This window comes from Podarcis gaigeae (assembly GCF_964106915.1).
Source record: "Podarcis gaigeae genome assembly, chromosome: 5".
Taxonomy (NCBI): domain Eukaryota; kingdom Metazoa; phylum Chordata; class Lepidosauria; order Squamata; family Lacertidae; genus Podarcis; species Podarcis gaigeae.
This window is the reverse complement of record NC_139681.1, coordinates 30,746,671-31,228,424: the sequence shown is the minus strand read 5'-3', so window position 1 is coordinate 31,228,424 and position 481,754 is coordinate 30,746,671. Positions and strand designations below refer to the sequence as shown.

Here is a 481,754-nt window from a genome sequence, read left to right as displayed (position 1 = left end):
TATCTGTAAGAGCCAATGTGGCATTGTGTTTAGAGGATCAGACTAGGACAGAGGAGCCCCAGGTACAAATCCTGCCAACCAGAAAATTCACAAGATACCTAGGCCTAATCTATCTCTCAGGGTTGTTGTGCTAATGATAAGATGTGGGGATAGGACACAACCACATATGCTAGCTTGAGCTGCTTGGAGGAAAGGGGATCATAAAGAAATGTAATAAATAAAATAATTTAATACCAATAATACTGATACTGCTGCTAATAAAGTGCTTATGAATAGCACTTGATTCATAGGTGCCAGTCAAAGGAAAACCAAAGCAGGTTTGCAGCCTCCTGCATTTTAAGATGAACTTTGTATTCTGACCACCTGATCACTCATATGAGACATTTTAATCTGTTCAGGTCAGGTTAAACTCAAGCTGTAAACAAAAGGTTAGTCATCCTTAATGCTAGGATTGTCATATCTTTCTCTTTTTTTGTACAGACCTTGATCTGGGGTTTGTAACTAGTTCTGAGCTGAATAATTTGGCCCCGACATGTTTATCTGATTTTAGGGAGGATTAAAAACACCTCCAAATATTGGATTAATATTTGTAGGGGGGTAGACTTTAAAGAATTTTCATTTCTTACCTTTAAAGACAAGGTGGCCAAGGGTTGCTTTTTGTTTCTGTTTTCATTATAGGGGGTATTCTGATGCAGGAACACAGCAAGGCTGCTATTATAAAATGAGAGAGAGAGAGAGAGAGAGAGAGAGAGAACACTCCAACCATCTCATGTGTGAAGGTAATAAAAAGAGAAGACTATAAAACTTCAACACATACACATACACACACGCCCCACATAAGTTTAAAAATATTAATCCAGCCATTGATGAGGGGGTAAATAGTCCTGTGAACGTAGGAGGGGAAAGAAAGATAATCAGCCTAGCTTGAAGTTTCTCTCTACCTCTGTCTTTCTTCCTTTCTGCCCCCACCCATGTCTTTCTTATCGCCTCTTCATGATGTCATTGGGGCAATTCTGCTTTCAAAACTGCATACACCTGCTAGCGTTTTGGGGTGGTCATACAGCTTCATTTCTATTCAGTGCATATCCTGTAACTTCAGTGCGGAAATCACACAACTTTTTAGACCAGAAATGTTGTGTTTTATTTTTGTCCCGTTTCTGTTGCGCTATAACCTCTCCAAATGGCAATAACATACCGGTAGTAGCATTGGGGAAGCACTACAGAGCCAAATCCAATTTATTGTTCTCACCCAAAAGGCCTTCATGAAAATATGTGTCTTTGATTGCACAGGAGAAATTATTATAAGATGATGCTGTTAAAGACACTGTGGCAGGGGTGCAAGATGGTGACATTACTGATCAGTTTTCAGAGAACCTTTTTTGTGGGGGGTGGGAGGACTAGACTCTGTGAAGCATAGTACAAGTCCCTGTTCTCAGAATACTGTATGCAAAAATGCAGCTGTGCTGGTTTTGGGGATATGTTACATTATAGTCAAGTAAGATGTGAACAAAGACACCTTATTATGTTACAAAACTGCCTGCACTTTAACAGGGGCCTAAATCAGTACTCAACAGTAATATATTAACTAACAATAAAGACGGGCTTAATCCTTTACATAAGATTAGGGCAGATATGCCTTTTGCAGAGACGCTGCGACGTTTTGTTGCAGTTCCCGCTTGTGGAATCTTTAGAATTTTGCTGAGTGAATCTAGGCCTTTATCACCGTCCGTTTGTCATAGCTTGATCAATTGTGTCCTGTGGACATTATCTAATGAAGGTAGCCAGATGCAAAAGGGGATGGGGCTCCTGTAGACTTAATACTTGTGTAGAAAAATGAACGGTCATGCAAGCTGCATCCGCTGGTTTCCCCCCGTTCTGTTAAACACAGTAAATGTTTGCGAGCCCTGCTTTCTTTTGCATTTGGTGACCCTATTCAGGCGGCGGCCACTTTGTGCTAGTGTGATGTGTGGTGGGCCCTTTTGGACTCAGAAGAGGGCAGAACGGGAACAGAATGGGGCATGGCTGGCTGGTTTGTGCAAAGCATGGAGTTTCCCCCCAATCTGTGAATACAGTGGTACCTCTGGTTACGAATTTAATTAGTTCCGGAGGTCCATTCTTAACCTGGAACCGTTCTTAACCTGAGGTACTACTTTAGCTAGTGGGGCCTCCCGCTGCCACTGCGCCGCCGGCACACGATTTCTGTTTTCATCCTGAGGTAAAGTTATTAACCCGAGGTACTACTTCCGGGTTAGCGGAGTCTGTTACCCGGTGTTTGTAACCTGAGGTTCCATTCTACTTTCTTTTCAGGCTTGGGCAGCATAAGGAGTACTGGCATTTGGATATTAAGATCGATCTTAGTGTATATGGTATCAGCAGCTCTACAAAAGTACCCAGATTCTTTAAAGTTTGTCAGGTTTCACACAACTGCAAGTCTCTTTTGGTGTGTTGTGCAGTCTGTTTTCCTACCATATGCCACATAACAGGACCAAGGTTTTGTGATTTGGCCTCCGAGTTACAGGATTCTCTCAACTTTTCTGTTTTGAAGAAATTAGCATTTGGTCTGCAGGTGGCAAAATGTATTTTTTTTAAAAAAAAAAAAATCTGACTCTGACACCTGCTTGTGCAGAAATAAAAAACCACCTTGCAGAAGACTTTTAGCCTTCCTGGGCTTTTACAGCTGTCACTGGGAGAGCCACAAGCAAAGCTTGTAAACAATTTTTTATGGCCTTCTGTTTCATTGCTTTGTTTTTAAAAGAGTGCTTTGAAGTCAAAGATACCTGACAAAAAAATAACCTAAAAGAGAAATATATCCACCCACAAACAATATCTTCAAATATAGATGTATCCAAGCCAGTGTTTTTCAACTACTGTTCCACGGCACACGTGGGAAAAATTAAAAAATTTGAAAGATTTAAAAATAAAGTATTTTATAATTTTTCATATTTCTGTTTACTTACTATTTCATAATAAAGTAATTATAAAATACTTTCTTTGTGTTTATTTGATTCCTATTCAAGAGAATTACTTTATATATAGTCAATATAGGCACAGAGTTAAATTTTTTAACATTTTCTAATGGTGGTGTGCCTCGTGATTTTTTTCATGAAACAAGTGTGCCTTTGCCCAAAAAAGGTTGAAAAACACTGATCCAAGACACACTGCTACTCTGGACTGTTGTGTGGTTTACAGGATCTGCTCCTAAACTATGGACTGAGGGCAAACCTTGCTGAAGCTAGAGTGGTCTGGATCTGTCCATTGCCTTGATAGGAGACTGATCTATGTCACCTTTAATTTTGTGATGGAAGAAAGGCAGAATATATATGTACTAAACAGATGTATCAACGTAGTTCACATTCTGTGTAATCATGTACCGTATGTTGTCCTCAGAAACTCAAGAGGAAGTTGATCAACTTTTTCTTAAGTATTCCTATTCACCATATAACACATCTTGCAACATTTCCTGGGTGATAAGAAAATTAAGATTGTCAGGTTTCCCCCCTGGTTTTTGTTTTTTTTAAGGAAGCAAAAACACCAGGCCTGCTAGTGTGCTTTTAAACAAGGATTGATTCTGTATGCAGCAGTCAGCAGCAGATAAAAGTTTTTCATGACCATGGAAAGAAATGTTTTCACTCGATAATTGTTGCAGGTCAAAGTGCTATTGAAAAGTTGGATGGCTTCTTCTACTTTCACTTCTTCATTGTAATATGAACATATGGAGAAATATAAAGTGCATCTGGACTAACTACTGTTTCTGGTTGAGGTACCAGTTCCGTTCTTTTTGAAGCTACACTTACCAAGATAGCTAAAAAAGAAAATATAAAAATTAGCTTGGCTGATCTCCAACCAACATAGTCTTTCTGGATCAGATTCATATTGTTATATAGCTGGGGTACCCGTGTCTGCTGGGCCTCCCCAAAGTTGATGGGCATTGCCATTCAAATGGTGTGTGTGTACTGTGTCATATGATTGATTATGCAGGGCTTACCTACTCCCCCCCCCCCCGCCATTTTATTCAAGTTGGCACCCCTGCTCTAGGTGTTCCTTCTGGCCAGATTATGAAAGAAGGTAGAAGCCATACCATAAAAGTGCAGAAATCCAGAAGGGCACTTAGCTGCCCAGATTTATTACACCACCCTCATTTAAAGAGTCCAGAGAACACGCCTTCCCCTTCAGTAGGAAAACTGCTGCTGCTACTCCCAGCTAAACAAGACAGAGGAGCTCCTTCGGGTGACTTGTTTATTGAGTATTCATCCTGATTTCATCCCATAGGTTCAGTGCAATCAGACCTGTTTTATGGAATCAATTCTAGGGTGAATGCAAGCACAGCAACAGACCCACAAAATCTTCCGTGTGTTCCTGTTATGCTCTCATGAGTTTGTAGCGTCAGATTTTAGTCACTGCATGCAAAATACATTGGGATGCACAATTTGGCAATCTGCTGGGCCCCAGCTTTGGAAAGGCTGAGAGATATAGCTTGGATGCCCTCCAGATTTTACGCATTATTCAGAGTGGTGTTTTCCCCACTCCGTTCTGTCTTCAAGTGGTGCAGTTATTTGAAATCGGATAACAGTGTGCAGGACAGCATGAAGTTCAGTGTTACACTGTTCTTGCTTTCATGGATTGGGCCCTATTGAAATGTTGTTCTTTGAGCCACCTTCAGTGTCACTGGTGGAAAGACAGGGTAGAAATGTTTTAGGATCAAGGCAGACAGAATTTAGATCAGGATCTACTGGTAGATCTCTGGATTACTTGCAGTGGATTGGCAAGAGTTTCCACCTCCCAGTTCTTTAATAACAGCAAAAACGTTTTTACTAACTAAACTTGGCTGTTGCAATGATGAAAGCTAACCTGGAGTGGACTTCTATGTGAAAGGACTGTGAGCACAACTCAGTTCAGTTCTGCTACTGAAAAGTAATTCTTAGGTTCAGAATATGCTCAGAGGTACCCTGATCTTTAATTCTAACTGATTGTCTTTTGCACCTGCCTCAAGCTGGTGGGTGTTGGGGTTCTAGTAAAAAAGTAAAGCAGATCTGGACATATTTAAGTTTGCCTATCATTTTAAAATAAGAAAACATGAAATACAAGTGCGAAACTCTTGCCCTTGGTCCTTGGGTGGCACACGCTTTGGTGCTTTTCCGGGAGTTATGGAAGGTTGTAGGCATAATAAGGTAATTTGTGGAGGTGGTGCAAGGAGACAACATTGTACCCATGTGCCTGGGGGTATGTCTTAAGTGGTTTTAGATTTAATGGCTCACCACATGGTGGGGAAACTGTTTAGGGATGTGCACACATGTGTATGAACGCGAGAGAACTATGTGCAAGACCAGCCCTATCATTAGACATAGTGAGGCAGCTGCCCAAAGGCAGCAGATGCAGGCGACAGGTCTCCCCCTGCACCCTCTCTAAGATACCCTAAATGCCCTCCAGCCTGGTGGATGCTGCCCCATTGCCATTCAGTAAGATTCAATTGAGAGTTCAGTTAGCTTCTGCATGTGAACAGGAGCAGGAGGGATTGTATTTGCCTCAGGCAGCAAAATAACTTGACCCATGCACTGATTTATTTGTGTGTGTGTTGCGTTGCGGTTGTGGTTTCCTTAAGTGTAAAGCTGAAGTGAAAGAGGAACAGAAAATGACTTGCAAATTATTTGCAGAACAAGTTAAGATGTGTACACGGAGCTAAACTGCAAAAGGAAGGTGCTGGAAAGTTAGGTCAAGGCAATGTCCCAGTTGAGGCATTTATGGGGCAGCAACAGGCTTTTCACTTGGGGGAAGAAAAGTGTCACTCCCCCCCCCCCTCCCCGGCACCTTGCATCTGCCACACACTAGAAGGTGACACCTGAGGTGGCTGCTCCCAATGAAGGCTCATGTAGATGAATGATTCATGCCCCTTTTAAACTAAAATAGTACTGGGAAATCCTTGAGTATGGGTCCCTCAGAAGGCCTTAAAGCACTTTTCACCAGTGGGGAAGGAAGCTCATAAGTGAACTCTGTCACTATCTAGTTAAACCAGCTCTTAAATTTCCCCTAATTCATGGGTGCCACATGTGCTGTTCTATTCTATCTCACACAGCCATCTAGGGATGAAAAAGAGATAACAACAACTCAGTTTAGGGCAATGAGATTTTGTGGGACTGAAGGCTGTGGTATCAGGCAAGAGAGGTAAATCCCAAGATACTTCACAGGGTGTGTGTGTGTGTTGGTGTGCTTTTGCTGTGCAGTTAATATTTCTATTTCATATTTTAAGGAAGCTTGTGGATTTTCACAACATCTTTGGAGTGACTTCTTTGGGCATAGCTTTGATGCATGAAAACTGTCAGGAGAATATTTCCTGTGGACATGTTTCATGGGTGCTTACTTTTTATTTTGCTCCTCCACAGCCAATGTGGTATCAGGGGCGCCGACTTATAAAAAATATTGGGGGTGGGGTGGGGGCCCATACCGACTTATAAAAAATATTGGGGGGGCCCAAGACCTGCCCCGGGCTGCCCCGACCTTAAGTGAACCTGTGAGGGCCTGCCCTTTGCGGCAGCCGATTGGCTGCCGCCGTGAGCGGTGAATATTAATGAGCTAGGGGGAATCCCCGCTTCTTGCGGGGCTGACGCCAGCCCCGCGAGATTGTTGATGGGTCGAGAGCCCGCAACCCCACCCCCTCTCTAGATCGGGAGTGGCTTTGTTTTAACTCATTACTGAATGTATTTTAAAAGGTAACTATCGTCAAACAAGGAAAATAAAAAATACCAACATAATTTTGTGATTTTACAAAGCATAATATAACTAATAATTTTCTTAAATTATTGGGGGGGCAGAGCCCCCCCAAACGAATTTTTGAGGGGGCTCGGGCCCCCTCAGGCCCCATGGAGTCGGCGCCTATGTGTGGTATAGTGGTTAGAGCATTGGACAGAGACCTGGGAGACCAGGGTTCAAAGTCATATAGCTCACAGGGCAACCTTGCACAGGTTGCTGTCTCTCAGCCTAGCCTACCTCACAGGCATGTTGTGAGGGAAAAACACAGAGTGGGGAGCCACCTCGAGCTCTTTGAAGGAAAGGTAGGATACATAAATGTTGAAACAACAGCTACAGCTGTTTTCCTTTGTGTGTGTCTTGGTTAATGCCTAATGTAAATAATCACTGAAGGTCACAGTATTTGCTTTGGATTAGAAAAAAGCCCACTATGCCATTTTTCCAATTGCAGAATCAGCTGCAGCACTCTTTCGTGTGTCTCCTACATTGCCTGAGGATTTTTCTTAACAAATGGCAGTATACAAATTCACAATATCATAATAGATGAATCACATGGGTTACAATGCTCGTGTGAGTTAGGACTCATTTTCCCCAACCCCCACATCCAGCGTGGATGTGTATTTCCAGGTAGTGTGCATCAACCCTTCTCGACCCTCTTCCTTCAGTTAGTATTTCCACATTCCACTACGGGCACGGATCTCCCCCTTTTTAGATACAGCTTTCCAATATAATAATAATAATAATTTATTATTTATACTTTCCCCAGCCACTCTGGGCGGCTCCCAGCCGAATAATAAAAACATGATAAAAGATCAAACATTTAAAACTTCCCTAAACAGGGCTGCCTTCAGACGTCTTCTAAAAGTTAGATAATTGTTTATTTCCTTGACATCTGATGGGAGGGCGTTCCACAGGATGGGTGCCACTACCAAGAAGGCCTTCTGCCTGGTTCCCTGTAACCTCACTTCTTGCAGTGGGAACTGCCAGAAGGCCCTCGGACCTCAGTGTCCAGGCTGAACGATGGGAGTGGAGACGCTCCTTCAGGTATACTGTGCTGAGGCCATTTTGGGCTTTAAAGGTCAGCACCAACACTTTGAATTGTGCTCAGAAACATCCAGTATACCAGACTTTCACAATGCAGTGCAAGAAAGCTACAATTCACATGCATTTTCATATGTACACACTCAGGCTGAAGTGCAAATCTATTCTGTTTTAAAATATCTTTTTGCATCAAAACTGGTTTGTGTGGGGGAATACATGGATTGACTCATTGAAAGAAATTGGATGTGTCTGGATTGGGGTTGACCTCATGTGTACAAAGCTGAAAACAAACAAGCCCAGCACATTCAGAGTGTACTGAATGCACACTAAACCATCTAGCTCTTGGACACTGAGACAAAATTTCCTTGTCTATGTTTTCTACCTACAGGTCAGCAGAGGGAGCCAGAGCATAATACTTTATGTCATGATCTTGGGACCACGGCAAGGAACTCCATGACTCAGTTAGTGCTTATGCTGCCAGTACCTAAGGCAGTGTCGTGCTAAGTAGCACCCTCCAGCAAAAAGACAAGATCCAACCCAATGGAAAGGACAACAATTAGCTATTAGGACTAAAGCGCCAAACAATGTTAAGACATATTTATTTGGCACTGTTATTTGAGGCTTTGTAGCAGGAGGTGGGAAATGGCTCCAACTGGCAGGCTGAATCCCTATTTACCCCATTCTTGGTGAGCCAAGTTTGAGTCATGTAAATCACCTGACACCACAGTGACACCTGTTTTTCCCTCCTGAGTCTCAGGTAGGGGTGGTCAGCATTCCTTCCTCTGATCAACTAGCAACAGTGATTCAGTGCCCTGGAATACGTGAGTTACCTGCTGGCGGACTCATCATCCTTCACAACTGTCTTGTTAATAATGTAATATCACTGTACTCCAGCCACTCAGTGGAGAAACCTATTGGATTTTGTTGGCTGCCTAAGGTAGCCAAGTGATTAGGAAGAAACAGCAACCCCACCCGTGCACTTGTGCTTCAGCTCTGTGTGGATAAATTAACAGGTGAAGCTTTTCATGGCATGGAAATAAGCATTATTGCCTGCTAACAATTGCATATCAATCCATTGCTAAAGGTACAACTGCAAAGCTCAGCTGAAAAGTTGGCAGCCCTGTGATGACCAGTGTTGGTCAAAGTTTCTTGGTCTCAAAAGTTGTCACTAAAAATCCTTTTAGGCTCAATGGTCTGCAGCCCAATTGGTCCTTCCTTATTTATCCAGTCCTGCCTGGGTTGCAACATCCAGAACCTAAAACGGAAGCTAAGTCACCTTTTGGAATTGATGGCTTTTCCCATTGCAGCACTACAGGGACTAGTGGTGTGTCCCAGTGGAAAGTCGCGTTTGTGTGTATTGAAGGTAAAGTAAATAATCCGTTCACAACTCTCTAAAATGGCCTGGTTCCAAAGAACTGCACAACAAGCTACCCAAGGGAAATTTGGACGTGCTTCTCAAGCAACAGCTCCCCAAGCCACAAGGTAAACTGTGCTTGTTTTGAAAAGGAGGGGAGTTTCCTAAGCAGTTTGTGATGTAGCATAATGGTCTGCTATTCAAAGGGTGTGTGTGAATTCTACTGAGCATGCCCAATGTCTTGACTGCATCTAAAGTACCTCTCTGGATCCTAGCCAATGAATTTCTCAGTTCATTCTTTGCAACTTAAGTATAGGTTTGCTTGTTTGTTTTTTTAAAATTATATTAGATTTAAAAAGGAGATTCTGGTTCTCATTAAAGACTGTTTTGTTAATAGTGGTGCTGTAGGCAATGCACATCTCTTATTCATTTATATAATGAATTAATAGGTTGTCGTTCAAAGCACACCAAGGAAGTGCACTAGGGGGAGCTGGCTTCAAGCAGCAGGCCCGTCGACAGACCAGCTCTGTGTTTACAAAGATCTCTGCAAAAGTGACTTGAAGGCTGATAACGTCAACCCTGCCGTGTGGAAATCCCTAGCGGATTGTATCAGGTATTGTATTGGGTTAGGTATAGTCAGGTATTGTATCCACAGCAGTGACCAGAGGAGGAATGGCCTCTGGGAGAAGCACAGGGAGAAGGAAAAGCCATGATGTATTTGCAGCAACACAACTGACACCTTCATCTGCCCCAGCTGCAATAATGTCTCTCCCATACTGGTCTCTACAGCCACAGCAGGCGCTGTAACTCTCCAACTGTTTGACTTCAACCCCAATAGGCGCATTCCTCTATTGTCTCCTAAGGCAGGCGGAAGCCAACCACAACAACAAAAAGTACACCATCTCCCCCTTGGTGGCTTACAACATTACAGTCAGGTTACATTTGCTTCAGGTTACGTGTTTTCAGGTTGCGGACCGTGGGAAACCTGGAAGCACTGGAACAGGTTACTTCCAGGTTTCGCCGCTCGCGCATGTGCAGAAGTGCTAAATCGTGCCTGCGCAGATGCGGCGCTTCAGCTTGCGAACGCTGCGGATTGCGGACGTGCCTCCGTCACAGATTACGTCTGCAACTCGAGGTTCCACTGTATTATGATTTATTACTTCATTCCACATAGAAACTGATTCCTATGAAACATCTCAAAGTGATATAACAATAAAGACATCAACAAATAATAACAACAGCAAGAAGCAATTCCATATGTAAAAACAAGTTCAAATCCAATGCAGACCGGGATAAATATCTGCACTTGTTTGAAAAAGACCACCTTCAACAGGCGCCAAAGAGAAATAGAGGCTGGGTCTGTCTGATATGCCACCGGACGGAGCTTCAAAAGACAAGTGCTGCCATGCTAAGGGCCCAGTTCCTACATCGTATAGAACGGACCACCTGATGGTGTCTGCAGGCGGCCCTCTCTTGTGGAGCACAGTGACTGGCTGGGTAGAAAAGGGCTGAGACAATTTTTAGGCATCCTGCCCTGAGCTGTATAAGGCTCTCACCAGCACCAGCTCCCAGAACTTAGCTTAGTAGCTAATTCAGTACAATTCTTTCTACAGTGGTGTAACATGGCGGAGATAGTTTACCTCAGTGAGCAGCCAAGCCGCTGCATTTTGCACCAGCCTCAGCTTCCGGGCCAAGCTTAGTGGGCAGCCCCTGCAGTTGAAACAGGAAAAAAATAAGTATATCATTTATATATTGCAATACGATATAAAAATAATATTACAACCATACTAAAGATCAAACAATATGCTAACAGTAATAACAATATCAGCAGTTAAGCATTTCACTTTTCCTTATCCAATTCCACCAGCCATCCATCTATGAAATCAGGCAACTGTATTGTCAAGCAACACAGCTGGCCTGCGCTTGGAGAACGGCTATTAATCACTGCTCAAAAGCCCAGCAGGATTCCCTTTCAAGTTTTGTGTGTGTGTGCAGCTTCTATTCATTTTTGAAACACAGTCAAGTCATAGAAGCACCATGAGGGATCTCAGGCATAACCTCACTTTGCCTTCGCACTCCCTTTTAAGCTGAATCAAGGCCAGAACCCCAAAGTGCCATCCATTCACCCCACTGCATCTTCTGTGAGATGCAGTCTGCACATCCACTACTCTCTATTACTATTTGCTCCTTTTGAAGCAACCATACTTTCTGCTTCCAAACCGAAGAGGGATAAAATGATACAACTATTTACATATGAAGCTGTTTTCTGTTTCTTTATTTTACCTAAACAAAACAAAAGAAAGTTGTAAAGTGGAAATGTAAAGTAGTATATTTTGAACCCCCCCCCCCCGTGGCTTTAAAAAGACAACCAGGTTAAGCAAATATCCAAATGCTCCCCCCCCCCCAATAAATGCATGGTAAATCAAAGGCATCAGAGTATGCTTTGCCATTGATCTGCATGAGATAAATGGATTTATGGAGGTAGCCTTCCGCATAACAAAAAATACTTTTAAGGAAAAGTGGAACTGAGTTTTTGGGGATGCACACTTATCTGCTTAATTGTTCGTTTTCGGCTGACTCGTTCTGTTTCTTTTACATATTTCCAGATGCTTGCCTAGTGACTGTGTGGGGTTAATTGAAAAACCCCTCGGCACGAAATCAGGTGACGTTGCTGACACATCACCAGTTTGGACCAAAATGCAGATATTCAGAACTGCTGCAAGATAATTGGAATCAGATGTCTTTTTCCCTACCCTAAGCCTAAGGCATTTTGGTTGCTTTAGCAACTTATTCCCCTTGCTTCTCTTCTGATGTCATTCTTGGACTGCATTGCTTTGGAACGTAGTGGCAGTGGCTGCCAGGATGAGGAGGTGTGCGGTGGCTGGAAATATAGCCTGTGTGGAGACACACACACACACACACACACACAGCCACTGGGAGGCTGAGGGTGCAATCCTGCCAGCTAGTCATAACTTCATTGAAAGCAGTGGAGTGCAATTGGGGTTATGATTGATGCTGGATTGGATCCTGTGTGTCTAAGACCAGAGATGGATGATGGTTTGGTGTTTTTCAGAGTTGAAGGTGGCATGGTATAGCTATACCACTATGATAGAACCAGACCGCTATTTCTCATGCTGTACATACTTTGTCTTGGACTGGCTGGGTGCAGAGAAGTGCTGGGAGGCACCAGCTGGGGAACCCCCAGGGGAAGAAGGCTCAGAGCCAGGGGACTGCTGGTGGGACGATGCGTGGTCAGAGGGAGAAAAGGGGAGAAGAATGGGAGGAGGATGTGTCGGGAGCTGAAGAGGCAACAGGGTTTAGTGAGCAGAAAGAGGCTGTGGCAGACGGCAGTTCAGATTCAGAGACGGGAGAGTAGGAGGGCCAAGAGACAGAGATATGGCAGGCTGCTAAAGAATCCAGGGAATCTTATCCTCCTGCTGCAACCTCAGATCTCCTAGAACACACAGATAAATGAAGAGGGCAGAGCAATGAGAGAGAAAACAATGGAACCTTAGGTTACTGGGGAAGGAACTGCGGAAGGAGCCATAGAGAGCAGTGGGAAGGTTGGGACTTTTGGTCCTTGCAACTGCTTCATGGGGGCAAGACATACCCTGGGAAGGTTTGCTGCGACCACCAGGACAGAGCTCTTTTGTTTCTTTGAATAAAGAGTTCGCTGACATCTGGCACTTTATTGTTTTATTGCTGACCTATGCCTGACTCTAGCTCCTGACATACTTTCTCCTCTTTCCTGTGCTACTATTATTTCTGGTCAAATAGGATAAGGAGGCTTTTGTGGTGCATCAAAACCTTGCAGCACTTGTTGGACCAAAGGTAATAGCGGGAGAAAATAAACCAATGTATACACATTGCTATGGGCACTGATGTCTTGATCATGCCAACTCTCTTAAAAAGCATTGCCTGTTTCTTGAGAGGCTGGATTTTAACTGTTCTATGAAGGCAAAGATATTGCTACATTTGAGTCCTTTGTCACCGTGAGCGGCAACCATACACAGTTGTACCTTGGTACTCGAATGTCTTGGCTCCCGAACAAATCGGTTCCTGAATGCCGCAAACCCGGAAATAAGTGTTCTGGTTTGCGAATGTTTTTTGGAAGCCGAATGTCCGACACAGCTTCCGATTGAGTGCAGGAAGCTCCTGCAGCCAATCGGAAGCCGTGCCTTGGTTTTTGAATTGTTTTGGGAGTCGAGAACCAAGGTACCACTGTAATCATCTCAGGACGGATGCCTATTTTAATTTGCAAGGTGCATATGATGAGACAGTCTCGTGGTGTCCACACTGCACAATTACCATGCCATCTTTCCTTTCCTATTTAGGTTTTGTTGAACCACACCTCCCATCTTCTCTGATCAGTGGCCATGCTGGGTAAGGCTGATGGGAGTTGGAGTCCAACACCACCTGGAGGACTGACATGCTGGCAACGTAGGTTGACTTGGCATTTGGCTCCTGAGATTGCTTTGCCATGTGTCCTGCTCACAACCTGCATTTGCTGCACCGCTTTTAAAGCTGTCTGCCAGCAGCTGGGTTGCAGAGCAATGATGCGGGAAGTGTGGGAAGAGTTCCAAGCCGGCACATGGCAAAGCAATCATATAACTGCTTGACTGCATGCTGAACTTAGCGCAGCTAAATTCAACCCACATTCCTCATGGGCCGATCTGGTTGTTGGAGTTGGCCCTAACACTGATTGATAATAAAATGGGGAAGGGGAGTTAAGAAATGTTGTGCTTCCAATCCATTCAAAGGGAGGAAACTGTTCTTATTGTGTGTGAAAGTACTGAATTTTACAAAAGTGCTGTGAAACCAATTGAAAACTGAGATGCCTGCAAAGTATTTATGCCTGTTTGCATGACAAAGGGCTGGTCTCTCAATTTCCTTTTTACATGGGGAGAAAACCACTAAGAACCGTGCAGTCTTGAAGGAGAGCAAGAACGACTTAGTCCTTCTCCAGCAACCTTGATATATTTATTGCTCCAGCTCTTCACGTTGAGGAGAATATTCCCCGTAGGTAAAGCAGTTCTCAAATAACACATGCGGCCAATTAAAAAACGTCTTGCCTCTGCATTCACTCCCAACATTGCTGTGACTTTTAATTATATTGTTATAAGGTTCTCGCTTAACCGCAACATGTAGGGCACACATTTTCTCGTAACACAGGAAACGATAAGCTTTAAATGTGTCTAGAAATCACACACGAGTCCCAGTGGAATGTGAGCAACCGACAATACCATTATATTTTAACATGTGTATTATGCGTTCTCTGCTGCAAAACTATATGCATGGGGAACTGAGAACAGGACTCTCGCTGGCGTTGTCATCTCTTCATCTGGCAAATCATGAGCAGGCCAGCCATTCTGGCCAAAGCATCCATGGTGGGGTGTGGGAAGTTGGGTTGCCATATGTCCTCTTTTCCCAGGACATGTCCTCTTTTTAAAAGGGTAAATAAAATAAGAGTTGTCACAGCGATCCATAGTTAAAAGTTGAAGTTGGCAAATGTGTCTTCTTTTTCGCTCTTCAAAATATGGCCACTGAGAAGTAGCTTGCTGATGAACAGCACTGAGGTTGATGTACATTTTTATACAGAGAGGGGTAGTAGAGCCTAGCAGCTAAAATAGTAAGCTGTGAAGGAAGAACACCCTGGTTCAGATTTCACCCCCGACATGAACTCACTGCTTTGGGATGGCAAAGAGGACAGTTTCACCCCCATTCACATGTTTAAATCTTGCTATCGGTCAGGTTTCAGGGAATCCTATCCCACCTCATGGTGGCAGCAAAGAAGCAGATAAAAAAAAGATGAGTTCTTACCAATTAGTTTATTCAATATTCACAGAGAGAGACGAAGGAATGCAGTTTTTCTTAGATAATGGTGTTGCTCCGAGTAAAGTCCCACCCCCTCAGTCTCTCCTATTCTATGTCACCCCTGCACCGGCTGAGCTATGCTTTCTGCCTCTGAGCTTTCTGTTCTACAACAGTGGTACCTCTGGTTGTGAATGGGATCCGTTCCGGAGTCCCTTTTGCAACATGAGCAGAACGCAACCCGCATCTGCGGGTGTTGCGATTCTCGTCTGTGCACGCGTGTGACGTTATTTTGTGCATCTGTGCATGCACGAGCAGTGAAACCGGGAAGTAACTCTTTCTGGTACTTCTGGATCACTCCGGAACGCAACCTGAAAAATCGTATCATGAAGCAAACGCGACACGAGGTATGACTGTACTCTCAATGCACGCCTGGTCCTGGGAGAGCGGGGGGGGGGGGGCGGGTCAGGAATGCTATCCAGAGACACTTGAGTCTGTCAGCTGTCTCGCCCCTGGTGCTTCTTCTTCCTGGTGCTCTCCCAATATCTCCCAGCTTCTCCCCTCTGCAGCCTCTGAACTGTGACCTTCTGCAAACCACTGTTCTAAATCTATACTGTCCTCCTCATCTTGGAAAGATGGAGGAAGCGGGGGGCAGTTCCCACCATTCCTCCTCAGTTCAGTCTCTGACACTATCATTCTTGAGGAGCACAGTTTGCTTGTGCTCTTTGGGAAGGGCACATAGCTGAGTGGTAGAATACATGCATTGCACATATAACAGCTCCTCACCCCCTTGAACTCCTAGAGAGCTACTGTCACTTAAGAGCATACAAGACTGGGCTAGAAAGAATACTGAAGAGGAAGCTGTGGAAGACAGCTTTTGAAGAGTCCATCTCTCCTGACCCCTGACTATTGGCAATATTTGATGGGGCTGATGGGAATTGGAATGCAAAAACTTTTGGAGGGCCACAGGCAGTGGCGGAGCTTCATGCTCCGGCACCGGGGGGCATAGAACAGGCGGGGCGGGGCTGGCATGCATCCTGGGGGCATGGCATGCCACCTGAAGGGTTGTGGCACCCAGCGCGGGCAGGGGGGCAGCTGCAATGGCACCCCACCAGGATTGCGCTGCCAGGGGTGGTGCGCTCCCCCCGCACTCGTCTTCCTCTTCCATTGGCCACAGGTTTCCTGTCCCTGAGACAGGGCAATGTTGAGGCTCAGTGTAAGACGGCTTCTTTGTTCAGCACATCTATTTCCCTTGCAGGTTAATATGCCTTTTGGATATTTTATTGAACTGAAGGGGACAAATGGGGGTTTACCACCACTCCCAGAGGGAAAAGAATGTATTTATTATTCATTATCTATTTAAATTAACCCATTTGCTAGCACCTTGGTCATATCACACAGAGGAAATTGATACTGAGCACAATTCCAGCAAATATAAACGTGGCACAACTTCGATGTACGTACATACATAGTTAATTATATGCCCATTTCATTACCTGGACGCGCATGTAGAGTTTAACCTTGTTTTTAAACAAAATTGAGCTTTCAAATAAAAATTGAGTAATTTAAAGCAACGAATGCAACACATTTTGCAAATCCCACAAAGATGGGGTGGGGGAGAAGAAAAACAACAAAGGAATGCAGGGGACAGGATGTGAGAAGGTATAGGAGGCTCGGAGCTAAAGATGCCTTCTCCAGTACAAAACAGGTGAGCCTGCTGACATCAGGATCTAGAGAGCCCTTTGTAAGAGTGGAAGGCACCTTCACGCGCGCAGGTGGGATACCTCTGATTTCTGGCAGTCCCTCTCCAGCTGCAATCCCTTTTCCCCGCTGTAATGGTTCTAGGGGTTGCTTGTGTGTAATAAGTCGTCGCCACACCTGGCTGGGTTACCTGGGTGAACCCTTTCTGTCTGGACAGCCACCCATCCGTGGCTGTCTCAATCGCAGGCAGAATCCGTCAGTGGGCGTTTCTTGAACTTCTTCCAGCAAAGAAGTTCTTTGACGCCTAGTCTCCTCCTACTCTCCCTGCAAGGAAGTCTTCTGCGCAGGGAGGGTGTGGGCAGCGGAGGACCCGTGCTCTCCCCGCTGGTCTCCGGCGAGGAGTCCTGGAGCCCCCTCGCCGATTCCCCCATCTGCCCCCCTTCTCCGCTGCTGCTACGCTGATTTCCTTCCCCAGCAGATGGGCTGCCTCTCTCCCTACTGGGACCCTCTCCGGCATCCCTCTGGAGCCTTCCCTCCGCCTCTGGCTCCGATGGCAGTTCCCTGACACCCGCCTCAAGCCATTCCTTCCCTCTGCCCATCAGAAGTTGCTTGGGGAGGGGCACAAAGGGCTGCAGTGGCAGCAAGGAGGCAGAAGAGGCCTGGTGCCCGAGCAGAAGGCTGCTTGCATTCCCCACCTTGCTCAACACTTTTGAACATCTTGCATTAGATATACGGTGAACCATTGTTAATGTGGAAATATTGTTGTTTTTTAAAAAAGCATAGATCTGAAAATGTCCCTTGTAAGTGTCCCCTTGATTGCGCAGCACAGAAAATTCGGTTCAGACTCAAGCAGCTACCACAGACTAGGATTTAGGGGTTATGGGGCAGATAAACAGCAGCTGAACTAAACGACTGTCCCAGCATCACCAGCATGCTTTTTTGGTCATGCAGCTTATGATCTGCATGCGTAATCTGTGTCCATTTGCTTCGGTATGCTAGTTTCAACGACAATGGTGGAAAACCATTAATTAATGAGCTAAGCGGTAATCAAAAGCCATCGTAATTAGTTCACACCATTTCACTATGGCTGTTTTAGAAACACAAAATTATGCCAGAAAATATTAAGTACCTTAAGGATATAATCATATTTGTTGGGGTGATTTAGAGAAACAAAATGCCACTCTCCAACTGGAAATCCAGCTGCTTCTGCTAATATGATTCTGCCTTGAATCTAACAATATGAAGCTCAGGGGGAGCCATAAAACCTCCAAACATGATGTGGAATACTGTTTTCTATGCATAAAACACCACAGCCTTAGGGGAATTTTTTTTCATATCTTTCCAAAGCTAGATGTGAGTTCTGTATCCTCCATTTGGAAGCCCAGCAACTCCCCTTTCCAAGGGCTTGACATGTTTCCAGTTCCAGCTCCCAGTACATGCAGACCTTTTTTCGCATAACAAGGAAAGGAGCCACGGGCTCATAACTTAATCTCGTGTGCTCTGATCCCAGAGCTGCCAGGAATATAAGCAAAAGCATTTCTGCAATGAAGGCTTATGCTTTAAAATGAGTTTGCTCAACATTTTCAGTGTGAGGACTACACCTAAGTAAAAGGAACCAGTCACCAGAAGATGGCACGATCTTCTTAGCTCAGGAGATTTCATCACCCCTCTTTATGCTACTTCTTAACTGTGCTTCTGATACAAACTTAGAAGGGTGACACAACGGGCGAGCAAAATCAGCTTGAACAAATCACTTTTTGGGTATGACACAAACATGTTACCGCCATGCAGATGTCAAGGAAATAAACAACTATTTGACAAAATACAGCAATATAAAACAATTTCAAGGAACAAGGCACAGAACCATTGCACCAACAATAAACAATAACATTTGGGGTCCTGCACATCACCTGCATACCTGCAACTTACTCAAAATGTACACAATTCTTCTTTTGTATGACATAACAGCCATAACTCATTTGCATTCTTTTAAATTTATGTTGCACAGACGGCATTGTGCGACTGTAGTAGCATGCAACAACCAACTCCATTTTCTCAAGAACTCAAAGAAGAAGAAAATCCCCGACAGAGGTACAGCAACCTCAGAAGTCACATTACACCTATGGTTCCATCAGTCTGGCAGGCTCCTGTAGTTGCGAGCCAGGAAGCAATTTAAAATTGATGCTAGGGCGAGAAATCGAATTTGTTGACCTCTTGCTAAACCAGCGGGGGATTACTATTATTCTTATATCTGAGCCTGTGCTATGCTGTTAAAAACAAAAAAAACCTCACTGTTTCAAGCCTGTGGCAAAGGGCGAGGCTTGAGGAATGGATGACAAAAAAGCTGCCAAAGGCAGATGATTGGAAAATATGGAAAGACTGAGAGGTTCAAAGGCATGGCTCATCTACTAGAGCCTGATTACTTTGGAAATACCATTTTCAGACAGAGCCATTTTAGTGCTTAAAGGATAGTGCAAAAAATCTGCAACTGGGGATATCATGCAGCCCAGACCCATTTATCTAGGGATACATTGGTGTAGATACACATATGTGTGAGTAGTAACTGTTTAGCTCATAGTATTTATAATTCATTAAATTTAAAGCACTTCCCACGGATGTTTCAACAACAACAACAAAGCTCCCAGACTGTTCTAAAGTGCCACCAGGTTTGCAATCTAAAAAAAGATGGCACATAAGGAACAAGGGATGGGGAGGGCAGAGGAAAACAAGCAAACTTGGGTACTTGTTCTTAAACATGGCAGTGGAGGCTTAGGATCAGTTTTACTTCTCCGAGATGGGCTACCTTCCTAGGTTGACAAGCACCATCTGCCCTCACTTTCTTCTACAAGCAAGTGCACCAAAGTCTGTCTTCACATGCAGGGGATGTCCCTAACACAGAAAGGGTTTGAGACCCATTAGCTACCCTCACCTGGTTTAGCCAGCCATATGAAGCCGTTCCGGGTGTGTGACCACTGTTGCATGCTGATTGCTTTTAGGAGATGCAGGTGAGAGCTGAGCGCAGGATGGGGACCAAAGGTGGACAAACTACCCCCAGCAGGAACGTGATGTGTCCCGCACTAAAGATACAACTCCTCCCCAACTACTAGGTCTATACTGTACATGTAGAACAGCTCCCTCCCAACAGAAGCCCCATCTTCCTTTGCCACATAAATTGCTGCTTTGGCAAGCAGAGGGCATTCAAAAAGATGGCTGGCAATGCTTTTTAAAAGGAAAACAAATTGAAAGTCCTGCTGTGTACACACAAGCCCTCATGCATCTGTAAATGGATGCTTGGTCCCTAGGGTGAAGAAGGTGAAAGATGATCAGGGAAGCCTTTGCGAAGGCAGCAGTGGAAGGTGGATCAGTTTTCTTAATGCATGAAGGCAAAGCCAATGAAAGATTGGGATTAGTAGAGGAAGGAACACTGGGTAAGTATAGGATGTAATGCATATGGGCAAAGTTAGGCTCCTTGCCCTGCAGAATCACCACAAGAAAGCTGCTTTAGTCACTTCCAGAAAATGCAAGGCAAGATGTAGCCAGAAATAACCACGGTGGAATGAGCGTGCAGGGCAGGGGGTGCCAAGCTTTTGGGGCCTGTGGACATATCTACACACACACACACTGCATCCAAGAACACACCACTATCTATTATATTGTAGTGGTTCTTCTAAGCTGAATTTCAACATGGGTGGGGGAGAGATTCTGGGGTCCCAGGGAAGGCATTTGCAGGTACCTATGTGGCTGGTGGGCCCCATGTTGGTGACTCCTGAGTAGGGAGATGCATCCTGTTAAACTTCCTCATTGCACATAAACATCAAACCTGCTTCCTGTGGATTGTACACAGCTGTGTAAGAAACACTGTAAAACTGCAGATTAGGGTAAAGACACTCTGGGCCCCAAGTGTCTTTTGTGATGGTAGGTTGAACCTCCTAAGTGTCATTCCACATGCCATTAGGTGTGGCAGCCAGTGGTGGGTGGTGCAAGAGTTTATATTTTAGCATGACCTGCCACATAGCTTTTTCACTGTGTGTATGTGCCTTAGGAAACTGGCTGGTTGCGGCTAATCAATGCATGGGAGTAAGACCATAGCTCAATGGTAGAGCATCTGCATGCATAACGTCTCTGGGGCAATCCCTTGCCTTGATATGGCAGCTTCCTACGAACACCAGCAAGCATGTGCTGTATGAGAAGTAAAGACTATGTAGAAGACCATCACGCACATCAAACCCAGCATGGTACAATTGTTTTCGGGGCGGGTGGAGATGCTCTCAAGTTTACGACAATTCACACAAAAGCAAAATTTGTGCAAGTGCTGCCTTAGCCCTGGCTGCCGGTATTTCTGCTGTAAAAAGGGCTTCTAGTTCATAGTTCCATGGAAGTGCCTCTCATTTGAAAAGATGGCCCTCTGAGGATGCCTTCCACTCATCTTTGGCCATCACTGCATTTGGCATCGCTTTTTGCAAGCAATTCCTGGCATCTGAGCACTAGTGCATGCTTCCAGCTCCCAACTCAACCACTCAACCTGTGGACTCCTGACGGTATCATTAAAGGGCTTGTTATGCTCCAGGCGGCGTCCATCCCTACATCAGAAGCTTGCAAGTGAAGGGCCAAACCCTGACACTACAAGCCTGCCGAGCTCCTTTCCCTGAATCACACCCTTCCCGGCAAGGTGTGCTGTCAATCATTCCCCGCCACCCCACGCTTGGAGGTGCACTTTTGGACAGCAGCGGCCCACAGATACAACACCCACAACTCACGAGCAGGATGAAAGTGGCGCCTTTTCTCTCCGGCTCCGCACAAAAACCCAGCAACCCCAAAGCACCCCTCGTGCAGCGCGACTCCTCGCTCCCGCCAGCAGCACGCAAGCGCCCCAGCAACGTAGCCGCATATTTTGTCGGCGAGGGTCTTGGACAAAGCCAACAGAAGGGTCCTTGTTAGCCGGCTACTCCCTGGAGAGGGAGGGTGGGAAGGGAGAGCGCGCGCAAGAAGGAGCGAAGTGGGGAGGGGGCGGCGGCGGCGGCGGGGTGGAGCTGGGCTCTCTCTCTCTCCCGCTGCCTGCATCCCCCTCCGCCTGCAAAAGCTGAGGGAGCGAGGGCGGGAGCAGCCGGAGCCGGGAGGGGATGCAGCGACTTTGCGAACACTTTGCAACTCTCCCTCGCCGGAGGCAGCGCTTCTCCCCGGCCTCGCCGCGGGCTCCCCCTGAAGCGCACGTCGCGGCCGGGCCGCTGGGGAAGCGCTCCAGGAACCCCGGCCAAGGAAAGGAGCGCTCGTCTTCTGAGGGGAAGCCGGAGAGAGGTGGAGAAGGAGGAGGAGGAGGGACTCCTTTCCTCGTCCCCAGGGCGCGCCCTCCCGCCTGACCTCGCGCACCCCGCGCCTCAGAGGGGGAACCTTTCAAGCAGCTTTCCTCAGCAATAGACGGCGAGCCGGAGTGGATGGTCGCCAGGCTGCTGCTGCTCCTGCCGTCGGCTGCCTCGAAGTCCCTTTCGGGACAAAGGCTTCCCGGAGCCGGCCCTTCCTTGGAAAGAGGCTGCGAGGATCCCGCGTCCGGGTAAGGAGGAGGAGGAGGAGGAGGAGGCGAGACATCTCGCGCCCGAACCGCGCCTCCCGCGCGCTGCCACGCGGGGCTTCCCCGGCCGGCTGCGCCCTTGTCTTCTTTCTGCCGCTTTTCACGCTCTTTTGTTTCTCTGTGGCGGACGAGTCCTTTTGTGCTGTGGGCTGATGGGTTTCTAGCTTCTCGGATGTGTCGGGAGGGAAGGGAGGAAGGAGCCAAGCCTGGTGGCGCATCCTGATGCTGGGAAAGCAAGACGAGGGACTTTCCTTCCTTTAAAGAGAGAGAGATACCCCCAAATTCCCAAGCGGCTCGCCAAGTTTTGTAGGAAGAGAAAGTAGCAGCAGGCTTTTGTTTTCCTATGGTTCCCAAGTTGGATCTATTTTATTATAGGGCTCGGTGGGTAGAGAGCAAAGCACCTTTAAAGTTGCATTGTTTCGGTGATAGAAATACCTGTGTTTTAAATCTCTGGCGCTGAATGAAACCCATAGGACTTGGAAGGGCTTAACGTTTGGTTTGTGCCCGTAGATGTTATTTTTGACACAGCCTGTTGTATTGCTGAAGCAGAAAATGGTCCATATTGGCGCTTGAAACACAGAAAGAAGGGAGACTTTACCTGAAGTTATTAGGTTTTTTTGGGGGGGGGTGTCACATATTGGTGTAAGATGCAAGATGTGGGCTTTTGAATTGTACAGGGCTCTTCCTAACCAGAAGGTTGTGGTGCTGAATGGGAGTTTTCAGACAAGCAACTTGAGCGCTGTGTTTCAGAGATTAGTTGCTGGTCTGAACAAAAGTATGTTTCTCGAGGCCTCATCAGACAAAACGAAGGGCATAGTTCACCAGGAGTTTATTCTGCATCAGCCCAATTGAAATGAATGTCAGCTTTGTAAGGGTGCTCTCATTCTATCATCATCATTAATTAAATTTGTATACCGCCCTATACCCACAGGTTTCAGGGCGGTCAATAGGGATGGTATCAAACATTTTCTAAACAAAGGCTAGTTCTGTGGAGTTTATAATGTATGATAAATGTACACACTTTCATATCAACATGTGTACATCTGGAAAAATAGATATGTATTGGAGTTGACACCATTTCTGCATGTAAGTAGCTATTGTGCAGAGAATTTGTCACATGTGAAATGATCCTCTCTTGCATTATATTCCCTGTCCTTTGGGAATAACAAAATGACTGTGGTGCCTGCTTTACAGATGAGGAACTGAAACCATTGGCAATCAGTGCAAACATTCAGAAAAGGTATTGCTGTATAGTCCTTCCATGACATCACTACATAATACCGGAGGCATGTGGTACAGTCCTTCCATCACATTACCACTAAATAGTACTGTAGATGTATTCCCCTGCAGCAGAAACTTCCTGAGCGTTAAGGACAATCATGTTAAAGAGAGAAAGTTGGCATACAATTTTCTTCCTCAAATCATAGCTTTCTGTTTGTATAAAGTTATTGACATGGATAAGCATTTGAACATGACAGCCCTGCACCTGTTTTCCAAAGTGGTGCAGTCATGGAAGTGGGGAAGAACGAGAACAGTCTCACATGCGTTTTATTTCTGGGCAGTGAGTTAACCAAGTTCTCAGAGGTAAAAGTGTGCAGGTTCATCGTTCTGCCCACTAAACTTGCAAGGTCCCTAAGCTGCTATGTGGACCACAGGGGAGTTATTGTGGTGCATGAATGCCATCTGTCTTGTGGGTATCTGATGCACTGATCTGAAAAGCGAATGGGAAGTATCTGCAGAGATTACCAGAATCATATCATAAGAGTAAAATGGTATCCGTTGCCAGAATTTCCAAGAACAAGACCTTTTGTTGCCCTTTTTTAACTCTGAATGTGATTCCCGACCCCACAGACCTTCTGCATTTAAGACATAATCCAATACGTTTGGCAGAAGGATGAAATCGCAAGAGATGATGAAAAAAATAATCAGAGAAATCCAAGTAGAACAGATCAGGTCTGTGTAAATTCTGCACTTAAATCAGAATCCTGCATCAATGTAACCCAAATTTCTTAGCAAAAAATTAATCCTGCGACACACTCATTTTGCAAATATACCAAAATGGCATAACTCCTCTTATTCGGTGTGATTTTGCACATTTTACTTTATAGTGGGTGGGAAGGATGGGTTATAGTGTTTCTGCCTAGTCATGGAAGAGTAGCAGCCTCATTCCTGACCACTGGAAGTTTTGTTCTGCAATCCTTTGGTTTCTGCAGTTTCTCTGGGTACTGGCCACATGTTTTCAAGTATAACTTCGTAAGTGCCAAAGTACAGAAACTTACTTTTTTCCTGGTTAATTTGTTTAGGAAGCTGAATTCTGCACAGTGATAGTCATAGCCACTAGATGGACGTTCTTCTGCAAAAGACATAGAAGACAACATCCAAAGGAAAAGAGTGCTTATGTATTTGTTACATTTGCACCGCACTTTTTCTCTAGGGAGCTTGAGGTGGCGTACATGGTTCTCTCCCTCTCCATTTTACCCACATAACAACCCTGTGAGGTAGGTCAGGCTGAGAGACAGTGACTGGCCCAAGGTCACCCAGTGAGCTTCATGACTGAGTAGGGATTTGAACCCTGTTCTCCGAGGTCCTAATCCAACCCTATGGCTGCACCCATACCAGCTCATTCAAAACACATTTTCACCCCCTGCCTTGTTAAGGGTGCTGGGAATTGTGGTTTGTGAGTTGCAAGCTATTGTTGTTGTTTAGTAAATTTGTTAGTCACTTCAAGACAACCCAAAGAGACTTACAGCTCTCAGAATTAATGGGGGATGTTTTTCGAATGTACTTTAAAGGTCTGGTGTGTATGCAGCCTAAAGCTACTACACCATTGCTGTCCCCATTTTCATCATCTTCATCATTATCAGTTCATTAAATGTTAGTGTACGTTGGGAAAATATAAAATAGACATGGTTCACACTCAATGGGTTTTATCATATGATGATGCTGAGAGATAAGGGATAAGTGAGACTTAACTGAAGGTGAGAAATCCGAGCAAATTCTATAGTTCATCTCTGTAAGCAATTATACATTTGGTAGCAATGTTAGCAGTCCCTATGGGCCTTCCAAACTGTAAGGTTGAAGTTCTTTATTTTCCAACTTTGGAATACAATATGCGTTTTCTACAGACAAGCTTTTCAGATGCTTTGTCTGAAAAAGAAACGCTTCATTAAAACCAAAACCGCATACATAATGTAAATTGCCAGCAGATTTCAATAGAAGCAATACTGGTGGTAGGAAATGACAGGCGCAAAGGCACGATAAAGCCTTTGTTTGGACTAGAGGACTACAGCATATGATAGGCTTTTGCCAGATGAAGGTCTCCTGTAACAATGATCTTTAATTGACTAAATAAGGGAAGACATTCATTGGAGTGAAAAGGAAGGCTGACGCTTTGAAAGCTGATGGGAACAAAGGATGGTTAGGGTGTGCCTGTACTAGCTCCTCTTGTTGCATTTCTTGTCATTTCAGCCCAGTTTCCTCCTCACTGCCTTGGCACTAGTCTTGGCCCACATTTTTGCACATACCTTTCTTGTATGCATGAGAATCCACTGCCCAGGATTGAGGGCCACTTAAAACAAAAAATGCCCAATGCATTTGCTCAAGGAAAGCTTGTCACCTCTGCACTTAATGCCATCATTTGAGAGCAAAAAAGAAGGGAGTGAAGTGCATTAGAAATTTGCAAGGTGCAGTGGTGGGATTTGTCTGCGCCTAACCAACCTAGCAGTTCGAAAGCACATCAAAGTGCAAGTAGATAAATAGGTACCGCTCCGGCAGGAAGGTAAACACCATTTCCGTGCGCTGCTCTGGTTCGCCAGAAGCGGCTTAGTCATTCTGGCTACATGACCTGGAAGCTGTACGCCGGCTCCCTCGGCCAATAAAGCGAGATGAGTGCCGCAACCCCAGAGTCGACCACGACTGGACCTAATGGTCAGGGGTCCCTTTACCTTTAACCAATTTTCAAAATGCAAAAGACTGTGGCACTGAAGAAGTAGAGGGCAAGGTGAGAAGTTGGGAAGTTTGGATGAGGGATGTTGGGGAGAACATTTGCCCAAATCAATTGCCAGATGGTTAGCTCCTCTTTAAAGAGCTTCTAGCTTTCCACAAGAAATGAAGGGACACAGCACATGAAATGAAAGGAAGGAAGATAGCAGCAGCACATGCAGTTAACAGCTCTCCCCAACCCTGCTCCTTCACAAAGGAACATATGTAGATTTGTAAATTAAGCGAGTTATGGACTCTTTTCTTGTCACATTAGAGAAAGACTGTAATTGACGTTGCCAGCTCATGTACTAATTTTCTTCCAATTATGATATTAACGCTTCAAAGGAAAGTGCTTCAATCATACACCTACATTCGCACTGTGGTCTCAGTTCATATATTTTCACCCTGATCTCAATGAGGACTTCAGTTTTTAAAGGCATACCTGATTGCTACAAAACTCTAATACCTCTTGCTCAGTCCACACAAACGCCTGCCTTTCCACTCTTTGGATTCAGGGTGTTATGAGCTAGTTGCAAGGCAATCTGCACACGAGGAGGAGTAATGTGAGTGTGCAAAATCACACTTCTTATTTTGGAGGTGCTGCTTCTCACCTACCCAGAAGCCTCCAGGAGGACATGCCATTAGTGATCGGCTTCTGTCCTGAGGGAGGAAGACTGAGAGAATTTGTAACTATATCTTGCCTTTAGAGTCATGACAAATGCCGTTCTGATTTTACACTGATATCCGGTCCTACACATCTCCTCTGCTTTTTTTTCAAAAAATAATAATAACCCATGTTGTTCTCATCTGTTTAACTGCCTGTTTATTGATTCATTCCTTAGCTGGCAGGCTGTGGCCTCAACAACAGGCTACACCAGGCTTTTCTTGACTATGTGGTTTTAATTTGTGATTTATTTATTTTTGAGGGATAGCAGCGGTGTACATAGAAATATTTAAAAGAGCTGCCATGACGCATTGCATAGGTTACTGGATTTTGATGTAAGAGTATCCTACATTGGAAAGATTTGAAGAAAGCCTTGTGTCTGAGCTTCTCCTGCGTACCAGGATTATTGTGAAGACAACAGTGAAACACTCTACCATTTAGAAATGATACTAGTAATAACAAGTACCTATTCTCCGGTAAAAAAAGAAAGAAAATAATTTGGATGGCTGTTCCATGTATATATTAATCCACAAGTGAAATTCAAAGGCGACTTTGTGTTTTTGTTTTTGAAAAGGGACATGATGTTGTCACCTAGACAATTAGCTACTGTCCAGAATGTGCCAGACCCTGGAAAAGGGGACTTGCTCAGAAATATTTTGCAATTACCTCACCCTTCAGGCCAACCTTCTACCTTTAGGTGTGGAAAGTTCTCCTTTCATCCTCCACAAAATCACTCAGTGGCGAAAAAAATGAGCCTGGGCATCATTCTGGATCTGAATGTTCCTGGGAGGCTTCTGCTTCAGGGCTGGCAGAGGCAGGTTCACGTAAATTTCATCCATGGTATTTCTCTTCCAGCTTGGATCTCAGCCACTGTGATTGGAAGCTGTGACTTCTGTTGACACAGTTGATCGCTGCAGCCAAATTCTGGGATGGAGAGACAGACACATGGGTATATTCTTCAGAGAGAGCATGTGAGGACTTCTGTGGATAATTCCTGTTAGTATTCAGAAGCATTATCCACATAAATCCCTCATTCAAACTGGAGAATAGGGTGTTGTGTGTATGTAAACTGCAGTGTTTCATCCTACCTTAGAGTCCCGGGGGTGGGCGGCGGGCAGGGAAACGATTGGGTACGCCCTTGCTCCCTCATGGTATTAGTGCTCAGTGCCTTTCCCACCTACTAATTGGGGAGATTTATGGGTTCCAAAGTGGATGTTGAAAAAACAATTATTTTTCCTGGTAACTTTTACAAACCCAACTTGATGCTTGGACTGGAAATGGAGCAAGGTTTCCTGGAAATGTTCACCCCCAGATGCTGGGATATTCAGCCATTCACCAGGAATATGACAATGGATTGATTTACATGAAGGAATTCTTTCTTAGCACTTCCTTGCCTCCCAAGAGCTGCCTTGGGGTGGTGGTGGGGAAACTGAGCACACTAGCTGCTTTAAGGTGGTAAAACAGAAGCAAACACAGATTCCAAATTAGCTTGAAGGAACAGGCGTCCCATTCAGTGGCTTCTCTGGGCTCTCGGTTGTAAGGGAGGGTGGGAAAAAAGCAAGTCAAAAGGGGCATGTTTCACTCCCCACCCCCCTTTCCCATAACAGCCGAGTAGCAATCTGTGGGCACATATTTTACAGTATAGGGAGAGAAGGAATTTGTTTTATAAAAATAATCTCCAAAAAAAAAAAAAAAAAGCAACACAGTGTTTGAAACCAGAATATCCCAACCTGGAAAAACAGTTTGTTGAGACGCAGATGTAGGTTTGTGGTTTTGAACATGCCCTAAAGGCACAGCAGGGAAGAGTGTGAACAGAGCAAGCCAACATTGTATTTTGCTGTAGGAGGAAGCAGAGGAGCAGCGGCCAGATGCACCTCTGTTGTCTTTAACGGCAGGAATTCCAAGGCCGAAGCCTCCTGCTCTTGGGCGAACTCATGGCTTAGCAGTAAGTTTCCCAGCCATTCCTGGTGGTCTGCAGACCATGGCATGTAAGACATCATGTTTTTCACTTAACACCACCTCCAGCCTGAGGTCTGCTGTGTAATCTCTAAGGGTGCCATTTAGGTATACATAGCATGAGTGATGAGCCCACAGGGAAAATGCAGTTAGTTCTCGTTCGTTCTCTCTCTCTCTCTCTCTCTCTCTCTCTCTCTCTCTCTCTCTAAACAAAACAAAAAAATTTTCCTTCCAGTAGCACCTTAAAGACCAACTAAGTTAGTTCTTGGTATGAGCTTTCGTGTGCATGCACACGAAAGCTCATACCAAGAACTAACTTAGTTGGTCTTTAAGGTGCTACTGGAAGGAAAAAAAATTTGTTTTGACTATGGCAGACCAACACGGCTACCTATCTGTAACTCTCTCTAAACAGATAACCTTTCTCAGAGAATCAAGCTGGAAGCAACCACTTCTTTTTCCAGGAGAAACCCAATTATGCAGAGCGCTGATTGGCTGGCCTTTGTGATAGGCCCAAAGCCACACTCTCCTGCCTCTTCAGTCTGCTCTGTGTAACGCTGACCAGTTAGTCCTTGTGGCAAGTCACAGAGTCATTCTCCCCTCCTGCCAAGCTGTATCTCAAGTTCTTTTTTTAAACGTATCTGTGTTTTTTAAAAAAAGGTTCTGAATGAAATTTAATTGTATGAATGTTACAGTGTATTTTTTTGGCGGGGGGGGGGGGGAGGGATGTGGCAGGGGATTGTAAAACCAAAACAAGTGGTGGTGGGAAGGAGAAGAGAAAACCATTGCTAACTAGGTGTTAGTGAATAGAGGAGTAAAGCTGGCAAAAAGCAGAGTTTAAAGTTGGGTCAGAATGATTAAGAAAAAACACACTGCACCATTCGCAAATGGCAAGATGGGGGTTAGTTTCATGGGGAGAACCCTCATTGAGCATGGACTACTCCATGCATGTAGAATTACTCTTGCGAGAGTTTTTGTAGGGGGGAAATGCCCCCCTCAACATTAGGTACAATGTTTTTTGTCAGATGTGCCATTCTGAGCAGAGGTGTGTAATGATGTGGTGATGTTCTCCAGTGGGTTGTGAGAGAAAAATAAGAAAGGAGTCTTCCACCTCCAGTGGATTTTGACAAGGAAGTTAAAGAGATGGTCTCTGAGGAAAATAAACAAGCACGACCCTGAAGATGACCTTCCTTGAACTTCAGAGAGATAGCGAAAAGAAAATGTCAGAGCAGAGTTATCGATTTTACAGTTGTAGGATATCTGTGTGGCTTTTTCTTCCCAATTCTTTCAATTTCTGAATGTGTAGCACGGGTGAAGAGATTAGTGTTTCATCTCTCCCTCTTTCTGATTAGCACCAGTCCTGGAGTACTACGCTTACAAGGGTCCTTTGTGGCAAAGTGGTGGCACAAGAATAGAATGTGAGGTCACTGCTTTTTCAAGGAAAGGATGTTGCATTGTATGTATTGCATTGGGGTAGGAAATCAGCCCTACTGAGTGACGCTACCTGCATCCCGGCTGATCTAGGGTAACGTACTCTTGGCTCTAAGCAGCCATTGCACAATCAAGATTCAAATCTACTTGCTGCCTCTTTCTGTCTCCCTATTCAGCACTTGTAGATATTATCCCAAGTCCAAGTACACAGATGACTCACCAGGAGTCCACATATGAATAGATTTCTTCCCAAGGCGATTTTGTTTTGGTTTTTGTGAAAGGGAACACCTTCTCTTTCCAGACTCATTCTGGTAGAAGTGGGTTGAAGAGGGAGGCATAGAATGTCCACATTATTTATGCATGTGGTGTTTTTTTCAAAATTTTATTTGCGAGGATCGTTTTGAGGCAAGCAGTAGTTCGTTTTCATTTTAAGAAGCTTTGGCATTAAGCCTCTCCTTTACTGTCCCTTCAGGGTTATGATGACTTTTCCTTCAGACAGCTGTTGCAGGAAAGAAGAGCTTAGCTTAGGCAAGGAAACACTAATCTCTCTCTTCTTTTTTGCTTTTTAATTATATTTTCTTTCTGTGCCTCTGTGTGGTCTAGTTGATCCTTAATGCCGCCCTGCCAAGTCCACCAGAGATTTCAGTTGAAATGGGCTTGTAACATTAACAGTAAAATCCTGTGCACATCTACTTAAAAGTCAGTTATGTTGAGTTTGGATTGAGGCCGCAGTCCTATGCGCTCTTCCTTGGAACTGAACCCCATTGAAAACTCTGGAAGTTTCTTCTGAGTGAACGCACATAGGATTGCACTGTCAGCCTGCTTGCATCCTCTTCATTGCTGTACTCCATTGGGCTTGCAGAATGATTGCAGATGCACAAAGGAAAAACAAACAAAAGCTGCATTGGCTTCTTGGCAGAGAAAAAATGGATGAAAGGGCTTTAAATTGTGTAATTACAGCTTTCTCTAAACATATAAAAAGTACGAATAATATACAAAAGAATGAAAGCAAGGTTCCAGGCATGAACTGCTTCACTGCTGTGTGCTGAGTTAGATCCTGACTGAAAGATGAGTAGGATGAAAAAGGTAATAGACTGGCTTTGGGAAATTGCAGACCTTTCACCAGAGCCAAAACCTAACAGATGCTGCATTCACCCAGGAACAGCAGTAAGAAGAACCTTCTCTCAGTGCCTAGTTAAGGACCCTTGTGGAATTTCCAACCCTTGGACCAGCCATCTCTCTCTGTTTGCATGTTTGAAAAACTGGAAGTGGGAAGTTGAGATAGGCTACAGATTTCAAACATACTCATCGCTTGGTGAACATCTTTCTAGTCTTTATGACGTCTCAGGTATCTGCAAGCATGCACATCTGACCACCACTGAACATGAACATCATTAGCATGAACAGTAGGTGGTTCTGTCAGAAAGTTAAGAGAAGAAAGTAACAGGCTGTTTTGGGACATGTAGTGCTTTTCGGATGCGAAAGACCACTCTGCAAAATGCCCCATGCCCCTAGGAATAGCAACAGGGAAAGGGCTTTCTAAATGCAGAGTTAAGGGTTTTTGTAATAGCCCCAGAATACCCTTTATCTACACATTTGAAAATTCCTGTACAGTATCAGAAAGGCAAGTTAGGCCATGCTGCATATTTCACCACTCCCACCATTGACTGGGCATCTAATACATTTGCAGTACCTTAGAAAATTCCTACACAGTTCAGTATAAAAGAATAAAAGCCAGAAATATATGTGCAGTGGTATGAGACTATAAAGCAAACAGATTACAACTAAATATCACATAAGCAGAGAATTGCTATGCAGCCAACAGTACATTTTTCCTTTTATGACGGTACGTCTAGTTTGATGTTTTCTCACCAGTTTTCTGATGCAGCCCAATTGTATGCATGTTTGCTTAGGAATAAGTCCCACTAATCACAGTGGGGCTTTCTTCCAGGTAGGCGTGCATATGATTGCAGCCTTAGGCTGGACTCCGCAGCCTACTCTAACCAGATGTGCATAGGCTTCTACTGGTAATGATTCATAAGCGGGTGTTCCTGACATAATATGTTAGATCTCCCTTTTTGGTCAGTTCACATGAGCATTTTCTGATGCTGCTCTGAACCCCTGATTGCAGCAGTTTGGAGTGCATGTGTTGGAAAATTCCAAATTTTGTACCTAGGCTGCCCAGTTCTATGTCAAGAGAAACTGAATCCTGCAATAATACATTAATTTGCTTATTTTGTGCACACATTTGCTTATTTTGCACAATTTTGCTTCCTTTAGTCACAGGATGTGATGAAGAAATATTCAGGGCTGAATGCCAGTTGGGGGGGGTCACCACTCCCCCCCTGCCTTTTTGACATCTGCTTCCTCAGTTTCCCCATGCAGAGTGAGTTCTGTCTCCAGGCAAGCAAGCATTCTGAGCATCCTTCAGTTTGGTATCAGCACGGATGGCAAGCCAGAGAACAGTGCCCAGTCTACCATTGGATTTTTGTTGAATTTGGGGATAGGGTGCTGCTGCTAGAGACAGTGCTGTCAACACAACCTGTGGTGGCTTCAAGGGCTGATAACGTGAAACGTCTTATGGCTCCGTGATGACGCCATGCTTTCTGCTTTCATGTTTGTTGACTGCCATACAGAAATACTGTTTGTCTAAAGTTGTCGTATAACTTTGCTGTATGGCTATCCTAAAAAAAACCCCCACAAACATTTTGAAGCAGCGAGCATTTTCATGTGGTGAAACTGCAATAATTGCTTACTGTATTCCACCATGTGTAATGTGGTTTACTCCCAGGTAGCTGTGCATGGGATCATAGCCCAGCATAACTTCCATTTCGTTGCATCCCTAAAGTGATAATGGTTTGTAAAGTTATCCCTCTTGGTTTAAGCGAAAGGAGCATTCTGAGCATTTGAAACCACTTTAGCTGCTGATACACACACTCTCATTGGGTATGTACAGGGTGAGTCCTTTAAAAGAGGCCCCGTGGATACAGAGTACACATGTTCCACGGGGCCTCTTTTAAAAGACTCACCCTGTAGTTTGCTGCCTTGGCTGTCATCGTGAAAGATACTTCTTTAGGGACAGAGCTGTACTGGTTTGGTTAGCAATGCTTTTGCATGGGTATGCTTTTGTCACCAAAAGAATACTAGATAAGGTTGGGCAGCAGCTAAGGACATATGAGACCAGGGCCACATATTTGGGCAGGGCAGGACAATGATAACTGAGAACTTGGAAGAGGCTGTCTAGGTTTCTCTTTCTTTCTGCAAAGAGAAGTGTCTGTACTGGAACTCAGCCTGTGCTAGTTTCACACACCACATGCTCCATGCCCAAGGCAACCTTGACAGTCCCCTCAGGCTGGAGCAGCAGTTTCCTTTGTGCCTAGACAGGCAAACCATGCCCTTCATCTTATTCCTTGCCTGTAGCCCCACTGCAGGTAATTGATCATATGCAGCCAACAATGATATAAATAGCCCAGCCAGTTGCTCTGTTAATTAGACGTCTACTGTCTTGGTTGTTTTTACTTTTTTGTGGCTTTCTCAAAGTTCTTCTAATGAATAGTGAATTATTTAATGTGGGGCTTTCCACACTGTCTCCAAGGACAGCTACAGTGTCTGGGGAGTGAGTGGATCACGTCAGAGGAAATGGGGGGAAATCCTGACCCAGATGCTGATGCTTCCTGGTCTCTCTGTCTGCAGGAAGGGCTGTAGCCTGGAGGCTCACATCATGCTCATTCCTATAGGGAGGGGAAAGGTGGTGGGAGCCTTCCCCAGATGCTTATGCTTCCTGGCCTGTCTGCAGCTCAGTGGTAGAACCTTCTGCCTTGCATGCAGAAGGTTGCAGGTTCAATTCCCAGCTAGGGCTGGGTGAGACCCCTCTCTGAAATCCTGAGAGCTACTGCACATCAGTGCAGACAATGCTGAACCAAAAATCTGCTAATGCAGCTTTCTACGTTCCTCTATTTTGTGCCCTCCTTGCCAAAATTATGCCTGTTTTGAAAGGCTGCATCTGGACTGCTATGCACAGTTACACTTTGCCTCTAGTTCACTGCCTCCCCAGCTGTCTTTGGGCGAGGTTGGGCCGGATTGAACGGCACTGTGCTGTCCTTGCTGCTGCAGCGGCACTCTAGACAACATAACATAAGCTACACCCCCCCCCCCGTAGTGCTGTCTGCCATACTGTGAGTGGCTGAGAAAGGACAGCATTCATGTTCAGTATAGAGAAGTGCTTTTGATAGGCAGGAGATCATCCCTCTCTATCCAAAGGGTAAGCCAGGTCACCCCCTGTTTAAATGTGGGGCAAATTTGGCTTCTCCCCAAGTGGAAAGTCTCCTCTCCCTGTTTGATACCAGGTCTGATCCTATTACTTGCAGCTAATTAATACACAAGCTGCATGGAGCCTGTCATCGCGGGCAAATTCCAGGGAGCAAGAACAGTTTGTTGGAGCGGAGCAGTCATAGCTGTGTATTATTTTCCACTGTGTTTTCATCTTTCTCTGCTTTCAGACATAAAAAAGAGGTGGATGGTGGAGAAAAGGAGTGTGAATCAATTAAATAATTCTACGACCATGGTTTTTCTCACTTCACAGTTATTTTGCTGAACTCTGAGTCATTTTGGGAAAATGTGACTTCATGCTTCCATAGAGTTTCCTTAGTCACCTGCCTGATGAAAGGTACTTCCTTTCTTGTAGGGTGGCCCCTAGATACAGGCACAGATAAATGGGCTAATGTTTGCAGTCATCCTTAGCAGCTGGGTGGCTGACTCATCCTCCCTCTTTTAAACCTTGCTTTATTTTTTAAAAAATCAACTCTACACTCTTCATTTTCTTATCCCTCCAGAAGAAAGTATTCCAGGCACATGTATTCCCCACAGAGAAGGCAAGATATGCTAATTTATAATTATCCTCATTAGGTGGGATGGTGAGAGCACACAGCTGCAAGAAAGAGGAAATTAGTCTCAATGGGCTATAATTGTCTTGCAAACGAAAAGTTCTGAGCCCAGAGTACTGGGAAATGGCACCAAGTGTAAGCTTTCAGTCTAGGCACACTCAAGACGAGAGAAGACCATGCTAGGCTACTGGCATTATTCACCACTGGCATTAATTGTGACAGCTGTGGGTGCCAGGAGCAGGTCAGCAGTAACTCACACGGCTTCAGTGAGGTTAACTCATTATTCAGAGAAACAAGACAGCTCCAGAGGCCATGCCTAGAGAGCACAGCAACTCTTGCCAGTAGAACTCACTTCTCTGAGGCAGTTGAGAGGACTGAAGTTCCCCACCTAACCACAGCTCCTTAAATCTCCGCCCCAGGGTCCTTCCCAAGCAAGCTGAGGCACTGTCTCTGTGCCTGTCTGTGCTCCACCCTTTTCATACCTCTTCTGGTTCTGGGAGACCAGGGGTGAGGGGAGCTGGTTGCAGCACGAGAGGGAGACCACTTGGCTTCCTCACCTGCCTGACTCAGCTCTGCCTCTTGGTTCCCCTCCTCTTCTGCCTCCGCTGCTGCTGCTGGGCTGCTCTCTGCCACAGACACTTCCTGCTCACTAAACCCTGTTACCTCTTCAGTTTCTGAAACCTCATTCCAGTCTGCTCCATCTTCTCTCTCTGGCTCTGAGTCTTCTTCCCTTGGGGGTTCTCCAGCTGGTACCTTCCACCACTCCTCTGCATCTAGCCAGTCCATGACATCTTGCTCCTCTTTGTATATTTTAAGAGCAGTACGGATAATGCTATGCGAAAACCAAGGCTGCCCCTGCGAAACAGCATCATCTTAAGTTCTCCCCTTGTACTCCATGATGGAAAGAAATGGGTAGCTGTGTTATGTTATGTTATTAATCTTCTTGCCCCAGTCCGATGAATTTTGAGTCATGTAAAGAAGTTTCAGTCTGCATTAGTGCATTGGTTACACCGACCAACTTCTTCTTGGGAGAAAATATGCTGCATTTCACTTGCCCTCCAACCAAACATCTCAAATCTCAGTGAACATTAGCTGTGTCAGAAAGCTGAGCGTCAGCTGGGAGCAGCTTATCCGAAGAGGGAAGTGTTAAAAGGTGCACAGAGACTCTCTCTGTTTCAGCTAACAATAGGCCATTTATTACTTTTAATTCTGCCTCCCTTACCCAGACAGCAAGCATGTAAATAAGGAGTTTTGATCCAGCACTAAAGAAGGTAACTGAGATAGAGAAAGAGAGAGAGAGAGAGAGCATGTTAGGCATTACATTCTTTAATAAAGATTATTGCAGAGGGAGACTGATAAGGGGAAGCTTTTAAAAATAGATTTAATTTAAGGTAAACTTTCTACTGCTGCACCTAGTTCCTACTTTTTATTTTAAGTTCAAATATACAAATACGGAAGTTCAGCTGGAAAAAATCTCAGGCACCTGGTCCTCTAGGTGCTTAGAATTTTTATTCAGGTATCTAATTATTTGAAATATCTTTTCCTGGCTCTGTTTACCAGCGGTGAACATCTGCTTCCTTCAAGTGATTGATTCTCTCCAAGGGACTGGATCATGTTATGTTCCTCACGTGATTTTTTTTTAAAAAATAATAATAACCACTTCCATTTTTCAGAATGTCAGAATCTCAAATCTGGCAAAACGTGGAGACTTGTAGAAGCATTTAACACAGCAATTATGGCTATACATGTCCATTTTCTCACCACAGTAGTTTTCATGTCAGCCGATTTCACGGTCAGCAGCTACAGCTGCTCTCCAACTACAAGCCTTCCAGGAGCAGTGTAGGAGCTCTACTCATTGAGTAGCTACATCCCTGGATAGACCAGGGTGTACCTAAGTTGCTTTACTGTCTCATTCAACTTCATCTCTTTCAACTGTGATTGGAAACATCCTTGAGCATGAAGTTGCCATGCTTATCCACTTGTTCTATATGCTGGAGGAGCAGAACTTATTCTCTCAAATACCTCACACCTGCTCTTTTTGGACTGAAACATCAGAATTTGTCAGTGTATGACTTCGGTATGAGATTCTATAGTGCATCTTTTCCACTTGTTCCCTCATTAAATTTTCACAGCTAACTTAGCTGTTGGCATTATTTTCAGAGTACCTGCACTGTTTTTGATGTGTCAACTTTTCTGGAATAGGTGGTGATAATTATTTAGCGGTGGACAGTAATTATATTGTTTCCACGCACTACTTCCCTGTTCCCAACAGTCTTTACAGGGCAGAGAGAAAGGAATAAAGATATTTTTGTAACGATCTATTTATAAACATATATTTATTGGGGCACAGAAGCAAGCACACAGACAAGCAGTGCTAGATTCAAGGCCGTATCAGTGCAATATTGGGAGCCAGCGTGGTGTAGTGGTTAAGAGTGGTGGACTCGTAATCTGGTGAACCGGGTTCGATTCCCCGCTCCTCCACATGCAGCTGCTGTGTGACCTTGGGCTAGTCACACTTCTCTGAGGTCTCTCAGCCCCACTCACCTCACAGAGTGTTTGTTGTGGGGGAGAAAGGGAAAGGAGAATGTTAGCCGCTTTGAGACTCCTTAGGGTAGTGATAAAGTGGGATATCAAATCCAAACTCTTCTTCTTCAATCTTCACAGTTCTCTCTGCAGGAACTTGTTAGCACCTCTGCTAAACAGTTACCCCCCCCCCCCCCGGCAACCCCCCAAAACCCTGTTTTTCAGCATTGCACACTCCTTTAACTCAAACCGGGCACATTAGTTCTCATCTACACTGCAGAATCAGATATATGATTCAAGGAAACTTTGGACAAAGGGTAGGCTAATGGAGTCTTGGTGCCCTGTCAGCTACCAGGCTGTGCCTTTTAAAGGGAGGCCTTGTAGCAAACAGGAGTTTTGTCAACTTTATGTGAAAGAATGTCATGCCTCGCTCCAGCCATACGAAGCATTTTGGTAGATAAATTCTTAATTACTCATGTTGGAATTTGGCCAACACACTGAGGACCCCTTTGCCTTGAGGAAGATATTTCAAATGTCACAAGATTTCAAATGCACATGTGTGTATATGACCTCAGCTTGACATCTAATTGGGGGAAAAACACGGCTGGACTGATACATGATACTTTCTGAAGCATAGTCACATATAAAAATCAACATCTGTAAAAGCTGCATGCAGATACGCCAGAAATGTGAATTGACCATACGAGGCTTACATAGTTCCATATCACAGTTGCTTTTTTACTACTACTACTACTACTACTACTACTACTACTACTACTATGTCTTGCATGGGGGTTATATTTCTGGAATGGCACATATAGGCAAAGATACATACCACCCCCCTGGAATTGCCCTGCACAATCATCTTTACCTTCCAGGTAAGGCAGAGAGCTTGCTTACCAGGCTCTGGGATGGTCTCATGAGATCTTGTGGAGCTGGCTGAGTTCTCAAAAGATATTGTGGGAAGGTGGCCCTGCCAGATCTCGTGAGACCATCCCAAAGCCTGGTAAAGTAAGGCAGGGAGTTTAAAAGCTCTTTCCATGCCAGGAAAACTTGACCCAAAAGGAGATTCTAAGTTCTTCACCTTGCACACAGTTAATTTATGGGATTTTGACTAACTGGCTTTCAATTGCATAAGGTTGAAATCATGCCAGATAATTGCGTGCAAGATGCAATTATACCGTACACTGATGTCAAAGACAGCATAGCTTGGGAAGAATGGAAAGAAAAGGATTTCTCATCACAATACTGTACTTGATTTTTTGGAAGACGTTTGCTTAGGGTTGCCATATGTTTTGAATTTCCCGGACGTAGCTGGTATTTGACCCTTGTAAACATGACAGCCAATTTCCTAAAAGAAAAAAAAGCCAATTTCCTAAAAACTCTCCTTTGTTGAGATTTTGCATAAAAATATATATCATGGAAATGCATTCTGGTTTTCAGACAGCCCAGACTACTAAGCTCCCCTGGATTTTATGTGGTTGTGACATATCCAGGTTTAAACACACAATTCTGTTGCTGTCATGTCTAGTTTAACCTTATGGTCTTCTCAGAGGCTTTGGTAAAGTTTCTGCATTCAGAAACCAAGAGTTCAAAAAGAAATGGAACTGAAAAGCATGTTTGAAGCTATGTAAAGGGATTTGCATATTTTATTTCACCCCTCCACCCAAGTTCCTCAAATATATTGACATGTTCACATCTTGGCAGTTACAGACCCTGGACACGACATGGAAAGCTTTGCTGTCTGGCTGGAAACTGATTAATGGAAGCCGTAAGCTCAGGAAACCGAAAGAGCAGCCGTCACACAATCGCACATTCCATCAGAATAGTTAAGTGAACGTCAGCTAGCAGAGACTTTTAAAATGCATAAATGGATGCAGGGCTCTTTTCAATACCCATCGCTGCGAAGATAATCTAAGCAGGGTTTTCGAAACCAAGTACCAGTCTTGCTCTGAGCTCCTGATCATTTATGCTTTTCAATAGGCTGCTTTATGCACTGGGAGGCAGAGAAGTTAACTGAAACTGCTCTGTTGGGAATTGACTGAGTTCTAAGAATCCAAGTGAAGAAATAGCTTCTTGTAGACGCTTCGCTTGTAACACTATTAAGTGAATGTTTCTTTAAGCAGCGCAAATATTACCCGTATTTGTATATCTACTGTGAGCAGGAGGGGCATCCGTTTACTGCATTTAAAAACCCTAAAACCCTTCAAATGGAGTCATTTTCAGATACTGGGTATGCTCATTCAGTACTGGGGGTGCAGCACTGCAGCAACAGGCTGTGCCCCAAATCTACACGCATTCATTGTAACATCTGAAAGAGAGAGGGCTGCCTCAGGAATTGGGAAAAGCCTTTACAGGTGGTTCAAGGAAGGTGTGTTGCCTGGCGGTGTGTCTGTGAAGTGGGAGAGTGGCATTGTGCCAACAAATAATAATAATATTAACAACAACAACAACAACAACAACAACAACAACAACTTTATTACAGTCATACCTCAAGTTACAGATGCTCCAGGTTGCGTTTTATCGGGTTGCGGACCACCGAAACCTGGAAGTACCAGAACGGGTTACTTCCGGGTTTCAGCAGTTATGCATGTGCAGAAGCGCTAAATCGTGCTTTGCGCATGCAAAGATGCGCCAAATCACAACCGTGCGGGTTGTGAACGTGCATCCTGCGTGGATCACGTTCACAACCTGAGCGTCCACTGTATTTATATCCCGCCCATCTGACTGGGTTTCCCCAGCCACTCTGGGCGGCTCCCAACAGAGGGCTAAAAACAGACTAAAACTTCAAACACTAAAAACTTCCCTAAACAAGGCTGCCTTCAGATGTCTTCTAAAAGTCAGATAGTTGCTTATTTCCTTGACGTTTGGTGGGAGGGCGTCCCACAGGGCGGGCGCCACTACCGAGAAGGCGCCAGACCTAGAGTCATACAACAGATGTCAGAAGAGAGCCTATGCACACAAAACAGTATCAGTCAGGAACAGTTTTCCACTATGCTATCACAACCCCCCCAAACGAACCTGTGTAGAGAGCTGGATGGGGTTTGCAAAGGAAAGAGTGGCAGGTGTGGGGAGAGCTTGGCTCTGTGACGCCACCCCTTCCATGTGCATTCGTTGTCCAGAAAGGGTGAGCCAAATCCTGCAAGGGAGCCAGAGCTTAATGTTCTTTCCCCCGCTCCCTAGCACCTTCTGTTCTCTACTAGAGTGAAAGCTCCAAATGTATGTTTTCGGGTAAAGGGGCACTTCCAAAATCCAGAATGGCATAAAAATAGTAGATCATTAAATAAATATGCAGCAAAGGTATTCTGTTAATAGGAAGGTGGAGGATTCCAGTCTGATGTGATGAACTGAAACTTGCTGTTCAGCTTTGAGCAGCCAACGGCACCGAAGGAAGACAGCCAATCCCTATGGGGTCACTTGGTATTTAATAGTCCGTACCAAAAACATAAACTCCGAACCTGCTAATAGATCTACAGGGGTTAGTGGTTCGAAGAATATTATCCACAATATCCCCCCAATGTTATGGTGATATGTTTTGCATGTTGCTGCTTTCGGAGGTGGCCCATAGATAGAACCACTTCCATGTTCACATCCTTGGCTTATTGGTGACTTTGAACTATGGGTGAGATTGACACATTCAAACACAATGCGATCCAAATAGCGCTTCAGTTTTGAGGGGAAGGGAGTGGCTTTGGCAAGTCTCTTTTGCTCATTAAAGAGCTGTGAGGGGCCTCTGACATTAGCATCAGTTGGCCATTTCCATATTCATTCCTGTGATTCCTGATTTTCCGGCATCTTCTGGTTCTCCTGGAGCAGATTCCTAGGCTCCCTGCCATAGCGCCGCGGAAACAGTCTGCTTAGGAAGAAACAACTCCTTTACCCAGATGAACACAAGATGCTGAAACCGGCCTTCCTGATTTCCTTCCTTCATCACACGATGTCTTGAAATACTTTCTCTGGCACCTCTTTCATCTGAAAAGCGAAGCAGAGTCCTGGCCTGTTTCAACTAAGTGGTAGATTACCACTTAGCCTAAGGCCAGCACTGTCACTTATTCTTGTGCCCAAGTGTATGAACTGCACAAAGTGATTCTTGCCATGTTAAAGCTCTAGGATAGGAGGTTCATCTTGTAGCCTAATATAGTGAATGCTTCTGTCCAAGTGAAGCATGCTACTAGATTTCAGGTGAAAATAGCTTCTGCCCCAAGGGATGAGGCCCATGCAATCATAGAGGGCAAAAGCCAGAGTAGTTCCTTGACCCACCTGAGCTTAGTACTGTCACCCTCCTTTTATACAACCCAAGGTTTGAGTGGAAATCTTATTTTAAAGGACATCAATCACTAATTTAGCTGCAGTCACTGGGAAGCTGTAAAAAGGCTCAACCTTCAAACAGGAATTGTTTAAATGAAAGATACAAGGAGCCTGCCAAAAAGTGATCCAATGAGACCAGCTGATGTTATTAATGCATTTTATTTGGGGGATAGATAGATAGATAGATAGATAGATAGATAGATAGATAGATAGATAGATAATACTTTATTCAGCTATTAGCCCACAAGGTAAAACAAATCAATAGATAAAATAGCATTTTACAATCTAAAATTTGGGGGAAAATAATCATAAATCAGGTCAGGGTGGTGGGGAACAGGCTGACAACACAGTAAACACTGCACTTCAGTGACATTATCTGGATTCTCCATAAAAAGTGAGCAGAGGATGGCAATTCCAGAGACAATCACTACTGTCTCTTGAGCCATTACTGTTACCAACTACTTCATCCCTGATCTCTAATTCATTGCTTTAGACCAAGGTATGGTTCACACATGCCTGTTCATCAATAAAAATTATACACGTAGGTAAACATTTTATCAAAATTAAAATATATTTATACAGTGGTACCTTGGGTTGCGAACTTAATTCGTTCCGGAGGTCCGTTCTTAACCTGAAACCGTTCTTAACCTGAGGTACCACTTTAGCTAATGGGGCCTCCTGCTGCCGCCGCTGCACGATTTCCGTTCTCATCCTGGGGTAAAGTTCTCAACCTGAAGTACCACTGTATTGCACAAAACATAGACATGTAGCTTTGCTTTTAACAAATGCTGTATTTACTCAAATCTAATGCACACCTTTTTTGGCCAAATTACATTGCAAAAATTAAGGTTTACATTCATCAGCAAATACCTTTTTTGGTTTCAAGGTTCTGAAAATTGAGGTGCACATTAGACTTGATGACACAGTAGACTTGAGTAAATACAGTATTTCTCAATGTTCATCATAATATAGTTGTACCTCGGAAGTCTAACAGAATTTGTTCTAGAAGTCCGTTCAACTTCTGAAACATTCGACTTCCAAAGTTCAGCTTATGATTGGCAACCCTGCAGCCAATCAGAAGCCGCGGAAGCCCTGTCAGATGTTCAGCTTCCAAAAGAACGTTCGAAAACTGGAACACTCACTTCCTGTCTTTGATCGTTCGGGAGCCAGAACATTCGACTCCCAAGGCGTTTGGGAGCCGAGGTACAACTGTACAAACATTTCCTCTGTCCCTTTGAAATCAAACTTCTGTAATATACCGGTATGCAAAATCTGTTCCCCAACTCCTTTATGCTTCAAATGGTCTATTTCCTAAGTTAGATGGGTTCCAGGCAAAATTCCTTCGGTCCCTACTTCAGGTTACAAATTGTGTTCCTAATTCAATTCTATTTCTGGAAACAGGTGAATGTCGGCTTTTCACCAAAGCGTGATGGGCTGCCATGAAATATTGGCTAAAGATTTTAGTATTTGGCCTGGGGAAGGGATTACTTGTACATTTAACCAACAAGGAGTCTATCAGCTTCTGGTCGAAAATTATGGTCCGAAAAGCCTCCTAGGTTGGACTTTCACCATCCTTTTTATATCATCTGGGTTATGATACTGCCCTTAAATCCCTGAGGCAGAGGTTATAGGACATTTCATACAGCGATCTTCGATCTCAATCGTATGTAACCTGTGGACCATTTGCAACTGGGATTCAATATGGACATGATTTTCAGTTATCTTCATATCTTATGAATCTTTCAGTACCTAACTATTGTTGACCGTTTACCAAAGCCAGATTAAATGTATTTTCATCTGAAGTACTAAATGGCAGACTGACCAGAATACCCTATCAGTATAGGCTCTGTTTATGTTCTCAGGATGTGGACTGTATGAAGCATATCTTACTACACCGTTGCCAGTATAAACAAGCCAGGGATAAATTAATCAAACCCTTATTGGTAAACTTACTGGCGAAATCTGAAACCTTCTATCTCAAGTATCTTCTTGACGATAAGACAAAGGATAATACCCTGGCTGTGGCTAAGTTTGTCTCAGAGGTAATAAGATCTAGAAACCAACATGCTCCGGATAAAACTTAGTGCTGCCTTATAATCTTTACCCTGTATTTCTGCTGTATCTTGCTCTCGAAACTGTTTCTTGTGGGTCTTTGGACCTTAATAAAGAATATAGCTGCATATATTTGTACATATAATCCCCTCCCCCCTTCCCACAAAACCCACCCCAGCTGCGTCTGAGCAGCTTGGACATATGGGTGCTTGTTAACCAAAGGCAATCTCATGTTAGCAAAACTCAATCTTAAGTGAGGTGTAAACAGCACCTCTTTCTTCAGTAGCTTGAATTTAAGTTTTGTTCACTGTAGTGTAAATGTTATTTCCTCTTTGTGACATTTAGTAGCGGGTGGCCCGTTAAATTCATTTGAGAAGAGAAGATCTACTGACTTCAGTAAAGGAAGAGGGTAGCACAAGCCTTCTAAAAACAGCAAATTCCCATTTTATGCATGTCTTGAAAAGACTGTGCTGTTAAGAATACGGAATCTCTACTGCCCTGAAAAATGGTAATAGCCACAATAGTCCATGGCAGCTGTTGCCATCAGAAAGAAAGACTTTAAGGCAGACAGTAGTTTTATGAGAGCTGAAAGTGCTTTGAGAGAGGTTTTGTTTCTCATGGAAATGAGTACAGTGGTACCTCAGGTTACATATGCTTCAGGTTAAAGACTCCACTAACTCAGAAATAGTGCTTCAGGTTAAGAACTTTGCTTTAGGATGAGAACAAAAATCGGGCTCCGGCGGCGCAGCGGCCCCATTCGCTAAAGTGGTGCTTCAGGTTAAGAACAGTTTCAGGTTAAGTACGGACCTCCGGAACAAATTAAATACTTAACCTGAGGTACCACTGTACAAACATATTTCTTGCCTCTGGTCAAATAGGTGGGGCAGGTTTTTGAGGCAGTGCTTGAACCTCTGAAATCTTGAAGCAAATAAGTAGGACCATACTGTTACCAACAAGAAAGATGACAGAATCAAAAACAAGTAACCTTTAACTCCTCCTGTGCAGCAAAAGATAAGCCAGCAGCCAGTTTCTCCAGGCTGTTCCCTGCTTGGTCCTGTTGTCAACGCTCCCTTCCCGTTTGCTATGTTAGCACACCTGGATTTGTGATCAGGTTGGGGAGGGTGTGGACCCCAGGACCAGGAAGAGAGCAAGCAAGAGAAGCTGATGGTTCCTTAGAAGGTATTTGTAGTTTAGCTTTGTCAACAATAGCAGCTATGCCTCACTCAGACTTTCTTCAGCCCTTTCTCCTCCTTTCAAAAAAAGAAAAGAAGCAGCAGCAGTGTCCTCAAACTGAAAGGCCTTCTGTCATCACAGGTGCCCAAGCAACGTGACCACCTGTTCTGAGCATCGCCACTAGTGCTGCTGTTATAGCTGCATGGCATACATAGCCTTTGATGAAGCCGTGCCACGTAAATCTGCTGCACTCTGAACAACTCTGAAACAGAATATACCAAATGACTCCATGACTTTGTAGGCCGGTACTGTTATTGCTCTTCTCCCAAATTACTATTTGTGCAGTACAATTGCCACCTCTGTTTAACAAAATGTTAGAGGGCCATTTAAAAACTAGCAAGCCCACTAACGTACGTTTGCCAGTGTTTCGTGCAAACAGCTCCCCTTGTGTCATTCAAGTAGTACAGTCCTCTATGTGAGGACTATGCCATATCAAAAAAGAGGCAAGAAGTGATGGTAGGAAGAGATCGTAAGAGGTGATCATGGCATCTTTTATTCTGGGGTGGAAACCCATGACTAAGTGCAATGAAGTAATCAATTCTCTATTTCTAATCATGCTGCTATCATAAAACCCCCATCAGTTCAAGCACACAAGCAGTAGAGGAAGTCAAGCACAGCCCAAATGCTTGTTTCTGTTTCCCAGCAACTGTGTCACACGATGGAGTGGCTGATATGTGAAACAACAACAACAAAATCCTTGTTTTTAGAGGATGCTCCACAAGTTGCAGGAGGCAGGCACCATCCTTTAAGAAGCATGTCTATCTGTGTGTGTCCTGAAGAGGTGCTTTCCTTCCATGAGTTTTCAAAATGCTTATTAATTTACCATGTATTGATTTTTTTAAAAAATGTGCTATCTGATAAACATGGGGAATACAGAGGTGTTGCACAGGTCCACAACTCTCATTTGTTTTACCCAGCAACCCTGTAAGCTAAGTTAAAGGGGGAAAAGTTGCAAAAGGGGAAAGTACACATGGTTCAGGTCCCATAGGGTATCCACTAATATATATATATATATGGCAACCCTAAATGACCTGATTCAGGAATGAAGAACCTGCAGCTCTCCAGATGTTGTTGGACTGCAACTCCTATTGGGCATGCTCTCAGGAGCTGATGGGAATTGGAATCCAACATCTGCAGGGCCACAGGTTCCCAGCCCTGGCCAAATTGGAGCTAGTCCGATTAAATAGATATTTTTGTCCATCCTCCTTGTCCTGCAACATCTTCTTACTCTGTATTATTTGTTTGCATCAATGGGCTGTTTCCTCTTCCAAGAAAGGATGTAGGGAGCTTAAGTACAATACTAAAATATGCTTTGTTTTGTTTGGACTTTCAGTCTGAGGTTAAGAATCTTGTCTGATGCAACGTCTGGCAGGATTCCTCTGGCTCATGTTCCCATGATGTACAGTAATGAGTAAGAATCAGACAGTAAAGAAGCAATAATCCATAATTGGCTGTACCACTTCAGAGCAATCATTTGAGTGTACGCTGATGATGAAATGATGTTCTGAATGTAATACACCTATTGGCTTTTATTGGTGCAGTGAGGGGGATTCCTATAGCAGATATTAAACATGGAATTTAGAAATGTGGTTGAGCAGAAGTAAAGTTACTGAAGAACAACTTCCCCAACGATGCTTCTTCACAACGAAAGTGCTTTCCATTCTCCACAACAGAAGCCTTTGAGCTCTTGAGTAGTTTTGCTCCTTTAACTGTATTTGGAAATGCCACCGCCATCTGACATAGGACAACTGCAGATGTCAAGTGAGCAGAGGTTTGAGTGTTTTTGCATCTTGTGTAAAGCATGCAGACTTCTTCCCCTGGAAGTGCACCTCCAGGCTTTGAATAAGACATGGCGAGAGGGAGCATGAATCACACATATTCTCCCACTTCGTTTCATGTAACCAGGTGTGCTGAGTGAGCGCACCCAATAATGGTCAAGCCAGATGATTTAAAAACTTGTCCAGCCTTGTTGCACTATTTATGTTTAGCTTTAAAAGTTCACAAGCAACATTTCAGGATTCTGATGCCAGGACACAGTTTTAGAATTCTGAAATGAGATTAGAAAAAGAGTGCAGCCTGTGTATTACAGGGGAAGGTAGCTGACTGGGTACTTTTTTATTGTTTTGTTATGAAATAAAGAGGGTTTTTGGAGGGAAGTGGGGAGTCCCTGGGATATTGTTTGAGGTGACCTTACTGTTAGGTAGTGGGTGAACATATCAGACGACACAGCAATTCTTCAACAGCTCTAGTTTATTCACAGGCCAGAACAGAACTGGACTGAAGGGTTCAGCCAGCCTGCTTATATAGAGCTCCACTACAACATAACTGTAACTACTTTCTGTAACTATCCAATTACTGAACGTCACCTTCGATCCCTTATTTGCATATGTGGACCTGAGTGAAAACTATCTACAGTATCCCCCTGCTGGCCCAGGGTGAGAACATCAGTACATAACAGGTAAGATGAGGTTCAAAGAGAGCAAGTCGTTCGTTTTAGTGCCATAGAGGTGCCATTTGGATTCCCATGCACAATAATTCCTTGGGCTGTATCATCTGGACCAGGGGCTTTCAAACTCATTACCCCCACGGCCCATTGGAGACTGGGGGCAGAGCTTGGCATAATCAGCTGGCAATTACTGATATCAGTTTTTATCTAACCTGCCTTGGAAATTGCCAGATTCTTTGCCACATCACTTTCCTAGCTTTCCTCAATCTATAAATACAAACATTAGCTCCGGAGGTTTTGTGACTGCCGCCCCACCCCCATTTTAGGCAGAATTTGCTATCCCAGAGGGTTGAGCCTCAACATACAGAAGGCTTGTTCTTTTATATTTTCTCCTTCCCGCCCTGGTGTGCATCCCAAAGTATTTTTATTCGTTTCCTGTAATTTCTTCTCCCATTTGCCTTTCACACTCAATTTGTGCCTTTCTCGCTCTCTCTTTCTCCCCCACCCCTGTCCTGAACCCCCACTAATTTCTTTCCTCCTTGGCCCTTTTACATCTGTTTCTTCTTCCTTTAACAGCTTCCCTCTCTTATCCCCTTCCTCTTTCTTCCCACTTGGCTTGCTTGTTTCTAATAAATATCAAAATTTTATCTGTTAATATTATTTTAGCTTATTATTCCATTTCTAATTTCCTTCAACGCCTTCTTGAGCCCTTTCCCCTCAGAGGAAACTTCCTCCCTCCTCATCCCCAAAGCCCTTCTGTCTCCTGGCCATCTTTACTCAACATGCAAGAAGTTGCTGGTTCAGCCTGTAAGGCTTATGGCGACGGCAGGCAAGGGGTTAAGCAAGTGAAGAGGGACAGAGCAGGCTGTTGCACTAAGGCTTGCCTGAAAGTGGGCCCACTGGTGAGTCCTGTCCCACTGTTTGACAGACATTGTTCTAGAGGAGGGTTTCCCAAACCTGGGTCTCCAACTGTTTTTGGACTACAATTCCCATCTTCCCTGGCCACTACTCCTGCTAACTAGGGATGATGGGAGTTGTAGTCCAAAAAACAGCTGGAGACCCCAGTTTGGGAAACCTTGTTTGAGAGGGTGGATTTTGCACAGCCCAGAAATCAAATAATTAAAGTACCAGCATGGTGCAAATAGAACCAATCTTTTTAATAATCTAAAAATAAGTAAATCTGTCATCAGCATTTTGCTTTTCTTTGAGCTATATACTATTTAAATATTACACTCGAATGGCCTGCAACACAATGGAAAGGCTGCTCCTGGTTGCCTGCCCCATAATGTTTCCCACCCTGCGGAGATGAAAGCGATTCTGAAGAGCATCCTTAAGCAAAGTCTCAAATGAAAACTGCAGACCATATTGCTTTGTGAGCCACCGTAGGCTTTTAACAGTCCTTAGAAAAGCTCATAAACAGAAATATGACTTTTAAGAGGAAGCCTGTGGTGAGACAGAGGTCAACGAGCCTGCTTACTATAAAAGTCTGGCTCAGAGCAACAGTTCTGAACTGAAAGGGCACGTACAGACGGAGGAGTAAGGACGGCTTCAAACGATCCGGATTTCTTAAAGCTTTGTGATGAGCAAACTCTTCATCCGGCTCCCAGTGCAAGCACCAAGCTAAAGTTGCTTTTTGGAGGTAGCTAGCACAAGAAAAAGTTAGTGATCTGTAACAGACCTAGGTTTGGAATTCATCCTCAATTAGAAGTATTCTGGCAAGACTATAGATATATATTTTGTGTGTGTGTGTGTGTGTGTGTGTGTGTGTGTGTGTGTGTGTGTATATTTATATATATATATTTGCTGGTTTGTTCTGACTTTATACTTTAACCCTTCTCTACAGGCCCCAAGTTAAATTAATATTCAGCTTACCATCAGCTGCCAGCTGCCTCACCTGGATTTTGCCCTCATTTCAGCCTCATGACCCTAGTTCTTGACTGTCCATATGGAAGACAATTGTTTTCCATGTTAATTTACCCCTGGGCGTCTCGTTCATTATTCCTTATTGTATCGTATCCTCATCCAGCCCATACTGACACTCAACTTCATACTTCACATAGCAGCAGCATTGTTTTTCAGCTACATTTGTGTTACCCACAGCAAATGCATAAAATGTGAATGGTGGTCTTAAACACATGGCAGGGAGTCTGAGTGGTTGTGTCCAGCGCATGTTCACATGTACCTGCCTGTTGCATTTTATGATGCTGTTTTAGAGAATATTGATGTGACAGCAGAGAAGCCGTGACAAACGTGACCGCTGTGTGAAGCAGCTGTGAGGACACGCATAGACTTTATACTGGGTATTCTGAAAGACAGGCAACTCCCATTTTGTACGTGTGACCTGCACTGTTTTCAGATCCGGCCACTTTTAGTTAACCACCATAAAGGTGCTGTTCTTTGGGGACTGGATAGTCTGGCTGCTGGTAAATTATGCCTTTATGATGGATGGAGTTATGTATATCTGTAGTATTTCTATGTTTTCGTTAATTCTGCATTGATTTTTATTGACTTCCTTTATTTTGATTCTGTTAGGCTGCCTTGGGTCCCTTTTTATGGGAGAAAGGCAGGGTAGAAGTCTTCTCATAAATAAATTAAATACATTTCCTTACACTGGCTGGGGTTTGTTGGCGACAGAAATCTGCTCACCAGTTGTCCCTCGGAAACCAGAATTAACAGCACGTTCATTGTTGTCTCTGGGTATTTTGATACCGGTCTTAAAAAACACTGAGGCTGCAAAACCACATGGATTGCAGTTCCATAGAAAGGCGGTATACAAATTAAAAAATGGAATGGGACTAGAACCCTGTACTTGTTTACCTGGGAGTTAGTCCCACTGAACTCAGTCGAAATTGATTCTGAATAGAAAGGTGTGGACGATTGCATTGTTAGAAGGAGAACATTGTGTGGGTGGGTGGGTGCGTATTTAGAAGTAGAAAATTTTATCCACATTTTTCCAGGGTAAGAAGCAGACAGCTGGGAGTTAAAAGCAACACAGAGCACACAGTTCTGAGTCTTAAATGAGAAACATAAGCCTGCAGACTCGGTTACTTGGCAAATTACTATTTTTATGGCAATAACATATCTGAGCCAATAGTGCAGGTTGGAAGCGCAACACTCAGCCCTGTGTCTTACAAGAGAAGCTGAGAACACATTCAGCAGTCTTCTCTCCTGATTTCTCAATCTTAATTTTGTGAAAAGAGACAGCTGGGTCCTATGCGTATTTACTTGAGAGTAAGCCTCGTGGGATCAAATAATTGCAGTCTGTGTGTCTGTATGTCACAAGTAATATCCCCCTCCCAAACCCTGAATTGGCAGAATAACTGAAAGTTGTGAGAAGGCCTCTAATCTCGAGTTCTATCTTCCTTTATCTGCCAAAAAAAGAGGACATGCTGTAAACTCTGGCTGGGAGGGGGGACGGACGTTTTGTTACTGTTTTCTGCGTTCAAATAACAGAAAGAAATGGCGTCTCTACAAAGCAACGCCTGCCAGTTAGCTGAGTGCTCAAGAGTAGCTGTTTCCCCTTTGGAGACTGAAGTGGCTGCTTGTTTCTCACTGTTTCACGGCAGCCATGATTGAATCCACACCTGTGACAGTCGTTTTCGGGCCCAGGGCTGGCGGACCTCGCAGTCAAACTACGTATTCTTCTGTTAAGCACACTGTTTATAAATGCAGTTAGAACTCGCCAGCAGCAGCAACCATGGTGGGCAGAGGGCAGTCTGGGTTGGGATTGTGTTGTCACGTAGGATGGGGAGAGGAGTAACCACTTTCCGCTTTACTGTTTTCTGATGGAAAATGCCCCTTGCAGCTGCTATTTGCACTTGAGCAAATATCACCTGAGGGTGGGGAGATTTGAGGGAGGCATGTTCTCCTTCCCTGCCCCACTGCTGTGATCCTTATTTGTATCAGCACAGGGACAGGGACACACACACACACACACACACACACACACACACACACACACACACAGGCTTTCTGCTAAGAAAGAGAAGTGGAAAATCTTAAGTGCACTTTCAAATAATGTACTTAACGTAATGTTTAGTTTAGCTCTGAGATGGAGTTTGGGGGTAGGGGTTAGGCTTGGGGTTTCAAGTGCAGGAAGCAGATGATAGTTACAATCAAGGTCAAAAAGGGAGGCTGTCAGTCATCGTCCCAGGCCTGGTGAATCCAGAGATTTCATGTTATTTGCAGGGCTTGAACAGTACATGCCGCTATTTCCTACCCTACCTGAAATGCTGATTACAGTGGTACCTTGAGTTAACAACTTAATTCGTTCAGGAGGTCTGTTCTTAACCTGAAACTTAACCTGAAGCACCACTTTAGCTAATGGGGCCTCCTGCTACCGCTGCACCACCACTGCACGATTTCTGTTCTCATCCTGAAGCAAAGTTCTGAACCCGAGGTAATATTTCTGGGTTAGCAGAGTCTGTAACCTGAAGCGTATGTAACCCGAGGTACCACTGTAATTGGAGTCCCACCCCCCTCCAGCCACTGCTATGTTGTAGGACATTGCCTTACTCTTATTCATATGCCACTTCAGAGATACTACTTTATAATTGCTGTAGAAGATACCACTTTATAACTCAAGCAGTATAACCTCCAGAACATACTTTTTTGTCATCTTTAAACCTACTAAACATATGGTATCCATAAGCATAGCACATCTGGCCTGAGCATGCCCTCCACTTTCTGGGATGAAATATACTGCTTTTATGTATAAATATTGGTTTAAAATGTAAAAAGTAAAGAATAAAGAATCTATTTATTGCTTGGGTTCCTGGTTAGAAGTGCATGGGTTTCAATTATAGCCATGTGATTCTGTACCAAAACCCAAAGGCAGGCCAAATGTATTCTGGAAAGGGGGAGGGGTTCATTAGTAAAAAAGCAGGATGAAGGTTCATGGACCCCTGGAGGAAACTTGGATTATGTGCATGTTAACGAAAGGGTTCTAATAATCTGTTTGCAGTTGGATTCCTGTCACACACAACGTCATTTACAACAGTCAGTACGTACCCTGAGGCTGGAGGCAGGCAATAGTTTTAAGAGGGGTGGAAGTGTTTTGTGATGCATTGGTTCCTGTGGTCTCGACACGCATTTCTGTTGCCAGGCCGTCACCTCCAGTCAAGCAGCTTCTGCACAGGGACAAGCAGCTTCTGCACATGGTGTTGGCACCATCTCTTCCACTCTCAGGGTGGGTGGGTGGGATTGTGTTTCTCCAGCCTGAGACACCTGTTCTGGGATCCAAATATTTACAGAATGGCTCTGCCCCTCACTCCGAAACACTGAAATATTGTGAAACCTTTGTGTAAGCAACAAAGGGGCCGTTTCGCTTCACTACCGATAAGGACAGACTGGTCATTTAAGGCCTTTGGCAGGCAGATTTTGGCAGCTAGATAAACTATCCCATGGCAATAGGCTCAGTTGTTAGGTGGTTCTTGTTTATGATAGATTGATGGACAGTTGGAAAGCAGCGACTGTTCCTACTGGCTGCCTTTTAGCTGGGTTTGAAAACAAAAATCTTATTGGGATTCTGTTGAATTTTTAACAGAATGTGATATATAGACCACATTATTAGACTTTATGCCTAGCTTTGAATATATTTAATTTCCTACACATAGGCAAGCTCCTGCCAGGAATAATCTGTAGGTGGTTTCATTTGCACAACTGTTAAAAGAAATGGCAGCATTTGATTATGACTTTTTTTTCAGCAGCCCCAAATATCCTGTCCCAGAGCAAAACCGGTCAGTAAATTACTCAAGTTCAAAGCTTGTTATTACAGAAACATGATCTTCACAGACTTGGCTGGGTTTCAGGCCTAATGAGCACAGCAGCAGATAGGTCCGACTCTATGAAATCAGTTGCTGAGTCTAAAAGCCCCTGCCTCCTCAAACCCTTGCAAGTCCTCCCCTCTCCAGGGCTTCTTCCAAGCAACTGGAGACTGTGCCTGTGTGCCTGTCTTTTCCCCACCCATTTCAGCCCTCTCCTGGTTCTGGGAAGGGAGAGACACCTGTTGCTCTTCACTAGCCTGACTCATCTCTGCCTCTTGGCCTCCCTCCTCCCACCCTTCTGCTTCAGCTTCTACCTCTGACTCCTGACTTTTTCTGCCACAGACTCTCCCAACTCACTGAGCCCTGTTACCCCTTCAGCTTCCGCCACCTCCTCTTCCCTGTCTTCTCCCTCTGACCTCTCACTGTTGTCCCACCCCCAATCCCCGGGCTCTGAGCCTTCTTCCCTTGGTGGTTCCCCAGCGGGTTCCTCCCACCATTCCTCTGCATCCAGCCATCCATGGCATATCCCTACTGAGCTAACACCTGGATTTGCGGGCAAATGCTGGAATTCTGAAGCCATAGCTGCTCGCACCAAGTTAGTGTGCACATCAGAGCATTGGCACGCTTAACCAGTGCTTGCCCACAACAAGGCCTCTTTGCTACCAGAGAGTTACTGTTTATTTATTTAAGACTGGCCCTCCTCACTTAGCAGGGCATTCTAGAGGATGGATCGTATTGGGCTGGTGTTTCCAATTCCACAGTGGAGGAAGAAGTACAAAGATATTCAGCACTTTCCCCGAATAGGCCCAGTGCCGTGTGTTTCATTCAGCCCCTTATTAAGGAGTTGGAGGTGGTTCCTGCCCTCAGTGGGATTCCCTTTCCAGGTTCTAGGCCCCCATCTCCCCTTCTGCAGATCAGAGAGAAGCCTCTGGGCTTCTGCAAATAAACAGTTGGTGGGACCAGCGAGTTCTGCTTGCGCAGAGTATAGACAGTTGCCTTTTAGAGCTTGGAGCGCAAGAGTCTGAAAAGCCAGGAGGGCCTGGTGCCAGAGGGGAAGTGCAGCAAGGGGTCTTTGGGGAAGATTTATTTTTGGGAACGGAGAGATGTTAAGGGGGCAGAGGTTGATGGATGCTCTCAGCAGCTGAGGATGGAGCTTGCAAGGAAGAGGAGGCCCCCTGCTTTCTTTTTATTGCTCTCTCTGCTGAGCTGGAGCCTTGTTCACGCAGCAAAACAGAGCAGCCTTCAAGCCCTTGATGTAGAAGCAGGGTTTCCATATGCCGAGAGCCCCAGATGTTTCCTTGATGGTTTGAGGCAGAACACAGGGGAGATACCAGAGTGCCGTACATTTCCCAGGCCTGTGTGGTGAGATGCAAAGTGTCCACTTTAATTAATGGGAGTCCCATCTCTCTCACACTGATTTATCTTAGTAGGGGTCGGCAACCTGCGGCACATGGGCCAAAAGCAGCCCATGGGGGTCGTTTAAAGGGCCCACGAGCCGACCGCTTGGCGAGTCCCCGCGCGCTGCACTAAACTGGTGCAGCGCGGAGTGGTGACTCGCTTTCGTGGCGCCGGAAATCGCGTCTGCGCAGATGTGATCCGGCCCATAGAACAATCTCCACGGGAATGAACTGGCCCAGGCGAGGTAAACCTTGCCGACCCCTGGTCTTAGGGTGGGGCTGCATGATATGGGGGAAACACAGTTCCCAAATGTCTTTCTCTCCCACTCCCAAAAAAACCTTCCCCTAGAGAATTGTTGTTTTTTCTCACAGTGATGGTCTAAAACGGAAAGTTAACCCTTGCATTTGCAAGGACAATTGATGGGCATAGGGATAGGCAGGAAGGGTAGGTTTCGCAGCCATCCTTCCCTGTCAGTCCTGCCCATACATTTTTTCTCTCGGTAAATGCATAGAACACACAGTATCCAAGATAAGACTCTAGTTCCACTGTTAGCTGAGTACAGTGGTACCTCGGGTTAAGTACTTAATTTGTTCCGGAAGTCCGTTCTTAACCTGAAACTGTTCTTAACCTGAAGCACCACTTTAGCTAATGGGGACTTCTGCTGCCGCCACCGAGCGATTTCTGTTCTCATCCTGAAGCAAAGTTCTTAACCCGAGGTACTATTTCGGGGTTAGCGGAGTCTGTAACCTGAAGCGTATGTAACCTGAAGCATATGTAACCCGAGGTACCACTGTACTGCGCGTGGCTATTGCATTGGGTAGTATCTGCAATACCTTCAGCAATGTATGCAAACTCTCCCTCTCCAGCACGTTCTTTATTTCCCTTTGCTGCTTTTAAAAGTTTGCCTTAAAGGCGTGAAATGAACTGGGTGAAAATCTGCTTTGCCCGTATGGTCTGGTTTCACCACTCCATTAACTTCAATATAATTTTATTTAGTTACATTAAGAAATAATGCAGAATATTTATACTTCGTTACAAGGATAATCCAAAAATGTGTATGGAGAATCTTATGTGTATAAAGTTTCTTTCTTTCTATTCTGCACCTGAGCTGTTTCGAAACTCCCATGGGCAGAGATGCCATTCTTAAAAAGGAGGTTCGTAGAATCTATGACATAGGTGACTATTTCCTTCCTGCCCCTGTTATCTGGGGGAGAAACTTTGTTCTTCGCTAAGAGTGAGAAATGCTTCTGAAATAGAGCCTTAACCTAGCTCCCTTCCCTGCTGCATTCCACTGGCAAGAAAATACATTTTTGTGAAAGGTTTTGGGGTTTTTTTTAAGCTTTTGCTGGTGGTTGATGGATGATGCTACCTGGAGGCTAGTTTTATACAAGAAATTAGCTGTCGGGCTTGCTGCTTTCTCTTCTTTTACTGTTGTTTATTATGTGACGGTTGAACTTGCTTTTATTGGATTTTTTTTTAATCGTATTTCATTGTTGCCCAGTGCTTTATGCCTTTGTAATTAGAGTATCTCTCTTTGGGTGCCCATGGGCCATGAATGCAGGTAGCCGATGTGATGAATAAATAATCAATTTCTGTTGAGCAACAGGTGAGACTTTCACTTTCACTGCTGCTGTCACTCTAGCCCTTTCCCAGCACTGAAAGCTCCAGGGCGAGCGCCAGCCTTGCTTCCTAGGAAAATATTTAGGATTAATTGCCTAGGAACCTGATCTATACCTTTCCTCGTGCCTTTAAACTATGCACTTTTGTCTTACTGCTTGGAGAAAGATGGTCGGTACACATTAAGATTAACTAACAATACAATCTGCCACATAGCACCCAAGCATTAAATAGCTCAGACAAGGTGAGAAGGTGGAGGGGGGAATGTTCGGGGGGGGGGAATAATGAGACAGGTAGTCCTCAAAAAGGCAGTAGAGGGAGAGGGGCCAAGCTACACAATCAGCAGAACCTTGTTGCAGCTTTTAAGGTCATATGTTGGAATGCTCCCCCTATGCCCTCCTGCCCACCCCCCAAAAGCACCCTGCTCATAAAGAAAGAAAGAATAATAATAATAATAATAATTTATTATTTATACCCCGCCCATCTGGCTGAGTTTCCCCAGCCACTCTGGGCAGCTTCCAATCGAGTGTTAAAAACAAAACAGCATTAAATATTAAAAACTTCCCTAAACAGGGCTGCCTTCAGATGTCTTTTAAAGATAAGATAGCTACTTATTTCCTTCACACCTGAAGGGAGGGTGTTCTACAGGGCTGGTGCCACTACTGAGAAGGCCCTCTGTCTGGTTCCCTGTAACCTCACTTCTTGCAATGAGGTAACAGCCAGAAGGCCCTTGGCGCTGGATCTCAGTGTCCGGGCTGAACGATGGGGGTGGAGACGCTCCTTTAGGTATACAGGACCGAGGCTGTTTAGGGCTTTAAAGGTCAGCACCAACACTTTGAATTGTGCTTGGAAACGTACTGGGAGCCAATGCAGATCTCTCAGGACCAGTGTTATGTGGTCCCAGCGGCCACTCCCAGTCGAAAGAAAGAAAGAAAGAAAGAAAGAAAGAAAGAAAGAAAGAAAGAAAGAAAGAAAGAGTGTCGGGAGAAAAGTCAGGGTAGGCTAGAAGTACTCTTCTTGATATGCAATATCTTTAAATGCATACATATAATACACACAGAGGAAGAGAGGGAACGATAGAGAGTGTTCAGATACGCAGTTCCCCCATTTACAGTTTGCAGTGGTGCCAGCCAGAACTGGATCACATTGCTTGGCACAGAATCTTGGGAAGGAAAGCTCAGACAACTGTGGGTGCTTCCAGATGGCTTTTTAATATGCAATCTGGTCGCTGAGAATATTGCAAAAGGTTAAGTTGGCAATAGGCTTTTTTTTTTTTTTAACTGATTGGAGCTGTCCTGGAAAACAAATATGAAGATTGAATTGGGGGTGGGGAGGGGAAAATACGTCATGCGGATCCTGCAAAAAAAACAACAACCCCCACTTGCATTGATAAGTACTGATTCCATAATAAACACCCCATGTGGAAGCACCTGCATCTTTCTCTGCTGATCACTTGAGGTAAAGGGAAGTTTCACAAATCCTGTGCACTCGCTCCATCATGAAGTGCCACTCTGGGTCTTTGCTTGGGTTGTGTGGAGGGATGGAGGAGCCATGCTAGGATGCTGTCCTACCACCCTAGTTAGAATCACGAGATGGAAATTGGCAGCATCCCAAATTTAAGCCAGGAAAGGTGCAAGGGACAGGATGAAGCCAAGCGAATGTACGTGTGAGCTGGGAGCTTTAGGGGGATGTGAGAGGCCAGGTGACACAGCCACCACAGAGATATGTCCCCCACTGACATGGGAGGGTGGTGTGTTCTGTACCTCCAGGAGGCAGCAGCACAGGCCCAACCTTCTTGCGGCTACCCTGTTTCCCCCTGAAGGTGGGCAGAGACCTTGGTGGCTCACGTCCTTTGGAAGCAGTCCTGCACTGGATGAATCTCCTCCGTCGGCAGAGCCAAGAACAGCGGTCTAATGCCCATTAAGTCCAGATAGATCCAATTTGAAAGTGCGTGAATTTTGCATGCAGTTCAGGCGTGCTCCTAAGCATGCAGTATACTTATTGACACGTGCAATTTCTCTCAAATTCTCTCTCTCTGCAGGGCATCCTAATGCTAGACGATGCTTTCCAGATAGCTGAAGAACAACGGGGAAGTTTGAGGAAGGTCCCTTTACCCCCTTCTCCTCAAAGGGGAAAGGCCTTTCTTTGGCAAGTCATCGAACGCAACACTCTCTCTCTCCATGGATAAAGGGCACACGTTACCTCAAGACTTCTGGGAGCTGCTGCATTGCCTGAGGATGAGGAGCAAATACGCCATCCTCCTGGTCTTTGTGGTAGCCCTTGTCATTATTGAGAAGGAGAACAACATCATCTCAAGGTAGGAGGGGGAAAGGAGAGCTGTGCTGGAAGAGAGGCTTTCTCTGTACCCTAGCGTAGCCTTCAGGCTGCAGCTATATCTCACCACCTTTGCAGGTCCCAACTTGCTACCACCATCTCTCCGGCCTTTTGGAACAAGGTAAATATTTCTTGCCTCCCAGTGTGAATTAAGCTACCTCTTTACCCAGGAATGCAGGCAGGTTGCTCTTTTAAACATCATGCCCCACACAGGGATAGGTGGCAGCAATGGATGGTTGGAACAGGTTTCATACAAATTGATTTGATTTGATATATATATAAAAAGAAGAGCCTTCTAGCAGAATCCGCCTAGAAAGGGGCAAGGGGGAATTTTGCGAAGCGCACCTTTTCTCCCTCTTGCTTGACAAGCTGCTGCAGCAAAACTTCACTTTTCTGAACAGCTTTTAAAGGTACAGATAGGATCCCAGTCCACACAGAAACATAGAAAACTGCCTTATACTGAGTGAGGCCACTGGGCTCACCCAGATTAGCGTTGTCTACATGGACTGGTAGAATTTCACACAACCCTACCTCTCCAACCCTACCTGGAACCTGGGGCCATCTAAATGCAATGCAAAGCAAAGTTATGGCACTCCCCGCCCCCTGGGTCATCCTACTTGTGTCGAAAGCCGTCTCAGACAGTGGTTATTACACTTTCCATAGACCACTAATAATTGACACTTCCGAGTGCTTATACAAGCATGGTAGTTAACTACCGTGGTACATAGACAAGCATTTCTATTCTCAATCACTCCCTTTTGCTACCGGGTAACCTATAACAGAAGATCACTATTGCCCGGGCTGGCTTTATGGCAAGTTACAATGGCAGGGCAACAGCCTCTGGTGGCAAATTGCGAATGGCTGGCTGGTTGTGCTGCCACTTGTCCATGACACGTGTGTTGACTTTGCCGAAGAGATGCATACACACAGAGTATGTTTTTGGACTAGCCGAGGCACCGATTTGCAAATGGTGTTCTGGGGGATATAGGGATTCCTTAGAAGGTTTATCAGGGGTTCAGTCAGAATATTAGAATTAGCAGGTAAGCATCCTGCTATGAAACCTTTCTTCACCCCAGGCAAGCCCAAGACAGTTTGGTGCCTAATGCCTTCTCCACCCCAGGCCTTTGTCAAGTAGGTGAGAACCAGCGGCTGTACTTGATTTCTTAAGGCCTGGAATAACCTTTGAAACATTGCATGTTTAATATTGCTGCTGCTATTCGTTAGGGTGACTTTTGTTCTCTTTATTCACAGGGTGTCCGACAAACTAAAGCAGTCTCCGCAGTCCTTGATGGAAGCCAACAGCACGGACTCTGGCTCGGTGCTGCCAGAGAATGGCTCCCTGCAGTCCTTAAGCGAGCTGGATGCGGCTTTCTCCCAGCTCAGGAGCCGCCTTCAGAATGTCACTTTGCAGCTGGGGGGGACTTTGCCAGCGCCTGTTCAGGGAACCCGAAGACACATTCTTCTCATGGCCACCACCCGCACCGGCTCCTCCTTCGTGGGGGAATTCTTCAACCAACAGGGCAACATCTTCTACCTCTTCGAGCCGCTGTGGCACATTGAAAGGACCGTGTCCTTCGAGACCGGAGGTGCCAACGCCGTGGGCTCAGCCCTTGTCTACCGGGACGTCTTGAAGCAGCTCTTCCTCTGCGACCTCTACATCTTGGAGAACTTCATCATCCCGTTCCCGGAGGACCACCTGACCCAGTTCCTGTTCCGGCGTGGCTCCAGCCGCTCCCTGTGCGAGGAGCCCGTCTGCACGCCGTTCGTCAAGAAGGTCTTTGAGAAGTACCACTGCAAGAACCGCCGCTGCGGCCCCCTCAACGTGACCCTGGCCACGGAGGCCTGCCGCCGGAAGGAGCACATGGCGCTGAAGGTGGTGCGGATCCGGCAGCTGGAATACTTGCGCCCGCTCGTCGAGGACCCTCGCTTGGACATGAGGATCATTCAGCTGGTGAGGGACCCCCGGGCGGTGCTGGCTTCCCGCATGGTCGCTTTCTCCGGGAAGTACGAGACGTGGAAGAAGTGGGCCACGGAAGGCGCAGCAACCCTCAACGAGGACGAGGTGCAGCGGCTGCGGGGGAATTGCGAGAGCATTCGGCTCTCGGCGGAGCTCGGCTTGAGGCAGCCAGCCTGGCTCCGCGGCCGCTACATGCTGGTTCGCTACGAGGACATTGCCAGGTCGCCCCTCCAGAAGGCCAAGGAGATGTACCGATTCTCGGGCGTCGCCATCACCCCGCAGGTAGAGGAGTGGATCCGGAAGAACACCCAGGCACCTCACAACAGCAACGACATCTACTCCACCCAGAAAAACTCCTCTGAGCAGTTTGAGAAGTGGCGCTTCAGCATCCCTTTCAAGCTCGCCCAGGTGGTGCAGAACGTCTGCAGCCCAGCCATGAAACTCTTCGGCTATAAGCTGGCCGGCAGCCCCGAGGCCCTTACGAACAGATCGGTCAGCTTGCTGGAGGAGAGGAGGACCTTTTGGGTCACGTAAAGGCACCACTTTGCCGGTAGCTTTCTTGTCAGATTGGAAAAGCTGGAGCGCAAGAATTGTTGGGGGGGGGGGAGCAGCGTGTAGCACAAAGGGTGGAGAGGGGGGATGCCTTCGGCTAGCCTGCTTTGTGCTTCTGCTTACCTTGCGCTCGCCGTCCTCGCACCGAGGTGCTTTCCGCTTTTTCTGGGAGCAGGCGTCACCTGCCTTTCAACTCCCAGGCCCCTAGATGGATTTGTGAGGTGGCTGAGCTCAGTACGAAGGAGAGTTCAGAAGCTGGCACAGGCTGGAGGGTGAAGCGCTGGGTTCTGCTTTCCCTACCTCATGTTCACATCCTCCTCAGCAGAGGAGGGCCTTTCTCTTAATGCCTGGGGCATTTGTTCACTAAACACCCAAAGAGAGAAAATATTCTATTTTTGAAAGTTATTAAAAAGGAAGAAGAAAAAGAAAAGAAATTGCTTTCACATCCTGCTGGGGAGATGTAAGAAAAGCAGAGTTGTTGCACTGGTAATCACCTCAGGCAGCCTTAAATTTAGGGCTGATATTTGTGAGAGGGTGTGAAAGAGAGGAGAGAAACTTGTTCATCCTTTTGACAAGAGGGTGTTTCCTACTTGAGACCCTCAGATAAATTAATGCCTTGTTTAAACTTGAGGAGATGCGTTTGGATCACACCAGTCACCAGGGGAGGTGGGGGGGGGGGAACTGGCCCTACCAACAGTAATGAGAGGATTTTGGCCTACACCACGGACAGTTTTGTGTGCTTGCTGCCTTTTGTCTTGCTTTGCACCTAAGCCCTTGGAAGAGAGACAGAAAGCAGGCTATGAAAACAACATTCGAGGGGAGAAGAGAGGAAGAATGGAATAGCATTCAGCCTGTGTCCCTGAGGATCAGGCTTCCTCAGTGCCATCAGCTGTTTTGGTCTCCGATAGTCTTATTTTTGAAAACAAACACCTGCTGTCTGGTTTTCTCACTTGTCACTGAATCAATTGTTACTGAATCTCACCCAGCCGACTGGAGGCAGCTAGAAACAATAGCTGCTTTCTTGTGAGGTGACAGAAGGCTGTGGTTTTAACTGTGTTTCCCACCCTGATTGCTCCTCCTTACCTCCAATAATTGTTTCTGTGTCCTTTTCAAGTGCTGGTTGGAAACTGCCAATAGTTCTTTCTCTGCAATTTCAGAGTGGGGGTTGTTTTGTACAGAGCAGGCCTGCCGAAACACAGAGGGGATGAAGCAACAGGCCAGTGGAGCTGGTTCAGTGATAGGAAATGGAAATGGTTTCTGCAACTGCAAGAAACAAGATCTCTGAGAGCTGACAATAAGCTCCTCTAATTCCTTTCTGGTTGTGGGTTCACATTTTCGTTGCTTTGCTTCAAGTGAATGCAACCATATAAGAAACCACCCAATGAATTTTTAGCACATGCCAGCCCCTGTTATTAAACTGAAGCACTTATTAGCTTACTTGCCCTGACTGGACTGAGCATCCAAGGTGGAAATACTGAGTTTATTCCTGATGAGCATATATATATATATATATATATATATATATATATATATGCCAGAGGGGAAGCTGTGGTAGGAAAAACAACAAAGGGCCTTGCCTTGTGTCACTATGAATACAAAAGGATGTAATATAATGGCATATACCAAGAGTAGCAGGAGAGATGCCACATTTCTGAGTGGAGACAGATATAAGACTCTGATCCATTCTTCACAGTTGTCACAGTTCTTTCTTGCAATGCTAATTTAACACCTTAAAAAAGAAACAATTACTTTCTGTAATAGGTAAAATATCTCCAATCTCAATTGGCTGAGATGTCTATGGAGTCATATATTATTAGAATCTTCATTTCCTTTTGTTTCTTTCTTTCTTTCAACAAATGTCGTTCAGCCAGAAGCTGTTAATGCTTACAGCATTTAAGACCATTGCTTTTTTTTTTTTTTTTGGCGGGAGGGGGGGAATGGGAGAATGGGGAGAGAATTGCCGAATAAGTAACTGCATTTTACTTTAACCCGCTCAGAATAGAACTGTATGCATCACGGTCCTATTTTCCTGACATGAAGTGGTTGATCAGGGAATGAAAAGAGGACTTTTGCACAGCTGCAGCAAAAAAAATAAAAAAATAAAAATCATCTCTCCACCCCACCCAGAAAAAGCAGTTGATTATCTAAACAGAAAATTTATACCATGGTGAAGTAGAAGCTAAAAAGAAAGAGTATGCCACTGAACAGAAGGTTAAGAAAAATGCTTCTGGGTTGCCATTAACTCTTTCCAAAATGTCTCCCAAAGTTCCAAAGCTAGGTTTTCACAGAAAGCATCACGGAGGAGGTGGGTGTTCGCATCAGCTAATTTTCACCCAGTTGGATGACTCCACACACTCAAGATTACTAGCACCAGTCCCCTGTACAGCAAATGAGCACAAATTATTCTTCCCCTCCACCCTCCCCTTATTAACCTGTCTTCGGTGGAGATAATTTGCCTGACTGATAAGTGGTGACTGATCCTCGCCGTCTCACACATTCAGAGTATTAGGCGATCAGCAGAGTTACCAAATGATGCATATGATGTGTGAAATTTCCCTCAGTCGTAATTCAGGGAAGCCTTTAAACGAGGGTTGTGCATTCATTTCCAGTGCAGGATAGCGCCATAGCATGGGCAAAGGAGATGGATGTGGGCGCAGTCCACATGGATCTGGAGTTCTTCTGCACACAGCAGGCATTGTGAGCACCTGCCCCACTGTTGAAGGGAACCCTCTTGTCTATGGTGGGGAAGGGGTGGTTCTTAGATGCAAGCAAAATTCTCTTTTGGGGGGTCACTGTAGGGAAATGTTCATGTTCTGTTGCAGTGTTTCCCAAACTTAGGTCTCCTGCTGTTTTGGGACTACAATTCCCATCATCCCTGACCACTGGTCCTGTTAGCTAGGGATGATGGGAGTTGTAGTCCAAAAACAGCCAGAGACCCAAGTTTGGGACACGCTGCTCTTGTATAAGTTGGCATAGAGTGAAATGGAGTCCTGCTGAATGGTGCGCATTGATGTATATACGCAAAACACTTTTTTGGGATCACTCAAAAGCTCCATTGATACATGTTCATATGTTTTGGACAACCAACTCCCATCGGCCCCAAACAGCATGGCTGCTTCTAGTCCAAAATGTCTGAAGGCCCCAGACTGGTGAAACTTGGTATAGAGCAGGATGGTTGCATCCACAGCTGCAACATCCACTCACATGGCAGTTCAGGTGAATTCTGGGTTTATGTACTAGCAGATATTGTTAGTGTGGTGCGGAGCCACACAAACTGCCCAAACCACGTGGTTAGAGGTTATGGACACAGGAGACAGTGTGATATGGCACATGCTACGAAATGTATAACTGAGGCTTAAATGTCAGTTTCTACACAGAAGAAATATTGATGAAAAGCTACCTGTGCCATTGTCATAACGTTAAGACATGTGCTTGCTTTTTGCCCTGGTTGGGAAGCTGCATACAGGTGGCAAAGCAAACACTTCTACTGACTTTGCACCAAATGGTGCAAATTCTTCTCCCTGCAGGGTGGACATCTCAGTGGAGGCAGAATGCTACCTATGAAACAGTCTTAAGCAGGATCAGGGTCAGATGCAGCATAGCTTGCTCTCTCTCTCTTGAATATTACTAGAAGGAAGCATGGCCCAAACATGGCCTGTTCCAAAGGACACAGTACAGAGGTGTTGGGATAGCTATGAGAACTTTCTGTCTATAAAAAGCAATATGGACAGTCTTTACTTCTGAATCTCAAGATATCCAGTCCACAGGCAGATAGGATTCTTTAACAGCCCCCATGCCCATTGGAAATTATTCTGGTTTATGGAAAGTTTCAGCCAGCACTGTGTTCACTATGTGTTGCTTCTGCTGTTGCTTAATTTTAATTGTGCTTTCACATTCTGTTGTGTTGTTGTTTTCAAAAAAAAGTACAACTGTGGCTTTGGTGAAAAGCAGCCATAATTTCTTTACATCTACAAAATGGTTCCAGTTTTGTATGTTTTCTGTCTGTCTTTAGCTGTAAAATGTGCAGTGGGTTTGTTTGTTTGTTTATTTATTGTATGGAGGGGAGAGGAAGATGAAAAATAACTTTATTAGCAGGAATTGGGACTGCACCAAAAGAAAAACAGACTCGGAAATGTTTCCCAATAAATAGAAATGCAATTAAATTAAGAGTAGCTCTGGTTAAAATAAAACATGTCTTTTTTCCCTTCCTGTTTTTTTTTTTTTTTTTTTTGGAAAGAATCTTTTACGGGAGAGAAGGGTTCTATTTAAAGGAAAGAACTGGGCAGGAAACAATTACATTTTATTCTCCCTCTGTAATCTCAGAGCTGCAAATAGCTCTAACTATCTTAGAAACGATAAGGAGAGCCATTTGTTCTTTTAACAATGTGTTCTGTATCCTCAGCTCAACAGAATTATTCCTATTGCACTGCAAGAGGTGCATTTATTTATTTATTTGCCAATGAAAAGGTGGTGTGTGTTTGAGGAGGGGGACATGGTTGCAGTCACATAAGAAGAGGATTCACAGTGTGGTGGCATACAGACTTTTTCTTTAAGATCTTGAAATGAAAAATAAAAGTATTGCATACAGTTTTATCACACCGGAAAATGCAGGGGAGCCATAATCCATTGCCCAGTAATGCTATACCAATAATTTTAGCCAATGGGGCTTAAGTGTGCCTGAATGGGTGCTGGATTGCTGCATTTATACTTTACAGATCACAGGTGACTGGCAAGTCTAGAATCAAGCTACCCTTTAAATATATTCATGGAGAGCAAAATAGGTATGGCTGTCATGCTGCACCCAGACAACCTACTTCATCATTAAAACGTTTTATGTCACAGCGACATTGCCAAACTCGCTTCTGCAAGGTGGTGAAGCAGGCAAGACTTTGCTTTTGTCCCATAGGAGCGAGGAGTGACTTGGTGTCGGAAGGGCAATGCCGTGGCAGCAACCTCATCTGGTTGAAGGTAAAGGCAAGTTTTCTGGACTGCAGCCTGGCCAACCCTATATCAAATATGGGGTTCATTCCCCCCAGAGGGCCCCTGCTCTTGCACTTTGGCAGCTGAGAAAGCTCCCCGTTTTGTAAGGCTGCGGACATTTTTATATACTTATTTTAATTTATATTGACATGGTGCAAGCATATGGTTAAGCACAGTGTCTGCCAGTCTTGCTGTATCCACTGGGGAATAAGAGTCCAGGCCAAAAGTGGGAGTCCAGAATCACTGGTAGCAGACCCAGGAATAGGAGGGGGTGTAATTCTTTGGCAGCTCTCAGGACATCACACAGAAAGGCTCCCGACTCTAGTTAGCTTGGGGATAGACACAGAGAGGCAACTTTCTCCTAAGCCAATCATTTGACCTTCCTGAGCACAAGGGTGTCATTCAGTGCTGGTATATTTATTTAAGGAAGGGTGGGTGGCTGGTGGGGTTGGTGGGTTTTTTTTTTTGGAAACTTGATGAACACATCTTCAGTCTGTGAGAGAGTGAGACAGGCTTTGACCTTCTGGGTATTTTGACTTGCTGGATTATAGAAAAATCAGGTTTCCAACAACACAGCCTCGCACCCCCCTCGTGTCTTCTGTCAAGATTCAATCAGCATGCTGTCTTCACTTCCATTTGTGCTGTAAAAGGATGCAGTTGGCCCAGAAGAATGGCGCATAAGCCCAGTTACGGGCTTCCTTTGCTGTGTGGCCTCCTGACCCCCTGTTGCCTTGGGGCAGTGCAAAGCAGCTCCTATCAGCCGTCAGGTTCACTTTGCAAAGAACAATTTTTGGCACACAAAGCATCCTCCAAGGGTAAGGTTATTGGTTCGGGAGTCTTCGAAGCAGAAAGGCAGCAACAACTATTATTATTATTCATCTGATTTTTATACCGCTTTGTATTTTAAAGAAAGAAACCCTCAAAGCAGTTTACAACACATTAAAACATCAGATAAAACAAGCCAGAATAAAACAAATTGACGCTTCAGGGAAAATATTCCAGATCCAAGGGACATTTTGCTTTTCCCGTATTGATTTGCCTACTTAATTTATATAGCTGCCCCATAGCAGAAGTACTCTAGGAAGCTGGTGTGGTGTAGTGGTTAGAGTGTTGGACTAGGACCTGGGAGATCAGAGTTCAAATCCCCACTCAGTCATGAAGCTCACTGGGTGACCTTGGGCCAGTCGCAGCCTCTTAGACTACAGGGTCGTTGTAGGGATTAACTGAGAAGAGGGGTGAACCATGTACTCCGTAAATAAAGCTCTTCTGCTTACCTGCTTAAGGAAGCTGGAGGGAGCAGCCAGATGGAGATACCCATCACCATCCTAGCATGCAGAGACCTCCACGTGGTTGCAGTTGGACCCACGTCAGATGCAAAACACCCCTGGCGCCTGGGGAATTTCTAACACTGAGCTTGTCATTGCACTAAGTTAAAGTTATTTATAACCCACCTTTTCCCCAGTCTGGGACCCAAGGCAGCTTACACAGAAAAAAAATATAAAACAAACTAAAACATAGAAAAGGAAGTCATTAAAACGTAATTAAATGCAACTAAATGTTCATGTAGTAACACAGAAAAAAAGGAGTTTGGCGTGGAGCCATTGGAGTTCCTCAGGTATCCCTATGGTTGTCCTGCGAAACATTTTCAAAAAGGCAGGAGTTACCAATGTTAAAAGAAGCCCGCAGTGGCACTGCACCTCTGATTTTAAAGCCCGTTGCCCGACTTCTGGCCTCTGCTTCTGTGTGAAAGGACAAAGTGGTGCATGCAGTGGTGCATTTTCCCACATGTGCACAGGATACAAGCAAGATACTGCCCTGAGACAATTGGATTTGGTATTGTTTACTCACCTAATGGCCTAAAATTCTGCAGCTCCGCCACCCTGCCCCATCCAACTTGCCTCAGAGACAGAACTGCAGACGTGTATCAAGCCAAAAAGTTTAGCATTTCCAGCTGCTCTCAGCCTTCCAAGGCTGTTGAGAGAGCTGCTCTCTCCTACTTTTATCTGTTTTCCCATCTCTTGTTTTCTCGTTTATCCTGGGCCATGCTTTAACTCATGCGGAAGAATCATCTGTCAGTCACGTCCCCCTTTTAAACCCCATCTTCGAATGGACAATATCATTCTGCCAGAAACAGCTGTTTTAGTTTGTTTAAAACCAAAACATCCATATACAAGATTCAAGGCAGGCCCTGTATCTTCAAACTGAAGGGGTTCACATGGGTGGGAGGAATCTGTGAGGAAGGAGGCCAGGAAGAACAGCTGGGTTAAATGGTAGGAAAACGTGCTTCCCGTATCTGAAAGAGGAGAGCGGTTGAGAGGTTCAAAGAATGCCCTCCCCTCTGTTTATTTACCTGTGCACAGAGATGTCTGTGTTACGAGCTAGGAGATCTCCCAAAAATAGTGAAACCAATATGTAAATATTTTCTTACTGGCCCTATGTGCTGTGATGGAGGTTTTTAGCTGGAGAGCTTTGCCTTGTGCTTAAAACTTGCTTTGGTCCCTGGCCTGCTAAGGCAGTGCCTGCTTGGACGGAGATGTGTTGGGGTGATGTTTCATGCTCCTTTAAGGAGTGGGGAAACTCAAGGCAGCTGTAACGTGAAGGGCGTCTATATAGTGGCCCGTTTACAAACAAATGATTAAGAAGGCATTGCAGGGGTGCAGACACAAGCACACAGGCAGGGTTTTCCCACAAAGAGATGCCTGTTTGGCCCCCTTAAAACCCAGGCTGCTGCTTTTTTATTTTATTTTTTTGACAGGCCTTGCGGAAGCTCTTCCAGACAAAGCTGGTTCTAACTCACAACCTAGCAGGAAGCTCTGACTCATTTGCAAGCTGCTTGGAAGAATCATCAACCATAACTGTGGCTACAAAACCGTCCTTATTTTTGTACGCCTTCATTTTGTTTGCAATTTCCCCTCATCCCTCCTCACTCCCTGTTTCCTGCAATATACCGCCTGATTAAGAGGTCTGGGAAAGCTCAATGGCTTGCCACATTTTTGTGACAGTTCAGTTGGTTCCAACGTATTTGGGAGTTTTCACTTTTGGATCAATGTGATTACCTTTGCTTCTTCTCGGGGGGGGGGGGGGAGAGTCAGTTGACCATTGGTTGCCTTGTCCCCCTCTAATAACCTGCCACATCAAAGCCCAAAGGTAGATCCTATGGCACAATAACAGTGCCTAGCTGCCTTGACAGGTTTTATTGTCAAGCAGAGAACTGCTGCACATTTAAAACAACAACAGCAACCCAAGGCTATGGACCCGTCAGAAGATCTGTTTTTGCTCTTAAATAAAAAGAAATGCATAATTCTGCTATTCTAAACTGACATCTGTCTGGCACTTTTGTCTGGCAGTGGGAGATGGCGGCTGAAGATGCACCAGCTGCTGAGACTGCCTGCTTAAGTAACCACAAGTGTTGACATGTCCTAAGGTGCTCAGGAAAATAAATGTGGGGTCTAGGAGACAAAGCAAAGCAGAAAGCACCCTCCTGTAAAGCTTTTTAACAAGCGCCCAAAAGGAGGCAATGGTATGCTCTCACATTTCCTCATCTGCTGTGTTGGTTGCTCACCTCCCCGATTCTCACCCGTTGCTTTCCATTCTCCCCTGTTTCATAGAGAGACAGTGAAAGGAGGAGGAGGAATAAAAGTTGAGCTCAATATATTGAAAGGGAGGAGGCAGCTTCAGTCAGCCAAGAGGCGCAACCCCCCCCCCCCAACCGCATGAAGCCTGAGTGCAGTGGTTTCGTGGCAAATTGGTACTCTGCACATGTTCAGAGGCATTATTGTCGTAGCCTGCCGCAGATACCAGCCATATTTGATATCCAACTGCACATTTCCTGGGATTCTATAGCAAGCCACGATGTGTACCGTAGGCTACATTAGCGCGGAAAGTATAAACTATCAAGGCACAGAAAATCATGTTTGCACGCTTCTTGTATCTTTTTTTAGCAGTGTTGACTGCAAAGGAAATGGGAAAAAAACACACACCAGAGAGTTAACTTTTCTTCTGTGCCCCTCCAGGAGTAGCAAATGAATCGCCCACCACATGCTCACTGCAAAAGAGGAAGTCTCCTAAAGTTATTCTTCTGTGATACATTATCAGACAGATGGTCTTAGGAGGATGAGAGAGAGAGAGAGAGAGAGAGAGAGAGAGAGAGAGAGATGCAATCTTTGCAATTATGGGGGGAGAGTATGTAAGCTTTGCCGGTTTCACAGAAATCCTTAACTGGGGGTGAGAGGGATAGAATCCAGGTTTTTTGGATACCAGCCGATCTAGCAAGAAGTGTGAAGCCAATTCTGTAGCGTCAAAAAGCATTTGTATCTAGCCCTGTATCTCCTCCTCTGGTGGCAGTGACTCCCCCAAGATCTCTCACAGAGGCCTTTTCCAAGCCCTGTTATCGGAGAGATAACTGGAGAGTGAACTTGAGACCTGCATACCAAGCTTGTGTTCAGCCACTGGGATGTGGTCTTCCTCCATGTGTGGAGTCAGCCTCATGGGGAACAGCCAGTATGGCATACCGAGTAATGAAATGGGCTCCTGCTGCTGCTGTAGCCCCAACTAGGTGATTCCACTGCTACTGCTATTTCTGACGAGGGTAAGCTTTTTGCTATACCATCTGCAAAGGAAAATCCTAGAGCGCCTTGGCAATTTATTTTTAAAAAACCCTGACCATGAAGGCAATTTAATGTTTAATTTAAAATCCTAAGAGTTGGAAGGTACCCCGAGGATCATGTAACTCACCCCCCCCCCCCCCGCATTGCATGAATACACAGCTGGGATTGAACCTGTGACCTTGGTGGCATTATCAGCACCACGCTCTCACCAACCGAGCTAATAGATTGCTTTAATTAGACAGTTGTTTTAGCAGGCAGCTTATGAGCGGCCTTATAAAAGCCTGGATAGCTCGGTTGGTTAGCGTATGATGCTGATAACGCCAAGGTTGCAGGTTTGATCCCCATATGGGACAGGTGCATATTCCTGCATTGCAGCGGGTTAGACTAGATGACCCTCAGGGTCCCTTCCAACTCTGCAGTTCTATGATTCTATGAAGCAGTCAGAGCTTCCTTTCCTGGTAGGATAGAATAGATAGATAGATAGATAGATAGATAGATAGATAGATAGATAGATAGATAGACGGGCACACATACTGAAACCATGTGTCTATGGGCATGTGTGTTCAAATTGCCTTCAGTAGGGTTTTTATTTAGAGATCTAAACATCTTAGTAGCGTTTTTGAGCTTGTAATAGAAAATATCCCTTGTAGGAAAATGCCATGCATTTTTTCCTAGCTTCACATTTGAAAAGAGGGTTCGGCGTTTCTCTCGCTCCCCCTCCCAACCGCTGTAATTCCCACCGCGGGCAACAAAAGCTGTGGATTTCATTCAGCTCTATTAATATCCTCTCCATCAGTCTGGCTTTTGAAGCCAGGCTCAAAATTAGTTGGAGGCCGGCTGGAAATAGCAGCGCGTTTGCACTCTTGTCTCCTTCCGTCCCCTTTCCCATGCCACTCCTGCCCTATTAATAGCCTCTAAGTGCAACCCGGCCATTTATTCACTCGGTAAACAAATAGTAAAATGTCAACATGACGGGAATACACAAGCGGAGGGATGAGGAAGGGGTGGCAGGGGGAGGGAAGAGTTAAGTTGCAGGAGCAGGTCTTCTTCACTGACATAGGGGGCCAAAGGGTGGTGGCATCATCACACGCTGCCTCCTTTGTGGGAGAGTTGCCCTAGGGAAGCCAGGGCAGCAGGCAGGCATCCTCTGGCCTCTTGCCATACCAGCCGGGGCTCCGAGGGGCCACTGAGAGCTTGCACCCCTGCCTCCCAGGAAGGCCATCCTACCCTTGTCCTCCTGCCAGAGAAAGGAAAACTGCAGGGGATGTTGCTTCTCGCCTCCCTGTCGAGGAAGACATATTATTTCCACTTGCACAGCTGAAGGGAATCTGCACACTACGGCTTCAGTCAGCAATCAGGGTCTTAAGGGTGGCGTGTGTGCAAAGTGCAAGTTTTGGACCTCTTTTTTTAAAGTTATCACTTGTAAGCTGAGAATATTTGATAGAAAAGCAGGGTATCATGTTGGCAACCGTCTGTCTTGAGAAGCAATGGAGTGCGCCTCCAGGGCCAAAGTCAAACAACTGAGTTGTTGTTGTTATTTAGTCGTTTCCGACTCCTCGTGACCCCATGGAGCAGAGCACGCCAGGCACTCCTGGCTTCCACTGCCTCCCGCAGTTTGGTCAAACTCATGCTGGTAGCTTCGAAAACACTGTCCCACCATCTCGTCCTCTGTCGTCCCCTTCTCCTTGTGCCCTCCATCTTTCCCCACATCAGGGTCTTTTCCAGGGAGTCTTCTCTTCTCATGAGGTGGCCAAAGTATTGGAGTCTCAGCTTCAGGATCTGTCCTTCCAGTGAGCACTCAGGGCTGATTTCCTTCAGAATGGAGAGGTTTGATCTTCTTGCAGTCCATGGGACTCTCAACAACTGAGTTAGCAGCAGCAAATTGACCTCTCTGGGGTGCAAGCCTGGGTAGAGTGTATGGAGGTCCTTGGCTACCCAGATGACGAGACCTCCCCCACCCCCCTTTGGCTTTGTTGATGTGGCCCAAAGGAAAGTAGAGCAAGATGTTTGACACCAGCTTGGCTGCAGTTGCCGGAAATAGGGGTACAAGGTGCCATCCAACCGTCTTAGGGACTCCGCTCTGAATTTGTGTAGGGTGTACTCCTTAGCCTTTTCTTTTCCTGAAGATATCCTGCAAGGCAGCGGAAGTTTAGGATCAGTCTTCTTTCTCCTGGATGGGCTACCTTCCCAGGTGGATGAGCCCCCCCCTGCCCCCCTTTCCCCCACAGCACGTGCAGAAACCACCTTCTTGACCGCTGGGCTAAGTAATTAGATAGATGTTGCTATGAGGATCAGCAGCTGGAGACTCCAGGGCTTTATCTGGCCACACACTGAGCTGGCTCCCTAAGTGTGCACCAGTCCCCTCTCACTTAAAACTCAATGTCAACACACACTACTGTGCGCATTCAGTGTTCAACTCACAGTCACCCCAATGTGCACATGGGTTTGTGAGTATACTGCAAGTTTCAAAAGAATAAACTGGGCTGTACCTTCCAAAAGTAACTAGCATACTCGGTGGGGTTCACGTGTTATCTATCCAGGAGAACCTATAATTATGATCGTTGCTGAGAATCACATCCAGCCATAGCTCCTCCTGTTGCAAGCTGACCCTGTGGGATCTTCTGAATGGGAGCATTGAAACGACAGGCTCTGAGGAAGAAACAGCCTTGCCTTGTGACTCAAAACACTTCCAGACATTCGCCGGCTTGTTTAAACTAAGAACAAATACCTCCATTCGGGGGGAAAGACAGGCAAGCATGCAGCGACTCGGCGCTTGTTTCGGAAATGCTTTTTGCCTTCCATGTCACCCTGACTTCCAGTGGGGACATAAGCAAAAACATACCCAAGACTTTTCCCTTTGCCGCTGCTCCTCCCAGACTCTTTTACTCCACCTCCCAGTCTTCTCTTTCCCGCTTCATTAGTCTATCCAGTTCCCATGTTCTTTGCCAAGACGGATTGCACTTGAATCAGCTACAGTCCTGCAAACACCCTCATTTTCTAGTTAAGGCCGAAATTAATCCTGATGGACAAGATTTGGAATGGCTAGAAAAGTGATTCTCTAGGATGCTGGCCTGGCAGTGCTGGCGGTGTGCAGTTAGGAAGTGGGGAGGGCCAGGGAGAAGGCAGGCAAGTAGGAGTGAGGGGGAAGGTGAGAATTAAGACCGCAAGAGTGAATTAAAATCAGAAAGGGCGAGGGGGCTAAGATATATGGCAACTGTCTGTCTCGAGAAACAACGGAGGTGTTCTTCACCTCTGGGGATGAAGTCAAACTGTGGCGTTAGCAGCTCTGAAATGACCTCTCTGGGGCACAAGCCTGGGCAGTGTATATGGGGGGCCTGGGCTGCCCCGATGACAAGAACCCCCTCAGCCTTGCTGATGTCGCCCCAAAGAGACTCTCCACTCCAGATTTGGGAAAGGTTTACTCCTTAGCCTTTTCTTCTCTCAAAGATATCCCGCAAGGTAGCAGATGTTTAGGATCAAAGTTTTCCTTCTCCTATATGGGCTACCTTCCCAAGCTGTCAAGCCTCACCTGCCCCATCTTCCTCTACAGCACATGCAGAAACCATCATTGGACTGTTGGGCCCACTATTGGTCCTGCCCACTCAATCCACCAGAGCCTGCCTTCGCATGTAGGGGTGCTAAGAAGATGGGTGTGTGTGTGAATTCAGGTGAGACTGACAGGTCTGGGCTGCAGGGATGTTGGCAGCCTGAGGTAGAATTCAGGGCTCCAACCAGGGGGGGCGGGGGCATTCTGTTTCCTTCTGGAGCCTACGTGCCAGAAAGGAAACACTTTCTGTCAAAGGTGAAAGCATGCATCAGCATAACCTAATATCCATCAAGTCTATCAGCATTTCAACAGCTTATTTCATTGGAAATTGAAAATTCACCACATGTTTAGTGTCTGGAAATAAATTGCCACAGAGGTGTAGAGTGTATAACCTCAAGTATTCTGGCAAACCTAAAGATGATGCTACATCCAACCCTTTCAGAAGAAGTTTAACAAATAGCAGAGAAAATGTTCTGTTCTCATGGGAATTTGATGCAGTAGCCCAAGGGCTATAGCTAGGAGACCTCTGTTTGTCTCACCACCTCCACCAGCCAATTCAGAACCTCCTGGCCTCGGTTCTGCATCTAGAAATAGAAAGGGACATTCCTTCACAGAGATGTCATGTCCCTGCTCCAGAGCCTAGATCTAAGGCTTGTGCAAATGATCACATATAACAGCCAAAGGCCTGTTACGCAATGCACATGTAGTGCTTTGAACACTTGAAGGCGATGTGTCGATGATGCTACCCATCTGCATCCAGCCAGATCAATGAGACATGCAGATGCACCAACATCTGCCATGCATGTGCAAGACAGCTCCTATGCACAAATCTCACTTTGCACTCAGGCAAAAGCTTGCAAGACAGGAAGCTTGTACGCACAATCTCTGGGAGCAAAGCCACATTGAACCAAATGGAATTTACTTCTAAGCAGATATACATAGGATTGCACTGTAAAGCACAATGCAGGGTGGGGCTCCACTCCTGTGTACAAGGAACTTTTGAGCTCAGTAGAGCTACCTTCTGAGTGCTCTTAGGAAGCTGCCTGGATCAGATCATTGTCCATCTAGATCCAGGTCCTCGTAGATGCCCATGTCACTGGAAACAGGCTTTTTCTAAGAAATGACATTTTAATGCAAACAATGTCATGTGGGCACTGCAAAAAATAATTTGTGTGCATGTACAGTACTGACCCCACAGTAAACCGGCCACCCAGGATCACCCTAAGAAAAATCTTTATCACATATTGCCTGGGAAGAATGGTAAAACAGTGGCCTCTAATGTCCAATAGGGAGAATGCCAGGTTCACACAACAAATATGTGCAGAATGAACTAGGGAGCAGCTGGCTTACTGCCTGCTCAGTATTTCAAAGTATGATTTCTTATTTTGTAATCTTAATAATAAATGTGGAACAGGTGACCCAAGGCTATCAGGGCCTGACTGCAGGATAGACGTACAGGGTAGTAATCAATTATATTTTACGCAGAGTAGACCCACTGGAAATAATGGACATTGCAAAGGTTCATTAATTTCAGTGAGTCTACTCTTGAGCAAAACTTTATTCACTGCCACCCACATTAAACAAGAAACATGAATTTGAAGTACAATCAGGCTTTCACATCATAAATTCAAAGTGCACATGACTCTCTCCCCGCCCCGCCCCCCGGCAAGAATCTTGTGAACTATAGTTTAAGGGTGCTGGAAACTGTAGCTCTTTGTAAACTGCTTTGAAGTTTTGTTAAAGGCAAGCAGTATACAGATCTTATGAAATGAATAGACCTAAAGACAAATCCAAGAAATTGCTTCCTTCAGACAAAATTACCATATTTTTCTCCCCCAGGCGCAGCCCCCAGAACAGGCTGCTATCCGCAAGCCTAGGGAGCCCGGCGGGAAGTCACACCGGTCTCCCCAGGATTGCGGATATCTGCCCGAAGGCTTCGGGATGCAGGCATCTCTCTTCAGGATGCAGGCAACTCCGCAAACCAGGTCGGGGAACAGCGGGATGGCGGCGCTCCGCCTCCCTGCTGTCCCCCGAGCTTGTGGGGCTGGCGGTGGAGAGAAGCAGGCTTCTCCACAACGCCAGCCTCCGAACCAGGTCGGGGAATAGTGGAATGGCGGTGCTCCGCCTACCCGCTGTCCCCCGAGCTTGCTTGTGGGGCTGGGGAAGCCCGAGCTTCCCCCAACCCCAGCCCCAGAACAGGCTATTGCTCTGGAGTGCGCCCCGTGCTTCGGTCTGCAGGCTGCTGCCCGCAAGCCTTGGGAGCCCGCTGGGCAGTCCCGCCGGGCTCCCAAGGCTTGCGGATAGCTTCCTGAAGCCTGCATTTGCCCCATAGGACGCACACACATTTCCCCTTCATTTTGGGAGGGGAAAAAGTGCGTCCTGTAGGGCGAAAAATATGGTACAAGGTAGATTGTATATGAAGGTTTTGAGAAAAAGTCCTGGGAAGGTTTGTGGTGTGTAACAAGTTTTTTAAAGCCAGCAGGTTCTTTGAATACCACAGCTGTTTCCTTGCTGCGGTGGGGACATGAAGGAAAGGTACATTCTGTTGTGAAATGTTGACAGGAAGAGAACTTAGAAGTTGCTGTCTTTCTATGATGCAGTAAGGCAAATAAATAAAACGAAGGCTCCCCCCCCCCCCGACTTGGAAAGAAATGGAGACAGGACAGCTTTGGGATGAATCAAAATCTCTCTCATGTACATAAAAGGTCTCTTTCTCTTGGAAGCCCAGGTCGGTGTCCAGCCCAGGAAGGGAAGCTCTAATGTGTGGTGAACTACAGGCCCAACAGACTCTGAGGAAACCCACAACCTGTGTACTTTTCAGTGCCCTCTTTTTAGCCAAACGCCTTGGCTGCTTATTTTGGATGCCATTGCCCCTTCTATATCTCCTGGATTGGGCTGTTCCAAGAGGTGTTATTAACCTTCCATTCAGCTGCCCAGAAAGGATGCCTTCTAAATTCAGCCCGCAGACGGTCCGGGAATCAGCGTGTTTTTACATGAGTAGAATGTGTCCTTTTATTTAAGATGCATTTCTGGGTTATTTGTGGGGCCTGCCTGGTGCTTTTACATGAGTAGAATGTGTGCTTTTATTTAAAAGGTATCTCTGCGTTATTTGTGGGGCATAGGAATTTGTTCTTTTCCCACACAAAAAATATAGCCTGGCCCCCCACAGGGTTTGAGGGACAGTGGACCGGCCCCCTGCTGAAAAGGTTTGCTGACCCCTGGCCTAGTGGTTGCTGTGTTGGACTAGGATTTGGGGAAACATGGATTCAGCTGTCCATGAGGTTTGCAATTTGCTGATTTTTTGAATGTGCAAAGCGGCTCATCAATTGATCAGTGAGAGAAGAAACAGGTGCACAGTGGGTGCTGGCGCTATATGATTGGTCTCTGGGAGCAGTTCCTCAGCTGAAAAACATGAAAGGGACTTGTGTGGAGGTTCACCCAGCACCTCTACAGCCTTCTTGGAAAGCTGTACACCAGCTCCCTCGGCCAGTAAAGTGAGATGAACGCCGCAACCCCACAGTCGTTCACGATTGGGCCTAAAGGTCAGGGGTCCTTTTACCTTTTTTATAATAATAAATAATGTAAGTGGGAGCTGATAGGGGGCAATTGCAGGGGAGAACCAATGGACAGGGTAAAGGTAAAGGTACCCCTGACCGTGAGGTCCAGTCGCGGAAGACTCTGGGGGTGCGCGCTCATCTCGCTCTATAGGCCGAGGGAGCCGGTGTTTGTCCGCAGACAGCTTCCGGATCATGTGGCCAGCATGACTAAGCCACTTCTGGTGAACCAGAGCAGCGCATGGAAACACCATTTACCTTCCCGCTGGAGCGATATCTATCCAATTGCACTTTGACGTGCTTTCAAACTGCTAGGTTGGCACGAGCAGGGACCGAGCAATGGGAGCTCACCCTGTTGCGGGGATTCGAACCACCAACCTTCTGATTGGCAAGCCCTAGGCTCTGTGGTTTAGACCACAGCGCCACCTGCGTCCCTACGGACAGGATAGACAGGATAAGCTATTCCCATGCCTACTAATTCTTCGAACAAAAGCACCATAGCTCATGGCAGAGGTTATGATCAGTGGTAAAGCAGAAACTCCAAGGTTCAATCACCAGCATCTCCAACTCCCGCTAGAAATGTCCCCTCTTTGAAATCTTGGAGAGCGAAGGTTTGCAGACCCAGCCACCTAAGCAAGTGGGCCTCAGGACAGCTCTCAGCATTGGTAGACCTCACCAGTTCTGAGCTCCTGGCAGCTGCTTGCCAAGCCTGGGTACTGTTCAAGTAATGGCTGGTTCCTCACTTGGAATCCTACTTGAAAACACCTACATGAACTCCTTTCGTATGCTTTTCTGGAACCTAACCCAAGCCATTTCCCTTCCTTTCTGTTTGCTTGCAAAGATGAGTTCGTTCTTGTCAGATTGCTGGCCTCGTTCACATTACACATACAATTAACAGATGTTCACAGCCAATAAAACAAAGACAAACTGGTCTGGGTGTGAATCCACTGGCTGGTGTTCTTTGATCAACCACAGGGACATTAGCAATAGGAGGGAAAGCTATAAATGGAGGGCTGTTTTTAAATCCTGCTCTGAAGAGTGGTGGGTTGTGTAACTAGGCAAGCATGGATTTCTTTCTTTACTTCAGGCTTCTCTCCCCCATTCTCTTTTCAATGTGATCTTCCCAACAGGAAAGTCAAATGCTAAGGGGCCCGAGTTGGAAATAAATGACTAACCTCTGGTCACTTTTTACTTCGTGAGACCAGCTCTTGATACAGTGGTACCTCGGGTTACATATGCTTCAGGTTACATACACTTCAGGTTACAGACTCTGCTAACCCAGAAATAGTACCTCGGGTTAAGAACTTTGCTTCAGGATGAGAACAGAAATTGTGCTCCGGCCACGTGGCGGCAGCGGGAGGCCCCATTAGCTAAAGTGGTGCTTCAGGTTAAGAACAGTTTCAGGTTAAGAACGGACCTCCGGAACGAATTAAGTACTTAACCCGAGGTACCACTGTACATCCAAATGCATCTCAGGTCCCACCTCTGATTTTGCACTACATACCCAGCCAGTCAGTTTCTCCACCCTTCAACACAGTTTGTGCTCCTCAGCTTGGAGTACGGCTTTCAGCTTACCCTAAATCACCCAACCCAGCTGCCAACACCATACGGGAGCCTGGCCTGAGGGCAGGGAACCGAGGCCACGGCCACAAAACCAGCAGAAGGCACCACTTTCAAGCTGCCTCACGTTTTTTAGGGAACAGTGAACTTGCTTTCAACTGCAGACAACATCCACACAGATGTGTTTGATTGTTTTATCATCTCTGAGGCTGCTGTTGTTTCTGTCTCTTAGTGTGTGGGTTATCTATTGTTGCGCTTTGCTGTTGGACACCATGAAAAGCTGTTTCTAAATTTAATAGCAGACAGTAATTCTTGCAAAAAAAAACAAACCAAAAAATGTAAATCACAGCCTCATGCAAGAGTGAAACTAATGTCAAAACGGAAACAGATCTTATTTATGATTACATTTAGATCCCTTCTTCCCTCCAAAGAGCTCAAGATGGCAAACATGGTTTTCTCTCTCTCTTGCCCCCGTTTTATCTTCACAACAATCCTGTGAGGTGGGTTAGGCTGAGAGGCAGTGGTTGGCCCAAGGTCACCCAACAAACTTCACGACACAGTAAGGATTTGAACCCTGGCCTCCCACGTCTTGTCCAACACTCGAACCACTACACCACACTGTTTAGGACATTTTGCTGAAGGGAAGGCAATGCTTTCCCTGTTTTGTCCTGATGAACAAACAATACATTCTTGCTCTTATGTGAATTGATCATGTGTGCATGTTCTCCTTTCCCTTATTTTTGACATGCTGAGGTTCTGCTGCTGATAACTGGTGGAGCAGTTGAACTAGAGAGTTGAGCTCGATATAACAACTGGGCAATTCAGGGACTTCTGAACGCATTTTACTGTGACTCAGATACGGGAGACTCAAACCATTTTTAGCTCCATCCTCCTTCTCAAGGCTAAATACTTATCTTTTAAATAGTCCATAGAACGAAAACAAACAGAGCTCTGAAGCATACTGGCTGTTGACTGAGGGTGCCTGTTTGCAGGCTGCAGTGGGAAAATAACGTCAAAACAAGCAGGTATGCAACAATATTTGTAAAGCCTGGAAAGAAAAACACCTGTAGTGAGCCCAGCAGGTGGGGGGAAGGGAGGGGGAGAAGGTCTCATTTGACCACAGTGACTTCTGTATTCCAAGTTACTTTCCACTTGCTGCTAGTTTGTTCCTTTACACTTCCCCTTTATTCACAAAACTCTCTTTTAGTTCAGCTGTTTTGTTTGGGCTCAGTTTTTTTATATTGGCCAAGCATCCCTGTTGATTCGGGTCCAGAGCTGAAATTTCATTGGCTTTTAAAATTTGTTGTGCGGGGGGGTGGGGGTGGACAGGATATCATCTTTGCCAAGTGTTTGAATGAGGTATCTTGGGGAGTGTTCTTTAAATATAGGTGTGTGTCAAATTTTATGCACAATAAACGAGTTCCTGGATGCAATCCTATGCACACTGACTTGGGACAATAAATCCAGCTGAAATGATGGACTTCCAAGGATAGAACCAGCCTTGTGTCTTTCATGCCTTTTTGTCTTAGGTAGGCAAATACTGTGAAAGAGCAAAGATACAAAATTATAAAACAAATGCGCTATTATAATTTTAGCCTACCTGCTTATTAAAGTTATCCAGGAAACTGGCCAGGTTTGCGCCCTAGAGAGGTCACTTCAGGCACTGTGATTCTCCCGTGGTTTGATTTCACCCCTGGAGGTGCACTCCATTACATTATCTCAGGTTACATACGCTTCAGGTTACAGACTCTGCTAACCCAGAAATAGTACCTCGGGTTAAGAACTTTGCTTCAGAATGAGAACAGAAATCGGGCTCCGGTGGCGCGGCAGCAGCAGGAGGCCCCATTCGCTAAAGTGGTACTTCAGGTTAAGAACAGTTTCAGGTTAAGAACGGACCTCCGGAACGTACTTAACCCGAGGTACCACTGTATCTCCCAAGACAGACGGATGCCAACAACATCTAGGAAGAATTCATTTTAGTAAAAATGTGCTTCCATTCCTTGTTGCATTTGCAAACCCCCTCAACTACTGAACTGCCAAAGAGTTGCTCAATCATTACCCCCCTTTCCCCCCCCCTCAACCAGTTGCTAAGGATGCGAATTCTGGTTTCCTGGATTTGTCAGGTTCTGATGGTTTTGCTTCCACTCAAAAAAGGGGTTTCTGTTTTGCAGATCAATTTAGTCACTTACACCTCCTAGTGGCCATAACCTAACAGATTTTCTCTGACAACTTGAATTGATGCACCTTTATCTAGAAGTGGAGGCAGAGGCACACTATATATTTAAAGCACATTGCCCCCCGCCCCAAAGAATCCTGGGAACAGTTGCCCCCCACAGCTACAGTTCCTTAACAAACCATGGATCCCAAGATTCTTTGGGGGAATGTGGCTTATGTATGGTGTAGACCTACTCTCAGCCAGCTAATTCAATGAAGCTTTGTTGTTGTTGTTTAGTCGTGTCCGACTCTTCGTGACCCCATGGACCAGAGCACGCCAGGCACTCCTGTCTTCCATTGCCTCCCACAGTTTGGTCAAACTCATGTTGGTAGCTTCGAGAACACTGTCCAACCATCTCGTCCTCCGTTGTCCCCTTCTCCTTATGCCCCCAATCTTTCCCAATCAGGGTCTTTTCCAGGGAGTCTTCTCTTCTCATGAGGTGGCCAAAGTATTGGAGCCTCAGCTTCACGATCTGTCCTTCCAGTGAGCACTCAGGGCTGATTTCCTTAAGAATGGATAGGTTTGATCTTCTTGCAGTCCATGGGACTCTCAAGAGTCTCCTCCAGCACCATCATTCAAAAGCATCAATTCTTCGGCGATCAGCCCTCTTGATGGTCCAGCTCTCACTTCCATACATTACTACTGGGAAAACCATGGCTTTAACTATGCGGACCTTTGTTGGCAAGGTGATGTCTCTGCTTTTTAAGATGCTGTCTAGGTTTGTCATTGCTTTCCTCCCAAGAAGCAGGCGTCTTTTAATTTTGTGACTGCTGTCACCATCTGCAGTGATCATGGAGCCCAAGAAAGCAAAATCTCTCACTGCCTCCATTTCTTCCCCTTCTATTTGCCAGGAGGTGATGGGACCAGTGGCCATGAACTTCGGGGTTGGTTTTTTTTGATGTTGAGCTTCAGACCATATTTTGCGCTCTCTTTTTTTAAAAAGATATTTATTAAAGTTTAACAATTACAAAGAAAGAAAAACAAACAGTAATAATAGAAATACTTCAAAATAATAATAGAAATACTTCAAAAATACAGGAAAATACAATGCTAAAAAAGAAAAAAGAGAAAAAAAGGAAAAAGAAAAAAGAGAAAACCCAAAAACAATACAACTAAGCAATAACATTTAAAAACAATAACATCCAGTATTTTCATATCTTTATCTTTCATTTACTTATTTCCATGACTTCCTCACGCCTCCCTTTTTGTATTCTTAATTCATAATTGTTTCAGCAAGTCCTTTCCCTCTTTCTCAGATTTTATTCCATAATTTATCTTAACGCAATTTAACCTTAAATTTTACACTTTAACCCATTAACAATCCATTTTAACTTAATTCTTTATAACCTTTCTGCTAAGACCATGTAGGTTCATTCCAGCATCTTTCTAACATTCATTAATTTTACAATGCTTTTTTAAATATACTTTAAATTTTTTCCAATCTTCTTCCATCGACTCTTCTCCCTGGTCTCGGATTCTGCCAGTCATTTCCGCCATTTCCATGTAGTCCATCAGTTTCATCTGCCATTCATTTTGCGCTCTCCTCTTTCACCCTCATTAAGAGGTTCTTTAATTTCTTCTCACTTTCTGCCTTCAAAGTTGTGTTATCTGCATATCTGAGGTTGTTGGTATTTCTTCCGGCAATCTTAATTCCGGCTTGGGATTCATCCAGTCCAGCCTTTCGCATGATGAATTCTGCATATACGTTAAATAAGCAGGGAGACAATATACAGCCTTGTTGTATTCCTTTCCCAATTTTGAATTCACCAAGAAGATCAGCCTTGTTTAACTAAAATGTGCATATCTTGCCTTTCATCACAAGATCTGAGGGTGGAGACCAATTAAATTAAATGAAAACAACACATCCTTTAAGCAAGCATAAGGATTGATAAAAATGATTGACATTATCGCATACAGCGATCTGTATTTTTAATACTGACACAACCTCCCTTTCTCTTCCCCTTCTGCAAAGCAGAGCACGTCCTCAGTTAACACTAGAGTCAATTATCCTTCAGAGAGGACTTGAATAATACTTGATATATATTTGAATGATGAAGCGGAGGGAAAGAATCTCATCACAAATTCAGAAAACCAACATTTTATTGGTAAGTTGGACTGGCACAAACGCAGTACTACTTATAGCCAGCCATTTCAGAGGATTTGCAGAACTGTGCACACCTAGGCTATGTACTAAACTCCGGGTCCTGATTCTATCTAGCCCAAAATAAAAGCTAGAGCACCAGCATATAAAATATGGTGTTGCGCCTTTGATCTGCTTACTTTTAACATTATGGCACCACAGAACTTCCCTGAAGAGGATGAGGGATGCAACGACGCTTATGCAACATGTTTCCCAGTAATGCAATGCCATCTGCTTATATAAAAATGTGGGTGGTCAAATGTGGGTGGCCAAAATTCATACAGATCAGCACTGCTCATAAGTTAAAGAAGCAAAGACACTATTCAATCTCATATGTGACTGATGTACAAAGCAATCCTAGACACGCCTGTTCAGAAGCAAGTCCCAATGAATTAACTCCAGTTACTCCATGATTCTACCATTCAAATACAGAATATAATTGCTGACTCTCTGCTTTCAAGAGTAGGCTTATTCTCAGAAAAGTGGGTATAGGACCACAGCCCCTTGTGCATACAGAAAAAGCAAATGGTAGAGTCATTTCTGGACTAAAATATGTACTTCTTTAGACTATAAGCTGGGAGGGCTTCAGGTGTCTGGTGTGTTTCCGCATGTAAAATCTCTCTTCACACAGAAAGCTAGCATGTCAAGGAGAAAGGTTGAGTGTTGGAAATTTTTCACCTGTTACACGAGTTTCACCCTGGGACTTGGAAATAGAGTCCAGGGCATTGCTCACAGGTACAGCTGCTTCAATAAATTGGTTGCAGTGTGGAAAACAGTGTTTGTGTGCAGTATTTTACTTGCTGCAGATGGCAGGGATCATTCAGTATACGGGGAGGGACAGTCTCAGCTTCATATATGTCTCCAGTTACAACAGCCTAGTTTTCTCCCATGTAAGCCTGGCTCCCATTGATTTCTACTTGTATTTCATTTAATTAAAGAAATTTATATCTCATCCCTTAGTAAATATTTCCAAGGCATCTCGCTGATGCAAAACTATATATTAAAAAAACAAAAACCACAATAAGCAAAAGGACAGGATTAAAAATGAAAACGACACAGCAGCATAAACATTCCTATCAAGGCTTGGGGAAATTAATTCATTTCAATTAACTTCCCAGTTACTCCATGATTCTACCATTCAAATACAGAATATAATTGCTGACTCTCTGCTTTCAAGAGTAGGCTGACATACGAAAATGACACAAAGCAAGCAAGCTTGCCCAATCACTCATCATTTTTCCTTATATGAGGGAAAATGTCACCTGCTAAAGTTCCGCGTATCAAGCAAAGTAACAAGGGTGGTAAAAAGATGGCAACCCCAGGGATGAAACTTGTAACAGGAGAGGGAGCATGAATTTTGATCTTCTTTTGAGTTTCTAGTCCTTAAGTATGAGAAGACAGACTTGGAAGTGGGTGGGCAACTTCTAGTTTGTTCATTGTACTTATTAATTGGGTTTGGGGGGGTTTTCTGAAAAGTATCTCAAAGCAACTTGCACACACAAAAATTGCACATAGGTTAAACCCAACCAAAAACTGAAACTGAGCCAACATAGTTATAAACAGCACATTCATCTTTATAAAATGGCAGAACTAACACGCCAATCCACTGAAGGAGGCCACAAATTAATTAAATGTCCAAAGGCCTGACAGAAAAGAAATGTTTTTACCTGGTACCTAAAGTGAAGGTGCCAGAGGTTTTTAACTGCAGTCCTATATACTTTTACCTCAGAGAAAGCTCCAGCTGAACACAGTGGGGCCTAAAGGTAAAGGTAAAGGGACCCCTGACCATTAGGTCCAGTCGTGACCGACTCTGGGGTTGCGGCGCTCATCTTGCTTTATTGGCTGAGGGAGCCAGCGTACAGCTTCTGGGTCATGTGGCCAGCATGACTAAGCCGCTTCTGGCGAACCAGAGCAGCGCACGGAAACGCCGTTTACCTTCCTGCCGGAGCAGTACCTATTTATCTGCTTGCAGTTTGACGTGCTTTTGAACTGCTAGGTTGGCAGGAGCAGGGACCGAGCAACAGGAGCTCACCCCATCCCGGGGATACTTCAGAGCAAACAAACATAAGGTTGCACCATTAAGTCTCAAAAGCCGCCATATTAAGAGCCAAGCACATGTCCTAGCGATCAGGGGACACAAGCTGTCCCCACATAACTCTGGGCCACCTCTTGAGTTGCAAACTCAGAATAGGTTATCCAACAGCAGCAAATATATTCGCATGCATATAACCGGCTGTCCCCAATACAGAATTCATGCTGTCTATCTTTCCACATGGCAAGCTCACAGATACAGCGCGGTTAGCAGTTAACTCCAGAAGGAGATGCTCCCAAGAAGAGCCATCGAAACGACTGCCGTTCGTAAACCCTGAAGCGAAAACGGCGGGAACATATTTGCGAGCAGAGTTGGGGGCGAGTCCCGTTGGAAATTACCGCTGCTCCAAATAATGCCGGGAGACCGTACTGTGTAACATGCCGCTTCAGCCTAAAGCGCGCTTCCTTGGGAGTAAGTCCCAATGGACTTCAGGCGACTCCCCGAGGAAGCACGCAGAGCAGGACCGGTTATGAAACAAGATCGGCGGCAGTCCTGGCGCCTCGCTAGGGGGCAGAAAGATGGGGAAGGCAGGGAAGGCGGCCGTGCGCCACGGCGCTCTCCTTAAACGTCTTCCGGGATATCTGGAGTGACGCCCGGTTCCTTAGTCATTGCCCAGCAGATAGCAATCGAAAGCGGGCCAGTGATTCAGGCTACTTTCTTGCTACCACCTCCTCCGCCCCCTGGAAATAAATAGGGCGGAAGCGGCAGCGTTTTCCTGCTCGCTTGCAGACTTTCCATTTTGCAGGTAAGTGGAAATGCGGAAAGCTTCCAGAGATTTCCCTTTGTGGGGCGGAAATGATAATAATAAAGGGAAATTATGATAATGATTGTTTCTGCGAGTCCAGTTTTGCGAGAGGCCTGACTTGGACCGAGGCAGTGTTTACGAGTATTTTGGAAGGGGCATTTCGTTGCTCCGTTAGCAACGGAGGATAGTGGCCGATATATGCTTCTCAGCTTTTTAGCAGCATGCCGCAGTTTCATTAAAGCAAACAAACAAAAACAAGGCAGCTTTCCATAATAATAACAGTTTTAAGGAAGAAGGCACCAAGCATTTCCGTTAGTTGCCTACCTTATGAGCTTGGCAGCAAGAGAGTCGTTTTCAGCAAACGGCTGAAAGTTTGCATAAGAGGCGCTCGCTGAATCCCGGTTGGAATCGGCTGATGACGCCGGAGGCTGTTCCCTGCAGTTATCAAATGAGGCTCAGCAGCTCCGGGGACAGCTGGCGACGCGCCTCCTGCGGATGATCCCGGGGACTGAACCGGTGTATCAGGGATCTGGCAGTCCTGAGACTTTCTAATGGTTTCTGGATCCCATGCTTTATGAAGCATCTACAGCACAGCATGTACCAATAAGTAATCTAATTAGAATTAGCAAAATTAGGGTTAGTAAAATTAGTAAAAACTAATCGGTGCAATTAGTACGTAGATGTCTGTTCCTCAGCTGAACTCTTCACAGCATTTCCCCCTCTTTTCTCATTTTCTTTAGCTGCCTTGGCTGAAGACCTTTTGCTCTCTTTGCCATGGGCGGCCAAATCTCTGTGGACAAGTCGGTGCAGGTGGTGATAGTCGGGGGCGGCTTCGGCGGGATTGAAGCTGCCCGCAAGCTCAAGTGTTGGGGAATCCCCTTCGTTCTGGTGGACATGAGGGACGCTTTCCACCATAATGTCGCTGCTCTCCGGGCTGCCGTACAGAGTGGTGAGCTTCTCCTTCTGGGGGCAGCAGCATATGTGCTTCTTTCTCTAAGATATGGGCAGTTTGTATAAGGGAGATAAGCGGACAAACCAATTGCATAGATAGGGGCTTATACCATAGAGCTGTGTTGCTTGTAGGCCTTAGAAATCAGTTGGTAGAGAGGGCTCTGTGTGATGTCATTTCCCGTTCTCCTGGAGAGGAAGGAGCATATAGTACTTCCTGTTCCCCGCTTCCTTCAACCAGCCATGGGGGCAGATGTGCCCTTTGCTTGCTCCAGCTCAGACAGATGCCTGAAGCTGGTTACACTGTAAATATGCCTATTTCCCCAGCGTAGATATTTTATATTGTTGCCACTGCTATGAACCAATGCAAGATGATCAGTAAGTCAGTCATATTTTCAAACTTACTTCCCAAGTTGTAGCCTGATTCATTGTTAAGTGGAGCAAGAAAGGGAGAGTCGGCTTCCTTCAAAGCTGGACTTGCTCAAAGCAAAGTTTCACAGCTTAACTCCTATGCTTTATAATTTTTGCTGCCAAGGATGGGATTTTGAAACTCGGTTCAACCCACACACATGGGTGCCTGGAGGGATAAATTGCAATTAATATATCCTCTCCTACCCATTAAAACCCATCCCACAAACAGCTCCAGTGTGCTATGAGAATATTTGTAGGTAGGGTGGGAGCTCTTGGATCTATGTTCAGAAATTAAGTACTGAGTCTGATAATCAAACACCTCTTTCCAGGTGGCAAAACCAGGCTGAATCCTGCACATAACAACTGTAGCCTCATTCTTTTCCCTACACTTGTTTCTCTCCCTGCCCTTGTCCCCAACAACTTGTTGGGTCCTTTCCTGTCAGGGCCGTATGCTGGGAAACTACTTTTTTTCTTTTAAATGCCCTGTAAATCTTTAGGCAAATTTTGCTGCTGCATGATTTGCTAAGCTGAAAAGTTTCCAGGTAGCACACCCTGTGATTCTCCCACTTGAAGTACTTGACATTCCTTTGTTTTTGCAGTCCCAGATGGGAGTGATGATGAGGTTTAGTGCACCCACAGTGACAATATTGGTTTGAGGAGACAAGAAGTTATATGAGCCTGCTATAACAAGAAAATGTTTCAAAATTAAACCAGTTCAGGACACTGGGTTGAAATTCTGTGATTTAGCAACTTGAGAAGCCTGAGGGCACCCGAGCAATACCCTGATCCTTCATCTTCTGTTCCGTTTCTGTGTTGTTGATCCGAAGGATTGGTTGTATTTTCTTTGCTTTTAGAGATTGGTAGTTGTACAGTGATTTATGCCACTTTCTTTTTTTTTACACTGTATACTGCTCTGAATACATTAGTAGAAGAATCAGACAGAAAAAAATATAGGTATATTCATACAGCAGTTTTGGGAGCCTTAATGTTTGTGGGGCAGAATTATGACTGAGGCCTAGTCTACACATGCAGCAGAATGAGGTGCTTAAGTCCTGTGGTGGTATAAAGGACCCTAATTTATTTAAGGTTTCTCTTTTTGTGTTGCCACACCCAACAAAAACCTCCACAACCTCCTGAGGAAGTCCATTCCATTGTTGAACAGCTTGCACTGTCAGAAACTTCTTCCTGATGTTTAGCCAGAATCTTCTTTATTGTAACTTGAATCCATTGGTTTGGGTCCTGTCCTCAGAGCAGGAGAAAACAAGCTTGCTCCATCCTCCATGTGACAGCTCTTTAGATATTTGGAGATAGCTATCATACCTCTTGTCAGCCTCCTCTTTTCCATGAATACAGCTGGGTGTGGTTTAAACACATGGTGTGGACCTGCAGGTGGGTTGGACTGAAGTGTTTTTGTTTCTGTTATAGGTTGCTATTTTAACTTGCAGGGATTTTTTTTTGGGGGGGGTGTACACTCTGAATGTAACATGCACCCCCTGCGGTCTACTCCTATTACTTTGGGCTTCTACCTTCTCATCCTGCCACACATAGACTAGGCCATACACGTATTAAATATTTAACTTCTTTGTAGTCTTGCTCTTTAAGTACCATTAACGGCCTGAAAATTCTATACATCATTTTGCAGGATTTGCCAAGAAAACTTTCATCTCCTTCTCCAAGACCTTCGGAGGCAGTTTCCGGCAGGGTTTGGTAGTTGGAATTGACTTGGAGAAACGGCATGTCCTGTTGAATGATGGTGAAGTGAGTGCATTGAGGCTAAAATCTGTGGTAGCCTGTAGACATGAATTGCAAGAAGGTCCGACTGACCGTCTTTTAACATCTTTTTTTAGCACCTCTGCTATTCCCACCTGATCCTTGCCACAGGGAGTGATGGGCCTTTCCCAGGAAAATTTGACAAACCCATGGACATGCAGTCTGCTATTCAGACCTACGAGGACATGGTTCAAGAGGTGATGTTGCAAATTCCTTTTGGTGGGAAATTGGTCTTTTCACCTGGTGTATGTCTGTGTCTAGGGTCTGTACATGGACCTACCTTGGTTCACTAAAGTGCCACTTAAGGCTGACTTCTGGCAAGATGGCAGTTGGGCAAATCCAAATACTCCCTTTCAATCAGAAACTCAGACATATAAGCTGCGCACCAAATGGCTCCTTAAACCAGGGTTACAGTTGCCAAAACGGAATGCCTAGTTTCCATTTGGTGGTCAGAAGGCTCAAAAGTCTTATTTTTCAAGACAATTTTGGGGTTTCTGAAATTCGCTCTGATGGTGCAGATAAAATACTGCGGATAGAATTCCACAGGATGTGTTGTTAGCATGTGAAAACAGGCAAGACCCAAGGATCCCCAGGCATGCACATCCAAATGGTGATGTCAGGCACTATCCTGTTTAAAATTATGAAGAGATGTTAACATAATATCTAAACTCTCTCGTTTCTTCTGGTTTTGAAAGGTTGAAAAATCTCCCCGCATAGTAATTGTGGGGGGTGGTTCTGCTGGTGTTGAAATGGCTGCGGAGGTTAAGACGAAGTATCCCAACAAAGAGGTAGGAGCCACAAGTGACACTACTGCTCACCATTTTATTCCTCTGGTAGTTGAAATTTCCCCAAAATAGACAAGGGTTGCCGTAAGTGCGGACTCTTAAATGTTTGTGTGTGTGATTCTAAATATCTCTATAGTTTTCTTACATTCCTTTACCCCTGCCCCCAACAGATAACTGCAATTCTGTGCATGGTTACTTGGGAACAAGTTCCACTGTGTTCATTCGGACTTGCTTCCAGCTAAGTATGCATAGGATTACAGTTGAAATTATTTTATTTTTAAAAGTGAATGGGTGCTTGGCGTTTTTTCCTCCTCTGTTGCTTTGCCTTTAAATGTATGCTCAATGCTACAGTTTTGGCTAATTCCTCTTTTTGGGTCTTTTTTAAGTAGAGAAATTGCAATTTGGATGAGTTGTTGCCCAGTTCTGCTGTTATGTTGAATTGTAATCCCGGGACTTCATTTTTGTAGTGGATTCTAGCTTGCTATGTCTTCTGTAAGCCAAAGCTTTACTTTTGCGGGGGGTGGGGGTGGGGAGCGATCTAGATCTAGTTGCCAGCATAGCAGACAAAAATTTGAAAAGCTGCATGATTTTATGGGCTCTCAATGGCCACATTTAGGTGTCATGATATACTAGGTAAACTATTTACCATGCATGAAACCAGTTACACCCACTTAACCATATTCCCTGGCTTAGTGTAGTGTCTGAACCAGGAATTGTGTTTTCTTTCACACGAAGCAAACCATGATAAGCTAAGGTCTACTGTTTGTGGTTTGAGAGAAACAAACCATGATCCCTGATTTGGATGGAACACTAAGCCACCAACTGTGTTTTATTTTCTCCCTAAAAAGGAACGAAGGGGCTCGTGCTTTACTACGATTTACCACAATGTGAGAATGCTGTCTTTGTAGTAATCGAAAACCTGGTTAAATTGATATTGCAGACAGGTAATGGGTTTTTGCTGTTAACACTCACAAATTCAACAATGTGGTTTTGTCCCCAGGTCACCCTTATTCACTCAAAAGTTGCACTGGCAGATGTAGAAGTGCTCCCCAGAGTTCGGCAGGAGGTGAAGGAGTCCCTTTTAAAAGAGGGGGTACATCTCTTATTGAGTAGGTACATAGCTCATTTATTGCAAGTAATTGTCTCCTAGGAAAGCTGAAAATGATCTTTCCTCTTAAACGTTTCCAGACCAATTAAGGGTTGCTTCAGAAGAGTTTCTTTTTGTACTTTGGTATACATACACTGTGCATCTCAATGAAACTATGCTCATGTAATTTATTTAGCTACTTTTAAAATAATACACAGGAACAATTGGCAAAGAGGATTGAGCCCCTGCTCGTATTTTAGTAGCATAAATGGTTAACATGCATGCAAATGTCAAATTAGGACATACAGTGTTTGTATTTTGTACGTTGCTCAAAAACGTTATTAAGAGTGGTTCATGGGGATTACGTACTATGGCAACTTTCATGTAAGTTGGAATACTGTACCCCCATTGGACTTGGAGAGCGTTGCTTCTGAGTAGGCAAGCATAAGATTATGCAGTGGTACCTCGGGTTAAGTACTTAATTCATTCCGGAGGTCTGTTCTTAACCTGAAACTGTTCTTAACCTGAAGCACCACTTTAGCTAATGGGGCCTCCTGCTGCCGCCGTAGCATGATTTCTGTTCTCATCCTGAAGCAAAGTTCTTAACCCGAGGTACTATTTCTGGGTTAGCGGAGTCTGTAACCTGAAGCGTATGTAACCTGAGGTACCACTGTACTTCGTTCCTCCTCTACTTCAGGTTACTTTGTGAGGATATTGTGTATTTATTTTAACTGAAATGTGTTTTTTGCTCAGGAGCTGTATACGATGTGAAGTCCTCCCTGGGACCAAGTTCCAACCCAATTTTTATAATTAGAAGTTGCTCATATAATAGAGTTCCAAGATTTTCTTTATAACCAGGAGGGTTAGTAACACGTCTTTTTTAAACAAAACCGTATTGGAAGTTTTGAACTGGGCACTTGGTTACTTTTAAGTTATGGTAAATATAAAACAGGGTTGGGGACTGAATGTAGGTTCTCCAGATCTTTTATCTGACCTGTGGGATTCTGCAGGCCATGCCATGTGTCCAGTTTAACATATTTCAGCCTTCCTGAGCACCCTGTCTGAAAAATTCCCCCCCACCCTTGTTCTAAAATTTAAAGTTAACCAACATCCTTTTGAGGAATAAATACCTTAAAGCACAAGAGGATGGGAGCATGATTGTTGCAGTGGTTCAGTGACATATGGTGTCCTTGTTTTTGTTTTTTGGCTGCTTACAACAGGTCAGAAAGTTGAAAACCTGCAATCGCTGACTTTAAACCAATTCAAAGAGAACATGATAGTGAAGACAGACAAAGGCACAGAGATTGTTACCGACATGGTGATTCTCTGCACTGGGATAAAAGTCAATTCCGCAGCATACAGCGGTGTATTCAGTAAGTTATTTCCCACCCTGACTTCATGTTTAAGGTAACATAGTTCTTCCAGTCCTCATGTCTCAGTTATAAATTGGAATTTGTAACTTTGTACTTAGTTTCAGAAGGCGCCAGGCTAGCGATATTCATTTGTTGGCTACTGTTGATGCCTTTTAAAATGTGACCTTTTATTCATATAGCTGGCCCTACCACGTAGTATCTGCCTCCACTGCTAGTTTTGGGAAGATAATTAAGGCACGCATCCTATGCACACATAGCTGGGAGTAAGTCCCACTGAAGTCTTGCTTCTGAGTAGACATGCATAGGGTTGAACTGAGGGATAACATTCTGCATGTATTTTAATCATTTTTAGACCTGGGACTTTGGAAGAAAATATACTAAAATGGACACTTCTGATATATCTATATTATACAGATAACGTTAGATGAGACTTGTTTTGTGGCTTGTGGAGAGTTCATGGTTTCCATAAGACCAAGAAAGACAGGTTAAACTGAATTACATAGTTCATGGAACTACATACTGATTTAATTCCATCCATCTATTAGGCGACAAGCTGGCAAGTAATGGTGCTTTGCAAGTGAATGAGTACCTTCAGGTTAAAGGATATGATAACATTTATGCTATTGGCGATTGTGCTGATGTGAACGAGCCAAAAATGGCATACCATGCTGGACTCCATGCAGATGTTGCAGTGACAAACATTGTCAACAGCCTGACACAGAAGCCTCTGAAAACCTATACACCAGGTAAGTTTTGTTTTGTGCCTTCATGTCTCTCTTACACGTCAACAAATGTGCATTACAAGAGGTATGACAGGAGCTTCCATAACTGCACCAGAGTTTGAAGCTGCTATTTTAGGGGACTTCCTACAATCTCTTGTACTGCTGGTTCATTCCATACTTTATTGAGCATTTTACTTGGGATTGTTCGGGTGGAGAAATAATAGTTGCTAATTAAATGTGTGAACAAGGCCTCGATAGCTCTTATGAGTGGGGAATACAGACTTTGCATGAAATACAGGTTGCATGGGTTAAATAAATGACTTAAAGTAAATAATATAGCTTTATAAATCTTTGTGTCCCCTTCAGGATCACTCACATTCTTGATCTCACTGGGAAGATGTGATGGAGTGGGCCAAATCAGTGACTACTACGTGGGACATCTCTTAGTGACTGTAGTTAAAAGCAGGGATCTTTTCGTCTCACAAAGCTGGAGAAAGATGGGACAGTGTATGCCATGCTAGATAGAAAGGGGCTTGCAAGAAAAGATGCAGGTGTAACAGGACCAGTGCCAAAAAAGAATATACCTTTCACTTAAAGAAGGGTTGGGTAGTTATTACTAATTTTAAAAAGCTTAACTTTTGTCATACATGGTTTGTATATCCTATCCAAGGCTATATTTTACATTGGACCTTGGGATCATTTTTACTATCTGGCTCATAAGCTATAATGGATTCTGAAAGTTCTTGAATTAAAAGAAGTAGCAACCTACAATCTGTTTTGTGCTGTATTCATTGAACTATGTGTGTCTTGTCTGCTTGAGTTTATCTTTTTTTGGTATATTAAGTTTAAACCTACCTCTTTTAAGCAAACTATTTCCCCTAGAATATATTTATATATATTGATTCAAGCCCAAAAGGTTTAGGGCAGTTGGTCCATGCAGCTCCCAAAACTGTGTAAGCTATGATGTGGCATAGCTCAAGCTTTAGAACTTATCAGTTCCTGGGACCTCAACACTGCAGTTGTTGTTACTTTACATATTTTTCTTGTGTTGAAAGTTGTTTGTTTCTTAAACAATACAGTATGATGACCTCAAAAAGTGAAGTTTTTTGTTTTTAAAAGTGTATTTACAAGTTGAGTGTTTTCCTTCTACCCATGGGTCAAGAATGGAACATTGAAACCTTTATGAACAAACCTGGGTGTGTGCAGAATCGTTTTGATTAAAAAATCTAAAATGACAGCAACGTACCTATTTTTCCTTGCCACCAACACACGGTCGTCTATTTCAAAGTAGATAAAAGGTAAATGTAAAATAACATTCCATTATGCACTACTTTTTCCTGTATTCAAAACTTTCACCCATCATAATACAGCTCTTTGTTGTTGTTGTTGATGATATTTCAAGAACAAACATAAAGGTGCCTCATCATATTACTCCCTTTGTTCATGGATGAGAGCAGAATTGGACAGTTTAGTGAAGCTGGTTTTTGTCTTCTTGAGAAAATAAACTGTATAACACACTGGGCACTATTCAACTAAAGTTGAGCACTTTATGTACTCCCCTAAAGCTCAACAGCTGAAATCTAGGAGACCTACATGTACAGTGGTACCTCATGTTACGGATGGGATCTGTTCTGGAGGTCCGTCTGTAACATGGAATGCCCGCAACTCAAAGCGCTGCATCTGTGCATGCGGCGAAACCTGGAAGTAACCCGTTTCGGCACTTTCGGGTTGCCGCGGGACATAACACGAAAAGATGCAACATGAAGCGGACGCAACATGAGGTATGACTGTACCTGATTTTTGTGTGTGGGGAAATTGCTTTTTTTAGTACATCTGCATCCCCCCTCCATTTGTCAGATTCTGTGGTGTCTTTTAGTAGTGCAAAACTACAATATAGTCCGTCCCACACATCTTTCCCAGTGGCAATGCTGAATGACAGACTAGGATGGAACTGGTCTCATTGTTCCAAGAGACTTCTCTGTCATAAAACTGAAGATGCTTTCCCTTGAGAATAAGTCTTAAGTGAAAAGGTTTTGAGTGTCAAGTTTTTAAAAAGCATGATGCCACATTTTTTTATATAAAAACAAATAAGATGAAATATTCTCAGCAATTACAGTTCATTCTGGGGTAAAACAGTAAAGCACCAAGTGAAGTTTTCTTTGAAATTACTTTCTCCAACATGGAATGTAGACATAACAAGGTTTTCTAACTACAGTACCAGTGGGGAAAGAAAGAGCAAACAATTCATTTTCCCACCCACTCTGTGTTGAATTGTCTTGCTACTCTAAAATGAGATTAATCTTTAAAAGGTCTAAACTAAAATAACTCGAGACATTAAAAGGTAAAGAGAGCTGGCAATGTAATTTCTTAGGGGTGATACAAAATGGTAGAGGGTGCCTAAAGCATGGTATAATTGCCGATCAAATTCTCCCAAACAAATTCCCCTTCTCCCCCCCCCAATTAACAAAAGCCCTCCACCCATCACAAAACTTCAAAGCTACTCACATACTCCGTCCTCACAATATTTTAAAAATAAAACCCACTTCTAATTCATTCCTACTCATATTCATGTTGAAAAATAAATTTTCATTTGGCTTCTGTTGCTACTTTGCATCTAGCTTTGCCATCTCTTGCACGTAGATGCCAATGCTCTCACTGTCAAAAAGCACGAAGTAAATGTTCTTCAAGGAAGAAGGGCTGGAGTCATCAAAATGGGAAGAAATGGCTTTGAGTGTCAGCTGGGCTGCAGTCTGTTTCGGAAAGCAATTTCTATATACAGGGGAAAAGAGATCAACATTAAAGCTTGAACATAAGAGCATTAGCCCAAATTATGAGCTAAATGTACTTTATAAATGCTCAACTCATTATATAAAAGATGTTATTCCAGAAAATTATCAATAATGTTCAACCTTATAATTGCTAAGATTATAGCAGCTAAAAATCAGAAAAAGCGTATCTCCTACTATATTTGAATGGATTGAGAAAATTTGGACCATAGCAACTATGATCAAGCTAACATAAAAGTACATATGCACCAGCCTAACAGACTTATGGAAAAATGGGTATCTGCTGTCCAGGAATATCAGCATATTTATAAAGGATGGATAATCTTTCTTTGGGAAGAAGAGGAATGATAACAGGCAAGGGATCATGGGGACATGAAGCTTGGAAAGAGTGCAGTGGATCAATATCAAGATGTAGCTGAATCAACAACAGTAGTTTCAAGATACAGATAGTAGAGCTTACTTGGTCATGGAAATAAAGGGACAAATCTTAATATTATGGGAAGAGAAGCTGGCTGATAGTGTTTCTCAAAGCACAATGGCAGTCATAATGAAATTCAAAAAGATAGTATACCACACAATGTAAGTGATGAATGGCTACTGGGCAGAGGAGACACTGTTGGAGAGAAGTATCTTAACATTTCACCTAGCATATCTAAATCCTTGGACAGCACTGAAAAAGGCCACAGCTATTGAAATATAAAGCCAGTCACAGAAATCATTAAGGCAGCCAACTACTTTCTAGCAAAGCTCTTTAGTAGTTGCATGAAATACTAGAAGTTCAGAAAGCGATGCTTTCCTTGACACAGAGATGCAATGACAGAAAGAGTTGAACATTATGCAGTCATTAAAGGTGCAGGACCTCCGGCAGGAAAAAAAAAATATGGCAAGCCTTCATGTCACACTTACAAATTTGTTTTGTGACAAATTTGACAAGATGTTGAAACATTCATAACTAAGTGGCGGGGCTTTACAGAGAAAACCACATACCTGCCACTGGGGAAAGGTGGGAAAGCCACAGATTTCAGCTTCTTGTCTTCAGCAGCAGTTAAACAGTTCTTTACAGTCTCCTCCAGTTGCTCTTCACATTTGTCTGAACCCCACTGTGGGATGTGACAGTGAATGACAAACTTTGCTGCTAGGCCAGTAGACTGGCTGAGAGCAGCTGAGGAAAAAAAGGGAGAAAAAAAGCAAATATGTTAGGCGTTAAAAACACCCTGTCAGTTTAATCAGGTCTATAATTTTTTGGCTACGGAAAGCAATAATTTTTGGCTACAGAAGCCAAAAATTGTTGTTGCCAGCCCCCATCCCTCTGTCTGGCTTTTCCTCAGGAAGAACCAGCGGGGTGGGGGGAAGCTTGCTTGCATACCACTGCTTGAAGGTGCCTTTGCCATCCTCCACCCAGTGAGGGGAGGGTTGCCATGTGGTGTAACCCACAGCCCCCCTCCTGACTGGAGGGTACAAAAATCACTGTGCAACCACTAAGCTCTGCAGCTCCAGAATTAGATTTAAGGCTTAACATCTCTCACACTCCGCAGAGGACAGCTCCACACTTGCTGCAGTGAGTGTGGCAAATGAAACTGTTAAGCCTGCTATTCATTCATACTTCCAAACCAAAATAACATTCCTTATAAAAATATAAGGTAGTCTTTATTCTGTTGCAATACAAGCTACCTGTGGGATGGAATACCACAGAGATTGAAATAACTCATGCATTTTTCGAAAAGTTATTCCAAAGACAAACAACAGCAAGAAAAAAACACTGAATATTTATAAAGAGAAAATACTAAATGATTAATAAAAAAATTATGCAATAAACAAAAGAGGTTACCTTCTGTGACTTCCAGAGGTCCTTGTGTTTTACGGAGTTCCTTTATGGTTTCTAAGAACTCTTTACCTCCAGACTTTTCCAGTGCCTTACCTGGGGGGCAAAAAAGCAAGACACGTTTCTATTAAAATACTAGTGGAGTTTTCACATAAAATATAGAATATGAAGTCAGCCAGCTATCAGTTTTGAGCCTACAGCCCTACGGCCAAAGATTCATTTAATAAAATGATTTCCCCTCCTCCCAGTGCCTCAACTTTCCATTTAAAATGTAGATAAATATTGTGCTGGCTGTCTCAAGTTTATTATAGTTTTATCACACTATGGTTTTTATTTTTTCTATTTGCAAGACACCAAGATAATTCATTTTATGAGGTGTCTAAAAGACAATAAACAAAACTCTTAAAACACTAGCAGAAGCCTAAGTACACAGCAAATGCAGCCAACTTTAGGATGGTGTAATTAAAAAGCTAACATAGTATTGCATCAACTTATTGTGTTATGAGATACATAGGCATTTGAAATCTTGAAACAAGACATTTGAATTATATCACTGTTAAAAATAAAACAATTGCTACACAGATGGAAACTGCCGTAAAAATAAGGGCTTTTGTTACACATAACTCAGACTTCACCAACCTAGAGACCTCCAAAGGTTTGGACTACAAGTGCTTTGAGTGCCAGTCAGCTCAGCCACACTGGCTGGGGCTGATGGAAGTTGTAGCCCAAAGCAGATAATAGTTTTGAGTTCTGATGTTAAGGTTAGACTTCAACAGTCCTCCTGGAAAAGAGTTACAATTACAATTCAAAGGTTCAAATATCCCCATCTCCTTTAAAAATAAAGAGTCTTAGAGACTTACCTACTTCTTCTTTGAGGTCTATTTCACTAGTAGTCGGGTGCACGATGCCTTCTACTTTCATAGAACCAATATGGCTGATGTCACTCTGCGTCAGAGAGAGCTGCAAGATGCCAATGAAACAGGAGAAAGAATTCACAAGAATATAAAGAAGCTGGCTGGATTGGACTAAAGGATTATAAAGTACAGAATCTTGTTTCAAACATGCCAAATAGCTGTCTTCAAGAAACCTGCAATTGGACTGCATGAAATCAAAATCCATCTCCAACTCTATGACCCCAGCAGATTGTATCCAGAGATACTTTTTTGAGATGAGGAAACCAGAACCAGACATAGGATTCAAAAAGTGACCATATCATAGATTCATATAAAGGCATCAGGATACTGACAAGCTCTATTTCCAGGTCCTTTCCTAACATTCCCAGCAAAGAAATTGCCTTTATGCTGCAAACCAAGTTTATGCTTTCAGTGAGCTGCTAACCATAGCTTTGATATATTTCCTATGTAGTCTTAGCCTGTTCACATCCCATTTGTGTGTGTGTGCGCTGCTATGCACTTTGCATTTATTTACTGATGCTGTGAAATTGTCTGAATACTAAACTACTAAAACAGAAAGCAGATTGTACTTCATTTTCTTATTGCTACCAAGCTGCTATCAAATTGCAAGGCTCTCACTTTCAAACTAGGGCTACCAGCAGCTCACTTTTCAGACTTCAAACAGAGCCTTTAAATACAGGATGACCACATGCTCTTTCCATTAGAAACCCCTGCTATCTTTTAAATGTCTATCTTTATAATCAAGTAATGCATTAATCTGGCCCAAATCCAGCTGCACATGTGCACAGCAGTAATTGGGCTTCTGTGTGCATAGCATGTATCAGATAACTGGTGATAACGCTGATCACCTATTCAGGGGAAGGAGGTAATGGGAGAAAGGGTACAAAATCCAGTCCCCTAACCAACAATAGGTTAGAATAACTGCCAGTTTTCTGACTGCAGCACAAGCATCTGGATGCCGGGAGGAATTATGCAAGCAATTACTCATTTACCTATGGAAACATGTAAAGAACCCTGCTTTCCCGCCCCCAGCTGATCAGGGCACTTGATTTCTGTGTTTACTATATGCATATGTATCTATAGTTGCAGAGATTCACCTGAAATAAACTGGACTAAGGGCACATAACTTCCCCTCTAATAGGTTCATTGTTTTCAGTTTGCACAAGAAATACCTAACATTTTTGGATTTCAGTTTTACTAAAGCTGCATCTTCCTATCATTAAATTTACAGAGAAATTAAATTCACATCACAGAGAAAGAACAAATAGTGAGAACAAAAGCAAAACAAAAAAATACCCCCCCCCTTGCGCCCCATTCCCACAAACACATTTAAAAGCCCACAGAATATTAATCAGCCTGGTGAAAGAGGAACATTTTCACCTGGCACGTAAGGATATTTAATGAGGGCATGCAGTGAGTGAACCTCGCTGGGGAGAGCATTTCACAAACGGGAACCCACTGCAGAAAAGGCCTATTCTTGTGTTGCCACCCTCCAGACCTCTTGAGGCACATGAAGCAGGACCCCAGATAGTGATCACTGAATCTGGGTTGGTTTATATGGGGAGAGGTATTGCAGCACAGTGCATGAAGTAACAGCACAGTGTTCAGAGATGTTAAGATTATTGCAGTGCAAACTAATGCAGTCCCAGACCCCTGGAATTTGTCCCTTATAAATAACCCATACCTATTTCATGCAACACTTTCACACACACACACACACAGAGAGAGAGAGAGAGAGAGAGAGAGAGAGAGAGAGAGAGAGAGAGCTCAGTAAGAATCATGACTGAATAGCAGGGGCATGGCCTGTTTTAAACAGGAGAAAGCTTAGACATGTAGCTCCTAGAGTGAAAATCTGCAGAGTGGCTACTTCATCATGATTTTTTTTTCTTAAAAGAAGGGATTGCTTCATAAAAATACTTCCTGGATCTTGAGGAAACCCTGACTAAAATATATGCAAAGCGAGAGTCAACTGAGCAAATTTTGGTGTGGATAGTGTGGACATAATTTTATTGTACTGTTCTCTAACTTGGTACCTTCTGTCCTGGAAGAAGACTCTTGGAGGAGAGTATAGTGAACCCATCACCAGGTCCATCATCAGCTGCTGAATTTGATGCTCCTTCTTTTTCATTCTCCTTCTGTTTGTTCTATTGGGGGCAGGGAAAATAAAAATTAAGAAGAAAAATTAACAGAGTAGGTGGGGAAATGTACTGTCAGAGAAACACCCCCCCCCCAATATTCACAACTAGAGTTTCCTCTGACGTGGTAACTTTTTTGTTTTCCACATGAGGGGCTAGTTCACATAAGCATCTTACTGTGTAAGAACAAAACAGAAGAGCCATTGTGTAAGGATCTTAACACCTTATACGTAAAGGTGTGACTTGGCCCTCAAATGGACAATGTGAAGATCAATGCTAGTATTAAACATAAATATATTTTGCCTTGCAGAGTTGGGTTTACTTTAATCTGTGCTATCCTGGTCAGGTCAGGTGTCCATTTGCAGCTCTGATAGATTTTGAAAACATGAACTGTTAACATATCCATGTGTGACTCATCTATAGTTTTTCTATTTCCTGGCATATGTTGGAAGTGGAGAAAACAAATCATCTCTTTAAATCTTTGTTAAAAAGCAAAAACACCAAGACTGTGGTCCTAAGCATAACTACTTGGAAATAAACTCTGTTAAAGTCACCCAAAGGTTCACTTTCTCTGATGGAAGGAGCTTCCTTTGGAGGAAGGGAACCTTTGGATATAATCCAATGAGACTAATTTCCAAATTATGTTTTTCCAAAAATGGTGAAGTCTATTCCCTCTTTATACTATTAAGTGTTATGGATAGCATTATATGTAAGGGTCCCCCCTTATGCATTACAACTCTATATGGCAGCCAAACTCTTGAAAAGCTTGAGTTACTCCTTTAAAATAACTTACAGAGAAAGTTATCTTACAAGAAGATAACTCTGAAATGAACCTGACCACAAAGAAAGGCATTATAATGAGACAATGAGACCAGTCCTAAGAGGGATAGCATAGCCTGTTTTCCAAATAGAGCTGCTTGGTCCAAGTTTTGCTTACCTTTTTGGGTGCCCGGGCTTTTGCAGCCTTTGTTTTCTTTCCAGTCTTCTTGGTCCCCAAATATTTCCTCCCTCTCTTCTCTGGAGAAGGTGAAAGGATAGTATCAGATTTGCTTTTGGTGCCTCGTTTTTTGGCAAGAAGCTCTGGATGAATCCTGGGCAGGACACCTCCACTTGCAATGGTCACTCCTTTTAGCAACTGCAGAAAGAAGCAGTGTACAGAGACAAGACATACCTGAATACAAGTTCTCTTGAGGGTACTCATTCACTTTGATAGTGTAATGGATGTGAGGGGTTACTTGTGCGTAACCTTACTTCAGTTCAGTTATTTTGCTTGCCCAACCATGCTTAGGGTCGGAGCTCGCCCTCCGTGACCTGTCAGTCACTTGCAGAATCCAAGAGTGGGCGTCTCTTGAATCTCTTCCAGCATAGAAGCTGTTTGACCCCGAGTCTCCGCCTATGTTCTCTGCGCGGAACGCGTCTGCACAAGTAAGGGGAAGGCAGGGGCGTCCCAGCGCTCTCTCCACTAGATTCGGGGGAAGGGTCTTGGAGCCCTGTCACCAATTCCTCCATCTCCCTCTCTGCTCTATGGGTGTTACGTTGAAATCCTTCCCCCCTGCTCGTCCCCTCTCCGGCATCACTCGGGAGCCCTGCCTCCGTTTCTTGCTCTGATGGCAGTTCCCTGACAGATAGATTTGCTTGTTGTTTTTACAAACAATTCACTGTACAAAATGGAAAAACTCCAAAAATGCAGCTCTGCTTTCATGCTTAAAAGAATAAAAATGTGATCAAATAAGCAAAATAAAAATAATAAATTCAGTTATACTTCCTACATTTAATACAAAAAGGAAGACACAATTTATAGATCAGATTGCTGATACTGAAGGCCCATGAGCTTTGGTGACAATATACTCGTTTATGCTGTTATAACAATCTCCAATATTTCATGGATGAGAACTGAGCCACTCTTTTGTGCATGTCCAAGTATTTCTGGAGTGGAGTCTGGCACCTCAGCAGCATGCCTGGCTACATAACGCTGCGGCCAACACAATTCAGACTCAATCTGCCAAAAGTAGAAACTGGGAGCTAAGCAGAAGGCTTAAGTGGACAAAACTAGTGAGGCAACCCACAAGCTATCCAGCAAGTAAAAACAACACTACTATATTGCATATAAACCACAGAACACTGGTCCACTTTAACAGTCGAGGAACACAGAGGCACAGCAGTAAATACCTAGCCCAAGATAAGGGAATGAATTTATAGTAAGAATTCTAGAAAAATAAAACATTAACAATTGTAGCCTCCCTGCCCCCGCTTTGCAGTGTGGTGGCCTAGTTCCCACAGAGATTAAACTACTAGCACTTCTCTCTATAATAGTTAAGTATCCCTCTCCATTGCTGCAAACTTCACCCAGAGAGTGTACCATTTCATCCCACTTCTCGTGTTCCTTCCCCAATCTGGGAAAACCAACCCCTGCTTCCCTTCCTATTCTCCCCAATTTCCTCCAATGTAAATTATGCCAAGACCTCACTAGGGCAGCTCAGGAGTCTACTTTCAATGTTGGGCCAGAGTTCTGGGAATAAAGGCACCTCTGAGATCATGAAGAGTACAAGCCCCTCATCACTGAACTACTGCAGACTTTTGCCCTCCCACAAACTTAACACTCAGGAGTGGGCTGCCTCTGAACCAGTGGCGTAGCGTGGGGGGTGCAGGGGGGGCCGGCCGCACCGGGCGCAACAGCTGGGGGTTAGGGTTAGGGGGCGCAAATCCACGGGTTAGGGGGTGCAAATTACTTGCCTTGCCCCGGGTGCTGACAACCCACGCTACGCCACTGCTCTGAACACATGCATAAACACTGAACCATCATCAATCCTTTCTGCAATGCCCATGCCCATTGTCTCCTCCCACTCCTCTCATTCCTTAACTTTCTCTCTCACACTTTCCCATCCCTTTTAACAATCTACCACAGTAGTTCTCAAAGGGTGTGGCATACCACACTGGTGTGGCAGGACATCGTGGCAAGTGTGGCAGAAACATTCAAGAACAATAAAATATTTAAACATTTCAGTGCAGTATAGTATATCCAGCCAACTGAGGAGATATGGAGAAGTTTATTCACTGTTGTATTACGTTTTGGTTGGGTCTTATAAAGGTATGTTCTATTGCAGGCTTCCTCAAACTTGGCCCTCCAGATATTTTTGGCCTACAACTCCCATGATCCCTAGCTAGCAGGGCCAGTGGTCAGGGATGATGGGAATTGTAGTCTCAAAACATCTGGAGAGCCGAGGTTGAGGCAGCCTGTTCTATTGGGTACGTCATAATTTTGGTGGTACCATAGTTTATGGATGTCAAAGATACAGTCAGACCTCAGGTTGAAGTAGCTTCGGGATGAATATTTTTGGGTCGTGCTCTGCGGCAACCCGGAAGTAGCGGAGCGCGCTACTTTTGGGTTTCGTCGCTCGCCCATGCGCAGATGCTCAAAATGACGTCACACGCCTGCACGGAAGCAGCGAAATGTGACCCGTGCACCCGCAGTCGCATCTTACGTTTACTTCAGGATGCAAACGGGGCTCCGGAATGGATCCCGTTCGTATCCAGAGGTACCACTGTATAAAGTAGCACATCTCAATCTGATAGGCTACTCTTTGTGACACCTGTCTTGAGCTTCAGCTGATGCTTTCATCCACATGAATGATGCAAAAAGGAGGGGAGAAAAGAGGGAGGAATGCCCCCCAGCCTCTAAATCAATCTCATTCATTGAAATATTTGCACACTGCTCTGTATAGATTTCATAGTGGTGTAAAACCATGGCAGTCATGGTTGAAACAGAACTATTGGAAAGCAACAGCACAAACCTCCAGCAGTTAAACTTGGACCAAGTTCAATGGAGTTTACTCCCAGGTAAGTAGGTATGGGATTGAAGTTTAGGTGATTGCATTTTGTGGCATTATAACAGTATAGCTGTTAGTATACCCTTTCTTAAACATTTCTGTGATGGGGCAGCATGTCTAACTACTGAATACTGGTTAATAAAAATGTACTATTCAAATCAGAAGCACATGACTGTAGAGCTGCCCCATGTAGAGCAGATAAGTTGATAAGAATGCTTTAAATTGACTCCAAACACTTCCATGCTTAATGTTTATTTTTTCACTTTCTCCCCCCCTTGAAACCTTTAAACAAAGAACAGCAAACATATTCATGAAGAATAACTGCAAGCCATGCAACACCTTGTTTGGCAAATTCAGAAAAAAACCTGTAAAAAACCTGTAAGATCTTGGTTTTTCAACATTTTGTCCCCTAGTAGTGTTGAACTACAGCACTACAACAGTAATTAACAGTTATCCAATACAATTATCTTCTGTAAATTGTTTGTAAAGCATACCTGATTCAGCTCCTCATCATTAGCAACTGCCAGAAGGATGTGTCTTGGAGCAATTCTTCCCTTTTTGTTGTCCCTTGCAGCATTACCAGCCAATTCCAATATTTCTGCTACAAATACATTGGGATACATGTCAGTAACAAGATACGTCTGCTCCTGGGACTCATTATATAAATAATTTACACATTTAGGCCATCTGTGAACCACCTCACAGTTTCATTTCATAGATCTGTAAAATTCTAGGTGCTTCCTTGAAATGGAAAAAAGCCTGGGATGTGTGTATTTCAATACCTTTGCTTTTAATGATTTACTGAATTTACTAAATGGGGAAGGAGCAGAGCAGCACATTCCGAGCATTGCCAGCTTGCAGTGCAGGGGGGTGGCTTCCAATCTTTCTTTTCACTATACCAGTTCCAGGCTGCTAGTACCCTGCTCCTAAATGCACCATTTCAGAGCTTTCTTCCTGCTCCCACTAGGAGGAGAACTGGCAAGAACTTTCTGCCCACCTGGGCCTTCCAGCACAGTGGAACCCTCTCCACTGGCAGTACTTCTTTCTGCGGGCAAAGAGGCAAACAGTGTGCCATCCTGACCCCTCCAGCCATAATCGAGGGATTAGGATTGCACTATTATTTGACGATTTCTATTTATATCCTGCTTTTCAATTATATAGTGCCCAAAGCTTCTTACAAAAAAAGAAAAGCTTTCCCACCTGGGATAAAGTATGCATGATCAAATGTCCACTATTCCCACTGCTCTGTTAAAAGCTTGAACTCAACATCAAACGAGTAAATGATTTCTTTACCATTATACAGCCTCATTTCCAGAAGTGTTGTGCAAGCACTTGGCCTTGCCACTTCATTAATTTAATTAAAACATGTTCTTACCTGCTAGATATTCTATGACAGCCGCCATGTAGACAGGAGCTCCCACTCCTATCCGGAATTTGTATGTTCCTTTCTTTAAGTATCGCATCATTCTGCCCACTGGAAAAATAACGCCTGCTCTGCTGGAGCGAGACATTTTGGTCATTTTTTTCTTTCCACCTCGGGCCGACATTTTGTCGCTCTGTGTTTTTCAGTCTTCTGACAGATTATTCTTATTTGCTTGTCCTAATATAAAACATACAAAGGGTGAAACAAGGATTGATATTGGGTGTGATATAATAGGAGTTGGATTTTTAAAAAATGTTGGGGAGCAAGATTTAAGGCTGTGTACACACTATACCTGACTACGCTATATGTTCAGAACACATTCCCCTGCAAAGAATTCTGGGCCCTGTAGTTTGCCCCCAACAGAATTAGAATTCCCAGCAACCCTTAACAAACTGCAAAACATAAATGACCTATAGTAATGTAATTGCTATGGAAACAATACTTTCAGTATTGTACCAACTAGTCCACAACGTGAACAACCAACATGGCACAGCTGCCAACACCCATGATACATCTGAAACAAAGTTTTCATAGCCAGTTTCTTCGTCTGATGTTCATGTGGGTGTCAGTGCTTAGGCTGCAAGACCTTTATCACACACACATATGATGTTATGAACAGATGTGAAGGAACCCCATGTCGCAGAAGTACAGTACAAAAATGAATTGAGAGAGAAAAAAACCTGTGTGAGACACACCTCAAAAACAGGGTGAAGACTGTGACCACGAAACACTGATTTGTCCGGGGGATCTGGAGAACTATGTGGGGAAATGGAATAGAGTATCCTGGAGGAAGGGTACTGACTGGAACAGTGAGCAAAAGCACCTCCGCACTGCAACACTGGATATATGTCCCATTTGTCTGATTCAATTTCTCCTATTACAACCAAACCTGTTCATGTAATAGCCTCTCATATTATCCTAGGCTGTTCCAATGCAAACTAAAAATAGGCTTCTATATTTTTAAAAATTGTGTAAAGTGAAATTTTCTGAAAGGCACAGATTTGTCATGAAGGAGTGAGCATAATTGTACCTGTTGAAATTGTCTTTGCTACACAACTATGAAAAAATACGGAAGCTGTATCCTCCATTGCATCAGAATACACTATATTTTGATTCCATATGGCCACAAAGGCATATATATCTTATAGGTAATAAGTAATATTTAAGTAATTTCCATTTTGTATTTGACCTGATCTGTGGCTTTTAACCTGGAAGCCTCATACACAGATGAAACTTGTCCTAGCATAGAGATAAATGGATCTCAGGGTTGTGATCTAACTATGTAGATGTACCTGACTTACACACATCTGGTAAAATAGCCTGTATTTGCTCAGAAACTAGGCCACACCCCCACACCCGATTCTGTACATAATGCCCATTGTGTGCTTGGCATTTTACAAAGTGAAAGAGGCACACAGGAGACAACAAAGGGGAGGAAAATGGAGCAGTGATAAAAAGGGCAAGTAACTGCAATTATTTCAGTTACATGTACTTAGGCTTAGTTAAATGCATCATTATATTGTTATTTGTTTGTGCTGTGTAGCTTTTGTGTGCCTATGTGAAGGGAAATAGGATGGCAACCTTTTCCCCTGGCAGAGGCTCTCTGCCTTCAATGCAGGCAACCCATTTATGCGGAGGTTACGTCCCAGGTCATTGTGCGGAGTCAGTGGACTGCGTGTAAGCTCATTCTGCCCTCTTCTGGTACCAAACCTGGCAAGTGTGTGCACGGTCATATGTGCATCAAATGTGCACAAAATAGGATTTGCCCGTATCAAATTATATGCTGAAATTCAAACAGCCGCAGCATTCTCAGAATGAGGATAAAACAATAAAGCAAACTGCACCTGTTTAATGCAATTCCTGTCAGACTTGTAGTTCTTGAAGATACAGAAACATAGGAAAAGTGAAAACCCCAAAAGGTAGAAGTGTTGTCTGTGGATAGATTCCTGATGTTAGTATTTGCATTTGTGTAGAAAACTGCATGTCTACTTGTATTTCTGAGATAGGGCGACCTAATTCTAGTGTTATCTAGGTGTTGTGAGCCCTGTTCAGAAATGCTCTCCATGCATTCAGGGAATCAGGGGAGAGGAGGGCATGGAGCCCACTGGTCCCACCTCCAGTTTGCCTACTGACTTCTCATCCATCGCCTTCATACATTCAGTATAAGGTGTGGAAGCTTAGGGCTCCCAAATATATAGCAAACCAAACCTTCAACCGAAGGTGTACAGGTTGTGGGCAAGGCTAGCAGATATGCCGATACTGCTTCTCCTTCTCACTTGTTTCCTAAGCACATAAAGGGCACTTCTGATTTTTCTTTTCTTTTTTAAAAAAATGCATTTAAGACAATTTCTATACTGCTTAATATACAAAATATTTCTAAGCAGTGCACTGCAAAAACACACAAATATTACCTAAATATGTAAAACCACAAATACAAATAAAAAAACCAAGAATGAAAAGTTAAGAAATAGAGCATTATAAGTGGCTGCAGCACTTCTGCTCGCAGGGGGAGATATCCATGATTTAATGTTCCCCATATAGAAAAGTATATACACTAGACTAGATGATAGGGAGAAGGGAATCACCAGACTACCATTCAGTGGGTAAGGCAAAGGTAAAGGGACCCCTGACCATTAGGTCCAGTCGTCGCCAACTCTGGAGCTGCGGCACTCATCTCACTTTACTGGCCGAGGGAGCCAGCGTACAGCTTCTGGGTCATGTGGCCAGCATGACTAAGCCGCTTCTGGCGAACCAGAGCAGCGCACGGAAACACCATTTACCTTCCCGTCGGAGCAGTACCTATTTATCTACTTGCACTTTGACGTTCTTTCAAACTGCTAGGTTGGCAGGAGCTGGGACTGAGCAACAGGGGCTCACCCCATTGCGGGGATTTGAACCGCCGACCTTCTGAACGGCAAGCCCTAGGCTCTGTGGTTTAACCCACAGCGCCACCCACGTCCCAATTCAGTGGAAACTGGGCCTAAATGATAGGGAGATCAGATTGCTCAAATTATGTGGCAACTTCATTATTTCCATTAAATCTTCTGGCATGATGCAGAATATATAGCTATTATTTATCTAAAACATTTACATCCCTGTCAACAGGCGGGGTTTCAAAGTGGCTGATATAACCATGATATGTGTTCTTTTTTTATTATGGCAGTAGTGATCGATTGAGGGGCTGCGTGGGAGAATAAGAGAAAATGTAAAAAGAGGTAGACAACCATTTGGAAAAACAAAACAGGAAACCTCAAGACCTCGCAACTCACACACAGCGCTTCATAAAAAGAAACGCACTGCGCATGCTCCGCGGCCGTTTCCTCCATCCATAACATTCCCTCTCAGAAGAGGGAGGTGTGACATTGCTCGTCCTCATATTAGAACGCCCCACTCTTTAAAGGGGCTGGCCTTTAAATTCAAGCAGGAACCTTTCTGTTTCTTTCAAATTCAAACCGCCAAAGCATTAAAACTTATTTACGTAGCGAGCGAGAACGTGGAGGAAGATGTTGCTAATACGGAGTCGGGGGCGGGGCGCGCGCGCACTGAGGGACCCGCCCCGCCTAACGTTCTTTAGGGCACGCGCTCATAGGTCGGACGGTTGAAAGACGCGGGCTGGCAGTTTTTTCTTAAAGGGGGTGTGTGGGTGGGCGTGAGGGGGGGCAGCGTTTAAAGAGGCAGGATGGAGAGCGTGCGCTTGTGCGCGAGCCGCCAGTCAGGCGCAGGGAACCCTGGGAAACCAAAGCCTTCCCTTTCCCGCGCAATTCCCGTCCTCCTAGCCTCTGGCGGGGCGGGTGGGGGAGGCGTCCATCTCCAGGCTCTCTCGTCAAATTCCCGCCTCTCTCCTCGTTTTGCTTGTGGCCCGAGATGAGCGGGGGGGGGGGGAGGGGAGTGGTTGAGATGCCGTTAACCGGCTCTCGTTGAAAGGGCGCCCCGGAAAGGGAAGCGCCGGGGAAGTGACCTCTCCTCACCTCACTCCCCCTTGGGAGAGCCGTGCGGTGGGGAGGGAGAGAGGGAATCGCGACCCCCGAGAGAAATGGGGGGGGGGGTAGAGAGAAACAGCGCAGAGGCCGGCGGCTCCTTCCCCCCCCCCTTCACGCCACTCGGCGGCATTTTATTGACCTCTGAGGAGGACAAAACGGGAGCGGGAAAAGTGCCGCAGCCTCAGCGGGAAGAGATTCTCATCTCGCGCACTGAGGTGCCGCCACTCCCGCTTTTTTCTGTTTCAACGGCTCTCTCTGCCGCCTTTTCTCTCCTCCCCTCGCGTTGCTCCCTACCGGGGATGACGCGCCTCTCCCCGCATCGCCTCCGTGCGTGGGGATGGGGGGGGCGGGAGGCTGCGGCTGCTTTCGGGGGCCGCTTCCCTTCCCGCGAGGGCGCTTTGGGTGAGGGGCGGGGGCGGCCAGTGACGGCGACAGGCCTCCTCCTTCCCCACCCTCCCCTGCGGGCCCCAACGGCTTGTCCTCCGGGGTTGCATTAACCGAGCAGCCTTTCCCCCCGCCCCGAGCCTTCCCGGTCACCTGCCCGCCTGCTGCCGCCTCCGCTCCGGCGCCGCCGCAATGCCCGCGTCGCGCTTCCTCCTTTCCCTTCCGTCGCTTTTATTGTATGGTTTCAATGGCGGCAGCTCTGGAGGCCGGTGGTAGGGAGGGGAAGGGGGGTCCTTCTCCACATACCACCTCTAGGAGGAGCCACGGCAGCGCGGTCCTCCGAGCGCCCCCGCCGCCAGCCCTGGCGTCGACGGCGCTCTCCTGGTGCCTCAGGGAAGAGCCGCCAAGGGGGCCGGGTCGTCGAAAGGGAGCAGCGATGCTGGCAGCTGTTGCAGCAGCGGGGCTTTTTAGCCTTGCTCTTCGTTTGGATCGGCTGCGGGTCAGTTTTGGAGCCATCGGGACACCCTTTCGAAATAACCCACTAACCCTCTTCCTACCTCTGAAGGTTCCCAGCGCCTCCCGCTCCCGAATTCTTCGCGATTTCTTCTAATTCTTGCTTTGCAGCGGTGACTTTAACCTAAAAGAAAGCTCTCTGCCAAGGAATACCTGCCCAAACAGAAAGGGGCGGGGTTCTTTGGGAAAATACTGTGCAGTGGTGCTTCTTTGGACCTGGTATTACAACACCGCTGTACTCTTTCGCAAGCTGCTTCAGATCGCTGTTTGGCGAGGGTGTTGCAGAGCGCGCTTGAGATCCAAGGAAGCATCAGTTAGGAATCTTGTGTTGCTAGATGTCCCTCTTCATCTTCGATGCCGCACAAAAAGTACGAGTCTTGTGTGTTCAAAGCTGCCACCGCAGCGTAGGCTTTTCGCCCATAATTATTCACTGAAAGGGTGGCACATCATTTCCCCACTTTTCATTACCACTGTTTAGCGCAGGTAAGGGTCGAACAGCAACTTGTTTGGAGTTGCGTTTTTTAAAAACTGTTGAGGTGGCATCATCTGTTCTTAAACATGTCAGGCAGATTGCTTCCTGTAATAAATTAATGTGAGTATATTGTGTGCAAAGAAAGGGAAGGACCATGCCTCTGGTAAAATACGCAGTTTGCCCCAGCAAAAAATTATGTGGAAGTAAGTCCTGCTTTGTTTCCTGAGGCTTCCAGTAAGATGTTTATAAAATAAAAAATTCCTTCCAGTAGCACCTTAAAGACCAACTAAGTTAAAGACCAACTAAGTTAGTTCTAGGTATGAGCTTTCGTGTGCATGCACACTTCTTCAGATACACCTGAAGTGTGCATGCATACGAAAGCTCATACCTAGAACTAACTTAGTTGGTTTTTAAGGTGCTACTGGAAGGAATTTTTTGTTTTGACTATGGCAGACGAACACGGCTACCTATCTGTAACTATGTTTATAAAATGTTTCAACTACATTAAAAAGTATCTGGAGAATTGGGTTCATCTGCCTATAGAACTCTACTCAGACTTCGAGATATTATTGAGAGGCCTTACTCCCATGTCTTGCCACCTTCATGGGCATGCTAAGTGGACTGCTCTCAAATTGTGTCATTGCCACAGAGGGCTAGGTTGGCTCTTTCCTTTTGTGGACAGGCAAAAACTTGATTCAGAAACCTTTGGCCACTAACTGGCTGTTGCAGCAGAGCCTTATGAAGGTGTGTGATCTACTTATGCTTTTAAATGGTTTAGAAGTCTTTCAGGGCTGTTTTTAATAGGGATACTTATTTGTCTAAACAACAACAACAACAAAATTTGTTTTTTAATAATTATACCGATTGTGCATGTTTTAGCTGTATTTAGCTGTGAGCTGCCTTGGGTCCTCTACTGGGAGAAAGGTGAGAGGGGAAAAAAGTAAATATGAATAACATAACAGTACTCAATGTATAACTAATAAGATAGAAATAATATTTCATCACTAATACATCAAAATCCTTTTAAATCTTATTTCCTATCACAAATGCAACTACTTTTGTCACCATTTTATAAGTCCTAAATAAAAAAAGTCCTAATAGTGAAATACAGCAGGAATCTTGATCACAAGACAATTATATCTTTTGAAGAATTATATCTATCTGAAGAAGTGTGCATGCACACGAAAGCTCATACCGATAACAAACTTAGTTGGTCTCTAAGGTGCTACTGAAAGGATTTTTTGTTTGTTTGTTTCGACTACGGCAGACCAACACGGCTACCTACCTATAACTATATATTTTTGTGTCTGGCAGTGATTTCTGCACTTGTGCATGAATCACATGGGTTGCGATTCAGCGCTTTGCACATGCGTAAAGTGCGATTTAGCACTTCTGCACATGCGCAAAATCCGGAAGTAACTCGTTTCGGTACTTCCGGGTTTCGGCTGGTCCATAACCCAAAAAAACGCAACCTGAAGCGTCTGTAACCCGAGGTATGACTGTATAGCATTTTAAGCTTTTTATTTCTCCCAGTGGTTTAAAATATATCACTTTCATTGTGAGGAGAGATTACAGTGGTACCTCGGGTTAAGTACTTAATTTGTTCCGGAGGTCTGTACTTAACCTGAAACTGTTCTTAACTTGAAGCACCACTTTAGCTAATGGGGCCTCCTGCTGCTGCCGCGCTGTCAGAGCACGATTTCTGTTCTCATCCTGAAGCAAAGTTCTTAACCTGAAGCACTGTTTATGGGTTAGTGGAGTGTGTAACCTGAAGCGTATGTAACCTAAAGCTGTATTGGAAATACGGTCTTTGTTTATAAATATAAAGGTTGAGTAGAGACAGTTTCAAAGTTTTCAGTGAAAACTGAAGCACGGTAAAAAAAAAAAGTTTAAACAATCACCACTTAATAGCAGACACACACACAATATACAGATAAGGTTTTGTAAGAGAATGCACACTTTATTTTTAAATCGGCTGCATGAAATAATAAATCGTAAACATTTGCCATTTTAAAAAGATAAATATTTACATCATATACAATAAACCAACAGTACAGAATTGCATAAACTTACGTTTTCCAAACAATAACCCCACTACAGAAATAATACAAGATAAGTAAATGTTAGCACAGTGAATGTTTGTAGTTTTCCTGGAGTAGGATCAAATTGTTGCCCCACAGTGCATGATAAAGAATGGAGAACTAGTTATGGCATTTGAGCGTATATCCTCAATGTTGCTTATAATCTACTTTGCCTAAGAAAGCTATTATACTTGAGGCTATGTGCGTATTGCTGTTTACTTCAGCTCAGTGTGCTCCCAGCACTGATGGTTTGAAACCATGGACACGTGGTGCTAACCACAATCCCTATCTATCCTCCAGCTTCTTGGGAATTACTGGTGTTTGATGTGTTTCCCCTCAAACCAGCTTCCATCTGACTTGAAAACGTAAGCAGCAGTTAATCTGAGGTGTGTTCATTTCCGATAGCCATTGTCTGGGCCAGCCTAGGACGTTTTTGCCGCATGAGAGAGACAAAATAGAAAGGGCTGCTGCTTCCTCTGCAGCGCCCCCTGCCACCACTTTTCAGCAGCCACCTGAGGCAACTGGAGGTGGTCTGGAAAAGGCCCAGCATGCTGAAGGTGGTGGTGGGGAGTAAAAGAAAGCCAGAGAGGAACAGCCTGTGAGCAGAGGAGGCTGCGGCCGACAAGCACAGGAAGCGGTGGGTGACATGCTCCTCAGAGGCTGGATCTGCCATGTGAGTTGACTGCTTCACCAGTCCTCATGGGCGGGCTGGCCCATGTGCAGATGAAAGTTTCATTGAATTGGAATGGGTGGGGAGTAGCAGGTAATGCATATTGGTTGAAGACACCCCTGCTTCCTCTCCTGTGTGTACAGCAACATAAAAATGTGATTTGGAAATGTTGCGAAGAAAACCATGTCACTGCTTTTCAAGCCACGAATGTGTATGTATCCTGATTTAGTATATTTTTACATAAAAAGTGAACATTTTTTTTCCTGCTACTTTATAAAGATCTGAGCATCTTCTCCTTACATTTTGTTACAGTATAATGATGAGGTGTATGCTTGATTCCATTTCTCCAAAAAGTAATTTTGTTGGGAATGTTGAAAATAAAACTGCATTTACCCATTGATTTCCGTAGTTCTACTCTGTGTATGACTTGTTGGATATAACCCTAAACGTTTAAATCAGTATTCAGCAGAAGCTTGAAATACTTTTTTTTAAAGTGGGCATATACACTTGGCTGCAGTTAATTTACAGTTAAATACCTTTATCTGTTTGAAGTAAAAAGAGTTTGAAGTTGCTTTCTCACAAAGCTTATTAAATATTACCCTACAATATTTAGTTGGCATGCCAAGCAGTGATTTAACAAACTGAAAATTTCATTGCAACCTATGTAGATACAAAGATGTCTATCTCAAATCAGTTGAAGCCTATGTAGGAGAATGTAGAAACAATGCCCCAACAATGCAATATATTCCAGTTTAATAAAATTTTAAATATTTGTACATCAAATAAAACCAGATAAAAAGCATATTTTGTCATGTAAATTGACAAAACCAGAAACAACAACAAATTGTTTCTGCAAATCAGTTTCCTGCAAAAACTGGCTCCATAACGAAAGTCTTTTTTTTAAAAAAAATAAAACCAAATATTAATTCAAAAGATTAGCTACTCATATAATTTTTTTAACAAATTCTGAAAGCTTAAATATCTAGAATGAAATGATGACTTTAAAGCTATTACAAGAGTCCCATTGATTATTGTGAGGTAGGATACCACACAAAAAAATCTTAAATGGCAGGTTTCTGTCTGCCCTGATTTTAATATCTTTACCTGCTATTTATGAAGGTTCCTAGAATTTATAATCTACCTTAACCTGGATTTGGAAATAATTCCTGTAGGGTCTGTCCTAAATTAACACTTTGAATTCGTTTTTTTGTTGTTGGTAAATGCACACAGAAGACAAATAAAACTAATTTGTCATCTTTCAATAAGTCACATGAGTAAGATATGATGGGTCCTTGGAAATATTTGCATGGGTCTACTCACAGGAAATTCTTCAAAAAAATCAATTCCTTTGCATGCAAAACATGATTTTTGGACATGCATCTTTAGACATTGTGGTGCTGGATCCCATAATTAACTGAAGGGGAAGAAAAATGCTGCTAGCATTCCAAAAATGTTTGCACAACAGTGCACAGAGCTATTGTAGATAGGCTTTTCTACGAGTTCTCATGCTCATACAAAAGTTTGCATAGCTGCTAGAACATATTTAGAATTAATTTCACTTTCAATATCTTTTTTGCTGTTTGGCATGCACTGATTTCTAGTTTTGGAAGAACATGTAGAATGAAGATTAGAAATTTTTGATTACATATATTGGAGAAAATTTGGTAGATACATTAAATAGGAGTTTAAATATATTTTATGAAAATATATTTGTTGCATGAGGAGGATATGCACTCATTTGCAAGAGTCACTAGAATTAGTGGCACTGATTGAAAGGATATGAAAGATGTAGAAGTAAGGTGTTGAAGTGTATTGGGATGCGGAGACATACGGAATTTTCTCTAAATGGAAGTTGGCACTCACCAGGAGCAATGTATTAATAGGAAAAGGTAGCTAATTGATTTACCATCAGACCCTTATACTTCCCATTACTGTCTGAAATCTCAAAATAATATAGTAACTAGTCAAAAATAATAGCAACAATAAAACCTAAGATTAATGCATGTAAAAAGTATAATTCCTTCTCCATACATCATTTATAAAGCAAAGCTGGTATTTAGTTATTTAGATATAAAACCATTGAGAGCTAACAAATATGCAAGCAACCCAAATGCCCGAAGATTATACAGACTGCGTAATGAACTTAGCGTTTAAGTGCTCAATTAATTCATAAATATATTGGGGATCATGCAAGATCCATTTTGTCCAGCATTCTGTTTTCAATAGAGGAAGCTTACAAGGAGAGTGTGAAGGTGATGGCAGTCCTCTCTTGCTCATTCCTCAGGCTCTTCATGTCCAGAGCTATACTGTGTCTCTGAGCAAGGAGTTGTTTACTTAGGACAATTTGGATATTGAAAGTTAAAGCACAGGAAGGTGTCTTATTGGATAACAAAATTGGCAGTATAGAGGTTAGTTTCATTTTCACAATCGCTTCAAACAGAACAGACATGTTTGAGTCTGTTTTCGTTTAGAGAGACCACCTGTCATCAAAAGAGACCATTTCTTTGCCCTTCCTGGTCCCTACATTTTGTGTAAATTGTTACTGTTATTGAAAGAGACCATTTTGATCCCTCAATCCAGCTCAAGTGGTGCATAATTATACATAGCTAATGCGCCAGAATGATGGGGGTGCACAGTTAGATGCACATTCACTGGAATGTGAATCCCTGTCCTCTTCCTGGTGTTGTTAGCCAAACATAACTGAGTTGCTAGAGCTTGATTGGGGGCCTGTATTTAGGGAGTCCACAGTTGTTTGGTCCCCAGGGTAGTCTGTGGAAAAAAGAAAACTTCCGAGCTGAACATCTGCCCATCAGCAAAAAAGCACCAATAAGATAGTGTACTTAGAAGGCAAGAAAACATCATCCCTAACAACAAATGATTTAGGAACTTAAAATTTTCCTGCTTTCCATATCAAAATACAGCTACAGAATATATAACAAAATAAAAAAGGAAATGTAATATTAAAAAATGAATATATTAAAGTACAAAGGCACACCGCCCTGCAGTTGGACACATTCTTACCTCAACAAAACGAACTTCTGCAACAAACCTGATATGCAAAAATAGCAGTCCCTGTTAATACTTACACTGAATAAGTCTTATATCAAAAATGTTTTGAAGTAACATTCAATTTCTTCTTGTTCTTTGTGAGCACTCTCTCCCTGATCTGAAGAACATTCAGTCCAATCCAAAATTTTGCAGGTGCATACATAAAGAATTCGTAAGTGCAGAGGGCTTTCTCCTCATTGCTGGGCAGTCCTCTGTATGCATCCCCATTGTCTATATGGAGCCACCTCCAACATCGCAGTGAACACCTCTTTGCTGACCAGATTGTATATGTGGAGGTTGGGATGGGAACAATCCTTGAAACCTAGCAGGACATCTAAATTATGGGTACACTGCAACATAGATCCATGCTTATGCCCCATTGATTTCAGTGGCATTGGTTCATAATGGTGCACTTAACTGTGCCCAGTGTGGTATAATTATAAGAACTTAAGCGCAAGTCTCATGAACGACTACCCTGTATCACTTTTGACTTGCCCATTTCTGGTTTTTCTGCAGTTAAAGCTGTGGCAGAAATCATTTAGTGATGAAATAGTACCCAGTGGCAATTAAGGTTTCCAGTAACCAGTTTATACTGTTTGTTCTCAGTATTGTGAAATCCTTCTATTTTCTTACTGAATAGTTCAGGCTCTGCACTAAACTATGATTTATAAGCAATCAATGAAACATAAAGGTTTAGATCCCAGATTGCTGTTCTAATCAGAAGTGAGGGGTTTTAATTTGCAGGCCCCCATAACATATCCCCAAAGTATCCCAGTCACTACTAACAGACTTTCAGGGGACTAGAGGGAAGGTGGGGGGAGCCTCATTCCACGAATTCTGTCCTGGTGAAATTAGCATCCAACAATCAGCAATCATGTGTGTTTCCTTAAGAATTTATGGGTTATTGCTATTTGAGTGTTTACTGACAGTTCTCATCTAGAGCTTTGTGGGCATTCCAATGTGAATATGCTATTTCTGCATGAATCCATTTTCAGCAATGTAGGATGCAGATCTGCATGTGTAAACAGATGTATACACAGAATTGCCTCCTGTAAAAGGGATAAGGGAGCCCAAATGTATGCAAAAGTGTTGTATGCAAGGAGCTGTTGGGGCAGTTTAACTGTGCTAGAGCCCTGGGGGAGCATTCAGAAAAGGAAAAAAAACCATCAAGTAAATTACAGATGAACTAAATGCGTTTTTTGCACAAGTCTTCACAATAGAAGACATCCCAGAGATACCTACACTTAAAACAAATTAACAATAATACACATGGACTACAGGAATCAGTAGAAGTTTTAAACCTAGTTGACAAAACAGTAAGTTACTGGGACTACATTGCATCCACTTGAGACTTCTTAAATAAATCAGATGATATTACAAAACTATCAAAATTCAAAAGGGGCGAAGTTGTCATTAAAAATGTCAGCACATTATTGGAAAGTTATATTCCCCCCCCCCCCTAATCTTTTGTCCCATAAACTTGTACAGTCTGTTAAAGTGGTGCCCTTATGTTTTTAGCACTGGGATAGTTCCACTGAAAAGGGAACCTAGAGAATTGAGCAGTTTTATCATGGCAGCAAATACTTCATGACAAATATGTTTCTAGTATGAAAAATGTCTGAAAATGAGTAGAACTAAAATTATGTAGAAAAGAAATCAAACATTTATCAAATTTAAAATTAACTTCTAGTACACCAAAAGGATAATAACTTTCTTGCAGAAAAATAAACGGTAGCTTTTGAAGAGAAGCCATGAAAAGGTTAACGATGGAATCATCACGTGAGTAAATGAATGTTTGTCACTGGGCAACCAGGAAAGATGGCGAAGTGTTGCTGTATCTTCACTGAGCTGCTTTTCAGAATCAATATTCAAGTTTATTGCTTAGAAATATGAGAAAAATAGCCCCTCTTCTGAAAAAAGCAACAACCACAGAAAGTTGTCTTATGTCCTAATGTTCTTCACATCAGCTGCTGCATGACATGTCAAGATTTTTGGACGAAGGCTCCTATTATCAAAACAGACTGAATTGAATGAAAAATGATGAAACAGAAGCCAGTTTCTCTCACATCTGGCACTGGTGCCAACCTCTGGAAGGAGAGAGCAAAAACCACTGGGGTGTCCATCTTCTGCAGCCTCACCAGGTCCACTGTTCAGGAACAAAGCTCTGGTGCGCGTGGCTCAAGAATACTTCGTGCTCCTTGGAGGCAACTCATTCAATAGCTTCAGCAAACCTTCAAGCAGGATGTTCTTCTGTCACCACTGTAGGCCTTCCACAAATATCTCCACTCTCTTACTGGTTTCATTATTTGGCTATCAGCCAAGGAGTTTGACCCTTTAAGTGACAGATATATTATTTCATATAGAAATGTCCTTTCAGATATTAGTAAAAGTGCTGCTCTCATGTACTTAAAACTATGCAAAATCTCAAATCTAATTTTATCTGTGTTCCACTGGGCTCCACTTAAACATAAATGTTTATAATCCTTAGCAGCAAGTATTTTTCACTTAGCTATTTTGGGTTTTGCACCTGTGCCATCCCTTTTCTGAAAATGATGGGAGTCTATCACACCTCCCTGAAATAATGTGAGTGGATTGCAGCTAGTATGTTGCACAATCCTTTGCTCTACTCAGAATAGTGACATTGTAAACCAGGAACAGTCTAGTTTCCTGTTGTGCCCTGATAGTGAACTAAATCTGAGTTGGGTTTCATAACTATTCGTTTGGGGTGCATCATGGGGATGCAGTGCACATTTTGAATTGTCAGCTGCAGAGTTGGGGCAGATATACACCATATATTTAAAGACCATCCAACACATTTAAAGCACACAACTCGCCCCCAAAATCCCAGGATCTGTAGTTTCCCACTTCACAGTGCTACAGTTCTGTCTTTTTTAAACTACAGTTCCCAGGATTCTTTGGAGAAAGTAATGTTCTTTCAATGTGTGATGGGTATGCTTTAAATGTATGTTGCGGATCTGTCATTAGTGTGGATATTGGTGGTAGTCATGATGGGGAATTTGCATGGTGCATGAACTGAGTGACATCTTTTAAAATACTGGTCTGTGTCAATAGTATACATAGCTAGTACTGCTTCCAAGACTAAGAGAAATACATAGCAGTAATCTACACAAGGCTAAGCCTTCACTTGTAGTACTATGTTTTCCATACTAAAGTTCAAGAAAATGCTGAGAAGCCAGAAGAGATTTAGAAGGATATGAGAAGAATGACAAGTCACATGGGGAAATGAGAAAATAATTGGAAATGTTCAGCTGAGGCACACACACCTCATGACCTACCAAGCCAAAGCATATCCTGCTGTGGGTTTGTCCTGGTTTCAGTGGATTGACCAGAAAGCTGCTCTTTCCTCTGTGTGAAGTGGTCAGCATATATTTAGTTAAGAATCTATCATATGTTAATAATGTCAAGGGAAACTTAACTGACTGTTCACTGATCTGAGGGCACAACTAAATGTGACCTTGAGATCCTTATCATGGATTGCCTGTGTGTGTGTGTGTGTGTGTGTGGTGTGTGTGTGTGTGTGTGTGCGCGCAGCTTGGGGTCTTCTGGGGTCAGGACCACCACTCTGGGCCTCTTGGGTTCATGTGTTTTAATTGATAGTGGCCACAATTAATTATTTTAGTCTCTTGCATTACCTTTAGTTTGGCACTGAAGTGAGGACAAGAAGCAACATGTGTTAAAACCAGAGGAAAACAGCCGTTGTTTGGGTTGTGAGATCTTGCAGGGTGCAGGGGCAAACAGGGAAATGCTGAATAAATGCATCTTAGTGCAATAACATTTGATGCTCCTTAGAATGAAATATTTGAAGAGCAGCAATGCATGGGAAGAGAGGCAGCAAATTTTAAAAGACATCCAAGAACTGAAAAGGGTTATTAGAAGTTTCTACTGAGTTCAGTGGGACCAACTTCCTTATTGTAAGGGTGTATAAGATTGTGCACTTAGTTGTGTATCGGAAGCCTGCTGTTCCCACCAATGACTTCCTCACTGAAATGTTAACCTTAGCTTTAACTGATTCTAGAAGATCAGTGTTTATGTATGTGCATGTTTTGTTATCCACAAATTCTCTCCTAGTTATTTCATCGGTGCCCTCTGCTGGCAATAGGCTTGAACACAGGTGGTCCCTGTTGTTTCTCACTTTGTTGGCTTACATTTCCCCATGAAATACCATTATATATATATATATGATTTATTTTACAAATGTTAATTTCATTTCATTTTAATAATGAAAGTCCATAGTATTTTAAGTTGTTCTTGCATTCATTGTCAAATGGCTTTGTTGGTCTTCCTATGTAAATAGAGTGATTCTTCCTGGCACCTTAATGCAATAACTTATTTAGCTGTATCACTTAGTATGAGTGCACAAATATCATGCAAATATTGCAGCTGTATTCCACAATGCAAGTAGCATAGTATCAATATACATATAATGATACAAATGACTGACAATCAGATAAAAAGGAGAAAAGTAGCATTTTCTGTACAAAAATATGCAGCTCTTTATAATTTGAAAAATGCATTATCTTTTGGCACTTCCAAAAAGAACACTGTATAAAAATAAATATTCTATGCACAAACACACATACACACACAGGCCAGTCCATGGTTAGAATCTTCACTGCAAAAGAAAAATATAAAACTATGTTAATATCACACATAATAATTTTGAAAGGGATTTTCTGTTGAGAAGAAGTGCTGTGAAGGTATACTGTTATGTGAGTATGATCCAAGGGAAATAATCTAAGCATGTAATCAAAGCTAAGCATGTTGAAGTCCTATTGATGTAAAAGAGAGAGATTTTGCATGTTTCATCAGTATGAAAATGTCTAGCTTTGTTGACAGGCATTTTTCTTAGGAACTGAAGTCCTGGGGAAATCACCTGTTCATTTTGCATTCTTCAGTAATTGACTAGGAGAAATTTGTAACCCATTTGGTCCTATTCCCTCTATATTCACAGTCTGCACTTTGGTGTTCAAAATGCTTCACTGGAATTCCACTTTAATCAGTGGCAGTCTTATGATCTGCAGAGCTTTTAAGCTTTCTGCTTTGCTTGCTGGGCAAGGCCCACTCAGCATGCTAGCTCTGGAAGGTTAGGGATGCTCACACGACATCTCACAGGAACTTGGACAGCCCTGTGAGATCTTGCAAGAGCATTCCAGCACTGGTGTGCTGAGAGGGCATGGCCCACACAAGAAAGGCAGAGAACTTAAAAGCTCTTTTTGCACTGGGAAAACTTGGCACAAAAAGGCTGCTAAGCTCTCTGCCTTGCTTGCATTTAACTTGTGGAATTTCAACCAGCTGGCCTTCAACCTCTTAGGGTTGAAACTACACAAGTTAAATGCATGTAAAATGTAATCATACTGTACGAGACATCTTGTGAGAGGTTAATCACAGCATGAACTTTATGGAGAGATACTTTATTACAATGGATGCACCAGGGCATCTTAATGCTGGATTCAGACATATAGCATACTTTTGAATGCATAAAGGTTCACAAATACTTTTACACAGAGAGTCCAATAGATATGTAACCTCTGTACAAATTACAGATTTAAACCAAGTGGTTTAAATACTAATTTTAAAAGTTTTGGGTGTTTTGGATGTTTAATTATGAAAGTCTCTGTTTGAATAACAGAAGTGAGGTGTTAAATAAGTCTAACATTCTCATGAATGTCAAATTCTGACTTCTAAGGACCAAACTATATATGTCATCAAACACATCATTAGTAAGCAGGTATGTGGATTAAAAGAAAAAGAATAGCGAACTTGGGGTGATTTTTGTCAGGACCGAAGTACATGGTGATAGAAGGTTTAACTCTTTCCTCTATCATGCCCCCCAAAAGATAATCCCTTCCAGCTGTTTTTGACCCCAGAAGGAAAGTTCTCTTTGCAGCACTACCCTCATGTGCCTGCTCTGCATTAAAAGAGAGACTGCATACAGAGATGTTTGCTAATGATGTGTTTAGCGTCATATCTACTTAAAATATTGGCATACAGTTTATAATTTTAGGCTTTTGATATGATTATGATTATATTATGTATACCCCACTCTGGGTGGCATACAGCATGGTGAATTGCTAATGTGTTTGGTTTGGTCTGAGTTATAAAAGATACATTACCCATGTATTCATCTTATTTGCATATGTTTGAACAATAACATAGTACCTATAATATAGATGTTTTTGAATTGGTACAGAAGTGTGCTATGGCCAACCCTTCATGCTTTTCTGTTATAGTTACACCATGCAGAAGCAGCACATATCACAATCATGCCATTACCTTATTCCAGCATCCTTGAACTGGCAAGCCATCTTCCCCCTATAACAAAGAATGATTTAAGGAGTTCAAAACAGCAAAAGACTAAAATAAATCAGGAGAGGAAATAAATAATATAGCAGCAGAAAATATTCAAAATTTAAAATCTGTTTAGATGAGATATCCCAATGTAATACACCTTGCTTAGCCATAGATTGAATAAACATGTTTGGTACAAGAGGGCTGCCTCCGCATATAATAGAAGGCCCACATGTTCCAAATCAGAATCTTGCAACCAAATTCATGTTGGACCTTTCCATACAATCAGTTTACTGTCCAATAAGTGTGGATTCCAGATCCATTAAAACCTATGGAAGTTTTGTCACTGATTTCTGTGGCTCATAAATTACTTTCTAAATGTACAGCTACTACTGACTGGTTTAGCCTCCAAAAGCCTCTCCTCAGTAGGCTATGGTGGGGCCATAGCATTTACCCAGTCCTTAAACTACAATGTTTTGATGTTTTGTTTAGTGCTTTGCAGGATGTGTGTGCACGTATTATTTAAAATATCTGTAAGCACAAATAGAATAATTTTCTAAGGCTATACTTACCAAGCCATGGATATATGAGGGGAGCCAGTTTAAAGGAAAGTCCCAGTGTGTCCCCTAATACTGTCAAGTGTGTGCAGCAAGCTGTATTCCTGTCACCCAGATTTCTAATTGGATTACCCATTAGTCATTCCAGTATTTTAACGTGTGTGTTTGATATATATATACATATACATTTATACATACACACAAACCTATTAAAACAAAGAGCTGGTCAGACTTGTGGATTGATCAAACTTCAAGCAGAATTATGACTGGTTTGTTCCTCTGACAACTAATATGCTTTCTAAATAGAGATTTCTCATAAGAAATAATACCTTTTTTATTATGGCAATCTTGAAATATAGTGGCAAGAAGTATGATAAATTAATGATCATTTGACACTGAAATAACCACATGTTTTCTAAACCTATTATCCTTAATGCAGACACTCTCCTGACAGTACATCTTTCCGCTGGTACATACAACTGCAAAATGCAATAACTGAAGAGCCATTAACAATGAATGAAGAAGTTCCCATTGGTACAATGGTCCCATTGGCAGGAATGAATTGTGTAATGCATGTAAAATCCAAAGTTAGGGAACAGGAGTTACAATTGAGGGGATCAACAGAAGGATGTGGTCATAACAGTGTGTTTGTTTTGCAGAGGCAGAAGGAAGCATATTTATTAGTAAAGAGCAGAAATTAGGCATATCACACTTGAAAAGCATGGACTTCATACATGCTCTTAGAATACAGAGCAGTCCAGGAACTATCGCAGCAGAGTGACAAGTTAAAAAGTAAGGTTTTTTTCATGCTTGAAGCAGATAGCATATTTTAACATTGGGTTTCTTGCTTTGTTAGAAGAATATGGCATCAGTTTGACTTTTCACAAGATTTTGCATGTGTGTTTGTATCCATGTAGTGTATCAGAGTAGGAGTGTGTGTGCTTGTGTGTGTAACCAGTAATGAATGTGGTATATTCCACGGGGGGGGGGGGGAGCAACACTGAAAAGACCCATTATTGTGTGGCTAACTTTCTGCACCTTGCTTGGGTGGCGCATACAGAGAAGAGCCTCTGATTAAGACTGCAGGGTATGGGCTGGTTCATCTGGAGAGGTGATTCTCTTTAAATGGCAAAAACAGCACTTTGAACTGAGCCTGGAAATTATTTGGTAGCTGGTGCATTTGGGCCAGAATCAGTGTAACATATCCAAACCTTATGGTCCCAGTCAATAACCTGTCTCCTGAAATCTTCAAGGAACAGATTACAATTGAACAAATTACAAATTCAGAATTAAAAAATGAAAGAACTATGCATAGTCTTTTGCCATGATACATGGGAAACCTGTAATTCTGAAATAGAGGATATGAAATAGGTGTGTTGCAGGACAGAAGTGGGAAGGCAGGGTGATGTGGCGAATAGCAAGATCTGCGGAAGGGTCACAGTTTATATATGTGAATTAGATGCTCTTTTATGTGGTGTGAGATATTTGTAAGATCATGAAAGTTAAAGAAGAAGTAAAGCAGATACGAGCGAGCAGCTTTATGTTCCTTAAACCAGCATATTTAACCTCATATATTGCAGGAAAATGGTAGTAGCAACCGGTCTCACTCCAAAAGCTGTTATGAGTGTCAATGGACATCAAGCATTTGGGAGAAAGGGAGGGGATATGGAAAGGGTCTTGCAATAAAGGAAGGAAGGAAAAGCAAACTGAAACATGCAGGAAAGGGAAGGTAACACCATACCAATGGGCAAGGGGCATCCAGCCCGTCCAGCCCTGGTAACCCCGGCTCACCCTTCTCGCCTTTAAAACCTCGAAGTCCCTGTTCGTGAAATCAACCACTAGAATTACTTTAGTCAGTGCAGATAATCTCCATTTTATGGGTGGAGAAACTCAGTAGGACAATGATGTACTCAAAGGCACTCAGGTTATAGTCCCAGTGTTTTTATGTACAATGGCATACAATGATAGCTTTTTAAAAAAATAGTATTCTGAAATAATCAGAAGCTACTAGTTTTAAATGGAGAAGATTAGAGAATCCAAATTTTGGGGAAAGACTTCCCAGGAAGCTGATACTTCAAAGCAACTTGGTGGCAGGTGTGCTTTAGCTGTTTGGATGGCTTTGCTACAGAATTCACAGAGTTAAGGAAGTAGCTGAAATGGAATACTTTGGGGTTTTGTCACATTTTTTATTAGCTTAACTTTAAAATATCTTTAGAAAATCTTACTGAAGTACTGTTAATTTGATATGATTAAGAAAACAGAATAAAATCTTGTCATGTTCTCTGGCCAGATACAGATACAAGCTATTATAACCCAGATAAAGTAAACCAAGTAAAATACGGCTTGAAAAGTTAACACTAGAACATTTCCTTTTTTAAAAAAAAATCTTATTTTGAGACATAGGAGGTAAGGAATTCTGAAGCTCTCCACATAGCTGCACGTGTTTCAAATTATCTTTCAGGTGTCATCAGAAAGCCACTTGCTTCTTTGTTAAAAGTACAATTGGAGTAATTTGCCCGTATGCAAGTGGCTCAATGTCAAGAACTTTCTCCTTTTTCTTTGGACTAGATCAGTCTGTTTTTCACTGGGTGTCATAAACTGAGTACCCTGCAACACAATCAGCTGCAACATCTTTCTGATACAACATTTGCTCATCTCCAAAGTGGGCGAAGGAAGAAGGCACTTTTAGATTTCACTTTTACTCAGGCCCTCTTCACACATGCACATTCACTTGATGATTATAATGTAAAGTGATGACCCTTTACAAACAAACCCCTGTAGATGAGATCACACAGTTTTCACATTGCCTCATAACACATTTCATTTGAGATAGTTAATTCAGCAGTAAGTCATCAAGTGAACGAGTGAACACACATGTTTGAATTGGCCTTGAGTCTGTGGAAGAAGCTGTAACAGTGAATCTAGAAGTTTTTAAGTGGTATTGCTTTTTCAACTGGGCCAGTTTGACATGGCCAGGGCTTGCTCTGGCTTCCTTTAATCACTTCAGTAGGTATGGCAGAGCTCCCCTCTTCTTTTTCTTCTTCTTTTTTTAAAGAAATCAATTCAAGACGTTCCTGCATTGTGGTGTCATTGCCTCTTGTCCTTCTTTCTTCCCCAGTGGCTTAAAATATAAAACAATGTGCCTTATAAAACACAACATACCAATGGGCAGGGTGCATCTAATCCAGGCGCTCCTTGGTCTCCCTTATCCCCTTTAGGCCCCCTAGAGCCTTTCTTGCCCCTTTCCCCCTGTGAATAATAGTTTATTAAAAAAGATACATAAAAGATTTAGGATTATCCATTTCAAGTCAGTGTCTCATAAAAACAAAATACTGTAATGTATTAACTGTAATGTATTAACAATTAACTTCAAAAGCTTGATTTTCTTTTTCATTTAACATTCTTCATGATTATTATTATTATTTTTTGGCTGGCTTTGGCATTTTATGTTTAAATGTATGTGTATTTTGTATTATTAAAACCTCAAACAATAGCAAGGTGTTTGTCTTCCATTTTCATGCAGTGGCTCTTCTTTATACAGTTATATAGTTATATAGATATTTCTTTTCCAGGCAGTGTTTGTATTGTTTTGTCATGGCCTTTGGCTAGTGCAATAAAGCTTATTTTGATTGATTGATTGATTGATTGATTGATTCAATAATCACTGTTCCTCCTGAAATTTTTCAGAATAATTAGCATTGGGAACAGCTTCTCCTCACATTTCCTCAGAAGTAATCCCATTGAGCTTAGTGGGGAATTCTGACCTACAATATCCAAGCGGACAATAAAAGTAAAATGAGTGGTGAGGATCATTACACTTTTTTCCCAATGACTAACTTTGAAAAAAACCATAATCTTGCTGAAGTTCTGTATTATTTTTTAAAATAAACCTAGGAAGACACACTTCTGTTTAAAAATCACATATTAATCAGCTGGATCCACCATGTTTTTTTATTTAACAGGAGAGGCAACATTGGCAAATTCTTGTAAAAATGCTCTATTCTACTTAAGTTCTTAAAATAGACCCTCAAAGGGATAAAAATGGAAACCATCGGCCTCATGCTACCTCTCTGAACAATGGTGCAAAGTCACCTTGAATGAATAATGCCAACATCAAGCCAAGGACCAATAGTCAGAAAGACAACATAATTATGAAATCTTTCCAAGCCAATTTACAAAAATCAGCAACATACAAAAGAGGGAAACATTTTGATAAGTGCTTGTGGATGTAGGATGTAAGTGGGATTGCTGCAGAGGGAGTTTCATTTAGTAACTGGTATAAGGATTAGGTGGCGCAAGGAGGCGACATAAAATCAGGCAGAGTGGGTATATTTTTTTAAGGGAAATAAATGGGTTTGTTGTTTGTTTTTTTAATAAAACAAAAATAAACTGGCAGGAAAAATGGATGGGAAAGGAGAGGTCACCCAGGATCAAACGTTGGCTTAGAGGGAGGATAATCCAGGAGAAAATGCAGACTGGGTTGTGGCAGGAAGAGAAGGAAGGATCCGGGAGAAAAGGCAGAAGAGCAGGAAGGGATAAGGGGGACAAAGGTAGACCTGTAGAAGCAAGGAACACACACACGCAAACCACACAAAGACAGGAGAAGAAGAAAAAACAGTTGAAATAACAAATTCAAGTTTAATGCACAGAATAAGCATTGGCACCTTTTCAGCTGGTTTGTCCAAATGAGCATACTCCATTCCCATGATCTATTATAATATTGCATTTATTTCTATTTTCTTGACTGCTCTTTCTGGGAGATAAACCCCTATGGTATCACACAAGAGCCAATGGGACTGATTAGCAGAAAAGAAGGACCAAGCTGCATGGGATGGTGGCAGCATGAGATTCATGGGTCAGAATCAGGCCTGCCATTGGATCCTTCTAAAACAGAACTTGGAGTGAGATTTAAAAGCACATTAGGGGCAGGCAGGAGAACCTCCTGTTCTCTGTACTTCTCCCTACGCAAATTATGTCTTCTTAGCTCTTTTTCAGCCAGGAGGACTCCTAGGCTGGAAGTAATCCTGCTAGGATAAATGCAGCTGGAAAGAAGCAGGTGGGGTGGGAGGGGCAGGGTAAGGGGTCAGCAGTCTCCTGCCCTCTCCTCCTGAGCTTTAAATCAGCCCTTTTCCCGCTTTGTCAACATACAGCACAATGCAACCAATATTGGGTTGTGCTATCATCAAATCTAGTTTGGAAAGATAATTTCCGCAACTGCTGCACAGAGTATCCCGTTGCCAAATCATGCTGCAAGTTAAATAACAGGCTGCCCTTGACTGTTTTACATCCACAGCACCACACATTTCATACCCGACTCAAGAAACGTTTCCAAAACAGCAATTAGTCATAAAGTGTCTGCTAATGATATATGGAAGGACTCTTCATTTCTTAATGACTAAATGGATACTTATGCAGGATTTGTGTGTGCACAGTTGCTCTAACTCATCCCCTGCCCCCGTATTGTGATTTCAAAGTATTTGTTGCAGTTTTGCAAAACATACTCCTGCATGGTGCTTTGGATCTTTATTCTCTTTAAGTGGTTTCAGAATTATGAATGGCACTGAGAGTGAAACTGGCCTGACTTTCCCCAGAGCTTTATTACAAGCAATTCAGAAACAAAGCTGTCTCTTGTCTAACTGGGCAGAAGGTTAGCTCATCAATCTGTGACAGTTCTCATCTGCCAATAAACTTGTTGGGACAGAAACCCAGCCTGAAGTGGTTTCTGAATTTTCAGTTTTAGTTAACCAGGACTGTCCTAAACATTTTATTCAAATTTAAAACCAACTGAAAAAGTATCAGGAACTTGCTTGATAGAGTAATCAGAATAATAACTACATTTTATTTATTTTTTAATCAAAAGGAAGTTATAAAAGCAGAGGTGGAATGATTAAGTACTCTACGCAACAGCAGCCTTAGAGAAATCATAAACTAAGAGGTAACGCTCATCATGACTGTGATGTGCTATGAAGACTTATCATCTTGTTACTTCAAGTATTGTATCACAACTTTATTTTCCAAGTGTTTCATGAGAATTATTTCGAACAATGGTTCTATTACTGCTAGCAGCCAATATTACTGCAGGCTCCTACATTCTTGAACAGGTAACATCCTTGAAAAGGATGATAAGTCTTTGGGTTATACTTTATTAGGCAGTTAGATTTTACCTTATCCCTTTTGATGTCCTCACAAATTTAATCATTCCACCGTTCCTTAAAGGCCTTAATAGTGAAAGAGCCATAATTTAAGACTTACCCGGTTTCCTTTTTCACCTGGTGAGCCTTGTGAACCCTATAATATAGGTATGAATGTTTAAAGAAGTTACTCATTTTAAAGCCAGTGCAGTACCCTGGCTTAGTATTTGAATCCCCACTCAGCCATGAAGCTCATTGGGTGACATTTGACCAATCATTGTCTCTCAGCCAGACCTACTTCACAGGGTTGTTGGGATAAAATAGGGAGGCAAGGAGAACCACATATATCACCTTAGAACTACAACCTTGCTCATAAAGTGATTCATCTGATGACTGAGATGGAGAAGATCTGAATTGCTATTAGGTCACTGGGCGGGTTGGAGACGTCTTAACCTCAGTATTCATCCCATCCATTTGCCTAAATATTACCCCCGCTGTTCTTACACCAAAATTGGTGAAGCCTTGTGGAGAATGGCAAAAAAATTGCCCCCCAAGCTAGGAGTTAGCCACCTTTGAACTAGACAGAAAATTGATCATACTTTTTTTTACTTATGGAGAAATTTAAAAGCATTTAGCTTTACTCAAGTAACTGCAGCAGAAGGTCTATGTTCTCGTGCAGTAGAATTATTAAAGTGAATTTCATGGGGAAAGTGAGGTGGAGGAAGAAGAAATAATGCTTTATACTTACAGGAAGTCCTGCTGGTCCTGTTGGTCCTGCTGTTCCAGGGTCTCCTTTATTGCCCTAAAATGAATTTAAGAAGACAGAAGTATGTCCTGATTTTGAAAGTGTACTACAGGCACAGAGAAGGTAGACCAATACTATATCTTTCATAGTAGCAAGTTACTTCTGAGCCTTAGGCGACAGAATTGTATTTTCAGTTTCACATAATTTTTTCTCACGCTAGCGTGGAATTGGAGAGGAGAGATTTCCACCTCCATCCCCGCAAAAAGGTCCCCAAAGTGTCGGTTAAACTGTATTTTGCTGACTAGCAACAGAATAGCGTTAAATAAACATTCCTTTTACTGTTTATCTCTGAAAAGGTATCATGTTCACATAACAAAACACATTAGAAGTGAAAAAGAGACAGTGGAAATATCCGTTAGCTAAGGTAAAAAGGTAAATGACCTCTGGACAGCTAAGTCCAGTCAAAGACGACTATGTGGCCAGCATGACTAAACCACTTCTGGCACAACGGAACACTGTGATAGAAGCCAGAGCACATGGAAGCGCTGTTTACTTTCCTGCTACAGTGGTACCTATTTATCTACTTGCACTAGTGTGCTTTTGAACTGCTGAGTTGGCAGGAGCTAAGACAGAGCAACAGGAGCTCACTCTGTTGCAGGGATTCAAACTGCCAATCTTCCAATCTGCAAGCCCAAGAGACTCAGTGGTTTAGACCACAGCACCACCTGCATCATGCCATCCATTAGGAAGCATTACTTATAATATCAGAAAAGTAAAATTTGCTGCGTTTAAGATGTATTGGACTTGTAACAGACAGCTGGTATATGGACCTGTTTGCTATAGGTTGCTCACCCTCTCTCCTTTTGGTCCTGCTGGTCCTGGAACTCCAACTGGTCCCGGAGTACCCTGAAATTTTAGGGAGAAATAAGTCCATGAAGCCATTTACTCAACATATTTCAAACTGGACAAGGAAAAAAAAGAGGAGTTTTTGGTTATTCAGGTATACACTTAAATACTACAGCTTTTAAAGTTGATGACCATCATTATTGTATATACAAAGCAGAACCACGTCTGGGCTGGTTGAGATGATAAAAAATATAAAAGACATTTCCTGAAACATTAGATGAAATATTTATTCCTTTACAATCATCAACAAAGCTAAAAGCTGTAGCAAAAGGGGGGCAATGCATGTTCATACTTAAAGCCTTTTAAAAGTGGTTGGGTAGAGTAGGGGAAAAGTAAAGTTTGCATCACTTTTTACATAGGCAGCTCATCATGCAGGTTGACAGATCACCATGCCACAGGCAGTAATGCAAATGTACAGTAATATAATAGAGAACATGAGAAGGTCTTGTTCATTTTCAAGTCCTTATCTGCCATTTAAATTTAACTTCAGTGGGGCAGAGAATGGTGTGTTTTGGTTTTCGCTCCGGGTGCTTCTAGACAAGACAGAGGCTTATTGTGGAGTCAGTGCTGCTCACGCACTCAGGTTTTTTTGCACTGTCCATATGATGATGATGTTATCAACATACCCACCCACATATTGTTTTACATTTCTCTTATTGCAGAAAACCCAATAATTAACAAAATACATCTGTGGTCACCATAGGCTTGTGGATGTTATTTATTTATTTATTTATTTAATAAATAGTTTATCACATGTGTGGTGATGTGATAATAGTCCCCATTACCACATCCCTGCCTACTTCCACTTGAGCACAACATAGCCATTGTATTTTCAGCACACCAGCCTGCCTGGTATCACCAATCCAAACAATCTAGTTTGGAAAAGCTACTCCCTAAAGATCTCATCACAAGTGGGGGAATACCTTGGAGACTGTAATCACAGCACATAGATCAGAACTTCTCTTTAAAAAGAAACAAACCAAAGATTTTGTGCAAGACCTCTTTATCATAATTTCTATAGAGCTAAATAATGTATTTTTAAAAACACACACAAACTTGGAAACAGATGTTTCCCACCAATCAAGGACCTCCCACTAATGTGGCTGGGAAACAGCAGAATGCATGTGAAAAACAAGTGTGTGGATGGTTGTGCACCAACCGCGCACACAGAAAACCTGGATCTTAACTGGTGTGTAACATATAGCCCCCATCTGGAAGTGCCTTCAATAGCATTTCCCTTTTTATAGCCAAGTTCTACCAAAATTTTATTGGGTTTATGAATCAAATCCATGCACAATCTAGCTTAAGGATCAGTTCATACACTCAAATTAATCAGTCAATCCGTCTTCCCAGGGAACTCTGGGAGATGTAGCTCTGTGGCTGCACAATTATAAGTTTAACATAATATCACATTGATCCCCCTCAGTCCTAGGTATTGCTCTATAAATTCAAGTATACATAAAGAAATCTAGTTTTTAAATACAAAACAAGCAGTACAACCTGCTACAACAACTTGGCACTGGAGGTTCCATTGCGATTTCACAGAAATCAAAATTATGGAGTCTGTGACACAATATGAAGACCTAATGGAAACAGCTGCCCATTTGCAATCCAAGGGGGTGTTTTGTAAAATGGGTTAGTATAGTTATTCTGTTTTTCAGCATGAAGAGTTGGCCAGCAGAATTCATAGGTAGTTAACTCAATATTGTCAATTCTGAACAAGCCTAGTCAGCTTAGTCACAGTGTTACAGCATATCTAGCCATACCTTACAAGCATTCTTACACCTTCAGTCTCTTGCATTGCCAAAATGATAACCTCTCTATTGCTTTCATTATCACTTATCCCCCAAAAGGTGAAAGCAAGACACACAAATCAAAGAGTCCATATTTATTATAGTTCAGTTTCAGATTTACTACATGAACGTGAGCAAATGAGTCAGGAACTGTTATCCAAGGATTGATGGCTGTGTGAACTGGCTGAAATGACCCAAGCCAAAACAGGGAGAGAACTTGAGAGCCTTATCATGGAAGCTGCTGTTAAGCTAGTAGCCTCCTGGGACCAACAAATTCAAGAGCATTGTCCATTGTAGATTAGGATGGATCTGAGTAGATCACTGAGCAGATATGAAGACCCACTTGGCATGTTGCAATACACTGTTCCTAAAATAATGGTTCATCCACATTTTCACTTGCCCTGTATTTTGATCATACTGTGTACCAATTAATTCTCTTGGGTCCAAGAGCTTTTCTTCTTGTTCTGCAGCTGTACCTTGCAAAAATCTGATTGTACCCGCTGAACTGAAGATTGGTTAAGCAAAATTTTGAATTTTCTGTGCATCTTATAAGATTTGATTCAGAAGGCAAGACTGGGTTTTTGCAAGGCACAGCCACAAGATAATGAGAAAAGCTCTCAGACCTGGGGAAATTAATTGGTACACAATGTGACCAAAATACAGGTCAAGCAAAAGTGTGAATGAGCCCCTAAGTCTTATTCCCATGTCTCATGCACATATGACAAGCATCCTAGGCTATAGTGAGATCAGAACAAGAAATTGGTTGCAATGCATTGCTTGAATGTGCTTGAAATAAAAATGCAATAGAGTGCCTTTTGCTCACATAAGACATTTACAAAGCATTACTATGGCTGAGAAAAGTGGAAGGAGATGCTTTAAGCAAGCTTTCCATGGGGAGAGAAAAGAAGACAGTTGACGACTGACAATATGAGAGACAGAAGTACATAACATTAATAATGGGTACATGCAAAAAATTCATTTATAATTTACAAAATATTACAAGTAAATAAAATAATACCCCGTTATCTTTAGCTAAATTCCCAGACCTGTGGAAATGTGTAACGATGTGAATTAAAACTTTATGGTTGTTTGGCATCAAAATGTAGCAGCTGCATTTGTTCTGTCTCAGCTTTTGGGAAAGACAATGATACAGATACGGTTGTGGCAAGACAAAGAAGACAAACCACAGTATTAGGGGATAGGAATGTAGGGTAAGAGAGAAATGGAACTCACCGGTGGGCCAGGCCTGCCGTCTAAACCTGAAGCACCCTGGACAGACAAGGAAGGGTTAACAAAACAAAAGGCGAGGAGGAAGGGAGGGTGAGGAGGAGGGGAAGGGAGAGGTGAGTGAAGCAGTGACTGGAGACAAACATATGCTCACAATAAAACAACAAAACTTGGATCTCAGGGACAGGTGATGGCACTTACAAGGAAACCAACAAAAAACAAGACACTGAGTGTAACATGGTCTGATTGCTTTAGGTTGCCGGTGAGAATGCAGCACACCAGCATACTCTACCAGAATAAATAGGCCTAGCTTTGGGAGAGCATCGCTGCTGTCTCATGCTCTATAGCTGAGGTTGCGATGGTAACAGGAGAGCTGATGGCAATCCTTAGGCCATCCGTGGGAGTTGCTTTGAATCCCAGCACATTTACTGATGAAGGCACAGCTCTTTACCTTGGCCTCTATTCCACACCTGTGAGAGATATACCTCACCCTGTCTATCCACCCTGTTGTCCTGATTTTAATGTGTTTTAACTGTTTTCAGTAGTGCATTTTTAGATAGTGGCAACCAACCTTGGGATGTCATTGTGAAGGATAGGTAAGACATTAGTAGGGATGTGGGGGGAACTGGTTCAGTTTGCATTCCAATGCAACCTTCCCAGAGCTGTACTTAACAGAAACAGAAACATCGCTCTGCTCTGAAATTCATACTTTTCAGAATTTTGCGGTGCAATTCTTCAACCAAAAGATTGCATACAAAAATGTGTTGTTAGTAAAAAAAAAAAATCATTCTATAAGGAGGAAACTGCTTGCTAAAATGCATATATCAGGAGAAATGTTCACAAAAATGCACATAGATTTTCATGTGGACTTTTAATTCCTTTAAAAATAAATAAATAAATTGCAAAATGCAAGTCTGGAAAAATGAGAAATAGACGGGGGGAAATTGACAGATCTGTCCATCCCCAAGCTCTAGTCATACATAAACAAGTTACTGATGCTGCATGTTGTGCACATAGGCTGCATTCTCATTCAGGTATTTGAATACTAGTCAGCTTATGTCTGTTTGTTTCTAACCCAGCAAGTGAAATGTGCAATAAGACTGATTATATTAGCTAGATAGGAGAGACTATTAGAACTGTGAATGATCAAGCACATCAATTTGTTAAGCTGCCAATTTCTGATGGGCTTCTTTAAAAAAAACAACAACAACTTGAAGGAAGAAATTGGTTGGTTGAAATGCAAATTAAACAATGATCATTGGTGATTTATTAGGTTCTTCAAGCAAGAGAGAGAATACAAAGAAAGATGGGCACTGTTTAAATCTAGACAGGCTGACTGAATTAGCAAACACACTTAACACAATACCTGCAGAAGATACGTGGCCTCTGAACACAGAATCCATCTAGCTATCACAGGAAATTTCTGTCAATGGAATTTCTCTAATCTTTTTTTAAAAAAAAATAATATCCAGCCAAGTTACTGAATTCCGTATTATGTGTATTGTGAAGTACTTTCTTTTGGCTTTCCTGAACCTACCATAAATCAATTTCACTGGGTGACCCCCAAGCTCTAGTAACTGAAGCAGTTTTGTGTGTTTTTGTAATTTGCTTTCTTCCACAGATACACTCTAAAGTGTATCACGATGTGACCCTGAAAGAGAAAATTTTCAGCAAGAGAGCCCCAGTGTATGAAGAAATTCTGACCAGTTCCTGTACAACATCTTCTGTACTCTCATTTCTTTGAAAGGTGGTAGCAAGATGCATTTGACATCACCTCTTTCTATACACATTGGAATTTGGCCATATTTGTTGCAGTATTTGCTCATGGAATGGTGCTGAATCTTCATATGCACACACCTCATCCTCTGCTAGGGTCAAGAGACTTTGAAACTGGCACCAACTTGCAGTAATATTTCTAATGGGATAATGTGCAAGGACAATGGGACATAAGTCTTGAAAAATTAGCCCTCAGTTAATATGGTGATGTATCCATAAGGTTAGCTAACTAAAAACTCTATGAATGCACACTGTTGTTCTTATCCAACAAGGGAGATCCATGTTTGGAGAACAGACTTCCACTCAAGCAACTAATGTTCAGGCACATTCCAATTTTCTCCTGGACTTCATTGAAGTGACTGGATACAGAGCTTTTGTTAGAGATAGGGATGAACATATACAGCAGGAACCACTAGCCGGTTGTGTCACAGCTAGGATATATAAACCATCGTATAAACAAAAGTAAATGATATAATATTATACATCAAAGTCAGCCTTTAAGATGTATTAACAGGAAGCAATGTTCTGCTATGTGCATTTATTAGCAAATGTAGTATTGTTGACCTGGGTATTTCTTTCTCCAGACTTGTTTAAACTCTCTGTGTTAAGTTCAAAAGTTTAGATTTCTTAAAAATAATAATATTCCACCTATAAATTGGTCCTGCAAAAATTGCCATGTTTGTTATGTCTTGCATTCTGTTGGCAACATTTCTGAACTCTTCCACTTTCTTAGTTTTTTAAATCGTTTAGTGCTTCTGCCCTGCTTTGAAAATATTGTTAAAATCATGACATTACAGCAACCTATTTAAACAAAGACCAGCAAACCCTCAGCCAAACAATCACACAGCTGAAGTCTAGAGAACTATAAAGATAGTTCAGGTTAGTTTCTGAATAACAAGACCTGTCCCTATCCATTTGGTTTTGATGTATGAATGTCATGGAAATCCACTAAAATAGAGATGCTGCCCATATGGCCCAAAGCCCAGATACAGATATCAGAATTCTCCTTTTTGATCTGCCAGCTGATGCAGCTCATGCTTATCTTACCAAGTTGCCATCCATTTTGCATTGCTTCACTATCACCCATTGATGACTTTCACAGGTGGTAGTGAAGGCAAAGCACATGCAATCTTGGGAATATCAGTGAGGATGTATAAACAGGGCAGCTGCATAGTGAGATATGGCACTGGTCCATCTCTACTGCAAGCACATGGGTCTCTAGCTTCCAACTTCTGCTACAGGCAGCTGGACGTTGCCAAGATGAGGACCCTGCGGCCTGATTGCCACTTTTCTATGCAGTCTTTTGTGGTGTTGATCCCAGAATGTGAGCTGTAAGCCAGAAAATCCCTAATTCAAATTTCATTTCAGCTAGCTGACATTAATACTCCCATAAAAAAGTGGCTATCCCTGCCCTAAGTGTTCATGATAACATTCCTTCAAACTTCATAACTGTAGGATCTGCACAAATAAATGACCAGGGAGTTTGTAGCCCCCTCCTTCTTTCTAGACTAGGTTTGCAGGTTGCCTGTGGAAAAGAGTGCCCTATGGTGGGTGGGCACACCAAGCTACAGGTGTCCTATGGATTGAGCAACAGCATGCTTTATTGCAATCTGGAAACTGGAACCATGGCTTGGGATGAAATCTTCAAAGCCCCCATTTGCCATTAGCAAATTGCAGTGCAGGAAGACAAAAAGGGTATGTGTGGGCTGACTGTGTCAATTAGTCCATATTTAAGAGAGGAAATGGGTTATCTGGTGAGGAGTATTATACTCTAGAAACAGAACCCTAATAGAAACAGGGAATGCTGGCTTTGTTTGGGAAGAGAACCCTGCCAGACCTAGGCTTAGCAGTTCAGCCTGGTCTTCCCTGATCTAATTCCCTTCCCGTTTTGGACTGTAGCTCTCATTAGCCCCAACCAGCAGCCTTGTTTATAGAATAGTTTATAGAATCTACAAACTATTTACGTTTCTTGCTTGAATGTATTGGCACTTGAAGATTATTATGAGCATAAGAAACACATGTGGCAAGAGCCCAGAAGTAAAATTTCTCTTCTTGGTATCACCCAAGCAATCAAAATCCAGGGGACCTTGAGTCAGTGACCAGAATTCTCAAACTCAAGACATCTTTGCAGCTTCCTGGACTTCACAGCATGGCATCGTGTTTTGAAGCTTCTCATTCCATATGTCATTTTATCAAATTATGCTTCTTATTTTAGTATTTGGTGAACGCTTGGGTTAAAGATGGCCTGTGAAGTTCTCCTTGCTTTCTAGATACTTACGGGCAATCCCAGAGGACCTCGGTCTCCTTTTTCTCCCTGGGCACCCTTTTCGCCTTTCATTCCAGAAATGCCTGCTTCCCCCTAAAGGAAAGATGTATCAGGAGAAAGCCTAACACTTCCTTGGAATCTTTCTAAACAGATATTAATTACATAGCAAAGGCACCCAGTAGCATCCAAGACATAGCAATGACTGAAGAACATTTTGCAGCCAATTTCACTCTCACACTAGACAATGCCAAGTTGCTCCACTGGTTTCAAAGGAGATATTTAAAGTGTTCAATAGTGAAAGTGACAGGATAATCAGTCTCTGTAGTCGATGCTAGAGTTTATGCAAATTGAGAAGTTCTGAGCTCCCATAGATGAAGAGTAAATATTTGTAAGATATCCTGATTTTTCAATGTGAATCACACAGGAAGGGAAGGGCAAATACATGTATTAGAGTCAAATTTCCACATAAGAAAAAGAAAACAGCTTTGGAGCCATTCTGAGTAAAGAAGGTGTGGGAGGAGGGACCCATAAACCCTTTTATCATGTGTTGTTTGCCTATTTCAAATTGCTCACCTAAGTGGCCTTTCTGAACAGAACAAAAAAAGCAGAAACAAACAAGTGTTTGGGCTTTACATACATGCACTGACACATAATGGTATAAGAAGCATGGGTTTATTTCAGCCTGAAATAAGAGTTTCTGCTTTAAAACCTGACACTATTTGAATGTGGGGAGATGGGGTATATTAGTTCCGCTGACATGTTTGGAAAAACTCTAAACTGTCCCAAGCCAATAATTTGACCTTCAGAGCAGCTTCTTACACACTTTCTCTAAAAGGGCCTTTAATCCATTCTTACCTTAGGTCCTCGACCACCTTGAAGACCCTGTATTTATAACAAACAAGAATAAAAGTTAGGGTGGGTTAAATTTCAGAAGTCCAGTAGCACACAGTTCCTATATTACTCATTCTTTTGCACCCTCTTCTTTCTTGTTAATGATATAAATTACAGCAACTAACAGAGCAAATGCTCCAGTGCTGTTTTTATCTGTTCCCACCATTTCCTGCCTATAGATAATAGTTATATACTGTGCCAGTAGTGATGTACCAAGTCTTGTTGATTGATACATCCGGTTGAAAGGATTGGATTAACAGTAAGGCATCAGGATATATAAAATAAAATGGGGATTTTTAGATGTCTACTATTGATTGCTACAGCAGTGTCATTAATTGTACCCATCCTTTCGTCCTTAAACAGGATCAGCAAACAGACATTACATAGCATATCCTTGCATATGGTGGGTGACAGTAGTGGACAGCCGCGTAGGGCAGTGACACACACCTGATCTCTGGTCACCGGTGTCACTGCTATATACTAGGATGGAAAAGGGAAAAGACAGAGTGGCAATGAGGTGCAAATGCACTGTTGGGAGTGCAAACAGGCTCTGTTGGTGTATTTGCACCATGCCAACTTCCCTGCTATCCATCCTAGTATACAGCAGCAATGTGGGCAACTGGAGGTCAAGTAAGCATGACTGCCCCACCCCTGCCAACTGCTACTGGTGTGGGAAAGGTCTTTCTTTGCAGAAGCAGTTACGAGCAGCCCCCTTCTGCCACTCTGCTTTAAAACTGCAGCATCCCGACACTGCTTTTTCATTAGGAATACAGTGGTACCTCGGGTTACAGATGCTTCATGTTACAGACTCCACTAACCCAGAAATAGTACCTCGGGTTAAGAACTTTGCTTCAGGATAAGAGCAGAATTTTTGCCACAGCGGCAGCAGGAGGCCCCATAAGCTAAAGTGGTGTTTCAGGTTAAGAACAATTTCAGGTTAAGAACGGACCTCCAGAACGAATTAAGTTCTTAACCCAAGGTACCACTGTAGAATAGAATCTATTGAATTAGTCTGCAGATCATAATGCGACAAAAACAAACATTCTTCACTGGGATGTGTTGGTCTATGTACGGTGCCCTGGCTCAGTTTGTACAGCAAACAGTAGGTAAAACCGTAGGACCAGAATATGCTGTGCTGCCAGCACTGCAGTTTTGATTATTTCATCTACCCAGAAATTGCTCCTTATTGCTATATTTTAACTGCAATCTTAAATATATATATATATATGCTTATATATCTTATATGTTGTATTGTTTTCATTTTGTTTCTATTTTAAATTTGTCCACAAACTGTCTCAAGCTAAAGACAAGATAAAAATGGCTTGAACAACTATAATAACTAAGTTACTTGCTTTCTCATGCCGTGCATTGCAGTTAACATTGACTATTGACAGCCTTGCAGAACAGAGTTGTGTATGAAGTTTCAGTAAAATGCTACCATATATGTAGTTGACAGATAGGACTTACTGGTGTTCCTGGTGGGCCTTGGGGCCCTGGGGGCCCTGGTACCTGAAACCCCAAACAGAAAAAGAAAGGTCAGTGCCATAGTAAACAGCTTGCATAAGAGCACATTATGTAACCTTCAGAATGGTGGGCTCATGAGAGAAGTGAATGGCTATGGAATAAATGAAAAGAGCAGATGGGTACCATTTATGTGTCTGAAGTCTATCCTTCTGGGTGTCTTTTCTTCTCAACTAAGCACTGCATTAGAGGTGGGGTTGGCTGGAGAAGTGCTTGGGGAGCGGGGATGCAGAAAACCATGCTGTGAGTAGGGAAGGCTGCTGTGGTCCTCACCCAGAAATCCCCTTTGCTGTTAAAAATGGTCCCTGCCCTTACTCTTTGAGTACTTAGAGGTCAGCCACAGATCAGTTGCCATCACGTCAAGGCAGGCCCCTTTTTCAGTAGAATAGTTTGGAGTAGGCAGTTTAAAGTTCACAACCCATAAAACCTGATGGATGCTTTGACTACACCAATGATCCTCCCAGTAAGCTTCAGCTTCTGTTTTTAGAGGATAAATTGTGGAATTACAACTTACTGAATCTCCAGTGTCTCCTTTTGCGCCAGGTTCTCCTTTCTCTCCCTGCAAATGCAGCAAGTATAGCATAAACCCAAGCACTGGTATGATTTTTATTTCTTTACAGTATTAAGAGCATTCAGATGGCTTAACATTCAGATGAAGACATCCATTAGAGAAGAAGAACTGCAGTCATCATTTTGCACCCCTCCAGTGTGCCTGAATTAGCTGTGCTACCTATCTTGATCTTTGTCAAAATAGCTGGGCACCATTCTAACAAATTTAGATAATGTCTTAAGCTGGCAAAGTATGTTCAGAAAGGAAATAAAATGGCCAAACTTTTAAGAAACACACATTGCATATTTCTAGAAATTGTGCCCTCCCTGCACACAACTGATTGGAACCTGTTTTATCTGAGGCATAGATGCTTCCACTTTCCCCCCTCTTTGTTCAAACATAATCGATTTCAAAAGTAGGTGGTTCTGACAAGCCTTTTTCTCAAGCAAGCAGCACTATGGTGCTATAGTATAGAGAACTGTGGTAGTGGTAGTTCCTGCTTTAAATCTCACCTCCTTCACAAACTTACTGCGGAGCCTCAGGTGAGCAACCATTAGCTCAGCTTCAGCTGAGAAAGAATTCAAGGCAGTGTTTTGTAGTGCTTGACTCTCCCCACAGAAGTGGGTTTTTTGGGGGGATGATCTAATTCTTTGGATAGCTTACTGTTAATCCTGGAAGTCCGATTGGACCTGTTAGGCCTAGAGGTCCTGGCATCCCCTGATCACCTTTTTCTCCAGCTAAGCCATCAAGACCCTACAGAAGAAGAAAAAATATTTATTTTTAAATACTATACAATGCAATAGAAAAACATGAGTGCGCTGCTGGCATTATCAGAGTGGAAACATATTGAGACCCAAGTACTAAGGGCGCTGAACTCAGTGCTAGCAAGCAGCTATAGACAACACCCTTTGTGGCTTTTACTCACAGAACTTTAGCACATTCCTCTCTCTAATGTGTTTCTTGACATGTCCCTAGTCAACAGCCCACTAGGCAAAGGTCCTGGGAATGCAGTGCAGATGGATTGATTCGGTAGAAGCAGTGGCAGATGTAATATAATAAAGAGTGTAATTGAAGAACGTTTATAACCCAGAGTATCTTTCAAATGAGCTCTAAGTGGCTAACAGAAAAATCAGTAAAACAATACACAACAAATTATAAACAATAAATCTTGCTGTTCATTTGTTGTGGTTTTTATTGTTGTGTCTTATATGGATTGTCCTTGTAGGCCACCTTGAGGGCATTTGTCCAAAGGTGCACAAAAAATAATATGGGAGGATTTCACCCCATTATGACATCCCATTTATATGAGTGTGACCCTGAAGTTCATAGAATCATAGAATTGTAGACTTGGAAGGAACCATGAGGGTCATCTAGTCTGACCCATTGCAATGCAGGAATCTTTTGACCAATATGGGGCTTGAACCCATGACCCTGAGATTAAGAGTTTCATGCTTGTGTGTGTGTGTGTGTGTGTGTGTGTAGGGGGAAGGGCTGTGTGAAAATGTGTGTCTGCACAGGATGGAGGGGATATATGTAAGTCCATCGCTCTGCTCCTTCCACACCACTGCAAATTACTGTGAATCTCATCTTAGAAAACACACACACATTAAAACACATTTAAAGTTCTCAGTCTTTCACCATCTTAGTCCTATAGAAAGCTATGCTAAACAGAGAGGCGTTCCAAACTTACTTCACGATAAATGTGTGTAGAATTAGGATTTCTGCATGCAAAGTTGAGTTCATTGAGAAGAACATTTGTGTATTTAACTTGTGAAGAAAGAGGTAGACCCATCAGGAGGAAAGATAAGGCAGCATCTTGCCTTATGACAATTCAGTCAGGTGTTGAAGTCTCCAGGCCCAGTTTGGTAAAACATACAATCTGGAAGTTCTGATATCATATGGCTAATGGCAGGTATGTACTCAACAGCTGCCATAGATCAGGGCAAGCACTTGGCAAATGGAGCCACCAAAAGCATTATTGTTTTATGGAAACAGTTTAAATCAAGATCATCATCAGTGCCTTTTATAGTAATTCCAGTTTTAGAGGGCAGATAATCTCACCTTCAGTCATTTGAAACTGTGACCCATCTATTTTCGTGCTTGAAAGGCCAGCCAAATTAATACACTCTCATTACCTAGCCCTTACCTTTTCTCCATCATGTCCGGGAGGACCAGGCAGGCCAATTTCACCCTAAGATGCAGAAACCAATGGAGATTTTTTTTAAATAAATAAATAAATAAATAAATAAATAAATAAATAAATAAATAAATATGAAGGGCTATTTCACCTCTTTATGTGTTAAGCATGGGAAGCGACAAAAAACAACTCTGCAGGTAGAGGAATCATAGGCAATTACAGCAAACTTCACTCTCCAGGTGCATGGCAAATTCCAGGCAAAAGAGAGTGGTATCAGCAGGCTTGGTGGGGGAGTTCCAAGGGTTGCATAATAATAATAATAAAAACCTTTAGATACAAACCTTAAGGTGCGGGAAAATACCAAACAATCCAATGAGGATTGAGCATAGTCAGTGGCTACAGAACATTGTGAGACTGCAACCTGGAAATCTACACTGCACATTAAAATTCCCTAATGCAGGGAGCATGAAGGAGCCATGAGCACTTACGCTTGTTCCACTCTTTTCTGGCACCTGTATTTCTTGCAGTAGATCTAGAGTCTGCTTATTACGACAAGTGGAGAACAGGAGGGAGGTTGGGAGGATGGGCAACACTAAGAGGGGAACTTGTGGGGAAGCCTGGGTTGTCTTCTGCTTGGGCTGGGATATTTCCATCCAATAACCTGGCAGTCCTATTCACTTGACAATAGCAGTGCCCTAGAACTCCCACACCACAGAGGGATTCACACAAGAGCCAAGCTTGGGGAAAAGGTTTTCCAAGATGGGAATATCAGGGGAAAATGCAGCCTGTTCCCCCAGCTGTGCTGATGCCTGTGTACATACTACTTTCCCTCAAAGAATTCTGGGTGCTGTAGTTTACCCCTAAATTCCTTGAGGGGGTAAATGTGCTTTGAATGTATTTCATAGTGTGTATGTACCTAGCGTCCACTATACACACAATTGAAATTCATCCCCCAGGTTTGTGTTATGTTTCCTTTATGGCCACTGAGAATGAAGTAATTCCTTGCCATAGCATAGATGCAGCACAATCATCAGACACAAAACCAGGTTTTAAATTATGCTTAAGGATGGACATACATTTATTTTTTAAAAAGCAAATTGTCTGTGGTAAATTAATTTAGAACCAGGTGTGTCATCTATCTGACTTGTACCTAACATGCACTTGCTTCAGGTATAGCAATCAGGGGGTAAAATGTATGTAATGTGCAGAAAAGTCTTTAGAGTGCAGTTGACTAAAACAAGGTGACTGAAAAAGAAGTTTCTTGTCTCAGACATTATCCAGGCATACTTTCATTTATAGAACATTTCCCCTTAGTAATGGAATGCACAGCACCACCACTAAAACTAGGTTTTATTATTCTGCAGTTATAAAATGTGAGATATAATGAGTAGGAAGAAATGTTTACAGCTGCCTTTTCATTATGGAGTGATGAGGATACACAGGGAAAATAACTCTACTGGTCATGTAGTACATTCATGCTTATACACAATCTTTTTCAGTTACCCAGGAGTAAGTTCCATTGAACAGGGCTTGTTTATGAGTAGATCCTATATTTGTTGTTCTTTAGTTGCTTAGTTGTGTCCGAGTCATGAAGAGTCGGACACAAAGGACTAAACAACAACAAATATAGGATTGCATTGCAAGGTCCTAATTATTAGTAAGCTTGGAGCATAATCACAAGTTCAGCATTTTTGAATTTAAATGAGAGAAAGAAACATGTGTAGGCATCTATTGCATTGAAACCTTATGGGCCTTAAGGTGTTTTTGTTTTGTTTTTTTCTAGATCATGCCCTAGTCATTTTTAAGGATTCTCAGATTGTGACTCTTACCTTCTGTCCAGGTAGTCCTGGAGGACCTGCGACACCAGGTAGTCCAGGAGGTCCCTGATGAAAGAAAAACTCATGCTTACAAAATAACTTGCTTTCTTCCTTTAAAAATGAAAACATTGCAAAAGTAGATACTTCTTAATGCTAAGAGCTCTTTGACAGTGAACCAGGCTGGCTTGGGCAGTGGTGGGCTCTTCCTTTGCTTGTGGTACTTAAGCAGAGGGTGATGGGCAGCCATCTGCCAGAGATGCTGCAGCAGCATCTTGCTTTGCTGATCCTGCGCACTGGTTGGACCTGATGACCTCCTAGGCATCTTCCACCGGTTGCTGATTCTACCCCTTTTATGTAACAGAACTTTGTTTATAAACCCCACTGCATATAGGAGGAAAGGTGACTCACCATAAGAGCCAAGGTTCGTATCTCCTGGAAAAAACAAAAAATATATATATTAAAGTTTCTTCTTGAAGCAACTCTCTTCCTTTCACCTCCAAACAAATGCTTAAACAATTAACCACACGTTGCATGAAATGTTATGTAGGTTTTATTTCCATTCTGGAATTTCAAAATAGTTTTTGCACTGTAATTTTTCTTTAGGGAGAACAGCAGCTTTACAGCATCTTCATAATATGGGCAAGATTCAACCCAGCAAAAGACTTCCTCTTCCCCTCCCCTCCTTGCAGAGGGCCTCCCAGCCCTCTGAATCAGATGAAGAGGGGCATCAATGGGAACAGGGAATCCTGTTTACAGAAGTGGAACTCAGTGCACAAGCAGGGCACCACAACTGGATATACCACCCTATATGTTTACGAATGTCCAAGTTGATCAGCCGTTACAGATGCATAGAAGAAAGCATCCAAGTTGGCATTCCTAATTTGAAACAAGCACTACTTCAGTACCTTGAAATTCAAAACCATTTCTCCCCAAACAAGCAATTTCCATACAGCTCTCCTTGTACATACACTATAGACCTGGTTCCTACAGCCCTTCAAGTGGTCATTTTATAGTTCAATACTTTAGACAGCCATACTACTGATTAGTGTACATTGCTCCCACCCATCATCAATCATCAGGCTGCATTGAAGCCATCAGTTTACTTGCCTATTTCTGGTGCACAGAAATAGCTTGAACTCCCATGGTAAAGACCAGAAAAGGAGAGGTTAATATGAGGTACAAAATGGAATTTATTAAGCAGACAAGAAATCTTCATTAGGGGGAAAAAACCCATTTCAGAGAGTTAAGCTCTTATTCAAAATATAAGTATTGCAAGAAGTTCTTTACTGATTCCTACTGCCTAATGGGTTTATAAACATCTGTTGTAGCTAGGTAACAAATCTGAAACATCTGCAGTATTAATCTGGCAGGTGGGGAACTATCTTATTACTACTGCTATGTCTGTACAACTCTTGCAAAAAGTGATCTGCTGGCAAGAGCTATTCAGGCATATTATATAACATTGCACTTTGAATTAATGTCCTCTTTGTCCTAGCTGACAGCCTATTGGTAGGGTATAAAAGGGATCATGGAGTGCAGAAGTAAGAATACTGAGAGACATGCTGAATAGCACCGCAGTGTACAGTCTGAAGGCAAATGAGACTAACATCTTGCTGGAGCTAAGCAGACCTTCTCAGATATTAGATGTGAGAAACGGACAATGTCTTGTCCCTCCTTCGACTCAGATATTCTGTGGTCTTGGAGATTCAGACAGTCTTTGGTCATCTCCATATCTTGCATTCAGAGATGTAGGTCTGGCATATTTTTAGAAAAGGACCAAGATCCATAGCTTCCTAAACATTCCTTGTGATGTCCGTAAGCTTAGGGCCAAAAAAAACTGTGATGCTAAATGCATCACTACAATTTAAACCAATCTTTTAAAAACTAAATAAGCAAATGTTGGTTCCCTATCACTGACATTAGCTCCACAGGCCCAAGAGAATAACCTGTTCTATCCCATCATGGTTTCAAAGAGAATTACCTCCACATAGGAATGGAAGTTTTGCTCCTGGGGTTAACAGCAACTGCGGGGGTGATTTTAATTGGAATCATGGCAGGGGAATAAAAACTCTCTCTATGAGCCACAGTTCTGATTTTGTTCAGGGCCTCTCATGCCTGGTATTTAAAAAGATTCACAAAACTCGTAGTGACCTGTTTAGCATCATGTATATTTTGGCTTGAAATTTACCAACAGTGTTAAGGTATGGATATCAGCTCCGAACATCAAAAGAAAATCCAAAATAAGCTAGACCTACTAATACAGTATGGTGTTTAGTGCCACATGTAGTTTGGCCCTTAGTGGACATCTCAATGATTTTATACTGAAGCCCGCTTCACCGTAAAGTCTAAATGTCACTCAAAAATCTTATTATTGGTTCATGGTGGGTGCATTATCTTTTTCCAAGGCATAATGTTTTTGCGTGCCATACTAGGCCCTTCAGCTTTGTCCAGTGAGTTGGAGTTTGCTTACACTCCCCAAAGTAGGACTTCTGTTCATGCAGTGGTTGGGATTCTTTATGCATATTCCAGAGGAATGCCACACTTCTGCTGATCTATTTTAGGTAAAAGATGCTGTTTTGCATGCAGTGGAACAAGGAGATTGCAAACTAATCCTACGATCTTCAATAGGTGACTTCACCAGAATCCCCTGCACATTCTAAAATCTGAGTAGTCCTAAACATGAATGATCTCCACATCATGATCCAGTGCTGCTCAATCACTGGCTGTGATTACAATAATTTGTATACATAAATATAATACCCAAGTCTCCATACTATAACTTCTACAGAGGTAGCAATTAACTGTATGACAGGGTGACCAAACTTTTTTCAAAGAGGGCCAGATTTGATGAAGTAAACATGCATGAGGGCTGACCACAGTTGTTGAGCTTTTTATAGGATTGAAGTTGCTGAGCTTTTTTTTAGGATTTTACCCGGGGCCCGGATTAAATCGACTGGCGGACCAGATTAGGCCCCCGAAACAGACTTTGGACATGCCTGCTATATGAGATGATCACTTGTTGCAGCTAAATCAGCATGAAACAACCTGTTACTCTTCAAAAAAAAAACCCCACCATAAAACAAACATATTACCTGTAAAGCTTCATTGATATTGCCATTGTAATCTACCATTTCATTCTTTCCTGGTTCACCCTTGGGACCCTGAAAAATAGTACACAGGTGGTTAGAAACCAGAGTTTCTATCTAGATTAGAGATACTTCAGTGCTTGAAAGTATCTCTAAGTATTCGAGTATCTTGAATAGAAAGCCCCAAAGAAAAGGACGTGCTTCACAGAAAAACCGCGTAGTGCAGTTATAAGTGCACATATAGTCAGATTCTAACCCACTCTGGTATAGTCTTCAGTAAGCATATCTTTCTCTACTATATTTGCTTAAAGATGTTATCAAGCTGTGGTTCATCTGGCCAAGGACAGGTGGCGCTGCAAACTACATTGGGTTGACAGCTTGCCAAAAACACACAAACCACCCCTTAGTGGAAGAGGGCAAGGTGGAGGGAAGAAGTGGCCCAGGTGGGCAGGTGAGCCACAGAGGAACATTCAGTACAGACTGGTGCAGCTCCCCAGCAATTGCTCCGTAGTCCTGTTTTGCTGCCACTGCCACCTGCCACTCCCCTTACCCTCTTCAAGGGCCGCTCCTGCAGTGTAAGGAGGGGTGGGTAGTGAGCTGCAAGGAAAAGGGGCTTTGTTGAACTGTAAGGAGTCAGGGGCTTTTTCTTGTGTGGTGGGGAATATAAGAGGGTTGGCAAAGTCTCCAGGGATTGGGAAGTAGGTGGAGCTGGTGAGCAACCCAAACACAGATGTAGCCCACAGTATGTATATAAAAGAGCAAGGAGAATTTACTCACCTTTGGTCCTGGAGGTCCAGGTAAACCAGGGGGTCCAGGTTCCCCTTTACCTCCTGCAAGTGCATTGTCAGAATCTCCCTTATCTCCCTAGATATACAAATAAACAACAGTGGTCAAATGCCTGTATTTCTATAACAAGGCTTTTTCTGAACGAGTGAAGGGGAGGAAGTGATAAATGAGAATGTATTGCTGCTAATACCCCTTAGTCAGTTGACTGCTGACATTACATATACTAATTGTGAAACCAGTTAGCAAAACCAGCACCATCCACACAGAAGGAGGAGAAACCTATGGATCTGGTGAAGCCAACCAGTATTTAGGAAATATAAAACCGAATGGGGGAGGGAGCAAAACAGATCAATGAGTATTAATCACGTTCATTGGGTCTGGAACGCTGACTAAGATGTAGCTCTTCTGATGGGCCACTGTTGGTGGTCCCACATGCCTCTGAGATTTGGCCCGCCTTTCCAAGCCCTTAATGTGGTTGGTTTCCTTGGAACTGCATGCCAATACAGTGCTACCTTGGTTTACAAACTTAATCCGTTCTGGAAGTCCATTCTTAAACCAAAACCATTCTTAAACCTAGGCACACTTTCCCTAATGAGGCCTCCCGCCGCCAGTGCCCTTCCACCATTCTTAGACCGAGGTTAATTTTACAAACTGGGACACTACTTCCAGTTTTTCAGAGTTCGTAAACCGAATAGTTTGTAAACAGGGCTGTTCTTAAACCGAGGTACCACTGTAGAAGTTTGCTTTTAGGGATCTTCTGGAAAAAAACAACCACTGAATTATTCAAACAGGTCTTTGAAATCCTTTCTGAAATCCTTTGCCAACCAGCTATCACTGATGTGTTGACGTTTTTACTGTAATAGTGTGTTTTCAGTCTGTGGATATTTCATATGAAAGTGTGGCCTATAAACGTTTTTAAAAAACAAATGTACAAAGATCTGACCAGTGAAATATTTTTCTCAAGTCAGATTATTTGCTGTTTTTATGGAAGCATAAAGATGCATACTTGGAGGTGCCCTGTTTCCTGAATGTTTCTGTGCAAGCAAATAAAGAAAATATACCTGTTACCACATCCCTTTCCCAGGTTACAAAACAAACCTTTTGTCCTACGGTTCCAGGAGGTCCCGGATCACCAGGTTTTCCTTTCTCGCCCTGTTGGTGAAATATACACATGGTTGGATACCTGCTGCAATTATTGGTTTAATCTGCACTAGGATCAGCTGAATGACAGTAAATCTATCTATGGACACAACATGGCAAGTATGTCTACAGTTTTATTCCTGTTCCTTTGCTAGTTTTCCTTCTGAAGAACCATTGTTTGCCTTTTGATTCTATATCACAGCATGGCCATGTGTCCATTTTCTTTTACACACACCCATATATATATAGGTTGGTTTTCTTTTTTAAAAAAGTTCTGGCTACAAGAAGTTTATCTCTTTCAAAGAACATGGTTTAAAATGAAACAATCTCTCAAAACTAATCACTTTCTAATGAACTTTCCAGTTTTGAAAGGCTGTATTTCACAAACATCTTGTGAAGAAACCATCTTCACAGGACAATCATTTATCTGATGGTTTGATATTGGGGGCCAGGAACTGGCAGGTGCGTCACAGGTACCAGAATCAAGGTGATGCAATCCAGTATATGTCCAAGATCATCTACAGTGCCCATATGGATGGCTTATACCCTTGTTTTATGCCCAAGTACCTAAGCTCGATAAAACAAACAATATGGGTGTTCCCACTTCAGTTATCTAACACAGAAACACCATTATCATCCCTAGTGTTATGTGTGTCGGCATGGTTGCTCGAGAGCAAACAGGCAAGACTCCCCATTGGTCTTTTCAAGGCTTTATTATCTGTCCAAAACGTTCACAATGCAGATCGACTTAATTCCATGTCTGCTCACTCACTAGCAGAATCTGGGAGTGGGCGGTCCTTAAACTTTCCCCAGCAGAGTAGTCTTTTGACCCCCACCCTACGACTCCCTTCTCTGCGTGTAAACCGACTGCGCAAAGAGGGCGTGGGCAGAGAGGGACCTGCGCTTTGTTCACGCTCGGTGCTGTGTCTCTCCCTTGCATACTCCGAGCCCTGCACCCCTTCCCCACTGGAGGCGTGGCTTTCCTCCTCCGTGAAGGAAGTGCTGCTTCTCACAATCTTTGGAGACTCCCTGTAACCCAACTGCCCTTCCACCTCTTGCCTCTGAGCTGATGGCAGTTCCCTGACACCTAGTTTCAGGAAAGTTCTGGCCACCTGTTGCAATCCAAGCTTAGCACACTTCCTCTTGTCCCACTTTGAGCTAACGAGCAATTCAGGCTTTTTCCAGATAGATGTTTGCTCAACTTAGAGCTAAAGAGCAAGTTTTCCCTGGAAAAGAAGCGGGGAAACCACTTGAACCATATGCCACACTTACCGCAGGGCCTGCAGTGCGTCCAAGCCATGCATTTCTCCTGGGAGTGACATGGTGGCTGATGCATCTGCAGGCTCCGCACTCCTGAAATGGCAGTGTGGAGCTTGCAGCCACCTGCTGCCTCCCCCCTCAGCCGCCCTACAGATGAGGGAGAGGCGGCGGCCTGCCCCGGCTAAACCCCACCCAGTGGGTGGCTTCCCTTGCCCCTGGGTGCAGGCACGCATGCCGCCCCAGGTGCCCTAGTGGCTAACTACATTGCTGATGCTTCAGCTATAAGGAGAGATCACTCCATAGTACAAAAGGGTCTGTGGGCTGAATGGCCAAACATTTTGAGTTGTGCCTTTGCATTACATAAAAGCAGCATTCAGTTGCAAACAAATTCATTTTGATCTTTTTATGAGCCACCTTTGGCTTACGCCCCAAAGGCTGTGTGCAGTTAAAAGAACAAACAAAAACAACACAAAAATTCAACATCAAAACAATGTAAACAGCAGCATCCATCCCAAAAAACCCAAACCAGACATCAAAATGCAATTTAAATCAGCTATTCAACACACCGAAATGCCTGGGAAATAAGCAAAGGAATTTGCTGCCAAAAACACTTTATAATGAGTGGTGGGGTAGCTAGTCCAATAAAGACATTGTAAATACAAGGTCAGATGGTTGTGGGATCCAAACAAAGGCCTTGAGGGAAGACCTTGCATTTTGGGTAGAATCAAGTGGGAGAGAGTAGTCCTTTAAGTAACAGACACCAAGTTATCCAGGCAATAGCCAGCACTTTCAAATGTGCCTAGAAAAGAAGCAGTAACTATTATAGTTATTTAAGAACTGGTTAGATGCAGTCTCCATAGCTAATACACTGTAGCTGCTGTGTTTTGTACTAATGGAAGTTTCCAAGGTCTTCAAAGGATATATCACACAGAGTGCATTTCACGAGTCCACACTAAATGTTACCAGAGCACCAATAATTGTGGCTGGACAATCTAGCAGGGGTTGCAGCCGATCTACCAGTTCCAGTGACAGTGCTTCATCAATCAGCAGCACACCAGACTGTGAACTCCAGAGACTGTAATCCCATCCTTAGGGAAATGCAACCCAGTCTGTTCTAATTATCTGAGCTGGCCAGAATGCATTTTTGCTCAAGAAATGTCTGGATTTCAAAATAGGAAACATGATTTTAATCATATTGATCACACTGATTTGTAATAGCACCAGCTGTATGGAAGGCTATCTTGAGACCATTTGTTCTGAAACCATTCCATGTACCCCAGTGAGAGCCCATTTTTGTAAATTTCTGCTTGACGGCTGCATCACATGGGTATGAACCACATTGCTTAATGGGAAGGGCATCACTAATATTGCATGTGCAAGCATGATGTATAAAGCAGGTCTGAGAGTTAACAAGGGCAGTTCTTTTTATGGCAATAGGCCTTTGGAAGGAAGGGAAACAGAAGGGGAGCACAGAGATTGAGGAAGAATGAGCCAAGTGGTAGGGCAGAATGAAGTACTGAGAGCTGCGTGGAGCAAACCTGATTATCTGACCGCTGAAAGCTCTGTCTGACTTTCCTTTCCAACTGTTTTCTACAACCAAGACAGCCTTCAAAGTTAAACCACAACAGCTGAGATTCTCAGGATGCCAGCTTCTGTTCTAGATATAACTGCTTTCTGTGTCTGCATGGTACGCATATGCAGTGGTCCAAATGGACATGGCAATAACACTTTTGAGTACAGATGGAAATTGTTTACTCAGAGGGCCATTTTCATCTAATATCTGGATCTGCAGTGGAGAAGTTGAGTTCACTTATATTTCAAAGTGCACACAAGGCATTAAATGGAGTGCTTCATTTTCAAATTAAGTTGGGAAATGTGAAGAGTTAAAAAGCTGCAGCCAGAGCTAATACTAATCAGTTGCATGGATTTTGCTATCTTCAAAGTCAGAAGCAATTGCATCCTCTTATAAACTGAGATCCCAGCATACATCCAAATCGTTCTGTCCTCCAATCACAATACTTATCCTGTTTGTTATTCCAAGGTTGAAAGCAGACACAATATATAAACATATCTCTTTCGGAAGACTGCTAATGTTTGAGTATTCTGAACAGGGGTGCTTCAAATTCTGGGTTTAGTTTTGGGCATACACAGCACACTCCACACTTGTAAGAAATAGGATAAAAGCATTCTTTGACAAGCATGAAAATGCAGCTCAAAGCAACCTGGTCAAGGTTTGGGGGAAGGACAATACAAATAAGCAAACCAAGCTCAAGCATTTGACAATGTCCTACCCTCTGCCCCCTTTTCCCTGGCAAACCTGGGGGGCCCATCTTCCCTGCAACTCCACGGTCTCCCTTTATTTGGAGGATGGGTAAGAAAAGGGAGGCAGAGAATTATGTCTGTTACGCTTGACTGGTAGTCTTCAAGCACAACATAGCCAAACCCTGAAACACCTAAAAGAAATAGCAAACTTGCTAAAACTTCTAATTTTGTTGCTGATAGCAACAACAACATCAGTAGGATTTATATAGAGTTTTAAAGTGGTGAAAACACTTCACACACCTAATCTCAGTAATCTACACAACAACCCTGTAAAGTAGGTCATTATTGAAGCCCTTCTATTGAAGCTTGGGGAGGAGATCTAGAGCTAAGATATAGTAGCTCCATAGATAGATAGATAGATAGATAGATAGATAGATAGATAGATAGATAGAAACTTCTACAGATCCTGGTGAAATTTCACTTGTTTCCCTCTGGGGAGGGGAGAGGAAAATAGGGAACATCTCTACTAACCAAAGTATTCACATACTCACATCCTGATTATAACACCAGATCTCCTTAAGAGACTTAAAATAAAACATAGACAAAGCAGACTAAGAACAGACATTTCTTTAAGTGCAATACCTTTGCTCCTGGAATCCCTGGCTCACCCTGCATTAGGAAAAGATGGAAAAACAAACTGAGAGAAGAAGAGAGGAGAGGGCAATTCTTTTACTTCCAGCACTAACAGGCAGAGTAGGTGACCATTCTTTGAAGAAGACCTCATGCCAAAGCCCCACTTTAGCTTTATTTCAATTTGCATTTACGTCTGTCTAATGGGTTTCACTAGGTCTCACACAGCTGTGTACTGATGTGAAATTCACTCATGCAACTTTCTATCCAGCTTTAAACGGACCAAAAGTATTTTATTTCAAGACTCAAAAACAGAATCTGCAGAAATACAGATGGGCAAGAGTTGTTAATATTCAAGTTTGAGGGCAGAACTAATGAAGAAAACATTGAGTTCTGATGTTTTCCTTCTAATGCAAATGTCAGTCAGGGCTATTTTCTGGGGAGAATCAGTAGATGGGAAAGGATTTGAAGCCTTCCCTCGCTTGCAGATTTTGCCCTGCAAATATTGTCCTAAGGAGGCAACTTTGGAAAAAGAGAACCATGACTATGCAGATAGGAGCAATGTTGATTTGGGCCACCAGAGCCATAGTGCCCTTCTTTACATTCTCCCATAGAAGTGAATGGAGCACAATAATGTGTTGATCTTGGAGAAACTCTGGTAATGACACTGGGGGCTCAACCACACTTCCCTTCATCCCATGATTTCTTGGTCCAAGAGGTTTTTCTTCCATCCCACCACTTTCCCTGAGAAAACCTGTGGTTTACTGCTGAATTGGAACCAATGTCAATCTGCAGAAAACCCAAATACCATTTGTTCTGATTCAACAAAAAACCCACAGATTTTCCCGGAGAAAGTGGCAGGACAAGAAAAAAACTTCTCAGACCCGTGTCTAGAAATCATGGGACAAATGGAAGTGTGGATGAGCTCTGGGTGGCCCAGCCCTCACCAACAGAATTCCCAGGGAGGAGGAAGTCCCATTTGCTTCAGTGCAGAGTACAAATATAAAATTCTACCCTCTGCACATAACCTACCTTCTAAAAGGAATTTTGGTAGCGCTATAAAATTACTCTGATAAGGCAGGCCTAGGACTCAGCTATACAGCTGCAAATAAAACGTGTGTTGTAAAGTATATTATACAAATGTGGCATTAGATGGCAATGGTGAGCTATGGCAAATTCAATATTCTTTTCAAAACATTAAAAAAGCGTTTCACAGTTTTTTATATGTGTTTAGATTCCACACTAGTCTGCGAGAAAAGTTATATTATGATCATTTAAAAGAAATCACTCTGATCTGTGTTTCTGTTTGCAACAGTGTTATAATGTCTCTGTAACACCAGCATCTCATGTGGGCTGTGGTACTTTATTTTTGTACACCACTCTAAGCACTGGTTTGCTGGCACATCAAAGCTGCTTTAGGTCTTTTTTAAAAAACAACAACACCGGTGGATAGTGCATGATATGAGAATCTGCCATTGTGGCTATTTAATTAATCTGATGGATGCACATTATGAACTTTGACCAGACATTATCTTAAACATTTGCACTATTGACTAAGTGCCACTTTTTTTTTTACTATGAAGGAACTTTGTACTCATAGGATCTCTCCAGTGGATTATAATCTCTACTACATTACAAAACACTAGATGTGATGTTTCTGAGTGCAATAAAACCCCCAAATTTAGCAGTTGAACTGGCAAAATAGTAAGCAGTCATAATGATAATTCTTTTTTTAAAAATGCTTTTTATTAAAACAGCTCTAATCTCAGGGCTGTGCTTTGCTTTTCAGTTCTCTACTCCCCACTATTTGATGCTGAGAGCACACCTCTGTTTTCATCTCCTAAGAGAGCTCTACAGCCCCCCTGAGAGGTTAGCACTTGGAAACTAACCTTCATGCCTGCCACCGCAATTCCAGGATCCCCCTGACAGAGAGAAAGGAAAGACAGGGATACTTTGATAGATGGTGAAAAAAAGGTGTTTGCTCAAGAGAGAAAGTTTCAGAAAGTTTCTCTTTTTTTTTCTTGGGGAGGGGGCAACGCATACCTAAGGTAATGTAAAATAGAAGCCAACAGCCTTGGAAGATTACTAGGGCCAAACTAGATGTGACAGCAGCACAGGGCATGTTGGCTGCATCTGATTTTTCATAGCAAAGGGAGTGTGTGAATGAATCTCTTACCAAACCCACTGCTTACTTCCCCCTAGCCTCTGATGCCAGAGCACAGATAACAAAAGCATCAACACACAAGAGCACAGGAAGCTCCCTGATACTGAGACAGACCACCAGTCCATCCAGCTCAATGTTTCCCAAAAGTGGATCTCCAGCTGTTTTGGGACTACAACTCCCTTTAGCCCTGACTATTGCCCATGCTGGCTGGGACTAGCAGAATCTCATAACTCCCGTAGGACTGCAGATTCCCCACCTCTGACCTAAAGGGGCACACTGCTGGGAGATAAGCTGCAGTTAGGAGCAAATTTTCTAAACCTAAATCCACACCTGTGTTCCTCTTTTAGTTCTGAGAGAGAAAGAGAAAGGTGGGGCGGGGAGGGGGAGAGAGGAAGAGGAAGAGAAAGGTCTGCTGCTGTCACCTCTGGCTTGGCCCTAAGGGATTCCTCAATGAGGAGTTCAGTATTGGCAGACAAACTTCTCTCAAGCACAGTTTGCCTTCCATTACCATCTCCTGCAATGTTTGGTTGCAGGGAGTGCTAGGTACATTGTGGAGCACATCACTGGTCCACATGTGCTTGGCTGGGGCACTGTGTGTGTTGAGAGGACACCCTAGAAATCACAATCATTCAGTACCACAAAGGGTTCCTCAACACATGCAATGGGGTCCTTCCGCAGACAAATCAATGTGGAAAGAATTTCCTGAGGGCGGAGGTTTTAAGACTCTTGGGTCTAGACAGGAGTGTTTCACAGTTCCTCTACACTAGCATCATCAATGCATCTTGCTATTGTTTTGAAAGAGAAACTGTGCTATTGCTTTTAGCAGAAACCAAACCTTGGCTATTTCATAATCTTAAGGTTTTCACCATCAACTTTACTGAACAGTTTCTGGTCTCATGTATGCAATAGTGTATATCTAGTATTATTTTATGACTGAGGGAAAATGTGAATATTAGTAATGGGACATTAAGGTGGGGAAATGAAATGAAATGTAGCAAGAATGCTATACAGCCATGGGATCTGTCAGGAGATCTTTGTACTTTGGATGGCAGGAAAATAAATAATTCCTCACATATGCAGGATTTTTTGCATAAAATGTGACAAATGAGTGTTTGGTGTTGTCCTCATATCTCTACCAATTACTTAACCTTTGCTTTGCAGTTGGATTCAGGCAAACTGTTGAGGTGGTAAAGGCACCACACAAAAAACAACTAGTTATTTTTACATATGACTTCAGACATTATCCAGGAGATTGTCAGCTGCAGTATCTGCATTATGTTAGTGCATTTAAAAGAACAGTCCACGTAAAAAATATTGTCCTGTGATGACTTAGCTATTTTGGCTGTTCATCTGAATCAAACTTGGGTGATTCTTTGTGAAGGCTGAAGCACATATTGAGGCTGATGAAAGGGACACTATAGAAAATGGCCTCCCTATGATTAGTGACCCCAGCTCTGTCCATAATGGCTCCATCAGCATGTAATGCTAAACTATGTCTTAACATTATGAGGACAAGCCACAATGAGTCTAGGACTCTTGCATTTACTTCTCTTCTCCTCTCCTCTTTTGGCATAGCTGCAGGAAGGCTAGAATCTTCTGCTTCCATTTTATATTAACCACAGCTGTTCATTCTGTGCAACCCTAAACTGTGGTTAATCATAGCTACAATCTACTCAAACAAGCCAGATTTATAAGTCACAGTCTGAAGCTGACTTGTTTTTAGCAAACCATATTTAAGAGTATCTGAAGTCTGCCCAGGTTTGAACATCACAACCAGCTGCAGTTAGTCAAATAAGGAAACAAAAAATTATTAACTCCTCTTCATGGTTTTGCCAGAGAAGGAGGTAACAAGCCAAATGCTCACTGCAACTCAGTTTTGTAACACAAACTGTGGTTTAGCATTACATGTGAACCCAGCCAAAGTTGGGAAGTACACCTATAAAGGCTGTTACCTTGTGTCTCCACATATCCTTCCCAACGGCCTCAAGATGGCCATGGATATGCAGAATGTAATGGCTCGATCCATTTGAAATACACTTGCAAGTGTTTCAGCAGGAAGAAGGACCAGTCACCATGATGAGGTCACGTTCAGTAGCATTTTTATGGCAAAAACAATGCCCACTGTAGACCACTGTATTTCCCTGCTCCCTATTAATGACTGGAAATGATGCTAATGGGGAGCAAGCTCATCAAAGCAGCCAATATGTAACATGTAACACCTGGGCAGGGAAAGAAAGATACTGGAAGCCTTTGGGAAGGATATCAAGTGGTGAGAATTTCCTAGACAAAAATTGCAGTGCAGATGGAATCTTGAGATGAGTGCTTATTGGCTAAATAAAGGAGGTGGGCACATTCTACATATTAGTATCTGTTAGGCTCTTCAATGAGAGAATTTGATTACAAGAGCAAGTGGTCCTAGGGAAAGAAGTGGGAACGGATGGAAATATTTATTGTTAGACATAGAATAATGGGGGTTTGGAGAGTTTAGTGAAATAGATGAACAACAAAGAGACTTGCTTGGAGAAGCAGATTTAAATCATAAACCAAGAAGGGCAAACAGGTTCAAACATTGAAAGGTGTGAAGCAGATGGGGATGGAAGAAGAGGGAGAAGGATCATACCTCTCAACTTTCTGAAACAGAAATCAGGGGCATAGCTAAAAAACACAAGGACAGAAGATGGAAATCAGGGATTCTATGTAATAACAGGTGAAAGAAACATTCAGAAATGCATCAGATGTGAGTAATGTTTAGTAACTATGGGCTAGAGACATGAAGGGGATAAATATATATTGGGAGGGTGGATTTGATTGAAGAGATGGCATGTCAGTCCTTTAACATGTAAATTAATGCAATTCTGGAATCCTTTAAATAAGGGTTATTCTGACGTAAAATATGTGCACTGGAGTTTAATCTGAATCGCAGCTATAAATTTAAAACTAAGCACATACTCAAGTGGAATTCTTTTCCATTCCTCTGAAAGTAATAAACATTTGAACCTTGATCCAATGGCAAATCAGTCAAATTTATGCTCTCTGTTTCCGTGGCGCAAATGAAGCACAGATTGGTTTAGTGGATCGCACACTCATTGCAGTGGGTATCTTAAGGCACTTCACTTCATTCCACAATGGGAAAACTGTTGAGGAACAGGCATGCCATTTGTTCAGCAAAACATTTCTTCCTGGTTCTTCTTCCTTTTGCTAAATCAGACTTTGAGCTTTTTGTATTTTAAGAGTAGGAAATACATGTACAGAATACATGTAGAGAATGTTAAAGGTAATTGGTGTAATCTCTGAGTCTCAGGGTCAGTTGAGAGGTATGGGTAAGGGTAGTTGGATAAGTCAGACTCCATTCCTTGCAGAATACCTGAACTCCTTGTTTTCCTGGTAGCCCTGGCATGCCCCTCTCCCCCTGGAATAGGAAAAAAACAAGATAAAGATAATGAAGATGGAAGAGTGAGGGGAAAACATAGGCCCCCATATGACCTTTGTTGGTAACCACTGAAACTGGAGAAAACTGTATTCCATAAGATCTCAAGAAGCTCTGACGCTTCAGAGTAGAAGTCAACCATTGCTGTGATAATTTCTTACAATAGAATTAGTACATTCTGAATTTATTATTAAACATTTGAAGTGTTAAAGTTATCATGATGAGAACATGGTTTTCTCCATCTTTTGCATGGGGAAAATGTCAAAACGTAATGCCAGAATCAAACTAGAGACTGGTTGTGCCAGCAAATAAATAATCAGTGCAGCTCATGGCTTGTGGTGTCAGGTAGTGTTGCAGAGATATTATGCTAATATGCCATAGGCGTAGGGATTGACTTATGACCTTCTCAATGTCACTTCAACTGGCTGATGTTAACTACCTTCCCAGAAAATACCGAACTTCACTGTGCTGAATTTATTACATCTGAAAACAACTTCTCTGCACGGCGGCCAAAACACAGATCAACTCTTTTGCTGTATGGGTAGTGTGTCAAGTTCTCCCCAGCAATGCAAGCGATCATTTACCCTGGCATCATCATATCATGTGTTTTCCTACCACATAATCACTGCAGAAATGGGATGATGTACAGTGGACCACATGGAGCAAGGGAGCCTAAATACTATGGGAGGAGAAAGGCAGTACAATTCAGTGATGCTGGAGTTTTGGATGACACTTCCTTGTTGTGTGTATCATATAGACATGAGTGTCTCTCTGGACTATGGATGGATGATTGTGACAATTTTAGTTGCTCCCAGTTCCTCATTTCCCCAAACTTAACTTCAATTCACCACATTTCCACATCAGTGGGAAAAATATTCTATTTTTAAAAAAACCTTCTCATGAAAATCTGAGTACATTTACATGCTAATTTCTCTTAATAAACACATCTCTGTTTACAATTTTTCCAAATATACACATTTTTGTAAGCAATTTCAAAAATGCAGAATGCATATTTGAATGTCATTTTCACTAATATATACAGGCACACACACCCTACTTATGTGTGATCAACTCACATGCGACCGCATATACGCACGACACCAGGAAATAAATAAATAAATAGACAGACAGACAGACAGACAGACAGACAGACAGATAGATAGATAAAGGGATCTGAACAGTATATAAACCAAACGTATGTGTTCACAAGTGCCAAAAATGGGAGAACAGTTTTGATTGTCACTAAAGCTAACATGAAACAACGTACTGTAATTTGTTTCTGCTTCTAACAAACCAGCAGAGGGCAGCCCAGGATCTCAATTCAAAGCTTGAGGGTAGGCTGTTTGGGGGGGGGGGGGAGGAAGAGACAAAATGCTGTTCATTTCTTCCCACCAGGACAGTCTCCTGCTGGTTTCCTCTTTAAACTACAAGTTTCATGGAGCTTTGATTTTCCTTGAAATTGACGCTTCCTTCTCATCACAATCCAATTGGAAAACCTGGATTAAGAAGATCTCCAGATCTCCAGGGTTTAATGATCTGGCTGTGCTCACAGACAGGTTGTGAAACTCTTGATGTATAATCCTTTTCACCTTGGAGAATGTGTATGTTTTTTTCAGCTGCCCAGAAAATCAGGAGGCAGCCTCTGGGTAGGTGTGGAAAACATCACTGGGATATGCTAGTTAGCACTGATATTAGTTGCTAATGATTACCCACCTTCCTCTTAATAAGCAACTTGCTGTTGGGTAATGACAGACACAACATGTGAATAACTGTGGTGTCTCTGAAAGCAGACTCATTGCAACCTACTATGAAGCCAGTCTAGGTAGCAGCTTAGGGCAGCAGTTTATAAGGGGCCGCCTTTCTGCACAGTAGGTGACAGATGTCAAGTTTTCTTTCCTATTAGTACCTTAGTGCATGTATTTCTCTTGCTCATGAATAGTAAGGAATAAGGGAAGAATGGAGCATCTGTACTTAAAAAAGAATAGGGAAGATATGACCATTAAATTACCTCAATACATGTGCTGGGAAGCCAATTGTATTAGCATATCTTGTTTTGCACCGTCTTGATATTGTATGTGAGGGGGCAGCACATAAATACATTAATAAATCAAATTTGTCTCAGTAAGTTGTAGCGGGTACATTGAAAAGACAAGCTATCCAAATAGACATTTTTAGTAGTGTGTAACTGTAGAGTAGTGTGTAATTGGAGAGTAGTGTGTAAATTGTAAGTAGGTTTAATTGTAGAGTTGAAAGGGACCCTGAGGATCATCTAATCCAACCCCCTGCAATGCAGGAAAATGCAGCTCTCCCATACGGGGATTGAACCTGCAACCTTGGTGTTATCAGCATCACACTAACCAACTGAGCTAGAACCAGCCCCGAAGACATTTAAATCATACAGCCTGTTATAGTTTGCCTTGTCTTTTGTGGATCTTGGCCAAAGCTGTAATACCTTTTTTAAAAAACACAGGGATATATTCAAAATTTATAGGCTCAATATACATTTTAATCAAATAGATAACATATGGGCATGAAATCATGTTAGCCTCTCTTAAAAGGGCGCCGAGCATCAGAAGAAAAGAAAGGAGCATGCCAAACCTCAACATCAGGATCTGCCGATTTTAGAGTGGGTTTGATGTGTCAGCTAACCAGACATTGTGAAGAAACCCCAACCCGTCTCACAAGATACAGAAGGGCAAGAAATCATCAGCCAGTTTGAGTAGTCAAAGAAATGCCTTTGCAAAGAGTCAAATTCCACCAAACTCATAAAGATAGATTTCACCGTGTCTCTCTGTGTGTGCCTAGTGGAGCCAGGACATGGAAGTCTGCTAGTGGTTAATCACAACACAGATGGATATGCTATTAAATAGGCCACAGGTCTGTCTTGGGTCAAGATTTTTATAACAATACATTGTTCTGAGTAACAATTCCCATTCCAGATTGACACCATGCCTACCTTCATGCTAGGCTCCCCCTTTTCACCCTGTGCAAGGGAAAACAGAGAGAAGAAAATGGGGGGGGGGATAGAAAAAGAGGGGAGAGGACAGGCAGAAATAAGAAATTAGGGGAAATGAGCTGCATTGAGAAATGGATGAGAAATGAAGGGTGGCACACTTGAAAACCATGTAGGTTGTAGATAGACAAAAAAAATGTAAGATGGTATGACAGAGCGCACAGTGTACACATACATTTTTTCCTTCTTCTATTGTCTCTGGCTCCACAGGTTTTTCAAGCACTATAAAACCAAGCAACTTTCTTTGACCAGAAACAAGAGCACAGAGCATCGTTTGGGCTAGAACCCAGCCATAGCATCTGTTTTCAATGCCAGGATTCAATTCTAGAACATATGAGATCAGAATAGGAGAAAGCACTGCAAAATACATTCCTCTCACCACTAATTAATGGGAGAAAGCCTCTGCAGCAGGAATAAGAAATTCCAGGGCAAAGAGTGGTGTTTTCACCTGCCCTAGCAAAAGTGAGGCGGGGGGGGGGGAGAGAGAGTACCTAATACCCATCACAATGGGTCACTAAATCTTCATTTCAAGACTGGGAAAAAATATTTGCCTTAAGCCATACATGTGTGCAGAATGTCCTCTGGGTGCAACACCACTCCTCTTGTCAATGTATGGGATGTTCATATGAACATCATTGTTGTAACACAGTGAAGTAGCAATCGGTTGAATTTGGGACATGGGAAGTTGCTGGTGCAATGCAAAAGTTACCTTTGGGCCAGAAGGACCAGGAAGGCCAGGGGTGCCAGGTAAGCCAGCCTCACCCACCTCACCCTGGGGGAAAGATACAAGGAAAGACAGGAAGGAATAGGAACAGATAAGGGTCATAAAAAGTCATGTTTTCTGGCTAAGAAGAAATATTATTAAAGAAGTGGTGAACAGTAATCTCAGGATGACACCCTTGCTGTCCTGCCTGGATTAATACAAGAAGGTATTTGTCAGGGGTTCAGAAGGAGAGACACAGGAGGGGGAGCAAATGGAGAGTGAGGAGGAAGAGGACGAAGGGGGAGCAGGAAGTGACAGCTGCCAGATCATTCCGCAAGCCTCTCTAGTGAATCGGAAGACTCGCAGAAGGGAGCACCGATGGCCAGAGCAAGGGAGATTCCAGGGGAGAAACCTCAAGAGGGAGGGGCCAGCGGGGAGTCCCTGAGCAGCAGTTGGAAATCGGGACCATCTTCCCCACCAGAGCGCAGTGGGGAGGGGGAGTCCCAGGAGTCGGAACCAGTGTTCTTGCCACCAGCGGGAGGAGAGGAGGCAGGGCTGGCCACGCCCACATCCGGAAGCGGGGAAACGGTCAGAAGGAAGGTTACCGGCTGGGCGCGCACGCCAAGTTCAAATGTACAGGCGAGCGGCACAGCAGGGAGTCCTGACAGGGAGCCAGATCCTAAAGCCCGCCGGAAGGAAGGGCGGGACTCAGGGGGGTCAGCTTCAGAGGAATCAAGGAAGGAGATAACCCCAGAGGGCAGAAGGACCCAGCGTAGGAAGGAGCAGCGTAGGAGGTGGAGCAAAGCGAGAATCTTAAACTGGTGTGGCTTTAGCAGCGAGTCAGAGGGGACTTAGCCGGTCTAGCGTTAAGACGTGGGTCTGCGCGCCCAGAGCTTGGAAATGGAAACTAAACTTCAATAAAGACTTTTGTATATAATATCCACTGGGCGTTGGTCCTCTGTGAGCTGGGACCTAGCGGCAGTCCTGACAGTATTCAAAAAAGCAACAAGAAAACATACCTCTCCTGTATCAGTATCTACAGCCACAGCAGGCACTATAACCTTCCAATAGTTTTATTCCACCCCCAAAGGCACACTGCACCATTGTCTCCCGAAACAGATGCCAACCAAACCAAGTCAACACTTTCCTCATGTTTCACCTAACACCTGAGTTCCATGACCCAAGTCACAAGATTTAGAAGCCATCTCTTGGAAACTGCTGGGGCTCAACCCTAGCAACAAAATGAACCTACTAGACTTATAAGATTCAATATAACTCGCAGCACGATAAATCAAGGAAATCATAATAAAAGGACTATTGTAAAAATAGCAGAAGCATCACAAACTCCAACAAAGTGGTAAGTAAGACCAGCCATATAAGGCAATTAGGTAAGAGCCGACCCAAAAGTTTCAGTGGACTGTACCATCCCAGAAGATACATGGGGAATTGCTTCTTCGAAAGTGCTCACATTATCAAAATCTCTATGTATGTTCCTGACATTAGCTTTCTACGTGCAAGGAGGTTTTCATGTGCCCCTCTGACAGTTTGGATCGGGTCTAATCAGATTCAGCCAAGGGTGGAACCACTGAAGGATACCCAGAGTTTGTACATTTTGCATGTGAATGTGGATTCAAACTCATTTTTATTCCAGATAGGTGTCAAATCTTCAGGGGCTTACAGTTGTTCCTGGCAGAAACTGTCATAAGCAACCAAGAGAGCCTGAAAAATTGGAAACTTCTCCAGTCCCACCCTCTTGTTAACAGATTCTACCCATGGGGCATGACAGAGGTTGTGATGGCTGCAGGGGAAGAAGTCACACTTACTTCAAGCCCCGTCACTCCCAGCCAAAGTTGCTCAAGGTAGGAAATGAGCAAAGTGTGATAACCAGGATATGCTTGTGTCTGTGTGCATGAGTAAGGCAAGGATGGTGTATCTTTGCCAGCACTTTCCCAGATGGCTCAGATCTACATTAATGTATTTCAAAAGCTGCTGTGCTTATTTCATTTTCTAGTCTTATGCTTCTAAAAAACAACAACCATACCTTTCTTCCATGGTACCCCTGAATTCCAGGGTCCCCCTGTAAATGCCAATTGAAATAAAAACACAAACAAGGATTGAGTTAGGTTGCATTCAGACTGAAACCCCTTTCCCTTTATGAAAATGAACATAAGAATCTGAGGGGGACATAGACAGATACAGGAGTCCCCAAGAAGAGCTGTGGGGTATTCATGTCCCTTGCAAATTTTTCAGCTCACTTAACTCTAATATTGGACCATTTTAGCCTTTAGGGATCTCTGTGTGACCAAATGTTGGGTATTACCTGCCCCTCTTTGGAGGAGTAGAAAAAGCAGTGGCATGCAGTAGCAAGGAGAATTCTATAGTATCAAAAATATTGTCCTGGCTTCGGCCCAACACATTCAGACAGAAGCTCTTCCTTGAAGTTAAGAGATATTTATTCAGGCAAGTAACAGTGCAGGTTTGGCAGCAGACCCAGTGCTCAGGAGTCAGGATTAAGGAGTTCAGGAGCAGGCAATAAGTTCAGAATTGGACAGAAGCGATGAATATGTCCCAACAAGTTTCCCTGCCCCTCTTGCCAAGCTTTGTAAAGCAAGGCTTGGGATGCTCACTCACGAGACTCTCTCACCTTGTGAGAATGACAATTTTGCAAGTACACACTCCATCGGTGCAAGCTGGTCTGCTCCCTGCCTGGTTCTAAATGACAAGGTTGCACCCTCCTGTTCAGTCACTGATGCCTCCCTGTTCAGCTTCCCTCTCAGCTGACCAAAGCCCTCCCTAAAAAAAGGTCAGAGGGGAGAACCTGCACCCCTGCTCTCTCTTCCAAAGTAACTGAAATCAGGGTGGAAAGGGGAGATCCCTGTTCCTCGGTTTCTTCTTCTTCCTCCTCTTCCTCCTCCAGAGCCTGCCAACCCAATCTTAATTGTGCTGTGGAGCTCATTACAGATATGAGGGTTTTTAAAGCTAAGTTTCTCTCTGTTCAAAAGGTGTGGAAGAATGATTTTACTTCCTAGCTAGTTCCTGGCATACTTCCCAACCTCTTCTAACTGGCTCTTAGTTTGGGGTTCTAAATCAGGTAGGGCCTGATTCAAAACTGGTCTTATGTGGAGGTAAGAATATGAGTAGGAGGAACATGAGCTCTTCACGCATTACTAATTTTCATGCTAATAAACACATTAACGCAAACAGGTTGTCCTTATTTTCCTATACCTTCCAAAGGCACATACACAGTAAGTTTATTCAGAACTTGTTCCTTTGCTATATATAGATTTGAGCCTGTGCTTCTAAAATGCATTAAACATGACAAGTCAGGGTCATGGATCCTTAAATAAACAAATTAATTAGAAGATCCCTAATACTTTTGTGTGTGTAGGGTTCCCCCTTGTTCATTCTCAAAGCATGATAGACTAACACTCTTGTAATTAAACCATTTTGCAGCATCCTGAGAACACAGTTTATAACCACATTCTGGACTTCACTGCATTTCACATTTCACTCACAAAGTATTTGAAATTTTAGAGGGCAGTTTTTATATCTGGTATTTCTTCTGAGTTGCTTTACTCACCTTTGGTCCAGGAGGTCCTGGCAAGCTCTGCAGATAAAAGCATATGACATCATGAAACAGTAAAAACCTGAAAATCCCCACAGCACTGGGCAATATGCTAAGGTCTGTACTACATTTACTTCTCCTTATACCATACCACCATCTATTTTATCTTTTATTACTTAAATAATGTATGCAGAAATTATCCTCTGTAGTAAGTAAATGAATTCTAAGCCCCATATCAAGCATGCACCATCTTGCATTATTTCTCCTTTATAGACCCTGAACTATTCATTTTAATAAATGTCAGCTGATACTTCACAAACATCTTTCCATAAACCCAAACTACTAGGCTATGGTCCCAAATTTGAAGAGACAGAATTTACTGGGATGGCAAAAAAAAAAAAAATGCATTTCAGGCCCATGACTGCAGACAAGCCGCACCATTAAAGCACTGTAAATCACCCCTGATAGAGCTACAATTCTCAACACCCTTAACAAACTACAGTTCCCAGGATTCTTAAGGTAGGGAGGATATCCTTTAAAAGTACTTTAAATGTATGGTGTGCTTGCAGCTCAAGACTCTTTCCCTCCCTCTCTTTTTCACAGATAATAAGGCTGTTTTGTGATTATAAGTGCTTATCCTAGGATTAAAGCAAGATGAGTTGAGAAAAATCCTCACTCCCAATTATTTCAAGTTAACCCTCCATCATGCACTCAAATCATTAGGCTGAAGTTCATAGGTTTTTTTTTAAAAAAAATAATAATCCTAGAGTTCAGTGGGGTTTTAAAATCCGAGAACCGAGTAACTGGACTTTTAGCAGACTACATTCAGATGAAGCTGGCAAGAGAATGGTCACTGAATGACCAACTCCCTTCACTGCTTGCCTATCCTTCCCTTAATGCATGCAGTTGTATGGCACTGTTGAGCCAGCATTCATTATGTCCCTTGAAGGCACCAAGAAATAAATCACGTTCATGCAAGCAAATGCAGCAACCGTAGAAAAGGAAAAGATGAAACAGATACCTTTCCATCCTTGCCAGGCTTCCCTGGTTCTCCTGCTTTTCCCTAAGGCAACACAGAAATGTGTCTTTCAGAGACGCCAGCTTGGTAAACCCTTATTTCAACAAGAGTGATTTTGACCTTTTGAAAATGCTTACTGTCCCTGCAGGAATGGTGCTGTTACCAGAACATCAAATAGAATTTGAGGCTTTTAAAAGTTGGGCGTCCTGCTGAGAGTGACATAATTGCAGCCAGAGTGTGACTTCTTCACCCTGGAAGTTCGCACAGGCTGGGGTAGAGGAAATGGAACCCTCGTGTAACATGGGAGAAGAAAGGCTTTGGCGCACCACCATTGCAGAACCACCATGGAGGTAAAAGCCAGATCTTTTGTTCTTCGGAGAACAGGAAGTATGGGAAACAGACACAAGCAATTGAAGAGGTACTTACAGCTGGTCCAGTTGGTCCAGGTTGTCCTGGAGTCCCTGGGAGGCCTGGTGGCCCAGGTGGCCCTGGAGGCCCTTGGATTCCTGCCTGTCCCTGTTCACCCTGAGGTGTATTGAAAACAACGCTATCATCAGTGCAGCACAATGACCCTGGGGTGTAATCTATAGCAAGCAGAGCCTGAGCAAAGGAAGAAGAGCCGAGCCAAGCAAGTTGCTGTTAGTAAGTACCTGAAGGGGGTTTCCAAAACTTGGACAAAGGGCAACATGTGGATGGGCTTTCTGCATGGATTCCTGAATGACTATAAAGCTCACGTCAGAAGGACTACAACTCCCAATCAGATCTTAGACTGGGAAAGTGAGCATCAGTACTAAAGCCCATCAAACGAGCCCTTGCCATTGTTCTTAAGGCTTCTCCTTCTTCTGCCCTTCCTTACAGATTTACAGACTGGGGGTTTCAGGGATGTCTGAATGACACAAGACAACAGTCCCCTAAAACTACTACTTCTGTTCCATCTCCGTCTCATTTCTGTACTTGCTTCTGCTGCTTCTTTTCCTGTATTCAAAAGACTCCTTAAAAGCTTATGTTTTCTCTCAGGCTTTAAGAATTTTGTTTGCTTTACTGATGTTGTTTATCATTTATTTTACATTGTACCTCACCCTGGTATCAGTACCGATGAAGGGTGAGCTACAAATCCTTTAAATAAATACAATAAGAAATACAATCTATTTTGGTGCATTATTTTTATTATCTCCACTGAATATTGCTCCTTCCTAACAGAATGCAAAATAGAAAGTATGAAGTAAGAACCCTGGTTGCATCTGCTTTTTCTCTACCCAACCTTCACTATGTCCTGAATTCCAGCCGTCTGTTTCAATGACTTCCCTGTTGTTTTTTTTACACCCAGCCAAAGTGGTTGTGTGAGATAGCCTGCAGTGAACTCTAACAGAACATTAAATCCACACACAATGAAACCACTTGGTGCTTAGCAAAACTTTTTAAAAAATTATATAGCTCCAATTAATGGTTAAAAATAGGCATGTGACATCCGATAAGTATGGCGTTTGATCTCTGACTTACTCCCTCCATCCAGTTACATTCCAGATGAATCCTAGAGGGCCATTCCAGGCTAAAAGTATTCATAAGCATACCATAATGCCACAGTAACAAGAGGCTTTGTGTGGGTTGGCATCTCACTATAGAGAACTCTTGCTGAGATGAACCATCTGCACTTATCTACACAAACACACATAATACTGTCCTCAAACAAAGCCAAGGGCACTGCGGCTGTATCCTCTGAAGGATGTTGTAGGCAGCTGAGCCAGTACTTGCCAAATGCCCATGTATAAATCTCCATAGATATACAAGCTAATTCATTCCAGTGCCTTCATTCAAAGTGACATAGCTATCTCTAGAGGAGTTGAAGAGATTGTCAGCAGAGGTTCCCTTACTATTAGTGCTACAGTCTGTCTGTCTGTCTGTCTGTCTGTCTGGGAAGTCAAAGGGTGTTTGCTGTGGATGCAATAGGATATTATTTTGTGTGGCAACTGTGTTTAGTAAAGTTACACTGACCTATCAAAACCAACACTTTCCACAGTAAACATATTAAGTGTAGACACTCCCAGAGGAGCCATGACCAGTCTGGTGTCCATGACACAAATCCTCAGGTATTTAGAGATGGGTGCCTGTTTGTCACACTTTGCCAGGCCTTGAGAACATCTGATCTAGCAAGCTGAAAACAGCCACCCTACAATGTGTTGTGGTGTTCTAGGTGCTTAAGAGTCCCCTTGTTTTTAAAGTCTAGACAGCTTGCTGAGCCTCTGGGTTACCATACACTACATTCTGCTTGATAGGTCCCAGGTTGCGCAAACTTGCCTTAAAATACATGTTTACATGTTTACTGCAGGCGATACCTGCATGACACCAGTGCATAGTCTCGTGGTAAACACAGCCTCAAAATAATGCATGGAGGGCTCTTAGATTCAATTCTCCTTCAGATATTCTATAGTACTGCAAGGGGGGTCATTTGCTCTCTCTCCAAGAAAAAGAAGCAATCCTTTTCTTCAAGTATATCCTGTGAAAACCTTGTTCTTCCTCAATAACACTCTTTCTTGCAGCATCTTGTGTGGCCCTGAAATCAGATCATCAGGAGAAGCAGCCAAAATATTTCTGTTCATGCTTAGCTGCTTAAACTGAAAGCGCAAGCACACAAGTGAACTAAAACCAGCTTGTGGGGTCATTTCTGATGTACAGGCATGTCAAATGGTGGATAAAACTGACTCTCTAAAGAGATTCCTGCTTCTTCTAGTTTTCATGAAACCCTCTTTAAGGAAGAAAGGAAGCTGATTAATCACCAGTCTCTGAATGAAAAGAAAATGCTTAATACCAGGAAAAGAAGAAGGATACCTGGAAGGTGCGTCTCTTTATGACTGGGGGTGGAGCCAGCCGCACTGAATTGAGAAGAGGCAACAGCTGAAGAAGACCGAGCCAGGAGGTCACAGGGCAAGGGCCAAAGGTCACAAGGCAAAGGAGGTCAGTAGTGCATCAAAAGTCATACAGAACAGCCAATGAAGAAAATGGAAAGGGGGTGGGGAAGGAAAACAATGAAAGGATGTAATGAAAGTAAGTCACAGTTCAGAGACAAGAATGAAGGGCAATGGAAAAGGTATCTGTCATTGGGAACCTTTTGGCAAGCCTCTTGAGCTCTTCTATGTTCTATTTTAATATTTTGAACATAGGCCTTGGTTTTATTCTTCAGGCTTCAGAGTACTCTAGTTTTTTTAAAAAAATACTTTCTAGTTATATAACATGGAAGAGAAAAAGCTGATTATGCTGTCACCTTCTGCTGTGTATCATTGCAACTAAGCATAGCACTTGCTACCCTCCACACCTGTAGTCTCTAGGCAGAGTACTTCTGCTCTAAATTTGCTTCTTGACTTCTTATTTGCACTTCTCTGTTTGCATCGTATTCTTCTCTTTGCTTCACCCAAAGTCTCCATTCCTCACTGGTTGTTTTTGTGTTCTCCTTATTACCAGATATAGTTCATTTCTTGACCATTCTTTTTTGTTGCTAGCTAATTCCATAGCAAATTTGCTAATCACTGCAAAGGCTATTCTGATTACAACAGATATTCTCAGCAAACCATTTTTCATCCCTTAGATAGGCCAAACTGTATTAGAGAAAACTAGTCATTATAGTAAAAGAAGTGTGCCTGCTTTTTTAAAACACCCCCCTCCCCAGTGAAAATGCATATGAAGAAGGCATATTTTAAATTTCTGAAGGGATGAATGCAGAATAACTTGAAGACTTCATTCCAACAAGGAATCCAGCTCTACATCTTGGCAGAAGTTTCACTCCCTGCCAAGTCCAACTATAGGAGATCTTTCTCAGAACTCATTCCTTCAGTGTTCCAAACATGAACTTCACATGGAGGTCATTTCCCTCTTCAGTTTTACCATACCTGACCTCACAAAAGTAATTAGCATGCATGAGATGCATTTCTAATTTCAGCACCTTTCCAAAGTTTACTCCACATCATTCTACCTTGCGTGTGTGAGCGTGTGTATGTCTTGCCTCACAGCTGTCTCTATGCGTGTCCATTTTAAATCCAAAGCCATGTGTTCCATGCTACAGATATCCATTCCACCTCACAAAAATGGCTCCAGGAAAACAAACATATTTATGCATATCTATGCATATTCTGCCTGCCAAATATTCAATGAACTGTTCCAACCGCTGCATATGCTTATCCTCACACTACAACTAGAATCACTCCTGATTTTCACTAGTATATGTGCAAGAACAATCAGGTCTTGCTAAAGCTCAAAAATGCAGATGCCTGTAATTTATTTTGAGGCTGAGAGGTATGCCTGCAGGTCTCCCATGACAGCAACTGTGTACACTTCAGAGAGTACACTTTCTTCCCCTTATTTATGGCTGCTTGCTCTTTAGTGCAGGCCAAGTTCCAGTCTTGTTGCAAAACTGAAATGTCATCACAATATTGCAGCACTGCAACCCAGTCATTCTGGGCAGCTTGTTAAAAATAGGAGATGTGTTGTGGTGGTAAAATTGGAAGAGCAATGGTTGGATTAAGAAGGCCACAATCAACAGCAGATCCAACGACCACAGAGGGGCTCAGTCTGTGAATCACAGAAAAAGACACTGCACATTCCCTGTAATTCTTAAGAGGCGACAAAGTCCGCTGAATTTTGGGAAGCTGTAGCCCTCTTCAGGTGTTTTTCTCCACACAATTTCTGTTGTGCAGAAAGAGACACACACAGCAGAGCCACGTGTGCTTCCTCTGCCCCCACCACCACCAACATGTTGGGGGAAGATCTAAAGCAGGGTGGGAACTGCCTGACAAGCACACAGGCTGCCCTGTGAGTTGGAACCCTGAGTGCTCCTGAAGGCAGCCTCTGCATGCTCAGCAGGCATATCCCCTTCAGACATTCCCCCAATGTATCAACACTGTGGGGACACAGTATAGGGTGTGGTGATGCATGCAGACAAGCACATGCAGCCCCACTAGTTCTCTTTATGTGACAGACAGTACGGAGATAAACACCTGAATAGGATTTTCATATTCCATCTGTTCTATGTGAGGTGTTGGATTTGAGCAAACATGAGGAAGATTTGGAATGCCATCCTTAGGTCCAGCTGTTTTCTTCTGATGTCTCACCTTTCCTAATAAGAAGCATGGGAGTATCTAGGGCAGGTATGAGGAAACTGTGGCCTGCCAGATGATGCTGATCTCCAAACTCTTATCAGCCCTGGTCAGTCAGGAATGAGGGGAGTTGTAGTCCAGAAGCATTAGGAAAGCCACAGGTTGCCCGTTCCTAGCTCAGCTGTTAGAGCATGGTGCCGATAATGCTAAGGTTGCAGGTTCAATCCCCATATAGGGCAATTGCATATTCCTGCATTTCAGGGGGATGGATTAGATGATCCTGAAGGTCCCTTCCAACTCTATGATTCTATGATCTAGGAGTGCCTTTCACATGTCTTATAATCAACTGTGAAATTGCTCAGTAGAAGGGACTCCTCTTGAGGCAAGATCTAAAAACACAGACAAGGCAAAAATAGTACTGATCAGTTTAAACCTTCAAAATCTCGAGTTGGGCTGGGAATGAAACCCTGGGGGAACTGCTGCCAGCCAGTGTAGACAGTGCTGAGCTATATGGAACAGTGGCCTGGCTCAGTATGGCAGCTTCCTATATTCCTAAATAAATCTTGAGATGACAGTCATTAACGACTATTGGAAGGTGAGCTCAGGATAGTTCAGATGGCATGACTATGATATACAGAATGTTTTTATTTACATCATTTGCCTTTTCCCACAGTGAAAAACTGAAGTCTGATGGTAGCATATATTTTACACATTTTCCTTTATTGGGGGGGGGGGTAGCGTCCCGCAGGTATGTTATTGGATCTTTTGCCACTGAGAACATGCAATATTGGATTCATCTCCTTGGCCTTTTGCAACAGGACCAGTTAAACCCTTTCCCCACAAACCTTCAGTGTAAGGATCTGATTAGAACGCAGGGCTGCAAGTGTGGTGCTTAGGTATTCCTAGGGGGACAGTGGAGACAGAGCAACACAGAGCTGGGTCAATTTGATTCTCTATACCACCAGCAGCAAAATGAATTTCACCAACTCCTAAATCCAGTCTGAAGACAACTTGCAACCCCTGCCCAACCCTGTTGCCTTTTTTACCTGTTTCAGTTACCTCATCTGTCCTCAAGGCTTGCATTGTGCAATGCATACATAACCTCTTGATGCATTCATTTCCTTCGTTGAGAGCACAGTATCAGCTTTCCTAATTTGTTGCTCGACGAACAGGCTAGGGAACTACCGGTACATAACAGTGGGGCTGGATTCTCAGTCCTTGCTTTACTGAGAGTGGTAGAGGAGGGGAACCCAGGCCAAAAAATCAGTTCATATGCCACAGACACAATGGTAAGAAACCCATTATTCAGAAATCCTAAGCAAGCTAAAACAAGTATCTGGGCTATTCCTTCCTCTTTTTGGAAAAGAATATAAGTTTGTTATTATGGAACAAAGAAATTAAATGCCTTCCTTTAAGATCCATGGGGGGGGGGGGACACCTTACCGTTGATAATTTGCAAAGTATTGCTGCCTTTAAGGGCAACGCTTAACAAAGATGGAAATTGTGACCAGTGCCCTGAGTCCATCCAAGATTTCCAGGCAGCAGGATAGGCCTAATCTTCTTGTCTAGCACCTCTCAAAGTTCAAAAATCATGAATCTGCTTAACAGCTTTTTAAAAAAGCATAACTTTTTAATGACTTTAAGAAATCATTTGGCTCTGAAGTCTTCAAGAACATTTTGGGTATCATCTTGAGGCCCAGTGTTGTTTTTAAAAAGAAAACGAAAACCTTTAAGTTCCTATAATTTTAATTAGAGTTGGAAGCTAAAATCTCAAACTTTGCTGGCTGCGGCTCAACTCTCGGGTTCCTCACCCCCAGAAACAAAACATAGGCTGCCGGTTAGTTTAGAATGTAGCAGAGGAAGGCTCAAGGCATACTCCCGTTGCAAAGCTTTGCCAGAGCTTCTCCACCTTAATCTATTTGCTCATAGGATGTGGATCATTATTATATTTCCTCTTATTATGTAGATCTCCTGTAGCTGAAAGCACCATCTGAGATGGGAAGGTATAATTTCTTAAATAACAATTCCAAATATCCAACAGAGACAGTAAGCCACACTATTTTTTTCTTTGTGATCGTATGGTATGGTCAAGTCCTCTTTACCCCTGATTAGTTTCTCAGTGTTTTAATAGTCTGTGGACCCTCCTTTTCATCTTGATCAGCACTGGGAGAACTTGCAGGGGAGTGCAGCTGAACTCAGAGCATTGCTCAGGCAAACTATGCTTCTAACTTAAAAATAAAAAGCCCATAGCAATTGACTGACACTGCTTTTCTAAATAAATATACTTGGCTCTCTGTTGTTGTAATTATATGGGCCAGAACACACAGCCAATCAGCCAGCCTTTGTTCCCTGCATCCTTCTGCCTCAGATACCTCTAAAAGGGTCATTATCTGCATCCTGTCATCACTCAGGATCCTGGACAAACAGAACATCTATATCTCTCTGGGATAAGGGCCAGATTTTAGGTATATTTATTAGGAGACTTCTCAAAAGCTGAATATGAAGTATTTAAACCTGTGTTCCTATAATAATTTCAGCCCCAATGTATGCCTTTCTAGCTGAGATTTCTGAATTGCAGGGGGTTGGACTAGATGACCCTCAAGGTCCCTTCCAACTTTACAATTCTATGGTTCTAATGCAGAGAAACTGGGCAGAGCAATCCTAACTGGCAGATCTGCTAGCCAGATGGAGAAATTGGTGAAATGTTTCCCGGAAAACTCTGCACTCACTGTATCTGCCAATAGTCAGGTAATAAAATATCTATGTGGATGGGGGGTGGGTGAGGAAAGGACTGCAAGAGCCAGTGATGAACTCTAAGAACTCTTAAGTTCTATATTTCCATAAAAGCCATCCAAATAAACAAGGGATAATATGCAAGAGTCACTTTACAAACAAAATAGAAGAGTCTGCTTACCCTGTGTGGATAATCTCCACATTGACCCTGCAAAAGTAGGAGATTAAAAGAAAATAGTTATATCATGAATGCTGTAACCAAAATAGATTCGTGGAGACAGGTTCATAGCAGGTGCATTGCTGACTTGAATGCATCCATGTCAGTGAGGATAATGCTGATTTAAGCATCCTGTGGTCTGGACTTTGTCCATGGATTCAAATGTGCAAAGGTGACATTATTTTCAAAAGCAACTGTGGATATTGAGACTATTGATTCAGGGCACATGAATAGCCAGGAGTTCCAGGTTGTTTCAGCTTCCAGATTCTAGAAAAACCTGCATTTTAATGTGACTTAAAATCCTCTTTAAGAGAGCACACAACTATTTTAGCCTGCCTTGAACACAGGTATTTCTAGAAACTGAAACCCAAACCAACATGGAACTCCCTTTTTATTGTAGGTAGAATGTTAATTCTGCTAAGCTCACCTTTTCTCCTTTTTGTCCAGCGGTTCCCTATAGAAAGTAGAAGACAAATATAGAGTCATGTCGCATATATAATGGTGATAAGGAATGCCAAAAATAAGTGTCAGCAGAAAGTCTGTACAAGCAATTACTCACTGGTTGTCCTTTGGGACCAGCTGGGCCCTTTGAGGGGAGGAAAACCCAAGCAGAGGTTACATCAAGTGAAAAACAAAGTGAACAATATGATGAATACGACAGCACATGATGTAAGCTTCAGATAAAACTTTGGCATTACGGACAGGAAACACAGGCAAGCTGTACCCCCTTTTGCGATAATTCTCACCCAAACCTTTTAATTCCTTAATCAGGTATCCTCAGTATCCTCCAAGTAACATATCTTAATTGGGCCTGTTACAGATGTCATCTACTCCATGTACAGATGTGGGAAATCTTTCTTTCATGGTGATGTTGCACATCAATTAAATATCCTTACAGCATGTGCAGTTCCCATCAGGAGAGACTATCCACTAGTGACATAGTTACCAGGAACATTCAGCAGTGTGGGCGGTGGGATGCATAGTAGGAGTAGCACCACCAAAAGTAGGGATGGGGGAGGAATTCAGTTCTATTTGCATTTAAAGACTACAGATTCACACTTTTCAAAACAATACTGTGTACCGAAATGGATATCCTAAGAAAGTCAGACTTATCCGGATTCTGCACAGCAGTTCTCCAGCCAAACAATGTCTACAAGAATGCCCAGACTATGGTAATGTGTGCACATAAATGTATATATTAGTGACAATAAAAAATCAAATATGCATTTTGCTTCGAAAAATGTGCACACTGAGCAAAAATGCATTTAGAATGCACATGAGAAATTTGCACAAAAATTTTCTGGAGGGCTTAAAAAATATTCCAATGTAGAAATGTGGAGACTGAACTTAAGAGTGGAAAAGTGAAGAACTGAAAGATACTGAAATTGACAGATTAACCCATTCCTAATACAGAAGAGTAAAAGCTTTTTCACACATGGGACAAATAAGTCTAAACTGTCCACTGCTTCTTGCAGAGTGGAGGATGGAATATTAGCTATTTCACAGCAGGGCCCCGACCTGTGAATGACAAGTGTGAAATCCACAGGTGAGGTGGAGGTCTTATTGTCTTGCCAGCAGGTGGTGGCTCTGGCTCAACACCACTGCACCCCTTAATCTAGTTTGCTAAGGTATGCTGTGACATGTGCACGTCTGGTGAAATGATCTGAGTGGCTTATAAACAAAAATAACAGGTGCCCAATTAAAAATGAAATCAGCAGCATTAGCCTATTAATTAACTAAAAGAAAGCAACCAAAAAGTAGCAAAACAACAGCAACAACCCACATTCAAAGCACAATAGCATCCAGCTGCTAGTTGGTTTCCCAAACTTGGTTCTCCAGCTGTGTTGGACTACAACTCCAATCATCCCCAACTAGCAGGACCAAGTGGTCTGGGATGATGGGAATTGTAGTCCAAAAACAGCTGGAGACCCAAGTTTGGGAAACACTGAGCTAGACTAATAAAAATCAGGCCATGATGTGAGATGTGTGCTAAATGTCTTTTTTACATTCTCTTCAAAGATAATATAGTGCTGACATGACAAACTTATCTGAAGAGGGACCTGCATACATTTTTTACAGCAACAACAGGGTATGGCATACCTCTCATTTGCACACTATTCTGTGATATTTTGGCATACCTCTGATGCCTATTAGGGATACAGCTCTCTGAGAAAAAGTGATGGAGAAGTAAATCGGAACACAGCCATAGACTTTAGCCTATTTAAAATCTCTTGTGCTTGGCCTCTTCCTTTCTGGTGTTTGGGATGCACTGAAAATATGCCTGGTGGAGACTTGCTCCACTTGTGACTCAGTGAGCTGAACACAGGCCACCAGAGGCTCAATAAAACTGTCTTTGGCGCCTGCCTGGAGCTTCCCTCCCTCCCCCCCCCAAAAAAAAGCATTTTGGTTTTCTCAAACACATGGCTGGCCCACACAACACATGCCTGGTGGGCTGTGTTGGCTTAGAGGGTCACAAAATATGTGCATTCCGCCCCTAAAACTTAATTTAAAAGAAAATCTCACAATCAATTCATCAGATACAGAAAGCACGGCATGTTTCAGCATCTGCCTGCAACAAATAATGTAGTGAAAATATACTATATTAACAGAGTGACAATTAATTTGAACAGTGGGGTTAAATTGGAATTCTGTAGGCTCTGGGCCAAAGCAAGCAGAAGCTTGCCAGACCACAGGCCTGTACTATTTGATAGATTGTAGGGTGGGATTATTTCATTAACTCAGAGAGGAAGCAAAGTATACACTATATCCTGTGGTTCGCTCTGCTTTAGACACAGGGTAAAACTCCAGCTTCGTAGAAAATAAAAGCATGACTCGAGCAATCCAGGAATCGAAGCATACACTGAAATGAGATACTTTGTAAAACAGGGCCAATACACACAGGGTGGCAGCAGAATTAACAAGGTGGATAAAATTTATGGACCAGGAATTTAGTATGTGAAAGTGTGTCCAGTTACAAGCAAGATAGGCTAAATGGCCTGTATCTGGCTATTACTAACTCTGCTTTCCAAGTTATTGACTTGAATAATTTTGTGAACAGTTGATTTTCAAAACTGTGTGGGTTCCCTGACATGTATTTCTGGGTTTTTTTAAAAAAGGAATCTGGATAATGAAAACAGGATATCCTAACACAGTTTCTCAGCACTCAACCCCATTCATCTCAAACAGCACAGTCCCGCCCCCCCGCCCTATCCTTCTATTAAGTGCATGTTAAGTTGGATGGAGGAGGGGTGGAGTGATGTGGAGCTACCACCTGATGGTGAAACAATCAGATGACCCTGTTCACCATGCATTTCAGACTTGCCAGTCACCCAGCAAATCCTAATTATCCCAGTGTAGCTTAAATATGAAAGGACTTAGCAAAGCAGTCACAACAAGGAACAGTAAGCACAAAGGCAAATTAAGCCTTGTTGAGTCATGAAGCTAACTAAATTTACGGTGACTAGCATCATGGAAAGGAGAGAGATACCTTGGCGATATTGCGGGTTTGGTCCCAGACCATCAGAATAAAAAGTGAATATTGCAAGAAAGCGAGTCACACAATATTTTGGTTTCCCAGTGCATATAACAGTTATGTTGATAGTGTACTGTATTCAATGAAGCCAGTACCTCCTGGCTGCAGGGTCAGGAGGAGAAAAACCTGACTCCAGTCCTACCCACTCCTGTGGCCAGAAGAGGGACAGCAGCAGTTTGCCTAGAAAATTTCACTTGATATTAGATGTAGAACTGATTTGCCTTTGGTATAGCTACAGATGCAGCTCGATTCCACAAAAATATGGAATCCAGACGAGGATTTGCAGGTCCAGCTATGACAAAACCACTGTACCAGGTATATTCACAAGAATCTGGAGTTCTCTTGCAAATTTAGAGCAGGGATGGGGAATATGAGGCCCAGGGGTGTCTATATGGCACTTGCAACTCTTCCTGGGCCACACATCCTCCTTAGCTGCATTCCTTTCCATCCTTGCTTCGCACCCTTCTTGAGTGTCTCTGTCTGGTAGGAATATGTCCTTGAACAATTTATGTTTCTTGCTTGGAGAATAGCAAGGGGAGTGTGTGTGTGTGTGTGTGTGTGTGTGTGTAAAGAAACTAGCCTTCTGCACACTTTTGCCATTGGCATTTGACCCCTGGAAGGTCTCCCAGAAGGGAATGCGGTTCTCAAGTTGTGGAAGATTTTCTACACCTGTTCTAGAGACTTCATTGATGCTATAAAGCCATGCCACACATGCACAAAGGACTCCTGTGCAATGGTGATGTCATACCCTACCTTGGCGTTACCAGAACCTGCCATATTATGATAAGTTTGGTGGTGGAACCATGGGAGGAATTCAATGTTGCACTCTTCTAATAGATCTGTCAGTGCAAGTATTTCTGCTTGCCAGACAGAACACCCCCCCCCCGCTTTTATCTTGCATGCATTGCTCTGGGGTTCTCCTGGCCCATCCCCCCACCCCCAGAGCAACAATCTAAATTTCCCCATTGGCGTCATTCTTTCAAAGAGGAATGTCAAAGATCTAGATATCAATAAGAAGTGACAGTGTTTCCCCTATGCAGAGCTTTCTGAGAGCTACGCCTACAGATTATGCCTTCCGCCGTGTCAAATGGTAGAGACAAACAGATACCAGTTTCACAACAGATTTGCATTTGTAATTTAAAGCAGGTGGAGAATGTAATCCATTATGCACCGAAATGTCCTTTATATGATAGTACAAGGGAAAAATTACTGAGAAATATTTTGTCTAGTTTAACATCCTGACCAAAAAATTATGTGTTTTCTCTTTGGAGTTGTTTATCCATTTGTTACATATAGAACAACATTGTATGCTTTAGCTGCAAGCAAACATCTAACAGAAAGAACTAGTGTATTAAAGGAGGCCATGCCTTAGGAGCTTTAAGAGTGTATTTAGTTTAATCTTACCTTGAATTCAGTTTTACTCTAATTATGTTAAAATATTTAATATCATTAGAAGGTACTTTAACTTTCTTATTATACAATGCTTTTATTGTTTAGGGATTGGAATTTTTTTGAGTTTATTTTTAAAGTGGTCAAGGCTAGTACAATAAATTTGTTGATGATGACCCAATAACCTAGTGCTGCTTACGGGGTGGGGTGGGGGGTGGAGGTCTTATTTACAAATTTGCCAGCAGAAATCACTTTCCTGCTTTCATTGCTAGAGTAGGAAGAGAAAAGAATGGGAGATCTATTCCAGGTAGGGCTGCCATATGTCCGGAATTTCCTGGACACAGCTGGGATTTGTCCTTCGAAAATGGTGTCCTGGTGGAATTTTCAGAAACTGGTTAAAATATCCAGGAAAACCCAGGCGTATGGCAGCCCATATTGGAAGTTTTGCATTTTTGGTGAATTTCTGAAAAAATACAAAACAAAATAAAAAAAAGCTTTAAAACTCAGCAACCTTTGTGTCCAGATTTCCACTTATTGAAATATGGCAACCCTAGTTCCATTTTGAAATGAAGACTCCACAAACCCGCCCTGCCAGTCTTGCCCTTTTACAAGCTTGAAAGTCTCCCGCCTCAACCCAGCATATTGCACAGAAATAGATTAAAGTCTTATTACCACTTCTCCCTTCTGTCCAGGTTGCCCCTGAAATGGAAAGGAAGACTGCATCAGGGGTGGCCATTCTAGTTACTAGGACATTTTGAAGCCTCAGACTTCTGTGATTGTCATTACCGTTTAGTCATGCGTTCTCCTGTTACTTTCCTACAGCAATGGTTTTCTCATGGTTTGGACATCTAAAGCCCTAAGTGGTTTGGGATCATGTTATCTGAAGGGCTGTCTGCAAGTGGATGAGCCTGCCGAAGCACTGAAATGAAAGCTGTGACCCTGCTCTCTAACTGGCTAGCAAGAGCCATTAGGCTGGCAGGGAGCAGGAAAAGGGCTTTCTTAAAGGTGGCCCCACACATTTGGAACTCACTCCTCACAGAGATACATACAGATGGCCTCTTGCAGTAGGGCCCAAATTTCGGGCAGAGCAGCCTTCCTGACACTGGCTCCTACACAGCCCTGACCTTTCAGCCACTGTGCCCCTGCAGCAATGCAAATGTTGGCTCTACCTCACCACAATGGCCTCATCGCTACTGGTCTTTCAAAGAATTTCTGAAGATATATTTATTCAGGTCTAGTTTTGGATGAATTGTGATGTGGGTCCATATCTTGTAAGTGTATTTTTCCCCATGTGTCCTGAAAATTGGGTTTTAAAGCTTTCAAAATTTAAACAAACACACATAAAAATAGAAACACTGGTGTATGATAGGTGGATTTTTAAAAAGTCTCCAACCATATAAGTTACATTTCTGACAAGTCTAATTTCTAAGACGTGTCTTTTGGTGGTCTGCACACCAGCACCACTTCACATATATGGATTTGCCCAGAATTATTGAAACAAATGATTTAGCGATAAACATTTTGAAAGTGTTATTGACAGAAAGCTGCTGACTAGGAGTATGAGCAAGAACAAGAGTCAGGGGAGGGGAAATATTCACTTACTGGTTTGCCGTCTAAACCAATCTGACCCTGAAATTAAAACAAAAGAAAAGAGGTGACTTTTTGTGTAATTCTATACAGGTCTACTGAGACGCAAGCCCCACTGGGTTCAATTGGGCTTTATCCCAAGAAAATATGTAGCAATGAAGTCTAAAACAGGCAAATATTCTGACTGTGTTCAGAGCCCATATATACAGCACACAAGACTGAATACCTGACAGGTCTTGGACAGAAAACACAAGGGAGTCTAGTGACTGAAAAAGCATTGCAACAGATCTAGAAATTAGTTCAAATCACAACACATATTTATAGTTTTATGTTACAGTTTTTGCTTTAATGACTCATTTGTAAGGAAAATATAGGAGATCTCTCTACTTGCAATTTTTTTAAAACAATAAATACATTTTTAAAGAAATCAAAGCACTGAATGAAATAGCAATGTCTTTTCTGTGACACAATCCCCAGCCATCCATTTTTAGAACAGATGCGTCAAGAGGCATTTAGCTTCAGGGATGCTGCACTTAGAAATATATCATTCATACATACCAGTATGCATTAGCAGTGCCACTTACCGGAAACCCAGGAAAACCTCTTGTTCCAGGCTGTCCCTGAATAGAATGAAGCGGAAAAAGAGATTAGAAGAAACAGATGAGACAGCAACATGTGTGACTAAATCACTCCATCAGGCCTTGTGATTTCCTACTCTCCATCATTTGCCAGATGAAAATATGTACACTTGTTTTACATGACCTGAGGGATTAGCTCTTGACTGCGGAGAACTAGTACAAAATGAAGCCACTTCTGTGGTGTCTGGAAGCTACCGCAAGTCACTAAATAATATTGGACTCTCTAATCTCAAGTTGCACATTTCTCCACCACTCAGAAAATGCTTATGTTGATGCTCAGCGACCACAAATCTTTAAATGTTTCAGTATTCTTTTAAGTGTAGTCCCCAATACCTTTATTTCTCCCCCAAAATTACAAGTCTTAGACCTTTAAACATATTGCTAATGCGGCTTCTGTTCCTTCTGCATTTGCTCCCACACTGTTCTGGGCACAGAGAAAGACTTCCATCCATGTGGCTCAGCTTGACTGAGGATATATTTATAAGCTATGCAAATGATAGGTCTTCTATGGGCTGGACATTGCTTATGTCTCCTGTAAACACATCAAGAGGCCAAACCATGTGGGCAACCTATTCCTGAATCAGTGTGGAAAGAACTGCAGAACCTGGAGCAAACACACCAGGAAGGATGATATGTGCAAATAAGGTCTTGGGCCCAAAGGAAATAAGCAGATGTACAATGGCCAGCCACTTGGAATCCCAACTACATGAAGATCGCTCCATGTGACAAAGTGCTGATGTGAAGCTCCTCACCACATGGATTCGATACTTACTATGCTGATTCCACCACATCATTGTAAACCATCAAACAAAGCAAACTGCTGAGCATGCTCAGTCCTCACTAAATTCTTGAGAATTGACTTTGGCTTTTAAAGACTGTCGAGCTTCTGCAAACTTTGGTCTTTCCATAAGAAGGTTGACAAATCCTTCTTGCTTCTTGGTGGGTCCATTTTGGCTCCAGTCCTGTCAGTGCTTACCACCTGAGCTCACTACTAGAAGGAGAGATGGTAAGAGAAACCTGTGCAAGGTTATCTCAAGGAACCTGTTATTCTACTCCCAAACAGATACAATTATAACTGCTGGAGGATATAACACAAATAACCGGTGTTGAGGAAATTAAAAGGAAAGCAGTTCTGTGGAAGAGACTATGTAATTTCCAATTTCCCTTCAATTGTTCTTCAGCTATAGCCACTCAGGCTGGTTTCACATGAATGATGGGAAATAAAGAGGCCCAGCAGCATTACAGAAGGGTTCGTTTTGAATTCCAGACAGTTTGTCTGAAGTTTCTGAATCAATTACATGTGTGTTATAAATTCAAGCTTGCTCACCAGTCCTTTTGGTGCAGTTTGCAGTGCCTGGGATCACTTTATAGGAATACTTTATATAACCGCATCACAGTGCCATAAAATGAGGCATTTAATGGTGGTCAATCAGCTGTGAGATGTATACTGAGCCTCAAAGATGATGGTGGTCTTGATCACTCAAGCCCAGTTGTCTGGCTTTCATATCTCCTCATTCATTTTACCCATAAGGAAAATGTTGAAGCAAATATGGTTGCCAGAACAGTCCTAAGCAAGGGTGGTATGCAATGCCAACAGAAGATGGAGCAACAAATGTGTACATCCTGTGCCTGTTCCTAGAAGTCCCTTTCTGGTTGTTCCGTGTATTTCAACTGTACCTAGTTTGCGCTTTCACTGTGTAGCTAATTTTAAGGTTTACTTGCTAAGGGTGCCTGGAAACAATGCTGCCTATTTTTACTTGTCTGATCTGACAAATTTGCAAGTATCTATTGGATTTCGAATTTCTGATAAACATCAGTGCTTGAAGACATGCCACAACTCATGACTGGCTAAAATGTTTCTGACACATGTGTTGAAAAAGAGAGAGAGAGAGAGAGAGAGAGAGAGAGAGAGAGAGAGAGAGAGAGAGAAGGTAATGTACATGATATATAAGTGTTTTTTCACTGGACTTGCTCATATTGTTATAAGCATACTCTTCAATAATACAAAATGGTTCATACTTCGGGTGTGCATAGTCTGGAACTTGATTTCTAGGGGCTTATACAAGCCACTGCACGAGTATGTGTGCCATGAACAGCTGTTTCATGCGCTGGCTTACTGCTTTTTTGTTTTAATTGATATTGTGGGTTTGTGGGTTTTAAAAAAAATGTGGTGTGGTTTTATGGCCATGTTTGCATGCAACACTAAAGTATGGTTTGGCATTACATGCACAAGCATCAGGCTTGCAGACTCCCCCCCCCCAATAATAGCCATGAGGATATTGCAGGCATCTGCTTTCACTTTTAAACTAATTAGAACTAATAATTTTAAATTAATCAGCCATATCACAAACCCTGGTTTGTACCTGGTTTGTTTGAACTAACCATAGGAGGAACAGGGGAGGGAAAATGTAAGCCCAAATTCATGTACAGCACACCAAACACTAAACCATTGTTTAGGTCCATTATGTTGTAAATCACTAAGTTCGTAAGCCCACACTAAGAAGGCAGGACACGGATGTAACCGAACAAATAAAAAATAACATCCTATCTTCTCACTCTCTATATAGCATATACATCTATTATAAACACTGCAAGTCTCCAGTTTTCTCTCTTCCACAAGGAAACTGACCCTCTAAAACTTCCCCTGGGACTTCCTAATACTCAGGGAAATGGAGACACCCTTCTTTGTCTAATAGACAAAGAATAGTTACATGCTATTGTTCTACAATCTGATCCAAAGAAACATTCAGTGCTTAGTTACAAGTTTACTCATGTGTGTAAATTGTTTATATAAGCAATTGCTTACATTTACCTCAATTGCTGAACAAAACAAAATGGGGAAACGATTATAAACTCTTATAGCAGATTTAAGATTGAGAAGAGTCCAGATAAAGGTGCTGAAAATCTCAATTAACCTCTTTCCATTTAATACTTAGCACAATCTAAGACAGGCACAGGTAAACCAGGTCTGCAGGATCTAATTGCGTTTGCAGTAGAATTGCAAGCTCTACCAACCAAACCCAGGTGCAAAACAGTAGCAGCAGGAGGAGCCAGATGGCAAGCAGTAGCTCATATGCTAGATATAATTACTTACTACATAGGTTATACACTAGGATAACCTGTACAAAAATAGCCTAATTTCTAATAGCCTAATTTAGAAAGTGGGGAAGCCTTTTTGTTGTTGCCAGTGAAAGTCTGAAACCCTATTATACACAATAAACTGTAGCAAATCTGCTGCTGTATTACAATCATTTTAGAAGTAAAAGTAGCCCTAGGGTTTCACAGTTACTCTGTAAGGCAATTGTTTGCAAACTTTTTCTCTTGAGACATTTGCTTGTCTACCATGGAACCTCTGCTCGTTAGTGGAACGTTCCAAGTAAGGATTGTGGGGGAGGGGGGATTCAGTCCAGTTTACATGTATAGGCAAATCCTTCAGTTTCACACTTTCCAAACCGGATGAGAATTGAAATACTGTCATCTTTCAAAATTCATACTTAACTGAACTTTGCAAGTCAGTTCTCCAATCAATGTGTACAAAAGATACATTATATTAGGGGAAAGTGTGTGTGTGTGTAGTGAGAACAACCAAAAGTGCATTATGTTAGGGGAAACTGCTTGTAAAATATGCACATTAGTCAAACTGCATACAGAAGTGTGTCTATTGGCAGAAATTCCCACTAAAATACTGAAGAATTTTCACAGGGATTTTATTTTTTCATTTCACAAATTGCTGCAGAAATATGGAGAACTGAATTTAAGAATGAAAAAAAATGAGAAACAGAAAGAACTGAAATTAGCAGATCCTTCTATTTAATTCCAGGGCATTTTGTAGAATTGTCATTCAGTTCATGTGCGGCACTCATTGGATCCTATTGTTTTCCCCACTTTAACAAAACCTAGAATACATCCACCCACCCTGTACCTGGGAACATTCCTGGTATTAATGGGCAAGCTGTTTTTTGGAGAAGTTTGCCTGCCCTTACTGAATGTTTCATCGAAGAATCTTTAATAAGCTTCCATGGAACCCTAGAATTACCAAGTGAATGCTTTGAAAACCATTGCTTTTTAACATACACCCCGCTTTCATATTACAAAAGGGCTTTCACAAGCCAGAGAATGAAGACCAAAATCGTCTTAGAAATTCCTTGGAGAATTACTGTGGCTATAAAGTGCCTTAAATTGCTCCAAACAGCGCTTTTTTAAAATGCTGGTGTGACTGGAGTAGACTTGCTTAAAAATTATTAAACTTTGTGATGTTGCATTTGGTCATATTGGCTTTGGCAGAATATATAAAACCACCTGGAGCCACTGGCTAAGGACCAAGGGGAGATGATCTGCTATAAATTCCATGGCCTGTCCACTCCGTAACTTTCCGAAACAACACGAAAGGAGAGGATCTCACTAATAAATCTCTGCATGTAGATTGTCTCTGAATGTTGATGGACAAGAAAGGGCTGAGCAAAGAATAGTTAGAGGAAAGCCGGAAAGGGTGCAACTTGGCCTCTGATACCTTCCTTGTAAACTGCTATGCTGCTCCTTTCGACTCTTTAGGCTGGAGACAATAAAAGGCCAGAGCAAAAGTTCAAGCACTAGAGATTCCAAGAAGCATGGAGCTTTCTCTTCCTCAAATGTTGTTTGTATCAAGTTCTCAAGAATAGAACTCTGGGAACTGCCAAGTCGTGGAACGCGTCTGTTTCTGCCATGCTCAGCACGATGCTTTGCTCAAGCCAGCAAACTCAAGTAATGTTAAGCAGCTGAAAAGCTCTGGATGTGCAACTGCTCACATCATCTTGCCTCCAAAAGACAGTCTGGAAACTATTTGTCATCTCACATCTGTCTAAAGCATGCTGTTATTCCAGAGTACTCCTGCGTTTCTTTGCTATCAAGGTGCTCCTTAGCGCTTATCACCAGGTCACCATAAAACTAAATCATCTTTGCAATTGATTTGGAGAAGGAGATGGAGAAAAAGCATTTTCCCCTGTACTGATGATTATGGCAGGCAACAATTCACTTCAAGCATAATACGTGCCTTATTAAAGCCACAGTCCTGAAATTATTTCCTCTCAAGTAGTTTCACTCTAATAAAGCTTAGGTAAATGCTCTCCAGTGAGGAGTCTCAAGGCAAAATCAACATGCCTTTTCATTTTTGCAAAACTGGCCCTCAAAGATGGGTTGGAAATGGCAGGTTGCAGGAGTCTTGTGGGCAAATTGCCAGGTTATCAGTGAGAGAGTGTTGCGGACAGTATGATTTCATTTCCTGGTTAGAAGCTGAAATTGCTAGATTCATCATGCACAAAGACAACGTTCTGCTGTGCAATTGCCTCTTTTATATCACTTTAGCCTTCTTAAAACTTTCAGCTCCCAACACTTCTCTGTCTGCATTTTTCTTTCCTGCCTCTCTTATCCTTGAAATGCAAATCCTGGCAGCAAAATTATTTTACTCCCAAAAGAAAGTATACTAAGGGACAGGATGAATCAGTACTGAACCTACTCTATAATTATACAGATGCAGGTTGCACCATCACTCATAATTCAAAGTTGTAATTTGTCTTCTCTGGCCAAAGTTGCAGCACAATGTGGGCTGCTCATTAATGCAAAACTGAAGGAAAGTATCCATCCCCTTTCACACATTGTGCTTATGATATTCATTACTGTTTGCAGAAGAACACTGTTGGGTCATAAAAAGCCAAGTCATAGCCATTCTGTATAAAATCAACACGAGGAGGAGATTCATGCTCACTAGCCCTGGCCCTGCCTTTCATACATTTCCCTGGCCTTGCATATGGACTATGTGCACGCATGCTGAACACTTTATGTTCTGAATGCGGAATCTGTATCCTGCTGTGGGGCACACTTTGAGGCTCAGGGGTGGGGTCATGAAGTTCAATCCTGCTTCCTCTTCCATGTAACGTTTGTATCCAAAGCGGCAGTGTGAAAAGGGCATATAACATTCTGTTAGCGTGTGGAGCAGTTTTCAGCTTAGTCATGCAATGGAGAAAAATCACAGGTCACAGTCCAACACAGAGATAAATGCACTTAAACCATTGGTTTTAGTAGCCTGAGCATACCTAACTCTGTGCTAGATTGTGGCCACTGAGTATTATGGCAACATATGAACACTATAGACTAGTAGGCAGTAAAAAGAGAGAAACTTGGCAACTTTTTCAGTCAGAAAATAAAATGGGCTGAAACACATAAAAATGCAACATAAAACAAATAAGCACCTCAGCGATCCCCCCCCCCCCGTTTGTCTCCTGATTTTACCTGCATCTGCAAGCCCAAGCATAAATAATGCAATCTCCCAAAGATACTAACTTTTAGACATAAAATACATGAAGCTGTCTTTTACTGAGACAGGCCATCTGTCACAGGATTGCCTAATCTGATTGACAGTGACTCTTCAAGGCCTCAGTCCCAAATCTCTTCCACCCTAGCTGACATTATTTAACTGAAAGTGACAGCGGTTAGGCCTGGCAACCTCTACCAGTGCATGCCTCTCTCTCTCTTGTAGTCAACTAACAAGACATCCCATTCTGTTTTCACTAAAGTGGACAGTAGTTATGTGGCAAGACCTCCCTGAGAAATTCTGCTGGTCTTATCAACAAACTTTCCACACCTCTCTGAATTCCACAGATGTTTTGCCTGAGAAGAAACCCAACAAAAACTTTTAGAAGTTTACCATAAATAAAATTTTGAAGCACCACCAATTCATTTCTTACAGTGTTGAATACTACCAATATGGTTCACCTTGGGTTGGTGAAGAAGAGAGGGGGATCTGGGTCACCACACATTTTCTGGGAAATGACGTCAAATTTCTTTCTAGCACATTGCACCAGAAATCAGTGACCAGCTGGTATTATCTGAAGGCAATACTATTTTTATTTTTTTGCTAAAAATACAAGGGTGTGTAATATGCTTTCTGTTACTGGCTTTTCCCTTTAGACCAGAAAATATTTCCATTACTTTTAAACACAGGAGGGGAAACCACTGGTACGGCCAGTTTGAGCTTTTGTGCTGAGACTGGTGTACTTTCTAACCAATATATATAGTCTGTAATTTCAATATAAAAACAAATCTGGCCAGGGATGTAAACCACATCATTTAGAGTTACAGGCCCTTTGAGCTGACTAGTGGCATTTTCCCACTCCCTGTATTTTTTGGGCAACTCATCCATACCCTTTAAAAATTAAAGTAGAAGAAAAAAAACAGAGAAGGCAACTTACTGGTGGGCCACGGGGACCGATGATGGATATGCCGGCTTCTCCTGGGGCTCCCTGCAAGGGATGGGAGGAGGAGGAGGAGAGGGAGAACATGGACGTGAAAATCAAAACCAAAACAAGACTGGGAAATGGCTTAGAGTTGGCTGTTGAAGAAAAAGAAGGAAGGGAAGTATTTGAGAGTGGGAGAAAAATACACGAATGTAAGTGACAAAGCCAAAGCGAATATTTAAAGTTAAAGATTCAAATGAACAACAACTGAGGGCTGAAAGGAAAGCATGGCCAAGGAAATAACGAGGAGGAAAAAGGAAAGTTTACAAAAGAGATTAAAAGGAACAATACATCTGCACACTCTTGAGAAAAAAAATGATCAAAAGCAGGTTTCTTCCAGTTAAAACAGCAGGTCCCTTGGCCTTTTCCAAACAAGACGGGGAGCCATTTTGAACCTATTCTGAAATCAGATCAAAGCATCATTCGCGGCTCCTTGAGGATGGAAAGTATAATCTCACTATGTAGAGATTCTGACTCTCTTGTGCCAGAGTTGTCTCACTTCTAGTTATCATTATCTTTATCCCCACGATGGGGTGAGCTCCCGTTGCTCAGTCCCTGCTCCTGCCAACCTAGCAGTTCGAAAGCACGTCAAAGTGCAAGTAGATAAATAGGTACCGCTCCGGCAGGAAGGTAAACGGCGTTTCCATGCGCTGCTCTGGTTCACCAGAAGCGGCTTAGTCATGGTGGCCACATGACCCAGGAGCTGTACGCCGGCTCCCTCGGCCAATAAAGCAAGATGAGCGCCGCAACCCCAGAGTCGGTCACGACTGGACCTAATGGTCAGGGGTCCCTTTACCTTTTACACTTCTATGTACACCTAACTTGGCTTGAGAACTGCACCACAAAATTTAGAGAAGTGTTAATTTTGAAGGATGGATGCGTTTAGGTTCTCAAGTTGTTACAGGAAGGGTGAATTAAGTAGGCTTGCTTTCAAATGCAAACTGAAACAAATTTCCACCCTTCATCCCTAGTGGCCACTAACTGCTATTTTCCAACATTTTGGGTAGAGGAGGTGCTACTTATGTTTACCTTCCTTAACTATTTGAGGTTGCCATGGGTTTTTCAGGTGTTTTTTTCTTGATTCAACTTTTTTAAAAAAACCCTCGCACTGCACACAATGGGACAAGGCTCTCTCCCCAGCTTTATACCATCCACACACTTCCTGGGACACCATGGGAGCATCATGCCACTGTGTGGAGCACCGACCTTATTTGTGAAGTTAGAGCTACCCCCACAAAATCCCTTTAGCCACCTTGTAAGGTCAAGACAGGTAAGCAGTAGCCCCACCACAAAATGTTGAGAGAATTTCTTTCTCATCCCATATTCTTTCAGAATGGCTTCATGTTGTCTTTATTTCCCTCAGTGAAGGTCAAAAATAAGCTGGTTGGGTTTTTTTGTTTTTGGCAAAGTTCTACGAAGTGCTGTTCTAAATATTTGGAATATGATTCACAACTGTCTATGTCGTTGGGGATGGAAAATCAGTTTGGTTTTTGTTTAAGTGGGAGACCTAGATAGTAACAAAATTTCTGGAGACAAGGATGCTGTTGAAGATTCCACAGCACTGATGGTGCTATGAATCTGGGATTGACTGTACGCTTATTCCAGTGTCCCTGGGATGTCTGCTTAGTTTACAAATGTACAATTTGTAAATGAATAGATAACCATTACAAAAGCACTATAAATCTCCAATTCTCTCCCCTCTAAACCTCTCTGTCCTCAACACCTTAAAGGCTCAGGGGAATGTGAATTGTTGCATTTTTGCTGCTTATTTAATAACAGGGAATGAACAAATGATGGGGGTTTTGAAGTGACTGTAGTGCAAAGAACCTACGTACCCATAAGTAAAGGGTCTCGATAATCACATAGGATGGACAGGATATGCAGCCCGTATAGAGTTCCCACGTCTTAATTTGGCAAATTATGGACAGCCAGCCATTCACTGCACTACTAGGCCAAGAGGAATAGGACATAAGAAGATCTGAATACTTAGACAGATAAAAAGGGACAAGTGTCACACCAGCAGCTTGGAGTGGTGGGTTCCCTCTAATAATAAGCTCAGGTGGTGGAGTGCCAAGAGGATTATAGCCAAAACAGGACTTCTGAGAAACAAGAGAGCATGCTTGGATGAATCCTGAGGTATGCAAAACAATGGCCCAATGAGGACAGAGCATGCTCAGTGGCATCCAGGAGTCACAGAATGTTGAGTCCAGTTGGAAAAGGGAAATGGAAAATGGAGAGTGGGTGGGGAGGAGAGGAGAGGACAAAGAACTGGCCTGCTTGAGTCCCTGACAACTTCCAATATGCTAGAGGAGGGCTGGAGTGCTAGAAAGAACCCTAAGCAGCATTACTTCTGTTAGCAGGTGAGCGTACACTATAGTGTTACGCTTCAGGTTCCACTTGTTTTACCTAAACATGCCCAAATATTTAATGTCAAACCTGATGAAGGTTTTTATGCTAATTGTCTTGGATGACCTAAAGGAAACCAAGGCCTATGTCTGCAAGCTGCTTTGCTCTTCTGCTCCAGAATATATCATGCAGTATCTTTTCTTCTTCATGTCAGGCTGACAGGATTTCTAAACAGACAACTTTTTTGTGGTACTTCCTTGGGAAGGACAGAGAATCTGCAGCAAACATCCTCCCCCCTTTTTTTTCTTCTGAGGTGCTGCAACATCTGAAATGATAGTGCTGCTTACTGGCACACACACAACATACATTTGGTGTTTGAAAAAGCCCTAGTTCTGTCTGGGGCAAAGCAAATAAAAATATGATATTTCCATTGCAATCTGTTCTGGGCTACCACTTACCTCTGCCCAAACATAAAAAGAACTGATGTAATGCTTTTCTGGATAGGAGCAAACGAAAACAGCACCACAGATTAAAGTAAACGTTTGAGGGTCCCCTCGCACCTGCTTTCCTCAATTATTTTTTATGAGGCTTTCCCTTTAGATAATAGAAGGCTGCAATCAGGAAATGGTGGACCTGGCCCAACACAACGCATCTGGCCGCCTAGGACACAGCTGGTGCAGTTAACCACATTTCCACGTGTATCTTTCCTGAACGCACCAATCACAGCTGTCAGCAACAAAACAGAAAATGGTTCCAGAAAATACCAGAAAGGTCCAGCTGCAAATGTTGAGCTTGCCTAGCCAGCCTTCACAATGTTAGTATAAATTATAGTAAACAATTCCCCCCCCCTACTGTCTTGGAACATGTGTGGGCTCTTTCCCGCCCTGCTATTTCTTATTTGCATATATTAATTTCTGTAAAGTTTGTACTTCTAAACTGGGCCTTTGGCTCACGTAGAGGATGGGATTTCTTCCTTTCTTCTAGACCAGGAAGAGCAGGGGTGGAAGTTAGAGAGGGATAACGTGGACTAATTTCCAACCAACCACATGGCAAACTTGTTGTCAGGGCAAAATACCTTGGTTAGGGAGGTGTTTCCAGGGGACATAGGGTTTTTTTAGGACACGGTAATGAAGTGATGAGCTGGAAAGAGCTGACTCACCTTCTCTCCAGGTTGCCCCTTTAGTCCCTGGGCCACCATTTACACCAGTCGCAGCCACATGCAAGAGGGTGAAGGAAGAGAGAAAGAGAGACACAAACACAGGAGTCAGTGTTAAGGCACACTAAGCCCCCAAACAACATAGATGCACACACAGAAGCACACACACAAAAATCCCCATGTGACAAACATTGAAACATGCTTTGTTTAATGCTCACGCACAAGCACAGTGGATGGCAACATTTGCTTCAGACTCCCTCCCATTTAAACCACTTTTAAGAATCCCTGTCTCTGGATAGGGGAGTGCATCATATGGTGAAAAACTGTTCCTGAAACGTACCATAAGGGTTCGCATGAAAGAATGTATATATTTCTCTTTTTTAAAATCTACATACGTAGAAAACTAGTATGCCTGGGAGATGTGTTCCAGCCCAGTCTTATCAATAAGATGCTACTTTTTATGTTTAGGAATTTTATACGTGTGGGACAGAGGGCACATTCAGCCATGCAATTGCTCATCTGCAGCCTGAAGTGGTACGGAACAGGGATTGTTTTGCATCATGATTAACTCTTTGTCCAAAGACCCTAAAGAACCCTAAGAAGGCGGCAGGAGCTGCTGCAGCTGAAGCTAGGAACCCAGCTTAAGTTCAAGAATGGCAAAACAAATGGTATGCGTTAGCAGTAAGCTCATAGAGTTAGCTAGGCTGGGCTAGATTTAAGCTCAAAAGTCAGCAATTGGGAAGGAGCAAGAGATTTGGCAAGGTTCCTTAGACCCACCGCAATCAAGAAAGATTTACTGTTTGGAAGATCAGTTCTGATGGCGTCACTTAATGCAAGTTCACCGCATCCTAGCCAATGCCACAATAACCAGAATAAAAGCATCCCTTTGGCAAGGTAATCTGTTGTTACCACCCAACACACCACTGAAGCACGAGCATTTGACCAATTATAAACAAAATATTAACCTGAATACTAGAGCTGAACTACAGACTACTCTTCAATTGATGGCATGTTAAAAAGAACCTGAATGCCAACACCATTCTCAACAGTTTTGCCTTGATATTCCCAAGGATATATGTATTTGTTTTGCAGACTCAGAAGTCAACTCATAGCCAAAAGCTACTGAAGTGGTGTACAATAAGATAAAATAAAATCCAGAAGACACAGACTTCATAAACTGAAAACAAGAAAACTACTTCTAAAATGGTATACTTAACATTCCATAAAAGACACTGCAGCCTTCATGGATTTATCGTATTGTCAATTTGCTCTTTTACTTAACACATTTCCCCTAACATTCTATTTAAATTCACTGCCCTCCATTTTAAACTTGTTGTTTCTTGCATTTCTTGTGAAGAATGTGGAAATTCTCACTTGGTTTGACATCTTCTTTCTAATAACGACTTTCAGATATTTGAAATTTGTCAATGCATTTCTCTAGTGGAGGCTAAACATGCACAGGTCTCTCAGTCTGTCTTCATATGACTTGATCTTCTAGACCTTTTGTAATTCATGTAGCTATTCTGTAAATTTTCTCCCATTTCTCAAGACTTTTAAAAACAACAACTGATACCCAGAACTAAACAATACTTCCAATATTGTGCAGCTTTAGCCACCATGAAATATAGCTGCATGCAAGATTATATGACCAACACTCACTAGAAATTTTCACCTATCAACACTCTTTCCAGAAGTGTTGTGCTGTGTTTCCTCAAAAATACAATCAAGTCTTGCATGACTACTTGGATGTCAGATGTCCCATCATTTGGGGCAACATCACAGGTGATGGAGTGAAGTTTTTGATCATTCTATTTATGTTTGCTAATTAACTTGCTGATTTGAGAAGTTCCTGGTCTTGGTGACGTTTGTAGAGTACATTTTCAAATGCTCTGGTCTTTATCATTTGTTTATTTACTTGAAATGTCCATGTTTTGACTTCTAATTGGCCTGCATTTGATGTATTACAACATAGATCATTTGAATCAACCTATGAGGCAGACCATAGGCAGAAGCTTGAGTGTATCTTGACTGAACCAGGAATGAGGGTGCCAATTGTTGCATTTATTTTATGCCTTTTTTTGTACATTGGAAAAAGTTTCATTGCTTTTCTCCTTAACTAGGGGGAAGCTCATTCTGTCAATATTTGAGATTCAAGTTTGAGGTATGTCAAACAAAAACATTTTCTCACATCTACAACACATCCAGGTGCATGGAATAATGCCTTTGGAATTATTAGTTTTTATGCATGTTACTGGAAATGCACACAGACTGACATGCACTTGTATGCATTATAGAGAACAACACTTCTTTGGTCAGTGAGTGTGGGAATATATTCTTGCAGTGTTGTTTCTTAACTACAGGAAAGCAGCAGAGTGTACTCCCCCAATCTTTAAATTACAGGTTGCAGACACTTCTTTGGGAGGTGATATGACAAGAGAATATTTAGCAGTGGTTAGCATTAAATTGAAACATGTTCCACCTTTATGGTGTTGACATTGCTATGTTGTCCCAAGAGAACAATGCTCATCCTTAGGCCAAAAATGTATAACTATTTAATCTTTGCAGTTATTTACACCCTTTTCCAACTCTGGGAAAGCTGTAAGAAAGTAATCTGTTTTAGAAGCAATCCTTCCCTGCCACACACGCCCAGTACTCCTGTTTCAGCTGAAAACCTGGTGCTATAGGGCCTATAGTACAGGCAATCCTCTAAACAGATCAGTTTCTTTTTCACATCCCACCATTAATTTATGCTCAGTGAGTTTCCATGTAAGTTCTCTTCCTCAGTTAATTAAAGATCCCTGCAGTTTTATGCAACAGAAGCATCTAGTCACTGAGATTTCCTCTGCCTCTTGCTATGAAGCTCTCAGCAATCAAATCAGTTATTTATTTTTTTAATAGTAGCTGCTTCATGCTTTGCCTTTTGCACAGCCAAACTAGAAATGGACCCAGAGTCATTATTACCCTGAGATAATGAATATATCACGCCTCCCCCACAAAGGGGCCATGGATAGCAAAGGGTTTAGAAGCAGGTGTGTCAGGTAATTGCAAGAGGTTTAAGACTCACCGGTAGTCCACGGATCCCCATGGCGCCTTTGTCTCCCTAACAATTAATGCAAAATCAGAGGGCAGTTGGAAACTGGCCATATGTGGTGCTATAAATTGACACAAAATAGCTTTTACTTGGTGTTTCAAGCAGCTGCATTGGTTAATTTAAAATTTATGTAATTGGTTTAGATGTTTGTGTGTTAGGTTGAAAATACAGAAGTTTGCGTATTTTATGGAATCTGAAGTGGAAACTATGTGGTTGGAGCATCTTCAATGCAACGGTATAAATTTGCTTGCATGGTCTTGTGTGCGTATAGGTGTATGTCTAAATATATTTTAAATATGTCTATAAGTACGTAAGTATAGCTGTGCAGAAAATTGATAAAGAAACATACATGGTGTCATTATATAGAAACATTTTATAGTTTCACAAATTTGCAATATTGCATAACACATCAAAGTTGTTGAGAACATAAGAACAAAACATAAGAAGAGCCTGCTGGATCAGGCCAAAGCCCCAACTAGTCCAGCATCCTGTTATCACAGTGGCCAACTAGATCCCTATGGGAAACCAAGGAAAGAAGAAAACAAGCCCTCTCGTAGTCTAATGACATATTCTGTTTATCAGTATATTTCCTAGTCCATTGGTATAATAAGTGGTAGCCCACTGGTTCTTAAATTGTGTTTTATTTTGGATCCCTTGCTTGTTTGTTGTGAATCATTATTATGTCACCATGTGGGGAAGGTATTTGAAAGGCTTATGATTATTAATCACCTGCTGTTCTTTGCTTCCATTGCTATTTGTGTGATGGAGAATCACACATTAGCAGAAGGGTCTTTTTTAAAAAAAACAAAACTTGCACTGTCAAAGAAGTAAGCAGCTTCTCTGTGGCTTGCCTCTTCAGCCTGAGGTAGAACTACTAACAGGAATCTATAGCTCTTTAGCATTTTCCTTTTTTCATTAACTGTGTGACATCAACATGCCCCTGAAAAATGCACCAGAAGCCCTTGAATCACAGCTAAAGAACCCTTGTATCAGTTAATTTGAGAAAATCAGTTCTACACTTTTTCAAAATTTTGTTCAAGATATTACTAAGGCAAAGGATGATTTAGGGGAGTACGGCCAGTTTGGTCACACTGGGTGTGCAGTCTCAGGGATGCCGCAACTATGATTTACAATGGAGCGCAAGAAGGGAAGGGGTGCCAAATTTTAGTGTCACACAGGGTGCAGCTGAAATTTGACACCCCAAGGCCTGCCACTGACTAAGGGGCATAGAAATTACTTGCTTTAAATGTGCATGTTGTAAGTTGGAAAAAAAGTTGCACTTTCAGATCTTCCTGCCTGCAGTCCTAACTATGTCTACTAAGAAATCACTGGGGCTTAATCCCAGCTAATGGGCAGGATTGCAACCTCATAGTGGATGCATGTCTACTTAGAATTAAGTCCCACTAAGTTCATTTGAAATTACTCCTAGGTAAGGATGTATACGAGAGTCACGAAGTATATTCTAGCATTTATGAGTCTTATGTCTGGTAATGGACTCTCTATTTTGAACAACGTGCATTGCATCATGCCCTGCCCTCTCTGTGCAAAAACATTCATATATATCTTTGCAACCCTAAAGGCTAGCAACATGCTTTTAGACAATGAAATAAAGCTGATCTTATCAAGCAGTTGAATTCTGAACCCAATACTGCCTTCCAGATTCCTCTTGAATTGCACCACACACACATCCCTGCCTATGATGTTCAGAATAAATTACTGATGCTTAAGAGAGCAGGGTGCCTATCATGTAATGCCAAGAAACACACTCACTCATGAGTAATGTTTATACCCCTCATAGTGCATTGGCACAACCTTCATAGCTTAATAAGTCAGCATGGTTTGCCTGGCTGCCTGCCTACCATGTGTTTCTAAGTTTTTCATCACCAAAGCAGCCAACACACTATACAACCGCATGAAAAACAAGGGCCTATCTTGATGTTATTATCCCCTAAGATTCCACAAAGTGTGTTTAGGTCCCTTATTTTTATTTCTTTGCATTTGAAAGTCACACTTGAGGGATATTTTATCCAAAGGTGTCATATCTAAGATCTGAACTACCTTCAAGTCTGACCCTTGTATGGTCTTTCTAGAGAAGAACTTTCCAAACTGATTTCTGAAGCTGAACACATTTTACTCCCAAATTTCAGAAAATTAATCCTAAAGTTCCCTAATTATCAAAGCTGAACCTTTTGGGTTAATTCAAATTGAAACCAAGAAATAAAAAGTAGGAGAGCTTCTTACTTGACATTTTGAATTGAGGTATAGATACCCGAGTACAAGACATGCACACACTACTAATTTGTACGTGCCTTGATAAACAGCTCAGTTTTCCCAGATGTTTTTCCATTATCATGTCCATGTATATAACAAGGTTTTTGTTTTTTAATGTGCGAAGGCATGCTTTGCAATTGATGGATGCCCAGTCATATATCTTGAGCTCAGATATTTATACACACTGACAAAACAGCAAGCAAGAACAGAACTAAATGTTATGCTTTTCAGACTGAGCTGCCAACAAAAATGATACACCGGCTTCAAGTTCTCCCACTCGTCCCTGTTATGTTTAGGCATATTGAGCAGAATCAAGACATCATCATGTTATACATTTCCCCAGCCCTTGACTGTGGTGTAGGCTGTATTGTTGGCAGGCCAGGGTAGATGACTATCATGGGTGTCTTTGTACATTAATAATAATAATAATAATAATAATAACTTTATTATATATACCCCACCCATCTGGCTGGGTTTCCTCAGTCACTCTGGGAAGCTTACAGCACATAGAAAAACATAATAAAACGTCAAACATTAAAAACTTCCTGATACAGGGCTACCTTCAGATGTCCTCTAAAAGTTGTATAGTTCTTTTTCTCCTTGACATCTGATGGGATGGCGTTTCTAAAACTTTTGGGGAGAAAACTCAACAAGAGACTATGGTTTTTGGCACCAACCCCATCTTGGAGCTAAAACTGACTTCTGCCCTGAGAAACGTCCCTTTAACGAAAAAGAGAACTGACTTCCAATATCATATTCCCATACTTACAGTGAAAAACAGTGGTACATTTATTGTGGTTATAGTTGTTCATATAGATAGGCTCTTTCGCTTTCCCCTGAGTGAACTAGCTTCTGAAGTCAGTAACTTATCATTAGATTAGATTAGATTAGAGGGGAAAATGTCAGTCCTCCAGTATGAAGTCCCTCTGGCATATTTTTTGTGACCCATCATGTCCACAGACTATCACTAATACCTGATTTCCATGTGGATTAGCATTAGGTATATGTTTACAAATCCCATAAAAAGTGGCCGGCACCATGCTGGTTTTGTTTTTAATCTCTGATAATAAGACTATTCATATAAACAAGCTTAGAGGGGAAAGAAGAATGCAAGCTGTCAACAAGGTGGGAAAAAGAATATTTACATCTTTTGCTGTTTGAGAGGAACTACAAATTGGAATGGGGGATGTGTCCATTAAGAAGAGATTTAATGAACTAGCCATGTTCCTACCTAGCAAACGTAGAAGGATAATGGAAGGGATTCTGATAATAGATCCTATCCCAGCTAGGCAAATGCAAAACCACCCAAGGGTAAGCTAGGTACACCTTCCATTCCAGCAGTGACAGCTAGTTACAGAGAGGCAGAAAGGGGTCAAGTGACCGCCAATGCTGGTTGTGAGAGAGGGGTGCCTGTGATCCATGACCTGGTGGAAGCAGCCAAAACAATAGTGCCTCACATGTAGCACTGTGCAGCTGTTTTGGTGACTGGCTAGTTCACCATACCCATGTAGATATTACAGACTAATTACACAATTGGCCCAAAATTACCAGCACATGCCTTCATGAGTATCTCTTGCCCAGGCTAGTCCCACAGATGTTGGTTGGTAAGCCCCAGATGTTCCCCTCCCATTTGACAGCTGCTTAGTGGTATTGTTTTCCATACCCCCTTATCAGCCACTACTACTTCCAGGAAGTGAAATCAATGGTGGCAATTGTTATGTAGTGAAGTTTCACCCTGGGCCAGCAGGGGGATACTGTATATAGTTTTCACTCAGGTCTGTAGATAGTTTTCCCTCAGGTCCGCGTCAGTTATTTTAGGCGGGAACTCTGGGCTGTTGTTACAATGTTGACAGCCGGCTGCCTATAAAAGCAGGCCGGCTGAGCTGTTTGCAGTCAGTTCTATTCCAGCTTACGAAATAAAGAGCTATTTGGAGAAATCGCTGGTCGTCGGCTATGTCAACCCACAACTTAACAGCAATGAAACTTATATCAACCAGATCAAGAGATCTTAGGTAGCAGAAGTGGGGAAGCTCCTCCAAGCTTCTAAAATCAGGGTCACAATCAACATGCTTACAATCACAGCACTAGACTACATTGACCCGGGGTAGCCAGCCAACTGTCCTTGGATTACAATCCCTATCAGCCCCAGCCAACAGGGCCAATGGTCAAAGGTGGTGGAAACTACAGTTCAGCAACATATGAAGGGCACTGTGTTGGGTACCCCTGACATAGACAATGGGGTATCCAATATGAGGCAACTTTTATATTCTTAACTTTGCTATAAATGTGACTGGCAGCTTCCCAAAATGCCAGTGTCTGAATGTGGCTGGAAGGATGTGTCTTCTCTGTTATTATATTTTCCTGATGCTTGGTTTGTGCTAAACCCAAGCCATAAAATGCATGTTTTTTTTCTCAAGGAATGTTGTGCCACAAATTCCTGAAGGAAATCAACCCACAACACCAAAAAATCTAATGAACTGGAGCTTCCATTGCACATGGGCCAAGCAGGTCAGCTCTCTATTTCTGCATCACTAAGAAAACATTCCTCACACAATGGTATTTGTTCAACTGAACCTGCAAATCCTTTCCACGATTAAATAATATAGGACAGATTTACATCTCTGCCTACTCACAAGTCAATGCTGGGTATGCCAAGAATCTGAAAACTCCTGAGAGCTTTATTATATGACTTGTAAGTAGACCAAGATATAGATCCTTTGTATGTTTCTGCAGGAGTGGCTTGCAGAAGCAACTCCAAGAATGAAAACTGCAATGTGGGAAGGAAATACCCTAAGTGCTATGAGCTCATCTGAAATCAAAAGAACTTCTTAAAGGAAATGTGTGCTCTCCATTACAAGAAAGATTTGGGAAATTCTATACTTAGAACCTTTGTCCTGACATTGGGTCAGTCTGCATGTCCCACTGAAATCCACTTCTCTTTATAGCAGAAGAGGTGAACATGGCACCCTTCAGATGTTACTGGACTGAGCAGTAGCCATGCTGGCTGAGGATGAAGCTGATGTGAGTCCAAAACCATCTAAAGGGTACTATATCATCTACACCTATTGTCTGACAATACGTTCTTTTGCAATGGGTAGCCAGCTATCTCCTCCCCAGCATTCACAGACTTTAGGCAGCTGGCAAGAAAGGAAGAAGAGAGGAGGAGAAACACAAAAAGGGGAAAAAATATTTACCGGAAGCCCAGGTCTTCCTGAAGGACCCTGAAAAGAAACACAGCAAAGGACAAGTTGGCACAAGGAGCATGGGCAATTGGATTGGTACAGAGAAACAATAAAGACATAAGCTAACTAAATCTTGGATGTGAAGAATACCACTCCGGTGGCGGTAGAGCACATTCTTTGTGCAGATAAGGTGCCCTATTTTTAATTTGTGGCATCTCCAGTTAAGTGATCATAGACAGGAAAGCCAGGATTTCCAGACATTCTGGCAAGCTATTGGAAGTCAGAGTAGACAAGACTGGGCCAGATACAACTGACTTGGTGCAGTTAGCCTTGTGTATCCTAGACAAAGATGTGGGGCTCACTAAAGAAGGATATGTAGCTTGTTGAGTACAATTGTGAACCACACCCGCTGCTACTATTCACTCCCACTGCTGTGCAGTCATCAGGTATATTTCTGCACTGGGATTAACTGGCATTACTAGTCCATGTAGATTCATTCTAGCATAGGAGAGTATGTGCAGCGAACAAGCACAGAACAAGCACACCCTACGTGAGTGAGAAGGAGAGTCCTTGGATAAACGACAGCTATTTGCTCAAATATGTTGCAGTCTTTCAAAAGAGCCAGTTGTTCAAATATGTTGTCGGCGTGACTCCTCTTCAGGCGTGACCGATTCAAAGGAAAGTTACAATAAAAGTATGAGCTAAAGAGATCCTTTCTCTCTTCCCCCCACCCTGCGTCTAAGCATGCACACACATGATGGATGATGGCAGGAGGACTATATTGTATCAATACTATAGGTCGCTGATGGAAACAATTTGCGTAAAAAACTGGAATGCAAAACTCTTAAGCACATCAACTGTCCAATTTTATTTACTAGTGCTGAGCCAAAATGCCCCACAACTTGACCACCCTGGCTGCAAGCTGCAAAGCTGGGGGGAGGGGATGTTTGGTGATTTATAAGGGACACAAACATATGAAAAATGCTTGCTCCATTTGCTACAATAGCTTCTAAACCCCCTGCTTCTGCCTGGCAGTTTCCTGTGTGCTTCCTACTCAGAAGATGCCAGCGTGAGAGCAGGGGAAAATATTCCTTGTTTATGCCCTCACTCTGAATTGGCTTTAGAATGATACCACATATAATCATAAACAAGTGGCAACAGCTGTGAAAATAGGTGAAGTGTGCGTGTGGTTTCATGAAAACTTCTGCCTGTCCCTCTCCAAAACCCCATGTCCGAGCCAGAAAAGGAATCAAAAACCCTTTGGCTCAGCTCTAAATTTCTTCGGGCACATGTACTCCTTTGTGTTAAAGCAGATATTGTGTTTGCACCTGAATGTGGAAGACCAGGGTTCAAAATCCCGAGTAAGCCGTGAAACTACCTTTGGTTAAGTCACTCCCTGTCCCAGCAGAATAACCTACCTGAAAGGGTTGCCTACAGGATAAAAGGAGATAACCCTATGTATACTGTATCCAGGGGCGGACCTTGGTAATATGAAGCCCTGTGCGAGGCCAAAATTTGACACCCCTCCATCCCAAAACTGCCTTCCTAAAGCTGGTTAAGTGAGGTGCAGGGCTTTGGGAAGGAGGTGTGAGGCTCTGGCAGGGTCTTCCTGCCTCCTTCCCAAAGCTGGGCAAGCACTAACTAGGTTTTGGGAAGGAGACAGGAGGTCTGCTGAGGTCTGCTAGAGCCCTCACACCTCCTTCCCAAAGCCCAGCACTTACTAGACTTTGAGAAGAAGGCGGGAAGGTGCCCCCTAGGTCCCTTTGCCGGGGTACCAGTCACGCTGCCCTAAACCCACCTCTGCTGTATCTTGAACAACTTAGAGGAAAGGCATGATACAACTGTGAAACACAAATAAATAATAAATACATGGTTACAGAATTACAGACCCAAAGCATCTCTCTAGCAAGCCAGGTCTGATAGCTTGATTCTTGGCTGGACGATACAACCATATGCCCATGGTGGAGACAGTCAAATAACCTGTGCAACAAGTGGGTGTCAGCTATGGTTTGAGCCTACACAACGCTGTTGTACAAGGCTACATGAATGAGGAAACCCTTCTGGGTTTTGTTCAACAAATCAGCATTGTTAAGAAAGTCCTCAGCCTCTCGGCTTTGGAATGCAGGTTCCAAACAGCTCTTGAACATGTGAAGCAAACAGGCCATATTTTGTCGAGTATGTTGTGTTTCTTCTGACTACGTGTCTGGGCATTAAAGTTAATGAGATGAGAGACTTCCAGCAAGTCTGAGATCCCGAAATGTCTCAAAAGTCTAGACACAGGAGGCCCATGGTCACAAATTCTGTATGGAGGTATGAGGAGGCATTGTAAATCAACACGAAGCAGAAAAACGTCAAATGCAAGTAGTATATTATAAGTTATTTAAATTATTATTTTAAGTTATTTATATAAGACAGATACCACACACAATCACCAATCTGTTCACAAGGCAAGAAAATAAGCACCATGCGCCCACCAAATTGGTTTAAAGGCAGGAAAATCAATGGCCAGAAAATAATGCAGTCATGGCCAACTGTAGCAAATCAAATGCCATAATTCACAACATAAACATCACACTCTTTGCTTAGCAATGAACAGTGAGTTTGGGCTCATTGTTTTAAGCCCCTACCACATACAGCTAATAGGAATCACACAGCACTCTAAATGACAAATATTCTAGAGTCTGTATACAGACCCCAGGTAAATGTAATGCATATTTTCCTTTTTTTCCAAATTTCCTTTTGGTTGGTTTCACAAGGGGCCATAGCTCAGTGGATAGAGTGCACATGTTGCATACAGAATATCTTTATTCCAATCTGTAGCATCTTCAGTTAAAAAAAAGCTTAGGTAGCAGGACTGGGAACAACTGGTTGGTTAGAGTAGATAGCAACCAATGGCCTGACTCAGAAAGGAGTTCCCATGATCCTCTCTGCTTACATGTTCACAGACACGTAAGGAAGAGCAGGATCACATCCAGCAACATGCACCCTGGCCATGCTCTGTGCCAGCTGGACATCTGGCAGCAGTGTGAATGAAACAGATACATGGACAGATGTACATACGTTGGGCTAATGCATTTGTCATTGATTGCATTTTATGGCAGACTACTTCATGCTGGCACTATTGGGAACAAGCAGTTTTGCAGCACTTGGGGTCTGTAAAACTATAGTGTTTTCAGAAATTAGTTAGTTTACCCTGCACCCGTCTTATTTTCCCTGCACCCGTCTTAACTTTTTGCCCCAGATCTCCCAGATATTTTTTTATGTCATAAAATAAATGCTCTCTAAGTAAGCTTGCGAGAGCCTCGGAATGTTTCTAGTCTTCCCACAACAAAATATACAGGTACCAAAAATATGGAAGAGCAGGTGGCACAGGCAGTTGAATCTTTTGTGAATCAGAGCAGCAGCGGTTTATCAGTTAAGCCCTTTCTGTCCATTAAGAATTCCTGATGTTTCAGGAATGTTCCTCCCTCTCCCCCAGTGCCCAGTCACCTTACCACCAGATGCATTCTTCACAACACACACAGATGTAAGTTTTGGTACTTACAGGGGGGCCTGAAAGAAAAGAGAAAGAAAAAATAGTTATCATGGTGGAATGTGTTAATGCTATTGAACTCTATTGATAGCATCTTTAATAACATCTTCCTCAACAGATCCATCATTTTTCAGTAGGATTATGAACTGGCAAGTGGATGGTTCATATCTCACCTTAGCCATAAACTTGTCAGGATTCTGCAATATGTGAATAACAACACTGACCCTTATTACAAAGCTGTAAGGATTACTGAATAATTTGTACAAGGAGCTTTAAACACTCAAAAATAGCATGGAAATGTTAAGCTGTGGAGGTGGTGTGTTTTAGGTTTTGCACTACAAGAGCTCCTGTTACCTTGATGCTACAAAAACCATATACATCAACTAATACAGGACAGTAACTGAAATGTCTGATTTAGAGCAGTGGAGTTCAAGATTATCAACCCTCAAGGAACTTTCACCTGCATCAATTCATCTTTTGTGTGTGGCAGAAAATTTTGGAGAACGCTCCTGATCCTAGTCATCAACCAAAGTGGGCTGCAAATGCATTTTAGAATGCAACTAGCACTCCCTTCTGCATATGCACCTTGCAGGAGACAATTAGCCATGGCACTTTGGAGCAGCTTTTTGCCATTCTTCTCATCATGGAACTCTGACTAACAAGCTTTTATGGAGCACCAAGTTTCTTTGGAAAATGGTTTTAAAATCACTGGTTTAGAGTGCTTAGACAATACTGACCAAGGCTGTCAGGATATGGAGATATACGTTACAACACATGACACATGGGGGACATGATTAGTCTGCCATTTTTGGCAGCAGCCACATGCTTCTTATTTGATGTAGCTATGTTCTAAGGCTGTTCCCAAAGGCATGTTTATGGTGTATTCTCCAGTCCAGTCTCTCCTTTGCATCTAAAATGTAAGGTTTTCTTTAACACTTCCATTTTCAGCATCAAATCCAGGCACAACCCAGGGTGGAACTTTTCTGATTCCAAGCAGATGGCAGCCCTTTTGAAAACATTTTGCATCCCCAATGGCAAGACTGACTTTCTTTCTTTTTAAAATAAAGTAATACCATATATGATGATATCATAATCCATTACAGTAGCCACTAAGTGACATCATATGGGAATTTTGGACTGCCACTCAGAAACCTTATTTGCTCTTCAGTGGCTTGGAAGAGCCCAACACACTCAAAGATATGATCATATTGCAGGCAGACCTCTGTCAGCAGCACAATCTACGTATTTGCCGGCAAGCAGCGTTTCACACACAGCTTGCAAAATGCAATTCAGCTTTGTCTCACCTTGTAGGGATACATGGATCTCGCAGTCAAAAACCCATCCTCTCTCTCTCTCTGGCTATCTGTATACACCACTTTGGAACTCCCGAGTTGGGTACTGTCTCAGTATATACAATTTAATTTACAAAAGCTACTTAAGTGGATAGTCAGGGTAATGCAGTAGTTAAAACAGTTAATTGGACAGTTAGCTAGCTGATTCAGAGAGACTTAGTTTCTATTAAATAATGGGACAGCCCCAATATTGAATCTTTACCTCCTTGTGAGAAGAATTGAGTGCACATGCAATTAAAAAATAAAACCTACCCCCAAAAAATAAAAAAATAAAACCTACCCAGCTTTCACCTTACTGCACACATATTACATTAATTTATTCATCAGCTATCACATTCACCAACTTACCTTTCCATCTGCCACTTTATGCAGTTCTTAAACACTTCATTTCCCCACCACAACCAGCCAGCTAGAGAGGCACAGCTGTGTAGTCTCAATGGTGGTGTTGGGAACCTCACACCTTACCCAAGACTGTGGGTGAAGGCATGGAAGAAGGGGAAATTTCACATTTGGTGGGAATGCCCTCCAGCTTCATCACTTTGGACTGTGGTTTATCAGAAAATATCTAATATAATGAAACTTCCTATCCAGTCTTCTCCATTAATCTCTTAGTTGAATTATTGGGATGATGACCCGATGAAAACTTTTCGATCTATTGAACTTTTAACCTGGCTGCTGCCAGGATCTCTGTAGCACAGAAATGGAAAATGCTACAAGATCTCCAGTTTTCCCTGTGGTATAAAAATATGTGGACCTTGGCCATCACTGAAAAAATAATACATAACCTATGTGTTGCTAGGAGTATTGATAACCCAGAACAATTTCACACCATCTGTGGGACTTTATTTCATACACCTTGAACTTGAACTTGCATATACAAAAGTCTCTATTTGGTTATTTTGACAATCTCCTATGTACCAACTGTTTCTTATTAAGATAATATCCACCTTCTTGAACTGCCCCTATGTCTTTCCCCCCTCTGTTGTTTTCTTTGCATTGCCTGCTATATTTCAACAAAACCTATAAAAATGGTGGTGTTAGGAGAAGCGGTTTGGATTTGTTAGGCCCTGAGGAATGTTATGGAGCAGGCCAGGCCTGTACAAATGGGACAGGCTCTGCTTGAACCAGGATGGAACCAGACCGTTGGCACTTAAAATAAAAAAGTTTACAGAGCAGTGTTTACATTGCATCTAAATTGCAGTAGGGTGGAACAACTTTGTCCTCAAACTGAAGGCATTGTTCTGTGAACATGCTAACATGATTTATAGCTAGCTTTGTACAAGACATCAGGGTTAATAGCAGACACTAACAGTTACCTCAATTCAGAAAAGGAAGCTCACATGAAGGAGCAGGCTTCCATACACATTGCTGAACACTTTGTTCAGGAAGTGTTAATCAGATTGGTTCCTTCAAAATGTGACCAAACAAAATCCTTGAGCATCCCTAACAAGAAAAAGTAGCTTTTCATACAGGTAAATAAAACAACAACAGGAAGACTGGAAGATTGTAAACCAATTTGCACATTAGAAGGAGGAGGAGGAGGAGGTCCTGAAGTGAATTTTCTCACAGATAGCTGAAGTCAGGAGGATGGAGCTATATTTTACAGCTAAGACGGTCTATTGATTTTAGCCACCAGCTTCACTAATCAGAGACAGATGCTAAGTATCTAAGTGCATGAGAAAGGCCAACTGTGAGGGTTGAAAATGGGGAATGCACTGTTGGAACTATGGACTGAGGTGGGTGACCTGTGTATAACCATAACTTTGGCTTTACATGGAGACAATAAAAACCCTGTTCTTCTACCCTCATAGTCAAATTGTAAATGGTCAAGCCAAAATAACTTCCAAGTTGCCCTTTAACCTGGCTTCTCACAGAACAGTGGTTTAGGCTCTCATGCAGAAACAAGTGGCAATTATAACTGACTTACTTTATGTTTAATAAAATAATGTTTAATCTTTTCAGCAAGGGAAACACTAGATTAGAACAGCTAATGTTGTCTTCACCGTGTTTCCAAATGACACTGGTTGATATCCAACAGTCATACTCAGAGCACAACAAATTTGTAGATCACCTACTGTTTGCACTTACATTCTCTACTAAGAATAGGCGAAGATGTCAATTTTGGTTCTCCACAGTTTCTCATATTTTCCCATCTTAAATTCAGTTCTCCACATTTCCATATCAGTTTGAGATTTGTTTTAAGTCCTCATGAAAATTCACCAGCATTTTTGTGCAAATTTATCCTAATATACACATTCTTGCATGCAATTTCCCCTAATGTGCACATCTTAGCAAAGCAATCTTCTCGAACGCAAAGCATTTGGCATGTTACTTTCACTAATAGATGCATTCATAAAAGGGAGTGGGTGGCGCTATGGTCTAAACCGCTGGGCCTCTTGGGTTTGCTGATTGGAAGGTCGGCAGTTTGAATCCACGTGATGGGGTGAGCTTCTGTTGCTCTGTTCTGGCTTCTGCCAACCTAGCAGTCCGGAAGCTTATCAACAGGAGTAGATAAACAGGTATCACTGTGGCAGGAAGGTAAATAGTATTTCAATGCTCTCTGCCACCCATCACAGTTTTCAGTTGCACCAGTAGCAGTTTCATCATGCTGGCCACATGACCCGGAAAGCTGTCTGCAGACAAACACCAGCTCCCTCGGCCTGAAGCAAGACGAACACTGCACCCCATGGTTGCATTTGACTGGACTTAACTGTCCAGGGTTCCTTTACCTTTTACCTATATGCATTCATATGCAGATTAAAGCACACGGAGATGAAAATATAATGTAGAAGCCTATTTTGGCATTAAGTAATATCTCATTTAAAGAACAACAATAAAAGCAGTTATAATGCAGGGGACAATAAGAGCATCATGCCCAAGCCAAAAAAATCTGGACTCAACACAGGTCAAATAAAAAATCCCAAAGCAACTTTAACTGGGTTGCCATGGCCCTACCAAATTTTAATCATGATGTGGGAAGAAATTCCGCTGCATCATACATAGAATTGTAGGAAGGAATGCAAAGGGTCATCCATCTAGCCCAACCCCTTACAATGCAGGAATCCCAACACTTGAACATTTGAAACCAAACCGGACCCTGCTTGGCTTTGCTATATTCTGAACCATTCAGAAGAGAAGCAATGAGTCTTCATGTGTATTTCATAGAAAAGTGCTAGGGAATGGCAACTTTAATATGAAGCTTGACAAATCTATGAGTGAATTGTTCTCGCCCCCAGCTGTCTTGTAAATGGGATGACCACAGAAAAAGTGTCAATATTGAAGCTGACTAACAGACTAAAACATTAAAAATGACCAAATACATGACAATGTTTAGGCCTTGGGACTTGACTACCTCAGATGTGCTTTGCAATAGAGTTTAAGCCTCAGGAATCTCTGGATAGGCAAAGCTTGTCTTCTTTGGCCTGCAGTGTTGGCAAGGAAGAAAGCAGGAAGTATATTTTTCCTTGGAGGGTGTAGGGAGGAGGACTGATTATGTGATAGCTAGAGAGGGGGATTGTTTTCCTAAAGCCAGGGTTCAAATACTCCTGAAAGATAAATGTGTTGGCTGGGTCTAGTGGGAACACACCCCTTGCACTATCAAATCCACAGGACAGCTTTTAATTTTACTATGACAAATTCTAGAGAGTAGGCTGGTTTTGTCTGCAGCAGCAGAAACCAGAGAGTCTCGACTCTTGTGGCACCTCAATGACAAAATAATATTGTGGCAAAACTTTGTTCTCCAATATACTTGTTAGTCTTTAAGGCTGTTTTTTAAAGTCACTTGTGGTTCTTTCTGTTTTACTGCGTTATAATTTTCATGTTTTCTTTCTTTCTCTGATCACAGGGGAGCAGTCAGTCCTTTCAAAATATGTTTCCTTTACATAGTCAGTATCTATGCCTTTGGAAACACCCTTTGAAAATAGGCAATTTGTATAGCTGAAGAGAATATATACTGAAATATTTGATTAACTGTGTAAAAATATCTGGGGGTTAGGTTGACAGACTCGTTTCATCAGGTTCCTGAGCTTTCCTCAAAATGTTCACGGATATTTCTAGTAGAAAGCGGATTTAAATACCTTTTTGTGGTTTCCTTTCAAGGAGGGGAAATGGGATACTTAATACAACTGTCAAAGCTGTAAGTGCTTTTCATATATTCTAGGCTCTTATTAAAGGCAAGAGGTCACATACTAGACTCACTCATATGAGGCAAGAGCTAACAGAATTGCCTTTTAAGTTAAATGGGATGGCAAATGTGTCAGCCCTGAAACAAAAGACTGGCAAAAGGATGTGTTTTCCAACTTTTTCCATTTCACCATTTGAATCTCATGGCTGTCTGCAGGGGTGGACTTTGGTGTTTCAAATTTCAGTGGGACCCTGTTGCACCCACCTACCCACCCACTCAGCCTCTTGCCTTCCATTCTGCTCAGTTAACTACATCATAGTTGTGACACCCTGCAACACCCTCCTAGGCTTGGCACCCAGTGCGGCAGAACCAATTGTGTTGCCTTAAATCCGCCTCTGCAGTCTGCTTGCTGCTAGACTGACAGTGCAAGGACACACAATATATTTATGAAAGTCATCACCAATCATGGAGGCAGAAGCAACACTGCATAAAAAGACCGACACTTTCAAAACCAGCTTTGGGGTTTGGGAGTGTAAGACAAGTAACAGTGCTGAAAAATTAATCAAGTCCAAATTTGGAAAGTAAAGTCAAATGCCCTGGAATTTCTTTGCAGTCTCTGGCATAACTCCATCCACTCTCTCTCTCTGGCAAGATGAAGGCACTGGGTTTTGTACATTCATTAATGCTGAATTTGTCAGAGTAGATTGCATAGCTGTCAACTTACAGATTTGAAAATAAGGGACCAGCAGCCTTGAAAACAAGGGACCAGCAGCCAAAATAAGGGACCTGCAGCCTCACCTGTTCCAGGCACTCCAGTCTTCCTGTCCTCCTGCAGTGTGGTAAAACTCATACTGGTAGCTTCGAGAACACTGTCCAACCAACTTTGTAACCAGAGGTTCAACTGAATAGAATCTGAATCACATGCACCACAAGGCCTATGCAGCCTCAACTTAAGATGGCTCCCCGGCCTGGGAGCACATGCAACAAAAATAGCGTCCAGCATTCAAAAAACCCTCAGCTTGCATTAACTAGCCATACACAAGGCATGCAAGCTCCACCCCCCAGTTGTTCTTAGACTTCTTATTGGGTGAGCAACACAGCCAAGCAACACAGTTGGAGCCTCCCTCCTCCCTGGCCGGCAGGACATCATTTAAGGGACATTTAAAGGACATCCATCAATAAGGGACAGCAGTGGGACATGGCGCTGGAATAAGGGACTGTCCCTTCAAATAAGGGACACTTGACAGCTATGAGATTGCTAGTGGTCATGTTGCAGCTATTATTCTGCAATTTAATTCTGCAACACAATGGAACATTCAGGCAAGGATCGCTTCCCTCCTACCTCCACCCTGGCCAGTCACACTTGCACCACTGCATGCTGGTTATTACATCCTATGGAAGGTCATATGCATCTCCCATATGTACACTGAATCAGCGTATTCTTCTCCAGGGCTCCAAAAGTAACATACTGATAAGCACAGGTAACCTGGAGGAGCAGTCCTGGGGAGGTGCTGGGCTCTGGATGTACAAATGGGATGCAGAAATGTAAAAGGAAAGTAGGTTGGCGCCCCTCTTCATAAGTCTGGAAAAGGTTTAGGGGCTCATATAATAAGGCACTGCCACTTACTGTATGGCATCTAACCATTTTATGTTTTATATTAACTGTTTTAATGCTGTCTTTTAAAATTGTATTTTGCATTATGTGGTTTTATTGTTTTTATTATGTGTTGTATGTCACCCAGAGGATATTAATTGTTAGATGACTAATAAATATAGGAATAAATACATAAATAAATAAACATGGATGCCCCATTGCAGGTAATGGCCAGTGTGCTGAGGTACATGCTTGAATAGCCTTTGTTCAGTGGAGGAGTGAGGGGAACAAAGTACATTTCCATGGTGTTAAAGAGCAGAGTCCAATGAGGATATATATATATATATATATATATATATATATTTGCTTTCGTAGATTTTCACGGGTACAGGAATGCAGGTTTTGGTGTCCTCGGGTGTCTTCCCGTGTAAAAGTTGGGGTGTCTAGGCGACGTTTCGACGAGGTCTCACTCGTCATCTTCAGGCTGGTGCTTTCGGCTTCTTGTTACTGGAACAGAGCTCTGTTCCAGTACTCTGTTCCAGTAACAAGAAGCCGAAAGCACCAGCCTGAAGATGACGAGTGAGACCTCGTCGAAACGTCGCCTAGACACCCCAACTTTTACACGGGAAGACACCCGAGGACACCAAAACCTGCATATATATATATATATATATATATATATATATATATATATAGCAGAGGTCTTTCTACTGCTTTTCTTAAAATAGATGGTACCACACCTTCCATAACAGATGCATTCAACTCCAGCCACCCAATCAGTCAGGCCTCCTTCATTGGCTTTCACCAGCCAGAACAGACAAGGATCAAGAGGGCATGTGGTCGGTCTCTAACCTCCAAGCAAACATACACATTAAAAGATGACAAGCAGATGCTACGGTCACAACCACCGATCCTGCTCTAAATGTGGAGTCTAAGTAAGGGAATATGAGTGACTACCAACAAAGTGTTTTGCAGATTGATCACAGCTGGCATCCAAAGGTTCCTCCTCACTACACAAGATGTTCAAATATAAGACCTCCTAAATAAAATCTCTGTTGGCCAGCACTGTGCTAATGCAACATTGGCAGAGAAGTAGATTAGTGCTGTGGGGGAGTTCCCAAAATGAGCTCTAGCCCATTCTCAGTCAGATTCATTGCAAGTCTTCCTCCAGCTTTGCTCTAACTCTTTCCAGTTGCTTCATCACCCCCGGTTCCTCAAGAATCCAAGAAGCTTGAGCACTTCCTGATGGGAGAGAGGTTTGGGGAGGGGAGTGATTATGTCAACCATTTGTGCCATTTTTCTATTCCAGAGATCAACCAGCATCTTGCTGGTGACGAATGATTGTTTTTCTGGTACTTTTTAGAGGGATACAGAGTGCAAAGATTTGTGAGGACTGGTGTAGTGTAGTGGTTAAAGTGTGAGCTGTGAATCAAAAAACCAGGCCTTGCAACCTCAACCTTATGCATGGTGGTCACCCTTACAGGGCAGTTGGATGGATTACTGGGAGAACAGGAATTGAGGTAGCCCAAAATTGCTTATACATATCAACGAATGTGCAATTTTTTTACTGAACACTGTATCCTTTGGCCCTAGGAACCTGGTCTTTTAAATACCTAGCAATGCCCTAAATGGACTGACTAAAGAAAAAGTCTGTGGGGCTTTGAGAGCTGCATCTGGCTCAGAGATGCCATCATAACCATTACACAAGTTAGTCTCTTTGCCCATTAACCCTGATTTTAATGTTATACTAGTGAGAGATCCAAAAGAGGGTACGAATCACCCTGCTAACTGACGTGGACCTGAGTGAAAACTATATACACAATACCCCTGGTGGCCAGGGTGAGAACTTCAATACATAACAATTTTCACCTATAGCAGCTGGCTAGTTTTCACTCTTTGCTGCATCCATGGCACGCCTCTAAAATATACCCAGACCATTCAACTTTCTTGAAAGTCCCGGCCAAATGAGCAGGTGGTATTGTCCTTCCAGGGGGTGGCTGGGTCCTCTCAGGGCTCATGCCTCACATCAGTTCTCTAATGCTCCTTCAGCAGCAGCAAATAATGACACTCGATTGACTACCTGACGAAAGAGAGAACCTTTCTCTTTTTATTATTATTAGATGTATAACCTCTTGTTGACCTCAGTTAAAAATGTTGAACTGAGTTTTTAAACCCTCTTTAACCACCAGACCATAATGAACCACTGCTCCAAAAGTCATGAATGCTCAAGTTCAGGGGACTGTTTAAGTATAACAGTCTGATTAGAAAGACTGATGAATTTATGATGATCTATGAGGGAAAGGTCAAAGATCAAGTTACCATTTTCTCCTCATAGATTTGATGGACCATGGCAAATACATTCGCCAGACTTCAGTATTCTATCTCAATGGAGAAATGGAAATTAATTGCATCCGTCCATCAGTCACCCCCTAACAACATCTGCGTTGCATTATAGGTTTTAGAACTGGAGGTGAACCACAATCAGAGAGCTTTAAATCAGAAAACTCTGGAATTGGCAGAAAGGCTAGGTCACATTCTCATTCATGTGTTTAAGCTTACTTGTGTGATCCTCTCAGTTCTTATCCACAATCTGAGAGACAGAGAGAGCACATCATTTTCTTGTTGCTGATTGGATGCAGCTGAACTATTATGAGAAGAATTCTTCTTCTGACAATTTGGTTTCCAGTGATGGAAAAAATATAATTGATGAGTCATTTTAATTAAATGGCCAATATCTTTGGCTCACATTGAAACAAGACATGCTGTATGATTTTGACACCTCCCATTTTGAACCTAAACTGAATCTAGAAGACTGTTCCAGCTCATTCAACCATTACTGCAAAGAAAATAGTTGGCATGTATGGAGAAATTTAGTTGTTATATGGGATCTCACATCCCAGAAGCCACATTGTGGGAAAGTAGAAACAGAACAACAATCCACAATTAAATAATGGACCTCCATTCATTATGAGCTGGTTCACACCTGTATGCTCATCACTGGATGACTATAACATCAGGTGATGTCTTGTCACATCACATTGCTTTGAATATAAAAGTATTTTATTAATGTCAGGAGTGCTCTGATGGTGTTTCCTGCTTGGCAGGGGGTTGGACTTGATGGCCCTTGTGGTCTCTTCCAACTCTATGATTCTATGATTCTATTAGAATCATTTAATGCACTCAGACTGGATTAAGAAGTAGACCCCCCCTCCCCAAGATGCATTATTTGTGGCCTAATGGATGAAGAAAAATGCCTACACTTGATCCTGATGCCCCCATCCTTTCCACAAGGTTAGTAGGGACCTTCACAGCAATAGGACTCTGGAGAAAAAGTAGACCTAAGACATAGGTGCAAATATTGGCAGGGCACTGCTTTGTTCTTCATTGGGAATTCACTTTCCACTTTTTTTTTCATTTTAAAATGTTCATATGAGGATTTTTGTGGAATTGCAAGTAAATGTTCAACCTTTACAGAATAAAATGAAATATACATTTTATTTGTGTTTGTTTTTAAAAAAATATATAGACATCTCAGGAATGGGGAAGGGTAGCGACAGTAAAAAAATAAAAATAAAATACCCCTACAAGGTACATATATCTTGAACCAAAGTTCTTGTGGTAGGGAAATTTCGTATTTTACCATTCACCACAAGTGCTGCAAATTTCCTTGTATCAGAAGAGGAAATTAGAAATGCCCTTGATATCCCCCTCAAAACTATACATGTCTTTATCATCTCCCGCAATTTAACTCAGCAATGCTGTTACATCCTGAGCCACGGAGTAAATCCTGTAATGCCTGCGTCTTGCTATTCATTAAGATGTTCAGATCAAAGGCATTTCTGAGGTTCATCTTCTTTATATCACCCTCTATAAAATTAAGGATAATGTGGAAGGGAAGTAGATACAGTCATTTAATATAAAGGAACTCTCACTGGCAGGCAATAGAATGTATTTCTGGAATAATGTTACCTGTTATGAGTATTGAAGGCTGAGCTGAAGTGCAAGTGTAGCTGCTCATATAGAATAATATTCTCCTTAACACCATGCGCATGAATGCAGCTTCTGGGCAACATTTTTCAATCTGATGCATATGGGGAGCTCCCAGCTTCCCTCTTCAGGGAAATAATGTATGTAGTGTAGTATGTAATGTTGTTGTTGTTTAGTTGTTTAGTCGTGTCCGACTCTTCGTGACCTCATGGACCAGAGCATGCCAGGCACTCCTGTCTTCCACTGCCTCCCGCAGTTTGGTCAAACTCATGCTGGTAGCTTCGAGAACACTATCCAACCATCTCATCCTCTGACATCCCCTTCTCCTTGTGCCCTCCATCTTTCCCAACATCAGGGTCTTTTCCAGGGAGTCTTCTCTTCTCATGAGGTGGCCAAAGTATTGGAGTCTCAGCTTCAGGATCTGTCCTTCCAGTGAGCACTCAGGGCTGATTTCCTTATGAATGGATAGGTTTGATCTTCTTGCAGTCCATGGGACTCTCAAGAGTCTCCTCCAGCACTATAATTCAAAAGCATCAATTCTTTGGCGATCAGCCTTCTTTATGGCCCAGCTCTAACTTCTATACATCACTACTGGGGAAACCATAGCTTTAACTATGTATGTAATAGGCTAACTTAATTTAAAACACATCTGTACATACAAAGTTTTAGAAACTTTTATTTAAAAAATGAAGAAGAAAAGAAGTCAGCTGGGATCAGGCTGGGCCACTCCTTTAGGAATGTGCAGGGAACAAAGACAGCCAAATAGAGGAAGATCTGGAGGACACAACTGGAATGCCTGCAGAGTGCCCAGAGTATGAGAGAGCAGTACTGGGTTTGCATTGTCATTAAAGAAGGTTCCTCCTGTTATTTAGGCCCAGTGTAACAGGTGTCTATTTTGTGTACTGATATTTACGGGGTATTAGTTAGCAGTTACAATAGGTCTCTCTCATTAAGACCTGCAGCAAAACATCCTATCAGTGGAAAATTTGAAAACTATCTTCCATGTGCTATGTTATGCAGGACAAATGCATTCCACAACCCCCAGACACACAATTACTTTCAGAAATTTGGGAGTATGTTAACTGATAACGAGATAGCTATGACAAACAGTTAGCTATGAATGCTAATTAAAATATCAACCACCCTAAAGCTGACGTTTATTTATTAGGAAGGGAGAGATGTATTCCTTGGTGCACTTCCACTTCCTCTCATCTCCCCGCATGCTCTCAAAATCTGTTCTTTACGATCCCCCAATCCTCTGGAGCAGATTTGGAGGGTGCATAGAGGGTTTCAGGGGACAGGAGAGGAGGGGGAAGTTCTGTTGTGTGAGCAGAACGGCAGCATTTGATAGATGCTTTAGTCTTTTCATAATAAAACTAATTTGATATGGCATTTAACATCCACATTCAGCTTGTATTTTAAAGATGAAGCACTCTCTTTTTCTTACATGATATTTTGGGATTCTCTTTTTCTTCTTAACCATTTAATCTGGGTTAAGACAGTTGTTCCTGTGGATTTTTTTAGGGTCTCTAATTCTTCCATGTAATTGGCTCTTCACAATCCTGTTCAACATATTTGATACATATTGAGATACTTAAACATACAGAAAGGACTTTCTTCTAACCAAGCTTGCATCCACCCAAGATGACTTTTATCTCCGATAACCACTAATTAGCACAACTGATTTTAGAACAGCCACAGATCCATCCCTCAAATAGTCAGCTTGCTGTCTCTTGGAGCCTGTGATACTCCACCTAAAAGGCAGATGAGAATGGCTACCACTGTCTTCCAAATCCCCATAATTAGCAGAAGGATAAATTTGTCCATTATATTTTTTGTGTGCCAAAGAATGCCTGTCGAAGTACCAAAGCACAAGCATGCCATTATTTTATTAAGACAACCTAAAAAGTTTCTGTGGATCTCTAGGGCTATGAACACATTTCTGGCCCAAAACACAGTTCCTTGTCTCAAGTCTCAATTCAGTTCAAAGTTGGCTTGGAGGGGAAATACATCAGAACATAGAATTTCATGTGTGAGAAACAACAGGACAGATATGGATTGTGGCTAACATCATGTGTACACCGCTTCCCAATCCGGCAGTGGGAGCACATTGAATGCAGAGGAAACAGGAGTATGTAAACAGCCTTTGCCTTAGTTTGTATGCACTTAGCAGGCTATATGTGAAGTGGGTGCTCTATGAGAAGGCATGATTTTGGAATGAAAAAGATCACACAAATTTGGTTAACACATCTGTGCAGTCAATCCACTATGTGCCATATGCACCTGGTGGAGGGAAGGTAATGTACCTGCTCCTACAATGCATAAAGAGGACCAACACTAATTGTCTGGTAAAAAAACCAGACATAAGATGTCCATGCATCATTGGATACTCCTTGGCTCTTGGGATGAATGTAATCCCACTTAGGAGCTTTGGTGATTGAACTTCATCATGGCTGCCTCACCACCACCCCCATAGGACTTAGTTAACTTATTTTTTAATTGCTTCCCCCACCATGCCACAGGATCTGCAGTGTGGACTCTCTTCTCTTCTGAGTGCAAGCCACTGCAGGTTTTAGTTGTGCCAGCTGTCATGTGTTGGTTCCTCCAGCCCCCGCAATTCTTTTTGGCATTACAGAGCTCATTTTGAACTAATTTTTCCTATATATATGTTTTTAAAAGACTTAAAATTGAGATCTAGTTTTGGGAGGAAAACATGATGATTTAAACCAGTTGTTCCCAAACTCTCCCACCCCCACAATGGGTGACTTGAAAATTACTGATAGCCTTGGCAGAGCACTCAGTGATTTTTCTGATTGTTGTAGCAATCTCAATGACTGTGTTAGATACTGTATTTTTGAATTTTTATTGCTTCTTTTGTTTCTTATATTGTATTGTATTGTATTAAAATGTGCATTTCATAGAATTCAAATAGTAATTGGTTGAAATCCAGCAAAGCTAAGCAATGGTGACATTCAAAGTTAGGAGTTTTCACTGAAGTTTCCAGTGCAGTGGCATGTACTAAGGAGCCAAGCTGCTTAAAAATTAAAATGGAAAAGTGCCACTTCAGTACATGGTGGAATTTAAAAACAACAACATCCAGCTCATCAAATTTTTCTTTGGTTGTTTTCACTGAAAGTGCTCCTGGGCTTGCCTGCTTGTCCCTGGGTCAAAGGTTAGGATTAGCCAATTGCAGTAATATTTGTGAGTAGCTACACTCTTTATATATTGCTTAAAACACTTAACTGACATAGAAGTATTTAAGATTAAATCAGGACTTTCCCTCAGCTTGATCAGATCTGCCGTAGGATCACAATTCCAGCAGCTGTTACTTTGGCCCCATGAAAAAACCAAACACACAAACTTAGAAAAGGGGAACACTAGAGGCCTCAACTTTGCCCATTAGCTTAACTCCATGGGAGACCACACTGTGCAATCCATATGTTTTCTAACTTTTTCCATACACCATCCTGATCTCCCACTGCATCCCTACCTGGCCCAGCCTGATCCACACAGCTGTGATGCTTAGGGAAGCGGGGCAAAGACTGTGTCGCCTCAGAGGAAATTTGCTGGGTGGTCTCTTCTGTACTACACATGTTGCCTGGAGCAATATCAAATCATAATAAACAAGTCCCACACACAACCCCCTGTCAGTTCAGATTCCATTTAGACTGATATAATCTTCATTTTCACTTTGAAAGGCGGGAGGAAGCAGGAGAGAAGATAGACCTCCTTCCAGGGAGGGAGAAAGGCGCATGACATACGAGTAATATTCTTGCTGGCAAAGTGACTTACCAAGTGTATGTATACAAACGTGCTACTCATCAGCCTTTTTGTCCCCTGTGTTGCACTTCCTCCTGCTATCCTCATGATTCCATGGGGAATATGCTTATTTAATTACCTTGTCCTGATTGAGCTGACTGGTGCCAAAGCAGCACAGCAATGACATCATGAAAAGAGAGGGCAGCCCTGAAGCTTTTGCAGTCTTATTAGAACAAGAAAATCAGTATGAATGAATTCCATGAAAATATTTTGATTGATGCCACTCCCTCAAGAGCACATGTGGGAATAAGACCAAAGATATAACATGTGTGGCATGAATCGCATAACATATGTGCAAGAAAGATTTGTGGGTGTGCATTACGACAGAGCCTTCCTTTTTCCACAAAGGCCCAGGAGTGCCATAGAGTGTGTTCTAGTGGACAGATCTGTGGCCAGGGCACTGTTGCAATTGTGCACAAAATTCTGCAAGTGCGGCACTATGCCCCTTTTTCGAATAAATCTCAAATATTTCAAACACCCAAACAGGTGAAAAGTGCAGTGGACTTGGATGGAGAGATTCACCCTTCTGGTTTTGCAATATGGAATCCAAGTATAATATACAACTAGCAGCAGACAGAGCTCTAGCTAAGTGGTTTCCAAACATTTTATGAGAAGAACCCAGCAATGCAGCTTTATCTAGTTTGGGACCCTCCACTCAGTCATATTCCTCTCTTCGGTGATTCTGAGTTATAAGCCTCCAGGTGTACTGGAGGTGAACTCCACTCTGCCAGTTACCTGACAGCCATCTTGTTTTTGTAGTCCCCAACAGGCCACTACAGCAGGGAGATTAACCACAGGATGGCCTAACACAAAGCAAAAGGCTGTAGCTCTGTGGTAGAGCATCTGCTTTGCCCACAGAAGGTCCCAGGTTCAATCCCCGGCATCTCCAAGCAAGGCTGGAAAAAAGCCCTGTCTGAAATCCTGGAGAACTGCTGCCAATCTGTGTAGACAATACGGTGATTGTGAGGTGGTTTCTGATGTTCCTACTACAAGCCTGTGCAAACTTTGGTGGGATAGCAATGCACATCTGATGGGCTGCCTTCAGCTTGGTGGGTGAAAAGTAATTTTCAAGTGTTTCCAAGGCAAAAACAGAAGGTTTTTTGGGGGGGTCTATGAAGAGCCAGGGAGGCTGCACCTGAGGACTCAAGTTAAATTTCTTGTAAAAATATGAATTAATGCTGAGAGGCAGTGTAAGTTGAAAAATTCAACACACCCTATTGTGGCAACACTGGGCTGGCCACTGTTGGAAAGACGATACTGGACAATGTGGACTTTTAGTCTGACCCAACCAAGTCTCAAACTGTGCAGACTAGTCCCAGGGTTTCGCACTGCAGACTCTTGAGTCTAAAATGCTACATAAGTGCATTGGCTTTCAATTAGCTACTGGGCTAATTTCAACATGCTGGTATTGGTGTGCAACACCCTATAAAGCTTGGGACCAGGACACCTAAAAGATTGTCTCACCCAACCAAGAACTGTGCTGTATACCTCTTGAAGATACCATGTCAATAGGAGATCCATTCCATATGATGTAGGAATTAGACCTTTAGAGTGTGGCACCAACCCTCTGGAGCTCCTCCCCCTCACGTTTTAGACAGGCACAGTCTCTATTGTCTTCAGCACTCATTGAAGCCTTTTAAGTGGATATTTTTATCCCAGTCTGTAATATATGTTGGATTAACATTTGCTTCTATATGCATCCTTCTTGTTTTAATTGTTAATCACTTTGGGATGCCTTATGAGGAATGATTCATAGGTGAAATTAAATCAAACACATAAATAATGGAATTGTTAAAACTCTGGTGTTTAAACCCCCCAGTCTTTTGTATATTGAGATGCTGCAGAGCTCACAGGTTTGTATACAGAGTTGATGTTTAACTGAAACAGACACAGTATGGAGGGTCAAGTCATCTCCTGGCAATCAGGCATGTCTGGTTCTGGTTCTCTTCATTTGCTTTACACATGACTGGGCAGGCTGAGAATGTTCATAGCCTGCTTGTTACATCTTCACACTCCAGTTATTAGCTTCCTTGCACTAAAGTTCTGTTCAAAAGGCACAGGGAATGAATGTGCAGACATAAGAAGAGCCTGCCAGATGAGGCCAGTGGCCCATCTAGTCTAGCATCCTGTTCTCACAAAGGACAACCAGATGCCCATGGGAAGCCCCAAAGCAAGACCTGAGCACAACAGCACTTTGCTTGCTTGTGATTCCCAGCAACTGCCTCTGAAAGTTGAGCTAGAATATAGCCACCATGGCAAGACACACATATTATTGGTTAGTAGAAATGTGAACTGGGATTGGAACCTTTTCTGGATGGGGCTGCACTCTCACCGAAGAGCTAGGTTCAGAGGTAAGGGTCTCCTGAACCCGCCTTGCTCCTAGATGGCTAGGTGGCTGCTGTGGCTAGGAGTGCTTTTGTCAGCTTGAACCAGTATACCAACTGCATCTATTCCTGGAGAAAGCATATCTCCCCTTAGTCAAATCCATCTTAGGTTAGTGCAATGCACTGTACACGGAGCTCCTCTTGAAAAGTGTTCTAAAACTACAGCTGGTGTAAATATGCAATAGCCACAATAATTTCTGGTGCCTGTTTTTCTGGCCATATTGCTCTGGTCTTGTTTTAATTTACATTAGTTTCCAATTCATTTCTGGGCCAAATTCAAGCTGCTGATTTTATTTTATTTTTCCCAAATAAAGCCCTACATGGCTCAGAACCTTCTCTTCCAACATGAACCCGTCCATCAGTTGTAGTCCTCCTCTCTGCACCCCACTAAGAAGGTAGGTACAGTTGGTAGGATGTGGGACAGGGCCCTTTTGATTGCAGTACCCTGTGGAACTTCCTCCTAAGGGGTGCTGAATTGGTCCCTTCCTTGGGTGTCCTTTGGGTGGGAGGTTATATTCCAGTTGGATGACTGAGATCATCTGCAGAAGCATCATTGGTTGTTCCATGAGTTGGCAAGGTTCATTTGACAACAACAAGAAACCAAGTTTTTAGTGTCGTCAGCTCACAACTGCCACCTGATTTCTGATTTTAACTTTTTATTGTGTGGTTTAAATGTACGATTGTTGTAAACTGCTCTGGGTTTCTTTTTATGACTTAAAAATGTAAAGGGACCCCTGACCATTAGGTCCAGTCGCGGACAACTCTCGGGTTGTGCGCTCATCTCGCTCTATAGGCCGAGGGAGTCAGCATTTGTCTGCAGACAGCTTCCAGGTCATGTGGCCAACATGACTAAGCTGCTTCTGGAGAACCAGAGCAGCGCATGGAAACCTTCCCACCCGAGCGGTACCTATTTATCTACTTGCACTTTGATGTGCTTTCAAACTGCTAGGTGGGCAGGAGTTGGGACCAAACAATGGGAGCTCACCCTGTTGCGGGGATTCGAACCGCCGACCTTCTGATCGGCAAGTCCTAGGCTCTGTGGTTTAGACCACAGTGCCACCTAGCAGTATATAAATAGTTTTATAAATAATTCAAAAATTGCCAGCATTTTAGTACACATTTCCCCTAATATATACATTTTTAGAAAGCAATTCCCCCTCCAGTTTAATGCATTTCAGTATGATAATGAGTATCTGCACTTTATATACATTTCCCCCTAATATACACATACTTGTACACACCTACAAGAAAACTGCATTGCAAATTTTGGAGAAGAGCAAACTTTGAAGGAGAGCTGCATTTTGGTTCATGTATTGTTTCAGAAAGTACAAATTTGGTAATTTTCGCAAAAACAAACAAACCAACAACCCTGAATCTCTCCCACTATCCCAGTTGGTGGCCTCAGGATCCTAATAAAATACAAAGTAGATTCTATAAGGCTGAAGTCTGCCCTCCCTATGTTTAATTACTTTCTCAGAGCCACATCAAGGCGACCATTTTACCACACATTGTGCCACATGTTTTACTACACAGCTGCACCTGACATGTAAAATCCTCCTTACCATTTGGAAGGATGATACAGTTGACTAAACTTGGCACACTAGCTTGTTTCTTTGTATGGGCTCTCAATGAAAAAGAGCAGGAGTTTAATAGCATGATGTCGGCTTGCTAAAATTAAGCACCTGGGAGAATGAAGATAGCACATGTCATTTGAATTTCACACAGTTGTAGAAGGCTGTTACTTTCAGAAATTCTTCTTCCACAGCAATGCAAAGACATGCAAAAATGGGAAGTGGTTCCTTTAATCTGAGGGGAAAGAAGTGAGTTCTTCTGTTTTGCTTAATAATCATACCTTTTGCTTAATAATATGAAGCACCAACCCAGTAAAAAGAGAACCCGTGTTTACCTCAGGGTGAAGGCAACAGCTTAATCATTAATTGCTGCTAGTTTTAAACGTCAAAACCCAACCCAACCTCAGAAGTATTGCCTGGTCTTCAGTGACTGTCGCTGATGGGAAACTCATTGGCGCATATATTTGGAGGGGAAGAAGGTTAAGATGATTAACTGGTGCTAACAAGTTTAGGATGTGGAAGAAGTATTTTCTTGGACGTCCATCAAAGAGGGGATTGAATGTTCCGAAGCACAGTGGTGGGAGGGGTAGGAATGGAGGAGGCTGGGGGTGTTATGTGTTTACCAGATGATATTTCTCAACCAGCTTTGCCTCCTTAGCTGTCCTTCCTAGCAGGCACAGCAGAACTCCTCTTTCTGCTCCTAACCCCCTCCCTCCCACCCTAGACCTAACAGAGAGAGAGAGAGAGAGAGAGAGAGAGAGAGAGAGAGAGAGAGAGAGAGAGAGAGAGACCCAGCTAAAGATGTGTCCTGGCAGCTGGGCAGAAAAATGATCCAGGAGGAAGAGGGCAACGTCACCGCTCTTCCTGTTGATCAGTGCATTAAGGACACCCTTTAGATACCGGTCCCTGCAGATCTCCAGCCTCTTCTGTCTCCAAAGGCTGCGCTAAAGGCTGGCCAAAAAGACTGATCCGAGCAGCTGAAAGTAAATCTGTCTTAATCCAGCAACTAAATGCTTCCTAGTGAAATAACTACCGATCCTTGTCAGAGACAGGAGCTTTGCTGCATTGATTGTAGGTAGCAAGGCAAGAAGTAAATTTGGGCTGGGGCGAGGTGGGTGGGGGGAATGGCAAAGTATTCATTTTCCTCATAGGATGGAGACAGCAGGACTAGGGCAGATTGGCACACACTGCCAAGGGTCAGCTTTGGCGGCCAATCATGTAGAGTTTGGTAGGTCCTTCATCTTAACTAGATTTGCTGGGTTGGAAGCACTGCAAAGAGAATGCCATCTCAGTGGTGCTTCAGATTGTTTTCACTCCCCGATCCTTGCATGGCAGGAAGTTCTAAGGTAGCTAAATGGAGGTGGCTTCCTGTGGAGGTAAGGAATAGTGGGTATCTCAAGGGTGTTTTATAGGGCTGTGCCAAATATTTTCCAGTTTTGGTTTGAAGGCAAAAAACGGTAGTTACTAAGAAATAGAACTATTTCCTGAAAAGCACACTGTGAAAATATTCATGTTTTTGCAATTGTGAAGTGTGACACCACTACTTTGGTGTCATTTCCCCGCCCCCCTGGTTGCTGCTCCTTTCTTCTCCCTGGACCGATCAAATGAACAAGCCAAGCCAAACAGGAAGAGCAGGGGTCAGCAAACTTTTTCAGCAGGGGGCCGGTCCACTGTCCCTCAGACCTTGTGAGGGGCCTGACTATATTTTTTTTGGGGGGGGGGATGAACAAATTCCTATTCCTCACAAATAACCCAGAGATGTTTTTTAAATAAAAGCACACATTCTGCTCATATAAAAACACCAGGCAGGCCCCACAAATAACCCAGAGATGCATTTTAAATAAAAGGACACATTCTACTCATGTAAAAACACGCTGATTCCTGGACCGCCTGTGGGCCGCATTTAGAAGGCAATTGGGCTGGATCTGGCCCCCAGGCCTTAGTTTGCCTGCCCATGAGGAAGAGCCTGGTGAATGGGATGCCATTGCAACACTACGTGGCTAACCAGAATTGGCTATGACATAACTGAGGGGAAATGGAGTTAACTGAGAGAGGTGAGGCAATGTAAACAAACAGGTAAACATTTTCTCAAGCAGTGCTGAAAACTGAGGGGAAAGGGAGAAAGTCTTTCAGCAGTGGGAAGAATGCTCATGGAAAATAGAACATAGCTTTGGTGCAGATTCGGTATTTTGTAGTACTCATTCACAGATCCATCAGGCAGTAAGCAAGCAGTCACACAGAAAGGCAAAGCCAACCTCAGACTAGCATGTTCGGCACCCCATCAGCCTACAAAGTTGCTTGTGCCTGCCAGAATGCTCTTAGTAACCTTTCCCTGCCAGCTTCAGACTTCAAACTATTCCCCCTGCCCTGGTCAAATTCCAAGCCAAGAATTATTTTTTTCCCCTTTTAGCCCCCACCCAGGCATGTGGGTATAACACACTCCATGAATTCAGACTAGCCACTAGTTATCAGAGCCCACTGCTTATCAGGAACCTACTACCTGTTTCATAGTCACATGCATACATGTACATCACTTGATGGCTGTACGCTTGATCACTAACAAGTCTCCACTGAAAATCACTGCATGGGAGGTAAAATGTTGTCTGTGTTGTTACATCTGTGATGGCCCATTTACATAAGCAAGGAATGCCTTGAGGTAGCAGCCATCAAGAGAAGGAAGTTAAGCTTTCTGGCTACCCTTCTCCCCATGCCTGCAATTACTTCGAAGTTCTCAACACAGAAAAATCGTTCAGTATTAAACTCTTTGCCCAGGCATCTAAGCATTTGTATTTGGTCAACGCATTACATGCACATTGCATGCACATTTATGTAACTATAGCCAAACAACTGATTTAGGCCAGGAACAGTGCTTCACTATGAGCATTTAACTCTTTCCTTGCCCAAATGATTTCCACCAGCTTAGAATTTTAAATGTGACTGAAATAGTTTTGCACCCATTATAAATCTCATGAGAAACATAAGCTGCTTGGGACTGATTTGAAGCAGAGAAATTAGAAGTGTGAAAGTGTTCAGCTCTTCTTTCCTAGCCATCTCCCTGCTCCCTGAAAGATAACTTGCTCACTGCAATGAGGAGTTCTTTGGGGAAATTATTCATTGTACATAAGGCTGCTTTTGAAGAATGACTGGAAACTGCAGATAGTAACCTAGCACCTGTTACTAAACTGAGTGGGTCCTGGCACTGGGAATGCATCTGACATGACTTTCCATATCTTCCAGTCCACTTCCACTGCAGTTCAGAGTGCTGGTGCTTACCTTTAAAGCCTTCTATGGCTTGGGACCTGGATACACCAACCTGCCCATATACTAAGATCTTCCTCTGGGTATCCCCTCCATCTAAAGTGAGTGGGCTCTATAGGAGATAGCCTTTTCAGTTGTGGCACCCCACTTGTAGAACTCCTTTCCCAGTTTTGCTTGGCACCTAAACTAGTATCCTTTAGGAGCCAGGCTAAGACATATTCATTTCCTTAAGCTTTTAACATCTGATGAATTTCTCTCCTCCTGTGATTGATTTTTTAATTGTGTTTGTATTAGTCAGTGTAAACCACACTGGAGATCTTGAACTGAAGGGCAGAATAGCAATGTTTTAATAAATAAAGAGATAAATTAGAGGCATCCTAGGGCACACTTGCAGTTATACGTACAGAGCAAGGGTGAGGCCCAGCAGGCCCAGCAAGTGTCGCTCTTGACCTGAGAATGTCTTAGAACATGACCCAGAATCTTCTGCAACATGCACAGGGGAGTGTCCCTTGGCCAGTTAACAGGGGCTCCCCGCCATACCATGCAGAAATCATTCCCTGAGGGCAGAAAGTCTGGAAACCATTAGCCTATAACATGCCTATGTGCTTTTGTTTGTTTGTTTGTTTATAACCATTTGTATACTGCTTAATATTTCAAAAATCTCTAAGCTAGCAGAAGAGCTGCAGCATTCCAGACTTTGGCCTGTCAGTCTGTGAAAACGAGATCTTGTTAAGCATTTCAATAATGCAGGCGTACACAGAAGTCACTTGCCGGCAATGCCAATGAAACTCCCCATCTATACCAGATAGTCAAGAGAAACATCAGGCATGCATGCCCAAAATAAATCAGGTCTTTGTATAGATATTTGCTAAATCCCATAATACAAGGCATTCTTTGTGCACAACAGGGTGTCAGAAGAGCTACATTAATTCTGCATGTCATGTTTTCAAGAATTTCTTCAGTTCTCTGTCTACAGTTGAGACATTGCTTTGACAAGGCATTGGTTTATGTATGTTTGTGTGCTACTGGGGAATTTGTAAAACCCTGAAAAGGCATTCCCTGGTGTAAACACTTTTGCTGAGTGTCTGTGCAGAAGTATACACATATGCTCAGAGCAGTTTTGGAAGGGGGTTAATCAATCACCTGCATAACAGAACTGTTCTACTGGACATTGATCTGACGTGAGGCTAGACTAGGATTTCATTAAGCCATATTCCAATTTCATTAATTATGTTTAACAGAACCAGAGATCTGGAAGGGGCTGAAAGGACACCTGCCCCAGCCTCTGTTCAGAAAGACAATTCGCACAACTAAGTGCTGAAGTGAACTGAACAATAATTGACATTTTCAGCAGATTTGCACTTGTTGAACTAGTCTTGTGAACAGGCCACAGTAATTTGTCCAGATTCACAGTCCTTAATAAATAAATAAATCTCTGAATAATGTTTTGAATTAAAAGATAAGGGGCATGCTTGTCCACACACAAGGCATATGCAACATACACAAAAGTTTAATTTGTGTAGACCTTAAAAGAAACGGATTATGAATCAGTCCAAAGACGGCTATTAATAATGACCACCTGTTAAGCCAGACAAAATGAATTTGCAGTTGCCCCAAATATGTGGCACCCAGATCATGCTATTGTGTAGGAAGGGGATTAGTAAGGGGCAATTCATTTGACTAAATGGCACGATGAGAATGTTGGTTGAGTTTCAATCTAGGCACGTTCGGACAAAACTGCCAGGCCCTTCATTAGAAGCAAAAGAACACACAACACAACCTCTACTTCAAGTGAAACTGGAGCGACCTTGGCAAGATTCAGGTATGTTTAATGTGTGGTGTGGGCACTCCAAGCAGATGCCCATGCAGCAATCATTTCTTAATGCTACAGATCAGGTGGGGCTCACTTATCACAGGGAGAGTGTTTTCAGATGACAGCACCAAAGAACTCAAGGGAAAATTGCAGTTTGCTTATAATCCCTGTTCAATTGACTGAATCTCTGGTAAATTGTGGTGACTGGAGTGAATATAACCTCAGTCCCAACCTGAAATCTCTGTGATCATGTAAGCTTCTGAAAAAAATGGAAGATAAACAGTAGGTCCCACATACAGCACATAAGCACATAGAGCTTATTCATTAGTTCTGTACAGACTGGATGAACATGTGGAGGTTAGAAGCAGGATCCTTGTGTCTAAGCCTGCCACACCCTCAGAACGTAGTATTTGTTCACAGCTTTGGTAAAATGAACTAGGTTCCAGTCAACTTATCTAAGAGACAAAGGATGAAATCACTGAACAAATTGTTCTTTACAAAATAGTTGCTCAACCCCTTGAATCAGCACCCACGTTCTACGCATTCTATACAGAATCATAGAGTAATGGGATTTTAGATTTGGAAGATACCCCAAGGGCCATCTAGTCCAGTCAGCAGTTACCTGTGAGAATTCTTTGCATGTGATAATATGCTGAAAACAGATGACTCATTGGCATTTCTAAAGCAAACAAGCCCCAGTCTTGAATACTGTCTGCCAGAGACTCATTGCATAGGAACAACCCATGGATCATTGTGTTTACATAAACAGCAGGAGAGCAGAACTTTTGCAAAAGCAGCAGTCCTCAATTCCAAAGAATTAAACAAACTCCAAGGGGTTAGCTGTAAGAAAAATACAGTGGAAAATTTATCTTGAGACAGTTACCAGATGTGCCACACTCCAAAGGCGTTCTAGTCCATTTATTAATTAGTTCTTCTGCTGCAAAGTTATTTTAGGAGTAGTTTATTTGGTGGGGAAACTGCATCAAAAGAAGACACTGGCCATGCTGGATCTAGACACATCAAAAAAGTGTTTCAGTTTAAAGCTTTGTAAATTTAAACAGGGAAAACAGGTAGAGAAAAACGGGACTTTCACATCACCATCTGGGACTCATTCTTCCATTTCTGTTGCATGTTCATGACCCCGTTCTTACTGAGGTGCAAAACCTATGTCCAGGGGCATTAGCACCCCTGATTGCATGTGGAATTAATTAACTTAGGGCTCTTGCAGACTGTTGGGTTTTAGGGGCAGGATTTGTGTGTGTCTTCTGCAACTTGTAATTGACGCATTAATAGTGCATTAACGTTGGACTTATACTGGACTATCCACATATAGTTCTGCCTTATTAGTTGTTCCGCAATGCTTCTCTAATGCTACTGCATTATTGACACCTGGAGGGGCATTCCTGTATTATAGTGCAACAAAAGGGAAAGAAAAAATAAAGCAGAACATTTTTGGTATAGAAGTTACAGGATTTCATAAAGATGTTGCAGGACATGCACAGCAATATGATCAATGCAAAACTGTTACAGGTCAAACAGTATTGAAAGCATATCATACATGTATCATAACTACTATCATATTAGTGAGGGGGTTAAATTCCCTTCAAATCAGATTATTCTCTCTGAGTGCATGGGGAAAAGTTTTTAAAATTACTTACATTTTGCTACACTGAAACAAAAATATGAGCATTTCCATCTTTTAAACACAATGACCACTCCCCACATTAAATGGGGGGCGCCCTTTGTGTGGTCGCGCGCAGCCCCCTGGACCCTATGCAGACCATTAGCACAGGCTTGGCTTCACCTTCCCCAGGTGGGATACATGGAGGTCTCCACCTACCTCAGCCAGTTGCCCAATCCCGCCTGGGGAGGCATTGCCATGGTGATCAGGCCAGGTAGGGGGAGGGGCCACTCTGCCCACACAATAGGGGGAGGATCTTACCTGGGAATCGTCAGCTGGCTCCAGAGCTTCTCCCACCCTACCCTCCCTCAGTTAAGACTTCTTTTGCTGGTTAGCCTTCTCTCCACAGGTACGCGGGCGCTGCTACGTCAAGGTCACTGTTGAAGGGCCAGAAAGGAATTCTCCTGCATTGGCAGGTTTGCCTTTCCCGTAGCAAAAGATCACAACTTTGGCGGTATCAGGCCTTGGGCGGAATCCTTTAGTCTATCTTCCCTAAATGGGGGTGGGTGTGTAGTGGTGACCCACGCCCCCCTTCTCTTTGTGGCAGCGATCCCAGGGTTCCCCATTAAAGGGGTTGTTTTGAGGGAAGGCTTTGGCCGTATGCCTAGAGGTTGTCATTGCTCTCCCCTGCGATGGTGGCGTAATGGGGGCAGGCTTGAACATATGTTCTCCAGAGCCAGCCCATCCCCCCACACACACTAGATAACCCTGATGTTCCCCAGATCCCCGACGGGGGACTGGGAGGGATAAATGCCCAATGCCTGAGCCAAGGTCTACCCACATCTGAAACATAATAAAGTTGTGGCCAATTTTTAATTCCATAGCACGTTGTCTCAAGTCGTTATTCCACACAGGTTTGGGGGAGTCTGCCTGTCCACGCAATACACTCTTATAACTGCATGATTTTTTTGGGGGGGGACACATATTTTGTTAGTGACAATAGTGTGAAATTGATGTTAATAGTGGTGTACACACAATAAATTTGTTTTGGAAATAATTCTGATACTAATGTGATTTTCTGATGGTTTGCTTACTCTCTGGCCTTTATTTTTCCGCTGGGCTCCACAAGCTACATAACATCATATAGCATCCCTGACAGTAAGTGTGGCAACCATCCTTATGGTTGTAAGCCTATGGGCAAAACCTGTATTATTTTTAAATTGTTGTACATTGCCTTTTTCATAATCAGGATACCTGATAAATTAATTAATTAAAACCCCATTGCTAGGAAAGGCTTAATGATGTCAAATAATCATAATGGAGGGCCAAGTGGCATACCATCTAACATTTCTCCAATGAAAATAGGAGCATCCTAAGAAAAAGTGGGACATTCTAGGATCAAATCAGAAACCAGACCGGCTTCTGTAAATCTGGGGCTGTCCCTGGGAAATAGGGACACTTGAAGCATCTGAAGTGGTAGTCAATTGCCAGGGCAGAAATCTTGTGATCAATAGGTACAGTCCTGCAGAATCTGGCCTAAAGGGTCATGGGGATAGGCAGCAAACATGTCAGTTGAGGTTCACTGTTTTTCAGACCTGCTTTGAGGTTCACTCTTTTTCAGACTTTGATAACCAGCCAATACAATACTGGACCAGTCAGACTAGTTCAATAGCAGAAAGCTGGCAACCCTAACCTCAGCTTCCTGAAAGCTAAATATGCAATACATGTGTCTTGACAAAGACTAGGTTGTACAGGACTGTGCATAGGTGCTGACTCCCTGGGACCCTAGGTGCCCAAGCACCCACAAAAGTCTTCATGAAGGGGCCAGGCACCCACAAATTTCAGTGCCAGGGACATGCATGCTGCATAGCATTGTGTGTACTATTCCTAGAAAGTGATGTGGAATATACATTATTGGAAAGAATGGTGGCTGCACTTTCACACAAAAAACACCCAGCATGGTACTTTGCTTGTCACTAACTACAACTTCTCTTTCCTCTCCATTTCCTTCTGTATTTGACCAGGGAGTTTTTATTCATGACAAACAGGCATGGCTGTGGCGGCTGCAGGGGACAGGGTATCTTGTTACAAACCCTGCCTAGCTCTTTTGGTGGCTCAGAGCCAGGCAAACTGACAAATCACACTTCCTCTCAACACAGTCTCTGCCCTGAAATAGTCAGACCACTCCAGTTCAGAGCCCCCCACCTCCAAGAATCCCAAGCATCCCTCTACAATGCATCCCTATGGAGCACAAGCCAAAGCCAAGAGCTAAGCTGGTGTCCAGGCCTTTAATCTTAACAGGCAGGTTAGGAGCCCCAGTGTCTGTCATGTTGTGCCTTATGTCAGAGCCAACTGAGGCCTCTTAAGAGAACATGAAAGGAAATTAATCATCATCATCATCACCACCACCATGCAAACAAAGGTGGGTGCAGGCAATCTTGTTTCCCAACAGGGAATAATTTTTGCAGGCAATGGATGGTCGTTTTCAAAATTATGCTTACTTGAACAATAATTCAAACATGATCTAAGGAAGGAATCCTGGCTGTATGGATTATACACCAATGTGGGTCCTCAGAATTATGTTTAGCACAGCTGGGATGTTTACTGAATACAAAAGCACAAAAATGCACTGCTAGTTCAGGCCATGCTCATCTCTTCCTTCATTTCATTTCATTCTGTTATTTAAAGCCTCTAAGGGTGTTTCTGCTCTGCTGCTGCTATAATGATGCTTTATAGCCCCCCTTTTCAGGCAGACCTCCTTAATTACATAAAATTATTAAAAACAGTAAGCACCAATGCACATTATACAGTAAGACAGAAAAGCAACTGTCTCCCTTAAAGAAACTCTTTCTGCTGCTCCTCATCTCAGAGCAAGGTTTTATTGCAGAAAGGCAAAGTATAATATTGCGAGTAGCAGCAATTAACCAAATGTAAGCTTGAGCAATATTCAGAGTTGTATAATTCTGTATATTTTCTGTATACAGATGTCCCATTCAGTTAGTGGGCTTTTTAGCTGTCAATTCTCATGAATTTGCACAATCTATTTGAAAGTTATCTAAGCCAGTGGTCATCACTATATCCTGTAATAGTGTGCTTTTCTATATATGTACTAATTCAATTTTAACCAAGTAAACAACAGAAGAAAATGTTGGTGATGATGACAACAGAAAAACCCACCCTCTTGAATTCCATAAAGTCCATTGCTCTGTGTAAGAAGTGCTTCCTTTTGTCAGTCCTGAACACATCCAGTCGGTTTCGCTGGCTGATACCAAGATCTAATATTGTGAAGGGGCAATGTCGCTAAATCCACTTTGTCCACCCTGTTCATAAATTTATAGACCTCCATTATATCCCCCCTTACTCATTTTTTTTCCTTGAGTAAAAAGACATTAAAAATAGGTCTAAAATAGTATTAGCCTTTTCTCACACATAAGTTGCTGATACACCGATGTTCAGCCTAACTTGGGTGCTATGCAATTAACAAATTTGTTCCTTGTTTTAGGCTGGTGAAAAGCAGTGGATACATTCACAAGCACAGTTAAGAATAGCATTTGTGGCTCTGCATTTTCAGACCATACAAATCATAGTTACTGAAGGATGACATGCGAAGGCTGCTTACCAAACAAGGTTCTGCTTTGTTAGAATGAACATGGAAGAACAGCCACAGTACTTATTGTTGTGTTCATTCCACACACACACACTCACACACACACATATATTCTGTATACGGTACAGATGGGTGGAGGTTGTGATGCGTGCCGAACATGCCCCAGTTGTCCCAATTTGTCAGGTACTGTTCCTGTTTTCAGGTCCCTGTCCTTAATGAGTTACTGTTGGAATGGTCTTGGGTTCATACATCTAAACCACAGAATAAGGGCTAACAAATAACCACAATCTGCAGAGCAACTTGATGGTTTACAGCAGTCTCAAAACCTTTCTCTGCTCTAACAGACCCACATGCTCTTAGGGCAATGGTGGCCAACATGGCTTCCTCCATTGTTGGACTACACTTCCTATCATCCCTGTCCTTTGACTATGCTAGCTGGGGTTGATGGGAGCTGGAATCCAACAATATCTGCATTCCTTATCCCTGTTGGCTACGCATCTTAGATCATGTCCAAAAATCGTTCTCTAAGGAAGCGTTTAGTATCCCGAATAAGGAAATATCTCTTAAGTCAGTGTTTCCCAAACTTGGGTCTCCAACTGTTTTTGGACTACAACTCCCATCATCCCTAGCTAGCAAGACCAGTGGTCAGGGATGATGGGAACTGTAATTCAAAAACAGCTGTAGACCCAAGTCTAGGAAACACTGTTCTAAGTTATAAACTCTCACTCTTTTGCCTCTGTGGTGGTGGTGGTTGTTTTTAACCTGTTGGTTGTTAGCTTTGCCATTTTTTTAGGCTGAGGTACAGTTCGAACTAGCAGCTTCCTGACCACTATAGTACACCACCAACATCTGTAGTGTTTATGTACTAATGCAATCCTCCTGGAAGAGTAGCCTGATTATATGTGAAGAAGGAGTTGAACTTCATTCATTTTTGGCAACCCTAATGTAGAGAAAACAATACTCCTGGCTTCTGTGTGGAATTTTCGAAGGGCTTAGCCCCTTCTCTTCCCTCAGCTATGGAGAAACATTCTGGGAAATATAAAGGGCAATGCAAAGACAAGTGCTGACCTCTGAGGTATTCCACTCTGCCTCAGATCAATATGTTATAAACATTAGCAAAGGCTAGGCCAAGATACCTCTTTACTTTTTTTTAAAAAGAGAGTTTATTTTGGGGGCTTTCCCCCCATTTCCGGATATCCAAAAGTCCATAGAGTTGACTAGAGTGTAAAAGTCACTCATATCTTGGCTTCCCAGGATGCTATGCAGTAGCACTGTATAATAAATTTCAACATACAAAGATTTAAACAGAACAGTGAGAACAAAATAATGATTTTTGCTTATGCAACAAAGGAGTAAATAAAATTCCTTTACTTGCCAGGTGGGGCAAGTCCAGTGCTTTTTTTCTGGGGGTATGCAGAGGTACGCATACCCCTAAACATTTTTGGGCCTCATAGAGGGGAAGTATTACAATATGAGTTGGAAAATGAGAGTACCGCTAAACTTTTTTTTAAAAAAAGAAAAAAAGCGCTGGGCAAATCTATACCATAACTGAACTGGTTTCATAGTAATTCTTTCTCTGCTGGGTACACTGAAACCTGTAGCTCTGTATCACTCCAAAAGTCAGCTCCCAGGATTATCTGGGAGAAACCATGACAGTTAAACTGATATAAAATCAATATAAGATTATAGTATGGGTCCCAGAAAGTGCAAGAATGAGAGTAAGAGAAGGCCCTAGCTTCTTCTTTTTAAAAACTACACTTACTAAGAGCTTGTAAACTGATTACTTCACCTGCCATGAACATACTTATTGAGCAATCCCAGTGCTCCTCCTAGTAGAGAAGATATATGAGGTGCATTAGGGGGAGCAATAATCTCACAACAGGGACTTTAGCAGAACTTGAGCTTGCGAACATCATTCAGCATAGCTGCTCCAACTGCCAGGCATTGGCATGCAATGTTGTTCATGGTTATCTTGGACCCATTCAAAGACTTGCTTCTATGGTGATGTGTCCCATGAACTGTTTGCTCAAAATTAGAAAATAAACCAAGCTTAAACGAGGGTGGCTTCCAACACTGCATTTTGTAACCAAGTGCAGTAACCCAATCACAGAATAGGTATGCACTTTTGAAGGGTGGTAAAAATAGCTACTTTTTATTTTTTTAAGTACGTGGAATGGGAGGCCAAGTCCTTTCATGGACACCTCTTCCATTATTTTTAAAGGGAATGAGAAGATTTTTTTTCATATGTGTTCCTTTTATCATGCAGCACACTAGGCATCTATTTTGTACCCAGGATTTAACTACATGTATAAAATGTAGTCTGAGCAGCCACTCTATGAAACAGGGCCATAAGGGGGAAAGAGGGGGAAATATGAGACTCTTGACTGTTTCATTCCACACAGAGGTACATACACTGCAATATTATATGTGGAAGATTATGCTGTACATCTGACAGGGACACCTTATGCATTCATAGGAAGGAGTCGGACATATACAAAGTCACACTATTGGTCCATTTAGCTCAGTATTGTCTACACTGACTGGCAGGGGCTCTCTACAGTTTCCGCCAGGATTTGTTTCCAACTCTACCTGGAGATGGAACCTAGAAGCTTTGCATGCAAAGCAAGTGCTCTAACCACTGAGCTATAATCTCTCTTAAATAACAAGGTCAGAGATAGCTCAGTTAAGACAGGACTACAGGCAGCGACCATTTCGCAACAGGGTTCTGTTCCCAGCCCCTGCATGCGTTGGCAGAGTTTCTCATTACACCCTGCCCCATTCTGCTTTCTTCTGGGTCCAAAAGGACCTGCACATCGACAATCACACATCAGCTGGACACACCTAAAACTGTCACTGCCAACAGAGAGCCTCTGGAGAAAAGTAGCATATTTAATATCATATCTTGCCCTCATCTCCCTCCAGGTGGCATTCGTATTCTCATATTGTAAATAGGAATTTGAGTCTGAGAGAGGGTGAACTCTCCTAGTGAGTTCATGGCAAGGCATAATTTGAACCAGGAACTCCCTAGTTCACACACAGTTCATCATTTCACCACACGTGTTCCATTTTCTGCTTACCAACAAATATACTTGGTTGCAATAAGCCCTTAAAGTATGCAATATTCATGCTGCCCTGCTCCACAGCAAGTAGCTGAACTCTCCATAAGCTGCCAAGTTTGAAGGCTGCCACCCTACTTTTAAAATCCACATAACTCCACCACAATGCCAGTCCTTCAAAGGACCTACTGAAAAGTGCCTGTTTTCATATGTCAGTGTTCAGAGGGCACAAGTGTCTTCACCAGTGGCGTAGCGTGGGGGGTGCAGGGGGGGCAGGCGCAACATCTGGGGGTTAGGGGGCGCAAATCCACGGGTTAGGGGGCGCAAATCCACGGGTTAGGGGGCGCAAATTACGTGCCTTGCCCCGGGTGCTGACAACCCACGCTACGCCACTGGTCTTCACAAAGCAAGATCTGGATGTTATGGCCCTATTTTCTTTCTATATATTCTGAGGCAATGAAAAAAAATGTTTGGAGGAAATAAGGAAGTCATTAGCGCAATCGATTTCCAATAACGCCTCTAAAATGGGCCTGAAGATGTTCCCCAGCAGAACCCTTTTTCAGCTGACAGATGGTAGAATCATTTCATCAGGCTGTTCCAACACTCAGCTCATATGACAGGCAGCAGGGTGCGGTCAGGTTGCTGCACTTTGAATGGTGATTATGCAATGCTGCTTTGCATCTTAGCATGAGAAGACACGTGAGCCATCTATGAGCAGTTACCCCCATGCTACAAGTGTAGAGCTTCCACAGCTATCCAGTGTTGCTGCCTGAATCCTCTCACACAACTAACCACGCCATGTCCACACCACACCTGGTTACAGTTTACAGTTTGATAACTGCTGTTTATTGCAACAATAATCCACAGCCTCAGCCTTTTTCACTTGTTCCCTTCCCACATCTATGTTCTATAAAATGTTGGCCAGTTCTCCCCCTTCAATTGTTAAGATTATGTGCGCTCCAGGGGTCAGAACTTTCCTTTAGTTACATGTATATCTTGGGTCTAGCACCCAAGAGTCTTGAACCTGACAGCAATGAAGCTTTTAGGTGCTACTATAATCCACAGAAACAATAAAGTGCTACTTGGAAAGATGGAAAACTCATTTTGCTTCCGCCTTGAACCCACTTGGGGGTTCAAAAGTTCGACTGAAGCTCTGACAGAGACGGAAAGGAGTGATGAAGAGACAAAGAAAAAATAACTAGTAGAAAAGTGGGCTGTAAATGGAGGCTGACTGCAGGCAGAATGAAAAGAAGAAAGCCAAGACAAAGGAACAGTGGAAACGAGAGGTGTCAAAATCCCAAATCCTATAGTAAACAGTGAGAGGCTGGCAGCGCAAGCCTTCTTCTGGCAAAATAATCAAAATTATTTCACTGGTTTCTTAGTTACAATGTGATATAGCAGATACACAAAGATACACTTAGCCTTTCCAGTGCAGGATTCATGGCCCAGCCATGAAGCTCAATGAATGGGTGAGAGCAAGTCACTTTTTAAAATTAGTATCCTTGGACAGCAAAGTAGTGCCTGTGAAAAAGTATGTCTGTTTGCAATGCCCACATATACAATGGCTCTCTTTATTGTCAAATGCCAAATCAAAATACACATGGACAAAACAGTTGTCTGTGAAAGACGTATTTTTCCACACCTCTGGCTTCAGATAGTTCCTGCTATATCCTGAAGGATGGCTGTTAATAGATATTTCATTTCAACTATTTCCTGCCCCCTTAGAATAGCCTATCTCTTTATTTTTATTTTTATTTTTGACAAAGAACCCATTATTTGACATAGTATTTTGGATGGTTTGAAAACTCTTTCTTTCTAGCTTATCCACCCCACTTTAGTTTGAATACCCACTAGCTGAATACTTTTAAGTGTTCCAAGTGGGTCCCCCCCCCCCATGGCTTAGGGAAGCTGTTTAGGACAGTTTATCTATCTGGCATCAGATTTCATTGGAACCATAGAGCCAAGTTACATGTTATATCAAACCCATTGTTTGGAGTTGTGTGGTTTATTTATTTTTAGAAAAGCTTTAAACAGCAACCATGGGAAGGGTGGGGAGCTGATGAGGATGTGGACGGTAGTGAGGGATGGAGGTACTGATGAAAATTGCCCCCTAAAGTTGCTTTTTATGTCAGGAGAGAAGCTTCTATAGGTATCCCTTTTTATGCAAACAGCAACTTTGGTAGGGGAAATTATTTTTGTTGCAACTGCAGAACTGACACACCCCAGTCCCAACCTGAGCAGTGCCCGCCATAACTTCCTATTTGAAGTTTTAAAAATAAATACACACCAAACTACAGATTAAATTTATAGCTTTTCCTGTAGCCATATCCTCCAACATGCCACAGAGGGCGATCAGGACATGCGTCTTTTGGGATCCTGCTCCCACAGGTGTCACCTGCCTCCTGGGAGAGTACAGCCCCTCAAAACGGGCACCTTTGGGGGGGTGTTCCTGTGGGAGCCAAAACAGGACATCTCGGGATCCAGTCAGAAACTGGAATGACTTCTGTAATTCTGGGGTGTCCCGCTAAAAGCGGGACAGTAGACAATTATGCCTACAGCTAGAAAACAGGTTTCTTCTAGATATGGAGTGGAACAATACCTCCATGGCCAACTTTGTGCTGGCTATTTCTTAATCCCTTGCACTTCATTCTAAAACTTCTAAGGATTCTCCGTTCAAAGGTGACTTATGAGACCCAAGCCTATAACAACATATGTTGATATTCTAATGCTTAATTAATGAGATGCTTTTGCAGATGTGTGTTCAGTTCCTTCTTTCTTTAAAATGTTTTTTCAGTGGTTTAAAGTTGGGGGATTTTTTCTTAAAGTAAAATGCAATCATAAATTTTAGACCATTGCATAAGCAATTGAAATCCAAAAACAGTTCAACTCCTCAGCCAATAAAGTGGGTTCTAGGCTGCCCATGAAAGCTTATGCTCTCATAATGTGTTAGCCTTTAAGGAGTAATGGAATTATCTCATTTAACCAGGCATTTATTGTATTAAGAGGACCTTGAAAATATTATTTTGGGAATGGGGTCAGTATGTCACACAACATACAGCAACTCTTGTTCTAAAAATTGGGTGAAGTACATGCTTTGACAAAGTTCACAATAACATTTATCAGATCCAAAGATGCTAGGCGGCAACAGCCAAGACCACAGCAGCTAACAATCATGGACACAGCTCAGAGACTTCCTGTACAGTCTTATGGTGATCTTTAAACCTTTGGTGACCCTAGAGAAAAACTCAACTCAAAGCGGGTGCCACACCTATCCCAAAGCATGACAGATTAGTAGTGTCGGTTTCCTGAGCTTAAGGAAACATAGATTTCCTTATCGTGTCTATAAATAACATTAAAACACTGTGTTTTTAGTTCTGTCTATATTGTTCTTATCTTTAGTGCTAAGATAACCGAGACACACACACACACTTATGTATCCTCTTTACAGCTTTGCTTTACTCAGTCTTCTGTTAAACTAAAAGTACAAATTTTACAGTTTGGACCATTTACAATTTCCCTGCTGCTTTCAAAAAGTCTGCAGATGAACTTGTGTTCTCTTTTCCTTTCTGCACACTAGGCAGAACCCGGAAATCGGGGAAGAACCTGTGGGAAATATGGTGCAATGTCACTTATGGTAAACATTTATTTTCAAGAAGGAACATGAGGTCTCCTTGTTTATAGGCACCATAAGGGGCTGGCTTTAGAAGAGAACCTTGAAAACATCATGCTGACTTTCCTAAAGTTTGAGAAAGCTTCACATCTGCCCACAAGGACCACAATGTCTAGGATCAAGAATCTATCTAGCCCATAAGCATATCAGGCATTGGGGGGGTGTCAAGAGTGTAGTGTTTTCCAAGGTCTTCTCCTGGTTTAATATTCACAGTGAGAAAGCACACTTGCATTGTTCAAAGTCAACCAGAGCCCTGCCTGCCAGACCACTACTCCAATACGGCATTCCACCCATTGAATTCAGTAGAGTGTCTGAAATGGATGAGAGTGGGAATTTTGCAGATGGCATCCGTGTCCTTGGAATCTTTGGTAATGATACAACAGGTGCCTAGAGGCAAAAAAAGGAAGTCACAGATTCACGTATGCATGTTACCCAATTAGGGTATTCCTTGGTTATGTAGTCATCCATTCATTCGAAACAAGGCTACCTCTCCAGAGGAGAGTGGGAACAACACAGAATGATTGCTGAAATATTGGGAGTGGGGCATGTCACAGAGAGCAGAGTTTTCTTGAAATGCCCCCCCCCCCATCTTCGCTCAACACTAAGTTGAAGCATATGATTCAGCAACCCAGTAAAATAAAGACCTATTTCTCATTGAGAAATGCGGCATAAATAGCTACTCTTAAGTTGAGAGGTGTCCCAAGAGTATTTCAGCAGCTGACTAGATCCCTCCTTTTGATAATGGCCAGTGCAAAAGAAGACAATGACAGACATTGAGGGATATAATTTTACAAGATGCTTCAGTTTGCTTGTGGACCTTGAGGCATTATGAAAGTCATGCTTTCTCTGACCTGCTGGTATGCAGACAGACAGCACTACATCACTCTTGCTGTCTGCTCTTGCTCACACTGTTTATGTTTTAAAGCGTTTGTTTCATACACATCTTCCAGAGCAATTACGCAATCAGACGTCTCTACCTCCGTGTGTGGTGTTTGCAGTTTTAAAGTCCACACACCACATGTGTGTTCTCTCAGGTGTATCAATTGTATTGGTGAGATATTGCAGCATTTTAAGAAAATTGTCAAGAATGTAGAATGGGGGGGGGGGGACTCTTAGGGCATATGGAGGTGCCAGCGCAGCTGCAACAGGGGTGCTATATGGTTAGGGAAAGGAAGAGTTGCAGGAATCTCAATAAGGTTCCATTATTTTGTTACTTTTAAGCAGACACTAAGTATTTATTTGTTCTGTCCAGCCTTTCTTGATGTTTGTTTTACACTACTGGTGTTTGCCTGGTTTTTAGTTTTGAATTTATATTTAAAAAAATTTATTGTATTGCTTTTATCTCCTGTTGTGTATTGCTTTTATCTCCTGTTGGAAGCCGCTGCGAGGGGACAAAGGCGGGTTTTAAAGGAATATTTGGGGAAATAAACTAATTTGCCTCAACATAATATTGTAAAAGATTAAGTTAGGACTGTCACTATACTGATGGACCAATCCGGATCTGAATGTAAGTAAATAAATACATAAATAAATGCTTATATGCATCCATATAAAGCATAAGTGGATAACCTTTTTTGGCTCAATTTCCATTTTTGCTGTGGTTCTGGATTGTGTGGAGGGGTTTAAATTGCCCAGCTCAGTGTTGCAATGTTACCTGTCTGCCCCAACCCAGTCCACCATTGGTGCTGCTGAACAAGGCACCCTTCCTGTCCAATGTCATGTTTCAATCAAAAGCAGATCCAAGTATTCTGGGAACAAGAAACAGCACTCCTAACTGCTCTGTTTCCCAAAGGTGCACACAGGAAACATCAGAGCAGAAGAGAGTGCTGTTCCCTGTTTTTGGAGTGCTCTGATCTATTTTCAATGGCAGCAGCTAAAGGACGGAAGAGACACTTCATTCAGTGGTTTTGCCACTATATGATACTAGTAGGACTCTTGTCCACAGAACAGACAAGCTGGATCGGAATTATGAGTCATCAATTCCCCACCCCTGCTATATTCAGTCTTGTACATGTACACAAACACACACACACACACACACACACACACTTACTTATTTGCTGAGTCATTGTTACATAGGCATGTGTAAAATTAACTTAACAAATGTTGCTCGTATCATTGAAACTCTTCTGGCTTCCCTTCAAATTCCTCAGATGTTTCACTTGAGAAAGCACCATCAAAACTGCTTTGAATTTTGCTTTAGGCAAAATTTTGATGACAACTGTACTCTGACAACTGCAGAAATTCACTAGTATAATTCCACTACTTTCCACATTTACCACATGTGTGAGATTATCAACAGTTCTGCATGGCCATTCATAATTCCCACCAGCCCAGTGAATTCCATGGTGCTTACTTCTGAGTAGACATGTGTAGGATTGCACTATTAGAAATTAGAAAAATGCATGATGTTACATTTTGAATAGGACTGCAGTGTTCATAGCTTTTCTACAGCTGTGTCCAGTGGTATAAATTAGAAAAAACACATTAATACCAAATATGTTGGCTTTAACAGCCACATTTTATATTGCTGGCATAGATCACCTTGCAGCCCTGACATCATCATCATTATTATCAAAAGCAGGAGTAGCTAAATGATGTCATTCTAAATCATTGCCTTAACATACTGAATCCTTCTAAAATTGTGCTTACATTCCAAAGGTATACATTACTTTGATTCAAGGCAGTCTCAATGTCCTGAGCTAGCAGTCTCACTCATTAAAATATGTTTTATTAAAACATTTCATGAGCAAGTCTCTACAGAGGAGACTTGCTCTCCCCCGCCTGATTTCCTTGAAAAATGAAGATTTTCAAATGTTCATTCCCATCAAAGGGCTTTTGGGATGTCAATATGAACATTCAAAACCACTGCTACAGCCAATCCCCTTCATTGCTACTTCTCCTCCTTTTCCAAGGAAAAGCCTTGGCTTAGAGAAGATAGATGGATAGTTGACAGCAGAGGGACTGACATGTGGAACACTTTTTCCAGTTGGAGATCATAGGGGTTGATTTTAAGCGTAACAATTTCTGGGAGAAAATGAACCCACACACATCATTTGTAGCTAATAAGAGGCAATATACAGTCAAACCCCATGATGCCCAGTAGGAAAAGACATCCCATGTGTCATTTGCAGATGAGGAGAGACTCTCCTGTGTAGATGCAACCATTCCACAACCTGCTACTCTCCTCCCTTTCCCCAAAGGAATGTTGTTGTTTTTCACTGGAAAAGGGAGAATGGCAGGGAGTGCTAGAGGTGGTATATGGGTCCAATGCAAACCCCGATCAAGATGGCCAATCTAAAATGCCATTCAAGCACAGGTTGGTTTGCCTTTTCAAGCACTTATATATTTGACATATGTCTAGATATTTCTACCAGTGTGTTTTGTTTTTATTATTTAAGTAATTATTTAAAAAAATAATACCTGGAACCACTTCAGCATTTTGAACAAACATGGTTTGTAGGAAATGTTTATATAAAATAGGGATGAATGGAACTACCTAGATGAACACTCAGTTTTGCATACATTCAATCAATCTTAAATTCATCCCGTCCCATTTTCCGTGAAGTTTTTTTTAACCATATGAAGACTTTACAACAAAATTGCGCACATTTTTGTATGTGCTTTCCTCATAAATATGCATTTTGTGCAATTTTTATGGATTCCCCTCTAAAATGCGCATGTTTGAACTGAAAGTGTGTCACAAAATCCAGAGAAATACACAACTCAATTGCTAACTAAGGTCCAATCCGTATAGAAATCCAGAACTGTGAATTAAGCCAGTTTGCTTTAAAATGTGAACCAAATAAATTTCCCCTCTATCCCTTAAATAATATAATTAAACACATGTTGCTTGTTGACCTTAGAATTCAAAGTTTGTAAGTCCTCAGACCCTCTAAACATTCAGATGCCTTGGCCTACTACCCAGTTTTTCTTTGTCATCAGAGTAGCTAAATCAGTGCAATTAGAATGGCTGTGACATATTTGCCTTCCGAAGAGATTATGACATTATGGTACATCAGTGTGTGGCATTAACAGAGGTAGGTTTTGAAGAGAGGAGAACACTGTCAGGGGCATAGGAAGAGAGGTGTGGGAGGTGCGGTCTGCCCCGGTGTCATCCTTGAGGGGGGTGACAAAATGGCACACCGCGGGGGGGGGGGGCACTTACTGCAGGGCCTGGCCTGCAGTGAGCCTGAGCCACGCATCTTTCCTGGAACTAATGTGGTGGCTCGGGGCCCCACACTGCCCAAAATGGCAGCATGGGGCTTGCGTCCACCAGGCAGACTCTGTGGGCAGCTCACTGCGGCACCTCCGTGTGCGGATCGCGGCGCTCCCATGCGGCCCTGAGTGCCAGAGCAGCTAGCTATGCCCCAGAACACTGCAAGCATGAACACTACCAGAATGTTGGTTTTAATTGTTAGTTGAGGAACAGGGGATAAATATTTGAAAACAAATAAAGTAATCAAAGATCAAAGGAGACAAATAAAAAATAATCAGAGAACAAACAAATATTCCAAAACAATGCTGGTTTTCACACAACCTTCAATGAATTCAAGGGCTTGCGTTTTGCATTTGATCAAAGTTGCCCTCTCCTTGCATACCCATAAAGACTCAAATGATACTCCATATCTACTGTATATAAAAGCCGTCATAACCACCACCACCACAATATGGAGTTCCTACCTGCTGGACAGTTGCATCGCTGGTGGATGTCTCTGGCTTCCCGATGTCTTGGCATGTTGAATTGTAATCTCTATAAAGTGAAGGCAGGAGGGGAAAGCTACATTAATAATAATGAAACCCAAGACTTGTGCATGTTAGAAAACAGCTTTTGAAAGGAATTCAGCCCAGAAGTGTAGCGAGAAAAAGACATCTGGTCTCGGATCAAAGACAGACAATTGCCTTCAAATTTAATCTCAACATCCGCTTGACTGAAAGCAGGCAGAGCAAATTTGACAGAATTTCTAAATGTGATTCCTTGCTGAGGGGCTGGATTGCTGCAGAAAGGGGCAATTACCCACGCAGGGAAAATTCCATGTGGCAGACACAACAATTTAGGTTTGGGAGCACTCTTCTAAATACAGTAGCCACCATGGGAATGTCAGGCAAAAACGTCCTCCATGTAATAAGACAACCCAATCCTATGTGATCACTAATGTTTACACGTATTCAACTACCACATCACTTCCCTTAAGCCCTACCCCTGTCTTACCCTCAGTCACCATAAATGCAGATTGCAGTTGAGGTGGGGTGAGTACCTACCTGCAAATATTATAGTCTTTAATAGAGAAGACTAATTTCTGACAGCTGCATCTACTACACATACACCAACCCTCAGTAATAAATCTGCTCCATCAAGTGTTGCTAGTTCTCCTCTACATTATTTATTTATTTATTTTGACAATTTATATAACGTTTGATTACAACAATCTCTTAGCAGATAAAGTTATACAGTGCCAACCAGTATAGACAATACGGAGCTAGACAGACCATGGATCCGACTCAGTATAAGGCAGCTTCCTAGAACATTTAGAAAACTGCATCAGATTCATGTGCCACGGCCAATGCAATGGCATACTATTGCAACTAAGTAAGGAGCTTTGCTTCAAATCCACCATGTATCATGTTCACCTTTTCTTAGCCATGTACCTGATAAGAGGAACCAACACTGTCAGAAATAGGAACCTATCTTTAGCCTCCTTGATCTGTTTTTAAGACTCAGTATATGGTGACCTGAATTTCCTAAGTACTGTACTGAGATGCTCAGCAACACACACAAACTTAACCACTTCAGACTCAGAAGGAACGGCTGTGTTATCAGATCATTTATTAATCTGGCTACAGTCCAATGCAGAGTTACTCGGGAGAAAGTCTCGTTGAATTCAATAGGGCTTACTTCCAAGTATGTTTAGGATCAGGCCATAAACCTGCAATCCCTAGCATATTTCTGCTAGAAATTAGGTCTCACTGAATTCAGTGGGACTTCTAAGGGAAAATGTTTAGGGCTTCAAATAGATTTGAAGCCAAAATTCAGAAAGTTTACATACAATTTTTTATATATATAAAAAACCCCCAGCTTTGTTTTATTTATTTATTTTATTAAATTTCAATTTATAATATAGATATGCCATTCCTTCTCCCTCAATCTTCACAAGTCTGTATTTTCAGATAGTTGTACCTTACATATTATCAGGGTCACATTAGGGCTATAAGAAACAATATTCAAATTTAGGCTTGAAGGGTGAGTTGTCCAACCCAGGGGCTTGAACTCAATTAATTTAATGGGGTCTGATCTGCAGGCTGGTACTGCTTTATTAACTTGGCATGGGAAAACAACTAGGCTACTAGTATTTATACTGGGCTGGTCAATCCAAAGATGTTATACTTCCAACCAGAGGGTCTGAAGCTGCACACACCTAGTCTCTTCAGTGCCTTAAGACTCCGATGGCTGAGCATAAACAATAACTTACTAGGCTAGGTCTCAGCCTGTGAGGTTTTCTAGTTGAAACCATGGAGTTCCCAATAAATACTATGTAACTGTGTGTCTTCCCTTTAACAAAAATTTTGATGCACATGAACCTCTGTTCTGGAAATGTTCCACTCTTCATCCTTGATGTTTACCTCAAAACCAGTGAGAGATTCTAATTCTGTATCTTGGATCTTCTCAACTGTGTGTATTAAGTTTCAGCTAGGGCCATAAATAGGACATCCATATCCTTTAGTTTGATATGTAACCTGGTCTTTGAAGACCTAATTGCCTCCTTTTATACATCCAAGTGTTAATTTAAGGATCTTACCACAGGCATTTGCCATCTCAGTAAGATTGCTCCATTAGGAACTTGTAGGGTACCATATGTCATTCCTTCTGGCAAGTTCAGGGATGAGGCCATGTGACATGATTTGCATGGTCAGAAGGTCTCTGTGACAACTCGTCCTCTAACAAGTGAAAGCTAATGCTTCAGGCTTAGAACACAGCTCTTTGATGTACTGTTTATAGCACCAGAATATGGCAAATGCAAAGAGAATGGCAGTCAAAATGGGGAGGGCAGTCGGGATACGAAAAAAGTGGCATTGTTTTCCCTTTTTGGCTGTGGCCAAGTATTGTTGCAACTCAAAGGTGGGAGAAGAGATGAGAAGGTTATTTCGGCTCGCAAGAAAGAAATGCAGCATTTTCTGGTTCTTTTTGTTATCAGAAAAGACTGTTACTTCCCATACTATTCCAATAACTTGGGAAATATGCACCTTCTGACCTAGGGCACTACCAGATGGTTGTCATTTTGGGGTAGGATACAATCACATACTGGTAAATTCAGCTTGTGCAATTAAAGTTGATTTGGTGCTCTTGCACAACAAACCAGCTTCTACTCAAAACCAGACTTTTTGCAATAAGGCGAGTGACAAGAAAAGGCACTGGGAATAGGATAATGACTGCTTGATACAACATTGTGTAATCTCCCTGCAAGTACTGTATATCAGAATGAATGCTCAATAAATAACTGACCTTGCCTCTCTGCCCCACAAATTTTGTGCAAATAAGTAGAGACAAATGTTCAATATACTAGCTGTTCAGAAGTGACCCTAGACTGCTAAAGACAATTGAAGAATGGTGGTCATAGGGCTAGAACTGTCTTAGGAAGCTTAATATATTGGAATGTAAATTGGAAGACATGGAAAGACCATTTCTGTACTCACACAGAGAAAAACTACAAACCCCTATCTTCAAAAAAATTGTGGGTTTTCACCAAGGAAAATGATGTGATAATCAAAACAACTTATTTAGTATGTAAGTTTTCAGATTGGCCTTCAAGCAAAATGGAAATGACAAAAGCTATCCTTTGAAAGCTAGTTTTAGATAGCCTGTGCATAGCACTTTATAGACTATAAAAGGCAGATGCACATCATGGAGAGCTTACAATCAAAGTTTGACACAGGGGAAACAGCAGAGGGCTGGGAGAGAAGTGGAGGCAGGAGCGATATGTGAATGTTTCACATACCTGTGCTTAGCCTTTGTTACAGGCTTAGTTGCAGTAGGGCATGAGAATTGGGGGCCTGACCCAAAGACCTCACAGAAAAGGTAGGTCTTAAGGAGGAATTTAAAGGAAGTAAGGTGGCATCACACACAGACCACTATCTTCTGTATTCTTCAAGATGATCGATTTTAAATCCCAAGCACAAATGTACTGGTATATTGTGGGTTTCTTTCAGCATAAAGTTAGGTCTCTATTCATAACTGAAGACAATGTTCTATTGCCCCTCCCACTATGCAGCTCCTAAAACTTCTCCAACAACTCTAAAAACAACAAATGGATTATTGGATGACTTATACATGCCCAGGTTGCCTTTGTCCAACAAGCACAGATGCAAAGTGATAATAAAGTCAACTTTTAGAAGTCAGAGCCACTAGTGTGACCTGCTATGGGAGAAAGTTGCTTTTTCTCTTTGAAAGCTTTGCCTATGCCTAAAATGCCACTGTTTTGTTTTTTGTCCCATAAATGCTGAAGAATTTCGCCTTGCAGCCAGGGTACTCTCCGTACCATCTACATCATTCTCAGTCTACAAACACATTTGTCAGGGAAACACAGTTGGCAGAAAACCTCATGCCATTGCTTGCTGCTCACTGTCACTGGTAGTACTTAAGGAACAGAACCTGTGGGGGAGGGAGCATTTAAGGGCACTTGCCCTGGGCCTCCACATATAGAGAGAGGAAGACACATCAATGCTGACAAACAGCAACTGAGAAGGGTGGTTGCCTCAAATTAACATTTAGCTGCTGAATGCTAAGCTTCTGGGTGTTCAAAAGTTCTTGTTAGTGCAATCTTTCTGAACAAATCAGGATCTGATCATTTTTGCCAGAGTATCTGTCAATAGTGTGTCAACAGGCAGGAAAAAACTATAGCATGTCCCAACTGATAATTGCATCTGGATATACCCATGCTCAAAGTATACATCCCATTCACAAGTCCTTCATCCCCCCCTCCTCTCTTCTGAGTGTTAGACAATATGCATGGATCATATTTTAATTGGCTTTCAGTGTCTTAGGTTCATACGTGGCAGGAGGTCCTTCCGCAGCTAAGAATATTAAAATCAAATTTACACAGTGATCCAAGTAATGCTTTCCAAAGAAACCAGTCCGTCAAAACCTCTATACATTGATCAAATTTTGAGAAAAGCATACTATTATGTGATGCTTTGAAATGCATCACCCTTTCTTCAGAGTATCTAGTGGCATATGCAGGGCTCCATTGGGGTACTTGTCAGGCCCAGCTGTTTAGTATCAGACACAGAAAGAACCTCTTTATAAATCTTGACTTTAGGCCATCTTTAGCCTTTAGTTAAGTGTTATTGAGTTGTCTTGAATTTAGTAAAATATGCAGCCTGATCCTATCTGTGTTTTACACATGCGGAAGTTCCACTGAGTACAGTGAGGTTTGTTACCAATAAAGGAAATGGAATTGCAGCATTAGGCCACACTCTGGAGTGTACTTACCAGGAAACAACTCCCATGAAACCCAATTGATCTTACGTCCAACAAACCAGCTCCCAGTGATGGCCCTTCCTCCCCAAAATGTCATCACCTACAGAATCATCTAACCTTGCTGGGAGTAGAGAAGAAGCAGTTACCACATCCTCTAAACAAACGGTTGTCTTTGTCATGTTCTTATAACCTCTCCCTGTGCCCCCAATGCTTATTGTTGTCATAATCATATGCAAACCACTTTGTGAGGTCCACCTGAAAATAAATACCACGATCTAAGACATGTGGAACAGCCAGATGCAAAAGAGGACAGGGTTCCTGCACCTTTGATGGTTGTATAGAAGACAGTTACAAGCTACACCTGTTCAAATCCTCTCTTTTCCTAACTTCTTAAAGGTGGAGCAACCCTGTTGTTCTTCTGCACCTGACCCCCTTAGCTGTGATCAATGTAATTAGGATCAGTCATTAAAACACAAGAAAAGGGATAGAAGAACCTTCCTGGATCAGAGCAAATTTCCATTTAGTACTGCATTCTTTTCCCACAGTGGTTAACCCAGAGGTTTTCAGGATGCCCATAGCAGGATATGAAGGAAACAAACAATACTGTTTTTGTTTGTTATTGAAGTACAGTGGTACCTCGGGTTACATACGCTTCAGGTTACATACACTTCAGGTTACAGACTCCACTAACCCAGAAATAGTGCTTCAGGTTAAGAACTTTGCTTCAGGATGAGAACAGAAATCGTGCCCCGGCGGCGCGGTGGCAGCAGGAGGCCCCATTAGCTAAAGTGGTGCTTCAGGTTAAGAGCAGTTTCAGGTTAAGAACAGACCTCCGGAATGAATCAAGTACGTAACCAGAGGTACCACTGTATGCAGTTTTGTGTTTTTACATTGTAAACCACCTTGTGTTCTTTGAATGAATGGCAGTATAGAAATTTTAATAATAATAAATTTTTATTTAAACCCCGCCCTCCCCAGTTCAGAAAACCGGGCTCAGGGCAGCTAACAACAAATTTAAAACACTTAATTGATGCTACAAAAAACAGCATAAAATACGGTATAAAACGTGAATAACAATAAAATCAAAAATCAATTTAGGGGGGAAATCCATCCAATAAACATTAGATGATCATCAGGGCTAGCTGGCTAAATTAGCCCTATTTGGGCCAGAGAGGAGACCAGGGGAGAATTAGCTGTGGGATCCCAGAGCGGGTAATCTTCATAAAAAGGGGAGAAGGAGGGAAGGAAGGGGAATAAAAGATCAGGCTAAGTTCAAATTGTAAGCTAGGTGGAATAGATCTGTCTAACAGGCCCTGCGGAAGGAAGTTAAATCCTGCAGGGCCCTGGTCTCATTGGACAGAGCATTCCACCAGGTCAGAGCCATCACTGAGAAGGCCCTGGCCCTGGTGGAGGATAATCTAACTTCCTTAGGGCCCGCGACCTCTAAACTATGATTATTCATGGACCTTAAGGTGCTCTGCGGGGCATACCAGGAGAGGCGGTTCCAGAAATATGGGCCCTAAGCCACATAATAATATCCCTTCCCAGCTTATGCCCCCACCAGTGGTGTACTGCCTCTGAATAATGATGTTTCACTTAGTTTTTCTGGCTAATAGCCACAGAAAGGCCTCTCCTCCATTAATTTGTCTATTCTCATTTTGAAAGCAGCTAAGTTGATGGCCATTGCCACACAGTGTGCAGTGCCAACAGGAAATGCCATTAGTTAATTAGGTTTCATGTGAAAAAATACTTTCTATTGTCTGTCTTGACTCTATTGGGTGACCCTAGTTCTAGAGTTACAGGAACCCATTCTCTCCACCTACTTTTACTATGGCATTCATCATTGAATAAGGATGCATCAAAGTCCCATATAGACACAATGTATGAAGCACAGAAATCCATTCACATGGCTTGAAAAGGACAACGTCCTTTGCATTTACTGCTATGGGGCAGAATTCAGCCAAAGATAAGGATGGATCAGCCACCAGATTTAATGACTGTTAAGCAAATGCTTTACTTTTCTGCTGAGATCAAGGAAACCCAAGTGTGCTTAACTTTCTAAAATGCCCCGTGCTTGCAAAATAAGGAGGAAAGAAACCAAGTTAAAGCTGAGCTGCTTCATTAATTCAGTGCATTTGCTTCCCTCCGCCTCCCTTAAAAACCACACTGTGCTTTATTCTGTGTTGTTGTTGAATGATGTGAACCTTGCAGCTGTAAAACTCATTAGGAGCCACTGTAACTTGTTCATGAGAATGTGACGGTAGAAGTACTGACAACGTGAAAAAGAGTAGGGACTTAATGCTCTGCTTGGGGGGTGAGTCATTCTATACTGTTTTCTTTCCTGGTTCCATTCTGCTATCCATCTCTCTTGTCATCCTATATGATAGTCTCCTATCCTTGCTTTCTCCATTCCTCTCCCTGTCTCTTACCAGAATTGCCTGTATTTCTTTTCCACTTTATCTTGCCTCAGCAACTCCCTCATGCCTCTCTCCTCCATACTTGCTTGTCAATCTTTCCTTTGGCACTCACAGAGAACAAAGCAGAAAGGGCCCATTACCGTGTATCATTCTCTTCTCACCTGCTCTGGTTAACTCCAGCAAAGCAATTGCAACTGCATCTTGATCAATCTAATAGAATACACTTTTTCCATGAATCTAGTGTTTCTCAAACTTGGGTCCCCAACTGTTGTTGGACTACAACTCCCAACATCCCTAACTAGCAAGACCAGTCAGTTGTCAGGGATGGTGGGAGTTGTAGTCCAACAACAAAAGGTTTTCCCAGTCATGTGCCATAGAACCATGTTGTTCCTTGCAAGATTATCATGGGTCTTTCACTAATGGTAAACAAAGGAAGCTTAACCACCATTATTGATTTTCCTCTGCAATTCATAGCAAAAATTGTTTCTTCAGCTTGTAAACCACCTTGTGTATAGTGATATAGAAATTTTATGCTTTCTTTCTTAGTTTATGCTGCGCTTGTCTTGTATTTCTGTTTTAATAGCTTTTAGAATATCTATTGATGTGTTTTAATGCGTTGTACGTCGTCCTGTGACCTCATGGTGAAAGATGGTATGTAAATTCCTAAAGAAATGGACAGATAAACCAATAGAAATTTTAAAAAGAAAACAAACTGCTGGTCTAGGGAACATAATTTCTATGATTTGGTCAGGAAGAAGTGTGTATCTATGGTTGTTGAGCATAGTAATATCTTTGCGTGGACAGGCGGAGTCCCCAGATCCTGAGCGGTTCCCCCCCCCCCCATTATGTGGAATAACGACTCAAGACAACGTGCTATGGGGATTAAATTGGCCACAACTTTAGTAAATTTCAAATGTGGGTAGACCTTGGCTCAGGCATTGGGCATTCTCCCTCCCCAGTCCCCAGCCGGGGACCTAGGGAGCTTCAGGGTTATCCAGTGGGGGGGGGGATGGGCCGGCTCTGGAGAACATATGTCCAAGCAGAGATAGCCTCCCCCGTTACGCCGCCGCCACAGGGGAGAGCAATGACGACCTTTCAGCGTATGGTCAAAGCCTCCCTTCAAAAACCCCGTTAACGGAGAACCCTAGTATCGCCGCCGCAAAGAGGAAGATGGACTAAAGGATTCCGCCCAAGGTCTGATACCGCCAAAGTTGTGACGTTTTGCTACGGGAAAGGCGAAACCTGCCAATGCAGGGAAATTCCTTTCCGGCCCTTTAACAGCGACCTTAACGTAGCAGCGCCCGCATACCTGTGAAGAAAAGTTAACCTGCAACAGAAGACATTAACTGAGGGTGGGTAGGGTGGGAGAAGCTCTGGAGCCAAGTGAGGATTCCCAGGTAAGATCCTCCCTCTATTGTGTGGGCAGGTAATCCCCCCCTACCTGGCCTGGGCTCCTTGGCAACGCTTCCCCCAGGTGGGATTGGACAACTGACTAGGGCTGCGCGCGTCCACGCAAAGGGCGCCCCCCCCCCCGTTTTAAGCGGGGAGCGGTCATTGCGGTACTGCCTAGAATGTCACTTTTTTTACCACATGCACCACCAGCCCCATCATTTATATAACAAACTTTGTGTTTGGGTTTCAAACATTGGTTATTCAGTGTACGTTAGCGAAATGAAATGCCAATCATTGTGATGGATGAAGAGCAGGGGAAAGTTGGAAAGGGAGACATCCCAAGCCCTAGCTGGAGATGCCGAGGTTTGAACCTGGAAACTTCTCTACCTGCCACTTAGCCACAGCCCTTAGCAATGGCACAGCTTTGTCAAAACAATTGCGCAAACCAGCAATTAATGGTTGTAAAAGCAAAAAGTCCCCATATTTTTAGATCAAAAACTCTCATTATGCTGTTTTTCCCAGTCCCTCCTATCAGAAGCCTTGATTGTTCTGCACATGCAGCAGAAAAAGTGGTAGCAGAATCTTCCAGAGGCACTGTACTACTTCAGATAACAAAACAAACAGGATAACAGTTCTAGCTCAGCTCAACCCTTGCGGCACCAATTTCCTACTTACAGGGATTGTAAAATACATATACAAGTGTTTTCAAAAGTGGTGTCCTTCCCACATATAGTCTGAAACACAGCACTGCCTAAGAGTTGTCACCACATTGTTTGTGGGCAGAAAAACGGAGGGAACCATTTCATCGATTTTCTCCAAGAGCAGGAAAAAATCTCCAACATTTTCTCAGGGATGGGCCTGACCTTTAAAGGGACCCCTGACCAGTCTAGTCCTGACCTGTCCAGTCACAGACAACTCTGGGGTTGTGGCACTCATCTGGCTTTATTGGCCAAGGGAGCTGGTGTACAGCTTCAGGTCATGTGGCCAGCATGACTAAGCCGCTTCTGGCGAACCAGAGCAGCGCATGGAAATGCCATTTACTTTCCCACTGGAGCAATACCTATTTATCTACTTGCACTTTGACGTGCTTTTGAACTGCTAGGTTGCCAGGAGCAGGGACTGAGCAACGGGAGCTCACCCCGGCACGGGGATTCAAACCGCTGACCTTCTGATCAGCAAGCCCTAGGCTCTGTGGTTTAACCCACAGTGCTCCTCCCCCTCAGCCTCCCACAAAGGGTTTGTTTGCTTATCTGCTGCAAAGGACAGCAACAGCAGCTGTTTAGGCAGCCTGGTCATCATTTTGCATCCTCTTTGATGCGCTGAACATTGTGCCATTCCAGGGCATACAGCAGAAGGGGGGGGGGGGGATAGAAGGACAGCAGAATATTTGAATAAAATGCTGCAAAGTGGCCTTCATTTTATAGCTAGGTGGAGAAAGAAAAATCTCAAGGGTCCCCACCCCCCTGACAAAAAAAACATATTCTGAGAAATTTTAGCTCAGCCCTTAATCCAAAGTGGTACAGTCCATCCCATCCCCGCAGAACTCTACAACCTTATCCTGCTGCACATGTAGGCCAGGTTTCAGGCACAATCTGATAGCGAATTATCTCCTTATGCTGGAGTGCAGCCAGTCTTCCACAGACAGGACTCCTGCCTCTGTGTGTCTCTATGCTTCTCTCATGTATCCCCCTTCAAAATCTACCATCTGTTTGTTCTTCCTAAGGACATGAAATTAATTAAGGAAGAACATAGCTGTTTTTAGAGAACAGGAAATAACAATAATTAGTTGAGAGGCAATATTTCATTGTTTAAGTTACTCTCATCCCACAAGCAAGCATCAACATATTATTTGGGGCTTGCATGTAATTGTTGTTGTTTAGGCGTTTAGTCGTGTCCGACTCTACATGACCCTATGGACCAGAGCACACCAGGCACTCCTGTCTTCCACTGCCTCCCGCAGTTTGGTCAAACTCATGCTGGTAGCTGCGAGAACACTATCCAACCACCTCGTCCTTTGTTGTCCCCTTCTCCTTGTGCCCTCCATCTTTCCCAACATTGGGGTCTTTTCCAGGGAGTCTTCTCTTCTCATGAGGTGGCCAAAGTATTGGAGCCTCAGCCCAGTATCTGTCCTTCCAGGGAGCACTCAGGGCTGATTTCCTTCAGAATGGATAGGTTTGATTTTCTTGCAGTCCATGGGACTCTCAAGAGTCTCCACCAGCACCATATTTCAAAAGCATCAATTTGCATGTAATAGATTGTACAAAACATGGCAACAGTGCTATTTTTCTAGAAAAGAGGTGTTGGAACTCACTGTGAATGCCTCCCCTGTTCTCTTATAATGGCAATGGCGCTCACCTGATAACTTAGTTCCGGCTTGGGGGGGGGGGGAGCTCTGCATGGCAAGGATAAAGAAGCTAGTTTCCAGTCAAGGCATTGGATTGAGATTCTGGAGAGTTGTCTTCCATCCCTGGCTACTCTGAAACTTGGAATATGCTGTGTGACTCTTCTGCACCACCTGTGAACTGGGAGAAATGCTTATGGAATGGCTGTGAGTCTAAAATGCATCTGTATCCATGAGGTGTTTAATATTAAACATGGAAAGCATAGGGGAACAGCTGCAGATCAGTGGCAGAGTGCATTCAGGAGGTCCTAGATTCAAAGCCTGGCATCTTCAGTTAACATGATCTCAGGCAGCAGGACTTGGAAAGAACTCAGGATAAGGTCCAAAGGAGCCACTGCTGGTTGGGAGTGTAGAATGCTGCTTCAAACACACATGTAATTAATGATGTAAAAGAGATGCAACATGGCCATTGGCCACACCTGGCAGAAAGAGTGAAGGGGCCACAGAGATTGGCACACTGGAGCAGAGCAGTGGGAATTCTCATGTGACTGGACTGGAGTAGTCTGCATCCGAGCTTCAAGATCTTATTTCTCTCTGTGTGTGGTCTTGCCAACTCCTCGTAACAGCACTTGTTTATGCAGTTGCCCCCCACCCCGCCAAGAGTCAGTAAACAGATCCTCTCTAATTTCATTGTTATTCTCCTCCCCCTCCACCTATGAGATTCTTAGCAGAGTTAGTTTTACTTCTTAGCACTGCCTTGCCAGTATATTGCTTTTTGCCATCGTGTTCCCACCCCACCCCCGCCGCAAAGCAACATCTGTAAAAAAGAAGAAGAAGAAAGCAACCTGGGTTGAAATGGAGAGCAGCTTATTCTGAAAGCCTTCCAACAAGCAATGAGGAATCAAGATGCCCCTTAACCTTTCCCTGATCCTCTTTCCCTTCTACCTGATTATAGACTCTGCATGTTTAGCTACTTTAGTGAGCTTCAATGCATGCTCCCCCATGTGCAGCTTCCGATTGGTTTCAGCTTTGCCGTATCAGTCCACAAGCTTCCAGTTACCAGATGTAAGTCTGCAATCCCATGTATACTTATATGGAAGAAAGCTTTATTGAATCCAGGGGTGCATACTTTGAAGTAAAGATGCATAGGATCTGGCTGTCACTTCGGGACTGCATTCCTGTGAACACTTCCTCGGGCAAAAGTCCCAGTGAACTCACGCTCCCACCTATAGATTCAAGCTGCATAGATTAAACAGGTGATGTTAATTCTATGCTAGTTATTTATCTGGTCTGCTTGTCAACCTACCTACTCATCTATTTCTGCTGGGGAGAAGAATAAGAGGGAGGAAAGCTGACATAATTTAAAGCTGCCAAGGAAGGCTCGGAGAACTCGTGGGCTGTCAAACAGAAGTGAAATCCCAAGCCCCAGAGAAAGGATCAGAGACGTTTCACAGTGCTTGGCAACAGCAAAGACTCTGGTGTATCATTTGCCAAAACAACTCCACAAGAAGCTTGGATTTTGCAGGAAGAAGACTAGGACAGAGGGTTTTAAACATATTTGTGAAAATGAAAGAGCACCGACCTCAGCAAGCAGTTGGTCAACTCTTCCCAAAATAGCTGTCTCCATTTGGTCTGCGGAGAGGCAGGCAGGCAGCGGAGCGGATCTGTCTGCCTCCAAATCTGAAACCCTGGATTGCAGGTCCGACGTCCTGAAGTACAGCAGGAGGCTGAGCACCAAAGAAAGTAAAGATACTCCAGGCAGCCCAGAGCTCAGCAGAAGAGGTATCTTACAGCATCTTTCCCCATCTCCTGTCCTGGGATGTGTGAGGCAGCCGCTCTCCAAGGCACCAGGAGCAGCCCCCTTCCAGCCCTTCTCCTCCACCACCATTCCTTCCCTGGCCTGAGAGGCAATAAATAAATAAATATAGTATAAATAAAGCTGCAATCTTCCTCTCAGAAGTACAATCCAGAACGCATGAAAAGAGCACCGTCCAAGGGAATCCCAAATGCCACTGAAGGAAGAAAAAAAAAGGACAGCTAACAAAACCAAACAAAAATGTATAGGGATCAAAAGGTGAAGGGAAAAGAATTTTCCCCTTCCGAGGGGAAAAATCAAACTCCAGAAAAGTTTTGGAGGTTTTTTTGGGAGGGGAGGGAAAACAATCTGATCAGGGCTGTTGTTGTTGTTGTTTGTCTATCAGCCTCGTTTGTTGTCTCTGTTTTTCCTCCCTCCCTCTTTGTTTGATAAGTTTTCAGTTCCTTAGCAGAGCAGGCAACAGATTGTGCATGGAGGTCCCCATTAGAGAGAGGTAATTCTCAAATGATTGGGAGTTGTACTGTGGCTGTTCCTGACTTCTCTGTAATATGACACACATACACACTCTCTCTCTCTTCTCTCCTCTCCTCTCTGTCTCAGATATGCTGGCTGCACGGCTTCCCAAAGCAACCTCCTCTGCTCTCCCTTTCTCTGCAGATGATTTATTTATTTATGCAAAACTGCTGGGTGGGATTGGATACTAGGCTCCCACCTCCTCCAAAGCCCCACAGGTCCCTCAAGTGCCTTTCATCAGCTTCTCTTTGAAGTGGCACTCACTGCAGTCATTTATAGCTGCAGGAAAGTGACTATAAAGCAGAGGGGCAGGACTTGTGTTACCCACCCACCCATCTCACATGAGGGCAATCACGTCTGTGGGTTTGTTTTGATTTTCATTGCATCTGTGGAAGTCAAGCAACATCCTCCTGGTCTGCTCTTTCCAGACAGGTCTGCTGTTTTCGGACCAATTTCTGATCTAAAGAACTTTGGATAGTTCAGTCACCCAAGTGCTTTCAGTCAGTTGATTTGTCCTGAATCCTTTTTTGCGGCTCCTTTCTTTGTATTGTGGCTTCATTGCTGATATGTCTGGATCCCTTTGGCTCAGGCATTTCACACATGTGAAGCATGTTCCTCATGTTAGCAAGGAAACCAAACTGCAATTCTGGAGAACAATGGGTGTGTGGGATATAACTTCAGGCTAATGGTTCAAATCTTCTCAGTTAGGTTTGCCGGAGTACAGATATGTAAACCCTCATTTAAAAATAGTAAGTTCATAGGACGGATTAACAGTTATGCAAAGTAGGCTATGGCTCCTTATACTATGATGAAACTACAGAGGAATTTCATAGTGAGCTGAGGATGCTTAAAAGGGATAATGTCAGAAAGGGACAGTAGTTACAGTATGTAGGATTGACTAAAATTCCAGACACCTTTCCAGAATGAAGAATAGAATGACCATGATTTCTGTACAGTTGCATGTTTTAGGTGCAGCTTCTGTGGATGAGTGTTGGCTCTCTTGGCTACTAGCTATGATGGCTATGTTCTACCTCTGTTGCTAGAGGCAGGGCATTTCTGTATAGCAGCTGCTGGGAATCACAACTGGGAGAGTTCTGTTGCACTAGGATTCTGCTTGCAGGCTTCCCATGAGCACCTGGTTGGCCACTGTGAGAACAGGGTGCTAGACTGGACTGTTCTTATGTTCTGAAATGCTAGAACATAAGAGATGAATTAGGTTTGGTCTCTGACACAGGGATAGTATAGGGCTCCTGCATCCTTTAATCTAGCCTGTTAAAGGCCAGGACCTAGAGCTTAGATTAAATGAAGGAAACAGCATGGTTCCAATGGCTCCATTTGCCTCTGAAAAATAAATAATAGGAGGAGGAGGAAGAAGAGGAAGAGGAAGAGGACGAATGGGCATTGTTGTAATCTCTGTATGCCCCCAGGACACAATAATTGGTGTAAGCTTTGTATGAGCCAATGAATTGTAGATTCTGTAACACTGAGATTCAGAAATCTTAGTTCAACCGTAAGAACCCCTTAAATTTCTCTCTGACAGTAGCTGGTAAGGGAATGGAAACAGACTTCTTTGGTTGGATACAATTGCCTTAGAACTCACTTTGCAGGTCCTGAAATTGCACATCTCCTCCCAGCCATTCTCCAGAACTTCAATGCTACAGGAATTAATTTGGCAGTTCATGAGTCTACCCAGAAGCAGTTCCAACATAATGGTCAAACTCCATGAGAACGCTCTGTAATTATTCCTGTGAAGCAGTAATATTTGGAAAATGCTGAATTGAAATTGAAAATCCATGTGGCTCTGCCAGGAGTTTGGCCAACAGGCAGGAACTCAGTGAGCTCTGGTCTACAGGCAAGTGGCCAGGTTGAGTCAATAGAGTATTATAACTTTAGTCAGCTACAACCTAAGGCAAGTTATGGAGCCATAAAGACAAAATCATAGGTTTTTATCTGGGAGGCAGTTCCATAAGGTGAAGTAAGGTGAGCTGGGTGGGAAAGACAAATCATGTATGTTGAAGGAGAAAGGCATTGGCTTGCTGGTTGCAGGCTACCATGGAAACATTGAGAAATGGAAATAATCTACTCCAGAAGAAGTGCTAGCTCATCCAAAGGCATAGCCAGGAGCCAATAGTAAACCCAAAAGAAAGGATGGATTGGTGAATGCTAACTCTTCCTAAGTTTAAACAACAAAAACTATTGTGGCACATGAGAAGACTAACAAATGTTATGTGCCACAACTACCCAAGCGTTCCATGTTGGTTGAAAACCCTTCGCTGGTTTTCCATGTTGGTTGAAACACCAGATAGTGCTTATGCCCAACTTCAGTTAGTGTGCCAGCTACAGCTGTTCCAGGATCTGTCCAACTTGGCCTCAATAACCCATTCTCTGATAACCTCATGTTTGAACTGCTACAGTGTGCATTATATGGGACTACTCTTGAAGAAGATTCAGAAGATGTACTATAGCTGAAGCTACATGCTGCTACATTGTTATGGTGTGATTAGAGAAGACAGGGCCTTCTTAGTGATGGCACCAAGACTTTAGGACTCCTTCCCTGAAGAAATATGGCTGTTCCCCACACTGTAGACATTTAGAGGCCTGCTAAAGAGTCCTGTATTCACCTGGTCCTTCAGGAATTAAATGTCCCAATTTTTGCCTGGAATTTTTTGTAATGGTATTTTAATTATGTTGTACACCGCCCTGGGCTATTGATTGGGAGGAAGGGTTGTATAGAGATCAGATAAATAAACAAAGCATAGTTTAGTGCAGCATACAAAAATGGCCACTTAACAAGAGGTAACAGTGTGGTAAAGCTAGCTCCAGGTTTGAGGAGGCCCTTGGCGAAGTACCCTCTGAGTACCCTCTGAGTAGCACCCTCCAACAGCAACAGGCTAACCAAGTGAGCTTACCAGGTAGTGATGGCAAATGACACCAGTACTCTGATTAGGGCCAGGTACCTGGATCTCTTGCAGTCCATGGGACTCTTGAGAGTCCCATGGACTCTCCCATGAGAGTCCCATGGACTGCAAGAAGATCAAACCTCTCCATTCTTAAGGAAATCAGCCCTGAGTGCTCACTGGAAGGACAGATCCTGAAGCTGAGGCTCCAATACTTTGGCCACCTCATGAGAAGAGAAGACTCCCTGGAAAAGACCCTGATGTTGGGAAAGATGGAGGGCACAAGGAGAAGGGGACGACAGAGGATGAGATGGTTGGACAGTGTTCTCGAAGCTACCAGCATGAGTTTGACCAAACTGCGGGAGGCAGTGGAAGACAGGAGTGCCTGGCCCATGGGGTCACGAAGAGTTGAACATGACTAAACGACTAAACAACAACACCTGGATCTAGGAACCAGACAACATTTTAATTCCCAAAATGCCCACTCCACTTGGGGCACTGGATAAAATTAAAATGTCAGCAGGCTCTTAGCTGCTCTGAGCCCAGCTTCGGCTAGGGAGGGCGGGATATAAATAAAAATTTATTATTATTATTATTATTATTATTATTATTATTATTACCATGTCCTGATTTATGAGAATAAATTCACGTAAATAGAGTCCAGGGCAGTAGGGAAGGTGTTAGCAGTGGACCCTGTGGAGTGTCCAGGATACTGGATTGGCAGAACAATGCAATGGTTTTATCCCAGTTAACTGACAGATCAGGCCAGACAAGCATCCCAAATGAACTGATTGTGCACCCTAGAGCATGGTGCAAGATGTGCTGCCGACATGCAAGGATTTGTTTGCTGATGATGTGAAAAAGGTTCCCTAAAGGTAGACAGTTTGAAGTAACTATTTGAAGTCAATAACCCATATTCTGAAAGACGACGACTCCACAGATCCTTAATAGATGTGTTGCCTTCTTTGTGAATGTCCCAGTAGGCACCACGGTTTGGGGTCAGTCTACCTCATATAGACACACTGAAAGAAAGCAGCCCGAGGCTACTGTGAAGCGTGCTTACTAAAACACATGCTGAAAATTGGCCTCTCAAATGGAGCTCCCTTCTGACTCTTTGCCTGTCATTTACACAGTTTAAATGAACATTTTGCGTGCAGTCTGTGCTGGAAATTGCTGGCAAAGGAAACTCATATTTGTCTCCAGCCTGAGCTCAGTTTCAGAGTGTTTTGAAGAAATGGACCTTTTGGGACCCAGTTGAAGAGAGCGAGAGAGATCTGTTACCCTTCCGTCAAATAAACCTTTGAAGGACCCAAGAGCACACGGTGTTTATTCTTTGAACAGCCATATTCCTTTCACAAGCCACTTGTTTTCTAAAATGAGATTTTAGTGTCTGCTTGACAGGAAATCCTTTCTTAATTTCTTCTAATGGGTTCCTTGTCATTTAACAGCTCAAATGAATGTTGTGCCTTTGGTATGCTTTGCAAACATGCTCCTATTAACAGATATCTTCTTTCAACAGCTTTTCATATATATATCTGAGTCTTTCTAACATATGATGAGGTGCAAGGAATAAGTGCATTAATTTCTGAAGAACGTTGTGTAGATTTCTTCTGATCTTTGCGGTGCTTTGATTTTTTTAAAAGGTTCTATGGATCCAGCTCAGTTAACATTGTTATGCAGTATATTAATCTTTGTTTGTTTATTCAATTACACCCCATTTTTTAGTCCTGATCAGCTCCTGATGTAGCTTTAGAAAAATATACAAATGCAATCCATGAAAAGGCACACTAGATTGGGGTGCCTGGTAGTGTTCTATGGCAATCTATTCTGGTCACTAACAATTTGTTTTCTTGTCCAGGTTCCACACTGAGGTTCTTTCTACAAGATGGAAAACGAAGATGGAAGTGCAGATGGACAAAAGGGCTGGCTGATTATAAAGATATCAGCTCACAGAAAGCTCCTGTCTGATGATATCAATATGTCCTCCGGATAGTAAATTAGTATTGCTCTCTCTTAAAAAGGATGGCAATTGCAGTAGAGATGGCAATTGCAATATGGAACTATGGATGGGCACAATCCTGTAATTCCCAAAGTGTATCATGAGAAAAACTGCTACAGTGTTGCAAGAAATAAATGAAATAAGGAATTAAAGGCTCTTGTAAGTTCATAGTATTCATCTACAGAGGGGGCTGTCCTCTGCATGAGTTGCAGCTTTGAACTTGCTTAGAACAATGATTCAAGCAATAACATGGGATGGACATGGGATGAGAGTTAAGAGTAGTTACTTTTCCACTCTGAAATCTTATCTCATTAGGCATAACAAAAGTTTGGAAACACTGGTGAACAATGGGATTAGAAGAGCAAAGAGGCAAGCTGGTAGGTCAAGTGGATGGGTTGAGCAACCTAGATCCAAACCTAGTACACTCTAGATGGTTTGGACTAAAACTCCCATCATCCCTGACTGTGGGCCAAGCTGACTGAGGCTGATGGAAGTTGGAGAGCACCAGATTGGGTTACATGGTCAAAGTTCAAACAAGGTCTGCCAGAATCTCTGCTGAGTGGCTCAGACCATGAACTAAGCAGGACAAGAAGTTATGCAGATGAATTCTGAATTTATTTGCTGTACAGTGGTACCTCGTTTTGAGTCCGTCCCATTTTGGGTCCATTTCGTCCAACATCTGCAGCAAACCCAGAAGTACCAGAACAGGTTACTTCCAGTTTGTCGCTCGCGCACACGCAAAAGCGCTAAATCGTGCTTCGTGCATGCACAGAGCAGTGCTTTGTCGAGCGTCCCTTTCGTTGAGTGTCCGGGGCTCCACAACTGATCCCGGGCGCAAAAGGAGGTACGACTGTATATGGTACAACTTCTGTTGGTGCAAATCATGGGGATCAGTAACTGAAATTCCCTAAGATGGGTTGAGAAGAATCTCTGTGTACTTCACTTACATAGGAGCCAACTCCTAGGGGCCAAGGTCCCTTGTCCCCACCCCCAATAAAATATTTCATGGGGCTGCCCCCCATGGCACTGCCATTCAAATGATGTGTGTGTGCCGTGTCTTGTGATCAGTTATGCAGGGTGGAGTTTATCTGCCCACCCCCAATATTTTATTCAGGTTGGTACCCCTGTTCAGTTGTAATTTCCTCATGCGGTCTAGAGGGCAAAGCTCTCTGAATCCACTCTAGGAATCACAAATTGAGACTTCAGCAAATACCAACCCCACCCCCTCCCCACCCCAAAAAACCAGCCCAAATATCAATGAGTGTGGACTGCCTCTTGTGGATGTCAGGGAGATGGGAAAATGGGCATAGAAAGGAATAAATGTATCCTGCTGTGATCTCCTTAGGGTGTTAGCGGGTTTTTTCCTCACAGGGAGGGAAGTGCTCCAAGCTCCTGATCATTCTAACATCTATTCTTCTTTCAACAATTTTTTCCCCAGTACCTATGGACTTATGTGAAGGCATTATGATAGTGACCATTTTGCTTTCAGTCTCCCTCCCAATAACTCCAAATGCTGTATTTGATTTTGGGTTGCTATTTTTGTATTACTGCTGCTCTTTTCTTTGATAGAATCCACCCTGGTTTTCTTTCCTGATTTGCCAGCCAACTTGGATCCTATCTGTGTATAAATGGAGTTATGGTTTTCCTCTCCGGTGTGTATTACTTTTAGACTGACCTACATAGAATCTCATCTGCCATTTTGTTACTCATTCACCAAGTCTGGACTCTAGAGATATCCTTTTGGATTTTTATACACACAGTCTGCTTGGGTTTTCGCTAATCTGAATAATTTGTTATCTGGACACTCACCCCTGACTCTAGATAATTTATAAATAATAAAGACAGCATCACTCCCAATACATGTCCTTGAGAGACCCCACTGGTTATTTCCCTTCATTGTGAAAACTTCCTATTTTATTCCCACAGCATCCTGTTTTTGATCCAGCTATCAATCTATAAGAGGCCTCGCTCTCTGATTGCTAGGTTTATTTAGGAGTCTTTGGTGGCTCCCCAGTGGTGATTCACCAATAGTCTGTTGCCACACTCAAAGAATTCTAAAAAGCTTAACAAGATAGGACTCCCCTTTGTAGAAACCATTCAGAAGCCCCAGCAAGGCTTATTCCTTTATATGCTTGAATTCTAGCATTAAAACACTTTCCATCAATTTATCTGTTACGCATATTAAGCTACTGGGCTTGTAATTTCCAGACACTCCTTGAATTCCTTTTAAAAACAGGTGTTACCTTGACCACTCCTTCCAATACTCCACTTATGAGGTCAATTTTAGGGATAGCATGCATATTTTTGTTAGAAGACCATCAGCTGCATGTGTGTCTTGGTGTGCAGCATCAGCTTGGCAGGAGGAAGGGAGGTCAAGTGAGGGTGCAGCCCCACCATGCTGGCTATATGCCATGTGAACCCAAATACACATTTATATTTAATTTGGATATTAGCTCTAGAACTTCATCTCTTTATACCTCAGTCTGTGTTCCTCAAGTACCATCCCCAGAAAAGGCTATTCTGATGTGAGTTACCTTTACAGAATCCTCTGTAGTGACAGTTCAAATAATTAATCTCACTTCTTTGCAAACTCCTAATGCTTCTTCAGTAATGATGATAGGTCTATGAGATGTCTAATTCCTGTCACTAGAGGGAACAGATGCTAGTTTTTGAACTGATCAGAGTGTTGTACATTAAGAATTCAATCCTAACCATGCCTCCTCAGTGGTAAATCCTGATGAATTCAGTGGGGCATACTCCTAGGTAAATGGTGTTAGGATTGTAACCTCAAGGATACCCTAAAATATGAAACTGGGGATTTGAAAGTGAATGTCTGAAGTACCGTATTGACTCGAATATAAGCTGCACCTTTAAACTTGGAGAGGGAGAGAAAAAACACCCAAATATAAGCCGCTCCCTTCCTCACTGCTCCTGGCTGCATACTGGGGGGGGGGGGTGTTTGCCGTGTTGTGTTGCTGGCGGCTTTCCCCCTTCCATGCTTTCTCCCTTCCCGGTGGGCACCGCTTTGCTGCACTGCTGGTGCTGTTTGCCCCAAGCTCCTGGCTCCTAAGGTCACGAATAGAAGCAGCACTTTAACTTTTCAAGGTCAAAATTTGGGGGGAAAGTGAGGCTTATATTCAGGCCAATATGGTAATACAGTGTTCAAGGTCTGCCCTTCTTGTCTGCAACAATTCATTCTAAAGCTGTGTTCAAACAATACCTTTAAAGCACATTCAAAGCACATTTGAAACACATTATTTCTTTCAATAATTCTGGGCACCGTAGTTTACCCCTCACAGATTTAAAATTCCCAGCAACCTTTAACAAACTACAGTACCCATAATTCTTTGAGGGAAATAATAAGTGTTAAAGATATAGTGTGTTTACAGCATAAATTATTCAATTTCAGATTCTCCTGACAAGTCTGTAGTGTATACACATAACCATTACTGCATGCCAAAACTGTCACAGTAAGTTTTATTTTGGTAACTGGTTCTATACTTATAGGATGTTCAGCATGTACTAAGGATTATACCATGCATTTGTTTCAGTTTACAGCCTGCCCTGTCTTGGAAGGCTAACCACACAGAGACATCTATTTTCAGTACTATATAGACAATTACCAATTGTGCCAAAATATGCTAATCGTTTCCTAAACCAAACCACTACTTAAGTATATATTAAAACATTTATGCCACCCTTCAACCTCTTTGGGATTTCTGTGCAGTATGCAACAAAAAATTATATCATAATGCAAAGTAACGTTTACAAAACAGCAGCTAAGACCCTTAAAAGGAGACTGAGATTTGCAACGTATTAAAATGCCTGGGTAAATAAAAGTATTTTGAATATTCCATCATAGCCATGGCCATGGCTTAAGTAAGCCAGTTGCTGGCATTCTTCCTCCCCACCCACTATCCCAATCTACCAATGTGAGGGCTGCATCTGAACCAAACTTTATCCTTAATGTTTACAAAGGAAAACGGCTACCATATGTGTAGCCTTCATACCTCAGAACTAACCAGAGAGAGTTCTCCATAATTCACTATTGATTTGTGATACAGGTATTACAGCCAAGATGCCTGAATGAGTTTATAACTGCTTTTTCCTGCCTCCCAGCCACCTCCATCCTCTCTTCCATCAGTTCATTTGCTGGCCATGTCATGCTGTTTCTCTAGGCGCGGGTTGCTGCATGTCAGCGTAGTTTAGGTCAAATGAGAAGCTTTGGCTGCAGATGTGCAGGGCGGGTAATTTCTTTATCCACAAGGCATTAAGGAGTCTTATAATCCTGTGCCAATATAAACGGACTAATTTAGCTGCAGACCTCTTCCAACTGGTATACTTTGAATTATCAGGGCTGCCCTGTTTAATAAAGTGCCTCCGGGGACATTCTCCACCCCCCAGGGAACTTGGAATCACTTTCTGACTCTTTGATATACGCAGAAAGATCCATGGTGTGGATCTTCCTAAAAATATGAAGTACAAGGCAGGAGTGCTTGTTCCTGACCCTGAAATGGGACTGGGAATGGCTGTGTCTGAAAGCTGGGAAAAGATAAATACAGTAGATGGCTACAATGCTAGCAGATGGTTTTCGCCAGTCCAAAATTTCTAATTTCTAATGGAGAAATTCATCAGTATGGAGGGCTGATCATCATGCTCTAAATCATTTATACCCCGCCCATCCGGCTGGGTTTCCCAAGTGGCCTTCCAAAGTCAGTTCTTGGTATGAGCTTTCGTGTGCATGCACACTTCTTCAGATACCCTTCCATAGTTGGTATCTGAAGAAGTGTGCATGCACACGAAAGCTCATACCAAGAACTGACTTAGTTGGTCTTTAAGGTGCTACTGGAAGGAATTTTTTTGTTTTGACTATGGCAGACCAACACGGCTACCTATCTGTAACTGGCCTTCCACAGGTTGATGTATTCCAACTCCTACCCACCCTAGGTTAGCCAGTTGTGCTCTAAATATTGGTTTTCCAAAATGAGAAAGTTGTCACTGCATAAAATATTTGCTGCGTTCCTGGTTTATCTAGAGCTATAAAATATCATAGGTTCTAAACTACCAATGGGTTGGCAAATGGTAATCACATATGGTTTCCAACTGCCGATAATAAGACCAAGACCATTTGCAGCATGGGGCAAAGTGGGTAAGGAGGGTAGTGACACACAACAGATATGTAAATGTTAATGCATGTATTTATGGGGAAATAGCCTATTAATAATCTAAATTTTAAAAATCACTTCTGGGTAAGATGGATTGGTCCAGTCTACTCTGCCAATTTTTAAGTTGAGAACAACATTCAGATAAGTGTAAAATCCAAAGAATTATTTTCTTCTAGTCCACACATTAGTCTGTGGACATCCCAATCAGTCAACAGAATCCACAAGCATCCCTTTTCTAGGTAACATGCCAACATGCCTTTCTCTATATATATAACAAGGAGAAAGAAGGGAAGAAAAATACCACTGGGTCTTTATCATCTGACTGGTCTATGGTCCAGGCTATAAATCTCCAAGAATAAACAATGGTTTGCAATCACCCATCACAGCAAGGAAGGGGAGGAGAGAGTGTACCTACAAACAGCTCATTCCAAATCCTACATGAGAACAAGATATCTGCGTGCAGTCAAAGAGCAATGAACCACCCTTGTAGCCAGTATGAATCTTTAATAGCTAGTAGGTATAGTTGGCAGTGCTGGACTGGCCATGGTTTCCAGTCAGTCCTGAAATAAATCAGATGATAGCATTCGGTAATTTTTTTACAATCACTCAGGGCTGTTGTAAGGATGAAAAGATATAAGCACATTCATGTTTGCAGTTCTAAGCATCTTGGAGCAAGGGAATGATACAAATGGGATAAATAATCTCTTCTGCCTGTTCCCTAGATCCCCAGCATTTCAATTTCTATCCCAACAAACTTCACCACCAAGCTTTCTTATGGGCCTCTCTGGTAGCAGCTGTAGTGCTGCTGAGTGAATGTGTACATGGCCTTTAGATGACTAATCTATGTTTCTCTTAACAAACATCACTGTACTGCCAACAACAATCTGCTTTGCTAACCATATGAAGCCATGGTTTTGTCACAAAATACCATGTTTAAGTGCAAATAATATCCCTTTTTTTCCTTGTAGTTTGTAGGGAAATGAGAGGTCTTGGCTCGTTTAGGTGATCCATTGCTGTCAATAACTAGCAGGCCAACATCTCAAGCTATTGTAAATATATTAATGCAAGACTTTCTTTGTATTCACGAGACTCAAGAAAGAACATCTGGAAACAGATGTTCTGTGAAGCAGCATAAAAGGCAGCGGAAGAACAGCAATGGCTCACAGCGCAGTGGTAAGGCAAGGAGCAACAACAATGGAGTTTGTCAGTGATTAGTCACTGCTGATTACAAGGGACAAGCACAACAGGAAGTAGTCATAAACCACTGTTTGCAAAGTTAATGTTCAATAGAGGAAAGACCTGAAGCTGCTGATAGTAGTATATCATCAGCAGTAAGAGTCTCAGGTCATGCAAATCAATCTGGGAGTGAGCAACTATTAGGCTGAGAACCCAGGCCAGAGACAACAGCTCTATAGAACCAGCCTCCGTGGGGAGAGCATTCCACAAACAGGGAGCCACCACAGAAATTGTACTTTGTCATGTTGCCACCCTCTGGGCCTCTCATGAATGAGGCACATGAAGAAGAGTCTCAGATGATAACCACAGGGTCCGGGCCAGTTCATATGGGGAGAGGCAGTCCTTGAGGTGTTGCAGTGCTGAGCCATTTGAGACTTCATAGGTCAAAACCCTCAGGGACGCAGGTGGCGCTGTGGTTTAAACCACTGCACCCCTTGAACTTGCTGATACGAAGGTCGGCGGTTTGAGGCACCGTGATGGGGTGAGCTCCTGTTGTTCAGTCCCAACTCCTGCCAACCTAGAAGTCTGAAAGCACGCAGTGCAAATAGATAAATAGGTATCGCTCCGGCGGGAAGGTAAATGATGTTTCCGTGTGCTACTCTGGCTTCTCCAGAAGCAGCTTAGTCATGCTGGCCACATGACCCGGAAAAGCTGTCTGCGGAAGCAGACAAACGTCGGCTTCCTCAGCCTGCAAAGCGAGATGAGCACCGCAACCCCAGAACTGTTAGCGACTGGACTTAACTGTCAGGGGTACCTTTACCTTTTTTAGGTCAAAACCAGCACTTTGAATTGGGCCCAAAAACTTATTGGCAGCCAGTGCAGTCGAGCCAGGATCAGTGTAATATGTTCAAACCACATTCCCCCAGTGAGCAACCTGGCTACCGAATTCTGTACCACTTGAAGCTTCCAAGCAGTCTTCACAGTCATCCCCATGTATAATGCATCACAGTAATCTAACAGAGGTTACCAGAACATAGACAGAAGTTAGGCTATTCCTGTGCAGATAGTGGTGCAGGTGGACCAAAAGCTAAAGCTGGTGGAAGGCACTTCACACCACCAAGGCCACCTGAGCCTCAAGCAACAGCCAAGGCTCCAAGAGTAACCTCAAGCTACATACCCACTCCTTCAGAGGAAGTGTGACCCAATCAAGAGCAGGTAACCTCCCATCCATCTAGTCTAGGGAACCACTCATTAACACAGGCACCCCCAAACTCAGCCCTCCAACTGTTTGGGGACTACAGCTCCCATCATCCCTAGCTAACAGGACCAGTGGTCAGGGATGATGGGAATTGTAGTCCCAAAACAGCTGGAGGGCTGAGTTTGGGGATGCCTGCATTAGCAGTACCTCAGTCTTATCTGGATTGAACTTCAGTTTGTTTACCCACACCCCACACTCTGCAGGCATAACTCCTTTTGATGGTGACCATTTGTCTACTGCCATTCCCCCTCACCACTTAAATGCCCCTCCAAATGATGCTACATCATGCTGTGCCATTGCTCATAAGGGCACTATGGGGAGAAAATGGCAGTTCTCACTGGTGGCCACCATTCTTCCACAAAAGCCACCTCTCCACAAACATAAGCTTCATTTTCTTGCTTTTCGGTTAAATAAGAGGATGCCAACCTTAGATTGTAAAAATATTGTTCTTCACTACTGGTTGGTCAGCTACAGAGCCAGGGTTTATTCTGAATGATAATGAGCAGAGCTGTGTGTAAGGTAGAGTTCAATGGCTTTTCATTCATTACAGGTTACCTGCCAGAACACAGAAAAAAATAAATGGATAAAAATAAATGGATGGTTGAGAACTCTAGTCAAAGTGGGATCATTGCTCCAAACAAAGCCAAATTCTGGTTTATTATAGGGAAGATGATTCCAAACCCATTTCTTCACTGTTCTGCATCAAAGGGAAAGTGCAAAGTTTCACAGGAACCGAACTTGCATTTTTCCCCCCTGGTGGTGTCTGGGTTTGATTTCATCCAGAACGTACCCCTCTGCAATCAGAGGTCACAGAGATGGTCATCTTCTCCAGCTGGAGCGGCACAATGATCTCACTTCCTGATCATCCTGGGTGGTGAGACTTTTTAACAGGCAAAATTGCAAAATTGAAAAAAAAAATTCTCCAGTGAGAAAATGCTGAAGAACATCAAAGTACCGACAATCTGTTCAGAAAATGTATCAAAGCACACTTCTAAACACCAGTACTGTATATGGGATATTTGTATGTGTTTTTGTGTGTATCAATTTATTTTTCATGATGGAAAGTAGAAGCGATGTTAAACAACATTTAAGTATTAGATAACATAATAATAACTCAAGACTTTAATTTATCAGAAATAGGGAGGGGCCATTACTTCTTTATCCCAAAATCTCAGGTGCATAACCTTGATGGAGGTTATCTGCAATCTCCATCTTTGAATCATCTACAAGCTTACTTCATGACAACATCAGCCTAATTTCTGCACTTTGCCCCACTTCTCAACTCCCTCACTACCTGCTTATTGTAGAATCTTGCCTGATGAAGACTTCTGGAGAGCTCAAAAGCTTGCCATGCTTTTGTGGCATTTTAGTAGGTTCCCCAAAAAGGCATAGTCCAGCTATAGATTTTGAAGGGTGTGTGTGTATGGATCAACACAGCTACTTTTGCTCTTTATGTGCATAGATGAATACAAAACTAGCCATTCAGGCAGAATCCTACAACCAGAGGAAGATGATTTTCCACCATGTGGACTTTTCATTTTGAGGATTACATCCCCTCCAACCGCTAGATAATACTGTTTGACTTCAATTGACTCTTTTTACCTAGGACACCATCCAAAATTAATCCCTGGCCTTGCTAAATTAAAGACTGCCAGGTTTCACTTTACTCCCGCTGTCTGCCAAACCCAGGGACCTGTGTGTTACAAGCCAGACTTTAATTTCTCAGAGTTGGGGATCAGCTATTGCTTCTTTATCCCAGATTCCCAGGTGTGCAACATGATATCTATAGCACCTGGGAGAGACTTCAGACTGCAATCTCCATCTTGGAACTATCTCTAAGCTGACTTCATGACAACATCAGCCTAATTTTTGTACTCCCCACCCCCACCCCACTTCTCGCCCCCCTCACTCCTATCTTGCCTGATAACGAAGGCTGGAGAACTCAAAAGCTTGTCACACTTCTGTGACATTTTGGTTGGTGCCAACAATGGTATTTTGGTTGTTAAACAATGTTGCAGTTAAAGGGTAATGATAGTTATACAGTATATACAAAAACTTACACAATTAGACGAATCAAGTGCTCAGAATGAAGGAAAAGGACAAGATGGAAGCAATACAAGATGGACAGGTGGGAGTGGGCTGAGAATGACAACACTAAGATTAAAATAGAACTAAAGGTGAAACAGAAGAATGAAACACCAATAAAAAAGGCAGTAGAAAGGAAAAGGAACTAGTAATAAATAAAAATGCACATGTAAAATCTGTGTACTGTTCTTCAGATTCTTTGGGGTAAAACATTTTGCTGAGAAAAAAAGAGTTGTAGAAAACAAATAAACTATCTCACAAGCACTATGAAGCCCCCTGTCACTTGGTACAATATAGCCAGGGGACTTGTGGACTACACTTTCATCATCCATGTCAACTGACCAAACTGGCTGGGTCTGATGCAAGGCCACAGGCTCCCATCCCTGTAGTATAACATATTCTACACTGGAAGAATTGGCTTCCTATGGTGGGCGACATTTAAGCATTCCACCAACAGCCAAGATGCGGTTCTGCAGACAGAAGGTGATGAAAATTTCAGCAGCTGCAATTACTGAGATCACCCATCAACATGGTCAGATTAATCCTTACCTTAAACACAACCTTTAACTTTCTCGCGTACAGATGAATGGTAGTCAACCATCCAGTGGGGAACACTAAAGTGTTATAAGAAAGGTAAAGGTAAAAGGACGCCTGACCATTAGGTCCAGTCGCAGACAACTCTGAAGTTGCAGCGGTCATCTCGCTTTACTGGCTGAGGGAGCCGATGTACACCTTCCGGGTCATGTGACCAGCATGACTAAGCCACTTCTGGCAAACCAGAGCAGCACACGGAAACACCGTTTACCTTCCCGCCAGAGCGGTACCTATTTATCTACTTGCACTTTGATGTGCTTTCAAACTGCTAGGTTGGCAGGAGCAGGGACCGAGCAACGGGAGCTCACCTCGTCGCGGGGATTCGAACCACTGATCAGCAAGCCCTAACCCACAGCACAACCCACGTTATACAAGTGTTATACAGTGGTACCTCAGGTTACATACGCTTCAGGTTACATATGCTTCAGGTTTAGACTCCGCTAACCCAGAAATATTACCTCGGGTTAAGAACTTTGCTTCAGGATGAGAACAGAAATTGTGCAGCAGTGGCAGGAGGCCCCATTAGCTAAAGTGGTGCTTCAGGTTAAGAACAGACCACCAGAACGAATTAAGTTCTTAACTCGAGGTACCACTGTACTTGAAAATAATACAGTGGAAGGTGAAATCTGCTTTGACATTGGCTTCCCAGGTCCCACTTTCAGGGATCCCACACAGCAATCCAATTTCACCCCCAGGTCTCCTTGCAAAATACAAATCTTCCTCTGACACATAATACCCTAATCTATCTAATTTACAGGCATTTTGCCAGCCCCATATATAAAACATAAGGCTGAATCAAAACATCAGACCTAACTTTCCACCCTCATTAGCAAGCTATGAAGGTGGGGTCTCACTTTCATTGATTCTTCGATGGGAGGAGGGACAAAGAACATGGGCTAAGTTTGCGATTGTGCCAGCAACAGAGGGAAAGAAAAAAGTGCAGGAGGAAATACTCCCCCACTTCTCCGTGGTTTGCAGTTTTCTTCTACAGAAGTGAATGCCAAACTTTTGCTCCTCTGGGAAAAGTACTGCATTTGGGGACACTGTTGCAGCGGGATCAGACTCCTGGCCCCTCCAAACTATAGATCATAGGTCTTCTACTGAGAGGGAACCTGCCTGGGGGCACAGTCTATCTCTCTGTGAACACAAAACGAGGGAAAAGAAGAGTATATTTCATTAAAGACAGACTGCCTAGGAACCCAAGAATGAAATGGGAATGGATAGCTAGCTCAGGAAATTGAAAACAACTTTTAGTAAAAACTTCCTATCCCTCAAAACACTTAGTCTTTTATCAAAGATCCTTCTTTTTCTGACAGCAAAGTGTAAGGTTTTGGCAGAGCACAGCTGCACTCCAGGATAATGCAAAAGACAGGCGTGGTGGCTACGAGGTTCACAGCTAATGGACCAGAGTCGTTTTCAATTACTCTCAGCATTGTTTGCAAAGAAAAGCCAGGGACAAGGAACGCTGCTAATGTCATCTGGGAGCCACATCGTTTCCAGCATTCCTGGACACAGTCTTAAAATCCATTCACTGTACCTTCAAAGATCATCCTGGGTGTTATAAGCCATGAGGGAGCGCTTGTTCGTCTCTGTCTTCAGTTCTGATCCTGGGCTTGCTTCTGTGCACAATAACACCTGGACCCTCCCTGCAGTGCTAAAGTAAAAGAGAGGCCTAAGCATTTTAACACTGCACACTTTCATTTACATTTTCAGTGGTGACATTATTTTTATGATTACAAAACCAGTGTGCTTATAGCCGGATGAAAATTGGTTTACAACGTTGTGCCTCCATCCTCCCACGCTGTCACTATCACATATGACAGCTCTGAATTTTCAGGGAAAGGCAGCCTAGAGAGCTGAACAAGCACATTATATGCAGCAAGGAGTGGGAAACCATATATTAGAGCAGGAAGGTACTGCAGGTGGGCAAAGCGTTGTTGGTAGAAGTCATATCAGGTTGGAAAGAAAGATGAAGCATCTAGTAGGCATGAGAGATCACACGAGCTCAGACTTAAGGACATAGCAAAGGAAGCAAATGGAAGCGTGGGCAGTCAGGAGTGGTCATACTATATGGGATGTTATTAGCATGGCATATAAGGTTTCACGAGGTTTTGACAGGTATTTGAGTTTATGTAATCCACCCTGGGACCTTAGGGTAAAGGGTAGGTAATATCCTTAGAAAAAGATCCGTACAACTCAACATTTCTCAGGTCATTTCTGAGAATACAATAGCCGTCTATACCACCTTTGGACAGATAGACGTCTTCCTTATTTTTGTCCACCCATAACCAGGTTCCGCACCAGCTCCATCCCTGCATTCTGATCTGGTAGATTCTAAGCTTGCTCTTATTCAGTCAGCAGGATACTTCCAGACTCTGCTTCTGCTCTGTCTGCCCTGGCTCTGCCTTCCAGCCCTATCTCGACAAAAGTCTGCAGTCCCAGATAAGTGAACATATCTAACAATTGCTCATAAAATTCTGGTGATTAATTCTTCTCCTTCCTCAGAACAGGTCTCAAGCCAAATCGTTCTGATGTTGAAATTTAAGACAAGCTGGCCTAATGGCTGGATTTCCAAAAGATAAAAACACAGTTCTGACAACCCTTTGAATAAGCAGCATTGCCATTTGGGCCAGGACATGGGAATCTGCTATCTGTGGACAATGCTGAGTGGCACCGGGGTGAAGCTCTGCAATTAATCTCGTGCTAGGAAGCTACTCAGGGCAGTCTAAGATGAATACTACTCTTCCATTTTTCATTTCCAAGCTAACAGATGATTCTCTCCTGTGGCCATCTTCTTGAAGGAAAAGTGTTTGAATTACTTGGATTCCTCTTCTCTTGAGTTTGTAAGTGAAGAAGGCAGTGATTGATACTGACGAGTGGACTGATGTGGCTGCATTTTTTGACTCAATGACCAAACCTTCACACAACAGGCTGGTCATTGTTTCATATTAGAAACATGCTAACATGCTAAGATGCAAGATGAGCGTGCAACCCCAAAGTCGGTCACGACTGGACCTAATGGTCAGGGTTCCCTTTACCTTTAACATGCTAACAATCAAAAAGATACCAACAAATCTATAGGATATATATCACATTCAAAATGCAAGTTTACACTTCACTTTCAAATGTCAAATTGAAGAAATCACTGGCAACAAAACTAGAAAATTCAGTGAGTTTCAAACATTTGTGGATACTTGTTTCAGCTGCAGTTTCAGCCAAAGTATTAAACCCTATCCCTTCTTCATCCTTCTAGGCTCTGGCCACATATCTTCCCTGTAAGTGGTTGGGTCAGTTGCTTCTAGAAATGTCAGGCTGGAGATGGGCAGCAGAGACTTCCAGTAAGAGATTTCTTGCCGTCTGCATGGAGACGTCCACTGAAGTCGTTCCAGCTTACAGCTGCTAGCAGGGGATAAGGTAGCAGCTGCTTCTGCTGCTTAGATGTCTCATATTGAGCACACAGCTCTTATTGTATCAGCCTTCTCTGCATCTTTGTGTCGGCAATGTGATGTAAATCTTTCAGTGGCAGGGGTTAACCTATTTTATCAGAGTCGACTAGAAAGAAAGAAAAAGGAGACCCACCATATGCGAGATGTCCTCCAATTTTTAATTTTTTACAGTTGCTGTGATGAATTAGAATTTCAGAGAAAGATCAAGGCAATATGTGGATCCTTTTATTTGACTCTAGGGTAGTTCCTGCCCTAGTGTGTTATTTTGGAACTTATACTACTATTTACTACCATTAATGGTTATAATTACCACCACATTTATAGCCTGCCTTTCCTCCAAGCAATTCAAGATAGGGAACATCGGGGTTATTCAATGTTCTCACAACAACCTTGTAAAGTAGGCTAGCCTTCAAAACAATGACTTACCATTGTAAGGCTCAATAGGGATTACCCAGTTGCCAGTCACTGAGATATATGCTAGTGGCATTTTGCATGTACACCAAACTGTTTCCAAAATCACTCACCAATTAAACATGATCAAGATCTGAATATTGGTAAAGCGGACTAATCATGAATAGTACATAGAAAAAAGAAACAGAAAGAAGGAAGGAAGGAAGGAAGGAAGGAAGGAAGGAGAAAGGAAACAATGAGGAGAAAAAAAATTAAGAACTAACAAGAAGCATGGAAAAGTGGAAGAATAAGAAAGTCAACCAAGCTTGATCAGAAGTGCAAGGGGTTACCAGCAGTGCAAACTGTCCAACCAGAAAATGAAAGAATGAGTTAATGAATGTTGAAGTGCTTTTAAAAAAAGAGTTTTAAAACATTCAGCAGTTTTTTGTGTTTGCTGATAATTACAGCATGACCAAAGAAAAAGGGCAAAATTAGAAGGGGGAAATGTTAGCATACCTTTAAAAAGAAGTTGGGAAAATGAAGGCACTAGGAAGGCAAATGCACGGAGGAATACAAGAGTGGCTCTACTTCAAGTTAAGGGGTCTAATCCAACTCTAGTCATGCACAAGGAACTTTGTACTACAACTAGTGGCCCTGAACTGGGATGTGCCTTTCCATCTGCACCATAATACATATCCAGCAAAAGCAGCATGAGATGCATCCCACAAAATTTGCACCCAGTAAAAGCAAAGGTGCATCTCTGAATCTGCATTACTTGTGCACACAGAATCTTGCATCTGTATATGCTGGATTTAAAAAAACTGGTTTTCATATAATTTTGTTTTTCAGGCTCCCCTAGAATTGCTGGGAGAATTTCAGTGTCCATTCACCCTAAAGAATAGTAGGGAAAACACCTCTCACACCCCCACAGCCTCATGAAGAAATTCATGTGCAACTGTGGGCCCAGTTATTACAAGTAATGGACTTGGCCACAGCTCCTTCCAGTCTTCCTCTCTCAGCTCATTGCTTCCTTCAACCACCAGTATGAACTAATAGTATAGTTTAATTCTGTGTCAACTGAGTGAAAATTCTACATGAGAATATTTGGGAACACTCTCTTCCTTCACTCCACCCTCCATTTTGCCACTCATAAATAAGTAGTGAAATTGTAATGTAGCCAAATCTGATTCACTTCATGGTGTTATGATGCTAGCACATTCACAATGTGATCCTAAATTGTTTGGGATCATGCAGTGAAGATACGCCACAACACTCTGTAACAGGATAAGGGTTTGGATTGTAGAAAATGAATATGCATTTATACGTCTGTTCTCATTTTTTGTTACACTGATCCCTCACTCCCATCAGCTACCTCATTTTCATCCTTCTGGAATATGTTCCAATCCAGGTCAACCTTTGTTTCACCCCTGCCCAATATGCTGAAGGAGATCAGGCCACACTGCATTGATTTCACCAGCAAATGCCTATAGGTGTACAACTTGTCCTACATTTGCCAGGAGGACAGTGCGATTTTTGATTGCTGACTAAGCTATTGCCTCTTAAAATTGATCTTCTACAACATATAAGAGAGAAACCCTTGTTTGTTTTACAGGATAATCCAGAATTTGTCTTCTCAAAAATAAGTCCTACTAAATTTAGTAGGGTTTATTCCCAGGTAAATGGGGTTAGGATTGCAGCACTAGATAGTCTTTTCACTTCCATAGATATGACTAAGTATGGGGCTATGTGACTATTGCGTTCTTGTTGGGGAAAGACAATAAAGTTATTGTTTACCTTCCTGACTGATGTGTCCTCTAAACCTACCATGACATAATGTAAAAAATAATTTAAACCGTTTTCCAGGACAAGGGAAATGTGTGGTTCTCCCCACTCCAACTACAATAGAAACTCTCATATAAAAATCCATCACTAGTTTGGATGTGGGAAACCCAGAATGTGAACTTCTCTACAGAGCCTCAGCTTAAATGAATTTACAGGGCTACTGTGAGATTAAGTCAAAACAACCTCTGTTAATGAATGAAAGATGGAGTTCAAATGTGGCATATATGGAAAAATGGCACCCATTGCTGTGATAAGTTAGTGACACTGTCAAACAATTTTTTACCATAATTCCACTTGGTCCATTATAATACTGTGATTTAAATGTGCCAAGGGATTGGGAACCTCTTTCTATGCTAAGGATTGCCTGCACACATAGATTCCTTCCTTCCTTCCTTCCTTCCTTTTGCTTTTATCTAAGCATAATTGTGAGTCTGTATGTTAGCACAAGTGTCTTGAAATATTTGGAGTGCATGGGCTGGAGTGGAATGAAATATCATGCCTTTCAGCAGGGCCATATGGAGAGAAAATAGCAAAGGATCTGATAGCAGGTTCCTTTCAAGATGTACAGGAATAGCAGCACACATCTCCATGGGATCATATGGATGAAATTCCTTGGGCCTTGAAACCTGTTGAGAGTCTTCAAATTCTTCTGTATACAGGAAGGATCTTTTTGATATAAAAAAAAATTACTGGATCTCTATATTGTTGGATACTTTTTGGTGTGCTTTTCCTGAATAAATCCTCTGGTAAATCTGTAATGTGCAGCCCATGCACTTTTGGTTACAGAACATTTTTAGTTTTCCAAGGATTGGTACAGAAGGGGGTGCAATATGCAGCAGCCAATCGGAATAAAGCAGGGAGGGCACTGAGGCTCAGTGGTTAACTTCCCAAGAGTCTCTTCTCCGCCTTATGCTTTTGTGATTGTGTTTTGGATTAAACCTTCTCCCACAATTCTGAAATATCCCTGGCCCTGAATAGATGCCCCCCCCCCAAAGTTCTCAGTCACTACTACCACAAGGCCTATGGGTGCCACTCAGAATGGAAACTTTTAAAATCATGTAGATAATAAATGGAACCATGATTTTGGAGAAATCTTGGAGCCAGATAGTGTGGGAACCCATATATCAATATACCTTTTAAAAAATGTAATGTACTTGCACAATCAGTACCACCCAAACTAATTGTTAATGTACATTTTACAGTGGGACTATGCTTTTCCTAAGACTACTGCCAAGAAGTAAATGCATTTCGGGTTTTTTAGATTATAAATTACCGAATTCCTGTGAAACCCAAAAGAGAATTGCTAGTTATGATATCAGTTAAGGCTCAATTAAGATTAATGACAGTTTCATTACTCTATAGATATAATCTGGCTAAAGTTAAATACTTTTGAGTCTTACCAATTTTGTTGGCAAGGAGAGGTCTGCATGCTCATCCACACTACAGTGTAAGTCAATTAATGCAAACATCAGTGTAGTAGTAACCTATTTTCTCAGCACGCAAAGGAGGAATCTAGGCTATTGCAAAATCATTGTTTAAAAATGCTGGATCTGACTGGAGGACCATCTGCTACAGAAAAGCTACCTGGGTAGTGTTAATGGTATCCTGGCCTTCAGCTTTACCAATACTACTGCCTTATTAGTTTTAGCTAAATATACAAATTTAAGGTTTGGTTGTTTTAAGCCCTATAAACAATTTTGGACTAAGATTACCTACCATCTTGCCTCTTCTGCTGATGTTTAAAACCTTTCAAGGAAACCCTGCTGGTCGTTCCATGACCAGCAGATAATAATGGGGAAGCAGGCTTTCTCAGTGACAGTACTGACCCTCTGGAGGGACCATCCTCCTTTAAGAAGACACTAATGACCTTTAGATTCCTGTCAAAAACTTGACTCAAGCCTGACTCTTTAATGTTTAATTTTGTACATTGCTGAGTTTTATTCTGTGGTACACTGATATGTTTGGTTTTTATCTTATTTTTATCTAGTTTCATTATGGAACGTTGTTGAATTTCAGTTGCATTTTATGTAAACCGCCTAAATATTTTTTATTATATTAAGCAGTACGCTTTTTTTTTTTTTACAAATAAGTAGGTAAATAATATGCTGCTATGAAAAAGAGGAGCACTTGAGTTGTGAATGAGCCGTTTTTCTGCTAGTGGCTCCTGCATTGCAGGAGGAATATTTTAAAAGACCCAACTACTAGGCAGGATAGATCCCAACCACAGAATCAACCCTCCACTGGGAGGAGTGGTACCAGTTCTGTGGGGCAAACCCACATGTTTAGCCTCCCCCCCCCCATAAGGATAGTTTAAACCTTACTCCACAACTACTCAGGGGCAGGAACCTCAGGCCCAGGGCCCAGGCCTTTCTGTTTGGAACTCAACACTCTCCCCAGAACCACTTCTCTCCCCACAGACCACACCCTGCCCTCCTTAATGCTTTTACAGTGGTACCTCGGGTTACAGACGCTTCAGGTTACAGACTCCCCTAACCCAGAAATAGTACCTCGGGTTAAGAACTTTACTTCAGGATGAGAACAGAAATCGCGCGGCGGCGGCAGGAGGCCCCATTAGCTAAAGTGGTGATTCAGGTTAAGAACAGTTTCAGGTTAAGAACTGACCTCCGGAACGAATTAAGTACTTAACCTGAGGTACCACTGTACATGCATTTTACATACATAATTTTATTTGCTGTTACTGAACTGCTGAGGCTGGGAGTCCATAAGTCACAACAAGGTATATTGTTTTATTCCTAGCCTTGAACCAGGACAGCATACATATATGAAGTGTCCAAATGAATCCTAGGTGTTTGACAATTATTCTTGCAGACTATGTCAACATTGCTGGTGTTTCAGGTTTTTAAAATTAATTTATTGCTGTTAGAACTGTTATTAAATGAATGGCTGTATTTTGGGTGAATGTATCAATATTGCTGTTTGTTTTTAAAAGAATACCTTGTTGCCGTTGTGATTGTTATTAAAGAAATGGCTGACTAAAAGAGATGTGCCCAGGGTGAATGACAGAAATTTTACATTTTCACTTTTTGATCTTGCGTAGGTAAAACATGAGAGAGCCAAAACCTGAACCTGCTGGAGTAGGAATCCAAAAGTAACCATCAAGTACAGATTCTTACCAGACTCTTGCAGATGGATTTATGCTCTTTGATATATTTACGGAGCTGGTCAATGAACAAAGGCAACCTTTTTTAAGCAAGCCCAGACTTTGCAGAGCTGATTTTGGGATTGCTTGGGAACAAAATTCCTGTCTGGCCTATAGAATCTATCTTGCACAGGCAGATGGAATGCCTACAGCTTCTTTTAGCTGTTATTAATGTTCAAGGAAACGTGGTTGGAAGAGTTCCATTATCTGAACGAAAAGAAAGGCTTGGAAAACCTCATGAGAAGCAGCAGACAAGCCTTGGGTCTATAGCCTCCTCATCACAGCTGTGGTTCAGAACACGTTTGAGATTCTCAAACTTTTCAGCCACTGCCTGCCAAACATAAAGACCTCAAATCATTCCCAGTTGCATGCATAAAAATAAATAGTGCTTTTCATTCAGGCAGTGCCAATGCAATATGAGTTACTGAATGAGAGCCATCATGCACAAATACTACATTCAATCTGGTTGTTGAATGTTGTTCATGCTACGTTGTCTGTGAAACTCACACTGTAACATTCACTGTCACACTGCTTTATGGCTAGTTGTTTTGTGGAGTGCCGTGGTTTACAGAATTACAATTAACTGCACATGGCTAAAGCTAAAAGTGTTTTAGGAAACTGTTTTGTGGAAGCCCAGTAGAGATGTCAAGAAACACAATCTCAGCATTTCTACTTCTTCACCTGTAATTTTGAGCAAATTGAGTTTCTAGGCCTATGAGGTTGACAGCCTCTTGGGAATGACATTCCAGACGTTGATGCGAAATGTTCCCTCATGGTTAACATTACATCTCAACATCCTATATCAAACACTTTCAATGCCATTTTACATGTGTTTCCACATATTTCAGGATAAGTGAGCTTGTGTGTTTTTTTGTTTAATAACATATGCTGGAGCAAAATTAGCTGTGGGAAGAAATGTTTAGTAAAACCTCGGTTTGGATCCATGCCACCGGTGTGTGCCGTGAAACCAGGCCTTAAGCAATACAGTAGGAAATGTCTGTAGGTTTGGAGAGCATTGCCAGAGATGTCTCTCTATACTTTATGAACATCTTAGAAACAAACTTCCTGGCTGATGGAACTGTCTTCCTCCATTTAGGAGGCACGCAATCCCATCTCCTATCTGTTTCCAGTAGAACAGAATACAGTAGATTATAATCCCTTTTGGTTTAAAGACATTTGTGTAACCTAGAAAGAAAGGAGTTTATAGTCCCAGTTGGGGAACACAATGTAAAAGAGAGGAACCCTGTTGTAACTGAAGCATCTTAAAAGCCCCTTTGAGCTAACTGGGTGGTGCCTAAACTGTGAAGGGTCATTGTCCTGGCAAGACTAGAAAAGAAGAGGTAAAAAGGAAACAAGAACTGTGTGGGTGAGTACATTATGGGCTCGTCCACACTTCTCCTTACCCTGTGCCCAGAAACAGTTTCCCACTCGTCCCTTGCTTTCCCCAGGAAAACCCTCTCTTTAACAGAATTAGAACAAACATCAATTCATGGAAAGCCTGGGACTGACGTTTGCTCCAATTCAGTGGTAAAGATCAGATTTTCCTGGGGGGAAGCGGCAAGACAAATGGAAATCTGGATGAGCCCTATATGGAGCAGTGCATGGAACCAGTTCTTCCAGCCATTGGAGTGGCCTAGAAAACTAAAGACTGAGACAAGGTCTTTCAAAAAGCATGTGCTTGTCTACCATCCTGCCAAAAACCAAGCATGGTTTGGGGAATGTATATTAGCATCTGAGAAAGGTCACTGAAATTAAAGAGAAGTCATGTAAATGGCTGTAACATATTTTTTATTTTGTGTGTGGTGTTTGTGGTCATTCCTAGCCTGTTTGTTTGTTTGCTTGCTTGCTTGCTTGCTTGCTTGCTTGCTTGCTTGTTCACTCACCACCAACAGGGGAGTCCAGAGCCCTCAGGGCAGCTGATAAGATAACAAAACATTCTTAGCCTAAGTAAAACATGAGAGTAATCTATTCCAGACAACAGAGGTTCTTGAGAAAAATACACACATTTTCTTGCTTCTAGAGCAGGGTGGTCCAACATCCGGTCCAAGGGCTGCATGTGGCCCTCAAGACCATTTTTGCCGGCCCTTGGCAACAGTTGACACACCCACCCCAGCCCTCATGCTGCCTTCCCAAAGCTGGGTAAGAGAGATGCTGAGCTTTGGGAAGTAGGCACAAAGCTCTGGCAAGGCTCTAGAGTCCTCCTGCCTCCTTCCAAAAGCCTAGTTAGTGCTTGCCCAGCTTTGGAAAGGAGATGGGAACACTCTAAGACCCTGCCTGAGCTTTGAGAAGGAGACGCAAGGAGACGCTACCTTAGAGAGAGGACTCTGCATTTGGTTTTATTTTTCTGTTTTTTTTTTAATTTAGATTAGTTTATTATATTGTATTGTATTATGAAAAAGGCTTTCCAATGCTAGAATGCCTTTGTTATTGTTATGTGCTGATGTTCTCACCTTGGGCCAGCAGGGGGATACTGTAGATAGTTATGCAAATGAAGGATCGAAAGTAACGTTCAGTGATTGGATAGTTTGTATGCAAATGAAGGATCGAAAAGTGAGTTCTGTTCCAGCTTACAAATAAAGAGCTGCTTTGGAAGAATCGCTGTGTCATCTGATATGTTCACCCACAACTTAACACTGGCGACGAAGGTGGGATCGATGGACATCAGAGCACAGCCAGATGCAGCCATCCTCTGAATCACTGAGCTGAATCACTGAGCGAAATCACTAGACAGAACCAATTCAGAGCTGACTGTTCTGGCTAGAGCACTGTGTTCCATCCATCGCCCTTCTCGCCGGCATCAGAATCATGGCTTCACATGTGCCTCTACCACCGTTTGCGCCAGCCTCTGAATCATGGGACTCCTACCTCACTCGGTTCGACTGCTACCTCCAAGCCAACGAGCTGACAGCAGTATCAAAGGAACGGAAGCGGGGCCTATTCCTCAGCCTATGTGGGCTTGAGGTGTTTGAGACGGCCCGAGCATTGGTTGCGCCTGAAGCAGTCCAGGCAACACAATGGGACACACCTGGGAGACGCCCAAGACACCCTGGTGGAGGGTGCACATCGATCTGGCCGGCTCCTTTCACGGCCGGACCTTTATGGTAGTGGTGGACGCCTATTCCAAGTGGCTGGAGGTGGCCCTGATGCCCTCCACCACTCCCGAGGCCGTCATCCGGGTGCTGCGCGGCCTCTTTGCGACGCATGGGTGTCCTGATGTCCTTGTCTCTGACAACGGACCACAGTTCACGTCAGGCACTTTTGAGCAGTCTCTTTGGGGACTGGGCATCCGCCATGCCCTAACGGCACCATTTCATCCATCCAGCAACGGGCAAGCAGAGAGAATGGTGTGCTCGGCAAAAGAGGCACTGGCGTGCCTGGACCGGGGAGACTGGCACAAGCGGGTCGCCGAATACTTGTTCGTACAACACATCACCCCTCATGCGACCACAGGGCGGAGTCCTGCTGAACTGCTTATGGGCTGCCGCCTCAGGTCCCCGCTCGACCAGCTGCACCCGGACTTTGCCGTGGCCAAACCCCCAGGCTGTGCCAACAGCCCATGGTCATTTGTTCCAGGAAACCAGGTTTTTGCCCGGAACTTTGTGGGGGACATTCCTTGGGTGCCAGCCACAGTAGTGGGAGTCACTGGACCTCGCTCGTACCAGGTGGCACTCGAAGACGGACGCTTGTGGCACCGGCACGTAGACCAGCTTAGGCGCAGGGTTGGGGACTTGGACACTACCGTGGTGCCCCCAACTGCACTCCTGGCTCCGGAACAGACACTTACAGATGGTGAGGCTCCACATACACCTCTCTCGCAAACTGCCGGCGTGGAGCCGAACCAAGCTGCTTCAGAGGGTCTGCCAGACTTACCACAGGCTCAGACCACTGCCGTGCCTGACATTCCACCAACTCCACTTGCGGAGGTTCCACCCACAGCAGCGGATCCAGGGGACTTGGTTTCAACGCCACCTAGGGTTGCACCACAGCCTCAGCAGGAATTGTGTGCCCCCCCCCCCCGGACTTGGCTACCAGTCCCCAGCGGTCTGGCAGAGTTTCCAAGTGCCCAACTTATTTAAAGGACTATGTTGTTGGACATGTATCACTGTTGGTCTAAGTATGTGAAATGTAACCGATATGCTTTTGTGCCTAACTGAACCATTATGTGTAGTGCTGTATATAAGGAAACCATTACGATTGTAACTAACGCCTTATCTCGGTGGGGAGGGGTGTTATGTACTGATGTTCTCACCCTGGGCCAGCAGGGGGATACTGTAGATAGTTATGCAAATGAAGGATCGAAAGTAACATTCAGTGATTGGATAGTTTGTATGCAAATGAAGGATCGAAAAGTGAGTTCTGTTCCAGCTTACAAATAAAGAGCTGCTTTGGAAGAATCACTGTGTCATCTGATATGTTCGCCCACAACTTAACAGTTATCAATGTGTGTGTGTGTGTGAGAGAGAGAGAGAGAGAGAGAGAGAGAGAGAGGGAGGGAGGGAGGGAGGGAGGGAGGGAGAATTAATTGTTATTTTTCATAAAGTAAATATCAGTGACTATATTTTTCTGCATTTCAGTCCCTTCTGACCTCTGTATACAGTCCTCCCCAACCCATCCCATGACCATGTATATATGTACCTGCAATTCAAAATAACATTTCATGCATCTATTGAAGGCCGGGGTAGCCCATAAAAGCTTGTGCCATACTAAATGTGTTAGTATTTAAAGTGCCCCCAAACTCTTTGTTGTTCGTGCTGCAAGAGATTAACATGGTTATCCCTCTGGATACTTTTTTTGTCTTTCTTTTTAAACCAAACCAGTTTTAACGTAAGGTTAAAAACTTTTTCCCTGCCCACCAAATTACTCCAATCTTTTCCCAAACCAAAACCTTGTGCTACAGTAAATAGCAGCTGTCTGCAAGGTTGCACAGTAGCTATCTTCTGCACCTGACACCTGAATATACACAGAAGCTAATGTGCACAAGTGTGTGGGCTGACCAGGCGCAAAGGCTAACCACAGTTTTGTGAAACAAATGTGCAATAGAAAAGACTCTTCTAAAGATTATGAACTCCTGAGGATACTCTCTGATTTATTATCTCCTGAAAGTTCATAGATGAGAGAAAAGGTTGTGATGGAGAACTCCATACCTCTTTGTACAAATCCTTCCCCTATACAGTATTCCTCAGACACACAGCATACTCTCCCTATACTGCTATGAGTTTGAAGGGGAGGAAGTAGGCTATATGTGAGACCCTTCTAACCCCTAGATCCAGCAAGTGTTAAAATATAAGCCTGGCTAGGTTCCTGTGTTGAAGTGATTGCCTGGGTGATTTACTTTTGTAGGGTGCTGGTGGTAGCACACCAAGCTCAGAACAGAAGTTCCTGACAAATGCTCCCTGATGAGGGGTAGCCCAATCAATGTAACACTAAATGCCAATGTCTTCTGTTTGTGTATCCTGATGTATTATTATTATTATCATCATCATCATCATCATTTATTAAATATACAAACTGGAAGGCTTGCTCTACAGACCAAAGTTTAGATCCGTGGGTTAATCACAAAGTTATGCTTCTCTCCACCATCATCACCCACCAAGCCAGGATCATGAGTTTGAAGCCTTTTTTCTGTCATCTTCATGGGCCTTTATCTGCAGAGTTTAAAAAAAATATTCCCTCTGCCACACTAAGCTGCAACTTTTGAGAAGAACATAAGACAAGTTTGGGTAGACCAGTAAATTGCCTCAAAGCCACCTATTCTGGCTTATTATTACATCATAACAGGAGAGTTTGCAGCCATAACTACTAGGTGGCTGGCTGCATGTGGTGGTATATTTCAGGTGTACATATGAATGCATGTGCCTGCATGAGAACACACTCACACATGCATGTGTGACTGTTCTTCATGCAGGAGTCACCCCAACAGCCTCCAGATTTCCAGAGCTGACAGTAATTAACTAGCAAATGTGCCCCCACCCCACTCCAGCAGCATATGTTTTCACTTCAGAAATATTTCTTGACATCTGTATCTAATTGAAGAAGTGAGCAATACAGAATTGAATAAAGGGAAGTGGACATGGGGCATATAACCCTGACTTTCCTCTGCCTATCCACTCTCAGTCTACTCAATGACCCTTTGCACAAAAAGGGTGGGGGAAAACACACTGAAAAGTCAGGCCTTCCTTTCAGTCATTCCAAGCTGCATGCCAGGAGAAAAGTGCCAGTTGTTGGCATTTATCTGACTCACAATGGAGTGTGTCTCCAGGGACGAAGTCAAACTGCTGTGTTATCAGCACCAAAGTCCCCCCCCCCCTCAGGACACAAGCCTAGGCAGTGTGTATGGAGGTCCCAGGTTCCCCAGTCAAAAATATTTTCCTCTCGGCCTCTCTGAGGTGCTCCAAAGGAAAGCAGACAAATACATTTGGCACCAGCTTGGCTACAGCAGCTGTTGAAAGGCAGAGTACAAGGCACCATCTAACCATTGGAGGGACTCCACTCTGGATTTGTGTAGGGCTTACTCTTTAGCCTTTTCTTCTCCGGAAGATACCATGCAAGACAGCAGAGGTTTAGGGTCAGTGTTTTCCTTGTCCTAGATGGGCTACTTTCTCAGGCTGATGATGAGCCATATCTGCCCCTCACTTCCCTCTACATCACATGAAACAAACTAATTAAAGACTTCTTTGAGCCCACTGGGGTCATCGACAGAGGTCTTACCACTGCATCATTGTATGATTTGCTGCTTTGGCTTTGCCATCAGTTGACCTCTGCCGGGGGTGAGACATTTTCCTGCATCTGTGCTTTGGGTGTGATTGGATCGTTCAGTCATTCGTGTTGCAGCAGAATCACCTGCCCTCTAAGGAAGCATGCCAGTCCAATGACTCATGCAGAAGCTCAAGGGGCCAGGCTCCCCTGAGGTTGGGCGGCTCTAATTTATAGACACTCTAAAAGTAATTCTTTTTAGTTATGAGCATGGTGTGCCACAAGTAGCGGTGGTGGAGAAATTTGACTTAGTTCACATTTTAAAATGAGCATATCTAATTCACACAATGAACAAACTGAAACACAGCCACGCTTTGAAATCTGCACTTCTCCAAATTTTGCAATGTAATTCTACAGGCAAGTAAATGTGTACTCAAAAGTATATACTAGGGGAAAGTGTGTAAATAAATGAAAACATTAGCAAAAATAATTGTGTATCTTATTATGGTATATAATAATATTTGTATTTGGGAAAATGGTTTGCAAACATGCATGTCTTATCCAAAATTCCACAGAAAACTGTGTATATTAGAAATAATTTGCACTGAAATGCTGATTAATTTTCATGAGGACTTAAAAAAAAATCACAAACTGATGTGGAAATGTGGAGAACTGACTTTAAGACTGGGAAACTGAGAAACTGAGAGAAATCAAGATTCCCGCTCCGCCCACCGCCCCACCCTTGCTTGCCACATGCTATTCCTTGTGCCTCATAATTGCAGGGTAAATCTGGCACAGATTTATTTAAGGAAACTATAATACTTTGACTACTTTTTATAATTTTAGACTATACTTACATTACATTTGCTTTTCTTTATGGCAGCAACTTTCTCTACAGATAATTGATTCTAAGATCTCCTTTTAGCTAAGAGCAAGTTCACACATTCATATTCATCATTCAGTGAGTGCCACCACATATCACACACTACAGGCAAAGCTTTCTTAGTAGTGAAGACTACCTTAAACATGGAGCTTTCTAATGGAGGTAGCTTCTACATTCAGCTGAAACCATCAAAGGAAGAGTCATGGACGCTGTAGTCCTCTAGACACTTTCCCTGAAGTAAGCCCCACAGATCTCAATAGGCTTACAAATTCTGAGCAAATGTGCATATGAATGAGCTGTAGACATCCATAAGACTTTAGTTGTAAGTGGTGAGATTTCAAAAGATACACATGCATTTGTGAATTAGTCCAAATCAGGGAAACCTAGCAAGAAAAGGCAGGAAACAACTAAGAATTTAGTTGAAGAAAGACTGAGAATATTAAGCATGAGAAACATGCACAATGAAGCAATGGAAAGTGCTAAAAATGAAAAATCACACTCTAGCAAGGTTCCTCCTACCTTGCTTAGGTTTCACAAAGTATCGAGTGCCAGAAACGACTTCATGCAGAACATGAAAGTATACAGGTGTTGTCAGAAACGGAAAGGTCAAACTAAACAAGACATTTAAGTACACAACACGCAAAAATACTTAAAATGACCTCATCTCCTTGTTTACAGAAATTAGTAATACGGTCTTCCAATCCAGCTCAGGGCTGCAAAATTTCAGGAAACCTAACTTTTACATTAGGTCAGAGCACCCATACGGTTTAGGCTGTCGCTGCAAACAGAACTGTGTGCATGTGCAGAATTGCATCAACATTCTGAGCCAGAAAATGATTCCAAATGGAAGTCAATTTGTAACACTGCTGAGCATGACAAGCTGAACAAATTTCCATACTGAATTGAGGAATTACAAACTTCAGCAACTTCATTTGGCACAATCAGTATTAGTGATTTAAGGATTCGATCATTACTTGCTGGTGCCCCTTATATTAATAAACATGTATTTCAAAGCAACATGCCTTAAAAGCAGGGGGAGAGAAATTAAAACACGTTATAAGAAGAGCCATAGCTCAGCAGTATAGCGTCTGCCTTCAATCCCTGGCATCTCCCTCCAGTATAAAATCCCAGAAAGCGATTGCCAGTCAGTGTAGACAATACTGAGCTAGATAGATCAGGAGGTCTGACTCAGTGGAAGGCTGTGTTCTTGCCGAAAAGATTATGCTTTATTAGGAAGTCTAATTGCTTGTGAGGTCAGCTTAAGTGCCAAAACACCACACAGATACAGGAATGCCATTTTGAATTTCTGTGGAGTTCCCTCTTTTGCAGCAAGCTGGGGCTGGCTGAAAAAAATTGAGATACAACAGGCACCCACTGCCTGCACTTCTTGGAAACAATTGAATAAGTTTTTGTTCCCACTGAACGCATAGGTCTCTGCCCCGAATGTCTGGTTTGTATATATATTTTTTTTAATTTAAAAAAATCATTCATTTTCTGTGCTGTTTTTGCTTTTATTATATTTTGTACATCTTCTTGAGACATATACGAAGGAGGAGGAGGAGAAAGCAGCTTAAGCTTAATGATCTGCCTTGTCCCTGGCACTAACTGGCACTAACTGGCATCACCTCAAACATTTCTGCTCCTACAGCTACTTGTTTCTCCAAATGAGAAAAGTTGCTGGTAGCCAGCCATCTTAAATGTATACAATACCTAAGGAATACCCCCTGCACAGGCAGGAATATGGCACAAAAGAACCATAGTCTGTGACTCACCCTCTGCCATGCAGAGCAAACCTTGTCAGATGGAGTCTCTTGGGATGAGTGAATTCTGGGCCTTGTTGAAGTCATTTTGGGGCACGGACTTCTGCACACCTAGGATTTTAAGCAAAACATACATCTCGTAAGAATGTCAAGCCCATTTTTATTGTGACATTTCCCACAATTCTTCTATTTATAAACTCCTGTTCCCTGTCATACATTTCCTCATTACAAGGCCTTTGATGTTTCAAAATCGAAGAGTGAGTTTTTATTGTTTCGTTACAGTTTCCTGTCTCTGTCTTCTGGTATATTTGGATTTTGTTGACCTGGCACTTCAGTTTATTTCACATTTCTATGGTGGAGGGAGAAAAAAATATCACCTTGACTTTCTTCACCTCCAGATGCCTTTAACACGCCTAAGAAGGAAACCTCTCCGGAATTAACAGACAAAACATCAACTGAATACCAAACAAACATCCAAACTGGGAGCAATTTCCATGTAATTGGCTCCATAAGTGACCTCAGCAAGATATCTACACAAAGCCTGCTGTCAAAATCACATGTAATGGAAAATGAGATTTTAAAACCCACAAGAGTGCAAGACAAAGTGAAGGATAAAAGAAACAGTGCCCAATACAAGTTAGAAGGGAGACGCTTGTTTTTATACTACAGTGGTCTTGTACGATAAAAGGTTTGCTACCTCACGATTCCTTCACATTTGGACTTTCCATTACGTTGTGAATCCATCAGGATAAAAAGATTTAAGTTAATAAGCAGCTTCAGACCTGACAGGGTGTAACCTAGAGCTAGCTGTTGTACTGCTATTTCAACCACAGATGGTGCTGTGTTCAATTGAGGTGGGCCAAAATGGCTGCTTAACTGAGGGACTGCCTTATTGTAAAAGAACGGTCTAGAACAACAGCACCAATTGAAGACAGTGCAGCAGCCAAAGAGAAGGAGCCGCTAAAGAAAAAAATGGCCCTTGGAAGAATGAGAGGAAACTGCAGGAACAGCAGGAACAAGAGCAGCAGCAACAGAAAGCTGCTTCAGAGCAAACAACTTGACTCCTGAGGGTACATACCTGTTGCAGTATGAAGCTCCCTGGTGTAAATACAGGGAACCTTACTTTCTAACCTTGCTAGGTCATCAGTGCAGATTCTCCTGTTACACTTGCTGGCATAGAGCCAATGAGTTGGCCAGAAATGTTCACATGTGGACTTTGAATTAAATGTCATAAATGTAGGAATGTTTTGTTGTTGTTGTTGTTGTTGTTGTTTTTTAAAAAAGCACCCTCTCCAAAATATGTTGGGCTGGTTTTGCCTGCCTTTCAGAACCACAAATAAACTATGAAAGAAAAACTGTTGCCCCTGGCCAAACATACCATGAGGCTGTGATCAGAAGTGGAGCATCATGATGCCACACTATGCAAGGGTGGAATTGCCACCACATACGGAATGTACAGTGGTACCTCAGGTTAAATACTTAATTCGTTCCGGAGGTCCATTCTTAACATGAAACTGTTCTTAACCTGAAGCACCAGTTTAGCTAATGGGGCCTCCTGCTGCTGCTGCTGCGCCGCCGGAGCACGATTTCTGTTCTCATACTGAAGCAAAGTTCTTAACCTGAGGTAATATTTCTGGGTTAGCGGAGTCTGTAACCTGAAGCGTATGTAACCTGAAGCATATGTAACCTGAAGCGTATGTAACCCAAGGTACCACTGTACTACTCTTCCGTCTGCTATATTTGTTTTAAATTTCCAGTGAGGTTCTTGGCCACTGCAGGAGAAGCTGGTGGCTTTTCACAAGTCATCTGTTCCTCATACTACCAGTACACAATTATCACATAACTTCTCACCTCATTGTTCACTGCAGGGAAATCTGGGCATGTTTTTGAAGGCTTTGGGTGCAGGGCAAAATGCCCTCAGGGATCCCCTTAATATAGTAGGTTGTGTGAGAGAACTGAGGTGAGGCCTGCATCTACCTCTCCCATGGCACCGACTTAGAGGAGGCTGTTGCTCCTCCTTGCAAGTGTCTTTTCCATTTTACACTGTATTGCAATACTGTAAAAAAAAACCCATAATAAATAGCTAACAGTTTGTGGGCTTTTTGTGTCAATGAAAATCTTTTGCCTGAGGCAGCTGCCTCACTTTGCCTATTGGTAGGGCCAATCTTGCACCCTGCAAATACCAGCAGCACCCTCCCCTCCCAGGCTCTCATCTCTTCAGAAAGAGCTGTGGCCTGCTGGCCTGGTCACCCAGGATCACCTAACCTCCCTCAAGAGCCATTGGCTTTCTTTTTAGAAGGGAGATGGGTGGTGGGTGAGCAAGCAGGTGGTGAAGAAAGGTGGAGGGAGTCACAGAAAGAAGTTCCATTTCTGTTAGTAGTGGTCCCCCTATTAAGGCACAGGGGAATCTAGAAGATCTCTGACCATTGTAGTGATGGAAGCAGGGTCTGGGTTTGGAACCCCCTGTCCCTTAAAGAAACCCATTTTTCATAAAAGCTAAAGTTGAGGGGCCATGTGTCATTGTCACTTCTGCTCTCAATTTTCCTGGCATATGACACAAATCCTTTACAGAGAATTATTGTGTTGACAACCTGTTGAAGGAGTAGATCTCTGAGATTTTGAAGAGATGAAGCCTTACACAGATGTTTTTATTGTTGCAGTTCCTTCCTTTGGACAAGGCTACAATCAAGGCTTGTACAGTACGTGTAAAAACTGTGAGTCCTCAGCATTTGTGAATTACCTAAAATGGTGAACTTAAAAAAAAAATGTACTCCTCTGGGGGAAGAAGGTTATATGAAAAGGGCACAACAAGGACACAACATATACCGACAGCGTTCTTGTAAAGAGATTCCACTTTAGTATGTACATGTGGAAGATAGATAAGGTTGATGAGAAGAACAATGCTGACAAACAGGGGTCTGGAGGATATGCCCCGGAAAACTGCTTTGCTGTATTTAGAATATACATCCCAGCTACACTATGAAAAAGTGGATCTGTTTCAGGGGTTACTGGATTGAAGAGAAAACCTGATGGACTGCAAAAAGCACAAAAGCATGTTGAAGAATTAAGAGGGAAGTATAGTGTGTTTATATTTGATTTCCAAAAATGTTATAACTGGAGCTGCACTGAATATTTGCCAGTATCGATTTTAAAGGCAAGAATAGCTGTTCCAGTGGAGTGTAAATATCACCTGATAAATTTATTAATTTTTAAAGTTTTGAAACAGCAATACTATGGTTTCATTTTCTTTCTCGATTTTGAAGTAGTCACATGAGAATAACTGTCAGGAATCACAGCATGACATCACAACACTATGCTGCCAATCATGTCTGGCTATGTGATTTTATCACTGAGGGCAAGTGAGGTAAATTTAAATGGATAAGGGAACATTTTAGCAGATTATATATATATATATATATATATATATATATATATATATGCTTTCGTAGATTTTCACGGGTACAGGAATGCAGGTTTTGGTGTCCTCGGGTGTCTTCCCGTGTAAAAGTTGGGGTGTCTAGGCGACGTTTCGACGAGGTCTCACTCGTCATCTTCAGGCTGGTGCTTTCGGCTTCTTGTTACTGGAACAGAGCAGGATCTCAATGTTCCCGCACACTAGCCTGGGAACTTCCTCTCTGCCCAGAACATTGGAGGCTAGACACCACACCCCCTCTACAGTATTTATAGGAACTCAAACATTGAGATCCCGCTCTGTTCCAGTAACAAGAAGCCGAAAGCACCAGCCTGAAGATGACGAGTGAGACCTCGTCGAAACGTCGCCTAGACACCCCAACTTTTACACGGGAAGACACCCGAGGACACCAAAACCTGCATATATATATATATATATATATGGCTGAAAAAGAATCCATTTTTTGTTATGCAAAATGGTCCTGGTTAATTTGGGGCAACTCAACCTGGGGTAGTACAGGGCTCTCTTGACCCAACTTGGTCAAAGCTGAGATCGGCTTGAATTGGCCAAATTTGGTTTGGAATTGGGATTTTGGCCAAATCTGGTGCATAGTCTTATTATATTCCTGCCAAATGATGGTTAAAATCAGTGCTGTTATGAAGGGTTCAGCCTGCCATATTAATTCAAAATGGCATCTGATGGTATTTGAACGTAGGCTCAAACTTACTCTACGATCTCAGGAACCATCATGCCACATTGGGGAACGATATCATCTTCAAAAGTGTTCAAATCATTGCAGGTGGCTCACTTCACCACCTTGAGTAAAAATGAAGTCTGATAGTGTCCCAGCCTAGACCAAAATCTACTACTTGGGAACTGCCATGCCAATTTGAGCAATGATATCTTAAGTGGTGCAGTTTGGAATAATTTGGCCCACCACCTTGATTCAAAATGGTGTCTGGTGGTGGACTTACAGAGGAGGAACATGGCAGACTGAACATCTTCTGTTGACAGCTCGCCAATGGCGATAATTGCATGATGCTTAATGATAGCCAAACCATAAATCTTTGCTATTAAATTCACTCTGGTAAAATAGAGTGCACAAGGGATTAACTCACTCCTCCACCTCAGGAGCCATCATGCCAAGCTGGGTGATCAGTTTAGAACATTTCAGTCTGACATCTTGAATCAAAACGGCACCTAGTGTCCAAACATAGATGAAAACTGGCCCCTTGTCAGGTTATTTCAAAGAAGAAGTCAGACCAAAATGGTTGCTTAACAGAGGAACAGCTTTATTCTTGTTGCTTCTGTGAAGTAACCTAGCAAGGGGCTAGTTTTCATCTATCACCCAGTGATTCCATCTGATTGATGGATCTTGCTTTAGGGAAAATGGCCTTGCAGGCCAAATTGGACCCCTTATTGGGTGAAGATTGGCCACGACCAAACCCCTGATTTAAATGAACAGAGCTCCACTCATGCAGAAGCTCCAAGGATGTAAAAAAGCATGCATGTGGCTCTGGATTAAGTTATTTTATTTCATATAATTAAATTATTAAGACACAAAAATAATCCAAAAGATTTGGAGCTTTATATTACTATCTCCAAGGCTATGTATATGTTACCAAATGAGGCAAGTAAAAACCAAGTTGATTAAAAACTTGTAGTTGAAAGACTTTAAAGATTCTATCATTTTTTCAGTGCTGTTTTTGAATAAGAGGTGAGAATAAGATAACTAGTTTCTGAAAATGCAAGAAATCTTCATATTATCAAAGCATCCGTCTACTCAATAGACTCTGCTCAGAAGATGGGACAATCTGTTTAAGTAATACACATCTGTAGTTTGCTATAAAAAAGACTGCTAGAGAATGAATAAATTCACCAGGGATATATATGATGGAGAACACAAAATATATATTTTACAACCAACTAAATTCTACTTGGGTCTCAGTTTACCCAGGAGAATTGAACAGCCGTATGATTATAGAATTTTAAAAGAGGCAAGCATAAAAAGTTCAAACCTATCTCCCGTACATCCTATAAAAGTTAGGAAATTCATGGCCCCTTTAGTAGCTACAGAGCCAAAACCACCGTAATCCTCAGTTTGAGTCTGAATTGTTTTCAATTTGTAATCTGAATGAAAGAAGAGGTTCTTAATTCCAGATGCCACATTTTTGGCTATACATAAGCTGAGGTTTCTTAGAGCAAGGGTTATATCATGATAAGTATTTTTGATTCTTTGCAGGATTCCCTGGGAACTTACTGAAGTGCTGGATATAAATCCATGAAATAAATCCATGAATATGTACATACATGCATACATACAGGGACAGAGCTTTGTTCTTTCATTTTCCCAGCAGTCATCTGCCCCTTTTCTAACATTATTTATTTCATTTGTGTCCCAAGTCCAATTCAGAGTAAACCCATAAATTCACAAGCAGATTCTAGTTATTTCCAGAATTTGGTAGATCTCGTGTAAGAACTTTCAAGAGCAACACCAACTTGGAAACTGTTAACTAGAAGCAGGAGAGGCTACATGCAGCTAGGCAGGGGACAGCCCATCAGATATTTGAAGATGGTCTCCTCTTCTCCAGGCTAAACATACCCAATGCCCTCAACCGTTCCTCATAAGGCTTGGTTTCCAGACCCCTGGTCATCTTAGCCACCCTCCTGTACACATGTTCCACCTTGTCTTAACTCTCCTTAAATTGTGGCACCCAGAATTGGACACAGTACTCTAGGTGTGGTCTGACCAAGGCAGAACAGAGCACTACTATTACCTCCCCTGACTGGGACACTATACTTACGTTGATGCAGCCTAGAATAGCATTAGCCTTTTTTGCTTCCTGCGTACCCTGAGTGATGCGGATTCTCTTAATGGGCTGCCTCAAATAACCTTATCCTTCCTCTTCACCCAGGGTCTTAATTCCTATCACATGTTTAATGTGCTTATGGCCAGCACCAGCAAGCACCATTCTTGGGCATATGCTGAGGTCCCCACAAGCTCCTCTCCCACTGCTAACACTAGCCTAGTTTGGGCATACTTTTCCTTCCTGGTGCTGACAGGAGCATACTTACAGCATTGCATTGTGGGGGATTCAATGGTAGTGCCAGCAGGTTTAGGCACATAAGCCCAGTGCTCCGGTGCTGCAGCTGGCCTCTTGCTGCAACTTACCACCTGACAAGTCTGCTTTGGGGTGGGGAGTGACCTACGGAGGGCACTTTGCCTCAGATCTGGAATATGCTTTGCTCTTGTTCTGAATATATGTTTCAAGTACTGAGCAAAGTGGTATCTGCAGTGCATGCCAGGATGTACGTCTTTAACCTCAGGAAACTAAGTATTCATTATACCAGTGAAGCAATATATGAACAGATATCCCTAGCTATGTTTCCTACTGAGTTAATATTTCTGTGTTATTGACCTTGCCCCAACAAAAGACTAGAAGAGAACAGTTCAAGAAACCGAGCTTTCTAAATGGCCTGCAGTTGGCTCCTTCTCCCAAATATTTGGGAGAAAAGACTATAAACTCCTGCTATTTGCACTGCATCCTAAAACTGAGTATCAGCCAACAAAAACTGGCACAAGCTCATGGATGTCACACAGGAGGCACTGGGAACATGAACTGGTGTGAAAGCCTGAAGGAGCAAAAGGGAATGCAAATGTAGTAGCCAGAGAGACAGATTTACAAGAGGGGTACAAGAGATCTTTGTAAATGTGCTCAAGAGTCTAAGTTAGGCTGGTGTTTGACATGACTTAGACAGAAGGGGGGAAACTAAGTGAGAGAAGAAGGAAAGTTTGAGGAAAAAACCAAACAGGGACAGAAACAGTGTGTTGAATGCATGTACAGCTCCATTGATTATTGGATGAAATGGATAATCTAGCCCCATTTCAATCTGGTTTCAAGCCTGGGCAGCTGGGTGGCAGGGAAGGGTAGAGAGAGGAAGCATGCTGCTGCTGCTGATTTTCAGTTATTACTTCTTTTTAACAAAGGATATTCACTTCAATAACATGCAAGAATAAAGGAAGAAATAAAGACAATACAACTGAATTAAAATTAAGCATACACATAAACACAAAATGCAAATTAGGGTTGTTTCATCGACAATACTTTAAGAGAATTATTGTTGTTGTTATTATTGGGAGTGAAGGTAGTAGCATTCCTCCCTAAATTTTAATTATGTTATTTTATTACATATAACAATACAAATGTTTGAGATACAGAAGACAAACAATTATTGATTCCAGTTTCTTACCCGCCCTTCCCCTTAAAGCCCCAGGGTGGGTTATAACAATTGAAGCGAACCTGAATGTTAAAATGCAATAACGTGCAATGTAAAAACCCGTTTAAAGCATCTCTGCACACCCTACACTGTCACCTCTGAATGAACTCAGAAACTCTTTGCCGTTGTCTGGGGCCCAAGTCCAGACCATAGAAGAGAAAGGCAAACAGAAGTGTATGAGGTCGGATGCGAAGGAACTAAGTGGAAACTTGGACAAATACTGGAAATGGTTGTAGTGACTGAGGTAAAATAAAGTGAGGACATGGGAAGGAAGAAAGCCAGCAGGAAACCAGGTCTAGGTGCGGTGAGGTACAATAAACAGAAAACACCAGTCCATAGAGTACTCTGTGGGGGACTGTTTCAGGCATACAGCTTGCAACTTTCATAAAATATTGCTTTTCTTACTGTAACACCTCAACCTTCTTCTTTCCCCCCCAGCTATAATGAAGAGAATGGTTGCAGGGGAGAAAGCCTCCTTCATCTGTCACTGCTTCTTGGGGACCCCATGAAGTTAGTTCAATTTACACCTTTTACCACTGCAGCAGAGTGTTTCATTGACTTGCAGAAGCTCTGTTCCACAGGCAATAAAAACCTAAATTGCTACAGAAACCAGGCTGTGAAATAGCCCTGCTGGAACTCCAAGGAGCTTCATTAGTGTGATGGCTGCTATGGGAAGTCTGTGCATGCTGACAAGCAAAGCGTCCCAAAGGCCTGATATTTAGCTGTTGCCTTTGGCTAGGGAACAACACCATTTATGGTGGTGATCTGTGATTTCCCCAGGATAGATGGCAAAAATCGCAAGGCTTCCTAACTGTCAAAATATATTCCTGAGATTTAGGAGTATGCTTGCCCAAAATTTCTCCAAGGAAAATAGGGATGTCCTATTCCATAATGAGGGACATGGGTGGCGCTGTGGGTTAAACCACAGAGCCTAGGACTTGCTGATCAGAAGGTCGCGGTTCGAATCCCCCACGACAGGGTGAGCTCCCATTGCTTGGTTCCTGCTCCTGCCAACCTAGCAGTTGGTTGCTTGTCAAAGTGCAAGTAGATAAATAGGTACCGCTCCGGCAGGAAGGTAAACAGCATTTCCGTGCGCTGCTCTGGTTCGCCAGAAGCGGCTTAGTCATGCTGGCCACATGACCCGGAAGCTGTACGCCAGCTCCCTCAGCCAGTAAAGCGAGATGAGCACCGCAACCCCAGAGTTGGTCACGACCGGACCTAATGGTCAGGGGTCCCTTTACCTTTTTATTCCATAATGATGATGATGATGATTTTACTTTTTAGACCCTGCCCATCTGACTGGGTTGCCCCAGCCACTTTGGGCTACTTCCAACATATATAAAAACATTAGAAAACATTAAACATTAAAAACATCCCCATACAGCGCTGCTTTCAGATGGCTCAGGGGTTGGATAACTCCATACCCTCTAACATTTCTCCGATGAAAATAGAAACATCCTAAGGAGACATTCTGGGATCAAATCAAAAACCAGGTTGGCTTCTGTAAATCCAAGACTGTCCCTGGAAAATAGCGACACTTGTTGAGTCTGGATTAAGCATGAAAGTGTATCTATATCAAGCCAGACACAAACTCATAATAATATCTGCAACAGAAATAGTTATCCTCATCTAGGTAAGAATATGGAGGAATCTAAATCTGAATGCGATATATTCCAAAAGAACTGGGGAAGGGAAATGGATTGCTTTTCAACATAATAATCCCAGAGCTAGGCATTAAATGCACACAAATATCCTCTTTGGTTTCATCCCAAATCCCTTCGACCTCCTGCACTGAACCTGAAGCCCAGACCCAGAAAAAGAACAGTGTACTTGGGTCAAGTAGTACAAAAAGCCCAAAGCTTTTGGAGCCTCTTGGCGCAAGTAGTCATTCTGGCAGCTCAGGGTTTCTTGGCACAAAATGCACTTCTTTCTTTCTTTTCCCCGTCTCTTTCTTGGCCTAGTGCTTCTGTCCAGCTTTCCTAATTTTCTGACATCTTGAAAATGTCAGTCAGTTGCTTTCAGTTTATAACATATTTCAAAGCCTAGTTACTCAGCCGTGCAACAACAGAGATCCTTAGGTTTCAAAGCTGAAGATAGGGATTTGTACATGTGCTGAATGGTCTTTATTTCCTAGAGACGTCTGCACTTTCTCTTGCCTCAGATTTGCCTCTTGCTTAAAACTCCATTACTTTGCCTTTCTTTGCCTGCCAGAGGGGACTTTCGCTAGGTAATTCCTAGCAAAGTGTGCTACTAATCAATGGACAGATTCCAAAGACACATTCAAGCACAACCCTGTACATGCATGAGACACAGTTCTCCCTTTCTCCAAACATATTCAGTGAACATACATATTAATGAGTACTATGTGCATATTTAAAAGCCATCTCCAATTTCCCATCACCCTCTGTGATGGACAACACTGCACATGTACACAACCACACACCCTTCAGTTTACATGTCACCAAAGTTCTTTGTTACTTTCAGAAAACAGGAATGCAAATTGAATTGCCTTCCAGCTTAGAATGTAAAGCAAGACACTGAGTGTTGGTTATTTGTTCAGCTGACAAGTTACTGAAAGATTTGAGGTTGGATAATTATATTCACCATTATTTTATTTATATAACACATTTTCTACAAATTTGTGCTCAGAGTAGTTTACAGCAGAATAACAGGCCAAAGAAATACTATAATAACCATGCTACATGATTAAAATCATAAAACTATTTGCAATGCTAAATTAACAATCTACTAATTAATCATTAGAGGGACGCGGGTGGCGCTGTGGGTAAAACCTCAGTGCCTAGGACTTGCCAATCGTATGGTCGGCGGTTCGAATCCCCGCGGCGGGGTGAGCTGCCGTCTCTCGGTCCCAGCTCCTGCCCACCAAGCAGTTCGAAAGCACCCCTAAGTGCAAGTAGATAAATAGGTACCACTTTATAGCGGGAAGGTAAACGGCGTTAACGTGTGCTGCTCTGGTGCTGGCTCGCCAGAGCAGCTTCGTCATGCTGTCCACGTGACCCGAAAGTGTCTGCGGACAGCGCTGGCCCCCGGCCTCTTAAGTGAGATGAGCACACAACCCTAGAGTCGGACACGACTGGCCCGTACGGGCAGGGGTACCTTTACCTTTTTAATTAATCATTATTGTTGATCAATCATTAACAAGTCATATAAAATGCATCTAGAATATTAAAGATAAAGCACACAAACAGGTCAAGTAATACATTGGTTTACGAACTTAATCCGTTCCAGAAGTCCGTTCTTAAACCAAAGCGTTCTTTAAACCAAGGTGTGCTTTCCCATAGCAGTGGGGGACTCAATTTACAAATTGAACACACTCAACAGAAACCGGAACATGTTCTGCTTCCAAGGCAAAGTTCATAAACCAAAACACCTACTTCCGGGTTTGCAGCGTTCTTAATCCAAGTTGTTCATAAACTAAGCTGTTCTTAAACCAAGGTACCACTGTATCCCCAAACAGCCAAAAAGCTAATGACAGTAATCACTGCAACTAGCAGCTGTATGTGTGTAAGCTTTTAAATATTAATTTCTTTACTCCCAGTGATAGTCATAGGGATGTCCCAGGTGTTCAGATACCCTGCTAGAATACTTGTGAGCAAGATTCAGGTAAGCAAAGCCCTAGCCTCCTAAATCTTATGAACAACAGCCCCAAGGTGCTGAAATTTACTTTGACCCATAGGAAGGAGGAGGCAGTTGCAGGTGCTCTGCAGGGCTGGTTTTTTGGGGTTTTTTTGGGGTTTTTTTTAACTGAGGATACGAATGGGATTACCAGACCCAGAATCAATAACAGAAAACCGGCACTCCTCCATGCATCCCAGGAGAAGATCATTTAGCTTTTTAATCTTGAGGATTGGCTTCACAATCTGAGCATGTCTAGCATTGCTAACTGTGTGTATTTAACTAAAATCTAAACTCTAGATCAAGGAAGGGGAGCCTGTAGCATTCCAAATGTGGAACTACAACTTCCATCATTTCTGACCATTGACCATGCTGGCTGGGGATGATGGGAACTGTAGCCCAAAAATATTAAGGGCACCAATCTTGGTGAAGGCTGCTTTATTCTTTTTCCAGAATTTTCAAACAAATGCTCCCCATGTTGCAACTTAGGAAGTTTCCAAGTGTCTTCCACTCCATCTCTGACACCCAGACCAACTCACTTTCAAATTATGCCTTCTGGCAAAGCTGGGCTGAATTTCATGGAAGGCTGGGCTGCGTTTCAAATGAAGCTGAGCCAATTTATAATTTATATTTCAGTTTATTGTTTGGAGGGTTGAAATCATGAGCAGCTTCAAGCCTTCGCTCAGTACAGCTTCAACCTGAAACCAGGCAAAACCTAGACATTTTGGCTGGGTTTCCTGATCAGGATTTGTTTGAAATTCAAAAAGCATTGAAACTTTGGTATGGGGTGGGGGGAGTCCTTCAGAACTGAAAGCTATAAAAGGTTTTGCAAGGCTTTCTCAGTTAATCCATACCTCTGTATTTCATGTTGCTAGTTATATTATAGATTATATATCCTCATATAAAACTGTGGTTCAGATTCATATGAGAAGTAGTTGGGCCAAGAAATTCATTTGTTTGCATTATCAAGCATAAATCCAGGTATCCTTGATCCCCTTTCTTACAAGTGGAATAGCCACAAATGAGGATGGGATTTCAGCGAAGGAGAACATCATTGCTCAGTTTCATAATTGTATTAGGAGGGTGGAAAATTGTTTCCTACAGGTCTAATCGGTTGGAAATTCTTTCTCCTGCAGGAAATGAAAAAGTTCATTGTTCTTGAGATTGGTGTATACGGTATATCCTATTAGACTTGCTCTTTTTACCTCAGCTACCTCTGGCATTGAGGAAACTGAAATCCATACCATAAGAACATAAGAAGAATCTGCTGGATCAGGCCAATAACCGGTATTATCTAGCAACCTTCTCACAGTGACCAACCAGATGCCTGTAGGAAACCCACAAACAGGACCCAAGCACAATAGCTACTGTGGCTTCCAGCAACTAATATTCAGAAGCATTATCTCCTCCAACTTTGGAGGGAGATCCCCGCCATCATGGCTAGTAGTCATTGATAGCCCAATTCTCCACGAAATTGTGGGAGTGAGTGCCATAGCTTAACAATCTGCTATCTGCTTGTGCCACATTATGATTTGATTGACCACAGGTAGCATTCTTTTGTTATAAGCAGAAATATATGTTTAGGTGTGCAAGGTCATGTCTCAATGCATGGAAATAAGCAAATTCTCTTTCAGATAGTATTACTTAATTCAATATTCTTTAATGCTATAAAACCTATACTGCATGTTTTGCCCCCTAATCGGTCATGTCAAATGGGGAAACTCTACTAGATGGCAATAGCCATGTTAAAACCAGTTTAATAATATTATACTGTACTAGCCTTCAGAACAGCATAGCCGCCTTACTAATGATTTCATGTTCCTTTTGCCAGCGTGGTGTAGTGGTTAAGAGCAGTGGACTCGTAATCTGGCAAACCGGGTTTGCGTCTCCGCTCCTCCACATGCAGCTGCTGGATGACCTTGGGCTAGTCACACTTCTCTGAAGTCTCTCAGCCTCACTCACCTCACGGAGTGTTTGTTGTGGGGGAGGAAGGGAAAAGAGATTGTTAGCCGCTTTGAGACTCCTTAAGGGGAGTGAAAGGTGGGATATCAAGTCCAAACTCTTCTTCTTGCCAATAGGTAAATATCAGCTGGTTATGTATAAATAGTAGTAATCCAGATAAGAAGTCCTCTTAAGGATGAGTAACTGATAAAAATCAGGAAACAGAAGGTGGGGATAACTAGACAGTTTTCTTAATGGAAGGAAGGAAGTGAGTGAACCAATAGCCGTGTTATTTACTTTGCAGAAATCTCAAGCAGACTGTAAAGAGCTGCAAATAGATCTCTACAAACCGGGCGTAAGAGTAGATGTAATGCAGTAAAAGAGTAATGCATTTGGGATTAAAATAAAAAATAAAAACACACACACACTAATTGAGTCTAAACTTTCTTTGTCTACCCAAGAAAAATATATTGGGTTCTGGACAATAACTCATTGAAAACAACATCTCACCACTCAGTGGTCATCACCTCCATGTGCCAACTGTGAGTGTATGAAAGCATATGGTTTGGCAGTGTTGGAATGAAAACAGAATGCTGAGTTAGGTGGATCCTAGAGAGATTCAGGAAGACAACAATTATGGTCTTATGTGTCCTTAGAGGTGAAGGAAAATATATTTAATATTTAACCTTGTCTGCAGGTGGTAATGGGTAAATTCTGAGAGAGGTGCATGGGGTAAAATACAGATTAATATGAATAGTCTTCCCAAGCTATTACTCATGCAGCTATGTGACATGAATTCTAATGTGAAATGGGACCTAGATGCTCTTTAGACTCTACACTGCAATTTCTTCTGTCCAGTCACCATGCATCTGCTCCTGTTTTTAGGGTTCTTTTTTGCAGTCGCAGTCTGGCTCTGACCTCAATATTGCTAATTTTCAGGAGAATATTAGAACTTGGAGGTGGTGGGACCACTTTAAGATTCCTTATGATATAACAGGAGAGTGTCTGAATCCTGGTTCTGAGGTAATTATACTGCATATATATCATAAACATGGCTGACTAGAGGTTTCTGCAGTCTTGGAAAAGCAGCTACTCACCCACCTTCCTCTTCACAAGCCTGTTGTTGACCTTGCCCCCTTTCCTACAATCAAGCTGGAATTCACAAGTTCACACCTTGTAGTTGCTCAGTCCAGAGACTTTTAATAATGGCTAGGTGTTGCCAGATTTGGGGCCCATTTGGAAATATTATTAATGTGAATGATCCTGGTGTCAGCACAGTTGTAGTACTCAAGACCTTTACAATGAGTTGGATCTGCTGCTCCAGAGGTGAATGGCCAGTATAGATTTTCATATAGAAGCTAAGCTGACTGACACCTTTTCAGCCATTGCCTCAAATGCTGTTAAAATAGAGAGCACCACAAGAGGGGTTCAGGTGAGAGAACTCTGTGTCTTAACCATTTGCCACTTTGTCAACTATATAAGCAGCCTAGAGAGATGGAACAAGAAGAGGCCATTTCCCCCCTTGGATTTGGCTGCACAAAAGGTTAGTCCAATAGCAATTCTCCTCTGGAGGTCTATATACAGAACCTGTTTAATTTGTAAATGAAGGGTTTTGGCAGACTTTCAACACTTAGACCTTGTGCCTCCTTTAATTAATTGCATCATCAGTATACAAAATGTCAGAATAGGGATGTGCATGTAACGCCCCCTGAGAAATTTCTGAAGTTTTATCTAAACTTTTGTTTTGCAAAAGATAAATAAACCATTGGATGTTTCTCCTTAGCAGGAACTGCAAAATTTATCTCAAATTTTCACTTTAGGTGAAACCCTGTGCCAAATGTTATGATACCCCATGAGAAATGTCATTCGTCATTCCTGAAAGCTTTTTGCTTTCCTGTAAATTCCTTAGACATTTAGTTTGAGGAGGAACCTCCACATTTGCCCCAACATTTAATTTTTAGTGACATTTTGTGGCAATTTTTATCCAGAGTGAGCAGGATTAATGTGTAGAGCTGTGAACTATCATTATGAATCTCTCAATTTCTGATCTGTGTTGTTTTCACATTTTTTACTCATAATTCTCTTCCATTTCTGTGACGATAATTCCCCTTCAAAATATGAATTTAGAGGATATTTTAATGTGTATTTTAATACATAAGCAGGCAGTGCAATCCAATACATATCGAATCAGAAGTAAGTCCCTCTCCGTTCACTGGGAATTACTCCCAGGTAATTTGTTAGGACCTAGTTTAGAGAGACAATTTCCCTGAGTGTGGCTTCTCTGGAGAGCCAGTGTGGTGTAGTGGTTAAGAGTGGTAGATTCGTAATCTGGGGAACCGGGTTCGCGTCTCCGCTCCTCCACATGCAGCTGCTGGGTGACCTTGGGCCAGTCACACTTCTTTGAAGTCTCTCAGCCCCACTCATCTCACAGGGTGTTTGTTGTGGGGGAGGAAGGGAAAGGAGACTGTTAGCCGCTTTGAGACTCCTTTGGGTAGTGATAAAGCGGGATATCAAATCTGAACTCTTCTTCTTCTTCTTCTTCTTCTTCTTCTTCTTTTTCTTCTTCTTCTTCTCATCCTCACATAACAAGCTCCACTTGCAAGCAACCAAACAAATCCTTGTTATGCACAATTATTAAATGAACTGGCACCCTGTCTTCTTTTCAGTCTAATCATACTAGACAAGAGTAGTAGCAGATGTTGCAGATTAGAACCATATTGTATTGGAAGCAGGGCTGGCCCAAGATATTTTGGCACCTGAGGCGGACCCCAAAATGGGGGGGGAGAAAGAATGACATCATCTGCCCCTGAGGACCCTGCTACCTGACGCAGTTGCCTCATGGGTGGGCCAGCCCTGAGTGGAAGGGATGGCTAGGAGACCTGCTCGGTAATATAAAAAGGTCTCTTCTCTGTATTGCCTGATGGTTTCTGAAGCGATCTGCTACATACTTTCTAGAGTGATCTTCCAGAGGTTCATCCCATAATGAGCACATTTCTATAGACCTTGGTCAGATTTAGAAAATTATTGCGCCTCTTGTCAACACTTGGAGATTTGCATAGGATAACAAGCACCAAAACTTGTTCCTGGTTGCTCTACTGCCCTCTTCACACATTGCAGCAAAGATGGAACCCTGTCTTCCCACCATTGACTAACAACCTGTAGTGCTGATAAAAATTGCTGTCTTAAAGATTTGAAGATAATCCTGCTGCTATTGGGCTGTTTTATGTATTTCAACAGATTGGTCCGGTCCCCCCCCCCCGGTTAATTGTTATATTATAAAACACTTTGTTAATGTATATTAAAAAGTAATTTACAAAAGCTATGAAATCAGTGGTAAGTTAATGTGGTGCCCTCCTGGGGTTATTAGACTCCATCTCCCATCAGCTTCATCTAGCATGGCCAGTGTTTAGGAATGATGGGAGTCCAACAACCTCTGGAGGGTAGCAGTTGGCTACTCCTGCTATAAATAAATAAATATGGAAGTGGGAGGGTTGACATAATGAAACTGAGCCCAGTGAGGATATATCCAACAGCCAAGGCACACCCGCTAAGCTCAAAACCTATGAGGAGCGTAGACAAATAGACCTAAGTGCAGATTATCCTACAGATAAGAGTTGGGATGAAGGGTTATTGTGGGGCGCCATCCCATGTTAGATATTATTTTTTTGAACTTGTAAGTTCATGCCATTATGTTTTACAAAAAGGTGGGAGATCTTATCTACATAAATTTTTTCCATTTCCTTTTCTTGGCTTAAATGCTCATTCTTTCCTTCACCTCTTTCCAGGTTGCTGTGGTTGGAGGTTACTTTACAGCTACGGTACAAGTTGCACCAGAGAAGGGGCAGGGGAATTGAAATCTGCTGTTTCTCCATCACGGAGTCCAGAGGTAAGCCCTGTGAAATGAACCCCCAGACATTATTTCTCCATAAGGTAATGTATTCCTCTGAGGGGCTCAGACAAAGAGCTCAATTTATGAACGCTCTGGAATTCCTAAAAATAAATATCCTGAAACCTTTGAAGGGAGGATTGCTTCTTATTTAGATTATATATGTTCATGAAAAGTCTGAAACGGAGATTTTTGCCTGCTATATATCCTCATTTTTAACACTTTAATGGACACGGCAGCCTTCTGGAGATATTTTGGTCTGCTGGGGCAGGACGTCATGGACATTTTTGTGTGTGAATTGCATGTTGTAAAGCAGGGAATGCACAGATTCTTAAGTGGCCTTCACTTCAGCCACCTTTCTGAGCCCAGGGGCACACTTCTGGTCCCCTACAACACTGAGTGAAAATGCTGAACTACTGTCTCGGAATAACACAAAGCATATACTGGAATGTTGTATATTGTATATTGACAGAAGTGACTTGCATCGCACTGCCTTGGACTTTTGCCAGACTGTTGTTTAGTCGTTTAGTCGTGTCCGACTCTTCGTGACCCCATGGACCAGAGAACGCCAGGCACCTCTGTCCTCCACTGCCTCCCGCAGTTTGGTCAAACTCATGCTGGTAACCTCGAAAACACTATCCAACCATCTCGTCCTCTGCCGTCCCCTTCTCCTTGTGCCCTCCATCTTTCCCAGCATCAGGGTCTTCTCCAGGGAGTCTTCTCTTCTCATGAGGTGGCCAAAGTACTGGAGCCTCAGCTTCACAATCTGTCCTTCCAGTGAGCACTCAGGGTTGATTTCCTTCAGTATGGAGAGGTTTGATCTTCTTGCAGTCCATGGGACTCTCAAGAGTCTCCTCCAGCACCATAATTCAAAAGCATCAATTCTTTGGCGATCAGCCTTCTTTATGGTCCAGCTCTCACTTCCATACATCACTACTGGGAAAACCATAGCTTTAACTATACAAACCTTTGTTGGCATAGCTTCTCTGAGTTCTTCAAGCCCCTTCGCCATGGCAAGGCAGTGATCCATGAAGGGGATTGTATATTGTATATTGTACAATATTGTCAATATTGTATATTGACAGAAGTGACTTGCATCGCACTGCCTTGGACTTTTGCCAGACTAGACCAGCCCAGAAGGAGAAACTGCACTCTCCCTGCTGTCCGTCACAGACAACCCTGGTAAGGCCAGCTTCTGCATACCGAGACGCCAACTGCACATGGCATCAGTAGACATCCATGATTGATCTGCTGGCGTTTCCTTCATTGTACATTGCCGCTTTGGAGAGTTGCAAATGTGATTGCAGTAGTGGTGCTGTGGCAAGGGATCATTAACCCTTTCCTCAAGGTTTCCCACTTCCCGCACATCGTTCGCACCTCAGCAGAACACTACCGGTAGTAACAGAATCAGACAATTGGCAGCATGTTTCCTTGCAAGAGTTTGAAATGCTGACCTCCTAATCCAGTTACAGTCCTTTGAGCTATGAACTATGACTGTGGCTAAGGAACAAATTTGTATATTGCCTTTCATCCGCAGATTTCAGGGCAGCTCACAACAAACCAATAATCCCCCCCACTTCCTCCAAAATATTTAAAAGTCAATCAGCCAAAGTCCTGATTAAAGAGGAACATTTTTGCCTCTCTTTCTCTCTATCTGTCTGTATCCCTGGACCCAGAGATTAAAAAGAAAACATTAGGCTGAGTCTTTTTTCTGAATGGTTGGCAACCCTCAATGCATGCAGAGGCCTGGAGCCCTTCTGAATTAGTGTGGGTGAAGGCGAATAAGGGCAGCAAAGTCTTAGCTTTGCTGCTTGTCCAAATGTCAGCCTTCATCCTCCATTTTTTTAAAAAATCAGCCCGCAGCTGCTTTGAAGCCCACAAAATCAAGACTTCAACAAGCAAGTCTTTTATAAGTTTATCTGTCTCCTACACAAATTCAGGTCTGACCTGCATTACTTAATCTAGCAAAATATTCCACAGTCCCCTGCTTTCCTGTATGCGACTATGCAGTAATGCAAAACATCTGTGGAAAAGGAGGAAAAGCAGAGATGCCTACAAGGCACATGAAGCGGGGGAAGAAGAAGAAGAAGAAGAAGAAGAAGTGGGGGAAGGAGCAGCCTTTTGCTACTTGGAGCAATTTGGCAGGAAGTCCAGTTGGGATTTTGGTAACTGATTCTTCAGGACTGCAGGAAGGACATAGCCAGAGAAAGCATTTCAGGGACCTGCTTGTAAAACAAGAGAAATGAATAAAAACACAGCAGAAGTAATAAAGCAGGAGAAGTGACAAGATGGAAATCAGACAAAGCAAAGCTGGGGGTCATAAGTTTTGGCTTGGGATTGAAAAGCACACAGCAACCACTGCTGAGATCTTCCCCACTAGCATGAGAAGCATAATTCTCACTAAGAATTGCCTTCTTATAGGAAGTGGAAACACCAAGTAAAAAAGCATGGAGTGAATGATCTTAAGTGGAGCCCTCTTTCTGAAGATTGGTGGGCAGATCCTATCGCGTATGCTCTGCTGAAGAAAACAGGAGGGCACCTCCCAGTGCTTTTGTGAAATAGTGGCCAAGCCAGCTTGCACATTGCATCTGATCTGGCTGCTTATTTTTCTCTTGTCTTCAGCGCACATGCGGAGTATCCTTATGAGAACTATGTGACATGTGGACTGGAATTCACCGTCAGGCCCTCCTCATGTTCAACAAGCTTCAGTTGAATCATGTATACAAAATAATAACAACAAGCCACACAACACTTTCTTTGTCTTGCTGCACTAGCATTACTGAGTAATGGCACCCAGGGTAGCAGTAATGCCATCTCAGATCTTAATGGCTATCAGCTCTGAACTCTATGGGATGAAGTAAGATGGTTGCATTTAGGGATGCGTTCTGAGGTACAGAAAATCTGCCCCCATCCTAGACAGGACACCCAGGCTAGGCTGCTGGAACTGTCTTGCAATATTCAGTCTTCTTTTATTGGTAATAACCTTCTGCCACCTGAAATGTTGGCAGTACTAACTCCACTCTAGAGTAAACATACCAAATGTTTCTTCTACCAGAGATGCTAACTTCTCTCTTTTGCTTTCTTATAAAGCACATTTTAAATGTTATTTATTTAAGAACTTTTATAGACTGCTATGAAACGTCTCTAACATAACACCATGCAAAATCTTTTCTTGAAAAATACAGACCCCAATCAATCAAAAGTTTATTGGCCAAAGGCCATAACAATTTCACCATTATAATTTGCCACACTGCAAATCATAACCTACAGCATACGGCAATTACATAAAACAAGGGATCAGTGATTTGAAGAAAGGGCATCAGCCTTCATAAATATCATCTGCTAGCTCAAACCTAGTTGAACTTCCGTTAGACCAGGCATATGCAAACTCAGCCCTCCAGATGTTTCGGCACTACAATTCCCATCATCCCTGACCACTGGTCCTGTTAGCTAGGGATGATGGGAATTGTAGTCCCAAAACATCTAGAGGGCCGAATTTGCCTATGCCTGCGTTAGACCTCTGAATCTCCTGTGCAACTTACTGGTATTGCAATACTATCTCTCTCTCTCTTTCTAATCTTACTTGAAGCCAGAAATAAATATAGAATAATTAAATTGTAGAGTTTGAAGGGACCCTGAGGATCATCTAGTCCAACCCTCTGCAATGCAGGAATATGCAGCTGTCCCATACAAGGATTGAAGCTGCAGTCTGGGCATTATCAGCACCACACTCTAACCAACTAAGCTATCCATGCTCTGATACATACAGTGATACAATCAACAAAGTTTAAAAGCAATGTGTATATAGTGAAATGATTTTTAAAAATACTGAAAAAATCAACAGAATTTTAAAATCAGTAAGCACAATAAAAGCCCATGCTTGGATAGGCTTGCCAAAACAAAAAGTTTTTAGCAGGCATCTATCAGCTATTGTTCTTTGCAGACAAGTAAGTCTTATGACTTTGATTTGATTGCCTGGGGCATATGAATGAGAGTATAACACCTCCTGCAGCAGTCATTTCTACAAATGCTTTCTCAAATTGGTCCTTAAATGGCCCGGAAGGCCACCCCTTCTTTTGTACTGCAAAAAAGGAACAGAGGTTGTAGCATCATGTCATAGGGAGCTCTGCAGATAAGCACCAGAAGAGCTCAAAGAGGAGGTGACAGAAGAGAATCTCCCTTTGCAAGCTCTTTTATGTACTGTCAATAGAAGGGAAAACTCAAAAGGGAAAGCATAATTATTTGCCACTTTCCGCTAATGGTCTGAAATGAGCACACCTCCTATCGATTTGTCATTTTCTTTCCCCAGACTTTCACACAAGTGAAAGCGAAACAGTAACAGAGCCCATTGTGTCCAAGGGATGTCATTCATTTATATGGCGTCTCCCTCTCCCCGCCCAACCCCCAACCCCGGAAATGATGATAATATCAAGACAGATCCAAGTCAAGATGTTTCTGCTGTTATAAGAATTCCGAGGTCTCAAATATAGAATAAATATTCATAAATGCCACACATCTAAATATATAAACCATGTGTTTGAAATAGTACAGGAAAGCAATCCTGAAGCCATTTTGACTCTTTCAATGACTTCAAATACTCCTCTGCAGCAAGGGAGGCAAATGGCGAAAGCCTTCTTTTCGCTTACAAATCCTGACTTCAGGGCACATTTGTGTATGAATAGGCCTGTGACCTGGATTCAGGAACTAAAGTATTAACCATCACAAAAGAATAGCCAGGCTACCCAGGTAATGCAATCAGGATCTTAGCGGACTCAAGAGTCCCGTGGGGAGTTGAGCAGCAAAAGCCAAACCCAAAAGACCAAAAGCAGCTCCATGTTCAGAAGTGAGCCATAGCTCCACTTTCCCCAATTCAAAAACCTAATAAAAGGTGACTTTGCCACCATCACTCCTGGTTAACAAAAATATTAATAGAGTCCTTAGGCGCCGTTGGTACCAGTGGAATCCCAGCAGCTTTACAGACTTTTAGACGGCAGATGACAAGCATTAGCTGAAGTCCTTGATCTTTCATGTTTCCATCCAGCAAAGGATATTTCCAGAAGTAACGTATATTAGCATACAGTTTCCTAACAATGTCCCTTTTAAGATCTGCCTTGTTTTATAAATAATTTAAAACTCACTTGCCACTCAGAATTGCATCACAAGTTTTAATTAGGGGGAAGAACGCCTTGTTTTACATAGAGAGCTTCCCATCCAGGGACTAAAAAGAGGGCAGGGGGATCCAAATGCCAAAGACAACCTGATGACAAGCAATTCAAAGGCACATCAGTGTATATTAAGTGCCTGGAAATGAAGGTAAACACCATGTGCTGAGATTCTGCATCTCTTGGGAGTTGCCTCCCATATCTTTCTGGCGCCTAACCATCTTAGCTATGCAGGACCAATAACCAGCTAAGGAGCCCCGGTGCTTTTGTTTAAACCTCATAAATGTGGTGCTGGTGAAAGATGTTTGATTAAATGCAGCCACATGCGAGAGATGGAAGTCTTCACTGCTCAGAGCTCAAGGAACAACATTTCACTCTTCTGTACATTCCCTGCAAGAGTGTCATGACATCAATCTACCAGGGATTGTCCGTACAGGGTAGGCCAAGTACCGTATCCTGTTAGTCAGTCAGTTTCATGACTTCTCTCTTTGAAATTGCTAACCAGTTGTGGTTTGGGAGATGTGGTCACCTGTTTGCTCTCAGGATGTGGAATAATGCAACCAATGAGTTTGACATTAGATCATCAAACAACTGTTAGAGGCTAACTCTTGCCACCTGTTGGGCTTTGGGTCATGTGCTGTCTTTAATGCTCTCTAGATTAAACTAGCTGGTTCTGAGTCTGCAAGAGTTAATGCTTATATTGTATAATACACCCTTTTGAGACTAGGAAAGCAACTATGGCTGGAGAGGGGGAGAACCAGTCTTCCCCAGTTTGAAACTTTCAAATTTAGTAATTCCTTTTCGAAGTATGACATCAAATTCTGAATGCAGTGTTCAATTTTCTGTAAATTTCTGTGGCATTCATAGAAAAGGAGAGACCTCAGTAGTGTACAATGGTACCTCAGGTTAAGTACTTGATTCATTCCAGAGGTCCGTTCTTAACATGAAACTGTTCTTAACCTGAAGCACCACTTTAGCTAATGGGGCCTCCTGTTGCTGCCGCACCGCTGGAGCACGATTTCTGTTCTCATCCTGAAGCAAAGTTCGTAACTCGAGTTACTATTTCTGGGTTAGCGGAGTCTGTAACCTGAAGTTTATGTAACCCGAGGTACCACTGTACATCTGCGTACAGTATTACCTCTATGACTAGCAGGCTTTATGAGAGAATCAAAATATTTAGGTCAAGTCATACACTTCTAGCATTAGGAAACAAAGATCAGATGCACATTCTACCACATGTGGTGGACGTGCAAGATAACAAAAGCATTCTGGGAAATGATTTATAATGAGTTGGGGGGAAATGTTTAAAATAACATTTTTTTTGGGGGGAGAGGCTTTTTTATTCGGAATTTTAGGTGCAAAGATACCAAAGGAGCAGAAATGATTATTTATGTATGCAATGACAGTAGCGCAAATGCTACTGGCCCAGAGATTGAAAGAAGACAAAGTCCTGACCAGAGATGAATGGTTGATGAAGATGATGGACTATGCCGAAATGGCGAAACTGACTAGGAAAATCAGAAACTAGGAAGAGGAGAACTTCAAGAAGGAATGGGAAAAATTTATAATGTAAACAACCAAAAACTTTGGCAGGATTTGAGTAATTCTTGTAATAAGGAAAAAAATAAGAGAAGTAATTGAAAAAAGATTGACAATTGTAACCGTGGAAGAACGGAGGGGAGTTGAAGGATTCAGGGAATTCTAAATGATGATGTTGATGTTTAATGTTGGAATTTTAATTTGCAATGTAAAACTTAAGAAAAAAAGATTGGGGCAGGGAAGGAAACAGAGATCAGATTTTAATTTCTGAAAAGGAACTCTCTCCCAAATATTGAATGTTGAGTGTCAAAGGCTCAGGGATATATCACATAGGATAAGAAAGGTCATGGAAGCAAAGTTTTCCACTTCCTCCTTTCCCCACCCCTGACATCTATCCATGCACACACACCCCAAGCCTGAATGCAGGGATGGGGGCCCTCTTGAATAATGTGGGGTGTCTGAGGATTGCCAAGGAGAGAATGGGTTATGGAACTTTCTTTCTGTGGTCTTCCTTAAGGCTGCAATCTTATCATCCCTGGGATGATTCACAGACTGAGACCCAACTTTGTGAGCTCCCGCCCTGTTGCTGTGGAAACCTCTTCAGCCCTTACCTTACTGATCTCAGTGCTCCAATGTTAGTAGAGGCAAAAAGGAGCATACCAGTGGCAGATCCTGGGAAGGAATGGATCCTTCATACTCATTGTTCTCCCAGGCCCCCAACATGCTACCAAAGCCAGCCTTATGACTAGCACATGCCCCCCCATTGGAAACAAAGGGAATGAATCTCAGGCTGTGGGTGCAGGGGGAGGAGGAGGCCTGAAGCTTCTTTTCTTTGAGCTTCCTTAAGTTACATTAAGATCCAAATCATAATCTCCAGCTATATGGTAGCCCCTTGAAATGACGACATACATACATACATACATACATACATAATATAATCACAAAAATCATGCACAGAAGCAGACTTTGATGACCAAGTGCCTGTTCTGTGCAGCTGCTCACCACGCATGTTTTGCCCTCTTAGGGTAAAAGAATGGGGAAAGATGTGTCTGAAAATGTCTGCAATGACACTGTGTGCACAAGCAGCCGCTTTCAATTTGCTGCGATTATTCAACATCATCTCTTGAAGAGCAGGTCAGTGCACAAGACATCCTAGTGTGGGTGCTTTAAATGGCCACATTTTTGGATAACGGTTCCAAACTAGCCTTCCAATTCTGTGCATCACAGTGAGTGCCCATGACTAGCTGTTTGCTCATACATTCTAGTTGGAGTCATTTTGCTGCCCCATAATGATGTGAGGAGTCAAAACTATTCTGGAAGGTTGCCTTGCTACCGTTTGTTAGTTAGCTCAGCGAGAAAATACTCTCTGCAGCATGCAATGGTCTCTAGTAAAGAGATAGGGGTTCACATGGGCAAATCTGGTAACAGCAGACCTTACAAAACCAGAAGCAGCTTATCTGGTGGGGTGGAGCTGCAATGCTAGCATCCTGGCAGCTGTGTTGCTGCCACTTACTAGGACGGAGAGGGGAAAGCCCAAAGTGGCAGAGATGTCAGGACTGTGTACTTCCACCGCCAGAGCCAATCCTGCTAGGAAGCTTCTGGAAAAGCCACTTTGGCTCAAAACCAGGAAAAAGCATCTTGGTGGCACAAAATAGTGTGTAATAAACCAGTAAGCAAGAACTCTCTGGACTCTAGGCAAATTAAATAGCATTCAAAATGCATCTGACCCTATAGTATGGGGTTAGAAATCTGCCCACAAGAAATTTATTCTTGTAAGGCAATATGCTGATGGGAATATTTAAAGTAAATGGAGCAACTTCCTGCTGCTCCTGCCCATGCAACTAATTTGGTGGTTTGGCAATTTCACAATTTCACTGGATCCTCAGGTATCTGGATCCCATTTGGTTTATTTATCAAGAAATACTGAGCATTTGTCTATTGGTACTTTTCAGTAATGAAATTAATGTTGGATACATTTTCGCGTTTCCTACTTCCTGGTGGTTAAATCAGTTTTGCAGCTCGGAAAGACTAGCTTACAATCCCTTGTTTTGGAGCCCTCTCTCTTTGATAACCATCAATGTGGCATCAGCTTCCACTGGGCTACCATTTTGCACGCTAAGCAGTTAGTGTGACACTTCCCCACCTTAGTAGAGAGCCCTATATATATCAGGAGCTCAAATGCGATTCATTCTAATCTCTCAGGGGCCATTCCATTTTTTCTCCTTTAGTCAATTTAGTTAGCAAACTTAAGTGCAAGGCTGTAACTCATCTGTTGCAGAGGATCACACTACCAGGGACAGACTTTGGTAATATGGTGCCCTGAGTGAGGGCAAAATTTGGCACACACACCCCTAAATATTTCCTATTTTCACAATGATTCCTTTGGGTACAGCTGTTGTTTTTAATGGATCTTCTCAATAGGTACCTGTATAAATCAAAAGCTGTTATACATAGAATCATAGAACTGTAGAGTTGGAAAGGACCACAAGGGTCATCTAGTTCAACCCCTGCAATGCAGGAATATGCAGTACAGGAATATGCCGCTATCCCATATGGGGATCAAACCTGCAACCTTGGCATAATGACTGCTCCCCGCTTAAAACGGGGGGCGCCCTTTGCGTGGACGCGTGCAGCCCCTAGATCTGGAGCGGCTCCAACAGCATAGGCTTGGCTTTGCCTTCCCTCAGGTGGGATACCTGGAGGTCTCCGCCTACCTCAGTCAGTTGTCCAATCCCACCTGGGGGAAGCGTTGCCAAGGAGACCAGGCCAGGTAGGGGAGGGATTACCTGCCCACACAATAGAGGGAGGATCTTACCTGGGAATCCTCACTTGGCTCCAGAGCTTTGATCCATATGGGGATCAAACCTGCAACCTTGGCATAATCAGCACCACACTCTAACCAACTACACTCTATCCAGGCTAGTTCATTTAATGTAATGTGTAGTTTCACCCTCCTTGTACTAGAATTCTTCCTGCTTTGGCTCATCATTGAAAAGCTGAATGCACTGAGAATTCATGGCAGGATAGTTGTCCATTACTTCCTATGGAGCCTTGTCTGTTGCCTCTACTGAAAGGACTAGGTGATGAGGCGTTGGCCAGGGAACAGCTGATGGATCTCATTGCAGACTGTGCACACTACCGTAATGGCTTGTGTAAGCAATGTCAGGGTATTATTTATATCCCTTTATTATGCCTTAAACTCCCATGGTGCCACTGGAGGGGAACAGGTGCAACGCTGACTGTGATCCAGTGGCCAAGAATGTTCCCTCTGCTCTGGGAGCCCAGGCGAGAGCTGATCAGAGAGGTACAAACCCAGCTATCTGAAATTACTCTGTAATGCTGGTGGGCTACAACAATAAACGCAAACATTTCACAAAGCTGTGGGGGCGGAATAACTCGGCTGCGACTCTCGGCAGCCTATGTGGCTAGGAAATCAGAGATACTCAACAGCAGGAATTCCCCGGCAAGTGCATAATCTGAGTTCGTTTATACAAGGCTCCACTCGTTATAGAACCATAGGAGGACAACTGGAGTGGAACCCTTTAAATCAACCTTTAATGCCTAGCTCAAAAGCAGGAGAACAGGAGGGGAGGGGGGTTCTCCTGGGGCTTTGCTCTGTGCAGGCACCTGTGCTGAATAGACATGAACACATGGTAGAATCAATCCACCTGACACAGCTGCCCTATTGCTCTCTCCCTCAAGCATTAGAAGGATAATGCTGTGCTTAAAATGCCCAAACTACCTAACCCAGTATATATATTTTGAAACCGCATTGGCAGTATGCAAATATATTAAAAAGGAGATTTATCTGTTTCATTCCTTGGGCTAATAATAACCAAGAATAGAGCTGCTTGGGGATTTTGTTTGGTCCATATTTTTTAACCAAACTGAATTGATCTGCACTTCCTAGACTAATACACAAATCATAATGCAATTATCCTTTCATTTTCATGTTTCTCTGAATATCGCAATAGTTCAGGGCCCCAAAACATACACCAAGTGCTTACAAAACACTTTAGGTAAAAATGGATAAGAAAAGGAGTATCTTATAATAAATGCATAGAAAAATGCCTATATTGGGGTAAAATGCATTAAAAGTGTACATTTTGTGTGCGTGTTTTAAAAATTGATTTGTAGAGTGATGTGGAACTGCAGTAGAACAGCCTTAGAATCGTAGAGCTGGAAGGGAGCACTCATGTGTAGGTTTAAAAATTTGCCTGGATCTCATATTAAATACAGCTTGCAGATGTATCTCCGTGTGAATTCGACCCCAGATTTTGAATATCCAAACCACTGTCTGAGGTAAATCTATAATTTCTTCTACCTCTTTTTGCAGTTCCCAGGAGAAACCCTTCTTCTAAGCAAGAAGGTAACAAGATAACAGATGCCCTAGGAAGGCACCACACTTGCATAAGGTTGAGCACTTGCATTTTACCTCTAAATAGCTGGGTATATATCTGTATCTGCCTAAATTCAGCAAAAGAAAAAAGGGAGGAAAGTTTGTAGTGATGTGGCACTGTAAAGCACAAGCAAATGTTACTACATATCCAGCAAGGATATGAAATGATACTCCATTTATAGGCAATGAACTTCAAAATACAAGGTTTTCAGAAAGAATATTCAGAGTCGCTCCTTTTCCTTACTCAGAAATCCTTGGAGCAGAAGCAATTAACATTTGCCAACAACCCCTGGAGTGGAACACCTCATAAATCTTCCCTTTGCAAAGCCAAGGCAGCACACGCCTCTGCTTTCACAAAGTTCACTGGGAAAGAAAGTGGGCATTGTTCAGTGGCCAGACACAGGTGTGATTGGAGCATCCCATCTGGAGCATCTGTTCTTGAGTCTGAGCATGTCTATCTTCAGAGAGGCTTTAGGAGGAAAGAATTACCATAAGGAAAAGAAGGAAATTTCTCTCTTCCTCAGACCAGCTCTTCTGGGTGCTATGTTCCTACAACATATTGTTTGCTAGAAATCTGTAAAGGCTACAATTTTATGCACATTTACCTGGGACTAAAAGCCCAACTAGACAGGGTGTGAGAGACACGTGACAAGATTTCATGACTAAACATAGGAGAATCAACCTAATTTGCCCCATTTTTGCCTTAATCAGCATTAAAAAAAATTCACATGAACACTCACATTTAAATTTAGGTAAGAAGGCATTTAAAATACACTTTCTCTCAAAATATGCATGCTGGTGCTGAGAAATGCACCAGAACCTCTGGAGATGTGCAAAATCCGATGGGAACATACAGTCCAATCTGCACATGAGTCTCTAGGAGGTGTGGATCTGGTCTATTCATATCAAGATTCCAACACCTCACACATCCACACCCACAATTTACTTAAAGCCACCCACCTATGACATATAATACGCACCAGCAAAAGAAGAAATGGTAAGTAGTCAGCTAGGACATTGCTTTGGGCTCCCCCTGCCTCTGGACTCCCCCTTCCCCCACACCATCCCCATCGCAATGAGTGCAGTGCACTGCTAGGACATCACTGCATCCCCCACTCAGGAGCCCCACCCACTCCCATCTACTCCTCTGTTTGCTAATCTAGATTTCTCTTGTACACGTTTCCTATAGTATTGTGAAATCTGATTCCAGTTGTGGGCGCCGAAAGAGCACAGGCCTTCGCAGTTGCCACTACTGAGCGTGCCCCTTAGCACTTGAGCATGCTCAGTAGAATTCCATGGACAAAACCGGCAGGTATATGAGAAATGGTTCACTGTGAAGCCAAGAAGAAATGTAGGGGATTCCAGAATGACTTCATTGAATATGATCATGCACATGGGAGTCTATTCAGTTCTTAAAGTGTCTATGAGGGTGACCAGTAGGGATGCCATCTCCCCCTCCCTCCCCAAAAGATATTGAATATCCTCAGCTTAACAGATTCTTGCAAGTATTGGCAGGCTTCGGGGAAATGATGAACTCTCATGCTGTAATTGGCCATTTGGCAGGGTGAGAAGTGTGGGAAGCAAGCAGTTCCTAGACAGCTAGGACTGAGCATAGTATGCTTAGTAACAGTAGTGAGATCACCAGCACCAGTGAGCTCCACCCACCCACTTTTGGGGTGTAGGATTTAGACTGCTGATCTTGTGAAGGGCTGAAGGAATACAGGTTTGCTACAGAACCAGGGCACAATGGAAGTCTTGCATGCTAATCCTGTGTACTGCATGCTTACTCAGAAGTCCAGCTGGCTGAGTTTGTCAACCCACTTCCAAGTAAATATGCCTATGGCTGTACCCTTCCTCTGTTTTCAGACCAACATGCCTTGTCAGGAGAGAAATTTGGTTCAGCTGGCATCTAAAAGCTAACCTACCAAATATGTGTTTTCCAAAATAAAAAAAAATTGAAACACACCCATCCTTCAAAATCTGCACTTCTTCACCTTTTGCAGCACAGTTCTCCAGCCAAATCAGGTGTACATATTTGCAGGATGGCTTCTGTACCTCTGGGATGCCTACTCAAATTGGGATGGTTGAAGGGCACGGTAATGTGCAAATTCATTCTTCATTATATGAGTGGGTAATGCAGGGCAAAATATCAAAGCAAGATACATTGCAGAGGTCTGCCATCTTTTCTATGATCCTCAGTTGACCTGTTATAGTTTGAAACGGGCCCTACACTGTAACCCAAGAGACCTCTTTATTTTAAAGGACAACAAATGCTGCAGAAAATCCCAAGCCTTTATGTTGTTACCATCTGCTATGTCTGCTTCAGCCATTGTTTTGCAGTCTGATCTACAGTACAACAGTGCAAACCTTTACAAACTCAAGGACAGCTTCCTGGATCTTGTATTGTTTTTCTTGCACACTGTTTCTGTGTTGCGCCTTCCAGTCCAGAAGTTGTATTTACAGTTTGTTGAGATACTAGGACAAACTAGTATTCACCTGAAACACTGTGTTGGCTTATCTCAGACACACAGCAGGGTGCTGAGGGAAAATCCAGAGTCCATGTTTGTTCAGCGGTTAAAGCAGGTATTACCCTAAAGATGCAAGAGCTCTGCAAGTAGCAAGTGGGCATTTGGCTCCCTCTTCGTCCTCTCTACCATCAAACAGAAGTTATTACATGACACAATGAACAAAGGATTCTGTGTCTTCCTGCCCCTACTTCATATAACAAGGCAAAGGAGAGAAGGGAATGCTCTCCATTCCAGCTATCTTCAGAAGAATTGTACCTTTAAGAACTGGCTCCTGTTTGCTTTTTTCCTTCTTCCTCCTTATCCCATTTTCCTTGTGTGTCATGTCTTTTAGACAGCAAGGCTTAGGGTAAATACAGCCTTACTACTTTCTTTTTAAAAATAAAACTGCTTTGGGAGCCTTTTTTAGATAAAGAACAGGGTAAGACGGTTTAAATGAACAGAAGTAAATAAATAGCTACAGCTGGCAGACGATGGGGAACTGAGGTTTGTTGTGATGTATCACGACATGTTCTGCTAAACATTACATGGGTGCAGGGGAACAGAAGCTAAACGTGTTGCCCCTATTTTTAGAAGCAGCCCTGCATTTATGGTAAAGCCAAGTAGTTTTATCCCATAACTGCTTATGAACACACAGGAGAGATTATCTGTTTTCTGCTCAGTTGCCAATTTCCCTTTCCGATGTCCGTTTACTAAACAGCGAGGGGGAAAGAGATTCCTCAGAACACTTCGCTGAAGCCAGTCCTCAGAAGTGGAAGCAAAAGTCATTTACTTTATGAATAAGTGAGCATTCATTCACTCCACCCTAAATATACCCCTCCTTGCCTTTCTCGTCCTCTCAGCGACACAGTTCCTTCTCTCCTTCTCTCAGCTCCTGTCCCTTCACTATTATTCCATTGTGCCACTGCCACAATCACCCCCTCCCCTCCACCGTCACCTTCTCTCTCCAACCACTGCCAGGCATGCCTTTCTCCTTGAGATTCAACTGGGGGGAAGGTGGCGCTCTCTAACCCATGCCCTCGTGGACCACCTGGGAAAAGGAAAATAAGGTGGACCAGGAGTCAGGTTGTGGTAGGAGGAGAGGAGGAGCATGGGGAAAGAAGGTTCTTCCTCCTTCCAAGGGCCTAACGTGCAGGGCCAGCCCAAGATGTTTTGGCACCTGAGGTGAACCACAAAATGGTGTCCACCCTGCTAGTGCCAAGAAGCTGCTGTAGAGACAGCATGGGGGAGCAGCTGAGAAGGCATCAGATCCAGTCTCAAAGGAGCATTCCGCAGCCATCACAGCAGTGGGCAATGCATTTCTTGGAGGCCAGATCTGCTGCTTCTGTTGCCTGAGGTGTTTGCCTCTCCTTGCCTCATGGGTGGACCGGCCCTAATAACATGTCTATATGCAGAGCCTGGGGAGATGAATCCTGCCTACTTGTCCCCACAAAAGTCCTAGCAATTGACAGCCCCTTTCTATAGCCCCATTGCCCTGGTTCTGAGGTACTTGTGTATCTTTGAGTCCTCAAGATGATGTGTGCACAGCGCTTTTTTACTTCTTCCCATCCACTTCAGTGGGAGGTGAAGTGGTCAGGAGAGGGAAAAGAAGTTAATTACAGTGCTGGCGTTGGGTGGGGCCTCTGCTTCCCTGGCAACCCATTTACTTTTGCTCCCCTAGGAGAATGGAGTTACGTTTTGTCACGCTGACAGACATTAGCTACTAATATTCCATATCACCATTAAGTCATTATTAAAATGAGGCCTGTACCCCTGGAAAAGGTTTAGGAGACACTGGAATATGTTTAGGAGAAGGCCTTGCTAGAGGGAATATAGTCTTCTCCCTGGCAAGAAAGCCTTACAAAAATGAGGTAAGTTTTGGCTTTAAAAACCAAAAATCTTTTTCCATTCCATTTTCAGCACTCATTTGATGAAGTAAAGGACTGCAGCAATTAAACACGGAGGGACCGTTCGAGAGGCCTTAACCTCAGGTGGCAGCTGTTCTTATCACTTCTCAGCAGCCTGAGCTTATTTCTCCGAGATGTTCTGCAGGCTTTCCCCACTGAATTGAGAATTACATTGCTTGGGTGTTAAGAGAAATAACGTGCTTTCAGTCACAAGCGTGCCGAAGGTCTACTAAAGTGGAGAGAGGTTGAAATTGAAGAGCACCTGTAACCAGGAAATAGACTAATAGGGATGTTCCTTCTCTGGAGAGAGAGAGGCTACAGTTATCTGGGCAGCAGGTTGGCTGGCTGGCTGACAGTGGGTGATAGTGACACCTGCTGGAAAGATGCCCTCATTAGACAGTGGTAGCATCTTTCTTTGCTATTCAGAAAGAGTTCCACAAAAATGTTTAGCTGGATTCTTATATGAAGTTCTCACCATGTTAGTCTTTCATCCTGGTTTGTTTGCAGAGAGCTATTTATCAAGCACTGTGATCTGTTTGTGGGGAGGTAATAAGGCATTTCGTCAAGCAAGTGTCACCACCCCACACTTTCCGGCACATCTTCCTGTTCCTTTCCTTATCATAAAAAGTCCATTTGGGGAGAGATGTGGGTTTGTCGCACAAGAGCTCCAAATTCCACTTTAATTGTGCACCCTGAATTGTATGGGATGACACTGAACCCCACCTCAAAATGGCGGCAGTCTGTAGTGGCACACTATGTCTCCAGACTCTTCTGTTAGAGTGCCAATGGGGGATCTTTTAGATAACTTTTTTTTAAAAATGCTTGACCTATGCAAATGGCAGAGATTATGTATGTCAGAGATAACAGGGGATGATAGAGACAGAGACAGAGACAGAGACAGAGACAGAGAGAGAGAGAGAGAGAGAGAGAGAGAGAGAGAGAGATCGGCTGAATCTGTACATCAAGAGCAAGAAGGGATGCATTTTAGGCAAAGTGTGGTGTAGTGGTTAAGAGCGGTAGTCTCGTACTCTGGGGAACCGGGTTCGCGTCCCCGTTCCTCCACATGCAGCTGCTGGGTGACCTTGAGCCAGTCACACTTCTCTGAAGTCTCTCAGCCCCACTCACCTCACAGAGTGTTTGTTGTGGGGGAGGAAGGGAAAGGAGAATGTTAGCCGCTTTGAGACTCCTTAAAGGGAGTGAAAGGCGGGATATCAAATCCAAACTCTTCTTCTCTTCTTCAAATCCAAATCTTCTCTAAGTGCAGAAGCGAAGGCCATGCCCCCTCCGCTTCCACAAAGTATGCACCAAAATGCACGCCAGTGAGAGGGGGGCATTCTGGTGGCTGCAGAAGAGGTGGGGCATGCTGAGCCCCATCGCTTGGACTTCTACCTCCTGAGTTGGGCACTTCATCCTGCCCCACAGGGTGCTGGTCTGCCACCTAAAATGCTTCCACCATCCGAATAATCTTCTCCTGCCCTGCCCTGAAGGTCTTGCACCCAGACTCATAATCCTATCTACTTGTGAAACTTGAAACCTTCAAATCCAGTGCCCTGAGTCACCATCCAAGGCTTTTTCTTTCCAAACCTCGAAACCTTGCTTTGCCCCCAACCTATCAGCAAAACTCAAACTAGAATATCACCTTCTCCGGTGGAAGGATTCAGGCAACTTTTACAGCTGAGAGCCTGGCCCAGCACTATGTATATAACATCTGCTTTGAGGAGGGGAGACCTCCGTCCTGTGTGTCACCACAGCAGGGAAAATGCTTCTTTCCCCACTCTATGGCTCTCTGGGGGCCAGGAGGTCAGAAGGCTGGATCGAGATTTATGAGCTTCTCCCAGTAAAAGACTTCCCCAGATGAACTTTTTGCACTATTCTCTCCCCCTTATCCCGTCAGGTGAATGGGAAGATTTGAAACAAAGGTAGGCGGGTATGGCTGATACTGAAGAGCCCATTTTTGACCTCTTGTTAACATGTTAAATTGATGCATGGGCAGGTGGCTCCTTGGCAAGTGAACAGCTCATTGTCTAGCCTTGGCCAATTGCACAGTAAGAGCTTTTCCCCTTCTTCATTTGTTTGAGCCAGAGGAAATCTTTCTGTGTAGGAAGCCAGTAATCACATTTATTTAAACTTGTCTCTGGCCTTACAGTAGTGCTGCACACTTCTTCTTCTTATTTTTTAGATACCTGCACATGCTACAAGAAGAGAGCCGAGACCAAATTTACCTTGGATACTATGGGCAGAGCAATGTGTATGGAAAATTCTGCACCAAGGTAATACAAATCCTGTACTAGCAAAAGATGCATCCTGCATCTAGTATAAGTATTGTTTATTTTGCGTTTCCATACTATTTTGCAAAATTTTAGCCTATTTCTACTAGTTCAAGGGGGTGTACAATGAGTTCTGCTGTACTGGATTTTATTCCACAACTGAAATGTTTCACCAGACAGTGCCCTACCTGGCCTACCATGATTTTCATGATATCAATATTCTGAGAAGCTAGATGGTCCACTGGCCTGATGCTATAGGCTTATCTTCTGTTCTTAATGCTGGATGTCAGGGAGGAAGATTCTAGCCTACCCTTCTCCCTGACATGCTGGTTTTCTATGTGCAGTGATTTATTTGTTTTTCTGTATAGAGGAGCATTCAGTTCTGAGCACCTCCCTTGCATTCTGAAGTGACACAGTGTAGAAACATGTCTGGTTTACCAGAGAGAGATCAATTAAATGAGGGAGTCTGTACCTGTGCCATGTGCTGCTACCTGATGCACCAAATAAGCGTCCACCCGGTTGGGATCTTGTATACATGCACACAGTGTATCATCTGGCAGGAAGTGGAAATCCCATACATTTCTTGGCCATTTGCACCTGAGCCAAGTCTAAATGCCAGTCCTAAAAATACAGCCTGGAAGCTGCAGCATGCTAACAACCTTCCTCGCTCCTGCCTCCCATCCATACACACTGCCTGTACCACCGGATTATTTTTGAATGAGGACACTTTCTTGAAAGTAACTTGAGGCTACACAGAAGCCATTCCCTTTTCTTTCATGTTCTTTGGTTGCTGTTGCTGTTGTTGCTTCATTCAAGCTGCAGGCAGACGTTAAGAATGCGGAAGGAGGAGAAGGGAGAAGCAGTCTCTGTCTAGGATTACACTGCTGTGTTGCTTCTTCTTCCTTTTGCATTGCCCAGTTTGGTTTTGTATATAAGCCACATTTGTCCTTGGTTAAGTTCTGCTTCCTGCAGGCTCGTCACTGAAACATGGAATTACTAATGTGTGAGGAGAAAAGGGCTTGGCGGTCCTTTGAATTATTAACTCTGGTGAAGAGCAGAAAGAATATAGGAAGGCTCAGGGGCTTGAGAGCCAAACCCAGAAGCTACTAGACCTATTTGAGTTCTACCTGCTCTTTCTCATATGTTTGGATGCAGTAATTCTTCTGAATACTGTACCAGTTGCTAGAAACCTCTGGAGGGCAGGGGGCTCTTTGGGCTCAGGCCCTGCCTGCAGGCTTCCCACAGGCCTCTGGCTGGCCACTGTGAGAACAAGGTGCTTGGCTAGATGGGCCATTGGCCTGATCCACCAGGCTCTTCTTATGAACAGTGCTGTTTTTGTGGGCAGAACAGAAGGCAGACATATACAGTACAATGAGCTGGTCTGGAAGTGCCTTGTGCTCAGACCACATGTATTTTGTTCCCTCCACAATTCTGAAAACGGAAAATGGGTGCATAAATGTCTCCTTATACCCACAGCCTGTTGTTCTTTGTAGTGCAATAATCTTTCCAGGCTTAAAAACCTAAGATCCTTTAACTGGAAATACCAAGCATTGAACCTGGTATTCCATGCATGTGAAGCAGGTGCTTTATATAACCAGAGAGGTAGGCCTCTTCCCAACTTGGCAGTAGCAGCCAACTGCATGCAGTGCTGACTGACTGGCTCCTCATGATGTCACCAAGAAATCACCCCTCCCCACCCTGCCCCCTCCATGGTCCATAATCTTTGGGACAATTTTGCCTTGTTAAAAAAAAAGGAAAAAGCCAAAATTGCAGCAAACGCAGTATTTTATATTCATAAGTCCTAGCTTTCCTAAAGCAGTATTAAAATGAATATATTATGAAGCAAAATGCCACCCCACCCCTGCCCATTCAGGAGCCAATTTATTATATTTTAAATGTACCCTGTATTATTCTTGGTGAAGAATATAAGAAAAGCCCTGCTGGACTGCAACAAAGGACTCTATCCAGGCCCCTGCTTTGCTCAGTGACTGGAAGCTTCTACAAAGCCCACCATACAGAGAGGAAGACAAAAAGCCCCCTCCTGCCATTCCTCAACAGCAACTTGTACGCAGTGGCATTCTGCTCCTGGACTTAGCATTTGAAACTAGCCGTCATGGGTAACATAGCTGTCAACTTTCAGATTTGAAAATAAGGGATCAGCTGCCACGAAAAAAAAGGAATCAGCAGCCTCACCTGTCCCGGGGACAGTCTACGGGATATCTAACAATCCAGGATAGCAGCGGGAAGCAGCGGGAAACGGCGTTGGAATAAGGGAATTTCCCACAAAAAGGAAGGTTGACAGCTATGATGGGTAATACACAGACCTATCGGCCCCTACAAATTTTGCCTAATCCCCTTCTAAAGTCATTGCAACGAGAGGTCATTACCACAGCTTGTGTCAGCAAATTCCATTAAAAAATTTTTGCCAGGTTTGTTTTAAGGGCTGGTTTATGTTTGTTTAAACTCCATACATTCTAGTAATGGGAGTTCAGAAGGGCCGTTTTTACTCCATTTGCACTGAGAAGCCATCACAAACACCACCAGTTACCACTTGCACAGGGTATAAGGGTGAAAATACTCAAAAATTCAAGCATTCAAATGGGGGAAGGACATTTTCTCTTGGAAATCTGGCATGATTCCTGCATTACAGGGAAGTGGACTAGATGAGCCTTGAGGTCCCAACTCTACAATTCTATATTTTACTCCTTCCCCTCACTGCAGAAAGAACCCATCCAATGGAATCTTAGCCTTCTACTACCATCGCTGCTTTTAAATCCCTCTAATAGCTGAAATAGATGTCGCCGCTAGAGGGCACCCAGTATCACCTAGCATAGGCATCTAGCCAGAAATCACAAGATTTTGGATTATATAGTGAAGGTGGAAAACCTCTTGGTATACTCAGAAGACAAGTTGAAAGGAAAGGCCCCAGTGGAACAAATGTGGCACTTGATGCATACAAACCCTCATGCCCTTACATATTTAAAAGGCATGTGGAAACCTGCCCCAAATCCGATTACATCTGAGGATTAAGGGGATGAGGCATGTGAGCCAGTAAACTCCTGCTTCCAATCTCCCTTTCAGCTGCAGACTTACTGGGTCCCTCTCACCCACTGTCTGCTTCCTCCAGTCTGTAATATGGGAATAATATATTATTGGCCTTCCTTCTAGGGTTTTTACAACTGGGGAAAACGGGGCTCTTAAGGAAAGCGCCACATAAGTAGCTTCGCTGGTTTCGATGGGATTTAAGGAAATATGCTCATGGTCTTCCTCTCAGACACAATAGCAGCAGGTGGATCTGAGTCTAGGCAGCTGCCCTTCACAGCAGCTGAGTGAGATTCCTGAGGATGGGAGAGTTAGGGAGCTCACTGTGGCTTCCAGGCCTCTTGACTCCATTCATCTGGGACAGCTTCACGCCCGGACAGCTCAGATAACTACCTTGGGGATTTGCCTTAAGGATCGTTCTAATCCTGCACTGCCCTGTCCTATACAAACTTCTCAAATTCCCAGCAAATGGAGGGTGAGCTTTATGTTGTCGTTAACTGGCAAGTGGCTTGGAGCGGAAAGCCACTTGTCTGTTTTTTCTGGGATGGGGCCGATTTCATATGAGTCTATTCTCAGCCAGTAGACATCCCAGACTCCCTTAAGAATAAATGGGCTCTTTAATCAGGACTGTCCTATTTGATTATATTAAGGAAATGCCCCCATGAGCTGTAATTCACCCATGCTGTGTGGCAAGCTCTGCATAGATCCACCTCTCCATCACTGCCTTGCATAGAAGCCTCTTACTTAGCATTCCCCACCTCTGACTAAACCTCCAACAATGGGGCCATTGGCATCTTTGATTCATTACAACAGAGTCCTCATTGCTAAAACTTTGGTGGTATGTTTCGAAAGGGGAGACAGAAAACTCTCTTTCTGGATTTCCAAATATCTGCACTTGCCCACATGGTACAGAGCACATGGGTTAGCTTGCTTAATATAGGTGACTCTCAGCTTAAGCTGGGGCTACATTCCGGGGATAGCACCTAAAGCCAAAATTGGGTAGAGTCAAGACACGTTGGGTTCAATGGCAGGTGTAACTGCTAAAATCTATTTTCCTGGACGCCCACCCCCTTTTGTTTATTTTTTTGCCAAGCACCTAAAGCTGAATGCACACTAGTTAAATGTGCGTAAGTTGAGAGTTACCGGTAATTCAGTTTAAGGCACAACTTTATATCTTCCTTCACTTCTTCTCTGTGCTGTTTGGAGACCCATTCAAGTGTGAACATCTTCTATAAGTGGTATAAGTTTTTCTCCTCCTCCGCTCCTCCGCTCCATGGTCTTCCAGCTGTATTTTTTCTGATGGATAGTTTAAGTATTTTAAGCACTTCCAGTCATGTTAGTCAGTTGCAGAGAGGCAGGGAAGAAGTATTGTGTCACCTTGAAGATCAGCAGATGTATTATGGCATAATATTTTGTTGACTCAGTGGTACACTGACACAATTTTAGATTATGGATTTAACAGTCTTATAGAGCAGCCTGTGGCTCTTTCAGTGGCCATGTGTATTCCTTCGCTTACATCCAAATGTGGTAAACCAGTCCTGTTGCCTTTGAGGGCTCTTGTGCTCATTCTGTGGAGTGGGGTCTTGATGTCTGCCTCATTCCCCTGCTCTGAAATCACAGCTGTGTGAACTAAATGCATGGGATATTGTCCTCATTTCACAAATGCACACATTCATTCAGCATATAGAGAAAAAAGTGCAATCAAAGAACCACAAAATAGGTGTGCAGTCTAATTTTATGCATGCATACATACACAGCATGGCCTATGATAAACACACACACACACATATTGCCCTAGCACAAAGAGAGCACCTCATGTAAATAACAAACTGGCTCTGTTCCACAAAAGCCTTATGACACATACAGACAGGGAAGAAATTTGGTTTGCATTTCATTGCATATCTACCTAATTTGCACTTCTTGAAACAATGTGCAAACTGAAATACAGCCAGTGCATTTTTTCTAAAAAAAATAATGTTTAGGGGTACTCTCATTTTCCTACTCATATTGAAATACTGCCCCTGAATGAGGCCAAACTTAGATTCACAAAATGCGTATCCCCAGGGAAAAAAAGCACTGCATGAAGGCACATTTCTATACTCTCTATTAGTTGCTCCACAATTAATGCTGACCCCCCTCTTTTCATGGTCACAATGGCTAGTGCAGATTGGAATACTTATCACACTTTTCACCAGAAAAAAGCACTGAATACAGCTATCCTTCACAGTGGCGTAGCGTGGGGGTGCAGGGGGAGGCCGGCCGCACCGGGCGCAACATCTGGGGGTTAGGGTTAGGTTAGGGTTAGGGGGCGCAAATCCACGAGTTAGGGGGCGCAAATTACTTGCCTTGCCCTGGGTGCTGACAACCCACGCTACGCCACTGATCCTTCAAAATTCACACTTCTCCAAATTTTGTGGTGCAGTTTTTCGAACAAAAAATGTGTACATACTGCATTAGGAGAAAGAGTGACCAGAAAGGCACAGATTAGTAAAATGCATTACATTGCTTGCAAAAATGTGTATATTAAGGGAAATCGCATACAGAAATGTGTGTATTTGGAGGAACATGCACTAAAATGCTGACAAATTATCACGAGGACTTTAAAAAATAGTAATGGAAAAGGAATGGAAAAATGAGAAACCGAGAGAAACCAAAACTGACAGATTCTATGCATCCATAATGCCGCATGAGTTTTTGTTGTTTATTTTTTAGGGGATGGTAAGAGTATTGAGACCAGCAGGGTAAACACACAAAAACTAATTAATTTATTCTGGCAATAGGTGCCTGCCTAGTTTATTTAGCATAAAACAACTTGTTTTAAAGAGCAGGTTTTTAGGGTCTTCATTTAAAGCCTTGGCCAAGTGTTATTAGTATGTCTGGCAGGCTGGGCTGGAGGAACTTCTGACAGCCGAGAGAACGAAACAATAGGCCTCTGTAATTGGGCGCTTCGACGTATGGTTCTTGGGGCTGCCGAGCTGCCGGCAGGACACGTACAGCTGCTGCGGATCCAGAAGAAGGGCCAGGAGCTGAAGGGAAATTAATGATGATGAGGGAAGTCCATCACTCTGCACACTGGTCCAAGAGATTAATGCCTCCTAGATGAGAAGCAGTATAATGCAAAAGTTCAGGACGAGACAGTAAGGAGCTGAAAGGGAAGAGCCATAAATAAGGCAAGGAAAATAAAACAGAAAGGAAGCTGGCAAAAAATAAATACCTGCACTTTGACAGTGAAATATACAGGCAGGCCTGTGGGAGCAGAATAGGGGTGGGGGGGTTAGGGGTGATGGGCTGCTTCCTGAAAATGGAATGGGAGATCAGGAGTCCTGCCAGCCTTGTGGAGTATGCAACAGAACAGACGGGCCATTAAGACATAGGACTTGTTCTCTCTCCTAAGGCCTCGCTGTTGTCGAGCCATGTGAGACTTTCGCACAAATAGATGCCAAGGCTATTGACAAGGAGCAAAACAAGCAGCACTTTGTCCTGGCTTCCCTCCTGCTCCCCACCTTACATGCAACTGTCCCAGGAGTTTGGTGGGCAGTTTGTACATGGCTGTTTACATCACTCAAGAGATGTGCAGCTGAAGGTGTGAACGGTCTCCCTGGAGCAGCAGTGGGCTCCTTCGGGCAACCCGTTTATTGAGCATTCATCCTGATTTGAGGTTAGGCAATGCCCTATCTTTACTGAGCATTTGCTCCTGCATTACCACCATCCCCTAAAATATGTGACCCAGAGGAGTGTCAGATGTGTTGCTTTCTAAGTTTGTGCACCTGCCTAGCCAGTGCTCTGTGTAACCTGTCCATGTAGATGCTCCAGAATCCTTTGCAGAATGCAGTAGTTCTGCAGTGGATGCCTTGGAGTTCCCTGATGTGTAGAAAATGTTCTCTTCAAAGTGTACACTCTGAAAGCAACTGCCTTAGAGAGCCAGAGAGCACCTTGGGATCTGCAAATCTGAGTAATAATTTGTATGGCCCAAGAGAAGGCCACACGGCAAGAAGCAGGAGCCAGTTCCATCTTTTTTATTATTCGTCGTATTATTTAAACACATCGTTTCCTTTCGGCTTGCTTTCAATCTGCCAAGGCACATCTTCGTCACAAGAAAAACTGACATTGCAAATGAATGGACGGATCGCTTCAGGTTCGGAGATGCAGTTTGCATAAGCACCCCTCAAAGTTTTTCTGAACCTCATCCAAACTCTCTGAAACTGCAGAAATAAGCAAAGAATGTTGCCAGATTTCCCCCTAGAGTTTTGGTGCTTCCTGCTTTTTCTTGGAAATATTACAAAAACAGAAGAGATTTCCTCTAAGGGATGAAATCTATAGTTACTTCTGATCTCCCCTTAGTTTCCTAACTAGTGTTTCTTCTCTATTTGGACCATTTCTTTTGAAGAATGTAAAAGCAAAAATGACAAAATCCAGGGCATTTTTAAAGGGGAGAGGCCCTTCTTCAGCTCTCTTATCAGCCATGCCTGCACCATATATTTAAGGCACACAGCTTCCCCCAAAGGATCCTTGGAACTGGAGCTGATTACAAGTACTAGGAATTGTAGCTCTTGGGGGTCCCTTGGAGGAAGCCACATGCTTTAAATAGAGTTATAATAATAATAATAATAATAATAATAATAATAATGTGGGGTGTGGACATGAAGTTATAGAATGTGGCTCCATAAGCGATTACCAGGACAAATTAAAACACTTGTTGCTAGAGTTTCAAGGGGATGACAAGTCATACTTCAGAGTCATCAGGACTTGCTACCATGCTGCCACCCCCATGGCCACCAATAAGAGCACTAACATCATTAGCCTTTAAAATTGAGCTGCCATAATGTCCGGGATTTTCTGGACATAGCTGGGATTCTTCCGCCAAAAATAGTGTCCAGGCAGAATTTGCAAAAATCAGCCAAAATGTCCAGGAAAACCCGGTACATGCCAAAGCATGTCAGAAGTGTAGATTTGTTGGCGAATTTTCGTAAAAATAATTTCGTTTCAAAAAGTTCATTAAAAAATTGCAACCCTACTTTAAAAGGCTTTAAGAAGAAGAAAAAAGGGCTTTTCTAACTCACTGATGGGAGGAGAATTAATTGCTAGCAGGCTACTGTCACCAGCAACTGTGTTAAGTTGTCAGAGTATTTTGAGGAGTGAGAGAAGTGGCATAGTTTGCGAGCATATAAATGCGCTTCTTAGCATAGTCTGTGGGTGGAGAGGCAAAATACTGGCAAAACTCAAGGAGCCTTGGGTTATGGGCCCAACTCCAATATGTGTGGGTGGGTGGTATTCAATAACACCACAGGTTGTGTGTTTTCCCCCTCCCCACTTCCAGCTTTTTTATTTTCCCTGCTGAAATCTGGTATGAAACTGCTGCTACTGTTAGTCCAACAGATTAAATGGTCCAAATCACTTCTTTTCCCTCTGATGCCTGGGAGAAGTGGGGGGTTGTAAACCAAGAGTTCAGATTACAGAATTCCAGCAACTTTACCACAATTTTAGAGGTTTTTCCCCTAGCCCTGTCCATTGGACTAAGTCAGCCTAAGAAAAAGTTGAGGTTTTTCTAATCTCTATATACTATCATTTGCCACCAAACACTAGTGACAAGTCATCATTTTGCAGTATTTTCATTCCTCAGTCTCTCCCATCTGCTGGCTCTTCTTTCATGCTATTCCCCTCCACCCCCCACATCCTTGGATTTAGGATTTATTTTGTTTTTTGAAAGAAAAGGAGAGCTGTTTGTACTTCTGTTGTGTGCCCCTAGCAAGTCTACCCGCTTCTATGTTTTTGTGAAAACGTGGAGCAGTTGCTGTGATTTACTGCAGTGTTAACAAAAATGTCAGAGCTTGGGAGCGTCGTAGGAACGGATGTGCTGGCAGCCTGCCTGGACAAACACACTAAAAGTCAATCCCGGATTGGATACTTGAGGAATTAGTGTCTGTACAAAGATGCTTTAAATACGGAGAGAAAGATGTGGATTTTTACAAGGGAGGCTTGAAAAGTTCCTCGGAGCAATTTAACATATGCCACTGAGCTGAAGACTGCACCTGCCTCTCCTGCTTATTGGAAGCCTGACTCCTGTTCCTTGTTAGAGCAAGCCTCCTCTTCTCTGCTTTCCCTAGTTCTCATTCTGAGAAATAAAACAAATCCCCTGGTCCTGTTTGTTCCTCCCCTCCCACAATGAATCTGCTTTAAACCTAAGGAATGGTCTTCCCTATGTGTTGACTGCACTTGAGAGCCAATTACAGGTGGCTGTGACAGGCCTCCAAACTGCCATGGGGAGACAAAGTGTTCCATGTCTTGAAGCAGTGTCTATCAATGTTTCTCACACTTGAGTCCCCAGATGTTGTTGGACTACAACTCCCATTGTCCCTAGCTAGCAGGACCAAAGGTCAGGGATGATGGGACTTGTAGTCCAACAACAGCCAGGGACCCAAGGGTGAGAAACACTGATAGACTGACAGACATTTCTCTTGGCCTAGGGACATTTCAATGTACAAGGAATACACTTTTTGTGATCCGTTGCGTAAAATGTGATAAATTACTTATAGAAGAGGCAGGGAAACCTTTTCAGGATCTTGTTCCCTTTGGGACCTTTGGGAGAGGGAGTAGCATGTCAGTGGTTGGTGGGGGCAGAAGCAAAAGTGGGTGGAAAAATTAATGTAAATTTTCCCTAGGTGTACTGGGCTAGGCTCTACACATGCTTACACACCCCTCACTAACCTCCATACAGGAATGCAAGAAGCATGGTCAGAGTTCAGGGACGTATTGCAGCCAGGCAAAACTACTTAAGGAGGTTTCCAGAGAAGCCAGTAAGGGATGTGACTAGGTAGGGTGGGGGCTAACTTTCAGAGAGTGCTGAGGGCCAGATAGAAAGGTTTAGAGGGCCACATTTAGCTCCCCAGCCTGAGCTTCCCCACCTATATGTGGGAAACAATTAGGATGCTATCCTATGATCCCTGGGAGGGTGTGCCAAGAGCCATTGAATGTTGCATATTAGTCTTTTGTGCATACAGAATCCTTGTGCATACTTCAAGAATGTGGATTGAAAGGCTGCGATGTGCACCCTGTGCCCTCCCCATATCTGCTCTGGAGAGATGAGGGGACACCTAGAACAGATTTAGGGGGTGTGCATCAGGGAGGGAGAAGGGAAATTCCAGTACTCAAGCGTTTCTCAGCACTACTTTGGATACAGCCCAGGGTGTCCCCCTGAGATAGGTTCATTAACATGTAAACTTTGGCATCAGTTTGGAGGGCATTCAAAATTTAGGGATTACATGTTAATGAAGCTTCCTGAGATTGATGGGGCTTCCTCCCTAGCAGGTGTGTTTAGGAATGCAGCTTCAGCCATACAAAGGTACCATTTTTGATATGTAAGAAGGTGGTGTTGTTTTTAACTGAGCAAAGGGAAGTTATTGCTGTAGCTGATTAAGCATTAGAACAGTTGCTATGAAGTTAAATGCTTGCTCCAAGTAAAATTGAGGTTCAGTTCATTTGCCCTCACAATTTCAAGTGAAGACGGATCCCAATGATGGGTTGTAAAAGGGACAAAGAACTGGGTGGCAGTTCACGGGGTAAGACGGGTGCCGGTGGAACAGTCTGTCAGTAGAGCAGAAAGCTACAATTAGTGTTTCCCCAGGGGGTGTGCCGACTGACGAAAGCAAGGAGTGTTGTCAGTCAAAATTGAGTTGTGTTGGCAGAGTTATGTCTTGGGAGCTTTCGAGTAGAAAAAGGGATGTGAACCTGCACAACACTTGTCTATGGAGAGATGGGGAGAGAGAGAGAGAATTCATGAAATATTAGCCTGCCTAATAAATTAGAAAAATGCATAGTATTTCCTCCTCTGCAGTGATCCTGTCCCAGGCCTTTTATTATTTGGAACATTTCTTCCCCGCACAACTAAATGTTTGTCCATCCCACACAACTCTTGCTACTCTCTGAACATTCTGGAATTGCCATTTGCTGACATCTCCAATGCTCAGCCCTGGAACTCCTATTTGGTATGAGTTGCTGTAGCTGTACTTGCGGGTTTTCTAAAGGTTAATCTCCCCTCTGACGTTTCTGCTGTACAGATTTCTTCAAAGTTGTCCATTTGCAGGCCTGCACTGAAGGGGGTGGTGGGGTGACCTGTGCCAAGCTAGGCATTCTCTGGCAGTGTCCAGGCAATGTTCCTTTTTCACTGCCAAAGAAAATGGAGGGGGGAGGAGGAGGGAGGAAATGCTGAAGCCATAAAGAATACTGGAGAACTTGTCACATTCAATCTTCCTTTTCGAGCAGAAGGGTTCCCATGAATGAAATCACTGAACATAACAAAGTTTGAAAAGTGAGCAACAGCAGAGGATTTTGGTTGTGTTCACAGTTCTTGTAGAAGCATTGCAAATCAATGGAGGCTTTAAGGATAGCCATTCAATTTAATATATTTCCCCCTCAAAGCAGAAATATATGAGAAGAGATTTTGTGCATGCATGCGCCTAAGCACCCACCCAAAAACACCACCCACATATTCACCTTCTTTATGGTCTGCACTCTAGGTCAGGGATGGGGAACCAGTGGACCCTCCGGACATTGTTGGACTACACCTCCCATCAAACCTGATTATTGGCATGCTGGCTAGGACTGATGGGAGTTGGCCTCCAAGAACGTCTTGAGGGCCACCAGCAGCCTAGCCCAGCTCTAAATGATTACGCAGAACATATAATATTTTAGTGTTCATAACAAGGGGCAAGAGACCAGTATGGCTTTCCATTCGTGGTAGGCAGAATTTCTACATACATAATGCAGTAATGGGCAGCATGCTGGGGAAAGCAATGCACACCTGACCTCCTGACACCTGAGTCGCTGCTTACCAGGAAGGGGAGGGACAAGGGAGTGGGGAGGTTGGCATGTTGCAGATGCACTGGTGGAGCCAACCTGGCACTCCTGCAGATGCATTTGCATCACATAGACTTCCTCACTGCCTCTCCCCTTCCATTTCTGGAAAGCGACAGTGACTCAGATGTTGGGAGGTCAGGTGAGCACTACCACCTCACTGTGGTGTCTGCTACTGATGCAATGTAAAAGGAAGTGAGCAGCTGAAGCATAATATTAGGAAAATGTGACTTTCCCTGTTGCCAAACCTGCATGGGTGCTGACGTAAGCTAGTCCTGGGCTGCTGCATTATGCACCAATTCCCCTCAATCCCATTTTGTCAAAACACCCCCACCTTCCTCTTCCAGCAGCTTTTGTGAAATGATTTCCCTAATCCTGAGATATATTTTCCCAGTCATACACTAGTTACTTACCTTGACAGCTAGATAGATGGATAGACTCATACATATTTACATTGAAGGCAGCTTATATTTGAAAGCACTAGAGACAAGCTGACATTATATGCTGAGGAAAGCTTGATATTTATTTGCCTTGGTTCGGATTTACAAGGAACAGCATATGAGGTTTATTTTTTCATAACAGGCCTTTCGGCAGTGTTTTCTCAGATGGTGGTTTACAGTCAAGGGGAGCTGATCGTCCTTTAGATGGGTGAAAGGTGCTTCTTCAGCTCCAACACTCCTATAACAGTAATTGACAGCAAGGATATCTGCCCCCCACTTTCTCCCCCCTCGGTTATCCTGTCTTTTGACTTTCTTTGGCAGTAGCTGCCTTGGATTCAGGCTCCTCTGGACCTCCTAGGGGTTTTCAGTTGTGTGGGAGTACTCATTCTCAGGTGTTAGCAGAAAATGAAAACATGGGCTGTGTTTACATTTGGCTAGACAGTCTATCCACCTGCCTAGACGTAACCAGAGAACCGTTTCTCGTGACCGCAGGGTTTTCTTCTGCCCAGCAGGAATCATCTGTCTCTTTAATGGCTTATCCACACAGACAAGGAGGGAAACCGTTCCAAACCTGGGGAAGTGCTGAATCTGGGTATGTAAAAGAGGAGGCACACAGTCACCATGTCTGAGAATCAGAATGTGTTTTTCACCTCTAACAGTATAACTGCTGATGGTCCTCCTCAGCAAAAACCATAGAGGTTCCCAGGTAAGTAAATACTCCAAATAAAAAAACATAACTAGCATCAGAGAACAAATCTACTGAGTGGTGGCGAGACCTGGGTAGGCCTGGACTCTGAAAAACTTGCTTTCCAGGTCTATCCCTCTGCTAATTCATGTTTATCTACAGGTGGCCCCAGCATCAAGACTTCGTTCTACTTACTGCTATATCTGTATGAGAGACAGATGAAAACAGTCTCATAAATATATTGATTCCACAACCCACTATCTTGCCTTGATTTTGGACACACACAAACACACAACCAGGTGACCTCTATGATTTAGAGACAGAGAAAAAATCTGATCCTGTCACCTTCCAGATGTGAAGAGAACCTCAGCAGCATGATGCTGTATGTGTGTTTATGGTTTTTCCAACCTGCCATTCATCGCAAGATCCCTTGAGTACAAGACTGTTAAAACACAACAATAAAAGGCAATAAAACCAAAATCATGTATACAATAAACATTAAAATCAACATAAATGATAAGCATCAATACACTACCGCCATAGTCTCCTTTGGGAGGAAGGGCTGAATACAGCCTGTTGAATTCTGCCTGTTACAGTTTTCAGACCACTTATTATAAGAACACACTTCTGACCTCAGACTTGCAGTTAACTCCATTGGGAAAGGAAGACTGCGCTCCTTAATGGGAATAACAAATTGCCAAAGGCAGGGCGGACAGATGGAATCTCGGAATGAGTCACAGAACAGTAGTCGCCCTTCCATGCCTGTCTGTGGCTTTGCTCGGAAGCTGATCTGTTATTTAGAAGCCCCTTGGTATTGCTACTGGGGCTTCAATAGCAGGGAGGGGCAATTTATAATTATATCCTGTGTCATCTTCAGGGTAGATGTTGAAACCATGCGTACTGCCGCTGCAAATTTAAAGGACACAAATTTGATCATACTTCAAAAGATCTTAGAATCAATTCCAAGGAATTGTTTTTATTATTTGTTCTTTGTGAATCGAGCTGCCTCTCATTCCATTTCAGCCATAACCTCTTGGCTGTCAAAAGAAACGCCACTTTGTGTAACAGCTAATCATTGCTATCTGTGGAGCACACTTGGCCAGCTTTATTCAATTAGTTGCTAGGCAAGTAAAAAGTCCCAGGTCTGTTAATCCCTATCACATATTGCAAGGGTGGGGAATCTCTTTCAGCCCAAAGGGCCACATTCTCTTTCGGCCAACCTCTTGAGGGCCACATAGCAATTGTGGGCAGATCCAGAGGCAAAAGTTGGCGGAGGAACAAATTGCAGTAGGCTAGTTCCTGTGCAGGCCTCTCCATTCTCCATCCAGACAAGCAAGAATTCAGGGACACATTCTAATCAGGTACAAAGATTTGGGGTGCGAAACAGGAGGGGTGCAGCCTGGGGGAGTGCGCCAAGGGCCAGATGGGGAGGTCTGGAGGGCTATATTTGGTTCCTAGGCCTGAGTTTCCCTGCGCCTGGCATGTTAAGATGGGTTCCACCAATGTTCTTTGAGTTTCGATACAATTTTAACATCTTGCTTTTAACTTTATTTCAATAAAAAGAAGTTATTGACAAACTTAGAAAACCAAAGACCTAGCATTACTTTCAGATCAAGATTTTAAAGCTATGTTCTTAATGCAAATACCTTTCAGGCATTCATGCTTTTTGCCTGGTATTCAACGTTTTGCTTGGTCTCTAGCTCCAAATAAATCCTGAAGATAAGCAAAAGATTGAAGAGGCATCACTTGTGGTGTGATCCTGCTCTCACAACACACTATAGGCATATGTTCTAGCAAACATATACTAAATCAGTTGCAGCTCTGCCATGTCCCTCATGCTCACCTTTGTGTGGGAGGTGGGGCTCTTTTTCCTTATATTTTCACCCTTTGTGCCAAAACCTGAACAACTATTTTTAAAAACAGTTGAAAAAACTGCTATTGAGAGTGATGTGTCAGTGACATAATTGATACTAGCCAATGGGTAACCTTCCAAACTAGCTTTACCTGTCCAAACTGACTGTGCTGGAAATGTAGAGGGACTTTTTTTTTTTTTTTGAGATTGTACTGAGACAGAAAGTATATTTACATTTAATGTGGTAAGAGGGCACTTTTGAAACCAGCCGTCTTTCCCCAATTCACACAGCCCACAAATATTGCATAAGTCTTCATCTTAAGACAAGTCTCAAGACGACTAGTGTGATATTGTTTTACCATCTCTAAATGGCTTGGGGCTTCCCAACCAAGTGCGGGGATCCCAAAAGTCTATTTAGTAACTTCACAGTCAGCTAGATACTGCCAGTCATTTCATGCTGCCTTCCTCATTTCTGCCAGGAAATGAATTCTGTGGCTACACATTCCCCCTCCTCCGCTCCTGATGATTATTCCACACATGGTTACTAAGTGCTGAAAGACAGCTCCTCCTACAGGCACTTAAGGACCGTCCTACAGTATATGGTATTTAACTCTTCAAAACAGTCAGAGGGATAGCAAGAGGGATCATTACATGATAAACTTTAGGACCACCAGGTTGCAACCCAAATAAACATCCATGTAAATGGGGATAGGGAAGAAAGAGAGAAATATTGGTGTTCTTACCAAAATTGCATATTTTCCTCACACTTACTCATGAATGAAATATTTAAAATGTAAACCCACTCCAGAACAATTGAGGTGAAGAATTAATGTGTTTCCCAAAGGTTTGTTGCTGCTGCTGCTGCTGAATGAGGCCCTAAAGAAGCTGTGCCTTCCTTCAGGTGTAGACAAGGGTAAAGCATTAAGTGGAAGTTGTATTCCACTGAAACCAATAGTACTTCCTTCTGTGTAAATCTGTCAGGGGTATAGCCATAGCTCAGTGGTAGAGCACATAGTCCACATACAAAGGGTCCCAAATTCAGTTCCCAATATCTCCAGGTGGAGCTGAGGAACCACTCCTGTTTGAAACCCTGAAGAGCTGCTACCAGTCATTGTATATGATACTGAACTAGGTGGACCAATGGTCACAGTTCCTGCCCACAGTGACGGACAGACATGAAAGAAGGAAAGAAAGAACATGAAAACAAGGTTTCAGGGACTAATTCTTCATGAAATTTCACTAGATATAATAAACATTTGTAGGAGGTGATTGATGAAGGATCTGGGGAGTGATAATGTAAAATGTCCATTAGAGGGCCTCATCCTTCTGATGACAGCAGCTGATAAGTGGAACTAAAGTGTTCCATGTGTGGTTGTAGTGAGGGAAGCCGTTCTGGGGAACACCAAGCAAGAAACAGGAACTTAGAGAAGCAGCCATTTTATAGCAGCATGATAAGAGTCAAGTTCCTTTGCCCACACTTGACTCCAGTCTGTATAATTTATAATGTTTACAGCAGCACATTCATTACATTTATATATTGTGTCTACTTCTGAGATATGTTTGGAAAGGCCCGGTGCTCTCAAACAAGTAAACTGGCTCTATGCAAGGTCAAACAGAATTAAGTATCCATGGCACAACTGACCCCTGCAGGAGTCCCTGCCTGGCTGGTTGTTCTGAAGCTATCAGAAGCCACTGTATGAGAAGAATGTCAGCCATGTAATAAAGAGAAGGCAAACCTATTTATTATTAAGTCGGGGTTGTAGCCCCTGATGTCAGCTGCATGGCTTGTGTTTGGGCCACCCGCTTAAGTTCTAAATTGCTCTACAAAAGTTTTTGCATTATCCCCCTCCTCTTGTTGCTGCCCCTCCTTCCTACCATTCCCACCAAATCTCTTATTCCCTGAACTGAAATGGGTTAGCATTCCTCCTTGCTGAGGCAAGTGGATAGCTCTCAGCAATGCCAATTCCATTTTAAGTCTTTCCTGCTCCCATGGCACCCTGTAAGGGCAGGCAGTTTGGGTGCTGCGAAAATGTCAAGTATTTGCCAGCATTCTTTCAAGCTTAGCCCATTCCTGGCACTTTCAGAATAATGTTGGAATTTAGTCCATTAGCTTAAAGCTCTCAAATGGCTTGTCTCAATTACTCTCCTGGCTTTGGGGTCTCCCTGTGAGGTGTTCACGAAAGCACACACTTTCTCGCAGCTATTGCAACATGGTCTCAGTATTCAATGCCAGGTGCTGGTATTTTTAGTGTATGTGTACAGAGTACGAATAGAGAAACTCTGGCCTGGGGTCCAAATGTGGCCCTCCAAGCCTCTCTCTCTTTGGCCCTCAGATTTCTCCTCAGGTGACTCACCTCACTGGTCCTGTTTCACAGCCCAAATGTTTTTGTCTGACCAGAATATGTCCTTGAACTCTGATAATGTCTCTTGCTTATTTAGATGGAAGATAGATATTTGTGTTTAGGTAAACTAGCCTAATAATAATAATAATAATAATAATAATAATAATAATAATACTTTTTATTTGTATCCTACCCATCTGACTGGATTGACCTAGCCACTCTGGACGGCTTCCAACAAATTATAAAAATACAGTAAGACATCAAGCATTAAAGGGATGCCTTCAGATGTCTTCTAAAAGTCATATAGGCCCTCTACCTGGTTCTCTGTAACTTCACTTCTCACAGTGAGGGAACAATCAGAAGGCCCTCAGAGCTGGACCTCATTGTCCGGGCTGTACAAACATAAAGTTTACTGTCATTGCTCAGGCCCCATGTGGCCCTCATAAGGTTTCACAGAAGAGAATGCAGCCGTCTGGCTGAAATTGCTCCCTGCCCCTAGTAAAGGAGACTCACAGGGGCAAAGTGACCTGTCCATCAACATATGGCAGGCCAGTGGCAGATAAAAGGAAGGAAGGAGCTGGTGAGGCTGAAAGGCTGAGTGATCAGCCAAGAAGTTTCCATTCAAAGCCGCTACTGCCTTCAAGTTCATTGGTGGCTTTAGGCAGGCCACTAGTCTCACAATCTCAACTGCCCATCTGCAATATAAGGATGACAAGAACACGGGCCGACTGCACAGGATTGTTGACTAGAAGGATTGCTGAGGGCTAATTTTGACTGAGGGCCAACAATGGGATCTCTTGCGTGTTCAGACCCAGAAACCTCCCCCCTGAATAAATTCACACTTGATTCAAATTTTGGTTTTGGTTTTTGGCAGAATTTGGGCCACAACTTTATTGATTACAGAAAGTGATTGGTTGCATAGGCTCTGATTCGACTAGCTCCCTGCCATGCATGTAGCGCTAACCCAGGGTTCCAGCATAGGTCAGCCAAGGGTGAACACCTGGATAAGCGGAAAGCCGGGAACAGGCTATGTTCGCCACCCAAATGTCCCCCTGGACTCAGGCACAGGCAGAACCCCTTCTCAGGGGTTGACCAAACCATTGAGTCCCTGGGTTCCTTTAACGGAATACCCTTCACATAGGGATGGCGAGAGCGTTCTCCCATCCCTATCACCTGAACCAGAGCCTATCCGCAACCTTACAAGTTGTGACGATTTGCTACGTGGCAGGCGAAACCCAAATGGCAACAGCCAGTCAGCCAAGTGGGGAAAATTCCTGCCGTGCCCCTGTCCTAACGACAAACGACACACGAAGGCATAGCAAGGTCAAGCGCAAAACCCTAAAAGTTGGGAGAGGTGGGCGGGTGTTCCGAATGCACACACCAAAAGAGGAAGCTCTGGGTCACGTGCATGGGCATAAATAGGTCCCTTAAACCGTTTGGACTGCGTCCCATTGGCCAGATTGCACCCAGTTATGAGGGACCTACCAATCGGGTGTTGCGGCTGACCAATCATACCCACCCACAACACAGGGTGTTGGTTTCCAGGTCTCACTGCAATACGTGCCCTCTTTAAGGGAGGGCCCGATTTGTCTCTTTCTGTTCTGGCAAATAGGAGCTATGGGAAGGAGAGGCAGCAATACAGTGTGACAGGGAAGGGAAGGGGCAGTGTGCCAGCACTCATTTCACGGCAGGGACAATGATGTCATCACCTGAGCCTGCTATTTGACAGTCCTCTGCCTGCCAAATATATAAGCTTTTCTCAGAGAGAAGCCCACCAAATAAGCTAAGCAGAGGAAGAGGTAGGTTGAATTAGCATGTAGAGCTGAAGGCTAAATTGTCACTTTTTTATTTTGAAAAAAACAAAAACCCAACATCATTTCATTATGAATCCAGCAGAACTCTTTGTCAGGCTGCATGCTTAGCAAATGCGGGACATGCAAGAGAGAGAGAGAGAGAGAGAGAGAGAGAGAGAGAGAGAGAGAGAGATGCTGGCTTGGTATAGAGGCCATAATATCTGCATTGGTCAAAAGTTCATTTTTTTTCATAGTCTTAGAAGGGGTGTGGCTGTGGGAAGTTGTCAGGGAGAGCATTTGCATTGCAGAATTTACCACTACGCCACTAGGGAGGGGGTGTGGATTGGGACAACAGTGCTAGAGGAGGGAGAGTTCATCCTCCCCCCCCCCCCCGCGCCACATGCTCTTGACCTTATATGGCTCCCTAAAGTTGCCATTTGCCATGTCCACAATATTTCCCTATTCCATCCCTCAGGGCTGCAGCTCCAGTCGCGAATCCCCACCTGTGACTTCCATAATTTCATTGCAGATCTTCACCATTCAATCTAGTTTGGCCCTGGGACAATGTACGTGACATCCAAATGCTGAAAAAAGGTCCAGGTGTGCCTGAAGTCCCATGAATTTGGGGGACCTCATAAGGAAAGTCATAGCTTGTGAACTTGTTCTCGCTGAATGCTGGCATTGTTTCTCAGCAAAAGATGAATGAAACAGGCCCTGACCTGTAACAACCCAGCTCTGGAGCTTCCTACCACTCGAGAGCCAGCATGTTGTAGTGGTTAAGAGCGGTGGACTCATAATCTGGTGAACTGGGTTCGCTTCCCCGCTCCTCCACATGCAGCTGCCTTGGGCTAGTCACACTTCTCTGAAGTCTCTCAGCCTCACTCACCTCACAGAGTGTTTGTTGTCATTGGGGGGGGGGGAGGTAAAGGAGATTGTTAGCCGCTTTGAGACTCCTTAAGGGGAGTGAAAGGCGGGATGTCAAGTCCAAACTCTGGGGAGACAGGAAGCATGAAACAAAGCATTCTGAAACTGAGCTTGCTAAATCAAAAGTATCCTAGGCAGAAGGCACCTGAGGCTACTTTGCTCCAGGGTCTATTCAAGTAACTAACTGTATGGACCGCATCTTATATAATGAACATTTTGTACAGGAACATTTGCCAATTTCTTTTGGAGTGGGAGAGTAGTGCATTAAACAGATATTTGTAAGCACTCTGCCATACAACCAAACTTTGGGGAAATTGCTCCGTTTTTCTACATAACCTCCCCACCCCTTCACCTAGTATGAATAGATTTTTGTTGAGCCGTGACTGTTCCAGGCTCTGTGTCACTTCATAACCTTGGCTTTATTAGCCCCAGTTGCAGTAATTCTGAGAAATCTTAAGCAGGGGCTTTGATTTTCAGGGCCTGCTTTCTCTTTAAAATTAAAATGCCTTTCATCATTTAGAAAACAATCCGGCAGGATGAAAAAAAATTTGGAGGGGAAAAAGGAGAGAGGAGGCTTGGAGCAATTAGGAGGAATGATTGAAATACAGGGGATCCATTTGAATTTCTTTTCCAATTTATTTCCATATGGAAAAGAGCCGTGTTCCAACATTAAATGTGATAATAAAAGCTTAGCATCCTCTTGCAAGATTAAACAGGCATGTTTGCAGCCACCTGAGACTTATTTGAGGGGAAATGTCCAGATGGGCATAGAGTAGAAATTTCAGCGTGGGAGAGGCCTCCTTAGATGTCTCATCCAACCTTGAAGAGACCACTCAGACGCGGAGCATACGCCTGCCAACACATCAGTTTGTCAGTCTCTTTACAAGCCTTTCTGCTCCCTCATTATATAGGGCCTGTCCAAATTGTTCCAGGTGGAAGCGTTTGGGGTTCTGCCGGAAGCAGCGATGGTGGAGTGTATTGTCTACAGTTAATAAAGTAAACGGCTATAAGGACGACCTCCTTAAATATCTATTTCACTGGTCAGATGAGTCCCAAGATATTTTTTTCTGTAGCTGCCAAATCCCTTTTGGCCTTGGGCAACTACCACAAATGGATGAAGTTACCTCACAGTGCTGTTGTTGTGAAGCTTTTTTTTTAAAAAAAAAAAATGCTGCTCTGAGCTTTTTGGAGCAAGGTCACAATAAAACAACAATACTCATAATAATAGCAGGCCTGCCCAAATATGATGAGCCTAAATGCTTTGGTCAGATTTTTTGTAGAGTGGATCTCTTGCCTCCTCCTTGCACGGCTGTTTTGTGCTCCTGAATTATTACAGTGGTACCTCTGGTTACAAACCTAATTAGTTCCGGAGGTCCGTTCTTAACCTGAAACCGTTCTTAACCTGAGGTACCACTTTAGCTAATGGGGCCTCCCGCTGCCACCACACCACCAGCGTGTGATTTCTGTTTTTAACCTGAGGTACTACTTCTGGGTGAGCGGAGTCTGTAACCCAAAGTGTTTGTAACCCGAGGTGTTTGTAATCTGAGGTACCACTGTATTCCAATATGGTTTGTTCGTGTAGTTTTTCTTTTATGGTTTGTAAGTGTACCTGTTTTAATTGTTATACTTTCATGACCCACCCTGGGCCCCTGTGGGGAAGGGCAGGACATAAATGTAAATAATAAACACAAGTATTTGCTGTCTGAGTCCAAACAGCAAGTGTCACCCCCGTCCCCACCAACCCCAAGAGTGGGTGCATTGTACCTAAGGCTAGTCAAGTTATTTTGGCACTAGAGACAGAAAAATCCCACAAACACCCTCTCCCTGGAAGTAAAAATACAGGAAAAGCAAGTGATAAAGTAATAACTTGCCATTTTGGGGGGTACATCCAAAATTAGCAGCCTGAGGTGGCCACCCCATGCTGCCTAATGGTAGAGCCGGGCCTGCATAGCCCTCCAGGCACGTGGTGTGACTTTCTATGTCCTCTGCAGATGAGTTCTTCCTCCCACGTGGCTTCAGACCAAGCTGGAAAGAACATCTGAGTGGAGAGATGGCCCGATTCCCAGGTACATACATAAGCTCCACTTGAATGTTTGCTTTCCCATTTTACTCTTTAAATCTTTATCATTTAATTTATGGACAAGAGCAAGCTAGTGTCTAGGAGGGTAGATGGGAGGTTGCTCCAACTCCTTCCCTGAGGCACAAAATGGAGAAAAGGAATGTGAAAGATACTTAACAACCTCACTGAGGTTGCTGTGGCATGCAGTGTGAGTAGACACTGCATTCACCTTAAATGCTTTCCACAGCTGATTGTCCGGTGTAAATAACTGCTAGGGACAATCTGGGCAATAACAAAGTTTCAACCAAAACTGGATCAGCCTTGAAAAAATAAAAATGTAGATCAAAGGCTGCACACCTTTACCTCTTCCAACACCCTCATCTGTTATGCCACTTCCAGACTGACGGGTTAGACTCAGTGTATTTTGCTTCTGTCCACAACCCCACACAGAGACTACAGGTTTATCCACACCTCTCTTTGCTCTGTCACTTGTTTTGGAGGAACTGGACATGGAGGAGGGGTTAATTTCCTTCATGAGCCCAAATCACCCCATGTGTTAGGTAAGCCGACAGGTGCAAGGCCAACCAAGCCAGTTGCTATTGGCAACTTCCCAGTGCAACCTATATAAGTGATTAAAGCACATCAGCTGTATGTGTCAGGGCCAGTCTTGTGAAATGAGTAAGTCTGACCAGAAGCGTGAGTCGGGGTCTGTTTCATCTTGAATTGCTGGAGCAACAGAAATACTTTGTACTTTGTATATATCTGCATCTGCTTTGAGCTCAGTGTTGTTGCGAAAGCGGCATACAGATATTAAATGAAATCGTATCCCTGTCTCCCTCAGGCTCCTTGCTAACCCTTGTCTCAGTCTCTCAGAAAGAAGCACGGGTGCGATGAAGAGGTTGAGGTGAAGTTCGCTGTTGCCATGGCAGCACTGTATTGGGACAACCAAGCAGTTGTCAGTGAGAATGCTCCATTTTGTGACAGGAGCTGACAGGGTTCTTGCCCTGGTTCTAGGCCTCATGGAAACAATTTACACCTCTGTGGCAGAGAGGAGAGAGAACAGAGAGCCAGGAAACTGCAAAAGAACATATGGGCATATTTTTTCAGAGCAACATGGTCTAATAAGTTCCCCTTACACAAACACTTTCCCTGACTCTCCGCTTTAACTAGAGGTTCAAACTATCGAGCAGTCAGTGTTATAACAACACCTCCAGATCAGCTTCAATAGGCACCCTTCAGTCTAGAAGGGGCAGGGAACTTCCCTGGGAAAGATCTGAGGCTATAGGCAGTGGAAAACGAATTTTCCCATTCCCCATGAAAATTCATCTCATCTTGATGAATTGCAGGACGAAATTTCCTTTATCATCCCAGGGATGCATCTCATTTACAAAGGTCCTGGGAAACGTAATTTGTTTCTTAGCCTCCTGCTGTCTGTGGTCTTCTTGCTGAAAAGTGACATCATTTACAAAACCAGTAGCAGCGGTGATGGAGTCCCAAGTTGCTCTGCAAATCATTTTGCAGCCAGCCATAAATAAATATAGGAAATTGTGCCATTTCAATATTGAGAGGGTCGTAGTTAAAAAACGGATTTTAATATGGATTACAAAAGAAAGGAAGAGCTCTAACCTGCATTATGAATGGCACTGAGGAGGATTAAATCTAAATAGTGCCTAAAAACTACATTATTTGTCAGAAGCAATGCTGTTGACTTTTAATTATTCCCCCTGCACAATGGAACTTTACTTACTTTTCCTCTTTAACTTCCAGCTCAGAGTGAAGTCTGAATTTCTTACAATGATCCAGTGCTGCAGTGGTTTTTATTGGACATAAAGCAAGGAATTGATAACAGTCCAACCCCATAAACTGCTGTGCTGGATTACAGTGTATAAGATCAATCACAAGGTCCCACCATCAATAGTTCTCATTATACTACTTGATCCAATGCTGTTACAGGAACAGCTATATTAGTCAGGATGCCCAGCCATGGTAAGATACAACAGTGCTATTAAGACAAACAAAGATTTATCTAGCTCAACCTCCAAATCACTATAATTCCTGGATTTATAGAGTGATCTAGACCTGCTAATATTAATGGAAGCTTTACCACTGATTTCAAGGAGATGCAGTATGTACTCTTCAAGTTTGTCTCATGAGTTGTGGTTGCACATCTTCCATGATAAAAGCACTATGCACTTCCTAATTCCTGGACTTACAGTTTGCTTCACAGTTGACTGGTGCTCAGGGGAGTTGAGACAACACAGATGTGGGAAGAGTCACCACAGTCATATAGCAGGTTAATTCTGTGAGACTGGGGAATTCCTAATATCCATGAACCCTGTCGCAGAAGAGGCAAAGATTCCACTGTGGCACTCGCTCTTCACGGCCATCACACAGGAAGCAAAAATTAACCCAGTTAACCCTGTTGAGAATATGTGAACCTTAACTCTGAGTCTGGTTCTCATCAAGCCATCGCAGGGGAATGAAACTAACTAGCAGGAGGGAGGGAGAGACAGAGAGAGAAAAAATGCACGCAAACTTGAAGGAGGTTCACACTGGGGTCACCTTAGACCAGGAAGCCAGAGCATCATTTAGGAAAAGCAGAAAGGCAATCAAGGAATAGCCCTTCCATAGAGTCTCCTCTATGATTCAGGCAGTGCAAAAAAAGAGAGCACAAAATTCGCTTTTGCTTACACAGTTTAGGCTGCAACCCTGGGAGCAAGCTCCATTGAACACAGTGGGACTTCTGAGTTAACATGTATAGGATTGTGTGCTTAAGCTGATCTTCTGCTAAAAAGCAACACCTCTTGGAGCAGCTAAGAACATTAAAAATAAGAGATTTACAATAAATACACAAAACAATATAAAAGCATAAAGAGATTTAAAAAACAGGATGTCAGATAAAAACAAATAGACTTTGTGGAATTTAGTGGCGCAGGCAATGTTTTAAAAACTCCCTTTGATAATAGTTTTAAGTTCCTTAATTCTCACTGTTATACTCCAACCTGTTAGAGGATGTTAACCAACTTTTTCAAAATTACTGGTGTCAATCTGTGTGCCATAGTATTTGTTATCTAAACATCCTGTTAAATGACTACAAGCAGGCAAACTGGTTTCAAATTAGCCACAAAAGCATTTGTCATACAATGGTTGCGATTCTTTCACGGATAGTCGTATAAACAAGTTTCGCTCCAACCAAGTTTGGTATGGCCTGTTTATTCTGCATTCATCCTGATTTGTTTGCACAAAGCTTGTGTGGTGGTTAGACTATGTCCAGCCCTTATTGAGCATTCGTTCTGGTTTATTTGAGAAGTTGTTTGAACAACGAGCATTCATCCAGAATTATTTGCAGGGCATTTACATCTTTCTATTATTCATTTGTTCATTCTACACTTTCCAGTGTGTTTCACCACCACGTGCCAAACTGCAAAAACTCCTGTGTGTTGTGTGTGTGAAAAAGTGGATTTGTTGCACTAGGGCAACAGGGCATTTTCCCCATTTTAATTGTGCAAACCTGAAACTCTTGCATGTGCTTCAACCCCTTCTGCAAAAATACTGAAAGTCTGCAGGCACCCTGTGTAGAAGTGAAACAAGGAATTGTCTTACACCAAGGGAAATAATTGCTCGGTCTAGCTCAGTAGTGCCAGCACTGAATGCAGGAGTTCCAGGCAAGTGTCTCTCCCAGCCCATCCAGGAGAGACTGGACCTGGGAGCTTTTGCATGCAAAGTGTGTACTCTACCACTCTTCCACCAAGATTCTTGGAGTAGGAGAGGGAATTCAGAAAACTCAGATTCCTGATGAGAAGGACAGGCAGTTTTTAGTGCAATTCTATCTACGCTTTGTGGCATTTGCCTATCATCACAGTTATTAATATATGTATGGAGAAACACCAGGAAAGTGCAATGCTTCGTTGGCCATCCCAGAATTGTTATGGATGTTTCTGTGTAACAAACATGTGATGTGCTGAAGGAGAAGTGGATTTTTCCAAAGGCACAGGAACAAGAAAAGAAAAGAAAAGAAACATCCACCCGAACCTTTCTGCTCCTAATTATCTCCTCAAAAACCTCCTCTAATTATTTGGGCCTCCAAAATTATCCTGCTCTTGATGAAAAAGTCATTTGATTCCCAGGGGGAATTCCAGATCACTGACCGTGTGTAAAATTAGGTGGATCTTAATCAGGCAACGGTCCATGTTGGGATCTGCTGAACAGAAAGAGATATTCCTGAGATTTTTGGTAATAATCCAAATGAAAGTGAAAATAGCTGTAAAGGGAGGGGAAAAGGAGCTTACAGCCCACTCTTTGGCAATAATTGCTGCCCGGCCTTACAACTGCAACTTCAGACAGACATTCCAGTGAATCGGATGCTGGGACAGCCATCAATCTTCCCACCCACCTCACCTCATGCAGGTTGTATACCTTTGTTCTTCTCTTTAATGTCACATAACCATTAATGCATTTTCCCAGTTCTTCATTGCATCATCATCATTATAAAAAATGAGGAGAGGTTTTGGGTGGCATTACAGGATTAAAGGATTTTGTTAATTAGCATGATGCATAGCTGACATCTTTTGCAAACTTCTAGGAAATTGATTGATAGGTTGATTCATTTTTTAGCTTGGCCCTTCAGAGTGATAGGCATCCATCGACTGAACACAGTGGGTGTGCTTCCAGGTTGCCCCCCTCCCTACATGCTACATCTGTCTTCCCTCTTAGCATCAGCAGATGTGGTGGGAATAGAAGGATTTGGGCCTAAGACTGTAGCTTTCTCATATATTCCAGGGCTGTGCTCTGCCAAGGGAAAGGTGAATAAATGGAACAGTATGTTGGCCTCCTCAAAGCAACACTGATGCTTCGTGAAGCTAAGAACTGTCCACCGAGACTCCTTTTTATGTTAACCTCTCCTTTCTCATTTCCTGCTCTTACTTATTAAAGATGGCAAATTAAACCCTGCATCCTGCTTGGCAGAAAGTTTCACATGACCCTACCCTTGTCATGCCAACAACTACAAGAGTGCTGGAGTGAGCCTTAAGTGTAGAAAGAACAGCGACATTTGCAAGCTGCTCCACCGTAGCAGGGAAACCATTGGACAACACTATTGTCACTGACTTCAGTTGCTCAGCTCTCCAATCGGGACCAGCCCTGCTTTTAGGCAGAGTGAGGCAATTGCCTCCTGCGACAAATGTTGATGGGCTGGGAGTAGACAGAGCTGTGTGTTCCTTGCTGCCTTCAGCTGACATGGAGGATGCTGTCCCACTGCCAGTGTCAATGTGAGTCAGTCAGTCTGGTCAGCTTTTGCACATCACCTGTTTGTCGCTTACAGGCAGCCCAGTGGGATTGTGTGTGCCATGAAGGTCCTGATGGCAAAACTGCATAGTGCTGTCAGTCACTGCAAGCTTGCTGTCGCTTCCAATCAACTGATTGGTGCCAACAGCAATCCTCCTTTGCTAAGGAGCAATCAGGAGCACTTGAAAGCTCTTGATGTTTCCTTGACAGACACATTTCCACCTGTCCTATCTCTGATATTATATATGACATCAGGTGTGGGGCAGGCAGTCATGGTTTGGGAATGGGAACAGCCTCATAGCCAAATTGAGATCCATGAAAGATCTAATTGGGCCCAGGACCCGGAAGTTCCCCACCCCTCAGTTAAACAGATTGTGTGTGTGTGTGTGTGTGTGTGTGTGTGTGTGTAGTTCTCACTCTCTTTTACTTTGGTTTGTTTTTTAATTATTCTTGTTTTAAAATGTGAGTCGCATGAAGCATTGTCTCAGGAAGACAGAATATAAATAGTCTAATAAATAAATAAATTTAGGCATCAGCAGAAAATGTGCGTTGATAGAGCTATCTCTCCCTAAAAACAGATTCAGTAAAGCTGGACTTCACCATAATGAAGGAAAGCTGAAACAGTTTATCATATTTTGGCTGCTTGTAATTTGTTTCTGTAGTTTTTGGATCTGCACACTGTAACAGCACACAGAGTGCATATTAAAATGTTACTTTTCCCCCATACACTTAGAAACACTATGAGTCCAAAAGGAGAGGCTGGATGAATGTTGTGTTTCTGCATAGCGCAAAATGGTTTGACTGGCAAGTGATAGTGCATAGCCTGTTTCAGTAACGGGAAAAAGAGAGTCCAGGGTCCATCAGATTGTCAGCATACAACTACAGCTGTGCTTTAGAGTCTACAGAAAAAAACACATCTCCAATTTTCAGTGACAGCAATTTGATACAAGGACCAAAAAGTATGTGATGTACTTAATCTCTGTTTAATACTTTGTAATCCAACCCCCTTTAGCTTCCAAGACAGGACGCTGGCCCTGCTAATAGACAGCTGCCTCAGGCGGTCAATTCTGGGTGTCATGAAAGGGCAGCAAATTGTTGGTTATTGATTATTGTTGTATTGTTACAGCCAGGGAAAAGATAGTTGAAATAGATTGGCAAGGGAGAGACCCAAGTGTCACAAAGCAAGATGTGTATGTTGAGACTGTGGCTTGAGTGGACCCATGCAGGGCTTGGAGCATGCCGTAGGGGTCATGTAACTCAAGTTGTGAGATGGGTGTATTCTCAATTTGTGAGCACTCTAACTCCATATAGGTAAATTCACTCCCAATTTGACTTGGGTTCAGAGTAACTGCTGACCTCCTCCATGCTGAGCAGAAGGCAGCAGCAAGGGCAGCAGCAGTTGAGCCCCTGGATCCTATTCTTCCCCTTTCCCCACAACTTTTAGCAGCTGCAACCAAAGAAAGGCTTCTGACACAGCGTCTGAAATGGCAACCTGCCTTGGGCATACGAGACTGAGGATGCAGCTTGTTTAAAAACTAACAAAGCCCTAAATTGCATTTACTGCAATGTTTTGCTACTCTAGACATACATACATCAGGGAAAGAGGAGTAGACTGCTCATTCAGAATTGACATCAAGATGACATTCAAGGACAACTTGACAGTTCTGCTTCCTCCTCTATAGTTGCTTCCTCAGGGAGTCCTAGATGGGTAGCATGAGTCCATGTGCCACTTGTATTGGCTTCAGCATTGGCAGAGTTCTTGTTCACTTATACTAGGCTGGCATTTGGAGCATAGTCCAAATCCTAAAACACCATGCAGCTGTCTCCTAATTTTTATTTTTATATATTTTTTATCTTCTCTTTCAAAATTGCTCAGGAATCTTCTATTCTTGGCCATGGCGGCGGGGAGGGGGGAGAGATATCCAACTATGGCATATTCAGCATAGACCTATTACAATCAATGTTAAGTAAGTTGAGTCCATTGATTTCAACAGGGAAGGTGGTGGTTTCTGCAAGCGCTTTAGAGGGAAGTGAGGGGCAGATGAGGGTCATCCACTTGGGAAGGTAGCCCATCTAAGAGAAGTAAAACTCTAATCCTAAACCTCCGCTGCCTTGCAGGATATCTTTGGGAGAAGAAAAAGCTAAGGAATAAGACTGTTGGATTGTGCCTTGTAGGCCTCCTTCCAGCAATTCCTGCAGCCAAACTGGTGCCTAACATATTGCTCGTTTTTCCTTTGGACCACATCTTGTCATCTGGGCAGCCCAGGACCTCCATACACACTGCCCAGCCTTGTGCCCCAAGGAGGTCACTTTGGTGATGATAATGCAGTGGTTTGACTTCACCCCCCGAGACGCGCTCCATTATCTCTTGAGACAGACGGATGCCAACAACAACAACTGACAGGGAGGGAAGAGGAACTTATGGTGTTCCAAATAAGTTGACCCACCTTGGGCACTAGCCATGGTGAGGAGTGGGGCACCACTTGTTGTTCCACCTTATGCAGCAAAATGTCTTGGGAAAGCTCTGGGGTGGATAATCTTTTAGTGTGTGTTTCTTCCTTGCACTTGCCCTCCTCTCCTTCTGTCCATGAATTGAGTAAAACAAGCCTGATTTCACCTTGCAAACATAGCTGGAATTAAAAAGCTTTTCCCACATAGGACTGCGCTGAAAGGCGACTGGCTTCCTTTTCACAATTGTAAATGTAATTTGTTCCTCAGCTGACTCTCTTGTCTTCCTATGAAGTCGTTTCTTCTCTCATCCACAGGAGCAAGTTAACAGGGGGTCAGTGCCATCTAGTGGAGATAACAGGAAAACACAAACTTGCCCCTCCTTGGCTCACATGGATTTAAAAATAATTGCTCATTCAACCAATGGTCATTATGAGATTGCTGGGTTGCACAGCAACTTGAGTCGTTTTGCACTATGTGAGACACAAATGCAGTGTGTTTTTTAGAACATGAACAAGAATAGGAAAGGAAGAGGGAACTGGGGAAAAAGAGGGAATGTTGTTGGTCTTTAGCTAGTTGGTTGCTTCTCAGGGATGGGTGAACTTCCTCAGCCAGAGACTAATTTGCTCAACCAGCAAGGAATTCAGTGCTACAGTTTTGGGCAAAGATTCTCTGGTATTTCAAAATGCAAAGATACACAGAAGCACACTATGGCAGAAAAAACATTAAGTTACACAATATCCACCAGGTGGCACACCTACAGTACTCTAAAGTCCCACTTGGGCAAAAGACCTGCTACATTTTTTCCTGGGTACTGCCAGATATATAGATGAGTTACATTAAATTTACAAATTAATTTGCCCCCTCAGTGGTTATTTTCACAGCACTCCAATAATTATGGGCCCAGATTTGTTGTTTTGCCTTTCATTCTCTGCATTAAGTATTGATACCAGCTGTTTTATAATAGCATGTCATTCATTAATGACTCGGGCCAGGAATGCACTTTATAAAATACATTAAAAAAAATAAACAATTACATGTGGGACCTGTGACATTGGCTTGTGGAGTGCTCTCCTTTAGGGTTTCAGGCAGGGAGCCATGTCCATTTTCAGGATACTACATTCCATTTCCCCTCCTTCTCCAGCTGTGATCCCCAGCCCCTCTGCTACCAACACACTCAGTTTTCTGTACATACATACATACATACATACATACATACATATCTAGTGCTGGTGAATGTTTATTCCCCCTTCAACCCACTTTTTATTCCCTAAACAGCTCCATGAGTCAGAAACAGCAACTGATCCAGGGCTGCTGAATTCTTAAAGCTAAACCCACAGTAAGTTAACATTGGGGAGCCTTTTAGAAAATACCAAGTTTGTTATTTTCAAACACTCAGGAGATATTAGATGCCATATTTTCTTATAGCAACTGGAGATCAAGAATGTACGTTGCTAAGTCTGGTGCCTGTACACAGGAGTAGGGAGAACCAGATTGTTCAGAATCAGAATATGAAGAGTGCCACTGCCACATGCCACCTTCCGAGTCTCCTGCAACATGCCCTTACCCAACCTCGGGAGTTGTCGCATGCAAGGAGGAGGAAACTCTTATTTGCAAAGACCTACCGTGCCATGTTTTGTTTTACTCATTATTAGGGTGGGTGGAGAAGAGGAGAAAACATGCAACAGCCATACATCTGAGACCCACTAGTCAATAGCCACCTTTCCAAGAACTGTCGTTTTAGTTTTTTAAGAAACCAGCATGTTTCCCATGTTACAAGAATGGGTGGTGCAGTAATGTAAGTTTAACTCTCAGAGAGGAAGCATCCTTCACATCACCTGTGAAAACACTCAGAGAGACTCTCACATCCTGGGCTTTCCAAACCCAACACTTTAGAACTCACAAAGCCATGTTTGATCAATATAGTGGCTGAAGTGTAAACATGCACTCATGAAAACCAGCCAGTTGGAAGTGACACTTTAAACCCCTTCTTGGCAGAGCACTGCTCGCTCTCTGCATCTCTTGAACTTTTCAGAATGATGCTCTCTTTTGAGTCCCGCACGTACAAAGCTGGGCTGAGTGTTTCCCTCCCTCCCTCGGCCTTGCTTTGTGTGACTGATGGATGGCCTGAGGGGTTTCCCTCCACAACCCATTCCTCGAGCCCCCCACCCCACCCCACATGCCTGAATGGCTTATTAGGGAGCCCCTTTGTGGTGTAATTGGATTTCTCCCCTTGTTAGTTTGAAATGAAAATGTCATCTCAATCGAGGGAGGAGCCCATTCAACTCAAATTAAAGCCGGTCATCTCTTCAGTGAGCTGTGAAGCTATTCATGCTGCAGCAAGCAGCTGCAACTGGAGGCGCTCTCGACAATGCCTCAGAAGTGCTCTCCAACCCCAGCTCCCCCCCCCAACACACCCCACCACACACAACTGGTCTGCTTCTGTGGTGTGACACACACATATATTGGCCAGCCCAAACAGTACGTTAGTCAGGAAAGCTGAAAGCTCAAGGTCCCAAGGAAACAGAAATGTCAGGAACTAGGTTTGAAATGGAGAATCTTAGGGATCCCTAGCTGAATGAGCCATCACAACTGGCCTGGTGTCAGCAGCTGCCAGGGCCCCAGCAGGACCACAGAACCCAGGTAGCTGGGTCTGCAAGTCACCATTTATATTTCTCCACAATGCCCTGGGCACTGTGAGACACTTTAAACAGCAGCTTCCCTACCACCAGGTGAGCCCACGGTCTGTGAAGCTCACCCATGCAGATAGTACCATGTCAAAGTATTAGTAATGGGTTTACAAAATGGCCTCCAAAACCCAAGTATCAAGGGAGCCTGGAAGCAGGTCATTCTGGGACAGGGAGTGGGACTGTAGCCTCATCACCTACCAGGCCCAGCATGGCCTCCTGCTGCCACCATTTACCACTCCAGACACAGGCAAATACATGGCAAATACCCTCAAGGAGCCAGGCTCGGCCCTCAAGTCTGAGCAGACATGTTTCAAATACAACGTATCATGGGAACATGGTTATTTAAGGAGATTAGGATTGAAGATTAATGCACCCGGAGGACAGGCCACCCCCCCCTTCCACTTAAACCCATTGTTCTGTTATTGTAGGGAGCACCACCTCTACAGCAAGCACAGGAGCAAGCTGCTAACAGGATTAGTTCTGTTACTTGAACTCACAATAGTGGCACTGAAGGACCACCTCTGACAAGGGGTTCCCTCAAAAATTCAGACAATCCACGAATGCGAGTGAATAAAAGCCAAGTGAGAGAACATACTGGAGGGGGGGGGGGAGTCACAGATTATTGCGGGTCAGCTTCCCAACCCAGTAGTTAGTGATATAGATGTTTCCTGTGTTTTTAATATGTTGTTGGAAGCCGCCCAGAGTGGCTGGGGCAACCCAGTCATGCCAAGCATATAAATAATAAAATCATTCTCATCATCCTCATCATAGCAATCAAGACCCCAGAAGTTGTTGCAGCCACATCCTGTGAGCTCCTAACTTGCACATTAAAACTGCTTATGAGCACAGAGAGGCTGAGCATCTCCCCATGTACTTCTCCAAGCTTGTCTCTCCAGCTCCTGGGTGAGCAGAACCAGTGGCGTGGCTTTTTGGATCCCAGCCAGTGCTGCTGCCTGCTCTTTGATACATCTGCTAACCAAGTGAGTGACTGAAAAGCTGGAAGCAATGCTACCCTACTAACCTGAACAAGCAAAGTTTCCCCGTTTGCATTTGTTTAAAATTACAGAATATGCTGAGGTTTAAGAACGGACAAATGTTTGTGAACCATTTTGGGGGGCTTTTTGGCTGAAAGGCACCCCAGAAATAAATTCTAACCCACTCACAGCCTGTCCTGTTCAGATCTGTCCTTCATCTAGACAAGGCAAAACAACTTCCAAAAGCAAATAGAGGTAATTTTGTTTATATCCGCTTATAACAGCCACTGTCAAGCTGTTGGTGTATCTTCAGATGGGAGGGTTTGGTCATTTGAGTGTTCAAAGGGTTGTGGACGTTATATTTCTACAGATTAATGCAATACTTTTGGTTTTAAACATGTTGCAACTTGCCTTATGTCCACAGGATAAATCTGAAATATAAGTTATGTTGATACCCAGTTTTTCATTTGAGCTTGCAGCATTCATTATTAGCAGCCCAAGATCAAACACATAAAGGAATGGAAGCCACAGCCATTTGGAAAGGAACAAAAGATGTGTATTAAGGAACAGTTTGCAACTAGTATTACAAAGAGTTGAGGGAGGTGGTTACAAAGTTTTCCTTTGCTTGGATTAGATTCCTCCACTCCTGTTTTCAAGAGGAGGCCACCACTAGCAGGGGAAGAAGTGTGGGTGGGTGGGGAGTTCTCCCACCAGGTCATTTTGCAAGGATGCAGAAATATCCATTCACGTAAATTAACAGACGTGAGAACCACGTTACACTTGCCCACTGCACACTCACTTAGTAAGTCTCCCCCATTGCAACACACACAAACCACACACACATTATGAGACAATGGATAGTTTCGTGCTTAAGGCAGACCCCAAGTGAGCACCCCGGGAGCCAGCACTCACACAGAGGCAACCATTCATCAGCACTGTTCCAGCATGGGGACTGTGTATGCGACAATGCAAAGTACGGAGGCCACACATACAGCTCCCAACATGGAAAATAATTCTCAGAATTGCCCTTCCTCATGTACGCTGATTAGCTACAGAGTGGCCTCCTATCAACTATGCAAAGTGTGGTTCCATGATCGACATTTCCACACAAACCCAAGCTTCTCTCCATTTGGAGATGGTATTTTAATCCTGTGACTGACCTGAGTTAAGAAGCTTGGTTTTCAATCAATCTTCGTGCACATGCCTGTCTTTAAAAGACCTGGACACACATCTCAGAAGTGATAGGTGTTATACCTATATAACTTGCTTTAAACCAGGGATGTGGGGTCTGTGTCTTCCCCTCCAACCAAAGGAAGCAAAGGCTCAAGGTCGGATCGTGACCAAGAGTGCCAAACCAAACCCAATCCATTTTACGACTCCCAGATTATGAGTGTAATGCAGCCTTGTACAACCTGATGCCAGATGCCACCTCGAATCACTCCCAAACTGCATGGCCAATAGCTAGGGATTGTGGGAGTTGTAGTCCATCTGAACCTGAAGGGCCACACATTTCCCACCTCTGCTTTAAACCTTCTCATTTATCATGTTAACTACCTCCTCTCTAAGGGCAATAAACAATGCCTACTTAGTCATCTCATAACACTGCCTTTTACATACGAGGTTCATTAAGCGCTTTTGTTGAGAGAACAAATGAGAGACCCACCTGCTGCCTTTTCACCCCTTCAGTCAAAAAACTCAGCTTCAACCAACAACCCTGAGATTGCCTCCACACCCAACTGCTACAATCTGAGCAGCACAACGAGAAAAAATGTAGACAGCCTTGTGCCACTGAAATAAAGTAATTTTTCATGCTTCCGCAGGAAGCCAACTGAAGTAGAAAAAACTGTACCCTCACAAACTCGCACTCCATATACTGCCTCCCCACACAACTCATTTCTGTTCCCTACAAAATCTATTTACATAACATTTTGAGGGTGGGAGCCCATATGGGCACACATACACACAACAGAGGCACATTTGACCCCCCCCCCACACACACACTCTCTCTCTAACATGCGCTCACACACCGGATAAGGAAATGTGGCTCTCCATTCGCCAAGCAGCAGTCATGGCTTGTAAAGAAGTCCCTGTCATCGCTGGCTTAAGTGAGAGACAACGTAGATGAGGCCCACCAAGAGTAGGCCACGCACGCCAACCATCATGAGAAGGAGCAGCAGCAGGATGGACATGACTGGCTCCACCACCTGGTTTCCAAGGTTCCACGTGAGGAATCCCATGTTCACCAACTGTTGATTGATGTCTGAAAGCAGTGAGCGCTCCCCTGGCCTTGCTGCATCCTGAGGCTGCTGCTGCTGCTGTTGGCGGTAGTGTTGTTGTGGAGCAGGGCCTGCGTTCATGTTGAAAAAACCCTGCAGAGGAACCCCAGAGAAACAGAGTGAATTCATAGTGCCGGATCCAGTTTGACAGATACAGTAAAAGCCAGAAAGAGCCGGAAATGCAGCCATTTGGGTGGTTCATAGATTCCAAAGAGCAGGTACTACCATAGAGAGTTTTAAGAAATGAGGAGACAACACAAAAACTTACAAGCCTCTTCAGTGAGCACATTCCACAGACGTTTAAAAATATTTTTAATTTCCACCTCATCCTTAAAAATAGTGCAAGGCAGTAAAATGCAGCAGAAAACTTAATTAAAAAACAAAACAAAACATGGTTTAAGAAACAGTAAGCCTGCAATCCTATCTATGACAGCTGGACTTAAGATGCCAAAGAAGGCTCCCCGCCTACACAGAAATGGAGCCAGAAACAAAATGCTGCAGTGTGGATTACTCCTGTTTTCAGGATATCCCACCCTCCTCCCATTCCTCCCTCATGTTCTGTCCCTGGTTTCATTTGCACTATACATTTGAAGCAGTATCATACAGCTTTTTCAGTCATGGCTTCCCCCAAAGAGTTATGGGAATCGTAATTCATCAAGGCTGCTGAGAGCTGCTGTTCCCCCCTCAAAGAACTAAAATTTCTAGGGTTGCCTGTGGAGAAGGACTGACAAACTCCTCTGACAATGTCCCACTCCTGCTCCAAATAATCAAGTCAGTATTTTGTGACCAGTGAGCATAGTCAGTACTCACCAAACTGTTTTTTGGCCTCCTCTCTCCCCCCCCCTTAATCTTTCCCACCCCACCCACCCAAGGCTTTTCTTTTGAACACACATCTACAAACCTTGGTGTTTCCCTGAATCTGTTGATAACCCCTCTAGGATGAGAATGGTGTTGTTTTTGATATGCAATGACTTCAGAGAACTAAAACCCCTATTAGTATTGATGATTCACAACTAAGCCTGCCATGTGAACCCTGGCTAGGCAGCAACATAGGCCCTACAGCATCCACAGCCCTGCTGATCGTGGCAGTCAGGCCAGAAGGGTAGGCAAATCTGCTGCACCAGTGACAGCAGTGGGGACGACTCAGGATCCAGCAAGTTTCTCCTTCCTGCCCCTGGAGGACCCCATATTGGGTCTTTCTGCAGGCTGCCACCTCAGGAATCTCACCGGACAGCCTGCATATTTGCATATGGAATAGGGAACTCTACATGGGCAGTGACTGGCAGGGTTAGGAACTGTGGTCCAGTCCAACTCCCCCTCTCCATCTCAAGTTCAGTACAAAGGTGGTTCAGATTACAGTGCCCAAATGCAATTCTGTGCATGCTTACTTGGAAGCAATCCTGGCTCAATTTTGCAAATTTACTTTAGAGGAAACATGCACATGTACTTAAAAGGGTAATCTTTGAACAGATTCACCAAACTTCAGAATTAAGCATCCATTTGCAACAGGAATATTGAAGCCTTTCAAGTTCCTCATATAATAATTCCCAGCAAAACTGAAACACCACATAAAGGTCTTCTCCTCACCGGCCGAGAGGAGGTTCCTCTGTTCTGAGTGCTCTGCCGCACTCGAGGGTCATCGTCTTGTACGATGTCGCCGTTGGCCAAAATCCGCACCATCTTTAAGTGGTGGTGTTTGTTTTGCCACCCCTGTTAACATAAAAAAGAAAAGAGTTTTGAACAAGCTCCAACTGTTGTCTTAGGGAAAGGAGTGCAGTTTAGAGAAGCGGGGACATATCAAATTAATATACATGAAGGCAGTGCTTTATTTCTAAAAAAATAAATAAAAATGTTTAGGTGTTCTCTTATTTTCCTACTCATATTGAAATACTACCCCTCAATGAGACCAAACTTAGATTCACAAAATGTTTAGGGGTATGCGTACCCCCAGAAAAAAAGCACTGCATGAAGGCACATTTTTATACTCTCTATTAGTTGCTCCACAATTAATACTGACCCCCCTCTTTTCATGGTCACAAAGGCTAGTGCAGATTGGAATACTTATCACACTTTTCACACAATCCTTACCTGTACGCAAAAAAAAAAATCTATTCCATGGATCATTCATATAGAAACCCGGGGGGGGGGGGGGACAAATTACCAAAAAAACCCCAACCAGACAAGCCCTTTGACTAGCAAGAAGAAAGGCTGACTCACATACTCCTGTACAGTAGAGCCATCATCATCCAGTTAAAGTGGATTAATCACAGGACTCTTTAATCGATTAAGTTGGCACACACACCATAAGAATGAAAATGAAAAGCATGCTTTGCTTTTAGATGATGCATGCATTTGTCGCAAGACACCATCTTGGAAAAGTTAATCCCTCCTAGCTGAGAGAGAACAAATAATCACAGTCCATTTCAAGCAGTGACCCTAGGCACAGTCAGCAGGGAGCAAGTCCCATTGAATTCAATGGGGCTAACTTCAGACTAAGCAGGGATAGGACTGCACAGTTGATGAGTCAGAAGACTTTTAATCGTTTAATCCAATTAACTGACAAATGGCTGCAGCCTAATATCTAAACAGAAAGGTGAAAGTCTGTCTCTAATTCCTTGGACGATTAACAGAAATCACAAAGGGCAGATTTTAGAGAAAGCTCCACACACTTGATTAGACCCCAGGGCTGCATCTGAATATAGATTTCTAGGCACTCAAACTAAAATAGGAAACATTCCCATAAAAGCAGTTATGCCATGGTGCAAGACAGTCTGATGCTGGTGTCATACATGACCCGACTACAGTCAGGAGGACCATTACAGATTGATGGCCCAGGCATATCTTTTATTTTTGTTATTATATTTATCAGGCACCGCCTTTCACCAGAGGCAACTCAAGGCAGCTTCACAAAAGCACAGGAGTGAGATGAACATCCAAGTTCCCCTAAAGAACACTCAGGCAGATTCACACAGTATTAAGCCGTAAGCTAGAAAAATCCGCAGACCCGTTAAAATGTCTCACCTACAGCTTGAATTCACCAGGCAGCCTTAGACACGCTACTTCTCTCTCAGGCTCAGCTCTACAGTTGCAATATTGACCTACCTCGCATGGGTAAGAGTTAACAAGCAAGCAGAAAACAAAGGTAGCAGAATTAAGGGACTCACTGCTACGAGTTATGATAACAGAGCTTAGTTGTTGTTTTTTAATGTGAGGTGCCCTAGAATGCCCAGCCTCGCCTTGGGAGGAAAGGTACCCCTTCTGACAAGGAAACGGGCACTCTGCACATGCTCGCAAAGCAGTTATTCTTGCAGCTGCTCCAGGGCAGACAGCCAAACCCCCTCGGATTAAGGAACCAACTTCCCACGCTGCATTTGGCTCAAACAAAATCCTGGCAGGTAACTCTGCCCTGCTTCAACCAAGGGGATTCGCATTTCTTCGGCTGCATCTTAGGATTCTGCATTTCTAACAGAGCGGCCCCTTCAGAGGATAAAGCAAAAAAAAACTGGCGGCGGGGTGGGAGGGCTGAAGGAGCAGTTAGAGATGCACCACTCGCCTCTTTTTCTCCCCCTCCGGCTGGTGCAAAACGTCTCCGGCTGCTGCTCCTCCAGCTGCTTCCTCTCGACTGTGACACAACTAAAGCTTGGCAACTTCCTACAGGCTGTCGGCGCCGGAAGTTGCAAGCAGGAGAGGGAAGGGAGAGGCGCAAAGCAAGATCCTGCGGCGAGAAGCATTTGCAAAACCTGAGCACCTCCCTCCTCAGGCGCCCTCCGTGAACTGCAGGTTGCTCGACGGCAAGAGAGCTGGCACTGGCGGACGCAAGGAAGTTCTGCTGGACCAGGGCCTTCCAGATGTTTTGTCTGCGGCTGGTGGGAGGTCCAGCCGACCTCTGGATGGCCGCGTGTTCCTCGCCCGCCCCCCGGTAAAAGGGGGGAAAGGAAGGCAGGGCTCCCCCTGCACCTTTAACCGCTGGGTAGAAGAGAAAATTGCAACAGGTGCACAATATACCTGTTGACATTTTACTCTTCTGAAGGTTCAGGAGACTTGCACTCTTTTTTTCCTCTACGTGGTCATCATAGCTGTCAACGTTTCGCTTTTTTTAAGGGAAATTCCTTTATTCCGAATAGGATTCCTATTAACGAATTGTAAGGCTGGTTATGATCTCTCACAATAAAAATTGTTTTTCATTAAATTTCTGCAAATTTACAATTTTGTAAATAAATTACAATAATTTATCATTCTCATACAATTTACGCTTTGCCCCATCCACTGTTTCAAAGTGCCCCGTAGGTGGGGCAGAATGATACAAAACCCATTTTTCACTCATGTCATTATATTCTCATTATCGTCTAACTTTAATTGTTCTTTCGATTGCTATTATAATATTGATTAGCAAATATTGATAAAGCGTTTTTTTAATTATTTGACACATTTTGTTACATAAAATATGAGACTGAATTTTTCTGCATCAATCTGCCCCACTTCCCCCTATCCTTTCACAATGCAGAGCTGTAGCTATGGGGGTGGGGGGGGTAGCCAGATTTTTTTACCATGGTGAAGCCTCCAGGGGGGCACCATTGAGACTCCCAGCCCGTGTGTGTGTGTGTGTGTGTGCGCGCGCGCAAATGTGTGTGGGAGTGTGCCAAACTCGGTCTTTGACCCGGGTAAAATAAAGCCTAGTTTCGTCCACGCACAATGGAATGGTTTCTCCCTCTCCTTCCCCTGTGTGCCCCCTAAATCTGTTCTCAGAGTTCCCTTAATCCTCTGGAGTGGATTTGAGGGTGGCATGGGCCAGTTGCCATAAGAGGAGAGTGGGGAATCCTGCTGCACTGGAGTTAATCCTTGCACTAGTACCAATGTTGAATACCACCCAAAGTCTACAATTTCTGCAGATATAGTTAATGCATTTACAATTTTTTCTCAGCAACCAGAGCTGGCGGGGAGAGGTGAGCATCAAAAATGGTTCAAGTGATATATGGATTAAATGAAGTCCTAGTAGAAAATCCATTGCTTTTTCTTTTGTGGGAAAAGGGGATTCCAGTACAATTCAGGCAACCTGAAACTTTGCCTGCATGTGTGCATTTTTGCTCACTGGGCAAGTGCAGGAATCAACAGTAAGGGCATGAGGGCATGTTAATTTTTCTCAGTCCCAGTATATCTCTCATTTGTTTAGGTGAAGCCTGTTTCTGCTTCATGGAAACACCAGTGCAAAACCATCTCTTGGGGTCTCCCTTTGCATACATCTCCTCCTTAGGGGGAAGCAAAACAAACCCCAAAATAGGTTTTAACAAAGACACACTGCTGTAGGCCCACATTGTGAGCCTGAACGACAGAACTAATCCTTTTAACACTTGGCTGCCTTTCTTTGCTAAATGGGGGGGGGGGTGAAAAGTAGGGAAAGCAGGCTCAAAGTTTGGGATTGCAACATTAATCCCCTCCCTATGCCTCAGAAACAATACAGTCATTTCAGGAACACATTTGAGCACTTTAAGTCTCCCATACCTCTCACTTCTAAAGCTGACTAGAATGCTAAAGAGTCAAGACGCCCTTTGGTCTGTTGAGAGACACTCCTGAGATTCAGTTTTCAAACCATTTATGCAGCTCTAGAAAATATAATCTTGATCCCTGAATTGTACTTGAATGCTCACTTATATTGTAGGCAGAGGCGTAGCGTGGGTTGTCAGCACCCGGCAAGTAACCTGCGCCCCCTAACCCTTGGATTTGCGCCCCCTAACCCCCAGATGTTGCGCCCGGTGCAGCCAGCCCCCCCTGCACCCCCCACGCTACGCCACTGATTGTAGGTTCTGCCAGCATTGATCAAGTTAGTAAGGAGATGACAAATTTAGGGCAGCGCGGATGGTTCCCTCGCACAACGCGACAAGGTGAGGAGGTGCAAAATATTAATAATGACAAAAATGAAACCTATATTTATATAGGTGCTTACTGAGAAAATCCATAAGAAAAGCAACTGTACCAAAAGGAATTATTGTGAAAATGTATTGTGCTGTTTCAATTCACTTTCTCTCACCCCTGCCACACCCCTCAATGTGATGTTAACTGTTTTGAGAAGACTTGGGGTGTGTTGAAATATTCATTGCGCGCGCGCGCACACACACACACACACACACTTGTAATCACAGAGTTGGAAGGGTCATCTAGTCCAATTCCCTGCAATGAAGGAATCTTTTCCCAATGTGGGGTTCAAACCTGTGACCTTGAGTCTCATGGTCTACCAACTGAGCTATTCCAGGTCCATATTTCTCTTTTAAAAAGAAGTACTCCCTTCAGTCTCAGCCCTCTGCTTTAAAATTTGCCCCTGCTAATCAACATTTGTGCCCTAAATAGCCAATAAATAAAAACTTTACTTGATTCCCCTTCCAATTAAATTGATTCATCCTTGCAACTCTTAACGCCTCTCTAGCTCTGCTTACAGGTCAGGCACAGGTACTGCTAAAAGTGGACTGGCATTCTAGCTCTTGGAGGGGGCCACTAGGTGGCGCATCGGAAGATGGCTGACAATAACATCTCTCTGACCCACACGAGGTAATTTGGAGGCTATGATGGGGGTAATTAGCCCCCTTAACCCCTCCCCCAGGATTGTGGGGGGGGGACGGCCCTTGCCTGCTGTGCCCTATACCACCCCCGCATTTGTGGGGGTGGGGGCACTAGGCACAAAGCCCTCCTGTGGGATTCTGGCACTCCTGGACGCCGTCCCTGATCCGCGCTGCTAGTTGTAAGCATCTTCAAAAGAAACAATTTGGACGAGATAAATTGCACATGCTTCAAGAAAAAAGGGGAGTAAAGACTGCTGACAGAAGAGATCTCTGATAACAAGACAAGAATAAAATATGAGAAGATACGTCAAGATACGGTACGACAAATGACCGTATCTAATGACTAATGAGTCAGAAATTAAGGACTTAAGCTGTGGATTTAAGGCTGTGTGGAGATAAACTTTCGGACCAAAGCAATGTTTCAAGATGAAGCTGGAAAGCTAAGAGTTTTGGAATGACGCAGTTAAAAATGCCGTTGCCATTTTGGGAGGCGTTGTTGGAGCTCTTGGGTCTGGGAGGAGAAAGAGAGAAATAGAGTTGTTTACATATCGTGGATCAACTCCTCGGTGGGACTTAAGAGCAACAAATGCCAAATTTATGATGGAAAGAGCGATGTTATCTACGAAGGATATATATGGAAACCATCTGGACTTAGTGGAGGAACGGGAATTCCACACAGGATTATTATTTTGCTTATCAGCTTAAGGAGACTAACAGAAGAGATCGTAAAGGAAAAATAGAAATTATATGAACAAGATATGATGTGGAAACACCAAGATAAGACTGGATAGAATTATGAACTTTGTCTGGACTGATCAGGACTGATTTGGACATTAACACAGTAATAAGAGGATGATCTGAATCTCCCTTTGGATCTTGAAGTATGGGTTCCCCCAACAAAATTTAAAAATTTGGCTTTGTAATTTGGAATTTATGTGATGTGATTTAATTTGATGTGATTGGCCAGTTAATAAAAATTATTTTTTAAAAAAAGTGGACTGGCATTCAAGTGCCTAACTCAGAAGTAAGCACAGAGATTTAGCTCTTCTGGCTGGCACCATGGCTTTCATCATGAGAGAGATTCACAGGCAATATTTTATAAACCAAGACAAGCAGTTGTATCAGAAGTGCCCTTGGCAATCATAGTATATTGTATATCAGAGTGGCCAGAAGGTGCATTGAAGTTTATTAGTAGATTTAATTTAATTAGTAAATTAGTGGTTTACAGTAGCTCAGCAAGGGTTTCTGATTCCCAGTAGTTTTAATACTGTAGCAACAACACCAAAACTGTTTATTCCACCTAAATAATGCGGCTGAAATGAAGAGAGCTAAGCAGGAGTGGATGTCTTGTATGAAACAGTAGTGAGCTCAGTTCAGTTTTAATACCAAATACAAATTCCTAGTCTACAATGAATTCAGGGGCACTCTGTTCCTTAATGCTAACTGTATGCCCTTTGTTCCTGGCTCTGGTTCCTGGATCCTGGAGTTTTTGTAAAAACCAAAGTAGATCAGGCATGCCTCCCCACCTCTCTTGTTAGCATTTGTAAAGTACTTCACTTGAGGTTCTTCAAAGTGTTTCACATGAACATTATCTTGTAAGCCTTTTAACTAACCTGTTAGATAAAGGTAAAGGGACCCCTGACCATTAGGTCCAGTCGTGGCCGACTCTGGGGTTGCGGCGCTCATCTCGCTTTATTGGCCGAGGGAGCCGGCATACAGCTTCCAGGTCATGTGGCCAGCATGACAGGATGGGAGTATTGTGGCTGAGAAACAGCTTCCCTTAGGCCAGCTAGTCAGTTCATTGCAGAGGTGACATTTGAACTTAGGACATCCTGGTGTGTCACCCAGCCTCCAAGACCTACCAGACTGTACTGGAACCAGTTTAAAATATGGCAATTGAGGCAGCTTCCATATCAAAACTGGGGCAAGCCAGGCATCTAATTTCTCTGGATTGGAAGGGCTTGCAGAAGAGAGTGGACTAACTTGGCAGGAATGAGGTGGGCTTTGCTCACAGAGCTGCTTTTGTCAAGGGCACCTCCAGTTGCAGCTGCTTCCTGCAGTGTGAAGGTTCACAGCTCACCAAAGAGATGACTGAATTTAATTTGCAATGAATGGGCCCCTCCCTTGATCTAGATGACATTTTCATTGCAAACTAACAAGAGGAGAAATCCAATTACATCACAAAGGGGCTCCCTAATAGGCCATTCAACTTGGAGAGTGTGTGGAGGGAGGGTGAAGAGGCGTGGAACTACTCTCCAAACCAAAGTCTGGAAGGGGTCTCTGTGGCTACAGGATACTGGGCAGATAACAATGTGGTCAGCGTTCCGGCAGAGGGGGAAACAGCCTATAGGAGAGACCGCCCACTACAACAACACTGGTTTGGAGCCAGACAGATGCTAAGGGTCATGCTTTTAAGAAGGGAACTTGGAGGAAAATTCCTTCGCTTTATTGGAAAGGCAAACTTGGATCCACAATGTGAAGGATTTCTAGGCCACTGAAGACCAATAACTAAAGTGATTATCGTAACATCTCAAACATCAGCTCTTTATCCCTCCAGAATCTCAGCACCTGTTCACATAAAACCTTGTACAGACTTAGTGGCTGAATGATGCTTCATAGAAGAGTGGTTCCTGAAGAATGCTACAAATTTTCTCTCGGGGCACCAGAACTCAAGGGCAAATGAAATGCACCATCATATTGTAACATGAATGTAGGATAAATTTTATAAAATGACACAGAAGGCAGAAGGACTATATTGAGCATGAGAAACAATGACTAGGGAAAGTGTTTGTTTTTATTTCTTTAACTGGCCCAGTTACTGAGCCATGTATGTCAGCTCAAACACAATATTTTTCCAGTGGAGATAGTTCGTACATTCACCTGAGAGTGTCACTAAGGGTATGTGCAAACGAGTCACATAACAGGTGCAGTGTGAATATAAGTGACCACATTGGCTTGGAGAACGTCTTTCTCTGTTAGACACTATTGCAGTTCATATCAAACACGTGGATTAATGTTGATGAAATTGAACAGCAAGCAAAATTTACTCGATCCTGAGCACAAAACTGCCAAAAGAAGGCAGAAAGTAGTGGGGGGGACCAAGGATGGGACAGCACCCAAAGCCTTAGACAAACTTTTTCCAAGAAACAAGTTTAGGGTAAATTCATTTATCCCTGTTATGGATGCTCTTGAAGCCAGCCTAGACAGAAGAGCAACAGTCTGTAGGGGTGTAGCTGGCATTTTTTAAAATTTGATGCAAGGGTATCCAAAGGATGTGGAACTTAGTCTAGTTGATGAATTCTTGCACTTCCACATGCATGTCAAACAAGAGCACCCTGAAAAAGAAATTTTCAGCCCATATATATATATATATTCATATATATATATTTTCATATATATATATTCATATATATATTCTCTGCATAGAAAATGATACTGTGACTTACTGATTTTAATTATCTACTTGGTAATTTGCATCCAAAAGAGCTCAAAAGAAACTGTTCTGACTTTGTACATAGTGTAATGTTATAACAAAGCTGAGATTCCCCTGTGAATGTTCCGTGTGCCTTCATTAATCCCACACTTCTGTAAACTTACTAAAGGTTATAAATTTATAAACAATCTTAGTATCAGTGCTAAAATTTCCACAATGTTCTACTTTCATTGTGTACATAAAGAAGAGAACAATGTTTTGCTTCTCATGGTCAGATGCTATTAAGTTTGGGCCTCTCAAGGTCTCCTAGCTCAGGGCCTCCACTTGGTTTAATCCAGGCCTGTTCTCAAGCCGTTAGCTACATCTCGTGTACTTGCTTGGGGGGGGGGGAGGCGTTGCATTTTTTCCCCCTCGCTTTGCTGTTCTTCTGACCAATCTAGTCCCAATTCAGAAGGCTTTCCACACTGAGATGAAGCACCAATCTGAGCAGTCTAGTTACGCAAATCTCTTATTCTGCTGGAGACCAATATACCTTCAACAGCAGATGAGATAGCAAGACTTTTCCTGGATTCCACTACTTCAGGCTACAGCTGGGAAATGGCTTGGTTGAACACTTCTGTGTGAATAAAATTAACATATCAAGCCACAACTTTTCTCTCTAGTGCCTAGTTTTCTGTGCAGAGTGAGTTGTTGTTAAGGCCCTACCACTGGAGAAAGGCAGTTGGCCAGTTTAGGCAGCATATGCTGGGATGGGGGTTGGGGTAGAGGAAGTTGTGAGGTGTTTTTGTAAACTGCCTTGAAAGCTCTGCTGAATTCAATATGGAAATCTTTCTTCTTTTAAAAATCAATTTCATTAAAGGTTTCAACATATAATACAATAAAAACCAAACAAAGTTAACATCTAAAGAGAGCAAAATAATAAAAAGAAGGAAAGAGAGAAGCAGGGGGAAACACCCCCACAAAAACAAAATTTTATATTCTATCAACCTTCTATCTTAATCTTCAATTCACAGAGGTCCATGTCTTCCCAGTTCCTCACACTGAGAAAAACCATTTTATTCTGTCTCTCACATACATATCTTCTATCAATCTTCTCTCTGCATGTATCATCATATAATACCATCCATATCATACTTACAAGTAATATTATTTAATATTTATCAAATACTATCAAAAACTAGGTTCAGCTACCAGTCCAGTCAGCTTCTGTATGTAAAATGGGGGGGTAGGGCACCATCTTGTCCTTCCCCTCAGGCAGTAAAATGGCTTGAGCCAGCCCTCAGTTGTGATTGTTTTTAATCTGGAACGGCATTCAGTGATGGAGTCCCTCACCTGCCCACACCAAAGTGACTCTCTCTGGGGACAGTTTTATCCCCTCATCTGATCTGCCTGAACCAGATGAAATTGGCACTTCAACTGCAGATGTGAGGGAAAGAGTGAAGGGATTAAGAAAGAGGGAGAAAGACTATCCCTAGCATTTTTTCCTTCAGAGCCACAAAACTTTCTGTAAGACCACAACAGTGGCTAGCTTAGTCCACAGAGCATGGGACTCTTAATCTCAGGGTCTTGTTGGGCAAAAAGATTCCTGCCTCGCAGGGGGCTGGACTAGATGACACTCATGGACCTTTCCAACTCTACAATTCTATGATTTTCCAGTCAGTTTTTCAGATTTCCTTTAGCTGCCATGCCTTTCGTCTCCCGTCAACAAAGCATGAAGAGGAAGAGTAACTGTTATCAACGCCCAACTCAATGAAAAAGAAAACCAGAGAGAGAGAGGTGAGAGGAGGAGGAATGAAAGGAATCTTAGCCCCCTCTCTCACACACACATGGCTTCCTTTTTAGTCACTCTGTCAGTTCAGAACAAGCCTGCTCAACCAACCGCTGCCTTGGGAGAGAGGCATTTGCTCGGCCCTCTCTGCACACTGCAGGTGAATTAGCATCTGTTTGGTTCTCCCCAGGCTGAGCAAATCATATCTTCAAAGCCACTGCAGGCCTGAATGAGGCCCACACATTGTGTCCTTTTCTTCTCCTGACGATTGACTGAGCTAATTGAACTCTCCTTTTCTGGAAGGACCGAACAAGGGTTTCTCCCCGAAGGGCGGTGGCGAAGGGGGCGTAAAAGAAAGAAGAAGGGGGGGAAACCGAGGGGAGCGGAGTGAGAGAGAAAGGATCTCTTCTTCTTTTTTCCCAACCCAATGAATGAACTCTGATTCCCGAACAGCATCTCTAAGGTCAAAAGGTTAGAAACTAGATGGCCAAGTTAGCGCCTGCAACGTGCTCCTTCCTGAGACTATCCGGCTTCCCTTTCAGTTCCAATTAGTCACTACACTCTATAGATGTGTCTGACACATCAACCAGGCAAAAGCCGTGACTGCTGTTCTTACAGACCCTGGGCTCAGTGCTTCAGCTCCCGTGCTATATACCCAGCTTTATTCATGCACCTCCTCCTAACTTGACTTCCTTACTTTCCCTGTTCGCCTGGCACTGCCAGGTCCTGATTCTGCATCAGGGTCAAATTGCAGTCCAGGTTTAAGCCCAGGGTTGCCCGCTTCCATACTGGCCCCTGCTCCTCTGCCTTTATAGCAGCTTAATAGCAGCTTAATCTGCATTCATTGTGAGGTAAGCTTATCTTCAGATCAAGATGCTAAACAGCAACAGGCTAGCCCGTCCGTCCCCCCCCCCGGGTAATTCTATTCATAATGGTTGTTGTGGATTACTTATGTGCAAAACATAGTCTGTTCACAAATCCATACAAGGCAGAAGTGTAGCAAGGAGAGATTTTCCAATAAAGAAGAATCCATGGTGGGAAATGAGGCCACTGTTGTTGTTGTTGTTTTTGCTGCTGTTAAAAGCAGAGGGGTCCTTTGAGGAAAAAGAAAAGGTAAATCTCAGTGTTGGGTAAGCTGTACTGAGCGAACTTTGCAAAGTAAAATGGTTCACAGCAGACAAATCTGTTCCAAGAAGTTTTCTTGAGGTAATAACACTGAAAACCTCAAACTTTAGAAATCCCTCTATTTATGTCGTCCAGTGTTTTGCAGAACAAGAGTCTCGTGATATATGCACCAACACATTTGTACCTTTGTCCAAGAGAACAGTGATGTTCCCAAGCTAACCTAGTGATTCTTCCTTTGTCTTTACTGTTAAGGGCATAGCATGGGGGGGGGGGGAGCCATGGGGACCGTGGTGCTGGGTGCACAATTTTTGAGTGGTGCAAACCAGGCAATCCCATGTAAGCGCCCCCAGTGTGGCCCAGCCCAATGCTGCTCTCCGCCTTCCAAGGGCTGTGTCGGCTGGCCGGGCTCCCCCCTGGTCCGATGGGCAGGTGGATCAGCACAACCCTGCTTTGGTCCGGTGAGGGTGTGGTTGCTCCAGCGGCATCAGTGGTGAGGGCTGGGCTAGCACCCCACCCAGCATGCGTGCATGCCAGCCCCGGGTGCCAGCAATCGATGCTACACCACTGCTTACTGTGGCCTAAGATAGTGTGTTCATCACCACAGGGGGCACAGGAATGGTGAATTAAAAACTATTTCAGCCTTGAATAGACTACATTTAGGAGCAGAAGGGGCAGGAGAACGAGGCTGCTTTCCCCTCAGGGTTTTGTTTTGTTTTTCAGCTCAAAATTACTCCCTCCCACCCGCAAACTGCTTTTTCAGCATTTTGCCCATCTCAGCGAGGAGCAGCTGGAAAATGAGCCTCTCTCTACCTGCCCTTTTCCAACTGAGGCTCAAAGTAAGGCTGCTTTGGGTTTAAAAAGAAGGCAGAGGATACAATCCTGGCACTCCACTTATAGTGCAATCCTATGCCCTGTGCAGAGGAACCATCCTCACTGCACTAAATCTGGCACTGCAATAGCTTCGTACAGATAATTAAGCAGAGACCGGTGACAGAACTGAGTCCAGCAGCATAAAATAATCCTCATGGGGTGGCGCACTAATGTGAACACAGTTTCCCTGTGGGTGATGTCCTCCTGGGACAATATATATTTGCCAGATATTCTTAAAAGACAATGGTTTCCAAAGCAGTTATACTCCCCGCCCCCCATAAAAGCAATAGCTAGAGGGATGGGTTTGGTAGGCAATGAGAGAAGAGAAATCGCTTGCAGCAAACGGCACTGAAATATAAAGGGAGACAGCAATCATTTATTGGGGGGAAGGTAGGGGAGCCCTAGATTGACCAAACAGAGAAAAGAGAAGAGTGTTTGAAAGACATTGTGCCAAGTGATGAAATACCAGAGCATTAAAATGGGCTGAAAGGGCGAAGCACGTGAAGAATTGTTTATTTTTTAAAGAAGAAGCAATAAATTTAAAGGCAGCAGCCCCTGCGGAATTATTAATGGACAATGAGGTTGAAACCTTGGCTTTGCCTGGTCTAGCTGGGGGAAGATGAGCTATTGAGTGGCATTTGATCAATAGAACCAGCCAGCCACAGCAGATGGCTGAAGAGAGGCCAGGTGGGGGGGGGGGACACACGGAGTAGGACAGAGCACAAGCTGAAGGTCTGCCCTTCTGTCCTCCACTCCCCCCACCCACCCTCCACAGACTGAGTGCTTGGCTGGAGCTTCCATGCAACAAGGAAGAACCACACACACACACACCAGGTTTGCGAATGTCTTGTTAAATCATTACCAGAGCCACAAGGTCAGACACCGAGCCGTCTGCCTCGCATTAAGGTCTAAATCGACCTTTTTCTTGGCTTGTTTGTATGAGCGCTTTGTGGAGGGTGGGTGGAGGGGAGAAAGGCAGTTGTTCTCAGTGGAAGATACTGTTAACCCTACAGGCCTCCCAAGGATGCATACGCATTCAGACACTGAAAGGCAAAGGCTTCAATTGGCACCGAGATATTGCACCCCTTTCCACCCTGGCTCCCTTAGCTCATCAAAAACATAAACACTTCATCTACTACTCATGTGTTCCTACGAACCCAAGTAGCCTTGAGGAAGGGAGCATACAAGGTCATTGAACTAATTTCACAATTTCAAGAAGCATCATTGCACTGAAAACACGATACACCATTAAGTGATCTTGCAAAAAAGCAAAACTATATTTTCAATTTCTGTTAAGATACAGGCAATGACCAGTGTGCACCGGGGTTATATTCTGAGGTACCATGTGCTAAAGTGAAATCACATATAATCGAAACACTCATTGAAAAAGCCTGCAAACAGCTCATGCCACCCCTGCCCCTTTTTGTGCCATATTTGGGCACTTCTCGGTTTGACACAATGCATGCATGTGCAGTTGCACACATATTGGATATGTCCAAAACAATCGATCTCTGTGCACTAAACAACTGCGGTGACTGTAGTCCACAAAAGCTTGTGCCATAATCAATTTGTCAGTCTCTAAGGTGCCACACAGGTGGCACTGTGGTCTAAAGTACTGAGCCTAGGGCTTGCTGATCGGAAGGTCGGCAGTTCAAATCCCCAGGACGGGGTGAGCTCCCATTGCTGGGTCCCAGCTCCTGCCAACCTAGCAGTTTGAAAGCATGTCAAAGTGCAAGTAGATAAATTGGTACTGCTCTGGCAGGATGGTAAACGGCGTTTCTGTGCACTGCTCTGGTTTTGCAAGAAGTGGCTTAGTCATGCTGGCCATGTGACCTGGAAAAACAAACATCGGCTCCCTCGGCCAGTAAAGCGAGATGAGTGCCACAACCCCAGAGACTTTCGCAACTGGATTTAACTGTCAGGGGTCCTTTACCTTTAAGGTGCCACAAGATTCTTCATTAAACTTATCTAGCACATGTTTGTGGTGGGAGGGGACCCAATTCCAACATGTTATTTTCTGCGTATATTTTATTGGACTTGCAGTGGTGAGCTGGAACAGAAGATGCACAAACATTTCAAGAATGTTTGCAGTCTCATATCTCCACATGTGGTGGGAATGTCTCAGAATTCAACTCTTCTGGACATCAATCATACAAGAAATATGCAAAATAACTAAGCAAGTATTAGAAGTCACCCCAGAACTAGCCTACTGAACATATTCCAAGATAATAAGGCCCACTCACATTATAAAGAGCCCATAACCCACCTACTCTCAGCAGCCAGAAGTATCATAGCCAGACACTGGAGAGACCTGTCAGGAGTAAGCATGGACCAATGGTATCAAATAGTATGGGAAACAGCCTTATTAGAAAAAGTAACCAATAAACTGAAACTGACATGGGGACAAATGTTCCCCCTGATTGTTCCCAGGGTTTTTTTCCCCTTTATGGGGAGAGCCCCCATTTCAGAGATATCATTATTACTGTATCACTTTTTCAGCAGGGATCACCCCAAGTTGTTTGGGAGGCAGGAGCACAGTGCAAAGGCAGAAACATTATTACTATCATCTTATACATCCTTAGTTTTGACATTGTTGGCATCCTTCTGTCTCGGGAGACAATGGAAGAGTGTGTTTTTGGGGGGGTGAAGTCAGACTGTTGGAAGGTTGCAGCGCCTGCTGTGGCTGTAGAGACCAATATGGGAGAGATATGTTTTATTGCAGGTGAGGCAAATGAAGGCATCCAGTTGTCCTGATGCAGACACACCATCATGTTTCTTCTCTGTGTGCTCCTCGCAGCAGTCACTATTTATTTAAGTGATTGAATAGGTTCCCCCCCCCCAAAAAAAATGGGTCGTGCACAGGGCAGTACAGACCATAAACCTGCCACTGTGAACACAGACACTTGTTGACTGTTCATGCGGGTGAAATGTCTATAGAACACAGAGCAAGGCAGATAGTTCAGAGAGCTGGCAGCAGCAGCAGCAGCAGCAGCAGCCAAAGAGGAATGCCTGTGCTTTGTCTCCCTCCCCTTCCTGGGCACGGCCAGATGTGACCGTATCTCAGACTGAAATGTTATCAGTGGCATTTCCAGCTCCTGGCTCAAAACACCTGTTTTAATTCATTAATCTCCTGACCCCGGCACACGAGGGCTCTGTATTAAGCAGGCTATTTGCTGACCAGGCAAAAAGACTTAACAAGATCAGAGGGGTGGCGTTCCACTCTCTGTACCTGCTGCTGCTAAGCAACTGAAGCTGATAGGACTGGTTTTCTGAAGTATTTGTGAATGATGGATTGGTACCTGGGAGGTAAAAGAGATGGGAATCTCCCCCTCCTGCCCCACTTAGAGAGGGAAATTCCTGATTGTGCAGTTGAATCAAATGCTTAGCTCTTAGGTGGGTTGTCCAGCATAGGTCATCATGAGAGATTGGAGTTGTAGCTTTGTGAGTACACCAATGCAACTCTCTTTAGAAAGGCAGGGAAAGATTACATAACATACTGAGGACTGCAGAGGCAAGATGGACCTGCTTCATCAGATCACAAGCTCATACCATTTAACAAAAAATCCTCCCCTTCCTCTATTCAGACAATTCATGGTTACAACAATGGATCTCGCTGACATATTGAGGGAAATACTGTATGTTCCCTTGGCCTGCTCTTAACTGGCTTGACTCCTAAAGCCTTGCATTCCCTCTGTCATCTTCAGTGGCTATATGAACAGTCTAGCAAGAGGAAAGCAGAATATCCAGAGCATTTCTCAATAATTCTCCATTTCAGTTCTTTGTGTTTTCTTTGTCTAGCCATTTCGATGTCCCACTGTGCACCTATTGTTCATCAAAGTTCGGTGTTCTTTGATTGCAGCCCAACATCTCTTTTCAACGCTGAGATTTCAAAATAAAATTTAGTATGCACAAATTGGGCACAATTTGGTGCCTTTTTTCAAATTGGGGCTTCACTTCCACAATCATTTCCCCAGGAGTCAGGAAAGAGACAAAACACCTTATGACGTGATATTTACCCTGAACTCTACAAGATCACAATGAAGCATGGATTGTATGGTTCAAAACATAACCATCTGAAGTCTGAACACCCACCCAACTCCTTCCACGCATGCACACATCCATTTCGGAGGGAAAGAGAAAAGGGACAAAATGCATTATAATATAATATAATATAATATAATATAATATAATATAATATAATATAATATACCCCCTGAGTGTGGGGGCTTCATACTGAAACTTAAGTCTTGCTTCACATGTTTTATGTGTGATACGATCAGCAGAGAAGTGGAGGGCTTGCTTTGTGGTAGCCCCTGAATTGTAAAACCCCATCCCCATAGAGGTGCATCTATCATCTTGCTTTTGATGTGTGCTGAAGATGACCTTCTGCAGTTAAGGTGCGGGGTTCCACCACTTTTGTTGTACTTATTCTGCTCCGTTGCATTTGTAATGGTTTTATTTCTTTTTATCATCTTGGATATTGTTATTGTAACCCACCCTGAGACCTAATGGTGATGGACTTCTAATCTTCTAAATATCAATATGCATGATGAGGGCTCCACACAATTAAGGAGAAATGGGGCAGTGGGTCTGGCCCTGCCTCCAGTATCATCATGTGCCTTCCTGATCCCCAATATCTGCTTGTTGAGCACTTACATCTGAATAGGGCAAGGCTGTGCACATAACCTTCCAAATGAACTAGAACCCTGAGCAATTGGAGTTCTAGATCACACAGAAGCTTATGCACATAGAGCTTGGTGTTCATTGGCTTCCTGTTGTCAGGTGTCCATGCTCAATGTGCAGACATTGGGGAGGAGCTACATGATGTTGGGGTGAGGCCGGCGGCAGCATTGCCCCTTCATCCACTTAATCATGTGAGGACCCCTTCCCAGATATAATATGGAAAGAGAGGGTGTTGGTCTGTAAAGTTTGTACACGACTACTTGACCCAAATAGCTGGTTTCAATGCAACTATTGTGAGTTGCAAACTGCCATTTATAGGGTAAGAAAAAGGCACTTCATTTCAATGGGCTGACACTTGACTTATGCCCAAAGACAGACAGAGACCTCTTGTCATATCTGCTCAGATTTCAATCCCAACTATTTCCTCTTTTAAATTCAACAGCATGTAGACCGCTGACCAGATGAGACGGAAGTTTCTATCTTATACATGTTTGCCATTTCCTTTCAAGCTACTGTTTTGGTTTGGTATTAATTTTTAAAGGGAGGCGCTGCAGCTTTAAAGAGATTCCCAGACTTCCTTTTGTGACTGCTGGAGTGGGCGGGGCTGCGGAGGAGGCGGAGACCAAGAAGAACAAAAATAGAAAGAGGCCAACAAAAAGGAGTTAAATGTGTGAGTGACAAGTTTTCAGCAACTGGCTTTAGCTTGAACTGAACCCTGTGAGGTCGTTTGCATGAAGAAAGGGAACAAATGAGCTGGATTTTCATGCTTGATGGACAGTGAATGAATAAGCATCTTTTAAAACCCTATCAGGAACTCTTTGGATTGTCATTATAAGCTGGAACAGAGGAGAGAGAGAGAGAGAGAGAGAGAGAGAGAGAGAGAGAGAGAGAGAGATCTGCTCATGTGAAAGAATCCCAGTTCTTGCATTTCTACAGCAAATGGGATTGGAGTTCCTTGCATCATGGAGAATGGCACTGCATTATTTGAAATTATTGTGGCAATGGGTTTTTAAAAAATAACAACAACAACAGTTGAGGAGCTGTAGCAATATGAATTTAGGACCACTCCCAATTTGATATGTTGACAATGGGAGTCATGTGGAACTTCACAGAGTTTCTCATGAGCTAAAGCAGTCCAGGTGATGCCCAGTTTATGGCATAATTCCCACTGCTGCTCCATGAAAAAGCTGCCAAACATGGGCTATGGCTAATTCACACCATCCCTGAAGTAGCCAGATGTTTTGGCTGACTGCCTGCAAGCAGGGTACCACAAACAATATTTAAGTGGGGAGAGGTTGCATGGTGCAGCAAGCCTATTTGGGGGGCGGGCATTTCCGGTGGCATGCAGAAACATGAAACTGGTGCCTGGCATCCGTCTTAAATATTTGTCTTGCAATGGACAGGAAGCTGACACATGTGGCCATTTCAAGACTCCAGAGTAGTTGTGTGAATTTAACCCTGTACTTGTTGCAACTGTCAACTTTCTAAAGTGATGCACCCTGCTGACTGGAGTATGAAACAAAGGCGCTTTGCTTCAGTGCTGTGAACTCTTTAATAACAACATGGCTGCTTTGGGGTTCTCCTTCTTGCACAGTGCCCCCTAAAGGTGCTTTAACCCACATATACTCCAGTGTGCGCACATAAAGCATCTGTGTGAATATGCTTCCCCATTCACAGCAATGGAGAGAGCGGCTTTGCAGACTCATCTGTTTGCACATACCTGTTTTTGAGGCACACAGTCATCCCTTCCATGGAAGTGAACAGATACTAGCAGGGTGAGCAGAGGAGGTCTTAGCCTATAAGAAAGTGGGCTGAATATATGTCCGGTGTTTCTTATGATCTGTAATGTTATCATCATAAAGAATTCCTAACAAATGATCAGTAGAAAAGCTGTTTCTCCCAGTGTTGTAAAATCAATAACCCGCTTTGTAATGAAGCCATTCAGTGTCACTACTTTTCATTCATTAGAGCCAAGATCCTAAGCTTTGTGTGTGGTGTTCCATATGTGTGCTGGGGCTTCTCAGTTTCATCTTCTAGAAGCAGCTTCTCAGGCCTCCCCCCACCCAATTCCTCAAAGATCCTCTGGAGAACATCCAAAAAGATGTAAAAGGATGTTAAGCAGCAGAGAAACCAGTCATACACCTCCATCTGCTTTTAGAAATTCTGTGTGTGTGTGTGTGTGTGTGTGTGTGTGTGTGTACACAGATCTCTCTAGGTCACAGATGGAGATCCTATTGCTCTCCAGATTTTATTTGACTACAACTCCCATCATTCCAAAAAAGTGGCCATATTGGCTGGGGCTGATGGTGTAGGGATGTGTACAGATGCCAGGAGAGAATATATTTATTAGCTATTCATTTTTAGCCTTTTAGCTTAAGTAATCCAGGATGCTTTAAGGCAGAATGGATTCTCCTGGTATTTCCCCCTTTCCTCCCCCTTCAAACAATAATCACACAAACAGTCTTGTGAAAGGTAAAAAGAACATTGAATCACTGCTGCAGAATGACAGATACAGCAGCTTTGTTAAGGCTGGCTTCAAATGGTAATTCGGTTACATAGGCATGCTTAAATCTAACTTAAGACGGTGTCTGAGCATTGGAGCTCAAACATGCAGATTGTTCTCACATTTCTGGCTTGATGATGAAGGTGTAGGAATAAGAGAAGAAAGAGGATGTGCCCAGGCAGGTAAGGACAATATATATGACGATGCCCTCCCCCTGTTAGGGCACAACTCTCACAGAGTTCTCTCTAGCAAATATACAAGAAAACTCTGTGAGTGTCAGTTTCTATCATGTGCCTATCTAGCAAACATGCGTTGTTGGTTTGACTGCATTGTAAATATCCCACAGATGTGGCTTGGAGCTCAATGACATTAGGAAGGCCATAGGTTCTCCATGCCTGCTCTAGATCCTGGTCCGAATAGATATAACAGAGATCATTCATATAAGCTGACTCTAGTCCCAGCTAAAGTTGGCCATGACTAAATCCCATAAAAGGCAATGGCACTTAGACTCAAGTAATTTTAGCTGCATTGGGTACAAGAGGTTTTATTTTATTTTTTAAATCAATTTTGACAAGGGTTTGCTATTTTCTGAATTTCCTTTTGTTCTTTCTTTCGAGACAAGCTGCTGTGTAATTTTTAAAGTGTTGCATGGATGCAGTATTCTGTACACCCACAGAAATGGAAGTGTTCCAATTGGTCACCACTTCATTAGACATTGAAAAGGGCAAAAAGAAACCTTGGTTGTAATGATGGCTTTGGAGCTGCCTGGTGAACAGAAATGAAACCATCATGTGCTAAACATTGAGCAGAGATAAATGGAAGAGTCTTTCAGTCTTCATTATAAAGTCTCCATGGGCTTGCCAAAACCATAGCAACCAGTTCAAGCAATGATTAACCGAATAATGTGGAAGCAAAGCGGTGGGGGTTGGGAGATGCATTCAAAACCCTAAAACATTATCCGCTTCTCTAAAAGTTGTAAATTTCCCCACAGTATACAGAGCAAGGCTCAAAAAGGAGGCTGCAGTGCCGTAAAACCCACTTAAGTGAATACGTTTAAAGAACTAGCTTTAAAGTTGTTTCTTTTTAAAAACAGCTTACTAACAACTTTTCTGAGCTCTGCAATATCTACATCTTGCTAGATTCCATTATTTATGGCCCCGTTTTCTTTTACTCAAAAGGATAATTATTTGCCTAAAGTATCTATGATTTTGAGGGGGGAGGTATTTTATTTTGATGATGACAGTAGGTTACATTTTCCATTAAACCAGTTTCACACTCTAGCAAACCATTGTTTTGGTCTTCCATCCTTTTGCAAGCTGCATCATGGTCCCCACAGATAACAACAGAATTTGCAGGCTACAGAAGTGGGAAACCTGTGGCCATTCAGAGGTGGTTGTACTCCAAGTCTCTCCAGGCCTAGCCAGCCTGATCAGGGCTCATGGTGAGAGTGATAGAGCTACATCCCTGGTTCCCAATCCCTGATTCAGATATTTTCTGTTTCCATACAGTTTAGGAGCTAGAACCATAGCATCTCTTGGAAGTTTATATCCTATATGTGGGATATAGATGGGACAGATGGGAACAGAACTAGCTGGAGGTGAGGTAGGTGTGATGGACAGCCCAGGGGTTTTATTGCTGGTGCTAAAGACCCCATAGGTTTGCGGGGGCAGGGAGATCCCACCCCAGCATAAATCTCTTTTCTGCTTGACAGGGGATGTGAAACACAAATGAATTGATGAGCCACTTTCCCCACCTAGCAGGTGCCCAGATGCATAGTATTTCACACACAAAAGTCTATTTCACCTGAATTTAGCTTCACAGCTTCAATAAAACATCAACAGTTGAGGGAGCAAGGAGTAGATATTAACCCTGTATAATAATCAGTGCACCCCATGTTAAACAGGTATGCTTAGAACAGCTTCATATATTACAATCAGTAGCTGGCGGCTGGCAGAGCTTGGGTTTGTGATGCCCAAAAGGAAAAGGTGACACAGATTACAGATGAACACTGAGCAACAACTGTTCTCAGTGGTTTTCAACCAGTGCATCATGGCACCCTGGGGTGCCACAGGCAACATTGTCCCTCTTTCTTTTCCCTCCTTCCTCTGATGCCCTTTTGCTTCTCTGCCACCCAAAGGCTTGTGCAGCAGCCCTGGCTACAAGCTCCCCAGGCAAATGGTGCCTCAGGTGCTGACCAGGGGGTGCTCCCCAGGGGGTGCTTCCAAGCCCCTGTGGAGTAGTGTGAAGAGGCACCTCTCTTTGGGGCAGGGGGGTAGCTCGGAGACCAGGGGCAGCTACTGCTGTTGCTGCTGCTGCCGCCCAGAAGACTCCCAGGGAGAGGAGAGGAGGCTGAGGGAACACTCCACAAGGTAGGGCACTCGAAAAGCACTGAGGGGCTGCCAGCTCTGCAGGCAAGGGGTGACATAACTGGGGTGCCACAGAAAGAATGTAGCTGGTCAAGGGAGCTATGGGCTCAAAAAGGTTGAAAACCTCTGGTTTAGGTCATTACAAACAAGCATAACCAGCTAGTGGCTGAAGAAACTGGGAGGGCAGCTGGTGGCACTGGCTTGACACATCCACAGCGTAGTTTGTGAAAGCTCCTTGCTGTGGCTCTCATATTTCAGCACCATGGCCAGTGGCTTCCCTTCCCTTCTAACGGCCTTTGCTCCACAAAATGGTCTTTATACACTTGGCATTCTTTTGCAGAGAGATTCTCCCAGCACCACACAAACTTGTGGTGTTCCTTAACGACAGAGAAGCTGGTACTAAGCTCAGGGGCCAAAGCAATGTGCAGGCAATGCACCCGCTCTGTTTCATTTGCTTTGCTCATTGCCAAAATAATTGGCTGGAGGTTCTTTGCTAAAGGAGAAGGAAAGGGCTTTGCGGCGAGACGCTGGAAGATGTGGGGAGGGAGCACTTCTTTCCACCAGATTTGAAGCTTATATAAGTATCCTAGAATTGGCGAGATGGCAGGTGACTTGCTGGCATAACAAGACGCAAGCAAAATATGGCATCTCTCAACAAATAGCATGGCAGAAGGTGCAGACAGTTCAAAATCACCACCAGATATCTAAACTCAATTTCGAGATAAAAAAATATCTCATATTGATGTTTCCTTTGTGCCTCGCATGAACCCTCTATAATCCAATGTTGGGTAAAGATGCCCCAGGGTAGTCAACATGGCACCCTCTAGAGGTTGTTGGACCCATTGCCCCTGAATAACATCAGAAGTGCACCACACTGGCCACTCCTGCCTTAGCCTCTTTACTAATAGTTCATATTTTGGGGTGATTGGTGCTTTACTGTTGTGGCAAGCCAAAGAGAGAGAGGGAGGAGGAGGAGGAAGCATATTAATCAGCAGGAATGTGGCAGGCATCAAGGCACAGACGCTATTCAAAATGCTGCTGCTACAGCAGCAGCAACAACAACAAAATAATTCCTTAGGTTATAGTGAGAATGGTATAGAAACTTATATCTAATTAAAATTGAATATTGAATTACTGTATGTTTAGGAGAAGGGGTAATGTTTGGCTGCAGGAGTTGCCAGAAGACAGTGCACAGGGCACCATCCAACTGTCTTAGGGACTCTACTCCAGATTTGTGCAGGGTTTACTCCTTAGCCTTTTATTCTCCCAAAGATGTCCTGCAAGGCAGCGGAGGTTTTGGGTCAGAATTTTCCTTCTCCTAGATGGGCTATCTTCCTAAGTTTATGAGCTCCATTTACCTCTCACTTACCTCTACAACATGTGCAGAAAATGCCTTCTTGGCCATTGGACCCATTATTGGTCTCATCCACTCCACCCACTGGAGCCTGTCTTCGCATGCAGGGGAAGTCCCAGACTCACAAAGGGTTTTACACCCATTGACTACCCCCACCTGGTTTAGCTAGCCAGTCAAAGCCATTCCTGGGGTGTGGCTGCTGTCGCATGCTGACAGCTTCTAGCAGCCACAGGTGAGAGCTGAGTGCAGGTGAGAGCCAACTGCCATCTCCAGTTTGTTCAAAAAAAGGATCTGGCAGCAGTTGACAGAAAAGAGCTCTGTCTCAAAAGCCCCTTTGGTCATAGTAGTAGACAACACTGGGCTAGGTGGACAGCATAGTATTTTGGTGTTCCTATACTTCCTACATCTCTAGGTAGCGGTGTGGATAAAATGGGAGTTTGAAGAACAGCATATACCACCTGAAGGTCCTTAGAGGAAAAGGTACAAATGAAATAAACTCTTAGCAGTGCAATCCTATGCACATTTGCGATCCTATGCACTCAGAAGCAAATCCTACTGTATTCAACATGGCTTACTATTAGGCAAGTGTGTAAAGGATTGCAGCCTAAAAGGCTTTTGATTTGGGGGGGGGGAGTGAGTAAGATTTAGAGGCCGCCCTAGACCATAGTCTAGGTGCTCAGGAAAGAAAGAAGATTTGGGATTAGGAAAGGAGGGGTGCAAGAGAACACAATAAAAAGAATCTAAGGATTTGTCAGGAGCTGACAAGCATCTATAAAGCTGGGGAGAAGGAGGTTTTAGGGTATGTGCAGGTGGGTTAATGACCGGTGACCCTATGACTCACCTTTTTTCAGGTCACCAGGCATTGCTGGATCCATTCATTAATTAAATAGCCTTTATCGAAAAGCCCCAGTGCCAAAGTACTTACTTGGAAATGTGTTCCATTGAGATCAACGGAATGTATTTCTCAGTAAATGTGTGTAGGGGTCAGGATGCCATTCAGATAGAAACTGAGAATGGGGGGCAGGGACAAGCCTTGCCAAAGCATGGGGTCCAACCCCCTCTTTTCTGAGCTGTTTTCCCCAAATGACCAACCAATCGCAGGGCGTGGAAGCAAATGCCACCCATTCAGGCGAGTTAGTGAGTCTGGGTTTACGGAGTCCGAGTCCTACATCTCCTCCCATAAAGCGTCTATCTCTTCATTAAGTTTTGGCTGAATTCCTGACTTCAGAGGCTGAGGCCCACCCTCTCCTGTGCACATCAGATTAAGAGGATGGGCAGAGAGTAGCCCTGGCCACCCTCGGAAGCAGGGCACCTCATTTAACGTGACCCTCAGGGCAGGGAGAATCAATGCTCTGAGCTGAGAAGTGAAAGTCATTCCAAGCGGAGGGTCCACAACAATCCCAGGCCTACAGAGATCCCAGCTTGGGCTGTTGTTTTGCAAGCCTTGCCTTTTCTTCTGGAGCAGGGTTAGTGGAGGGAGGGAGCGAAGTGCATGTGCTTTTGTCCCCCAATAACCAAATTTCTTTTGTTCTACAAATTGCTTCAATAGCCTCTCTTTGCTGGCTGGCAAATGGGCCCCTGCTGACATCAGTTAGCATGACAATCGCCTTTTGGCCCAGAAGCCTCCCTTTGTTAATGGGCTGCATTGCAAAAGAGGCAGTGGGAGAATGGAGAGAAAAAGGAGGCACCATAAATCTACCTCCTGCAAACTGAGTCTGGGGAGGAGGAGGTAGTGGTGGTGGTGATGGTGAAAAAGGAGGAGGAGGAGGAGGAGGAGGAGGACAGGGTGAAGAAGGAGGGGGGAAGCTCCAAGATTCATGGATTTTAGGCTGGGCATTCTTTAAGCCAGACAAAGCCTCTCGGATGGAGAAGGGGGAAATCTCTGCAAGGCAGGCAGTAATTTCCCTTTTTTAAAAAAATCCCTGGATAAACCTGAGATGATTCTACAGAAAAAGAGAGCAGTAAGACAATCCCTTGGATTGGCCTTGCAAAATTATCCTGTACTTTGAGTGAAAGCAAACTGTATGCTACCCAAGTTATATTTTAGAAAGACCAACTCTCTATACCCAACCCATTCAAAGCTCGACAACATGCACCAGACTGTGATGCGAAAAGGTGTATTGAAGCCACATGCAACTCTGGCCTTCAGTAAGCTACCTAATTCTTAGGCCAGCTTGCCTATAATGACATTCTCTCCAGACAACTAAGAATGGCTCTCCCTGATGTCATAATCTGTAGCAGGGATGGGGGATCTTTTTCAGTGTGAGAGCTGCATTCCATGCTAGGCATCCATCAGAGGGTCACATACTAGGATTCAGGGCCAGCCTGCCCATGAAGCGGATTGAGGCAGCTGCCTCGGGTGGCAGAATCCGGTGGGTCCCTGCTGCCAGAGGAGAAGGGGCAGCGGTGGCTTCACACAACATCTCATCACCACTTCCACTTCTCACTTCTTCCGTGGTGGAAGAAGCAAGTGCTGGAGAAGCAAGACGGGTAGGGAATGCAGGTTCCAGGTTCCGGTGAGATCTTGTGGACCTCTTGCGAGATCTCAGCAGAACCCAGAAGCCTCAGCTGCATGACCCCGATAAGCAAAGCTTTGGTGGAGAAGTGTGCTCTACAGGGTTTCAGCCACCAGGCCCATGGCAGACCAACTCCGCATAACAAAGGTGTCTGTAAACATTACATGAAGGCTGGCAACATCAACCCCATTGTGTGGGAATCCCTTGCAGACCACCACAGTGCCTGGAGACAGACAGACAGGTTGTGTATCCACAGCAGTGACCAGAGGAGGAATGACCGCTGGGAGGAGCGCAGACAGAAGAAACATCATGGTGTAATCTGCAGCAGCACAACCATAAGCCTTCACCCGCCCCGACTACAACAAAGCATGCCTCTCCCGTATTGGACTCTACAGCCACAGCAGGCGCTGCAATTTCTAACAGTTTGACTTCACCCCTGAAGACTCCCTCCTCCATTGTCTCCTGAGACAGATGACGGTGGAAGGGTGGCAGCAGAGGGAGGGGGCTGCACCTTCCCGTTCCACCTTAGGTGGTGAAATGGGCCAGGCCATTCAGGCAAGACCAGAGGCAAAAGGAGGCAGAGCAACAAATGTCAATGTTAATTTGGTACAGTAGGCTAGTTTCCATGAAAACTCCTGCACTGTTCTCTACCTCCATCCAGGGAAGCAAGAGGCATGATCAGAGTTCACAGACACAGTCCAGACAGACAGAAAAATTCAAGGAGGGTACAAGCATGTCTGGTGATTGGTGTGGCCTGACAAGAGGTGGTATGGCTAAGGAAGCAGTGTAGCCCTTGGGAGAGTGCTGAGGGCCAGATAGAATGGCTTGAAGGGCCACAATTGCCCACTCCATTCTATGCACAATGACACACAATGTTTGGTTGTTTCCACACCCCATTCTTCCCCTGAAGCTTAGACCTTGATCCAACTTGTACTTAAGAAGCAACACCCACCAAGCTGTTTATCTCTAGAAAATTGGAATGAAATCTCCCACCAATTCAGCAAACGTAAGAAGAGTCCCATTGGATCAGGCCAATGGCTCGTTGAGTCCAACATCCCATTCACACAGTGGCCAACCAGATGCCTGTGGGAAACCCACAAGTAGCATTTTGAGCACATGATCACTCTCCCCTCCGGTGGCCTTCATCAACTGGTGCTCAGGAGTGTCGCTGCCTCCCACTGTGTCGACTGTGAAGTTTGCTTTTTTTTAATTAGGGGTCATCCTAGCCAAGGTTAGTACATTTAGAGTTCTATTGGGAAACAATTGAGGCTTATATATTGATGATTTTTTAAGGCAATAAAATTCAGAATCATCTTGCCAATTTTAACACTTTCATGCTTAGGTTTTAGTTTGGTTTGTTAAAATCTTAAATGCAACAGCACCCATGACTGGAGATGCTGCAGGAGGCATCAAATTAGAAGTTGATGGACTGTTATTACTATTACATTTGAGCGTGGAAATTTTGATCTGAGAATCTATCCCCACACCCCAACTTTTAAAATATAATTCCTGTCTTCAATTGCCCATACAGTTGTACCTTGGTTCTCAAATGGAATCTGTTCCAGAAGTCTGTTCAACTTCCGAAAACCAAGGCATGGCTTCTAATTGGCTCCAGGAGCTTCCTGCACTCAATCGGAAGCCATGGAAGCCACGTCGGACGTTTGGCTTCCAAAAATCGTTCACAAACTGGAATATTCACTTCCGGGTTTGTGGCATTCGGGAGCCAAAACATTCAAGTCACAAGGCGTTGGAGAACCAAGATACAACTGTAGTTGAAAAGGGAAATTTCTCTGGCTTGGTTTTTGTTTTGTTTTTAAATACCCAGGACTTTCAGATACCAACATGTACCATGCAGTGCCCCAGTCTCTAGTTGTCTTCCGCCAACATAAGAACATAAGAAAAGCCTTGAATGGTCAGGCCAATGGCCTATCTAATCCAACACCCAGTTCTCACAGTGGACAACCAGATGCCTATGGGAGCACAACAGCAGCCTCCCCACTTCTGATTCCCAGAAACTGGCAGCCAAAGGCATACTGTGTCCAACGGCGGAGGCAGAATAGAAGCAGGTCACCTCAGAGTTCCAGTGCTCACTGTCTGCAGCACACTTCTTGCCAGCCTCCTGGGGTCCCATGGGAAACGCCAAGAGGCAACCTTATATAACAACTATTATCCACTTGAAATGTCAGCCATGCCCCCCACATTGGGAGAGCTTTGGTGCACTGGAGAGGCTTTTGTGAAACGTCAGTGGCTGGGCCTCCTTTGCTGCCTATAACCAGCTCCACCTGCACCTCCAGGTGCAAGCGTTCCTCTTCCTCCGAGCTCTGCAAAAACACCACCAATTACGCATTAATCTCAGGCTACTCAGTCAAACCCCCAGGAATGAAACAACACCTTCCTTCATCTGTGTGTTTGCTAGTTAACCTTCATCCGGGTTTTGATTGGGGCCATATATCACTTTTGAAATAAACTGGGAAGCTTTTCTAGAGCCAGGAGGCTGTTTGCTTGTGCGCTGAGGAGCACCAACAAATGGGTGACTGTGTTTCTTGGAGGAAGAGAGGAATGTGCAGATATATTGCCAGAACTGCAGCCACTGGGTAGTTCTCCTAAAAGGCCACCCAATCTTGCAGGGCTGTAGGTTTCACTGGGTGTTCTTCAAATTACAATGAAAGCTATGGTCAAATGGCCATTGATGTGATGGGCAGAGAGGACAGAAGTGAATCGTTTCCAGTCCTGTAGACTTCTGAATCTGCCAGCAACTCACCCATCTCTGGATGAGAGGGACAAGGAATTAGACTCATATATATATAACTGTAGTAAATGTTTATATAAAAACACTGTGCTGAATGTGTGTTGCTCTACAAATGGGCAGCTCACAGGATCCATACCAGCCACAAAGGGAGTTAAACAAGGTTGTATCCTAGCTCCCACTCTATTTAATTTATATATAAAGGATACTGTTCAGAGTTTAACATCCCCAGAGTATCATGCCCCTAAAATGGCCACAAAAGTCATCTATATATTACTATACGCAGATGATGCGGTACTTCTATCTCAGACAAAAATGGGCCTAAAAAGATTTATGAGGGCATTCTCAGGATACTGCCAAAGAGAACAGCTGGCTGTGAATGACAAGAAAAATAAAATCATTTTGTTTTCAAGAAACTATAGGGCCCATAGATTGCATATGGAAAATCAGTTGATCAAACAAGTTAAAGTCTTTAAACACCTCAGCCTTATTTTTCAGTCAATTGGTTCATGGGGAGCACATCAGAAATATGCAAAGGAAGAAGCATCTCAAAGCGCCAAAATTCTGACATGCTTTTTCCATCCAAAAAGTGCCAAGCACATACTACCAGCACTTGAAGTGTTTAAAGCTAAACCCCCAGCACAGTTATTATACAGGGATCAGATTTGGACAGACATTCACCTTGGATCTACAAAGACTGTTCAATCTAAGTTCCTAAGGCAATTTTTTCCCTGTTTCATCCAGTGTTCCAAATGCTTCATTGTGCTTGGAGGCTAATCTTCCCTCCGTTGAATTACAGACTTGGTGTAGGGCATTTAATTATTGGGTTTGGCTAAATTAAAACCCCACCAGTCTACTGCCCTTAGTTAGTATTGCAAGATTTTCATGAGAGCGCTTGGACTAAAATTGTCAACCAAAAAAAGCTTTACTTTTTTGGTTTACCACCACAACAGATATTAACACCAGGCTTCAGTAAAGCAAACAATTTAATTAGACTGTGCCTATATGATATTGAGCGACAGAATAATATGGCCAAGATAAGGAAATTTTGTCCATGGTATGATTATTTTCTACCTAGTCATTTTGACACATTGGCAGCCTATTTGCAAAATTTAACAATTCCAAAATACAGACGCGCTTTCACTTAAGCAAGATTTAAAATGCTGCTTTCAGCTGTACTTGAGGGTTGATTTTTTAAAATTCCACTGGAAAAATTGTTATGTCCATGTGGAGATGGCAGTACAGTGGTACCTCAGGTTACAGACACTTCAGGTTACAGACTCCGCTAACCCAGAAATAGTACCTCGGGTTAAGAACTTTGCTTCAGGATGAGAACAGAAATTGCATGGTGGCGGCATGGCGGCAGCGGGAGGCCCCATTAGCTAAAGTGGTGTCTCAGGTTAAGAACAGTTTCAGGTTAAGAACGGACCTCTGGAACGAATTAAGTTCTTAACCCGAGGTACCACTGTATTGAATCAGTGGCTCATGTGCTTCTGGCTTGCACTCTTTATAAAGATTTGAGGAGTGAGGTTATTACCCCTCTACTACTGTCCATGCCGGGTCGCTCAACCATTGCTACTGTGTCCTTTCTTCTAGCAGATCAAGATAATCAGGTGACAGCAAAAACTGCAAAAAAAATTAGCAGGGGCGATTAAAATAAGATCTGTTATTTGATTATTGATGTAAACCTCCGGGGTGTATTTTGTATAGTTAAGTTTTTACCTCTATCTTCAGTTCATTTTATTTTATTTTATTATTTTATTGCTATGGCTAGTGGCTGATGCAAATAACGATTCTTCTGATACTATATAACTGTAGAGGTGGAAGGGACCCTGAGGATCATCTAGTCCAACCCCCTGTACTGCAGGAATATGCAGTCGACCCACACAGGAATCAAACCTGTGACCTTGGCATTATCAGCACCACGCTCTAACCAACTGAGCCACTCAGTGCCAGTTTTGCACACAAGCTAAGTAAACAACATCTTAGAGTCTCAGATTATGAGAGTGCCTCTACATACAAAAAGTACAAAATTTCAAGTTTTCATAGCTGGTTTAAAAAAATGGAAATGGGGAAAACAGGTGCTAAAACAAACAAGATTGTTCTGATATGACAAAAATATGGATACACACGTATTTGTCATGTTGTGTTTATGGATCTGTGCAGCAATAACTTTATAGTTTATCCTTTGGCCACATCATCAGTGGCTTTGCTCTCCTTTAAAAAATTACATTTGACATCAGGTGCAGAACAGACCTACTGTGGATGTTGTATCTTCCATTTAGTAAGTGCTAAACTGTGATTGCTCCTGTTGGGATTTGCTGGCAGAATGTTCCAGCGTTAAATTGCATGTGAAGGTGCCCTCAGGACGATTGGTGGGTCCTTATCATTTGCATGTGCATTTGGAAAGTTCTCTGTGTTCATCAAGTTTGAAAGGAGACCACTTCCATATTTTTTTACCAAAGAAAATTTAATTCCCACCACCAGCAACGTCATTTTAATTCTCCCCATTGTAACTCCGCAACATGTATATAATATAATCTTCGGTACCAAACATATATACTGTATATATAATATATTCATATATTCATATATTTGTTCTGAAATATAATCAATAAATACAAAACAGTGAGAAATTATTATAAATTATTATCTTCAGTACAAAAAGAAGGGATCAATGCTTCTTACGCGCGTGGTACCATTTTACAGGGAAATAGGAGCTTGCAGTGCTATTCCATAAATGTCTACTCAGAAGGAAATCCCACTGGATTCCATGCTGCTTTCTCCCAGGTAAATGGGTATAGTATTTCAGTCTTAGTCTGAAATGTACCAAAAGGCAGAGACTTTTTATTAAATGCATGTGTACTTAGCACATACATGCTCACACACTCACTCTCTCTGTGCCCCCCTCACACACATGCACACTTCCCCATGTAGAGAAAGTCCTCGCTTCAGAGGGACTGTCACAGTGAATCCCTCTGCCTTCAATTCAATTTTAAATGCAAATAAGTTTGCTGTTTCTCTTTCTTAGAGGAGTGTATGGGCATGGGAAGCTGCTGCTGTATGCTGAGGTGAGCCACCAGTCCTTCTGCTTCTGGCTTTGCCGCCTGAGGCGAAGGATAAGATTCCATGGGCAGAAGCCAGTCAGACTGGCTGCTGAATCTTACTTCAACACTGGTGGCAGGACAGTGCCGCAACAAAGGGCTGCTGTGGGCTAGCTTGGGGGAGTGTACAGAGCTGCTTGGGTGATGTGCAAAGCTCTGTCCTCCAATACAGGGGAACAGCATGGGAATCTCAAAAGGGACCTGCTGCCACTGTCCCCCACAGCCCTGGCCAGCTGCCTCATTCTGTCTAATGGTAGAGCCGGCCATCCCACCCAGGGCTTAAGGCTTGCAGTGGAAATGCCAATTGGACCATCTGTCACTGAGTGACATCCCCTTTAAGGTTACGTTGACCTCCCCCCTTCAAACCCCACACGCGTTTTAGCTGCCTGTCCAAGTTGCATTCACACACACACACACACACACACACAAGTTCACACCTTTGCATGCTGCTTGATTGACCCAGAGCAACTACCACTCTAGGTTTTATGCTCACCACTGTTTCTCATTTTCTTAGAGCGTACGCTCTGTCATAAATTATGCCACCCTTAGCGCGTATTGAAAACTGGGTAAGGAAAGCCCATACATCCCACTCTCAGAGGCTGATTCTATACATGTTGACCCAGAAGTAAGTCCCATTGTGTTTCTCCCAGGGAATAAGGCATAACCACTCAGCCACAGGGTGGTTCAAAGTGAAGGGCAACTAATCTATATATTAAGTGCTCTTGAATATGTATCCCCCCCCCCCCCGTGAGTGATTGGAGGGTGGCTTAAAAGAGCAGGTTCACCCTCTCTTCAAGACATGCTCACAGAGATTTTCAATCAATCAGGAGTTGTACTGGATAATATTCCAGATTCATCCTCCCAGAAGCAAAAGGCTGAGCTCCTATGTCCAAGCAAGGCCCCCCTGAAAGCAGCAGTTTCTAAGCAACTGCATTCAGTGTGGAGATATTTGGGGCTTGGGGCAGTGGGGAATGCAGCCTAGTGAAGCACCTTAGGTCCGACTGGTTTCAGTGGGAGAACAGTTGTGCTTATGCTTATGGCCCTGTGTTTTGATTTAGCCTGCCGTCCACCCTACCTCCAATACAGTGCAATCCCACCAGAACAAACATAAAAGGTCGGAATCAGTAGGTGTTCTCCTTTTAGGACCCAGAACTTAATGGGGGGGGGGGATTGGAAGAGATGCAAAAAGTTGGCATGAAATGGTAAGACATTGCTGCACGGGGAAAGGGGGTGAGTATCCTTGCTGGAATTCCACACTAAGTGAGCGCACCTTGCTGTGTTGTTACAATAGGGTGTGGTTAACCCATTACAGATTATTATTATTATTTAAGTACAGTATGAATAAAATCTCTAAGTACCAAAAAGGATGAGGCAGCGGAATTAGCTGCCTAGTGATGTCATGAGCAACTCTCCAAAGGGTTACTTTGAGTTACACCCAGATTTTATGCTTATGGAGGCTGGGGGGGGGCATTCCTCCCCACCCCAATTCAGTGCTGTCATTTGAGCCCTAGAGAAAACGCAATTTCTCCCTTAACGTTTTATGCTAACTGGAGCAAGGCCACTGCATATGGCTGCTGCACAGTCTCTGGATGAGAAAACCACCCCATCTGGAAAGTCTCTGGCGCAGAGAGGGGAGTCCTCCTGGTGCCTCCGGATGCGGTCGCATTTCAGCTTCCATCATATTCACCCAGCGGAGCCAATGCTCTGGGATGATGGGAGTTGTAGTTCAACCGCATCTAGGAGGCTCCAGGTTCCCGATCCCTAGCTCTGAGGGCTATCATGTCTAATTTTCTTCCCAGCCCTGTCTTGGCTTCTAAAAAAAAAAAAAAAATGGGGTGGTGGTGCGTGGTCAGGAAAATTGCACAGACCAAGTGGAGGGAGCTCTCCCTCTTAAGGTAAAGGCTGAGGCGAATCTAGTGGAAGGAAGAGCTTGGTCGGAGAGCCGAGCGGCCGAGCCGCCCCAGTTCATGGGCGCACGAAGTCCGTCGAGGAGGGGATCTCGGGCAAGACTAGGCAGCTCAGACGAAGTCCGGGAAGACGGCGCGCTCCGGGGGGCGCCTGAGTCGGAGAGGGCCCCCGCCGGGGGGCGCCTGGAAGGAGTCCGTGGGACTGAGGCTGCCCTCTTGCGAGCCGGGCGAGTCCAGCGAGGCGGCGTCCCACTGGCAGCAAGCGGGCCAGGCAGCCAGGCTGTCGCAGCCGGCGCCCAGCTGCTGGAAAGCGGGACCCACCTCGGGGCCCGGCCCCGCGCCGGCCAAATTCTGGTCGGCCAGGCGGAGGGTCTCGGTGAGCGCCCAGATGTAGTTGTGCGCGAAGCGCAGCGTCTCGATCTTGGTCAGCTTGGCGTCGTCGGGGAAGGTGGGCAGGACGCCTCGCAGCGCGTCCAGCGCCGAGTTCAGGTTGTGCATCCGGTTGCGCTCCCGGTCGTTGGCCTTCATGCGCCGGCTCCGCTTGGCCTTGCTGGGGCCTAGCCCCTCGCCCTTGCCGGGCCCTCGGCCCCGACGCCCTTTCGCCGGGCCGCCGCGCGCCGCCCGCGCGCCCACCTCGACCAGGAGCAGGCAGGGGCTGGGAGACGAAGGCAGGCTGCCGCCGGCGCCCAGCGATGGGGAAGACGAGGCGAAGGAGGCATCGTCGTCGGAGATACCTGACGAGGGCGGCTCCCCCTCGCTGGTGGTCGAGGCTGGCGAAGAGGAGGCCGTCTTGGGAGACATCCTGCAAGGCAAGCGGAGAGAGCCGGGCGAGGGGGCCACGTTAGTGGCAAGGAGGCACCCGGAGATATGGCGCAGGGTTGTGGGCGCGCGGTGGCGCATCCACGGGGGCGACCCTTTCCTGGGGAAATGGGTTGAGAAAGTGGGTGCGCTGCAAGCAGGGATCCTGGGAATCTAAAGGGAAGGTACCCTTGGGTGCTGCAGCTTCGATGCTTTGTGGGAGAAGAACTTAGATGTGCCCTCACGCAAGGCATTGAAATAATTAATCGATGGGCAAGTACCAACTTCTTCTTTTTTGCACCCCCTTGGGAGAAATAAGCTGCTCTTTAAGCCCCCGAACCAGTTTGCAGCTCTTAAGAAGAAGAGGACTGCACGAGGAGAAGCCTCTGGGCATATGCAAAGCGCCTTGACCTCTCTGCCCAGATCATCGACGGCTCCCGGCGCCTCTCCAATGAGAGGCATTCAGCTCCGCAGAATCGAATCTTCTTACCTGAGCCAGAGGCGACGATCTCGCTTTGGGAGCAGCCCACCTTGGAGCGCGAGGCACGGATAGCGCCTTCCCCGACGGCAGAAGAGTGGAGGCTGCAGGTCGGGCACACGACTGCCTCGGGGCCCCCTATATATAGGGCGCAGAGACAATGCAGGGTTTTCTGATCTGGGCAGCGTGTGGTGCTTTCTCTGTCCCGTCCCGTCCTCTCCTCCCTCTCCTCCCCGCCCCCCCCCGTCCGGTTCACCCCCGCCACCTCGCCAAAGCGCGTCCAACTTGGCACGCTTTATCTTATCAGGCCGGCTCGGAGCGTGCCTGTCTCGTTACCGCCCGCAAGAGGCCAATCAGAGAGGCGCCTCCGGGCTGAGCCACGCGAGCCCCTTGCACAGCTGGCGGCCCAACAAAGAACTTTGGGGGGGGGGGAGATGCCCCTGTCGCCTCCTCAGCAGCAGCAGCAGCAGCTCCCCCGCAATAGAGACGCTTCACGGCAAGGTGCGTGTGCGCGCGGGCGCGCAAGCAGAAGCCCAAGATTGCCAAGCACTGATAGAGCTGCCGCCTTGATGGGGGGGGGGGCGGGGGTTCAAAAGGAGAATGGCAGCAAAACATCTTCAAATAAACTCCTAAAACACACGCGCCGCTTTTCTTTTCGGTACAGTTTGGTTTATTTTTACGTATTTATTCAATGGCATGTTAACCTTCCGTTTTTATGCGTTAGCCAAGAAGAGGTCTTTGGACTCTGGAATCTTTCCTCCCATGCTGCGCAATCCTAGACGTATCTACTCGGAAGTAAGGCCCACTGAATTGAGTGGGGCTTACTCCCAGGTAAGTGGATGGGTGTAGGATTGCTTTGCACGTGCAGCAATTAAGGTGGATTCTTGGAGGGGCTACAAGCGGGTTTATGCGCAGTAGAAAATGCATCCTGCAAACTAAGGAATTCCTTGAGTACAGCATCCCCGTTTCCAGAACTAATATCTAGTCTGGGAAGCCCATGAAGGCAGATGCCCCAGGGGGGCTAACCTGTGCTCCTCTGAGTATTTTGTCTGTTTTGAGAAAGAAAAGCCACTTAGAAACTAAAAAGGAAACAAAGCTTGGGGAAAATCTTTTTAAACCTATTCTCTGCCCCCAACGTTGCTTGCAAAAACACATCTAAAGTCATCTCTCCTTCTTCGCAGCCACCTGTGAAATAGGTGAAGCTGAGAAAGAGTTTACTAGCTCAAGCGAGCCGAAAGATTTAGTGGAAATTTGAACTCGGGTCCTAGTGTGAAACTAATTTCTACGCAACATAGCTACATTTTCGGACCATCCCTCCAACAAAAGCATGATATGAGATTTTTCAGCATTTGAGGTGCTGATTAAAAAAAAAAAAAGAAAATTGCAGAAGGCAGATTCAAACTAGATGTCAACTTAGTGAAAGCAGCTAGCCAAGCAGAATGGCACAATTGCAGGTTCTCATTGCCCCTGCACCTAGAGCCTCTGAATACTGCACACGGGGAAGGAGAAAGACAGACCCATGAGCCATTGGACAGCAGCAGACAGCAGGTGTTCTGCACAGTAGCCTTTGAGTAAGGGCAGTTAATCTGAGATCCCTATATAAGGAAGGGCTACAACGCAGTAGCAGAGCGTATGTTTTGCATGCGTAAGGTCTCTGGTTCAATTCGTGGCGGCTCTGGGTAGGGCTGGGGGAAATGCTCCCATCTGAAACTCCTGAGAGTTGTCAGCCAAGGTTGACCAGTAACAAGCCAGACGAATCAACTTATCAGTTAAAGGCAGCTTCCTGTGTTTAGTTGAGAACTTTGGTTTAAAGCACCCGTATAGGTCATAGAATCATAGAATCATACAGTTGGAAGAGACCACAAGGGCCATCGAGTCCAACCCCCTGCCAACCAGGAAACACCATCAGAGCACTCCTGACATATGGTTGTCAAGCCTCTGCTTAAAGACCTCCAAAGTAGGAGACTCCACCACACTCCTTGGCAGCAAATTCCATTTCTATGGTCATTTCTATGGTGTCAGTTCTGGGAGGGTGTTAGGGAGCCCGGGGTCCTAGGGTATTGTTTCACACTCTCATAAGCCCCAGGCAACTTGTGGTCAATGGTCAGGAGTTGTCCAATAACATCTGGAGGCACACAAGTTCTCTAGCAACTGGTGTAGCCGTCCTTTCCCAGGCACAGAAACAACTAGCTGTAGCACTGCTAATAGTCAATTAAAGGTAAAGGGACCCCTGACCGTTAGGTCCAGTCGTGGACGACTCTGGGGTTGCGGCGCTCATCTCGATTTATTGGCCAAGGGGGCCAGCGTACAGCTTCCGGGTCATGTAGCCAGTATGACTAAGCCGCTTCTGGCGAACCAGGGCAGCACACGGAAACGCCATTTACCTTCCCGCTGGAGCGGTACCTATTTATCTACTTGCACTTCATGCTTTCAAACTGGTAGGTTGGCAGGAGCTGGGACCGAGCAATGGGAGCTCACCTTGTCTCGGGGATTCGAACCGCCAGCCTTCTGATTGGCTAGCCCTAGGCTCTGTAATTTAGACCACAGCACCACCCGCATCCCTTAATAGTCAATTAACTAGCCTCAAAAAGAGAGCTCTCTTGTCTCCATTGCTTTTGGTTTTTTGCTGCAATTCTCCTGCTGCAAGGGAACAGGACATTTCACACACCCCACATAATACCCCAAATGTGGCTTCTCCCAAGTATTCCAACATTTTACTCGCTCCATCAGAAGTCAGCTCTGCCACCAGTGGTCTCTTGTAACGGTGTCTCTGTTTTGATGCAGGGTGCTAAAGCAAAGCTATGTGCAAGTAGAGGGAAACTCCCTAAGGCTACTACAGTAAATTCAGTGGGGTATAGAATTGTAGAGCTGGAAGGGACCCAAGGGTCATCTAGTCCAACCCCCTGCAATGCAGGCATCTCGGTTTGCTTATGAGTAACTTCACAATGGATCCAGCAGACAGTGCAGAGTGGAGAATGAGTCTCCGTTACAAGTTGTGCATCATTTAAAGGCTTGCTTGTTCTTTGACAAATGTCAGGTACTGTTCCAATGAAAAAAAATGCTGCTTTCACCAACTTCTGTGTCTCTTCAGTCCTCTGGGATATTTGGACCCAGTGCAGTCCTGTGCCCATCATGTGTTCTGTAACTTGGAGCACCCAGCAGGCAAAAGTGGTTTCTATACTGTGTAAAAAGTTGTTTTAAAAGGAGGAATCTGGAAAGGTTTAAGAAAGGGAAGCCCTAGTTCTTGATTCCAGTTTGTATTTTCTGGCTGGCATCGATGCCCAGCTAGCTATAAACTACAAAGGAAACAGCCTTCCTTAAAACTTATTTATGTACTCAGCTGGTGCATAGTTCCAGTATCTGATTTATTTAATCCCTATCTTTCAGCTGCGTTTATTTTATTGCATTGAGATTTTGTTATTTTAAATTTTGTAGCCCACTTCAAGACTCTTAGGGAGGCAGAACCAAAACCTCTTAGTATGGGAGTAATCCCAGCTCCCCTCACCCAGCATTACAGAATGGCAGTGCCACACATGGGGAGGGGGGAGGCAGATTACTGCACCAGCCTGCAGCTCATGGGGTGACTGGGCCTGAATCAGAACCAGTGTCATCATGAGAGCAAAGCAGTGATTGCTTGGATCTCTGGCCAGCTCAGTTCTGCTCCCCAGAAAGCTACATTTCAGGGTTTTCTGCTAGCAGGTGGTAGGGATTCTCCTGGCAGTCATTCTCCCTGCCTATTGGGCAAGTGGAAGGAGGGACTCCATACTAGTGGAGGTGATGACTGACAGAGGCCAACAGGGCTGGCCAGAGAGACACCCACACCCAACTCAACCCCCAGCATGGAGCAAAGGGGGTCTTGACTGCCCTATACATAAGTAAATACTGATAGATAATAAAAAGCTGCCTTGCCTTTCTTTAATGTTATATTTCTCCTTCCAGCACCTCCGCACTCAGCATAGCTTAGACCAGTTTCCAGGCTAAATCCATGGTGATCAACCTCTTTCACTGCTGAAGTTAAGCAGCTGTAGATCAGGTCAGTACCTGGGTGAGTGACCACCTGGGGACTTTACAGACAATTCCTTGGGTTCCATGGCAGAGAAAGGGCATGATAAAAAGGTAAAGGTAAAGGACCCCTGACAGTTAAGTCCAGTCGTGAATAACTCTGGGGTTGCGGTGCTCATCTCGCTTTACTGGCCGAGGGAGCCGGCATTCATCCGCAGACAGTTTTTCCGGGTCATGTGGCCAGCATGACTAAGCTGCTTCTGGCGAAACCAGAGCAGCGCACAGAAAGGGCATGATATTTGTCCGCAAATAAATAAACTCTGAGACACATTTGGTGGCAATGTGGGAGAATGCATATTTTCTCTGTGGTGGAACTCAGCTCACAGAACTCACTAACCAAAAGCTTAGAGGAAGCCCCTCTTTGCCTGTGTTTTGCTGGGGACTGAAGACTTCTTTTCCGGAAAGCCTTTGGTTCTACTGCTGTTCTGTTGCTGCCCCATTTGTTAAGTGGGCTCATTCCCAGGTAGGTGGGTAAAGTGTTGCTGTCTTTTATGGACTCTTTAGTGGGTGGGTGAAAAATGGAAAACATGAGATTTATAGAACTATGGGTTTGAGAGTGAAAAGGAGATTATTCTCTCTCTCTCTCTCTCTCTCTCTCTCTCTCTCTCTCTCTCCCTCAGTGTTAGAAACCTGGGGCAGGGGAGAGGTTTCACTTAGCTATGTGCCAAACTCAAATCAGTTTTCACAGGGATATGAATTTGTTTATGGGATTTGCAAGTGCAAAAAGTGGTGATTGCCTTTGTTGGCTTGTGGGGAGAGTGGGGGGAAAGTCTGCACAAATTCCCTCTCCATAGCCATGGTGGCTAAATGGAACCTCCCTGCACAGTGCCAGTCTATGTTTGAGTACCATCTAATGTAGAGGACAGACAACCAACCCGCCGCCCCCACCACACCATCACTTGCATCCTCTACTTTTGAGTTTCTCAGAAGCATCTGACCAGCCACAGTGCTGCACTAGATAGCCCTTGCTCTGTCCAACCTTGCAGATCTTATGTTTATATCACTACCATACAAGGGTTGTCATTCATAACATTCCCCACCCCCCGCCACCCAATTGACCCTAAGGAAGAGGCCAGTTTTCTTGAGGAAAGAGGCCTTGGTTCCTTTCTCCCCTCCCCTCCCCTTTCCTCTGTACTAGTGTATTTGCTCCCTTTTTTTTTTTTAACAGTCTTTCCCTCTGACTTGTAAAAAGCAACCGCTAGATTGAGTTTTGCATAGACGGCCTGTTTTGAAAAAGCCTTTGGCCAAACAAGGCAAACTGTCAGGAAGTGTTTAAAGTTACACACATAAGCCACAGAAGGGAACAAAGGCGTTGGCACCGAGCCATGTGCAAAAAAGAAAGATTCAACCAGAGACCCAAGGAGAGCGTGTCTGGGAGGACTGGAGACAATGGCACGCGGGAGCAACAGTTGGGCTTCCTTTGCGCACACCTGTTGCTGCCCGCGCAGAGGAAAGGACCTCCCTTCCCTCCATCAGAGAGGGGTAAGGGGTCGCTCCAAGGTCTCCCCCGCGCCCCAGAATGGCCAAATACCCCCACTAGGTGACCAAAAATTATTATTTTGGGGGGAGTCAGCACCGGGGATGCGGCTCTCCAAAGACTTCGCCATCCCAACCCTCCAGTAAAGTAAAAGCAAAAAAGGGAAGGGGAAAAGAAATTTCCTTTCTAAAGGGAAACTTGGAACTTTCGCCCCCGTGCTTAAAAATTAGAGAGGTTGGAGCTCTAAAAAGGCTGGGGTCCTTCAAAGAGACCTGGTGGTGGGAACTCTAAGGTCCAAATGTGATTTTCCTTTAAGAAAGTGGACCCGAGCAAAGGAAAAGGAGGAGGCACTTTTGTGCGCAAAAATTACCCGGGAAATTTACGCAAACAGTTGGAAAGCTCTGGGCACGTCTGTTTTCCCACCTCAGGGCGGGAAGGAGAAACTCTGAGGTGCCCTTTCCCATGCTTGGAGGAGTCTGCCGAGCTGGAATCGGAGTGGGGCTGAGATCTTTGTCAAGCCCCAAAGGGCGGATTTGGAGGCGTTTTCTGGGTTCCGTTTCACCTCACCAAAAACATTTCCTCACTGGCCGTTGGCTGCGGCAGCGAGAATCGCCGTTGGAATCTGTGTAAAAGATCCCTATGTGGAAAGCGGTGGTGCTGAAACAGCTCCTTTCCCAGAGCTGGAAGGGTGACCTCGGACAAGCTGCGGTTTGCTCCATGCGACAGGTAGCACGGGGGCCCCCTGAGACCCCTTTTACGCACGGCTGTCTCCAAAAGCGCAGGGCAGAGGCGTCGGTGAACGCCAGTCTTGTGCATCTGTCGACCGCCGCTCGCGTCTCTTCTCTACGGGGATCTGAAAGACTTTCCCGTCTTTTCCCCCACAAGGAAAATTGGGGGCGGGGAGGAAGCGAGAGACTTTTCTCCCCTCTCGAATTTTGTGTGCCCTTTTTAGATTTGCGACGAGAGGAGGGAAAGGGGGGCGCGAGGGAAAACTGAATAGGCTCCTGGCAGATTTTTTTGCTTGCACACAAATGGATAACAAAAATCTGGTGAGCGAGTTACCAACCCCTTAGACTGCCCACTTCAAACGTCCTCCAGACAAAAGCTGAAGAGGGAAAAGAAAGCCCCACCTGGTCGCACTGTTTGCTAAAATAATAATAAATAGATTTCGTTTAATAAATAATGACAAGAGATTGTAAAGTGGAGTGCTTTGGGGAAACATTAATCATGAGGCGGGGGGCAGCCATCACCTGCTCAGGGAAACAAGGCAACTTTATTGTTAGATCACCTTCTCTCCCTCTCCCCAACCCCCCTTTGTGCCATTGCTTTCCCCGATAACTTCCCTCCAATTGCCACAATTGGCTGGTCGCTTCTGTTTACTCATAGTTAGCATAACAAGCGCAATATTACCACAAACGTGATAAAAATCGACCGGAGGTGGGGGGGCGCTGCCTTGGCTTCTTCCTCACACCTGTCCGGGCAGCTTGAATGCCTCCCTGGCATTAAAGGGCCATCCCAGTTGGGGCCCTTCTGGCGTTTACATTGGCCTTCCTTCTGCTACTTTATAACAGGTTTACTGCAATTCCCTATCGCCCCGTCCTATTTGTCTTATTTTATTGAAACCATATGGTAACCAGAGGAGCCAAGCACCCCACCTTTTCGCCTGCCAGGCGTCGGCGAAGGCTTCGTGCAATCTGGGCCTCCCCCTCCCCTTTCTCCTCTTGCAGGCTGCCGCGGCCAACTGGCGCGCTGTTTGGTTTGAGGAGGGCTCGTGGAGATAACAGGGCCGTCTGGCTTCCCTTTCCCACACAAACTGTGTCAATACAATCTTAGGCACGCACACACACAAACACACAATCCATTAAAGGAGAGAGAGAGAGAGAGAGAGAGAGAATAACTGGCACCGGGTTCATCCGCATCCCTGAAAAGAAGGCATTCCCCCATTATTTTTGGAGAGGTGAGAGGGCGACCATATGTCCCCATCTGAGGTAACCCAAGACGCACGTGGAACACTTGGGAAAGGAAATAGACCCCCCCAAAAAACAACCCCACACACAAAATGAACCCAGACAAGGGAAAGGGGTTAGTCCAAGTGGCCGGAGCTTTGTGCTGACACGTTCTCCCCCGCTTCCCTCTATACACAGAGAGAGACACACAAGATCTCTCCATTCAGCGGCGGACAAACGAAGCTTTGAGAGGAGCTGAGCTGCGCTCAATGTCGGGGAAAGGTACAAGGGCGCAGCGCAACACCTGTTGCGCCCTCCAAGACTTCTCAGCGCCCTGCTCGCTCATTCTCTTTCCCCGCCCCAAGCCAGGAGGAAACTGGCGAGGAGGAGGTGGGGGAGACCATTAGCTGGAAACCGTGATTTGTGAGGCCATATGTTGAGCCGCCACATATGGATGCTCTTCAGAAGGCACACAGAAGGAACAGCTGCCGCTCCTGACATACCTACCCAGAAGAGATAACTGGGGAGCCACCTCTTGGCGTCCTCCGCTCTCTCTCGCACACGCAACCGGTTGACAAACGAGAACCCCGCTAATATGGCTGAGAACAAGGCCTCGATTGCGAGGGAAGGGCTTCCTTGTCCAGTTCGACAGATGCTCTTTATTTCCCCCTCCGCTCCATTTCCCCCCTTCCCCAGTTTAACTCATCCGCCAGGCGGTTTTGCTTGGAGCGCAACCGCCGGGCGCAAAAGTGGAGAGATGGCTCTCTTCCCGCCATCGAAAGGGGGCAGCGAAACCATCTCTAGAGCCAGGAGGGAGGAGGCAGCTCCCTCTCTCCAAGACCCCCACCACCCATCCCAAGAGGAGAGGCGCCTTCAGTCTGTCAGGAACAGAGACGTTCTGCTGGAAATTGGTGCGCTCTCACTTGTTGAGTTCGTGTGGGGTCTGATGAAGCTTCTGGAAGAAAAGCGCTTTGCGGGGACGGGATCCCAGGCCAGGTCTTGTTCGGAGATGAATAGTTCTTTGGCTCTAGCTCAGGCCATCAATCAACAACCCGCTACCGTTCTCATTCTCCATCCAGAAACACAGTGGGAGGAACTGACCTCTGGTGCCGTTTCCTCAGGTATCACCAGGGTTGAGAACACCTTTTTCCTGTCCCAGGGACACATTCTGGTCTAGACAACCTTGGCAGGAGGACGGAGGTGGTTGAATGCCAGTGGAGGGAGAGACTAGAGGCCAAAGTGGCTGGAGCAATGACTACCCCTTTGTTCAGGGACCTCATTTCGACATGCACTTTCTTACTTCTCTCTGTCCTGCACCCAAGCAAGCAAGAAACAGTATGGGAGCTCAAGGATACATTGCAGCTAAATACTCTCAAAGGGTGTGCAAAGCAGGGGCAATGGAGAGTTTGTTCTGGGGGAGTCCCCAGGGCCAGACAGAGAGAGCTGAAAGGCCACATTTGGTCCCCAGACCTGAAGTTCTCCATCCTTGTTATTACCTCTGGCCTTAATGGTCTTATGGCTCTTTAGTGCATCATGTCACTTCCTCCAGAATGTGGTAACCTCGGTGGTTGTGTTTGGGGATCCTCCTTCTCAGCCTTCAGAGTGAGGCCCTGGACTTCTGCCCTAAAGCACCACATGCTGACCATGTATTATAGCATTGGTGGAGGTGATAAAGTGACAGCCCTGATTTTGTTTGGATTTCTGTGCCTTTATCTGTGTAGACTTGGATCCCCCTTGGAACCAACAGTACCATAACGGGCGAGACCCAGGGTTGCATCTCATTGGGGGGTCCTGGTTTGCAAATATGGCCAGCAAATGGATTTCTTCTGTTAGCAATGGTGGAGCAGAGGACTTGTATTGAAATCAAGAGCAAACACACTGCCAAAAACAAAACAGAGCAAGTTCTGGACCATGGTGGAGGCAGGGATCCATTTAGGTAAACTGGAGTTTCACTGTTGTTGGTCAGTCTCCTTGCTGGGCTTCCTGCAAAAGTCTTGGAAAGGAAGGAAGAGGACCACCCAGCTTCTTGGGGAAGATACTTGGCGATGCTCAGGAAGGGGTACTGAAGTTCCCACCAAGCAATCCAGAGATAATGATGAAGGAAATTGTGTTTTGTTCAATGGCACTCTGAGAACAGGAATGGGGAACCTGTCTCATTCCACCTGTTGTTGGACTCCATCTCCCATCAGTGCCAGACAGCATGGCCAATGTCATGGGTGCTTCCCAGCCAACGAATGCACACGGTAGAGAGCTAACTCTTTATCATCAGAGATAACAGTTACAGTTGCTTCCACAACTCTGGAGACTAACACACACCAGTCTGGCATCTAGGCATCTATTCCCAGGTCTGCACTCTATAGAGCAGTTGCAACAACTGGGAACCACTCCCCCTCCATCAGCTTATGTACCTTCCCCTGATGGGTTGTCCAAACATAGCTGGGGACTACACCTGTATGGAAGATGCTGTTTCTGCTCTACCTGCTTCAATTCTGTCCTGGTTCTGGGAGTGGTGGGGGCGAGGCTGGGGAAGCACCCAGTCCATTTGCCTGGCCTGCCTTGTCATCCGCTTCTTCCAGCTCTAAAGCTCCCCCCCCCCACCTCTGATTCTTGCCTCCTGGCTGGTACAGGTCCCCACAGGCCACTGCTCTCCTCTCCTGAGCCAATAGTCAGGGATGGTGGGAGTTGTGGTCCATCAACAACTAGAGGGCCACACATTCCCCAACCTTGCCTTAGAAGAACCTGGAAAATGATGGAGAAGTTCCAGAAACAGTTCCTATAATGGTGCAAAACACCTTCCATCTTTCTAAAGAAACATCCAGTTGTTAATCTGAAAAAAAAATGGATAGGAAACTTCCTAAGAAAATAGGGAACAAGCACCATTATCTGATCAGAACAAGTGATGAATCTTGGCACTCTGCATTAAGTGCACCAGGTTAATTCTTTTTCTATTCCCCCGTGCAACAACCATCAGACCTGACCTATTTTAAACCCTGTTTGCTGTATCTAGGTTTGGAGTTGGTTGTGTTCAGTGATTTGGTTTGAAAATCGATTTGTTGGATTGTAGTATTTTTTAAATATAAAATAATCCTTAAACTAATGTGGGGAGGACTGAACCAGAAAAGAGAGAGAGAGAGAGAGAGAGAGAGAGAGAGAGAGAGTGTCTCCCAGTCTTCTAGTTCTGTGAGGATTTATTAGAAACACTTCTCATTCAAATTGGTGCCGCCACTGTTTATGGTATGAGGAGAGGAGGGGCAGCACCTGAAGCAGTCTAATGCAAAATGCCAATGCAGAGATGAAGAATGATGCTTGCAAATTTGCAAGTCAAATTAGAGGGTTTCTTGCCTTGGACAAAGACTCATATTTGACTTTGTATCTTTCTCATCCCTGTGCACTTTGGCTGTTCACACAGAAGAGCTTCTCTGCTGTGAGGCATGCTAATGGCACGCATGTATGCATGCATGCACACGTCATCTCCGCAGTCCCCCAAAATCAACAGAAGGAAAGAAGCATCCATTAGTCCTCCTCTGGACAAAAGCACTCCAACCCTGCTACCTCATCTGAAGTATCAGCTAGGTTGCAGCGGCAAAGGCCCCAGACCCACATGCAACCTGAAGAGGGAAGCCAAATGAGCCAAAGACTTTACCATGCACCTTATTTGCCTTGAAAATAAGTAATTCTTTCATATATATAGATATATAGATATATATAGGCACTTCACATACAGATGTTTAAAAATAAATACAGCCGTGAAGTGACTCACTGTGGAGCAGCAAGCAGCAGGTGCAAGCTATCTGAGCAGTGAGCACTTGAGATTGCAGCAGCAGCAGCAGCAGCACAGTTCATTAGCTGGGACCCAGTTCTGCCTCCCCTTTGGAGCTTCATCCCAGTGCATATCAGACAAGTATCTTCTCTCTTGCCATTTGAGCCAAAGACGTTGCTTTTTCAGCAAGCCTTCAGAAAACTTTATCACAGTTTGTGTCTACTCTACGATGGATTCTAATTTTTTTCATGGATGTTCTGCTTTTGTTTTAAACTGTTTTTTATATTTATGACTTTTACAATTATATATAAATATATGCAGTTGTTTTTATTGTTTTTTTGACATATGTACCTGTTTACTATGTGAGGAAGTGAGGTCAGCAACCCTAACAGGGAAAGAAAGTCAGCACAGGTGACTTGGTGTTTGGTGGTCCTTCCCTCTAGATAGCCTTTCTTTCTTAAATAGTTTTTATTAAAGATTTCCTTGGTTTACAAAAGTACGTGCATTGCCTCTTTTTTCAGGTTGTAAAGTCTTTTCTACTGATCGGTTGCATTTGAAATGAGACATTAGTGTTGTATACAGTGGTACCTTGGGTTACATACGCTTCAGGTTACAGACTCCACTAACCCAGAAATATTACCTCGGGTTAAGAACTTTGCTTCAAGATGAGAACAGAAATCCTGCTCCGGCGGTGCAGCGGCAGCGGCAGCGGGAGGCCCCATTAGCTAAAGTGGTGCTTCAGGTTAAGAACAGTTTCAGGTTAAGAACGGACCTCTGGAACGAATTAAGTACTTAACCCGAGGTACCACTGTACAGTATAAGGGTGGGGAAGAAGAGGGGGGGAAGGTGGTGTTGGTGAGACTCATATTCTCTTATATAGTGTACATGTGGGGTTTTGCATCAGTGTCTACTTGTTAGGTCCTCTTCCTATTCACTTATTTCATTTCCTTGGTAGGGAGAGGGATTGGGGGGACAGTGTGTAGTTGGTTGTCTGTTGTTGGCTGCAGTGTGGTTTGTTTGCATTTGGGGGCGGGAGGGATTGTTGGGGCAGCTTTAGGCACAGTGGCTTATCCAACTCTGTAGCCTCCCACTCTATATCTGGAAAGCTGTTGGATTCAGGGCTTGTCACAGTTTGAGACCTGAAAGAGCACCCATTACCATCTTAGTCTCAGACCCATGAGGTTCTTCTTCAGGTGCTCCCCGCCCCGCCCCCCACCACCCGAGTGAAATAGCATTATTATTATTATTATTATTATTATTATTATTATTATTATTAATAATAATAATTTGTACCACCCTATTGCCATAGGTCTCAGGGGGCTACCCAACATAAAATTACACTATAAAATATGAATGGGGAGAGCAGGGCCGGATTTAGATGAAGAGAGGCCCTAGGCTACCCCCACCCTCACGTCTAGAAGAAAATGGAAGAGTGTTATAAACAAAACTGAGTGAAGCCAAGGATGATGACGGGTATTTAAAATTCTACAGTTCACAATTTCTCCTCTAAAGGACCTAAGATGTTATTGTTAAATACCTGGTGATTTTTAAAAATGCGTAAAATTAACACTGAGAAACCTTTGCAATAACTGAACTTTGTAAACCTTTTGTGGAATAAGCGTTATTTTTTAGGAAAATAAAGTTGTAATGTTATTATTAAAAAAACCACCTTGAGTTTACAATTTATATTGCCTGGGAAGTGTAAACAATATGATCATGATCACCTGACAGTGTGGCACTTTTAGAATCTACTTCATGTTGCCATTAAAATAATAATTAAAATAAAATGTCAGTTTTAAAATACGGTACATATTAAGAAGTAAACTACAACCATCGAATACAGTAAGGCTAAAATGTATATTTTCTAGCCTTCCTCATAGCAAAATCATCCAAAACTTCATCAAAACTTGTTTGTCTAAGTTTGTCACTTTCAAAGTACAGACACAGGACTACTCCTCCTTTCACAGATATTTTGTGGCCATTTGCAACTGTAGCTGCTTCTGATGAGTTATCATTTAACTCTTTGGGGGGGAAATTAGCATCACACATCACGTGCATGGAAGTTGCCGAACCAATTAATCAACTAGTAGGTTTGCTCAAGTGTGTTGCAGGTAGAAATACTGTTTGTAATGAAGTGAGAGCAGTAGCTTGCTCGATTAACAAATAAGAAAGTTTTGAGAATTTACATGCTAGATTAAAATTGATTAATTCATTGAGAAGGGGCTTGTAAGAAAAACACTGGGGCCTAATTTGAATAGTAGAGTGCCTGGTATCTGGTGGGCCAAATCACTCGTCAGGAGAGCTATGAGATTCAGGTGAGGGTCAGATGCCTTGCCAATCCCAGCAGGTATATAACAGGAAGACTGGCCTGGCCAGCCCTGGCCGCGAGAAGGGATACAATTTACAAGCTTTCTCCGTTATCTGCACAGCAGAGCATGTTCAGTCAACAGTGCAAAGGCTGAGCTGAAGTGTTCCCTGCTGGTTACCTGTTTCAGCAATAGGGGTTGCTGTTTGGTAGTACCCAATTGGTTAGCTGACAGATTCTAGAGTTCCCTATTGGTGGCTCTCAGGTTATTCACAAAATACAGAGTCTATTCATAAAATATGGTGCTCATTCATAAAGCAGTAACATAAATCTCCATTGGTACATATTGAGTGTATATTTCAACAGTCGAACGTACAGGTTTTATGGCCATGCTGTAGTGAAGAAGAAGAGTTTGGATTTGATATCCCACTATATCACTACCCTAAGGAGTCTCAAAGCGGCTAACAATTTCCTTTCCTTTCCTCCCCACAACAAACACACTGTGAGGTGACTGAGGCTGAGACTTCAAAGAAGTGTGACTAGCCCAAGGTCACCCAGCAGCTGCATGTGGAGGAGCAGGGACGCGAACCCGGTTCACCAGATTACGAGTCCACTGCTCTTAACCACTACACTACAGTGGTTATGTGACTGTGAATAAAAGGTGACTGGGCTCATCGTCTTTGGATTTGGGTGGGGTGACAAAACTGATTTCCAATAAGTGACATCCCCCTTTATTTCCATAACAAGTCATTGAGTCTGTACTCTGAATAGTGACACCAGGGACCTAGAAGATGCAGGGCTTGTCAGTCCAACCCCAGCACAGTCTCATCAGGGCTGACCTTAAGGCAATTGGAGCAATTTGGCCAAATTGGACCCCGTGGGCCACTCCTAATGGGGCCCCTGCACCAGGGCAATCTAGATGGATTTTATTTACCGTATATCTATAAGGTTTTGCAGACTTTGGCTGTGAACTGGGGCCCTACAAAAAAAAAATCAGGTTGGGCCCCACTGCTTCCGGTTGGGCCCCACTGGCTAACCCTGAGTCTCATAGTTGCTGTGCCCGAGTTGCCCTGCCCTTGCATGAAGTCTTGAGTTTGCAATTTTGGGAGAGAGGAGATTGCCTGCTGGGGAATGGGCAGGCTGATGAGGCCCACAAGATTTAGAGGCCCAAGTTGCCCTTCTCTTTCATGAAGTCTTGGGTTTGCAGTTTTGGGAAAGGGGAGACTGCCCACTAGGGAGCGGGTGGGCTGGCAAAGCCCCCTAGATTTACAGTCCCTAAGCTTTTGCCTATACATAAATCCAGCACTTGGGGAGAGAGCCTTTGTGGCGTTGCCCCCTCCCCTGTTTTTATGGAATTCCATCCCAAGAGAGGCTGGCCTGGGCACCTGCAGTGCTATCCCTTCACCCTTGGGCAACAATATTTGGATTCTCCCAGACTTTTGAGTTTTAACTCTGCTGTCTTTAATTTCTTGCTTATTTGGTGGCTGATGTTATTTCTTTATTGCGTTATGCGCTGCCTTGGGAATCATTGGCTGAAGGGTAGTTTACAAATATATAAAAACAAACCAAAATTAAAATTTACATGCACATAGCAAATTACTGGCATTGCTACACTGGTGCAAATAGCTGAATAACATGGGATGCTCGGTGGATATTGAATTATGAACCACGGATATCGGTAAATGTCTGGGGGGGAAATATATTCTTTTTCAGTTCTTTGTGAAATTACATCTCTCTGGAATTCTCCTATTTGAATCCAGATTTTCATCAATTTAGTCAGCTTCATTCAGCGTTGGGAATTTCAGTTTGGGTTACAAAACCATAGCATTTGTAGACACCCAAAATCATAGCCTTGGAAAGATTATTGTCCAGTTGTCCCTTCCTTAGTATCAGGTATCATTATCCACCATGCTACCCCAGAACAACGTATGCAGTTCAGATCACAGCCTGTCATAAGCAGAGAGCAGATGCTTGTGCCGCCCATAAGGTGCCTGCAGAGCAAAGGTGTCATGAACTGGCAGGATGATGGGGAGGAGGAAGAGGTTTGCGGCAAGGGGCGTGGCCAGGACTGGGACACACCAGGGCAAGCTGGGGATAGGAGTACAGGGTGACAGAGGGTGGCAAAGGGATGGGGGGTCAGTGCACAGGAACCAGAGCAGCAGGACCCATCACCAGAGCCAGAGGAACCCCTGTCTCCATGAACACGGTGGGCTCTGAGGTGTAGGGAGTAATTCCAGGAGGCAGAGGCAGTCAAGGGCCCACAGCCCAGCTCCCTGGGTGGCCAGGTGGGACTCATTAGCTCTGGGTTGTGATTCCTCAACTGGAGTAGGCTTGGAGCAGGTGAGGGTCATCTGCCTCGTCAAGCCCAGATGCTGCAATCAGCAGGCAAAGTACAAAAGGGAAGCAGAGCTGAGGTACTGTGTCTGCTCAGCTGCCCATGGTTGGGCCATGGCTCGGATCCTGCAGGATCTCTGTGGGACTGTTCTTTGGTTTTTGACTCTGGGCGTGTGGATTGGCCCTGGACTGGGAACTTGGCATACTGACTTGCCGCCAGGTAGGCCAGGGGTTCAGGGCATTGTGTGTGTGTTTGCAAAGAGGGCTGCAAAATAAAGGAGGGGGAAGATATAGAAATAGGGATGATCCATGTGCAACAGAGAGCTGAGAAAAGGAGGAGGGGGGAAGAAAAAGGGATTGAAGGTTGCCCACAAAAGAACGTGAGTCTTGGGCTGAAAAAGGTTATCTATCCCTGATGTATTTATGGGATTGTGCTGCATGGCACCAGTCCACAAATGATTTCCTCTGTCAGCTTGCTTGGCTTCCTGTTTGGCAGGGGGTTGGACTCAATGGCCCTTGTGGTCTCTTCCAACTCTATGATTCTATGTCAGGGGCACTGACTATAGGGACTCAGCCAGACTGGTAAAGAAAAAACGATTTATATGTGTTGTATATGCGATATAACATTGTGCCATCAGATGGCAATGTGGAGTTCCATTTTTCTCTACAATGGTACCTCAGGTTAAGAACTTAATTTGTTCCAGAGGTCCGTTCTTAACCTGAAACTGTTCTTAACCTGAGGTACCACTTTAGCTAATGGGGCCTCCTGCTGCCGCTGCGCCGCCAGAGCACGATTTCTGTTCTCATCCTGAAGCAAAGTTCTTAACCCGAGGTACTATTTCTGGGTTAGCAGAGTCTGTAACCTGAAACATCTGTAACCTGAAGTGTCTGTAACCCGAGGTACCACTGTGCTTGTTTTCCCTGTTTAAATTTACAATGCTTTAAACTGAAACACTTCTTTGTGTTTAGATCCAGCCTTGGAAAATATTTTTCAGCTGAGGGCCACATTGTCTCATGAGCAACCTTCCAGGGGTCGCTTGTCAGTGGTGGGTGGGGAAAGAGGCAAAAGGTGTGAGGCTTTCCTGTGTACAATAGGCAACATTCCAGCCACACAAAGCTGTACAATTCTCTCTCTATCCATGCAAACAAGGGACATTGTTAGTTTGGGAACACTTCCAGTAGGCCAAGGCACTCAAGGGTGCATGGAGCAGAACCAGGGAGCTCTGGAGCCTGGGAAGAAGGGCTGTGGCTTGGGAAAAGTCCAGAGAGGCCTTCAGAGCCGTATTTGGCCCTCTGGCTGAGGTACCCCACCCCTATGAGATAGTCCAAGTGGCTGAGGGGCTGCAGATGCAACACCTGTTAATCATCCCATAAACAGTACATCTGAATAACTGTTCATGCGCATTTGCTGAAGGTGTCCTGTATTGACATTCAGCAGGTCACCCTTGGTGACCTCAGGGGTGGAGAACCTGTGGACCTCCACAAATATGGTTGGATTACTACTGAGCCCAACCCAAAGCATTTTGCTCCAAAAGGTGGAATGTCCCCCGCTTCATGTACAGAAGATGGCTAGACAGCACTTGACTCCTATTTCAATACTGGCAGTGAGAATCTTCCACTGCAATTGAGGGCAGCAGGCTCATTCAGGGAGGGACATAAAGCAGGCTGCAGGGCACACAACAGCTCTGTCTACTCTGCACCCCTCAGCGTTTGCTGCCTGAGGCAGCTGCCTCATTTTGCCTCATGGTAGGGCTGTCTCGGGCTCCTCTCCCCAAGTTGAGATTTATAGCACCCAAAGCCTGTTGAGGTTTTTTTCCCCCAGCAGCTCAGGTATAATATCCCACATGCCTATTTTCGCTCCCTGACATTAAAAAAAACAGTAACAAAACATTAAATGCCCAAACATTTGGTGCCTACTGTGGCGCTGTGGGTTAAACCACAGAGCCTAGGACTTGCCAATCAGAAGATTGGCGGTTCGAATCCCCGCAACAGGGTGAGCTCCCATTGCTCGGTCCCTGCTCCTGCCAACCTAGCAGTTTGAAAGCACATCAAAGTGCAAGTAGATAAATAGGTACCACTCTGGTGGGAAGGTAAACGGTGTTTCCGTGCACTGCTCTGGTTCGCCAGAAGCGGCTTAGTCATGCTGGCCACATGACCCGGAAGCTGTACGCTGGCTCCCTCGGCCAATAAAGCGAGATGAGTGCCGCAACCCCAGAGTCTGCCACGACTGGACCTAATGGCCAGGGGTCCCTTTACCTTTACCTACCCCAGAATCAACTTCCCGAGGCTGTTGCTTCATGAGAGAGCTGACCCAAGACTCGACTCCCATCACTTAAGATTATTGGCCATGCTGGCTGGGGCTGATAGTAGAGTCCAACGACATTTGGAAAGTCACAGGCTCTCCACCCCAGCTCTAGAAGCACCTCAGTGGGAATGGCTGCACAGAAGATGTGAAATTTATCCAATGCAGAGAGACAATCGTATCCACAAGTTAAGTTTAGGTAGGAGATCCGTGGCAAAATCAACCCATTCATACAGAAATGATCATTAATCAAAAGGGAAGTGGCCTATTTGTTTCCAATGTAACCAATGGAGAGAGAGGTGAGATATGCAAAGCTCCCCTTTTTGTCTCAGTTGCTTGCCGCAAGCTGAAACAATGTGGTTTGCCTCCGAAAAGCGGGTTTAAAATATGTCCTTTCCTTACCCGACTCTTTCTCTCTCCATCTCCCACTTTGTGTGTACACACACACACACACACAGTTAGAAAGATCTATGGTGTTTTTAAAAAGGGAAATAATTAATTACTCAGCTAACTTGAAAATGCTTTGGAATAATCAGTCACTAATTCACTGAATAGGAAAAGCTGCACAGGATTGTTATAAAAACGCCGCCAGTTGCATTCTGGCACAGTAAATCTTCGACCCTTTTTTAAGAGTGCCCTTTGTGTGTACAGCCCAAAGAAAGCGTAGGAGAAAAAAGTGCCGTCTACAGAGAGAAAGGTCTCCGGGGTCTTCCTGAGCAACCTACACACATGCCTGGGGGTTAGCTAGCAACTGGGCCTGCACATAACCACCCTGTAATAAAGCAACAACAGAATGAATGCTCAAAAAAAAGACCGGCCGTAGCCCGACTAGCATGCAACTTTTGTGCAAGCAAATCAGGATGGATGTTGAACAAACAGGTCATTTGGAGTCTGTCTAAAGTAGGAGTAAGGGACCTGTAGCACAGATTTTGCTGGACTGCAACTCGAATCACCCCTGACCATTGGCTATGCTGTCTGGTGCTGATAGGAGTCGCAGTGCAAAAACATCTGGAGTGTACAGATTCCCTATCCGTGGTCTAAAGGAAGAAGAAAAGAACAGGATGTTCAAGTGACCTGGGGAAAGTGGGGATCTAGAAGGAACTGTGGGTGAAACTGTGATAATGCAAACGGAAGACAGTATCAGCATGTGGTTTGTAGAGAGGAAAGGATGGATTGTAGAGACCTGTACAGTAGGCAAATGGGAAATAAGTGCCGTGACCGAAGAGTGTCAAATAGCCCAGCAGTGGTACAGAGAAAAATAGTGCCACAGAGTGCAGGGGGTGAAAAAGTTACTAAATTACTACTGCCTATAAAGGTAAAGATAAAGGGACCCCTGACCATGAGGTCCAGTCGTAGCCGACTCTGGGGTTGCGGAGCTCATCTCGCTTTATTGGCCGAGGGAGCCGGTGTACAGCTTGCGGGTCATGTGGCCAGCAAGACTAAGCCGTTTCTGGCGAATCAGAGCAGCATACGAAAACACTGTTTATCTTCCCCCCAGAGAGGTACGTATTTATCTACTTGCACTTTGACATGCTTTCGAACTGCTAGGTTGGCAGGAGCTGGGACCGAGCAACGGGAGCTCACCCCGTCGCGGGGATTCCGATCGGCAAGCCCTAGGCTCTGTGGTTTAACCCACAGCGCCACCCGCATCCCTACTATTGCCCATGAGCAAGTGTAAATCAGCTACTTTGTATGCCAGCTAGTGGTTTTGTTGGTGTCCAGAAGTCATAAACACGTCTAGGGATTTTGGTTTCTACATTTCTCAAGTGACAAAAATGAACAGGCTGATAATGGAAATCTCCAGTGGTTTGGAAAGATGGGCACTACCCAGACTTGGTATTCGGGGGTAAGGTTAGTGCACTTAAAATGAATATTCTGCCATGAATAATATGTGTGCTGCATGATAATTTCCTACCTGTTCCTTAAGCATATCTTCAAAAGATCAGTGTGCTATTTCATGAATTGTTTATATGATAGAGTTTAAGAATGCGGCCTGTGAGGGAATGGACCATGTAGCAAGACATTGGAATGGCGATGCAGTCAGGGAGCACAATACAGAAAGGCAACTATGCTACATAGACCATTACCCCCACCAGTTGCATCATTGGTGCTTCACTGGTCCATATTGGATAGGCTAGTGCTGCAATTGCATTTAAGTCAGGGGTGGGGGGAGAGAGAGATAAAGATGGGTAAGCAACTTGGAATAATAATATCATGTTGTTGATGTTGTTGTTGTTTATACCCTGCCCATCTGGCTGGGTTTCCCCTGCCACTTCTGGGCGGATCCCAACAGAATATTAAAAACACAATAAAACATCAAACATTAAAAACTTCCTTAAACAGGGCTGCCTTCAGATGTCTTCTAAAAGTCAGATAGTTGTTTATTTCCTTGACATCTTGTGGGAGGACGTTCCACAGGGCAGGTGCCACTACCGAGAAGGCCCTCTGCTTGGTTCCTAGTAACCTCACTTCTCGCAGCGAGGGAACCACCAGAAGGCCCCCGGAGCTGGACCTCAATATCCGGGCTGAATGATGGGGGTGAAGACGCTCCTTCAGGAGGACAGGTGCATGCAGCAGTGTGGCAGTGATGTGCTCTGGATTTTCCAGAATAAAAGAGACATGAGTCTTGTTCAGTTATTTGGTATGCATGAGTACTAAATGTTTCAAGGAGCTTCTGAGAATGCTCCTGGCTTGACCCAGCCCCTAGATACGGACATGCATTCACTCACACTCCTGGATAGTGCATGACTAGTGTTGGCTTGAAAAGTGAACATGAAGCTCCCTCCAAGGAGTTGCAAACAAGGGTTGACTACGGTTTGCATCCCTGCAAAGGGACCGTATGTAGCCCATGCCCATGTCCTGAGAAAAATATGCCACTGCAAGGAAGGAGTTTTATGCTGCAGTTCTCCCAGATCACCACACGAGGCAGCTGAACATAACACTTGTTCACAAGCAACTCCTGGGCGGGATTCACTCACTTCATGCGACAGATGTTGGCTCACATGAGTACCAAAAAAATCCCTGTACACAGAGTGGAAAGGCTCTAATGTGCTCTTCTCCCTGACTGGTAGGCTAGTTTTCTAAGTGTATGGATTTTATTTTACTCTTAATTCCATCATGCAAACTCCCACTTGCAGTCAAAAGAGAAGCAGCTCAGACACAAGTTTATCCCCTCACCTGCTGTTTAAGAGAGCAAGGCCTAAAAGATGAGAGGGGTTTCCAGTGAAATTAAGGGACTTGCATAGCTCTAGCTCAGGGGTCGGCAAAGTTTACCGGCCATGGGCCGGATCATTCTCACGGAGATCATCCGTGGGCCGTACTGGTGCAGCGTGATGCCGGAAATTGCGTCTACACATGTCCACAGCGCCGGAAATCACTTCTGTGCATGCCCAGATGCTGAAAATCATGCCTGCACAGAAACGATTTTTGGCATCTGGACATGCACAGACGCGATTTCTGGTATCTGCGCGTGCACAGATGCCATTTGTGGTGCCACTCGGTGAGTGCCCGCACCACACTCGTTTAGCGCAGCATGCGGGCAGCTCAGTTTGGGGGCGGTTCGTGGGCCGGTACGACAGTCTTCGTGGGCTGCATCCGGCCCATGGGCTGCACGTAGCCGATCCCTGCTCTAGCTTAACAGTCTTGGAATTTGAATGGTCTTCCAGTGTGCACATCCTAGAATACAGGTGTTCAGGTGCTCTTTGCGACTCAACCCTCTGTAATGGATTTTTAAAAAAAATATTCTGTACTAGCTGCATGTTTCAGAGGTTCCACACTGAAGGTGTTAAGAGAATATTAGGAAAGATACCTGTGCTTGTGTCACACCATAAGCAACATAGCTTTTGGCACGTTAAAGGCAGATTTATTAAGGCATAAGATTTCATGGTTTCGTTTCAGCTGGAAGAAGAGCATTCTAGTTCACAAAAGCTTATGTCATAGTAAGTCTGCTATTCTTTAAGGTGCCACAAGATTCTTGGTTGTTCTTATCAATCAAAGCTCTAAATTCGTCTGCTGCTTGTCAGAGCTTGCACAGCTGAAGTTTCTGAACTGTTTTCAGAGGCAGCCCCACATATAACCCATTGCAGTAATCTTACCCTAAGACTCAGCTATAGAGCTGCAAATATGTTTTAAGTGCATTATACAAGTGTGACACTAGATGGCGATGGTGAGCTCATGGCAAATTCAATATATATTTCAAAACGCTAAAAAAAAAAAAAATTTCACAGCGTTTTTGTGTGTGTCTAGAATAGATCATGGGTAGGCAAACTAAGACCCGGGGGCCGGATCCGGCTCAATTGCCTTCTAAATCCGGCCTGCAGTTGGTCCGGAAATCAGCTTGCTTTTACATGAGTAGAATGTGTCCTTTTATTTAAAACGCATCTTTGGGGTATTTGTGGGGCATAGGAATTCGTTCACCCCCCAAAAAAATATATAGTCCGCCCCCCCCCCAAGGTCTGAGGGACAGTAGACCACCCCCCTGCTGAAAAAGTTTGCTGACCCTGGTCTAGATTCCACCCCAGAGGTTACCAGAGCATAGATGGCAGAAGTTAGGCTATCCCTGTTTCCCTGTCCAGAGAGGGGCGCCACTGAGTCCACCTGAGCCTCAAGCGACAGCAAAAAGGATCCAAAAGTACCCCAAAAGTTGCGTAGCTGCTCCTTCAGGGGGAATGCAACCTCATCCAGAGCAGGCAACCTCTCATGTTGTTAGTGTTCCCCGGGGCCTGGGAAAACATGCTTTAAATATTATAACTAAAACATTAAAGTTTGCTTAGCACAAAACACAAGAGACCAAAGGCTCGACTAGTCCAGCATCCTGTCCCGCACTTGCCAAGTCTTTGCTCCGTTTTGCAAGTTTTTTTGTTGCCTATAACTTTGGCCCAGTGCAGTCAAGAGGCAGAGATAACCCAAGTGCTGGCGGGATCTTTTTCGGCATTTTTTTCACATGCGTCCTCTTCCGCAGCTGCTATTCCGAGCCTTTCACGAGGCCTCTACGCAACCCAGACGATTCGCCCCTCTATTATAGATCGGCGTCCGGTGTCAACAACCCGAAGGCGGACACGTGAGGGGAAACCAAGTCGGGCGGTCGGAGAGGGCGGGTTGCAAGAGCTCGTATTACAGCCGAGGGGAGGAAATGCTTCTTTCCCGCGAAGCCCGGGGCTTGGGGCGGAGCAGGTGGGCCCGTCGTGACAGGAACCCGGGAAGCGAGAGGAGCCGCAGCCCCGCAGCCCAGCCGGGAGAGGCGTCTTTCAGGCCCGAGGGGAGCTCGGCCGCGCCCCGGACCCGCCTGGCCATGGACCCCGAGCGCGGTGAGTCACGTCGAAACCCTCCGCGGCGAGCTGCCTTCCCCTCTCCCCGCCCGACGTGCGCGCACCCCAGGCCTGAGCTGCTTTCAGGCTGCAGTCCTAGCGAGGGCGCACCGCTGAAGACCGGGGAGCTTGCTTGGGAGAGGAAACGAGTTCCATCGCAAGGGTTACTTTCTGCATTGTCTCATGCTACATGGGAATCTGCCTCCGTGTTTCATCCTCACTGTTAAAATTAGGTGCAATCTGGGGGCGCAGGTGTTGCTGGATTGCAGCGCCCAGCACCCCTGAGCACTGGCTAGGATGGAGGGGAGTTGCAGTCCAATTGGAACTGCAGAACCACAGGTTCCCCGCTTCCTAAAATGTGATCTCCCCACTGTCCTTTTCTCTTTCCCCAATTCTCTTCCCCTTCCTTAACTCACCTGCATAAGAGCATCTTCATAAAATCATAGGATTGTATGGTTGGAAGGGGCCAGCAGGGTCATCGAGTTCTTCTTCTTTGGCCATCACTCGTAGCTGAGTAAGATTGTCTTCCATGAACCCGGTCTTAACAGTGAGTCCATAAGTGACTGGGGAGGCCAGTTCTGGATCCACATTGTCTTCAACAGTGGGGACATAGGTTTCTGGGTGGGAGTTGGTCGTGGTGAGGGTTTGCCAAATGTGCCTTTCTCTTAGCATGTTTATCCCTTTCTTCCTGAGTTCGAGTGTCTTCAAAGCCCATGACACCTTTGGTAAAGGCTGTTCCCCAGGAGCCCTCACAGGTTCCCCAATTGTCTGTGTTTATACTACATTTTTAAAGATTTGCCTAGGGAGAGTCTTTAAACTTCATTTGTTGACCAGCAGCATTACTTTCCATTTTTAAGTTTGGAATAGAGTAGTTGCTTTGATAGACAATAATCAGGCATCCGAACAACATGACCAGTCCAACGAAGTTGATGTTGAAGAGTCATTGCTTTGGCACTGGAGATCTTTGTTTTTTCCAGTACACTGGCACTAGTTCACCTATCTTCCCAAGTGATATGTAATTTTTTTGGAGACACCATTGATGGAATCTTTTGAGGAGCTGAAGATGGTGTTTATAAGTGGTCCATGTTTCACAAGCATACAGTAAGGTTGGTAGTACAATAGCTTTGTAAACGAGCATTTTGGTGTCCCTGAGAATGTCCCGGTCCTCAAACACTCTGAACTTCAATTGGGAGAAAGCTGCACTCGCAGAACTCGTGCGATGCTGGATGTTGGCATCAGTGTCGGCCCTTGTGGAAAGATAACTTCCCACACAGGAGAAGTGATTGATATTTTCCAACATTACACCATTGAGTTGGATTTGTGGTGCTGCAGAGGGGTTGTTTTGTGCTTGTTAGTGCAGCACTTGTGTTTTTTGGGTGTTGAACAATAGGCCAAGCTTTCTGTAAGCTTCTGTGAAGATATTTAGGATGGTTTGGTCATCCTCTGAGTGTGCACACACTACGTCATCATCGGCAGACTGAAGCTTTGACGGAAGTTATGGTAACCTTGCTCGTTGCTTTCAGCCTACTCAAGTTAAAGAGCTTTCCATCTGTTTGATAATTATTTCTACTCCACTGGGGAGTTTCCCTTCAAGAAAGTGTAGGATCATGGTGATGAAAATAATAGATTTGGGGTGATAATAAAACCCTGTTTAACACCTGATGCCACTGTGAATGGTTCATCTTGAGAGCCACTGTTATTTGCAATTCTTGCTGTCATGTTATGGAGGAGCCGAAAGATGTTCACAAATTTATCTGGGCAGCCGATTTTCAGAAGGACAGCCCACAGGGCATTATGATTTAATGTCAAAGGCCTTAGTCAGGTCAATACAGGGGTTGGTTTTGTTCTCTGCATTTTTCTTGAAGCTGTCGAGCGGTGAAAATCATGTCCACTTTCCCCCTAGAAGGTCGAAAACCATTTTGGGATTCAGGAACAATAGCCTCAGATATTGTTAGGAGATGGTTTCCTTGCAAGAATTTTGCCAGCCGCAGCTAATAGAGATGCCTTGAAAGTTTTTGCAATCCATTCTATCACCTTTTTTTAAAGAGTGGTAATTTTGGCATCCCTAAAGTCTGCTGGGATCTCCACTCTCGCTGAGATTTTTTTGATGAGCTTGTGAAGTTGTTGTGTAAGTTCAATTCTGCCTACTTTGAAGACCTCGGCAGGTATCCCATCAGGTCCACTGATGATATAGTTTATTGCAAATGATATAGTTTATTGTGTGTAACCTTTAAGATTTAAGCCATTAAAAAACACCCTGCACTAAAAGATGTAACATGTAAATATGAAATTGTCTTGGCAGTTACACAGATATCCTAACCCAGTGGTTCCCAGACCTTTCACCCACACAGCGACTTCTTGAAAATTGCATAACAAATTTTCCGCCTGCTGTTGCAACTGTATTGCTCTGTACTAAATGCTGTCTGGTTTCTAATTGTATTTTTATTGCTTCTTTTGTTTCAGTTATTTGTATTTTATCATATTACCATTTGGATTCTACAGAATACGATACAAAATACAACAACAATAAAGATGCAATATAAGGAATAAAAGAAGCAATAAAAACAGTTAAAATCAATATGAACATCTAATGCTCTGTGCCCACTGTTCTTCACAGGCCACCTGAATAAATGGTGGTCTGTGCACCACAGTTTGGAAACTCCTATCCTAACCCTTTTGGTGATACTCTTTCAATTGATTGCAGCAGGACTGGGGAACATGCGCCTCTCTAGATATCACTGGACCACAATGCTCAGCATCCTTGGCCATTGACCATGCTGCCTGGGGATGAGGGAAGTCCAGCAAGAGTCTCCCTACCCTGTGCTAAGTTACAGCCACACACATGAGGCATGGGGGCATATCAGAAGTGTGCATGGCATGGTTCTCCTGTTACAGCAGCCTAACCTGGGACCCTGCAGTTGCTTTGGGTTGCAATTCACAGCAGCAGCAATCGACCTGCAGTGTCACAGCAGTTGTTGCTTGTGGGTGCAATGAATCCATGTAGAAATATGGGGCTCATCCACACATGTGTGCCACAGCAGTGCATGAGGGGCTGCTACTGGAACCGAAAGGTCAACCTCTCCCAAGGTGCATGCAGGCGGATTTTGCATGCCTGCAGATGCCTCTCTTGACCCAGTTCCCAGCCTGTGCAGAGTAGTGAGATAATTTGGAACAAGCAGCTGACAGAGATGATGGTTGTTTGGAAGCCACCTTTGATATCAGCAGATGTGTGCGAAGCCTCAAGCAGGCACAAGTATTGGGATGTCAGATGCACATCCGTAAAACAAGTACCTTTTTATGTGCCGAGGCTCTGAATGAGCCACTGGGCCTCCGGCTCCATTGGTTTCCTGCATTCCATTAGCTGTCCAAAGTCATTTTGCCCCACAGCAGGTTGAGGCGGAGACTAGTGGAAGTACATGATCTGCGTACACCCCATACATTCAAAGCACATGTAAAGCCCATGACTTCCCCCAAAGAATCTTGGGAACTATAGTTTGCCCTCCTCACAGAACTGCAGTTCCCAGCACCCTTAACCAACTACCGTTCCTGGGATTCTTTGTGGAACTCGGGTGCTTTAAATGCATGGGGTGCATGCAGCCCTTATTTAAGTGGTGAAATATGTTGCTTCTGAATATAATACAGACATAGACGAGAGCATGACTTAGGCATTAATGTGTGTGCATTTATATTTGGTAGGTGGAACTGCTTGGTGCTGATAGACCATTCTGCTGAGATCCTGGAAGAAGCTCAGAAGTACATGGGGCTAACTCTTCAGGTAAGAGCATGCATCAGGCTACTTCAGGTGGTGGCTTGTGTGTCTTCCATTAGAGGCAGGCTTTGAAAAAACACTTCAATAGAATCTCGTAGAATTGTAGAGTTGGAAGGGACCCCGGGGGTCATCTAGTCCAACCCCCTGAAATGCAGGAATCTCAACTAAAGCCTCTATGACAGGTGGCCATGCTAGGTCTACAGAGTTTGCCTGGCCTGAGAGTCAGCCCCCGTGTGCCCCCTTCCGAGGCAGCCGTGGAGGGTTTCAACACAAGAACAGACTCCTCGGTGGTCACTCCCCACTTGTGGAATGCTCTCCCCAGGGAGGCATGCCTGGCAAAAGCATTTTTATTCGCTCAAGCCTTTTGGACCTTAATTTTCTGCTTCTCTTTTAATGGGGTGGTGTTGAATTGGATCTGCTCTTTTATGCATATAATTGGTGAGGATTTTAGGCTTGGCTTTTGCCGGGTAATCTCATTTACATTAGGTCTTATTTGATACAAATGAACTCTCATCTCCTCATCAACACAAAGAAGCCTTTCTCTTTCCTGATTTTTCCTATTGGACATAGTTGAGAATCCCTGTTCACCACACCATGTTGTGGAGAGCTGTAGAAGAGTAGTTCATGCTCTTGAAGACAGGCACGGATACTGTTTCTGCTTTTATATATAAAAACTATTTTGATACTATCTTATACCACACTGAAATGTTTAAATGTTTCTTTAATTGTCCTTGAATCTTCCTGCCACACTTGCCATCCTCTCCTGCCACCCCAGTGTGGCTCACTACACCCTTTGAGAACCACTGGCTCAGAGGAACGATCTCATTTTTCTCCCTCTCTTCCCCCACCCTCAGGAAACCAGGCACACTCATTCAGACCAATCCTGTGTGAGCTTATTAGGAAGCAAGCCCCTCTTTGTTCAGCGGGGTGTAAAGGTAAAGGTAAAGGGACCCCTGACAGTTAAGTCCAGTCGCGAATGACTCTGGGGCTGCAGCGCTCATCTTGCTTTACAGGCTGAGGGAGCCGGCGTTTGTCCGCAGACAGTTTTTCTGGGTCATGTGGCCAGCATGACTAAGCTGCTTCTGGCGCAACGGAACACCAAAACCAGAGCAGCGCACGGAAATGCCATTTACCTTCCCTCCATAGCGGTACACATTCATCTGCTTGCACTTTTTGGCATGCTTTTGAACTGCTAGGTTGGCAGGAGCAGGGACCGAGCAACGGGAGCTCACCCCGTCGTGGGGATTCAAACTGCTGACCTTCTGATTGACAAGCCCAAGAGGCTCAGTGGTTTAGACCACAGTGCCACCTCAGCAGGGCTTACTACCCAGTAAACGTGCATAGAATTCTAGCCTCAATATATTTGGGACAGGAGGGACAAAAACTTCCAAACAGACTTTAGCTCAGTTGTGGCATTTCCTTTTCTTAAAATCAGCTGTTCCAGGCGAAAGACATGCAAATAAATTTGTTGGGCTACTACTATGTTCTTTTTTTGTTCCCTCACGTAGTTTCCCCTCCCCCCTAATTTTTGAGTGACTATTGGTGCTGGGGGAAGAAGAAACGGCTAAGGTGTTGCAGTTACTGTTCCTTCTCACCACCCACTGCATCTGCTGCCTGAGACAGATGCCTCATATTGCCTAACAGTAGAGCCAGTCCTGTGCGCAGAAGATAATAGCCTTTTTCTCCATGTTGTGAAAACCTTCACCCATTGACTTCTGCAGCTGAAGCCGCTGTGGAAGGCACAAAACTAACCAGTTATTTTTCTGACCTACACAGCATTCCCATGAGGAACAATCCAAAGGCATTGCATCATTTCACCTCTGCCCCTTCTCATGTGTTTGCAGACAGAACGAGGCAGAAATGGAGTTGCACGCTCCTCTAAAAAACAACATTAAGTCTTGCGTCACCTTAAAGACAACAGATTTATTAGTTGTTATGGTGTCACGATACGCTTTGCCTCCTGCAACAGGCGGAAACACCTGTAGAAGTAGTTACACTGGAATTCCTGAATACTCTCTGTGAGGATGTCTGCCACTCCTTTGCTCCTCCTTCGTATGAACTCTGCCAAAAATGAAGTGCGCCAAACTTATTTTAATATTAGCAAAACCAAACTGATTTGAGCATGAGTGCTGGCTTAAACAAATGGTGGGGTTCCACTGTCTGAAATTCCAACCTGTTCCCTGGCTTGGCCTGGCTCCTCATTTGTTCACCTCATGCCAGTATAGCTATTTGGAGTAGAAGCACCAGTGTACTCCATAAGCAAAAACACAGCAGAAATGGAGGGTTCTGTTCACGGGTCCACCTGGGAGCTGCTCCTGTCATTGCTTCAAAAGGTCTGGCTGCAAGGACAGGACATTCCCCCAGAACTGGCCTGCTTAGGAAGCAAGCAAGCGAATCCGGTCGCGTGCGGTGGGAGCAAATCAAACCCTAGCCCAGCTGACTCGTGCGGGACTTGCCTCCTGAGCAATGCCGCCTCCCCCTTCGCAATCCCTTTAAAGCAATTTCGACTATTTTCCCAACATCATTTAAGTTTCTAAAGTATTTTTGTTTTCTTTCTTAAGCAAACCATCTACCATATGTTCCACCCTGAAAGGAGTAATTGTTGACTGATAATTAAGACACGGCAGTTCGCACTCGGGGATTCCTTGCCTCAGCCAGGCACACATTATCCTGCCTTGCTTTCAATGTTGCTTTGAGGACTCTGCCACCCCCTCCCACTGAGAAGGAAGTTAGAAAAGCAATGAAAGAGCTTCTAAAATGACCTCTTCACAACTCTCCCTCTTTCTTTCCATTTATTCTCGCCAACACCCAACAACAATCGTGACTTGGTCCTGGCCTGCTGTTCTCTTCTGTTGCTTCAGATGGGGCGGGGGGGGGAGGAGAGAAGGGACAGGAAAGAGGAAGAGCAGGGACATTGCAGTTTTTCAGATGACTTGAATGGTAAGGGCCCATTCAGACATTACGTTTCAGGGGGTTTCACACGCCTAAAAAGCGTAATGTGACAGCATCATGTTTGCAAACATCTGCAATCATGTGGATATACTTGTCAGGGTGGAGGATTGGCCACAAGCCCTGGCAAAGCTGGGTTGGCAAAGCTGGGTTTACTTCTGTGTAATGTGTGAAAGAGTCGTAAGATGGGGTAAGGGCTAATTGGTGCTGATGTTGGGGAATGATGAGATGAAGACGTGCCCCACTAGAAGTTTGCTGAGCTGAAATGCATCCCAATACCTAGACAATTTGTCTTGGGAAATTTAATAATTCTAAGGGGGCATTAGACACTGGGACACCTGGAAACTGGGACTCCAAGGTGCCAGATACTACACTACTTGTGATCCATTGCTTTCTAGCTTCATTAGAATCCCTAAATCATACTGGACTATTCTGGTGGTGGTGGTGATGTACTTTTTTTTTTGGCTATATTTGATGTTTGGAAGGCAATACAAGTCAACTTTTCTAGGTTGCCCAAAGTCCAGAGACTGAAAATTAATATATGTATGCTGAAAAAGGGGAAGTTGAACCATTTGAAGGGAAACTGAGCACACCCATACACACCCATAAGAGATTCTGCATTTTTCTTAAATCGTGATTAGAACATGTGTTAAAAATCAGAAGATGACAGACTATGGCTGCATGCACGCTATCGTAGGTTTAAAGCACCTAACTGCAACAAGAATCCTGCAGATTGTAGTTACCCCTTCACAGAGCTATGATTCCCAGCACCCATAAGAAACTACAGTTCCTGTAATTCGGGGGGGGGGGGGAATGCATGCACTTTAAAGGCATGTTGTGTAAGCAGCTTATTTGACAGTGCAGTAGATGGCAGCAGTTTCCCAGGGTCTTGAGCAGAGTGTTTTTCACCCAACCTGCTGTTTGAGCCATCCCTGAGGACTGGAGAAGCCTGGGATTGAGCAGGGATCCTTTTGCAAGCAAATCATGCTCTCTGCCACCGAGAAATGGCTCCTTTCTGATTTGCAAGGAGCTTCTATGAAGGCTCAATATACACATGTACATTTATTTATAGCATTTGTAAACCATTTAATTTTTATTTTAGATCTCAAAACAGATTTAAAACATGAAAACAGTCTTCACTATTATTGAAACGAAAGGTAAAAGCAGTAAAGCCGTAGTATGCAAGCAGGAATTCAGGAAATCCATAAAATCAAGAGTCCAATCCTATGGGTCAGGGAACACCTGGACAAAAAGACAAGTCTTTACAAGATGTCCCAAAGCAGCTGATGATTGCTGCTTCACCTATGGCAAGAGGGTAGGGCATTCCATCACATAGGGGCAATAAGAGAAGGTGCCGATTGCAGGATCACCCTTGTACGGTATTCTGTAGGGTGTGATACCATGAATAGTATTTCCCAAGATGATGTCAGTCATTATTCACCACCCTGGCAAGCTCCAGTTGTTTAGAACCACAACTTTCATCATCCCTGACTATTGGCAGCGCTAGCTGATAGGAGACAGCAGGTTCTCAGAGGCTGATCCAAGTGATCTTAGAGTAGTGCAGGGGCAGGTGGTCTTTCAGGTAACATTTGCAAGCACTGAGCCATTCACGAGACAGCTTCTACACATTCAGAGCGCTGAATAAAGTCTGCCTTTGAAAGAAGTGGACATTTGTGGTCACTCTGCAAACTACGAGTTGTGCTAGTTGGGAAGCGGTTAAACCTCTGGGGAAAGCAGCTGCACAGAGTAATTGAAGAAGCAGGATCCGGGTGACAGCTGAAACTAATTAATGCGGGCTCAAAGAAAGGTGTCTTCCCTCCCCCCCCCCCAAAAAAAGTAGCACTAGAAGGCTTAATGAGGAAAAAATAGTCAAAGGGAAAAGTAGCAACAGAGGCTTGAAAAGGCACCCAAGACTCTCTGCACCCACAGTCAAGTCAGCCTGTGGAAGAGACAGTCACACCAGGTACCTCTGTCCAAGTCAGAAACTGGTAGCCAGCAGAGTGTAGTGGCAAGAATGTTAGATTGGGGCCCTGGAAAACCAGGGTTCAAATCCTCACTTGGCCATGACACTCGCTGGGAGATCTTGGGCCAGTTAGTCTCTCAGCCTAACTACAGGGTTGTGGTAAAGGTAAAGTGGAAGGGTGGGGTGGAGAATCCATTCATGGCACCTTGGAGAAGTGGGATGTACAGAAGAAAGAAAAAAGTAACCCTGCAGGGGAAAGCGAGTGGGAGGACTCCTCCCTAATCTCCATCCCTGGTGGAATAAGACATTGTTCTGGGTCTGATCAGAACCCCTTAATGTAACTCCCCACTCCCCATGTGCCACAGTTCCAATGAAAATTGGGGCCACTATTGAGTTTTCTTTTTCAACTGAAGTGGAACAGAATGGAGTCTCCTGGACATGACTGGCTGGCTTGGAATTTGAGAATGTGGGAGCACTTAGTCACTGCAGCATTTTGCCACAGCTCCCACCTATGCCTTCCGTTACTCATCCCCTCAAGAGCAGGAGAATTGCTTTGCTAGAAAGTGGTAGATGTAGATTTGTGCTGGTTTGCTGTCTTTTCTCCCCTGCCATGGTAGTAAGAAATGGCAACTTCTGCAGCTGCTTTTCACCTGTTGAATTTATACACTTGGGCGCCCACATCTCTGACGCCTGGCCTGGCCAGGTTTCTCAGACTTGTACACATAGGTGTTTAAACAGACGCACACTGCTTGCAGACTGGACAGATTTGCTGCAAAAGACACCAACGCCCGTCCCCCATTGTTATGACTGCATGTGAGTTTCACCCCAGTTCACAGCTAAGTCAACTTGGGGCAAAGCAAGCCGTGGTGTTCATGGTGCAGCGATGATGGGTAAACTGTGGTTCTCCAGGTGTCGCTGGAAACTCCAGCTTCCATTGGCCATGCTAGTAAGTGCTCCATCCCTGCTTTAGAGTTTTGTAAGTGTAAAGAAAAAAAAAGAATCTCTGCTTACTGTCTTGGATGAGTGGGAAAGGCAAAAGCTAGAGGGGAAGAAGAGAACAGAGAAGTAAGGAACAAACATGAACAAATGCGTGTATGTTTGAGCTTGCCTCCAGTTGGGAATAATGATGGGAGAAGGTCCCTCCCTCTGTGGAGGGACACGGAGTTCCCTTCCTTCCATCCAGATACCTTGTTTTCCCACTGTGACACCTTTGTGCTAACCTTCCCTTCTCCTAGGCTGGAGGGGGAAGCACATGGTCTCCAAAATCACAAGTATTTTATTTGGATGGTAGAATACCAGCTTCCAAGCTTTGGTACCTTAGGGTTTGAAATTCAGAAAACTATTCTTAAATGTATTCTCCTCCTGCTCCGACTATGTAAGATGCTTTTCTCCAAAGCTGACTGCTGATTTGAAAAGTTTCCTGTAGAATGGTAATTGTGAACAAACACTGCCACCTGCTGTCCAAGTATAATAATGGCATACCTTCGTTTTCTTCCAGTGATTTAGGGCTACTGACCCTTTAAAAAAAACAATTTGCTGGGCAGTAAGCTGCATTGAACATGTTGAGAACTGAGTAAAATGCCTAATATTGTTAGGCACCTTGGCTCAGGAAATGAAACATCCAAATTTGAACGGGAAGTTCAAATCCCAAGTCTAATTTTTTATTTATTCCCAACTGTTACCGGAAAAATCCGAGAGCTCCCTTGGACAAAAAGTAAAGACACCAACCAGAGTAAATTGGAGCAAATCAGCAGCCTGTAGGCTTGGCCTTTATTGAACTGTTGCAACAGGGTGCTCCCCTCACTTGCAGGAGAGAGGAATGGACACAGAAAAATGGTGTGCAAGGCCTTATAAAAACTTTTGAAACTCCCACCCTGTAGATCAAGACCACCCCCAGAAACATCATACATACATCACAGAAAGGAGGGGTTGAGGGAGGAGTTGTGGTGGTAACCTGAGTGTCCTGTCACCTGGCTGGTTCCCTTCTCCCCCTCCCCATGAGTCATTTTCAGAAGACAAAAGGTAGTTGCAGTTTCCTGCCCCCTGAGGGGGAATCCAATCACTGTTCTTTGGTTATAGTCCGTGTTGAATGCACTCATGTTGAATGCACTCGTGTGTATGCAGTCCGTTGTGTTGTTGATGGTCTTCTGTCTGAGACCATCAGGGTTGGCATAGCAACTGGGCAGGGCTCCTGTGTATGTACTGGTATGCTCAAGGATTATGGCTGCCCTGTATCAAACCTTCCCCATTTTGTAGTCCTTCCTTCATGGAGTAAAATAAAAGTAGAACAGTGCAAATCCGATGTATGGTTGATTTTCTATGAAGTTATAACAGAAGCGTAGTGTATGTAGTGTGTGAGTGTGTGTGAAGTTTGTACAAACTGAATGATTGGGAGGGGGTTCCTGCTACACCACTGAAACCCAAAGTTTTAGTTGCTTCCTATTTCCTGAATCTGCTGTGATATTAAAGGCACTGTTTTGTGATTCTTATAGGATTTTTTATTTGAGTTTCTACTTATTGCTGTCATTTTAATGTACCGTTATTTTAACCCGATATTTTGCTTTTTATTAGTTGTTAGCTGCTTCAAGTATTTTATCAAGTTGCAACTTTAAAAAGTATTGGAAAAGAAAAATAAGGAATTAAAGTTCAGCAATAGAGCATCTCATTTCAGATGGCCACTCAAAAATCTTTAATGCAGGAATTGGGAACCTGCATAATAACTTTTTTAAAGACCCTTCATGAAAATCCACCAACACTTGAGTGCATTTTTTTCCTAATGCACACATTTCTGCAAAGTAATTTTTCATAACAATGCATTTTTATATGTTCACTAACACGTGTACTTTTAGGTCCGTTGCTCCCTAATATATGTGTTATTTGATCGAAGAAGTGCATTGTAAAATTTGAGGAAGTGTGAGCTCTAGGGGATAGCTGTGTTTGCGTTCATATAGTGTTTGAGGAGGTGTGAATTCCGTAGGTTTTCATTTGGACAGGGGCTGAAATGAATTTCTCCTACACTCCTAATGTACACAGAGATCTTGGGCTCATCTTGCTGGCTGTCATTAGAGCCATACTCATGTTGAATGTTTCACATGAAAGGGAAAAGAGTTGGGAGTAACTCCACAGGTGATTTTTGCTCCAGGACCACATCTTCTGCGATACCTGCAGCGGAAACATCCAGCATTCCATGTTTTTTAAAAAAACAGCAACATGTCAAAGAGTAAACGTTTCTGCATGACTCACTTCCTGATGTCATTTCACTATTTGCATAATGATAGCCACACTTCAGGAAAGCGACCTGCAGATGTCTAATAGCCATGAAATTCGAAAGTACACCTCTAGCGCTCAAGTATAGTGCAAATCTAGGTCCCAGATGCAAAGGACTCAGAACAGGAAGTGGATCTGCTGCCTTCATACCCTACCAGAGGTAGACTGCTGAGTTGTATGGCTCATTGATCAGCTATGGCATGTTCTATTATTGTTCCTTTATGAATGTACGTTTCCTCAAGGGGCAACGGAGATCTATTTTATCTGGAGCTTTATTTCCAGCCGGAACTCAGTTCTGGCACCTCTCAGGTGGGTGCCAGCGCCATTACGAGAGAACAAGGAAGACGTTCATGGTGAGTTCCAGCACCTCCTTTTCTAGGAAAAATAGCACTGGATCATTATTCATAAAACTCTGCTTGCACAAGGCTTGACTGAGAAGGACTTTGTCTGAATTATGACTTTCGAGCCTGTGTAATAGATAAAAGTAAGATTGCTTTTGAGATAGCAAAGGCGGATGAGCTGAGGCAAAGCGAGGCAGAGTGAAAAGAGTAAAGCATTGCATGTCCTGTTCCCTTCAGGTGACTGACTAAAAGGGAAGCCTTTGTGTCTTCTCCCACCATTCTGATGCGAAGGGGCTGCCTGGAATGGAGCTTGCAAATATTCAGGATGCTGTTACTCAGCTGAATGTCCATGGCCCAACATTGGCTTTCCAGAACATTAGTTACCGGGTCACCACCTGCTGGACTTTACCTTTCAAAGGAAAAGAAGAAAAGGAAGTTCTCAGGGATGTCAGGTAAGCCAGTTGCCATTTCAAACGGCAATTACATGTGTACTTGGACACTGGGGTTAGATCTGGACTAAATTGGTTCCATTCAGTTCCTTCGGAAATCAATGGGAACTGCTTTCGCAGCCTCGGTGCCACATCTGCAATATGGGGATAGCACTAGCCTACCTTGAAGAGTTGTTTTAAGATGGACTGAGATAAGGGGGAGGGGGCTACCCGTGAGGCTGGTCTGGAAGCTGCAGTTGGTGTCTCCTGACTTGAGCAGCCTATCACCGGCATAGAGCCCTGTGGCTGGAAAAAAATTGCATCGGCTGCCAGCATGCTACAAGACCAGGTTTAAGGCCTTGGGAATTGTAACTCTAATTAGAATGAGGCCAGCCTATTTGAAGAGCCACTCCCAGGTCCCTGCAGTCCACAGGAGAGGCGCTTTTGACCCTGCTCCAACACTCACTCCATGACCACCCGGAGCAGAACTTTTAGCACGGCTTCATGTAGTTTGGACATCCAACAAGTGGCGCTACGCTTATACCGGGGCAGGGGGAGAGAGCCTGTGACCCTCCAGACATTGCTGAACTAGAAGTCTCATCCTCCTTGACCATTGGCCATGCTGTCTAGCGCTGATGGGAGTTGGAGTCCAGAAACATTTGAAGGACCAGAGGTTCCCCATCACTGCTCTAAGCATAACGCCATACATATTGGTTGGGTGTCCTGTTCTGGGTGGTCATGGTGCTTAGATACTGAGTTAAAACTTTGTTATCCACACAAGCTTTCCCTGTAGTCTGACCTAGTCATGTTGTCCATACTACTGAAGATGCTTTACCTTATTTTGTTTTGTATATTCTTTTCAGGTTTAAAATGCACACCCCTCTGGTATTTTATATCTTGAGTTGTTTATAACTTCTTACACGGAAGACTTAAATGAATAAAGTTATGTGGAATGCTTTTAACACTCTAAAGCCCTATATAAATGCTGAATATTCATAGAATTGTAGAGGTAGAAGGGACCCTGAGAGTCATCTAGTCCAAACCCCTGCAATGCAGGAATCTCAATTAAAGCTCCCATGACAGATGACCATCCAACCTCTGCTGAAAATCCCCCAAGAACGGAGAATCTACCACAAGCATCCCCAACCTGCAGCCCTCCAGATGTTTTGGCCTACAACTCCCATGATTCCTAGCTAACAGGACCAGTGGTCAGGGATGATGGGGCTTGTAGTCCAAAACATCTGGAGGGCTGAAGGTTGGGGATGCCTGGTCTACCACCTTCCAAGGAAGACTGTTCCACTGTCAAACAGCTCTTACCGTCAGAAAGTTCTTCCTGGTGTTTAGTCGGAATCTCCTTTCTTGTATCTTGAATCCATTGCTTCAGGTCCTAGTCTCCAGAGCAGGAGGAAACAAGCTGGCTCCATCCTCTATGACTATGTGATAGCTCTTTAGATATTTGAATAGGGTTATCATATCTCCTCTTAGCCTGCTCTTATCCATGCTAAACATCCCCAGCTCCCTCGACTGTTCCTCATAGGCTTGGTTTTGCACATACAATAAGCAAAATTGGCTTCTGGGATTTTTCTTTTTCGAATAACATTATGCACTTTTCTTAATAACAAAAACAAGAAAACTGACTGACGTTTTTCACTTGCTGCAGAAGATAATGTAGCCTCAGGAGAGCACAAATCACATGCTGCTTTGCTGTGCTAGAAATCATGCAACTATGCAAACATAATTTGCCAACGGCAAACAAAGATGACCTTTGGTAGTGACAAACTGTCCTTTTCACAAATGATTAGGCTGCATATCCACCATACATTTAAAGCACACACACCCCAAAGAATTTTGGAAGTTGTAGTTTAAGGTTGCTTGTAATTGTACGGGTTAAACTACATTCCCAGGATTCTTTGGAAGGAGGGATGAATTTTAAATATATGGTTTACACGCAGCCTCAGTGACATTGGGTGATATCCAGTATTAAAGAGCAGACTCATTAAAATCAGTGATCCATTAGTTTCAATGGGTTTACTCCATGGAATCATAGATCATAGAATCATAGATCTGTAGAGTTGGAAGGGACCCTGAGGATCATCTAGTCCAACCCCCCTGCAATGCAGGAATATGCAACTGTCCCATACAGAAATCGAACCTGGAACCTTGGTGTTATCAGCACCATGCTCTAATCAACTGAGCTGTCCGGCCATGTATGACTTTGTCGGATATCGCCCACTGTTTCTATCTAATTCAAGTTAAGAACCTTTCCACATTTACCTGGGAGTAAGTGCCATTGGACTCAGCGAGACTATGCATGTCTGCTCAGAAAGAATTGTGCTATTGCTGGCCTATTGCAAGGATGGGGAAAGTGTGGCCTGCCAGATGTTGTTGGACTGCAACCCCCACCCCCAGTCACTCTGATCAGGGTTGAAGGGAATTTTAGTCCAGCGTCATCAGGCGCTCCACAGGTTTCCCAGCACGGGGCTATCAGATGCATTTGGTGGCGACTGGGAGTTAGTGGGAGCGGGCAAACTAGTGCCCAAATCATCCTTACTGATTTACCTTTCCAGCCACTAATTGTAAGATGAAATCGGTTGTGTGTATATCACAAAAGCTGGAAGGATAGGTCTTCTGAGGAGAAAGGTAATATTGGCATGGCAGTAAAATAAAAACTGCCACACCAACATGGTATTTTTCACACTGTTGCTGACACATGGCAGATCTTCAGCGCTTAAGAAAAAAATCCCATGGCAATTTGTAACTTTAGAAAATAATAATAATAATAATTTTAAAAATTATTTTTATTATTTATTTATACCCCGTCCATCTGGCTGGGTTTCCCCAGCCACTCTGGGCGGCTTCCAACAAAGGATTAAAAATACATTAAAACATCAGTCATTAAAAACTTCCCTAAACATGGCAGCCTTCAGATGTCTTCTAAACATCAAATTTATTCTCTTGACATCTGATGGGAGGGCGTTCCACAGGGTGGGCACCACTACCGAGAAGGCCCTCTGCCTGGTTCCCTGTAGCTTTGCTTCTGGCAGTGAGGGAACCAGCAGAAGGACCTCGACGCTGGACCTCAGTGTATGGACTGAACAATGGGGGTGGAGACGCTCCTTCCATGCAAAATACAGTTCAGAAATGTCTGGTCTGGGAACTGGCACCAACCCATTTCTATTTCTGCAGTGGTATTATGAAGCCTGGGATGAATGCCATCTTGGGGCCAACCGGAAGTGGGAAAACTTCGTAAGTTTTGTCCTTCATACCTGTGTTTTGCATGTCCTGGGGGTGACTCATTCCCCATTTGCACTTTTCCCTCTGTATGCAATAGTTTCCTGCCTCCAGCCCACCTACTCTTCTCTCTTGGCAGCTCTTCCACCCACAGACAATGGCGCTTGCACATTCCCAGTGGAAGGTGCTCAGCCATCCACTTCTGCAACCAGCCACAGTTCTTGTTGGTCGCTGTTTGCATTTGGATGCAGCCGATGCGTTTTCTGCAGCTGGGTGGGACACTTATTAAAATGGAGGCTCCGCACTGCAGGATCATGTGTGTTGAGTGCAGTTCCCCATGGCCAAGATCCTTCTGTGCCCCCAGGGAAGTGGGTATAGGGTTGCAACCAGGCTGCAATTCTGTAGTCACTTCCTGAGAGTAAAGTCCATTGAACTCAGTGGGACTTACATCTCAGTATAGACATGGCACTAGATAGACCACTGTAGTCTCTTAATTCCATTGTCTTTCTTTCCTTGGATGTTATAATAACGGGAAGTTTGAATATTAATTTTGGGGAGGGGGTTGTAAGAGAAAGCAGCCAGATAAGCAGAACATGGATAAACAAGTCCTTCAAAATTTACTCCTCTGTGATTTGTTTTGTTTTTCTTCTGCTGCTTCTATATATATTTTTAAACATTTATTCACATCATGCTCTGCTCTTCCTCCTTTTATTTCCATTTCAACTCTTCAATCAGGATTGTAATACCTTTACTTGGCATCATTTTTCTACAGTATCTTTCCCCTTATCTCCTCTACAATTCTTTTTTTTGGGGAGTCTTCTTTTTATTTTTAGACCCAAACCCCTCTTTTTACCTTGTCTTCCTTTATTCTTGGCTTTTTCCATTCAAAATCTTCTTCCCTGTTTTTTCCTTCTCCTCCTTTATTTTGTAGGCTTTTCACATCCTCCCTTTCTTTTTTGTTCTCCTTCCTCTTTATTCCAAGAGCCCCTGGGAACAGTGATAAGCTGCCCATGACTTGTTTCCTTCCCCTCCGCCCCATCTCTAGGCTCCTCGATGTCCTAGCAGGATGGAAAGACCCCAAAGGGCTTACAGGTGGGCAGATATTTATGGATGGAAAGTTGGTAGACTCCAATTTTCATCAGTGTTCTGCCTATGTAGTCCAGGTAAACTCTTCTTTATGTGCAACTTTTTTTGTATCTGTTCACATATTTTATAGTTAATTGAAGTTAACCAATAATCTGAACAAGTGTATTCTGGATATGGATATACTAACCCCTTGGATTTACTGGAACATAATTTCAGGAAACTGAAAAAGAAACGAGTTGCAGCCTCATGAAATCACAGTGGTATTATTGCCCACCTCAGGCGTTCCCTTTATATACAGAAATGTCTTTAAGAAGTTTGCATGGAAACACCATGCAGAAGAAGCTAGGCCAGGGGTCAGCAACCCGTGGCTCCGGAGCCGCATGTGGCTCTTTTACACCTTTGCCGCGGCTCTGGGGCAGATACTAGCGAGGGGGGGAGGCGCATTGTGCGCCCCGACACTCCCCACTGTGGCGGGTGCTGTACTGGCTGTGACGTCGCATGGGGGCGGTGCGTGCGTTAGTCACGCACCGTCCTGACGTCACCTTCCCGCCCGCTACATTGTAAGGGGCATGTACGCTGGTCACTGCATTGAAAGGGGGCATGTACGCTGGTCACTGTTTTGAAGGGGAGTGAAGAACACACACACACACACACACACACAAAAAGGTAACTTGTTAATTTAACGTTTATTTCTATGAGGAGGAGTAATTCTGAGGGATTAAACAAAGAAATAATAAAAAAAGTTACAAAAAAGTTATTTTTATAATGATGAGTTTTGCGGCTCCCAGTTTTTTTTTCTTCGGAAACGGGTCCAAGTGGCTCTTTTTGTCTTAAAGGTTGCAGACCCCTGAGCTAGCTACTCACTTTCTTCTGACCAGCCACTTTTCCATTTGAAATCTCTGCTTTCAGAGTAGAGAAATAAAGGTCAAGGAAGAGTCAATTCCCTTCTTATTGCTTCCCTAGAGCAAGCCCCACCCCCACCCCGCTCCTTCTTTGGAGGAGGGAGAAGAAAAGGAGATGGTGTCAGGGCCATGTTATTTGTATGTAATGCCCAGTTAACATCTCAATGATGGTCAGGGACAGAATTTATATTCTAGATGCATCCTGATCTTGGTACAGTAAAAATGTCTCTAGGGATACTGGAGCAATTCACACTAAAGCATATGGGGATAAGCCACAGGAAGATTCAGGCTCACACACTTCTTCTCCCTTCCTAATGCATGTCTGCAAGGCAGATTTTAGAAGCTTTTATTTCTGCTTTTGCATAGGCACAGCTGGTTGTGTCATCAGAACCCAATAAATGAAGCTTAGTGTTCACTGCGGCTTGTCTGAAACAATTCAACTTCAGGGTTATGAAGCTGGCTTGTTTAAACCAACAATGCTTAACATCAGCCACAGTTTAGGGGTCAAGCATAATGCTAAACCATGGATGAATGGAAATTGAATTTCCTGCGCAGCTGTATCAAAGGAAAGGGGGGGCAGACGAAGCAGACAACATTGGTTATTGTAGCTCGTTGGTTATTTTATTTTGCAATTGGTTATTGCAATCGAATTAAATATTAATCAATTTGCATATATTATGTTGCATTTCGGTGTATAGTAATGTGAACACTGCTTACAGGTATATCCCAACTTATTGCACAGTATGGTTCACAATCTTTGCTCCCTCATGTCAAAAAGCTCAAATGAAGAGGCTCTGCTTGAATCTATTGGCAAGTGGTTGTAAGCATGTTAGAACGGTGGGATTTGGTGCCTTGGTTCTGTTACCCTGAAGAGAGCCACCATGCAAACGAAGGCACTGGATGTGTAATCCTGCCTGATACTCAGCAAGTGCTTGCCCCAAGAAAAGCTGCTGTTGCTCAGCATGGTGTCAGTGCTCTTATCCAATGTGTCCTCCTTCCCCTGTGGGAATCCTTTCGCTTCCTAAGGCATCTAAATTTCCCTGGCCTGCAGGAGGACATTCTGACAGGAACCCTCAGCATCCGGGAGAACCTCCAGTTCTCCGCCAATCTGCGGCTGCCACAGAACAGGAACAGCAACACAGAGAAGAAGGTCAAGGTTGATGCTGTGATACAGGAGCTGGGCCTACAGGACTGCGCAGACACCAAGGTAAGCCACAGAGCAACTTGTGGCCCTCCAGATCTGGTAGGAGTTCAGTTTCCATCAGCCACAGCCATCATGGTCCTTGTTTGGGGATTACGGGACATCTGGAGTTGTACATCTTAGAGAAGGCCCAGTTCTTACAAACAATCAGGAAAGCCTGTTTGGGGGCTCCAAGCTGCAGGTGGGAATTTGCATGATAAAACACTCTCCTGTATATGGAAGACTGGCTCGTTGGAGAGAAGGGTCCCAGCCTATTCTTCTCCCTAACTTGCTAGATTTCTTTGTGCCGGAGTCTCCCTCTTTGGAGGCTATTCAGCCCCATGAGCCCCTGCTCCACACTTACCTTGTGAAGAGGAGACTCTACATATTCCCTGACACAGGTGGACTTCCTCCTCTGCTCATGCATGAGGGCTGTGCTTGTATGAGGACCCTTTACATAGGAAGGTAATAGAAGAAGCCTATCCCCTTGTCTTCTCCCTGATTTCCATAGAGAACCAAGCTTCTTAGCATCTGCTTTAGAATGGTGAATGTTAATGAAACAGGAAATGGTAGAATGCCTGGGTTACGGTTTGTCTTTGGTGGAAGGTAAATTCAATGGATTTTTTTAAAGCCTTTGTATCCTTTTATCTTCCCATGCTCCCTGCTTCTTTCCGTGGCGTCAGATTGGGACTGAATTCCTGCGTGGCGTTTCAGGGGGTGAGAAGAAACGCTGCAGCATTGGCATGGAACTGATCACTTCACCTTCCCTGATCTTTCTGGATGAGCCAACCACAGGGCTGGATGCCAACACAGCTAACGCCATCATGCAGCTCTTGCACCAGTGAGTTTCTGTGCGTTCTGTCTCTGCTAAAAATAAAAACGCCTTAACCCAAATGGGTCTTCAGAGATCTCTCACACACTCACTCAACACCCCCCCCAAAAAATGCTAATGAGGCAACGGAGTGATACGCATGAATGGGAAACTAGTGTTCATACAGCCAGAGCTTAACATGCAGCTTCTACTGCAGTAGTCCCCATTGCTAAAGAGACAAGCCACCATCCAGTTTAAGAAGCAGCTTGCCTCTATGGCAGAGAAATCTGCTGCAGGTGAAGCAACATCTGCATACGATTTTTTCTTTTATGAATGCACATTATTTATTTGCGTTTAACACACCACCAGAAATAATACCTATCTGCATAGCAGCAGTCGCACATCGTCCTCGGAACACACTGCCAGGGCTAGAACTCAGCAATTGCTGAGCACTTTCTGGTGGCAGCCATGTGCTAAGGACCTCTTTCACTCCAACAACTAAGCATTATCTGCTTTGCAGACTTTCAAGGAAAGGGAGAACGGTGATCTTCTCAATTCATCAGCCGCGCTACTCCATCTTCAGGCTGTTTGACCATCTGACCTTGATGAGCAAGGGAGAAATAATATTTGCAGGAGCAGCAGATGAAGCCACAACTTACTTCAATAGCATTGGTAAGGACGAAAAGAGTCTCTCCCAGAAAAGAAACAAAAAGCACCTATGACTTCTGGAGGAGCTTTAGAAAGACAGGATGGAACTTTTAAAGCCAGCACGTAAAAATATTCTGATTTCTTCTCAGAGTGTCCAGTAAATCATCATGAGCTGTGGCAGGAAATGCCCTGAACTGAATCTGTTAGGCCTGTCTTTGTGTGTGTCTCTCTCACGCATGAATTTCAATTTCAGGCTATCAGTGTGAGCAGTTTAACAATCCCTTGGACTTCTTTCTGGATGTAATCAGTGGGGAGGTGATACAGTCCCAGCCTCAACAAGACTTGGGTGAGTGTTTTTCCCCCTCCAGTAATTGATTTAGTTTGAGAAACTGAGTCGGGGGGGGGGGTAATCTTCCCAAACTATAATGGTTGTAGTTGTGGTTATGGAAGCCTGACTTTCAGACAGCAGGGCCTGCCTTCCCAAGGACAGAGACCATCCATTAGATATGGCAACATTTAAATTCTCACAAGTACCTCTGCTGCTCTACCTTTGCTTCGAGGTAAGCCTGAGAACAACGGTAGGAGAGGGACTGAAAGAGTAAGCTGTGAATCTGATTCAAATCAAATCTCCCCTCATTTTGAAAGGTACTTGTTGGCTGCAGACTAGCCACATGCTCTTGGCCTCAGGCCTCCATCTGCAATATGGATATATTAATACTGACCTGCCATACAGGAGTGGTGTAACAATTAATGAGATAAATGAAACTATTTGAGCACCCTTGTTGAGAATTATAATTATCCCACCATTAACAGAATGGTGGGATTAGGAGACTCTACATATTATCAGGGACAAGAACAGAAAACGCCCATCGCTGAGCCCAGGAACTAGCCACCCAACAAATATTTAACAGTGCCAAATTATCATCAGCTCCCATCCCTTCTGTGTACTCTGTCCTGTGCCTTTTATGCTCAGCCTTTAATAAATGGAGACGGAAGCAATGCAGCCCACAGTGAAACTAATGTGTCTGCATCAGGCTTGAAGTAGGAGATGGCATACAGCCATTCGGGAAATTTAATTTTCCACTAACACCATAATAGCACTGAGATCAGCCTTTGCTGGTCTCCTGCAAGCCAGAACTATACAGGCGCATGAAAACGAGCCATAATGAGAGCTTTGTACACTGAAATGATGGGTAATTTTGAAGATCGTTGGATACTCCTTCCCAGTGTATAATAAAGATTAGACTAGCCCTATACAATGCTATTTTTAGGGTACCCTGGTCAAATTGCCCTGAGTCTGGCTGCAGTCATGTCTTGTCAAAAACAAAAAGTTTCAGGCAGAAGCAATTGTAATTTGCCACTGCCGCCGCTGAGGTTCTGATTTTCTGCCACACCTGCAGTCTAGCCAGCCACAGTGGCACCCGTGAAAAGTGGTGGGTCAGAAGCAAATTTGGCCCAATCCCTGTGTCCGTTTCAGGCTGATGCAGCATTTGGGCCTGACTCAGACCCTTTGCCAGCCAGCGCTGACTTAAGAATAGCTTGGGATCCAGACCTGCTTTGCCCTTGGAACAATTGGAAGCCTTCTGCAAGGTTCCGCCAAGAGACGTCCTGCTGGTGAACCTGCCACCTGCATGCTTGACGGGTGGGTGAGGGGGGTCTGCACTGGCAGAGTGTTGCAAGTGTCGCTCTGTTGGTAGCTGGCATGGGTGGCTGATGTGTCCAAACGGATTGCGACCTGATGCCAGGATAGCTAACAGAAATCACATTCGTTTTTAGCTGGGATTGATCAGGGAAAGTGCCACCATTAGACAAATTCAGATGGCCACCTCAAACAGCAAATAACTGGGGCTGGGTGAGGAGTAAGCAGTCTGCCAGATATGTCCCTTACTAAGCGAGCCGGCCGGAGGTGGTGGTTATCCCACCTGGCCACGCCCTCCAGCAGGCATTACACATGCGCTTATGTTGCTCAGCTCATGGGATGCATGCTGGCACCATGGCTGACTAGGTGCCAAGTGGGCTGGTGTGCAAGTGGTGGCAAGGTATCGAAGGGCAGAATGATGTGGCCTGGTCTGCACCCCACCCCCAGGACCTTGTACACACGGGTGCAGTGGGGTGCTGCCCCATCACTGTTGTTGCAGGAAGATTCCACTGCCAGTCCAGTCCTTTTTTTGCATGTAGAATGTGGAGCTGCCATCTTGTCCTTCGCCTCAGGCAACATATAATGCCTTGGGCTGGTAGGAACTGGGTCAGACCGCTTGTATCTTAAGATGAATAAACTGTCTATTTTTAAAAAATCTACCTTTTGTTTGAAGCAGGCAACAAGAAGGATGGCCTTTTCTCCAGCAAGTGTTCCCTTGACAAGAACGCGCTTTCCAGTTATTACCATCAGTCCTCCTACTATGAGCAGCTGCAAGAAGATCTGAAAAACCTACAGTCATTCCAGAACCAAGGCTGCGATGCTACCACATCAAAAGCCACTTATGCCACCTCATTCGCACAACAGGTAAAGGGGAAAAGGGCTGGGAACAGGGGCAGGAACAGAGAAAGGGTGACGGATCCACAAATAAGCACAACATTTGCCTTGATCCATTCAAATAAACCTGTAATAAAACTGGGCTACAATCTGCATAGATCAGTTTTGTTTTCTCTATCTATTTAACCAAATGTGGGGACATTAAAAATCGTTCTTCTTCTTCTTAAGATGGCCATTTCTTTGTTGAGATTCCTGCATTGCAGGGGGTTGGACTGCAGGACCCTTCCCACTCCGTGATTCTGTACAGTAATCTCCATACAACTACCAGGGAAGGGCTATCCTCCTTTTCCTAAATCATTGACCAAAATACCCCCAACTCTCGTTAGCTGGAGCTGTGTCCAATATTGTATTTAGAACTCACATCAGCATCAACAGCTACTATAGTTTTGCCTTCTGCTGCTTGCAACCAACTCTGTGACTGTACGTATTGCCATATGGGCAGCGGCAGTGCTTCTGATTTGCATTCTACTGCTAAGAGTGATGTCTGCCACTTTGAATGAAGAATGTGATACACCATTAAGCTCGTTGTAGATGGTGACACGCCTGCCCTGAGCAACGAGGCTGTGTGTGCAGCACAATCACAGGATGGAACCCGACAAAGTCCTCCTTGGGGCAGACCCATAACAATTAATGGACTGAACTAACTAATGTCTGTCCATTTCAGTGGATCTAGTATGTTTATGACTTAAAAGGTTTCTTTTTGTTTTGGTTTGGTTTTTCCAGATAATTGTCCCAAACATGGGATGCCACTTTGCTGGGAAGGTGGACATTTTCACAGATAGCAACATCTTTAGGAGGGAAATTGTCAAGAAGTAGGGAGAGAGATCCCTCATGTCAAGCTATTAATGCCACACTGTTCTCTAGTTGTATGTTGTGAGCTGCCGTAATGTGAAGCATCTGCTGAGGAATCCTCAGACCTCCATTGGCCAGATCCTTTTGGGCATGGTCTTCTCCTTGTTGGTGGGGCTCATTTACTACCAAATCCCGGACACTCTGCCGGAAGCCCTACAGAACAGGTAAGGTGCTCATTCCTACTCAGCTGGCCCTAGAGCACAGCATTTCACCATCTTTCTTTCTCCCATGTTCCCATGTTCTAGCATGTCCAATGGGAATGTTTTTGAGCATCCTGATGGGCCTCCTCAGCAATTGTAGCTTGGGTGAATCCAGAAGCTATTTATGGTTCCAGACTGACTCCTGGCAGTTTCCTCTGGATGCAATCCTCTGAGAATAGAGTATCTCATCAGGATTAGAGATGGGGGCAAAATCAGGGTCAGTTTGCATTTTGATGTACAACTGCATAATTTGCACTTCTCGGAACAATTTGCAAACCAAAACACAGCTATCCTTTGACATTCACATCTGCAGTGATGTGTACATAAATGTGTGTATATTGGAGGACAGTTGTACGTAAAAATGCAAATATTAGTGAAAATAACATGCAAGATGTATTATAATAAAGAAAATGCATGCAAAAATGTTGGAAGAATGTGAATTAAAATGCTGACAAATTCTTATGAGCATTTGAGTGAGGGGTGGGGAGGAATCACAAACTGATGTGGAAATGTGCAGGATTGCAGACTGGAAAAATGAGATAAAGAGAGAACCCAAAGTAGACACCCCCTAATTGATATAAAATCCATACAGTATGTGAGTGCAGTAAATGAAGGGAGGGAAGTGAAATGAAATGGCATAATTTTTCTTAATGAAGAAGAATTATGCTGTTACTGCTAATTTGCACAGTTGCAGTTTTAACTTGACTTGTGGAAAGGGACCCTTCTAACCACTGGACATCTTACTCAACTGCCTCTCTGACATTTCCAGTATCAGTAGGCATTTCTCATGCATTTTCAAGCTGTTACTTTCATACTGGCTAGAAACCTGCCCTTTTAAAAAGAAAGCCAAGTGTGTAAGTGGGTGGCTGGCTGGCAGTGGAATTCTGCACTAAATACCGCAGTCTGCACTCCTGCATAATTGCAGCATGCATAGAGTTATATGTAATTCCTCTTTCGTACATCTGTTCTTTTTTTGCTGCAGGCTAGGAGCTTTCTTTTTCATGGTTCTCACTCAGATCTTTGGGAACTTGTCAGCTGTGGAGCTCTTCATCTACGACAGAAAGCTCTTCATGTGAGCAGCAGTCCTGCTTCTGAGAAAATCCATTCTGTAATAGACATGCCCAGTGCCATGGCCTTCCCAGAAAACTGTGCCTGCAGAGTCTCTAATTTAATTAGATGTGTAATGGTGTAATTATGGCATCAAAGAGCTAGCCAATGCAGGTTTTCCTCTCCAAATTTTGCTTGCAGGATTAGGAGGGGGAGCAAGGTTGAAATCATCAGCTGTAAAAACAACAACACCCCCTCTTTGTTCCTTCCATGCCCCAGCCTTGCACCTTGAGATAGGATTGTAGAACGGGAAAGGCCATCGGTCCAACCACTGGCCCCAAGAGTATTTTGACCCTGAATATGTATCTCTCCAAGAGAGATGATTCCACTCTCTTGCTTCAGGGGGAACTTTGGTTCCATTGTGACACTGTTCTTTATAGGTGGGAATGGAAATCCACCCAGTGGTGGATTTGGGGCTCTCAAATTTCAGCACCTCTCCCATTCCCTTCTTCAGCAATGTTTTGGCACCCCCTGCAGCATGTCGCACTACCCTAAAACAGTCTCTGATCCACCTTCCTAAAAACCTTGTTCACCTGTTGAATCCTGTGTTGGTGGCACAGCTTTTTAAATACATTAATGTAGAGTTGTTGCATCTTTGTGTCCCTCTGCTGATCAAAGGCTCTGATGGGTTCCAGGAAAGTGGATGGTGTTGAAAAATATTATCCATTTTTTTACCTCTTGTGGCCCTCCCTCCCTGCATTTCTCCTCCCATGCTGTCCTAGAAGGTTCTCTGCAGATTTTTCATGCAGCTGCATGAAAGAGGGAAGGGGGAATCGACTATAATAGCCTCTCCCTGCTTTGAACGTCAACTGGACCGAAGAGCGTCAGTATGGAGACACAACCAGATACAACCCTGAGTTTCCTCCTTTTCCTTTTTCTAGCCATGAGAGTGCCAGAGGTTACTATAGGACATCTGCATACTTTCTAGCCAAAGTGTTTGCTGATCTCGTTCCCAATCGAATCCTGCCTGTCCTGCTGTTCTCTTCCATTTCCTATTTCATGATGGGTGAGTAAAGTGTTATGTTATTTGATCTGAACCATCAACTGGTGGTGGCAGTGGTGACATAAGGGGTGGGGTGTGTGCCATTTCTTTCAGTCCAAATCTTTTTTGGGGGGAAATAAGACACAAATTAAGGATTTTTAAACACACAATTCCAAAGGTCAGCAAACACATCAAGGACAGTGTGAGCAGAGAGTAGGCCATGTTTCACTGTTAGACCAATTTCCAACAGATCATCTAGGAGTGGACCGTGATCTGCTGGTTGCTGGGATTCTTGCAGAGAATGATGGACTGCATGAATCCAGCCAGCTACTGTTCTCTTTCTTCCTTTGTGAGCCTTTTGTTCTTTGCCAAACATGAACAAAGCTTGGAAATCTCTCTTCAGCAGGAGTCTTTGTACACAAATATGCCTCTGATCTGTTCCCCACCCCCTCACAACATTGAATAGCCCATCATCAGCTATGCTTTTTTGTTCTCTTGGGAGTGTCAGCCCTGCAGTCAGTAACACATAAATATTTGCCCAAAGTAAGACACAAATCCATTTCCTCAAGCAGGAAACTCATGAAGGGAAACAACCAACCAAAGGCCACTTAGGAGAACCCAAATGGATGCAGGGATAGAAGCACTAAATGAGCTAGGACAGTGATGGGGAACTTGTGGCCCACCCAATGCTCTTGGACTCCCAACTCCCATCAACCCTAGCCAAAGTGACCAGGAATGATGGGAGCTGGAGTCACAGCAGTTTCTGGAGGACCAAAGGTTCCCCATCCCTAAACTAAGGGTTTGAAGGGTGCCATGCAACTTTTTCTCTTTCTGCCCACCTCCAGGTCTCAAATATGATGCAGAATCTTTCTTCCTGCACGTTTTGTCTCTTAGCCTGACTAATCTTGCAGCAGTGAGCATGGCTTTCCTAGTGAGCGCCAGTGTCAATGCATTTGCCATTGCCAACCTCTTGATTGCCCTCCCATACGTCTTCATGATGGTAAGCTGTTCTGTTTTTCAGTTCTTCAAAACATTAATATGGATGGTGCACCCTTTTTTAATAACGTGCATGGCTACTTACAGAACAGTTTCTGCCGGAGTTTAAGCTCTGCGTATGAAATTTCTAGGGTATAGTTAGACGTTACAGCAAAAGACAAAACTAAGATACTGAAATCAGATACAAACAGTAGCCCCAAAAGCACCAAGTATTTGTCCCTCATTGCGTTGCTCACTTCTGTGACTTCGAGCCAAACTATAGAATGGCTAGATCAAAATGTCACATCAAACTATGGTTAAGCGAGATGTGAATGAGCCCAGTCCCCTAAAGAGCTCTTTTGCTCCCCACTCCCTCCTAAGGAGGAGTTTGGAAGCCTTAGCTTACACTAATTGCAGCATACCATACAGTCTGGAACTGTGGTTAATGTTGGTCATGGTTAGTCAAGCCAATTTCAGAAACCGTGGTTTGAAGTTTGGCTTGTTGAAAATTAATCCATTTGTTACTCCTAGTGTCACCACAATTGGTGGTTAACCAAAAGCGAAAGCTAATGCTTCCAAACTTGGAGGATGACTCAAAGTGTCTGTCACTGTTTAATGAACCCCTTGGGACTTGTTAAGTTCTTACTGTGGTCTTTAATTATTTGCTTGTTTGTTTGGGCATCTTATATCCTGCAGGTCTTTGGTGGGTTTCTTGTAAACCTCAATTCCATGTTGAGCTGGCTGTCCTGGATCAAATGGATTAGTATCTACAGATATGGCATGAATGTGAGTCACAGGGACTGACTTTTTTCCAGCTGCAGCTCCCTCCCCAAGATGTTTTAAAGGTTATTTCCCCAACTGGCCTACAAGTCTGGAAATATGTCTGCTGGGAAGGGGTTGGTGAGAGTCTCTCAGGAGGAGAATCAGTGGGTAGGTAAATGATTAAATCAGTGTTTAACAAACTTGGGTTTTCAGCTGTTGTTGAACCAAAGTATCATCATCACTACCTAGCAGGACCACTGGTCAGGGATGATGGAGTCCAACAACAGCTGGGGACCCAAGTTTGAGAAACACTGGGTTAAATGCTCAGACACTTCCCATCTGACAACACTGCTTTGTACACCTAGCTCCAGTTATCTTTTCTTTCCCTTTTGCAAACAATATCAATGACAAAAATGCACCTGGGGAGAAAAGTGTCACAAATGGGTGATTCTGGAACTGGTTCTGATGCTCATGCAAGTTTATTGTAACATCCACTCTAGCCTGAGCTGTGGCATCAGCATCAAAATGTCTAACCCACCCCAATTTAATCCAGATTTACTTTCTGCAGAAAATCCACCCACGTTTTTTTTAAAAAAAAAAACATAATGCAAACAAACAGATACCTGAACTGGTTTGCAATATGAAAGCACTCAGAAACTGGGTGACCTGACAGTCAGAATGTCTCCCCCACCCCAATAATTTGCGTTTGTAAAATGTGTGTTTCAATTTCAGGCTCTGACCATCAATGAACTTAAAGGAAGAGTCTTCTACTTGAACTCTACCAGGTAAAAACCATCCTGTTGGGGAGAGTAATCTAATGGGGGATGGGAAACAGAGAAAAGCTGGCAAATCCAGAGCTCTGCTGGTCTCCCACCAGCCAGGACCAAAAGCTGGGGCTGGGAGCAGCTGGATGGGAAAGTAAGTGTTCCACCTCCAGGGCTTGCATTTCCCCTCCCTTGTCAGTGGTGTGTTGGAGAAACATGAGGCCATGGGATACTGTGGAGCCCCAGAGGCTTTCCATCCACCCTGGCATCCCCCCCCCCCCCCGTTCTGCTATTGGAAGGGTAGAGAAGGAGGGATGGCTCCAAGAGAACTCCAATGGCCCTGGCCACCTCCATTGCACTCATGAAGACCACAAGCACCCTATGGCTGAGAGCAAGAAATAGTGAATCAAAAATAATACCAACCCCTCTTCCTGTGGTTGAGTGGGAAGGTGAACTCTGCCTCTGAAGTTGCACCTTTTAGCTATCACAGCTGATAGGTCTCATTACAAGCTGTTTTCCATGAATTTAATTTTTATAAAAAGACAATTCAGTGGGGTTTTTTTTTGAAAAATGAGATGCAGGTTTGCAAAGTAAGAGGAGAAAAGCTTCTGGAATATTCCAGAAGCTTTTCTCAACAATGTTTGCCTGCTTGTTTGCTATGGGGGTACTGTGCAATGCTCAGAAGGTCTGGGTTCACTGGGCTTTTACCAGCAGCCTACTTCCCATATTCTTCCTTCAGGGTCCCTGGAGAGCATTACATGAAGGACCAAGAGATTGACTACAGCACCTGGGGTTTCTGGGAGAATGAGCTGGCCCTCTTCTGCTTGACATGCATCTTCCTCTTTTTTGCTTACATGCAGCTCTTGAGAGTAAACCGTTGGAAATAGACTACCGCATTAATGAGCCATTAGGAGAACAGCTACCCTGCTGGAGTCTCTCCTCTATCTTACGAAATTAGGACTTTTTTTTAAAATTGATCATAGTCTGCCAAATTAAGATGTTTTTACGGATGAACAATTGGGATTGTGAAATAGGTGTTGTCACGCTCCTCTTGAAGAGAGAGAGAGTAGGAATGTACCTCCTCTTTGTACATTTTTTTTAAATAAAATTTTTAAAGTGCCACGCTGCTGTCAATGTGACCTGTTGATTGAAAAACCATTCATAGGTACTAAAAAATGCATGTCTTGGTTTGCATTTGGTTCCTCACCTTAGCAGCAATGATTATGAAAATAACTTACTTTGTTCAGTTATGAAGTTTTCCTTTTTCTTTTTCTACAAAATCATTAAATTTATTTTCTATATAAAGAACTGCATCTCTGTACACACCAGAATTCCACTCAATAGGCAGGAAAAATACAGTACATCACAATACATACAGGATTCAAATTAATCAGGGATACCAAATATCATACAAAAATATATAAATTAGGAAATTAAATTGGCATCAAAGCAAGCTGCCATTATCTGACTTAATCCAGATAGTGGTTTATAGTAGAAAGGCACAAAAGATTAATCAAGGCCTCCAGAGTGCTTTCCCTAACCCATAAGCAGCAGCATCAAAACATGATTGCACAGCATTTTAAACGACACAATTTGGACAGGTAAAAAAAAAAAAAAAATTCCTTCCAGTAGCACCTTAAAGACCAACTAAGTCAGTTCTTGGTATGAGCTTTCGTGTGCATGCACACTTCTTCAGATACACAGATACACATGTGTATCTGAAGAAGTGTGCATGCACACGAAAGCTCATACCAAGAACTGACTTAGTTGGTCTTTAAGGTGCTACTGGAAGGAATTATTTTTTTTTTGTTTTACTATGGCAGACCAACATGGCTACCTATCTGGAACTGGACAGGTAAGTATTACTTACACAGGCTTCCACCCAAAACTGAACATGCCCACAAAATAGTATGATCTGCAGTTGCCGTGAATAAATCTGCTTAGTGGTAGGACCCAAGTCTTGAAAATAAAAAAAACCTACACGAAATTTTCAAGTTTTTAAAAAGCCTGAATTCAGTCAGCTAATAAAAAACAAAGTAGCAAATATCCTTTGGGAAAAATTAGGAAATGGCTACTTCAAGCTAACCATCGTTCTGAGGTGGGAAAGTCACCAAAAGATCCTTTTAGAGTGAATTTGAGATTGTGCCCCCTGCATTGGTAATCTTACCATGTTCTGAAAATGACTAGAAAAATAGAAGTAAAGATAATTTTATGTTGTTAGCAACATCCTTGCATAGGGAACATGGACAGCCCTTGTACATAGTCAGTTTGGCTACAATAATTATTGTATTAATTTTCACAACCATTTCCCTCCCAGATTAGCTATACTGTTTACCGTAAAGCAGGAAACTGGCTAGATTTTTAGATGCCACAAGAGACAACACATTTCAAGCTCAAAGCCAGTGAAACTGTAAAGAATGCTCAGAGCAGAAAATTAATTAATCAAGGTCTGGAAAGAATTGGGAGGTTTGTTTCCTAAGGACTGTTGTTTGCAAATCACATTAAGTTCTGACTACAGTCAAGGCACAATGCAAAGGGATGTTAGTCATTAGTCTTTCTTAAAGGAATACCTGGGGATCACTCAGGATAACACATACAGCACCCAGCGCTAGTAAATTCAATGTCCGCCTTCCGTCTCCCTCCATCAAGCAGAGTCTCGTTAAGCTTGTGTTCTGCAATTATATCTTCTACTCGGGTGATGTAAAGCAAAGACAGCAAAACCCCAAGGAACTGCAAAATAAAGTGATGAGGATGATCAGAATAGCACCATTCACTAACAGTTTACAATTCCTGCTCATTTGGGGGAAACAATTCTCATTTTAAAGTTTGTACTCAGATATCAAAGGACACAAGTTGAGATTCCTGCACTGCAGGGGGTTGGACTAGATGGCCCTCAAGGTCCCTTCCGATTCTATAACAACTATGCTTCTATAACGTGCACCTAGCAACAAGTGTGGATAACTCAGGCATATTGAAATTTGGCACTTGTCCCCTTAAAAACCTTCAGAAAAGGCAGGTGTGGACCCATAACTCTAAATGTGCAGAAATTTGCGCTTTCGTGCACTTCACACATGATTTGCACAGTGCCCAAAGTACTAAAAACATGAGAAATGGATCTCAGACCATTGCTGCCTGAGCTAAGGAATTTCACACAGAAAAACAAAGTGTTTTCGGAAAAGCAAGACTTGACAGCAATGAATCGCTACACCATCCAAAGGATGGATGCTTGAATATAATCCCCCAGGAAGTCAATCACTGAGATTCTTGACAAAGGTTAGACAAGAGCAAGCCTTCCCCAAACCAAAATGGACCGGCTTTGAAGGAAGCCAAGGCATTTCCCAAAAGGTGAAAAACAGCCTGACATTTTCCAAGCTACTTTGAGAAATCTGCCTCCCTCCTAGCCACTCCGATCCTCAAAACATTATCGGTGCCAGGATCACAATCCTCCTAAGCCCTCCTCCCCTCCTCTTTAATTTAGACTTCTTCAATGGCACTGAGGAAGTGGGAGTGGTGCTCCAAATGCCATGAGAAGAGAAAGCAGAGAGATTGGGGTTGCTTCCAGAAGACATTATGCCAAAGCGAGCATTACTCTATACTTCCCAGTGCATCTTCTCATCACTTTAAAAGTCTGGTTCTGGGGGAAGCGAGTTTGTTGCACAAAACCTCCCAGTCAACTGCAGTTGTACATCCCAAATTACTCATTTGAGTAATTTTCAGGTGGGATTCAATCGCAGTCTGGAATCCCCCTGGATTTCTCCCTTCCCTCTTTGGCGTGCTAGCATGCCATGAGGAAAAGCCCCGAAATCTCATGGGAGTTATACTTTCTCAGAGGACATATGTAATAGCATTTTCATAAGGAAGGAGAGGAAAACAGGAGGGCTTGTAAACCCTTTCCCTCCCAATTTGTTTAAATGCGGTAATGTTTGGGTAACATATGTAGTTTGATGTGCAATGTTTGCCATTTCTACAAATATTTTATTCAGAAACACTAATTCAACAGGACACGATCATCCTTGCCAACTGCAATCTTTCAACATATTGTACCATTGATATTAGTTATTCTTGCCAGGGCTACTTATTTCCAAGACCAGCAGCATAGGAATCATCCAGGCAGTCATCAGAATCATTAACACCAAGGCTGGTCAACAGACTGCCTGATTGTCCAATCTGGTTCATGAAGCAATTTAGTCAGTTGTAAAAATGTTTTCCACGGTATCATTCATAAAGGATTTTCAAAAGTTGTAAGAGCAATATATAATTTTATATATAATATATATATATATATGTATGTCTTTTAAATATTTGCCCAAGCTCTTAAGTTTCACAGGTCTTACTGCCTGTCTTTACGGACCACACTGAAAGGGATCCAGCTCTACTGCAAACTGACCGATGAATAACAGAGAAGTTTGCAACCCTCTCTGACAGCCCAAAACACATATAGGAAACAACTGACCCCCATGCCACGCATCAAAGCTGCAAACTGTGGCTCACAAACCAACAAGGAAGGAAGGAGCCTAGGCCTTGTCCTGAATATTTCCTTTTAGAGTCTTGCCAGCCTTACCTGTGGCAGCAATATACCAAGCAGAATGCCAGCCATGATGGCATAGTTGTCCAAAAACCAAATCAGTACAGCGCTTGTGCATCCTCTCACATATATCACGTGTTGAACACTCAGGCGCTGTAAAGTAACAACAGAGACTTTTAAGTACACAGCCTGATTTGTCTTACTGAGACAATATGTGCCCTGTATTCAATGCTAACAGCCCCACTGAAATTCACACAAAGAGTTTACTGCTGGGATCTCAGTGGGTTTTACGTGGCAGGTTAAAAATGTCTACTCCATATACTGCGCCTCCCCAGATACTAGGACTGAGATCGTCTGAGTGGGTGTTGCTTCCAATTCCCTCTTTGTCAAAGTCCAGACTAATGCCAAAGAGCAGGGGTTTTTCTGCAGTGCCTCTCAAAAGAGACTGCCCCCCCCCCCCAGCCAGGGCAGTTTACTGCCGATGATTTGTTTATAAGATGACACTGGTTGCGTTATGATTTAATTGGATTTTTAAAATGATTTTTTATATAACGTTAGGTGCCCTGAGAGATCCCTAGAGACTTGTTTGAAAGAGTACATATTTTTTAATAAATTACTTTCAAGTTCAAGCTGCCATTCCAGTTCCATTGGTTACATCTTATCCCAATCTTAAGCTGCAAAGGGATGGGAGAGATGGCAAGCAATTCATTCCTATTTTCAGGCCAACATTACCAGACCAACCACATGAGACATAGGTCTGTGTTTAAGTCAGTTGCTGGCACTAGTGGGAGCCAACCAACTAGTCTCCCTAGCCCAATGGCACTGTCCCCCGAGTGACCCCCTACCTCAGATTTGCTTGGGTCAGGAGAACCCCCAAAACAGGGGAGGAAAGGGGGGGAATGGTTTCATCTGGCAAGCAGAAATGCACACTGCAAATGCACAGCCGCCTTAGCAGAACATTTAATTCCGCCTAAAATGCTTTCTTGCGTTGCAAGAAACTTCAACTGGTATTTCTGTGCCAGCTGTTACTCACATGCTAGGTCTAAAGAACAGCCAATTCATCTTGCTCCCCGCATCCATGTTTTGTTCCATTGAAGTCAGCAGTAACCTCACTGCAGAATTACCCACAATCACAGAAAATGTGTTTATTAAAAAAAAAAAAACACAACCCTGTTGCTTGGGCATTTACTCAGAAGTAGATCTGTTTACCTCAGCCTTAAACAGCAGATTGTGGTGTGCCCACAAACAGATCTATTTGTGATGAAGATAACTGGAGCCTTACAAATCATACACATGCTCTTCTTGGCATGTGTAGGTTGCAAAGGCATAAAAAACAGCACAGGAACAAATAAGATATGGAGAGTTTTCCTTTTCTGTCTGCAACAGAAAAGCTTGATGGTGCATACATAAGACTGCAAGTTGTACCCTCAAAACAGTAGATCATTTCAAATGGCTTAAAGCTAACTGTATATTGGGGGAAATATATGTTCCTACCTCTTCGTTCATAGTTTTATATCCACACATGGTATTGATAACTGCTGTCTGGGGGAAAAACATATTTCACAATATGAGTATAGTGCAACATGAATATAATTATATAGCTTATTTTCAATTTTTGGATAATGCAAACTATGAAATAATCAGTATATATTTGGATGTCTTCATTTTACCGGGCCTGAAACAGTACAGTGAGTAAACTGGAAAACAACAGTGACAGTAAGCATTAAAAGCCCCTGCTACGCTTCTTGTGGAAAGTATTTCCAATGCTATTTGGAAGGTACTTTCACATAAAAGTGTGAAGTTGGCACAAATGAGTTGCCTACTGCCACAATTACTACTACAATCTCCCAAATTTCAAAAGCTCAAAGACTTACAACAAGTTTCACAATTGAGTTTGCAGTTACACAGCCCTTGACAATATCCCAATTTATTCAGTGTTCACGCTTCACAAGGCCACAGTTTCTCTTGTGAACAAGAATGGCCAACCTTGAGGGCTGTTAAGGCGCTTGAGCCTTGAATTTTGCCCATGAATGCCACTTATGAATCATAACTCTCCTATGAAACCAGGCATGAACAAGGATATCCACACAATACTGCTGCTACTGTTGACCAAGTCCACTGGGAACATCTCTTGCACAAATGAAGAAATCACTTAAGAACAAATTTGTGCCGCTGCTGCTTTTTTAAAAAAAAATTATTGAGTTTTATAAACAAGGATCATTTGGGTATTTAATGATACAAATAAATAAGCCAAGTCATGTCAAAAAAATGGCACAATAATTTTGCAGCAATATCTGCAATATATGGTTCAATATATCAGTTCTTGGTTTGTGAATTCGTTTAAACAAAAATACAAAGGGGAAACAGAATAGAACACAACAAATCTGTGCTTCTGTTCAATTAATTTCCAGTCATCTCTGCTGAACAGCATCCTATATTCTCCTATAGGAAGTTTTATGTGCACAGCAATTGTACTTTCCAAGTGCCTATACTTGCAACGAAACGTGTGTGTGTGCAGTTGTCAAGTTTAGCTCTCTAAACACAGTTTGCATGGAATTCACTTCTTCCATTGAAAAGGTGGTATCGGAATAGAAATTTGTCACATGTGAGGCATATTTCAGTGTGGCTTACAGAGAAGTTCCCAGCACCTTGTGCCCTTAGTTACTATTCACAATACATAACACATAAATGCACTGACTACTTGTGAGGTGTGTCCTGAGATGCTCCAGAAACCTGCAAAGGGTCAATAAGCAAGATGAAGGACCTCCGATAAAGAGAGAAAGTCATCGGAAGCTATGACAGGAATCGTTAAATTGTTTTTCTATCATCTAAACCAACTGGCAATGCCAAAGTTGAAAACCTTTGAATAAAACTAGTCATGATTTAAGTTATAGGTAGTTTTATTTTTTTTTAAGATCTCCAGCTTTGCCAAGCCACTTCAGAGTGCAAACAGTTAAATTTGCATGTTACTGAGCATAGTGGAAGAAAAAGCACCTTTTGTTTTATAGGTAGCAAATATGAGGTGCATTTTAAGGGCAACAAAATAGGCTGCCTCAGATGCTTCCTTGATGGCAGGAGTGGCTGTGGAGAAAGTGCTTTCTCAGCAACAAAGATGGCAGCTCAGTGATGGAGTTTGTGCTTTGTCCCAGAAGGTCCCAGCCTTAATCCCCAAGATCTTCAGGAAGGGCGAGGAAAGACTCCTGTCAGAAACCGTGGAAACATTGCCAGGCAGCATTTAGCTAGATGAACATATATATATGGCCTGACTCAGTAGAAGGTGGCTTCCTAGGTACTATGTCCTAACACTGGGAATGATGCCGCATACAGGCTTCCTTCAGCAGTGACTCTTGGTGGCTGTCATCTTTCTGAAGATGGTGCTGCCCTAGGGACACTGCTCTAAAGCATCCTCCAGGCGTGAGAATGAGCATCGTGACAGATGTTCCACGCAAACAGAAGTGTCTGTTCTTCAACTGCAGCTGAGCCCAGCTCATGCCCAGCCAGTACAATTTCCACAAGTACTGCAAATGTACACAGAACACAGCTGAATACTGTGTACCACCAGTTCTTGTCTTTCCCATCATGAGTCAAGTGGGTTGCCACCCTTTTGGGGTTTGTTGAAAGTGGCAACACACAAACACACACACACGTACAAAGTATATTTAACTTGCCTCCTAAAGCAAAAATAATAATAATCACAAATTTCAAAGGAAGCCATAAAACTGCTCTAGAGTTTGGACATCAAAGCTCCCAGCCAGCTAGGATCTTCCAAGAGGGTTGGAGGGAAAGTTATGCCTGTTCATTCGCAGGGCAGCAAAACAGCCTCCGCCATTCTGGCAATGGTAAGGCTGTGTGCTCTTTAATCAGGGTCAGTCCGTCTGCAGAATCACTCTAAGCAATTACAGGATATGGGAGTAGCACAGAGGGCTGCCAACTTTTCATTTTAAGATCCTTGGCTCTGTTCTGCTAAGATGTGGGAGGAGGCCACTGGACTGAGTCAGGTCATTCCTAATCCTGCCTTCCCATCAGGTTGGAGTTAGTCCTGTCAAGCTCTGATAGCCTGTGGAAGGAGAAATTGAGCAGACTGTGCCCAGGCATCCCCTCCTAGGCTCTATGAGCAGTGCCATGCCAGAGATGGCAGAACATAAACACGCTTGGACCCAAAAAAGTTCCTTGGCAAGCAAATTTGTGGGCTGCCCCCAAGCTTGGCTGTGATAGGAAGCTGCTTACACCTAGGTATCGTATCTGAATTTTATGTACTGCATGAAATTTGTCCAAAGATAGAGACGCTGCCCTCACATATTAACAGTACTTTTCCATGACCAGAAAGTAAATGACTAATTACTGCTCACATCTGTACATTTCCAGTGCAAAAGCCAAGTTGGTTTTGGAAACATGTCAAGCGGCTAAGATTTATTCATCTTGATTTATTTTTTAAAGACTGCCGGTGTGGCATCCTCTAGACAAATGAGTGTTAACAAGACGGTACTGCAAGATTTCAAGGACTGTTCTGTGATATACGTGGTAACATGTTCTCTTATAACCTAAAAAGGGCAATACTATTTATAGCAACATTACTGGTTTCATTTGGTAATAATGACAAAAGAGATGCAAAAATATTTTGCTAAACAACGTTCTATTATCACCCTCTCTGTCACAAAATCTCAGTGGAGCGTCCATTTTTAATTCATCCAAATGTGGTTGAGCTTTTTATTCTATCATACTGATATGATGTTATTACTAGGCTTTCTTTGGAAACATTTCTTAATGGTTATTTTTGATTGGTCAGGAAAAGGTAACATGGTATAATTAATCTTTCATTTCATAAACAGCCTAGAAGAAAATGGATATAATTCTTCATTTGCTTCAAAAAATGTTTGGGGGGGGGAATCCAGTACTTAAAATATTTGTAGAAAACCAACACAAATAAATCAATTTATTTTAAAAAGGATTCCTAGAACTTTTCCTTTTAGGAAATTGTACTGAAAGAGCCTGTTATCCTTACCAAGGTTGTTTCTGGGTGATCTGCTTTTGTGTAGAAAATGTACACTTGCTTACCATTTGTTACACATAGTCTAAGTGTGCACAGATCATATCAAGCAAGATGAATCACATAACGAACCCTTCCGTGTACAGATTTCCATTCTTGGTGGCAATCTTAGCTTGCCAGACTGATTTTCTTTCATGGGAAAAAAAAAATAATTTGGTGAGATGTGAGGAACCAACAGGTAACTGCAAAATTAATCCGGAATAATAAATAACTTTTACCTTGTTTGTGACACAACAAGAGTAAGGAACTCCACAAGCTAGTGGTCCTGGGGCACTGCAGTCATGGTACTGGTTTTCTGACCAGTCTTTAAAATCTTCACCACCACAGCACTTGAACTTGGAAGAGGGGGGGAAAGGTGTTACACAAAGACAAATCCTTGTTGCAGAAATTTAGAACCTTATTATCAGTAAGAAAAAAAACCTCGTGATTATTATAGAGGCTTCATGTCCTAATTTCTTCTTCTTCTTCTTCTTCTTCTTCTTCTTCTTCTTATTATTATTATTATTATTATTATTATTATTATTGGCATGTGTGGAGGTGCCTAACATTATTTACAAATCACCAATTTAAACATATGGAACACAAAACCACCAAAATGTATATTGTTTGCAGCTCTATTCTGGGGTAGGAAGAGCCTGTAAAGAACTCTGTGAGGAAGTCTCAAGGCCTGATCCTACCAGATTCCAAAGCAATCCCTATTCACTTTAGAACCCCAAATTATAGGTATAAGGGAGCCTTCCCCAACCTGGTGCCCTGGCTGGACCTGATGTAAGTTAATAGTCCAAAACATCCAGAAGACACCAAGTTGGGAAAGGCTGACCAATTTGTTGCTTTAAATTTATGCTATATGATGTCTAGTCTGACTGCAAAAAAGGAAAGAAAAACACTAAAGCAAGGAATGTGTAGGGTTGAAATAGGAACAAAAAGGGCAGGAGCTATCTAGCCAAAGTTCTGAATACTGTGTACTTTATTTGTGTGTGTGTGTGTTTAATTTAATGGCTAAAATATCATGAAATCCCCATACATTTTGAACGTAGCATCTTCCTTCAGGCAAAACAGCCACAGCCAAAAGTGGAGATCTGCTGATAACTACACTCCTGAAGGTCAAACTCAAAAAACATTTGGATTGTGATGCGCTATTTACAATAAGCATCATAAAATGATTGATTAAACTTTCCTTTGCATCATTTGTGACCTTCAGCTTCTATTTGCCGCATCAAAATTTTCTCAGCTTTGACTACGCACCACAGAATCGTCCCAGATTTTATGAGTATCATTATAGAGTAAAAGAGAATAGCTAATGTAATTTCATTTATAAAACAAGAACTAGAAAACTAAACACTGTTAATCAATCATTAACACATTAACTAAACATCTCATTGGCAGGGATCTAAACAAGGATAAACCAGATACTTACGAGAACTCTAAAACTTTGTGTATACATTTAACAAAAGGGCGACTTGAAAAGCTATGAATTGCTACACGCCTAAAACAATTTGTTCCTGACCTTTTTTTAAAAGAAGGCTGTCCCCTTTAAAAAATATCTTATAAGGAACACAATTCACCACCATGGTCTTCTGAGCAAGCCTCATTGAAATGAGCATTAATGTTTATGCACACCTCCCTTCATTTCAATTTAGTTTGCCCAAAAGAACCTCTCTTCTGGATTGTGTCCAAAATCTTCACCATTAAGTCAAAGTTGTCTTTTAAATGTTGGGAGTTTTCATCTATATATCTATACACATGCTGTTCTTTTCCGTTTCATTTAACATCTCTGTAGCTCAAGGCAAAAGCAACCCTGTAAGTATTTCAACACAAACCAGTGAGTCAATTAAGCATGCTATGGCATAAGACACAGTCGTGGTTTCAAAACAATTTCTAACTCTCAATGGCCTATTTCCCTCAGCAAGGGTTTCAAGTTCCGACAAACACCTTAGTGCCTGGAAATGTTTGTATGGAAACTAAATCATAAAAACTGTAAGCAATTAACAGAGCCATCCAAACCCCCAAGCTCACGATGCTGGAGAGGGTCTGATTGGAGGAGAGATGCCCCTGCCCAGCTCTGCCAGCCTCTACCAGTGGGGGGGGGGGGTCCACTGTCAGCAAGGAAGCCACCCCAGCGCTGAGCATCCCAACACATCCACCTGAACAGTAATAGCTGGAAGCTACTGCTATATTGCAGCACATGGGATCAATGAATAGCCTACTACTGTTTGATTAATTTGGCATCCAAAAACCAACCTCCTTTTGAACAAAATCCATTATGTTTTTGAAGTCCAAGTCATCGTAGTAATTCACAATCCCTCTTCGGATGTTCTCATTTACAAAGTCAATTGTCTAAAGGGGGGAAAAACTAAGTAAGATCAAGCAGACATAATTTGAAAAGAAAAAAGTATAAGCATGCGCTCATACCATCCATAACTGGCAACACATTTTAACCAGTCTATTCAGCAGTGGGGCTGAGAATGATTGTAATGCTTTTTAGACTCTTAGTTCTGATAAGCTGCTACAAAAGGAAATAAAAGAGAAAATTTTAACATGCTGTAAGTTCTCACACTTCCTTTGGTATCTTAAAAAGATGATGATGATATCTACAATTTAATGTAAGAATCAAAGGCAGATTATGGGTCAAGAATGTGGAACTGATTGACAGCCCTAAAAATAAGCAATATGCAAGAACTAGTCTGGTATTAGGCCCTGTCAATATATAAAATTGTAGGAAAACAAGAACCTACTCCTGCAAATGTTTGCTTATGGTTTAATAGTTGTTTTCATGCAATAAATGTGAAACATCTTACTTAGACCACTATGTAGGATCCACAGAATTAACTTAATGAAAAAGTGGCTTTGTTACAATATTTTTGCATTTTCCCAGCATACCAACTGGAGTGTTTTGCCAATGGGAAAATGTGATTTTCCCTCTCATTCACATTGCTGCGTGGAATATGGTTAACTGTTGAACAATGCCTGCGATGTATCATAAGTGACAAATAATACATCCTTCCAATGTCCATTTTGTAGCATTTGGGTTTTTTTCTTTATTTTTACTGCTTTAGAAGATAAAAACTCTCCCACTATACCATTCCAATCTGGAGATTGTAATCTCTCCCTTCAACAAATGGTGGGTACCAGCAAGCTCTCCTCTCCTCCAATTTGTCCACACACAGAAAATTATTTGAAGATTAAATATGCCCCTACCATAGGCACTATCTCCCCGGGGCCCTGCATGCCCAAGCACCCAGATAATTTTCCATATAGGGGCTGGGCACCAGCAAAATGCAGGAGCTGGCACGCAGGCTCCACACTGCATGGAAAGAGCACTGAGTTCAGGCGGGGGGGTGGGAGAGAGAGTGTGGAGTTCGGGCAGGAGGGGAAGAGAGTGTGTGGAGTTAGGGGGTGAAAGAGTGTAGAGTCAGGGTGGAAGAGAGCACAGAGTGTGGGCGGGGTGGGAGAAAGAGCAAGGAGATCAAGCATGGGGTGGAAGAGAGAGCGTGGAATTGGAGAGAGAGAGAGAGAGAGAGCTGGAGGGAGGAGTCCTGTCACTGTGCTGCTGGAGCTTGTGTCCCGCCCCACGCTATGACGTTATGACACCACAGCATGCATCATGATGTCATGGCATGTGCATCATAATGTCACAGTGTGGGCAGGAGGCAAGTCGTGCTGGGCACCCACAGTGTGGGGCCCAAATCAGCACCGTTGTCCCCAACATCTAATGCTGGAGTATAAAATGGCTATTTAAAACAAACCAACCAACCAGAAAATACCTATCTCCCACATGAGTATCATTCTAATAGCAGGATACACCCCGTAATGGCTAAGTTCTTCCAAAAAAAATCAACTTGCGAGGCCCAAGATCTCTATCTGCTCAGGCCGAATCCTGTCTCCATTGGTGCACCATTCCTTTTCACATAGCTACAATATTCAGTTTGAATGGTGCGAAAAGTCACACTACAGAAATACTACTTTGAGGAAAGGCATCTGAAGGTACAACATCATAACTGAAAATTTATTATGTGTGAGAGGGGGTCCCTATTATCTCAAACTTTTATTCACTTCACTATTATTAGCAAGCAATCAGTTTCCCTGAGTTAGACATTCAAGGTAGACAAGCGTTTGCAAATCAGAGGACTTGTGCGTCAACTTTAAGAGACAAAACAGGCTTGTCAGGCCAGCTCATGCTGTAAGAGGAAACACCAAGCTCCAAGCTTCTCCAAAACACTAATGGCTCAGAATTGCTTACTAGCTCTTGGAACAGGCTGACCGAAACCTACCTGTAAAATTAGAAGCTTGGGGGGAAGGAAGTAATTTACATCTCCACCCTTTGGGCCTAGCCAGAATGAGTGTATGCCTCATTATTACAAGTTAAGAAGGGACATTACAGTGCTGCAGGTAGGAATTTCTATGCCTGGGCAGGCTCTCAAGTCTTTATCCATGCCTTGTGGAACTGATGCTCAGGCAAGTTAAAAATAGTTGTGGACTTTTAAGGATGCTGCTGCTGAAATTCCAAGTTCTCACTACGCAGAATGAATCGCTCTTGCTCTTTGCAAAAAACCTGCTGTCCAATTAACAAGTCTGCTCTATCCCTCTCACTTTGGAAGAGACTCAAGTTGGGTTCTCCTGCGTGGTCAAGCAGTTTCTCTTGATTTGGGGGGGAAGCTATATTCCACACCCCAGAATCAGTTATGATATTCCTGCCCCTCACTGGGTCAATGGGGTCCATCTGCCAGTGCTGAGAGCTATTTTCAAGCTGTTGTGTGCGAGTGGGTGGATGCAAACAAGCAGAAACCGATCGCCTCTGAAGCATTCTGTGCAGGCTGATGAAGGAAATTAAAACAACAGTTGACTGGTACCATGAGGCATTTTTAGGCAGGGAACAACCACAAGTTATCATCCAAAGCAAGAAGCTTTAGGAGTGCTGCTGAGTGTTCCCTGGACTAGAGCTGCATGCCTGGATGAAAGCTTCTGAACACTGGGGCTTGAGGCACATCTACAGCTCATGATTCACCTAGCAAGGAGGGATGTTTATTCCAATCTTTAGCTGGGGGGGGGGCACAGAATGTGAGAAGGGAGGTTGCCCTCCAACACCTGAGCTAAGTTCCTCTGCTCACATTTGTTTGATTTGGCTATTATTCCACAGTTCTTCTGATTGTTATATTTTAACATATACAACCTTTTCACCAACTTACTGTGTTTCAAGTCTTTTCCCAAGGCATGGGAACAATGTGATACATGTCTTCTAAGAAGAAAAAAGGCCCTCTTGACTTCAATGGGACTTACTCCCAGGTGAGTGTGTGCAGGATTACAGCCTAAATGTCCTGTTTCGTTTTAGGCCACAGGCAGAGAGCCAGTGTGAAGCTGCAGTGGTACCACACTGCCTGATTTGAAAATCTCCGAACAAGGTAATCTGACATCTTGAAAATGTTATTGCATTTCTCCATACTGAAAAGAAACTTCACATAACATAATCTAAGCAATAATGTATTGAGTGATATTTGATGCCTATATATTGTGCTCGTATCCAGGCTGCACAGAGGCAAGTTGTCTCATTCTATCGTATTTATGCTACTGCACACATGCAAGGCCAGCAGGCAGGTTGGAAGCTTCAGAGGGGTAGCGGACTGCCAAAGACAACTTGTCGATCCTTATCTTCCTAAAGCACTATGAAGTTATATTCTGGCAACACTCAAAGCTATTCCCAGTTTATGACAAAATGTTAGAACAGTTACAACCAACCAGTTACAGAATCTTTAGTTTATTAGCTACCAAGCTTTTAGCCTCAGTTAATGTTCATTTTGCCAATACTCAATTATGGGTGTCTTTTGAAAATACTGAAGGAAGGCATCATATATGTATTTCCTTCTTTTTGGAAATAAAGACCATCTTTCTTTCTCCCTTTCATTTCCTACTACAGTAACACACAAGATTCTTTAAAGCCTGAAAAATCCAACAAATTGGCCCTTAACAGGAACTTCCCTTTTGCTGCTGTCAAAGTCTCCTCTAGAAGACAGAAAGGGGAGCCCATTGTGAACCATCTAGCCTGGTGATGAGCAGCCCCCAACCCCCTCTGAAATGTATTTAGACCAGTGTGGGCTCTTGGAGTGCTGTAAGAGCAGCACTTTAAGTGTGTTATTAGCTTCATTCATACATATTGTTTAAGTCTAACTGTTGAAGTCTAATTGTTTCTTTGTAATACTAAATTTATCCTATTCTGGTTGAAAAGTTTTTGCCTTACTTGAATTCACTGACATTGATATTTGGTTACAAACTGGATTTTCCCCAAATGTTGTATTTTTGATAACTTAATGAGTTGCTTTGGGCACAGCTGACTACGGAAAAACAACATACATACAAATAAACTAAACTCACAGCCTACTGAACATATAGTGTGGTATTAGGCACTGAATCTAACTTCCTAAGAATCTCATATTTCATTTTTTAAAATGGTAATAGTTTTAGCCTTTAAGGTAAAAACATACACTTTGAACTGTGGAAAACACCTGCTGAAAAGCCAGAAGGATAAAAAGAATTTCTATGAATATTGAAGAATAAATTACACAAAGTAAGAAATTATGAAAATTTGCTTGATTTCTGTAAGTTACGTAGTTGTTTAGGGCACAGAATCAGGAGTGCCAGAATGCAATTTTATTTTTACAGTAGTATTTGCAAGCCCTGATTTTGTTGCAATCTTGCTACTCAAATACATGATCTTCTGTGACTCTTCCATAATAATCAGTAATTTTGCTTTGAGATAAGTGAGTACTGGTTCCATTTTTCCATAACAGATAGGGAGAAGTTTTTTTAAAGGTACCTTTTCTTGAATATTTCCGTTTTCTTACCTGATTCCTGAACATTAAGGCCATAACTCCACCAATTAATTCAATGAGCAAACAAATTCCCAAGATGTACATGAACTGCAAAAGAATTTCAAAAATATTACGTAAACATACAAAATCTAAAATCTTCAGTGCTGAAATCATGACTCATGACTTCCAGAGAAATTAAGCAACTTTTAGAACTGCTGTAGATGAGGCAGTGCCACTGGAGCACTTGCCACTGCTACTCTGCAAAGACCCATGTGCCTCGGCGGGGGAGATCTTGCCTCTCAACTACTGAGGATGAGCAGCAGGCGGCAGCAGCAGCACAGCACAGGAGATGAAGGCAGACCTGTGGCACCACAGTCAGGCCCCCAAGCCGCCTTCATCCTCCTCTCTTGAGTTCTGTGCAGCGTTCATGTTTTAGACTCTATTACGCAATGGACCGAAGACCTTAATGCCCTTGCTACATTCGAACATGCTTTTTACAAACAAAATCCATTTTGTTTGGATCCCTGTTCAGACATTTGAATATAGTGAAGTTTACTGAGTGGTTAATGTGAGAGGTGTTGTTTTTCTTTCTTCCCCCTTTTTTCTTTATAAAGTTACAAGGCTTTGAAATCGAAACACGCAGCACTGGCTGGTGAGGGCAACTCACTAGAAGGGAAACACAAATCATCGCAATCTGGCAAACGGAAAGGGGAGGGGCCTTCTCCCTGTTACATTTGGTCATCAAGGAGACACTTGTGGCATGGGGGCACTGCAGCAAGCACCATGCAAGCACATACAGTGGAACCTCGGGTAACATACGCTTCAGGTTCCTTGAGGGGATCAATACGTTTATTATTAAGCAGGTGGCAAGACTTCCGAATGTTGTAACGTCTCATAGGCCTACTATGATTCTTAGTTCTGAACTTGTCATTTTAAAATCATTGGCTTTATGGAGGCTGTGGTTTTGTATTTTATACTTTGCATTTCGTCTCCTTGGTCAGCTTACTCTAATAAACATCTGAGTGTTGCAGAGCGAGTGGGCTGCTCTAATATTGTAATCATCAATTCATATGCATACATGAGATTGGCAGTGGAACACATCACCTCCACTACTGACTCCTAGTTCTTAAAGGGAACAGTAAGAAGTCTTCCCTCCCCTTTCCTCACATCCAGCAGTTTTGCCTAGCAAATAACCAAAAACACCAAACCAAAGGGGAATAAGTCCTCAGCAACTTTTCCTCCTGTGGAATTATTTTACTACTAAGGATCTTCTCGTTTACTGTTTTCTTTAACGCATTCCGCAGGTCTTTATAAATGCCCTGTTTTGCATGGCACTAAATTTCTTTGTTACTAAAATTAATCTGGCTCCTTGATATATGCCAAACACCATTGTGTTCACCACACCACTCTCCTTTTCTCTCACTTGCTTGCTTGCTCAGTCTCTCATTTCACAAGCAGCACAGCTCAGGATAGAATGCTAATAAGTATCTACAGGAACCCCTAAAGAATATCATGGTTTTGCGTATCCTGAAGGTGGGGTGGGAGCTCATTTGTTGTAGGTTATTATATTGCAATGAGATGGCAGTATTTTTAAGCAATTAAAAAACAACAACGGGCCCCTCTGGACACATCAACACCATTCATTCAAAGTAAGCCTATTTGGGAAAGTCGCAATTTGGCAAATACACACAGGTTAAGAACAAACCTCCAGAACGAATTAAGTTCTTAACCCGAGGTACCACTGTAGTGTTAATTAATTCTTGCTGTTTACTTTTCATTCTCAACATTTCTCTAAATTTAATTTGCATATTGATTGTTTTATGCATATTGATTGTTTTACTGTTGATGTGAAAGTGTCAATCACTGGTTCTACCCCAAAAGGAATCATGGTGCTACTTTAGATCAAAGGGCTCTTTTCATTAATAAATACGTTATATAAAAATATGACACATTAAAAAAAAACATATAGATGGATAAAGTTCAATCATACATGCTGTGAAAGAAACCTGCTCTGCTAACCTAGAGGCAGTAAATCAATGGATTTCAGTTTAAATAATAAGTAAATACATTTTGTGAATGAAAATATTTTATCCTGACCGCTTTTAACATCAAGCTATGTAAACACATGTTAAATATTTGTTAAATATAAAAACATTTTGTATGCCTGAATTTACATTGCATTTTTCTTACATAAATCTTACTTTTGTTTAAGCAGGCTCTTTCAGCTGTACCCACATTTTCTCTAAAACCATGATTAAGTGCCACTAAAGTAAAGCATTTGCTCGTTTACACTGGTTAAATTAGAATCCATCTTGCACTTTCCTTTCTCTGTGCTATTTATCCAAAGAAGGAAGTTATTAGCTAAGCTGGCTTAAAGCTGTTTACAGAATAGAGATCAAAATAAGTTTTATAAACATCAAGTTCAGGTTACAAGTAGACTCCTACTTATATAAAAGTACTTACAGCTTGAAGAAGGCATAAGTTGTCCCTTAAGGAAGCCAACACACCCACGAAGGAAACGAGGAACATTATAATACCTAGGAGTATTAGAAGAATGGCTGGAGCTAAAAAGGCACTTTCAAGGGTTTTATATTTCTGTCTTTCAACTTCTGCATAAATGCCAACGGCTAAGACAAACGCTCCTAGCAACTGTAACAGAAAGAAAGAGAAAGTGTTTGTTATTATTGTTTTCCAAACAAAACCAATGGCTATATTTTAAACTGACTTATTAAAAAGAGAAAATCAAATTACTGCTTATTTCACAAAAGTACAAACTAGCAGGAATCTTGAAAGGTGGAATTGATTTTTAAAACAAAAAAAAACAAAAAACCCTTAAACCACGTTCAGCAAACTGGAAGCATCAAGGACACAGCATTATTTTGTCTGGTCCCTAAATCAAGGGGCAGACTGTATTTCCAACAGGCCATGTCACAACCAAAACATTATTGAACTGTTCTGTAGCCGAACTGATACCACTGATACATTTCCAGAAGACTAGCCATGTTAAGTCCACTTCAGCCAAGAGTCTTGTGCCACTTTCATAAAAGATTCATACTAATAAAACAATATCATTTTATTAAAAGGATAATTGTGTTAATCTTTAAAGTGCCACAATACTCGATGTTTGTTTTTATTGATAATAGTGGTGCACGAGGTAGCCTTACACTCTGGTCTTAATGGCCTTATAGGGACACCCAAGCATACAGTAAGGTTGGTAGGACAATAGCTTTGTAAACAAGCATTTTGGTTTCCCTGTGAATGCCCCAGTCCTCAAAAACTCTGCATTTCAATCGGGACAGGTGAACTAATGCCAGTGTCCTGGAAGAAGCAAAGATCACCTGTGTCTAAGCAATGATTCTTCAACATCAACTTCGTTGGACTGGTCATGTTGTGTGGATGGCTGATTATTGTCTTCCAAAGCAACTACTCTATTCTGAACTTTAAAATGGAAAGTGTAATGCTGCTGGTCAACAAAAGAGGTTTAAAGACTATTTAGATGCAGTGGTTTGGTCCAGGGTGATATTTCTTCTGTTCTTGTTTTACCTGAATCAAACTAATGAAAATAATGTTTAAAACTGTTTGTCTACTTATTTTCAGCAGCCTTCTTATCCAACATTTTAGAAGAGAGAAAATCAGTTTATCCTGCTACATGATCATCCAATGCAAATTGAATATGATTTAATAAATATTAATACAGTATCTAAATTTGTCAGGACTGCAGCACATGGGGGTGTTTAAGCCTTCCCTCCCCTCAACCATGATCCTGGTGGAAATATTCCCCACAGTGCTATTAGCTCTGGGGTAAAAGGTCCTGTCTCCCATCAATAACCAAAAGAGCCGGGGAACTAAGGGGAAATCCTTTTTATATATATATAAAAAAGCAGTGCCAAAATACACTTCTAAGAAATATAAACCATTGCATTTATCAAAGTTAAAAATAAGCATAGCTTTAAAAAGGTCTCTTTTCCCTCAATAAAAATTCCTCTGAGGAAGAAAAACTGCCAAAGAAGGCAGTTTAAAATAAACTGAGAAAGGAGTGATCCTCTCACCAATCTTTTATGACAAAAGTGTATTGGCTGGGAGAGGTCTCTCCATTTGAGGTTCTTAAGTCGCTCCATTCTAGAAAAGTCTGACTTTTGGTTGAAGCCTTCATCCATAAATAGGAATGCGTGCATCATTATACAAAGAAGTGCCAGCTTCCTAGGCATATGGGTCCTGGTTAGAACATAAGGCTTAACACTGTGACACTGAATGACCAGGGTGGAATCGTGTGTTGGGCAAAAGCAAAGCTTTTGACCAGAGAGAATAAGAAGGCACGTTTGTGCATTTCTCAGAATATGCAAACGCTGTATCTGTGGATGGGAGGCGGGGTACACAAACAAGCCCCGCTTCAAAAGCCTCATGCATCTCATCCTGAGAAGCATCAGGGGTTCAAACATTTGTCCCTGCCCCCATCCACACTTAGGTATTTGCACGTTCAGGGAAATGCCCCTACATGTCTCTGCTGTTTCCTGAAGGAAACAGCCTCCCAGTCATGAAGATGTAAGGTATGTAAAGGTAAAGGTAAAGGTACCCCTGCCCGTACAGGCCAGTCGTGACCGACTCTAGGGTTGTGCACTCATCTCGCTCAAGAGGCCGGGAGCCGGCGCCGTCCGAAGACACTTCCGGGTCACGTGGCCAGCGTGACGAAGCTGCAACTGGCGAGCCAGCAGCAGTGCCGCACACGGAAACACCATTTACCTTCCCACTATAAAGCGGTACCTATTTATCTACTTGCACTTAGGGGTGCTTTTGAACTGCTAGGTGGGCAGGAGCTGGGACCGAACGATGGGAGCTCACCCCGCCGCAGGGATTCGAACCGCCGACCTTGCGATCAGCAAGTCCTAGGCACTGAGGTTTTACCCACAGCGCCACCCACGTCCCGTAAGGTATGAGGTAGCCCCAAATCTCATTTTGGGGTGCCAAGATATTATGAAATTCAGTTCCTCGTTTAGGCTGCTCATGCAGCTCTCTGTTGAACTGGGAACTAATAATAAGGAACTGGGAACTGGGAACCTACATTCTAGCCGCCTGCAATACAGATAACTTTAACTGTAAATAGGAAATTTAGCTAGCGTCACATAAAGTAAGGAATTTCCCCATAAGGATAAAGAACAGCATGAACCTTCAGTGGTATTTTAGTCGAGGATCTATTAGCTGTGATGCCTAAATAGAGTGAAGAAAGTGAGTAATCCTTCAGATGATATCAGCCCGGGATCTGAAGATCCAAACAGTTCCAGCTAAACTTGAGCCATAAAAAAAATAGCCAAAATATTTCTAAAATTAATTTTGGCATTATTAATAAAACAGATCGGCAAGTTCCGTTCCCCAATGTAGGTAGAATTATGCTAATGAAAACTGAATTATCTGGTAGTAATTTCTAGAACTAATACACAGAAAGCTACAATGCAAGCACAAACACAATTATAAGACCTCTACATTCACACTTTTAACTGGATCTTAAGTTTAGTTCCATGACCCCAATGACTTCTTCAACTCACTTCAGTGAAACAGAACAATATTTTGACACAGCAACTGCTACCTAACCTTTCATCTCATTCAACTTACTCACTGTTCAGGCAGCCATTATTGCCCAATGAAAGCCTCTAACTATACCCACAAGACAAGTCTTGTTTTACTTTTCTTAAGAAGCCCAGGGGTCCACCAAAATACTTCATATTTACAAAGCAGAAGTTCATATCCAGAATGCAAGTCTTCTAAACAATGAAAGCACAACGAAGGGTGTTAACCGATTCAAAATGTGCACTCTTTTCTTAAGAGATCAAAATGCATTTAGTCAAGCATTTTCTGCAAGAAACCCAACACAACTTAAAGGGGGTAAGATCAGGGGTTGCTAACCTCTGAGCCACCACAAGTGGTTGAACTCCAAGGGCAAGCATGATGGGAGTTGGAGTGCAGCAACACCTGCAGGGACAAATGTTACCCACACCTGAACTAGGTTGTTCACCCAAAATTGGCCAATAGTTCACCAACAGACCACAATCTACCCTCTTCCATCTACTTCCTGATGTTTACTAACCATAGTTTGTCATGATGTTAAACAGAATTTGAAACGTTGGTTTGAAGATGGTTTGCAAACCATGATTCAGAGGTTAGCACAAATCATAAGGTGCCGATTTGGACATCACAGCAATGTGAGCTGTGGAGGAAGTGGAGGAGGGAATAAGAGCATGTGCAAACTCGCAAAGGTACTCCCAGCCACAAAATCATGGTTGGGCATTGTGTTTTAACTGAGCTACATGTTAGTTAAGTGGTGTTGTGTATTGATTGAGCGATACTCACAGATCTGAAGATACAATAATGAACAAAGTAAGGGTCAGTTCAGACTTAATTATTCCTAGCTTCATAAACCATGAAGCCAAGAACGAGTGTCAAAACCTTTTGCTCCTCTTTTGCCCCTCCCATTGCAAGTCCTCTTCAGTGCAGATATCTTGGTTTGTTTAAACTAAAGCCCCTCTTTTCATCTTTAGCATTAGGTTAATTCCTGGCCCTGGAATAATGTACTGATTAGTAAGCAAACATTAAGCCATAGTCTCTTATTTCATCTAAACAGGGAACTCTAGTTTAAACAAACCAGTCTCTCCAGACCAAAGCCAGTGCAGAAGAGAAAAGTGTGTGTGTATCTAACACTCCGCATAAACTATTATTCATAGTAACAGGGAACATTATGTCCAGTCCAGATCCTCATGTGTTAATGGTTAATTAATCCAGTATAAGTATGAATACAATCCAAAGTGACAGCTTTGTCTTTCAAATAGCATGAAAGCTTGGGGCTTTTACTGGAATAAGTCTTATTGGGAGCAATATTATTCAATCAGTCAGTCATATTACACTGTCACTGTGTAATAAGTGTTTTACAAGAACAAGCACACATACCGTAGATAGATCCCTGTCCCAAGGTGTTTAGTCTATATTCAACACAGCAGAGAAAGAAAAGGGAAGGGAAGGAAATGGTGGCGATTGTAAACAAAACAGGCTGTTTGAATTAGATCTGCAAGCTCTTATCAATTCATCCATGTGACTAATTCATTAAATATTTCCTTATAGGTTAAAATTTGCCTCCCTACTAATGTGGGTGTGCCACAAGCAAAAATTGAGACTTTGAACTCAGAACTATGCAGGCCACATAAATGCATGGTTTTTATCTTCTTCTGCACTTCTTAAGAAACCTGTGTGTTTGCAATGTTGGTTGCAGAATGATGGGTGCATGACAACACAAAAAAATTAAGCATATGTACAATTTTCAGGGGACGCAGGTGGTGCTGTGGGTTAAACCACAGAGCCTAGGACTTGCCAATCTGAAGGTCAGCGGTTCGAATCCCCAGGACGGGGTGACCTCCCGTTGCTCGGTCCCTGCTCCTGCCAACCTAGCTGTTCGAAAGAACATCAAAGTGCAAGTAGATAAATAGGTACCGCTCCGGCGGGAAGGCAAACGGCGGTTCCGTGTGCTGCTCTGGTTCGCCAGAAGCGGCTTAGTCATGCTGGCCACATGACCCGGAAGCTGTACGCCGGCTCCCTCGGCCAATAAAGTGAGATGAGCGCTGCAACCCCAGAGTCGGTCATGACTGGACCTAATGGTCAGGGGTCCCTTTACCTTTACAATTTTCAGAGACTATTTCTATTTAAACAATTTTTACTGAAAAATTAATTATTTTATTATTAATGGTTCGACAGAACCAGAAGAAAATTTCAGGGCAGGAGGAGATGACAAGGAAATATGACCCTGCCTTTTCTAATAGTCACTGCTAGCATATGATCGCTTTAGAGAAAGGCAGCAGGTGTCACAACCACTTTAATGCCTCTTTTTTTTCCTTCCTCGACTGAGTCAGGGCACTAGTTTGCCAGGTTAAAAGCCTACAGCTAAATTCACCGCACAAGTCAAGCTACAACTATTCTGACCGCACCCCTGAAGGGTCTCCTCCGTTACATACTTTGAAATCGGCGTTATTTTAGCCTCCCACTGACAAAAAAATAAAATAAATAAAAGCACGTGCTTATCGAGCGAGCTGTTTGCTTTCCCGTCACTGGGTGGGATTGGAAACCTTTGCAAGTGGACGGACCGCCCCGGCGTGTTCGGAGGAGGAGGGTGTGTGTGTGTGTGTGTGTGGAGGAGGAGGGGGGGGGTGTCTGTGTGTGTGTGGAGGAGGAGGAGGGGTGTGTGTGTGTGGGTGTGTGGGGGGGTTTCTGTGCGCAACTCCCTGAACAACAACAACAAAACAACCCCCCTCAGATTCCCAAACGCTGCGGCCGGCCGGCGCGTTTCCTGGTGCTTCTTTCCAGCAGCCTTACCCACATCGCACCACACCTGCTGCTAACAGGTCGCCCCGGTTCTGTGAGAAAAAACACAAAAGGCAGCAGGAGGGCATCCCTGGGGCATCCCCTCGCGGGCACCCCCCATGGCAGCTCCTCGCTCGTCGCCCCGCTTTCCTTCTTTCTTGCCTGCCCCAGCTCGGCGGCTCCACCCTACTACAGGGGAGCTGCTGTCGCCGCCTGACGGAGGTGCGGCCCGCGCGCCCCTCGCACTCACCCAAAACACCGTGGAGTAAGTGATGAGCGTGAACTTGAGGCACAGGTAGTTGAAGCGCGCGCAGTAGCGGACCTGCTCCGAGTCTCCCCTGGACCGCGCCATCCTCCTCCCTCGGCCTGCTTCTGCCGCGGCCCGGGCGCCTCCCCTCCGCCAATAATCCCTCCGCCGCCGCCGCGCTTCCTGCTCCTCCCGCCCGCCAGCCAGCCACCTGCGGAGTCCCAGGCCGCGAGCGACGGCGGCGGCGCCTGCTCTGCTCTTCCCTGGAAGCGGCTCGCCTGCGCCAGACGACGGGAGGAGCCTGCCTGTGTCCCCGAGGGCAGCCGGGAAGGGAGAGGCGAGAAAGCGACGGCGCCCCGGCTTCCTGGAGCGGCAGCTAGTCGGAGACTGCGCCGCTTTCGCACCTCAAAACGAACCGCAGCCCCGGGGATTTTTCGCGCCCTCGGAGGGGCTCCCGCTGCGCTTGTTTAAGCTCTGATTGAATCGCCGCAGGCTGCGCGTTCTCCTCGAGCTCCAGCGTCTACACGTGTGTGTGTGTTTCTGACACTTGATTACTATGCTCCATTGCATCGGATGAAGCAGGCGTTTAATTCACAAGCGCTGATGTCATAATAAATTTGTCTTTCACGTGCGGTGGCAGCCTTAACACAAGTACCCCTCTAGATATCGTTAGATATCCTACTTACCTCATTTGGCAGCCCTGTTTAGGGAAGTTTTTAATGTTTAATGTTTTACCGTGCTATTAATATTCTGTTGGGAGCAGCCCAGAGTGACTGGGGAAATCCAGCCAGATGGGTGGGATATAAATAATAATAAATAATAATAATAATAATTTCCAAATAAGCATGTGTGGAAATGTGCTGTAAAAGCCCCACCCCACTTGTCTTCTTGTTGTTTTTTAAATAATATTTTATTAAAGTTTTCTTGGTTTACAAAGGTATGTGCAATGTCTCTTTTTTCAAGTTACATTTTCCATAGGTCAGTTTCATTTGTTGAGACATTAGGGTTACATTAAGAAGAAAAAAGAGGAGAAGAGGTGGAGGACCTCCCCCCCACCCTTGTCTTGTTTACTGGAGAATTGGTGCGACTGTGATCAGTGGGCATTCCTGCAAAGGTGCCACTCTTTCTCTTGACAAGTGCAATGGGCGATTGTCAAGAGTCAAATAAGCGGAAAACCATTCACAACAACAACAGAAAAAATGTTCCATTGTAGTACAGTGGTACCTCGGTTTAAGAACAGCCCTGTTTACAAATGATTCAGTTTACAAATGTCCTGGTTTGCAAACTTTACCTCGGTCTAAGAAAGGAAGCCAAACGGTGGAAGGGCACCGGCCGCGGGAGGCCTCACTAGGGAAAGCGTGCCTCAGTTTAAGAACTGTTTCAGTTTAAGAACAGACTTCCGGAATGGATTAAGTTCGTAAACCGAGGTACCACTGTATACAGATGTCCCGGTTTTGTTCCTAGCATTGTGAATCTAACATCGGCATATTAGATCAAGATGCTATAGGACTCACAAAGTGAGTTCAAGCACTCTCCCAATGGCAACTAGCAAGAAAAAAAAATGTGAATTGTTTTGCTGTATTATTGAGCAAACATGAAGAGAATATGGGATTGATATAAAGCTAGCTGAGAAAAAGAAAGAAATGCCTCACTCTAAGCCCTGCACAAGAAAGCTATTTTCTTGAGGAAGAATAGCTCATTGACACTGCTAACAACTGCTGAATTTGTTCTTGCCCACTTGCCAACAAGCAAGCGAATGAATGAAGGAATTGAGGAGAAATGATTTGCATTATAGAAGCTGTGAAATCTGAAAGTGTCTGATATGAAAGCATTTCAATGGTTTTTCAGGTTTTCTTGCTTTCTGCAACAAGCATTCAGTGTAATCATACGCTTTGTCTTTGATAAAGCCCTGTGTTTTCTAATTAAAAAATTAGATTTTGCTCTTCGTTGTATCTCTCTTATGAAGAGTATCTTAAAACTGTTAAGATCACTAGCTAAATTATGCTGTGTTTTCCACTGTGTAAAGTCATAGTGATTTCCCTGGAAGTCTATTGGGCTTTCTACAAGTGACCTTTCAGCATGTTTTCCTTTTGGAACAGAACAGAACCTTTCCGCTAGCCAGAGAGAAATATATCCCCTTATAAGGATCTAACAGTAAAATGGAACAGATCTCTTTCATATATATACTCGGTGTAAATATTTATTCATCTTCTAGAGAATCAAACTCCCTTTGTGAAACTAACACAGAAAGAATGTAATTGCACATATTCAGCTTGTCAGAGTACTCTTGGAAATGCTATATGGTTGTTTTTTTACAAAACAATAATTTAAATAAAGTACAGTACAACATTAAATTGACTGGTTACTGGTAAAGTTGGGTCTAATGAAGTACTGTCCTTGTCCACATAGACAATGTCCAATAGTTTTAGCCGTCTCCTTTTTCATGCGCTGGAATTTTAATGCAACTATGCAAGAATATGTGAGGATGCATTAAAAAGTTCAAAGATGGCCTACATGATTATTTTCCACATGAATATTCCAGGCATTAACATTTAAATATTGCATTCTTAAAATGGTTTATCCGTTAAGGACTTGTTTACACAAGTCAATTCTGAGTTGATGCTCTTTTAAACCTCTTCAATTTAAATGAGTGTTGGAAGCTATCCAAGGTTTAAAGCGCATCTTCAATAAGGCTGGGACATCTCAAATAGTCCGGTACTTTTTTCACCTCATCCCAGGGTAACGGTATATAATGTCCCTGTTAATAATTGCACATTTGGCAGACAGGAGATTTTGCAGAGAGCACTAACTAAATTGCCTCTGTTCTACAATATACAGAGTGGCCCTTTTTCTATAAGTAGCGTCTAGAGAGATGTTCAAGTGTCTCTAGCAGAAAGTATTTGATGATAAGAAACATGAGAGCAGAACTTGAATCAAATCCAGCCTTGTATTTAACCGTTTGCCTGGTCGCCATAGGCCACCAGGAATTCCATGCAG

General features: G+C 43.4%; 8 protein-coding genes and 7 long non-coding RNA genes across 39 annotated transcripts; 7 read left to right on the top strand and 8 right to left on the bottom strand.

The window, feature by feature from the left end:
* Nucleotides 1-626: 626 nt before the first annotated feature.
* On the bottom strand, nucleotides 627-21,609 carry LOC310845588. The gene is made up of 4 exons (XR_014564848.1): nucleotides 21,395-21,609; nucleotides 10,777-10,846; nucleotides 3,327-3,460; nucleotides 627-711 (listed from the first exon to the last, which is right to left on the bottom strand). It is a non-coding gene; the product is annotated as an uncharacterized lncRNA (long non-coding RNA).
* Nucleotides 7,824-13,337, top strand: LOC310845593. Its single transcript, XR_014564854.1, has 3 exons — nucleotides 7,824-9,264; nucleotides 9,586-9,749; nucleotides 11,743-13,337. It is a non-coding gene; the product is annotated as an uncharacterized lncRNA (long non-coding RNA).
* On the top strand, nucleotides 21,414-65,513 carry CHST3 (carbohydrate sulfotransferase 3). Of its 5 annotated transcripts, XM_083740719.1 has the most exons (4): nucleotides 26,183-26,942; nucleotides 29,228-29,376; nucleotides 58,510-58,785; nucleotides 60,054-65,513. In XM_083740719.1, the coding sequence occupies exons 3-4, from the start codon at nucleotides 58,649-58,651 to the stop codon at nucleotides 61,291-61,293; spliced, it is 1,377 nt and encodes a 458-aa protein (XP_083596845.1). In that variant the 5' UTR covers nucleotides 26,183-26,942; nucleotides 29,228-29,376; nucleotides 58,510-58,648; the 3' UTR covers nucleotides 61,294-65,513. The 5 variants fall into 5 exon arrangements, with proteins under 5 accessions (XP_083596843.1, XP_083596847.1, XP_083596845.1 ...); XM_083740717.1 differs by lacking the exons at nucleotides 26,183-26,942; nucleotides 29,228-29,376 and adding an exon at nucleotides 21,414-22,196; XM_083740721.1 differs by lacking the exons at nucleotides 26,183-26,942; nucleotides 29,228-29,376 and adding an exon at nucleotides 21,736-22,196 and having other exon boundaries at nucleotides 58,510-58,923.
* On the bottom strand, nucleotides 27,363-87,182 carry LOC310845589. 2 transcript variants are annotated; one of them, XR_014564849.1, is made up of 3 exons: nucleotides 87,076-87,182; nucleotides 52,699-52,817; nucleotides 27,363-27,783 (listed from the first exon to the last, which is right to left on the bottom strand). It is a non-coding gene; the product is annotated as an uncharacterized lncRNA (long non-coding RNA). The 2 variants fall into 2 exon arrangements; XR_014564850.1 differs by lacking the exon at nucleotides 27,363-27,783 and adding an exon at nucleotides 49,499-51,056.
* Nucleotides 83,305-94,618, top strand: AIFM2 (AIF family member 2). Of its 4 annotated transcripts, XM_083740754.1 has the most exons (10): nucleotides 83,305-84,315; nucleotides 84,381-86,751; nucleotides 87,492-87,700; nucleotides 89,753-89,868; nucleotides 89,958-90,077; nucleotides 90,576-90,668; nucleotides 91,666-91,774; nucleotides 92,973-93,125; nucleotides 93,671-93,871; nucleotides 94,214-94,618. In XM_083740754.1, the coding sequence occupies exons 3-10, from the start codon at nucleotides 87,526-87,528 to the stop codon at nucleotides 94,366-94,368; spliced, it is 1,122 nt and encodes a 373-aa protein (XP_083596880.1). In that variant the 5' UTR covers nucleotides 83,305-84,315; nucleotides 84,381-86,751; nucleotides 87,492-87,525; the 3' UTR covers nucleotides 94,369-94,618. The 4 variants fall into 4 exon arrangements, with proteins under 4 accessions (XP_083596880.1, XP_083596882.1, XP_083596881.1 ...); XM_083740756.1 differs by lacking the exons at nucleotides 83,305-84,315; nucleotides 84,381-86,751 and adding an exon at nucleotides 87,223-87,358; XM_083740755.1 differs by lacking the exons at nucleotides 83,305-84,315; nucleotides 84,381-86,751 and adding an exon at nucleotides 87,262-87,387.
* MACROH2A2 (macroH2A.2 histone) lies at nucleotides 93,617-112,248 on the bottom strand. Of its 10 annotated transcripts, XM_083740767.1 has the most exons (10): nucleotides 110,004-110,033; nucleotides 108,599-108,686; nucleotides 106,707-106,931; nucleotides 105,826-105,932; nucleotides 102,442-102,639; nucleotides 101,403-101,513; nucleotides 99,316-99,415; nucleotides 98,462-98,551; nucleotides 97,621-97,795; nucleotides 93,617-96,616 (listed from the first exon to the last, which is right to left on the bottom strand). In XM_083740767.1, exons 3-10 carry the CDS (start codon nucleotides 106,876-106,878, stop codon nucleotides 96,451-96,453), a joined length of 1,119 nt encoding a protein of 372 aa, XP_083596893.1. In that variant the 5' UTR covers nucleotides 106,879-106,931; nucleotides 108,599-108,686; nucleotides 110,004-110,033; the 3' UTR covers nucleotides 93,617-96,450. The 10 variants fall into 10 exon arrangements, with proteins under 10 accessions (XP_083596893.1, XP_083596886.1, XP_083596884.1 ...); XM_083740760.1 differs by lacking the exons at nucleotides 108,599-108,686; nucleotides 110,004-110,033 and adding an exon at nucleotides 111,676-112,248; XM_083740758.1 differs by lacking the exons at nucleotides 108,599-108,686; nucleotides 110,004-110,033 and adding an exon at nucleotides 111,272-111,656.
* On the top strand, nucleotides 108,693-109,075 carry LOC310845602. The gene is made up of 2 exons (XR_014564863.1): nucleotides 108,693-108,914; nucleotides 108,975-109,075. It is a non-coding gene; the product is annotated as an uncharacterized lncRNA (long non-coding RNA).
* A 1,794-nt stretch (nucleotides 112,249-114,042) lies between the features above and the next one.
* Nucleotides 114,043-261,661, bottom strand: COL13A1 (collagen type XIII alpha 1 chain). Its single transcript, XM_083740709.1, has 42 exons — nucleotides 260,671-261,661; nucleotides 248,147-248,216; nucleotides 204,089-204,115; nucleotides 198,597-198,632; nucleotides 195,536-195,562; nucleotides 191,986-192,036; nucleotides 184,709-184,744; nucleotides 184,140-184,166; nucleotides 183,210-183,236; nucleotides 178,176-178,202; nucleotides 178,044-178,070; nucleotides 177,581-177,607; nucleotides 172,409-172,474; nucleotides 170,009-170,107; nucleotides 169,586-169,627; nucleotides 168,580-168,606; nucleotides 167,041-167,076; nucleotides 165,006-165,068; nucleotides 164,240-164,266; nucleotides 161,221-161,265; nucleotides 157,582-157,614; nucleotides 155,705-155,731; nucleotides 155,092-155,154; nucleotides 151,499-151,552; nucleotides 150,392-150,478; nucleotides 149,621-149,689; nucleotides 146,937-146,960; nucleotides 146,541-146,594; nucleotides 144,721-144,765; nucleotides 143,238-143,327; nucleotides 142,539-142,583; nucleotides 141,971-142,012; nucleotides 140,468-140,494; nucleotides 139,625-139,705; nucleotides 135,577-135,612; nucleotides 132,497-132,550; nucleotides 131,648-131,701; nucleotides 131,021-131,056; nucleotides 126,510-126,587; nucleotides 124,197-124,235; nucleotides 122,504-122,535; nucleotides 114,043-120,234 (listed from the first exon to the last, which is right to left on the bottom strand). The coding sequence occupies exons 4-41, from the start codon at nucleotides 198,615-198,617 to the stop codon at nucleotides 122,533-122,535; spliced, it is 1,716 nt and encodes a 571-aa protein (XP_083596835.1). The 5' UTR covers nucleotides 198,618-198,632; nucleotides 204,089-204,115; nucleotides 248,147-248,216; nucleotides 260,671-261,661; the 3' UTR covers nucleotides 114,043-120,234; nucleotides 122,504-122,532.
* Nucleotides 261,662-295,464: 33,803 nt separating this feature from the next.
* Nucleotides 295,465-321,048, top strand: LOC310845585. Of its 2 annotated transcripts, none has more exons than XR_014564844.1 (4): nucleotides 295,465-295,835; nucleotides 297,426-298,129; nucleotides 311,818-311,918; nucleotides 318,436-321,048. It is a non-coding gene; the product is annotated as an uncharacterized lncRNA (long non-coding RNA). The 2 variants fall into 2 exon arrangements; XR_014564845.1 differs by lacking the exon at nucleotides 318,436-321,048 and adding an exon at nucleotides 313,004-313,100.
* A 21,266-nt stretch (nucleotides 321,049-342,314) lies between these two features.
* On the bottom strand, nucleotides 342,315-347,549 carry LOC310845241. The gene is made up of 3 exons (XR_014564595.1): nucleotides 347,417-347,549; nucleotides 346,920-346,995; nucleotides 342,315-342,616 (listed from the first exon to the last, which is right to left on the bottom strand). It is a non-coding gene; the product is annotated as an uncharacterized lncRNA (long non-coding RNA).
* Nucleotides 347,550-353,210: 5,661 nt separating this feature from the next.
* On the top strand, nucleotides 353,211-361,261 carry LOC310845242. Its single transcript, XR_014564596.1, has 2 exons — nucleotides 353,211-353,669; nucleotides 359,085-361,261. It is a non-coding gene; the product is annotated as an uncharacterized lncRNA (long non-coding RNA).
* Nucleotides 361,262-363,612: 2,351 nt separating this feature from the next.
* On the bottom strand, nucleotides 363,613-367,058 carry FAM241B (family with sequence similarity 241 member B). The gene is made up of 2 exons (XM_083740033.1): nucleotides 366,942-367,058; nucleotides 363,613-365,447 (listed from the first exon to the last, which is right to left on the bottom strand). Exons 1-2 carry the CDS (start codon nucleotides 367,032-367,034, stop codon nucleotides 365,169-365,171), a joined length of 372 nt encoding a protein of 123 aa, XP_083596159.1. The 5' UTR covers nucleotides 367,035-367,058; the 3' UTR covers nucleotides 363,613-365,168.
* A 33,288-nt stretch (nucleotides 367,059-400,346) lies between these two features.
* NEUROG3 (neurogenin 3) lies at nucleotides 400,347-401,246 on the bottom strand. The gene has a single exon (XM_083738588.1). The coding sequence runs from the start codon at nucleotides 401,178-401,180 to the stop codon at nucleotides 400,392-400,394; it is 789 nt and encodes a 262-aa protein (XP_083594714.1). The 5' UTR covers nucleotides 401,181-401,246; the 3' UTR covers nucleotides 400,347-400,391.
* A 23,384-nt stretch (nucleotides 401,247-424,630) lies between these two features.
* Nucleotides 424,631-455,103, top strand: LOC310845521 (broad substrate specificity ATP-binding cassette transporter ABCG2-like). 5 transcript variants are annotated; one of them, XM_083740639.1, is made up of 18 exons: nucleotides 424,631-425,048; nucleotides 428,745-428,823; nucleotides 437,239-437,349; nucleotides 437,575-437,789; nucleotides 440,952-441,011; nucleotides 442,042-442,159; nucleotides 444,036-444,191; nucleotides 444,848-445,005; nucleotides 445,496-445,647; nucleotides 445,877-445,969; nucleotides 447,939-448,126; nucleotides 449,021-449,172; nucleotides 450,191-450,280; nucleotides 451,197-451,321; nucleotides 452,143-452,297; nucleotides 452,969-453,058; nucleotides 453,767-453,819; nucleotides 454,538-455,103. In XM_083740639.1, the coding sequence occupies exons 4-18, from the start codon at nucleotides 437,641-437,643 to the stop codon at nucleotides 454,683-454,685; spliced, it is 1,887 nt and encodes a 628-aa protein (XP_083596765.1). In that variant the 5' UTR covers nucleotides 424,631-425,048; nucleotides 428,745-428,823; nucleotides 437,239-437,349; nucleotides 437,575-437,640; the 3' UTR covers nucleotides 454,686-455,103. The 5 variants fall into 5 exon arrangements, with proteins under 5 accessions (XP_083596765.1, XP_083596764.1, XP_083596762.1 ...); XM_083740637.1 differs by having other exon boundaries at nucleotides 424,844-425,048; nucleotides 447,936-448,126; XM_083740638.1 differs by lacking the exon at nucleotides 437,239-437,349 and having other exon boundaries at nucleotides 424,638-425,048.
* A 1,234-nt stretch (nucleotides 455,104-456,337) lies between these two features.
* TSPAN15 (tetraspanin 15) lies at nucleotides 456,338-479,037 on the bottom strand. 3 transcript variants are annotated; one of them, XM_083740641.1, is made up of 8 exons: nucleotides 478,761-479,037; nucleotides 472,637-472,822; nucleotides 470,207-470,281; nucleotides 465,612-465,707; nucleotides 463,589-463,705; nucleotides 459,818-459,865; nucleotides 458,360-458,476; nucleotides 456,338-456,528 (listed from the first exon to the last, which is right to left on the bottom strand). In XM_083740641.1, the coding sequence occupies exons 1-8, from the start codon at nucleotides 478,860-478,862 to the stop codon at nucleotides 456,376-456,378; spliced, it is 894 nt and encodes a 297-aa protein (XP_083596767.1). In that variant the 5' UTR covers nucleotides 478,863-479,037; the 3' UTR covers nucleotides 456,338-456,375. The 3 variants fall into 3 exon arrangements, with proteins under 3 accessions (XP_083596767.1, XP_083596768.1, XP_083596769.1); XM_083740642.1 differs by lacking the exon at nucleotides 459,818-459,865 and having other exon boundaries at nucleotides 478,761-479,010; XM_083740643.1 differs by lacking the exons at nucleotides 458,360-458,476; nucleotides 459,818-459,865 and having other exon boundaries at nucleotides 478,761-479,010.
* Between the last annotated feature and the right edge of the window lie 2,717 nt (nucleotides 479,038-481,754).

What these genes read in the sequence shown, in the direction of transcription:
- CHST3 (XM_083740717.1), top strand. Translation starts at nt 58,649, where the DNA reads ATGGATAAAGGGCACACGTTACCTCAAGACTTCTGGGAGCTGCTGCAT. An exon ending in GAGAACAACATCATCTCAAG is followed by an intron (nt 58,786 to 60,053) that starts GTAGGAGGGGGA and finishes CTTTATTCACAG; the next exon opens with GGTGTCCGACAAACTAAAGC.
- AIFM2 (XM_083740754.1), top strand. Translation starts at nt 87,526, where the DNA reads ATGGGCGGCCAAATCTCTGTGGACAAGTCGGTGCAGGTGGTGATAGTC. An exon ending in CCGGGCTGCCGTACAGAGTG is followed by an intron (nt 87,701 to 89,752) that starts GTGAGCTTCTCC and finishes ATCATTTTGCAG; the next exon opens with GATTTGCCAAGAAAACTTTC. An exon ending in TCTGAAAACCTATACACCAG is followed by an intron (nt 93,872 to 94,213) that starts GTAAGTTTTGTT and finishes TGTCCCCTTCAG; the next exon opens with GATCACTCACATTCTTGATC.
- MACROH2A2 (XM_083740760.1), bottom strand. Translation starts at nt 106,878, where the DNA reads ATGTCGGCCCGAGGTGGAAAGAAAAAAATGACCAAAATGTCTCGCTCC. An exon ending in AGACCTCAAAGAAGAAGTAG is followed by an intron (nt 98,552 to 99,315) that starts GTAAGTCTCTAA and finishes TTTGCCCCCCAG; the next exon opens with GTAAGGCACTGGAAAAGTCT. An exon ending in CCACCTTTCCCCAGTGGCAG is followed by an intron (nt 96,617 to 97,620) that starts GTATGTGGTTTT and finishes CCCTGTATATAG; the next exon opens with AAATTGCTTTCCGAAACAGA.
- COL13A1 (XM_083740709.1), bottom strand. Translation starts at nt 198,617, where the DNA reads ATGGGGATCCGTGGACTACCG. An exon ending in CTGGTCCCAAAGGACAACCA is followed by an intron (nt 178,071 to 178,175) that starts GTGAGTAATTGC and finishes TACTTTCTATAG; the next exon opens with GGAACCGCTGGACAAAAAGG. An exon ending in AGGGGTACCATGGAAGAAAG is followed by an intron (nt 165,069 to 167,040) that starts GTATGGTTGTTG and finishes TCTTTCCCCCAG; the next exon opens with GGTGAGGTGGGTGAGGCTGG.
- FAM241B (XM_083740033.1), bottom strand. Translation starts at nt 367,034, where the DNA reads ATGGTGCGGATTTTGGCCAACGGCGACATCGTACAAGACGATGACCCT. An exon ending in GAGGAACCTCCTCTCGGCCG is followed by an intron (nt 365,448 to 366,941) that starts GTGAGGAGAAGA and finishes GTTCCTCTGCAG; the next exon opens with GGTTTTTTCAACATGAACGC.
- NEUROG3 (XM_083738588.1), bottom strand. Translation starts at nt 401,180, where the DNA reads ATGCGCCACCGCGCGCCCACAACCCTGCGCCATATCTCCGGGTGCCTC.
- LOC310845521 (XM_083740636.1), top strand. Translation starts at nt 437,641, where the DNA reads ATGGAGCTTGCAAATATTCAGGATGCTGTTACTCAGCTGAATGTCCAT. An exon ending in TACGACAGAAAGCTCTTCAT is followed by an intron (nt 450,281 to 451,196) that starts GTGAGCAGCAGT and finishes TCCTTTTTCTAG; the next exon opens with CCATGAGAGTGCCAGAGGTT. An exon ending in CATTTCCTATTTCATGATGG is followed by an intron (nt 451,322 to 452,142) that starts GTGAGTAAAGTG and finishes GCCCACCTCCAG; the next exon opens with GTCTCAAATATGATGCAGAA.
- TSPAN15 (XM_083740641.1), bottom strand. Translation starts at nt 478,862, where the DNA reads ATGGCGCGGTCCAGGGGAGACTCGGAGCAGGTCCGCTACTGCGCGCGC. An exon ending in ACTTATGCCTTCTTCAAGCT is followed by an intron (nt 470,282 to 472,636) that starts GTAAGTACTTTT and finishes ATTCTTTTGCAG; the next exon opens with TTCATGTACATCTTGGGAAT. An exon ending in CTTGTTGTGTCACAAACAAG is followed by an intron (nt 459,866 to 463,588) that starts GTAAAAGTTATT and finishes TTTTTCCCCCAG; the next exon opens with ACAGCAGTTATCAATACCAT.